The sequence below is a fragment of the Marmota flaviventris genome, chromosome 5 (genome assembly GCF_047511675.1).
Source record: "Marmota flaviventris isolate mMarFla1 chromosome 5, mMarFla1.hap1, whole genome shotgun sequence".
Taxonomy (NCBI): domain Eukaryota; kingdom Metazoa; phylum Chordata; class Mammalia; order Rodentia; family Sciuridae; genus Marmota; species Marmota flaviventris.
In genome coordinates, this window is record NC_092502.1 from 82907002 (window position 1) to 83483717 (window position 576716).

The 576716-nt window shown below is 33.1% G+C and overlaps 1 pseudogene; it reads right to left on the reverse strand.

Moving 5' to 3' along the window:
• Positions 1–97644: 97644 nt before the first annotated feature.
• On the reverse strand, positions 97645–98637 carry LOC114086431 (tyrosine-protein phosphatase non-receptor type 2 pseudogene; annotated as a pseudogene).
• Positions 98638–576716: the final 478079 nt, after the last annotated feature.

Below are 576716 nucleotides of genomic sequence, written 5' to 3' on the forward strand. Positions count from 1 at the left end.
TTGTGTTCTAATTTAGGCAGATGATAATTTATGCAGTAAAGTGATACAATGAATCAAGTAAATGATGAGTTTGCAAAGAATAACATGCATCTTTGAGAGGGGAAAGATAAAAAGCACCATTCTGTTGGCAGTTTTAAGGGAGACTAGAGGAAAGATTAGAAGAAAAGTCTACTGAAAGGATGGACACATAGATTTATTTATTCATTTTATTATGGCTCTGTTCATTTTATATTTATTTTGAGAACTTCATTTTCTTTTCCCCTGTCACTCTGTCACTATTCTTTTCTTCCATTCAATACAATACAAACACAAACAAACTTATTACTTGCAAGGATTCAGAAGACCAAACAAAGTATCTACTTTCCTACAGGACGATAATACAAAGAGTACACTAAGTGTGTACCTTTTGGCATGTGCAGGTGCTACATAAAAGAACAGTGATTTGTGGACTTGTAGAATGTTTTATGGGAATTAAATTGGAAATGAACTGCCATAGAATGGTTTCAGCTGTAACACTGATGAAAATGTGTTGGCTAAGTGATTTACTAAATTATTTAGTTGGATTCCATTGGCTGAAAAACAAAGATTCTATACCACACCTCTCATGTCTGATGATAATATACTGGAAAACTTGAAATTGCACAAAGCAATCTAAGTATGATTTCTCTTAAAAAGCAAATAGCACGCTTACTATGTAATATAGTATATTGTCCGACTTGAATGGCACATTCTTTCTAAAGACATTTAAATGTCACAGTATTATATACATAGCACTATGATACTGGAAAATAAGAAGGTGATTTCTGGATTTATTTTTAAAATGTCAGTTTTTATAATAAAATATCCTCTAACAAGATCATAAAGGAGACAACATTCCTTGACTTACTCAAAAAGGGAAAATAATTTAAAAATTGCTCAAAAATTTTACATTGCATGTCTAGCAAATATTAGATTTGGGGGTAATTCACAGCAAAGTTTTGGTTCAAGAATCCATAAATACTATATCTACAAAGATGTCGGATACAACAGAAATTTCAATCAGAGTTTTCCTATTAAGGAAAACTAAATAAAGACCATGTTCGTTTTGTTCAATCTTAATGGAAATTAGTCTTACAAATTGTTCGAATATTTTAAGTATCAAATAGGTGTGCAAACATCTCATAAAATACTTGCACAGTTGCCCTCTAGTAATACACAGTGACATATTCAAAGGAAGTTCATTTTAAATGGTGCTAGTCAGAGACTTTCTTTCTTCAATCAAGTTGACTTCTACTCATTTAGATCACAAGCCTGTCTTCAATTTAAGCAGAAAATAATTTCACTAATTATTAAATCATAAAATCTTCAGGAATTTTATAATCACTAGGAAAATATTTTGGCATTTTTTAGCCTATGTTACTAATGTTACCTTAAATATTTATTAGCTACATGCAGGCAGTATCACAAACAAAAGTAGAGGAATAGAAAGAATGTCCTGCCATTTGATTTATAAGCAAGGTTATATTTATTATTCAAAGGCAATAGTAAACATTTGATCAAAATATATTTATGACTTTGTGAGAAATATCCCTATGTATTTTATGTCAAGATCAAGTTGTAAAATTCATTCAAGTTCTCCAATGACAAGAAGGCATTTATTGTAATGCACAAACAATATTTTGATGTGGGTTTAAATGTTTCATCTAATTCTCAGTGGCACAGGCCAATTAGTTATGTTTGCTCAAATATACAAAATATTAAATCAATATATCATGGAGAACTCATTTTATCTCTGGATAATAGAGTGTGCTTTCTTTCTGTTATTTTGTTTTCCTCTGTATAATTAACATCACTCATCTATTTTTGTAATTCTTGGTTCTGTTTTTACCAGAATCCAAAATATTTTATGTATTTATTCATCCAATTTTTGTCCAAATATAACAAATACAAACTGATAGCAAAATATCTACATCATTGTCAGAATACTTTATTTATTAAGGATTCTTCTTATATCAGTGCAGGATGTTCAAGTAGCCTCTTGTGCTACTTCTAGTTTAAAGAGCAAAATTTAGAAAACCACAAAACTGATTCATTGATGAACATCAGAATCATAACCTGGCATTTATAATATAGATGAAGTTGATGTAAATCCAATTATTTATTATATACATACAGTAGGTGCTATCAAAATTATAGAAAACAAGGTGTGCTGAAAGATAACAAATCACTTGTTCTGGATAAGGTTTATATTATGGGAAAATAGCTGTATGTTTGTGGAGAAAAGTTAAATTCACGCAGTTAAACCACAGCATCTGTCTACTTCTCATACACTAATCAGGTGAAATGTAAACATGGAGAATACTTGAGAAATGCATAAGAGATTTTTAACATTTAAAAAATTCTTTTTGTTGTTTGGTGGAGGCATATCCTGTAATCCCAGCAGTTTGGGAGGTTGAGGCAGGAGTATCTTGAGTTCAAGTCAGCCTCAGCAAAAGCCAAGCATTAAACAACTCAGTGAGACCCTGTGTCTAAATAAAATACAAAATAGGGCTGCAGATGTGGCAAAGTGGTTAAATGCCCCTAAGTTAGTCCCTAGTAGCCCCTCCAAAGAAATTCTTTTTGTTATATACAACACCAGAATATAGTCTGATGTAAGCACGAATCACGGAACACATCCTGCTCCAATTGAGTTCTCAACACTTCCCCTGTTCCTTTTAGTGTCCACTATATGCCAAGCCATCTAGGAGGTGCTTTATAGTAGAAACATGACATAGATATTAACACCATTTGGGAGATTGATATTTCCTTTTGTACGGAGATTAAGTTGCTTTCTTTCTTCAAGCCACAGGAATGTAGAGTCAATATTTGCTTCATAACTGTCAGTTTCAAATCCTGTGTGCTTAGAGAACATCCACACTGCCGAAAACCTTTACTAACCCTGTAATATGTGTGACAGATGCCCACCCTCTCAGTCCACACCTTTCAGCAACGGCCATCTGATTCCACTCCCACATTCCGGAACTGTGACACTTTCAGAGATTCTGTTGGTGGCAAGTGTCCATTGATGCATGTGAGCATCATTTTGTATTTTTCTCTGAGCTTTTTCCTTTCTGTCTTTGTTGTGGTGTAATTGACAAATAAAAATTGTATGTATTTAAGGTAAACAATGTAAAGATTTGCTATACACATATATTATAAAATGAATATCACAATTCAGTAAATCATCCATCATCTCGTTTAGTTTCTACTGTAACATGCCTGCCAGTTAGTTTGGGAACAGTTCTTCCAACATGCAGAAAGGTGGAGATCTGAATGCTGCATGGCACTTTATTTGAGGTCAAGACACTGGAATGGGAGCTCTGTGCCGCAGTCTGGCTGGGCACAAATGCCGCAGTCTGGCTGGGCACACAATCACGAGCCACCACACAGCTTGTAGATTCAAACAGCAACTCTTTATTCCCGAACTCACACCAGCCGTCTACAATCACGTTCTGGGGAAATCCACGTTCTCTGCCCAAATCCACGTTCTCTGCCCAAATTCACCTCCACTGGGCTTCTATCTCCCAAATATACTGTCTGAATCCCGTGAGAACTCAAGGGGAACTCAGGCAGCAGGATACGCCCTATTCCCAGGAGGAATAATCTTAAACCTTAAACCTGGAACCTAAACTAGGAACGCCCTAAACACGATTATCTTAAAACCGGGAACACCCTAATCTGCCTTGGTCCTTGAGCAAGGTCACCTACATTCAATGTCACTGCAACATGTCAGCAACATGGGGTACGCTGGCAAGGAAATTGTCATACCTACTTGGCTAATGGCTCCCAGCATCTCCCCCCTTCTGATTAATTAAACAACAAGCAATGTGGCTTAAGGACCGTGTCTGGTAGGTTGTCCAATTCAACATATGGTTCTTACCCGTCATCGGAAAACTGACTTTTAGGCGTCAGCCTCCTGTCTTAGGTTGATACCACTGCAATTGGATCATACCTGTCACTGACTACCGGTCCAGCATAAGCCATTGGCCCCCAAATTTTAGACCATCACTAGCAGAAGGGAGGAGGATACAGAAATGCCACGACACCAAGCCAATTGACGGCTCCTTGGGAAAAAATTGCATCACTGGTGACACCATCAGCAAAGATATGTCAGCACTACCACAATTAACATGGGGTGCGCTGGCAAGGAAATAAAAATTGCATCACTAGTGACACCATCAGCAAAGATATGCCAGCATTACCACAATTCGCTGCACCAAACGATAGTTACATAGTCCAGGCAAGTTCTGCAAGCAGTTCAAAGTGGAGGAATCTATCAATATGTCCATTTCCTCCCAAAATCCGTTTCCTCCCAAAGTAAGTTGACTCCTTGATTGAGCATTACTTGTTGAGTTAATCACCGGCACTGGGATGGAGATAGGAATTCTGGCAATGATGCTAAAGAGACATTATCCTGAAAAGAATTATTAAATATAATGAAAAGGAAAGGTGAAAGTAAACAAACAGATCTGTTAACCTACTTTAAAAACAATCCTTAACAGCTGTTTACCTAATTTAAATTAGTAAACAAATAGATCTGTTAACCTCCTTTAAAAACAATCTTTAACAGCTGTTTACCTAATTTAAATTAAACCATTTAAATCACGTGAATAAAAAAATAATAATAATTCGGATCCATTTTTTCATGAGCGCTCCTCATATAAGAAATATGGACATACGCACATACAGACATACAACACAAAACACAAGAGTGTACACAAACGTACAACACATAAGAAAATAGTAAAGGCCTTGTAGCTTTACCTAGGTGAAATCTCCATTGCAATGTTTAAAAACTCCACAGTCAAAAAATAAAACTGATCAGAAAAACATTAACCTAGGTTTGTATGAGCTCAAAAAATAAAAATAGAACCTTATGATGTGGAAAAATGCAATAATAAAATAGCTATTGAAAAAAGCATCCTGGTTAATCACTGTCGCAGATGTAAGAATGGCCAAGCTGGAGTTCTGGATATCAGCTGTTATGGATTTGAGTCAAATCATCTTCTTTTCGATCTGTAGAGACTGTTTTAGTTAATCTCTCTGGAATCCAAATGGGCTGCTGTTCTCCCTGTGGAAAAACACAAACAGACCCCCGACTCCAGACAATCACTGGGTCAGGACCTTTCCATTGTCCTGTTAGAATATCTTTCCAAAGTACTTTAGGCTTATGTACATTTTTTGGATACATATGTCTTTCCGCAGCACTAAGTCCTGATGAATCCAAATTTAAAAAGTTTAGAGTAAAAAGCGTTATTTTAAGTTTATCTTTGGGGGATATATACCCCTTTCCAATTCCCTCTTTTTGCTTTAATAAGTATGTTTTAATAGTTTGATGAGCTCTTTCAACTATGCCTTGTCCCTGTGGATTGTATGGGATTCCTGTTATATGAGTAATACCAAATGATGAGCAAAATTGTTTAAAAGAGGTAGAGGTATAGCCAGGACCATTATCGGTTTTTAACTGTTTAGGAACGCCCACAGTGGCAAAATTTTGTAAGCAATGAGCTATAACATCTTTAGTTTTTTCTCCGGCATGAAGGGAGCCCATCAAAAATCCAGAAGAAGTATCGACTGTAACGTGTAAATATTTTAATTTTCCAAATTCTGGCAAGTGTGTGACGTCCATCTGCCAAATATGGTTAGGTATCAGTCCTCTAGGATTGACTCCAAAATTAACTTGTGGTAAAAATGTCACACAATTTTGACATTGTTTTATTATATGTCTGGCTTGTTCCTTAGTTATTTTAAAACGCTTTTGTAAAGTATTAGCATTAACATGAAACCTTTTATGAAAATTTGTAGCTTCTTCAAATGTAGAGAAAATATGTATGTCATGTGTAGTTTTATCTGCTAAATCATTGCCTAAACTAAGGGCTCCAGGCAATCCTGTATGTGCCTTAATATGTCCTATGAAGAATGGATCTTTTCTGTCCCAGATTAGACTTTGTATAGTGGAAAACAAAGAGAAAACAGTAGAAGAAGGGGAAATCCTACCAGCATCTTCAAGAGATACTATAGCATTAACTACATACTGACTATCAGAAAATAAAGTAAATACAGAATCTTTAAACATCAAAAAAGCTTGTAAAACTGCATTAAGCTCTACCTTTTGAGCTGATTGTTTGGGTACTAAAAATGTAAAAGTTTGATCAGGGGTAACTACTGCTGCTATACCATTATTTGACCCATCAGTGAATATATTTGGAGCATTCATGATAGGTGTTTTTCTTGTCATTTTAGGAAAAACTACAGGATGCTTAGACCAAAAAGACAACAAAGGATTAGATGGTAAATGATTATCAAATGAAATATTAGATTTACACATGATTATTGCCCAAGTATTTAACTCATTAGCTAACTCATCAATTTGATCCATAGTATATGGAGTAATAATTTTATTGGGAGAAATTCCAAACACTCCCTTCGCTGCTTTTATTCCTTTGAGTATTAATTGTCCTACAGCCTCAGGATACCTAGTAAGAATAGTGTTAGGAGAATAAGATAAATGTATCCACAATAATGGACCTTCTTGCCAAAATACTCCTGTAGGGATATTTTTTGTTGGTAGTACAATAAATAACAAAGGCAAACTTATATCAATTCTATCCAAATGTATGTTTTCCATATAAGTTTCAATAATTTTTAATGCCTTTCTTGCTTTAGGAGTTAACATGCGGGGTGAATTTGGATCTGATGGACCTTTTAGAATATCAAATAAAGGTCCCAACTCTCCTGTTGGTATACCTAGATAAGGCCTTATCCAATTTATGTCTCCCAATAACTTTTGAAAGTCGTTAAGTGATTTGAGTTGATCTACTCGTATTTGAATTTTTGGTGGACGGACCATGGTTGAGGATAATAGAACTCCTAAATAATTAATTGGAAAATTTAATTGTACTTTATCTATTGCTATCTCTAGATTATAATTTTTTAATAAGTTTGTAAGTGTGGCATAACATTCCAGCAATATGTTTTTATCTTTATGTGCCAATAATACATCATCCATATAGTGAAATATTTGTAGTTCAGGATTTTGATTTCTAAGTGGCTGGATTGCTTTGTTAACATATATTTGACACATAGTTGGACTGTTAGCCATCCCTTGAGGGAGTACTTTCCATTCATATCTCTGATCAGGACCTTCATGATTTAATGCAGGGATAGTAAATGCAAAACGTGGACTATCCTTGGGATGAATTGGAATTGAAAAAAAACAATCTTTAATATCTATAGCTAAAACATGCCAAGTTTTTGGCAAAGCAGACAATTGAGGAATCCCTGATTGAGCAGGTCCCATAATAACCATCTCATTATTAATGGCTCTTAAATCTTGCAATAATCTCCATTTACCAAACTTCTTTTTGATGACAAAAATGGGAGTATTATGGGGAGATATGGAAGGTTGTATATGTCCTTCCGCTAATTGTTGTTTGACCAGATCATGGGCTACTTGTGTCTTTTCTTTAGTCAGGGGCCACTGAGGAACCCACACTGGTCTTTCTGATTTCCAAGTAATTTTGATTGTCTTAGTGGCCCTTTCTGAAAATCCAACCCATGTCTGTCTGTTCCTTGATCTATTTGTACTGGTGCTGCTATACCTTGCCCTTGTTTTCCTAATCTTTTTTCTTTCCTAAAGCCTTGTCTAGCCCTAGTAGTGGGCGCATTAGCATTGATGTTATTTGTTAACGTCAAACCTAATTGATCTAGGACATCTCGTCCCCATAAATTTATAGGAAGATGATCCAATACATATGGCTGTATAGTTCCTTCACATCCTTCAGGATCCTTCCAATCTAATATCATAGAACTTCTATGGGGATTAGTCGCCACTACTAGGCCTCGAAGCGTTTGAGTGGCTTGTTGTAATGGCCAATGTTTTGGCCATTCTTGACGAGATATGATGCTAAGGTCAGCTCCTGTGTCCAGTAGTCCATTAAACTCATGACCTTGAATATTTAGTTTTAGCATTGGGCGAGAATCTAAATTTAAAGACAACATAGCCCAATCTACACCTGTGGAGCCTAATCCCCTGGAACCTCTTTCTACACTATGATTAGGAAATTTATTATGTAGGCTGGGTATTATTAACAACTGTGCTATTCTATCTCCAGGTGAAATTACTGATATACCTCTTGGAGAACTAGCTATAATTTTTATTTCACCTACATAATCGGGATCAATTACCCCAGGACTTATCATAAGTCCTTTTAATGTAGATGAACTACGTCCCAATAATAAGCCTACTGTTCCTTGGGGAAGAGGTCCTTTTACTCCTGTGGGAATGATTTGAACTCCCATCTCTGGAGTTAATACTGCTATGGCAGAGGCGCAGATGTCCAACCCTGCGCTCCCTCGGGTTTGTCTGATGAGGGATTTAATGGACAATGTGTCCTGGGCACTAGCCTGATGGTGTTGCTGGGTTCCTCCACTGCCCCGTAGATTTGTGGTTGTGGGCCCCGGGGCATTGGACCCCCCTGTCCGTTTTTTGGCAATGGAGCCTGATGCCTTTCTCCACGATATCTTGGATAAATACCTGGTCTTTGTCCGTTTTTTGATAAGGGAGTACCTTCTATGGTGGTTTGAGAATGGCATTCATTAGCCCAATGTCTCCCTCTATGGCATCGTGGGCAAATACCCGGTATTCTATTCCTTTGATACCTACTTTTGTTAAACCCTCCTCCTATGGGGCAATTCCTTTTAAAATGTCCTGTTTGTTCACAATCATAGCATGTTTTTGGCCTGGCATCTAAAGCCTGTTGTACTGCAGCTGCCAATACCTGCCCTTGTTCATTAATATCTCTACATAATTTAATATATGTGTTTAAATCTTCATGTCTCCATGGTCTAATAACCTCTCTGCAGCAACGATTTGCTTGGTCATAAGCCAGTTGTTTTATTAATGGCATTGCTTGTTCTGTATCCCCCAAAATTTTGGCAGCCGTTTGAATTAGCCTATCTACAAAGTCAGCGTAAGGTTCATTAGCTCTCTGTATTACCTTAGATAGCTGACCTTGTAAATCTCCATGTCCTTGTAAAGTCTTCCATGCCCTAACTGCGTCTGCAGCAATTTGTGCATATATAGCAGGATCATATTCAATTTGTTGCCGTTGACCCTCATAAGGTCCTTTTCCTAACAACATATCTAGATTTCTTTGAGGGTAACCGGCTGCTGCATTTCGCCTAGCTGTCTCCGCGCAAAATTCCTCATTGGCAACCTTCCATAACAAATATTGTCCTCCATTTAGTACAGATTTACACATGCTAGCCCAATCTGCTGGCGTCATGTCCAAGTTAGTAATGGACTCAACCATGCTTACCGTGAAGGGAGCTTGGGGACCATAGGTTGTTACAGCCTCCTTTAACTGCTTCACTGTTTTAAAATCTAATGCACAGTGAATTTGCTGCCCTCCTGCCTGTTCAAGTACAGGGCATGCTAATCTTTGAGGTCCTGTCTCAGGATCCCATTTATCAACTACGGGGTTTGAGGGCCACTCAGCTGTCTCCATCGGTGGGGCTGTTGGTTGAATTACGCCCTCTTGTGATAAAACGGAGTTAGTAACAGCCTCCTGTTGTGGCCTTTTTCCTAACAACCCCTTTTCCTTTAAATTTTCTTCCTCTGTCTGACTAGCTCGAGAGACCTTCTCTTTTGTTTGATCTAAAATGTCTTTCTCCATGGTCTGAACCTCTAACAATTTACTTAACATCTTTTCGGTTTGTTTTTTACTTATTTCTAATCTACTATAAAGATAACGCAACCCAATAAGATAGCACAAAACAAAGCCGAAACTGAATGAAACAAAAACGGAATAAAAAATCATTGTATCAATTTTCTCTTCCTCAGGGCCGACAAACTTCAAACCTTTAGTCAACCATTTTTTCCAGTTTGCCTGAGAAATTTCTAGGGATAGGCAGCTTGAAACAAAAACAAGATAAATCAAAACAATAACACATTGTTTTTTGAATTGGTCACCCGTTCTTTCGCTCTTCCTCAGGGGCGAGCAATTTCACTTACCTCCAAGCTTTAGAAGTTCCCCATACGAGCCGCCAAATGCCGCAGTCTGGCTGGGCACACAATCACGAGCCACCACACAGCTTGTAGATTCAAACAGCAACTCTTTATTCCCGAACTCACACCAGCCGTCTACAATCACGTTCTGGGGAAATCCACGTTCTCTGCCCAAATCCACGTTCTCTGCCCAAATTCACCTCCAATGGGCTTCTATCTCCAAAATATACTGTCTGAATCCCGTCAGAACTCAAGGGGAACTCAGGCAGCAGGATACGCCCTATTCCCAGGAGGAATAATCTTAAACCTTAAACCTGGAACCTAAACTGGGAACACCCTAAACACGATTATCTTAAAACCTGGAACACCCTAATCTGCCTTGGTCCTTGAGCAAGGTCACCTACATTCAATGTCACTGCAACATGTCAGCAACATGGGGTACGCTGGCAAGGAAATTGTCATACCTACTTGGCTAATGGCTCCCAGCAGCTCTGGTCTGGCAGTGCTTTGAGAAATAATGATATCCTTGGCACTGTGTAATGCACTTAAATTAACTAACTTAATATTGAAAAAGAGTTATATGCAGTAAGTACTTCTATAGTCAGTTTTGTGCTGTATTTGGGGAAACTGAAACAGAAAAGGAAATCAGTTTTCTATCAAATCACATAAGAGATGGTGTAAGCAGTGTTTGAATGCAGATATCGTGGGCCCTCTTGTACCTTGTACCATTGCTACCCAAATTATCATGCCTGGGAAGCTCACTTAGAGATTGTTCAAAGGTTCACAATCCTAGTACAATCTCAGCCTCTGTTTTCCAGTTTCCCAAATGTTTTCTTTATCACTTACATTTTTTGATTTTTTCTTTTGTTATTGATCCATGTGAATTTATACTTCAAAAATTCTCTTTTATTTGTCATCTATATTGTATATTGGAGAATGCAAGCATAAATATGTCTATTCATTCCAATCTTCAATTAGAAATGTGACTTATCAGTTCCAATATAATGGGAAGGAGATAGAAGTAGCAGAGATTAAGAGAAATAAAAATAAAGAATTAAGACTTTTGAAGAAAATAAATAAATTTGGCACAATTTATCTAGTTTCTCTGATCATATATGGAAACTTATCCTAGGATTTACCACTTCTCAATAAACAAAGTTACAGAACAACTTTGTCCATACAAGTTTTAACAAAATAGTAAAGTAGGCAAAGCTGCAGAAAATTGTATGGTTTTCATTTTTCATCAATATCATAAAATTTCACTTATTCTTTGTACTGCATTTCCTTAAGTAGAAAATCACCAAATAATAAATGGTGATAGCTCTTCCAGATAGTAAATTGATTGGTACAAGGGATAAAATGATTGTTATTTTGGTGTATAAAAACCAGTTAGATAAACAACAGCCCATAGAGAATGAATTGTTTCTTATTATTTAATAAGAATCCAGTAAGGTCACTGTTTTCTCTTTTGTTACAATTTTAATGAGGCATGAATGATATACCAAACCCTATACATATAAAATGTATACAAATTGATGGCATTGGACATATGTCGTCATCTATGATGAGATCACCACAGCTGAGACAATAAATGTCACCTCTAAAAATTTCCACGTGTCTCTTTGCTTTTTGGTTTTTTTTTAATTATAGTAAGAACACTTCATATAAATATGATGTACTCTTCTAAAATTTTATATACCTAATACAGTATTATTAACATAGGCACTATGTTGCATAGTGCACAAGAGATAACTAAAATATTAATTTCATGTATCTAAAACCTTATGCTCATTGAATGGCACTTAATTTCTTCCCTCATGTTGCCCTACTTTATAATTTTAACTATTTAAAATTACCTCTGATAGGTAGAATCATGCAGTACTTGTTGTCCTGTGACCGATGTATTTCACTAACCATGCCTCTAAGATCATTAGTGTTGGCATATGGTAGAATTTCTTTCTGTTTTAAGACTGAATAGTATTCAATTGTATGTATAAAGTTCATTTTCTTTTTAAAATTTATTTTAATTGGCATGTAATTATGATCCAAATTTATGGAGAGCAATGCAATGTTTTCAAATATAAATATCATGTAGCAATTTAATGAAGGCAATTAACACATTTATCAACTCAAATATTTCTTTGTGAAGAAGCAGACAAAATCTTCTACGTATTTTGAAATATATAACATATAAAATGTAACTGGAACATATTGTTATCGAATATAGTTATCCTACTGTGCAATAGAATACCAGAACTTATTCCTTCTATGAGACTGTAAATTTGTACCTTTCAACCAAATTCTCCACATTTCTTCTTCCCCTCTACCATCTGTAACAGCCTCTCCTCTTATTCTACTCTCCATTTCTATGAGATCACCGTATCAACTTTTTTTTTTTTTTTTATACACGCATGAAAGAGATCATGAAGTATTTGTCTCTCTGGGCCTGGGCCTGGCTTAATTTAATTCCCACAATGAGTCCTCTAGGTTCATCCATGTTGTTGCATATGATAAAATTTCATCTTTTTATGATTGACTAGTATTCCACTATGTAACAAAAAAATCAACAGAATGAAAAGACAAATTCTGGAATGCGAAAATATATATTAAAAATATATATCTGCTGGACATACTGGTGCATGCCAGCGGATTGGGAGGCTGAGGGATTGCAAATCAAAGCGGGTCTCAGCAATGGCAAGGTGCCAAGCAACTCAGTGAGACCCTGTCTCTAAATAAAATAGGGCTGGGAGTGTGGCTCAGTGGTGGAGTGCCCTTAGTTCAATCTCTGGTACCAAAAACAAATATAAAGAAACAAACAAAATGTATATATCTGATAAGGGGTTAACTTCCTCTTTACATAAGGAAGTCAAACAACTCAACAGCAAAACTAGTAATAACTTAGGCATTTAACTAATTTAAGAAAGTTGCTTTATTGTTATATTGTGAACCAAAACTTTTCTAGCTTTCAGTTTTCTGTGTGAAAGAAGAATTTGCTTCTTTATTTTTTTTTAGGTTAATGGTGAGCTTATCATGATGAATGTCTCCATTTCTTTTTACCTTTTGTGACACCCACACAGAATTTTGGCTCATATTAGTATTACATAAATTCCCCAAAGTATCATCCTCTTGTAGTCTAAGAGTTTATTTTTTCTATTTTGTGTATACACAATGTATAACTGTGCTACTTACCTGAAATTTATCAATATAAGTTCTCCTTTAGATCTAAGCATATATTTCATATTTTTTCCCTTAAACTTTCCTTTGACCTCCAAAATTTAGATGTAGAATCTCTCTTATGCTTCTACAGCACTAGAAGGTCATTTTCCTATTCTGTTAATTTGAATAATTTTTTTCCCTCTCACTTGTTAATGCTGAAAATTGAAAAATCGTGAGTGTCTTGCTCAATGTTTCAACGCAGTATTCTTCATGATACGAGATGGAAACAACCCAATGTTCAATCACCTGATGAATGGCTGAACATAATCTAGTTAGGCCATTCAAAAGTATATTATTCAGCTATAAAAATGAGTGATTGATAGTGCTACCACATGGAAATATTGCAAATACTATGCTAAATGAAAGAAGCCTGGCATGAGAGAGCATAAGTTGTATGATTCCATTTACATAAATTCAAGAGTAAGCAAAATTTGGAAACAAAGCAAATTAGTGGTTGCCAGAGATTGGGATAGTAGAGATTGCTAAATGATGAGCTGGTAAATTAGATAGTGATGTTTGCATAACATTATAAATGTAATTAATGCTATAATTTAAACTAATTAAATGGTCCATTTTATATTATTTATATTATGTGTATTTTAACATGATTAAATGAAACATATGTAAGTAAATTACATAAATATATATACAAGTTGTTCATCACCCCCCGGTTATTTTGCTGCAGCCGGACTGCGGCATATAATTTTTACATAACTATGACTAAGCCTCAACTTTTTCATTGCAGTGGTACATACTCTCTTAACACTATGAAATCTTATTTTGGATGGCATTTTTCTGTAAGTAAAAAAGAGCTGATTTTTAGTATTTATCACCAGTGTATTAAAAACACAAAACATAAACTGTAGAAATTAAACTCTGGCAAATTTAAAAACTCAATCAATTTTCTTAAAGGTAAATAACTATCTTTTTAAAATATGCATTTGACCTATATGTCATGCATTGTTGAGGATAAAAGCGTATTACAATCATTTTGTGTACATTTTTAACTCATATACACGTTGAAACAATGCTATAGTGTCATGTATAATTGTAAATAAGAAAAACCTCTGCCTCTCTGTACGTTGTTTCCATTCCCAGAAGAATGGAATAATGAACAGTACTGGGTGGTCTTTTACCTACACAGAAGTGTTCACGTATTATATAAACTTACCAGAGATAGGTTATGGTAAAAGTTCTTAAAAGTATATATATTTGACTTTGTTTCAAGAGTTCTGTATTCATTTCACTAGTGTTTGCTTAATAAGATTTTCTATCTGCTGCACCTCAAAGTTCAGGAAAGATTATTCAATGAGGTTTCTTATTTAAAAACTTGACCTTTCTTTTCTGAGTTGAATTTCTACTTGATTATGGCATTTTTAATTGATTTCTTAAAAGTTAATTGATCTGATGATGACTCATTAAAATGAAATTAGAAAAATGCTTCAAATCACAAATGGTATGTATTTTTCTAAGTGATATTGAGATACTCAGATATTTATCTTATATTTTTACATTCATAAAAAAATTTTAAAAAATGACTGTCTACCTCATATCAGGACCAGTGGAATCATAGGTCTAATTTTGGTGGGGAGGTATACCAGTGAATTCTAGAGAAGAAAACATTGACTATGAGAATCAAGTTTCAAGATAATTATTTAGGCAGAAAGAAGTGGAATTAAGTGATATCACTTTAATGAGCTTGGGGTGGGTTTACATAGAGAATTAAACAAAACAATAATTAATTTTGTAGTTAACATGAGAAGCATCTTTGCCAAGTGGTGTGACTTGTGTAGATTGTGGTGAGTGGATAGAGTAATGAGTGCTGGCTATATAATCACTGAGTTCAGGAATTTTGCCCTTATGCTGTGATTTGGATTCATCTATAAACATGCAGGCTGGAATTTCTTCCTTTTCCTTAACTTCTGCCTTTCTCTTCGCATCCTCCTCCTTATGCCTTTTTATGTGCTTGCATTGAAAAATCTGAGACAGAATTGGTATTTGCAGTTGTAAGTACTACAAGATTCTAAAATGAGACCAAGAATTCCTGAGTCAATGTATTTGGTGCAAGAAGAAATGGTGAGGAGATTTTCTTTTCTATAATTCAAGAAGGAAAAGAAAAATAAATTTAAAAGTTTTACAAATTGATTTATTTCAGTTTATACTACAAAGCAGTAGTCCATTTTAAACATTTTCAGATAGTTGCACTATTGTTGAAGAGTTTTTAAGACATATATTTTCTTATTACATGTTTAAAATATGAAGTGCACTTGTTCTTTGTTCAATATTCTCAGGGATTTTAAAATGTAAGTCAGGATAATCTGCTTTCAATGTTATTTGTCAATGTTATTTGGAGAATGAAGTCACAGCTTTCCTAACAGTTAATTCTTTTAACATTTAAATTTTTTTTGTAGTTGTAGATGGACAGAATGCCTTTATTTTATTAGTTTATTATTATGTGGTGTTGAGGATCAAACCCAGTGCCTCATGCATGCTAGGCAAGTGCTCTGCCACTGAGCCCCAGCCCCAGCCCCTAATTCTTTTAACCTTTAAATGTACTCTCTATTGTGTTTGAAGGTACTTCAACTTAAGATATGTCACTGACATGTCTCAGTAATGCTTTAGAAAATTAATCTTATAAAGTCACTTTTCTTTCCATAATTTATATCTTTTTCTTTCAGACTCAAAGAAGATATATTTAGTTGTCATGCATTGTTACTCTGATCGAAGAATAGGAATGCTCAATGTATGTAACTCAACTTTCCAGGTAAATATAAATACAGAACTCTTGAGGGATTTTAATACAGTACATAATTTGAATTTTAAAAGACACAATATGAAGTAAAAACAATTGGATACAATTGTTGTAATCAATTTAAATCTATCAATAAATATAAAAAGATGTTAGAAAAGAATAAAAACAAAATAAAACTAAAGAAGAAAACCTCTCAAGCAGCTTACTAAAAGAAAATATGGTCATACTAGTAAAATAATATAAAAAAGTTAATTAATCACATAAAGAAGTATATCTTTAACACATTTGGAACACCCACTGTCGGCAGGGAATATACAAGCACAGAGAAAAATATAGATATTGATGTGATGATACATCATAAAAAATCTTTAATATACAAAAATAAAAGATTCATGAAGAATTAAATTATAACTTTGGAATTTATGAATAGTCTTTTATGTTGAATTATATTTGAAGCTTTAAATGCAGGTATCTTAAAGGAGAAGCTAAAACTTTACTTTAGTAAATTTGAAAGTTAGTAAACCTCCAAAAAGAAAAGGAAACATTAAGAGAAAAAGGAGAAATAAAATAATAAATATATAATGATGCAACACTTAAAGTGATAAAAATTACTCTAAGGATGAAATAAAATTAAAATAAAAGTCAGTTAAATATAAAATTATTTACAAATACTATAAACTAGGCAAATTCTAGAAACATTGATAAAAAGATAACATTCAGAAATGTAAGAGCTGTAAATAGGAATATACCTGTAAACTCAGTGGCAGTAAATAAAAGTCATACTATGATGAACTACAGACTAAAATGTGGGTTAGAAGAAAAAAAAATAAAAGAATAATAGTAGTAAAGAGAGAAAAGTAAATTGGAGAATGTGGATGAAAGGCATTTGCAGTGCTCTTATACTAATTTAAGCAAGATATGAGTAAATCATCACATAAAAAATGGATAAGGGATATTTATTCGCTTTTCTCATAAATACTAAGCCGGTGGACATCAGAGTACATCACAACCAATTTGAAATGAGGAATATGGCAAAAATAAATGTTGGTTCTTGTATTTGTAGCTTTTGAGATTTCAGTAAGGGTACAGTAGTCAAAACTGAAATAAGTTCAAGAGAAAGGGCAACATTATCATGGAGTTATTTTTGTTTTGTGTGGGAGAAAGAAATGAAGTAGCAGGATAGTGAAAATGGTTGTGATTTTCATACAACAAAGTGAAGGTTCGAACAAAGTTTCTCTGTATCCATTCCCCTCTCTTCCAAATAATAGTTCAGTGATACCATTGGAAGACATTGTTTCCTTTTGCATAGCAGCAGGTTGTTGCAATTGACAACTCCCAACATTAGGAGTCCAGATGGTAGTAAATACATCAATAATCAACACTGACTTAGACTAAACCAATCGCAGTATGACATATTACTAACTCAGACTACAACAGTTGCAATACGACATATTACTGGCTCAATGAAGAGTTTATTAGCACAATCAAGGTTAAAATGAAAATATTTATTTGTTTCATGAACATAGAAGAATATGTTCTAATAGGTTTTCAAAAAATGAAGATGTAGTGCTTGTTATTACCAGTAGCCACCTTGCACCCATGCAAGAACAATAAAATCGATGCATGAAAAAGGTCAGAGGTAAGAAAATTGTGACTAATTCACCTAGTTTCTTGATTTAAGTATCCTAAAGTCTAAGCTGCTGCTAAACTGAAAGTTGCATGAGTCAATAAATTCATGGTATTACTTAAACTGGCTGAATTCTGCTTCTTGTTCCTTAAAGTATATATTCCTGAGTTAACTCCATTCCTCCTCATAGAAAATTGATTTTTTTTTAAATGTTGCATGTGAAAGCACACTAAACCATTTGGTGCTAATATAAAACTACAGGGTGGTAGAAAAAAATCTTTGTCAGATTTATTGTGGGTAAAGTACACTGCAAATATTCTTGTCAGAAAAATAGTAAAAGCAGAAAGGGTATTAAAGGAAACTTGTTTTCATTTGTTACTGTTAATTGTTAATTATTTTTAGCATTTTCTATATGTTGTATTTATAACATTCTAAAAATATGAAATTACATGAACAAAGTATATACTGCATTTTAAAAAGAACATAAGTGTATTTATTTTAAAATAAGAACTCATGTAACAAGACTACTCCAAGAATAATATTGCAGTATTATCAATTTACCTGAAAGAAAGTTATTTAACATATGTTATAATAAACATCTGAGTAAATATCACAATTATACAGCTACATACATTTTCTATTATTAAATGCACTTCAAGATGTATTCTAAGAGTGAATTGAGAAAGGAGTGTGAGGGAATTTTCAACTCTGTTAATTGTATGTCCTAATATTTTTGTGAATCACATGTCTTGCATTTTCTTCTGATTATGATAATAATGAATGTAATAGAGTATTATCAGTAACATAAGATGTCAAAATTACCTGAATTACCATTTCACACTGAAAGCTTTTGTCCCTTTTAACTTTTGAAAGTAATCCAAATAGAAGTTTCCTTTTCAAAAAATCATTTCTTCAGTATAACTTACTTGAAATTATAGGCTACTCAACCTGATATTTTTAATGTCAATGATTTTTTAAAATAAATTACAATAGATAATAAGAGGCAAATCTTAAGATTTAAACTTTATTGTTCTATACTTAAAAATAATAAAGTCTACATAGAGATTTTTCATTTTGAAGCAGAATTGGTAGCTAAGAGGTCGAGAACTAAAATATTCCATTAAATTAATGATTTTACTGAATTCTTCAGTCTACTAAAAGACAGCTCATTAAGTTTAGTCCCCCTTTTTAAAACATCTTTATTAAGGAGTATTGCTTAACATAAAATTCACTCATTGCTAGTGTTCAATTCAATGTTTTAGTGAATTTAAGGAATTTTGACATAATTTTTGCCACCATCTAGGTTTAGAAGATTTGATCATCCATAGGACCTTGAACCCACCTACATGAAATCACTTCCCTCATGTAACCTCCCCTCCCCATACCCAATATCCTGTTTTCTGTCCCTTTAAACAGACTTGTTCTGGATATCATACATGAGTGAAATCTTGCAATATGTCAGATTTTGAATCTCACTATTTCCACCCAGCATATTTTTGAGATTAATCTGTATGAAATTTATATTAGTATTTTATTTCTTTTTATCACTAAATACATAATAAATTCCATGGATTTTTTTATTCATTAGTTGACATATATTTGGATTGTTTAACTTTTTGGCAAGTAGGAGCAATGCAACTGAATACTTTCATATGTATGTTTCCATGGAGAGTATATATATGACAGTATATTGGTATTGTAGTTCTGGGTCACATGATTTCTCAGATAATTTTTTAAAGTAGCTATACCTTTTTGCATCTTTATTAGTAATATTGAGTTATAATTTTTCCAAATCCTAGCAAATAAAGCATTTCCTGTTTTTTAGATTAGGCATTCATTTGAGATTATAGGCATTCCAGTATTTGTGTATGGTATCTCACTATGGTTTAACTTACATTTCTCAATGACTAATTGATGAGCTTTATTTGGTGTATTTATTAATGATTCATATGTCTTTGGCAAAGTGTGTATGAAAATATTTTTTCCAAGTTGTAAATGGGTTATCTTAAAATTTAGTTGTAATTGTTTATATGTTCTGAATAAAAGTTCTTTATCAGATATAAGATTTGCAAATATTTCTCCCAGTCTATAATCTGCCCTTTATTTTCTCAAAGTTACTTTTTCAAAGTGCAAAAGTTTTACATTTTTATTGAACTTAATCTTATAGAGTAAGCTTTTGGTATTGTATCTACACTTTTGTCCATGAAAATGTTTTTCTACGTTAAAAATTCAGAAGACTTATAGTTTTAATTCCTAAATTTAGGTCTATAATAATTTCCAGTTAATATTTTAGGATATAACTATGTTTTAAAATGTATATATCCAATTAATTATCACTTCCTCTTGCTATTTTCTTGACATTGATATTTACTGTTCCATTGACCTATAAGCTTATGTATCAAAAACATATTCTTTGATGACTTGGACTCCATAGAAAGTTTTGAAACTAAGTAAAGTTCTCCAACTTTTTGTTCTTTCAACATTATTTTACGTATTCTATGTCATTTTAATTTACTTATATCTTTAAGATCAGCTTATCAATTTCTAAAAAATAAAAGTCTGAGTGAATTTTAAAAGGGATTGTGTTGAGTATATTCATCAATTTGGGAATAATGAACATCTCAAAAATATTGAGTTTTCTAATCCATAGATTTGTAGTGCTCCTTGTTTTATTATTTATTTCTTTTTATTGATTCATAAGAATTATGCATAATAATAGGATTAATTGTGGCATATTTTTACATGCACATGATATAATTTGATCGTTTTATTTTAAATTGTCATGAATTTCAAATTTCTCAACAATAATTTTTAGGTTCCAGTGTATAAATCTCTCTAATTAAATAATTGTTAAGTATTCTATGGTTTAAGTGTTTTGTGGTTTAATGTATGCAGATGTTTTCTAAAGAGATTTGAAATAAAATTTTCCCAGTATTTGCCTATTTTGAAAAACATGTATTCCATGGTTTTGATGCTATGGTAAATGATATTGCTTTGTTAATTTTTTGTTGCTTTTTTATATCTTCCTTGAGATTACATATTCAAGATCATGTGGTTTATAGGTCTATATTGAAATTTATTCCTTTCTCATCTGGGTGCCTATTTTTTTTCTTTTCCTTTTCTTGTTCATTTCATTGCTTCTTTCTACATTCCTTCGTTTTTTGTTATTTCCCTCACTTCAGAGATAAAATTCAGTTTTTAACCATAAATTCAATTTTTAGTGTGTGTGTGTAGTTACTCTTAGCACTTTGAGGAAACATCTTCCTATTGCTGATCTGTTGAGGTTTTTAAATCAAGGAATGCTGGTTTTATTAAATGCTTTCCCTTCATCTTTTGATGATAATATGACTTTTAAGTTTTATTTAATTAATATGATACATTACATTAATTGGTTTTAAAATAATAAACTTAACTTGAATTCCTGACAAGATTTTCTTTTTGTTGTGGTATATATGGTTTTTATATTTTGCCGAAGGTTTTGCTATTTATTTTATTTGGTGAGGACTTTGTTTTTTGAACTGGGAGAGAATTAAAATTGTATGTGATGGGAAACTTAATGTAAACTCTGAATATTATGAAGACATCCAGTTTGAATTAGATTGTGGTCTCGCAGAATAAATGGTTGAGGAAGTGTGTAATGTGTAATTTTTATACCACATTTAATTGAAAGTATTCAAATGTCTCAAGTGAAATATAATTAGAGAAGACAAAGGAAATTTCTTCTATAACAGAAGTTATATTAGAAATTTAAAATTAGTTGTCATGTACATAGATAAAATGTCTACCTTTTCTTTCCTACTTCAGAAATTATAAAAATAAAACTTTCATAAAATCTTCCTCTACATATGAAATATTACTTACTTTTGCTGCAGAGAGCCTCATTGCTCTATTGTGCTTCTGACAATCTCTCTTTAATTTGATAAATGTGTTTGTGTTCAATGCAAAATAGTTGGAATAACCTGAAATGCCTTATCCTCTTGATGTATTCTGAATTTACAGAAGCTTCTAAGGAAAATACTGCTTGAGGCTGGGAATGTTATGAATATTTCAGTGGAACTGAAGCTGTCAAAATATAGGAGGAAATGCCTGTTGGATATGTAGAATAAATGAATGGAACTATGACAATTGAAAATTATAATGCATCCTTTTAAACATATTTATTATGTTTTGGAGAACTTACTGGGGAATGGAAATGGCAGGAGTACAATAAGTTTGGGAAATAACAGTCAATTAAAGTTATAAAATGAATTCAATAACATATGGTGAAGAGAGATATAATTAAACTGAAAAAATACTAGTATCCTTTATTATATCATAAATTATAGTCTGGCAGAAGAAAAGTAGGTCCATTTGACTTTCATGTTGCATAGAAGAAAAAATTCACCTTATAGTTTGGTAGAAATAGGAGGGAACATTTATATTAAATAACATGAAAGTTCTGACAGGTATCCATTCATTTTGGTACTCAAGATTTATTTAACACTGACTTTGTGTCTACCACTGAGGAATTAGGTATGTATTTTAGAGCTAATTATTAGCATTGGGAATATAAAGAGGAATAGGTTATAAGAACATAAGAATATAAGGCTCTAATTATGGGCTAAAGATAGGTGAATTAATAGTTAAGACTCTTGTATGTGATAAGTACTAATCAATGTTAAGATTATATAACAAGAACACAGACAGAAGGGGTCTGAAGCCAGACTGAGGTACTAGGGATATCCTGAACTGAACCTTCAGGGCTAATGGAATCCATATGAGCACAGTAGGGTAGTGGGCTTGGCAAATGTAAGAGAAAAGACAAAAATTGATCCAAATAGTTCTATTTGCAAATAGTTAATTGTGATCACATAATACAGTACAAATGGTAATAAAAGAAACCCTGTCCAAACCCTATCTCTGACCTTGAACAAGTTACTTAGATTTCCCTAGTGTCTTCATGCCCTTATTTGACAATTACATGGGGAAATGAGTTAACATTTTTTTTCAAACTCTAATTATTTCAGATTCCACTGGTTTCAAAATGTTTGCTTGAAATTATTCTATGCTTTTAATACAACTAATAAAATGCTGCTTACATTTTATTGTTATCTATAAAGTTAATAAACCTACACAAAATTTTAAGATTGATATTAATAATTATAGCAAGTTTTTGTGTCTTAATGTAGTTTCATCCCTGAAGCCATGACTTATGTTATCTAGAAATCACTTGACAACTTCACTCAGGCTACTCTCTAAACACAGGACCTCCATATCTTTAACTGACCCTATTTTTCCTGTCTGCCAAAATTTATCTGTTCCATAACCCATATGCCTGCATCTTAACTAAGTAATGTGACAATTTAACTCATAATCAACAATCACACATATTAGATACCTTAAGGAGAATTTCTTTTTCCATTGTATTTTGCAAGATATAACTGGAATCAACCTAGGTTTCATCTGGATTTATATACTGGTAATGGTAAAATCAGGTCACAGCAACAGTGGTACTGAACTGTGGGATAGCTTCCACAAAACATACCATGAAAACATCCTCTTATCTATTTACACATAAGATAATGATTATCCTGGTGTTATTAATTACGGAAAGGTGCAGCTGGGCATGGTGGCATACACCTATAATCCCAGCAACTTTTTCTTTTACTTGATAACAAGAAACTATCTTCCAAAAGTTATCAAAACAAATAGAGTTATATGAGTGGCTGTAGCTGGGAGGCTGTTGTGCCTTTTCCTTAATCCATTAATTCTTCTTGGAAGAAGTGTATTCGGAAGGCATAAAATGTGGTGGAGAGCAGTGAAATCTGTCAAATTCTATCACAGTAATAAATTCTTAATGGTAATAAGTATAATGATGGGTCAGGAGAAATGAGCCTAAGGAAAAATAAACACTGCTTTTCTTGAGCAGAGGAACAGTTAGTGGTGAGAAGTGGAGCAAATGAAGGTGATGATATCCAAGGATATATGGAAGACTTTAAAGGAAAATGGGCAATTAGGAGAGATTATTTGGAGGAAAAGTTAATTGGACATTTAAAAGCATTGCATAAATTGATGAACAGTTAATATATTTTCATTTGTCAGATTTTAAATGAGGATTGCCTTAAATAATGGCATTTACAACTATATCTGAAACACATCCAACATTTTTCAGGAGCAGAGGTATGACATCATACTGACAACATGCTGCCTCTCCAAGATTCATCTGACAAACCGTTCAGGAGAGAACAGTCACAGAGGAGCTAACAATAAGGAGATGGACACTGCCCCATACATACTACAAGGCCAGATAATCTCATTTATTCCTGAAAATTACTCTATCCCTGACATTGTCAAGCCATCTATTTGGCCACATATAATCACAACATTAAAATAAGCACCACATTTATTTTCACAACACAGAGTATACCCTCATTACTACTCACCTTTTTCACTGTAGAGGACTTAGAAACTTTCTCTCATGAGTCCGTAGGTACTAATCATAGTGACCAGACATTTTCTACTGGATTTTGATACAATATATGGCCTTCTTTGACATACACATGGGAGTAGTGATTTCTGGTCACACATTTTGATCTCCTGGAACACATTCTCTCACCAGAATTAGGCCTGTAACTCTTGATACCTAGATGTCTTGATTCATCTATGCCATGCCCCACAAGATAGGCACACACTACTCTTGCCCACATCCTGCAGGGGTGGTGGAAATGGGGTTCCCCTCAGTGGAATGGGCTGGCTGAAAAGTAAAATCCAGAAAAAATAGAACAATGAAAAAACCACAGGACACAGAAAATAATTTCAAAAGTGGGGTCCAGACAGGCTAGGTAATCAGATAGATCAAACTTCTATACTAATGGCAAAATGGAGCCTGCGCCTGCTTTATTTATTTCTGGAGACATCAAAGGCTTTCCATAGAATGTTCTTCATCAAAAAAGGTTAATGATGGGAGGTCCATTTCCCAATGGGTTACCCCATCTCTGGAACTACTATGAGGGATCTTCCTAGTAGAGCAGAGATAAAGGTCATGTGCTCTGGGCAATCTATTGTTTCAGGAGAGCCATGGATAGTTTGCAATGCCAAACCTAAATCTCCCTGGTTACCATACTGAGAGAAAACCCTCAAGTAATTCATGGGTGGCTTCCTGCATATTCCCCCTTTTTACTTTGCAAATGTGCCGCAGTCTGGCTGTGCACAAATCATGAGCCACTGAAGCAGGAACAAACTTTATTTCTGAACTCTACCAGAACACTCCACACACGATCCTGGGAAATCTGCCAACCACCATGCGGCTCTTCCAGGAACATACTACACCAACAGGAAATCCCTCCTCCGGAATTCCCTCCTACAGCACTTCCCCAACCAATGGGAACTCTCGGGGGAAGTAGAGCTCCAAAGTAGCAGGCCTAGGTGGACAGCAGGGGTCTAATATCCAGTTGAATACAGATCTTAACATAATCATTATCATCTCAATGGCTTGCTGGTCACCTTTCAACCAAAAATGCCATGTGTCATTCCTACTTGGCTATGGCTCTCAGCACAAATGTACATGATGAGCTGCTATTTCAAGTTACTGGATTATTATTCTGAGGGTGCAACAACCTATTATCACAATAAAAAAAAAAGAATTAGTAGTAAACATATTATTCCAAGAATATACCATGTAGAATGGTTTAACATGTTTCTAAGATGGGAACCATTTAATATATAAACTGTTTGATCAGCTAGAGATGCAGAGCCCATGAGATTGGTGCTGCTTTTTTAAGTATATATATATATATATATATATATATATATATATATATGATGTATCCCCATGAGGTTTAAGTCATAATTATTGTTATGCCAAACATCCATTAGATGATTTCTAGGAAACATGAAATTTGACTGCAGTAATACAAGCCTACTTGTATTTAGCATGGCATTTAAGCCTTTGTTTGAATTTGAGAGCAGAGATCTTATTATTGATATCTATAATAATGGCTTTTAGAACAATTAATTTAGTTGTAAATTCTTATCAATACTTACCTGATTGCATATGATTTTAGAAATATTTTGAGCCAAATTATTAAGAAAATGAGCTTAGTTAGATTATATATATATATATATATATATATATATATATATATATATATATATTATAATTTACAATCCTGTAAATCTATTATGTTTGTAATAATTAAAACATAAGAGGATTAAGTATAAGTTTACAGGCCATAGCAGGAACCCTCCTCATGGTTTCTGTCTATACAATTAGATATGGGGCCATTTGTAAGGTGGAGAAAATGAGGCAACAATTAAATGTCAGAGATCCTTTTTGAATAGCATCCTCCCTGAAAGTTAAATATTATCAATGAAACTTTCAGGGGTCATAGCATCATGTCATAATGGATTATGTCCATGAATATAGTGAATATGGAGACAGATATAAGTCTGAAAAGTATATATTAAGATATATAGGAGCCAAATTATCATCAAATAAGAAATGACTGTCATAAATCCAAATGTGAATTATTGATCTTTCTAATGTAATATCAATTAATATGCCAGGCTTTCATTTGGCCTTCATTATAAGGCTGTAAGTAACACCCCACAATAGGGAGTAATCTAAATCATATGGATTTTTAAAGAATCAAAACAATAGTGTATATAATCTTATTTTTACATTCTGAAAATAGTTTTAGATAAGTCAATTGTATTTCTAGCTTCTTAGAGCTTTCACTAAATTTAAGAATTCATATTAAACATGGTGAAGTTTCCAAATTTCTTTTAAGAATTAAAAGTGAAACACATTTAGTGACAGTCCTTCCACATTAAGTCCTCCTGGCTTTGGGATTTTTATAGGAAGTGGCATCTTGATAGAAGTGTCTTTTATCAATTTTTTGAAGATCAATCCAAAATATGTCTATCAGATCTAGAGATTTTATGTTGCACTGACAAAACATTTGTACACTTCATTAATTTAGGAAAGATGCCAAAATCTATCATAAAATGATCGGGGCACTAAATATTGGTGGATATTCTGTGGAAATAACTGGCTTGTTATAAGAAAATTTTATTTCAATAATTATTCTATTCTAACAACTGTACATATATAATTTTAAGTTCTAACAAGCAGTATGATTGGCTAGTCTAGATCTTTCTATGTTGTTCTTTCCTCAAAAGTTACCTTTAAATAGCCAGTATGTTCATTATGGGACCAACATGTAGGTTCCTACTGTGGCCAGTATGCTTAAATCTAGTAACATGGATGGATGTAATATGAGTATCCGTATGAATATCCGCCATAGGAGTATTATTAATAAATATGTGGATGGATTCTTGCAGTCAACATTGCAAGATGCATTAAAGGTGACCTTGTGGAATAGGTCCATAGAAGTCTCTTCATAGATTTTACTTACCTGATAGCTAACAAGGCCTGCATAGCTGTAAACACTGTGGTTGGAGATTTATCTTCCTGTGTCAGGTTTTTCAGACATCTCCAAGATGACAGTTTTAGATTCTATCCTTTGAAATCTGATTTATCCTATTGTTCCATGTGTTGCAGCAGCAGTAGGACTTGTAGTATTACAATTTAAGGAATTTTTAATAATTTTATGAGATTTAGTGGGACATGTAGGGTTCTGTTTTCCCTCTTTTTTATTTTTCAAAATTGAGTTTTAAATTGTAGATAATGGCCTAGCATAGTCCAAGTATTTTAATAATAAGAAGAGATTTACTATCTTTAGTTGGTTGGGAAAATTTGCAAGAATTACTTATTAGGCATGACAAGGTCAATATTATTGAGTTGAAAAGGCATTATAGTAAATAAGGTTTAATTTTTATTAAATGTGTGATTGATCTCTATAAAGGTATAGAAATCTTTTTAGAATAAAAATTATACATATGTTTAGTGAGCATAGGAAAAAGTTATTTATTATTAGTAATGAAAATGAAACAGAAAAATGAATAGCATTTTACTTACCAATTTAGGAAAAAAATATTATCATTAAATCTAATGTTGACATAATTATGGGGAATCAGAACTTTAAATACTGATGGGTACAAGTGAATCAGTAGTATTGTGCAGGACAGTGATTTAATAAATTATTTAGAAAAATTTAAAATTTTACATGGCATTGACCAAGCAATGGCATCTCAAGGGACTTTTGCCAAAACAATCTTTATGTAAAGATATAGTTATATAAATCTTTAATAACTCTGTATTCAAGGTATTAAGATCAAATCAAATGTTTAACATAAGATTTTAGAAAAAAGAACTATATGATGAAAAATTTGGCATTAAAAGTACAAGTGTAAAAAAATCAATTATGTACAACTTAAAATGATTTTATAAGTTTTGAAAATACTAATATGATCCTATATTTATATAAAATATGATATCTATGTGCATATAAAACAGTTTAGAAGGCTATGTATTAGATGCCAACAGCAGTTAACAATGGACAGTAGAACCCTAAGAGATTTTTATGTATAATTCTTAGTTTGTGTAATAATGGGTCTCTTGGCAAAAGTTAGGTAAGGTGTTTTAATATTGAAATTAATTTCAGCTTCCCACTTGAATATCAGTCTACAAACTATGGTATGTAATCTTTGGGTTAATACAGACTGTCTAAAATATGAAATGGAAAAATTAAGAGACTCCTTAATCTCTTCTTGAGAGAAGGTGTTAAGATATTTTTATATCTTATGTTACCCTTTAAATAAGATAGTGTCTCTCAGTTGTCTTTTAGAAATAAAGCTTACTTTTCATCGTAGAGAGTAACATAGAAGTTTTATAATATATCTTATTAATAATAGGTCCAGTTATAGAATACTAATGATATATATAAATTTTAATAAAATTTGTTATCCTTATAGTCTAAATTTACCATACAACTTTAGTTTGGAGAATATCAGCTTGATAAAATGTCCTCTTAAATTTTATGTTTTAAAGACTTTTATATTTAAGAAACAGCAATACATTGATATATAAAAATTAACAATAATTATCAAATTATATTGATATTTTAAAATCAATTAAATTTAGCTTTTAAAGAGAAGTTCAAAACTTAGAACTCAAGGTGGTATTTGAAAATATTTATTATTAAATAAAAATGTATGAATCTTAATCTCTTAAAATTAGTCCTTTTATAAATAATAAAATTTACTAGGCATAAGTAATTATTCTGTGGGAATGAGAGTAGATTAATGTTTTAAGAAGTTCTTATATCAATGTACAGGTTAAAATTTTAGTCTATATTAGCACATTAATATTTGTTTTCAGAGATAAGTCTCAAATATTTTTAATTGATTGTTCCATATATTTATAACCAATTAATTACATACAAACTTGTTCTCTATTTAATCAAATCTTCTATATTACTTATTTAGACCTTCTGTATATAATTTTTTTTCTATCATTAAAGCCTTAAATACATAAAGACCTTTTTACCCAAAGTTGTTTTCTTTCTTCTTTCTAGGACTCTCCATTTTTTCTTTCTTCTCTGTAGGAGAATTTCTTTTTTCCCTTCTAGAATTCTTTCTGGTTACATTTTGGAACAATTCCTGTAGATCTTTTAATCTAGATAAATTATTGTATTTTAATAAGAAGAAATATTTCAATTGAAATGTAGTCAAAGTTTTTGGACACTTTTGCATATAGAATTATATTTGTTTACCATTTTATAAAAGCATAAACAGTATTTAAAAGTTAAAATACTTGACATGGGCATCATAACTTTATAAGTCAGTAAGTATCTCCTAAAATAGGTATTTATAAACTATAATGATATCAATATAAAATAAATAAAAAATTCTAAAAACTAAAAAAAAAATAAATAAAATAGGTATTTGTCGTGACCCCTCGCCAGCAAGGGAAAACACGACACAGGATTCTTCTTTCAGCAGTTTATTCAGGCCTTGATTCAAGCGCCATCTTCTAATGGCGGCCACGGTCTATAGGAACCGGCTCACCACAGGTATTCATATAATGAATTACATTTACCTTGAATTTAATATTTCTTAGCTTTGACTATAGAAGGACGAGCATCAGGTAAATGTACATAATAATATGAGTTATGTATTTCCTGTTGAAGGAAAACTGTTAGAAGGAAATAGACACATACACTAATTATTCTATGAATTAAATATTATATAGATTATTTAACCAGCTGGAAAAATGTGTATTAAGAATGAAGAATGAGCTATGACTGTGTCCTTGGCCTTGGGCCCTGTGAGCTGCCAATACCGCACTGGCCACCAATGTTAAATTTAGCTCCTGTAGACCCAGGCGAGCCCTCCTGGTCGCTTGTGTTCTGCCTGCTCTGCCAGCTGCTGCCGTTTTTAGGCTCCCACAGTGTTCCTGCAGCTATTTGCTTTTAAGTCTTTCTAGGGAGCCTTTCTTTGGGTCTCGAGTCTTCATGCCCCTGTGGATAGATTTCTCCCCGTCTGTGGGTTGACATCTGGGCTCTTTTTGTTTCTTTTCCCCTTTGTTTTATTATCGTCTTTAGAATTGCAAACTAAATTCCTTTCTCTGAAGACAAAGAAGAGAGTTCTCCTTGCTTAACTTCCCACATTTTTTTTTTTAATACACACCTTTCCTCTCTCCTCTTTTTCTCAATATACCAATCCACAGTATATTAATCCACAATATTCTATTCCACAATTTGCTAATCCATAAACGTACTTTTCCTGCGAGAGAGGGCCAAACACCCACTAGGTAACTTTCAATTATGCGATGAGGATCACATTAGAGGCACCAGTTCTCACCTGTGTCCTGCATTGGTGGTGGAAATGGGGTTCCCCTCAATGGAATGGGTTGGCTGAGAAATAAAAGCTAGGAAAAATAGAACAATGAAAAAACCACAGGACACAGAAAATAATTTCAAAAGCCGGGGCTGGACAGTCTAGGTGATCATTCAGATCAAGCTTCTATACTAATGGCAAAATGGAGCCTGTGCTTGCTTTATTTGTATCAGAAAACATCAAAGGCTTTTCATAGAATGTTCTTCATCAAAAAAGGTTAATGGTGTGTTCCAGTTCCCAATGGATTATGCCCATCTCTGGAACTACTTTGAGGGATCTTCCTAGTAGAGCAGAGATAAAGGTCATGTGCATTGGGCATTCTATTGTTGTAGGAGAGCCATGGATAGTTCCTAATGACAAACATAAATCTCCCTGGCTAACATTAGGAGAGAAGATCTTCAAGTAATTCATGAGTGGCTTCCTGTATATATATGTGTGTGTGTGTGTGTGTGTGTGTTTACACACATACATACACCAGGAATTGAACCCAAGGTTGCTTAACCAATGAACCTCATCCCCAACCCTTTTTTAAAATTTTGAGACAGGGTGTCCTTGAGTTGCTTAGGGCCCCACTAAGTTGCTGAGACTGGCTTTAAACCTGCAATCTTTCTGCCTCAGCCTTCTGATTTCTGAGCTGTTGGGATTACTGGCATGCACCACAGCATATGGCACAGTGAAATGAGAACTATCCCTACAGTTTAGAGACAAGTCTGTTCCCTCCAGAGTGACACTACTTTAGGAGGACAGGATCTTTCCTATCCTCAGTCCCTTGCCCAATATCATGATGCTGGAAGAGGTCACTCATATATTGGACCATTGGGATATCTGGGAAAACATGAATATCAAAGCAAAATTGTACATACATGGATGGTTGTTCACTAATACATGTGATGAGTCTTGTCGAAGAGCAACTATTTTCCATTTCTAACCTGGAATGACATATATATGATGGGATCCAAGACTTAGTACAATTGCCAGAGCTTTGAGGAGTCCTCTTAACAATAGATTACCTGGAAAACAATAAACCCTAATAGAATGTTTCTATAAAATCTTATATCATCACTGTTTGTTTTTCCATATGAACTGATAAACAGAAGCAACAATAATTTTTTATCCAATTTCTTTCTTTAGGGTAAAAACTCTGGAGTCTTTTGCTTCACATATTTTAAAAATATAAATCAAAGGCACACATGTCTGTACACATACTAACACTGCAGTATAAGTCCTTACCAAATTACTCCTTATTTTATTCAGAATTTAGTCATTACTGATTATGAACAAAGCACACATTCCATTTCCCCAAATACAGAAGGTTAGACTTTTAACAATGCACTTAAAGAAAGTTTTGCTTCACTCAATGGCCTGAGGGTACAGTCCTCTAACAGAATGGTTTACCTAACTAGGTTCAAATGTGAGTAAAGGATACATGGCATATTTCAGTCATCAAATATCAGCAGTGTATTAAGTGTTTGACTTTGGTTTTGATGGTTGATAGATTCCAAGGACTAAGTCTCCCCTTCCCCTTTCTGCCTCACATCCAAGGATGATATGAAGTCCTGGATGCTTTCTCCTTTGGTGCAGGTGGGAAGCTGAAACTTTTGTGAGACAGTTATCAACCCTGCCACATTACTTTGTCACCACACAGTTCCAAGCCAGTCACTCCTCCCTGGGCATTTTAGCTAGCAATTGACCCATCTATATGTTTTTGAACTCAGAAGTCTGTCTTGCACTCATTGCAGAAAGCCTCACAGATGAATACTATGTCTTTAACTGCCACTTGGTGCATGTTTGGTCTCATACGTCTCAATATCTGAATCGGTTTTGGGTCAGTTGGCCCATTTTCTGCTCTGTGGAATAGCCACAATAAATCACTCATAATTTCAGCTTCCTTTTCAATAAAATTGTCTCCTGCAGCTGCTTTGAAATGAAACAAATATGTAACAGAGATGTAAGCATGTAATAGCTGGTCTATTTCATTACTCACTTTCCAGCTACACAAGCATGGGACTGCATTTTATAGTTGTTTTAACTAGGTTTAAGACTCAGGAAGGGTGACCAATATGCACCAGACTGAAGAGAGTGAGAAATAAACTTTACAGTTAAGCCACAGAGATTTGTTTGTCTGTTAGAGCAGTTAAATTCCCTTATACACAAAGCCACAATGCCAATTGCGTTCTACATTCATCCAGGGGATTGTTTCACATATTCTCCCTTTATTGCATTGTTTAGACTGGTCTGTTATTGCTGACCTCCGTGTCATCTGAACAGGTAGTTACTTTGCTGCTCTGCTAGGAGAAATTTCTTAAAAGCTTCCTACTAACAGCCACGGTGTGTGAAGGTGTGTGAATTTCCTTTCCATGTTCCTTGGTTTCAAACTTAGAATGATGTTCTTGTCACTTTGAGGAATAAGAAAACTTATTTGGGTGCTCAAGTCTAACATCTAGTTGTGGTGTGACTTACATAAAAGGTGATAACGTAGGGTTTTATATATATGAAACAATACAGGCATTATCTATGAGACCGCTGTGATAATATGTATAAAATATATGTTTGCACATACAGGGTTTTATCTTCTATAACTCTACATACAAAACAACTGCTCCCCACTTGAGGAACTCTGGAATGTATTACTCCTCATTATTAATACTGTGATCATTTTATTTTTTTCTTACTTTAACTTAATTTCTACTGCAATAATAACTTAGAAACAAAATTTATTTGATAAGCTACTAGGGTGGCTTTGATTAAATGGGATGTGGCTTTATTAAGCTGAAGTCGAAAGTAAATTGATTAGGATTTAATTTGAATTTCTTCCCTTGTGAACAGAGCCATAGCCCGTCTGAATTCAACACTTTAGCACATGTGTCTCAGGTGGAAGTGGGGATGCAGTGCTATGAACTGTCCCAGGGAGTTAATGAGGAAGCACTTTTAGGACAGTGATTTTTTTATCACCTCCTCTTTAGCTGATATTTGCATCTGTAGCCTTTACCAGTATATCCATTTTTTTCTTATAACTCTATTAACGTTGTTATTATTTTATTTTCTTATGTTTATAGGAAGCCCAGTGAAGCTCAGCCAGGCTATAGGACTTAGATAAAAGTGGCTAGTGAATAATGGTGCTGTCTGCTCTGACTCAAGAACCCGTACTTTTCCCCTTGGTCTTTCTGTCCTCTTGAAAGGAAAAGCACTTATTAAATGTTTTGCACCTGGCTTATGTGTGTCATATACATGAGATGTGTCAATTTACTTAGAAATATACAAGTTTCTAACACTTTGTCCAGTACTCCTTTATTTGGTAAGGGGTGATACAATCAGCATGTAAAACATGGGATTAAAAATGTCAGGCTCATACTCTTATTCATTTTCTTTAGGAAACAGATGATATAAGAAAGAGAGGACCCCTAATTCCTTGAAATGTTTGTCATATGTGGCTTACTCCCCGGTCTTGATTTTAAGCATTGTGTATTTCTATTTTAATTTTCAGAGAAATTATGAGCTCTAGAGCACAGGGGGAGTTCTGTGTTGTCTGTGGTAATAAGAGATAGAAGTGGTGTTCTGTGTGGAGTGAGCAGCGCTGCAGGTGGAGTCACTCATTATTCCACCAAACAAGAATTGCCTGGGAACAGCGGTGGAGGGGACTAACGAGACAGTGGTTTTCATTTATGAGGACAATTAACACAATGGGTTTCCTTCAAGCCTATTGTGTTGATGAATTAATTAAATCCTCTGCCATGGACACCCCCTGTTGGGCAACGTAATATGTTTAATTTGGAGCCTGTCTAGTCAGATGGCACTTTTCCATTTCTGCATTATAGTACTATTATTATAGGTGATCTCACATCTTCATGTAGACAGACAATTGGATGAAAGCAGAAAGATTTCTGTTAATTAGAGGAAAGTAAGTACTCACTAATTTATTATCACCATACTCTAAAATCATTCCACCAACTTCTCCCTAAGAGAAACTCTCATTGATATGAATGAGATAATAGAAGCAAGGAGTTCAGAAAGATTATGTAAAAAAATATGAATTTAAAATCACTGATGTTTGGGACATGCTCAAATGTGTGATTTTGCATAATGTCCTTTATCTTCTGAAGCAGCATGGGAACTTCAGTGGTACTATTATCTTTTATAGAGTAATGCCACCTGGGATCATGGCTGAGGAGGTAAGACAGGAAAAATGAATTTATAATGAGAATCTCATACAAAATAGGTCACAAATCAGGGATCATCCTTAAAGATGAAGGAGTCTGGAATAATAATGTTGCTAAAGCTTGTCACTACCCTCAGAATCCTACAGAGGACAGTCAGGTCACTTATAAATGATTGTGTTTAATCAGTTGTGAAATAAAACAGTGATTGTAGCCTACAGAAGAATAAATGCACATCTTCAGAGAAAACTAATGCTCAGGGTTAGCCATGCAGGAGCACATATATGTTGCCAAACCCTTGATATTACTAAATAAATCATAAATACAAAACATTATGTGAAATATTCCTACTAAGGTAATCATGATGGAGTCATGATGAAATAAGAAAAGTAAATCTTTTGTTTGGTTTCAAATTCCCAACTTCCATTTTATCATGTCTGATCAGGTTATTGCCCCAGATTTTTATAATTTCAAATAACACAAATGTATGTTTTACCAATAATACACTTTCAGTAATTTCTGAGAAGCAGAAAAGTGAGAATTTTCTGAAGTTTACATAAAAAACTCACAAGCTGAAATCTGCATAAGGAAATAAGTTGCTTAGTTGATTGTTAAACCATGTATATTTCAGTGAACTGTTTTTTATTCCTATGTGTTTAAACATGTATAAATAATATTTCCCTTGGAGTAGTTTAACCTTCATTCTATACGTAAATTTCTCTGAAAATAAATTCTAAATATCAATGGTATCTTCTAACTATCTAATAATGTTTATGCAAAAAGTATATACTCCTGTGAAAATTATGAATTTTTGTGTTAGAATAGTTTTGAGTAAATGTCATTGGTCTAATGTGATTAGTTTGTATAAAATATCACTATGATAATATGGTGGCTTGTGATGGTTTTATATATGTGAATGAGCAATGTCAAGATTATCAGATACTTCTGTTAGTATAGAATAATTCACCACATATGACTATAATCCCAGCAACTCAAGAGACTGACACAGGTGGACCATAAGTTCGAGGACAGCCTCAGCAATTTAGTGACATCTTACCTCAAAGAAAGAAAGAAAGAAAGATAAAAAGAAACAAAGAAAGAGAGAGAAAGAGAGAGGCTGGGTTGTTTAAGGAAGAATTTCCCTAGATTCAATTTCCAGATAAATAAATAAATAAATAGATAAAGATTGAAAGTATAGTTTCACATAATATATAATATGATATAACATGTGAATTATAATATATAACTGATACAGTGGAACTTCACACATTTATTGTACAGTGTAAGATATCCTTTGTTGTATCTATATAAATATGTTGTATTCTATGGGAGCTTTCATGGTAATGAATTGAGTATTGCTGTCTTGTGACAAGAGATCAAATATTTCTTTTGGAGCCATATTCCTGAAAAAAAGTCTTATTCCATGATATTACAAGTCAAATTGACAAACCAATGAGTATCTTCTTAACCTTTGTTTAGTGGGTCACCTGCTAAAATCCATGAATATTAGTGAGTTGTGATTCAGGAACTCAGAATCTGATTGTAGACCCAAGCTACACAGCCTTATATAGGGTTTTCATGGGGGACACAGTCTTGAAAGATGAGAAGAATTTTAGCAAGTAAACAGAGCATCAAGGGGCTGGGCATGTAGCTCAGTGATAGAGTATTGCCTAGCATTTGGGGAGTTGTGGGTACAAATCCCATTACTGAAAAAAATACAGAAGGAGAGGAGGAAATGAGCATCAATATATCCAGCCTTTTTTCATTCCAAGATCCCATGGGATGAACATCAGACTCTTACTTAAATAGAGTGATAGATTTCTTTGAACATCATTTAAGCATTAATTTACATCATCATACTGAGTTTTCATTAAAAATAAACGACCAAATCACAAGGAGAGCTTTTTTGAGCATTTAATAATAGGCACTTGCCAGTAAGGGCATTTGGATAACATTACATATTTTGCATTTTAGATAACATTAAATATTTTGGTATTTTATAGTATACTGTGCATATTACTCTGGATTTTCTCAAGGAAAAAAATATAATATATTCATTTATATTAAGCAATTATTTTAAGAAATTGCCTCATGGCAAGTCCTAAATTTTTTATTATGTTTTATCAGTGCATTATAGTTATACATAATAAGTATTAACTTTTTGAGGTGGACCAGCAGGCCGGAAATGTAAAAGTTGCTATGTCAGTCTTGATGCAGAATTTCCTCTCCAGGAACACTATCTTCACTCTTAAGTCCCTTTACTCAAGATCATGATGTTATCACGATATCTCCTTCACTGCAAGGTGTACAAAATACCCTCACAACAATGTATGGACTGCTGCACTTATCAATAATTGGGTAATGTAGCTTGGTCATCTGGATTCCATAAAATTACTCATCATGGAATGTATTTTGGGCATAGATTCTGGAGCCTCACTTACTAGAACTGCACCTGAATCTAAAACCATGTGAAGTCAAACTTCTCAGGCCCTATAATTCTCAAATTTGTATTAAAAATAAGGATGATAATAGGATATGCTGTATCCTGAGAAAAGTTTTAAATGTAAATGTGGTAAGCCATGTGAAACAATTGGAGCAGTACCTGATGCAGAGGAAGCTCTGAGTAAATATTAGCAATTTTTATTATTACTATAATAATAGACCTGGGTAGGAATAAATGCCAACAGAATTTCAGATGTGATATCTCATTTTTATATCCCTACATTTATGACCTTGGTAGGAAATATTAATGGTATGGGGAATAAAGCCTGACCAAAATAATAGGGCATAATGATAAATGGAGATTTAGTATATTATTTTAACCAAACATTATTCCGTTTGTTTTAAGAAATTTTCACATCAAGTTGTTTGTTTGTTGTCAGTAAGTTAGGTAATTAGCTATTGCAGCTCTGGAGCCTTTGGTTATAACCATGATTTATGATTCTCATGAGAACAACAGCCAAATTCCTGAAAACATCTGCACTTTAGCCATATGTTTATGCCTAGATACCAGATGTTAAACATGCCAGAATGTTTATTTATTTTAATTGTCTTAATACTTGTAATGAGCCAATTATAAACTGCAATTAACTAAAAGAATAAACCAAAAGAAAAGTAAAACAAACTTTTTGTGTAAAACTGAAAATATTCATCAGCCATAAGCAGTCCAAAATATACTTTAGAATTTTTAGCATGATTTTTTATTAGAAGATGAGAGGTAAATGGAAATTCATCTGAACACAAAACTTTGTGTCCAGTTAAAATAAATATCCTGTCCAAAGGAAATACCCTTTAAAACATCCCAGTAAATTATGTGAGAATTCATATCATAAAAAAGAAACCAGTTTGAAATTCATATTTACAAAACACATCTGACCACAGAGTTTGTATCCCACTTATCACTGGATCCAAGTCTATTGATTCTTTTGTTATTGTTACTGTTGTTTGGTATGGGAGATTGAATACAGAGAGGCTTTACCACTGAGCTACATTACATTTATTTTTGTTAATTTAAATTTTTGACATAAGGTTTTGCTAAGTTGCTAAGGCTGGCCTCCCACTTCCAACCCTTCAGCCTTAGCCTCCTGAGTCACCAGGATTACAGTTGGGTGCCACTGTGCCCAGCTAAGTCTATTGATTCTAAAATTTTGGTTGAGGGTAAGAATCCATACAAAACGTATTGGTAATGTTTTATACTTTCTTCTCAGGTTAAGTGTTCTTTTGTTTGAAATATGAGAAATAGGCACCGAAATCATTACTCAGAAAGTAGAAAAACAGGAACTATTAAAGGTAAACTTAGTAGATAAGGCCTGTTGATTGGGTCTACATCACAGAAGAGAAAGAAACTCTCCACATCAAACAATTTTGTATGCCCCTAGAGAATAACTAAAAATATATTGTGACTTCCATCTATAATTGCTGCATTAGGGAAATAATGACCTTAGTGTGACCCTCTGCTACCCTGACAGCTTTAACAGTAATACAGGCATAGTCCACCTGTTATTCATTCTTTGTCTGCAGTTTGGGTACCAACAAGTGTAAATGACATCACTCTTTTGAGATTCTATTTGGTATTCACAGAAACACACCCACTCAAGCCATATGAATAAAACCTTTCTTCATCTTATCTCTCTGTGTGTGATTGCACACAGGTGTAGCTGCATGTGAACACAGCTTTTCCCCACAAATATCAGAGATCCAAGGACAGATTAAGTAGGATAAAGACAGAGTCAAAATTCTTCAAGGAAAAAGAAAACATCCAACTTAAAGAAACAAGTTCAAAAATTGTTTCTTCTGAAGCTTGACATAAAAGTTATAGACAGTATAGGTGCTTGCTAACACTTGTACGATCACTGTCTTCATAAAAATACAGAAGAACCCATTGCTGTAATAAATTTTACTTGAACATACCACCTTTTTGACATTTTATATGCTCCTTGAGTTTATTACTAGGTGGAAAGGAAACAAACAATCAGATGTCTAGGAAATTTACTTTTTCTGTGGTTCTTCTAGTTGAATAAGTGAGTTAAAAAGTAATCTGAACATATATCTTCTGAATTTTAACAGACGTATTTGCACTTACAGAGATTTACAGAGAGAAATATGAAATTTATTTTGCATTGTTATTTTATATTTAAATGTATTAAAATATATAACTGAAAATATAGATGCACACTTCTGAAATTGCTTTTATTGTTTTGATCAATCTATAAACATTTTTCTGGTGCATTGTGAATTTCGTTTTAATCATTATTGAGCAAATTATAATTTCTAGCACTAATTCTATTTTTCTGTTGTTTATACGGTCACTCTAATGGCAGCTGAATTTAATATACTGTTTGTTTATGACAAGTATACATGTATATAGCAAATATATTTCTCATATACCACTTGTATATGACAAATATAGACCTATGTGTAATAAAATGATGAAATCTTAATTTACTGTTGTATTAATGTATTACTATTAATATATAACTTAAATTATCATAGGTTAAAACTATTTAAAATATTAGGTTTTAGATGCTTGTAAGTTGACTGAAAACGAAAACATTTTTGTATATATAATAGTGTATCGATAATAGAATATAGACACATGACATAATAAAATGTATGGTTCTCCACAGTGACATCTCTGAGGAAGTTTGGGAGAAATGATCTTCCTGGCTTTTTGTTGTTGTTGTTGTTTGTTTGTTTGTGTGTGTGTTATCATCTAGCAAGTCGTGTGTCCCTTCTGAGGCTACACTTGGCATTGTCAGTAACTGTAAGTGGTCATTCCATGGCCAATCTAAGGTACTGATATGAGAAATTATGTATTTTCTTTGGTCAGTTACCTAGAAATATTAAAATGCACATTTGTCTAAGGAAACAAGACATTTAGAGAGTCCAAATCATGTACTTTGGATAATGATGTCCATCACATCTCACTGCCCTTACTAATCCCCTGCCCCCTCCCTTTTCTTCCTACCCCACTTCTCTATCTAGAATTAATCTAATCTTCCCATGCTCCCCCTCCCTATCACTTTATGGGTCAGCCTCCTTATATCAGAGAAAACATTTGGCATTTGTTTTTTTGGGATTGGCTAACTTCACTTAGCATTATCTTCTCCAACTCCATCCATTTGCCTGCAAATATCATGATTTTATTCTCTTTTAATGTTGAGTAAAATTCCATTGTTTATATATACTACTTTTTTTAATCCATTCATCCACTGAAGGGCATCTAGGTTGGCTCCACAGTTTAGCTATTGTGAATTGTGCTACTATAAACATTGATGTGACTGTGTCCCTGTAGTATGCTATTTTTAAGTCCTTTGTGTATAGTCCAAGGAGAGGGATAGCTGGGTCAAATGGTGGTTCCATTCCCAGATTTCCAAGGAATCTCCATAGTGCTTTCCGTATTGGTTGTACCAATTTGCAGTAAAATCATCAAGAACTTTGAACAGCCCTTAGATGTTTTATAAATAGACAATAAACACATGAAAAATGCTCAACATCATATGTTGTTAGGGGGATGAAAATTAAAACTGCAAAGGGAGGGAGGATAGCAACAGGAAAGGCAGTGGAATGAATCAGACATAACTTTTATATGTTCAAGTATGAATAAATCACAAGTTAAAACTCCACATGATGTGCAACCACAAGAATGGGATCCTAATTAGAATAAGTTACACTCCATGTGTATTTAATATGTCAAATTTAATATATCTACTCTCATGGATATCTAAAAAGAACAAATTAAAAAAATTGCAATGTTACTACACTGTATACATATAGTCTTCTGGAAGAGGTGAGTGACCATTGAAATAGAAGTAGTACACCATCACCACTGTGCTTTGGGAATCTTACTTCGCTAATAAAATAGAATGGAGTGAGGGAAACTGGAGCTAAGGAGGAGTATAGAGTGAAAGTTGTTCTAATAACCCAGATGATTTTCTAAAAGAGGCACTAATTAGGGAAAGACAGATTTTCACAATATTTTGAAGAGAGACTAAATATCATGTAATACCTGATTATAGTGAGCTATAATCATATGTCATCATCGTGTGTGGATTGGTAAAATGATTGATTTCAAATTAGTGAAGTAGATCCTCATTCTGTTCAGGAAAGATTCAATGTATCATTGTAAAAAGCGATTTAAAAAGTAGGTATCAAACTTAAGGAATCACCCCATTTTTAGGACTGGAAAGAGATATCTAAGTTCTTTCCACTTAATCATTTAGCTTCGGAAAAGAGATTTAAAAAAATACAAAAGGAGTACACATTTCTATGATTTCAAAAATTTAAACTAGAGAAGTTTAAAATAGTTTGTCTATGGCATTAACTGACATTACAAAATACTGGCATAGACCAAATATCATATATGTAATGTGATCTCCTGAAAGTCCATTCAACAACACTGAGACACAAAGAAGTTGACTTGATTGCTGCTCATGGTCACACAGTCAATTCATGATAGAGTAAAAACTATAAATTAGGCCTCTTCTTTCTTTATCTGAAATCCTGCTTATTTACTGTATTGTTTCTGCACAGAACCTTGCCTGTGCAATGGTCTGAAAATGGAGTAATTCCTTTTTCCTATCTAGCTATGCAGTATGGAGGTTTGATTCAGTCTGTATAGGGGTAGGGCTCTGAACTCCTCCTAATTGACATCTTTGAAACTGAAAATATAACGATTTTGATGATTAATCAGAAAATAGCAAATCTTTGCTATCACACTATTACCTCAAAGAATGAGAAGCAGTAATACAAGTAAAGTTGAATTTTAGCACATTATTTTAGCTCACTTTGTGGGAGGTCTGTGGAAAGAAGATTTTCTGATTTCCAAGATGGAGGAAAAAGGAATATCTAAGAACTTTGGCAAATGTTTATACTTACTTTGTTGTAATGAAATTTCTTTGAATTGTTGTAATTTGTTATTTTTATTTAAGTTACAATTACTGGCTGAATGTCATCTGGTTTTTGGAGCAGAGCTTTTGAAAGTACATATTTAACATATCTAATTTTATTTTTTTAACTCCTTTACCCACTTAGATGACTTTTCCTTTTCTGATATATGTCTTAAAGAATTTTTTAAACCTTTTATCTAATTTTTAATCTTTTTTTAAGAGAGAGAGAGAGACAGAGAGACAGAGAGAGAATTTTAATATTTATTTTTTTAGTTTTCGGCAGACACAACATCTTTGTTTGTATGTGGTGCTGAGGATTGAACCCGGGCCGCATGCATGCCAGGGGAGCGTGCTACCGCTTGAGCCACATCCCCAACCCTCTAATTTTTATTCTGGCTTTGTTTTCTAGGTGTAGTAAAACCAAAATTTTTGTACACAAAGATCTAATTAGCGTGATTGTGAATTTCAAGTACATTTTACCTTAACAGCAGCAGAAATATGAACAAATAATTCAAGTACAAGGTAGTAAATGCCATAGGGAATTTTGTAGAAGGTGTTCTGAAAACAGAGGTGAAGAATGTCATTTATCTACACAGTTGAAGTGGAATTTGCACTAGATACTGGATGAAGAAGAGTAAAGAATAATAGAGGATTGGTAAGAGCATAATGGTATGAGTGTATGTAATAGATTGAAGAAAAATGAAGCATTGAAATCTAATCCTGAATATGCGTGAGCATGAGGACTGAGAATGCAGTGCAGGGGAGACTTGAACTTCAGGATCTAAATAACCTTCTCCTTCATGCTTTCTTGCCACTGATTTTGTCAGTGAAAAGGAGCCATTAGTGACATTAAAGAAGATAATTTTGCTGAAAACTACTATATTTGCTGAATGTAAGAGCACTACAAGGCATATTGTTGAATGTATTAGAGGTTTGGAGGATTTGTACTTTGAATAAATGCATGGAATAATCCCTAGATTTCTACTTTGATTTATTCTTTGCAGACATATTTGAGAAAAATGATGATTGTAGGTTTAAAATTAGTTAATTGTGTTTTGGATTTCACTGTAATACACATCACTCAAAATATATTAATTTACTATTGTGCAATATGAAAAAAATGGGTTACATTAGTTAATTTTACAAATATAAAAAACTTTCTCTCACAGATATTATTTCCAATAAGAGAGTATATCATTCTCACATGCTTCATAATAGGATGTACCTCTCTAGTGCCTGAGGTCCGAAACTCTAATTAAAAAATAAAAAAATATTGTATTAATAAAATAATAAATGGAATTGACTTTGGACTCAGCCTGAATCAAACAGAATTGCTTATATTAATCAGAAGTATCGATCCTTTTCATAATAACATAAATTTTTTAAAATGTTTGTACTGATCATAATTAGATTGGGATAGAAAACCAAGACCATATACCTCTGTTCATACTACAGGGATCAATGAGAAATATGTCATTAAAATAAAGGGTTTTTTTTGTCATTAATGAATTGCTTAGATGCACTTACGTTAGTTATTAATAAATCTTCTGTGAAAAATCAGCCAAATACATCTTTTTTTCTGAAAACTTTTAATGAGAACCAATTCCTTTAGTCCTTAGGATTTTGTGCCAATTCATTATTTGCAAGGATTTTAGTGGATAATTTTCAAAGTATTGGAAGAGAAATCTAAAACTGAAATGTTCATAGACAACTCAAGTTTATCAGAATAAAACAGGTTGTTTTCACTCTCTCTTGTTCTTTTAACTACATATTGTTTAGAATAAAGGGTCTTAGCAATTCCAAGTGGTGCTAACCAAGCTTAAAACCATGGTAATTAGCTATAATTAGCTTTGCAGCAGAAATAAATAAGCTACCATAGTATAGTAATGGTCTACATGTGAATTGTTTTTAAGAATTGATGGACCTTTTCCTACATATATATTAAGATATTTACAAAATTAGTATATGTGAAGAACATAGTTATATGCACTCATTTTTCATATTTTCCTTTTATTTAAATACATCCCTTAGAATTAAGTGTTAAGTAAAATCAAAATTTGAAGAGGTGGCAACTATATAATTATTTAAATTATAGAATATATATTATATTAAATATGCTATATGATTGATTATTATTTGATTTTAGACTATCATGGAGATCAACCCATATTTACAGACAAAGGATCTCATGAACTAAAATTTTCATAATTTCAATAGTCTTTTCTTTTGAATACTTACTAACCAAATTAGTTTGATATTCGTGTACAAACATTTAGAATTAAATGTAAGTGTTCTGAATCTTTGCTTAAAGGCATGGTATTTTCAAAGTAGGATAAAGTGAACAGGGCTGAACAAATAGCAAGCACCATAATGTGGATATTTACATGGATATAAACCATTTAGCAGAGCAGAGTAACTCAGGATTCTGAAATGACATGAAATGCAGCAAATAATAATGAGGTGACCAAGGCAGATTTTATTAATAATCTGAGAGTTTAAATGATTATTTTTCAGAGAAAATATTCTAAATACAGTACAAAACTATCATTTGAACACAAACTGAATCAGACTGAATGGCTTATATTAATCTGAATATTAATTGTAGTAAGTGATATCTGGACTGAAAGAACAAAGATTACATGTTAGGTCATCATATGGTCTAGTTTGCCCAGGAATATTCAAATTTACACTTTTATTTTCATGGCTCAGCATTACAGTATACAGTTTATTGAAGGAACAAAGCCATCTGTGTGTAAGGATGTTACACAGACAGTGAAAGAGCTCTTATATCTATTGAATTGCCAGGGGCCAAACTCCTACAAAGATTTGTAACAAAATTAGGTCTTCCTTGATTTTTCTTATTTCTCTTAACTACTTCCAAACATCTCCTGTTTTCAGTATTCTCTTACCGTACCTTTTTCAAAGTTGTAGACATATAAATAAATTCTAATTTCTTCAGAAAGGTATATTTTAATGTTTGACATATTTTGTTTTAAGATGGACTTGCTATTATCTTGCACCTTTTCCCTGTCTTCTGTATCAATGATACTAACACTATTTTGAATGAGCTCTTGTCACATAATTTATACTTACTCTCTTCATCAGTCTCCTTAAAGTTGATCAGTAATTTCCAACTGCTTCTTAGTCTTTTTTTTTTCTTTTTACCATCAGTACAATTAAAATGAATATAATTACTATATTAATCTCACCATTCTTAATATAAAACTTATATTTTACTGGGTGCAATGGTTCATGCCTGTAATCCTGGTGATTTGAGAGGCTGAGGCAGGAGGATAGCAAATTTGACTTCAACTTGAGCAACCTAGTGGTACGTTGTTTCAAAATTTTAAAAAAAGGATTGGGAATGCAGCTAAGTGGTAAAGCGCCTCGGGTTCAATTCCCACTATGACATCCCCCCACCCACACACACACAAAAATGTCTTCTATGAATTTTTCATATCAATCTTTTCCGGATCACTTAGTTTAGAAAATCTAGAGAAATTAGATTTCCATTTCATTAGTTCATCTTACATCAAATAGATGAGCCCTGTTGATATATTTTCTTAGTATCTCTTGAAATCACTATTTTTGTTTTAAGTCATCACTATCAACAGATGGTTGTTTCATTATGATTGTTTTCATATAATTTTGATTACTTAAATATTTTCTGCTGCAAACTATATTTCCTCAGGTTTGTCTTAAAAGCAACCCTAGGATTTGTACATTAATTTACATTATATTCTTATATTTGGACAATGTAATGATTTTTTTAAATAGAAAAGGATAAGCTCAAGCTTTCTTACTAACTTATTTTCAGGTAACTCTAAATTATTATACAATGTTACATTAATTGGGGGAAATATTGGGATAAAAATAGATTATATTTTAGAGAGATATTATCTGTCTTCCACTTTTTACCTAGAATTTATCATGAAAATATTTTCAAATAATTTCAGTCCTATAGCTAGTTTTCAATAGGATGACATTTTATATCAATTGAATGTCAAGGATGAAAGTGAGAGCAGAATTTCAATTACATAGGTTTCTATCAATTATTATATAATTTCCTAGTATTTGGAATGATATTAAGAAAATACAAGTCTAAAAATACTTTTGCTAAAAAGCACAAATCTGGCTTTTCTTTATCCTAGAGCAACTACAGATAACATAACACTATCTCTTTCTTCCATAATAATGTCTGTGAGAACAGACAGGAAGTGCAATCCTATTAATGCAGGATATCAAAGAAGAGATATAGAAACTTTAGTATATTGACATATAAATTGTGATGCATTTTTAGAAGAAAAAGTAGTTTTTCATTCATAGGGTCTTATAAATCTGAGTGACATCAAATTCTTCTTTTGGTATGTGGTTAGCTTCTAAACTTCTCATCCTTTGTTGTCCTTATGTTGATTTCTATGAATCTCACTCTGCTAACAACATTTCCAGAAATATTTGTTAAATATGGTAAAAACTTCACTGTCAGTTTTAATCAGTGTATACAGTAAAACAAAATTTTAGCGAACAAAATAAAATATTATGGATGGTTATATAACCTGAGAAATCAATATAATTTAATTTTCAAATAAAATTTGTGTGTATATATTTATATAATTATACATTATTGTCTATTCTCATAATTATATGATTTAGGGTAGAATTTTGATACCACATAAAGCTGTAATTTGAGGTAAAATTTAAAATTGGTTAATTAAGACCAAATTTGCCTGAAGAAAACACCATAAGTTTGTGAAAGCTAGCAGTAACCCTCAATTAAAACTATTTGGGCTTAATCAAATTTTTAACTATAAAATTCATTAAAACAAAGATTTAATTTTATCAGATTAACATTGAAACAGGAAAATTATAGAAAACCTTAGAAATAGAAGATGGCAAAATTAAATTTCAAATACATCATTATACAATGTTAATACAAATGGTTATGTGTCTTTGATTTTTTCTATAAGATATATCAAAATTCTGAATTGTGTAATAAATGGTGCAAAGATATTAAAGTAACACTATAATTATAGTAAATTAATTAAAATAATGTAACCATAGTTTATTTTATCATTATTATAGCTACTAAGCACTTGAAACTATTAAATGTTTCCTACTATTAAAAAAAGGTAAAATTATTTCCCAGGGATAAAATCATACTTGTAATATAATAACACATCATCTGGAGGGCAGAATGTTCTTTTTGTAAATGCATGAGTTTTATATTTTTGTAATAATACATTGTCTTTCTTTCCAGAATAAATAGTTTATTATTCAAAGAATCATAATACTTCTTTTGGTATGTGGTCATAATACTGGATAAGATATGCGCATTAAATAGTTGATTAGTGTAGGATGCTTCCATCAAAGGCTAGTTAAAAATAGTCATTTCTGTGTGTGTGTGTGTCTGTACAAAACAAAATAAAGATTGAATATTATTCTGTATAGGTGTTCAATTCTTTTTCAACAAAATAAAATAAAAATTTGTGTACATTTATCATCTAATTTCTTAATAAGTAATTACTAGCTACTGTTCTGAAAGTCATTTTCCCATGATTATAGCTTTAACAGCAAAATATTCACAGATCCCTAAGTGTTATTGAAACAACAACTTTCCCTAAAATTGTTTTTATTTTTGTTTGTTGTTTTGTTTTATTTTGAAAAAGGATCTTGTATTGTTGCCTGGCTAGCCCCATACTCCTGGACTCAAGTGACCACCCTGCTTCAGCCCCATAACTACTGGTACTACAGGTGCCTGCCACCATGAGCCATCTCAAATTGAGTTTATTATCTTTAACAGAATCAGAGGTACTTTGCAAAATCAAAACTCAAAGTCTTGGATTTATCATAGCTAAGCATTTTCTCTACATGTGATTTCCTCCTGCCTTAAGTTTGTTCACTTTATAAAGTTCAGTAATATATAGTTCTTATTTGGGCTGGAGATTAGCTCAATGGTAGAGTGCTTGCCTGGCATTCAAGAAGACCTATGTTCAATTCTCAGCAGTGCAAAAAATAAAACTAAATAAATAGATACTGCTCTTGAAAACTTTCTTTGACTTTTAGAATGATTTTAAATTGAACTCTTTGCACAAATTCATGTGATGTTAGAGAATGTAGTGCAAAAATGGTAATGTCACCAGCCATGTTCCTCCTTCATCCAAAAGAAGATAATCTCCAGCTATATTGTTTCAGGCTGAACAGCAATGTTCAAAAAGTCTGAATTTGAGAAAAGTAAAAGACAAATATTGCTGATTTCAGGAATTATGAGGAAACATTAATCATTTCTGGACATTTTAATCTTTTTCCAATAAAGACTAATATGGCTGATTGTGATTAGACACTTAATAGATTTTATTATGTCAATATTGATTTGAAGAATAAAATGTCTTCAGTATAAAATATTGGAAAAAAATTTAAAATATGAAAAGAAAATAATACAGTAACTATAATTCTGTTGTCAAGCCATATCTACCAATGATATTTTAGTATTTTTGACTACCATTCACTTATCAGTGTCAACATATATAAATTTGGTGTGATATAATTAGTAAATATATAGGACAGTCATATGGCAGTATAATTATAACTCTATTATACAAAGGAATACTTTTTAAAAATCATCTAAACCACACTTACAAAGACTATAAGTGGTTGGGCTAGTTTTGAACCCCAGTGAAATTCCTGCTGTCTTAAAACTCCTGCATTGAGACCCAATGGCAATGTGCTGACATCAGCAGCAATGCATACACACCTCTCAGATATGCCCCAAATCCAGACAGGTTAGGTTAGGACAATAATTAGAAAAGATGGCAACTAAAGTAGAAACTGTAGGAAACAGAAGTTAAAAAATTGAAAAAAGGCAAGTAATTAACAAAACATAGTAGAAATTTGCCATGACATAGAGGTGTGGGAATTGAGCTTCCAAATAAAAATGCTCTCATCAAAATCATCTAAAACAGAGCTGAGAGGCCATGGGAAATTTTCAGGTCACAAATGTGCTTTCCAGGAACTGCCCCACTAGGCCAACACAGAAAAACAGCCAGTCTTTTTTGAAGACAATGTATTTTCTTTTTATACATTTTCAACATAAATATCACAACCTTAAGATCGGCTCTTCACAGTGACTGCTCATGCTTGCCAATTAGATCTCTCCAGCTCACTTGCATACCAGAAGGATTAATGAGCTTTCCTTCACAATAAAGTGCTTCCTCTATCCTAATAAAAACCCTCACCTTTCCCTCTGTGCTGTAGGTGTACCAGAGGCCACCTTGATCTCTGCCTGTATGTTCTGGATTGCAATCTATGTTGTGTTTGATTTTGAAACAGTAATCTTCATGTTACATTAAGGAAGCCAAATTAAATAGATCACATACTGTTTATAATTCTATGTATATAAGCTTTCTGGAAAAGGCAAAAACAATGATTTCCAGAGCCTGAGAGTTCAGAGAGAAATGGGTTTCAATGAAACATAGAAGTTTGAACCCAAAGAGCAATTTTGTAGAGGTTGCAGACTTTTAAACATTTGTCAAAACTCATGAATAGAGGGGGACAGATTGGAAATCTGGAAATAAAAACCTATTACATATGGAAATACAATACAAGGTAATTGTAGTATTATAAATTAGTGGGGGAAAGACAGATTTTTGAATATATGTTGGGGATAAATTTGTCATTTAGAAATAGATACAATTACATTCATTTTTTGCACTGTGTTCCAGAATAAATTTCATTATGGATCAGAGGTTCAAAACTATGTTAAACCATAAAATGATAGAAGAGAGCATAGGTGCCAGGCATGGTGGCACATGCCTGTAATCCCAGCAATTTGGGGAGCTGAGGCAGGAGGATCACGAGTTCAAAGACAGCCTCAGCAAAAGCCAGGCACTAAGCAACTCAGTGAGACCCTGTCTCTAAATAAAATACAAAAGGGGCTGGGGATGTGCCTCCCCCCCCCCAAAAAAAAAAAAAGAAGAAAAAAGCATAGGTGAATTTTTCAGTAACTTGTGATACAGGAAGACTTTACAAATTATGATTCAAAATTTAACAGTGAGTAGGGAAAATATTGATTCCAATCAATAATGGTGATACGTAAACAGAAATCTTCTTCCACATGTCAAAAATTAAGCATAATCAATTGACAAATTATAAAGTATATAAAATTTAAAAAATATGTTATGTGCAAAGGGTTATAATAGAAATGGAAAGTATAACACATTCATAAAAGAATAAGCAAGAAATATGAAAATACAATTTACAGAAAAAATGCAAACTACTAGTAAATGGGAAAATCTAACACATTACAATAAGGCAAAGACTACTTGAACTACTATGAGAAAAATGACATGATATTACTATTTCATATTTAAGAGTTTCTTAAATTCTGATTAAAAAAAAAATTAGAGGCAAATATGGAAAATATGGAGGATAATCAATGATTATGTAATATTCCAAAGTTTAATATTATATTCTGTTGACAAGACCAGAAATACAATTAACATATTGCTGGTGGAGAAACAGAATAGTGGAGCCTAAATGAAGAAATACTTGTGAATATCTAGCAAAATGATATGTACAGTAACAGTTTCTGGGCTTTTTTCTCTGCCTGTACCACTAGAGGAACAGAATCAAATCCTAGATAGTGTTTCTCTTTGAACTGTCCTAAAACCAAGCACCATAAGGGGTTCCAACCAAACTAGAAAACCATAGACATGGGTTCTATAAATTCTAATTCATGTAGGGAGCCACTATAGTTTGGATGTTATATGTCCTCAAAGGCATATAACATGTGTTATATGTGTTAAAGTCTTGGTCTCTAGGGTGGTGCTATTAAATGGTGATAGAACTTTAAGAAGTTAGAGTCTAGGGGGTCCTTTGTTTAATGTAGTTATGCCTTCAACAGGGACTATTGAGACCCTGGATACTTTCTATTTCTCTCCTTTGCCTTTTGATGATTCGGAGAGCAATTTTACTCTGTCACAAACTTCTGCCATATTGTTTTATCTCATCACACGCTCAAAGTAATGCAGTCAATTGAACCTATGAAACTGTAAGCCAAAATGAACTTTTCTGTTTACAAGTTATTTTGGTATTCTGTTCTAGTGATCAAAATATGGCTAACACAGGGCCTATATTTACATCACAGCTATCTTATATGGCTTGTAAAAGTGAAAGTGAATAAAACCTGTCTCAATTCAAAATTTTTGCATATCTTAGTCCTTTCTCCAGCTCTACTAGTGACCTCATATTCTAACAATGAGTCTTCCTGGCTTTATTTATCACTTGAATAAGCAGCATCATTTCACCATCTATCTTTAGCCACACCAAGACTAAGTAACTGGTCAGTTTTTCAACAACTGGCCTTGTTCCTGTGGACATTGTTTCTCTTGGCTTACTTATATTTTCTATAAACTGCTTGTTTATGAATGTGTATTTACACACCATGAGTTATTCTTTCCAAGAAACTTATTTCAAGTTTTTGAATAATTCTAGTTTGTTTTCAATGTTGTAAATAGTTCCTAATTGTTTATTTTTAGCAGTTAACTCATTTTGTAACTTCAACCTTAAAATTTAACAATTTCTCTTGCATTTCTTTTTACTGTGAATAAAAGTATTTCTGTCAATCACATAGCTTTGTCTTTGGATTAAATAGCTCATTGTTTTCATTGCTTAGTTTACTTTTTTTAAATGATTATACAAGTAAAGCCTTTTTTTTCCTTTCTTGGATAGTGTCTTTTCTTTTTATTTTTCTTCTAAAAACATAATCCATCTTCTTTTTCTATCTAAATTTTAGCTGATACTCCAACCATATCTTAATAAGATTAAATACAAAGAAAATACAATAAAATAACTTATATTTGGGTCATTCTCTGAAATTTGCACACACTTTGGCTGGCTTCCCTATGCTCATTTCATTTATTATTATAGAGATAACGAGAGAAGATTCAGAATGATTGAATGACATCCCTGTGTGCTCACAAACACCAAATGAAATATTTCAATTTTACATTCAGTGTTTTTCCTACCAACAATGTTTTTTTTTTCCCAATTTGATTTTTTTTTTTTTTTTCATTTTTCAGGTCATATTTAGATTCATTTGCCTTTGAAATTCCATTTACTTTCAAAATTCAACAGTTATGGTAGACAACATAAGGTATTTCTTCTTCATTTCACTTTTTCCCCTTTCTTAACTTTCTTTTCTTTTCTTTTCTCATTCTTCTCTTTTCCCTCTTCCACATGAGTTAGGAATTGGTGTTAAGCAATGAAGATATATATTTGGTTAAAGAATTCTGGTTAAACTGTGTGAAATTCTTTAATGTGTTGTTTCCACATGATATTCTAGATGCTCAGTTCTTAATAGAGACTATGCTCTTAGATCCAATTTGTGCACAAGACTGGGGGAATTTAAGTCCTGCCTTTCAGTCATAATTACACCATTTTTAGGCTTGATTTAGTTTCCTCTGCTGTGCCGTTGGTATAACAAATATCATATATTATAAAAATAAAGTCAGCTCTTAGTGTCAGAAGGTAGCAATTTACTAGAACTACAAAGCTTTAATCTAAGAGAGAGGTTTACACTACTGAAGTGTTCTTTCGTCTTGAGACAGAAGCAATACAATTAGAAGTTTCCTGGAATTTATAGTGAAAGTTGAACCACATAGCTTGTAGATTCTCATTTAAGGTGCTCAGTAACAAATCTTACATTTTTGATGATATAACCAAACTATAAGCATACATTAGGTAATAACAAGAAGGATCTACTTATGTATGACAAATTAGTTATTTTTCTTTGTCATATCCTCTCTCTGGCCACTATAAAAGCACTAAAATAATAAACTAACAACTTTATAAGTCATCGTAGCTGCAAAATGCAAATGGCAAAATTATTATCCTGATAATAGCTATCATAATGTGAGTAGCATGAAGAAAAATTTTTGAAAATTATGCAAATTTTTGCCCTGGGCCTCTAATGAAAACTCAATTAGCATTTTTGATATATTCTCAGTTTTATGTAAAATTCATATTTTTCACTTTCACATTTTTATTTTGTTCACTAACAAGAAAATTCACATTGCTTTTAAAATCTGGGAATAAAAAACTCTTTTGAAAGGTACTAACATTTTCTTTTTAAAAGTTTTATTTGGTTTTGAATTAGCAAATAATAATTGTGTATATTTATATGAAGAAACATGATGTTTTGATGCAAGTGTACATTGTGGGATAATAAAATTCATGTTGATAAAGATGACATTGCAGTTTTCAGCATATATTTAGATATAGAAAAACTTTTACTAAATAAAGGTTTGTTGAGTAATATTTTGAAAATATTGTGCATTTCAAGATTATTCTATTTTGTTATTCATGCAATAAGATACCATTCAATAACATGGATGGGAACAGAGGTCATAATAACTGAAACAATCCAGTCACAAAAGACAGTACTACATGATCTCACTCGTATGTGGAATCTAAAAAACTTAATCTCTTAGAATTTCTTTTTATGGCAAATGATTTTATTGAAAAATCGAATCAATTCTCTGTTTTCCTCAAGCTTATTTAAGCTCCCTACAAGCAGCTGTTTCAAATTCTCTGAAAGTAAGCAATACTGTTTGCTATCCAGGCATTTTTGGCTACCTAATTTGAACATTAGGTGAAATCATGGTTTTCTTTTACTATTTGGTATAAATGGAATACGAGCATTGAATAATTAGGTATTTATTTTTATCTTCATAATATAGCTTGAATTGTGTCTTAACATTTCCATTAAACCTAAGAAAATTGCTTATTTTCTTTGAATTGATAATCACTTCTGTGATTTCAGCACTAGCTGGTGACATAAATACAGGTTTGCTGCAAGTCAACTGTTGGTATGCTGTCACTCTTTCAGCACTAGAAGGCAATCCCAACTCAGGTTTGTCCCAAATCCACAGTTGTGCTGTTTAGCATCAGTGGAGTACCAAGAATGGTGCTCCATCCCCAAAAGTCTTTCTCTGGGGCTGAGTCAGACCCAGACCTTCCTTCATAGTCACCTGCACACAGTCAGGCACTATGGGATTCTGCCTGTCTCTGGGCAGAGTTTTCATGGATGAATCACACCCAGGATCATATGCCATGCCTGTAACAATCAATACTATAAGGCTGTGTCACAACCTCAGCCTACAGCCCCCAAAGACCAGAATAGTACTCAGGTAGGACCAAGGTCAACACTGCTGCTGTGGGCTGCTTGTATTTGTAGTGACTTATTGCCCAAGTCTACTTCAACTAGCCACAGAATGATGCTAGCTGGAATATAAATCCAACAAATTTGGTACATATGTTTGCACCTAGCACTAGAGGTGTTACAGAGGATCTACCACTGAGTACTCTGGAAATGGAAGCCGTAGGATCTGCCCAGTGTTGGTTTCACCAGGATGTCACTGAATTCCAAAGCAGAATCTTAGGATGACTTCCTTGTTCTGTTCTGAGTGAATGGGGTCTTGATGCATGCTATGCTGTCAAAGATTGGGATAATGTTGGTAAGAAAGTTTCTTTGTTATTGAGTCCATGTTTAGGGGCTCATTTCCTAGAGATTGGTGTTGGGAAGAAACAGAGGCTTTATTCAGTGGCCAAAGAATGGAGAGAAGAAAGCTTGGTTCATAAATTAGCTTCTCAATTTCAGGGGGTTGGAGAATAATTATAGATAGGGCATAGGGGGAGAGAGAGAGAGAGAGAGAGAGAGAGAGAGAGAGAGAGAGAGAGAGAGAGAGAGAGAGAGAACACGCACCAGGGAGTGGACTTTTATTGGGGAACAAAAAATTCTGGGAAAAATCCCATCCAATGAAGATTAAGGGGGGGCAGCATCCCAAGGTCAGGGGCAACAGTTAGGTCTTCGGGGTAGTGGCCAGACACCTCTGCACGGACAAGCCCTCGGACCTGAAGAAAGGTGGGGAAAGCTCTGACACAGCTGTGCCTAAGCACCTCTCGCCCAGCCAGGGAGGTAACTCAAATCACGTGCGAGAATGGCCTCTCACAAAGAACCTACAGTAAAAGCTTTCTGGTGCATGAAACAGTCTTTACTTAGTTTTGTTCATGTTCTACCTTGGCTGTTGCAGAGAACATTCTTCATGAAAAAGATGCAGTGAGGACAGTGGGCCGGAAGTCAGAAGGTCTGTTTCTAATGATTTCCTTCTCTATGAACATGAGACTCTAAAAATGCATGTCCCAAGATGAGCCAAAGGCTCCTAATCTACAAAATAGGGAGAGTGCTAAAACCTGCCTCAAAAAAAGAGCAATGGATTAAATGAAAAAGCTTGCGAAAGGAATAAGACTTAGCACACAAAGCTTCTCCTCCTCCTCCTCCTCCTCCTCCTCCTCCTCCTCCTCCTCCTCCTCCTCCTCCTCCTCCTCCTCCTCCTCCTCCTCCTTCTTTAACATGGTAGAGTAACTTATTGAGATGAGAGACTTGACTATAGGAATAATATTTTATTTACAAGAGGGGAATTTTGTTGTCAGTTCATCTGTTTTCTATTAAGTTATACATTAAAAAGATGTAGCAAATGTAAAACAATAAATCTTTCCTAATTTCTTTTGATTTGGGAAATATAGCTACTTTCAATAGGTGTTATTTTTGCTAGTTTTTAATGGATTTATTATTCATGTTTTAAAATACATAAGTTAATATCTTTAAATTATTTTTTAAAAAAAGATCAAATGGATCTTTTTAAAAATTATTTCATTTATTTATTCTAATTAGGTATGTATGACAGCGAGTGCATTTTGATTCATTGTAAACAAATGCAGCACAACTTTTCATTTCTCTAGTTTTACACAAAGTAGCATCACACCATATGTGTACATAGAGTAATGATGTCCATCTCATTCCACTATCTTTCATGCACCCATGCCCCCTCACTCGATGATGGTTCAGCATCCTCTTATCTGAGACAACATTTGGCCGTTTGTTTTGGGGGATTGGCATAATTCTCTTAGCATGATATTCTCCAACTCCATCCATTTACCTGCAAATGCCATAATTTTATTCTCTTTTAATACCCATATTTTCTCTATCCACTCATCTACTGAAGGGTGTCTAGGTTGGTTCTACAGTTTAGATATTGTGAATTGTGCTGCAATAAATATTGATGTGCTGTGTCCCTATAGTGTGTTGTTTTTAAGTCCATTGTGTACACACAGAGGAGTGGGATAGCTGGGTCCATTCCGAGTTTTCTAAGGACTCTTCGTACAGCTTTCCTGATTGGGTACACCAATTTGCAGTCCCACCAACAATGTATGAGTGTGCCTTTCCCCCCACATCCTTGACAACAATTATTCTTGTTTGTATTCTTGGTAACTGCCATTCTGAGTGGCATGAGATGAAATCTTAAGAGTAGCTTGATTTGCGTTTTTTTTTAATTACTAGAGATGTTGAACCATTTTTCTTATATTTGTTGATCAATTGTATATCATCTTCTGAGAAGTGTCTGTTCAGCTCCCTAGCCCATTTATTGATAGGGTGGTTCATTTTTATGGTGTTAAGTTTTTTGAGTTCTTTATATAGCCTGAAGATTAGTGCTCTGGCATATGTGTGGCAAAATTTGCTCCCAAACTATAGGCTCTCAGTTCACCTCAATGATTGTTTCTTTTGCTGAGAAGAAGCTTTTAAGTTCAAATCCATCCCATATATTGATTTTTGAATTTATTTCTTGTGCCTTAAGAATCTTGTTAAGGGAGCTGGGTCCTAATTCAACGTGATGAAGATTTGGACCTACTTTTCCCTCTATTATGCTCAGAGTCTCTGGTCTAATTCCTAGAATTCCTAGGTCTTTTATCCACATTGAGTTGAGTTTTGTGCATGGTGAGAGACAGGTGTTTAGTTTCATCTTGCTGCATATGGATTTCCAGTTTTCCCAGCACCATTTGTTGAAGTGGCTATCTTTTCCACAAAGTAGGTTTTTGGCACCTTTGTCTAGCATGAGGTAACTGTATTTATGTGGGTTTGTCTCTGTGTCTTCTATTCTGTACCATTGGTCTGCATGTCTACTTTTATGCCAATACCAATTTGCAGTCCCACCAGCATTGTATGAGTGTGCCCCCCCCCTTTTTTTTTACTATAATGCTGTTTTTGTTACTATAACTTTGTAGTATAGTTTAAGGTCTGGTATTGTGATGCCTCCTGCTTCATTGTTCTTACTAAGGATTGCTTTGGCTATTCTGGGTCTCTTACTTTTCCAAAAGAACTTCATGATTGCTTTTTTTATTTCTATAAGGAATGATGTTGGGATTTTAATTGGAATTGCATTGAATCTATATAGTGCTTTGGGTAGTGTGGCCATTTTGACAACATTAATTTTGCTTGCCCAAGGGCAAGTGAGATCTTTCCATCTTCTAAGGTTTTCTTCAATTTCATTCTTTAGTGTTCTGTAATTTTCAGTGTAGAGTTCTCTCACCTCTTTTGTTTAATTGAGTCTCAATTTTTTTTGAGGCTATTGTTTATAGGATAGTTTTCCTAACTTCTCTTTCAGAGGATTCATCACTGATGTATAAAAATGCATTTGATTTATGGGTATGGAGTTTATATCCTGCTACTTTGCTGAATTCATTTGTTAAATCTAGAAGTTTTATGGTGGAGTTCTTTTGGATCCTCTAAGTCATGTTGTCAACAAATAATGATAGTTAGAGTTCTTCTTTTCCTATTTGTATCCCTTTAATTTCTTTCATCTGTCTAATTTCTCTGGCTAGACTTTCAAAGACTATGTTGACTATAAGTGGTGTGAGAGGGCATCCTTTTCTTGTTCCAGTTTTTAGAGGGAATGCTTTCAATTGTTCTCCACTTAGAATGATGTTGGCCTTGGGTTTATCATGGATAGCTTTTAAAATGTTGAGGTATGTTCTTACTATGTGTAGTTTTTCTAGTGTTTTGAACATGAAAGCATGCTGTATCTTGTCAAATGCATTATATGACTCAATTGATATAATGATATGATTCTTATCTTTAAGTCTATTGATGTGATGAACTACATTTATTGATTTCTGTGTGCTGAACCAACCTTCAATCTCTAGACTGAACCCCACTTGGTCATAGTGCACTATTTTTTAATATGTGTTTTGTATGCAGTTCATCAGAATTTTTGCATGTATGTTCATCAGGGATATTGGTCTGAAATTTTCTTTCCTTGATGTGTCTCTGCCTGGGTTTGTATCAGGATGATACTCGCTTCATAGAATGTGTTTGGAAGGGTTCCCTCCTTTTCTATTTCATGGAATAATTTGAGGAGTATTGGTATAAATTCTTTTTTAAAGGTCTTGTGGAACACCCCTATGAATCTGTCTGGTCCCATGCTTTTCTTGGTTGGTAGGCTTTTGATGGCATCTTCTATTTCCTTGTTTGAAATTGATGTGTTTTAATTGTATCTGTTCTCTAGATTCAGTTTGGGTTGGTGTCTTTGAGGTTTTCTATTTTGTTGGAGAATAAATTTTCAAAATAGTTTATAATTGTCTTCTATATTTCAATAGAATCTGTAGTGTTATTTCCTTTTTCATCACTAATTTTAGTAATTTGAGTTTTCTCTCTTCTTTTCATTAGGTGGTTAAGGGTTTGTGAAGTTCATTTATTTTTTTTCATAAATCAGCTTTTTGTTTTGTCAATTGTTTGAATTGTTTCTTTTGTTTCAATTTCATTGATTTTTCCCCTGATTTTAATTATTTCCTGTCTCTACTCCTTTTGATGTTAGTTTGTTCTTTTTTTCTCTAAGGCTTTGAAATGTAATGTCAGGTCATTTATTGACTTTTTATTCTTTAAATAAATGAGCTTAATGCAATGAACTTTCCTCTTAGCACTACCTTCATAGTGTCCCAGAGATTTTGATGTTGTATTTGAGTTCTCATTTACCTCTAAGAATTTTTTTTTTTATCTCCTCCCTGATGTCTTCTGTTATCTATGTGTCATTCAATAGCATACCATTTAATCTCCAGGTGTTGGAGTAGCTTTTTTTTTTTTATTTTATCATCAATTTCTGATCTCACTCCATTATAATCAGATATAATGCATGGTAGTGTCTCTATTTTTTGTATTTGCTAAGACTTGTTTTGTAGCATAACATATGGTCTGTTTTGGAGAAGAATTCATGTGTTGCTGAGATAAAAGTATATTCACTCATTGATGGATGGAATATTCTATATGTGTTTGTTAAGTCTAAATTATTGATTATTTTATTGCATTCTATAGTTTGTTGAGTTTTTGTTTGGAAGATGTATCCAGTGATGAGAGAGGTGTATTAAAGTCACCCAGTATTATTGTGTAGTGGTCTATTTGATTCTTGTAGTTGAGAAGGGTTTGTTTGATATACATAGAAGCCCCATTGTCTGGGGCATCGAAATTTATGATTATCACATCTTGTTGATGTATGAATCCTTTAAGTAGTATGAAATGTCCTTCTTTATCCCTTTTCTAGCTTTAGTTTGAAGTCCATTTTGTCTGATATGAGGATAGAAACCCCTGCTTGTTTACATGGTTCATGTGAGTGGTACCTTTTTTCCTCACCCTTTAACCTTCAGTCTGTTAATGTCTTTTCCTGTGAGATGAGTCTTTTGAAGGCAGCATATTGTTGGGGATATTTTTAAAAATCTAATCTGTCAGTCTATGTCTTTTCTTTCTTTTTTCTTTTTTTTTTATTTGTTGTTCAAAACATTGCAAAGCTCATGACATATCATCTTTCATACATTTGATTCAAGTGGGTTATGAACTCCCATTTTTACCCCAAATACAAGTTGCAGAATCACATCGGTTACACATCCACATTTTTACATAATGCCATATTAATGACTGTTGTATTCTGCTGCCTTTCCTATCCCCTACTATCCCCCCTCCCCTCCCCTCCCATCTTCCCTCTCTACCCCATCTGCTGTTGTTCAATTCTCTCCCTTTTTTTCCCCCTTTCCCCTCACAAACTCTTATATGTAATTTTGTGTAACAATGAGGGTCTCCTTCCATTTCCATACAATTTCCCTTCTCTCTCCCTTTCCCTCCCACCACTGGTCATTCACATTCAGGGTTATTATTGAAATATGATTTGTATCCCCAGACATTTTGGTTTATTTTTGGTTTTTAACTTGACTTGGTCTTTCCTTTGATTGGCCTTTCCTTTAGTGTAGTTCCTCCTTTTGCTGATTGTCATTTTTTTTTTATTTCCTCCTCCTGGAATATTTTGCTGAGAAGCTCTGTAATGTGGGCTTTCTCACTGTAAATTCTTTTAACTTTGGTTTATCATGAAAGATTTTATTTTTTTCATCAAATCTGAAGCTTAATGTTGCTGGAAATAAGATTCCTGGTTGGCATCCATTTTCTTTCAGAGTTTGGTATATGTTGTTCTAGGATCTCCTGGCTTTGAGGGTCTGGGTTGAAAAATCTGCTAAGATATGGATCAGTCTCCTACTGAATGTGATCTGATTCCTCTCTCTTGTGGCCTTTAAGATTCTATCCTATCTGTATGCTAGGCATTTTCATTATAATGTGCCTTAGTGTAGATCTGTTATAATTTTGTGCATTTGGTGTCCTGTAAGCCTGTTGTATTTGATTTTCCAATTCATTTCATATTTGGGAAATTTTCTGATATTATTTATTTAAGGAGATTGTGCATTCCTTTGGTTTGAATCTCTGTGCCTTCCTCTATCCCAAAAAAATCTTAGATTTGGTCTTTTGATACTATCCCATAATTCTTCATGATTTCTTACTATCTTTGCTGTGTGGTCAACTCTATTTTTTAAAATTGATTTTTTTTTAAAATACAGGACAACAGTGGAATGCATTACAATCCTTATTACACATAGAGAGCACAATTTTTCATATCTCTGTATATAAAATATGTTCATGTCAATTTTACACCATTATACATATACTTTTGGCATTATAATTCTTTTTTTTTAGAGAGAGAGAGAGAGAGAGAGAGAGAGAGAATATGAATCTTTTTTGTAGATGGACACAACACAATGCCTTTAATTTTATGTGGTGCTGAGAATTGAACTTGGGTCACGCCCATGCTAGGTGAGCGCTCTACCACTGAGCCACAATCCCAGCCCCACATTACAATTCTTAATACACATATATACCACAATTTTTCATATCTCTGTATATAAGGTGTGTTGACACTGAATTCAAGTCTTCATACATGTACTTTGTATAATGATGACCATCACATTCCACCATACTTGCTAATCCACTTCCCCCTCCCTTTCCCTCCCACCCCTCTCCCTATCTAGAATTAACCTAATTCTCCTATACTCTCCCTCCCTACCCCACTATGAGTCACCCCTGCTTATATCAGAGAAAACATTTGCATTTGTTTTTTGGGGATTGGCTAACTTCACTTAGCATTATTTTCCTCAATGCCATCCATTTACCTGAAAATGCCATGATTTTGCTCTTTTTTAATGCTGAGTAATATTCCATTGTGTATAAATGCCATATTTTTTAATCCATTCATCCACTGAAGGACATCTAGGTTGGCTCCACAGCATAGCTATTGTGAATTGTACTGCTATTTTTAAGATTGTATATTTTGTCCTCATTATCTGATGATTTGTTTTTCAAGTGATCTAGTCTGTTGGTCATGCTTTCTATTGAATTTTTTATTTGGTTTATTGTTTCCTTCATTTCAAGGATTTCTGATCAGGTTTTTTTCCCCAAAAATCTCTATGTCTTTTTTACAGTACTCTTTTGCTACCTATATTTGCTCTCTTATCTCTTTGTTGGAGTAACCTTTTTTTTTTTGCCTGTATTTGCTCTCTATGTCATTCTTTAATTCACAGTTCATTTTAATTATGTGCATTCTGAACTCCTTCTCTGTCATTTCATCAACTGTACTGTCAATGGATTCTAATATTTTAGTATCTTATTTTGGGGAATTACTTTCCTCCCTTGTTTTCTCATGTCATCTATGTGTCTTCCTTTCTTCCAGTGTGTATCTGAGGTATTACAGTTTCTACCCTATAAGCTTGTAGTATCCATGAAGATTACCTGTACCTCACCTTTGTGTTGGACTTCCAGTCCCTGGCTGGTGTCCCATGATGGATGCTTCTGTAACTAAATGTGGTGGCTGCAGTAACAGAAGTAACTCAAAATAGTGGTGTGGGTTTCCCAAGATGGAATGCAACCACTTTTAGAGATATGGCTAAAATTTTGGACCTTACAATGGCTTTGGGCAGCTTGTTTGGAGATGCATTGTTGTGGCCTGCCATGCTACAGGACGCAGCTGCCTCAAGGCCCTGTTTGTCGTCCCAAGGTGGAGACTACTATGTGAGGTGGGTATGGTGATGGCTCCAGTGTCTCAAGACGGAGACAGGCTGGTGAAGCATTGGTAAATGGGGAGCCCCAGAATGGTCCTCTACTCTGCACCAGGGTTGACTGGACCTGGGCTGTCACACAGGTCAGCAGGGGTAGTTCTGGGTCTGACCTGGGCCTGGGTCTGTCAGGTAGGCCTGGGCCTGGGCTTGGGCTCTGGTGTGGGTCAAAAGGTCAGCGGGGTCTATATATTCTTACAGTCAAACATACGTCTTTTGTTCTTTCACTGTTATTTCTCTGTTCTGACTGGATGAATTCTACATTTGAAGTACATGATAGCACCTGTGGTCATTAGATTATAGTAGATATTTTAGTGGAACAATTAGTTTTAAAAAGTATAAACTTCTCATTGCCTTTTTGGTCTTATTACTCTACCTAAATAGGAAAATCAGAATGATTAAACTCAGATTTAAAAATTACATTTTATATTCAAGCCTCTGTTATAGCTGAGTACATATTCTCTCTCTTTTGTCTCAAAAATACCAGATAAGCTCTGAAAAATTTCATTACCTTTCTGCTTTACTCTTTCCTCCCAACCTCATTGCTTTATGTCAAACTCATATTGCTTGTGTTGCCCTTTTCTTGAGAAGAACTGCTATTACAAAGTGCTTAACATCAGGATCTCTATTAAAATGATATGTCAAAAAATGTCGAAGAGACTAAGCTATATCCATGGAAGAAAGTATAAATTATTTGACCCAGTTAACTATATCAACTTTGATTTAATTGTGTGGACTAATTCTGTATGGTTTCACTGCATAAAATCCTGCTAATGTGAGCACCTCTTTAGAACTTGATCAAATAAAGACAGAAAAAAGGAGAACTCAAAAATGAATGGGAATGACAAAAAGATAATGTGCCCAGGATTAAAATACTTAACAGATATTTGGAATGGGAAGGGAAAAGAGAATGATATAGAAGAAGTAAAACCAAAATGGGATTAATCAGCTAGGAGATGTTAGAAAAGACTCTGGTACCAATTTTCTTTTATTAAATCCCCAGTGTGTACTACTATCATAAGGGTTATTAAAGGCCAAAAGGGACACCTAGGAACATTCATGAGCAATGACTATGTCAGAACCTGCACATATTATATACTGAAGCACTGCATTGTTAATATATATAGTTATCAGTTTTATCAAGACAATTCCAGTATCTCACCCATTGGTATACACAAGTCCAAAGAAAAAATGCAGCAATGTTTACTGAAAGTGCTTCCTTTCATTATGTACCTGACTCCTATGAAGCACAATTTTTTTCTTTTCCATTTGTCTGAGCATTGTTTTAGGTACCAAGAGTCAAGTAATTAGTTCCTGAGTGATCCAGTGTGCAGTCTTCCCAGCAAGCACTTTTTATTTTTTCCTTCTCTTCCAAGATAGGCTAAAAGGTACCAGCCACAGGTTCCTTCTGTCTTATATGGCAAAGTGCCTTGACCAGTGACTCAATTTTTGTTTTCGGTTTGTTTTGTTCCACTAAGCTTTCTAACTTTTGTCAAACATAAAACTGGAGATACTTTAAATTCAACAGAGTTCAGTTGAGCAGGGAAAGATTTGAAAATCAGGCAGACCCAGAACCAAAATAGGTTCAGAATGACTCCAGGGCCATCACATTGCTGAGTAAGATTTATTGACAGAAAACAGAAGTGACATGGAAAGTGGAAGTGAGGTACAAAGACAGCTGGACTTGTTAAACTTGGCAGTCGCCTTATTTAAACCAGGTTTGAACAGTTGGCTGACTGCAATTGACTGAGGAGGTGATTGGCTGAGACTCAGCTCTTGTTCTAAGAGTAGGTTGCAGTCTGTTCACTACATAGGGACAGCCTCCACTCCAAATTTAAACTATGTACCGAGGCAGCTTTCTGTCAAACTTAATTAATTTAACACATGGAAAAACAAGCAGACTTTGAACAGAATTCTGTACTTATGTATCAAGGAGAGCTCATGACTGGAATTCTTCTAGGCTTTAGGCTCTCTCAACCAGAAATCAGACCATCTCCATTTATAGAAGACTTCCCAAACACTCTGTGTAAATGTTCCTCATTCTGCTCCTTTAATCTGTGAATTATTCAATATAATGGTATCTAATGTATCTTCATTTTTTTTCCTTCAGTATAACTGCATAAATATTCTTTTAAGCTTCATTCCATATTTTTTTCTTGTATTTGAAAGTCACAAAGTACCCCTCAATATATTAAGTAATACAGATAACAATGCCTGCAATAGTATAAGGTAGATTTATTTTTATTAATCCTGCATTGAAGTATGTTTAAGATTCGGACATTAATTCAATTCATGGAAATACAAAAATTATTGTTCCTGAACTTAATGTGTAATTATATGATCATTTGTGAAATTAAAAAAAAAAAACAAAAAACCTTCTCTCACCCTTAAAAGTAAATGGTACACTGAACATATAGTGTGTTCAAATGTGCAATATCTCACAAAACACTGTCAGTTGCCCATAATTTTATAATAACTTACTGTGAGATACAAGTCTGTATGTATCATCTTTGGGATTTTTTTTCTTTCTTTCTTTTTCTTTTTTTTTTTTTTTTTTTTTTGGTACTAGGGATTGAACTCAGGGACACTTAACTACTGAGCTACATCCACAGCCCTGTTTTGTATTTTATTTAGAGACAGGGTCTCACTGAGTTGCTTAGTGCCTTGCTATTGCTGAGGCTGACTTTGAACTCATGATCCTCGTGTTTCAGCCTCCTGAGCTGCGGGGAATACAGGCATTCACCACCAGGATATTATACCATGAGCCATAGGGTGCTGTTACACTGTGGTGCCTAGCTCAATGGCTCTAAGCATTATTATATCATGGCAAAGAAGTAATAGAGTTGAGATGCCTGTTGTGCTCTTATTTCAGTAAGACTATACGTATTGGTAGCACTAAATTTGATATGAAAGTTTTAAGACCAAGCAATAAAATATCCCAAAGTTAAGAATAGCATGCTTCAAACAGAAAGAGGTACAATCTTCATATGACATATACAGGTTTTATGTTTTTCTTTCTTTTTTCTTAAGAAAAGAGAGAAATTCCAGGAATTAATTCAGTAACCTAATTTTTTTCTTTATGAATTAAGAACTTTATTTGCTGAATAAATGAGTAAAATGAGGATCTCATTTATTTCTTTTTTTTTATTAGTTGCTCAAAACATTACAATGATCTTGACATACCATATATCATACATTTGATTCAAATGGGGTATGAATTCTTATTTTTCCAAGTGTACAGATTGCAGGATCACACTGGTTATACAGCCACGTTTATTTTTGTACAGTGCTCAACTATTAGAATTGGTGGACTGATCTTTAGAAAAGACTTTAGATAAGAGCTGATTTTTTTATTATGCAATTCAAGTTTTCTTTACAGAAATATTTTGTAATCCTCAGAGGAACACAATGGGTTATAGTTCATTTGAAATAGGTAACCTGGAGCCAGCATAGTAGAAAGCAGGGAATAAACAGGAGCATACTTGTGAATCAGCTTACTTAATTCTGTCAACAAACATAGAAGATGCTTTAAGAGTCAAACTGATGGAGGGCTGGCTAAATGGTTCATTCATGAAAATACAGCAGATCTGTGTTAAGAGACTAATAAGAGTAGTGCTTATTAGAACTCCCTCCCAGAAGGAGCTTCTCCATGACTTGGTCAGTTGCTGCACTTTCTTGTAAACTGAATCTGGTTCTTCCCATTGACCTGCAGTTACTCACAAGTGACACAAGAAAGAAAGAAATGCATGTTTCAAGCTACCGAGATTTCATGTTTGTTACTAGTAGGGCTAGCTAATAACCTATACTCATTTAAGAATAATGATTCAAAGGAACATAATTTTATTCAATGCATCAAATAAGAGTGAGGAAATGCTGCTCAAAATGTTACCTGTGATTGAAAATTCATATTACTACAAACCAAGAATATATTCTTAAGCAATCTATAATTGCTAAAAAGCAGGGTGTCTTTATCTCTTGGAAATGACACCTTAAAATGAGGTTACTACTCTTCTGCCTATTCAACCATCATCCCAAGCATTTGAGGAGAGATTTATTTTTGCATAGCAGACCTCTCAAGCCAAGACTGTTTCCTCTTACAAGTGATGTGGACATGGCCAGAAGGTACAGAACATAGTCTCTTCTGTTTCCCATCACATCACAAACTGAAAAACACTTTCTTTTATCTTTTAAGGTAACTCCAGCTTCTCTGGAGTCTATATCAGTGATGTTTCCCTCTGTTTCACCTCATGCTATCAACTACAAGGCATTTACTCCCAAGGGTTGTTCAGGTAGCATAGCTCTCAGCAAGTACCCTGTCATTACTTTGGGAAAACTCAGAGAGGGGTCCCCCCAGAGAGGGGCCCCCTGAACACACCAGCCTCTCTGCTTCTCAACTTCTCAGCTCTACCAAATGTTTCCTCCATACTCATTTATTTCCATGGGCACACCCTGGACCTTGTATTACCACATCACCTCCAGAACCACCTCCTGCACCTCAAAGGAAGACATCATATTCTCTGACCACCATCTCACATTTTCAGCTCATTTTTCCCTAGCATTCCCATTATAATAATCCTCTTCCATCAGTAACATTTTCATTTAGTTGACCTCTTGACTCTTCTGTATCTAGCATCACTCCTCTAGTTTCAGTCTCCCATTTGTTCAGCTTTGACCATTACAGATCCACTATCATAATTTTGAAGTAATAATCACCTTCAACATTTGCTTTTGTCTCTACCTCTCTCTTTTTTTCATATTCCCTAGCAAATCCTCAACTTCTGTAGATGTTAATCATGTGGATTTTGACCTGAATAAGTAAAATGTATATGAAAGATGTTTCATTAATTTATCATCTCAAAGTAACACTGAGTAGAAATTATTTCTTTCACAATACAACAGATATTCTAGATTCAGATATAATTATGTATAAATATTTTTCATGTATTCTGAATCCTTCTCTTGCTGCCATCCAATTTGATTCACTAGCTAAATGGGCTCATTTATGCACATTTTCAGCCATTTCTGCCACACCATTTTAGACTTGGTAGTTTTGAAATTTGATGCTCTTCCTGCTCCACTGTTAAGTACATTTCCTTTTATTTTTTTGCCATTATGTCAATATTCACTTCTTAGTAAGGCCTCTCTGGCCACCCTATCTATATTCTACCTTTCCCACATTTCTTTTTCTGTGCATTGTTAAAATAATTCTCTTAAGTATTTTTATTTCCATTTTAGAATATAAGGAAAAGATGAAATATATTTTGTTTGTGATTTATCTCTAGAATATGATACAGTGTTGAACATACAAGAGAGGCAAACTGGAAACATTTGTTGAATGAATGGATGAATGAATGAATGAATAATACTTTAGGCAAATAACTTAAAACTACTTCAAGTTTCCTGGCTATAAAATGAGATGTTGGAACTACATGGTAAACAAAGTTTCTGCTATAATGGTAACTACATATCCAAACCCTTGACTATAGTCCTAGTGCTTTTACCCATAGGATTAGTAATTAGTTGAATATGCTGGTGCTCCAATGTATATATTTAAATTTGTTTTGTTTATAGATTCCGAGTGTTTCTCCACATGATTTCTACCATTGTTTCATTAACCACTGCTGAGAACTCCCCTCTCTGTGAATTGTTCCTTTTGTCTCATATGTGTGTGTGTATGTGTATATATGTATATACATATATATATAAATGTAAATATAAGCATATATTATATATGTCAAATATGTATTATATATAGCAAATATATATTTATATATCTCAAATATATATATCAGGGTGAATATAGTATATAATGTATCTCAAAAATAATATATAGATATTGCTATATATTATATATGTACATATATATATATATATATATATATATATATATATATCCACACTACTTCCAACTCTAGGCTTCTACTACATTGTTTTTTAAATCTATCCAGATACATAGCTTAAAGACAAGTAGTTTACATTTTAGGTTTCACTGAAGATAATGAACAGATACATTGTGAATTTTCCTGAGAGAATTTTAAAATGCATTTTCCTGACTCTTCTAATTATAGGTCACAATTATTACTAACATGCAATTTGGTTAAGCTGTTATATTGGGAGAATGCAATTTTCTCTAAGTTAACCACATGTATTGACAAAAAGCTTTCAAGAGGAATGTGAAGAAAGATAATTGTGGCAGTGCAGAGTAGAGATCAATTATTTATATTACTTTGGGCAGAAGTAGGTCAGATGTGAATTAGACTCATTATTTTTCCTTATTCCCTTAGGCTTTCACCAGTAAGTATTCATTGATTCACATTTTCTCATCACAAATGCTTCATTTGGTTATTTGTTCAACTACTTACTTTAAGAAATCTCAGTTTATGAAAAGTTATATCTAAAAAAACTGGTAAATCAAAGAGTGTTTATCCCTGTTCTCTCTGAACTGAGGTCTGTGAGAGAATTAAGCACTACAGCCCTAAGGCATCCATTGTATATAGTGAATTTTCTTCCCTCCTATGCATCTAAAATGGCATTAGCTATAAAATATTCTCAGAATAATTGAGAAAATCACCACTTAACATTATTTTCTTATATTGTGTTTCAGATGAGAAATCCTGACTAACAAAGTTTTACATCAAATGCACAGAGGGATCTATAGCTAAAATATCCAAATTTAAAAAAAGAATATAAAAAAAAATAACACTGAGAGTAAGTTGTTATATGGAAATATTTCCAAATTTAGTACTAAGAATAGTATAAAAAATTAGGAATATCTCCATTTTAAAGAGACAACTTCTACTTAAAGGCAAACAATTGTATTAATGTTAAAAGATGAATCTGATATTACAAAGTTTGCTCTTATTTTTGAACAGAACCTTGAAATTTGTGAAATTTAGTTTTTTTAATATATCCTTGCAACTAAATTTTGAACTTCTGATACATTATCTTTCTAAGAGCCACAGCCTAGTAATATGATGCATGGCATTTTTGGTTGAAAGGTGATGCCAGCAAGCCATTGAGATGATATGATTATGTTAAGATCTGCATTCATATGGATATTGGACTCCTGCTGTCCACCTAGGCCTGCGGGACTCCTGGAGAGTTCCCATTAGTTGGGGAAGTGTGGTAGGAGGGAATTCAGAGGAGGGACTCTTTTTGGGGTTTGGGAGAACTGCAGCGTGGGCGGTAGGCAATCTTCCCGGGAGCATACAGGGCATTGGTGGCAGTTTCAAAAATAAAGTTTGTTCCTGCTTGAGTGGCTTGTGATTTTGTGCCCAGCCAGACTGCGGCAATCCTGGTGAATACAACATTTCTGTGGTTCATTCCCTCTCCTGGGCTGTCAGTCAGTGAAGACTTCTGCCTTATAAAAATCGAATAATAAGCTTTTAATGAACACTTAAAATATCAACTGCTTCAAAAAAAATTATTGTAACAGTTGTAGTTGGAAGAGATGGTTTAAACATATTTGTTGTCGATAGTGGTGTTTCTCATTCTAATAAGATTCAAGAGCATTTTGAGTACAGCCAAACTGTCCTTAACCACGTTGAATATTATTAGACTTATGGTGTTTTTTTTTTGTTGTTTTTTTTGTACTGGGAATTCATCCCCAGCCATTTTTAGTTTTTATTTTGATACAGGTTCTCATTAAATTGATTAGTGCCTCAGAAAGTTGCTAAGGCTTGTAATCCTCCTGCCTCAATCTCCTGAGTTCTGGGATCATAGGTGTGGGCCACTATGCCCAGCCAAGACTTACTTTGTTTGAATTGGAAAATTGAGAGGATATGTATTTCATGTGATATTTATATTAACCAACTAATGAACACTTTTCTATTCACTAATTAAATAATCTCATATTAGTTATCTTAATATGGGATGCCAAATTCTTGAATTCTCATTAATCTGACATTGCTTAGATACATATAAAATATCCTATAAAATTTGCAGAGGGAAAACATTATAAAATTGTGAAGTTTCACTTTTTCTCTTTATATATTTTAATTAGTATTACTATTTTCCCATAACAAGTTCTTGCAAGGATAATATGCTTATCTTACTGAAGTGTTTGTGTTTATTTTTGTTTTGATTTTTGTCTAACATTTATTATTAAAACAGCTGTATCACTGAAAAACTTCTTGCTACAGTTTATTTACAAGCATTTCTATAATAACACATTTTCACTGAAATGTCTAACTTTATCTCTTGAGTCTCTCTTCCCACTTAATGCTCTAACTATACTGAACAGCTTGATTTTCCCTGAAATGTTATTCTTCTCATGCCTTTGACTTTATAGCTACTGTGCTCTGCTTAGGATATCCTATTTTTTGTCTCCTTGCCTAATTTCTCAGTTGCTCTTGAAAACACAACCTAGAAGTTTATCACCAGAGAAACTTTCTTCTTTTCCTACAATATTCCTGCCTTCAAAATTTACCAATTCCCAGAACTTACCCAGATAGCAGATACAAGCTTTTGAAATGTGATCCACCTGAGATAATCAGCTCCTTGTCTGATCATGGGCCATATTTTGTTTATCTCTATGTCCCCACACTTTCGCACATAGTCCAATCCAAGGTACTTGGTCAAGAAAGTCAGTATGAATTTAATTAAGTGCTGGATATTTCTCCATAGGTGTCTGATTCACCCTGTTACTTTTAATACAGAAATACACTCTATTACCATTTTAAAAATCCAGAGCTAATATACAAGAATTGAAATCTTAACCAATATTTCCACATAGATGTCAACCTCTACCTTTTTTTGTATATTTTATTGATTAGAAAATAATTGTGTAACACAAATGCATTATTACCAGCCATTTGTCGAAATAACATTAGACAAAAAATACTTCAAGCTATTCACTAAAGTGTCAGAGTGCTCATAATTACTGGATCCTTAGAGCATTTTGATCCAATTCCATAACTCCCTCTTCAGTGACTGCTAGTTCTTGTCTCAAGGGTTCTTAAAACATTTTATGTCTACAGATGGTACTATCCATATTTGCCTTGACAGGAGACCAAATCAGTCAGGGTCACTCCTGGTGAATTTGGTCTGACTAAATAAAGATAGACACAGAAAGTAGGATTCTTCAGAGATGGTTCCTACAAGGAAGGCAGAAAAACAGAGGAGGAATACATTCTGAATTTAGGGGAAGACACCAGAGAAAGTCCCACCCAATGAGAGGGGTCAGGTTTCAGGGGGTTGCTAGCTTTGCCTTGTGGTCTGAAGATTGACTGAGGCCACACCCATATCAGGTGCTGTGTGAGATCAAAAGGCACAGCTAGGGAAAAGGACACATACATAAGTGCACAGTTCAGACAGAGAGGCAAAGTGAGTCCAGTCCACTCATGTACTCATGCTCATAGCTCACACACACACAGCCCATAGCTGGCTCAACACTCATACCCATTCAATTTTTTTTTTTTTTTAAATTAGAAGCCATGTAAACTGAAAGGCTCAGACTGGCCTTCAGCTTCAGTCACACCCTTGCATAAGCACAGGAGTTCAAGATAGGATTTGGGATGAAGCAGGGAGATGCTGCCACACTGTTGGAAGCTTATTGCAATTCCCACCGCCACCAATGTGCAGCTAACACAGGGAACAAGGTCATGGGACAAATGCAAAAGAACAGAAAATTCCCCTTTGTAAGAGCTATAACAGCTTCTAATACCTACTGTTAGTAAGAAAAGAAAAGATTCTTTGTCAAGGGCTTTGTTCTCTCTCTTTGAGTAATATGAGCGGACACCTGGATTTACTTTTTTCTCTTTTACTGGGAATTTTCTCCTTGGAGAATCTTGCCTGAGCTGGGAGTTTCTTTCACTTCTGCAAGAGGAGTATTCACATAGGCAGCGACATAAAGTATAAATATATTTAAAGTTCCTAATGACATCTTTGTCATCACTTGTTTCCTGCAGGACCCTGCATCAGGCTCCTTATCTACCACCCATTCTGAGTAGGAAATCAGCAAAGTGGTTCATATGTGTCCTTCTATTTTCAAAACTGAACTGTGCCCAGAATATAAAATGAGTTTCTCCTCTTTCTCACACACTTCTCAGGTTTATCCTCCTGGGGATGGGGAGAGGAGGAGGCATTAGCATGTGAGAACACGCGCACCTGCGTGTGTACCTTTACCAAAGATGCTGAGGAACTACTCTACTCCTCTTGCAATTGACCTGCAGTTTTCCTTGAAGTATTTCTCAGGGAGAGATGCATTTCTAATCTGTCTTCAGTAAGGGCGCTTCCCCACACCATTGCAGACAGAATGGGAGTTCCAGGCTTCAGGGAGCTTGATCTGACTCCCTTCTGTTCTGAGCTCTTCCCAAGAAGTGCGCTCAGGTGGGTGCTTGTGTGTGTGTGTGTGTGTGTGTGTGTGTGTGTGTGTGCGCGCGCGCGCACGCGCGCCCGCTAAAAGAACACTCAGAAGAGAGCCCAAGCTTGCTGGTGTTGGGTACTCTGCAGGTAGCCTCTGCCCCCTCCGCCCCCTTCAGTCCAGAGATTTTTTTTTTCCTCTTTCCTCCACCCGCCCCCTTCATTTCTTTGCCAGGAGAGGGTAAGGAAGAGTGAACTAGCAGTCGCCTTCAATGAATAGAAGCGGCAAGGAGGGACCCTAGGAAAGCCATGGCTGGTGCCAATGATACAGGTGGTCACTGGGCATCGCCAGAAACTAGTGGGAGCTCGGCCATCCCGGATACTCTGTAAGTAATCCGGAGAAACCAGCTCCAAGTGATCCTCGCATTTAATAGATTTTCCTGCCCTATGCTTCCTTTATCTCCTATTAGGAAAAGCTGGTGCCTCCAGATTTTCCGCGGGCACTCAACATGTAGTCCGTCAGGAAAAAGTAGAGGATCTGCTGTAATAACTCAGCTTCCGATCTATGAGACAGAAGAAATACCAAGAACTGAGAGTAGGAAATGCACTTCTTGGGCTAGTTCAGGATATGATAAAAGTTAAGCCATGAATCAAATGAGAATATAAATGGAGTAGAGTGAGGGTTGGATAGTGGGTGCTCCTGTAACCATTACATGTTAAGTTTGATGAAGTAAATAGCAAATTCTGTCGGGTTGTGTGTTTCTTCAAGCTGTTCCCAATAACAGCTCAACTTTCCCAAGGCAGAGATGTTGACACTTGTATTGGCAATGAAGGCTCCCAATACAGAGTCACCATAGAAACTTCCACAAAAAGACATGTGCAGGAGAACTCAAGCAAAATGTTTGTATTCACTCTCCTGATGTCCTTCCTTCTTCTTCTGCCCTGTCACTCTAGGCTCAAACTAGCCAGAGTTAGTTTCTTAAAACACTGAATTTAAAGCCTGGAAACCAAGGAATGCCTTCCTCCTCTTATTCTCACATTTTCCCTGGTTAGAGTAGACATATTGAATCTGAAACAACAAATCTATGAAGGATACCACATTAGTTTTTGTCTTTCATAGCAAAAGATTTTTAGAGGTTTGGGTGAACTTGTAGAAACTGGGTACAGCACACAGATTTAATAAACTTTCATGTGTGTTTGTCCACAAGGGGTATTTAATCAGTATCATCTGTGTGACTTTGAAATTTGCTTAAGAGGTGGCTATAATTTTGTTGTGCTAACAGGTTGGCATTGTTTCTAAGGAGGTTAATCTGGTTATAAATTTATTTAATACTGTGTTTCTGGAAATTCTATTTTTCTATATATGAAAAAGTTTACATTCCCAAAAGTATAGGCCTGCTTGTCAAAATGTAAATTGCTCAGAGCCATAGCCAAGTAGTAATGATGCATGGCATTTTTGGTTGAAAGGTGACGCCAGCAAGCCATTGAGATGATATGATTATGTTAAGATCTGCATTCAAATGGATATTATAACCCTGCTGTCCACCTCTGCCTGCAACTTTGGAGCTCTAACGGGACTCCCAAAGAGTTCCCATTGGTTGGGAAAGTGCAGTGCTGTAGGAGGGAATTCCGGAGGAGGGATTTCCTGTTGGGGAGTGTGTTGGGGAGAACTCCACGTGTGTGGTTCGGCATATTTCCCGGGAGAGTGCGTGGCATTGGCGGGAGTTTCAGAAATAAAGTTTGTTCCTGCTTGAATGGCTCGTGATTTTGTGCCCAGCCAGACTGCGGCAATTGGTGGCCCGTGCGGGGGACGCCTGAAGCTCGGAGGTAAGCAAAATTGCTCGCCTCTGAGGGAAGGTGAGAGAATGGGTGACCATTTCAAAAAATAATGTGTTCTTGTTTTGATTTATTTTGTTTTTTGTTTCAAGCTGGCTATCCCTAGAACTTTCTCAGGCAAACTGGGAAAAATGGTTGGCTCAAGGTTTGAAGTTGTTCCGATCTGAGAAAGAGAAAATTGATACAACGATTTTTTGTTCCGTTTTTGTTTCATTCTGTTTCGGCTTTGTTTTATGCTATCTTATTGGGTTGTGTTATCTTTATAGTAGATTAGAAATTAGTAAAAAACAAACCAAAAGAGTGTTAAATAAATTGTTAGAGGTCCAGACTATGGTAGAAAACATGTTAGATCAAGCAAAAGAGAAGGTCTCTTGGGCTAGTCAGATAGAGGAAAAAAATTTAAAGGAAAAAAGCTTAGAGGACAAACAGCTATCAGGAGGGAAGCTACAACAGGAGGCTGCTACTAACTCCTTTCTATCATCAGAGGGCGTAATTCAACCAACAGCTCCATCTATAGAGACAGCTGAGTGACCCTCAACCCCCATAGTTGATAGATGGAATCCTGAGGCAGGACCTCAAAGATTAGCATGCCCTGTACTTGAGCAGGCAGGAGGGCAATGGATTCACCATGCTATAGATTTCAAAACAGTGAAGCAATTAAAGGAGGCTGTAACAACCTATGGTCCACAAGCACCCTTCACTGTAAGCATGGTCGAATCCATTACCAACTTGGACATGACGCCAGCAGATTGGGCTAGTATGTGTAAATCTGTGCTAAATGGAGGACAGTATTCATTATGGAAGGTTGCCAATGAGGAATTTTGCATGGAGACAGTTGAAATGCAGCAGCCGGTTACCTTCAAAGAAACCTAGATATGTTATTAGGAAAAGGACTTATGAGGGTCAGTGGCAACAAATTGAATATGATCCTGCTATATATGCACAAATTGCTGCAGGCACAGTTAGGGCATGGAAGACTTTACAAGGACATGGAGATTTACAAGGTCAAATATCTAAGGTAATAAAGAGACCTAATGAACCTTAGGCTGAATTTGTAGATAGGCTTATTCAAACAGCTGCCAGAATTTTTGGAGATACAGAACAAGCAATGCCATTCATAAAACAACTGGCTTATGACCAAGCAAATCGTTACTGCAGAGAGGTCATTAGACCATGGAGACATGAAGATTTAAACACATATATTAAATTATGTAGAGACATTAATGAACAAGGGCAAGTCTTGGCAGCTGCAGTACAACAGGATTTAGATGCCAGGCCAAAAACATGCTACATTGTGAACAAACAGGACATTTTAAAAGGAGTTGCCCCATAGGAGGAGGGTTTAACACAACTAGGTATCAAAGGAATAGAATACCGGATATTTGCCCATGATGCCGCAAAGGGAGACATTGGGCTAATGAATGCCGTTCTCAAACTACCATAGAGGGTACTCCGTTATCAAAAAATGGACAAGGACCAAGTGTTTACCCACAATATCATGGAGAAAAGCATCAGGCTCCATTGCCAAAAAATGGACTGGGGGGCCCAATGCTCCGGGGCCCACAACCACAAATATACGGGGCAATGGAGGAACCCAACAACACCATCAGGGTAGTGCCCAGGACACATTATCCATTAAATCTTCCATCAGACAAACCAGAGGAAGTGCAGGATTGGACATCTGCGCCTCCGCCAGAGCAGTACTAACTCCAGAGATGGGAGTTCAAATCATTCCCACAGGGGTAAAAGGGCCTCTTCCCCAAGAAACAGTAGGCTTATTATTGGGATGCAGTTCTTCTACACTAAAAGGACTTATGATAAGTCCTAAGGTAATTGATCCCGATTATGAAGGTGAAATAAAAATTATAGCTAGTTCTCCAAGAGGTATATCAGTAATTTCACCAGGAGAGAGAATAGCACAGTTATTAATAACACCCAGCCTGTATGATAAATTTTCCAGTCGTACTGTAGAAAGAGGTTCCAAAGGATTAGGCTCCACAGGTGTGGATTGGGCTATACTGTCTTTAAATTTAGATTCTCGCCCAATGCTAAAACTAAATATTCAAGGACATGAATTTAATGGGCTAGGACACAGGTGCTGACCTTAGCATCATATCTCGTCAAGAATGGCCAAAACATTGGCCGTTACAACAAGCCACTCAAACGCTTCGAGGCCTAGGAGTGGCAACTAATCCCCATACAAGTGCAATGGTATTAGATTGGAAGGATCCTGAAGGATGTGAAGGAACTATACAGCCATATGTATTGGATCATCTTCCTATAAATTTATGGGGACGAGATGTCCTAGATCAATTAGGTTTGACATTAACAAATAACATCAATCCTAATGTGCCCACTACTAGGGCTACAGAAGGTTTTAGGAAAGAAAAAAGATTAGGAGAAAGAGAACAAGGTATAGCAGCACCAATTCAAATAGATCAAGGAATAAAAAGACATGGATTGGGTTTTCAGAAGGGGCCACTGAGACAATCAAAATTACTTGGAAATCAGAAAGACCAGTGTGGGTTCCTCAGTGGCCCCTGACTAAAGAAAAGATACAAGTAGCCCATGAGCTGGTCAAACAACAATTAGCGGAGGGACATATACAACCTTCTGTATCTCCCCATAATACTCCGATTTTTGTCATTAAAAAGAAATCTGGTAAATGGAGATTATTGCAAGATTTAAGAGCCATTAATAATGAGATGGTTATTATGGGACCTGCTCAATTGGGGATTCCCCAATTGTCTGCTTTGCCAACAACCTGGTATGTTTTAGCTATAGATATTAAAGATTTTTTTTTCAATTCCAATTCATCCTGAGGATAGTCCAAGTTTTGCATTTACTATCCCTGCACTGAATCATGAAGGTCCTGAGCAGAGATATGAATGGAAAGTATTCCCTCAAGGGATGGCTAACCGCCCTACTATGTGTCAAATTTATGTTAACAATGCAATCCAGCTGCTTAGAAATCAAAATCCTGAACTACAAATATTTCACTATATGGATGATGTATTATTGGCACATAAAGATAAAAACACATTGCTAGAATGTTAGGCCACACTTACAAATTTATTAAAAAATTATAATCTATAGATAGCAATAGATAAAGTACAATTAAATCTTCCAATTAATTATTTAGGAGTTCTATTATCCTCAACCATGGTCCATCCACCAAAAATTCAAATACGAGTAGATCAACTCATATCACTTAACGACTTTCAAAAGTTATTGGGAGACATAAATTGGATAAGGCCTTTTCTAGGCATACCAACAGGAGAGTTGGGACCTTTATTTGATATCCTAAAAGGTCCATCAGATCCAAATTCACCCCACATGTTAACGCCTGAAGCAAGAAAGGCATTAAAAATCATTGAAACATATATGGAAAATATGCGTTTGGATAGAATTGATATAAGTTTGCCTTTATTCTTTATTGTACTACCAACAAAAAATATTCCTACAGGGGTATTTTGGCAAGAAGGTCCATTATTGTGGATACATTTATCTTATTCTCCTAACACTATTCTTACTAGGTATCCTGAGGCTGTAGGACAATTAATACTCAAAGGAATAAAAGCAGCAAAAGGAGTGTTTGGAATTTCTCCCAATAAAATTATTACTCCATATACTATGGATCAAATTGATGAGTTAGCTAATGAGTTAAATACTTGGGCAATAATCATGTGTAAATATAATGTTTCATTTGATAATCACTTACCTTCTAATCCTTTATTGTCTTTTTGGTCATAACAGCTGATATCCAGAGCTCCAGCTTGGCTATTCTTACATCTGCGACAGTGATTAACCAGGATGCTTTTTTCAATATCTATTTTATTATTGCCTTTTCCCACATCATAAAGTTCTATTTTATTTTTGAGCTCATACAGACCTAGGTTAATGTTTTTCTGATCAGTTTTATTTTTTGACTGTGGAGTTTTTAAACATTTCAATGGAGATTTCACCTATGTAAAGCTTCAAGGCCTTTACTATTGTCTTATGTGTTGTATGTTATGTGTGCACACTTCTGTTTTGTGTTGTATGTCTGTATGTGCGTATGTCCATATATCATATATGAGGAGTGCTCATGAATAAATGGATCCGAATTTTTTTTTATTCACGTGATTTTAATGGTTTAATTTAAATTGGGTAAACAGCTGTTGAGGATTGTTTTAATATGTGAACAAATAAGGAGGTTAACAGATCTGTTTGTTTACTTTCACCTTTTCATTATATTTAATAATTCTGTTCAGGATAATGTAAATTGTTCAGAAATTTGTTTTCTTAGTACCTGTTGGAGTGTTACATAATTTTTTTTAGCATCATTGCCAGAATTCCTATCTTCATCCCAGTGCCTGTGAAGACAAAGATGAAACCAAACTATAGCTTCTTCGATAATTATCACAACAAACTGTATAAACTGATGCATCAATGAATAATAACTCAACAAGTAATGCTCAATCAAGGAGTCGACTTACTTTGGGAGGAAATGGACATATTGATAGATTCCTCTGCTTTGAACTGCTTGCAGAACTTGCCTGGACTATTTATCACTTGTATGCATTGTGAACTATCTGTTGGTGCAGCGAATTGTGGTAGTGCTGGCGTATCTTTGCTGATGGTGTCACAGGTGATACAATTTTTCCAAAGGAGCCGTCAATTGGCTTGGTGTCGTGGCATTTCTGTATCCTCCTTCCTTCTACTAGTGATGGTCTAAAATTTGGGGGCCAACAGAGGTGAGGCAAAGAACCTCACCCTCCCCACTGGTGCATAGGCCTATCCACAAGTATGACTGTATGCTGGACTGGTAGTCAGTGACGGGTATGATCCAATTGCAGTGGTACCAACCTAAGACAGGAGGTTGATGCCTAGAGGTCAGCTCATCCGATGAAGGGTAAGGACCATATGTTGTATTGGACAACCTAACAGGCACGGTCCCTAAGCCACATTGCTTGTTGCTTAATTAAACAGGAGGCGGGAGATGCTAAGAGCCATAGCCAAGTAGTAATGATGCATGGCATTTTTGGTTGAAAGGTGATGCCAGCAAGCCATTGAGATGATATGATTATGTTAAGATCTGCATTCAAATGGATATTAGACCCCTGCTGTCCACCTCCTTGGCCTGCTACTTTGGAGCTCTAGTGGGACTCCCAAAAAGTTCCCATTGGTTGGGAAAGTGTGGTAGGAGGGAATTCCGGAGAAGGGATTTCCTGTTGGGGAGTGTGTTGGGGAGAACTCCACGTGTGGTTTGGCATATTTCCCAGGAGAGTGCGTGGCATTGGCGAGAGTTTCAGAAATAAAGTTTGTTCCTGCTTGAGTGGCTCGTGATTTTGTGCCCAGCCAGACTGTGGCAGTAAATATATTCCACCTACACTTCAGACTGTCTTTCTTATGCTTATTTACTGTCTTTAAAACAGTCCAAATAAATGGCATATATAATTTACTTTAACTATTAATCAGAACAAATGCTATATCATGCTACTTTACTTTCTCAAAGCTGGCATTTTGTGTTGCAATTTAGAAATGGTGAACTCCAAATTGATCTCTCATTGATAATTCTTCAGTCTTTCAGCATTCTCTAGGAGGCAGCAAAATCAATTCCTCTTTCGTCTTGTATATAAGGTGAGTTTCTTTAGTAGTGCATAGTGAATTTCAGATCATGTCATGGAATAGCTTCTTCTTGACCAATATATTGAATACTGATTTATATTTTATGAATATTTTAATAAGTGAACAGTTCAGTCTAACTATGCTCCATGAATAACATGAATTCATAACAGTAAACTCATTGAGTGATTATTATGTTAAGGGATCAACAGCCTTGAATACACTGTTTTTTTAATGATAGTTTAAACTGTTCAACAAAATAGTTATAGTTAGCATCTTATTCTTTTCTACACTTAATATCTCCTAAAGGAAACATAAAATTATATTTTCTAATAATTTAAGTTAAATGATAGATAAACCTTCAAATGGAAGTAATTTCCAATATATAAGTTAGATTAAAAACTAAATTGAGGGCTGGGGATGTGGCTCAAGCAATAAAGTGCTTGCCTGGCATGCGCGGGGCGCTGGGTTCGATCCTCAGCACCACATAAAAATAAAATTTAAAAAAGATGTTGTGTCCACCGAAAACTAAAAAATAAATATTAAAAAATTCTCTCTCTCAAAAAAAAAAATTAAAAAACAACCCAAAAACTAAATGAAGCACCTGAGGTTGTACCTCAGCACTGGAGCACTTGCCTTACATGTTTGAGGCACTGGATTTGATCCTCAGCACCACATAAAAATATACAAATAAAATAAAGGTATTGTGCTCATCTTCAACCAAATATATATATATATATATATATATATATATATATATATATATATATATATATATAATATATAACATATATTATAGGTAACATATATAGTACATATAACATATATTATATATATATATAACTGAATTGAAGTTAAAATTGAAGTCAATATTAGGAGATATTTATAAGTATCTTTGTTTACCTTTAACATAAAGATTAAACATTGCTAATGTTTCTGTCTTTTTTAAATTAATGAAACATTTATAGACTAATTCCTGTATGTAGATATTTTTGAAAAAATTCCTCCTCTTAAATGAAGAACTTAGAAAATAAAACAGTGTATACTATTATGTACTAGAAGAAATAAAAATACAGTGGGTTTAAAAGGAAGGAGAGTTCACTATATCATTCTGTCATGGATAGTTTCCTGGCCTAATGGAAAAAATGAAATTTAAATGACTCTATAGATATAAATAGAATTTTGACAGATAAAAATTGAAAAAAATAAAGGAGGAAGAGAGGCTATGTTAAGAGAGTAAAGAGCTTCCTTCAGAACCAATTTGAATTGAATTTATATGTCAGAAAGCAGAAGAAAAATTTCTAGAAGTGCTGAAAGAGGTGGTTGTACAGACTTGGCTATCATTGCCATAACTTCACCAAACCCTTACTGAGAAGCAATTCTCTGCATGCTTTTCAGAGAAGAATAGAATGAATCACTATCAAAAGAATCAAATAGCACATGACCCTGATAAATAAGTAGAGTCCATGAGGAACCATTTGGTAAAAAACTGTCCATACCCTAAAGAGAGAGGAAAGTGGTTGAAGCTATTTTGCAGTGCAAGCAGGGAGTTGTCACAGAGAAACAGGGAGAGCAGAGATGGGGATAAAATATCTAGTTGTTTAGTTATGTTACTTGGTGATTAAGTAAAAGGCCAAAATAAAAAGATAAGAAAAATAATTATTTTCCTTTTAGTGTTAGCTTTTGTGACTGCAGTAGAATCTCTGAGAAAAATGACTTAAAGGAGGAAAGACTTAGTTTGGTTCATGGTTCCACAAGTTTTAGTCCATGATCCATGGCTCTATTGCTTTGAACTTAAGGCAGGGCATAACATCAGGATGAAAGGGCCTGGGTGTTAGGGATGTGGGATATTCACCTCATAATGGTTGGGAAGCAGAGGAAGCCGCTAGAGCCAAGATATACACTTCCAGAGCACACCCTCTCTCACAGTTCCACCAACTAAGCCCCATCTCATATAGTTCCTACCACTTCCCAATAGTTATTCAAACTACGAATCCATTAATAGGTGGAAACTGACCTACTGGAGAAAGTAGGTCACTGGGGGTGTGGTCATTGGAACCATATCTGTCACTGGTCCCTTCTGTCCTTCTCTCTCTCTCTCTCCCTCTTTTTCTCACTCTGCTCCCTGGGTGCCATGAGTTGAAAAACTTTTTTGCCTTGAAGCCAGCTGATCATAGACTGAATCTTTTGACACCATGAGCCAAAATAAATCTTTCCTACACTCAGCTGTTCTTGTCAGGTATTTGGGATACTGATGAAAAGGTAATGAAGAACATTTCCTTTCTTTTTCCTTTTTTTTCTTTATTTTTAAGTGTTTAGAAATAAAAATAAAGTTGTTATATTTCTCCTATTCCCTAACATTGTAGACAAAATTTCTTAATTTTTATTTCCTGGCTCTTGGTATTAAAATATCCACAACATGGGGAATTTAGACAAAAATTACCTGTATGTTTGAAATAGAATTTAAAAACAAGAAAGAATTGAGAGCTTTGGAATATTCCTCCTTAGGGAGGGAGTAAAAAAAGAGGTAGTTATGAAATTATTACTTGTAGTGAAGAATACAAAGGCATTTAAAACAGAACATAAAAAAGAGATTTTTTGAGTCTAAATTAATAATGAGCTCAATAAATTCATTTTTGTGCCTTATTTATCAATATTATCTAAAAACCTTAAGATAACTGTTCTATAGCACATGTCATATTAGGAAATGTTTTGTGTTAATATTTCTATTGGTTCAGATTTTTTTAAGTACTTACTGTGGGAATGATACTATTTTGAATGTATAGGTCATTTCCATTTATATTCTTAATGATTCATGAATTATTAATTTGGGGGAATTATTAGTATTTAGAAGTAACAAAGATGATTTTTTCCTTCATGATTATATCCTCATAATCAATATAAAATATGATGACAGTATAATATTTTTCTGTCACATATAGCTGAATGTTTACTTACATGCCTACTAAAATATTGTATCACTTTAGGAAAATCTTTTTTTTTTTTTTTTTTTACTGGGGATTTAACCTAAGGGCACTTAACCATTAAGCAACATTCCTAGCCCTATTTTATTTTATTTTTGAGACAGGATCTTGCTAAGTTGCTCAGGGCCTCCCTATATTACTGACACTGGCTTTGAACTTGCAATCTTCCTGTCTCAGCCTCCAGAATTTTGGGGATTATATTTGTGTGATGCCACACTTGACTAGGGAAATCTTTTATTGTAACCCAGGCATAATTGTAGAATAATAGTCTAGAAATTATTAATTAATTAGTATTTTATTTCTACTATCAGTAGGAACATTTGAATTAATACACCAATTTATACATATATTTACTATTTTGTAGTATATTTTACTCATAAATGAATGCAATAGACCTTCATAAAGATAGAAACTAAATTGACAGCCCCTTTAGAATGAGAACTATTCCTTAGATGCTTTTACTTCTCCCCTGCACCTAGCATACTTTTGTGTACTTAGCATATGTCCAGTAATTATTTATCAATTACTATGAGAAATACATATGGGAACATTATGATTTAAAAAGTACTGGACAGAAAATAACATGTTTGCATAATTTGTATTTTTCTTATCTCTGCATATATTATCACTCATTTTAAGCACAAAGCTTGTCCTCAGATGAGTGGTTAATTTCTAAAAAGAAAATAGAAGTAATCTAGAATCATTGTCGTTGTATAATTAGAACTTTTTATCCCAAATAACCAAAATAAATTCTCGTTCCTTCCTTGATGCTGCAGCTCTCTTCTCATTAAGTTCTAGTGTGTATGCACTTATTCTCATTCTTAAATTTACAGGTTCTGCTTCCTGCATTTTATTGAAAACTTGTGTATTAGTTTGTGTCTTTCTGAATGTTTTGGCCACCAAGTGCCCTTCAGATCACCCTTTCCTTCAGTCTACTCATTTCATGATTGTGACCATCACTTCTCTCTAGTATACCTCTTTTAATAAACTCTTCCTTCTCTACCTACTCCATAATATCTTACTCAAGCGTATCACTTATTACTTTCTAACTTCTAGAAGGTTCATTTAATTTTGAAAATACATTTTTGAAAAATTTTTTTTGGGGGGAGGGGGTACCCTGGATTGAACTCAGGGACACTCTACCACTGAGCCACATCCCCAGCCCTATTTTGCATTTTATTAGAGACAGGGTCTCATTGAGTTGATTAGTGCCTCCATAAATTGCTGAGTTTGACTTTGAACTCTCAATCTTCCTGCCTCTGCCTCTCAAGCAGCTGGGATTACAGGCGTATGCCACCATGCCAGGTGGTGAAATGAGATGGACATCATTACTCTAAGTACATATATGAAGACACAAATGCTATGACTCTTCTTGTGTACAACCAGAGATATGGAAAATCATGCTCTCTCTATATAATATGAATTGTAATGTATTCTGCTGTCATATGTAACAAATTAAAATAATATATATATATGTGTGTGTGTGTATACATATATGTGTATATATTTGTGTGTGTGTGTGTGTATATATATATATAATTTAAAAAAAAAAAAAAAATATATATATATATATATATATATATATATATATATATATAAACTCTAGCATTTATGTAAGTTCTTTGGAATTCTCTTCTTTTTCCTTCCCTCCCACAGTCTCTTGCTCTCAACTCTATTTCCTGGATTTTAACGAGTCTCAAGATTTCAAATGCCTTATGTATGCCAATCATGCCAGGTTTTTAAATTTTCTCTAAATTTAAGGCTTTAATCTCAACATTTAATACAAAGCACAGTTTCATTGCTCTAGTCTTTTTATCACTATGGATTAGTTTGTGTTTTGTGGAGTTTATATACATGGAATCATGCAGTCTGCAGTCTGTCTGATTTATTACATTCATCCACCATAATTATTTTGCAACTCACCCACATTATTGCATATATTGCTAATTCAATCTTTTTAAGACTGAACAGCATTTTATCATAAGGAGATTTCACAACTTCTTTATCTATTCACCTGTGCAGGTTCAATTGGGGTGTTTTCACCCTTGGCCTATTACAAATAAATCTATTATGAATGAACATAACTAAATATATAGTAATCACTTTCATATTTCTATTCAGGCCTCATTTTAAATCAATCAGACTCCTATCTCAGTTGATTCTGTTTCTAACATTTTTCAAATCTGCTCTCTGTAATTGATCTGTTGTACTTTATTTTTTAGTTTCGAATATTATCAACTGTTGTCTGGAACTCTAATGATCTTTTTGTCTGCAATCCTGCCTGACTCCTTGAAATATTTCTTTAAAACAAATGTTTACTCTGGTACAGCTTTACTTATCACCGTCTGAACTTTATTTTATGAGGACAGATTATGAGAAACCTAACGTATAAAACCTCATTCAACTCCTGGTTTATAAAGAAGTATACTTTGAAACTTCTTTGAGGCAATCTTGAGGCTACCACTTCTTGTTGGTGTCTCCCTTTCTTTTTCACACATTTTCCCTCCATTTCTATCTTATTGGTTATATTTATTCATGAAATTTCCCTTGTAACACTAGTGTCAGAGAATGTAACATATTATGAAGATATATTTACTATATATTATTATGTAATATTATATATTTATAATATTAATGTCCATAATATTTAAACATGTTATAGCAGAGTTTTACTGAAGCACATTTATATGTATCCCTTGGACAGATGGTTACAAATTTAATTATTAACTTTCTCTTGAAAGTTATATAGACTAAGGAGAACTTCAAAGAAAGATTTTATTATCTATTACTGACAGCTCAGATTTGACTGTTGCTCTGAAGCCACATGCTCATAGTGATACCCTCTTTCTACCACAACTGAAATAGTCTCATTTCTCTTCATACAGTAGTCGATTATTCTGCCTTGTGTGTTGATCACTGAGAGATGTTGCATAAATTTTAAGACATTATAAATTTTGAAAAAAATTGAAAAATGCTTTTATCCCGTGCTAGAAAATTAAATTCATCAATGGAAGGTTTTTGATTTGTTTTATTTATTTAATAACTATTCATTGAATGGATAAATAAATGAATGCTAAAATATTTAGGCACTTCAGAAGTGCTCAATAAAAGTGATAGTTTGTTCTTATTTAATTTGTTATCTTTGCAGAATAACTTGGAAAATATAATAAGTTGTAATATATTAATTGCATTAAGAGATTATCATTATACTTTGTTTAAATAAAATATAGAATACAGTGTTTTTCTATCTGCTTTAAGGATTTTGTAAATTCAGTTCCAAAAGAGAAAAATGAAGGTATCTTATCTTTAGCATGTTAAATCTGGAAAACAGCACAGTTCATTCATAGGTGGCTTCTTGAACCCTCTAGTGGAGTTCTGTAGTGCCAACTCTTTCTTCTGTGCCCCTGCCCTGATCACAAAGCAGCCCCAGCCTTCTGTCAACATGGACTCATGTACATCTTTATGACATCACTTTTGTTATAGTTGTAATATTTTTTTTAACTTTTTTTTCCCCACACTGTCAGGGATGAAACCCAAGGACTCACACATGGTAGGCAAGCACCCTACCTCTGATTTACATCCTCAGCCATATTTCACTTTTTGTATTGCTGTTTTCTTCAATTATATTTTGAACTTCATTAAGCCAGGGGCTATTTTTTTACTTTTACTAGGTGTAGTACACATAATAAGCACTGTACCAATAATCGTTAGTAAATATTTATATAATCTGATAGACCTTAGTGTATAGCATTTATTAACAAAATTGTTGATTGTGTCTCAATCATAACTTTTCCTTTTAATGCGTATTAAAGTTCATGTCTGTTTTGTTAGATGCTATGTATTTTAATATAATTAAGAAATATATGGGCAAGGTAGAGGGAACTGTGACCACCCACAGAGCAGGCCCAGCGGCCTGCTGAGGGGCAGAGCCGCCCCCCACCCCCCGCGCCTGCCAGGTAGGCGGAACTTTGACCACTGACAGAAAAGGCCCAGTGGCCCGCGGTGGGACAGAGCTTCCAATCACTCCTGCAAGGTAGGCGGGCCTGCAACCCACCGGGAGAAGAAGAGCACCGGCCTGCTGAGAGGCAGAGCCGCCCCCCACCCGCCGCGCCTGCCAGGTAGGCGGAACTGTGACCACCAACAGAAAAGGCCCAGTGGCCCGCGGTGGGACAGAGCTTCCAATCACTCCTGCAAGGTAGGCGGGCCTGCGACCCACCGGCAGAAGAGGAGCAGCGGCCTGCTGAGAGGCAGAGCCGCCCCCTCCCCCTGTGCCGGCAAGGTAGACAGAACTGTGACCACCCACAGAGCAGGCCCAGCGGCCTGCTGAGGGGCAGAGCCGACCCCACCCCCCGCGCCTGCCAGGTAGGCGGAACTGTGACCACCAACAGAAAAGGCCCAGTGGCCCGCGGCGGGACAGAGCTTCCAATCACTCCTGCAAGGGAGGCGGGCCTGCAACCCACCAGCAGAAGAGGAGCAGCGGCCTGCTGAGAGGCAGAGCCGCCCCCTCCCCCTGCACCGGCAAAGTAGACAGAACTGTGACCACCCACAGAGCAGGCCCAGCGGCCTGCTGAGGGGCAGAGCCGCCCCCCACCCCCCGCGCCTGCCAGGTAGGCGGAACTGTGACCACCAACAGAAAAGGCCCAGTGGCCCGCGGTGGGACAGAGCTTCCAATCACTCCTGCAAGGTAGGCGGGCCTGTGATCCACTGGCAGAAGATTAGCAGCAGCCTGCTGAGAGGCAGTGTCGCCCCCTCCCCCTGCGCTGGCATGGTAGATGGAACTGCCACCACCCACAGAACAGGCCCAGCGGCCTGCTGAGGGGCAGAGCCGCCCCCCTCCCCCCGCGCCTGCAAGGTAGACGGAACTGTGACCACCATCAGAACAGGCCAGACCTGCAACCGACAGACAGAACAGGCCCAGTGGCCTGAGGAAGGGTAGAGCCGCCCCGCCCCCCGCACCTGCAAAGTAGGCGGACCTGCGACCCACTGGCAGAACAGCCCCAGAGGCCTGCAGAGGGGCAGTGCCGCTGCCTGCACCTGCAAAGTAGGCAGAACTGCGACCACCGACAGAACAAGCCTAGCGGCCCGCAGAGGGACAGAGCTGCCGCCCGCGCCTGCAAGGTAGGCGGACCTGCTACCGACCGGCAGAGCAGGCCCAGCGGCCTGCCGGCGTGGTAGGCACATTGCCCCAATTGGAGGAGGGGCAGAGCCGCCGCCCGCGCCTGCGAGGGAGACTTTGCAACTATACAAGACCAATGTAAATATATAGGGGGAAAATTCAATAGCACAACAGTTTCACCAAGTAGAAAGGAACGGGAACAGTATGAAGAGACAAGGAAAGAAAGGACCACAAGCAATGCAGGTCAACTCAACGTTAGAAGAGGTAATAGCTGCAGCAGATGGAATGTCAGATAAAGAATTCAGGATATACATGCTTCAGATGATCTGGAGTCTCAAGGAAGACATCAGACAGCAAAATCAGACAATGAAAGATCACTTCAACAATGAATTACATAAACAAATCCAAGAAGCAAAAGATCAACTATACAGGGAGATAGAGGTTATAAAAAACAAACAAACAGAAATCCTAGAAATGCAGGAAGCAATAAACCAATTTAAAAACTCAATTGAGAATACTACCAGCAGAGTAGAACACTTAGAAGATAGAACATCAGACAATGAAGATAAAGTATTTCAACTTGAAAAGAACATAGACAGCTCAGCAAGAATGTTAAGAAACCATGAGCAGAACATCCAAGAAATATGGGATAACATCAAGAGACCAAATTTAAGAGTCATTGGGATACAGGAAGGGACAGAGTTTCAAACCAAAGGAATGAGCAATCTATTCAATGAAATAATACGAGAAAACTTCCCAGACTTGAAGAATGAGACAGAATCCCAAATCCTAGAAGCCTACAGGACGCCAAATGTGCAAAATCATAAGAGACCCACACCTAGACACATTATAATGAAGATGCCCAACATACAGAATAAGGAGAGAATTTTAAAAGCTACAAGAGAAAGGAAGGAGATCACATTTAGGGGTAAGCCAATCAGGATAACAGCTGATCTTTCAACACAGACTCTGAAAGCTAGAAGATCCTGGAATAACATATTTCAAACACTGAAAGAAAATGGGTTCCAACCAAGAATTGTGTTTCCAGCGAAATTAAGCTTCAAGATGGAAGATGAAATTAAAACCTTCCACGATAAACAAAAGTTAAAAGAATTTGCAGCTAGAAAACCATCTCTTCTAAACATCCTTGGCAAAACATTACAGGAAGAGGAAATGGAAAATAACAATGAAAACCAACAGTGGGAGGTAGGACAGTAAAGGGGGGGAAAATAATCAAAGAGGAAAACAAACCATGTTTAGTAACATAAATAAACAAATATGGCTGGAAGAACAACCCATATCTCAATAATAACCCTAAATGTTAATGGCTTAAACTCACCAATCAAGAGACACAGGCTAGTAGAATGGATCACAAAACAAGACCCAACAATATGCTGCCTACAGGAGATGTATTTGATAGGAAAAGACATACATAGGCTGAAGGTGAAAGGTTGGGAAAAATCATATCACTCATATGGACTTCGGAAACAAGCAGGAGTGTCCATACTCATATCAAATAAAATAGATTTCAAGCCAAAGTTAATCAAAAGGGATAAAGAGGGACACTACAGACTGCTTAAGGGAACCATACACCAACAAGACATAACAATCATAAATATATATGCCCCAAACAATGGTGCAGCTATGTTCATCAAACAAACTCTTCTCAAGTTCAAGAGTCTAATAGACCACCATACAATAATCATGGGAGACTTCAACACACCTCTCTCGCCACTGGACAGATCTTCCAAACAAAAGCTGAATAAGGAAACTATACAACTCAATAACACAATTAATAACCTAGACTTAATTGACATATATAGAATATACCACCCAACATCAAGCAGTTACACTTTTTTCTCAGCAGCACATGGATCCTACTCAAAAATAGATCATATATTATGTCACAGGGAAACTCTTAGAGAATACAAAGGAGTAGAGATAATACCATGCATCCTATCTGATCATAATGGAATGGAACTGAAAATCAACGATAAAAGAAGGAAGGAAAAAGAATACATCACTTGGAGAATGAACAATAGGTTACTGAATGATCAATGGGTTATAGAAGACATCAAGGAGGAAATTAAAAAATTCTTAGAGATTAATGAAAACACTGACACAACATATCGGAATCTATGGGACACATTGAAAGCAGTTCTAAGAGGAAAATTCATTGTTTGGAGTCCATTCCTTAAAAAAAGAAAAAAACCAACAAATAAATGATCTCATACTTCATCTCAAAATCCTAGAAAAAGAAGAGCAAAACAACAGCAAAAGAAGTAGAAGGCAAGAAATAATTAAAATCAGAGCTGAAATTAATGAAATCGAAACAAAAGAAACAATTGAAAAAATTGACAAAACTAAAAGTTGGTTCTTTGAAAAAATAAACAAAATTGACAGACCCTTAGCCATGCTAGTGAAGAGAAGAAGAGAGAGAACTCAAATTACTAGCATACGGGATGAAAAAGGCAATATCACAACAGACACCTCAGATATACAGAAGATAATCAAAAATTATTTTGAATCCTTATACTCCAATAAATTAGAAGATAGTGAAGGCATCGATAAATTTCTTAAGTCATATGATCTGCCCAGATTGAGTCAGGAGGATATAGACAACCTAAACAGACCAATATCAATTGAGGAAATAGAAGAAACCATCAAAAGACTACCAACTAAGAAAAGCCCAGGACCGGATGGGTATACAGCAGAGTTTTACAAAACCTTTAAAGAGGAACTAATACCAGTACTTTTCAAGCTACTTCAGGAAATAGAAAAAGAGGGAGAACTTCCAAATTCATTCTACGAGGCCAACATCACCCTGATACCTAAACCAGACAAAGACACTTCAAAGAAAGAAAACTACAGACCAATATCTCTAATGAACCTAGATGCAAAAATCCTCAATAAAATTCTGGCGAATCGGATACAAAAACATATCAAAAAAATTGTGCACCATGATCAAGTAGGATTCATCCCTGGGATGCAAGGCTGGTTCAATATACGGAAATCAATAAATGTTATTCACCACATCAATAGACTTAAAAATAAGAACCATATGATCATCTCGATAGATGCGGAAAAAGCATTCGACAAAGTACAGCATCCCTTTATGTTCAAAACTCTAGAAAAACTAGGGATAACAGGAACATACCTCAATATTGTAAAAGCAATCTATGCTAAGCCTCAGGCTAGCATCATTCTGAATGGAGAAAAATTGAAGGCATTCCCTCTAAAATCTGGAACAAGACAGGGATGCCCTCTCTCACCACTTCTGTTCAACATAGTTCTCGAAACACTGGCCAGAGCAATTAGACAGACGAAAGAAATTAAAGGCATCAAAATAGGAAAAGAAGAACTTAAATTATCACTATTTGCAGATGACATGATTCTATACCTAGCAGACCCAAAAGGGTCTACAAAGAAACTATTAGAGCTAATAAATGAATTCAGCAAAGTGGCAGGATATAAAATCAACACGCATAAATCAAAGGCATTCCTGTATATCAGCGACAAATCCTCTGAAATGGAAATGAGGACAACCACTCCATTCACAATATCTTCAAAAAAAATAAAATACTTGGGAATCAACCTAACAAAAGAGGTGAAAGACTTATACAATGAAAACTACAGAACCCTAAAGAGAGAAATAGAAGAAGATCTTAGAAGATGGAAAAATATACCCTGTTCATGGATAGGCAGAACTAACATCATCAAAATGGCGATATTACCAAAAGTTCTCTATAGGTTTAATGCAATGCCAATCAAAATCCCAATGGCATTTCTTGTAGAAATAGAGAAAGCAATCGTGAAATTCATATGGAAAAATAAACGACCCAGAATAGCAAAAACAATGCTAAGCAGGAAGTGTGAATCAGGCGGTATAGCGATACCAGACTTCAAACTATACTACAGAGCAATAGTAACAAAAACAGCATGGTACTGGTACCAAAACAGGCGGGTGGACCAATGGTACAGAATAGAGGACACAGAAACCAATCCACAAAACTACAACTACCTTATATTTGATAAAGGGGCTAAAAGCATGCAATGGAGGAAGGATAGCATCTTCAACAAATGGTGCTGGGAAAACTGGAAATCCATATGCAACAAAATGAAACTGAATCCCTTTCTCTCACCATGCACAAAAGTTAATTCAAAATGGATCAAGGATCTTGATATCAAATCAGAGACACGCCGTCTGATAGAAGAAAAAGTTGGCGCCGATCTACATACTGTGGGGTCGGGCTCCAAATTCCTCAATAGGACACCCATAGCACAAAAGTTAATAACTAGAATCAACAAATGGGACTTACTCAAACTAAAAAGTTTTTTCTCAGCAAAAGAAACAATAAGAGAGGTAAATAGAGAGCCTACATCCTGGGAACAAATCTTTACTCCTCACACTTCAGATAGAGCCCTAATATCCAGAGTATACAAAGAACTCCAAAAATTAGACAATAAGAGAACAAACAACCCAATCAACAAATGGGCCAAGGACCTGAACAGACACTTCTCAGAGGAGGACATACAATCAATCAACAAGTACATGAAAAAATGCTCACCATCTCTAGCAGTCAGAGAAATGCAAATCAAAACCACCCTAAGATACCATCTCACTCCAGTTAGATTGGCAGCCATTATGAAGTCAAACAACAACAAGTGCTGGCGAGGATGTGGGGAAAAGGGTACACTTGTACATTGCTGGTGGGACTGCAAATTGGTGCAGCCAATTTGGAAAGCAGTATGGAGATTTCTTGGAAAGCTGGGAATGGAGCCACCATTTGACCCAGCTATTCCCCTTCTCGGTCTATTCCCTAAAGACCTAAAAAGAGCATGCTACAGGGACACTGCTACATCCATGTTCATAGCAGCACAATTCACAATAGCAAGACTGTGGAACCAACCTAGATGCCCTTCAATAGATGAATGGATAAAAAAAATGTGGCATTTATACACAATGGAGTATTACTCTGCATTAAAAAATGACAAAATCATAGAATTTACAGGGAAATGGATGGCATTAGAGCAGATTATGCTAAGTGAAGCTAGCCAATCCCTAAAAAACAAATGTCAAATGTCTTCTTTGATATAAGGAGAGTAACTAAGAACAGAGTAGGGTCGAAGAGCATGAGAAGAAGATTAATATTAAACAGGGATGAGAGGTGGGAGGGAAAGGGAGAGAGAAGGGAAATTGCATGGAAATGGAAGGAGACCCTCAGAGTTATACAAAAGTACATACAAGAGGAAGTGAGGGGAAAGGGAAAAATAATACAAGGGGGACAAATGAATGTCAGTAGAGGGGGCAGAGAGAGAAGAGGGGAGGGGAGGGGAGGGGAGGGGGTAGTAGAGGATAGGAAAGGCAGCAGAACACAACAGACACTAGTATGGCAATATGTAAATCAATGGATGTGTAACTGATGTGATTCTGCAATCTGTATATGGGGTAAAAATGGGAGCTCATAACCCACTTGAATCAAAGTGTGAAATATGGTATATCAAGAACTATGTAATGTTTTGAACAGCCAACAATAAAAAATTTAAAAAAAAAAAGGAAAATGAATGTATGTATTTTGAAAGAATAAATTATACATTACAACGGGGAAAAAAAAAGAAATATATGGGAACTAATTAGAATTTTATTATGTCTCCTCTTTAACTGAAATACTTTTTTTTCATAATTTAAGATGTGTGTAACATGTGCTCTTCAAATTACCAAAGCTTCTTAGTAAATAATGTCTGATCAGCACCATTAAAAGGACCTGAAGAGAATATTTAATACAATGCAGAGAATACAGTAAATACATTAACAAATTCTAGCCTGTAATTTTTATTCCATCTTTTATTTGTACCTTTTGTTTGTTTACATATTTTTACAATGGGAAACCTTTTGGAAAAAGAACAATAATCATTATTAACTTATTTATAAAATTGTTTACATTTACTATGTATATGTATTCCCCAGAAATATGATTAATAAATAATTTCTAGAACAATGTATTTGATATTTACTTTCATATTTATCTAAATGTGATCTTTGTTTCTTTGGGTATTTGCTTTTTCTCTCAAAAAAATTATGCTGCTTGAAATGGATATATTTAATTTAATTTATCAAGACTCTTGACACAATATTTCAAAAATAATTTTGGGCAAATGAAATATTAATGATAACACTAAAGTTCTAATTTTAACTTATAAATATCCCTTTTTGATTTTTACACTAAAATTTAAGAATACTTCAAAAAGAATTAAAAACTAGTAATAGAGAATACAATGCCATTACCATAGCTAAATGATCCCCCTAGATTCAGAACAGATTTTAGTAATTTAATAAAATTTCCTTAATAATATTTGTCTCAAAATATTTGTGCCCTTAGATTCAAATTTTTGTTCTTATTTAGATTAAGTCAATTAATATCTATATCAATATGCTTATAAAAAGAGATAAAATAATGAGAGACTGCAATAAATATTTCAAAAACATTTCAGATTAGAGCCCTACATATGTCAATCATAATACATATTTAGAAGATGTTTTATATTGTTAAACTGTTTGACAGGGAAAATTTATTTTTAGTTTATCTTTAAGAATATAAATATGTGAATAATTGTGATGCATTTAAACCCATGAAAGTTATATTTTATTCAATAAGCTTCCTATATATTTTTCCATTATGAAGGTTAGTTCTTAATTTACCTTGTAATTGTCATCTTTTAGATAATGAAAATTTCCAATTTATAAACCAGGTGCTGTTGTTCCATGTAATACACGTATCTTCTTTTCAGATAATTTTGTGCTACAGAGACTAGTACTGTGTTCTTGATCTAGAATTTGAATACTCCCACATTTTTATTTATTTATTTATTTTTCATATGTGGTCTTGCATGTTGCCAGGCTGGTCTCAAATCCCTGAGATCAATTGACCCTCCCACATCAACCTCCTAAGTTGCCGAGACTGTAGGTATGTACAACCTTACCCAGCAGTTATTTCCACTTATTTAATCTGTAGCTAATAATATTTTTAATTTATATAATCAATACATGATTACTGCAAAGATTTGAAAAAGAAATATTTAGGCACAAACAAAATCATTCATTATCTTACAAAAGTTACATATAATGCTACTAAACAGATATAAACATAATTAAGAATTTGGATTTCTTGTAGAGGAAAAGCTCCATGACATTTATTGGAAAATGGCTTTTTGGATATGATGTAAAAAGAATGGATAAGAAAAACAGAATTAGACATGTGGCACCACACCAAAGTAAAAAATTTTGAATGGCAAAGGAAAAAATCAACAGAGTAGGAAAAAAAATACTGGGAGAAGATATTTTAAAACCATACATTGGACAGGGGACTAATATCCAAAATATGTAAGAAAATTGAACCACTCACTAAGAAAATAAATCACTCTATTAAAACATGAGCAATATTCCTGAATAAACATTTTTCAAAACAAGAAATACAAATGACCAATGGATGGATGGATAGATAGATAACATTCAACATCACTATTCATCAAGAAGATGGAGATTAAATCCACATTGAAATATCACCTCAAACCTGTTACAATGTTTTTATTAATATTGCTACTATTATTAATAACAACAACTGTTGATGAAATTTTGGAGAAAAGGTTCCCCTTGCACATTGGGAGAAAATAAATTAGCTCAATTATTGTGGAAAACAGTATGGGAATCCCTCAAAAAACTTGAAAAATAGAATATTAAGGGATATAGCAATACCACTTCTGGGTATATTTCCAATGAAATTAAAATCAGCACAGGGAAGAGACATCTTCATTCCCATGTTCACTACAGAACTTTTCACAATGGCCAAGCTGTGGATAAAATCTAAGTGTTTATCCATGGATCACTGAAGTAAAAAAAGGACATTTGGCATAATGGAATATTATTTAGCTTTTATTAGAAAAGGGAAATATTTCATTTGTGACAACCTGGAAGAACTTCGAAGATGTGTTAGGTAAAATAAGCCAAAGACAGAAAGAAATAAACTGTATGATTTACTAATATGTGGAATCTAAAAAAGTCAAATTCATAAAATTATAAAACAAATGGTGGTTACCAGGGACCAGGGCAAGGGAATTGGGGAGATGTTGGCAAAGGACATAAAATTTCATTTAGACAAAAAGAATGAGTTCAAGAGATTTTCTGTGGTTTATGGTGATTGTAGTTAATAACTAAAGTTATTCATCCCCATAGAAGCAGGAACTCAGTCTCTAAATCCATACGCTACTGATATTAAGAATGTGAACACTTAATCTGTCTGTAGTGGTTAGAGACAGAGCCTTTGGAGAGCGATTAGGTTTGATAAGTTCATTAGGGAGGAGCCTTCACTATTAAATCCTAGTGGCTTTATAAGAAAAGGAACAGAGACCAGACACACAGAATACACATGCACACTCCCTGTCTCCTGACAGCTAATGTTTAATGCCTCTTTATGATTCTTTCAGAAAGAAAACTATCATTGCACCTCCAGAACCATGAGCCAACAAGAACCTCTTTTTCTTTATAAGGTCATATACTTAAGTATTTTTTGCAGTAGTGAAAAATGGACTAATATACTAACAACATATTGCATATATGAAAACTTCAAAGAGGGTAGATTAAGTGTTCTCACTGCAGAAAAAATGGTAAATATATGAGTTAATGAATATATTAATGATTTCGACTTAGTCATTCTGCATGTTTGCAAATATCAAAACATCATGCCATATACTATAAAATATGCAACTTAATGCATATATTGCTAAAAATTTAAGGTATACAAAGTTAAATTAAAAATATACAAAATAAAATGTAAACTTAAGACTTTTATTATATTCTTTTCATATGCGTAATTTTTAACTTAATAAAAACATGCAATTGCTGGGAAAATTATTAAAAACACTATAGAAATAACAACATAATATGAAGTCCCTCCTACTTTATTTTGCTTATTTCAATATGTTATAATTTTAATATTTGGTGTTCCTCAAAACTTCATGTGTGAGACAATGAAAAAAGTTTAGAGGTGAAACGATTGGGTTATGAAAAATTTTAACCTAATCAGTACATGAATGCCTTTATAAGGATTAACTGGGTGGTAACTGTAGGCAGGGAGTGTGCAGCTGGATAAGGTGAGTCACTGGGGCATGTTTTTTGGGGTATACATTTTGTCCGTGGTGAGAGAAGTCTCTTTCTCTTTCTCTCTGCTTCCAGGTAGCAAGTCCTGAGCTGGTTTTCCTTTCTACCACAGTGTTCTGTTTCACCTCCAGCACAGACCAATGGAGTCACTGTCAATGGAATGAGACCTCTGAAACCTTCAGCCTCAAAAAAACCTTTTTCTCCTCTAAAGTTGTTCTTGTCAGTTCTTTTGGACATAGGAGTGAGAAAGCTGACAAAACACTGTTACATATGATATAAAACACTTAATAACATGTATATTATAGGATCCTTCAAAGTATTCTGCTGGTGGGTTCACTTCATTCCCTTAAGTTAACTTTGTAAATAGACAATTGTTAGTGAATCTCTAGATTTAGCAAGACTCAACTTCCAGATTTTGTTTTAGGTATTCTTTTTTTCGTTCATGTTTCAAATTGTACAGCTGAAGAATATTTTCAGAATTTGAATATTTAGTGTCTGAGAATCCTGTCCTTTTTTTTCTTTTTGTTTTTTCTTCATTCAGTCTCATTTGCCTTGGATTCATTTCCTTCACTTTCTAACTCTTGGAGTCTTTTCTGTCCTCTTGAATTTATCTCCTCAGAACACTCTTGCTCTTCCCTCCATAGCATCTGCACTTTAAAGGAAAGTTTTATACACACGTCACTGCCAAATTTTCTTCTTCTAAATCTATTCTGTTCCTGTTATAATTTTCATCCTTATTTTGTTTGGTTAATGATCAAAAGCAGGAGATAAGTCTTCCTCAGGAAATTCTTTTCTTTTTTATACACTTAAAAACACATGCTTTATAAACTTTTCTCCTTCTACTGTAGCCATAATAAGAAAATCTGAGCTTAACTTGTTTCTGAAGAAGTCCCATTCCGTAATTTTGCATATTCAGTAACACTTGATTTGTGTTACTATCATCTCCTTTTCCCATCAAAACAAGAAAGGTGTCTACCAGACAATGTCTGTGCCATAATAGATCAAAGCAGACCTACTGTCAAGGTTCAAGCCAGATCTCCTCACTTCAGACAGGAGAGTGAGAAATAGACTGTGATTTAGGTACTCCTAAAATCCTACCTGTTAGTATTATACACGTGAGCTATTGCTCTGGTTTCACAACTATGGGTATTTCTAATTGTTGTGTATGTGGTGTATAGTAGGACATCACGTCTTTGGACAAGAGCTTCACACTGAATCATATTTCTTTAAGCAACATCTCCCACTCATCTGTTGGCTAGTACTATTCACATTTAAATAATTCTTTCTTTATAATTCCAGTTAGCAGGGCAACTGCTTTGTTCATTTGCTGCCAAACCATGAGCCAGAAGTTGCAACAGGTATTTGGAAATAAACACTGTGTCATATGTGCTTACATCTCTTATCTGTTTTGTTTTCTGTTTTCTGGAAATTTGGCCTCAACTATAGCAGCTGCAAATGACACTGAACATCTAACTCCAGAAACTCAAGCTCAGTGGTAGCAGACATGGTTGGACATGGGGGTTGGAGACAGTCAGCATCAGAGAGACTCAGACCTTGCACACTTCCAGGAGTGTTGTTTGCATTATTATTAGTTTTTTTTTTTTTTTTTTTTTTTTTTTGTCGGGGGGCGTGGGGAGGGTTGGTACTGGAGATTGAAGTCAGGGACGCTCTGCCACTTAGCCACATCCTCAGTTGTATTTTGCATTTTATTTAGAGAAAGGATCTCACTAAGTTGCTTAACACCTTGCTTTTATTGAAGTTGGCTTTGAACTTGCCATCCTCCTGCCTCAGCTTCCCATGTCACTGAGATTACAGGTGTGTGCCATAATACCTAGGTTGTTTGTATTATTTTAGTGACATAGTTTATGACAATAGTAATTTTTACATGTTATTTTGATATTCTCATATGAAATTTTCTTAAATGATGGAATATCAGTTCATCATATATTAGGAATTTAAGAACTGCATCTTTTTACCAGTAATAATACCACTGTTGTCTTTGATCACATATGTTTTTTCAAATCTTTAATGATTTCCTCATTAAAAAAAAAATCCTGAAAGTGAACAAGTGGAACAGAAGATGTACCATTCAGAACTGTTTTATTTTTATTTATTTATTTATTTATTTTTTACTTGTAGATGAACACAACACCTTTATTTTATGTATTTATTTTAATGAGGTATTGAGGATTGAACCCAGTACTGCACACATGCTAGGCAAATGCTCAGTTACTAAGCATAACCCCAGCCCTCAGATATGTTTTTAATAAATTATTACGTCAAACAATCTTAACTTGCACTAAAACTATAAGAAATTGCCCATTACCTTGCATTATTCCTAATTTTAAAAGTTTCCTCAATGTCTGCCTGCTACACAACTCCCCACTGCTTGAATTCTACTGGGAAGCTGTATTTTCCATAAAGGTTCATAGATAATTTATTCTTTAATCTGCTAATGTTTATTCTGTGTATACTCAAAGAAGAGTCTGAGTGCATACAAAAGTTTTTTTTTTTTATTTGGTTTGGCCTAGGACCTAAAGACATCGCTCTATTATTTGGACCCTTACTTAATTAATCTTTTTAGCATATTTTCACAATTTGTGTTATATTGGCTGAATTTCATACAGTAATTTCCCCACCTCCAAAGAATTGTGCACATATGAGAAATGAGAATATCTGTCTGTTACACATTGAAATGAAAGACAGTTACCTGGGTTTAATAGCGTTGAATCATATTTTATTTCCAAATTTCAGAGACTGTTCTATTATTTCTGGTCACTTAAGGCTATAGGGAAGTCTAAAGACAATTTAGCATTTTCCTTTTGTTGGTAATTTGCTTTTTCTGCCTGGATGCTTAAATAATTTTTATCTTTTAAGTCCAGTTATTGTCCAGGATATATCTTGCAGCTAAATACACTGGGATTAATTTTCCCTAAGTAGTCTTTGTACATGAGTTCTGTAGATTCAAATCTTTATTTTCAGGATTTTGTCTTTAATTATACCTACTGATTTTTTCTATCCACTTGATCTCTGTGTAAAAATATATTTATTTTTTTATGGGGATTTAAAACGTTCCTAAACCAAGCCCTTTTTCCAGTGTTCTTATAAAAGCTCTAACCTACTAATGCTCTACACACATCAGGGGTATAAATTCCTCTAGTGAGTTGTTCAATCCTTCTGTTTTCTGAAGGTCAAATCAAACAGCTTTAATTAGTTTCCTAGGTAAAGCACTGACTGGGAGAGAGACTAGCATCTCATCTTGCTAGAAAGAGAAAGGGATGAACCCCCAGCAATTAGACATTTCAGTTCATTAAAACATTCAACAGATGATTGTATTGAAAATCGTATAAAAAATACACACCACACACACACACTGGAGTATTATTCAGCCAAAGAAGAATGATTTTATGGCATTTGCCTGTAAATGGATGGAGCTAAAGACTATCATGTGAAGTGAAATGAGTCAGTCTCAAACAGTCAAAGCTTGAATGTGTGCTATGCAAAAGCTAATCTAGGACCAGGAGGCAAGTAAAAAATAGAAGAACAATTAACGGAGTAGACAAAGGAGAATGAAGGGAAGGGAGGAGCGATGGAACATGGAAAAGCAGTGGAATGAATCTGACCTAATTTTTCTATGTACACATATGGATATGCCACAGTGAATCTAGCCATCATGTATATATATGCGCAAGATACTGAGATATATATATATATATATATATATATATATATATATATATATATATAAAATACATTTAAATACATATATAATACATATCAGAAAGATATGATACTGAGTTATATATAAATAGATACAACAGTTATATATAAATAGTTATATATAAATAGATACAATGAGATACTGAGTTATATATAAATGCATATATAACACATATGATATATATTATATAATACATATGATTATATATATATATATATATATATCAGAAAGATCAGTAGAGTAGAGAGAAGGGAATAGAGAGAGAAGGGAAAGGAAAGTACTGGGTACTGAATTGGAACAAATTATATTCCATGCTTTTATAATTATGTAAAAATGAATTCTGTTATTATATACAAATAAGAAGAACCAATAAAAATGTCAATGAGAGCCTTCCATATCATAGTCTTTACATATCAATGGTTGGGATAAGGGTTGTGGGGTAGCTTAGGGAAGAGCAGCTGTCTCTTATTCTTCCTTAGTAGTCGGTAAAATAATTTATCCCTGTCTCTCGATTTTAGAATGACAGGTTGCTTGCATGAGTCATTTAACATTTCTTGGATCATGTCAGACCATGGATAAGTCCTGGAAGTAGAGGAGGTCAATGTACTTATAACTCACTGTTAAGTAATTGAAAAGAGATCTAACTCTAATCTAGAAACACCTCATGTATACATTTGGGATAAATTATATATATATATATATAATGTTATGCTTTAGATATGTGACCTTCAAAAGCTCATGTCCAAGGCAATACAAGAAAGTTTAGATGTTAAATGATTGTATTATGAGAGATTCAATCAGTTCATGAACCCACTGGAATGGGTTAACAGGTAATTGTAGGCAGGTAGGGTGTGAGTGGGCCACTGGAAGCATGTCTTTGAGTTTTGTATTTTGTTCTTAGTGAGCAGAGCTGTTTCTGCTACATGATTTCCATGTCCTGAGGTGCTCTTATTCTCCAAACCCTTTCATCATGCTGTTCTCCCTCATTTTGTCCCCAGAGCAATGGAGTCACCTGTCTACAGACTCAGATCTCTGAAACTATAAGCTCCAAATGAGCTTTGTTCATGTCAGTTCTTTTGGTCATAACAGTGAAGAATCGGACTAAAACAATGAATACTTAAATAAATATTTAGAATAAATTTTAAAACCCTTAAGTTTATATTCTATGTATTGATTTGAAACAAATGTTAATAGCTATACACTTGGCTTCTGCATTGAGAAATGAACAAGGGCTATGAAACAGAAAGATTGCCATTTTTCTTTCAGTGTAAACTAGACAGGTTGGTTAGGCTTAAATCAGTACCGATTTCCAATAGTGTTCTCTTATCTATGTTGTTACCCAGAAAGTTGCATGGACAATTGCACCTACTATGAATCCAGGAAAGCAGAGAGTGACAGCACTTTAGAACAGCAGAATTTAGCTGATCATCCCTATCAGACCAAGTTTGTACAAGGAACTTATACTCTCACTGATCAGTTAAATCACCCTTCCTTCCATCAGAAAATCAGAAAACAGTAGTGATAAGGCGAGAAGTTTTCTATATGGAATACACTTTTTGCAGTGAATCAACAATGTTATGAATATAATAAAAATAGTACCACTTAAATATTCTATTATTATTTTCACTCTATTTTTTTTCTCTTCTGCTAGTTCAACTCAGCATATCAGAGTCAACTCAAGTCTATTTCACTTTAGGATTTATTTTGCATTACTATTTCTGATGCTTGTTGTTTCTAACTTATGTCTGTTAATGTTGGATTTTCATCTGTTTCCTCAGGTCAGCATCCATCTCAGGTCATCTATCCATCTCATTGTGTTGGTTTAATATTTTCTTTTGCTCATATTTTATTAGATTTAGATTCAAATTGGGTTTTGCTAGTGAAAGGTACTCAGAGCATATTTTATGCTTCTTTCATCTAAAAAGATTTCTTCATCTATCTTTTCTCCCTCCCATGCTCTCTTGCACTGATGTAAAATGGAAGAGATGGTACACTGCTTCTCTTCATCTTTCTCATGCTTGGGGATTTCAGTATGGACACTTCCCAGTGTCATGGGAAGTCTTCACAGAATTTCTCATGGATTAGGGTGGGAGGGTAACTTTTTATACATGATATGTTCATTCTTAATATTATTTGAGTATGGTTTGTGTCCCGCAAGGGTTCATTGTGATTAAAGGCTTGGTCCTCAGGTAGTTCTATTGGGAAGTAATATGGACCTTTAAGAGGTCAGTGGATCATTAGAAATATGCCCTGGAAGAAGATTGTGGGACCCTGATCTCTCTCTGACTTTCTGTTTGGAAATGTATGTTCTTCCTCACAAGTACCTCTGCCAGGATGTGAGCAGCCTCATCAGAAATGAGACCATGCAGGTTCCATGCCCCTAAACTTACAAAACTATGAGATGAATTAACCTTTTCTCTTGATAAAGTTAGCTGCTTCAGTTTGGACATAATGCAGCATTTAGCCAGCAGTGGAAAGCCTGTTAGAGGAGCTGAGTGTATCTTCTCTTCTGAGCTTTTGCTGAATAAAATCCATGGAATTTCTCTTCACTAAACCCAAAATGTAACTCATTTCTGCAATGTAAGGATTTTTACAATTTAGCTTAGAGGCCCAAAGCTCTGGTTATTCAACCTATTTTAACAGATTGTTTTTTTGTTTTTTTTTTCTTAGCAGCTTCTACCATCGCTTCGATGTTCAGGAGAGAGAAAAGAAAGGAGTTATGTGGAGTGTTGAGTTATGTGGAGTGTTGAGTGACCTTGAATTCTCAGTGTATTTCTCCATCCCCAACCCCAGCACTCAGCTCTCTAGAGAGTCTCATAGCTTCCATGCTCCCTATTTTTTAGTTCAAATAATTAGACAGAAGCTGGATGATTCTAGTTTCTTTGTCTTTTACTTTTCTTTCATGATGAATGGAAATACCAGATGGGACTGTCTCTTGAACTATTTTCCTGCTTCAACTGAAACCATATTCAGTTTTTTTCATATGCACACGAGGCCATTCATTTTGGCAGATTCTACTTTTGTGAGTGTTTCTGAACATTTTTATGATTTTCTAGACATATTTTCTATTCTCTTTATATTTCAGGGAAGTGCAGGTTGAATCAGTATACAAACATTACAGAATTTTCACTTGGTTTCTTTTGGACCACTAACTTTTGAATTTATGACAAGATTCTTTGTCTCTTCCCTTGAGGCATTATTTCTGGTGGAAAAAAATGCTGTGCATGTATGTATCATCATCATTATAATCATTGTTATTATTGTTAGTTTGTTGTTGTTAGTAGAGGCCAAACTACTGATTTGGTTTAAATCTTACCTAAATTCTCTCTATAGGTATTTTATTTTGCATGTCCTTGTGGTTGTTTCACATTTGGTTTTGCATTTAATGATTCAGTTGCATGAAAACCCCTTACTCTATAATTTTTGTCTGACTTCACTTGTTATTTTTAATTAACCAGTGTATCTGCTGCTCAGTTTGTGTTTTTTAATCAAGAAAATGAAGCAGAGCAATTAGTACCTTGAAATTATGAGCAAACTAACCGACACACTTGTCTGTAGACATTTATTTTGTCCTGACTCTTTTACATTCTAAATGAAGAAGGGAACTCATAAAAGACCCTGCTGCAAACAGAGCAGGCTGAGATAACACAAGCTCAGACACACTAAAGCTAATTACCTACAATAAGTGATTTGAAGCAGGACCAATAAGAGATTGGGGAGTAAGCATATTAAAGCCTCTATAATAGAAGACATGAAAACGAGACAAAAGAAATGAGGGATGGAAATGTAGTGCATGAAAGGAAATTCATATGGGAGATTAAGAAAATCACATTGCTATTGTGTTTTATTCTAGTTAAAGTGAATGACATTCAGTGGCAATGATTTTGAATTCAGTATTTATGAGAGAACTCAGGCTGTCCTGTGTTTGATGGCACACAGGTTAATTCCTTTTGTCCTCTGAGCCCCGCCTTCTTTCCTTATCCCTCCCCTCATTGTGTAGATAATTAGATACAGGACAGAAAATTATAAGGACATGTCAACTCAAAGAGCAGGGATGCTGTGGGCTATGCTTATCTAGCTGAAGGCAGAATTTTGCCAATGTCAGAGCCTCTTCATCAGTCACAAAACTGCTAGGTTTATTCATTAATAATTCTTCAGGTGATGAAAGCATGTGCTCTCAGAGCACATTTTTCCAGATTTCATTGAACTCCCAGAAGGTCTTGTCCTTAGTTGGCTGGATGTCTCTATTTTGGTAAAATGTCATTTTTTTCCAATAATTATTTATAATATACAAATAAATGTGAATAATATGTCTTATTATTCCTTTGAACACTATATAAGTGGGGGAAACTGGAACATAAATCAGGCAATGTCTTTGATCTATGTACTTGTTCCCTACACAAGAAGTTTGTGCTAATATTCACAACATTTTATTAAAAAAGTACTTGACTAATGAAAGAGAAACCGGGAGAGATAAAAATCTAATAACCAATTACATTTATTGTTAAAGGTAAGAAAAAGAGGAGAGATTAAGATGTTGATCAAATCACATAATACAACATTGTGGTTTTTATAGATTCTAGTGACATAGTTTCTAATCTATTGTGCCTTAGTACAATTAGGTTATTTTAGCCAAATTATAAACCATAAAGATTTGTGAGTATTGTCATATTTAATATTTTGGGACTATTTTAAAGTACTACTGTATATAAAAAGTGTAAAGGTTTTCTTTTCTAGGGCTGGGGATTGAACCCAGGATCTTGCAAATGCTAAGGAAGCACTTTGTGGTTGAGCTACATCTCCAACCACTCTACCTACATATTCTTTAGAATAAAGGGCCTTGATGATGCAAGTGAGGTTGAACACGTCTGAAACCATTGTGATTAGTTATAATTAGGTTTGCAGCAGAAAACAGTAATAATATTTACATGTGATAGTTAATAAGAACCAATGGGTGTTTTCTAAGAATGTATTAAAGCCTTGTGTGGTAGCTCACACTTGAAATCCCAGTGACTCAGGAGCCTGAGGCAGGAGGATCACTGGTTCAAATCCAGGCTCAGCAAAGTAACAAGACCCTACCTCTAAACAAAATATTAAAAAGGGCTGGGGATATGACTCAGTAGTTAACTACCCCCGGTTCAATCCTCAGTATCAATCAATCAATCAATAAATAAAGATATTTATAGATATTATTATATTGAAAAAGATAATTAGTTATGTGAACTTATTTTGAAACTTTTCCTATTATCTAAATATATCCCTGATAATTAAATTTTAATAGGCCAAAGAAAATTGATAGAATTTTTAGGATGTAGCTACTAGGTAATTACTTAAATTACATAAGATAGGTTATATTAAATATGTTATATGATTAATTATTATCTAATTTTAGACTATAATTGAGGTCAATTTATATTTACAGGTAATAAAATTACAAAGGATTGTATGAGGTACAATTATGAAGGATGTTTTCAGTAGTCTTTAGTTTTTTAATCCTTCCTTAACAAATCAGTTTAGTATTCATGTAAAAATATTTACAATTCAGTGTTTTCTATCTACATAAAAATATTCCGATTCTTTGCTTAAAGGCATGATCTTCTCAAAGTAGGAAAAGCTGACCAGAGCTGACCTAATAACAAGAACTGAAATGTGGACATTTGCATGGAAATACACACCTACTCATGTGCATATTATTTGGTTCACAGAAGTTGCCAGATTCAGATATTTTTTTCCGGGGGAGGGAGTGGATACTGGGGATTGAACTCAGGGACACTCGACCACTGAGCCACATCCCCAGACTTTTTAATGTATTTTATTTAGAGACAGGGTCTCACTGAGTTGTTTATGGCCTCACCTTTGCTGAGGTTGGCTTTGAACTCAGGATCTTCCTGTCTCAGCCCCTTGAGCTGCTGGCATTATAGCCATGCCCAGAGATTCAAAGTTTTCAAAAGAAAAAAAAATATTCACTCTCAGAAATAATGGAACAGAAGCAGAAGATTTAATTTTGTATGTTCAAAAGACTAGTCTTAAATTTTAGTTTAAATAACAAGTGGTGATAATTTATGGCTTTAAAACAATCAGATCTTTGTCAGAAATAAAAATACTTATTTTAATCTTGACATTGGATACATGCCAGAACTGTTTACATAGATAATTACAACTAGTGTTTTTTTTAAATATGTATAATCTTAACTCTTTTCTTAGTTACATAGTATATCCTTTGCTTCTTTTGAAATAACAGTAATCTTTACAACAAAATTTGATCTTTAAAACACGATTCTAAATGAGCTCAAGTCTAGCATAATTTGGAGCTATTCTAACGTGCAGTAAGGTGAGGCTCTTGACAAATAACACAATACGAATTACACCTGAAACATGAATCAAAGAAAGGCTAAGAGAACTTTTAACATTTTTTTTTTTTTTTGTGTGTGTGTGTGGAAAAAGTTATACTGACCTTTAAACAGATCAGGGTCTCCTTAGTATCTTCCAAAAATGCATTCAAATTCCAAATCTAGTATGAAGAATAACACAAAATTGTATACATAAGTTGCTAACAATAGATTGGTTTATCCAGCTATAAAACATCAAATGAAATGAATAAATACCAACTTTTAAAAATTTTCTATACAAATCTGAGACTTTTGCTACAGGTAAGTTTAGTTTGGAGAGTATCAACTTGGCAAAGTGTTCTCCTAAGCTTTTCATTTAACTACGTTTAACTTTTAAAGTACAATTTAGAATCCAGAGTGTATGGTAACAATAATCACAGGTCTGCATGGGTTAACAAAAATCAAAGGATAGCCTTAAATCTCTTATACATTTAGGAAACAGTGTTAATGATCAGAAATTGACTTAGTCAATGCAAACAGATATAATACAGTTCTTCCAATGACAGTGAGGACCTTCTAAGTCAGAGTCAAAGTATAAAAGAGCACTTATTTGTCATCTTGCTAGTAAACTAACATGAATTTTCAATTTATGAACTTTTACATAACAATTAGACAAGGCTTAGGCAGACATAGTTCTCAGATGTATAAATATACCTAGTTGCATATATTTAGGGTGTCAACTATATTGTTATAATGCAAATAACAGTTATTTGTTTAACCAGTTACAAAGTAATCATTTAAGACTTTTTTTCTCCCAGGTTGCATTCATGGGGTTGGATGGAAGGATATTTTTTAATCTGATCTGTCTCCACAATCACAATAACATAAACTTTTAAGTGAGTTCCTTACTGTTAATTGAGTCCAGAGGATCCCTTTGGGCCTTTTTCTTATACTAGGCATGCTAATATGCAATGGAGGAGGCCCTTTCATTTCTTTTCTCTAGGCTTCCGTGAAGATCCCATTGCAGAGGCTGTCTACAAAACGTGGGTTGGCCTTAGTTTCTGTCTTTTTCTTTTCTGGGTACAGTTGTATACCCTGCCAAGATCTCCCCATGCATTTAGTTTGATGGGATACTGTTACAACAAGAATTGCTTTGCCCCAGTGATTGATATCTTTTGGTAAAATGGGTGTCATGTGAGATTTAAAAGGGGAGACTATTTCTGTCTGCAGGTCATAAACTAATATTGCTGGAACCTACTGCCATGTCCTTTATGGCCAGCAGCCTCCACCCCCAAGGGGGAAAAGGAGCTGGAAGGCAGAGCAAAGGTCAGGTTTTCTTTGGCCACTTTTCTACAGCTCAGGCTCCTTTGTAGGGATTTCCCCCCTCCACCCCACCCTGCTCCCCAGTTTAGTTCCAGTGTCCTTAACCACAGGGAGAAGATCTGCAGCTGACTTAGGCCAGGCTAAGGAACAATGCTGGGAGTGCCAGCACTGGGTTTAAAAGATTGAAAAATTTTTAAACCCTTTCTTCTTGTGTCCTGCTACCCTTGCACACTAGAAGCAGTACCTTTTGGCACTGTCAAAATTACTTCCCCACTTTTCAGACCCCTTATCATGATACTGTACAAGTGACTATACATACAGAGTCTCTTTCATACACCTTACCCCTGACAGATTAACATCAACTTCAGAATTGTATAATTGTCCAGAAAAACAATTCAAAGTCTAGATTGTGTTATAGTAAACCCTTTTTCTCTTAGGTTTATCCCTATAAGTGGCCCATGCAGCCAAGATCTCTCTGCTCAAGATACTGCAGGTAAGCTCAAGGCAGCATAATCCATGTCTTAAAGAGCCAGTAACAGACAAAACAAAAACAAAACAAACAAATATACAAAAAAAAAAAAATCAGACATGTGAGGATCACCAAAACCAGGGCTGACACATGGGAACCTTAAAACAGACAGGTCTACACATAAATTCCTTCCACTTACTTTACTTTGACAGACCAATTCTAACTACAAGATTGTAAAATACTCCAGAAAGCCATTTAAAAGCCATATCATTTCAGTAAAACATTATCTTAGACATAACTGTAGGTGGCCCTTTATTCAGCTCTCTTTCCTTCTGATAGATTAACTCCAATTGCAAGATGGTACAAAAAAGAAACACAGAGAGATAACTAGAGAGAAGCCTCAAAACCATGGCCAACAGATGGGAAACTTTAAATTGAGTAACCAAGATCTTTCCCAAGAGACTACCTCTAGAATCAGTGCAGTACTGGCCATATCTTAAAAAGCAGCAGTAACTTGTACAAACAAAACAAAAAACACAGACAACCAGATGGGATTACCAAACCATGGCTGACAGACAGGAACTTTTGAAACAGACCAGATGGAGGTAAATTCCCCCCAATTCCCAACTCTCCCTTAACTGTGACTTCTACACCAGTGGTGCCACAGATGTTGCCATGAAGAGGGACCAGAAGGGAACTAGATGTGTAAAATCAAGGGTCTAGGTGTGCAGACACTGTTGGAGTTACCAAATGGTCAATGTGTTGCAACTTCACTGTATTCAGTTTCCTTTTTCTCAAAGTAGACTAAGATGGAGCAATCCATGTAGTTCAGAGAAGGAAGGTGGCAGTTCCCTTTAGTAAACAGGGCTTCTGCAGCTGCTGGGGTGGTCTCTTCATCCCTCCCTTTATTCACAGAAATAGCTCCTATGGTTTAACCCAGGACACACTAGCTCATCTCCTAACTTTCCAGCAGTCAGCTCTTAAATAGTTCACAATGCATCCTCAGCATGAGGATCTTTGGAGAGCCAGGCCTGCTCAAGAAAACTGGAGTGCAAGTTGCTCCTGGGTCCCATTTGGGGTGCCAAATTTGTTGCCAAAAACTAGATCCTCTCCTCCAATGCAAGTTAAATAATGAGGACACAGTTTTGAGAGAAAGGAAAAGGAAGGTTTATTGCTTTGCTAGCAAAGGAGAAACACAGGGGACTCCTGTCCCAGAGGCTGTGATTCTACCATACATAGTGTTTTAATAACCAAATCTCTGTTAGGAAACAAAATAAAAACAATTTTCTTTACCTTAAAAAGAAACACTTTTTCTTTACCTTATCACTGAACATTTAATAATTTAATTAATTTTAATATCTAGTAAGAAAAGTTTCAACATTAAGTTCTTAGCTTTTCTAAAATAATATGAAGAAAAAAGATGAGCCTATAGAACCTCCAAAAAAGTAGATCATCTAGAAGGGTTTTAAAATATAAGGCATTGGGCTGGGGATGTGGCTCAAGCAGTAGCACGCTCACCTGGCATGTGTGGGGTGCTGGGTTCGATCCTCAGCACCACATAAAAATAAAATAAAAGATGTTGCGTCCACCGGAAATTAAAAAATAAAAATATTTAAAAATTCTCTCTCTCTTTCTCTCTCTCTTAAAAAAATAAGGCATTTTCTTTCTGTTCTATTAATGGGTTGAAACACGCTTTATGGCATCATATTTCAGTAGTATTTCACTGATTGGCAGAGTAGGGTTTGGAAACTGGACAATGTCTCACTGTGCAGTCCTATTAAGATTTTAATGTTTTGTTTTGTTTTTGTTTTTGTTTTTTTATTTAAGGTAAATTGAGCACTAAGACAATGTCAGCTAAAAATATGAGGAAATTGTGTCTTTTTGGTACAATTGATTGTTATTATGATATTCGTTTTAAATAATGTTCTACATCAAGTTGGTTTTAGTTACTTGAAATAAAATATCTTCTCCTGCTTAAATTTTTCTGTTTACATTCTTGTTTTCTTTATGATAATGATGAGGGTATATAATCATAATTTTTTGCCAACAACTTATATGACAGAATAGATAATTTTTTTAAATGTACAATTTGCAAAAATTGTTACAAGGTGAAAAAAAATCTGAATCTATTAAATAAATTGAGTATATTATGAAATCCTTCCAACAAAGAAAACATAGGCCCATATGGCTTCACTGATTTATCCATAAAATTTAAGGAAAAAATTAATCTCTCAAAAATGCTTCCAAGAAATAACAGAAGAGGTAATATTTTCCCAATTCATTTTATGATATAAACAAAACATTAGTACCAAACATTGAAGAAGACATTACAGAACAAACACAACATTCTTGAACAAAAACAGAGATATGAACATCTTTATTAAAATATTGGTCCATGAAATCCACCAATATACAGAGAAGATAGGTAAAAAACATGACTAACTGGGGTTATACCAGGAAAGCAGTTAAATCAATGTAATTCACCATATTAACAGAATGAAGGAGGAAAAAAAGTAATCATGTCAATAGAAGTTAAAAAAATGGTGAAATTCAATAACCATTGTCAGCAAACTAGGAAGAGGAGGTAATTCACTTATCTGGTAAAGAACCTATCTGGAAAAAAAATACTGATAAAAAGGTATTTGATCTAAATTTGTGTCATCATTATTTATTCTATGTCCCCTAGAAAAGCAATTTTCGTTCAAGTGTCAATGCTTGACTATGTACATGAGGAGAAGTAAAATTCTAGAATTATGACAGCTTCAACTGGAATATCTCATGGAGTTCTTTTATCATTTGTAAGGCTATGTGAGTCAAAAGTTATTTGGTAATGTAGGGAATTTGCAGTCATTTTATTTTTAAATTATTTTCTGGAATTGATAAATGTTAAGATGCATGTAATTTTCTTCCAAATGCTGAATCTCATTTCCTGACCTGAATTAATTTCTAGAGAATCCACGTTGTACAGGTATCTAAGGAAATATAAGTAGCTCAAAGGTCAAGTCTGATACTAGAAAAAATATGTAATATCACTATACATACACAAACACACACACACACTTACATATAACTAAAACTTGTGTAAAATTTCTTCTTTTCTTTTGTTTCTTGCTACTAGGTGCCACAAATAGGTAACTTTGAATCCTAAGAAGTCAAATCTTTCAAATCTCCATTTTCTCATCTAAAATCCCTAACTAATGTGTTTTCTGTCAATATCAGATGCATGAACATATTTGGAAGCACTTAATTCAGTTTTGGGTTCATATGGAGTGGCAGTAAACATACTCTGTTGGCAATTTTTTTTTACAATTATATTGGGAAGATTACTTGAGTCCAGGTAAAGCTACATGCAATCTCTCTCTTTCTGAATACAGTGGTTCTCAGCCCAGGGCAATTTTGCCCCACAATTTTGCAATTTGTGGAGAATTCTGGTTGTCATGACTCTGAAGGGAAGTATTACTAGTATTTATCTGGTTGGGAGTCAGGGATGCTGCTTCTTTTAGAAAGCAAAAGATATTATTTGGTTCAAAATGGAATTCAACATACAAATATGCTTAAGCACACTGCTGACTACTAAATAAAGATCAAAACTGAAATTTTGAACCAACAAACCTATTAAAACCTAGCATTCTCTCTGACTATGGTTTGAAAGAAATTCCTCCCATACATCCTGCTTGCACTATTGGGATTCTTTCTACCAGGAGTTGCATGCTCTTAATGTATTGAACCTCGACAACATCAACATAACTACAGAATCTGAATCAGCTTTGTCTGGGGTAGTGTTCAGTGTAAAATAATCTGGCTCAAGTTCCACGGTGCTTCTTTCTCTCCAGCTTATTTCTTTCTACTATCATCCAAGTTGTGACCTTATCTGTACTGTACAGGACAAAATTACTAAGAGGACATAGATTAGCCAGAGGACATAGATGTAGCAGTCGTGTAATAAATATGTCATAGGAAAAAATGACTATTAATGATGAAGTGCAAGAACTATGTGGACAGGGTACCTATTAATCTGATTTGTGTGACAAAGGATATAATTTTTTACCATTTACTTAAGGGAAGAGTTTCTACATCTTTTAAAAATAAGGTAGGCTATACAATGAAAAAAAATGCACTTTAAGAGGACACTTTGGGAGCACCTTGGCATTTCTTTTATTTTCTCACAGAAATTTTCAGTAAATTTGTCTTTGGTGCTTTCATAAATCAGTGGTTGCCTTATGAAAAACTGATTCTGGGGCTGGGATTATGGCTCAGTGCTACTTAGAGCTCTCGCCTAGCATGTGTGAGGCACTGGGTTTGATCCTCAGCACCAAAAATAAGTAAATAAATAAAAGTATTGTGTTCATTTACAACTAAAAATACATACTTAAAAAAACCCCAAACTGATTCTGCCTACTCTAATTCACAAAAAAAATGAACAAGGTAATTATAAATTGGTCACTATAAGCATAATTTAAATATTTTCAAAATGTGTATATTTTAAATGGTAGTTTTCAAATGCAATATTGAGAACCTTACATTTATCAAAGCAAATTGTAAGCTTCTGTACAGATAAAGTAATAAATCTGCATAGCCCATTCCATATATAATATGGATGAAATTTAAAACCCATACATAAATGCATTTAGGTGAGACCTATGGAATATATAAACATAAAAGTTGATATTTTATTGGGTAAAACCCCAATCTCTGTCCTAATTACTGCATTTTATTATGATGAGATAATATCAATTTAATAAAATACAGTGTTTTCCATAATAAATTTTATTATACTATACAAATTTGTTTCACAAGTTATCAAATACTGAAAAGTTAATATTAGACAAAGTGGAATATTTGCTAGCAATTTTAGAAGTTTCTTCAAGTCCCCTTTAAGGTAATGGATTTTGCTATTTACTCTGAATCATCACCCAATGTGTATATGAATCAAAATATCACATTGAACCTCATAAATATGCATAGACATTATGCATCAATAAAAACAAAGTTTTAAAATCACATTGTAAAATTTAAGAAGGAAAACATTCAAATTAAAGTGTTACAGTTTTAAAATTTAATTGTGCTCATTTTATGATTTTTTCCTCTAAAATAAAATACTGTATATTAATAAAAATTTTATTTAATTTTTATTTTCATCTCATAACTTTAAATGTGTATTTTTTTGATCAGTATCTGGCAACTCAGTCCACACCATGATCCCTGCTAAAAGTATTTCCACTATTGATTTCTATTAGTTTGACTTATTTTAGATTCCACATTTCAATTATATCTCTCTTTGGCACATTTCATGTAGCATAATGACTTGCAAGTGCATCCATGTTGCCATTAAAAAATTTTTTTTAAAGGATTTCCTTCATTTTTTTAAAGAGTGAGTAGTATTTTCGTTTTATATACAAACCACATTTTCTATATCCACTCAGGTAGTGTTGGGTTTAGAATGTTTTCATAGCTTGAATATTGTAAATAATGGTACAATAAACATAGGTATGAAGGTATCTCTCTGAAATACTGATTTATTTCCTGTTGGATGTTTAGTAAGAAGTGGAATTGTTGGATTGATTGGTAATACTATTGTTGATATTTTTCTACACTGTTTTCTATAATGGTTATATCAATTTACATTCATGCCAATGATGTATAATGTTTGTTTATTCTACACATTTGCAAAAATATTTTATTTTTTATAACTTTTTGATAGTTTCCATCTTAATGAAAAAGAGATGTCTCATTGTGATTTGATTTGCATTTCCCTGATGATTAGTAATGTTGAGTGTCTTTTTAATTACCTGTTGATATCTTCCTTAGATAAGTGTCTATTCAGATCTTTTGCTTATGTTTTAACAACATTATTGTGGGAGACCAACCTTGCACGTGACTGGGACACACTCCCCTGCTGGGTGCTGAGGCGCTCAGTCACAGAAATGTGACAGAGCTTTCCCCACCCTTCTTGGGTTCCAGGGTTGGTGTCTCTTGCATGGGTGTGTCTTGCTACAGCCCCATGGGTGAAGCTATGCTCACCTGTTCCTTTGTAATATAACCCCTTGCCCTGTTTAGGATAGAATCTTCCATGAAAGTGTCATGTGTGTCCCTTCTCTTACTGTGCCCTTGGGTGTGGCCTACCCAGGTGTCAGTCAACCTGCTGACAGTGGACATCATGAAGATAGACTCAGCCCCCTGAAACCTGACCCCTTGCCTCATTTGAATAGCTTCTCCTCAATGAAAGGGGTCAGCGCATGCTCTTGCTCTCTCTCTTCCTGACCCTTAAGGTCAGAGGAGCCCTCACAGGGACCCCAAACAAAAAGGTATTTGTGTCTCTTGTGTGGTGATTTTGTGCAGCCCAATTAGCCCAGTTCAACTGGAGTAACCCCTGAGCCTTTTAGTCATGAACTGAAACCCGGCAATTATTCGGATTTTTCCATTCAATTGTACGTGTTCCTTAAATAATTTGGATATTATTTCCTTATCAGATATATGGCTTATCAATATTTTCTTTCATTTTATGGATTGCCTTTTCATTTTGTTGATTTTTTCCTTTGTGGTACAAAAACTTGTAATTTGGTGAAACACTGAGTTTTGCTTTCCTTGGGTAGGCTTTTACTACAGAAATGTTGAATACTATGTATGTATGGGCTTTAAAGCTATTAGAACGCTGGGGCAAAACCCAGCTTTTTCTGATTCCTCCTATTTCCTATCTCCTATTGCTGTGTGATTTCTTGTGTGCCATACTTGACATGGTTACAGACCAGGTAATCATAGGCTTTCAGCCTTCTAAAACTTTTAGAAAATTATGTCACTCCCTTTTGATGTTCTCAAGATACACTTTTTCCAGTTGAACATTTTCATAGGGCAAATATAAAGATATGAATGTCTAAACTTTGAATAAACCTCTATAATTTATAGGACAATGAAGTGACAGATAAAATTTACAATGAAAAGATCACAGTCACACTTAGCTATAGAATTACCAGATTGGTAGAATGAATATATTAAAATCCAAAATATATTTTTATTATGATAAGTTTATTGAAATATCCTTACTGTGAAAATAAATGTCCTGCTGCATCAATGATTAGAAGCTTTATTTATTTATTTATTGCTTATTTTCAGGTGGTGTCTATTATCAGGTTTTCAAGGCATCATTTGTTTCTTCATTGTTTTCTTTGTAAGAATTAAATTTGAAGATGTTTTTATAACTTGGAATTCTCAGATGCAATAGCATAGGTGAACATGTAACAACTTACTAGCTTTGTCTTTTTTTTTTTTTTGATCTCTGCCCAAAGGAATCCTTGAATTCATAATGGTTTTATACACAATGTGTGGACAGGGATGTACATTGGAGCAAGACATGGGGTACTGAGTATTTGAGGAGTCAAGAAAGATGATCAAATAATTTTTCCACCCTCTGTTCATCAAATGTTCTCACTAAAAAACAGAACCAACCCTCCTTCAATCCAGTATTTCACCTCCTCACTACTTGTGTCCAATCTGCCAACCATATCTAGCAGGAAACAGACTGTTCTCCTAATCTTATTTAATTTCAAACTTACTATCACAAATAATTTTAATTGAGCTTTCAGAACAGTGTAGAGAAACAACATACTTCTACGTGCACTCATTTTTCCACTCTGTAAGAATATTCTACTTCTATTTATACTATCAACTCAATGGACTCTCCCTCCTCCTTACACTAAACATTTGATTTCATCTCTTATTTTAATGAAAAATGAAAGTTTTTATTTTAAAATCTTGATATTGTGCTGTGGTTATTTTCCCTTATTATATTAAGGTAAAGACTATATACACTTGCTTAAAAACAGTCTACAAATCATACAAAAAAATAAGTTCTCTCATTTTAGACATAATATCCCTTTGAGTTAAACATCAGGAATAAATCTATTGAACAAAAAAAACTAATAATTATTTCATCATTGTTGAAACTATACTATATGATTATAATGTACAATTCTAAAGGTTCAAGAGAGAAGAGGTTAAAGAAGTAATTTTCTCCCACTTCTGTCCAGGTATTCTGAGATAACTACTATTACCAGTTTCTATCCATAACTCCAGTGATATTTTATATTTTTACAATGAAATGTGTATACCTCATAAGCATATTTTCAGTGATTCTATAATTTTATCACATTTTAATATCTGTAATATTTGAATATATTTCATAGTCAGTGAAATCTAGCAGACCGTGTTAACCAAGTGGTATGTGATATGATTACTATTGCTTGGACATGAAGAAACTTGGATTTTATTTCTCTTGGCCTATAAGTCTGTAATTTTAAGGAGATCTGAAATTCGACTTTAACTTTGTGTAGTGAGAGGGTACCATACAAAATAATGAATAATCCTAATTCAAATAAAGGGAAGAAAACAAAAACAACAGCCAAAGGTGACATTAGGCATTTTTAGTTGATTTCATTTCCACTTGGCAATGGGCTGCTTAGGAAGCTTGCAGGTGCCTTCATTTTAGCAGCTACTGTGCATATAATTTTTATTTCTATAAACTATGTTCATGTATGCTTAAAATTATTAATATGTGTAACTCAAGAATGAGTGTTGTTCCCTGTGGCTGATTCAGTTCATATCTTAAATTCTTGAGCCTAACATTCTGAACTCATTTTTTTCTTATTTATGTCTGATATGTTTATACACATATCAATTGTCTTTCTCTAAAAATGTTGAGGGATTGGTTCTTAGAATATTCATGGTTCTCGACTGTTTAGTGTTTGCTATAATGTCAAAGATTGAGTAAGTTACAATGAAAAGAAATGTATTTGGCTTGTAGTTCTTGAGACTGGTAAATCCAAGAGAGAGGTGCTGGCATCTGATAAGAGTACCATCATCAGATGCCAGCAAAAGTCAGCTATGCCATCTCATGGCAGAAGGCAGAAGGGAAAGGAAAGGTGTGGGTGTGACATCAAGAAGGGCCAAACTAATTGTTATAACTAGCCCATTCTTATGATAACTGGCCCGCTCCTTCAAAAAAGACATTAATCTCCTCTATTAAGCCCCAGTTTTCAATACTATTAAGGATTAAAATTCTATTACATGATCTATAGTGAATATATACAAACTCAAGCAATACTCAGCTCTTTCAACTGTGATTGAAAAAAATGTATATTCTACCAGTGTTGTAGGAAAATGAAGGAAGAATGGGAAAGATCTTGACAATCTCTTATATGAAAGATTTTCCTACTATCATGGGATTATTTTCTAAGGATAGCAACCAAAAGTTGAATAAATTTTACAGACTCATACCAGGAAGCTAAAAGAGTCAGTATCATGGCTTCTCTCTTGTATTTTTTTTTTTTTTTTTAACTTTCCAGTGAAAAACAGTTTACTTCTTTTCACTGGAAAGTAAAAAAAAAAAAAAAAAAAAAATTCTGGTAATATTCTCATAATATACTTATTTTTTTAATAGAGAGAGAATTTTAATATTTATTTATTTTTTTTTAGTTTTCGGCGGACACAACATCTTTGTTTGTATGTGGTGCTGAGGATCTAACCTGGGCCGCATGCATGCCAGACAAGTGGGCTACCACTTGAGCCACATCCCCAGCCCCTCATAATATACTTATTGAATATGTTTATGAACTCTATTTTAAAACAATCCACATAAAAAATTAAAGCTAAGATTATTCTTGATGAGAATAAATATAATAAAATATCATATATTGAAGATAAAGCAGAAAAAAAGAAATCTTTAAAATGATGATTAAATCAATATAATTGGCATCTATCACCTCACTTAACTTTTTGGTGGTAAAACAATTTAAATTTATTTAGTTATTTTGGAATATACAACACATTATTATTGACCATATTTATGGTCAACAAAACCTAAAACATTTTTCTTGTCTATGTTGCCTGAGACCAGTATCTCCTCATTCTCTCAGGACCACCCAGCCACATACCTGCTTCTAGTCAATCTTATTTCTACTCTCTACTTCTATGAATTCAACTTTGGATCTCACATATAAAAGAGATGTCCCTTTATTCATTCATAATATTGGTAATTTGCTCTTTTATTTTTTTATTTTGTCAGAGTGAATAGAAGTTAATCAATTTATGCTCTGTTTTAAAGGAGTCATATTTTGGAAACAATAATAATATCTACTTTTGTTTGGCTTTCAATTTTAGAAGTTTCAACTTCTAACTTTTCTATTTTCATTGTAATGCTACCTGTTATTTAATCTTCTCATTTCACAAGAAAGTTTCGTAGATCACTTAAGGCCTTTTCTCCTTCTTGTTTTGTACATTTAATTCTACACAGTTCTCTGTAAGCACTGCTTATCTGTCTTTTACTAAACTTGGTTTCATTTAGTTAAATATTTTCTATTTTTTCCCTTTTTATCCATGAGTTATTTGAAATGTATAGGTACATTTTAATTTCTAAAATTTAGAGAATATTCCAGATATCTTTGTGCTGTTGAATTCTAATTTATGTACATTTTGGTCCAAAAATTAATTTGTGTAATTTGACTTCTATTAGAGTTACTGAGATTGATTTTTGCTGAGAATATAGTTTGCCTTGGTAAAAGTTCCATTTTCACTGGGAAATAATGTGTATTTTGCCGCTGTTGAGTAGAGAATTCTACAATTGTTGTTAAAATATTGCTAATGTGCATGAGAAAATGAACTTTCAATTTTATGTAATTTTCGTCCACGTAAAGTTAAATATTAATAGCTGCTTTTGATCAAATTCGACCATATTGGAGTTCACAGTTATGGAGCTACAAAAACATAAGAAAACTTGACTTTTATGTTTGTCTTTAATTTTGAAGTTCAAATAAATCTTTATTTCTTCATAAAATCATATTTTTAGTAGTGTTCTGGACTTCAAGAAAAAATGTACAGGAAGAACTGGTTGGACACAAGAAAACCCAAGCCTTCCTCTTCTGGCTTCTCTTTGCCTCAGTGTGGCTCAGGGCTATTCACTTTCAGTAGTTGTTTTCTGTTATTCTATTTTACCCTTTTCCTCCCAAAATGCCCAGGACTCTCAAACCCTGCCTTCACTTTTGGGAATTATCTATAGAATTTCTCAACTTTAATTTGTTAATTACCCAAATCTTTTTTTTATTCTTAGAAGAAAAAAGATGTCTTTATAGTTCTTATTCTTCTGAGTCTCAGTAAGGTCACTGCTGTAAATATTTCTCCAGTGCTCAGTCTCTGATGCTTAAGATTTTAAGAATAGCACAATCTACTCTTTGCTCTTTCTCATCTAAATTAATTAATTATTGCTATCAAATCACTATTTTCATAAAGTAGCTTTGTCAAGCAAACTATTATATTTTATATAACCTTTACTAAACAAGTATTAAAAAACCATTAATATGTATTACTAATCGCATTTTTTTCTGTACTACAGTACATTTGTTGCAAAACAAACAAACAAACAAACAAACACCCCTCTAAATAGAGAAAATGGACCAGCATGATCCTGGGATTCTTCATAGCAGCCTCATTTGCTTGTTTTGTTCTTGCTTAGCACTAATTGGCTTGGGTGGAATAGGGATTTGCCTTATAATGAGTGAGAAGACTGTGAAGGGGATTACTGGAAAAAGTTCTTGCTGGTAGAAGGTCTAAATGCTTTGGTTCTCCTTAAGGCACCCTCTTCACAGTGCTTGGGGTTCTCACAGCATGAGAGAATTCTAAGAATACATCTACTATTTGAAGGTGGAAGCTTTCGAACCCTCAAGATTATCTTTACAAGTTCCACCAACATTTCTGCTGCATAGTATTGGTGAAACAATTCGCAAAGCAAGAACAGACTTGAGGAATAGAGAAATGGACTTAACTCTCAACAGGAGGAATGGTGAAGACACTGCAGCCATCTTTAATGCCATACCTTTCTCTAAGTTTTCCCCAGGAAAAAAAAAAAAGTATGTTGATGGTGATTCATGAAAACTTCTCTGTCTCTTAAGCATGAAGGTCAAGAAACAATGGAAACTTAAACACTACCATGTTATGACAATGCAAAAATGTTATTTTTAATATATCATAATCAAGAGACATCTTATATTTGATGATAGCTTGTATAATTGGCAACATGTTTTTACTTACAAATGATATAATGTATGAATATGTAGCTTGTAAGTAACAACAGCTTAGATTTGACAAAATACAGAAATTTGGGGTTTATATGTGTGTATGTAGCATTAATTATGATCTTTTCAAGTTAAGAAAGCTTTCAGTTTTATCCAATTAAATTTGAATATGATTGTGGAGCCTTTACCACAATTATACCTTTGACAGAAAGAGAAGAATCTGTGATCAGACCAACTATGTATATTAAGGGCTAGTTAGAATGGGCTAGGCTATACTGTCTTAAACAATTCTCAAATATGTGTCTTAATACAATGAAAGATATTTTTCTTGCATACTACATAAACAATGCAGGTTGGTGGGGAGCTTTGATTTATTCAGTCACTCAAGAACCTAGCTGATATACTGTTTGTTTACATCTTATGGCATTATCATCTGTATGTATGGATCTACTTAAACAGCTGAAAGAGAGGTAGTTGATGATTCATGTACAGGCTCATTCATTGAGGCTCTTTGCTTTCATCTGGTCCTATCTACCTACTCCACAATTTATTAGTCCTGACTAAACAATACAGTTCCTCAAAAGGTAGTGGTGGGGTGGAATGTGGAGGGAAAGATGGAATATGGGATCAGCAATTCAAAATCACTGAGTCATGATCTTTCATGCTCCAAAGGACCAGTCTCTGCTTGTTCATGAGTTCAAGATAGATAGAGAAAGCATGTCAGTCTTCTTGGTAGACACAGCTTTGCTTTTCTCACAGATTATTGCCAAAGCAAGTTACAGGGAAGCCTAGATTCAAGAGGTAGATAAATACCCTACATGGTTCTGGCCTGCCTTGTTTCTATCTAGTGTGATTTAAGAGGGCATCAAAAATTTTCATGTTCTAAAAATGTTGCCCTTCAAGTCAGTTATTTATGTTCAGATGCTCATGATGAGATTTGTCAGAGTGGATTAAGACAGTATCTCTTATTAACATAATAGTGTAATTATATACTGAGTGCTGAACACTTTGTATCATTATTAATATCAAAAGCTTGCGATGAATAAAATTAATTAGAGGTATTTTTTATGGGAAAATCTAGCAAAATGTGATTTGATAGTGTGAAAATATAGGTCCACCTTAGTTCAGTCAGACTCAAGTAGCATATTTTATTAAGGCATTCTGTGAGGATTCTGATCAGGGAAGAATAATGGCATTTGGCTTTTAGAGTAACTGAAGTTTAACCATGGATATGCTGAATAAATGGTGACCTGATAGCAAAGCAACTCTTAGAGAACTCACTCCAAAATAATATATGACAAATTATGATGTTTTGGTGGTTTTCTTCAACAATTTCTAATTCTCTGCCTTCAAAGCTTTTACTTGATTTTCAGATTCTCATGCATTTATTATTAATCAGGCCATGAAATTCTCACAGGGTTAATTCATGGGCAAGTGAGTTGAGCAGTCACCCAGCACACTTGGGAAAATGTCTCCATGCTTGATTGAATTCACTGCTGTTGCCATCTTTAAATTCTTAACACGTTTTTAACCTACGGGATGTTAATTTTTCACTGAGGCCTATAACCTATGTTCCTGATCCTACAACTCGTTCTGGGAAATAGTCATTATTGGAAGTGAATTGTGTCACTCTTGGGCCAGTGTACTTAGTGGCGAGGGCAAAAATACTTTCCAGTTTTCTCCTCCCACAAAAAATGAATGAGGTTTTTCTGTCAGTCCGTGCCCCCAAAGAATGTTTTATGTTGGGTACAGGTGCCAGGTAAAATCAATAAACATATACACATGAAAAATTACTGTGGAGGCTGCAAATATTGACACAAGTCTCACCCTTCCAAGTGGGCTTTACTCCTTCACTATGTGATTTATAGCTCTTCAAATCAAAAATTAAATCAAGACCAGAGATTATGCCCCCCCATCGTTTTTTTTTTGTTGTTGTTTTTTGTTTTTTGAAACAGGTTCTCACTGTGTTGCACACCTTGACCTTAAGCTTTCAATCCTTCTGCCTTGGCCTCCCAAGCAACTGGCATTTTAAGAGTGTACCATTATGCATTATTGTGTCCATCTTGGAGTCTATTATTCTACATCCTGATTCCAGGCTTCTATATAGCTTACTTTTAGCAGTAAACTATGAGGAAAGCAATGCTGTGCCCACTTTGAGTCAAAACATCAAGAAGCCTTCTACATTTTCTTTCTCATTTAGAGCTCTGACAACTGCCACAGGAATGAAGAAGCAGAAGCTAGCCTTCTGGAGGATGACAGACTGTGAGCAGCAGACAAGAGACACACCAGCTGATATTTCAGATGTGGGAGAGAGCCCAGACATAAGCAGACAAGCCTACCACCAGATGTCCAACAGCTGGCCACAGAGTCCTGAGTGATGTCTTCTGAGGATGCTTACTCCACTGGAGAACTAGAGGTAACCCATCAACATGTGGATTTTGTGTTATTTTATTTAGTAGAAATAGCTAACTGACACAAAAACTTGGGAGGTGGTGTGGTGACTCTAAAGCTATTTTTGTGAACACTTACTACATCTCAGATATTGTTCTAAGCTTTTCATATTCTATCACATTTAAACTTTGTTGAATTTTTATCCTACTTTTACTAATAAAATAATTAAAATAGCATAAAACAGGAAAATCTCCTAATGATTGCATTATATAATCTAACACAAAACAAAACCATTCAGTTTCACACGTAGGTTTATTCAAATATGGCACTACATTACTTTGCTCAAGATTACAAGAATGGTTAGAAAATATCTTCTTTTTACTTGTCTTTCCTCAATCTGGATTGGTGAAATTTTAGGATTTTCAAATGAAGAATTTAGTTTCACAATGTGCTCCAGACATTTGTTTCAGCCTAGGAGAATGACAAATGGAATAGATGTGGATTTCTAAGTAGTGGAATTTGGTTTGATTACAGTTGCAAGCAGAATAAGTGTTCTATTGTGAGAGAGTGAAAGGAGGGGAGGGAACATGGGAGTAGGAATGATAGTAGAATGAACTGGACATTATTACCCTGTGTTCATGAGTGATTACTCAACCTGTCTACCCCCTGATTCCAGGCTTCTATGTAGCTTAATTTTAGCAATAAACTATGAGGAAAACAATGCTGTGCCCACTTTTGAGTCAAAACATCAAGAAGCCTGTTGAGAGCCACAGCCGAAGGGGCCCCAGCAAACTTCCAGCTGCCAGCAAACTTCCAGCTGCCAGCTGATGATTGGCTCACAGCAGCCCCAGCAAACTTCTAGCTGTCAACTGATTGGCTCCTCTGCGGTGATGCTCATTGGGCTGTTTCCCCGCCCTTTCAGACCACAGAGCTGCTCATTGGGGGACTTTTTTTGGCTCTGCCCACGCGACCCAGCCAATCAGCCTCAAGAGCAGGAGGAGTGGGGGAGGTTGAGAGGCTTATGGGAAGCCGGTGGTGGCAGTTGGGCTCTGAAGGTTTTTCCTGAGGAGCTGTGTGGTTTGGTGTGTGTGTTCTAAAAATAAAGTTCGTTTCTTTTGACAAGTGGCTCCTGAATTGTGCCCAGCCAGACTGTGGCATTTGGTGGCTTGCATGGGGAACGACTGAGGGTAAGTGATAAGGTAAACTGCTTGCCCCTGAGGGCAGGGCGAGAGGATGGGTAGCCATTTTAAGATTCTTCTTTTGTTTTGCTTCACTTTTGTTATAAGTTGCCTATCCTTGGAGATGTGTAAGATGGAGGAAAAACCGCTCACATCTGAGGAACAGATAGGGAGAACAGATGGACATTTCAGGAGGGTAGAAAGGCTATAATGATTTTCTGTTGTTCCACTTTTGTTTCATTCTGTTTCAGTTTTGTTTGGCGTTATCTTGTTGGGTTGTATTATAGTTATAGTAGAAATATTAAAGTAAAAGAGAAGGTCTCTTGAGCTAGTCAGACAGAGAAAAAAATTCAAGTAAAAAAGAAGGTCTCTCAAGCTAGTCAGACAGAGGAAAAAATTCAAGTAAAAGAGAAGGCCTCTCAAGCTAGTCAGAGGAAAAAAATCAAGTAAAAGAGAAGGTCTCTCGAACTAGTCAGGAAGAGGAAAAAATTCAAGTAAAAGAGAAGGCCTCTCAAGCTAGTCAGACAGAGAAAGAAAGTTTAGAGCAGAAAAAGCCATCAGGGGGAAAGTTACAACAGGAGACTGCTACTAACACCTTTCTATCACCATAGGACGTAAGTGTCTAGCCAACAAGGCCACCTCCATATGCTGGGAGGCTCCCAATCCTCGCAGTTGATAGATGGGATCCTGAGACAGGATCATATTAACATGCCCTGTATTTGAGGCAGGAGGGCAGCGAATTCACAATGCTTTAAATTTCAAAACAGTGAAGCAGCTAAAAGAGGCTGTAACAACCTATGGTCCTCAAGCACCCTTCACTGTAAGCATGGTCGAATCCATTAACAAGTTGAACATGACACCAGCAGATTGGGCTAATATGTGTAAAGCTGTGCTAAATGGAGGACAATACCTGTTATGGAAGGTTGCCAATGAGGAATTTTGCAATGAGATGGCTAGGCGAAATGCAGCAGCTGGTTATCCTCAGAGAAATCTAGATATGTTGTTAGGAAAGGGACCTTATGAGGATCAGCAACAACAAATTGCATATGATCCTGGCGTATACGCACAAATTGCTGCTGATGCGGTTAGGGCATGGAAGACTTTACAAGGACATGGAGGTCTACAAGGTCAATTATCTAAGGTAATACAAGGAGCTAATGAATCTTACGCTGAATTTGTAGATAGGCTTATTCAAACAGCTACCAGAGTTTTTGGGAATACAGAACAAGCAATGCCATTAATAAAACAACTGGCTTATGAGCAAGTGAATCGTTGGTGGAGAGAAGTCATTAGACCATGGAAACATGAAGATTTAAACACATATATTAAATTATGTAGAGACATTAATGAATAAGGGCAAGTTGTGGCAGCTGCAGTAAAACAGGCTTTAGATGCCAGGCCAAGAACATGCTACAATTGTGAACAAACAGGACATTTTAAAAGGAATTGCCCCATAGGAGGAGGGTTTAACAAAACTAGGTAGCAAAGGAGTAGAATACTGGGTATTTGCCCACGATGCCGTAGAGGGAGACATTGGGCTAATGAATGCAGTTCTCAAACCACCATAGAGGGTACTCCATTATCAAAAAATGAACAAGGACCAGGTGTTTATCCACGATATCGTGGAGAAAGGCATAGGGCTCTATTACCAAAAAATGGACAGGGGGGCCCAGTGCTCCGGGGCCCAAGACCACAAATATACGGAGCACTGGAGGAACCCAGCAACCCCATCAGTGTAGTGCCCAGGACACATTGTCCATTAGATCCCTCATCAGACAAACCAGAGGGAGCACAGGGTTGGACATCTGCGCCTCCGCCAGAGCAGTACTAACTCCAGAGATGGGAGTTCAAATCATTCCCACAGGGGTAAAAGGACCTCTTCCCAAAGGAACAGTAGGCTTATTATTGGGACGCAGCTCTTCTACTCTAAAAGGACTTATGATAAGTCCTGGGGTAATTGATCCCGATTATGAAGGTTAAATAAAAATTATAGCCAGTTCTCCAAAGGGTATATCAGTAATTTCACCAGGAGATAGAATAGCACAGTTACTAATAATACCCAGCCTACATGATAAATTTTCCAGTCGTACTGTAGAAAGAGGTTCCAAGGGATTAGGCTCCATAGGTGTAGATTGGGCTATGCTTTCTTTAAATTTAGATTCTCGCCCCATGCTAAAACTAAATATTCAAGGACATGAATTTAATGGGCTACTGGAAACAGGTGCAGACTTTAGCATCATCTCTCATCAAGAATGGCCCAAACATTGGCCATTACAACAAGCCACTCAAACGCTTCGAGGCCTAGGAGTGGTGACTAATCCCCATAGAAGTGCAATGGTATTAGATTGGAAGGATCCTGAAGGATGTGAAGGAACTATACAGCCATATGTATTGGATCATCTTCTCGTAAATTTATGGGGACTAGATGTCCTAGATCAATTAGGTTTGACATTAACAAATAACATCAACCAAAATGCACCCAATATTATGACTAGACAAGATTTTAGGAAAGGAAAAAGATTAGAAAAACAAGAACAAGGTATAGCAGCACAAATACAAATAGATCAAGGAATGGACAGACATGGATTGGATTTTCAGAAAGGGCCACTGAGACAATAAAAATTACTTGGAAATCAGAAAGACCAGTATGGGTTCCTCAGTGGCCCCTGACTAAAGAAAAGATACAAGCAGCCCATGACCTGGTCAAACAACAATTAGCGGAAGGACATATACAACCTTCTGTATCTCCCCATAATACTCCCATTTTTGTAATCAAAAAGAAATCTGGTAAATGGAGATTATTGCAAGATTTAAGAGCCATTAATAATGAGATGGTTATTATGGAACCTGCTCAATCAGGGATTCCTCAATTGTCTGCTTTGCCAAAAACTTGGTATGTTTTAGTTATAGATATTAAAGATTGTTTTTTTCCAATTCCAATTCATCCTGAGGATAGTCCACATTTTGCATTTACTATCCCTGCACTGAATCATGAAGGTCCTGATCAGAGATATGAATGGAAAGTACTCCCTCAAGGGATGGCTAACAGCCCAACTATGTGTCAAATTTATGTTAACAAAGTAATGCAGCCACTTAGAAATCAAAATCCTGAACTACAAATATTTCACTATATGGATGATGTATTATTAGCACACAAAGATAAAAACACATTGCTAGAATGTGATGCCACACTTACAAACTTATTAAAAAATTTTAATCTAGAGATAGCAATAGATAAAGTACAATTAAATTTTCCAATTAATTATTTAGGAGTTCTATTATCCTCAACCATGGTCCGTCCACCAAAAATTCAAATAGGAGTAGATCAGCTCAAATCACTTAATCACTTTCAAAAGTTATTAGGAGACATAAATTGGATAAGGCCTTATCTAGGTATACCAACAGGAGAGTTGATGATGCTAAGGTCTGCACCTGTTTCCAGTAGCCCATTAAATTCATGTCCTTGAATATTTAGTTTTAGCATGGGGCGAGAATCTAAATTTAAATTTATTTGATATCCTAAAAGGTCCATCAGATCCAAATTCACCCCGAATGTTAACGCCTGAAGCAAGAAAGGCATTAAAAATCATTGAAACATATATGGAAAATATGCATTTGGATAGAATTGATATAAGTTTGCCTTTATTATTTATTGTTCTACCAACAAAAATATTCCTACAGGAGTATTTTGGCAACAAGGTCCATTATTATGGATACATTTATCTTATTCTCCTAACACTATTCTTACTAGGTATCCTGAGGCTGTAGGTCAATTAATACTCAAAGGAATAAAAGTAGCAAAGGGAGTGTTTGGAATTTCTCCCAATAAAATTATTACTCCATATACTATGAATCAAATTGATGAGTTAGCTAATGAGTTAAATACTTGGGCAATAATCATGTGTAAATCTAATGTTTCATTTGATAACCACTTACCATCTAATCCTTTATTGTCTTTTTGGTCATTGCATCCTGTAATTTTTCCAAAAATGACAAGAAAAACACCTATCATGAATGCTCCAAATATATTCACTGATGGGTCAAATAATGGTACAGCAGCAATAGTTACACCTGATCAAACTTTTACATTTTTAGTACCCAAACAATCAGCTGAAAAGGTAGAGCTTAATGCAGTATTACAAGCTTTTGTGATGTTTAAAGATTCTGTATTTAATTTATTTTCCGATAGTCAGTATATAGTTAATGCTATAGTATCCCTTGAACATGCTGTTAGGATTTCCCCTTCCTCTACTGTTTTCTCTTTGCTTTCCACTATACAAAGTCTAATCTGGGACAGAAAAGATCCATTCTTTATAGGACATATCAGGGCACATACAGGATTGCCTGGAGCCCTTAGTTTGGGCAATGATTTAGCAGATAAAACTACACATAACATACATATTTTCTCTACACTAGAAGAAGCTACAAATTTTCATAAAAAGTTCCATGTCAATGCTAATACTTTACAAAAGTGTTTTAAAATAACTAAGGAACAAGCCAGACAAATAATAAAACAATGTCAAAATTGTGTGACCTTTTAACCACAAGTTAATCTTGGAATCAATCCTAGAGTACTGATACCTAACCATATTTGGCAGATGGATTTCACACACTTGCCAGAATTTGGAAAATTAAAATATTTGCATGTTACAGTTGATACTTCTTCTGGATTTTTGATGGGCTCCCTTCATGCTGGAGAAAAAACTAAAGATATTATAGCTCATTGCCTACAAAATTTTGCCACTGTGGGCGTTACAAAACAGTTAAAAACAGATAATGCCCCTGGTTATACTTCTACCTATTTTAAACAATTTTGCTCATCATTTGGCATTACTCATATAACAGGAATCCCATACAATCCACAGGGACAAGGCATAGTTGAAAGAGCTCATCAAACTATTAAAATGTACTTATTAAAGCAAAAAGTGGGAATTGGGAAGGGGTATATATTCTCCAAAGATAAACTTAAAATAACCCTTTTTACTCTAAACTTTTAAAATTTGGATTCATCAGGACTAAGTGCTGTGGAAAGGCATATGTGTCCAAAAAATGTACATAAGCCCAAGGTACTATGGAAGGATATTCTAACAGGACAATGGAAAGGTCCTGACCCAGTAATTGTCTGGAGTCGTGGGTCTGTTTGTGTGTTTCCACAGGGAGAACAGCAGCTGATTTGGATTCCAGAGAGATTAACTAAGGTCCTGACCCAGTGATTGTCTGGAGTCGGGGGTCTGTTTGTATGTTTCCACAGGAAGAACTGCAGCCGATTTGGATTCCAGAGAGATTAACTAAAGCGATTTCTACAGACCAAAAAGGAGATGATTTGGCTCAAATCCATAACAGCTGATATCCAAAACTCCAGTTTGGCTATCCTTACATCTGCGACAGAACCAGAATGCTTTCTTCAATATCTATTTTATTATTACCCTTTCCTACATCATGAAGTTCTATTTTGTTTTTTGAGCTCATACAGACCAGGTTAATGTTTTGCTGCTCAGTTCTATTTTTTGACTATAGAGTTTTTAAACATTGCAATGGAGATTTCACCTGTAAAAAGTTATAAGGCTTTTACTATTATGTTATGTGTTGTATGTATTATATTATGTGTGCACACTTGTGTTTTATGTTGTATATTTGTATGTACGGATGAGCGCTCATGAAAAAAATGGATCCAAATTTTTTTTTTATTCACGTGATTTAAATGGTTTAATTTAAATTGGGTACACAGCTGTTGAGGATTGTTTTAATATGTGAACAAAAAAGAGGTTAACAGATCTGTTTGTTTACTTTCACCTTTCCTTTTCATTATATTTAATAATTCTGTTCAAGATAATGTAAATTGTTCAGAAAATTGTTTTCTTTTAATGCCTTCTGGAATGTTACATATTTTTTTTTTTCTTTAGCCATTATTGCCAGAATTCCTATCTTCATCCCAGTGCTGGTGAAGACAAAGATAAAACCAATCTACAGCTTCTGCAATAGCCATCACTGAACTGCTGCAGAACTTGCCTGGACTATGTATCACTTGTATGCATTGTGAACTCAATTTTATGCATTGTGAACTATCTGTTGGTGCAACGACTTGTGGTAGTGTTGGGGTATTTTTGCTGATGGTGTCATCGGTGATACCATTTTTCCAAAAGGAGCCATCACTGAACTGCTTGCAGAACTTGCCTGGACTATGTATCACTTGTATGCATTGTGAACTCACTTGTATGCATTGTGAACTATCTGTTGGTGCAGCGACTTGTGGTAGTGTTGGGGTATTTTTGCTGATGGTGTCATCCGTGGTACAATTTTTCCAAAAGGAGCCGTCAATTGGCTTGGTGTATCTTCCTCCCTTCTGCTTGTCATGGTCATTCAGCTAAAATTTGGGGGCCAACAGAGGTGAGGCAAAGAACCTCACCCCCCCTCTGGTACAAAGACCTATCCATAGGTGTGGCTGTATGCTGGACCGGTAGTCAATGATGGGTAAGATCCAATTGCAATGGTACCAACCTAAGACAGGTAAGAACCACATGTACTATTGGACAACCTAGGGCAGGCACGGTCCCTAAGCCACATGCTTGTTGTTTAAACAGAGAGGGGGAGATGTTAAGAGCCACACCCGAAGGGGCCCCAGCAAACTTCCAGCTGCCAGCAAACTTCCAGCTGCCAGCTGATGATTGGCTCACAGCAGCCCCAGCAAACTTCTAGCTGCCAACTGATTGGCTCCTCTGCGGTGATGCTCATTGGGCTGTTTCCCTGCCCTTTCAGACCACGGAGTTGCTCATTGGGGGACTTTTTTTGGCTCTGCCCACGCAACCCAGCCAATCAGCCTCAAGAGCAGGAGGAGTGGGGGAGGTTGAGAGGCTTGTGGGAAGCCGGTGGTGGCAGTTGGGCTCTGAAGGTTTTTCCTGAGGAGCTGTGTGGTTTGGTGTGTGTGTTCTAAAAATAAAGTTTGTTTCTTTTGACAAGTGGCTCCTGAATTGTGCCCAGCCAGACTGCGGCAGAAGCCTTCTACATTTTCTTTCTCAATTAGAACTCTGACAACTACCACATGAATTTCACTGTGCTGCTGTCTAGTGGGTTCTAATCCCCCCAGCACTCAGCCTGATCTCCTTTCCTCTTGGGGTCTGCTTGCCTGGCACACATTCTACTCTGAGGAGTCCCTCTGCTCCAAGCCTGGAAAAGACAATGAGTAACTTTCCAAAGGATTTTTAGTACTGATTATAAAAATAAATCCACCAATGAGGAGCAAAATTATGAACTATAATACAAAATAGAATCTAAAAAAATGAAATGGAAAACATCCAGGTTTTATGGGTTCCTAAATTGTTCCTTACCACCCTGCTGGAATTACAAGTGGAGAAGGATTGGGATTTTACCATCTCCTGAGGTTCTCTAGTGTAAGATAAGTGAAAATGACCCCATCTCTCAGATTCCTTTAGAGTGACCATCTGGACATTCTGCTTTTTTTTTTCTTAGAAAGTAAATTGGAATATGTGTGGATTGTCAGATATTGGTGTACTAACATAGTACATTTTTAAAGCTGACAAGAGTAGGTAGAGAACAGACCTCTTAGCCAGAGGTTCTCAAATTTTAGTTTACATGAAAATAAAGGCTTATTAAAAACATAAGCCTGAAACTGCAGGATATTATGCTAAGTAAAATAAGCCAGTCCAAAATAACCTAAGGTCAAATATTTGTGGATTCCAATTCACAATAAGGGGAGAGGGAGGGCTGGGGATGTGGCTCAAGCAGTAGCACGCTCGCCTGGCATGTGTGGAATCGCTGGATTCAATCCTCAGCACCACATAAAAGTAAAATAAAACTAAAAAATAAATATTAAAAAATTCTCTCTCTCTCTCCTTAAAAAATTTTAAAAAAAATTTAAGGGGAGAAGGAAGATTAGAGGTATTTTGGACTAGACAGAAGAGAATGAAAGGAGGGGAGGGAACATGGGAGTAGGAATGATAGTAGAATGAACTGGACATTATTACCCTGTGTTCATGAATGATTACTCAACCTGTCTAACTTTACATCATGTACAACCAAATGAATGAGAAGTTATACTCCATTTGTGTATGATATGTCAAAATGCATTCGACTGTCATACACAACTAAGTAGAATAAATAAAAAACATTTTGAAAAATAAACCTTAACACTAACCTGGAGGTTTCTTATTTAATTGATCAGAAATGAAGCCTGATCATTTTCATTTTTAACAATTTTCTGAGTGATGTTGATGTTCTTGGCCTGGAGACCATATATTGGAATCTTGTTTTTTTTTGTTGTTGTTTGTTTGTTTTTTGTTTTTGTTTTTTTATCATAGCCTAGTTAAGATATTTTATAATATAAATCACAAATATTTCTCTTGAAATTTATTGTTGTTTAAACTTTTATATTAAATAAAGATAGTTTATTATTTTAAAAGATATATAAAATATATATTAAAAATAATTCTTCTTCTTTTCCTTCTCCTTCTCCTTCTCCTTATCCTTCTTCTTCTTTATGGGGGGGGGGATTAATTTTAAGAGAACCAAAGCATTTCAAATGCAATAGAGACATTTTGTGACAAAGTCGCAAGCATGTCTACGGAAATGCTGCCTATTATTTAGATTAAAAGATACCCCTCAAAATTGTAGTTATTGTTTGATGGTAGGAAGATTTAGTAGTAGTGTCTTTTATTCAATCTCCCCTTATTTTCAAGCTGGAGTTTAAAAAAATTGTACTTCATGTAAACCTAGATGGCTCTGATAATTGAAAATGAGAGAAAATAGCAACTTAATTTGCTTCCTCAATGGCTGTGTTAAAGCAGACATTCCATAATTTTGTTAACCGCAGGAGGTCATGGTGAAAGATAGCCCACTGGTGTTTTGATTACCACAATGAGTTTGTATAGGCATCACTGATGTATGGTTATTATTGTGTATTCATTCACAACTTTATTGAACTCCATTACAAAGTTTATTGCAGAGTTGCATCATTATAAGTAACATCAGCATCTAGAAAACCCCGAGGAAAACATAGTTAAGTAGTGGATTAAACAGTTTATTTAAATGGAAGAAATAGTCTGGCATTAATTAGAAAAAAGATTATTTTTAACTGTGAAAACCTGGGCTTTCTGCCACTTGAATGTGGGGTGATAGCTTTCTATGTAACAAAATCAATACAAGACTAGTTTTTATAAACCATCTATTTAAAAGCACGAGACAAACAAATGCACTATTTTATCTAAAGTCATGAAATTGTAGATTGGCATCTTAGCTGTCTTCTATGGAAATTATTGATCCCAGTGGCATAACAGCTGTTACCTTTACTCTCTATAAGAAACCTGCTGTCACTTCAGTGGACTCAAATTATCTGTTGAACATTGATGTTTATATCAGACATTAAACGTTAATGTCTCCCAGTTCAATTTGTGATGTATTTTACATTGATGTATTCCTTTGATTATAAAATAAAATGCTTATTTTATCAAGTTCTATTTTCCAATAGATTCATATTATCCAGTTGGAATGACATTCATTTGTGGAGGAAAAATTAAGCCAGAGACATAATATAATCATGCTCTTATAACTAATGACTTAATATATTTATATTATCTATAATTAATACCTAAAATGACTAAATTACATATTTTTTATTTAGTAATATAAAAGGTTGAATGGTGAAGAAGCTTTATATGTGAAATAATAGATGAAAGTATTTTAAAAAGTTAAAACACAATGTGGCAGTGCCAATTTAACTCCAAAAAACATACTAGACTTCCAAGTCATTCATACTTTAGATGTTAGAAGAGCTTAGAACTCAATGTGGACCCTGGTATTGCTCATGGAGAACCAAGAATCATGAGCTTGATGACTCTTTTTTTGAACCATTTCTCAGAGCTGTTTCTGCAATGTGCAGCCTTGAGGGATGAGGTAATGCCTCCCATCAAGATAAAGAGCAGGTTTGTTAAGTATTCATTTCTATAATGTAACTTACTGAAAGTTTCTCTCTGAGCCTTTACATTCCCTCTTGTATGACTTATTGGTAAGAGAAACCTAGTCAAATATGCTGATGCTCAGACTGGTTGTTTTGGTATGAGTAAAATGGTCTTTGTCTCTGATCCAGGAATCTTTTGTCTTCTGTGATTTATCAAAACAAAACAGCAATAACTTGGTTCTGGAAATAAATTAAGTATTCTTATAGCTATATCAATAAAAGCAAATGATAAAAAATGCTGTACTATCTAAGTCAATAGCACATGCGCATTCTTAGAAATACACACTTCAGGATAACTGAAAATTCTGTATTGTAAATAGCCTTACTAAATATGTGTATACAAGTTTATAAATATATATAGAGAGACTAAGTAGTTTCTGATTTATGCAATATAAGAAATCATATGTGAATGCATTAAGTTTTACATAACATGCTACAATCTAATTTGCTATTATTGTTTTGGTCTTAGAAAAAAAACCTGGAGTGACAAAGACTATGTCACTGTTTGTAACATCACTTCTTTGTTATGTCACACGCAGTTCTTACCTACATAAATATCTGGCCTATCAAACACCCACTCTGCCAAAAAATATTTTCTACCAGTTTTATTATGTTAGGCTTTCTATTTTCCTGTATTTTATCACCTCAGGAATTATATCACTGATTACTAAAGTTAAACAGAAAGCTATGAATTCACACAACATTTAGTTAGGACAGAATAACGCACTGTCAAATGTAATAAAAAGGAGGAGGTTTGGTGGTGCACGCCTGTAATCCCACTGGCTCAGGAGGCTGAGGCAGGATGATCCTGAGTTCAAAAGTCAGCCTCAGCAACATTGAGGCTCTAAACAATTCATTGAGACCCTGTTGCTAAATAAAATACAAAGAAGGGCTGAGGATGTGACTCAGTGGTTCAGTGCCCCTGAATTCAATTGCTGGTAATGCTCCTCCCTCCAAAAATAATAAAATGATTATATTTAATTAAGAAAATTTAGGCGATGTGAGCTGTGTTTGCAAGTTATTTTAAATACATGACCATTTAGACCTTTGGAATAAACAAAATCAGTTCCCCACTTTTATGCCAACAGTAGGGCATCCACTTGCTTGCCAATCACTAAGCAACTACTATGCACTAGGTTTTTCTGTGGCACTTAACAGATTACCCTTTATCCCCACAATCACTCTTAAAGTTGAAGATTTTTATGCCTTATCAAGCAAATTTAAAATGTGGTCTTCTCAGTAAGAGGGGATGTAAAGGCTCAGAGAGAATTTGCAGAGAGCATTATTGTGCCATTACTGTCTATTGACAAGCAAACTAGACATCAAACTCGCAATGATGATATTACAATACAGACATAATTATCTATTGCAAGTAGCTCCAATTATGTCAAAACATAAATAAATTGTAAAAAAATCATGATAGAAACTTAATACTAGTTCAAAATTTTTTTAAAAATGTAAAAGAAAATACTGATAGATGGAAACTTAATACTAGCTACAGTTTTGGTGCTTGTTATTTCACTAGTCATATGGAAATGAACATAGTTCTATCCATCAGCCATTTCTTTCTTTCTTCCTCATTAACAGAATCTAATCTGTTTCAATTATCTTCTCCAAAAAGACAATAACCCTGTCCTAAATTTAGGATAAATCTATTTTAAAGTAAATGAATCATGGGAATCACAGATTTCCATTAGATGATTAATTGAAGATGATTCTATTCAATGGAATGTGAACGAATGTCAGCTCTGGGGCTTCTTTTATTTTAGTAAAACTAAATTGGAAGAACCTGCATTTCACTTCTAACTGGACATTATTATTTCTTTCTGTGGTGTGTGAAGCTTCAGCTACCATTGTTTGACAGTAGGAGAGTCAGAAAGAGGACCATCCCAGTGTGCTGAGGATGGCAGAGAGCAAAAGAGAATATTTAAGTTTCCTAGTAATTTTTTGAATTTTGGAACAGTCTTCCATAACCCTGTGCTCTCTTAGGCCTTCTCATTACAAGATATAAAAATATTATTTAAAATTTTAAATTTTGAGGTAAGCCATTGGTTAATTGTATCTTGTGGGAAATTCTATTTAATATAGTGTGCCAACTGTGAAGTGTAAACAGACTCTATTGAAAGAAGACAGTGGTTTGACCTACAATCTGCTCTATGTGGTCTCTTTTGGAATTCTGAGACTATTAGCACTTCATTTGCATACTAAATAATTTGTCCTAAAATTTAGTTCTTAAATACAAAATGTAAGAAATAAATAAATAAAATATTATGTAAGAAATAAATAAATAAAATATCTCAATTAGATTTTAATTTCCCAGAGTGTACATAATTTATTTCTAACTCCACTTTAAAAATTTGGGTTATATTTTCCTGAGGTTTTTATGTTTATTACCTATAAAGTTATATGAATAGCCCAACCAATGAGGACTCTAAAAAAAAAGAAACAATAATCTAAGGAATGTTCTGAATTGTACTGGGCATAGAAATAACTTTTCAGATTTATCTGATTTTAAGTTTCTTTATTAAAGAATATGTATGCAAAATCATTTGTAAACTTAGTGGTTAATAAGAGATCAAAACCATGGAGCGATTCCAAGTAGATTAAATCAGTCTGTAAACATGAGAAAGCTAGCATACAAGCACAGCGGAGGGAATTTACAAGGATTTTAATAATCCAAATCAATTTGAACATTTCATCCCTTATACCGTGCAATGTTTCAGTCCAGTTTTTTCCCATTTCTTTGCTTCAGAAAGATTGAATTCCTTTCTTTTTCTCACTGAAGCCAGGATTCCACTCAGCTAAAATCTCTTTTTTAGCCACAGAACTTTCTTTCTAGAATATTCATCCCTTAAACCTCAGTGTGGCCAGCTTCTATTCATTTGCTTTTCAGTTGAGTCACCATTTTCTCTTTGAAGCTTTTCTTGACCTACTACAATATGTTTAGGTGTCTTCTGATTTAGATCACGCCCTCTACTTTCCTTATTATGGCACTAATTCCACTGTATTGAATTTGGCTTGTAATGGTAGAGAGCTCCAGGGAAATTGGGTGTGTGTCTGTCTTGTTCACCATTTTATAGGTGGCACATAAAATAGTGCCTTGTACTTAGCAGATACTTAGTAAATGCCTGTCGTCTGAATAAATTAACAATCAATCTGAGTAATGATGTTGGCATTTTGGAGTTTATGGGAGAACAAGTGATTACACATATGGAGAATAAAATTAGAGACTTTGAGAGGAAAAAAAACAAACCAATATCAGATTCACTATTAATTCATGTATGTTTTCAGAAGATGATCTGCTGCAGAATTTCCAAGCTTTAAAATTTTAAAAAAAGTGTGTATGTGTATGTGTGTGTGTATATATCTGTGTGATACACATATACTCTATACTTATGATAGACTTCACTTTCAATAACCCTATTATAAATCCAAAATATCATAAGTCAAAAATCAGTTAGGGGCTGGGGATGTGGCTCAAGCGGTAGTGCGCTTGCCTGGCATGTGTGCAGCCCGGGTTCGATCCTCGGCACCACATACAAACAAAGATGTTGTGTCCACTGAAAACTAAAAATAAATATATAAAAAAATTCTCTCTCTCTCTCTCTCTTTAAAAAAAAAATCAGTTATTATACCTAATCTACCAATAGTTTAATCCAGCCTAACTTGAATGTGTATAGTACACTTATTAGCCTATAGTCAGACAATATAATCTAATATAGAGGCTGTTTTATCAAAAAATGTCAAATATCTCATGTGATTTAATACTATACTGAAAGTGAAAAACTGAGTGGTTGGGTTGGAGTCACCATTAATATACACAGCTAAAAGCACACTGGACCCCAAGAATGTTAAAACATTGAATGAGAATTAATTCCTGGGTGGTAGCATAGTAATGTAAACTTACATTACAATTAACTTATGTAATGTAAGTTAATTGCCCACAGTATTGCATGAGAATACTATATAGCATACCACTAGCTGGGGGAAATATTAAAATTTGAATTACAATTTCTAATTTTTAAATTGAACCATTTATTTGTTTATTTATCTAAACATGTACAAAAGTTGCAGTTTCCCTTTCATTTGAGCCTATTATCCTGTTACTTGATAAGTAAGGTAATTTTGGGTTGAAGAGAGTGTAAATAGCACATATGGAATTTCCTTTATACCATGTCATATATTTTTTTCAAGATAAGCTGAAGTAAAGGGTTTCTCTCCCTGAAAACAAAACAGAAAGTCACATAGATTTTCAAATAATACCAACTGATATCATCAGAATATTATTGGGCTGTGTTATGTATTATATTGGTAAAAGAATTGATAAGCTATGTTTTCATTATGTAAGGAATTTGTTTTAGAAGGGATCTTTGTAATACTACTAGGAAATCAGTAACCCTTGCAGTAAGTAGAAAATATCCATAAAAATTATTAAGTATTAATTTTCAAAAGTATTCCTTATATCATTAAAAAGTTATTACAAAATGGGACCAGGGGGTGGGAGGGAAGAAGAAAGGAAAAGGTGAAATACATTGAAAAGTGAAAGGTGAAAGATATTGGTCAAATTATATTGTTATATTATAGGCATGTATAAATATATAACAATGAATCCCATCATTATGAGCATTTATAATGTGCCTCATAAAAATATGGGAAAAAGAGAAAAGCAAAATAGAACTCTCATTAAAAAAAAATTACCAATGGGACATGTGGCCAATGCCTGTAATCCCAGTGACTTTGGAAGCTGAGGCAGGAGGATCATAAACTTGAGGTCAGTTTTAGCAATTTAATAAGGTGCTGTCTAAAAGTAAATATTAAAAGGGTTGGGGATATTTCTCAGTGGTAAAGTGCCCATGAGTTTAATTTCCAGCACGCACGCGCGCGCGCGCGTACACACACACACACACACACACACACACACACACAATTATAAACAATGATATCTGTATTCCATTTTGGATATGAAGAAAGTATTTCAAATAGCATTAACTTTGATGTCAGAAGACTTAGATCAAATCTAACTTTCTTGCACTTTTAATTCAAGTAGTTAATTTATTCTGGATTGTCATGTAACTTAGTTTGCACTGGTTTTCTCATATATAAGTAAGGATATCTCAACACTAAATTTAAAAAAAAAATCACTTAAGAAATACAAAGAGCAAAGGCCTGGAAAGAGTAACTAGGCAGTACACAGAAGTTCCTTGCATCAGTTATTTTCCCTAAACACTTTGTTTCACTTTCTTTCTTATTACCAATAGCTGAAATCCTACTCATACATCAAGAAAAAACTTAAAAATTACTTCCTCTATTTCTTAGTTGTAAGTAATAATTGTAAGTAATAATCACCTTAACATAAATTTAAAATTATGATAGTTTTTTTTAAATAGAGAGAGAGAGAGAGAGAGAGAGAATTTTAATATTTATTTTTTAGTTTTTGTCGGACACAACATCTTTGTTTGTATGTGGTGCTGAGGATGGAACCTGGGCCGCGTACATGCCAGGCGAGCGCGTTACCACTTGAGCCACATCCCCTGCCCAAATTATGAGAGTTTTTTAAATTTCAAAATACAACCTTGAATATAAAGAAAAAAAATGGAGATTTGGTGTGATTACAATATGACCTTTTCACAAAAGATAATTTTTAAGAAACCAATACTTTGATTTTAGAAGAAGGGATAGGGTCCATTTTAATTTTCAAGTTTTCATATTTTTTTAAGGTGTTAAAAAAGTTCCTCCCACACACTTACACATAGCATACAATTTCTCAAAGTAATCCAGTGCTCAGTATGTTCACTATTTAAAGGGAAAGGGGAAAGGGTGATATTCTATTTTGTGTAACTGGAAAGTTTAATAATTATAATAATAATAAAATCTGTCTCATATAGAGAACAAAATTAGCTGTACTTACAAGAGGAGTACAAAACACATTAAAATTTGCTGGAGTAAGTGCTTCTTCCTTTTAATGAGCTGAAGCATATTCTGTGTCTGTACAATTCCTATCAGGACACGAAAGGGCTATTAAAGCTGATGAAACCAGAGTATAGCAAAAACTTGAATAATGTTTAGTATGTAATAAAGTCTTCTGCAAGTAGTGGTTCTTCCTGACATTAGTGGAATCCAATGACCTGTATGTAATTAGTATATATGAAATTATTATTCTTAAAGAGAGAGTATTTTCATTAAATATACATTTTAATCATTGTAAGTTAAAAACCTTGAATACTAAAATATAATAATCAAACATTGTTTTCTTTCCTACAATGAAATTAAATCCAACTAAATAGCATAGGAAATTGACATCAATAAGTTTGAAAATAATGAAAGCACAGGGAAATGTATCAAACATGATTTAGAAGGAATGATCAGAAGGTTTTTCAAGAAGGTCTCAATTGTCAGCTGCTAACAGTTTTTTTTTTAAACCCAACTTTACCTCTTACTTTAATATTTCATAAATTGTGAAGAAAATCCATGGTTATTAAGTCCATAATCATATACAATTACTTGCCAAAGTTAAGATTTAATGGATGGCAAAACTGAAAATTTCACTGGTACTTTTGATATTAACTAAAGCAGTATCCATACAGGGAAGATGATACAAATCTCATCTCTATATGAAACTGGCAATCGAAGCAGTGATAAGATAATCTTTGAAAAAATTGTTAGTGTTTCATAGTAATGGATAACTCAACTAAGAGTCATTATTTTCATCCTCTTAATTATACTTGGAAAGGTAAAAATTCAAACTTGTGTTTTTTAATTTAACAGATTATATCCTAAATACTAAAGAGTTACTTTTTCTTCTTAGGTGATCTGATAAAAAGCATTTGAGGATAAACTTCCAAATCTCAGAGAAGTGTAATTATGCCAAGAAAGTATTTAAGAGAACTTGAGAAGATGGCACAATCCCTGAGAAAAAGAGATTCTAGGTTCCATGGCGTTAGAACTATCAGGACAGCTGATAGTAGTTGTACATAAGGTCCTTCAAGTTTGTCCCACTAATTACTGATGTCTCACCAGGAGCCCAAAACCCACACAAGTGGCAGGGTAGCAAATGATAATTCACTGTTTTAGAAAACTGGTAAGCTTTAATTGTTAATACTTGTGTACTCCTGAAATTTAAAGATACCTTTGCAGGATGGGTCTGGTGGCTTGCACCTATAATCCCACCCAGTGATTTGGGAGGCTGAGACATGAGGATCGCAAATTTGGGGCCAGCCTCAGAAATTTAGTGAGGCCCTAAGCAACTTAGTGAGACCCTTTCTCAAAATAAATACATAAATAAATAAAAAGGGCTGGAGGTATAATTCAGTGGTCAAGTGCCCTTGAGTTCAATCCCCAGTACCAAGTGTGGGGGGGAGCAACTATTTTGTCATATTTTATTGAAAAAAATACCCAATAGTCATTAATAGGTATTTAATTATTTTATGAACCTCATGGTGTATACTTTTTCTGTGTCACATTCAACTTTGGGTAAATTTCTGCAAATAGGTCCTGCTAGCTAAATTACCATACTCATTATCTATTATTTACCATCAGGGATTAAACTAGAGGTAAGTGGGGATGTTGAAATATCATTGGTTAGTAACTTAAGACACACATATAAAATCTTTCACACAAAGGTAAATTGGATCAATCAGATTACTCCCTTGACTAGAGGCAAGATAGTCCAGAAAAGAAAAGCTAGAAGATTCTTGGCTTTTACATTTCATTTGATGGTCCTGTGATTCCATATACTTTTGTGTTTACAAAGTTTCTCTAAATTGTGCCTTTTATAGAAATAGTTTTAAAGCCATGTGTTGGAATTTGGCATCATTCAGTGACTGAGAAAGCAGGTATTGAACTCACAAGATGGTTAATTGAGAAATATGATGTACAAATAGTGTTGAAATGGGTTATAGGCAAGTATATAGGATGAAAGAGGAAAACCTATTAACAGAATTAGCTGGTTGATAGAAGAAAGAGAACCCAGAGAAGAAGGCAGAGATGTTATCCTGGTCCTGAGAGAGAGAGTTGTTACTGTCAGCAATTTTCCATGTTTACAGAATGTGAATTTTGTCAATAAACGTTGCCTTTTTTTTCCTAAGATGACTTGAATTTGTGTTAGTCCTAGTTTTCACATAAACTTAATCAAATCATTGTCAATTTTTAGTATTTACATCAGCTTAAGTAAAACAAGATATGAGGAAATTCTATGCAGGCAAATAAAATTATGATTCTTTCTCTTCCACCTCATTTTATGACTAGTACTTCATTGAGGACACACTAAGAAACAGCCAATTTGAATTTGATACTAAAGTCAGTGGTGAGTTAGCAACTTTAGCTTCAGAGATGAGACTGAAAGTTTCAACAGCTGTGACAAGGAGATTTAAGGGTGAATGGATGCTTAATAGATTATTTCATAAAGGAACAATGAAGAATGATTGATGCAATTGCCAAACTAATGGACTGCCAGAAGCTACATCCAGGTGGCTCTAAATCTAGTGCTTGAGTAAAACAATGGAAGGAACCACTACAAATGAATATTACAGCATGAAAATATTAATAATTTATTAATTAACTATTGGGTACTAGGCACCATGTAGATATTAAGCATTCATGGGAGAAAAACACAAAAACAATGAGGACACCTACAAAGAATTACAGGTTAATCCTGTTTGGCTTTCTCTGTTTAGAGATTTTTGGTTTTGCAGCAAAAATATTGTAGTACTTAAACTACTATTGATAATGTATTTTTTTAACTAAAGGTAACATTAAAATATGATATTTTCAAGATAAATGTACCATTTGAAATCAATAATAGTTAATAATTTTTTAAAAAATTAAATAGGTTAGATTCTGAGCAAAGAGGAGATAGTGCTATTCTTTAATTTTTAGGCATCAGACAGTGCACTGAAGAACTATTTAGCAGGAAACTAAATAGTCAAAAACTGTGGAGAAATCTTTAAGAATGAAACAGGTTTGGGTATGTAGTAGGTGATAAACAGGTCAAAGCTAAGCACCTCTGTGAAAAATTCAAAAGAGTGAAGAAAGGGCTTGAGAGTACTGGGCATTGTGTAGGTGGAATGTTGAAATAGGGTGGAAATATAAGAAAAGCATATAGCATTGAATAATAGCAATACAAGGTCAATGAGAGGCTAGAAGAGGAAAGCTAGAATGGTCAATAGCTTTTACACTTCATAGTCCTTGATAGTCCTTTTACACTTGATAGTCCTTGATTCCATAGACCTTTATGTTGACCGAGATTCTCTAAATTGTACTTTTCAGAGACATATATGTTAAAGCCATGTGTTGACCTTGGGAATATCATCATAATGAGTATTAAAACTCATGAAAGAATTGTCCAGTATCTTTTTCCTATTGTACATCTTTGATGCATCAGTTATTACTGAATGTTGAAAATTTAATTTCAAGAATAACAATATAACACTAATGCTATGACTTGTATTTGGAATGTACCCTAAAGGTTTAGACTTGGTGTCCAATACAGCAATATTCATAGGTGAAGCTTTTGTGATTGGATTATGAAGGCTCTAACCTCATCATTGAATTAATCCATTGATGGATTTATAGCTAAATGGACTATTGGTAGGTGGTGGACACTAGAGGAGGTGCAAACTAATTAAAGGAAATAGCATCTTTGTGATGTGTCCTTGGGAACTTTCATTACATGTTTTGTCAAAGAGATGGAAAGCTGACTAACACATCTAATAATTGTATTTCAGTGAAACCATACCAGGCATGGACATGAAAATTTATTTAAAAAAATAAGCTCCTTTCTGAAGAAAGCAGGCTTTCATATCAAATGAAGTAAGCACAATTTAATTCTCAGCTGAACATCTTATGCACTAATTGAGTTTGGAGCTACTTTGCTTTTAGAAGAGATCTTTTGAAATTATTACCTCATCTGATAAAATAAGCATTAACTTATGGAGAGTCAAACAAATATAGTACAATATAAATATGAAGAGCAATATAAATGATGAATGAAAACAATAATATCTCTAAATGACACCTGCTGTCATTTTGTCTTTTGGAAAATTCTTGTAAGATAGATTATTGTTCCTTTTCTTTTGTATTAAATAAGTGAAATGAAAATACAAGCATCCCAAGGTCACCATTTGGGGCATATTTCCAGGATGTGGTCAGAATACTGAAATCCATGGATGCTCAAGTCCCTTATATAAAATGATACAGTATTTGCATATATCCTATACACACATCCACCTGTATACTATAAATCTTTTAGTAGGGCCCTGAAATCCTTCCTTTCTACTAAGCTCCCCAGTTATTGTTAATGATTTCCCTTTAAATATCTTTGTTTGAGAAACAGACTGTCCAACCTGAATTTTGTTCCCATTCCATTGTCCTTTTTCCCTCATCTTGTATTTGGGTACATCTGTAACCTGTTTACCTGTATTCTTTACCCTCAAAAAGGTTAAAACTGCCTACATTTACCAAGAAGATTACTCATTCTCTGATTCTGATTGGATTATACATAAGCGCAGTACACAAACCATCTAAATCAAAGACTTTTTAAATCCTTGCTGAAACTTTTCAGGAAAAAGTATACTCTTTCACTAAGATTTCTAGCTTGAAATTCAAATGATCTGGTGGTAACTCTCTTATTCCCATCAGCAAAAAACCTACTGAGAATAAAGCCAACGTGGATAGAAGTAGAGTTGAGAGATGAAGGGAGAGAATGATTTCTAATCATATAGATTTAATGCTCAATCCATCCATGTCTGATGTCTATTTGGCCCTTTGAAGTTTCCAGTGAGCCAACATATTCCCTTTTTCTGTTTAAGCTACTTTATTTTCTTGATGAAGAGGAAAGAGGGCCCACCTGAGACCTGCCAAATTATAATCTACATTCTAAAAAGTCCCCAAGGTGATCTGTGTGTATATTAAATTTTGAGAAGCACTGACCAGCACTTGCATAGAAGATTGAAAACATAACAAATTTATCTGTCTCTGCTTCTGCTAGTTCATATTCTTGATTTTGTCTTGTCCGTAGCCCAATTATTAGTTTCATTTAAGTAAAACAAAATTCTCAGAATACATGAAATATTCATCCTCAGGCTCTAACTTATCACAATAGAGAAATAATCCCAATGCAAAGTAATACTAGGTGGCAAGATAAGGTTTGCTGATAGCATAGCTATGCCATCAATTCCCTTTTCTAGATGTTTTAATTTTACTGTTTTTCATTTTACTTGATACCTCCTTTTGGTTTTCTTATTTTATAACTTATGTGAAAATATATTTATAAAGATGACTGCCTACTTCTTTAGTCATAATCCTTGCTCAGATCTTCTATAAGTCACTTGATTGGCAAGCGTTTTCTGGCCATTGTCTGAATTATACTAAACACCCAGACAAGGGTTGTCAAAATGTTCACTGTTCTCTTTCTTGGACTCATTGCTATGCTGCTGTGCTTTGTCTGTGTTAATATGACATTACTGTCAGAAAATTCTCATTTTGGCCATCACTAGCAGTTTCACTGCAATTTTTCTGTGGCAGCTAAGTGAAATGCCCTGGGATGTCTTGTTACCCAGTTGTTATCACAGGGCTAAAGTGACTTTCACATTTCTTACAGTCTAGTTTACCAAGATACAATGCATTCCATGTTGGCTTAAACATGACATTTATTTGACACTTAACATTAAATAAATAGTAAAAGGTTCACTTAATTTATTTCTATTTTTAAGGCTTAACTTCCTCCGTTAGCCATCAATGTCTTTCCTTCCTGACTCCTCTTTCTCTTAACATGTAATGTGCCATTCTTAGAAGCAAAAAGGAACCCATTTCCACAAATAGAATTTTGTTGTTGATTTGAAAAAAAAAAATAAGTAGGTATTTGGCCTTAACTTCCAAGTTTAACTTGGAAGTTTAATGTTTATTTGCTATTATGTCCACTTTTCTAACATTCAGATCACATAAAAATAAACATAAAAATCACTTGAGCATAATCATACTTTCTGAAGTACAATAAAATGGAAAGATGAAAGGGTCAATTTTTTAAATAGCTGTCTATACATTTCAATGCATCTCTTTTCACCATGGAGAGAATATTTTACCAACTGTATGTAGGTCTATACCCTCGCTTTTATTCCATGGAGTAGCTTATTAATTTCTCCTCCTGTGATATAAACATTACTATCTCATGGCACAATTTGAAGATTGGGAGAATGTATGTATTAAATCATGAAATGATTGTTTTATTTCTGCCTTTGAGGATATTTTGTCATTTAAAATGAGGAGAAATTGCAGGCAGAATGGATAAACATTGAACATAAGGAAAATGTAGAATAGCTTGTCAGGGTGATTGAAAATGGCAGAGAGGAACAAGGCAGCAAATCTCAGCTCCACAGTCAAGAATCGAAGCAGTGGAAAATAACTGATCAGAGAGGTGGGGGACAGAGTGAATGCACTATGACCCAACAGTGGATAATCAGAGACTTGGAAGAACTCGGAAATTCTGGTTGTTGGAAGAGAAAACAGGAAAGCACTTATTAACCCCAAATCTTGACTAGGGCAGAAAGGAGGAGGTAAAAAGGGGGGGGGGGGGAGGAAAGATAAAGCTGAAAAGCTTACTACAGGGAAATTGTAGAAAAGAAAGTCAGAACAAGTCAAGTGGGAGTAGGACCTGAAAAGCCAGTCAGTGAGTAAGAAGTGCACAGTTTATCTCAAATTGCTGGTGGAAAAGTATGACAGGCTGCCATCTTGTAGAGACTAAAGTAAGCCAACCTCTCTGGAAAGAATTAAATGTATACAGCTTCATATAGTTTACAGACATTAGCTAATATCATAGGGAATGACTTTGAAATGGGCTGCTCCAGTAATCACTGCGATCTGAAGGTTGCTAAATCTCTCTTCCTTCACTGCCAATAAGGGGAGTGGGGTGGAGCAGAAGGGAGAGAAATTTACTATCAGGGAGTGTAGTACCTGGGAAGCAGCAAGTGCCTAAGCTGCTGGCCAAGGCAGCTGTAGCCCAAATAGCCAGCAGAAGTCCCCATGCACCCCAGCAATTCTCCATGACCTCACAAGGCAATTCGCAGGCATGCATATCATAGACACACTGCTGAATGGATGCTGAGGTGAGTCCACTGATAAAGACCTCAGCTGCAAGTAGAAGCTTTGAGATCCCCAGCAGTCAGTTAAGGCTCCTCACCTCTCTGTAGCACCATATACCACTCAGAAATAGCTTGTTGATCTGAACCAACAGATGTCAAGTATCACTGAGCCTGCCCAGATGAAGGCTCACCAATACATGTGCCCCAGTTGAGGACAGTCCCCATGCACCACCAAGCACCACTATTGCTGGACTGACACACTTCTACTGGAGGCCACCATGTCCTAAGCTCCCTGAAACCTACATGATCAAGTTCACAGTTAATTTGACAGTTTTAGATTCATGAAGTATTTCTATGGGTGGGTACACAAGACTGTATTCCATTTTAAAAACAGAGAAAGATCCCAAATAAACAACCTAATCATGTATCTCAATGTCCTAGAAAATCAAGAAAAAAAAATTCCAAATAGAGATAAAAATAAAATATTAAATATCAGAGCCAAAATTAACAAGATGCTAATAAACAATACAAAGTATGAATTTAACAGATTTACTTATTTAAAAAGATAATCAAACTAACCATAAGAAAGAGAAAAGAACCAAATTAATAAACTAGGAGATATCACTCAGAGCATTTCTAAAATACAAGAAATTATTAGGAAATATTTAGAAAATTATATTTCAATAAATTGGAAAATACAGAAGGCATGAACAAACTTCTAGACACACACAACTAACCAAAATTGAACCAAGAGAATATACAAGACCTAAACAGACCATAATAAGAAAAAAGATTGACACAGTAATAAAGAGTCTTTCAGCAAAGAAAATCACAGAACCATATAAATTCTCAGCTGAGTTCCACCAGATATTTAAAGTAGTAAGGTAAATACTCCTTAAATTATTCCATCAAATAGAGAGGATGACTCATTCAAACTTTCTCCATGGAGATAGTGTCACCCTGATACCAAAACCAAAGAAGGACATACCAAAGAAAGAAAACTACAGATCAATATTCTGGATGATCAATATTCTGGATGATCAATATTCTGGATGATCAATATTCTGGATGAACATGATGCAGAAGTTTTTTATTTAGCAAACCTCATTCCAAAACACATTAAGAACATTATAGATCATGATCAAGCTGGTTTCATTCCAGAGATAAAAAAAAATATTTCAAAATATGCAAATCAATAAATGTAATTCATCACATAAAGAGAATGAAGGTCAAGGATAAAAAGCACATGAACATTTCAACAGATGCAGGAAAGCTTTCAACAGAATTTAGCATCCATTTATTCTAGAAAAACTGAAGAAACTCAGGATAGAAGGAACTTAGGTCAGGCTAGGTATATATATCCGGGACAGAGTGCTTGCCTAGCATGCATGAGGCCCTAGGTACAATTCCCAGCTCCACCAAAAAACAGAAACAAAAACAAAACAAACAAACAAACAAAATTTAGGAATAAATACAACCAAGGATGTGAAAGGTTATAGATCTCTACAGTGAAAATTATGGAATTATAAAACACTAGGAAAAAAAAGAAGACACTAGAAGATGGAAAGATATCCCATATTCATGGATACACAAAATTAATATTGTTAAAATGGCCATATTTCCAGGCATAGTGGTGCAAGCCTGAAATCCCAGTGACTACGGAGGCTAAGGCAAAAGGTTGACACATTTGAGGTCAGCCTCAGTAGCTTAGACTCTGTCTCAAAATAAAATATGAAAAGGGCTAAAAATGTGAGAATTCAGCTCAGAGATACAGCACCTCAGCGTTCTTTCCCCAGTATCCCCTTCACACAGACTCATGCACACACATATACATATACCACACACACACACACACACACAGCCAGCCAGTCAGCCAGCCATATTATCAAAGGTGTTCTACAGATGAAATACACTCCCCATCAAGATACTAATGACATTCTTCACAGAACTAGAAAAGTAGTTCTAAAATTTTCATGGAAGAATAAAAGGCCCAAAATATCCATAGCAATTCTGAACAAAATGAGCATTTCCTGGAGTCATCACAATTCTCACTTTCAAATTATATTACAGAGTTATAGCAAGAAAAGGAGCAGAATGTTGGTATAAATCCACACATAGACCAATGGACTAAATAGAAGACAGGCAAATCCACACAGACTCAGTCATCTGATCTTTGATAAAGGTGCCCAAAACATACACTTAAAGAAAAGACAGCCTTCTGTAACAAATGGTACTGGAAAAATCAGAAAGCCATACATAGAAGTACACTATATATATATATCTTTGACTCTCCACAAAAGTGGATCAAAGATCTAGTAATTAGACCAGAAATTTTGTGACTTCTAAATGAGGACATGTTAACATTCCAACACATATGCACAGTCAATGAGTCTTTCAATAGAACTCCTGAAGGTCAGAAAATAATATCATGAATTAATAAATGAGAGGATATCAAGTTTCAAAGTTTCTGCACAGCAAAGAAACAAGAGTGTGAATTAAGAGAGAGCCTACAGAATGGAAGATCTTTTCAAGCTATTCTTCCAACAGAGGACTGATATCCAGAATATATAAAAAGCATGAAAATCTTAACACTGAAAACGAGTAATCAAATGAATAAGTGCACAAATGAACTAAATAGATATTTCTTAAAGAAATTCAAATGGTTACAAAATATATAAAAATATATGTTCAAGATCTTCAGTGATCAGGAAATATAAATCAAAACTATACTGTTTCCTCTCCCTCCATTTACAATGGTAATCATTAAGAATACAAGTAATAATGCATGTTGGAAAGGATGTGGCCTGGGGAAGGACCACTTATACACACTGTGAGTGGGATTGCAAAATACTACAACTACTATGGAAATAAGTATAGAGATTCCTCAAAAGACTAGGAATGGAAACCTTCTCTGATCTAGCTCTGTCATTTTCAGTATTTATCCAAAGGAATTAAAGCTACCATAATACAGCATATGAGCAAACCCATGTTTATGGCAGCACAATTCTCAAAGCTAACTTATGGAATCAGGCGAGGTGCCTGTTTAACAGATGAATGAATAAAGAAATAATGGCTGTATGTACAAAATGAGAGTTACTCAGTCATAAAAAAGAAAAATATATGTCATTTGCAGGAAAATGAATGAAATTAGAGAACCTATAATTAAATGAAATAAGCCAGATTCAAAAACTTAAGATTCATGAATTGTTCTCTCAAAGTAAAAAAAAAAATTGACCTCAGGAAAACAGAAAGAATAGCAATAAAGTAGAGAAAGAGGATCAGGGAAAGAGAAGAGGGAGGGGAAAAGGAGACACTAAGGAATGAAGTTGATCAAATTATGTTTTGTGCATGGGAATATGTCACAATAAATCCCACTATTATATATAATCATAATTCAACAATTGAAAATAAAAGGATATGGAAAAAATAAATAAAATAGCTTATCAGGTTTTAGAATTCTATCAATTCATTTTAATTTCATTTAAAAGTATAATAAAATGCTGTATGTAGTAAAATTTTTATATTGGGATATTATTCACTTAAAAAATAAAATAATGACATTTGTTAACAACATGGTGGAAACCTAAAGGATATTATGCTAAGTAAAACAAATTAGTCACAAAATGAGAAATATTTTATAATTTTATTTATATGTAAACTCTAAAAACATTTAAACAATTCTTTCAATATGTGTTATTTTTACCTACTCCCAAACTTAGGGTGAAGTATACAGGGATGCAGGGGTATACTATGAACTTTTCATGCCCTTCATTAGGTTGAATCATCTCTAATGGCTCATGGAATTTCCCTAAAAAGAAAAATATAATTTTATTTAATTGCTTAAGCTTTTAGAAATTATTGAGCCTTATAGAATTTCATTAAGAATTTCTGATCTCCAAGTATCCCATGAGAAATTACTTTCTGTTAAGACAGGTCTTCTTTACTACATACCCTTGAGAGCTCACAGCACAATATGTAGCCACATGAGGTCATGAAGTGCTTGAAATGTGCTCATTTTCAAGCTGAAATATACTATGAATGAAAATACATGCCAAACTTTGAAAACCTAATTTGAAAAACCAAAGAACGTCAAATGCTATATGAATAAGTTTTACATAGTTAATGCATTACAATACTAATACTTTGGATTCATTAGAAAACACATAATCAATGTCAATTTCAGTGTTTCTTCTCACATTTTAAGAGTGGTCACTGGACAGTTTGAAATTTTACATATGGCACCTATTTGTGGCTCATATTATATTTCTATTGTAATTCTGATCTAGATTCATTATTGTTTTTGAAAAGAATTTAACTTGTTCTGAAATTTCTTGGTAATACATAAATCTGGTTGATTAATGAGATATTTTTTATCTTCAATAATTCTAGTGGCAATTGAGACTGAAGGGTATATGCATATCTAATGTGGATTGAGATTAGAAGAATATACAATTACATATATTGATAATGTGATTTTTTAATTCTCTGTTCAAGCTGTCAACTGAAATATGAATACTAACGAAGGAGTTAAGGTTTAAAAGAGAAAGAGACAGAAAAATGGTTTCATCACGTAATCTTTGGAAATACCAATGACCTTAGCATTCAGTTCCCACATTTGTGGCTTAGCTAGAAGTATTTTTTTTTTTTAATTAGAGGGAAAAATAGTGCTTACAAAATAAAGATTAAAAATAAGTTAGTGGCATTCTTGGTTATGTTATTAAAAGTAAACCTTTGCTAGCGTTGAAATAAATCTCTGGTTTATCAAACTTTAGTAATATAAAAAAAAAACTACTACAAGAAAAAAGAAATACATGGAACAGTTGGTTTCCTAAGCAGCAATTTGCATAGGTATTTTACAAAATGAAGAGTGGGTACTGAATTTCTTATTGTTAAGTTGCTTTGCTTAGAAATTTTATTGACACAATTATGATGTATTTTTCCATCAGAAAGCCAATTTTCACTTAAGTGGTGAAATCAAGCTCCAGCTTGATTGTTGTAGTGACAAGAATCGTGCTGTCAAATAGGAAGGATCATGTGAAGGTGATGTTTCTGTTTATACAAATACTGAAAATTATTTGAGTGCAAAAGATCAGCACAATAATAAACTTCCAAGTTCAAGCAATAAACTTTAAAGAAAACTGTCATTTCTTTCTTAAATGAGAATTGAAAAAGGCTGAAAAATGTTGCGGAAAATAATTTATTTTTCTTTTTAAATTAAAAAAAAAGATTTTCATTTTGTACTGATTATCCAGAATGATATAGAACTAGTGGTTTTTACTACTTTGATTAATATTTTTGCATTTCTGGAATGGCAAGGTGCTATCCTCAGAGCCTTTAATTTGGTGTGCTTTTTTTCTGTTTGTAAAGTACCTGGAACTAGGAATAGCCAATAGAATAGATTCATTTCTGAATATTCTTTGTTCTGGGACTCTTATTATAACTTGTCTTTTATAGTATTGTGGGTTGACTAGCTTCTACTGAGAAATTCCTATTTGGGGTCTGTTATTCATTTCCAGCTGCATGGTCACTAGAGCAGGAATCATTTGAAGGCTCAGTTAGGCTGAAGGCCTGAGATGACATCTTCATTTCCATATTTGGTAGCTCAGCAGTATTGGCTACAACAACTGGAAGATGATTGAACATCTAACTCTTCATGCGGACTCTAGTTCTTCATGCAGTAAGTAGTTTGTATTTCCCCACAATATGGCATATTAGGGGAAATCAGACTTCTTGGTGGCTGACTCACCATGGAATACATTTTGCAAAACAAAATGTCCCAGGAGACCCAGCCAGAATCTGCAAAGCTTCTTATAACTTACGTCTAGAAAATCTATGAAGTCACTTCTGTCATATTTAATTAATAAAAAGTAACTATGGCCAGACCAATTCAAAGAGAAAGTCATGAAATTCCACCTCTTGATTTCAAGAATGCCATTTAGAAGGAAAAGAGAAAGAATATTGGTTTTGCTTTTCTCTTTGGTCAAACAAGTGCTAATATCAGTGAGCTGACACAATGATAGTGTGAGGGTCTGTATGGAAGAAATGAATTATATTGCGAGTGTTTTTTTTCATTTATACTGTCTTTTTTTTTAAATATTTGTTTTTTAGTTTTCGGTGGACACAACATCTTTGTTTGTATGTGGTCCTGAGGATCGAACCTGGGCCGCACGCATGCCAGGCGAGCGCGCTACCGCTTGAGCCACATCCCCAGCCCCATTTATACTGTCTTAATAGTCATATTTTAAATCTATTATGAATATGGCATATATAATTTAAAATTATTATCCTGCTAATTCTCAGTTGTAAGTATCAATAATATTAACAGTAGTTGGTGTCTAAAATATCTTACAACCTACCATCAAGGAAGAGAGGAAAAGATGCTCATATAATATAAATCAGGTAGTCCTAGCTGTGGGTGCATCTGAACTCCTAAAAAGATTTGACCCCTTCTAACTGAATGAGTAATAGTTACGAACATGTCTGTCATATGAGTCATTGATACATAAGTTTTCTGAAATATTTATAGCTAAATGTTGGCATTTGTTACATACAGAGGCAAGACTGCACCGAAAGGTGTATAAATAGAAAAGGTGATAGGACATATTTAGGTTACCTGGGGCCAATGTGACTTTGGAAATGTTTGGTTTTGTTCTCAATGATGATAGATCTTTAATAATAATTATTCCACAGCAACATTCTCATGATAAATACATACATAGTACTGCGATTCTAGAGTGAAAATGTAAGAGGGTTAGAGAGTAGTTGTCATTCAGAAGTAGACAAGCAAGCAAGGATTAGACTCATGCACAGGGACAAAGAAATCTAAGATTTTCCCTGGGCCCGCAAACATAACTGGCTGGATCTTGCCCTGCAAATTCTCCTACCCCTTAAATACAGACAGAATTGAAAATATTTGAAGAGTGTTTAGGTTACTAATCAGATGACTTTGAATTCATAAATTGATTCTGTTCAGTGGTCTCTTGAACGAAGATTAAGAAATCAGCAGTATATACTTCTGCTGGCAGGAAGAAAGCCAATAATCCGTTATGATGTGCCTATGGAAATAACGTGGCAGCAGCAGGTAGCCTCCAGATGCTAAGAACAATCAGGCAAACAGCAAGGAAGAAAAAAAAAGCAACCAGAAAGAAAATAAATGATACCAACAGCCTGGATGACTTTGAAATGGACCCCAGGATTCCTGAGAATTGTAGTCCCACCCACACTTTGATTTCAGCCAGATATGTCTGAATAGAGGACCCACCTTGCCTATACCTGAATTCTTGACCAATGGTAACTCTAAAATAATGTATTTATATTTTTTTTCAGTGAAAAAAAAGCTAGGGAAAAGTATTTATAATTTCATAATCATTAATTTCATAATTCTATGCAAAAAGATAGAAGTCCTATGGGCAAAAGTAATTGATCACAGGGAAACACAAAGGACAAGGGTCAGATTTCTCAGTTTTTGTCTAGTGCTGTCGTTTACCAGCATTATGACCTTGGAGGGCTGAGTTTATTTGTTTGTATACCATTTAGACCACCATGCTTTTTCACTAAAACATTTTATAACTTCCAGGCAGTCCTCCCGGCTCTGTTTAACCGGCTGCTTCAACCTGGAATGATACTCTGTGCTTTAGCTTTCACTTACTTTATAATATATATTGTGTTAATTCATTTTTTTAAATGTTGGAGAATATATGTGTAACTTTTGGTGACCACTGGACTTTATATCAACTAACTCTTGATAGTTTTATACCTAAAGGGCAAAATACATCAAAGGGATGATCCACTCTAACTCTCTGACATATTTTACATTGTCATGTGGATGCATTTTTAATTACACATGCCAATATTAAGGTTATACTTGAGATCTTAAAGAGTATTTGGACTTCTCAAGTGAAATTGTGTTTTCTGTGTTGTATGTGGAAAAATAATCTGTTTGGGCATAGGATGGAATAGTTAAGTGTTGGTAGTAATGACAGAAACTGTCTGTCTACAGGTCACAGAGGTAAGTGCTGAAGAGTTATACATACATGGGCGCATTTGAATGAACCATAATTAGTAGTAATAGAAGAAGCATAAACATTGACCCTCAGTATCACACTTATTAGAACTGATTTGTCTTATAAGCAACCAAATGCTCTGCATTTTAATGCATGGCCAATATAAAGTCAGTACAATTTTATAAAGTCAGTATAATTTTTCCTTTTAGTCTGTCAAGTACTATAGATTCCAATCAAGAGTGAAAATGTGGAGAGAAGACCTATATCATCTACGTTATAGCTTTCACTGAAGAATTGCTGTACCTTACAATAATCTAGTTGGTGAAATTGATTTTTTTGGACTCCTCCACAGAGAATAACTTATACTTTTACCAAAGAAGAATTTATTTTTCTCTAAGTCACAATACAAATTTCTTCATCCACTATTCAATGAGGAGCTGGCCAAGAAGTCAGAGATTAAAAGAATGTAGCTGGGATATTTCTCCTACACATTTTTTTGAAGCTTGTTTTGCTTTGAGAGAACACAGATAAGTTTTCTTATCAAAACTAAATTGTGTTGTAAAGAAACCCTAAAGACAAGAATAGGACTTAATTTTATGATGCACTATCATAAATTCAAAGAACCATCTGTGAGGAATTATTTACACATGCATGTAACTTTTCTTCCCATCTTAACTGAGAAGTTTTTATACTGGTATTGTGCTTGTGGAAATTACAGTCTAAAGTCCTTGCTAGAAAGACTGTGGTTTATTTAGGATACTTTCCTCTTGTCATCTGTTTGACAGATTCTATGCTGGTTAATACTGAAATACAACTATCATCAACAGGAAGTAAAAAGAGCTTTCAGTCAAGGATGTGTGAAATTCTTGGGTTGTGAAGAACCCTGCATGGGAATAGAAATGGCAAAAGAAGTAAAAGCTCAGGGGCTGTCCTCAGGTCCATGGCTGATGCTGGATTACAAACAACTGCTTAAATCCACTGGCTACTGGACATAGTCCTAATCCCTCCAAGACAGGGGATGAGTCCAGGCAGGTGGTCATCCATACAAAACTCTTTATGACTGCTTGGTGTAGAATATTGTAAAGTCATAGGAGTGAGACACATAGGCATTGGGAAAAAAATCTTTCTCAGGGAGATTTTAGTGTAGTGTGTACAATAACAGTTCTAGCTGCTTTCACAGATGAGTTTCAAAGGGAAAGAGCCTCCTTAAGGCCAATAGCTAATAACTTGGACTCATTCCCAGGTTTGTTTCACTTTAGAGTCTGGCATCACATAATACCAGTGGTCTCCCTTTGAACTTTTGAGATTCACACACCTCCAGAAAAGTCCTCAGAGGTCTGGACAGGGTAGAAGGTACACAATAAGCCTTTCTCTGACTCATGTGTTTAAATTTCAGAGAGGTTATATGTTTTAAAAATAATCTTCTTATTAAATAATGTAAAAATCTCACAATCTCACAATAAATTTTCTATTTCTTGCCTCTACCATATTTCAAAGAAGAGAGATAGATGTGAATATGTTTGTTTGTTTGTGTGTGTGTAAATATATATATTAAACCAACAGAATTATTTCCTCCCACAACACAATCATCCATGCTATAATTTAAATGTCATGATATATACCCATATATTTAAAGTGTAGAGAAAGGGAGAGAGAGAGAGATGAGTTTACCTTTACCTATCCCCAAACTTAGGCTGCTTTTATTGCCTCCAAAGTAATTTTTGGGCTTAATAAAAAGGTAGCCTGGTTATATCTGATGACATTTCTTCTCTTTACCATATTTTTAAAATACAATCTTTGTAGGTACAGAACAGACAGTTAAGATAGTTTATAGCCAAGTTCTGTGGAAATGCTACTTTTCCACTAAATTCTGAGCATAGAAATGGAATGAATTTTCATTTTCTTTCAGTTTCACTTTAATTCTGGTTATTAGTACAAAGCAAGTGAAGCTTTTATTTTATTGATTTTTCATTAGTAGTACTGGGAATTGAGCCCATGGCCCCATGTATGCTAAGCAAGCACTCTACTGTTGAGCTATATCTCCAGTCCATTGAAGCTATTTTGAGTGCCTACCATATGAATGTCTATCAGAACTCATGGTTTTGAAAATACCTGGTAATAGGACAGAAATCCCAGGCATTGTTTTGTTTTTGTTACTGAAGACTTTCTGGAGGGTAAAGGACAACCATTAATGACTGAAAATAGTTTTAATAAAAGTCTATGTACCTATTTTGCTTTAAAGGTAATGAAAAATTGGTTGTAAATAAAGATTTCATAAACACATTCATTAGTAATCTTGGAGGAGCTGAGTAAGTACTAATTTTTGCCTCTGGGTGGCAGCAGAGCACATATTTACCAGCAGAGGCTGGCCTTTACCAAAGGGAACTGGAACTTCAGAGAAGGGATAGAAGGGATCCCTGAACTGTGAATCCAAGGTTTTAGCATTAGACTGAAGAGCTGGTAGTGAGTTAAAATTTCACCGAAGAACCTCAATTGAACCACAATTTAATTGCATATCCACAGGTAAAGAATGAAGGGTTGAGTTACACACTACCCTAGCCAATGCCAGCATGTAAGAAAGCAGCCCAGGTCTCAACATAGTAAATTTAAAAAGCCTGTATTATTCAGAATTTCTTTCATTTTCTGTCTGAGACATTGAAGGAGACCTAGGTTCACACTATACCTCTACCAATCATTAGTGGTGCAACATGGGATGATACTGAGCCTCAGTGTTTTCATTTAGAACAAAGACAGGTGTTTTTTGTTGTTGTTGTTGTTTGTTTGTTTGTTTGTTGTTGTTGTTGTTGTTTTCCTAGCATAAGTATTTTACAATTCTCCCAGTCCTTGGCATTATTGGTCCATAACTGTCTTTCTTCTGAACATTTCTCTGTCTTTGACTGCATATATCTTTTTGTGGATTTGGTTCTAAATCTCCATCTCTGATTTAATGTTGTACTCTGATGGGTTTCTTGATCCTCACCTTGTGACATAAAACTCTGACTCATCCTTAACCTTTGATTTGGGTATGCTTTGCTTTGCTCTCTCTCTTCCTGTTCTCCTGAGCCAGACCCCTCTCTATATGGGTTTAACTTGACCATCCGATCCCCAAAGATTCCTACTAAGACCTTTCCTATCAGAGCAAATTCCAGAGTTGAGATATCTTGATTCTAAAAGAGAGCCACATAGGCTTTTTAAAAAGAAATTAGGTGCATTAATTATAGCCTATAAACTCTAGAAAAAAAGAAAAGTATATGGATTTTTAGAAAATCTTTATTATTTAATGCAAATAAATTATAAAAATCAGTTTAAAAAGGCACAGAAATTGGCATTGGTTGAAAATGTTTAGGTTTAACTGAAGAGAAAAAAGAAAGCACATTTTATAAAATGGATATTTGAATTTAAACAAAGTCAATCTATTAATTTCCACTTTCTACATTTGGTAATGCATAATCTTAAGAAACCTGTAAAAATGTTGACCTTATGTGCAATTGGGTGCTTAACACTTAAAGCACTTTGTTCTTGAACTCTTTAGTATACCTACCTTGTTTCCAGAAGCTCCTGGTAGTTACACTGCTCTGAGAAGAGTCAGGATTTTGGAATTAGAAAAACACAAGTTTGAATTCATGCTCTACCTTCTACACTCTGAGTAATAACCTGGGCAGCTCTTTTTCCCTTCTGAGCTTTTGTTTCATTTCCTCTAAAATGAGAATACTATCTTACAGTAGGGTTTCTTAAATAATGACTTTTGAGGGTGGATAATTCTTTGTGGTGAAGGCTGTCTTCTGCTTTATAAGATGTTCAGCAGGATACCTCGTCTCTCCCCACTAGATGCCAGTAGTACCTCTTTAGTTGTAACACAAACAACAGCAACAACAACAACACATGCCTCCAGACATTGCCAAAAATATCCCAGAGAGCACAATCGCCCGTAGTTGACAGTCACTGCCTTAGAGGATATGAGAATTAAATATAATATTTGTGAAGCATTTAATGTGAAAACAACTCATTAACTGATTAACTGTTGCCCTCTGTGATATCATATTCAAATCTGATTTGAATTTATATTTATATTTTGGATGCTGACAGTGAACTGCACAAAGATATGAGACAGAACCCAGGGGCCTGGTGACCACTGGGAGGGATTTAAGAGGTCATTGAGCTGGAGTCAGGCAGGAAAGTAATCTGGATAATGCATACTTACCAGCATATATTATAGTGTAACACAGAACACTGAGTCTCCACCAATGTCTCTTAATTAGGCAGAGATGAGGATAATTCTTTTCCTTTTTCAATATTTCCATCAAATATTTAATTTCAGGAGACAAAGGATGATGTGGGCCCACGATACTAGCCAATGATAATGCTGGGAAGTGTCTCAGAGTAACAAAAATAACAATAGGCCCAGAGCCATCCAGGAGGCTGTCATCCTGAGAGAAATACGTATTGCAATCCAGGATCTGTTTTTCTTTCAGCAAGATCTTAAAAATGTCTCCCATGAGAAGGTTTCAGTTTTCAATTGTCTCTTCTCTGTTGTTGTTTTATTGTGTAATATGTAATATTTCACTATGATTTACAATGTAGTCTATGAATTATTAGTTGAGAAATCTAGAAATCTGTGCCCATATTCTCCTATGCAACTATAAATATTGCTTTGGAATTCTTTGTGGCAATACACTATATACTCTGGGTATTGCTCGATGTAGTGTGGACAGTTCTATAAATTAGCTTGAAAGGAAAAGGGTAGTAAATGTGAGTCATGGCACCACATGCTGCTATAAACAAACTGGGGTGGGCTCAGTGACATTTTGAAGTCATTCAGAAGTGTTTTGTGAGGTCACCTGTCCCATTAGATGCATATTCTTATTAATGGTTTTTCTGCATTTTTTCCTTTTTTTTTTTTCCTTTTTGAGAGGAGACTGAGAGGAGGTGGGAAAGAAATTAAGGAGTAGAGGCGGGTGGGAGGAGGTGTCAGCACTGGCAATTAAATTTATTAACTCAATTACCTGGGGTACCAATAAAAACTATAATCATGAGGCCATCTAAAAAGCATTAGCTGTTTTACTGCTAATGCGGCCCTTGCCAACAGGATATGGAACCAGATGCTCTTGGTGGGTGCCGGCAGCTGTTTGGTAGCTCAGACTCAAATAAATTGGACTATGGTAGGGCATCTGGACTAATGACAAAGCTTGCTTTGTATTCATAGAGAGTCTTCATTCAAGTAATACCAATACATACTTTGCACAAATGAACACATGAACCCTCATAAGGCCTCCCCTGGGGAGACAGCCATAAAGGTAGGATGATGATTTTATGGATGGAAAGAACTATAAGCAGGGTCTCATAGGGGTATGCTTTCTCCAGATATCTATGACAGAATGAGCTGTAAAATCTGAGCTGAGCTGTGCCCCAGGTTTTCCTTCTCCTTCCCTGCTCTCTGGCTGTGGCTGCTCTAGAAGTTTTAGTGCCTACTCTAAATCTGTCAACCTAAGTATCCAGTCAGCTGCTTCGGAGGAGGCACCAACTCTGTTCTCTGAGGCTGGAATCATTTATTATTTTATGCACAATTTTAGACTGGTCCTTAAACTGCTAAAACATTACAGATAGCATATGAATACTGAGGTCCTTCATTACTTTATCATATATTTATTAAAAATATGCTAAGTGCTAAACACTGGCTTGGAGATACAAATTAAAAGACAGCAATGTTGTCCCACATAGAACTCTCAGGATAGCCTAAAGGGACAGAGATAGTATATCACAATTGTGATAGACATATAGTCTAATATCTGTGCCGGTGGTTAGGAGACGGTTCTTCTTGGGAGTAAAGAGAAAGGCAGGTCAAAGCTAGATGAGAAGGAAAAGCAAGAAATATCTAGGCAGAGAGAGAACAAAATCATGTAGATAGCAGTATATGTTAAGAGGCTTAGCAGGAAAAAGCGTTTTCCACTTCAAGAACAAAAGATGATTCCATAAGTTAGCAGACAGGAATGAAGATGGGTCATAGGAGAATGGGGGAGGAATTATTATGAAGAATTATTCACAGGACTAGATTATTATAAGCACATGAAATTTCCAGATTTTGTGCAGATATCAGTTAAGAATGCCAAATGTTCCTCTGCTGGAGTTCTGGAGGTGACTAAAACTGCAGACAGAAAAATCTAATGGTGGGCAGCTGTGGTAATCCAGGTGAGATGATGAGAGTCTGTTAGTGTGCAAAAAGTAATGGGAGCATTTTAGAATTAAGTAACTAACAGACTTCTCAAGATTTTGTGATCATTGAGTGAGGGTATTGGATGTTTTAGACTCGGTTCCTGTCAGAGTTGATCAATTTTTCAATTCTATTTTACTCGGGTCTATAGCCATCAAGTCCTCATCCAAAGTGACTTCTATGTCCCAAGTCCCTGCATCTTTGATATATTTTGTACTACTTTATTTCCCTCTAGTTTATTATAGCTTGCAAGAATGGAGGTCAGATCCTGTTACGCTTACAATGTCAAGAAAACATTAACTTTCCATTTCTTGGAGACAGAAAGTTCCCCTTTGATAATTATTACTCATAATAGCCTTGCTGATTGTTCAAACAGCTTAACAGAATAAAGCTGCTTTATAATCATAAAGAATTTCCTACTCTGGATTCATTGCAGTGATTGCTCTGACAGGGAAGTAAAAAAGACAGATAATGAGTCTCATGTATTTATTTTAACCTCTACTTCCCATAAAGAAGGCAGTACATAATGAAAATAAGGAAGCATTCTTGTTGCTCATCTCCTCTCAGAAGCACTGAGCACTATGTTAGAATTAAAATTAAAGGAAAATTACTGATTCAAAAATAAAATGATTTATTTAATTGAAAGTCTTTTATTAATTTATTGGTGGTGAATTGAAAGTTGAATATTTTTAATATTTGTCATGAGTTTTTTTTCAATCATTATATGCTTTTATTTCACTTGTGACATCTTTCAAATTTATTTTTTAAAGTTTGTGGCATACATCCTTTGTAAAATGACCTTCAATGGTGCAAGCATGGCATCATACAGTACCCTCATAACAGAATATGAAAACATTAGTGGGATTGTATTGCATTATATAAAACTTCCCTTCATGGGCGCTTCCTTATGGCATGGAAGAAGTAAAGAGCCACTTTGTCAGAGGGCTTCTAAAAGTAGGCCCCTTGGGGAAGTATTGCTGCTTGTATCTGAGAGCTGAGAGTGGATCCTGGCTGTAAGAAAATGGAGAATTATACCACAAACCAAATGAAATTGAATTCTGCCAGGAACTGCATGGTCTTCAAAGAGGACCTGAGCTCTAGACAGTAGCCAGTAGGACAAATTGATTGTAGCCTTGTAAAATCCTGAGCAGAAGTATTGCTTAAGTCTCAACTATTAAACCATGAAAACTGAGATAATAAATAAATTTTATGTTGATCTGCAAAGTTAGTGATGATTGTTAAACTACAAAAGATGACTAATATAGTTTCTCTGTTGTCAAATCTGCTTTTATGTGATTTTCCTGGTGTTTTAATTTTGTAGAACTATTTCCCCTATACTTAGGTCAGAACACATATTTAGCATCTATTATCAAAGAAGTTATATCATTTTGCAGAAGTATACATATTTTAATTTATTATTTCATTCACTGATTCATCCAATAAAAAATTATTGATGTATTTAATATCAATTAAAAGCAAGTTACCTGAAGAATAAGCCAACATTTCCTGTCTTTGAGAGTTTGTAGTTGGACCAAGGTAGAGGCTGAATATAAATAAACATTTTTTTTCTGTAATGGTAGGAAAGTCTACAAGAGAGGCATGTGCTAGAGTTAATATGAATATGCAAGGAAAAAAGAATATGTAAGAAATTTTTATTTTTCTTAGAGAATAACACAAGAATACTTCAGAGAAGATGTTCTTGACCTAGGTCTTATGATGAATTTGTTAGGCAGAAAAAAAAAATGGAAGAAAAAAAGGACATAGACTGGGGGTAGTGGAAATTGATGTACAAATATATCAAAACATTTCAATTAGGTTTTAAGTTCAATGAGGTTGAATTCATATCTGATTTTGTTAATTCTACCTGAATACTTAGCACTTTGCCTAGCCCAAGTGAGTCTTTAAGATGTTCTGAATACATAAAAAAATGATCAGTGCAATCTTATAACATATAATAAAAAGTGTTTAGGAAACACAGACTGGTTGGAGGGTAGGATGGACTGATAATGGGTATATGAGCAAGGACAGCAGTGGGAGATTAAGGGCCCCATTTCGGTTAGCTCTCTGTTGTGGTTTGGATCTGATGCCCCCTAATAGCTCATGTGTTCAAAGCATGGTCCCCAAAGCTGCAAGGTTCATAGATGGGACTTTTAGAAAATAATTAGATTATGAGGACTGTAACCTCATCAGTGAATTGATTCATCTGTTGGATTAATAATTTGCATAGATTGTTGGGTAATAATTGTAGGTAAGTGGGGCATGGCTGGAAGAAGTAGTCACTAAGATTGTACCTGTAGGGACAGTATCTTTTCTCTAGCTCTACCACCCCCTTTTTTCTCTCTGTCTCTTTCCCTCTCTCTGTTTCCCTGCTCCTATGTACTGGGCAGCTGTCTTCTGCCATGCTCTTCTTCCATGATGTTTCTTTCTTGGAGCCAGCTGACCATCGTCAGAATCCACTGAAACCATGAGTCAAAATAAATCCTTCCTTCTCTAAGTTCTGCTTGTCAAGTATTTTGGTCACAGTGAAAATCTGACTAATACTGTCATACCAGACATCCCTTCTGATAGAATCACTATTTTATTTGCTCCCCCACCCCACCCAATATACCCTCTTTAACAACAACAACAAAAAAATACACCCTGCTGAGAACAATTTTAGAGGAGTTGAAGTTTATTTGGCACTCATGGTTTCAGATGTCTCCATCTATAGATAGTCCCTTGATTGCTCTAGGCCCAAAGTGAGGCATAACATCAAGGTAGAAGTGTGTGGTGGAAGAAAAGCCTCTCAAGATGTGGTTATCAGGAAAGAGAGAGGGGGTGAGGTGGGGGAGAGAGAGAGAGATCACACTCTCACTCACCAAAAACAAAATATAAACTCCAAAGGCATGCCTCCTGAAGCCACACCATTGCCTGTGTCAGTTACCACTCAGATAATCCCTATCAGTGGATTAATGCATTGATTAGGTTAAGGCTATGATAACTCAATCATTTCACCTCTGAATGTTTCAGTATTTTCTCTTACATGAGGTTTTGGGGGACATCTCATATCTAAACCATACCAATGATTAACAACACTTTCAGGTAATAAAGCAAAGTTTTTCCATTTTTTCATAAGTATCTTTTAATATAACAATGCTTAAAATTTAAAAACACTGATTTATTTAGCATTTTATTTTAAATTTTCCTCATTTTTTTGTTCACTAAAAATATATAATAAAGATGGTATGACTTTAAAAGCATTGGCAGAAATATTGATATATTCCTGTGATAAAACAAAATTTAAAATCACTATTCAAACACCAGGGTAGATAGTTATCTAAGTCTCTGCACCACAAGGCAGGTTTCATTCTTTACAGGTCTTATAACCATAGCAATTATTATTTCTATAGATGCTGAAGATTTTCATGACCTCCATCATCTGAAAGTATTGTTGTGATGCTATTGTCAGGGATTCTATTGGTGTGTGTTCCAAATGGCACCCATACAATTTGGAGGTTGGTTTCTGAAGTTGTTAAAGTGCAGCTTACGATGTTATTTCTTAAGAATTGCTACCAGAATTTATCATCAGCTTGACTCCCATAATCCTCAGTTGAGAAGCTCTGTGAGCTTAATATGTTATGAAGAGAGAGTTGAAAGTAGCTAGTGATGATATAATTCCTCCTTTTTATGCTGTTTAGGAATTGAGTTGTGACTAAAAATGTATTACTGGATAAAACTTATAAGGATGTTACATGACCAGAATTTAATAATGAGGTAAAATTGCCTGTCTTAGATCCAGAAGAAAATAATATTTGAGATAGATGCATAAATGAATACTTCACAGGATAAATACAGTAGCTTCAATGAGATTTTATGGAACCAATATCATTAAAAGGGTCTAATGATCATTTGTGCAGTTCTTCAGCATCCTGGGTAACATTCTTGGTCCTTCAACATTTTTCAATAATAAAAATATGTTTGTATTTTCATATTTATTGTTAGAGACATTCTACCATTGGAAATATTTAAATTTCTATAAAACTGCAGTGAATCTGGAGCTGGAATGAATTTTTATCTCATATAACAAGATATGACCAATGCCTATTTGGATATAGTGATGGTGGTGTTCTATTTATTATTCCCTGGGGGACAGTCATTGTACCACTGCTCATTACTCGTTTCCTTTCTAATGAAATGACTTTTAAGATGCAACAGGTCATCCATGTATCTGTTCCATAACATGCTTGCTAAATACTTCAGCCTTAAGTGGATTGAAGTAACTTGGTGCTTGGTAATGGATTCATACTAGTGTCTTGTCTACCTCTTACTCTCTGATTCTTCTCTGAAAGTGTTTCCTTTTGAGGAATTAGCAAATTGTTAATTGTATGTTTATGAAGCACCTAATTCAGGACTGACAAGTTTGTTTGGATGACATGTTCTGGAAGTCAAGGGGGTCTATACATAATGGCATGAAAGCATGCATAACAAACACATTAATTGAATAGCAACAGGGCCACAAAGAATTATTTGGCTACTGATAAGTAAAACTAAGTTATTTTCATGCTTCATAAAAATTACTACCATTAGTACTCAGATTCGTATACTCATAAACACATATGGGATTGGGCTGGGGCTGTAATTCAGTAGCAGAGCACTTGCCTTGCATATGTGAGGCATTGGGTGCAATCCTTAGAACCACATAAAAAATAAAATAAACACAATGACAGAAAATTTAAAAAAAAGAAAAAGAAAATCACACATAGGATAGAAGCACAAGATGTAAAAATAAACGTGATGGGCTTCATTGAATTCCTATGCTTTTGGTTCTTCAAATAATTGTGTACATTTCTTATTAGCTTTCATTAACTTGTAAATAATGCTCAGGTAGTTACAACACTCATGAAAAATATGAAAATGTTAAAAAGACATGTATCAAATTAAATATAATGATGTCATCTGTAGTTCCTCCTATAGAATGCTAAGATACCTCTAATATATTATCCATGCTTATCTTGGTTCAGTTGCCAATTTGACAATGTTAAACCAATTAAATCTGAAGAACTTAGGTATGTGTTCTAAGAGCCTCCATGGTGATAAATGACAATCCTTGTTTAATGAGGATTTCTCTTCTGAGCAAAGAAAGCTAAATACAAGGCAGCTGAGGAAGGTATTAATAAATAATGTATAAAATTACCCATGTATTCTCAACTGAATAAATAAAACAAATAAGGTACAAAACTCTGCCAAAGTATCTATGGCAGAGTGAATCTGGGTAAATGCATAGCTCTGTTAGTGTCAACTTTAAAAGGAAAACCAAAATAAAAGAGGCAAATAAAATTTAAAGATGAATGTTTATATATATATATATATATATCTTTTATATTAATGAGATAAAAACTCCAAATTCATCACATTTGAATACTACAGCTCTGCCAAAGACATGTAGAAACATAATCCAGTTTTGATATTTTGATATATCATTCAATTACCTAGTAATGTCCCCAAGGTAAAATAGACACTTTCAATAATTGCTTGCTAATGGGATAGAACATAACAAAGCAATGTGTGAACATATTTCACTGTATTGACCTATATTTGTATCATGACTGTCATTTAGAGAAACTTACTTATTTTTAGATAGTGTTTTGCAAACATCAGTTTCAGATTAAATAGTCACCTTGGTTGTGCCACACAATATCATGAATTCTAGGAATCATTAAGAAAATTTTACCTGACATATTTGGCATGTTTGCTATCCAGTGGATTTGTTTCATAAAGAGATGGTCAAAGTAATGCATTTACTATAATGGTACCTCAATTAATTCTAAGATTGCCGATATATATTTTAAAAAGTATTTAATGTATTTGCTTCTCTGCTTACTTAATTATGCAAACATTCTGCTATCATGCTATCATTATGAATGCTGTAATTTATGTATTCTGCAAGTACTTGTTGCATTATCTGGAGATTAGAACTCTTACCTCAAATATTCATTTGGTGATTCTTAATCGATTTTTAATTTCTTCTACAGGCATCACTGTAAATTTAGTTGCAAATTTAGCATTTATATTAATGAGATAAAAACTCCAAATTCATCACATTTGAATACTACAACTCTGCCAAAGACATGTAGAAACATAATCCAGTTTTGAAGATGATGTTTGGTCTTTTCTGATTCAATTATAAGGAAAATGATTACAGTTGCTTTCCCATTTGTCCAGATCTCAAAGAATGTTGTAGATTTTAGAGCATTTAAGGATTTACCATAATATTAGTCTCTTCCCAGCTCCCAATATTAAATAAATCTGTGAATTTTAATTTGTTTACCAATCAAATAAGAAATGAGTAAAAATTATTAACAACATGACTTTTTTCCTTATTTTTAAAAATATCATGATAGTCAAAAGCAAAAGGTAGAAAATAAACCAACACTAAAAGTGTTCTAAATGTCATGATTGTTATTAAAATAAAATAGGTCTCTTTATATCTAATATTTGTGTGACAAAGCTATAGAATTCAAACCCATGATGTGTGTGAGTTTCATAATATTCTTAATATCTAGAAGTGTAGCCTAAGGAAGGGATTTTTAGGACCACCTTTCTTTGATCAAGAGTGTGGTTTGAAGGGATGGGGGTGGAGCTCAGTGATAGTGCACTTGCCTAGCATGATAGAGTCTAGGTTCCTTCAATAGAGCTGCAAAGAAGAAAATTATTGGTTGAATCCCAGTCTGTCATATATCCCCCAAACTTTGGACAAGATACAAGAGAATTTAAAGTGGTAGTAAGATTGAACTCTTTGGTAATTAGTTTTATTTTTGTTTGAATTCTCAGTGTCAAATAAGCATTTTTTTTTTTTTTTTGCAGTAGAGTACATTAAAAACAAAGGCTAATTTTTGGGAAAGCTCTGTCATGTAAGTCATAAAGTATTAAAACATAAAAGGAGAATAATGAACATTTTAATCTAAGGTTTCTCTCCTAAAAGAATAAGGATCTTTTGAAGAGGGAAATGAAAGGGGCTGTTTCATTTCTTGACTTTTCTTGTCTTAGAAACATAATAGTAGGGAATTTTAAATTCACTTCCACAGCTCCATAAAGACTACTACCACAATGCATTAAGGGGTTTAGAAATGGATGTGGAATCCTGGGACTAACATAGTAAATACTGATACAAATGTTTTTTTTTTCAAAATTATATGTGGAGATTGCATGCTTGAAGTTCTCATTGGGCACTATCATATTATAAGTTGATTGTACAATGGAATCGTATGTAATACATCCTTACATTAATTAATGCCTGCAATTTTCCTAAGTAAAACTATTTTTATTAAGTAAAACTATTTTGCACAATATATTAGAAGAATTATTTTTACTTTTAAAGAAATTAATTTAAGATATAATATACTTTGTTATTACTAATAAAGACCCACTTAAAAAAAGAAAACAAAAAACCTCTGTAGTTGATTATGACATAACGAACCAAATTTATTCATGCCTTCCTGTGACAAACTGAATGTAGACATGGAGTTTGTCTTGGCTTTTGGATAATGGGTCATGATATCAAACCTAGCAAAGGAGCATAAATTTGAAAGAGCTTCTTTGTTGTTGCTCCAGAAATAGCCTGCTGCATATTGAGGGACATATGGCCCACTCAACCTCATGGCCCAAGCAGATGGGTGGTCATCCCTGTAAAGCAGAGATGCCCAGATGAGCAGCAGTTGACCGCAGATGCATGAGAAAACACATCCAATACCAGGAGCAAGATGACCTAGCTGCCTCCAGGCCAAACTGATGACCCATGGAATTGTGAGCTAAATGCATGTTTTTTTTTTTTTTTTCTGCCACTAAAAGTTGGTGTGGTTTATTATGCAGGAAGAAAAACACTGCTATAATAAAAACATAAAACATGTAGTATTGGCTTTGGAACCATGTATCAGGCCGTAGCTTTGAGCAACAGGAGATTGATAACAGAATATGTAAAAGCAGTAAGAAAACTTGGTTAAGGCTGAAAGAATTAGTGAACAAATTATTACTGGAGGACAGAAAAATGACAACTTGTTTAGGGCTGGAGCAACCAGCAAAACTGTCACCTGTGATACTTTAGAATCTTGAAAATGTAACTACAACTTTTGGTGTTTGATTAGAAAGAATGTGAAAAGCATGTATTATTTATTCCTAACTACATAAAATTATATTAAAACAGGTAGTTGAGTTCAATAGGGAATAGTTTAATGTATAAGCTGAATTAAGAGGAAATACAAAGGACTTTGGGGGTTAGAAAATAAAACTGGTTCTCAATTCCATTCTCCCCAGACTATAAATGTTTCAAACAAAATGAGGCCCCAAAGAATTTCCAGGCAAGGGAGTAACTATAAGTAACATAAAATGAGTTTAAAACTTCTAAAATATTAAATACAGTATTCAGTGACACTAAACTTGACCAGGGTTTCTCAGCCTCAGGACAACTGATATTGGGATGAGATAATTCCTTGTAGTGGATGGTAACTTTCACATTGAAATACATTTAGGGATATTATTGGCTTTCTTCCACTAGATGCCAGAAAACTGTTTCTATTCCAATTGAGACAACTAAATGTGTCTCTAGACACTGTCAAATATCACCTGAAGGGCAAAATTACTCTCACTTGAGGGCCACTTAGTCAGACAAAAGGTATTCTAAAGCTTTTATGTTGTTATACACAGAAGCCCAAAGTGCTCAGGGTAGAGAGATGTCTACCTGAAAAGAACTGTTGGTGTATATTTTGTTAAATAAAATGTGACATAATCTGATGAATAGCAATTCCATCCATTTTTAAGTATGTTGTGCTAGCAAATGACCACATTAAATTAGGGCATGTGATTGCTCAAGTTGAAAAAGGCATCTGGTCTGAGAAAACTACTATGCTACAAGTATAGACTATTTTTAACATAAAAGAAATAAATTGTATGTGGGTGAATTCCAGATTTAGATGGAAAAGCCAAGAGCAATGGACAATAACAGATTAGTTAGTCATTCCCAGGAAGCAGAAGTAAGACCATATAAAGAAATATCCCCTGCCCCTTGTGTAAGGCGCTTGGCAACAAAAACCATTGTAGAATTCAGGAAAGTTATATCATAACAGATTTTATCTGCTCCTGTTTTTCTTTGCATTAGAGAATTATTTGTGATTATCCTGTTACTATTTCATCATCAGGTATTGAGTGTGAGTAGTGCATGACTCCATTTTTTACTTCATAGGTTTGTAGATCAGAAGAAATAATACACAAGTATTCCCATTAAATATGGCTATAGATTATATAGTCTTGGACTTTGATATTGATCTAAGAGACTTAATTATTTATGAGATTTCTGAAGATCCTGGGAAGAAATTAATGTGCTTTACATTGTGAGGGGAGTGAGTCATTGGGGCCTCAGGACACACTGTGGTAAGTAAAGTGATAGCCATGATTTTTCATTTATTCATGTTCTGCCTATTCATGACAACTTGAATATCAGCCTAATAATTTATAATGGTTAATACTATTACATACAAGCTGCTTGGTATAGGGAGAGCACTGATAACAACTTGCCCTGTGGGGATTTGCTTTTTCTTGATGCTCCCTGACCCTCTACATTTCCAATATATGGAGATAATGGACTATCAAATGAAAGGGATATGTGGCTGAGTCATGCTTTACATCTCAGTTGACCAGTCAACCTTCAGCAAGAGAAATAACTTGGAAACAGAAAGAATTTGGAAATATGAGTGAATCCAACTAAGACCAACAAAAGAACAGCCTCAATTAGCCCAAATGAAATTACTGACATCTGCTCAAAAGTTTGATCTAAACAAGAAGTTGTTGTATTAATCCATTAAATTATGGAGTGATTTGTAATCTAATCATCAAATAATTATTCCTGGTGAATCTGCTGCTATTCACAATTCATGGTAAAACTATTGCAAGAAGTCAGATATCCATACTACCTCTATTTCCCTTTTATTATTACATGCCCAAAGACTACCTATACTTGGTTCTCAATATATAGTAAGTAAAGAGGAATTGTTTTTGACCTCTAGTACTTGATTTGATAGTGTTTTCAGTTCCAAATTGTCTTCTTTCATGCTTTAGAAAAATGTTTAGACTTGGTTTTTTAGATTGTCCCCCTATTAATTTCAAATTATTCAATCTCTCTCTTTCCTATCATTCAGTTCTAAGGGGAGTTTTGTAATTAAGGAAAGCTTCTTGTAAAGCCTGTCAAAATACTAACAAAATAAAATCAATATGGTGATATATAAGCAGTTGCTATTTTCCCTTAAGAGTCATTCTTAATGATGAAGATGTCCCTCATTAATAAGATTATAGAGATAGAATTCATTTGCATGAATCATACTAAAATGAGGCTAGAGAGGGCAGCTTTTCATCTTCATATGGAAGAAAAATAAAAAATAGCAATACGCTCATAGGCTATGTGCATGGTCTAATCACAGGGCTTTGCATGTCACTTTATTAATTAGCATTTAAATAGCTGCTATTTAAATCTGTCACTGAATGGATCATCACAAGGCACATCAAATAGATATTCCAATTAATGAAATGGCATTACATAATTTTTGAGAAAATAGATGTCTCCATTAGGACACTTGGAATTTAAAGAAAATGGTGAAAAGTGTGATCGATGTCTTCTTCAAGGAACTATTTGGCATACATTGACCCATTCTGACCTTAAATGCCTTGGGAAATTGGAAGTGAACCAGGACAGTGTGGGTGATTATAGTTGTATATATATTAACTATAAAAAGATTTGCTTATTATTTTTTAAAGTTGAGTGGAATTTATTTTTATGACATATCTTAGGCAGTGACATTTCATTCAAGATACGACTGCATTTGACAGAATGGGAAAGAAGTAATATAGAGTCTTTGTTTTAACTTACAAAATATTTTAAAATAAATTGTTATTCACTCTTACTGCAAAACAATTTGTTTTACATTACTCTTATTAAATACTGCCAAGAATTGTAATCTCATTTTACCAAATATTTAGACATCTAGAAATAAATATATAACACATATCTATGTCTGTCTATCTATCTATCTATCTATCTATCTTTATATAGCATACTCAAACTCAGAATAAGTGAAGTTTGATAAAGAAACATCTTTGTTTATTCTAACAAAAATAATGTAATATCCACTAAAATATTTGTGCTCAAAATTGTAGAGAAACAAAAGATGGTATCTACTTAACTGAATAAAAGTGGAATACATTTAGTTAAAAATGCATTTAGAAGGTATGTTATTTTATAGCTATTTTGAGTACAAAATTAAATCTCATGCAGATTTATAATCTAAACATGTTTTTATATATTGAAATTTTTTGAGAATTACCCCTTCTGACACTGCATATTTATTTATAATACAATTATATTTTACTTCCTAGTGATATATGCATACAGATGTTTCTTTGTCTGAATTTTCCTTTATAGCTCTGGTTTCAAAATATAACCTTGCATTAATCAGTGGGGTATGTAAGTAAATGATTTGCCATAATGCCTCAATCTACTAAATAAATATTGTCTTTAGAATATTTATCAAATGAAAATGAAACTTAAAATTTAAAATGTACTACACTGAAAATTTTCCTATATTCTTTTCTGTTTTGGTTGAAACTATTAGAACCACAAATCTCTCAATGTCCAACAATGCAATAAAGTATAAAATTCTATGTTGAAATGTCTGTAGTTTTGGCACACATTTATTTTTTTCATCATGCTATATTAAAAAAACTGAAGTATTTCTTTACTAATACCCAGATTTAATTCAGATTTCAGTAAGTATAAATGTTTCACAATCATATCTACCAGCAATTAACTCATGATTGCATTGTATCTTATCAAGCTATTTTTCAATATTGGTACCTAATTTTGCACATGAAATTGAGTGACACAGTATTCATTTTTAAAAAGGCATATAGGATTTATTGCATTAATACATTAGGTTCAATTTAACTTCATTGCTGTGAAATTGGATTTGAATACACTTGGGAGTACTTACTTCTGACCTTAATATTAATATTATAGGTTATCATGCTAAAATATTATTACATATATCAAGAACTTTGTAGTAATTTTTATAATTTACTTATGTAAATCTTTTTACCCATTTTCTGTTCTTTTCATGCATTACCCATCTTCTAGAATGGTTTCTATCTTACAGCAACCTTCAGTTCTACATTTGTTAAGTAATTATTTATTCTCCTTTTTTTCAAAAGCATATTACTTTTCAGACTCCATGATAACTCTCTGTTTAAATGTTTTCATGAATGTGTTTAGCAACAAGCATGAAATATATATTTGTTTTTCTTCTGTGTCCAGTGTCATAAATCTTAAGAAGTAGAAATTAAAAAGCAAAGACTGGGAGAGATTTTTTTTTTTTTTTTATTCCATCAATGAGTATGAAAGCACCATCACTTTCCTTAAGTTGAGTAGGATAATATAACAGCATCAATTGTTATTTGTTAATCAAAAATAAAACTATTTTATAAAAAAGATACTATGAAATAATTGTGTCCAATATCAGTTTATCTACCTACATCAAATAAATTATTGATACACTCTTTACAGCACACAAATGATACAAGTACTGTCTTTGTACATTACAGAAGAAGACAGTCAAAAAGTGGGATATGATTTCCTGAAGACCAGTTTTGAGACTATTTTCTGAACCACAACCTTGTAATAACTCAATAAATAATTTTTTGAACATCATTTTCCAGATTGTGTTAATGCACTGCACCAGACTTAAGTACTGTGGATATTTATTGTTGCAAATTTTTCATTTTTCAGTATTGTTTTATACATATGTGAGCAATAAGTTATATTTCAAAGCTCACTAAATACAAATGATTCCACTTAAATACTTTTTTGGGGTGTATCAGGGATTGAATTCACAACACTTAATGACTGAGCCACACTCCCATTCCTGTGTTGTATTTATTTAGAGACAGGGTCTTATTGAGTTGCTTAGTGCCTTGCTTTTTCTGAGGCTGGTTTTGAGCTCGCGATCCTTCTGTCACAGCCTCCCAGGCGACTAGGATTATAAACATGAACCACTGTGCCCAGTTAAATTCTTTTTTCCCAACTTCACACTATTATTTTATTTTCATTTGTTCTTTTTAGTTTTACACGAATGATAAATAAGCAGCTATCAGTTTATGTATGAAGTACAAAAATAGTCCTATATTAATTGCAAAACACATTTCTATTAGTGTAAACTCCCTATATGTCAGAAGGCTCACATACTTAAAAAAAAAAAAGAAAACATCAACAAATTCTGCAGTATTTTATAGCAGGGTTCCTAATCCAGTGAATTGAGATAAAGGATATGGCATCTTCACTGTGTGCAGAAAGTTAAATTATTTGATTCACTCATTCATGTACTCATCTAACAAGCCTATCCGCTTAGGAACTATGTAAATTTTAACTCTGACACTACTTGGCAAACGGTTCCTTCATTAGATCTTCACATAGGCATGATTTTTTTTATTTTATATATTTTTTTTACTTATTGTACAAACACTTGTATTTGCCAGGTGTAGTGGCGCACACCTGTAATCCCAATGACTGAGACAAGGGGAGCATAAATTTGAGGATAGCCTTAGCAATCTAATGGGAAATTGTCTCAAAATAAAGAGGACTGGGTATATAGCTTAGTGACAAAGGGCCCCTGGATTCAGTCCCCAGTTGCCTTGATAGATAGGTAAATAGATGCCTCTATTTAACTGTTATGTTCTCCATGGGAAAAGTTAAGAAGGAGTTCACTTTCTTTAGATTCTTTGCACTCACTTGTTTTCTTATTCTTTAACGCTTTCTTTCATATTTTTTCCAACTTTAACCCATCCCAAGAACATGTCAAAAACATTTCTACACAAGCTTTAATTCCTCATGAAGGAGGGATAGTACAAATAATTTAAAACTTCATGGAAATGATATACAGAGAATATCATGAGAAAACTTTCTCCATATTGAACCCAGTTTTCTTAGCTCTGCATAATGTTATTGTAGAAATTTTATTATTTGTAAAATACTTGAGTAGAATTTAAATGAGACAATTGGAGGAAGTTTAATATGACTCAAATGATCTTTGGTTGGTATTTCCACCTGAACATATGTACACAAAGTGACAAATCTTAAGCCTAAAAAGCTAAATGTACTCTAGTTATACGTGTTTCTAAAATCATGGAGCTTATTTTTGAAAATCTTGTGCTGAAGTGTATTATGATTTAAAGTGTACAGCAGTCTGCTGGAATGTCATAAAAATACTTCATTCGATACTCTATTGAAAGTGTGGTGAAGCCCCTGGCCCTAAACAGGGAAAAGAATAAGTTCCCTGTCCCTTGTTTCGCATGTAAAGGCGAGAAAACCACCGAAGTCTGAATTAGCCTTGTGGGCTTCCACCGAAGTCTGAATCAGTCTTATGGGCTTCCTGTCTATCTGCCCTCACAGAGAGCCTGGGACAGATTGTACCTACTGATTAGCTGGCACAGCTGAGCCTTGCATGAGCACCCTGCAAAACCAGACCTAGTTTGCTTAAAGCTGCCTGAAACCGCTTCCTGCAGTGAGAAATGTGAGTATGTGTGTGTATGCTTAACCCAGAGTATGGGAGGATATATAAAAGGGGGGGAAAAATAAAATCGCTCTCTCCTGGATGAAGAACCTTGGTGTCCTGTGTCTTTTAACCTCGCCGTCCCTCGCCGGACTCGGCTCCCTTGGCCGGACGCGGCAATTGGAGGTCCCACCGAGATCCGGAAAGCAGGGGTAAGCAGACGGGGCTCACCTTCTAAGAGAAAAGGGGGAGGATTGGTTTACAGATAATTTAAAGGAAAAAGGGTACGTACCATGGGAAACTCAACAGCGAAGGTTCGTCTGGCCAACGAACTGAAAGAGTTGTTGAATACACAAGGAACAGGAATAAAAACTAAAACTGCAACCAAATTCGTTGAAGTTATTGCCCAGGCTTGTCCTTGGTTTCTGACAGGAGGATTTCTTAATAATAATGACTGGGACCTGGTGAGACATGACCTTCAGAAATTGCTGAGGGACCGGGGCGCGGATAGTGTCCCTATTGCCACCTTTTCCTTATGGAGATTAGTAAAGGATGCTTTATTGACAGACAAAATAAAAATCAAGGAACAACTTGCTAAATGTGAACAGGCCCTAAATCAGGTACAGGAGGAACAAATGGCTGAGTCCTTAAAGGATGAGGGTCCTCTTGAGGACTCGGGCTAGGGGAATAAGAAACGCCTCCAGATTTCTAAGCCTGAAAAGGATCCTGAGGACCTCAGTTCTCTCTCTGAGGAAGAGGAGGGATTAGAAAGGGAGATAGAGGAATTAGAACATTGCCTTAAAAGGACAAATGTCAGGGTGCCTAGCGCCCCCTCAGTTGCCGCGCCTCCTCCCTATAATCCTGACTGGGATGAGGACGCCCCTAATAGACGGGCGGGAATCTATTGGGGTTCTAGAGCAGCTCAGGTTTTCCCAATGATCGAAAACGCCGATGCTGATGGACAGCCGGCCAGAGCCCATGTCCCCCTAGCCTTTAAGGACATAAAACAGCTTAAGGAGGCGGTCATTAATTATGGACCTCATGCCCCTTTCACATTGACCCTCTTCGAGTCCTTCTCCGCCAGTCAACTGATACCCAGTGACTGGCAGCAACTTTGCAAGGCTGTGTTATCTGGAGGAGATTTCTTACTGTGGAAAAGTGAATATCATGAAAGGTGCCGCGAACTGGCTCAGATTAATCTGAATGCGGGCCATCAACGGCGAAATGCCGAAATGCTAACAGGAAGTGGGCAGTATGCCACCATAGGGCAACAAATTAATTACGATCCAGGTGTTTATGCTCAGATAGCCTCAGCTGCAGTCCATGCCTGGAAAGCCCCAGTTTGCCTCCAGTCCCCTTTCCTGTTTCTGCTGGCTAATGACTCCACCAAAGATTTTTTAGACTGTTCTAATGTCACCTGTTACCTGGCCGAATGTTGGAATGCCTCTTGGTCTGTAGCAGTAGTGATGAAAATTCCAACCTTTGTGCCGATTCCTGTTACTGCCGATTCTGACCATTTTCCTCTTGTCAAGCTGCTAAGACAGCGTAGAGATTTTGGAATTACAGCGGCTATAGTTACCGCTGTTGCAGTTTCCGCAGCTGCGGCTGTTACAGCTGGAGTTGCCATGGCCAGCCAAGTACAAACTGCTGCCACTATTAATCAGGTTCTTCAACAAACATCCACTGTACTTGAATCTCAAAGTAAAATCAATCAACACATTTTATCTGGGATTTTGGCTGCTAATCAAAGGATAGATCTGCTTCAGGCTCAAGTTGAGGAATTGTCTGATCTGGTTCATTTGGGTTGTATTGATCAACGTGCACATTTATGGATAACCTCTGTCAGATTTAATGATTCCAGAAATGCTTCTCGCATCATCGGAGAATACCTGTCCGGAACCTGGTCCTTGGAAGCAGAAAACTTGATCCAGTCTCAACTGACTCAGATTGCTGTTTTAAATAGCACACGTGTCGAACCAGTGACTTTGGTTCAACTCACCAGTTGGCTGTCCTCTGCCTTTTCCTTTTTTAAGGAATGGGTGGGAGTGGGCATTTTTGGGACAATGTGTTGCTTTGGTATTGTACTTTGTTTGTGGCTTCTCTGTCGCCTTAGGGCCCGCCATATGCAAGAAAAGGCAATGATTATACAGGCTCTTGCAGCTCTAGAACAGGGTGATTCTCCACAGGTCTGGCTTGCTCATTTGAAAATGTAATCTGTTCCCATAAAACGGCTCCTTCGGTGTGTTTATCTTGTGGTACCCAGAGACGGGCAACTTCTACGCTCATGTCACAACCTAAGACAGGGGATCAGGGCCTCCCCAGAGACGGGTAAGTGACATGAGGGCAGTAGACGACCTAAGACAGGGGCCACTTGATTCCGCCTCCACTTTGCGAAAAACAAAAAAGGGGGACTTGTGGTGAAGCCCCTGGCCCTAAACAGGGAAAAGAATAAGTTCCCTGTCCCTTGTTTCGCATGTAAAGGCGAGAAAACCACCGAAGTCTGAATTAGCCTTGTGGGCTTCCACCAAAGTCTGAATCAGTCTTATGGGCTTCCTGTCTATCTGCCCTCACAGAGAGCCTGGGACAGATTGTACCTACTGATTAGCTGGCACAGCTGAGCCTTGCATGAGCACCCTGCAAAACCAGACCTAGTTTGCTTAAAGCTGCCTGAAACCGCTTCCTGCAGTGAGAAATGTGTGTATGTGTGTGTATGCTTAACCCAGAGTATGGGAGGATATATAAAAGGGGGGGAAAAAATAAAATCGCTCTCTCCTGGATGAAGAACCTTGGTGTCCTGTGTCTTTTAACCTCGCCGTCCCTCGCCGGACTCGGCTCCCTTGGCCGGACGCGGCAGAAAGTATTAGCATTTTGAGATATAGCAAAAAATATTTATATGCCTTTCCTTTTGGTAAATATTTTTGGTCAGTAAATATGAAGATGTGGAAGACTCATTTGTTTTGTTTATAGACAGGAAATCCTTTCTGGGAATTTACTATATACTGAGGCTTCACCTGCTCAGATTCAATTCATGTCTTCATTAAAATAGAAACAAATACTTTTTGTTCAAAAAACCCTATATATTAATATATTGTTAGGAAATGCTGCATAATTTTTGTTGTTGTTGTTTTGGTACCAGGGATTGCACCCAGGGGTACTTATCAACTGAGCCTCACTCTCAGGCCTCTTTGTGTTTTTTAAATTTTGTGACAGAGTCTCTCTAAATTGCTGAGACTGGCTTAGTACTTACAATACTCCTGCCTCAGCCTCCCGAATACCTGGATTACAGGCATGTGCACCCAGCCAGTAAATGCCACATATTTTTAATTTGAATTTAAATGTGTCTGTTACAAATTTGCAGTATGTTTATTAAACATTAGCTATTTCTCATGAGCCACAAACACATATTGTTCCTTTTTCTGATCTTCAGGACAAAAAAAAAGAAAACCTACTTAAGTGGCATTGGGTGAGATTAAAACTATTACTACAAATAAGCACAACGAATAATCTGGAATGTTTAATTTTTATTTTAGAACCAATTATATATAATATACAGAAGTAGATGTTTTTTATTTTCTCCATAGTATTTACTCCCTGCGACACATCATATTAATTAACATCAATTTTGATTAATTGTATTTAGTCAGGATTTTAAGAAGAATGAGAAAAGACAAACTGACCTGTTAATAGACATCAAGTACCGGTTTTAGTGTAAACAATAGACTTAGTGTTGCGCATAGAAAAGTGAAGTAACATGTGGCCTCTGTCATGGTAGTACTTCTTATTTAGTAGGGATAGGGGGAAAGTGCATACATCATAATAAAAGGTATTAAAAAATTGCTATGGCTGAAGAACAAAGTATAATGGCATCAAAATGGAGAAAAGATTCTTTTGCAAAAGAGAATTAAAAGGTACTCTGTGAATTAATTGATAATGCAAAGTTTTGAAATTTCTACAATGTACCTAATTTAAAATATCTAATGAACAGAACTATATCAATAGTAGCAAAATAGACATAAATATGAAAATTTCCCTAATTCACTGAGTGCATGTTTTTTTTTTTTTACATATTTTACGAGACATTTTTCCCATGATTCTAAGGAGTTGTGGGAATGATAAAATGTATTCTAGCTACTGTTTACATATATTAGTGCTTAAGTTTAAATTTATTATCACCTTTATAATTTGGAAATTGTTATATGATGTTTAAAAATTCTGTATCCAAATTTTCTGTTATAATTCTGTTTAATTTCATCTTGTATCCATATACTATTCTAAAGCACACTGTGTATACTCAACAAGAAAATATATGCCTTTAATTCTAAAATAAATATATAGAGATACTAAAGAATAACCAACACTTATTTGGCTTCTTCAAGGCCAGTTCATGGGAGATAAGTTCATTTCATAGACACCCATTCATGCATATGCTCTGGATTCCTTGATTTGGCTGTTAACCTTTGAGTTCTATCAGGAAGTTAAGAGAATCAGTTGTTGGTTAGTTTGTCTGAAATTCATAGGTTCGTCAATGTAGATGGAATTTCTGTGATAGCTTCATCCTGCCATCTTGTAGACAATAAAAATCACATTTTTATTTATTTTTCCTTAAAAAATAAAGGAAACTCACACTAAATGAAAATTTAAAAAGAAAACAGCAACTACAACAAAACTATAGCATCTTACTTCAGGTTTGGCTGTTGATGTTTGTTTTTATACAGATACACTTTGTGGAACTAATGGAGCTTGAATTGAAATAAGCATCTTGTGTAAATACAACTCTTAGGTGCTTTATAGAAATTGAAATTATGATGTCTTTATTCAGTAGAGTGGCAGATTTAAGCTATGTTTTTATATGTCATTGTTATCATGAAACTAAAAGCAGAATATTTGAAATGATAAACAATCTTGATGGTTGAAACAGTGATGTGGAGACACTGAACACAAAAACAATATCAAAATCATGATTAAAAAATAATATTGAGGGGCTGGGGATGTGGCTCAAGCAGTAATGTGCTCACCTGGCATGCGCGGGGCGCTGGGTTTGATCCTCAGCACCACATAAAAAAAATAAAATAAAAGATGTTGTGTCCACTGAAAACTGAAAAATAAATATTAAAAAGTTCTCTCTCTCTCTCTTTAAAAAAATAAATAAAAATAAAAAATAAATAAAAAATAATATTGACCCATTTGTGTGGAAAACTTGAGAAAAGTGCCTGTAATCTCCAAAAGGACTTTGCAAGAATTTCAATTATATGACCTAGGACCTCAAGAAAATTGGCACACTACCAAGGTTTGGTGCTTAGAATTTACTTATTTATTATTTGGCTAATTCATGAAGGATTTAGAAAGTCAGACCTCTGGGGAAAGGAATATATAGAATTCTACTGGGTAGTAATATGGATTGTGTAATAAAAGGATAAACAATGTCAGGAACATTGTCATACTTGAGTGATTTATTTACTAGTTTTATTACCAAATTCTATTTTAGTTCTTAAAAAAATTTCTAAACCTCTAGGTATTTCCATTTTTTTGTAAGATATAATGGTAGTAAACATGCTTACAGTGGTTTCTAGACTTGGTGCTAAAAGCTGTGATTTAGAGATACAATCAACATTTAAATGGAGAAAATTAGAACATAAAATAACTTGTTGTCACATAAATTGTTTTTATGATGTGCTACTGTAGCTATGTTATGCATGGACATGTTCTCATTTAAAATTGTGTTGCTCGAATATTGTTTATGCCTTGACAATATGCATGCTTTTCTTTTCTTTTTTTTCTTTTTCTGTAAAAAGATCCTGAGTGCTTTTTTGCATATTCTATAAGCACATTCTACAGAGTTTTTAGTTTTAATGATAAAACACTGACTCCAAGGTTAGAAGAGTCACTATAAATCTGTGATTGAGCCCCATTCTGAGTTCTTCTGCTTCTATGGCCTTTAGGCATTTAATTTGTTAGGACAAACAATGGAAAATGGTGAGTGACTATATATTCTTGATTAATTCAGGGTTGAAATAATGCAATACTGACATATGATTGGTGTTACTCTTGTTGAATAATGGTATAGTTCACAGTCCTTTAGCATTATATTCACAGTAAGTTTATTTTTCTTACCACAGTACTTTTTGGAACTTCTCCCATGTAATAGAATTTGTATTTCCCTAATTAAAATTCCAGTGGTGTTGTTTCAAAGTTCTTAGAGGGGCAGCCACTGGATAAAAACATGTTATGGCTAACCTTGGTCCTACTTCTATATCTTAATCAGAAGGGTTATTTGAACAATTTAAAAAGTAATTTCATTGTTGAACTGATGGTATTTGCAGTCTGTTGTGGGCATATTTCAAATGAGGTTGTGATATTTACAGAATACCTACTTTAAATGAGAATTATGAAATAAAATGTTTTATTCTAAGATTATCAAATGATTTATGGATTACAGTAGAGAAGGCCTGCTCTATAATTTCCAGTTGGCTAAATCTCACTTATGGTTTAAATTACTGTCTACTATTCTCTCTGTTTTCCTTTTGATTTTGAATATGGGGATTAAGTGCATGGATGCCATGTTTTAGAAAATTATGTTATGTGCATGCACAAATACATCACAGTGAATCTAACTATTATGTATAATTATAATGCATTATTAAAAAAGTATTAAAAGTCATACCACCTTCTCACTTAGCCTATACCGTTACAGAAAGGTGTGTGAGGCAAAAGCTCTGGCCTGTGTACTATCTCTATCTCTCTTTTCTCTTGGAATAAATATGGCATTGCCAAGGAAAGTCTCCTCTTATCCTTCCAAATCCACAGCTATCTCCTCTTCCGTGGTAATACCAATCAAAACTGATCTAGTATCAGTCACAACTGTCTCTGGAACTTCAATCTTACAAAGCAATTATCACACCACATGTGCATGAATTCCTCCAGGCCAGGTTAAAAAGGCAACATTTCTAGGTTTCACACTGGGAGGTCCAGATGGTTGAAAGGAGTGTTAGGAAACTTTAGTTTTAGTATTATGAAACTCAAAGTCATATCTGGCAACTAATATCAATGTTCTTCAAACTGTTGCTATACAACCCATTACACTTACCTTGTACATATGCAAACTCTCGAACCATAGTGGTCCCAGAGTTATTTGATTGATCTCACTTTCTCTGCGTACAATCATGCTCCCTTTCTGAAAATTAGAAACTGTGCTCTCTGGGGGAGGGGTCAACTACATTGGTATATCATATATCTGGCAAAAAGTTGTATGAGCATATGCAGTGGGTGGCATAATGTACAAATAATGCCACTATTCTCCTGGTGAACAGTGACATAACCTAGTAGTGCTGCAGCTGGGGCAAGCATAAGATTGCACATTATTTGAGCCTCAGCTAGCGTGCCTTCCTCTTGCCAGGTTACCCATTTCCAACCATTTACACTTTCCTTAACCTGCCATACTGCACTCAGCTTCTAAGTGTTCTTATTATCTTTTTTGATAGCTTGTTATAATATAAGTAAATTTGTTCCTGATGTCTGTAGTACAAAACCCTTGTTGGTGGTTGTGTTGGCTAAATTTCTCCCTCTCATAACTGCTTTTTCATTGTAAAAGAGCTAAAGTAATTTTTTAAAAACTGAACAAAAAAGATTTTTAGTAAAACACAACATTTTATAAAATTTGAAAAAATATGATTTTACTATAATAAGATTTCCATACATAGACATCGAGGATCATAATATTACATACAAATAATTGACATGGACCTTTCTTGTGGTTTAGTCAATGATTTTTTTTTCAAAATAAATTGTATCCCTTTAAGTTTCTATTTCCTATTTTCTTTTTCTGTGTATATATTTGATGTTTCAAAAGATTTATTCTAATTTGGTAGAAAACAACATAATTGATGGGTAATTTGTATAAACAAATCTAAATTAATGCTAAGTTAGAAATATGTTACAAATGAGTTTAATTTCTCAAATTTCTTTTCTCAGATGTGACTTGTAATTGCTCACAGGGAATAACTATTTCCTTTTCCAAGAAACTCATGATAGTTGAGTAGTAACCAGGAATGAATAAAACCAAGGGCACTGAACAGTCTCACAAACCCAAACAGAAAATGTAACCTCATTTCTAAATCATGGAGCAAAACTTTTAAACAGATTCTCTTAAACTCTGGTTCAACTTGTGCTGCAATATGGATTTTATAAAGATGAAATACAATAACTCGGTTTTATCAAATTAAACATAGATTTTAAGCTTTTAAATCAAATTTCCCTGATTAGAAAGTCAATATAAAAATAAAGACAAATGTTCGAGAATGCATCATGTTTGTCCATGTATCATGAAGAATTTATTCTTCAATGCAAAAGTGGTGTATTTTAATTTCCTCATTTTGGAAGGCAGTTTATATTCTTGTTTTGAATACAATTTTGATATTTAAACTTTTCTCCCTTCTAATTGTTAGGGGCCAGGGTATATGGGCAATGACCAAACAGACTCCATTACCCTGAGATTACACATCATGTAAGAAATATTTGTCCCATGGAAAAGTCCTGCCTCTGTACCCATTAATAGCTGTCTAGCATAGCATACTTGGAAATACAAAATGGCAATTCTTATACAATGTAAAATTGTTCTCTTTGGTTCCATTTTTCTTGGGCAATGTCCGCTGTCAGAGATTGATTGTCTAGACATTAGTTAACCATTCTCTAACTTGTACTCAACTAGGGTTGTTTTGACCCATTTCCCTTTTTCTTGCTTGCAGCTACATCAACCCCCATGTGATTTTTGCCTATAAATACCCTAAAATATTGAGGCTTGAGGCTGTTTTCTGAAGAGACAACTTGGTCCTGTAGAAAGCAGTCCATGCCGGTCGAAATAAAGACTCTTCAATTTGGACAAAACTAGGATTTGGTGTGTTTTTTGAACAACAAAATGTTTCTAAAAAGTAATTTAAAATTAACAGACAAAAAATAAATCAACAGGCAAAGGTAAAACAGTATTCATTCAAACTATCCAATTGCTATTGAAATCATCATGCATTAAAACAAAAAAAATACAGTCACCTAATATCTAAGGTTTTTGAAATCCTTCATTTCACCTCACTATGACAATGGGTTGATTAAAATGGCAGAAGATATTTGTTGTTGGATTTTATTTTCTAGAATCCTTAGTTTTGTGATTTAAGAAATACAAGTCTGTATGTGTGTGTGTGTGTCTATGTGTGTATACACACATACATATTTAACTTTGGGGATCTAAATGGAGAATGTGAATATTAGGCAAAATAGAAATTAATTTGATGAACTGGAAGCCCTCTAGTTGCTATTAATTGGAACATTCACTTTGATCAAGTGCCATAAAATGAAGCTTTGGTCAATCATGGACCACATATACAATGGTGTATCCCACAAAATTGTATTACAAATTAATATAGCTACCTTTAAATACAATTTAAAATATTTACACAATCATGAAGTTATTTGATGATACAATATTTGTTTATTAATTTTTGCTACCAAGGATTGAATCCAGGGGTACTTAATCACTGTGCCACATCCACAGCTCTTTTTAAATATTTTACTTAGATACAGGGTCTTGCTGAGTTACTTAGTGCCTCATGATATTTCTGAAGCAGCTTTGAAATTGTGATCCTCCTGCCTCAGCCTCTTGAGCCCCTGGGATTACAGGTATACATCACAATGCCCAGCCTCAATGACACAATTCTTATAACTAATTACTGTCACTGGCATATGACTGTATGTGTTTGTATAAGAGTAAAGTGCTTTTGTCCAAATATGCTAATTTCCAAAAGTTATCTTATGAATTAAAGGGTATAACATGATACCAATGTATTTTGCTTACTTAATTGTCCATGACAGATAATCCAGGTTTAGTAGAGTTTCTTCATATTGCCACTTTGTATCTTGGTCTTCACCCATTTTGATTCTACCATCCTTCATGTTTGCAAAGTTCTGTATTAAATTGTGAAGCAACCTAATGTATTAAAAGTACATATAATGAAAAATTGAAACTTTAATCAATGCATGTGTCTACTTGAAAGAAGTATGAGGTTATGAAAAGGCCATGAGAGAAAAACCCAGAATTCATACTTTTTGAGCATTGTAGCATATAACTACTGCCACAATGTGATTATAAGCACTAATTATTTAATTCCTTTTATAGTCCCTACTCATCTTTATAAGGAGACCCTCTTCTTTAGTCAAAGAGAAAGAAAAGTTTTTTCTTTGTCCTTCCTTACATCCTGAAAATACAAATGAATCAAATTATTTCCCTTTTTCTTAGAGGAAAGAAATATTTAATTAAAATATATTAATATTTTCCAGAGTAAGCCCAATGAACTTACCCATAACATACATATTTTATTGCAAGTCTTATAGTTGGTCTTTATGAAGAATAAACAGATATATATGGTTAAAATTTTTCTCATTTCTACAGGATCTCCACATTAAATGGAAAAGCTTTTCAGTGATTTGGGACAGATAATCTTAAATTACCAAGTAATATTCTATCTTGTATTTCCACGTTTTTGCCTTGACCAAAAAGGGATGAATTTCTTCAGTCATTTTCCATACTAGAAAAACCTGAAAACTGGCATCTCCTTACAGTTGTGTGAGGACTGAAAGGTTACTGTTAGACCTTGGATGACAGAGCAGATTAACTATGTACAGACATAAGTAAGTCTTGACATTCTGCTTGAAAATAACAAATATATCTCTTTTAAGATTAAATTTATGTGATTTCCAAGTAAACTATTCTATTTGTTCACAAATGTATCAGATGTCCTGTCTAATCTTTGAGTTGCTCTCTTACACGCCAATTTCATTCACAGAGTTAATAATAGGAGTTTACGGGGTTGCACTTAAAAGGGAATTCAGTAGATTTCTTGTACTTTCAGTGAGATTCAATTAGTAAGAGTGAAGGAATTCACTGAAATTCAACATTGGACATTAAAATAATCATAGAGACACAGAAATTAAAGATCTTTGAACATAAAACAAGAAATGGTATATTAGAGTTGCACAACTTTTCTGTAGGTAGCAACAGCACCACTGGTTCACCATAGAAGACAAGGATAATAGGCAGAAAGAGAGAAAAGCATTTTGATTAAATTTGCCATAGAAGAACTTGTGGAAAAGAGGTGGAGGCTGATCTTAACTTACCCAGAGACAGCGAGCACAGCAAGATGATGACTGAAAAGTGCTCTGAATCTCTTGACTGGCAAGTAGAGAGGCAGAGCAGGAGCCATTTGCAAGCGGCCCTGCAGTAGCTTTCAGTGGCAGCAGCCTAGGAGTTCATAAAGACATTTTTTTCAGCCCGTGCATGTTGTGGAGCCCAGAATGTGATTGGTCCAGGGTGACTGAAACAGGCACAGAAAGGATTATGCTCAGGGAAATTGAGGCTGGATATACTGAGGAGAGAAGCTTGTATTCCTTTTATTTCTGGTAGCTTATGTGGCCAGCTAGGGAGAAGCCAGAAACTGTTCAGACAGATACATCTTCAATTCTTACCCTGGGAAGTCCACACTTACAGCGGTGAAATATGTGAGACCTGTGGAAAGTTATTTCCCCCTACTCTAGAAGCTGTTCTTTCAGGAGGTCCTTGACACACAGAGGTCCTATAAAGAAATTGATATCTGCCCAGCAACAGCAGATGGGAATCTAATCTCTCTAGAGTAAATACCATCTGATGAAGGTCCAAAGGACAGTCAGAACTCAACCCGTCTTTGAAACCTTTGATTTAGAATTCTGCATCAGCCCCACTCGGGGAGTGCATTGACCTAATCTGTCCAAAGCTCCAACTGTTAGTACTCCCTAGTCTGTCTCACCTTATAGTGTGAGGCAGGAAGCTGAGAGATACAGCAACCAGCTTCAGTTCAGGCCACAGTAGCTGGCAGCTTGATGAGAAGCATAGAGAGGTTGGATTTAACCACCCTTCAACCCTTAATGCAAGGGGTACATAGCCCAAAAAGAAATGCAAAGAAAGGTATAACAGCATAGGCAGTAAACTTCTATGCTTATTAGTAATTTGAAACAACTAAGGTGATACAAGTCTTTCATTCTTCATTAAGAATTATTTTCCCATTCTGCATGAGTGTGTGTGTGTGTGTGTGTGTGTGTGTGTGTGTGTTTTCTGTTAACTTTCCAGATAGTTTTTTAAAAAATATATATGTATATTTTTTTCTTTCATTTTAATCATTTTTTCTTCACTCTTTTGCTATTTAGTCATGTTTGCTTTTGGAGGGTTAAAGTTTTCTGTGTTTATTTATTTATTTTTTTTGGTTATTACTTTTGTTTTTTATCTTCTTTTCTCTAGTCTCTCCCTTTCTTTCCCCATCTAATAACACATTTGTCTTGTTCCCTCTTTTTCTATCCATGTATTTTATTACTTTGAGAAAAATTTTACTGCTCTTTCTTTATAGTTATCGCTTGCTACCTCCCTCCAACTACCCCTCAGTTCACTTTTTAAATATTTCAAACTTTCCTTGGCTTCCTATCTAATTTTCTTTTTACTTAAGGATCATCTACTATATATCATAGTTATTTTATGTAATTTCTACCCCCCACCATTCAGGTGGTGGCAGTTATATGGTGGAGAGTATAGCTGATACCTACTGTTCAGTTATAGATTGAGTTCACAGCTATTTTTGTTGTAGTTGCTGATGTTAAACGTTAGCCCAGCATTCCTCTTTGTGTGGCAATTAGTGTTATAGGTGTCAAAATAAGCACTGGACATTTAAGACTGTATATTGGTGGCTACCAGTATTGCTATTATTGCTCCCATTTTTTTTAAAAAAGGGCTGGTAAGTGATTGGGACACTGAAAGTTCACTGGGTATAGACTCTGCTGCTGAGCTACATTCAGAACTCAGCCAAGAGACAGTAAACCTCACTCCATGTTTGAAGTAGGCCTATTCAAGTTTCAACAGTAGTTTAACACAGAGATTATGAGGGAAAAACCCAAACCAATGATCAGGTCCAAAATAGGAACAGCTCAGATCCCACTCCTGTACATCTACTCATACAGCAAACACAAAAGAAGTTATAAAACATTGGCTTGGAGGAACTCTTAATATTGCAACAGCATTCCAAAAGTGAATTAAATCAGCAGTTCTACAGCATGAAACTGAGCAAAACTGGAGATTGAAATGAATACTTGGATTAACCTGAGTTTATGTGATGATGCTAAAAGATAACAACATAGGGTTTACTGCATAAAAGACAACTATCTATCAAAAAACACACACATAAAAGAGGAAGTGGAGTTCATGTAAACAGATGCACAAGTATAAGATCTCTGAAAACATGAGAAAACAGGCAAACAATTCTCTGAAATTTTCAATGCCCCTACAAAGGAACCAATGCATGTGAAAGTGTATGAAATTCCATAGAAAAACTATAAAAATTGATTACTGAAATATTAAATGACCATAAAGAAGATCTAAAAAAATGAATTAAGAGAGCAAATATAAGAGGTGAAGGACGATTTTAATAAAAAAATAGAGTTACTGGAAAGAAAGTAATTGAAACTCAAATAAAACATACAAATAAAGAAGTAAAAAGAAATATTCAATTGAATGTATCACCAACAGATTATATTACATAGAAAATAGAGTTTCCAACCATGAATATAGAACTCCAGACCTCAAAGATAGGGCATATGAATTTGAACACTCAGTATGTAATAAAGGGGAGAAAGAACATAAATAGAATATAAAGGAACTCCGGACAACATTAAGGCACTAAATTTTAGAATTATTGCAATAGACAAAATCATGGGGACACAGGTTAATAGCATTAAGAATCTTTTCAGTGAAATAATAGAAAAATTAATTTAGAAATGAGAAGGACAACCACATACAGGATGCATATAGACAACCCAAAATAGACAAAACCAAAAAACAACCTCTCCAAGATACATCATAATCAAAATGTAAAACATAAAAAATAAGAAAATGATGTTAAAAGCTTCAAGAGAAAAGTATCAGATCTCATTTAGAAGTAAATCAATTATACACACACACACACACACACACACACACACATATTTTCTACCCAGAGAATAATGCAAAAACAAACCCCAAAGCTGCCAAATGAATGAAACTGCCTAGCACATCAATTAACCAAATGAAAATCAAGACAATGAAATATTGAAAACAAACCAAAATGGAAGGAAATAGCAAATATCTATTAATTATAACAAAGTCAATGGTCACAACTCTCCAATTAAAGGATATAGATTGACAGAATTGATTTAGAATCACAATCCAATGAGATGCTATTTGCAAGAGACTTATCTAATAGGCAAATCCACCCAAGGCTGAAAGTAAAATGATGAAAAAGACATTCTATGCACATGGAGTCCTATTACAAGCAGGAGTAGCTCTTCCTATATCTGACATAGTTGATTTAAGCAAAATTAATTAGAAGATACAAAGAAGGTCACCAAATACTGGTAAAGGGAATAATCCAACAAGAAGATATAACAAGAGCAAGTATTTACGCTTCAAATGTTGGCACATCTAATTACATAAAACATACAATTTTTGACAATATGTACAAAATATACTGCAGGACAAGAACTCTGGGTGATTTCAACAAACTCCTCTCATCAATAGACAGGTCATCCACACATAAAATAAATAAATGGGTTTTGTTTTTTTTACCTAAATAAGACTACAAATCAAATGGACCTAACATATTTATAGAATATTTCACTGAAAAACAGCTGGAGTAACTTTCTTCTCAGCAGCTCATGGAATCTTTTCTAAAATAAGTCATATTCTAAGTCACAATTTGGTTCTTAAGGAATACAAAAAAAGATATAATTGTGTGTATCTTATCAGATTATAATGAAATAAAATTAGAAATTAATAGCTAGAAAAATTATAGAAATTTCATAAACATATAGAGATTGAACAAATATACTCTACTTTTAAATCAGTAATAGATTATAGGATATTTTTTGAAAAGTCTTAATGTTCCTCGAATCTAACGTGAATGGTGATACAATACACCAAAATCTCTGGGACATGAAGGCAGTTCTAACAGGAAAACTTATAGCATTAACTACTCAATTAAAAAAATATCAAAAGAATAAAACTGAATGTTGTATATCAAGAACCTAGAAAAGAAGGAACAAGTTAAATTGAAAACCAGTAAAAGATCATAAATAATTAAGATCAGAAACAAATTTTTAAAAATATGAGAATAAAAAATACAAAGGATACAATGCAATGAAGAATTGATTCTTCAAAAAAAATAAAGAAAGAAAGAAGACTGATAAAACCCTAGCACACTAACCAAGAAAAAGGGAAGACCCAAATAAGCAAAGTTAGTGATACAAAAGTTCTCACCAAGACATTGTTGAAATCTATAAGAATATAAGAGGCAATTTTTGAGAGACTATATTCCAATGAATTAGAATATGCCAGATGATATTTAAAAATTTCTAGACACATAATGATCTTTGCAAATTGAAAAAACAGAATATGGAAAATCTAAACATACCAATGTCAAGCAATGAGATTGAAGCAGCAATAAAATGCCTTCAATAAATTAAAGCTCAGGACCAATTGGATTCTCAGCCTATTACTAGCACACCTTTAAAGAAGAACTAACATCAATCTTTCTTTAATTAGTCCATGAAATAGAAAGGGAGAGAAAAGTCTCTAACTCATTCTATGAAGCCAGTACCACCCAGATACCAATCCAGATAAAGACACATCAATGAAAGAAATCTATAGTCTGATATCCCTGATGCATATAAATGCAAAATTTATTAATAAAATAATACCAAACCACATCCAAAATCACATGAAGAAGATCATACACCAAGTTGGTTTCATACCAGGGATTTAATATTGGTTTAATTTAATATTGGTTTAATATAAGTAAGTCAATAGATGCAATTCATTACATAAATATAATTAAAGACAAGAATAACATGATCATTTCAAAAGATGCAGAAAAGGGCTTTGGCTGAATTCAGTATCCATTCATGTTAAAAACACTGAAAAATCTAGGTATAGAAGGAACATTCCTAAATACCATAAAGACTACATATGACAAACCCATAGTCAATATTATACTGAATCAGAGAGAAACACAGAACTAGGGGGAAAGAAAGTCGTAAAATGTATATGGAGGAATATAAGACTCAAAATAGCCAAAGCAATCCTAAACAAGAACAAACTGGAGGCATCACAATATCTGATCTCAGAGTGCTAGTCACGAAACAGTCTCACATAGACGTGACAACAGATATGGGTACCAATGATATAGACTAGAAGACATGGAGAAACAAATCAACATAAATGCAGCCATCTTATCCTTGGAAAGGGTATCAAAAGGATAACTTGGAGAAAAGATCACCTCTTTAACAAATGGTGCTAAGTAACCAGAAGATGCTAGGGCACTATATAGCAATAAACCTATAGAAGAATAAAACTAGATTGCCACATTTCAACCTGCACCAAAATGAACTCAAAGTGGATCAAAGGCCTAGAAGTTAAACCATAAACAGTGATACTGATAAAAGAAAACATAGGAGCAACACTCCAACACATTGGCACATGCACTGACTTTCTTCATAAGATTCCTACAGCTCATGAAATAAAATCAAGGAGCAATAATTGGAATAGCATTAAACTTATTAAAAAATTAAAAAGTTTCTGCATAGGTAGGAAACAAAGAAATGCATGAAGGAGAACCTGTAGCATGGAGGAAATTTTTTTGCCAGCTACTCTTTCAATGGGGAATTAATAACCAGAACATATAAAAACTAAAAGAAAAACGTTAATATTAAAAAAACCTAATAAACCATTCAATAAATGGGCAAAATGTCTGAGACATTCATCCAAAGAGGAAATGCAAATGGTCAACAAATTGTGAAAAAATATTCACATTTTTAGCAATAATGGAGATGCATATGAAAACAACTCTTAGATTTCATCTCACTCCAGTCAGAATGGTGATCATTAAGAATACAAATACCGATAAATTGCTACAGAGGATGGAGGGGAAAAGTGACACTTATATATTATTGTTGGGACTGCAAATTAATACAACCAAGTTAGAAAGAAGTGTGGAGATTTTCAAAAAATTAGCAATGGAACTACCTTATAATCTAACCAGCCGCCCTCTTGGTATTTATCCAAAACAACTAAAATTATCATAGTGTAGGGATACATACATATCAATATTTATAGCAGCAAAATCCATAGTAGCCAAGTTTTGGAACCAGCTTAGCTGTTCATCAATTAGAAAATAGATAAAAATATGTCGTATATATACACAATTGAGTGCTACTCAGCCATAAAAATGAAATTGTTATTTGCTGTTAAGTAGAAGGAACTTGAGAGCTGAAGAAAAATAAGCCAGACTCAGAAAGTTAAGGACAATTGTTTTCTTTCATATATGGAGGCTAGAGGGGAAAAATAAATAAAAAGGGGATCTCATGAAAATAAAAAGGAGAGCAGTAGGGTAGATGTGGGGGAACAAGGGTGAGGAAGAAGGGGAAGCAAAGTGGAAGAACTGGGGAATAAAGTTGATAATGTTGTGCCAAATGCACATACAAATATATTACAAGGAATTCCAATTTTACATATAACATAATGCACCAACTAGAAAATAATATATAGGAAAGAGACCAAGAGAGTAAGGGAGGGAGATCAGGGAGAGGGAAGCGGGGGAGGCATAATATTGAGAAATGAAATGGAGAAAACTTTGTTATATGTGTTTATAAATATGTCAAAATGAAGCCCACTATTATGTAGAACTAAAAATACACAAAAATTTTAAAAATGTAAGTAAAATAAAGATATCTGGAAAAAATTTAAAATATCAAAATAATGCTAAGAGAAACATAATGGGTTGGTATGTTAGCAGTAGAAGCATATTAATTATTTGAAAATTCAAAATGTAGAGGCTTTAATTTAACAATAAAACATTTACAATGTCTATAGAGGTAAGACATCTCAGCTCCTAAGAAAAATTACCAATATATCAACATTTCAAAGGTGACATTTTTAAAAAATATAAGGTAATGTTTAAATTAACATCCAACAGGGATTTCTTATGTAATGCATTGGTTAGATGTTTATAGTACCTTGGCTCTTATTTATTAAAATATCTATGCAAAGAATGACACTTTAAGTTCCACTAATGCATTTCTTAAATAACTTCTTTGTCTTCTCCATGCTACTGGAATTTTTCTGAAATATCTTTCAAAGTATCTTCAAGATTTCTTTATTATGTAATTTCTCTGCATTCACTTCTCTCTCTCCTTTTGGTTGTGTTTATGGATAAAGCATAGTTCTTTCTTGTTTCTTGTTTCTCTCATAATCTCCATGTACCAGACTTTACCTGCTTATCTTTTTCCAAATCACACTGCCTCCATATTCACACCTCAGTGACAACACCCCAGAAATACTGAATTTCTGGCAGTTCCCCAACATCTTTGGATGTGCCAAATCTTCTAAATTGTTTCATCCCTGTTCCTATTTAACTTTAATTTTCTTGGTGATATTTCAATTATTTATTCAAGTCCAGTTTATCTTCTTAGCAGGTGAGCTGTGAACCAGTTTTGCAAATATACACCCTCTATGGAAACATTATCTTGATCTATTGCAATGACCTCTTTACATGCCTGTTACCTCTTTACATGCCTGTTACCTCTGAATTTCTTTGAGAACAAAGAATAGTGCATTAACTTTTGTGTCATGAGTAGGTAGACTTGCAATTTGATCTGAACTATATTCATTATAACTGTTTGGTTAATAATAATTGTTGTTAGTACAGCTTTTAGATCTGTGGTCAGAATCTTTTATACTCTACATGAATACTGGCCCATTCACAGTTACTACATTTTTGAGATTCACATTTACTTTGAATTCAGCTAATAAGCAACCTGAATTAAAACCTGAGTTTTATGGACAGGATCCATAGAAGATAAGTAATATTCCAGAAAAGTTGTTAAATGAATCCACAATAAGAGATTTTCTTTCAAGACACCAGAAAGAGGGGAAATAATATTCTGAGCACACTGAAATTAGATAATGTACACTTATATCACTGAACTGATGGTTATGATGTAAGTTTCTGTTCAAATTTATTTTCATGTTTTCTAGCAAAATATTACCTTTTTAAAAACAGAGGTGTTCTTCAAATCTAAGTACCACTTGTATTTTGAGCTTGTATAATACCACTTGTATTTTGAGATTGTATAAAGTAGGAAATTTGTAAAGTACACTTTAATTAACCTATTACTGTAAATCTTGTATAGGATCTGTAAAAGTAGCTTATAGAATTTAGGACAATTTCCTTGTACTGTGAAGTTGGATGTACATAAGAGTTGTTTTATTATTGTTAAAAAATGAAATTCTACTTTCAATGTAACTTTAAGATAAAATTCAAGTTTTAAAGTACATACCTGATTCACAGAAATTTTGGTTTAATCAATGCCTTCAAAATGTATTTCATGTTTTAAGAACCAACCAAGCCAGGGAACAAGAAAGAAATGTCTGAATTTTCTAAATGAACCTTTTGCTCTGGGAATGGGAATTACATACTCATTATGACATTTTTTTAAATGTAATTTCATGTTGTTGTATATTGTTGCTTCACTGAATGCTTTTACCTAAGAGTAAAGCCAGAAGGACTTACTCAATATTTTTAATTTTTTTCAATTTTTTCTTCTTTTTTTGTGAGTTATTAAACTACTAAAGTGTTGTAAAGTGAAGTTTTCCATGTCCACCAATAATCAAAGGAATTGAAGTTCATAATTGATAACATGTGAACAGATTTATTACACAAGAAGATATTTCACTATTGTTATTGCCAACTTGGAGTATGTGCTCTACCTTAAGAAATATGTGGCAGCAGCAATCTCTGTTGAACTTCAAAAGTCATATATATGTGAACATAAAATTGTATATAAACCAAAATAACCACAGGAAAAATATACAGGTGTTAAATTGAAATAAATGGGCAATTTAATGTTTAAAAAACAGGAATATATGTGCCCTCATATTTACAGCTTCATAGTTAACTATGCTTATTGGATTCTCTGTGCTTCTGGGAGTAAAATGTATTTTCTCCAAAAATAGAACTAACCCCTTTGTACTTTGGCCTTATGTTTGATAACCTGAGGTGCATCTGCCCTTGATGGCAGGTGCTTGGCAGTTTCCTAGAGTATAGGGGGAGTCTGCTGCAAAAGGATGACTGCATTGTGTCAAGACCAGTGAGTTCCACACACAGCCTGGAAACAAGCTAGCAGAGCTCATGTGGCAAATGATGCATAAAAATAGGGGGAAAATCATCTTCTAGTATAAGCCTTTTTTTCTCTTCAACCAGATGAACAAAAGGATGAAGGGATATATGTGCATGCACTGTTTTCCTTCATTTTTATTTCAGAACATGGGTGTGAGCTTAAGAAGAGATAGTTATGTACCCCCACCAGTATGAGAAATCTCTTTGAAAGAGTGTTCAAACAAATTGAACAACAACAACAAAAAGACTTACAATGAAGCCAGATAAAAGATATATTCTGATCACGAGGTAGAGAGGTTACCTTGCTGAGAAATTGAGACCTGATTTTTTTGTATTTTTGTTTTGTTTTTTTTTTCCATCTTGTGACTATAGATACTTGAAAAGACTGTTTTGCTCTTGAGATTTAATGCCTAATTCTCAGTTGAATTGTAGTTGCTTTAGCTATTTCTTGTTCAGAATTTATAAAATTTAGCATGTTTTAAGTTGAAGATATTTTTAAAAAACTGCTATTTTAAAAAGTTAATTTTACCATTAAAAAATAAATGAGTTATGATAGAAAAGAATGAAATGAGATATATGCTTTCATTCTGAAACAATAGTTTGAAAAGTGTTTGAATTTAATTATATTTTAACTATCACTTTATTTTGCAATTTAGAATTTCTGCTCTTCTTGAATAAGGAAACCCAATCAAAACAATATTTATTAGTATTATTATTATTTACTAGTGGAGTTTGAATCCAGGGGGTCTTGATCCTTGATCCACATCCCAAATCCTTTTTATTTTTTATTTTGAGATAGTGTCCCACTAACTTGCTTAGGTCCTAAATAAGTTGCTGAGGATGGGAGGACGGCCTCAAACTTGCAATCCTCTTGCCTCAGTTTCCTGAGTTATTGGGATTACAGATGTGCAGCACAATATTGAGCTCAAAATGATCTTTTAATACTGTCTTTAAGGAGGTCACATTGTTTAAAAATAAACATATTGGTCTCAAGTTTTATAAGAAGACTTAAAGGGAAGGAGCTGAGAAAGTCCACAAAACTCTAAATTTTACCAGGAATAGATTAATGATGACTATCAGAGAAATGTAAAAATGTTGGTAGTGCTTTCAGGGGCATAGAAATATTGAGGGAATTAAGGAATCCTTAGAATTCTCAGAGAAGTAACAGTTTCCCTTTAAGTTTCTAGCAAATGACCAATGTATAGTTCAACTATATGGAAACTATTTAACAATAGTAACAGAGACAAGAAGCATTTTTATGTTGAGCTTTCTGTTGGACAAGGTCAGTTAAATATGGAATGCTACATTTAAATCTACCATTAATATATTAAATACGTACCAGGCTTATCTGTATTTTAATATTTAGAAAAATGAAAAAAAAAGAAACAATGAAAGTTTAAATAACTTCCCAAAAGAGAAAAAGCAATTCTTAGCCAGAAAAATGATGCAGGAGGCATCACAATACCAGACCTTACTACAGAGCCATAGTTAAAAAAAAAAATTGCATGGTATTGGCACCAACAGAGACATATAGACCAATGGTACAGAAGATGCAGAGACAAACTCACATGAATACAGTTATCTCATACTAGACAAAAGTGCCAAAAATATTCATTGGAGAAAAGATAGCCTCTTCAACAAATGGTGCTAGGAAAAATGGAAAGCCACATGCAGCAAAATGAAATTAAACCCCTCTCACCCCATACAAAACTCAACTCAAATTATATCAAAGTCTTAGGACTAGAGAAGAGACTTTGTGCCTAATAGAAGAAAAAGTGGGCCCAAACTTTTACCATGTTAGCTTAGGAACTGACTTCCTTAACAAGACTCCTAAAGGGCAAGAAGTAAAATCAAGAATCCATAAATTGGATGGATTCAGACTAAAAAAAAGCTGCTTCTCAGCACAGGAAATAATCAATAACATGAAGAGAGAGCCTACAGAATGGGAGAAAGTCTTTACCACATGCACATCAGATAGAGCAATAATCTCCAGGACATAAAATAACTCAAAAAACTTAACATGCACACAAAAATGTAACCCAATTAATAATTGAGCTAAGGAAATGAACAGACACTTCACAGAAGAAGAAATATAATCGATCAGCAAATATATGAAAAAATATTCAACATCTCTAGCAATTACAGAAATGCTAACAAAAACTGCACTGATATTCCATCTCACACCAGTCAGCATGGCAATTATTAAAAATACAAGCAATAATAAGTATTGGCGAAGATGTGGGGAAAAGGGCACAGTCTTATATTGCTGGTAGGACTGCAAATTGGTGCACATTATGGAAAGCAGTATGGAGATTCCTCAGAAAACTTGGAATGGAACCACCATTTAAACAGCTATCCCATTCTTGGGTTTATAGTCGAAAGACTTTAATCAGCATACTACAGTGACATAGCCACATCAATGTTTATAGCAGCACAATTCACAATAGTTAAATTATGGAAACAACCTAGATGCCCTTCAAAAGATGAATGGATAAAGAAATGTGGTATACATACACAGTGGAATGCTATTCAGCCTTAAAGAAGACTGAGATTATGGCATTTGCAGGTAAATGGATGGAGCTGGAGAATATGCTAAGTGAAGTAAACCAATCCCAAAAACTAAAGGCTGTATATGGATGCTAATTCACAATAAGGGGGTAATCTAGGGAAGAATAGAGGTACTTTGTGTTAGGCAGAGGGGAATGAAGGGACGGAAGGAGGCATAGGGGTTGGAAGGATAATAGAATGAATCAGGCATTATTATGATATGCAATATTTGATTAAGTGACCAGAGTGACTCGACATCATGTACAATCAGAAGAATGAGAAATTATACTCCATGTATAATGATGTGTCAAAGTGAATTCTACTGACATGGATAACTAATTAGAAAAAATAGAAAAGAAAATAAATTTTAAGTAACTTGTCCAGAGTCACACACCAATGATCTGATGGGGTAGAATTCAAATTGAGATTGACGGACTGATTCTAAAATCGTGTCCTAATCCATATCCTATACTACCTTAAGGAGATTAAGAAGAATGTAAATATTAAATCCCTTGGATTGATAATCTCAGAATACACATCAGTTAGTAATTAGGCAAGAATCTTTATGTTATAGACTGCTTTGGAATTGTAGGGAAGGAGGAGAGTGAACCCTAGACTTAGTAATAAAAATTTTTGATGAATATTTTGAGCTGGCCACTGAAGAATAAACATCTGGTTATTTTGTTCAAGGTAGAGGGGATGGTGAAGAAAGGGAATTCCAGTTTAGAAAGTACCTTAAACACAGCAGAGAACATAATGAACTTATGAGACAGCAATGGAATGAGGAATATACATTGGTAAAATTCACTTCCATTCACAATTGCTTTTTTGAGTCACCTCACTCTCTTCATGGAGTAATTCAACAAAATACTTTGGCAGAAATCACCCTGTTTTGAAATAAATTGCTGGTGGAAACAAAGAGAAGGAGAGTAGCTATTTGGAGCTTATTCTTGAAAATGACTCATTCAACTCTGTATGATTTTGTTTTTGCCATTCCAAAATGAGTAGCTGCATGGCTTGGACAATCTTGCAGTCATAAAGAGTAAAGATGTCTTTATATCTGGGAAATAATGGCAAAATGAAATGGACAATATGACAAAGACACAGACAGTTTCAAAAGAACTTTTCCTTGATGCAACTTTTTTTTTTTCTGGAACAACCACTCTATATAAAGTGCACTCCCCAACTTATGTTTCTACAGAGGTAGAATGGCTTACATTTGACAGTCTAATGGAAAAAATGATTAATTCACTGAAGAACACTTAAACATAGGGGAGATGATAACCTCCAGTTTATCTGTTAGACATTAAGTAGCTCATTTATCTTACTATATAATTCTCTAAATATATATATATATTACAAAATTTATGAAACCTAAATTTTTGAAGTTATTTTTTAGTCCGTGAAGTTAGCATAGAAAAAATTATCTAGATATTTTAAGATTAAAGAATGTGTTCCAGACCAATGGGATATAAAAATTCTTGGAAATAGTTTGAACTAGTCAGGTTGACAACCTTTAAGTTTTTCCAAGAAAATAAAATATAATAAAAATTTAAACAATACTTCCATTACCCCTTCTCATATTTTAACATCATAAATATTTAATAATATTATATATGTACTTCTTAAATTAAATATTTAAGAAGTACATAATGATACAGTAAAGATTATCATTTAAGTTGAATAAATTAAGCTGAATAAACTTGATGCATTTTATCATATTCTGATGTACAAATAAAAATGCTATAAGTGATTAGTTGTGGGATGTGTATAGACCTGGGATACCTCATCTAGATGAGTGGTCACAAATTATGTTTTAATTGGAGTGATTATGAAGTACTTATTATGCTATTCTCAATAGAATATAATGTGGAAATAGCTTTATCTTATTTCTTCTCTACAATTAAAGATTTTCCCCTAAATTTCTCCTCCCAATATTTTGCTGACCTCTCAAGTATATTTCCTAAACTTTCTACTTATTTTCATCTATTAGACTACTAGAATGGTTATTTTCAGTCCTTAAAATGTCTTAATAAATTTAAATTAAAATGATCACCTCTCATTTAATTCAAACTTAACACACTTTTTCACACAAGCCATCCTTAGAATTTTCAGTCCCACTATAGGAGTGAAAGGCAGGGTTTGTTCGTTTTGCTCTTCATATTATTATTACTTCTCACAACTTCTTCTGTCTGTCTCAACCCCAAAAGGATGAAGTACAGAGGTTAATAATGGTAAATTAGAGAGAAAGAAGACAAAATTCCTCTTGCCTGGTGCTAATGTAATCTGACAATATATGGTCATGTCCAACTCCTGTTTATATCTTGCATGAAGTTCTCTTGTGTTTTTTTGATACCCTTCCTTTGTGGATGATTACATATACTACTTATATATCCTTATATATCCTCCCAAGCCTCTGTCCTTCAGCAGTATGCTCCAGCCTTTTATGTAGAATACCCAAAGCTAGGAAGCATAAATGATTGGTAAAATCTCCATAAAACAAATTAACTTTCCAGAGAGCACAAAGCTGCTGAAATTCTTATAGCACATCCCCAAACAAGCCAAGAAGCAAGGGCACACTCATCAATCACTCCTTTCCTTCTTCTCTTCTGTAAGCAACTACAGTCAATAGCTGCATTTGAGAATTTTCTAGGAGATTCAAGTCCAAATTTTGTATCCTGGCAAACCTTCAGAGAACTATAAGTTTTCCAAATATTCTATCTTTATGCTACTGATTGTGTCATACCAAGTTAAAAAGGTCTTTTAATAAATAGCAAATATCCATAGAAAGAAAATTCTGGTTGCCCTTCTGGAAATCAACCCCACTCCACCATGGTCTCTCCAAGTAATTTACTTTCTCCTATTATACTTGAAAGGAAGTGGGTGAGAGGGCATGCACCAGTTCTTTGTACTGCCACTAATTCCTTTAAACAGTTATTTTCTCTCCTCAATGAATCTCTGGTCTTCTTTTATCTTCTTTAATTTGAATAATGATCTCTGAGGTATTTTGATACTTTTTTATTCAGCCTTGAATGCATATTCCTAAAAAATATGGAAATAATCCTTTTGTTGAGCTCTGGAACCTCAGACAAACTTCCTGAGAAAATAGAAAATATCCTGTCCAAATTTTAATAGATTTATTTCTAAATTTCCCAAGGAATTTATTTGAGTACTGGAAAAAAACAACAACACTGATTTAAACAAACAATAGCTGCAGATTTTTCTTTTTGTAGGCTGAAGTTAATTGTGAACCTTGTTTTGTGGAAACAAGAATTGTAGCAAATGGTCCAGTTCTTTTTGATGTTAGAAAGCACAAACACAACAATAATATTCTTCTACTTGGAGAATTTTAATTTACAAAGCCACTGCTGTGGGACAATGTATCTTAAGGCTGAGTTTGAAAAATATGGTGTATACTTCTCCACATAAATTTTGAAAGTAGTGGTACTCAATTTTCAGTAACATTCTATTTGAAAATGTTCTCAATATTTCCTCTTCAAACTCTTTTCATACCATTTATCTGGTGAAAGAATAGTTATAGAACTTTAGATTCCTTTGGGAGAGGAGGAACCATATTCATTTTATAATTCAGTGTAGTCAAAGTTAATGTTTCAAATCTTCATGGGTGTGTGTGTGTGTGTGTGTGTGTGTGTGTGTGAGAGAGAGAGAGAGAGAGAGAGAGAGAGAGAGAGAGAGAGAGAGGAGAGGAAGGAGGACAAGAGGGAGGACAAGAGGGAGGAAGGGAGGAAGAGAGAAAGAGGGGCAGGCAAACATCTGGGACAAACACTAATCTTCCTTTACTACAAACATTAAAATGGAACTAGTCTCAATCTGAGCATCCAACTCAATGATAAATATAACATCATGAAAGTAGATATATGGCTGCGAATTTCACCTTGTTTCTTGCTTTATGTCAGTTAATCAGAAGCAACTTCCTACTACTGGTAGCACTGATTATGGTATATGTACTTGTTATGTTGCAAAGACAAAAAACTAATGTCACATGATTTTAAATGTTTCCATTTAAACTATATTCAAAATAGTCTTTCATCTAAAGGATAATTTATTTTTAAATGTAGAGCTTTATTTTTATAAAGGGGTGGTTTAATATCTACAAGTATTTAATTAAAAATAAAGCAAGATGAAGACAATTCTATTGTTCTTTATTCACAAAGTTTCTTAGGAACAGATGCTATAATTATTTGAGATGACTGTGTAACTTGGGAGTTATAAGCACTACCTTCTAAACAACATTTACTTGTAACATAGTAAAAAGCTAAAGTTTAGAAAATATCAAAATAAATTCAATTATGACAGCTCAGAATCCAGATTAACAATGACTTTAAATTATAAAATTATCACAATAAAGATATATATTTTATTTATAACCAAAATTATTGTTTGTGAATTTATTTTATAGCAGATAGTAAGAACCTGATAATTTTGTGTCTCTGTTTTTCTATTAAGATTAGTAATTTGTCTAAAACTTGACTTATTTGGAGACCTTTTGAAATTTCATTTTAAATATATTGATGTAAAGTATTTAAGGTATAAGGGAATTTTACGAATTCATATTTGTTGTGGAAACTATAGTACAAACAATAAGTTAGAAGTTTCATAATTAAATATGTGATTGATTACAGTTATTGGGTGAGAATTTTGTCTCCCTGATTCCTAGTTCAATTTTCTTCTAACCATTGAACTGAAAAATAGATGATTTCATAAATATTTGTAAAATTAGATGGGACATTATTTTACTCTAGCAATATGCCCAGTGCACAGTGAATAATTAATACATATTTGAGGATTAATCAAAATAGCAATATACCAAAACCCAAAGAATATATTGATTTGTTGTTAATATTAACATTTTGGTGATGACAAAATACAATATTAAAACATGGAAAATTAATCACAGCGTATTATTTAATATTTTAACAAGTATATCAATTCACAGTATTTTGGTCATTCCTTTGCCTAGACATAGGTTTCTGTTTTAGATGTGGTGTCCCCAAAAGACAATTTAAGAAGGTTTGGAAAAGAAATGATTGAGTTATAGCCTTATCCTAATCAGTAGATTAATCCCTGGTGGGATTAAATAAATGGTAACTAAGGCTGGTCAGGCATGGCTGGAGGAAGTGGTTAATTGGGGGTGTGGTTATGGGTATATATTTTGTATCGGGCAAGTGGAGTCTCTCTCTCTCTCTCTCTCTCTCTCTCTCTCTTTCTCTCTCTCCTTCCTTATTATCATCTGAGCCACATCCCTCTGCCACACTTTTCTGATTTTTCTGATATGCTATTCTGTCTCACCTGGAGCCCTGAGGAATGAAGCCAGCCTTCTATGGACTAAGACCTGAAACCATGAGCCCTTAAATAAACTTTTCCTCTTAAAATTATACAACTCTCATCGTTTAGTCACAGTAGCAAAAAAGCTGACTAAAACAATGGCTTTATTCATATCCTCTGTGATGCAATTCAAAACCTAAATCAAAGTAAATATGGAAATGCTACCCTTAATACACAATAGAAAGGAAAGAGGAAAATGCAAAGGCAGTGTGGTGTCTGCTGATAGATATTTTTGTGTTGCCTAGGGAGAAAAGTTCCTATGAATGTTTATCTAGATGATATAATTTGGTATAATCAAATAGTATCCCCTCATTTAGATCTCATGTGTATCTAAAATATATTCATATTTCTTTATAACAAATATTCTATTTAAATGGAAGTTATTAAAATATACATAGATGTAGTAAATCAAGGCCATAAAAAAGTAAAGAGATCAAACATACAAAACATTAAAAGCCCACAATTTATTTTAGTTGAATCCTTTATAAAAGAGACTTCTAGGGGCTGGGGATGTGGCTCAAGCGGGCTTGCCTGGCATGCGTGCAGCCCAGGTTCGATCCTCAGCACCACATACAAACAAAGATGTTGTGTTCACCGAAAACTAAAAATAAATAAATAAATAAATCTTTAAAAAAAGACTTCTATGTTATCAGAGTGAAAGAATATACAAACAGTTCTGTGTAGATTTGTTTCCTTTACACTAATTTCTATGAGGGGCCTCATTTAAGTAACACTGAATGATGAATAACACATCAAAGAGTGTTATAGGTATTTTTATGTCAAACGCAGTGTATCCTTTATGTGTATGGCTTGTAATATCCACTGATAAAACTCTATACCATTTTGTTAAAATGCAATCTGGAATTCCCTCCCAGATAAAGCCTCTCTTGTAATAGCCCTGTGCTTTTTGTGAGGACAGACAAGCATCTCAATAGGTCTGCCATGTGATTATTGGAACTAATAAACAAGAATAGTGACTATGGAGTTGACTATGCTGCCGTATTATTTCATCACTTGGGTTTATGTGTTTGATATATCTGATTACAAGATACAAAACCTCATTCATTCTCATTTTAACATCTTAAAGAAAAAAGATTATATAGTTAAGGTATTGGTTCTGCCTGTCTGACATATTTCAATTTTATGACCTATTATTTTATTGTTTATTTTATAGTCTTTCAAAAACAGTTTATACTGAACAAAAAAAAAATGTTTATTCTAGTTATCTGGAAAACAGATATCAAAAACCTTGGTTGTATTCTAACGTTTAGTGAATGGAATAGAGTATTTAGATAAGATGATTTATTGCAAGGTCAGACATAAAATATCTACAAACAAAATCAGCTTAACATGTGTTTGTCTCCTATTTTCATTGGCTTACTCCATGTGATATCTATTATTGACATCAAAGATTTTGTTTTAATTTTCATTTAATTTCTAACAACCTACATAAAGTGATTTATAATGAATCAAGTCAGTATAGTTCTTGAGATCAACTTACTAGGCTGATTTGAGTAGACTTGACTAGACTGGTCAAGGCAGACTTTTTTGTCTCCTACTAGGTGGAGAATGTGCTGAAGATTGGAACAAATCAGCCCCGCTCCTTCCAAGACCATATTAAATGAGAAAGGAGAGGCATAGTTTCTTCAAACAGAGATGATTCATTTCATCAAAGATGAAAATATGGATAACCAACAACCATAAATGAATGGTCAATACCACGAAGTGACAAAATTCATATTGAAACATTTGGCCTAGACCATTCACTGTCACATTAGAGTTAATAAACAAAATCCATTTGTTCTGATTAGGTGCCAGTTCTATTTATCTCATACAATGCTCTCATTGTGATGATACTGTAATAAAGGAACTTATGTTTGGGCATATTCCTTGATTGTCTCTTTTAATATGCATAGTTTTCCATGTTTTGTCAAACTTTAAATTGTACAGATTTAAACAATTAAACTAATAGATAAAATGGATGAGAATGAAATACAACTTTTCAAAAACCAGAGTGTGTATAAAATAATGTACCTGATCCTACTCTCTTCATTTGGACATCCTGGAATTCTCAGGTTTAAAAGATCCAGGTTGACTTTATCCCCAGAAAATGATACATTTGACTCTAGAGAATATCCAAGATAGTTGATAATATTTGTTCTTAGACCATTTTTTGTAAAAAATTAAATTGATTTATACCATCCTATTTTATTTATATGTATACACACACATACACACACATGTAATCTGTATTCAGGTTTTTAAAGACTTCTTTTTAAATTTTTTTGTAGTTATAGATGGACAGAATGCCTTTATTTGTTTATTTTATGTGGTCCTAAGGACTGAACACATTGCCTCAGACATGCTAGGCAAACACTCTGCCACTGAGCTACAGACCCAGCCCTTAAAGATTTCTAATAGTCATTTTAGATCTTCCTTCTATATTTTTGTTGGGGCTACTACAGAAAATGACATTTTAGGAACTAGCTTTCTTTATTAATATTTTAGCACAAATCATGTTAAGCAAGTATCGAAATCAGCACATTTTCCCACCTATGTTCTATTTCCTTAATTATATTTTTTTGGAAAAAGTTAATGATATTATAAATTTCATGGCTTATCACAGAAGACACACAATATTCTTGGTTGCTTTATGGCAGACAAAATAAATATAAAGAGAGTTGAGTCTCTCCTATAGATATTTGTTACACTGAAATTGGATATTGTGATGTCTCTCTGCAGGGGGAAAATATATCCAGGATTTGTAGTTTTTGAATCTATTTCTTATCTATTTTCTTAGTAACAGAAAGCCTAATACTCCATTTTATTTAATTCACAAACCTTTTCTGTTTAGAGAGTGATTGTGATTGATAACATTCTGCAGTTCGGTCTTCCCTAAAGCCAATCTCTTATTCCAAGATTGTGAAGCAGGCAATACTATTGTTTTGCTTCTGATACTTTTGGATGTAGAAGTTGTGTAGACAGAGGTTGACAAGATTCCAAATAATTCCTTATTCAGCAAACCGTCTAGAGTTTCTTAAAGTTCACTGTTGTTGTCTGTCATTCTACCTACAAGCTCAATTTACTGCTTTTCAGAATAAACACCTTATTAGTACACTCTGCATTTGCACATTAAGTGGTTTGTGATAGAACCATTGGGCAGCATCCATACTACTAAGTGATATGATCCTGAGCTTTACACCATGAACATACTGTGATGCAAAAATCTATACAATGTTAGGGAAGATAAATTTGTTTTTCAGGGTTGAGAATACATTGTAAATGTTTTTTGTTTGTTTTTCTCCTTATCCTGAAGTATGTCAGATTAAGCACTGCCTATACCTGCTTCATTAGCGGATTCCAAATATGCCCCATAATTTCAGGAACTCTTATGCTGAGCATTTAGTGAATCACACTCCTTGAAATCACAGGAAGCATTGCTCTTTATAACTGCAAAGCATAAAAAAAATTATACCTGTCAGGAGCTACTTATATCCACTGGCCATGCATTATCTAGGGCTTTAAAGAACCTTACCAATTATGAGTTAAATGCATGTAGACTTTTAGGTAGAATATATGATATAGTATAACATTATTTATTATTTGAGTGTATACACAATGCTTTTTATTATGTGAATTTATCAGAGATGGGAGTAGAGAAGCAACTTCTAATACTGTATCATCCTGTAATTTAATTCATTTTTTTAATAAATTTCTGTTGTAACACATCAATTTTGGATTGCCACAAAAAATACACTGAAGTTGAATAATTTGTCTTCATTTTCTGGGAATAAGTAGTGGGTCCAAAGATTTTTTTTTCCCTTTCCTTTTCTTTCCCTTTCCTTCTTTTCTTCCCTCCTACTCTCCCTCTCTCCTTTTTCCTTCACCATAAAAGTGGTAATGAGGGAGAGAAATACTTTCTCTAATTTCTAAATATCTCACTGATGATTATTTTGAGAACTATACATGGGAAACAAGCTCACATTGTACAGGATGTGATATTCTCATGACCCTAAAAGAAAGGTTCACACATGATATTTTAGGATGGGAGCCATCTTCATATGATGACATAGTTGTTACAGGAGCATAACCCTGAGCATAATTCTGTAGTCAACTTGTCTCTCTTAAGGTGGACAGAGATTCTCCAGTGGAAAAACATAGCTGTTGCAAGATGTTGAAGTAGCAATAATTAAAACACACATATGAAAGTGTTCAAATTGATCCTATGTATTTCAAAGGGTACAAACATATTTATATCAGTTGTCATACATCAACCCTGACAGATCTAGTTTCAGAAATCGAATTTAAAAATGAAACCACAATTAGTTTTCCTATTTACTTTATTTGGAAACTTAATAATGAAAAGAGCATTCTGATCTCCTTTTAAATGAATTAAAGAGAAAAAGTATCAGTACGTCAAAAGGTTTGATGGAATTTTTTTCTTCTTTTTTCTAACTAAATCATTTATTCTAAGTTGTTATATATGATGACAGAATGTAATTAATTTCATATTACACATATAGAGCACAATTTTTCAAGTCTCTGGTTGTACATAAAGTATTTTCACACCATTTATGTCTTTTCACATATACTTAGGGTAATGAGGCCTAACTCATTCCACCAGCTTTCCTACCTCCATACCCCCTTCCTTTTCCTATGTCTCCTTTGCCCTATCTAAAGTTACTCCATTCCTCCCATTCTCCGCCCCCATCACCATTATGAATCAACATCCTTATATCAAAGGAAACTTCTGCCTTTGATTTTTGGTATTGGCTTGCTTTACTTAGCATTATATTCTCCAAATCCTTCAATTTACTTGCAAATGCCATGACTTTATTCTGTTTTAATGCTAAGTAATATTTCTTTGTGTATATATACTAAAGTGTCCCTATCCATTCATCTACTGAAGGAATCTAGGTTACACAATTTGTCTATTGTGAATTGTGCTGTTAAAAACATTGATGTGGCTTTCTCCCTGTATGCTGTTTTTAAGTCCTTTAGATATAAACAGAGGCGTGGGATAGCTGGGTCAAATAGTGGTTCCATTCCAAGTTTTCCAAGGAATCTCCATACTGCTTTCCAAATTGGCTGCACCAATTTGCAGTGCCACTAGCAATGTATGAGTGTGCCTTTCCCCCCACATCCTTGCCAACACTTCTTTGTGTTTATATTCTTAATAGCTGCCATTCTGAATGAAATGAGGTGAAACCTTAGAGTAGTTTTGATTTCATTTCTCTAATTGCTAGAGATGATAAACATTTTTTCATATATTTGTTGATTGATTGTATATCCTCTTCTGAGAAGTGTCTGTTCAGTTCCTTGAACCATTTATTGACTGGGTTATTTGTATTTTTTTTGTGTGTGTATGTGTGTGTTAAGGTTTTTGAGTTCTTTATATTTACCAGAGATTAGTGCTTTAATGTGCTGTGGTAAAGATTTTCACCCATTCTGTAGGTTTTCTATTCACCTCATTGATTGTTTCTTTTGCTGAGAAGAAGCTTTTGAGTTTGAATACATCCCATTTATTGATTCTTGGTTTTAATTCTTGCACAATAGGAATCTTATTAAGGAAATTGGGGCCTAATCTGACATGATGGAGATTTGGGCCTATTTTTTCTTCCATTGGGCACAAAATCTCTGCTTTATTTCCTAGGACATTGATATACTTGAGTTGAATCTTGTGCGTGGTGAGAGATGGAGGTTTAATTTCATTTTGTTACATGTGGATTTCCAGTTTTTCCAGCACCATTTGTTGAAGAGTCTATCTTTACTTCAATGTACGTTTTTGGCACCTTTGTCCAGTTTAAGATAACTGTAGTTATGTGGGTTATATTCTGTATCCTCTACTCTGTACCATTGGTCTACAGGTCTATTTTGGTGCCAATACCATGTTTTTTTTTTTTTTTTTTTTTAACTCATGCTCTGTAGTTTAAGGTCTGGAAAATAATGTCACCAGCTTCACTCTTCTTGCTAAGGATTGCTCTTTGGCTATTTTGGGCCTCTTATTTTTTCAGATGAATTTCATGAGTGGTTTTTCTATTTATGTAAGGAATGCCATTGAGGTTTTTGATTGGGATGCATTGAATCTGTATACTACTTTTGGTACTATGATCATTATGACAATATTAATTCTGTCTATCTAAGAACAAGGCAGATCTTTCCATCTTCTAAGGTCTTCTTTAATTTATTTCTTTAACATGTTGTAATTTTCATTATAGAGGCCTTTCACCTTTCATATATACTTTGAGTCTTTTGTAAATGGGGTATTTTTCCTAGTTTCCCTTTCTGAGGATTTGTCACTGATATACAGTAATGCCTTTGATGTATGGGTATTTATTTTATATCTTGCTACTATGCTGAATTCATTTCTTAGTTCTAGAAGATTTTTTGGTGGAATGTTTTGGATCTTCCAGGTACAGAATTATATCATCACCTAATCATGAGAATTTGAGATTTTCTTTTCCTATCTGTATTCCTTTAATTTCTTTTGTCTTTCTAATTGCTCTGGCTAGAGTTTCAAGATTTATGCTAAATAGAAGTGTTGAAAGACACCATTCCTGTCTTGATCCAATTTTTAGAGGGAATGCTTTCAATTTTTCTCCATTTAGAATGAGGTTGCCCTTGGGCTTAGCACAGATAGCTTTTACAATGTTGAGATATGTTATTACTATCCCTAGATTTTCTAATGTTTTGAACATGAAAGGGTGCTGTATTTTGTCCAATGCTTTTTCTGCATCTATTGAGATGGTCATATAATTTTTATCTTTGAGTCTATTGATGTGATGAATTACATTTATTGATTTCCATATATTGAAACAACCTTGCATCCCTGGGATGAACCCTACTTTATTGTGGTGCACTATATTTTTGATAGGTTTTTGTATTCAATTTGTCTGAATTTTATTAAGAATTATTGCATGTAAATTTATTAGAGATATTGGTCTGAAGTTTTTTTTTTTTTTTTTTTTTAATTTGACATGTGTTTGTCTGGTTTTGGAATCAGGATGATATTGGCTTCATAGAATGTGTTTGGAAGTGCTCCCTCTTTTTCTATTTTATGAAATAGTTTGAGGATTATTGGTATTAGTTCTTCTTTAAAAGTCTTGTAGAACTGAGCTGTATATACATCCAGTTCTGAGCTTTTCTTGGTTGGTAGGCTTCTGATGGCATCCTCTATTTCATCACTTGAAATTGATCTATTTAAATTGTGTATATCATCCTGATTTACTTTGGGCATATCATATGCCTCTAAAAATTTGTCAAAGACTTCAACATTTTCTATTTTATTAGAGTACAAATTTTCAAAATAATTTCTAATTTTCTTCTATATATCTGTAGTGTTCATTTTGATATTTTCTTTTTCATAATCGATGTTAGTAATTTGATTTTTCTTTCTGCTTCTCTTTGTTAGCATGGCTTAATGGTTTATCAATTTTATTTATTTTTTTCAAAGAACCAAGTTTTTGTTTTGTCAATTTTTTCAATTATTGCTTTTGTTTCAATTTCATTGATTTCAGCTCTGATTTTACTTATTTCCTTTCTTCTATTGCTTTAGGGGTTGATTTGTTCTTCTTTTTCTAGGGCTTTGAGATGTAATTTTAGGTCATTTATTTGTTGACTTTTTCTTTGAAGGAATGAACTCCATGCAATAAACTTTCCTCTTAGAACTGCCTTCATAGTGTTTGATAGATTTTGATATGTTGTATCAGTGTTCACATTTACTTCTAAGAATTTTTTAATCTCCTCCTTTATATCTTTTGCAACCTGTAATTCATTCAATTTCATATTATGTAGTCTCCAGGTGTTGGAGTAGCTTTTATTTTTTTATTTTATCATTGATTTCTAATTTCATTTCATTATGGCCTGATAGATTTCAAGGTAGTATCTTTACTTTTATATATTTGCTAAGATTTGCTTTGTGGCATAATATATGGTCTATTTTAGAGAAGTATCCATGTTCTGCTGAGAAGAAAGTGTATTCACTTATGATGAATAAGTCTAAGTTAAGTCTAAGTTATTGATTATGTTATTGAGTTCTATAGTTTCTCTGTTTAGCTTTCGTTTGGAAGATGTATCCAGTGGTAAAAGAGATGTTGTGGCCTATTTGACTCTTTTACTTGAGAAGAATTTGATTGATGAATATAGATGCTCCATTTTTGAGGGTATATATATTTATAACTGTTATGTCTTATTGATGTATGATTCCCTTAAACAGTATGAAATGTCCATCTTTATCTCTTTTGATTAACTTTATCTTGAAGTCTACTTTATTTGATATGAGGAAGGAAATCCCTGTGAGTGGTATATTTTATCCCAACCTTTCACCCCCAGTCTGTGGATGTCTTTTCCTATGAGATGAGTCCCTTAAAGACAGCATAATGTTGGATTTTTTTTTTTTTTTATAAAATCAAATCTACCAGTCTATGTCTTTTCATTGGTGAGTTTAAGCCATTGACATTCAGAATCATTGAGACATGCTTTGTATTTCCAGTCATTTTTGTTTATTTTTGGTATTTAACTTCTCCTTTGGTTAGCTTTTCCTTTATTGTAGTTTCCCTTTGCAGATTCTCATTATCGTTTTTAATTTCCTCCTCATGAAATATTTTGCCAAGAATGTTCTGTAGTGCAGGCTTTCTTTCTGTGAATTCTTTTAGCTTTTGTTCATCATGGAAAGTTTTTATTTCATCATCAAATTTGAAGCTTAATTTTTCTGGATATAAGATTATTAGTTGGCATCCATTTTCTTTCAGAGCTTAGTATGTGTTGTTTCAGGATCTCCTGGGTTGAAAAATCTGCTTAGATCCAAATTGGTCTTCCCTTATATGTAATCTGATTTCTCTCTCTTGTGACCTTTAAAATTCTACCCTTATACTGTATGCTAGGCATTTTTATTACAATGTGTCTTGGTGTTGATCTATCACAATATTGTACATTTGATGTCCTATAGGCCTCTTGTATTTGATTTTCCAATTCATTCTTCATGCTTGGGAAATTTTCTGATATTATTTCATTGAAGAGATTGTTAATTCCTTTAGTTTTTGTATCTCTGAACCTTCCTCTATCCCTCTAAAATATTAAATTTGATGTTTTGATGTTATCCTATAATCACATGGTCTTCAATGTGAGGTCAAATTTATTTTTAAGATTGTATATTGTGTTTTCTTTGTCTGAGTTCCTGTCTTCCAAGTGATCTAGTCTATTGGTGATGCGTTCTATGGAGTGTTTTATTTGGCTTAGTGTTTTTTTCATTACAAGAATTTCTTTTTTATTTTTATATAAGAATCTCTATCTTTTTCTTTAAATAATATCTTTCTTCATGTGTTTGCTCTCTTATCTTTTTGTTGATATGACCCATGGTTGCCTGTATTTGTTCTCTTATCTTTTTTGTTGGAATGATCTATTTTTGCCTGTATCTGCTTACTTGGGTCATTCTTTAATTCCCAGATCATTTTAATTAGTATATTCTGAACTCCTCTTACATTTAATCTACTGTGCTGTCTATGGATTCTATTGTTGTAGTATCTTGGTTTGTTTGGGGCAGTTTCCTCTCTAGTTTTTTTATGATGTCCATGTGTCTTCCTCTCTAGCAGTGTAGATCCGATGTATCGCAGCTTCTGCCCTATTTCTTATAGTGTCCCTGCAGGACACCAATACTTCACTTTAAGGGGAGATCAATATTACAACACTCAATTACCCAACATGCAGCCATAGATCACTTAGCTTCTATTTTTACATTTACAGTTTTGTCGCTATAATCATGAATGATGAGTATGGTTACCTTCTATCATATAGTCAATAGGTTTGCATAATGATTTACAGTTTCTTATGATAGAAGGGGGATCTGGGGGGTTGGCTGAGATGTTTATGAAGTAGGATGTGAGAATATAGATGTATTAGATTATATGACTAGTGAAAGGGTAATCATAAGGAGTCAGCTGTTAGTAGGAGAAACAAGACTTGATGATGAAATAAAAACTTTCCATGATGAACAAAAGCTAAAAGAATTTACAGCAAGACCCTATGCAAGACTCCCTGTTACCTCAGCAACAGGTTAACTGTTAGCATCCCTAGTAGAGATACCTTTGGTGTAGCCAGGCCCACAGGGACCTTGGTAATATTTTAACATGTTCTTATTTTTGTCCCTGCATAGAAATGGCGATGCCCCAATATTTTGATGGTGGTAGCCTCAAGCCTATATGTACCCTTACATTGGCTATGGAACAATGCTTTAGTGAATAAGGAACCCCAGCACAAGGCCGGTCACTGCACTGGCTAGGGCGGGCCTCTCTTTCGGTCACTGAACCACTAATGTCTGGTTTGTTAGAATTTTGTTAATATTTACTCAAAAGGATTTGTATATGCACATTTTTCTTTATATTGTTATTTGAATTGCACATAGAAGGTAATGATGTAGCATTAAGTCTCTGTAATTCAGAGATAAATTTATGCCATGAATTTGCTACACTATACTTGCTTGATTTTTCTAGGGACTGTGACTACATGTAGGGAAGCAGTAGTGGAAGACCACTTCTGGAAAGCCTCCTGACTTGCATTGTGAGAGTTGGGTTTTCTAGTGGATGAATTTAAACTTATTTTGTTGAATTCCTTAAGAACACATTTATGGAAAGGAGAGGGTCTGGGAGAGAGAAAAAGAAAAAAAATAGTTCAAAAACATTATTATTATTATTATTATTATTATTATTATTATTATTATTATTATTTGTTCCTATTCATCAGTAGGCTTTCATAAGGTGGCAAATGAGCCAAATGCTAATAGAGGTCAATCTAATGCTGATAAAGCATCTCCAACAGAAGAAATATATCATTGTTCTATTGCTTTCTGATATATGATATGATAGACTGTGTTTTATTTGTCTACTTGCTGCTTTATGCCATGGAATCTGCTGTTTGCCATTGTAGTAAATGTTCTTATTTAAATATGAGGCCAGAAGGGTGCAATGTTAACCTTACATCTTTAAAGCAGGTAAATTTAAATAAAAGTTATTTCTATTTAGATACTTTGTGTTATATACTTAGAATAGTTTGTGCTATAAAAAACCATTGTTTTGCATTTTCAATATTCCAAATCTTAGTTAAAACATTCTTTCATTAGCTAGTAAATAACAAAAAGGAACAGTGATATAAACATTATTGAATTTTATTGTGGAATAAACTATGGAAAAATTATATTCAGTGTGAATATTTGCTTTTTCATTATTGCTGCACATAAATTAAAGCAAAAATTACCTTGATTCAAAGCTAAGTTGAGCAAAGTAAGTTACCATATATTTGAGAAAGATTCTATTCATAAAAATATTAAGGTTAATATATTCAACCCCTACATGATTTTGAAGCTATGCAAATCTGTAAAAAAGAATGCCCATTATCATTTATAAATTTGCCTCCTGTGTAATTAGCTTTACAACATTGAAATCTAAATTGGTATTGATAATCTTCCATGAGTTTGTTGTTTCCTGTATTTTCTATAATGGCCTTATGCTCTTTTGATATAGATCTTCCATGTAATTACTTAGTCTCTATTTAAAAAGAAAAAAAAGCGATGAAAAAGAACTTCTTTATTTTCTCTCTGGTTTGTGTATCTCTTTGAATCTGTCTTCTTCCACTAGTATTAATGAAGACTTCATTTTCTCACAGTGCTCCCAGTGACTATTTTTAAAAACTGTCTCATTTAAGGTCTCCCAAGTGGGATGGGAGGAGAAAAGATTACTTCATTCTAATGGCTAGTTGCTCTTGTAAATATTAAGTATGTGGTAATACCATATGAGTTTTGCCCACTATTTCTGAAGTTGCATGAGCTTCTCCCACAGCTCAGCCCAGATACCTCTGACAGAAGGAAGTACTGTCTTCCTGCTTCACAAAATTGTCAAGGAAGGATTTCAAAATTTTCTGAAAAATGTGTACCATAAAACAATACAAAGATTTGGAAGAAAAGCATGTATTATCATATTAGCTAGAGATTATGTTGTTAATATTTCATTTTATGTATTTGTGGACATAGTTCAGCACATGTATATTCATATCATGCACACATACAATTATGCTTTACAAAGATGAACTTGAATTATTTTTAGCATTTTTTTACCATATGATTTATTTTTAATTTTTTTAGTCATACATGACAGTAGAATGCATTTTGACATATAATACATCCATGGAATGTACATACATCAATCATATTGACTATTCTGTTCTGCTGCCCTTCCTATCCTCCCTACTCCTCCCCTCCTCTTCCATCCTTTCTCTCTATCCAATCTAATGTGACACACTTTTTTTTTCTTTTTCTCATCACAACATCATATATGTATTCTGTATAACAACGAGGTTCTCCTTCCATCTTCCGTGCAACTCCTCTTCTCCCTCTTTTTTCCCTCCCACCTCTCTTCCCTATTTAGTGGTAGTCTTCTTCTCATGCTCTTCCTCCCTATCCTATTTTCAGTCACCTCCCTTATATCAGAGAAGACATTCAGCATTTGTTTTTTAGGGATTGGCTAACTGCACTTAGCATAATCTGCTCTAATGCCATCCATTTGCCTGCAAATGCCATGATCTTGTTAATTTTTAGTGCTGAGTAATATTCCATTAATGCCACATTTTTTTTAATCCATTCATCTATTGAAAGGCATCTAGGTTGGTTCCACATTCTAGCTATTGTGAATTGTGCTGCTATAAACATTAATGTGGCTGTGTCCCTGTAGTATGCTCTTTTTAGGTCTTTTGAGTATAGTCCGAGAAGGGGAATAGCTGGGTTAAATGGTGGCTCCATTCCCAGCTTTCCAAGGAATTGAATTATTTTTGCTATATTATAAATTGTTTTTTTTCCCAGCATGTTGTAGTCATGGTTCAACATCAATAAATATTAATTTGCATAGTATTCAAATGTTCAAGAGTAGTCTAATTAATCTAGGTCTAATTTTTACCCCATTGACTTAAAATGTTAAATAAAAGTTGTACTTTTTATATTCATATAAAAGTTTTTACATTTATTGCTTCCAATGCATAGTATATCTAGTCTATTGTTCAATCAAAATTTCAAATGTTTTGCCTTCATTGTGCAAAATAGGTTCTATGCTCAACACTTCTGATTTTATGAGTACTTCTGCACTATGGAGTTCTTGATTTGTGAGATGAACTTTGTCATGTAAAAATTTACCTGAAATGCACTCATCTACGCTTTTAGTTCTTAGGTTTCAACATAAATTCACACTAAGTATGCCTTTATAAAGGAAAATTAAGATTAATTTAAGGTGTCACATTAATTTACTTTTACATCAGATCTTCATAAATATTACTCTTTTCTGGATACCTTTATGCTAATTAATTGATTTATCATTGATGTTCTCCATTACACACCTTGATATCGTTTCTTTTAATTCTTACTACTAAGTATTTGCTTTGCAATTTCCACATGCAAATTTTATTTCAGAAAATATTTGTATTATATTTTCTTTCTTTGTTTTTTCTTTTCTTTTTTTTTTTTCTGATGTCAGGAATTCCTTTGGATTTGACCTCATTTGGAAGAACATCAAATAAACATGATAAAGTACATCTTGTATTTTGCCATCATTTTGTTTCTTATATTTTGTTTCTAGGTATGTTTAATCTTTTTTTTTTTTAATCTTCCCACATGTGTTTTGCACTTATAATAATTTTTATATTCAATTATTCTCAAACTCCTGCTAACTCACCTTGACCTTTTTCATTGCAATTTAATTTTAATCAAATTTTTAGTATCTGTGCTCTGAGATTTCTTTCCTTTTTAAAGAAAGATGGCATTTTCTGCAATATCTTAAAACGTAAAAAAATATTCTTCATCTACCTGTCTTTCCTCTTGTGATATACATTATTCCACTGCTTTGTTCCTTTATTAGTATTTCCAGACCCAATTTCTATATATTTTTTATAAAATTGTTTCTTTTTAAAAATAACAACCAACTTCTAACTCCACTTACAATATTTACAGCTATCTGACTTTAACAAATACATAAGTAGACAAAGTATAGTGGATACCTGATTTGCAGATGTACTACAGAGAGCATAGATTCTTATCCCTTAGAACTGAACAAATTTGGTATAGTACACATTCCATTTAATTTTTGCCTTTGAGCATCCTCCAAAATAAATCCTAGGAAGTAGAGATGAAATATAGTGCATTATCTTGGTGAACAAAAGGAAGAGAGATTGAAGAATGACCTATTAAGTAAATTGAAATTTTGTGGGCAATATAAATACAAGCACAGAGCTGCACGAAGATGTGGAATCAGAAATATTCAGATTTATTCTTGAAATGTCACTCAATTAAAAACACTATAAAGGTCCATTGTCAACTAAAAATATATACTTAAAAAATAGTATATAGGCACACAGAAAGACTATAAATCATGTCAGATAAGGTATTTGGAGTCTGAAAAATGAAAGATAATTCCAAAATTGCCCAGTGATAAAAGACATTAGCCTGTGACTATTCATGATGCATGTCCTGAACATACCCAATAAAGCCAATAAAAATTTTAAAATGATAAATCTGTTTAGTAGAATAATAGATGTTTTACTAAACAAAATTTATCATCTTTTAGAGGAAGCTGGCAAAATCCAGACCCTCAAAATCTTAGTATTAACATATATTTCATAGTTATTTACAAGATATGGTTTTTAATAATAGTAGAATATGTGAAATAAATATTTAAAAATTCATAGTACTGAAAGAGATTATACAAGATAGTGGTGAGCAAACTAAGAGCAACAGGGCAAATCCCAAATTTGTCCACCAATTTCTATTGGCCATGCCTGCTAATTTAAACATTGTGTATATCTGCTTTGTTACAACAGCTGAGGTGAGTGTTTGCAAGAAAGAACTTACAACCCATAAACCCATATTTTCTGTCTGCCCCATTAGTGAATATTTTGCTGATTCCTGATTTAGAAAATCATATCTGTTAGGAAGAAGGACTCATGGCTGAGCTCTATGATACACTAAGGTTAGCATTGTGATGGAGAAGAGCAATAAACAAAGGGGTTGAGAAAATGATTTAGTTCAACTTGAGCTAAATTATTAGGGCTTCATTGAAATAGGCTTCTCACCTAAGAGTCCTCTCAGTGAAATCAGCAGTAAAAAATATAAATAGATCTAACAATCACTATTTAATTTTTTTCATTTAATATAAATCTCATTTTTAGAGCTATCAATGAGGCTTCTCCTTGATACCCTTCATGTGAGAACAACTTGACTCAAAAACTAAGCAATTTTATAAACTTACTTAAAAGAGAATTTGAAAAAAGCACACACACATTTACCCCCCACCCACAAGATCCACACACAAACTCATGAAAGTATATAATTCTTGGCTCAGAGTTAACACAGTAAACATGCATATAAGAAATACTTGAAACAGTCTTCAAGGCCACATCTGGAATTCAACATAAATTTTACTTGATAGAAAAAAATCTTACAGAAAATATTCCTTAGTCTTTTTTAAAGGGAAAAACAAAAACCAAAGAAAACACCCCCACCACACACACACTCACACACATGCACACAAGACATTGAATAATAGCACTACAGAGAGCATAATGAAATATTCAGAAGAGCTGAACGTGGTTGTACAGGACTGTAGTCCCAGTGACTCAGGACGCATTGAGGCAGGATGACCACAGGTTCAAGGTCAGCCTCATCAATTGATCTAGACTCTGTCTCAAAATAAAATGTTTACTCCCCAGTACTGAAACACACACACACACACACACACACACACACAAGAAACACACATATTCAGAAGAAATACTTGAAATTTTGGTTGAAAGACTGAGATGAGTACACGTACTTCTGTTGAGGTTGAATAAATCATAAACATTAAAAATAGTATAGTTTATAGGTCTTTAAATTAGTGGTAAGAACTATGTGTACATCTTAATTTCTCAAATTTTCAAAATCACTGGAAAGAAGTTTTCAAGAAAATGTATGTGTGATTGCGTGTGTGCAGAATTGACTGAAAAGGTTTTCTACAGAAATAATACTGAGGTAGCTGCATCTCTTCCTGGCAAAATGATAATAGGACACACACATTAAAGATCATGAACATTGAAAACCGGTTGTCACTAAATATTCACTATTGCCTGGCCCCAAAGTGGATTTCTCCTGTACTCTTTACATGATTCAAGGTAATTTTGTTTGAAGATATTTTTTGGTTTGCAAATATTCCATAACAGATTAATGGTATCCAAGCTTACTTTATTAAATGTCTTATATAGAATAAATTGTTGGTTAGACACATATGAGCATAATAAATATACATAATTTTAATTTTTATGGAGTAAAAATATGTTATGACAACTTAGAGAAAACTGAAGATGGTGAATGAAGGCTGCTGTCCCCTTGATGATAAAGGATGAATTATCAAATTATTTAACAGGGTTTCTCTTTTAAGAGGAACACTCTACAGCAATAATGGCAATGTGAAACTGACTAACTTCATATAGAAAAAATGACGCCTAAATTTAGAAAAAAGAATGACTATTAATTCATTAAAAATTTCAGATATTTGGGGCTGGGGTTATGACTCAGTAGTAGAGAGCTTACCTAGCATGTGCGTGGCCCTGGGTTTGATCCTCAGAACCATATAAAAATACATAGATAAAATAAAGGTATAATGTCAAACTACAGCTAATATATATATATATATATATATATATATATATATATATATATATATATATTTCATTTCAGACATTTGCTTTTTTAGAATTATAAAATTCATGCTTAAAGATAACAATTATTAATCCGTTTTTAAATTAAATTTCCATAAGTAAGCTTTTGTTTCACATTATAAAAACAAATAAAATAACTTACTTATGGATCAAAGACATTTTTAGTCCTCTACTTGACATAAATAATTTGTTTCCTAAACTATGAGGAAAAAATAATTGCAAAAATTTCACTAACAGTAGCTGTGAAATATTGTACTTAACTCAATCTCCTTGTATTAGAGCATTCTCAGAACTTGTCCTCAAAGATCATCAAAAGTAGTTCATCATGCAGTTCAAGGTGCAAGTGTATTCATCCTTCAAATACAGGTTAGTGTGTGAGTCCGTTTCTGGAAACAATTACCTGGGAATTTACACTGAACTATGTGGACTTTTGGTCTTCAATTCTGTGGGATATCTGTATGTGTATATGTGTTTTGTTATTTCATTTTGTTATTTATAGATGAATATCACCAAGAAATTGGTACACTTCCAAATATAGAACTGCTCTCTAGTACGGTCCCATGTACCCTTAAAATGCAAAGATAAATACAAAGATCTCAAAGAACCTTCAGTATAATCAAAATACACTGAATTTCAGCAGGGTGTCTGAGAAGTCTATTGGCTTGATTAAACAGTAGTTAAATATCCATTAAAGAAGTTATCTATACAGAGAAATGTATATCTTTAACTAGAAGATATCATAGTAACACATTTCTTTCTAATATTCATGACACTACATGTTCTGTTAGTTTGTTTAAAGACTTTGAATTTTTATATGAACTTTTTATTATTTTACTATTATATTACTCCCTAATTAGAAATGAAAAAGTTATTCTTTAGCTTAGTATTGCATATTTTTATTTCAAAACTCAACGTTGGCAAACAATTCTTATTGATGTTTCCTTTTTCTTTATTTTTCAAAAAATGAATTTTATGTTTTAGCATTTTATGTATCTTTTTTCTTAATTCACTTTGCATTATTGGTTTTTAAAAATAACAACTTTGTAGATTTCCCCAACAACAGATTTCTAGATTTTCCCAAAACAATAAATTATTTTATTATTTTTATCTTTGTTTCCATGTGTTTATGAAACATTTTTATATGTCAAACTTAGAAATTTCTCTAATTTATTTTGTATGCATAGAGATGGCAGATATTTTTTTTCCTGCACTTCAAGGCTTTCAAATATGTTAGTGATTGTGTCATATTTGTAATTGTGAAATATACTTCTAAGCAAAGCAGGAAACATTGCTAATATTCAAGATCATTTTTCACAGTGTACCCAGTTTACATTAATGTGCTTATCTAACACTCCTCTCAATTATCTAAGGAAAAGCTTGTTTTAAAGGCATAGACTGTGTGCCTTCTGATTGGTAGGAATCAGTCATCATTGGCTCAAATGTCATTTAACAGATGTTTGAAAATGTGAGAATAAACAGAAAGCCCAGGGTAGAAATAGTGATTTTTTTTTTTTTTTTTTTTTTTGTAATGCTTGCAGAACAGTCTCCTTAAGTGCTAGGCCATTTTTGCTTATTAAATCCTTCCTTAGCTAGCTTTCCTGCTGTGTACAACTCACTATGAAAAGCAGGCACTTGCATGGCACAGCTGGAGACCAACTATAACAGGATTTCAGAACCAAAAACATTCTAAAATTTCCTATAATTTCCCCACACGCTTTCTTAAGAGTGCTAAGGCTTCCATCGTTTACCATTTTATGTGTGTGTGTAGTTTCTGATTGATTACACCACTTGAAATCTGCTTGAAAAATCTGAGTCATAATAATGACAACATCTAGAGAGTGAAAAAAACATTTTTTTTTTCACAGAATTTAAAATATGGTATTTGGATCTCATTGAGCAGGTAAATTGGGGAAAATATTTCTGCTCATTGCTGTGAGGTTGGTTAATTAATTTGTCATCAAAATTAATTTAATAAATTGCTTTCCAAGATATTGCAGATTATAGTAAAGAGACAGTTTCTTTAAGGATTCAAGTATATTTATTTATAAAGTTGGCTGGATTATATTACCAATAAGTCACTTCTATGATAAAATTTTATTATTCTAAATGGGAACCTTTGACAGTATTCTCATTCATAAATAACAAATATGGAAGTCTCATTACTTTTTCCTGGGTCTCTTCTCTTCCCTTCTTTTATTATTGATACAGCTACATTGTATAGTATTGTAAAAAAGCTTATGCATAAAGGTATATTTAGAGGACTTAGAACTTTAGATCTAACATGTAAAGAACATAAAAGTCATACACCCCTCCTAAAAGAAGAAAGACTGGAGTACTGAAAATCAAAGACTTTTCTTAGTACCTAAAAAGAACTTAAGTCTAAGAGCAAGTCTTAAGTCCACCTAAAATTTTGAGAAGAGAAATACATATGGAGACACAGAAACCAACATCTACTAAACTAGAGCAGAAGCTGCTGATGACACCAAATAGTAGACAACACTTACTGGTAATTTTGATGAATTGTAGAAGCTGAGTGTGAGTTAACTTGCATAAGAGTGAGAAAGGGTCAAGGTCATAGTCTTGAGGGAGCCCCCACTCTTTCCTGGGCCTTCTTTCCACATCTCCACCAATTCTCTTTTTGATCCCCTAGGAGGAGGAGAAAAATAGATAAGTGTAGTATGAAAGGTGGATATTTCATCATTCATTTGTCAGTAACCAATGACAAAATATGTAACTGCATTACAAATGTATGAACTACCATTACTCAAAGGTTCCGGGAAAATATGTGTTGACCTAAGTAACATTGGAAATGACTGAAGAGTGTTGAAAATAAAAGTAAAATGAACTGCAAATAAGCATGGGGCTATAGTAGGTAAAGGTTTTTCCTATGGGGGCATGAGCTACCAATTCTGAAAGCATTTTCACTAGGTTCTCTATCTGTACACACATATACACACATAAATATGTTTATATAAATGTGCAAATGACAAATACATTGGTGGGAGATTATAGTTAAGCAAGGGGAAGGTGGGGCTAAAATAATCTAGATAGTTATCTAGCAGTAAAGTTGGAAACATCGGTGTAGTTTTGTGTTTATTTTAATGTAGACATTATTGTAATATATAGATATTTAGATGTCTACATAAAATATCAGTATACACACATGTACATACTTGTTCTTTCCACTGAGATTGCAAAAAAGCAATGATAGCTGTTGTAACAACAAGGTCCCAGAGCCCACATCCTGATTTCTAATACAATTATCAAATACAATGAACTAGGACCCTTGAAGAAATGATCAATTCTAGGGCTGCCTCAGGGAATATAAAAGATGAATTAAGAACATCTTGCACTACCAGAAATTAAGGACATGCCCCAAACAATCAAACCAAAGAGCCAACCAAACAATAAAGACAAAATAAAAAATATATCAGCTGGAATATATCAAAGAAATGCAAGAAACAACTGAAAAGAACTCCCAATGCCAAATACAATAATAATAATAATAATAATAATAATAATAATAATATTGAATAATAACCCAAAGTATGAACTGCATATTCTTAAATCCATAGTGAACATGTATGAACAAAGAAAAGTAAATAGAGGAAAACAGATAAATTTTTTCGAACAATTTAAAATAATTAATGTAAATACTTCCTCTTCAAATAGGTAAATTCTAACTTCTTATATTTTAAATGAAAGTTGTTTATAATGTTCTCCCTAAAAAAAAAGGAATTTGTAAATGGGGAGAGAAGATGGTAAATGAGTAATTTGGCAGTTGAGAAACCTCTGGAACAGGCAATCAAGATTAATATGGAAAGTGCAAAATTGTTGCTAGAGTATGTACCTTAGATATAATATGATTAGAATGGTACTTTGTTGATCTTCCTCTTAAAAATGAAAAGCTCTAGTGTAATTGTGAAAAGACCATCAGACAAATTTTTATTGAGGGGCATTCTACAAAAATGCCTAATCAGTACTCCTCAAAACTTTCAGGGACATTAAAACAAGGGCACTCTGAGAAATTATCATGATTTAGGAAAATTTGGGAAACATTTCAACTATATGCAGTGTGTTATCTTGAATGTAATTCTGCAAGAGTAAAAGACTAGTGCATATCAACTTAAGAAATCTGAACAAAAAAATGACTTTAGTTAATAATAATGACATATTTATCACATTAATTCATGTACATATTAGTAATAGAGAAAACTGAATGTTCTGCAAGTAATGTTTCCATGTATATTCTTTAATCTTTGAGGAGTCTAATGTTTTGATTCTTAAAGCTTTGTATAAAATACATGTCCCCATTGAAAAATATACTAAACAGTAGATATTGCTTTCTTTTCATTTTAGATATTTTCATGTTAATATAATGCAGTAAATGGTTGAGTTACACTCAGTAATAAAAAGGAACAAATTTTGCATATACACAAAGTAGATGAATCATAAGAAAATAATGCTGAGCAAATTCTAGAATAGCTTTGTGGTCACAGAGGTTAATGAAGGGTGTGTATGGGTATAAAAGAGCAACACGATGAATTGATTACAGAACTGTTCTGAATTTCCATGGTGCTAATAGTATCCATATCCTTGATGTGAAATTTTTCTATATATTAGGAAGATGTTACCATTGTGGGAAACTAGGTAATAGGTTCACGGGAGCCATCTGTGGTATTTCTTATAAAGCATGTTAATCCATAATTGTCTCAAAATAAAAATTTTGTTAAAAAACACATGATATTATATAGTATTTGTAAATATTGAAAACAAAGTAAAGGCAGTCAACCTAAGTGAATTACAAGTCAGTGACATAACCATTGTAAGAAGATAATTCTTTCAAGTAAACTTAAAGTAGTAATCAACACTAAATCCATGCAGGGATAAAAAAAAATTCTTGGATATCTTATGTCTGTGAAATAGAAAATAAGCAGAACAGTTGACGATGAGGGTCAGGGTAAATGTATTGGAAACTGAACTGGAAGACTGTAAGAATGAGTGGATCATGGAATGACTCTTGAGGCAAATAGGGGCATCATTAGGTGAGCTGGGGTTAGTAGTCATATATTTATTTTAAGCAAGTATTGTCCAAGGAACCATGCAATGGGAAGAGAATTAGCTTTAAAACAGGGTGGGGATTTTCAGGCTAATATCACAAATCAAGAATAAGGAAAGGCAGTTGAGGATGTATGCCAAAAAATAATAAAAATAAAACAGAGAATGTGAATTTGAGAGCATTGCCAATGAAAAATTCATGGGATCAAAAGATTACGAGATGAAGCTGAGTCCTGAGGTTGAGCTCCCATTTGATGAATACAGAACTTGTGCAAGGAACAGCTTTGCCAAGATCCCCATCCCCTATGTATATCACAACATTTTTAAAACCTTCTACTACTCCTTTGGCAGGATTCATACCCTGAGGATTCTATAAGTCGCGGCTTATACTTACAAGCTGCTGAAATGGCAGTTTTCTATGCAGAGGACAAAGCATCTTAGTGAGTTTTTGTTTGTTTATTTGTTTGTTTTTAATTTAAGAAAATTGTTGCTGGGCACAGTGATGTGTGCCTGTAATCCCCAGAGGCTCAGGAGGCCTAGGCAGGAGGATCGCAAGTTCAAAGCCAGCCTCGGAAAAAGCAAGGTGCTAAACAACTCAGTGAGACCCTATGTCTAAATAAAATACAAAACAAAAAATAGGACTGGGGATGTGGCTCAGTAGTTCAGTGCCCCTGAGAGTTCAATCCCCATTCCCCCCACCAAAAAAAAAAAAAAAAAAAAATCATTCACAAAAATTGTGAGAAATGGAAAAGATAGAGTTGCCTTAAATATGTTAGATTAACGGTGGCTGCTCTTGTAATGTTATCAGCTGGTTGGTGTTCCAATAGAAATAGTGTTTTCCTTTAGATTTGTCTTTGATGAGTTGTGATTGATGGTGATCTGCAGCAACTGGTTAATTAAAGCCTGTGGTTCACATAAAAATAGCCCAACATATCAGGTTATAGGAATTCCTTCTAAGTGAAAATAATATTTTATATATCATTAAATATTTCCTAGAGATTTTACCTGCAAAATGCAAATAGCATATATTCATTTTAGCCTCAGCAGTAATAAGTTCCCTAGAAGTAAATGGATGAAAATGGCATGGGTATTGGTTAGCTAAGAAGCAATTGTATGTACATTTTATGTAACAAAGCTAAATCACAGAATATATAGTTATCGCTTTTTTTTCCCCAACTATACCAACTGTGCCAATTACTTTAGAAGAGAATTAGGAAGATGGAAAGGACTATTTGTTCCTACTATAAGGTGGAAAGGACAAGAGCAATTTACAATGAAATATATCTATAAACAGTGTTCTGAATAAGCAAATGGTTATATACATATATTTTTCATATATATATATACATATATATACATATATATATATATAGATACAGATATAGATATAGATATAGATATTTAAAATACTGAATGTTCTTAAAATGCCAACATGACTTTTGTTTTTGAGCAGGCCATTTTCTTTTTCCATTATTTTCATTATATAGTAAATACTTCGGGTAGAGAATTGGAGTAGGGAATAGGATGTTAAACACAAGCAAATATACATTTGCTTAACTGCCATTTAGGACTTTTAATCCACTATAGGATAAAGAGGCATGTGTTAAGGCATATGCATATATATTTTAGCAAATATTTAGAGTGTGTCTAATAAGCATGCAGGGGTTAAAACGTTTCTTGGATATATTGTTCAATGCTGAAAATTTAAAAAGAACTGTACATATATTCAACATAAATTATTTTAAGTACCTATGATGTACCTGGTATTGCTCCAAGTATTAAAAGTATTAAGAATTAAGAGTAAACAAGGTATTAAGAATTAGTACTAAGAATTAAGAGTAAACAAGATTGACACATTTTATGTTATTAAAGAGATTATGTTTTGGAGCATAAACAAATTTGCAAATTACTGAGATTATATTAAGACATTATAAGGGAAATAAGAAAGAAACCAAGAAATTATTGAGCATGTTCAGGTAAATAGGTAAATAGGGTTTTTTGATGGAGGTAGAATTAAGGTGGAGATGAATTAAGGATATTGTCATTTATGGGTGGGCGTGTCACAGTTTTGCTTTTGTGAGTGGTAGTTCTGAAGGAGTTTTTACACTCTTTAGATGGCTCAGTGAATGATTACAAGTGAAACATTCATGGACATATAATTTCTCTCTTTTTCTGCATCTATATTCCAAAGAGAATAGGGAGAATAAAAGAATGAGTTTGAGAGAGTGCTTTTTTGATGTACTTTCCCTTCTTTTATGTTTTTTTTTTTTTTTAAGTAATTGTTTTCTTTATATTAGGGCTAATTTTAGTTGAGATGTTTGCCAATTTATTTAACCTTAAACCTTTGATGCTTTCCCTGTCCTCTCAAAAAGGGAAGCAGGACATAGAATACTTAAATTCCTACTCCAAAGTAATTATTGCTACTAATTACTGAAGTCACTTGTTTGGATCTGTCAGAATATATATTTATTTCTCTTTTTTTTATTCTATTTCAAACCTTACATAGGGGAATATCTTTCTTCTCTCAGAAGAAAATCTTTTAAGAATTTATTGAAAATCTGTTTTATATATTTTAGACTCCTACACTCTGTATTGTCTCCTTTCTCTCCCTAGCTGTTGATCTACTCAGTGTCTACCTATTGTTTCTATCAATTACACAATCTCAGTTTGAAATATAAAATTCAATGATGATGTTACATGCAAGGTATGTATTAAACTATTAATTCACTACATCTGAATTTTCTAAATTTTGGACTTCACATATCAAAGAAAGGTTTGGTGCCTGACTGCCTCCTAGGAGAAAACCAGAAAGCTTTTAGGAATATCCTGCCTGAAAAAAAGTGTGCTTGTTTACCTGAATCCTTGGCCACATACATAATTTATTCTAACATTGATATTTTTAGTTGGGTCCTTTGGACAAGTTGTATCAGCTTTATATATGGACAGGAGAAGCACTAAAGTTCAGCCACTCAAGTGGTCAGCCACACTGATGTGACTAAACCCCAATAAAATACAAAGAAAGCTAGGATCACATAAGCTTTCCTAGTTGGCAACACTCCCTGCATTTTCCTTGCATGAGACCCAGGAGAACTAAGCACTATCCACATGACTCCATTTGAAGAGGACCCTTGGAAGCTTATACCTGGTCTTTCCTGGAAGTTGCTGTGTGCCTTTCTCATTGCTGCTTTTAGCCTATATTCTTTCACTGTACTAATGCATAACAGCTTTTCTGAGTTCTGAGAACCTCTCTAGCACATCACTGAATCTGAGTTGGTCTTGGGGACTTGCAAACACGCAGGGCATTTGATAATTTGTTCTTAGGTTGAACCAGTATGAAAAGATGAAGTCTCAGTTCAAGCACATCAAAAAAGATAATTTCAAATACCAAGTTTTGCTAATAATTTCAAGGCTCTGGATAATCAAGCTGCTCCACAATGCAGGCCTAAAGAAGTCACATACAAGTGACCATCTAAGTCTGCTTTTCTCTTACTAGGAGTGAATGATCTGACCCAGAACAATAGGGGAAATTTCTAAGGGACAATTGTGAATTACTTCAAAGATTGTGATAATTATTTTGGTTATAAAATATCTCCATTTTACCCCCTAGATAATTTGACATTTTCCAGAGAGCTATGGTTAGAAGCCATACATTTTGAGTTTATCTATTGTAACTAATCCTTAGTCAGCTATATCCTCCTAAGACCATTCCAGAAATAAGGACTATTGCTCTTAAAAATATCTCATTGATCTATTTATGAGAAGAATATTAGATTGTTCACCTGCTTTATTTATTTTTCTTCTGACAAAACAGACACAAGACAGCTTATAAATAACCTTATTTTCCAAAATTGGTTAAGTATGAATAGTGATGATATTTAATTTAGGGCTATAATTTATGCCTGAAAATGAGACTAGATCAGAAGTCTTTTATTTTTTTAAGTTTAATGGAATATCTAAAAAAATTAAAGAATTTCATTCTTCATTTCCTATTCATAGCCTAAATAATAATCAATTATTATTTTTTATTTTTCTGTTAGAAACCTTCTTTCACAAACTCTATGTTATTTCATTGGATAAACTAACACATTTTTTAAACAAGCTTCTTTCATAGAGACATCTATTATATTTTGTTAGTCATTTCTGTGTAGCAACTTAAAAAAACTCCTATCTTAACTCATCGAATTCCATTACAATGGTTCTCAGAAGAGGACATTTAGTGATAAAATCATATAATCACTAAATAATCAGAATGGATAACAGCACACTCAGGATGGTGTATATGGTTGTTGATGCTGAGAACTGCACTTCTATTTGCAGGTTTACAAAATGTTCATAGTATCTTGAATTTGCTTCTAGAAAGGACTTAGGTATTGTCTCTTATAACGTTGTCTTACCTCTTCTTGTGAAACTCCATTTTTTTTTCTATTTATCCTCTATATCTTTTAAACTGTCATTGTGTAAACATGTTTTAGCCTTTCTTGGATAACTTGTAAATAATTATTTTTCCCGGCTAATTTGTCATTGTCTTAAATTTTGCTTCAAGAGTAAATAATATTTAATTTAAAAGCAACAAGTGATTTTACATTTCTACAGCCAGACTTTTTTTAAAATTTCTTGTAGTTTTAGTGGGTTCTTTTTTCCCAAATATGTTTATTTTTCATACATAAGGCTTTTTTTGGTAATATGCTATTTATTTTATACTTTATGTCTGATAATTACAGTGTTTGATTGGTTACATCAGGATATTTAATTATTAGTTGATTCTTTTCTCATTGCTATAGTATCTTATATGATTATTAACCTAAATAAACAGGTCTTGCTGGATTAGAGATATTAGTATCAAAAATATTTTGTTTGATTTTTTAAATCCAAAGTACATGGATTTTGGTGGAAGTACTAAAGATAGACATGAAATTCTTTAGAAATGAAAAATGTGTGTGGTCATTTTCTGATTTTGGCTTTTAAAATGAAAAATTTGAGCTACCACAAACACTGCTCATGGGAGATACAATTTTGGTATTATAAGGGAAAACACATGAGCTCTGAAGTCAGAAAGCACTGGGTTCAATAACCAGACAACTTTAATTCATCTCAGTTTGCTTGGAGATGAAAGGAGAAAGAGATCATGTGATACATCTGGCACATGTTTGCAATAGATACTCAATGAAGATCTGTTGCGATGCTGTGATTATTGATGTGAAATTATAAGGAAGATAGTCTTCAAATCAAATGGCCAGTTATTCTATGTCTCATGTGATTTTATCATTGTGATGGTAGTGGTGGTGGTGTGCTGGCAATCCAATTCAGAACCTCACAGAGACTCTCTTGTTTGTAATTTTTCCAGTAGATTTTTTTCATCAGAATTTTGAAATTTAAATTAACTACAGATATATTGATATTAGTCTTCCTATTGCATTAAGAACAGTGATTTCCAATCAATTTAGTGAAGAGATTTAGGATATAGATAATGAAGCCTGACAACTTGGATAGAATCTCATTTTACTTCTTACTATTTGAATGATGTGATAGAGTTACTGATCTTCTCCCTCCATCAGGATTCTCAATTACATAATGAGAAAAATAATAGGTCTATCTCATAGAGGTGACATGAAGTTAACTATTATTGAACTGCTTAGAGAATGGACAGATTCACATTAAATTCTATGTCAGTGTTATCTAAAGTTTTGAAGCAAATATTTTATTAAACAGACTCACAGAAAGTGCATTTTAAGAACAATAATTCTGAATTATTTTCCTTAGTATTCTAAATATTAGGGAACCTTATTGTTGTCTTATAGGAGAAGAAGCCTACATTCTCTTATTAGCCTTTGGGGATGGCTGGTGTTGGGGCATATTTTTTTCTTCAGCATTTGGCTGAAGTAACATAGTAGTTTTCTCAATGTTTCCTATATTTTTTTTTAATTTTTTATTGTTGGCTGTTCAAAACATTACATAGTTCTTGATATATCATATTTCACAATTTGATTCAAGTGGGTTATGAGCTCCCATTTTTACCCCATATACAGATTGCAGAATCACATCAGTTACACATCCATTCTAGAGAGTCATTATTCTCTTGTGTGTGTGTGTGTGTGTGTGTGTGTTTTTTTTTTTTTTTGTCTGCTATTGTGAGTGTTTCTGGGTTGCAACTTTCTTCTATTTCATGTACAGGATATCTGAGTGCAAAAAATAACCAGAGAAATCACCACTGTGTCACCAGAGTTCCTGACTGATCAGCCTTCTTCTTTGCACCTCAAAATCAAAATCTTTTATGTTTGTTTTTTACATAATGTCCAAGAATTTTATTTGTTTTTATCAAGAGGAAAAAGCAAAACTACATTTACTCTGTCATTATGGAGACAGAAATCATGGTGTTTATTTTAAATACTGTTTAAATCCCTTTGTGTTCTACCTCCATTTATTCAGGTCTTTGTCATTTGAAACTATGCTGATTTACATAGCTCTATTTTTACAAAGAATATAGGATTTGATATTTTTATAGAGCAATATGAGCAACCAATAACTGCACTTAGGGAGCTAGAGTAAGGAATTGTACTCAGTAATTGGAAACTGTTCTTAATTACATAATCAAGTTTTTAAAATCTTTCTTCTACTACTTGTAAGCATAAGTGTCATTAAGATCACTGAGTGATGAGATGAACTACTCATGTTTCATAAAAATTTAATTTTAATACTTGTTTATTCATATTTATATATAGTTTGGTTTTATAGTCTCACTAAAAATTTATCTTACTTTATATGCCTATAAGTGTATAGTATGGGAGAATGCTAATTGAATAAAAAACATAACAGAGCTATAATATTCCAGAGGTGAAAGCATTAAAAATTTCTATAGAATAACAAATCTTGGGATCTGACTGAACTAGGGCTTTCTCCCAAGTAGATTGTAAAAATCATAATAAAAGGAGGAATAATATAGCATGAACACTTCAAAAACAACTAGGATGAAAAATACATTTAAAATATTTGAACTCTGTGTGCTGGAAATATACTTATTATATATAGATCTAATAAGTTATAAAAGTATGTGTTTAAAAATGCATATTTAAAATTCTAGAAGAAATATTGTCATAGTTCTACATCTGTTTGTCCTGTTGATGGGATGAAGTTGTATCAACTTTTGATGAAGTTTTCATGTGTGATAACTTCTGGAAGGTGTTGAAGAGGACACGTTTTCTAAGCCTGACTTTGTAGGTATTAATAAAATGCCAAATTCTTACTTCAGAACCTGGTCAAGTAGAAAACTTCATTTTCCAAGTTGAGACTTGTCTTTGATCCTTCTGTATTCTAATATGGCTACAGGTAATTCTTTCTTCCAATAGAAAAATGAAAGGATTGAAATAGTAATTTTTTTTAAAAAAATCTATAGTTCAAGTTTTTAAATGAGATGAATAGTTACTAGAAATAACAGAAGGAAATTATGATAATAGTAAAACAGTGTATCCCCAAAATATTAAAAAGAAAGGCTACAATTTGTAATGTATTCTTACACTGAGACACCAAGATTAAATGGTTGTAAAAGGAAAGAGATAAGTATTTTGTAAAGTGTTAGTATGTGTTTCATGCTGGAAAGGAAATTCTTAAACATATTTTTTGCACATTCAACTTAAAAGAGTTGTATGATTTACATTTTTGTAACTTTCTTGGAATGAACAGCTAATAAGAAGCAAAGCACAGAAATTGAACCTATGTTTTTAGATGACAAAGCCCGTATGATTTTGACTGATTTACATGGAAGTGATATCTATGTATAATTGAAAAAGCATGTTGGCTATTATGCCAAATTGTAAAATAAATCTGTGTAATACATACAGAGTAAAGAATCTAAAAATAAATCAGGGGGTTAATGCTTTGTATACAAATAACTTAATACATTAAAAACTGCTCATTTGTGTTACATCACATCACAATATTTGACCTAAAGTATTATAATGTTTTAAATTACTTAACCCGTAAAAGGAATATTGACACTTTCCCCATAAAATTTTATAAATAATCCATAATAATTGACTTAACATTCTTAAGAAATACATTACAACTTGACATATTCACTTCATCATTGAGACAATGTCTCTTAAATTATAAATTATTCTTCTAGTATTAAGAAGACATATTTTTAATAACAGCAACCATTTTAACTATAAGGTAATTCCTTTAAATTCTTTACATTTACACTCGCAGAAATAGCTTATGAACCAAGGAAAAGATTTGATCAACGATATAAATGTATCAAGGTCAACCTTTTGCCTAAGTCCTGAGATTTTTTTGTGAGGATGAATTTAAATGTTATGGAATAATGAATCTGGTGTAGGAAATTTCAAGTTAGTACAGCATAAAGGCAGTGGCATATATACTGATTGCAATTTTAGCTAAGTTTAATGTAATAATCAAGAGCAAAATTCAGAGGACAAATATTTGAAAAACTTGCAATTTGTTCAGAAAAGCTCACATAAAAGTGTAGCCAAGGAAGTTGTGGTTGTTAAAGAGATTACACTGCCACTAAAGAGATGCTAGATTATTTTTTTTTCCTTATCAATTAGATTTTATTATTTTTAATTGATTTTATTTTTTAAATACATGACAGCAAAATGCATTACAATTCTTATTACACATATAGAGCACAATTTTTCATATCTCTTGTTTGTATATAAAGTATGATCACACAATTCATGTCTTCATACATGTACTTTGGATAATGATGTCTATCACATTCCACCATCATTGTTAACCCCTTGCCCCCTCCCTTCCCCTCCCACCCCTCTACCCTATCTAGATACTCCCCCCCCCATATTTTTATATATTTTAATACTGATTCATTTAGACACTGGTATGGTTTAGATATTAGGTGTTCCCCAAAAGCTGATGTGTAAGAAAACACAAGAAAGCTTAGAGGTAAAATGAGACTAATCAGTTCATTAATTCTCGGATAGGGATTAATTTGGTGGTACCCATGGGCAGGTAGCTTGGCTGCAGGAGGTGGGTTCCTGGGGGCATGCCTTTGGGATATATATTTTGTCAATGGTGAGGGGAGTATTGCTTCCTAGTGCTTTCCTCCACAAAGCCCATCTGCCAAGTTCTGCCTCATCTCATACCCCAGGGAATAGAGGTGGCCATCTATGGATTGAGACCTCTGAAACTGAGCCTCCAAATAAACTTTTCCTCCTTTAATTGTTCTTGTCAGGTCTTTTGGTTATAGTGGTGAAAACAGAATCTTTTAGTGTTTTGATAAAATCATATTTTAACTATTCTATAAATATATATACTATAAGTTTTCTGAGGCAAATATACTATGTAGAAAAAATAGATAATTTAATTTATTATAGGGCAATATTTAGCTATGGAAAAATTTTTAAGAAATTCTGCTAACCTTTAATTAGTGTTTCAGGTGCTAGATTATTTAAACAGATACGACAGAAAAGATGAGTTGGGGGCATCTCAGTACTTGACAAGACCACCCATATCAAGCTCAAGTCTGTAAAAGACAAATAAATCCTTTGAAAGGAACAATAGGGGGCACCATGTTTGCACAGGGGGCCAAGGAATGTGTTATAGCATGTTTAGCTTCTCAGGCATGCCTCACAGGCTGCCACCACTATTATTATCCTAGGGTGCCTGGCTATTGATTAAGATGCTGATAAATCTTGGCATCACCTAAATGGTGTTAGTTCTGCAGGATGCTGGAGTTAGGGTGTCATGACAGCTTCCACTGAGATTTTAAAGGAAAGTCTTAGAGATCCGGCAAAGCATAGCAGGATCGAAATTGCTGTATGTGCCCTTAATGGGGCAATGAATAAATATGTGGGAAGGAAGCTGAATTTGCAATGGAGACTGCCAAGATTAAGAGGTGGCAGTAGAATTAAATGTCTGTTGAAAAAAGCTGCAGAAATTAAGCAGAAATAAGTCAAGAGGCCATATGAGCTGCAACTATCAAGGCCATAAGGCAGAAGCACACAAGCCCTTTGAAGTGAACATTACAATACCATATGCCCCTCTAGGTGCTGGATATGGAGCTGCAGGACTTTTTTGGCCTGCTGGATTTTTGTCTCACTTTGTTCTTACTGTTTCTTTCTATCCCCCTATTTCTTGCTTGTAGAATAGAAATGTTTATTCTGGGACATTATGTATTGCTTATATTTAACTCTCACTCTTTACAGGGGCTCATAGTCAAGAGTTTACTTTGAGTCCCAGATGAGCTTTTGGACTTATTTTGGATAGCATTTGACCCGTTAAGATTATGATGACTCTTGGAAATGTACTAACTATGATTTTCTTTGTGAAATGAGCATGAGATTTGGGGGCCAGGGACAGATTAGGTATGAGGTGTGATACAAAAGCTCATGAATGAGACAATTGTAAGAATGTTCAGAGATAAAATGATTAGATTATGAGAGTCCTATCCTAATCCATTTGATGGATTAAATCTTGAATGGACTTCTTGCACTTAAGATCTTTCTGCTTTCTGACTGTCATAAAATGAGCAACTTTCTCTGCTATGCCCTTCTTCCTTGATTTTTTTCCCACCTTGGGCCCAGAGCTATGAGATTTTGTAACCAAAATTCATGAGCCAAAATAAACTTTAAGTTGTTCCTCTTAGGTCTTTTGGTGAGAGTAATCAAGATCTGTTTAACATAATATTTATGTGGTTAGGCTTCTGAGCAATATTTATAACATAATAAAATAAATTTAATGAGTAACTTTAATGTTTATTATTTTATAATATACTATAATCAGAAGAAGAGCAAACAATATTAGGAACTTGGTCTCTTCATGTTTGTACATGGCTACAAATGGCTACAAATTTTTAAATAGTTGACAAGCAAATTTAAGATCTTATAGAAATTGATCTTTCACTTTATTACTATGGTTGGATCAAACTACAGTTCTCATATTTATGATAATTAAACAATTAATTTTATGTATTATATGTTGAAAACATTTAATTTAGATGATTCCTATTTAACCTCTATTTACAAGGCATCTATATTTTTAGTTTTGCTTTCCTCAAATTAGAATATGCATTTAAATGTATCTTAAAAGGCTCTGACTGGAAAATTTAACTTTTGTCATTTTCCTCAATATTTTATAATTATTTCAAATTTAAGCGATTATCAAAAATTTTAGGCCATGTTGAAGTAATTTAAATTAATTAAATTAAATGATTACAGTAATAACAAAAGTGGCACTAACAATTAAACAACAAAAAAAACACTGTTCCTGTTGAAAGCATGTAGCTGTACTATTCAGCAGAGAATTGTGTAAGCAACCAAAGAATTAGCGTGCCATGAACACCCTTCTACAGAGTGTAAGTTAAACGCATAAATAAGTTAAAAGGAAATAGGTTAAAACCATGAAATGACTTAGTTTACACTCATTTCTTTTTCCCTGTAAGTGGCAGCCCGGGAATTGTCTGAAACTCTATGCAAAGGACCTGGGAAATCTCTCTTTTTCTCTAACCACCTGTGCCACTATAATAAATGCAAATGCCACAAGCAACATTCTGATTTCAGTCTGAAACTAGCTGATTTCTGTGGGTTGGTGTATTTTCTGTACCAAATGTTCTTCCAGATGACTGGATTTAAAATGTTGACAGATGTTGTAGGTTTTACTGTTCTCCTCACTAAGGAATTTGAGTAGACTTAAATTTTTCAGTTGTGTGCTATACTCTCTGAATGTTTTTATCTTCTTATCCTGTCTTACTCATATCATAGTCAGACTCCTAAATATCAAGTATATCAATAACTAGTAATGTATTCTTTCCATTCTAGCATTAAGAGTATACTAAAATGAGAAGAGTAGAAAACAACTTGGTCTCTTCATGTTGTTACATGACTGAAAATGATTATGACATTTTCTAGCAAGTTGAAAACCCTCCAGAAACTAGCTATTCATTCTCTTCCATTACTGCTGTTCCATCAAACTACGTTTCTCAGATGCTGTGCTTTTATTGTAAAGAGCCAGATTCTGCTTTCCATGTGAAGGGGATAAAAATATGTCACCCCAAAATACGTTCTTTGCACGAAGGTTATTTTCAGCTAAAGGTGATTGAGAAAAAGCAGAGACAGGAAAAGCTTTCTTCATTTACCTTATCTATCTGAAACATGGCATACATTTTCTTTCTGATGACATTCCCCACCTTCATTCCAGGTAAGGAAGAACAGCCATTATCACTACACATAGACACAATGCTGAGATTAATCTGAATAAACAAATCTTAATAAGTAACTTACCTTCAAATAGTTTTCCCATATGTTTACCACCCTATACCGCCCCTTAAAATCCTTAAGATATTTTTCCTTGTATTATCACTTTATCATTTGTTGCCTTCTGTTAAAATTGTGTATAAAGAACCTGAGTATACTTATTCCTTTAGGTCTTAGCAATTTTTATATGAACAATTTATTTGCATAAAAAATTAAAAGGCTAATGTCAAATAAATTTGACATCCTTTCCCTCAGGTTGTCTCCTATTAGTTTAATTAGCAGCTTCTTTTCATAAAAGCTAAAAGAGCAGAGGTAAAGCTTTCTTTCCTACACCTGTTAGAAATATCATGCTTTGCATTATCACCCCTAATAAGAGGTTATTTCCATTTATAACATTCTGCTTAGTATCATTAGTGGAGATAAATGTCATGACACATATTATTTTAGAGGCAACATCATGTAGTGTTTTAGTAAGCTTTTTTCACTGCTGTGACTGAAAGACCTGGCAAAAACAGAGGAGAAAAAGTTTCTTTGGGGGAGCTCATATTTCAGAGATCTCAGTCCATAGATGGCTTATTCCTTTGGTCTGGGCCGGAGGTGAGGGAGAACAACAAGACAAAAGGGTAGGGTAGAGGAAAGTAGCTCAGGACAGGACCAGGAAGCACACTCTGCCCCTAAATGACAAAATATGTAATTCAAAGGCACGACAGCAGAAACATACCTGCTTCAGCCACATTCTTCCTGCCTATAGTTACAACACAGTTAATCCCCCTTAGGGGATTAATATACCAATTACATTAAGACACATAACCCGATCATTTCACCTCTAAACTTTCTTACATTGTTTTATTATACATAAGCTTTTGGGGAACACCTGTTGGGGATGCAAATCAAGTCAAGATGGCACCTGGCACTTTGCCAGGAGGAGTGGTTTGTGAAGCAACACCACCGAGCCATTAAGATGATGAGGATTCCTTATTGGCTGACTGCTGTATCTAGATGATGTTAATTGAGTCAAACTGTGTGTAATTAGTTAAATGTATATACCTCTGCTAGCGGCTCCTGCTACCTTGGGTGCCCGCTACTTTGAGTTCTCGCTCAGTTCCTGCTGAGTTCACTTGCAATAAATAGTTCCCGCTTCAACCTTCAAGTTGCTTGTCACCTCCTGGATATTCTGCCCAGCCGGACTGCGGCAAACACCTCATATTTAAACCATAACTAAAGAGGTATAACAAGAGAAACCACTACTAAAGAGAGTTCTGTTGTTGTCAGATTGCTAACTTATAAAACTGTTCTATCACTTAGTAACTGTGACCTTGATGAATTCATTAGCTCTCTTGCTCTAGGGTATTTCATATTTTACATAAAAGAAAAAAAAGTATTCATTTGTAGAGCTGTGGTGAAAATTAGGCAACTCACATAAAGTGATAGAACAATATCTGACTCATCATGTTCCACCAATGATAGCTTTAAATAGTAGTATAATATATCAAACTCAAAACAACCTGTTTCATAAACTCCAGCGCCACAATTATGTTGTCATAAAACAATCTCACAGTACCTTAAAGCTGTTAGCTAGAATTTAGTTCAATTCAAGATTTTTAAAACAAACATTTTTAATATAGCTTTCATTTTATTTCTTTAAAAATGCTGTAAATTAACTCACAGATGAGAAATACCACTCTAAAACATTTTCTGCCCCCCTCACCCACATCATGCCAGTTCAATGCAACCTGAAAGTAAGTACATTCAATTTGCAAGTTGGACAATACAAAGATTAGCAAAGTGAAAGCATTAGATGATAGCATTTTTTTTCCTGTTTGGTGGAAGTCTGATAATCTGCTATCTCTTCAGGGAATTTTAAGTTCAAATAGATTGCCAATTTTCTATCAAAGTTGAGTAGTTGAAAATAAATCTTTTACTTTATAATGTAGAATGTTTCCTTACAATGTATATTACATCTGCATTTTATTTAAAATAAGTTGTCCTCTCTAGAATAGTCATAAAAAATCTTACCTCACTCTTTTATCTAATTAATCATGTTATTCCTAAGTTAAAATATACCTTTGACTAAAGAGAAATAAGTCAATACTCTTAATTTGCTTGGGACTTTCTTAACTATTCTAAAACAATCTCCCCAGATTATCTGATTATCTTAATCATTTTGTTTTTCTTTCTTTCTTTCTTTCTTTTTCTTTCTTCTTTCTTCCTTTCTTCCTTTCTTTATCTTGGTACATTGTCATAGCTGTAAAAAATGGAATGGTCTAACTCAAATATATGTAAAATAATATGTTCACAAATTTTGCTGTCTCTTACTTCCATTATATGACTAAAGTGACTGATTTTACTAATTTGGCTACAGCTGTAGTAGCATTTTGTATTTTGTAATGGCATGAGGAAAAGCTTTTCACAACACAGGAGCTTGTTATGCTTTTATAACCTCAAACATTTTTGTCACTTGTGCATTAAGTAAAAAAAAAATCTTCTAAAATCAATTCATAACCATCTAAATAGAATTTGAAACCAATTTTGGAAGGCATATTCAATTCATGAAAGAACTATGAAAATACTGGGTTTTCATTTATAAGTGCACCAAGGAAGGTGACCTTCTTGGAATGTATCTCAATTCCACATGGACTTCGTTCAACTACATTTTCCAAACACTGACCTATTTGGGTTGGAAAACTTCTTTTTAAAAAACATCTAAATATCTTAGAATATCTATTACTCTTTTTTTATTAGTTGTTAAGACATACTCTAAAATACTCTAACAATTTTAAATTTCAAAATTCCATAGAAATTTAAGAACTCATCTAGTACCCTCCAATTTAATAGCTAAGGGTTCTAGATCATTTCATGATGATAGTAAAAAGCATCATTTCAGGTGCTGAACTTCCCCAAGACATTAGAAAAATTGTGAGCCCTTAGATAAATTACTTAATTTATTTATGCTTCACTTTTCTCATTTGTGAAATGGAATTATGTCTGCTTCCTGGGTAATTACCTTGCAGGTTATCATGAAGATTAAATGATTCCAGATATTAAATACATAAGAATAACTGGTAATGATTATGGTCTATTTCTGCTACTACTGTATTTATAATTTGAGAGTTTCAATGATTTTCTTCCTAAAGTAAATAACTAGGTTGTTATTCTTAAATATATAGAAAAATCCTTCTTAAAATAATAATTCATTATATATCAGGGTGGGGAGTGAAGCAGAAATAGAAGAAATGACATTCAAGAACATGAATAATGATGCTGAACCAAGGAGTATTACTTGGCCCAACTCATGTCAGTGGATTCTGTTTGGAAAGAGAGGAACACAGAGGACATCTACACTCCTTCTCGATTTCAACAGGTGAGGAATAGAACAACCACATTAAAGAACTGAATCACAGCCCCTTCTTCCTAGGTTCCTCATGTGTTAGATTTCAACTAAAGTGCTCTGATAAATGGAAGAAATTACTTAGTTTTTGCTTGTAAATGAAACAGAAACAGTTATGGCTACCTCAAAAAGTTATAAATTTCTTTCATCCTCAAATATATATTTTCCATGATCAGACTGAGATAAAAACTTGGCAGTGATATGTTCTAACAGAGTAATACTACTCTCTGAGCTGTAATATTTTAAAAACTAAAGAGAAGCACAAAACTGTAAAATAACTCATATTGCCATAAACAAAAGTATCATATAAAAGTAGCAAAGATCTTTAAAATGCTTATGTTAAAATTATTTATTCTACTATTTTAATTGAGAATTAATAATTATACATATTTATGGGTTAAAATGTGATGTTTTGACCTATGTAAACATTCCAGGAAGATTCAGTCAAGCTAATTAACATATACATCACTTCACCAATATTATTTTTTTTCTTTTGATGAAGACGTAAACAATCTCAGCCATTTTGAAATATATGATATGCCTTTTTAAAATATATTTTTTAGTTGTCGATTGACCTTTAATATATATACTTGTATGTGGTGCTGAGAATCAAACCCAGTGCCTCACACATGCTAGGTAAGCACTCTACCACTGGCTACAACCCCACCCCTGGTACACCTTTTTATAACTCAGTTCATCATTCAGTGCAATAGACCACACAAACTTGTTCCTCCAGTATAACTGAGGCATTTATACTCCTTGATTAACATCTTTGTTTTCCCCATTACCATTCCCCATCCCAGCTTCTATTAACCACCTTTCTGCTCTGTTTCTATGATATACTCTTCCATATCCTACACGTAAGTGAGCTTTTACAGTACTAGCCTTCTTTTTGTGCCTGGCTTATTTCACTTAGCATAATGTACTATACTTTCATCCATGTTGCCACAAATGACAGAATTTGCTTGTTTTGTAATGTTGTATAATATTCCATTGTGTACAGAAATATCCTCTGGTATAGACAAAGGACTGAGTTAATGATTTCCTATGGATATGATACTCTGTTTAGACCCATGTACCTTATATAAAATGGCACAGTATGTGTGAATAACCTTAGAACATTCTCACATATACTCAAAATCATCTCTATATTACTTATGATATCAACTATAATATAAATTCTTAAAAATTGTTGCTATACTATATCATTTAGAGTAAAACAACAAGAAAATATCTGCATATGTTTAGTACAGACACATTTTGTTTCCTGGATTTTTTGATCCATTGTTTATTGAATCCACTGATATGGATCTCACCTGTATGGAAGGCCTAATGTATATACAATATTTTTCCTTTATTCATCTGCTTATAGACATTTAGGCTTCTTCCATAGCTTGGAAATTGTAGATAATGTCAAAATGAATGTGGAAGTGCAGATATCTCTTTGACATACTGATATCAATTCTGTTGAATATAAAGTCACGTTACAATGAGGACATATTCTGAGAAAAGTAATATCAGATGATTTTGTCATTATGTGAAAAATCATATATACAAAATAAGATGGCTGTGATGTCACTAGATCACTAGGTAACAATCATATGGGATAACTCTCATACATATTTTTCATCCTAGACCAGTGGCATATAGGCTGTATAACCAGGAGTAGAATTTCTGGATCATATGTTGATTCCATTTTTAGTTTTATTTAGGATTCTCCATAATGTCTGTACTAATTTATGTTCCCACCAATGGTAGACAAGTATTCTTTTTTCTTATACCTTTGTCAACATCTATTATCATTTTGATAATGTTCACTCTGAAAAGTATGAGGTGATATCTCATTGTGATTTTTCACTTCATTGAAGATTAAAGCTATTTAGCATTATTAATGTATCTGTTATTGTTACAAAGCTTTGGCTTTCTTTAAAAATAGATTGAGATGTGAGATACTTTAAAGATACTTTTGTTACTGAGGATCTTGGGGTTAGATTCTGATTGAGATCTTTCATGCTTCTATTGGATGAAGGTTGTTGTCATAGCACTGGAAATTTATGGAGAAGTCAGTATCCTGGTCTTGGGCACAGAGCCAACATAGAATAAATGTGTCCTAAGATCTGGGAGGGTATCTGGGAAAATCAGTAACAGACACTGGAGGCGAACGCTAATACTGTGGAGAATGCCCTGGAGACCTGGCACCAGCACCCTAGACTTAGATCTATCAGAGTTGGGTGGGATCTGCCAGGAGGTTCTGATGTCTTCTTAGGGCAAACAGTAAGACTTTCTCTTTCAATCTTACTTTACCTAGCCAATCCACTTCAATTCCAACTAATCATAGTAGTTTAATATCTCAGGGCCAGGGACCAAATCAAAACATGTTATTCTCCTCTCTCTATCAAAGGTTTATTTTTTGCAGCATTTTGTGTTTGCAGTAATTATGAAACACTGTTTCTCCTCTGCAAGTGACATTTTCTTTCTCCCCTTTCTTTTTTTTCCCCCTGTGCTGTCAATTATGCATGATTAGTATCACTAAATGTAATTGTAACCAAGGTGAAATAACTGATTCCAGGCTCCGGGGCCTGGGCAGCCTTCTGCTGCTGAGAAGGATCACATGAGTTTACCACTTCTATGGAAGTGTTACTAAAGGAAAGTGCCATTCGGATTCTCTGTGGTTTATTCTCAGACCATGTCAAAACACAATTGTTGCTTAAATTAAAATGTGGAGACATGCTTACATGTCCAGTTATTATAGAGTAAATATAAACAAAAATTCAAAAGTGGAAAACAAACAAACAAACAAAAGAAGCACAAAATCCTCTGATCAAATTTTTCCTCTCAGAATGGAAGGACTTGGCTATCATATGTTCAGCCTCCTAAGTGGCACAATCTTCCCCAAAACACATGGATTTTTTATTTTGAAATTATTGGCGTGGAATTATTTTGTTCTGACTTTATAGAAAATTATTTTTTTTAAAGTCAAATTCTCCTGTGACTAATACTCACCATTATCCTCTTCATTTTTTAATTTAAGTTTTAGCAACCAATAAAAACAGTTTTCTTCCTCTTTCAAGAAACAATTCTGTTTTACATATGCCCACATTAACTCAATATTATATGTCTATTTATTTGGTTTTATTTATGCATAATAGTGAATAAAGAGATACCACTTTTTAAGTCTAGGTGTTATTTTTCCTTTTAAAGCCAGAAAATAAGTTGTCAACTGATTTGGGTCTCTCAGGCTTGTATTTTTTCTTAATCTAATGGGTAATACTTTCTAAAAGTTATTATTACTGAGTGAGAAGTTGCAACTGAATATATTATTTAAAAGTTTTTCAGTTCCACATTAGATTTATGGCCACAGTTTTAATAAGTCAACTTTATTTTTATTATGTGACTAAAATTTTCTATGGGAACTAAAAGTTTTTACTGCTTTTTCAAAATGATTATTCCTACTAGAAGATTCCCTAAATATTTCCTAAAATTCATAATATATTTTTTAAAAAATAAATATGATAGAAATAATGCAGGTGAGTAACATGATTTGCTTGTAAATCTTTCATTGACTTCTTCAGCATATGTGTTCACTAACAACCTTTAAAATTACAGCGGCAACAATATGGATAGCATACAAAATACATAATTGATTTAGCCAATTTAAATGATACATGACTCTATCAATGATTTTTGGACTATGGTTTTTCTAGATAAGTAGTCTATAACAATTACATTAACAAATATAGGGTCAAAAGCTAAAATTTTAATTTGTTTTTAAAATTCAAAAAACGAAAGTGTGTTCAAAAGGAACTATACCATTTCATTTAATCAAAGGCATTACATCCAAAATTAATATTATTTTGCTTTATTATATTTTAATTAATTCTCTAATAAAAGATTAATGAAAAGTCATATGGGCCATTTTTATATTTTGTAGATACATATCTAATGTAATAGATTTTATTTCCATAATAACCAATAAGCCTCCCCTTTTCAAAGTGCATATTTGGTAAACTACATAAAATATGAAGCATGCATTATCTTAGTAATATTCATAAAAATATAGCAAGCAAGTACAAGGGAAGCAGACTGCCTGAGTTCACAGCCTGTTTCTCCCTCTCTCCAGCTGTGTGACTCTTAGGCAAATCACTTCACCTTTCCATGACTCCATTTCCTTGTCCATAAAACTGGAGTGATGATAATCATCTCTACTCATAGGACAGCTGTAAGAATAAAATGTGATCATTCATATGAACACTCATGAAGCCTAAAACCTAGTAAGCTCTTTATAAATACTCCTATTGAAATTATGTGACTACTATTTTCACATTTTGAATGAAGTACATGAGCTCAACTTTAAAGAATATTTCCATGAGCACACAGGTAATGGATGGTGGAGTCAACATTTAAACACAGATATAGCTTATTTTAAAGCCAGAATTCTTATCTATTGCTTGGGTGTCCCTTATTGCTAGTGAAATATTTGCTATGGAAAGTCTGAATACAGACTTCTAGAAAACACCTTCAAAAGACATATCCTTCATTTTATTGTGAAATTAAAAATGTTTATTAAAAATGGTTATCCTTTTGTTGTGCCAGCTGATCAATATTACTTATCTTTTTTTTTTCACTCAGAAATTAAAGATGTATGCTAATGTGGGTGTACATATGATTTTTAACATTTGTTTAATAATTAAATAATAGAAAATAAATTAATATCTTAATATTGTTCAAGAAAAGTTCATTTGTTAAAATCCATAAATAACTGGAAAATCAGAAATTCCTAACTGCTTTTTATTCATATTTTAGTTGATTGTGGCTTTTGATAAGATCCATCAATTTTATTTTTCTTTAGATGTACATAAATATAATAAGAAAAAGGAATATATATTTATAAAGAGATCTGGCTTCCAGGATCCACTGTTTTTCCACTTTTAGTTATATTATTAAATTCTGTATCTGTGTTTTCTTCTCTGTGGGATAAGAGTAATTTTGAAAACCAAGAAAGTATCTGAAATAGTCTCTGGATGCTCAGTGAAAACTCTCATTCCCTGACCTTATCCCCAGATGCCTAATACAGACATACTGTGATTTTACTTTCATTGCACTATCACCTCTCTTGCCTTTAGTCATGCTCACAAAACAATTTTCTTCTCCACTGCTTATTTTTATATTTATTTAAATTGAGACACCATAAACCTTTGTAAAACCCCGTTTAAAAAAAAAAACAATAACAAAAAACATTAACCTCCTTACATATCTTTTAGCATCCCATAGGGATGAAATAAAAAACAAATATAATTTTAAAAGCACAGTGTATCTAAAAATAACAACAACAAAACAGATTTAAAGGCAAAGTGATACATTCAGAACCATTATCAGACATTTAAACACCATTTTAAAGTTAAAACTTAAAAGAGACTTGAGTTGAAAACTTTGAAGAATGTTAGAAAATACAGCACTATAATGAAATTCCTAATTTAGGAGACAATATTTTGATAAGAATTGTACATTATGACAAAAAATTTTGAAGTATAATACCAGACTAGAAAAATAAAATGAGTTATCTTGCTCTCTTGAACATTCTGTTTATGCATGTCTCCTTAAATTTCTGTCTCTCTATAGATGATATTTATATGTTATATATTACGTATAAATTAAATATAATTTTAGGTAACATATAAATATACCATAAATTTGTCATCTGGAGAGACACATATAAATTTTTGTATATGCACGAATACATATATAATTTATGTACACATATATTTTTAGAAAGTAATGGAGAGAAGTGAGAAACTGAAGAATATACTAAGTACATAAAGCAGCAATGGAGAGACCACATATGAATCTCAATATCTGACACAGAATTTGTTGTCATCAGTCTCACAAGCCAAAAAACAGCTCCTCTAACTATTAGCTCCAGTGTTCAAGCTTTCATCAATAACTGATACTTGTTCCTACATCTAAACCATGATCAACCTGAAACATCAAATATGCACCTCTAAACAATCATTCAGGGTACTCAGCTTCTAGTTTAACCACCTGCAGCTTCCCCATGTCAACTGCTTCCAATCAAGGTACACTGAAGCCTTCCATTTTTGCCATCATAAAGCTTTCCTACTTATACCTGTGTCTGTCTTTGAGTCTTCACCAAATGCAAATGCTGCTTGCTGACTGTAGCAAGCCTTTCTTTGTTCTCATTTGGATAGTCTGCCCTTATTTTATTCAGTTTGCCACCAATTCTCCTGGAAGGCATACAGGTGAGGTGATGTATATGCAGGAGCAAGAACCCAAATACACATACACACACACACACACACAAAGATGTATGTCACAATGAAGATAATGCATGCATACATCATCCCCCAAATTTTCTCCTAACTCCCTATTGAAAATTTTCTCCCTCCTAGTTGTCCCTTCCTGTTTCATCCCCAGAAGACCACTTATTTTCTTTGTATCTTCATATATATGTGTGCGTTTTCTATAATTTCAATCATACAGCATATACAATTATATCTGCCTCTTTACATCTTATTTTATATTTTTTGTGCTGGAAATCAAACCTGGGTACATCTACTTTATTTTCATTCAGCAAAATTTCTTGAGATGCATCTATATTTCTCATAATTGTGGAAAAGTAACCTATTGTTAGGATTTATTATAATTTGCTAATTCATTATTTTGTGGATGTTTGACACCTGCTTATTTTCAGGTTATGGATATTAGGATGAAACTACAGCAGACATTCATATACTAATCTTTGTGCTTTTATTCGTATTGAGCAAATAAATAGGAGTAAAATGCTGGGGTTGATAGTCTAACTTTTAAAAAAACTAAGTTTTCCAAAGTGGTTTCATCATTTTAGATTCTCTTCAGGATAATATGAGAAATCCAGTTGTTTGTATACTTAGCAACACTGGGTATTATTACACTTTAAAATTTCAGAATTTTAATAAAGATGTAGTAGTAGCTAAGTAATGTTAAATTTTATTTATGTAATGACTAACAATATCGACCCAATTTTTACATGCTTATTTGCAATCAACAGATATTTGTTAAAGTATTTTTAATTTACTTCTTTTGTTGACGAATTAGTTATAATTCATTAAAAGATAATTTTGTTGTTGTTGTTGTTTTGGTACCAGGGATTGAACTCAGGGGCACTTGACCCCTGAGCCACATCCCCATCCCTATTTTGTATTTTATTTAGAGACAGGGTCTCAGTAAGTTACTTAGCACCTTGCTTTTGCTGAGGCTGGCTTTGAACTTGCTTTCCTCATGCCTCAGTGTCCTGATATGCTGGTATTACAGGCATATGCCACTGCTCCCAGCAGATAATTGATTCTTTAAGAAAGAAGTATACAATGTATTTGGGGCACATTAGAAAAATTGAGCATGTTAAAAAAATTATTCGTATTGAGCAAATAAATAGGAGTGAAATGCCGGGGTTGATAGTCTAACTTTTTTAAAAAACTAAGTTTTCCAAACTGGTTTTATCATTTTAGATTCTCTTCAGGATAATATGAGAAATGTGTGGCAATGGCATAAGGCTTTGGAAGGAAGAGATAGGATGAGAAGTAGGTAAAACATGTAGACAGAACCAAAAGTTCCTTTTAGTCACCTGCTAAGTTCAAGACAATGTCATAAAGGAGTGAATCCAAGAGGAATATTATCTCAGTTGTAGAGATAGGGGAAACAGTGTCAGAAGAAAGTTTGAGCAAATCTAAGTCACCATCTAAATATTGGATCCTACATCACCCACTCCATAAATAGAAGAGAACTCAAGCCTTGGCACAGTCTTTAACAGAACACCTTGAAATAACATCATCAAAATTATGGACTTACTTGGAGGAAATACAGTCCAAGAAAAAAGTATAAGACTTTTGAGTAGAACATTAATCTAATGGAATACAACAGATTGATAATTTTGTGCTATTTGAAACTATAGTTATAGACAGAGAAAAATATGAGTAAAAACATTCATGGAGAGCTGGGCACGGTGGCTCACACCTGTAATCCCAGAAGTTTGGGAAGCTGAGGCAGGAGGATTACAAGCTCAAAGCCAGCCTCACCAAAAGCCAGGCTGTAGCAACTTAGTGAGATCTTGTTTCTAAATAAAATACAAAATAGGACTGGAGATGAGGCTCAGTGATTGAGTGCCTCTGAGTTCAATCCCCAGTACCGCCCCCAGTGTATGGAGAATAAAATACATATTAATAACAGGGAACAGGGACAAATAAATTGTTTTTTGTTTTGACAATGTTTAACAAAAGAACTAATTGTAAATATTAAACATATAAACAGTTTGGGGCAGAACTGATGCAGTTTAACTACAAATTAATGAGTGCAATTCAGATCTATAAAATTATCCCAGAAGCTATTGATGTTAAGGTGAGATCACAATAAATCACTGAGTCGATCTTAAAGCAGGAGACAGAAATTTTATTCACCAACTGGCAGTCCAAGTCTATACTCTTTAACCCCCTCCTGGGGTTTGAGTACACCTTTTATAGTCCAAAACCATATTAAAGCATATGTGGCTGTTGCTATGATTCAAAACTATAGACAAATGTCATGAGATCTAAAATTCTAAACAGAAAACGGGGTGGGCCAAAATGTCCCTAGTTGAGTACAAATTAAACAATGGTTACTAACATCTAGACAATCAATCGCAAATAGGATACATAGTTCAATAAAAACTGGAACAAAAGAGAGACACTTTTATATTGTATAAGAATTGCCATTTTGTGTTGCCAAACATGCTATGTTAAGCAACTGTTGATGGGTACAGAGGTGAGGCTTTTCATGGGAGAAACATTTCTTACATTATGTGGAGTCTCAGCAAAATGCAGACTGTTTGGACACTGCCCATATAGCCTGGCCCAAAACATCAAGACAAATTAAAAGAAGAAGAAGAAGGAGAAGGAGAAGGAGAAGAAGAATATAGAAAGTGATTTTGAGAATAGAAATAAAAAAAATAAACAACTGTATATTATGATTGGTGGAAAGAAAAAAATAAAAAGAGGGCTGGGGGAGTTAATAATATCAGGGATAAAACCATACTTAAAATAAGATTTTACCAGAGATTGCATTGTGTTCTTGGCTCTTGGTATTTTGCGTGAGAGGGTTTCAAATAAGATACTTAGTAAGAGTATAGGGAAGTTTTGCATATCAGACAGAGCACTAATCTCCAGGATATATAAAGAACTTAAAAAATTTAATACCAATAAAACAAACAACCCAATCAATAAATGCTCTAAGAAGCTGAAACGACACTAATCAGAAGAAGATATACAATTGATCAACAAATATATGAAAAAATATTCAACATCTCTAGTAATTATAGAAATGCAAATCAAAACTACTCAAAGATTTCATCTCGCTCCAGTCAGAATGGCAATTATCAAGTATACAAGCAACACTAATTGTTGGCAAGGATGTGGGGGAAAAGGCACATGCATACATTCCTGGTAGGACTGCAAATTGATGCAACCATTGTGGAAAGCAGGATGGAGACTCCTTAGAAAACTTGGAATGGAACCACCATTTGACTCAAGTATCCCATTCCTCAGACTATACCCTAAAGACATAAAAACAGCATACTACAGTAACACAGCTACGTCAATGTTTATAGCAGCACAATTCACAATAGCTAAACGGTGGAACCAAACTAGATGTCCTTCAATAGATGAATGGATAAAGAAACTATGGTACATATACACAATGAAATATTATTCAGCATTAAAAGAGAATACAATTATGGCATTTGCAGGTAAATGGAGGGAGTTGGAGAATATAATGCTAAATGAAGTAAACCAACCTCAAAAATCAAAGGCCAAGTGTTTTCTCTGATAATATGGAGGAGGGGTTGGGGGTATGTGGGATAAGTAGAGGAACTTTGGGTGGGGCAAAAGGAGAAGGGGAGGGGGACAATGGGTAGTAAAGATGGTGGAATGAGATAGACATCATTATCCTAGGTACATGTATGATTGCATGAGTGGTGTGACTCTACTTCATGTAAAACCAGAGAAGCGAAAAATTCTGCTCCATTTGTGTACAATGAATCAAAGAGCTTTGTACTGTCATGTATAACTGATTGGAACTAATTTAAAAAAGAGTATAGTGAAATTTATTAGAAGAGAAAGAAGAAGAGAGAAAAGCACCCCCATGTAGAGAGTGGATTCTCCCAGAAAAGAGAATGACAGCCAACTTCTTTATGTCCCAGTTTTTATTAGGGTAGAAGGGAGAGGCTGTGAGAAATTCCCACTCAGGTATAACCCTTTAGCTCTGGATTGACATAGTTAACAACCTAAAGGCAAATCAGTTATCTTGACCCATCTTGACAGGTCTTAATTGGAACTCTTTTTAGAGAATTATGCTAACTGGACCCCCATTTTAATCACTCTGTTTTCCTAGGTTTGAGAATTTCTAGTCTGTGTTGCTTGTGCAGAGTCTTATTTATGATGTTTTAGCAATTTTGCCCTTTTTAGCAAACATTTCCCTTTGATTCTTACCCCCTGAATTTATCTATTGTCATCTTGTAAGAGGAATAGTTTGTAGAGCAGAGATCAGAAAAGGATCCTGAAATACCTATCTTGACAGACGTTGAGGCATCACTGAGGCAGGGCTGTTGATTACCTGATTTGTTCTTTACTAAGCATTTTTTTTTTAACTCATGACACACAATTCACATTCAACTGCTACATAACATTAGGATGAACAAAAATAAAGTCTTCAAGCAGAAGGCAAAACATATTAGATGGAAACATGATGTACTCAATGGGGCGAATCCCAGATATACATATACATATACACACATATGTGCATATATTATATGTGCATATATATGTACATGCACATATACATTCAATATGGCTGAACTGTTTATTGTTTTCTCCTCTGTTACATGAGTAAGCTAAATGGCCTTCAATAGTTAATTTACCCTTCTAACTTAACAAGGTTGATGAGCACTTGTTTTATGTCTATCTCCTGCCATGAATAAAATGTTGTGCCTGGAGCCTCCTGTCATTCTCTTATGCTGAGGGTCAAGAAAATCAGGGAGCTATTGGCCCTGGAATCACCTAGCTTTGGCAATTGCTGTGTTTACCCCAAACTTGGTATGTAGTAATTACAGTACAGGCTCTCATTATTCTGATATTTGTTGTTATTTTGAATTTATCATTTTAACCTTAAAACTTTTGTATTCCATTAGAGTATCACTATTTCAGAGATTGATCAGCAGCTTTCTGCACATTTTTACCCTACAATTTGCTTCCTCTCTTCTCTAATCCCCTCCCTAGTAATTCATTTCTCATACATCACCGAAAGCCCACATAATTTTCTTTACTTCTGGCCTCTTTTACCTCCTATTCTTACATCCATCTATGCTGCCCAAGGTAGGCTCCTTATGGACTCAGGACTCGACTCAGGACTCACAAAGATGAATGAGCTGTCCTTTAGGGAAAGAAAGGGTGTAGTTGTGCATCAAGGGCTTTCTTGGTGGGTGAGAGAGAAATCAAAACTTCTATTACTCATTACCAATTGCACAGATCAGGAGAGACCCTGTAGGTGGTATTTTTAAAGTACCACCTCATAAGAGTTAAAGAGAGACAGAGACGAGAGAGAGAGAGAGAGAGAAAGAGAAAGACTAAAAGGTCAGAAGACCATCTACATTAGTGGTAGTAGAAGGCATGAGGTGGTTTTTGACAGCAGAGCACTCGTTAATGAAAGCCATCAGTGAAGTTAATAAAGCAGATAATTCTTTCATTCAAATGCTAACAAAAGTTCAGAAATTTTGTTTAAAAATTTATATTTGTCTTCACTGGGTACCTGTGGCTCATGCATGTAATCTAAGAGACTCAGGAGGCTGAGGCAGGAGGATCAACCATGAGTTCAAAGTCAACCTCAGCAAAAGCAAGGTGTTAAGCAACTCAGTCAGACCCTGTCTCTAAATGAAATACAAAATAAGGGTGAGGATGTGGCTCAAGGGTCGAGAGCCCTGTAGTTCAATCCCCAGAAAGTCCCTCCCCACCAAAAATTTATATTTTTCTTGATATGTTGAATACAAAATAGGTAGTGAAGAAACAAACTTAGTTCCAAATGTTTTAAATTTAATTTTTAATATTTTTTTAAAATACTAGAAAACTATTATAATTATTTATTATCTATATTTCACAAGTCCCTACTCATGTTCTGAAATTTGTTTCTCTTTCTGTTTTCCAATAATCTTGCTATGTGGAAAACAGAAAGCCATATTTATCAATGTTAGTTTTCCCTTTATTTATAGCTAAAAACATTTTTAATGAAGACAAGGGCAAACTATAATTTTCTTTATGTATATACAATTCAGATAGAAACTAAACAGAAAAAGATCAGTTTTGAGAACTCTAAAGTAAAAATAGAATGGTTTTGTGTGTTTATCAAGATGTAGTTAATTTTTTCTTTTGTGTTTGAAAATATATTTTATTAGTTGTATGAAAGAAGTACACTTTAAAAACATATATGAACAAATGGCAAAAATATTTACAACAAACTGGTATAAGAACTGTTAGAATATCAAAATGGGTGGCATACAGAAAAAAGGTTCTCTGGGGTTCTTTCTACATTTTTCCTTTTCTTTCTTCAGTGCTGGGTATAGAACATGGGGCCTCACATGAGATATATCAATGTTTTGCCAATGAAATAAATATACCCTAGTCCTCTTTCTTATAATTACAGTAAGAAATATTTTTCTTTCTCCATTTGCATTATATTTCAATGAATTTCACTTCCATTCCATCATCATTTTTCCTGTTTTCTATATGTGAAGAAAACAAAAACAAATAGCTGGAAGTTGCCTTCAGTGAAGATACCAGATGTCCAGCTATTCCTACTTTTGAGCTCTTCCTCTTTTAATCTTAATTTTTTGCAGATTTACTCCCAAGTTTCAACAATTCTGCTCTATTCTTTAGAGAATCTGAGTATTATGGTTTCTTTTGTACTTCATATTTATTTTCAAATTTTGATTCTTATTAAATGCTTTCTTTTAGAATTTAAACTTATTAAAAATCTTCTCATTTTTTAACTTAAAATACAAATCTCCTAATGTCTTTATCTTTTTCATCTTTACTACAAGTCTCATGTTGTTTCTTTTTCCTCACTTCATTATCTGCTAATAGTTCAATGCATTCGAATAAAACTAATGTGATTGGTTCATCAAAAAAAGCTGAGTGATTATTGATCATTCTATGTCATAAGTTTTCTCATTATTTTTCAGTCCTAACCACAGATAACATCTAAACAGGTTTTGAGCTCTCCTTCATTTTCATCATCTTTCTCTCTCCTGACTTCCTCTTAACTTTCCCTTTACTCCTCACTTGCTTTTGCTGATACACACTTTTGTCTACAATTTTTATTGATTTATTCAGTTACTTATTTTTGCCATGTTGGGGATTCAGTCCAGGTCCTTGTGCATGCTAGATAAGTGCTCTACCAACAAGCCACACCTCTGCTCTGTCTGTAGCATGTCATTGCTAGACAGTCTCTACTCACACTTCTCTTCCACTATTTATAATTGAAACAAAATTCTCACATCCATAGTCAAAAATTCCATAAAAATGCATTTATAGTACCCTCAAATTCTTGTTTTCTCCAATACATTTATCTTCAAGCATAGTTATTCAGCTGTATACTAGAGTTCTACACCTGGATATTTAATAGACATCTTATATACAGCATATATAAAACAGAAATTTGAGTATTGGCACTCTACCCAATATCCCCCCTTCAAGTTTTCCCCATGTCATTTGTTATTTCAATTATACTTCCAGTTTCAAATCCAAATGGATGTGTGACCTCCTTAATATTGTCTTTCTTTCATCACTCACCAATATCCAATTTATCATTAGGCCTATAAATTGGATTTCACCCAATTTCTTGGAAAAAATTATTGCATTTTGTATCAAATAAATAACTACATCTATTTGACTTAGGTATGTAAATAGTCATTTCACATTTATATTTTTCATTCTTACCACCAGTCTTCAAAAATAACACCAGCCATGTTTGTGGACCATACCTGTAAACTCAGCAGTTTGGGAGGCTGAGGCAGGAGGATTGGGAGGCTGAAGCAGGAGGATCTTAAGTCCAAGGACTATCTCAACAACTTAGAGAGGCTCTAAGCAACTTAGTGAGACCCTGTCTCAAAATAAAAATAAAAAGGGGTGGGATGTGGCTCAATTGCAGGGCACCCCTGCATTAATTCCCCATTATTAAAAAAAAATTTAAAAAATAAAAAATAAACCTATCTTCACAATTATGGTTCTTCTGATAAATAACCATTCTAGTGGGCACAATTAAATTATTAGATTTAATATTGATAATTAAAAGTTAATTTGAGCCAATACTTTTATAAGGTTAAAAGTATTTCTTGTTTAAAAGTCAGATAACTGAACTATTTGTTTATTAAGATATTCCCAGTAATATTTTTTCTCATGAATATGTATGTAGAGTGATATCAAATAACAACTGCATCCTGCATCATGATACTGAGTTAGTGTCTCTATATTATATAATATAGATGAGTTGTATGGAATTCAAATTATACCTCAATAAAGCTATTATAAAACATAACCATTTATTCTCAATAATGAAATAATAGAATTAATTCTGTGAAGCTACATTTGGTTAAGATAATAATTTTTCATAGTATGAGATGAAGTGAAAGTTTCTTCAAGCTTACAGGAAAATGCTTGATAAAGATATAATAGTAATATTTAATGGGATGGAAATTGAATGTGCAGTATAGAAATGTGGAGTTATTGAAATGGAGTGATTTTCTTTTAAGTCCTATACTATCTTGGACAAAAATTTTGACTGAAAATGCTGATAGGCAGATGCTTAGAAAAAGAAGATCTAGATAATCTATTTTGATGAAATGTAGCAATAGGAGAAAATAAAATGGATAACTGTGTGTTCTGATTTCTCATATAAGAATGATGTACTAGATTCCATGCCATGAAATGGAAAGTTTGACAGAAAAACTCCTGTGTTTCACAGGCTGACAGCTAATCTTCATTCTACTGTGATCTGCATTATTGGTAAGCCAATGGAATGGATAAATTAAAGCATGCTATTTGTAAATATATGATAAAAATTTCTTTCTACTTAATATAAATTTTAGGAAAAGAATTATTAAAACAAAAAAGTGGTGTTTAAGAATACATCCACAGTGGGCATATACTTTTATTTATTTTTTCAGACACAATTATAATTAGTTTGACCTACATTTGGTGACTATTAATATCTGGGATGAAATTCAGTGCTCTCTCCATTAGTTCAGTAAATAGACAACTTTGGATAAAGACTCAAGCTGAAATTTAGTCCATGATAATAATATTTATTAAAAGAAAAACAAACTATTTAATTCACTGTAAAAAGTTTTAATTTATTTCTGATAATTTCAATCAAAATACAGCAAATTTTTAAAATAATAGGGACATTCCTATAAATGCATGTATTATTAGCTAAATAAGTAACTGATGTGGTGAAATTCTGAATTGTGTGGAATACAATTACATGAATTTTATCAATAGGCAAAATGTATTTAGTACGTTAATTTAATGACATAGTCAGACTATAAATAATAAGTCATCATAGATAAAAAGTAATATGATTTTCTTTCAATCTTGCTCACATATTTTTTATTCCACCAAAAGTTTTAAAATATAAAAACTAGTCATGTGATCTAAAATTTCTTTAGGTAGATGGAACTTAAATAGCCAAAATTATAAACGTCTTTAACAAAACACTAGGAAATCAAATCTAACAGTGCATTGAAATGATGAGCCAACATGACCATGTGGAATTTATCCCAGGGATATAAACATGTGTTAACATAGGAAAATTAATGAATGTGACATATCACATAAAAAAATGAAGGATAAAAATTAAATGTTTGTCTTAATAGATGCAGAAATAGCATTTGGAAAAATTAACATCATTTTATTATAAAACTCTCAGTGTACTAGATATGGAAGGAATACATCTCAGAAAACTAAATACAATATTATGAAAATGCCATAGCTCACACCATACCATAATGTTGAATAAATAACTGAAAAATTTTTTCCTAAGATCTGAAACAAGACAAAAGTGTTCATTCTTACTATGTCTATTCAACACAGTACTGAAAGTAATATCTCTAGCAACCAATAAAATAATAACAAGCATTCAAAATATAATAAAAACTTCTAGTTTGGAGCAAAAGATATAAATCGTCTCTATTTATAGATGACATTTTACTAGAAATTTCAATGTCTGAATTTAAAAAATAATATGAATCATTAATTGTATTATATGTATTCATAAATACAATTCATGATTTGTCATTGAAGTTTCAAATTATAAAATAAATGCATAAAAATCAGTTTCATTTGTATACACTAACACTGAAATAGTGTCAAAGGGAAATTAGAAAAAATAATACCATATGCAATAGTACCAATAGAATAAAATACTTAGTAATGAACAACTCATGTAGTCCTAGATTGGTATACTGAACACTACAAAACATTAATGAAGGACTGGGACCATGGCTCACTGGTAGAGCACTTGCCTATGTGTGAGGCAGAGGGTTCGATTCTCAGCACCACATATAAATAAATACAGATCCATTGACAACTAAAAACATATTAAAAAAATAATGAAAGGAGTCACTGATCTGTTTTCTGAAGTGTAAATTAATTGGCAGTATAGAGATTTTAAAGTAAACAATATAATCTATAATAAGATTTTCAGGAGTTTTTTTTTTACCCAAGGTCATTATTTAAGATTCATTATTGTTGTTTTAATATTTCATCTATCTTATTGTTGACTTTAAGTTCATGTGATGATTGATTTTGGGTGTATTTCCAAGTCTACATTTTAGTGTACAAATCTTTCTGTGGACGTTTGTTTTGCATTCTTTTCTCTTGGGTAAATATGTAGGTGTGGTATTGCTGCATCATATGATAGCTATATATTCAGAATTTCTGAAAATTTCAAATTATTTTCCAAAATTGTCATACATTTAGGAGAATCATTTTGACTTCCTATAAGTCAAACAAATTAAAATGTTTTAATGTAAGTCATTTTCCTGAATTTTCTGCTTTTTCCATTTATTTCTGGGAGGTATTTTCTAATTTTGTTATTTAGGAAAGTCAGATGTACATTTTTTTTCTTTTCTTAATAGAAGATAATGGTAGAAAATCACAAAGGTCTTTTATAGTTGCCAAACTGACAAATGACACTGGGGAGAAAATAGCAAAGGATTTAATTCTGGCTTTCTAATAATACCTTTGATGTCATTATGATGTCATCTTTGATAGATAGACTCTTATTCTTCATTTAGGACCTTTATAGTGTCTTCTACTGGAAGAAGCTATTACTTGCTTGAGGCAGGTTTGTTCAGAGATCTATTAGTTTGTGTTACATAATTATTGAGGATTTTAATTGATGTGGCCAAATAATTATGATAAGAATATTTTATAACCTTTCATAAATTAAACTCTAAGAGTAATTTAGCATAAACATAGTTTCAAAATATATGCATATGGAGCTGGTCAAATAAAAACATCCTGAGAATGGTATAATAAGTTACAAAGGATAATAATTTTAGTGATTGGTTGGTAGCATTACACAATGAACTATGGTGGTCATAGCAAATTAATGAAAAGGCAAATCACATCAAGCTAAATCGTATACATATATAGACATATGTTGTGTGAGGTTTCAAAGTTCACATCAGTTTAGAAGGATACTAATGAATTTATATGTCTCACCTATTTTTCCTAGATGCATGTGTGGGACATATGTGCTAATAAGAGTTGTGTGTGTAATACAAATGCCAAGAAAAATAATCCTGAAAAAATTAATAAATATAAAAATAATAAAATTGTCAAAGTATAGGTATTTAGAATAAATATCTTTGTCCCCTCCTACAATGACATTTTAGAAATATAAGAAGAATTGAGAGATATTCACTAGTGATAGGTAAGCTAAAACATCAATGTTTCATGGATAAGAGTGTGCTATGGGAAATAATAAAAGTTAACAAATACTAAAATCTTCAAGGAAACAGTGAGAGTAAATCAGATATCTCAAATGATTGAGAGGAGGGTGGCCTTTTTATTGGCCTATAGAATTTTTCAAAGCTCATTTATGTTTTAGCATATAATATTACTTTATTATTCATTGCTGAATAATATTCTATCGCTACGACCCACACGGCCTAACCCTAGAAACCAGGGAGGGGCGATGTGAGATTAATAAAAACACACAAACATTTACAAAGAGAAAGCTGGGACCAGGTGGAACACTGACCTCTGATGGAGGAACAGTGACCCAGAGCTAGCACAGCATGTTTATTATATAGGTTTTAACATCAACAGTTTATTTGTGGGAAAGTTTCTCTGAAGCAGGCAGGCTTGAAGATCACGGCATGTGTAAGTTATTATGGTCACTTTGTAATGCTCAAAATTCTCAATCCCCAGCAGCTGGTGTCTCAGATCAAGGTCAAGACTGATATAATGCCATGCCTTTGCACAAAACTTCCTCGGTCAGAGCGTCACTATAGCTCCTGGGCAATCTTGTCCTGCACCTATATACGGAAAATTCCCAAGGCAAAGGACAGTCACAGCTCCAGGCAGTTAAAGACAATCGTCCAAGGTACATTCTTCTGTATGGATGTGCCACATTTTATCAGTTCATAAGGTTATCGACATTTGATTATTTACAAATTTCAGCTATTATGAATAAAGTACTATGAAAATTCATATGACAGTTTCATATTTTTATTTTACTTAACAGGTACATACCAGGAGTGGCAGGTCATATGTTATTCATATATAACAATTGAAGAAAAAAAAAGAACCGCAAGTTCCCCTTAACATTTTACATTTTCACCTGCAACGCACAAGTGTAAATTTATCTGTATCCTTGCCAGTACTTATTATCTGTCTTTTTCATAATAACCATCCTTGTAGGTATGAACTAAAAACTCATTGTGATCTTAGAATGCATTTACAATATAAAAGTGAATAAATTTTCATATGTTTATTGGCAATAGAGTGTCTTCTTTATATAAATGTCTATCTCTATTCATTATTCATTTCCTAACTTTGTAATTTGCCTTATTATTGTCCTATGGGGAATTATAACATACACTAGATCCATAGTTTTTTACCAGTTAAATGATTTGAAAACTTTTCTCCTATGCTGTAGATGTCTTTTTTACCTTTTTGATGGTACCTCCAACAAACACACATCTTTATTTTGATGAAGAGATTATATTTTAATATGTTCCTTAGATGTGCTTTCTTATTTTATTTCTTTTTGTATGCTTATTTGGCTTTATTTGGGGTTTTGTAAAATTTATACTTATATACTTGCTCATTTTAAATTGACTTTTCTTTTGTCATCTTACTAATAAGAATGAATTATACATTTTAGAATGAAGTACATTGTTATATATTTTTCAGATACTCCCAGTTTCTTTTCATTTCAGCAGTGATTTATGATTAAGAGGAAAATATACCACTTGATATGGGGCAAAATATTTATTTTTCATATTCATATGATATATATATATATATATATTTATTTATTTACATATTATAATTGTATATAGTCATGTATATGATTTAATTGTGCTATCATATACATACACAGTGTCATTTGATGAAATATTTTCTTTCCCATTGAAATTCTATGTCATCTTTGAAAAAAATCAATTGATTATATTTCTGGAGTCTTTTTTTTTCACTTTAAACAATACATATCTTTTTTCTGAATATCAAAGTATTTTAGTTACAGTGACTTTATTGTAAATCTTGAAATGAAGTAAGGTATGTTTACTAACATTATTCCTCTTTTTACATATTGCATTGTATATTTCAGGTCCTTTAAACTCTCTTATAAATTCTAGAAATAATTTGTCAAAATATATGTAAAAATTTGCTAGGATTCTCACTTTTTCATTGAATCTTGATATCAGTATGTTAAAACTGATATTCTAGTACTGTTGAAATTCTAATGCATGACTATAAGCATAGTGTTCCAATTATTTCAGCAATATATATATATATATATATATATATATATATATATATATAGTGTGTGTGTGTGTGTCTGTGTGTGTGTGCATGAGTGTGTATGTGTGTGTGTGTGTTGAGGGGATGTTTGCATTCTTCACAGAACTAGAAAATACTGTTATGAGTATAAATTTTACAAAACCATAATATTTGTTTAGAAGAATAAAAGATCCAGAATAGCCAAAGCAATCCTAAGCAAAAAGAATGATATTGGAGGTATTACAATATCTGATATGAAATCATACTATAGAGCTATAGTAATCAAAATGGCACTGTTTTAGCATCTAAACAGATAGGAAAAACAAGGGAATGAACTAGATGACATTGGAGAATACTCAGATAAACACAGTCATTTGATCTACAAAAAGGTGCCAAAAACATTCTGGAGAAAAGATAGCCTTTTTACCAAATAGTACCAGGAAAACTGGATATCCATGTGTAAAAGAATGAAACTAGATCTCTGTCTTTCACCCTGCACCAAAGTCAGTTTAAAGTGGATCAAAATCTTAGGAATTAGACCTTAAACTCTGCAACTTCTAGAAGAAAACATTGGGTCACAATCCAACATATTATTCAGGCACTGACTTTAACAAGAACCTGAAAGATCAATAAATAAAACCAAGAATCAATAAAATGATGACATTAAGTTAAAAAGTTTTGCACAACAAAGAAAATGATTAGGAGTGTGATTGAGAGAGCCTAGAGAATGCGAGAAGTATTTTTTTAAATTTATTTGTCTAACTGAGATTAGTATCCAGATTATATAAAGAATAAGAAGCTAACAGATAAAATAAATAAATAAATAAATAAATAGCCAAAAGACAAAAGTCAAAAGTACTAAACAAACATTTCTCAAAAGAACATATAAAAATGACCATCAAATGTATGAAAAAAAGTGTTTACGATCCTTAGCAACCAGAGAAATACAAATTAAAATTACAGTATTGGTATTTCTTCTTAGACCTGTTTGTATCATCAAGATACAAATAATAATAAGTGCAGTTGGGGATGTGGGGAAAATTTACACTCAAACATCATTGCTGAGACTGCAAATTAGTAAACATTCTGGAAGGCAGTATGAAAATCCTCAAAAAACTAGGAATGAAACCATCATATGACCCACCCATCTCTTATTGTAATAATACAGGCACATCAATGTTTATGGCAGTAGGATTCATAATAGCCAAGTTATGGAACCAGGTCAGGTGCCCGTCAACAGATGAGTGGATGAAGAAAATAAGTATATAATACACAATGGAGTTTTACTCATCCACAAAGAACAATGAAGTAGGAACTGGAGAACATCATGATAAGTAAAACAGGCAACTGAGAAAGTTAAAGATTGAATGATTTATTTCATTTGTGAAAGTTAAGAGAAATAAGTGGAAATAAAACAGGGGGAGGGGTTTCCATGAAGATAGAAGACAGATCAGTGGAATAGAGCAACAGGATAGAAGGTGAGGGAAGACAGGAAAAGGGAGGAACTCAACAAATTATGCTATTTACATATATAAATTTACCACAGTGAATTTTACCTTTATATATATCTATAAAGCACTAATTTGAAACACAATAAACAAAAAAGGGGAGTCCTGTAGTGTAGACAATAGGGAACAGGGGACAGAGGAGGGGAAAGAAAGAGGAAGTACTGGGAACTGAAATGGAGAAAATTATATTCCATGCATGTATCAATACGTAGAAATGGAACCCATTATTATATATAACAATAATGCACTAATAAAAACTTTTGAAAAATAATATTAAGTTGGGTGTAGTGGTGTGTGACTCTAATCCCAGTTGCTCAGGAGGCTGAGGCTGGAGAATCACAAGTTCAAAGCCAATCCAAGCAACTTAATGAGATCCGGCCTCTAAATAAAATATAAAAGGGGCTGGGGATGTAGCTCATTGGCTAAACACCCATGGGTTCAATTTCTGCTAGAAAGAGAGAGAGAGAGAGAGAGAGAGAGAGAGAGAGAGAGAGAGAGAGAGAGAGAGAGAGAAGGAAAGAAAGGAGAGAAAGAGAGAGAGAAAGAGAGAGAGAAAAAAGAAAAGGAAAGGAAAGAATATTGAATATATAAACTGTAGCAGTTTAATTGTCATCTCCTTTGTTCTTCACGAACTTCTTTTTGATTTTTCTAAAATAAATAACACTAATAAATAATAATAAACAATCAATAATAGAAGGGGGAAAAAACCTCCAGAATCCTGAGTTTGACACTCTCTGGAGTTAGCATTTGGGTGTCTTAATTTTTAAAATGTTTTTACATGTGCATTATAGTTATACAGAATAGTGAAATTCATTTTGACACATTCATACGTGCAAACATTTAATTATCAACTCAAAGTGGGTCAAAGATTTAGGAATTAGACCAGAAACTGCTTGAGGAAAACATAGGGTTAACACTCCAATTGGAGGCAGCAACAAATTCTTTAATAAGACTCATAAAGCTTAAAAAATAAAAGCAAGAATAAACACATGGGATGTCTTTAGATTAAAAAGCTTCCACACAGCAAAAGAAACAATTAGGAGAGTGCAGAGAGAAACCATGTAATGGGAGACAATCCTTGACAGTACTCCTGACAGGGCATTAATATCCAGAATATATAACTAATCCAAAAACAACACCAGAACAATTAAACAAATCAATAAATGGCAAAATGAATTAAACACATTTCTCAAAAGAAAAAAATACAAATGATCGGCAAACATATAAAGAAATGTTCAGCATCTTTATCAATCAGGGAAATGCAAATCAAAACTACATTGAGATTTCATCTCACTCCAATTAGAATGTGAATCATCAAGATTACAAATAATAATAAGTGCTGGTTAGGTTGTTAAAGAAAATGTACACTCAAACTGTGTGGTTTCTCTCTTGTCCAACTAGGAGGTCCAAGGAACAGGGTAGAGGAGAGTGTGGCTGTGGAGTCACTAATCAAGACCTCTGGAGACCAAGCAGGAAACAGGTCTGATTTTATTGCGCAGTTACCATGTATATATACTCAGGCAGTTTCTAAGCAGATTACAGGCAGCCACCAATGCAATTTCTGCTAACTGTCCTTGCAGCTACCAATCCAGGAGCGAGCCATGGAGCAAGTGCAGGGACTACAACACAGGGCCTCTTGCCCAGGGCTGTGCCTACAGGGGAAGCAGTTTGCTACTCACACGCCTAGCACAGGGGAATACTTTGCCACTCAGACGCCCTTAATGTATGCCATGCATGCAGTACTCCATGCACTTTTCCCCTTCAAACAATGTTGATGGGATCAAAATTAATACAGTAACCAAAGAACTATAGAAATTCTTCAAAAGAATAGAAACGAAACCATCATACAGCCCAATTATCCAACTCCTCAGTATTTGTCCAAAAGGGATCTTCATTTTTAAAGGACACTATAGTTGATTCTTACTAAAATCTTGGTACTGTGGGTATAAAGTTTAAGTTTGGATCACTATATCTAATATATCGTGTTTCCCTGAAATCTTCAAGTATCTCGCTACCACTGTGGTATGTGTACTGAAATTCTATTCAATCATGTAAAATCATCTTGCTAGAATGAAGATAATACTTTTCTATAATCTGGATATCAGACTCAATCATATGACTTTGTTAATACAATGAAATATTACTGACAGTTTTGAGTACATAAGAGTAATTGTGTTTTCTCCTTTTCCATTGTAGTCAGCAATGTCCTAGATAAGAACTGTACCATTAACCCTCATCAGAGATCGATGGGGATAAAAAAATAAAAACCATGACCATCAGCTATGCATAATGAAAATATGCCCTTAGTGAGAACTATACCTTGTGTCTATTAACCACTGATATTAGTTTTTTTTTAAATTTTATAAGTCATTCATAGACATGATTAGCAAGAAATTAACTGCTACATACAAGTGACATTCTACTAATATTTAATGGTATTTCAAATACAGTTCTAACCACTACTCTCAAAAATAGTAGGTAGAGTTCCAAAATGTATATATTAATTTTATAGCAACACAAAAATTTCTACTCTGAAACTATTACACATAAATATCCCTAAATCAGGATTGGTAATCAGGATAGGAAAATCATAAGAACCCAGGCTTTGAGAACTGAAAATTATGATTTTAAATAAGTTTAACAGAAAAACAATTGATTTGATTATTTAAAAAAAAAGATATTGTGGTGATTGAACACTGCTATAAACACAAATAAAAAGTATGTTCTTTTCTTTCTTCCACCAAGAAATACATGACATGTCTCTTATACACTGATCCACGGTGGTAGGATCACGCTCTCCTGCTCATGTAGTATTCCTGTTGACTCAAAACAAGTCAAATGATACTTCTTTGCTCTTCGCTATTAGTTTGATCCATGTTAAAATTATAACATCTAAAAAATAAATGTTTTATGACCAGTTTATTTATGTTTAAGAATTATGACAGATAACCTATATCTCTCTATATATACCAAACAATATTTACATGTGTATTTTCATTTTCCAATATATGTTAGTTTTTGTTGTTGTTGTTGTTGTTTTGTTTTCAATCATGACACATCAAAGAAGGTTAAGATTTTGCTTGTGTTTCAGTAGAATATAGGCCCATTAGACAAATGCACCAAATCTTTTCACTGGAAACCTTAGAGTTGACTTGTGTATTACTACAAGAGATATGTGTTTCAACTTTGGTGCAGAGTTTGGCTGCCAAATCATTCTAAAATTTTTGATAAAAGGCTTGTTATTGTTTTTGTTTTTCAACGTGAAATGTGAAGATTTTAACTAAATATGAATGAACCAAATTATCTCAATATAATAAAAAATTGAAATTCTATAAATCAAAATTCTAAACTTAAGACTTTACATAGCATGCCTGTAATCCAGCAGCCTAGTAGATCGAGGCAGGAGGATTGCAAGTTCAAAGACAGTATCAGCAACTTAGTGAATCTTTATAGCAACTTAGACCCTGTCTCTTTTGTATATTAAAAAAAAAAAAAAAAAAAAAAAACAGTCTGGAGATGTTGCTCAGTGGTTAAGTACCCCTGGGTTCAATCCCAGGTAACAACAACAACAACAACAACAACAAAAGACTTTACATAAATGGTTTGATCTCATTTTTATGAATTAATTAAAAGCCAGCAAATATAAATTTCATTTAATCCATAAGTCTGTGTAATGTTATGTTTGGAACTCATTTGCAAATTTAACCTGCTATCTTTCTATGAACAATAGATAAAGTATCTAAGTTGCTAAAGTTTCTAGCACAAGTTTCCAGGATGTTCTTTCTAAAATCCAATTCAATCATTTTCTTCTTCTGCCTTGGTCTGAAATGCATATCATTTAACAGTTCACTGAAGGACTTTGGTCATTTAGTTCTTGTCTGTTCTCATCTTCTATTGGTTCTCTACATTCACTCTTCAAAGAAGTCATGCAATATGCATGTGTGCAGTGCCCTTCTGTCAGCAGTGAGCTTCTTACATTTGCTTTCCCTAATTTATACACATCCACTTTTCTAATTTCAAAGGCCCTTTTATTGGAACCATTCAGTCTCTGCTCTATTCCCATGAAATTTTGTAGATGAATTGCAACATTTTAATATACCATTTAATAAAGAATAAAGCATTTTAATATACATTATTATAGATTTATTTTTCTAACTTTTCAAATTCTTTGTAAGCATTTGGGGGAAAGTAACATGTCTTGTGTTGCTGTCTATCCTATAATAACATATTACCTTGAACCACAGAATCTCTTAAATGCTTAGTGGAGGAGTATATGTATAAATCCCATGCCTAAGAGGTGTTTAACAAATGTACCCAGAATAAGATTAAAAAATTATTCATAAAGGATCACTCCTTTGTTACATATACATTTCTTCTAAGAAAATGAAAATTTTATGTTACACAAAAATTTGTATTTTATATTTATATGCATTTCAAAAATGTATTGTCTTAGTTTTCTCTACTTTTTTTTGCATTCAAATTTCAGTTATCACAAACACTTAGGATATTGTCACTACTACCCAGAAGATACATTATGAATTTTCTTATAGCCCATAAGTTATTAGTGATAACAATCTCCAGAAATATTATCTCCAAATTCTGTTAAGCTTTCAGATAAAAACAAAACAACAAAAAAAAAACTTCAAGGTTTTAAATAAAGCAAGAACAAAGATTAGAAAGCACAGCCTTTCCACTCTGGAAGTTCCTATTTTTGCTTTAATAACTAGCATCTCTAAATGTGTAACTTACATTTTTTTATTTCATACACTCAAAGTTTTTGACTTATTTGCTATTTCAAATGAGATACATTTATTGATTTTTAATTAATGAGAATTTACACATTATCTATTTTCCTACTTTTTTTGTACCAGGGGCACTTAACCTCTGAACTACATCATCCTCAGTCCATTTTTATTTTATTTATTTTTTAAAATTTTGAGACAAGATCTCACAAAGTTGTTTAGGATCTCCCCAATTTGCTAAAACTAGCTTTGAACTTTTGATCCTCTTGCTCCAGGCTCTCAAGCTGCTGGGATTACAGGTATACATCACTGCATCTGGATGTTTTCCTACCTTTTAACATGCTTATCGATGTCACTTATTTTATAATTATTTTATTGGTGCGTTATAATTTTCATACTAGTGAGATTCAAAATGCCATACTTGTACATGCATAAACATAATTTTCTCAATCTTCTACCTCAGGACCTCCCCTTTTTCTCTTTGCCTTTGTCTCCCTGATCCACTTATTCTACTTTAGTGATCTTCATTCTATTATTATTACTATTATTAGTGAATTATCATTATGTGTGTGTAATTCAATGTGATATATTTATACATGAACATAGCATAATTTGGTAGACTTTATACCCCAGTATTTCTCCATGTGCTCCATTCATTCCTCCCTCTCTTCTACTCTATTGGTATCTCTTCTGTTTGCGGGAAATACTCTTTTGCTTTTTTTCTATTCCTTTCTCTCTCACTTTCTCTCTTTCCCTCACTTCCACATTTCAGAGAAAGCATTCAATCCTTGACTTTCTGAGTATGGTTTATTTCACTGAGCATGATGTTCTCCAGTAGAAAAATTTAATAATTAAAGTCATACCGCTGGTTTTAATACTTAAATTTTTCTACAGAAGTGCAAGGGGGATAATTGAAAGTAGAAATCATTTCAGCCTGAAACCCATTATAGTTACAGGAGACTTACAACAACAATTTTTATAGCGTATGAGGTGTTCAGGAACTTACTTCAGTTTTTGAGATTGACAGTTTCCAGACTTACAGATTTTAATCTCTACTTTAGATGAGTAGCAACAACTTGAAATGTGGATAGAACAAGATATCTCTGGATGTCCCCCAGGTGAGAAAATGGTCATATGCAATCTACTAATGTCCAGATGTTGGTAGAATCATCAACTAGGAATATCAACTGGATATATGGTTCACAAGCCCTTGTGTGACTAAATTGAGTAAAAGGATCAACAATGAGCTCTTAATCCCATTGTCTTACCAAGATAGAAAAATAAGTATTTTCATGGTAAATGTTAGAGAAATTTCAGTTTGTAATGCAGATTTGACTAATTATAGGAAAATTTGTCTTTCTTATTTTTCAGTCTTGATATGAAATAAATTTTCTGAAAGTAGATGTAATCCTCTTGTTTGGACTATTTAATCAAGTGAAAATAAGTTATTTTTTGCTAATTTTGAGACAATGTTGTTTGGAATAATTGTACATACAAAAATGAATTTCCAGTTGAATGTGAGTTTATTTTTCATCTCACCATTTATAAATCCTTAATTACTGCCTAACGGATGGGATTTATTTTACTTATTTATTTTCTTGCCAATTGGCTTGAGATAAAATATCATAGCTCACAGAGTATTTGTTCTGAGTAAGTTTTAATAAGTTTCATATAGAGTTAGCAATAATAAAAACAGCACGTGCTCCTTCATTTTCTCATTATCCTCAGTAGCCAAGTCAGGGTCTTGGAAATTTTGTGAAAGTGCAGTGTGGGTATATGTTCCAGGGGAAGGTGAAAAATGATCTCTCTTCTCTTTTAGGTAATTTTTTTAGCACAAGATTATTATTGAGGATTCAGATGATTTCAGAAGTTGGTCATCTTGATTTAATATCCATTCTTTGACTAGTTGCCTGAAATACTCAGCTGCCTAGTACTTTGTGATGTTGGGGATAATGGGAAGAAGCCATTCCTCTTGTCAGAATGAACCAATTTTGCTGAGAGCACCTGGGTTCATATATATGCCCTACAGAGGAAGGAAGGCAAGGCCAAGGTGAACCCACAGTTCATTGTACTATGTTGTGATTAAGAGTTTGTTATAATGTAATCATATAATATGGCATCAAATGTAGTTGCTGTGCCTTAATATGATCTAGAATTAGAGGAACTAACATAACAAGTCATTAATATATATTTTTAGGTTCAAATTGATAATACTGGTCCTAAGATTATTGACTGAAACACTATTTTTTGACATGAAGCATTTTCAACTATTAAATCCATGTGATTAATTAGATGGCTGTGCTCCTATCACAATCCTTAAACTAAACCAGTACTGTGATTGTCTCATTTATATTACTATGTATAATTCTGTGATTTAAACCTCTTCTACATTTGCTTAAGTTTGCTCTGGGATAGTATTTATGCTCACCACACTATTGGGCATGGACATTGACATATAGGCTGACTCTCCTTTAGATTAGAATTTGTTACTTGGAGCATTACAAATCAAATTGACTGGACAATATGTTGACTGCCCATAACTATTTTACCTTATATCAGTATTTACTACTGTGGAAACAACAACATATCATTGAATTTTTTTAACATCTATAATGCTTAAATCTCAGGATATATATATATATATATATATATATATATATATATATATATATATATATATCTCCTGAAAGCTTTATCATTTCTTTATGGTGAAAACATTATAATGATTTTATTTTACATTTTTGAAATGTGAAGTTTATTATTGTCATTTATAGTTCTCTTACTATGCAATAAAAGCACACCAGGACTATTTATTCCTAATTCAAACTTAGTGCCCATTGATCACCCTTTACCCTTTCCCTCCACCTCGGCCCAGGACTAAAGATTGAACCTACGAGTGTTCTACCACTTAGCAATATCCCCAGACCTTTTCATTTTTTGAGACTTAATCTTGCTAAGTTGCCCAGGTAGACTTCAAATTTACGATCATTCTGTCTTAACCTCTGGAATAGCTGGGAGTACAGGTGGGTGCCACCTTGCCTGGTCAATCTTTACACTTCTTTCTCTCCTGCCTGTACTTTCAGACTAATGAAACTACCATTCTTCTAGAAGATCAATTTTTTGGATTCTACATACAAATGACCTTGGGTTGTGCTTATTTTACTATGCCTGAATTTTCCCCCTAAGCTTAATGATCCACTCCTATCCATGTTGTTGAAAATGACAGGAGTTCATTCCATTTGTGGCCCAATGGTATCCCATTGTATGTATGTACTGCATATTCTTTATCAACTCATCAGTTGATGGGCATTTGTGCTGTTTCACCTCTTAGCTATTGTGAGTTGTGATGCAATGAATATGGGGGTGCAAATGTCTATTCAACACATTGATTTCATTTCTCTTGGATATATACCCACTTGTGGGAAAGCTGGCTTACATGGCAATTCTATTTTAATTTTCTGAGGAACTTTTGCTGTGTGTTCAATAATGCCTTATGTCTCTCCTTCAAATAACTACTATAGAATAAAAATTTGCTTCTCCCCCAAAAAACTGATATGTGGCAACATAATCTCCATTGTGATGGTATTTGGATGTGGGACCTTTTGTAGATTAGGTAGAGAGGTCAGAGTACTCCAGAATAGGATTAGGAGTTTTATAAGAAAACTCTGGAGAGTTTGTTGGTCTCTTTTACTGTGTGAAAATGGTGAGAAAATGAATATCAATGAAGTAGGAGGCTTACCCTCACCAGATATTGTGTCTTTTGTGACTTTTTTCTTGTTACTTTTTTTTTGTTGTGTATAAACTACTTTGTAATAGCAGTTTGAATGAACTAAGACAATAGCATATGATACTTTTTCAATACTGGAGGAGCATATATGCTATTATTTAAAATTTGCAATTAGAGAAAATAAATTGCTAAGTAACAGAATTGGATATAAGCATTTTTTTTATATTAACAACTTGGCTTACCACTACAAAGAAGATGTCATTCAACATTGACAATACAGTTCACGATATTAATATAAGTCAACAAAGATATTTATGGTGCAAAACAAACTCTTTTAAGCAAATTTAGGTAGCAACAAAGATCTATTTTATAAATCTGCATTTTTTTCATTTCTTAAGATAACAGATTGCATTCTTATTCTATTGTATTTTAATGATAATGTTACACTGTTATTTTACATAATTAAAGCAAAATAATTTATGTTGCATATAATTAGAGTAGAACTGCAATGGGATATACAAATATAAGAGTATTAAGTCACAGTATGAAACCAATGTGTTGAATAGACATTTGCACCCCCATATTCATTGCATCACAACTCACAACCATTGTTGGCATACAGAGAGAAATAATGAGATAACCAGTCATGTTTCCCAGATATTATATATATATATATATATATATATATATATATATATATATATATAAAATAAATCTTCTGGAATTTCTAGAATATTCAGGCTCTTTTTTTATGAAGTATAAGATTCTGTGAAACTTCTCTTGAGGAAGAAGTTTAGAAAAAAAAATTTCATGAACCTCTCAGGTACTCTGAAAAACGTTTGGCTACACCTTTATTATCAAATTACTGTTTTACTATACAGGCCTCCAAACAAAAATTTATTATAATAATTCAGTAAAACCTCATCCTGTCTTGAACTTTTAATTAACTCACTATATAATTCACTTTAATCTATTTAAGATAAAAAAGAATATGCCAGTTCACATTTCCTGATTTTAATTGTGTTCATAATATATTCAATCCTTATTCCTCTTGAAGTATATGATTTTGGGTGTTGAGTAGATGGAGAGTTACTCCAAAAAAAGGACACTCTGGAATGCAAAGTAAGATGGGAAGCTCACTACTTAATGTATATTCCCAGACCAGAGCATCCACAGCACCTCAAACGAGATAAAAAGTACAAAATGATCACCTTTTCCCAATCATACTGAATTGTAATCAGGTCCTTAAGAATACTGACATCAGATGCACTTACATGTTAATATTTGAGAAGCTCTAGCATAAACTATAGTGATGCAGTCAGTCATATTTATTAGAAATCTATTTAAATACCATGTATATATGTGAAGATATAAACATCTCATATTTAAGTGTGTTGTTCAAATTTAGAGTGTAAGTATGTCAATCTAAAACATATCTAGGGATGAGGAGGTGGACACTATTATAAAGATTTTTAATATTTGAATTTAAATTTAAAACAATCAGTCGAGAATTGTACAATGGTTATAAGAATATAGGTGGTAGTCCTCATCTAATCCAAAGGTGAAATGTTATCTATCTATGGCATAATTAGATGAAGTTTTTATCCAACAAATGAGTAGTGAAAGTTTACTTTTTATCTCTTCCTTTATTCCAGGAGGTGAATAAATTATGTTAGCCCTATCATTATTTTGTCATGTCACTTTGGAAGCCTTTGTTTTCTAAGTCTCAATTTGTTCTTCAAACACTAGAATGAATGACATATTTTCAGATTTATTACAGGATTTAAAACTAATATTTACCTTTAACGTAACACATGAGACAAAATGTCATCAGCATATGACAATTCAGAGTGACTGATATTTTCATTGCAGCTAGTACCTGGACTGTGTGCTTCTAGAAAGGAAATACTGCCATCCTCAGTCTCATTTTTCTTCAGGTCACAGCACTCTACATGTTCCTGGGGAATAATTATGTCTTTGGTTACAGATAATTAAGAGCTTCAGCCTACCACAAAGAGAGGTAGATGTGAAGGTCATGGTGTTACATGTCTGCAATCCCAGCTGCTCTTTGAAGCTGAGGCAGGAGGATCCCAAGTGTAGGGCTGGTCTGGGCAACTTACTGATATCAGTCACAAAGTAAAAAATAAAGACTTGGAGGTGTATCTCAGTGGTAGAGTGCCCCAGATTTCCTTCCAGTACTGAAAAAAGAGAAGGAAGGAAGGAATCAAGTAAGGAAGGATGAAAGAAGGGGTACATATTAAAAATAACCTTGACCATAAGATCCTCACAGGAACCTCAAGTCTGGGACAGTGTCAGGAAAACCTGGAATTCACATCCTACTTGTAAAAGCTGACCAGATATATGAGTATCATATTGTGCAGATGTAATGCCAACATAACATGCCCAAAATGTTTTTTACTGATCTAACCGATTAATAGCTTTGTCCCTAGCTAAGTTAACTACATTCTCTGAGCTCAGTTTTTCTGTGAAATATGCACAATGTGCCTTTTATGAATTTGATAGCTGCTGTTTAATGAAAGATATTTTCATTCATGTTTATCATCTAGCCTTATTCTCTAAAGTTATTTAAAATACCATAAAAATTTGGGTGTTTTATTCAGGCTTTTCCATTCATGATTTTAAATCAAAATATCTTTCATTCTTTTTCCAGATGTATATCATCAGTTAGCATTATTTTTGTCACATAAATTTTGTGCAGGGGGTCTCATTTTGCCATAAAGTACTTTTTTGCTTTCTCCCAAACTTAACTCGCCAAAGCTTCAGTATGATAGGTATTGAAAATATCACTTCAAATAATGTGAGTAAAATAGTTCCAACGGCTTAAAAATACTATCTAAAAAAAGCAGGCTATCCACCTTCAAATCAAGTGCTAAGAAAGCATTCTAAGGCCTTGTTAAAGTCAAAGGACTATGTGGAAATTCTCTAGCAGGAATAAAACTTGCCATTTCACTAATGCCTTCCCACATGAACTGTGCACAGTGTGACCCACATTCCAGATCTGACCTCTCCATTTGGGAAGGATGAGAACAGTTCAGCCAGGCTGAGAGGCCATACCTGCCTACTCATATTGGAATATAAGTTTCAGAAACTGAATGGTGATTTACGAAATGGTTTCTGCTATGGATTAGTAACATTTAATGTTGAAGATTTTCCTTTTAAATGTTTTTGACAGTCTATTTGAGAATGTATTTACATGATTTCGGAGTTAGCTTTTCTTCTCAGGAAAACATCTGGTAGTTCATAGTCGTAGTTAACAAGGATATACTATTTTTAACATATTTTTTTTTCTTGCCAGTATTCCGTACTTTCCCATAATATGTTTATTCCATTTATTAAAGCTGTCCCAGAAGTAAACACTCTTCTCCAAATAACATTTCAACATCTTTTTCAGTATCTAGATATAATCCTTGTGGTCTTCACTTAACTGACACTACATCTTTTAATGCTGATTGTAAGATTAAAAGTGAAAAAAATTTTTATTGATATAAAACTAGCTGTCAGTCAGTTTTCATTACTCAAGGTGATTTTCAGGACAAAAATCAAATTTTTAAATATATTTTTGTTTACAACAATATTAATGCTCACACAATTAGAAGCAGACAAATCAGTAATAACTCTTAAAATTGATGTAGGAAAATTGGTAATCATTGCCTCAGGAAAATATCTGAGACCCAAGAAAATTATGTCTTATTTTAGAACTAACTTACATTTATGAGAAGCAGTGTGAAATCAACAAAACAAGTCAGCTTATTTAATGGAAGTTTCATTCACATACAAGAGGTTGAATACTTGTTTTTCAATACTTTCATACATTTGAAAAAATTGATGATCATCTGTTTACAGAATAACAATTTCAAACTATTATGTAAATCCAATACATTATTATCACAGTGTGGGTTTGTCAACAGTCTGATTGAGCTGATCATAGCAATAACGAATATTATTCAAATATTTACCTTTATTAGCAATTATCAAAACCATTTTATCTATTTTTTTTCCTTTCATTTTGACAATGATCACCCTTCATACACACAAGGGAACATTTAATGAATATGAACATTCATTATTCACATCATCATGCCTGAAAAATAAATATTATAGCATAGTTCTTTGGTTCCCCAATATTCGATAAGTGATGATATTTTTAAGTATTTCAAAAATGTAATATTTGGGCTGGGGTTGTAGCTCAGTGGTAGAGTGCTTGCCTAGCACATATGAGGCCCTGAATTTGATATATATATATATATATATTTGCAAACACAACTGAGTATTCAGGACATCTCATTGGCTTCTAAATTCTATGCCTGTTTATAACATCAGCTTTCTCACAACTTTTATATTTTTATTGCAGAGACATTATAATTAACAAAGAAATTTTAGACCATTCACTGTGATCAGTCATGTCCCTCCCTTAGGGTCATGATTCTGTTTTGTTCCAACCAACCACACATCACTGCCATGGACAGGAGCCTCTTCAACTCTGCATCCTGTTAGTCCTGTGGGAATCCCGCCTGACTGAACTTCATAAGCCACTTGTTTCAATGTCTGTCCTATGTCTGATGACTATATTTGATCCAAACTATATTTTCCACTTATTTACACAAATTAGTAACCAAAATGTGTAAAAATTTATGTTGAGAGTTATTTTCAATGCCCATAGAAAATTTTAATAACTGTTATTTTGTTTTGTATTGGCTGCATAGCTATCAGAATCTTTGAGCAGTACAAAGGGGAAATAAACCATTAATTGATGAATATTCTTTGACATTAAGAAAATCAGGTATTAAAAATTGATCCCAAGATAAATTAAAGTTATTTTTAAATGCTCTAAAAGGAAATAAAAATAATAAAGTGTTAACAAACATCAGAAAGGCATGGAGTAAAACTTATGATAAGAAAAGGCAATAACTGTAAATTTGAAATTAAATTAGATAAGTGAATATAACCTTGTGATGTAAAATAAATATTTTTCAGACATGAAAAGTTTCTTAAACTTGTGGAGTTACCCTGCCTTCCATATTTGTGTAGGTGGGGTTATTTTCAGCAAATCTTAGCCACAGAGTAAGACCTGTAATATAATTCTCACTAAGAGACAGCAAAGTCAAACCTTGGATGAAGAAAAGTCAAGATAACCCAGAGATATTACTGCCAGAAAGCAAAAATACTATCAAAGAATCCTAAAATACCGACAATAAAAATGAAGGTATCACAGTGGCAAAGCTTATACTTGCCAAGTAATGACATTTTGAGCTTCATAAAAAGAAAATAGTAATTACAGTCCATTGTATTAAATTGATTATAAAAAAGAGTCTAAGTCCATGATAACACTCAAAAATGATAAATGTCTTAAAATGTGATGAAGAATAATCATACTGAATATTTCCAATGTTTTTACCAAAAAATTGCTATATACTGAGTGAAATAAATTATGTGAGTAATATTTTTAAGTGTTGGTAATTGTACAGGTAAAAATCATATAGGATATATGGAAATTATAAAAAAAACACAACACAAGTAGCTTTTAAAAGTATATTAATTTTTAATAAAATATTAGAATGTATGGAGACATATCAAAGGTAGAGATAAATATATATATACATACATACATACATATATGTTATCTACATCATAAATCAACAAAATATGATACAAGAAGACATAAAATGATAGGAGAAGTTTACATCCTCATTATACTATAGATATACAATTAGAAAACTCAACAGTGTCTTAGTAATCATCTTTTAAGAAAAAATAAGTAAAATAGCCTGCAAAAGTTATACTAGTATCTCCCACTTTGTGAGAGTATCTATGTCCCTGCTCTTTTTCTTTCACGAAAAATGGACATTTATTCAGCATACTTTCCTCCACAAGGGCTTTGGTGATTTTTATTAGATATTCTGCCAGGCAAATAACAATAGTTTTTGGACTTTATCTTCACTACTATTCACCTTATTTTAGCTTTCATTCTGAAAACAAGTTGAGTCCCTATTTATGCTGGATTATAATGAGAGTGAGGCTGAAAAAGGATAAAGATGAAAAAACATAATTTAAACAAACTTAACTTTTATTGTATACAGTATTTTTTTGGTTTTGTTTTGGAGGCTATTAAGGCTTTAAATTTTTAATATGTAGTGAAACTCTAAAGAATGTTTATGATCTCCACAGAATTTTATTCTATTTTGAAACTTTTGAGGAAATGTCTCAGCAGAGTGCATTTTAGAAAATTATATTTTCATTTATAGCTCAAATTCTCCAGTATCCTAAGGATCAGATTAATGGTATACTTAGTATATGATGTTTCTGCCACTTCTGAGACAAAAGTTATGTGTTAAGTAGAGCACTCACGATCCTCCTAGGATTGCCTGGGCATCACCCTGGCTCTAATATTGCACTTATGACATCTGTTTTTTAAAGAAAAATTTCACAAGGAGAAAAACTACATTCATGCTGTTCACCTGATTTTTACAATAAAGTATTCAAATTCACTTCATGCACAAATGTGCCTTTTATGCAGCTTAATATATGTGGAGTAATAAAGAATAAGTAATTTTTCTTCTGATTCTTGATTTATTGGAGGGCCATAAGAGTAAAAATAGATTGCTCTAAAATCAAACTTATGCCATTTGAAGATTCCTAAGATGTACCATTGAAAAGAATGTTTCTAGAAATTCATCACAATAGCATTGGAAATTATCTGAAAGGAGTATAATAGGAAGTTGCATTAAAGAGATGTAACAGTCTCTTTTTCTTTAAAGTAAAATTAAAACCCATTACTGTGTACAAGTAGTTTTGTAGTGATTTTCATATGAATATTTCAGATGCTTGGTGTGTTATTATAATGGTGTCAGGTTTACATAACAGACTTGGGGGAAAATACCTAGTATATAAAAACATGTGTGTTTTCAGAGAAAGTTTGTTTTCTCACAGCACTTCTTTATTAGCTGAACGTCTAGGTTTTGTTATTTTGGTTGTAGTAAATGTATTCTTACATCATCTAGACACTTTCAGGAGATTAATGAGTCAGCAAGAATCATATGTTTGGAAGTACATCCACTAAGATAGCAGGCGTTTAGTTATTTAAAGTAAAATACTAAGTGAAAATGATAAACCAAATAATGCGACACTTAGTGAAGTAGTGAAAACTGCCTGGTGAATTCTTTCATCTCTTAGGGACATCTGCTTTAATGCGCATCAAGGACAGTTCATTGTCTGCCTTTTGGCATGTTAGGGAAACTCTGAATCAGCTTTCCTTCAGTATTTTTATCAAGTGAGCCAAATCATATGGCCGTCCTCAATGACTATGAAACCACACAGGACTGCATGTTCCACAAACCTCACTTCTGTGTTCCTGGTATTAGATTCATAACCATGCTGCATGTTCTAGAATAGTTCAACTTCACAGCAGGTCTACACACTATATGGGAATCACTGCACACAAATTTTCAGGGTAGGGTCTTCTCAAGCAATTGGTAAGCCATTGCCATATTGACTAAATACATTACAGTTGATAGTTTATAATGCACTCTTATTAGTTCCTTTATATTTTTCATATAATAGTTTTCTTAGAAAACAAACCTGCTAGTCTAATTACATAGCTGGCATATAAATTAACATATGAACGTTCTCTGTACACAGGCATTGCTTTCCTTAGATCAGTAAATGAGAATAGTAAAACTGGCAAAAGTGTTGGCAGTGTAAAAATAGGATCTGCTCTACCTTTCCAACATTAGTAAACTCTATTTTTTTTTTAATTGGAATAGTCTGGGTGGATGCACTGTACCTTAAATGAACACAAGGAGGAGGGAAAAGCTAAAACAGTGATAGAGTTTCAAATGATGAGCTGTGGCACACAGATTCTTCTCTTCTAGAGTGAGATTGTGCTTGCACTATCTATCAATCACATGGAAGTTAATTGAAACCTAAACAGATCACAAAGTGCCCTGCCCAGGGATACTTGCTTGTATAAATATAGTTTCCTTATTCAATTAATCCACATTAGATGTGATTTTGCATTTTTTTTTCATATTAGAAAACATCCACTTCATAAGAAATATGTAAAAGACACATTTATACATCTATATTATTTTTAACCTTTGCTACACTTCAGAATATTGTCATTATTTTGCAGATAAAAAGAAACAGGCTTACATTAAACAATTGGATGTAAGTCATTTAGATTAATAAGTAAAAGAAGGGTTGTTACTTTTGAAAAGATAATGAAGTTGACTCTCTTTATAAACTAGTCCACCCATTTATTCATACATTAACTATGTACCAAAGATTCATAAAGTATTCAACACTGAATGAAAATAGAAAGGTATGTCACAGTTACCATCAGAACCTTTCCAAGAGTTATTTTCCCATTTTCCATTGTTAACAGGAGTCCAATTTCATTTGAAGCTGCCTCCTGGCAATGTGTCCATAATCTCACTCCTTTTTGGTGGCTACATACTTTACCTTCATTTGTTGCTGCTATAAGCAGCTGTTAGATTGACCCCATTGAAGTCCAGGATATTTTGGAGATGTACCATTCTTTTACGGAAAATCATAGCCTTTCAAGGATACTTGGGTCATGCCTCCTCTTCTTGCTGGACTGCTAGAGTAACTGTATAACTGACAACCATCTTGTTATTATGAATGACAAAGACATTAGGTCAGTAGTTTGAAAAGTTGTAGAAGATGGGATGGATTGATATCATTGAGGCATTAAATAAACCAAAAGTGATCTAGCTCTGCATCTTCATTATTTAATTGGATTAGGGAAGGTGTCTATTTTCTCTTCCCCAGGTTATTTTTCACTTTCTTTGTTGTTGGCACTTAAGAGTGGCAGTGGTATAAAAGTGGAGAGAAAGCAGAGAAGAAAAACTATTCCTGTGATTAAATCATGACAATTTTAGGTCTGCATTGGATCATCTGAATAAAATTACTATGGTTATATTCATGGCTTATAATTCCTTGTGTATTGTAAAATCCTCTGAAATAACAGCTTGCTATATTGGTCACATGTGTAGGATCAGAATAAGTAAAAGAGACTTTTGTCTTTGTTTCTTCTTCAGAGTGAATTAGTGTAGCTGCAGAAATAACTTACGGGGGAATTGCGCACTCGTAGGCAACTCAATATTGGTTATAATGATGACCAAGAAGTGATTTTAAGAATAGTGTCTTGTAGATATTTGTGAAATAAATCAGACAGGTCACAACATCCAGTTCAGATACATTTATTTGAGGTTAAGTTGGGTTTAGGTTACTTGCCCAAAACTTTAATAAAGTTGATTTACTTAATTCTTATATCTCTTTTTCAGGATTCCTCTAAATATGTACTGACTTCGTGAAATGATAACTGAAATTCTCTTTTATTTTGAAACTCAAGTATGAAGAGAAGTAAAAATTCAGATGAGAATTAGACTCTCATGGGAAGCAACATTTAATTGGCAAATTTGATTTAGATCTAAGACTAAAATAAGTCTTTCTATTCTTTTTTATTTGAATCAAATTAGTGATAACACTCATTATTAATCTTTTTTTTACAAAAATCACTATCTGTAGTAAGCCTTTTAGTTTTTCATGTAAAAGTACAATATTAACAGCTTGCTCTTGTAGAAAATATGATTTCAGACTGAGGGACTGAAGATATGTAAGTTATTTTTAAATTACTTGACACTCCATAGACTTTGTTGGCAATCTTTGGGGAAATAAAGCACACTGATAGCAAAATAATTTTTCCTTTTCTGGAATTATTTTGCCCTAGAGAAAGATTTTTCTTGGCAGTCTTGAGTGAATTCCTGTTCAAGACAATTAAGAGATAATTTAGAAAAAACACTCTGGCAATAGCTTTAATTCACATCTAGGAAGACTATAGAAATATTTCTTTAAACATGGATTAGTCCAGCATAGCCCAAGCCAATAATAGCATAACCTGAATTTTTAGAACAATAACAAACTTATACTGTCATATGAATATATTCATGTGTAGAATTCAAAATTTAAACAAATAAAATATAATAGTATAAAGAAGATACTTCGTGCCAAAGTGGAATTTGCTTCAATCTACAAGTGGAATACAATACATAGAATGACAGTAGAAGAAAAATTCAATTCAATAGTGTAATTAATCAATACAATTTACCTTATTAACAACATAAGAGATAATATTTGCATATATTTCAATATGCAGAAAAGCTTTGTATAAATTTCAGTGGCTTTTTGTGATTAAATTACACATTAGAAATTAGAATATGATAAGCATAATAATTACAATCCAAAAATATGTGCACCCTAATTGAATATGTCACAGTACATAGCAAAGGCAATTAAAGTAGCACATGAAGTGAAGATTGTTAATCAGCTGATCCTAAAATTGGAATATTATTCTGGATTAATCAGTGGGTACAATATATTCTCAAGCATCCTTATAAGTGAAATAAGAAGGCTGAGGTGTTGGTGTTAGTGTGAGGAAATGTTTTTGAAGATGGAAGAGGATCATGAATCAACAAAGATTAGGCAAACTCTCAGTGCTGCAAAAGGCAAAAAATACTTGATTCCCTTCTAGCGCATCCACGAAGAAATGCAGTGAGATCATGTCAAAATTCTCAGCACCACATCTACTGGGGTTGTTTTAGATCATTAAGTTTGTGATCCATGGAACTTAATGAAGGAAACAGAAGAAAGATAAGAAAAAAATAGAAAAAAAATAGTAAATGTTTTGACTATTTGACAGTAGAATGTGAAAGGGAAATTAGCAAATAGGAAAAAAAAAACTTGTTTTTTTTCTCATATTTTCCCTTCTCAAATTAATTCCCATTTTAGTATATATACTATAATACCCACCAGGTGTTAATCATATAATTTAAGGTTTATTTTAGGTTTGTCATTTTCCTTGATCCCCAGACATTGATTAATCTAGGAGCTCCTACAATTATATGCCCAATAGATTTACTTTATTAAATATTATGAAATATTAAATATCATTAAGATCTCAGCCTGAGACACTACAATTCCATATGTGATATACTGATATCTTCTTTACATTCTCATTAACAATCCATTCCATGGATAGTAGCAAAGATATATTAAAAAACTGGGGTAAAGTCTAAACTTATTAAGAGGTCTTTGGCTTTCACCAGAAACCATAATAATATAGTCACAGTGATTTTTTATTTGTTGTTTCATGCAATTAGAATGTTCTTCTAATACTTATTGAATGACTGGTTCATTTTCATCTTTTTTTATTGAAATATAATCTTTTCTAAGACAACCTCATATAATAATCCAAACCAAAGTATCTCCACTAATATTTTTTGTTTTATATTACTATTGTATTTCTTTAGTTGTGATTATTACTATCAGAAATTACTTAATTTGTAAAGCTGACTGACTTCTCCATCTACATCTCCAAGAATAGAAGCCTCATGAAGACGGGGTGATATCTGGCATTAAGTGGGAGCCGACAAATATTGATATCGTGAAATACTATACAAACAGAACAATGTTAAAATGAACTTAGGAACTATGCTCGGTAGCACTATGTGATCTATTCTGATAACATTTTGTCCCCTTGGATTAGGGACAGGAGCTCTTAACCATGGGTTCAGAGGGGACTGAAGTAGCAGGAAAGAATTGGAGGCTAGGAATTTGGCATTTTGTAGAAAAATAAAGGGTAGGTAAAAAGGCAATAAGAGACTGAGATCAATATATCATAAAGATAACTTTTACATTTGAAATGGTTTTATTGAGCCTATACAAATCATGGCCCCAAATATAATCTTCAAGTGGACTTTTCCTAAATTAACAATTTAATAAGCAGAAAAATATAATTTGTCTTGTACAAATGAAAATACAAAAATCTTTGAGTAAAGTATAGAAATGTAGAAAGCTAATTTTATATAAAAATTTATGCTAGCAATCAAAGAGAAACTTTCTCATTGTAGCCTGGAAAGTTTCAGTGTTTATATTCCCCTTAGGTATTTAATCACATTTTAAACTTGTTCATCAAATATAATTGAGCTCATGCTTTCAGAACTCCTCAGGCACTGTGGACACATGAACGAATTAGACAGGTCAGCTTCCTAACATTAAAATATTCAATGTGCATTGGTAAAATACAACAAGAGAATACTTAGGAATAATTATACTTATTAAATGCAAAATATCAAGCAAATACTCCAAATGTGGTCCATTTTCGTTGAAACCACACATATTAAAAAATAAGTTGAAAATATTGCTCTGTAAGCATGCTTCTATAAGTACAGAACAGAATAAATTATTTCTTTTTTTTAAACAAAAATATTTTTTATTTTATTCAGGATGTCCCTGATATTAGAAGGAATGACACAGTTAGTAATACATTTTTATCTAGTCAAATTGTCATGTTCTTGACTTTTTTTATGACCCTAAGAGCTTCAAAGATAATTCATTGCTACTCTTGAACTGTAGTTTAGCAGATAGTTTCAATATCCTCCTTTATCTAGCTTATTACACTTTTTAATATTTCAATAAATAACAAAATTTAAGTTGCTTTTCTTTCCTATGTGATGATCCATTAAGTGTGGGGTTTTGTTTTCTGATACCAGGGTTTTTACCCAGGGACACTTAACCACGAACCTTATCCCCATCTCTTTTTACTTCTTATTTTGAGACAAGACTCTTTTTAAATTGCTTAGGGCCTCACTGGTAATTTTTAATTTATGTATTTAAGAAACCATACTTATGAAGACTAATCCCATTTATGTCAAATTTAATTTATTTATTTTAATTGTAACATAAAAACATAAGAATACATCCTTTTTTTGTTGAAGAAAAATTTTAGAAGTCATAAATATTATATTATATTTTACATATTTTTTGAAATTAAGTCTTTATAATTTGGCCACTTAGAAAAACCCGTGAGCCAGAACCTTAAATACATTTATACATTTATTTAATTATTTGATTTGAATTAAATTATTTGGATCTATTTAATTTTTAAAATTTTAATTGATGAATGCTCACTTGTTTAAATGTCAATTTAATACCAAGTATATAATATATAGATATAAAACAGGTCTGTGTAATTGGAAATGTCAGGTATAAAATTTGACAGTCATGATGGACACTTAAATCAAGAGTTTTAAATAGCCTGTTTTTGTTCTTGATGGTTATTAGATTTATTTCCAACATAACCATATTTATATCCATTTAAGTATTTATTAATAAGTTTTTGCATGTATTTGAGAGTTAATTCTAGAGAAATTGGCCTTTGGACAAAGAATGTAAAAACCTTTATAATTATATAAAACAGGACTGATCAGAAAAATACATTAACTTGCATAGCATATTTAAAAACTTACATTGCCATAATACTAATTTTTTTATCAGGTCAGAGTGTACCTTTAGCTCAGATAAGAGTCAGTTGGAAGCCTGTGAAATTCTTAAAAAAAACAAAAAACTTTATTTGAAAATAAGAAAAAGAAAAAGAAAGTTTGCACATTTGGAATCTTTTTATTTTTCTCTTTCTGTGTTGTAGATTGGACAGGGTAGAGCATGGTAGCCACAGGGAGCTTTTGGGCTCTTGTTTATTTTTGTTTTCTCTGCCCCAGACCAGGATGGCCTCTTAAGGCCATGCTTAAAGCCATACTATAAATGTATTTATTACTATGATATTAGTATTTGTATCTGGTAATCTTGTAATAGAATGCTCATTTAAAAAAAAAAGAGTTAATTTAGGTCTACTTTCAGTAACTGATAACATACTTCAATAACCTTTCATTTAAAGGTTGTTGAGCTGAAACATAGGGAATTAGAATTAATTGAGCAAAAGAGAAATTTTGGGGGGAGGTTGGAAAAATGGATTCCCCTTCCTTTTGCAGTAGGTTGGTAGGTTGCAATTCTTTAAATACAGCAAAAGGTAACTGTTCATATTTTGATTGGTTATCAGAATCTACAGCTAACATATGTGACTCCCCTTCCTCTGCAGCTTGTCCCAAACATTTAATTAAGTTCCTATATTTTATTAACTACTGATATGCTCTCTTCTTATTTCCAGTTGCTAAAGAAACAATAAGACCCTACCTCCTTCCTTTATTTGATTCTTTCTTTAAAAAACAGGATTTACAAAAAATAAATAAATATTTATCAACAATAATGGTGGTTGAACTTTTAATATCTAATGTGCCATTGTCATTGATAGTTTTTGTTAAAACACCTAATATTTTTACAATGGTAGTTACTATTATAACCCAAAATTATATATATTAAAATATATTTTCCAGGCTGTAATATTTTGTCTTTTGCTGTTATGTACGCTCAATTAATTACTTATGGTCATACTAAAATTTTATCTTTGATAGGCATGGACATTTATGTTTTACACCTTACTTATGAAAAATTTTATATCTCCTGTTAGAGTCTGTAAACAAGTCAAGGTGGCACCTGGCATTTTGCGAGAGGGAGTGGTTTCTGAAGTAATGCCAGCAAGCCATTAAGTGTGGAGATTCCTTATTGGTTGACTGCTGTATCTAGTTTATGTTAATTAAGATAAGCTGTGTGGAATGTATATATACCCGTCCTGTCCTACAATAAATGGCTCCCACTCCTGCTGTATCAACATACACAAGTTGTTTGTCACACACACACCCCCCCCCCCAGGTTATTTTGCTGCAGCCGGACTGCGGCAGATGGTGGCCCCTTACAGGGAGCCCCGGGACACTCAGAGGTAAGTTGACGAAAAAAAGCTGCCTGTCCATAGATAGGACAGGAGCAAATCTGCTCGTCCCTAAGCAGATAGGGCGAGAGGAAAAATGGCCATTTCGAAAAAATTGCTGAGAGCCATAGCCAAGTTGGAAATGACGCATGGCATTTTTGGGTTGAAATTGTTCAGAAAGGTGACCCTGCTCAGGGATTAGGGTGGCTCCAGGTTTAGGGTGGATCCTGCTGGATTAGGATGGCTCCAGGTTTAGGGTGGATCCTGCTGGATTAGGGTGGCTCCAGGTTTAAAGTGGATCCTGCTGGGGATAGGGCATATCCTGCTGCCTCAGGCGCCCGCTCCTTGAGTTCACGTTGAGTTCTCACAGGGTTCTGATTGAATTGGTACGCAGAGCCCTGTGGAGGGAGTGTAGGAGTGTATTTTTCCCAGAATGGGCATGTAGAGTGTCGGTGAGAGTTCAGGAATAAAGAGCTGCTGTTGGAATCTACAAGATTTTGTGGTGGCTCGGATATTTTGTGCCCAGACAGACTGCGGCATTTGGCGAGCCCTACGGGGAACGTCTGAAGCTTAGAGGTAAGTGAAATTGCTTGCCCCTGAGGGAAGGCGAGAGAATGGGTGACCATTTCAAAAAACAATGTGTTCTTGTTTTGATTTATTTTGTTTTTATTTCAAGTTGCCTCTTCCTAGAACTTTCTCAGGCAAACTGGGGAAAATGGTTGACTCAAGGTTTGAAGTTGTTCGCCTCCGAGGAAGAGAAATTGTTAGAGGAAGGAGGCACCCCAGTAAGATCAAGAACATTTAGGGCATATGTTGATACAATACAAAAATGTAGCCCATGGCTTTTTAAAGAGGAGTTGTTAAATATATCACAATGGGACCATCATGGTATCCTGTATAAGGATTTTTCTTCAACAAGAAAGAGATGGCTAGTTCTGTTTACTACACTTGTCTAAGATCTTGGTTTCTACAAAGATCTGATTAATTTACAAAGCTAACATGTTAAAATATCAACCACTAAATATAAAATCAAGTACTCTTTTCTTATTAAGTTCCATAAGGTAATATATTTAAACATTATGTGTGTTTTTATAAATTGATAAATGGAAAAAAGTTTAATATTGCTTTTTGTCTGTGTCTTTGCTGAAACAAGGTTACTAAGAGTTAAGATTCTATCAGGTGTGATTTATATACAAAGAGTATTAGAAGTTTCAGTTGGGTTTCAATTATAGTATTATAGTACCATAAAAAATATTAAGAGTAATTTATCTAAATTCAGAAATTTTATAAGGGTTGTTTCACAATGTAAATTTTTAAAAAGGGTTAACAGCTACAAAAGAGATATAAAAATATTCAAGATGTGGAAATATATCTTAATATAAAGGTTAAAAAAAGAAATGTTTCTAGATGAGATAATCTCTGTGTGGTAAAGTAAAAAGTTGTAAAATGACATTTAAAAATATTTTGAGGAAACTAGACTTACTTTAAAAGCTTGAGAAAGGAAGAAAGAAGAAAAAGGTATTTGTACATGGCAGATTGAGAAAAAGCTTCTTAATGGAGTAAAAAAAAAAAAAAAGCCTTTAGTTGAAGGGCAGCCATGTAAACTAACATTAAGCGATTTAAACAGAATCTAAGCCTCGTTTAAAAGGGTGAAGCTGTAGGTGATGAAAAAGTACATTTAAAAGTACAGTATAGGTGATAATTGGAAGGCTTTAAAAGGTTAAATTGAAGGTGGTTAAGATGCCTTCATGGCGGAGGAAAGATTGCGTCATTCGAAGCCTAGTTATTCTTAAAAGCATTACTTAAAAACAAACAAACAAACAAAAAACATGAAAATGGGAAGATAATAGGATAAAAGATATAAAAATATTTTGATAAAGAAGATTAAAAATTTGAAGTGAAAAACTTTAAAGACAGAAGTACAAAAAGGTAAAAAAAAAAAAAAAAAGAAAAGATGTAGGAAGATAGAAAAGATGTAGGAAGATAGAAAAGATGTAAGAAGACAAGAATTTTAAACCCACAAAATAGAAGCCAAAAAAAAACCTAAGAGAAAAAAAAAAAAAGCAACTAAGGGTGAATGTACAAACCTTAGAAGAAAACTAGAAGATAGAAACAAGATAAAAATGGTTAAAAATGTCAAATAAAGGTATTTCAGATAAAAAAAAAATACAAAAAGCTAAGACAATGATTAGATACAGACATTCAAGATACAAAAAGGTACAGGAGAGAAATTTACAGTCAAATATTGGATAAAATAGAAGAACAAGGAGATTATTAGTAATTTTTTCAAAAAGCCCATCAACTTTAATTTCTGGTGGTGCAGATATTAGAAGTCTCAGATGAAGGTGTAAAAATTTACAGACAAGAGCCAATTTAGAAAACATTAAACTAGAAGGAAATTGGTTTAAAACCACATCAAAAAATTAAAAGGACTAAAGTAATTCTAAAAACTAAGGCAAAATGCTTTTGGAAGACTTGAATTTAAAAGGATCTTTAAATTTCCAAAGGATGCATATAGGATATTTTGGAACATCATCCCTGGAGAAAAAACAGTTAATGTTTTACTTAACAGGAATCCCATACAATCCACAGGGACAAAGCATAGTTGAAAGAGCTCATCAAACTATTAAAATGTACTTATTAAAGCAAAAAGAGGGAATTGGGAAGGGGTATATATCTCCCAAAGATAAACTTAAAATAACCCTTTTTACTCTAAACTTTTTAAATTTGGATTCTTCAGGACTTAGTGCTGCGGAAAGACATATGTATCCAAAAAATGTACATAAGCCTAAGGTACTTTGGAAAGATATTCTAACAGGACAATGGAAAGGTCCTGACCCAGTGATTGTCTGGAGTCGGGGTTCTGTTTGTGTGTTTCCACAGGGAGAACAGCAGCCAATTTGGATTCCAGAGAGACTAACCAAAGCAATTTCTACAGACCAAAAAGAAGATGATTTGACTCAAATCCATAACATCTGATATCCAGAGCTTCAGCTTGGTTATTCTTACATCTTCGACAGTGATGAACCAGGATGCTTTTTTCAATATCTATTTTATTATTGCCTTTTTCCACACCATAAAGTTCTATTTTATTTTTTGAGCTCATACAAACCTAGGTTAATGTTTTCTGATCAGTTTTATGTTTTGACTGTGGAGTTTTTAAACATTGCAATGGAGATTTCACCTGTGTAAAGCTACAAGGCCTTTACTATTGTCTTATGTGTTGTACGTTTGTGTGTGCACTCTTGTGTTTTGTGTTGTATGTCTGTGTGTGCGTATGTCCATATATCATATATGAGGAGCACTCATGAAAAAATGGATCCGAATTTTTTTTTATTCACGTGATTTTAATGGTTTAATTTAAATTGGGTAAACAGCTGTTGAGGATTGTTTTAATATGTGTACAAATAAGGAGGTTAACAGATCTGTTTGTTTACTTTCACCTTTCCTTTTCAATATATTTAATAATTCTGTTCAGAATAATGTCAATTGTTCAGAAAATTGTTTTCTTACTACCTGTTGGAATGTTACATATTTTTTTTAGCACCATCGCCAGAATTCCTATCTTCATCCCAGTGCCGGTGAAGACAAAGATAAAACCAAACTACAGCTTCTATGTTAGCTATCACAGTAAACTGTATAAACTGATGCATCAATGAATAATAACTCAACAAGTAATGCTCAATCAAGGAGTTGATTTACTTTGGGAGGAAATGGACATATTGATAGACTCCTCCACTTTAAACTGCTTGCAGAACTTGCCTGGACTATGTGTCAGTTGTATGCATTGTGAACTATCTGTTGGTGCAGCGAATTGTGGTAGTGCTGGCATATCTTTGCTGATGGTGTCACTGGTGATACAATTTTTCCAAAAGAGCCGTCAATTGGCTTGGTGTCGTGGCATTTCTGTATCCTCCTCCCTTCTGCTAGCAAAGGCCAAATTTGGGGGCCAACAGATGTGAGGCAAAGAACCTCACCCCCCCACTGGCACCAAGGCCAAATTTGGGGGCCAACAGAGGTGATGCAAAGAACCTCACCCCCCCACACACTGGTGCATAGGCCTATCCACAAGTATGGCTGTATGCTGGACTGGTAGTCAGTGACGGGTATGATCCAATTGCAGTGGTACCAACCTAAGACAGGAGGCTGATGCCTAGAGGTCAGCTCATCCGATGATGGTAAGAACCATTTGTTGAATTGGACAACCTAACAGGCACGGTCCCTAAGCCACATTGCTTGTTGTTTAATATATCAGAAGGGGGGAGATGCTGAGAGCCATAGCCAAGTTGGAAATAACGCATGGCATTTTGGGGTTGAAATTGTTCAGAAAGGTGACCCTGCTCAGGGATTAGGGTGGCTCCAGGTTTAGGGTGGATCCTGCTGCATTAGGGTGGCTCCAGGTTTAGGGTGGATCCTGCTGGGAATAGGGCGTATCCTGCTGCCTCAGGCGCCCGCTCCTTGAGTTCCTGTTGAGTTCTTGCGGGGTTCTGATTGAATTGGTATGCAGAGCCCGGTGGAGGGAGTGTATTTTTCCCAGAACGTGCATGTAGAGTGTCAGTGAGAGTTCGGGAATAAAGAGTTGCTGTTGGAATCTGCAAGTTTTTGTGGTGGCTCGGTTATTTTGTGCCCAGACAGATTGTGGCAAAAAATGGAGAGGTTTGATGCAGTATGTTTGTGTCTTGTTTTGTCTTGAAATGTTGTATTGTCTTTGTGACGAAAATATGGAAGGGGTGAGAAGTAAATTACTAAGGGAAGAAGGCACCCCAGTGGAACCAAGAATAGTTAGGGCATGTGTTGACGGAAGCCCAGGAACTCTAGTCAGAAAGAAAAAGAAAGTTCAGAAGAAGAAGGATTATCAGAAAAAAAGTTGCAGCAAAAGGCTATTAATAACTACTTTTCGGTACCGGAGGGTGCGTGAATCAGTGCGGCGGCTACCACGTGAGCAAGCCAGTCATGGCGCAGCAAGGACTTTCCAAGCAGTGGCAGCCGGCTCTTCCAGTGCCGCGAGCCCAAATCCAGACCTGACCCGGAGGAATAGTCTCACAGGCTCTTGCTCCCTGTGCCCAGTGGCAGTTTGAGTCCGGAACACTCCCCGGGGCCATCTGGGGCTGCCCGGGAGGCTGCAGGCAGAAGGAAGATGGCCCTTGTCCCTGAACTTTGATCACTTCCAAGGCGAGTAACTACAATGGTTCTCCCACACCTGGAAGCTAATGAGTAATGAGCACCATTAAGGCCTATTTCAAATGTAAAAAACCTTGAGATAATATACTAAATTGTTCATAAGGTTGTTTTTCTTAGTGGAATACTACAGGATTTTCTTTATCCATCCGGAGTTCCTGCCTTCATCCCGGTGCCAGTGAGGACGAGGGTGGAAGAATTTCCAGTGTTGCTGAGAACCAGATGAGACTTTGGATCAAGCTAGCTGCCTGCAGAACTTATCTGGACTGTGATTTAAGCTAGCTGCCTGCAGAAGTTACCTGGACTGTGATTTAAGCTAGCTGCCTGCAGAATTTACCTGGACTGTGATTTACCGGGACTGTGAGTTAATCTATTGAGACATTGCTTTACCTGGACTGAGACAACAAACTGTAATCTACAACAAATTGTAACTCAGTATCTTTGCTAATGGTGTCATTGCTGGCATAATTTTTCCAAGGGCTTCTTGCATGGAGCCATCAATTGGCTTGGTATTGTGGCATTTTGTATCCTCCCCTTCTGCTTGTAGCAGATTATTTATGGTGTTTGTGTAAAAACCACTATGGTCGTTAGTTAAATTAAACAAAAGGGGGAAATGTTAGAGTCTGTAAACAAGTCAAGATGGCGCCTGGCATTTTGAGAGAGGGAGTGGTTTGTGAAGTAATGCCAGCGAGCCATTAAGTGTGGAGATTCCTTATTGGTTGACTGCTGTATCTAGTTTATGTTAATTAAGATAAGCTGTGTGGAATGTATATATATCCCTCCTGTCCTACAATAAATGGCTCCCACTCCTGCTGTATCAACGTACACAAGTTGTTCGTCACCCCCCGGTTATTTTGCTGCAGCTGGACTGCGGCAATCTCCAATACTTATAGTTCTTCCTCTACTATCAAGTTGCATAAACAGAATTTTTAGCACCAATTGATTTTCACATACCTCATGGTGGATAATTCTCTTTGTTATATCAGGTTCCTTAATTATATCCCTTTTCCTTAACTTCTACTGTTCCTCTCATAGATGGCATAATGGTATACACAGACAGAGGTGAACAAAGAGGAGCAGTGTCTGTTATTATTACTGATCAATGGACTGTCTATTATACATTACCTCAAATCTCTCCACAGTGAGCTGAATTGCCACCATTGTCCTGGTGCTAAGATCATTTTCTACTACTGTAAACCTTATTATAGATTCTCAATATATATGCTAAGCATGTGCCTCATTTGGATTCTAATTTACTGTTTTACTTTTAACCCTTTAAACTTTTTTGTGGCATCGTATATCTTCTTCACTCATATATGCATCCACTTCCTTTCCTGCCTCTGCACCTTGTCTCTATGTCTCCCTTATTATTATTCCTTACACTCACTAAGTTTCTGAGGCTCATTTTGAATTTGTGTCCTCCTGCCTCAGTCTCCCAAGTCACTGGAATTATAGGTATGCACTATATCACCCAATTCCATATGTTTTTTAAAAATTATTTATTGGTACATTATAATTACACATAATAGTGGCACTCATGGTTATGTCTTCATACAGGTACAGAATAAAATTTGTTCAGTTTTACTCCTCAGTGTCACCCTTTTCCTTCCTTCATCCCTCCTCCTCCTTGCCACCTATTTTCATAAAGTTTCTTCACTTTCTTTTTTCTTTTATGAAAAAGAATTCTGAAGCTAAAACAGAGATGGTCAAGTGGTAAAATACTTAAAAGTTCAGACAGTTAAACTAACTCCATGCCCACAGTACAGAAAAATGAGAATTTTATTTTATTTATTTATTTTTTTAGCTATTGGAATTCCCCAAGTTTTTCAAAATTTGTCCCAGCTTGACAGTTGTAGGATGTAGGAAAGGCTAAAGTGAACAACATTAGTGGAAAATTGGTTTAAGAGCTATGAGTCTTCATCTTCCCCCTACTACATTATGAACTTGCTTCCATTCCACAATACAAGGCTAGCATTGTGATCCTCGAAGAGAATAAAACAGAAGGCTATTGGGCACTAGGCATGGTTCACAACTGTGTGGGAAAGGCACAAAATAAGTAGTTGATTGTATTTATAAGACCAGATTCCCAGCTCCCCTGCTCCTTAGGTGATTAGATTATCATGCTGAAAGAAAATGGAGAATTTTGTTTTGGGGGATCTTACAAATAAAAACTATAGCATTTCACTAAAATTGCTGTTTCCCACTCAACAATCATCAAAATACTACTGATAAATTTCAGCATGTCTTTTATAATACAAGTCATAAATATAATGAGATAAATACTCCTCAAATTAAAGTCCCAACTAAGAGAGGTAGAGAATGAGGTAAATAAAAAATCAGTAACTTCTAGAAAAAAAATAAACTTTTTGAAAACAAAATAAGTGTCAAAACATATTTTCAATATCTACAAAGATGTTAAAGATGATATTTTAACATTTAGCAAGGATAGAATAGTATGGAGAAATATATGTATAAAAGACTTTAAAACTCTACAAAATCAATAATACAAGAGCAGAAAAATAATCTCAAGTGAAGTTAATGTCATGGGACTTTTTCCAAAAATATAACAAACACAACTGTAGAAAAGAGGGGAAAATCTACAAAGTGACTAGATGATCCATCCAGGCCTGTTGACATGCGAATACTGATATTCTAAAATGAAGAGGGAAAAGAAAATAAATAAGAAAAACCCAAGAATAGAATATTATATTCAAATTTTTTTTCTGGTCTGAATACGTTTACTTATGGGTATGTTCAATCAACTACTCTGCAAACAGTGAAAGCAAATATATACAATACAGACATGATTCTGTATTCGGTAACCTTTATCTCTTTTGATCTAAATTGGTTATGACATTTCTGTGCCATCTTGATTCTTTCCCACATCTGCTGGCCTGGATATGAATGACTCAACAGAGGACTTTCCGAGTTTTAGAGGTTGTCAGAATGACAAGATGAGAGAAGCAGGAATCGCTACATATTCCAAGTACCTTCTCTATCATGGGAAAATAAACATGAAAGGATTTTGAAAAATTGGATAACATAGCTAGAATAGTAAATTGGGAAAGAATCTGAGAGTAAATAAATTCTCATCTGATGTCTAAAAGATGAGTGGAATTATGTAGGGCATTTCATTTTCCCATCTGTTGCTGTAAATAGTCAATCTCCTTTCCTTTGGTGAAAGCCGGAGAAAAGTCCATGAAAATGACAATATAAGAGAAGTATGCCACTGAAACATATTGCAAATGTGATTTTATATAAATAGTGTTAGCGATTATATAGAGCTAAAACTCAAAACCATTAATAATTATTGCAATCTGATCTATTTAGAAAGAGACACTTAAAATTAACATTTTTTTTTCCTAATTTAACAAAAAGAATGCAAAGCATTATTTGCCTAAGTTGTTCACAATCAATTGTGGTGGAAGAACATTTCTGTGGATAGTTACCTGAATATATGTATACCTCACCCTTCTGAAATCTCAGAAATAATCAATAGAAACAATGTATCTATCATATGGCTTTAATAGAACTCCAGATGTAGTATGTCACATTTTAAAGGTTTATCTACTTGAATTTGTGCTTAAATAATTAGTTTCCTGAGGGAATATAACCCTGAGCAAAAAGGCCATTTGTCAATGATCTGTACAGTTATAAGTGCTTTCCACAGTGAAAAAACGGCCTTCCTGTTCAGAACAGTACCTCCAGAAGCGAAAGATCACCAGCATGTGTATACTCTTATGGACCAGAGCCCATTCCAACTCTGCTGTGTTCATTCTTTCTTCCTTAAAATGTTTTCTGAAACAAATGCTGATGAAAATAACTTGAGGGAATTAGAGGAAACACTTAATTAGGTGAAAGGAAAACAACATATCAAAGTCTGCACCCGTGAGCTAAAATGCAAAATGAAATTGTTCTTAGAAGAAACCCTTTCTTTGCTTTCAGTATGTGAACAGTTTGGAAGAGATTAATGACCCTTTAGTGAAAGAATTCAGCAGAAAATATCTGTAAATCATTTGCTGGGTTCTAAGAAAATACCAGAACCTTTCATTAGATGTTTTATTGTGGTAATAGCATTCCTCTTTTTTCTCCTAGCCTTTACTTTTTTTGGTGTCACTAGGCTTATAATCAAAAGGGGAATGCTAATTACAACTCTCTCCAACATGGCCTCCACACGCCAAGCTTTCTGCCTCCCTAGTCACTACAAATGGGATTGAGGAACAAACTGACACAAGCAGCTGATACACTTAAAGCATTATATCTTTATTTTTTTTCATATTGTTTGCAGATGTAAAAAATGTGCAAAATTGATTTCACAAGTGCTCTAATCTCTATAGCATTTTTCTGATCATGTTTTTTTAATAGAACTAGGAACCATCAGTGTCCTACACTTGGAAAGATTTCATTGAGCAGTTCATCTTCCATGTTAAAACCACAGCTTTGTTTTTGTCTGTATATCAGTTTTCTCATCTTTTGTCCTGACCTATTTCCTTGGGCTCATAAGATAAAGTGATTTATTTTGTGACATTTTTCTATTCATGTATTTCAAATATTGGATGAAAACCTCTCCATGGCCATAAATAGTAGAACCAATTAATTTAATTTGTAATCAAATATATAGGGGCATATGACTGCATAACTACTGTGATTCTACAACATGAACACTCAGAAAAATGAGAAGTTATATCCCATCTATGTATGATATATCAAAGTGCATAAATGCATTCTACTTCCATGTATAACTAATTAAAAAATTAAAAATTCAAAAATAAGAATGTGTTTCACAATCAGGTAGTATATATGCAAGGAGAAAGATTTAAAATGATAACTTTTACTTAGAGAAAACTTTTCATTTTTTTGCTATTAAACTTACCAGTTTTTCTCACAGTAATGAAAATTTTATTTATTTTTATGCTAGAGAAAATTAAACTAATTTCAAAAGTATCAGTTAAGTGAATTTCACATTACTATATTACATATTTCATTTACTGAAAACAAAAACATAAAAAGAAGATACAGGCACTGAATAGTAAGAAAAAATGTTATATGTTGAAATTATTTTTATGTTTATAAACATGAAATTACATTTATTAGAGCTATGATACTTCTCTAAAAGCTGGTTTACTAAACAAAACAGAACATTGATTTTCTGTATTTGGCATTTTTTTTTTAAAATATTGCTTTATAAATTTTTAGCAAAGAGATTTAGCATTTGGTAATGAATCATCTAGATTAGCATCTAAATAAAAAGAGATGTATAACTTTTAATATGAAAATTACAATTTTATTATGTGTTTTCTTTTAGCAATTCTTCTTTCTATACTTGCATGAGATCTTTGAAGTATGTCATTTTATTTCTGCTAGTAATTTATACTGCTTAATATATGGAAATTTTAGTATAGTATTTGGCCCAAAATAACATTTAGTTTGCTGTTAAACTTACCAGTTTCTCTTTACACACACACACATACAAACACACCATGGAGCAACTTTGCTTACATAGGTTTAAAATGGATGCATCAAAGATGACTGTCACTTATGGACAGCATCCTTTTCATTTTTTTTCATCCTGTATCCCATGATCTAGAGAAATAATTAACATATAGAAGATATTATTCATAGTGTAAGAAATGAAAGATAAGAATAAAATGAGTGAAATACTATATTTCTGATGAAAATCTCAAAAATAACAGGAATAGAATTTTTAAATTTTGACTCTAAATATTATAAACACCCAAGACACAAATGTCATTATAAAATTGGAATCACATTTTAAATCTTCTTTTTGGTACAAGGTGGCAAGTGGAATAGACATTGGTACATCTCTATGGTTCATTCATGTTTTAAATTTTATAACCTCAGAATTGTGATATCTAAATAATTTAACAGATTTAGCAAAATTCTTTGTAAAATATTTTGTTCATCATTAAAATAGGGCAGCATGTGAGGGCTTTGATAACAACCAATGCATTGACCTTTCAAACTTTTCTGTTTATATCACCATATGTGCAATTAAAAATCATTACTATGGTTTTACCTAAGGTATTCAAGCTGTCCATGGAAACTTAGTATCTCCTTTTCAAACTAAAAATGTTCAAAATAGTTCAAATGAATTATTAAAATACCACCCACTTTTATATAATAAATCCCCACTGAATCAGTTCTCAATTATTTTAAATGAAAATGTTATTTATTTGCCACTAGCCTTACTGTAATTCCTGATAATAACTGGAGGCTAGAAAGTGCTTAAAATTCCTTTGCTTAAGAATTTAAGGAACTATAAACCTCTTCTATCCATGTTATGCTGTTGTTTGTCATCATAAAACCTTCTGAGTATTTAAGGTAAATATCTTCCTGTTAGTCACGCTTGTTGCATGATATACACACTTAGGTTTTATTGCCGTGTTTCGGCAGTTGGCTTGCTACTAGGTGCAATGCAGCTGAATCAGAATTCCATACCCCATCTCTGCTGTGTTCTTGTCTAACACAAAATGGAACATTAATTTAAAGGTAATTTAATGGGAGTCTAGATACATTAGAGCTTGACTTTCCTATGATGTTGATTTCAGAGAAATGATTATAGGTGGTACAAGTCTTATGAAGTATAAAAAGGTATTTGCTAGCCAGAATATAAGGAGAAAAAGAAGGTTATTATGAAGATGGAATTTCATCTTCAATATGTATTTCTCAAGAAATATACTTTGTCTCTAGGAAGCTTGTGACTTGATGTAGAAAGATATTTGCTGCACCCCCTGCAGTGAAACTATTGCTTCTTTCCCTGAGATCTAATTCACTTCTTGACCAGGACCAGGGATTAAGTTTAAAAGGCTAAATGTGAAAGTCATCTGTGAAAGACCAGTATAGTACAGGAAGTGGACTAGGGATCAAGAGGAGAGGGAAATGATGGGTCCTAAGGAATGAAAGTGACCAAGTTATGTACACATATGTCACAACAAAGCCTACTATTATTTATAATTATAATGTACCCGTAAAATATAGTGAAAAAATTAAAAATTAAAATTATTTTGAAACATCTAACTTTTTGCTACTACTTCAAAAAAAGAAACAGTGATATGAATGATAAGGTTATCAAACTTTGAAAACCAACTCTAAGCAACAATTTGTTAATTTGGACATAAATAGGGCCCCTACATCTCTTTATTTCTAGAAGTTGTATTCTGCTACAGGAGACAAACACTTTTGTAATAATTTAAGACCAAGGGTGACAAACTATTGATATGGTACAAGCAATGGACTGAGGATGTAGGAGGCATATAGAAATTAATTTTGCCTCTATTCCAGGGAAACTTCAGGGACATGGTTGCTTTGAGTTAGATCTTAAGGATGCTTAGAGGAGGGCTTTCCTTGATGTGAGTATACAGAAGAAATTCAAGACAAAGTGAATGAAAATAACAGTGAAAAAGTTAAAAAGATTCATCTTTATTTACAATTATAAAGAGTTAGAATTTAATATCTGAAAATAGCACTGAAGCTAATTTATTTTGAGGGTCTTTATATTTGTTGTTTCCCTATAAATAGAAATCCCTGTAAGAGATGGAAACAAAGGGGATGATATTTTTTATGAGAATATACATTTCGGTGGTAAATGTCACTTTTAGTTACATTGTATTACTGGAAAATCTGCTTTGTAGAGTCCTCTGATGTCCATTTCATTGGAAATTATTCTGATGGAAAAAAAAAAAACGGTCTAGAGCATTGATTTGTAGTTCATTCATTTACTTTGCTTTCTTACTATACTGTATGATGTTTCATCTAAGAAGACTGAGCCGAGTTTTACAAATTAACATGAAAATTTTGTATCTAAGTTTTGCAACCATCAGTCCTTTTCCTTTTATTTAATAAATCACCTGAACCTCTATTAATGAATTTCCACTAGGTCCTGTTTCTATGCACAAGATTTGCATACAGGAAGAGGAAGAGAATGGAGACTTATTTTGCATGAAGTGTGTATCCCACTGGAAGGATTTTTAATCTGCTATTAATAATATGCATATCATTATTAGATCTTTTTTTTTCTAATGGAATAGCCTAAATGTGTTTGTTGTTGAGGGAAAATAAAAGAAAGTCATTATAAATGGGGGCTCTAGCACTAAACTACCAATTTTTAATTTAATCTCTACTTTTTTTTTTGTACTGAATGTCCAAGCCCTTTCTCATTTTTCATTTTGAGAGAGGGTCTTTCTAAGTCTGGCCTTGAGCTTGTGATCCTCCTGTTTCAGCCTCCTGAGTTTTGGGATCACAGGCTTGTGCTATCACATCTGACTAGTCTTTACTTATTGTCTGAACGTCCATCTGAAAATTGTTTAACCTCACTGTGCCTCAGTTTCTTCATTTGTAAAATTGGACAACTGTGATGCTGAGTGCATAAAATGGTTTTGAGTACTAAATAACATGATGCATGTTGTTTTAATCAACTGTTTTGCCACTGGGACTAAAAGACCCAACAAGAAAAATTTTAGAGGAGGAAAAGTTTATTTGGAGGTTCACAGTATCAGAGGTCCCAGTCCATAGATGGACAACTAATTTTATTCTTTGTGACTCAAGGTGAGGAAGGACATCTTGGATGTGGTAGAAGAAAGTGGCTCAAGACATCACACCAGGATGGAGAGAGAGATGCAGAGAGGGACAGAGAGAGAGAGAGGGAAAGGGAGATACTGTGGAAAAAATATAAGCCCAAAGGGCACACCACCATCAACCCACTTCTTCCAGCCATGTCTTACCTGCCTATAGTTATCTGCCAGCTAGTTAACCCTCATAAGGAGATTAATGCACTGATTAGATTAAGGCTTTCCTAACCCAATCATTTTGCCTCTAAATTTTCTTGCATGGTCTCACACATAGCACATGTGAAACATCTTAGAACACTATCTGAGATGTAGCCAGCATTTTGTCATTATCATTTAAAAATCGGTTTTGCTGCCCTTCCTCCTACTGCCATAGGCCTTTTCAAGTCATTTATTTTTAAGTTCTCTTTTGTTGTTTTTGCAGTGCGGAGCATTAAATTCAAGGTCGTGCACATGTTAGGCAAGCACTCTATAACAGAGCTATGCCCTTGACCTATCTTTAACTTATTTATTGAATTGTAATTGACATACAAAGAATCCTCATATATAAAGTATACAGTTTGATAAGTTTTGACATAGGTATACATCTTGAAGCATTCCATAACAATCAAAATAATGAATGTGTGAATCATTACTCATTTTCCTCATGTCCATTGGTAATTCTCCTTTCATTTCTTTCTATCCCTCATCTTTTCCTAGGTAATCCCTATAGGTTTACTTTGCATTTTCCTGAATTTTGTGCAGATAGAGCTATACAGCTGTCTGTTTTGTCTGGCTCCACGTTGTTTATTGCTTTATACTGCTAGAAGTATTTCATTGTGCCCATCCTGCTATGACTTACCCATTCTGCTCTCAATAGAAAATTCTGTTGTTTCCAGTTTTGAGCTGATGTAAACAAACCTGTAGCGAAAAGTCTAATAGGCATCTTTGTAAGCACCTAAATATATTGAAGAATTGTGTCCTTATTTGCTACTCATGCATATTTTTCAGGAAGTATCTGATCTAAACCTTGGTTCACTTTTTATTGAAGTTTTTGTATTATTGTGTTATGAAAGTCTTTATGGAACATAAGTTTTGTGTTAGATCTAAGAAATCATTGCTTAATCAACCTGGGATAACAAATAATTTCTCATATGCTTTCTTTCTACCCTTATTGAATTTTGGGTTACACATTCAGGTCTATGATCCACACTGGGTTAATTTTTCTATATGATGTAAGAGACGAATCAAAGTTTATTTTTCCTCACACATAGATACATAATTTTTCAAGAATCGTTTGCTCACACGACTATGCTTATTCTACTGAAATGTGTCTGCATATTTCTCAAAAATTAATTGTCCTATATGTTGTGTTTTATTTCTGGGCTATTCTGTTCTCTTAGGCCAACTTAATACTGTTTCAAAAATAATTTTATGAAATTGTTAAAATCATGTACTGTTTACACTTCATACTTTTTCAAAACTATTTTGATTATTGTACTTTTTGCATTTTTTTATATGAAGTTTAAAGTCAGCTTGACAATCTTTACAAAAATAACACACAAATAAAAATCAGAAAAACAAAAGTAAGCTCTGTTTATTTTTATTTGGTTAGGTGAAATTTGTAAATTAGTTTGGAGAGAATTTAAACCTCAACAACATTGAATGACCCAATACATGACCACAGTGTATCTCTCCATTAATTCATATGCTCTTTAATTGTAAGCAACAATAATTTTTAGTATTCATTATAGCAATCTTGCATATATTTTTTGAAATGTATCTATAAGAATTTTGTATTTTGTGATATTACCTTAGATATTGTATTTCATTTCAATTTCTGATTGTATTGCTGATATGTAGAAACACAATTCATGTTTTTACATGCAGAGTTGCTAAACTTGCTTCTTAATTCTGGTATTTTTTGAGGGTTTATGGGGTTTTCTTTTTTAATTTTTTTTAATTAGTTTTACATGGCAGTATAATGCACTTATATACTTTGATATGGAGTTTTCTTTTCTTAATTTATGTTTTAGTTGTAGTTGGACACAATATCTTTATTTTATTTTTATGTGGTGCTAAGAATAGAACCCAGGGCTTCGCACGAGTTAGGTGAGCACTCTACTGCGGAGCCACAATCCCAGCCCATTATGGGGTTTTCTATATGGACAATCATGTGCTCTATAAATAAAGACAGCTTTATTACTTTTGTTTTAATCTGGGTAATTTCATTGCTTTTTCCTGATTTGTTTTGTTACCTGAAATTTCAAAATTATTGGTAGAGAAATGAGGATACAGGGCTTTTTTTTTTCTTTTCTTTTCTGATCTGAAGGACAAAGCATTCATTTATTCACTATTTACTTTGTGGTTAGCTCCAGGTTTTTCATTGGTGCACACTATAAAATTGTGAAATTTATTTTCTAAAAGTGGTTCAATGGGAATTTTTTCAGCACTGACTTGTAGATTTTTTTTTAATGATTTTTACTTATTATGGTAGTAATTTTTAAAAAAATTTTCTCATTTAAAGTTAATATGGTGGGTTATATTTGTTGATGTTTTTAAACTTTTGAGACATTTTTTATATCCTTGGATAATCCCTTATTATTATTAAAATTTTGTTAAGGATATTTATGTCTGTATTTATGAGTTATTAGTCTCTTTTAATGTCTCTTTCTAGCTAGGAAATACTCCCTTCTAATCAGTTGTCTGCAAATTTGTGTGATATATATATTAGTTATCTCTTAAATATTTGGTAGAATTTATTAGCCATGTTTAGTGGGGCTAGAGTTTTTATTGTTCATGTTTTTAATCTTGAGTGACCTCTAACATGCTATGCCATGAAATGTTTGTCAATTCTATCTATATTGTGAAATGTATTGATATGGAAACATGGTTATCATATCCTTTGTGTTACTTTTTCAACTCTACAAAATATCTACTCATGTTACCTCTCTTGTGGCTGGGACTGATTATATTTTTTCCTTGATCTGTCAATCTAGACATTTATCAGTTTTACTGATCTCAAATGTTACTGGTCTTATATGTGGAGCATATGTTATCTACTACATTGCTTTTCATTTTAATATTTATTATTTGCTTCCCTGATCTTATTTTGGGTTTACTTTTCTCATCATTTGCTAGTTTCTTAAGATTTAAGCAGGAAGCTTTGACTTGAGAATTTTCTTCTTTCTTAATGAAGGTACTTTGTGCTATAAACTTCTTCTTTAGACTACTTCAGTAAACTGCTTAAAATTGTTTTGTTTTCATTTTCATTTTGTTGAAATAATTTCTAATTTGTATTTGGATTCTTTTGACTTTTGACTATTTGGAAATGTATTGTTTCAATTCCAAATATTTGTGGATTTTATACATCTTGTTTTTATTAAATTCCAATTTAGTTCATTTGTAGTCAGCAAATAGACTCTGTGTGACTTGAATAATTTTAAATTAATTGAAACTTGTTTCGTGGCTTATCTTGGTAAATAATTGTATGTGCTTAAGAAGAATGTACATTCTGCTGTTGTTTAGTTGGCTTTTCTATAAGTTGATTAGTTTAACTTGGTTAGTTAGGTTGTTAAGATATTTTATGTATTGATTATCCCTTCATTTTCTCTATAATTATTATTTTTAACAGCTTAAAATAATATACATTTATTATTTTGATTTCTGTGGGGTAGGAATCCAGACATAGTTTCATTGGATTCTTTGGTTCAGGGTCTGTCACAAAGTCACAGTCAAGACGTTGGCTAAGGATGGTTATAATCTTAAAGTTCTGCTAGAGAAAAATCATTTTGAACTACAGGGTCATTGGCTGAATTGCTTTCTTGCACTTTTAGATCTTAAGTCCTCGGTCTCTTGCTGTCTATTTCAAGAAGTCTCTGTCACTTTCTTGCTGCATGGGCCTTGCATATGGTACTTTGATACATCAAAGGCAGTAAGGGAAGGATCAGTAGTGAGTTTTCTAGTAAGAGGAGAATTATAATCTTTTTTAAAAAAAATTTCTTACATACATGACAATAGTGGAATGCATTACAATCAAAATTATCCATCACACCATTTTTTGTAACTCTGTATATAAAGTATGTTCACGCAAAATTATGCCATTATACATGAGCTCTCTTATTATTATATTTTTTTCCATTAAAATTCTTAATACACCTTTATACCACAATTTGTCATGTCTCTGTATATAAGGTATGTTGAATTATTGAAAGAGGTATATTTAAATTTAACAATAAAAGTGTGGTTTGGTCTATTTCTCCTTGTATTTCTGTACTCATCATCCTCATGTCCCTCCACGGTCAGACTGATGTTCAGTAAAGCCATTTAAATGCCTATTTCTGAAGAGGCAGGGCATCTGATTTTATTGGTAACACTTTCAGTAGTGTTTTTACATGTTCCAACATCAAGTTTTATTTTTTCCTCTGGAAAGGATCATTTTGCTTAACAAGTGGTAAAAACTATATAAAAATAAAATCATATTTTTGTTTGATTAAGTCAGTTATTCACTTCTGTGGATTTATTTAATTCCAGATTATCTGATTTCAAAGTCTTACTTAAAAAATCTTCTTCATTATTATACATAGTCAAGCCAGCTATAAATTAAAACATATTCTATCTAAAAATTATTTTGTTCTGTAGATGTGAATGAGACTAATGGCATGGTTCCTTTGATATGTTTTTTCCTTATTCCCTAATGAGCAAATTATTTTCAAACCATGACCCAGTTGTAGGAAAAATAAAATCTGCATTTCTAATTATCTTTAAATCTGCTGGATACTTCCTTCTTAATAAAATTTAAGCAAAATGCTTGGTGATAAAGTAGTCTTCCTTCACCCACAAGGAGAGCTAAAGCATCCAACTTAGACATTACAGGTATATTTCAGTTCATATAACTGAGGGTATTGAGATAAACAATTCATCCAGGGGTTTCCTGAATTGCTCTGAAATACATTTTATGTGAGATTCATCTACAGGCTGATGTCTCGGAAATTACAGCTATTCTAGGTTATATTCATTCGCACTCAAATTTCAAAAGAAATGATATTTTTACAAAATACTTCCAAATGTGTCTCAAAGGAAAGAAGGCAAGGCCTGCTATGGTACTGATTCATGTAGCTATGGTATTAACAAATATTGACTGACTTAGGCTTCTCCCAATATTCATCTCTAGCAACAAAGTAGTATTGCTTATACTGTGGCTAGCTCAGATGAGTGGTATTTAAACTTATTTAATGACAAACAATTGATGATAAAACGCATCAAGCAAAAAAAAAGTTTACATCATGAATCATTAGGCACGTAGGTATAAATAAACATATGCAGCTAAACCAATTTTTCATGTCAAAAAATGCTCGCATTCAATTTTATTTAAATGTCATTTTTAAATGCTGTTACAACACTATAATTTGATTTGATAACCAATCACAGCTTCTGTTTATAAAATAATGGCTTAGAAAAATAAATGTCTAGCCATAATGTCAGTATTACCATATTGGGACATGGTAATACTGAACAGAAAAATGTAAGAATAGAAAAAATGTTGGACATACCATAACAATAAACCTCAGAATCCTCACAGCATCATAAGTCACAAACACACATTTATTTACCAATTCTAGGGTATCACAAATTTCCTCATGGTTCACTAACCATGATATGTATTATGTTTTTCTACTATGAAGAAAATATTCATATATATTTTTATATATATGAAAAGAAAGAAAGAAAATTGTTTGCTTGCATTTTTTTCTGATTTCTTGCAATACTTTTCACTTTGACAGAAGAATTGGAAAGGAGATACAAAAACTTCCCATATACTTCCTACTTTCACACATGCACTTTCCACATTATCACCATCCCCCACCACCAAGAGACAAGAGTTAGAAAATGTGAACCTTCACTGACATTCAATTATCATCCAGTCCAAGGTTTATATTTTGGTTTATTCTTGGTGTTTTCATTTCATAGTTTTGCACGAATTTGAGGTAATATGTACCTATCATATAGTATCATATGAAGAATTTTCATTGCCCTGAAAAATCCTGTGTCCTTCACCTATTCATTACCATCCCCAGTTCTGACAAGCACTAATCTTTATTAATGTCCCCATAGTTTGATCTATTCCAGAATATGAAATTGTTAAAATCATGCAGAATGTTGCATTTCCTGGTTCTTGTTTTGCTTAGCGATGTGTATTTAAGATTTTAAAACTGCTTTTCATATCTTTCCAGTTCACTTATTTTTAGTTTTGAATATTATTTCACTGTCAGTTCATTTATTCATTCTTACTAGTGAACACCTTAATTGCCTCCAAATTTTGTCATTGATGAGCAAAATTGTTTTAAAAACTGTTATGAAAAATTTTAGAGGTTATAAAGTTTTCTAATTCTGTGGGTAAATATGGAGAAGTATGATTGCTGACTTGTATTGAAAGAGCATTTTTTTTAAATTTGTTATTCTTAGTTATACATGACAGCAAAATGCATTTATGTACTTTGATATATCATACATATACAAAGTATAATTTAACATTTTGGGGGGTTGTATATGTTGTAGAATCACAGTGGTCATGCAGTCATATATGTACATAAGACAATAATATCTGTTTCATTTTACTATTCTTTTTACCCTCATTCACTCTCTTCTTCCTTCACTCCTCTCAACCCAATCTAATGTAATTCTATTCTTCTTTAGCCCCTTGCCCTTATTGTGAGTTAGCATCCGCATATCAGAGAAAACATTTGGCTTTTCTTTTTGGGGGATTGGTTTATTTCACTTAGCATGATGTTCTCCAGCTCCATCCATTTACTAGAAAAATACATAATTTCATCTTCTTTAGGGTAATAAAGTAATATTCCATTACACACACACATATATATGCATATATATGTGAAATATATATATGTGTGTGTAATATATATATATATACACATATATGTATATACATATATATGTATATGTATATATATATATGTATATATATATACATATATATATGTATATATATATGTATATATATATATATATATATATATATATATATTTTTTTTTTTTTTTTTTTTTAATCCATTTATCTGTTGAAGGATACCTAGGTTGCTTCCATACATTGCTGGTAGGAATGCAAATTGGTGGAACCATTATTGAAACTGGTATGGAGAATCTTCAGAAAACCTGGAATGGAACCACCATTTGACTAAGCTATCCCACTTCTTGGTTTATATCCAAAGGATTAAATATCCAGGTATTGTTTCTTGTATTCTTGATAATTGCCATCTGACAAAGGTGCCAAATATATTCACTGGAGAAAATATAGCCTATTCAACACACAATGTTAGGAAAATTGGAAAGCCACATGTAACAAAATGAAATTAATTCTCTATCTCACCCTGCATGAAACTCAACTCAAAGTGGATCAAAACTTAGGCACTAGAACAGAGACCTCTTCCTTTTTTTCTAAGTACATTAATTTTTTATTTTTTATTTCAAGCTACACATGACAGTAGCATGTATTTTCACATATCATACATACATGAAGTAAAACTACCCATTATTGTGGTTGTATAGGCTGTAAAGTTACATTAGTTGTGTATTCACATATGAACACCGGAAAGTTTTTTTCAGTTCTTTCTAATGTTTTTAAGTACTTTTATATAATCCCAAAGTAATGACAAAATAGACATAGAAGATAAAAAAGGAAATAGGCAGAAATCAAAATATTGCCATTATAAGCTATGAAACACAAATTAAGGCAGTTCAGTTAATAGTAGACAAAATTATAAAAGACATCAACAAAACTTGCAAAGCTACAGTAGTAAGCTCTTCCTCATCAGTAATTTAAGTGTAAATATTATAAAACACTAATCAGAACACAAACATGACTATCAAGATTAAACAATAATATGTTACCTATGTCAGATCTAAATCAATGGAACTCTGTCCATGAAGACCAGGTTTCTATAGACCTCTAACATCACATCACCATATAAAGTCTGCTGAGCTGGGGTCTAGGCATTTCCACTCCTCTTCAGAGAAATCAATGACCACATCCCTGAAAGTCAATGGTTCCAATAAAGAGTAGGTTTCTATAGATCTCTAACACCACATTTCCATATAAAGTCTGCTGAGAGAGGTCCAGGCATTTCCATTCCTCTTCAGAGAAATCAGTGATCACATCCCTTAATGTCAGTGGTTCCTTTTCCTGGCTTTCAGTATGCTTACATTTTTTTCCTGATAGTTTTTTTCAGCTCCTGTGTAGTGCAGAAACCTGGGGCTCCTGATCCATGACAGGAATCATAGAGACGGATTAAAAAAAATCGAGACCTCTTCCTAATAGAAAAAAAAAATAGGCCTAAACCTTCACCATATCAGCCTAGGATCTGACTCCCTAAACAAGACTCCTGAAACACCAGGAGTAAAATCAAGAATCCATAAATAGGATGGATTCAAACTAAAAAGCTTCTTCTCAGCCTAAGAAACAATAACGTGAAATGAGAGCCTACAGATTGGGAGAAAATCTTTACCACATGCATCTCAGATCAATCATTAATTTCCAGGATAAATAAAAAACTAAAAATAAATTGAAAAAAAAAATTAACACCAGGGCTGGGGTTGTAGCTCATTGCTAAGTGCTTGCCTAGCACATGTGAGGTACTTGATTCAATCCTCAGTACCACCTAAAAATAATAAATAAAATAGTATTGTGACCATCTAGAATTAAATTTTAAAAAATGAGAAAACAAATAACCCAACCCATAAATAGCTAAAAAACTGAATAGACACTTCACAGAAGAAGAAATATAACCAATAAACATATATATGAAAAAAAGTTCAAAATCCCTAGCACTTAGAGAAATGTAAATCAAAACTACTTTAAGTTAAAAGGAAACTCAAGTTAAAATGAAAAGAAAAAGTTTAATCTTTTAAAAAACATAAAAGTATCTTTCAAAGTGCTTCTTCCATTTTGCATCCTCATCTACTATGAATGAAAATTGTCATTATTCAACATCCCCACCACCATTTATATTCTCAGTTTTCTGTATTTTGGATATTCTAGTAGATTTGCAGTTGTATCTAATTAATATTTCAATTTATATTTGCCCAGTGAGAGATAATGTGGTACATCTTTTCATATGAATATTTGCCATCTATGAGTATTCTTTGTTGAGATGTGCATAAAACTCTTCAGCTGATTTTTTTTAAATCCAGGTTGTGTTTTTTTATGATTAAGTATTAAGAGTTCTTTATATATAATGAATAAATTGTTATTAGATATGTGTCTCATAAATAATCTTTGCCTTTACATTTTGTTTCATTTTCTTCCTCGGAGTAGATTTTTTTTTTAATTTAATAATGTCCAGATTGCCAATTATTTGTGCCTTTACTGTTGTATTTATAAATTCATTTTCATACCTAAGTTTGTCTAGTTTTTCTCTTATTTGTTTTATAATTTTGCATTGTATATTTAAGCCTGTAATAGATTGTAAGTTAATTCTTGTGAAGGGTTAAGAGCTTTGTCAAGACTCACTATTTTTGCATGGCAATGTCCCACTGTTTCAGCATCATTTGTCAAGAAGACTGTTTTTCCTGATTTTTGCCTGTCCTCCTTTGTCAACAGCCATTTCACTTTACTTATGTAGGTTGATTTCTGGTCTGTCTGCTCCACATCATTGATGCATTTGCCTAGAGCACTGTCCACAGCCTTGCTGCACTAGGACGGTTGCTAAGAGAATGAGACAACTGGAGATGGCAGAAGAGTCATAGGTTTACTGAAAATTTATAGGGAAGATCCATTGTTGACAGGCTGGAGGGGATTCACCAAAAAGCCCAATGACAACAGGCTGGAAAAGTAACACCTGCATCCCTCACAGTCATTTTTCAAGTAGAGCATCCATCGCTCATGGCACTACTCCAGAAAGTCCAGTGGCAGCCTGTTGAATGATGGGCACCTGACTTCTCCACAGTGCTCTGTTCCATACCAGCTTCTACAGGAATAAGAGGCTTACATATTAGACTAAGCAGTGATAACATTAGCTTGCTTGGACCCACCATATATCCTGCTTTCCAAGGAAAACAGTTCAAAGTAATTTCTGTAGATAAGGCTAGTTTGCCCAGTATGCAGAAGAGAGTCAATAACCTACAAGATCTCACTTATCTAGACCAGTTGGTCTGGGCCTACCCTGGTTCCTTTCACTTGGATAGACTGCTGGAAACAGAAAAGGGGCATTTTAAGGACATGGAGCTTCACTGTCCTCCCTTTATTTAAAGGGTGACACATCTAGATTTTGTCAATAGTACATTGTCTCGATTAATGTAGTAAGTTATGAAGTGAAGAAATGTTAGTCCTTCAAATTTGTTCTTCTTTAATATTGTGTTTTGTTTTCTGGGTATTTTGTTGCCTGATTTATAAAAATCTGGAATGATTATGTCATAAGAAGTCACTGAATATACTTCAACTTGTGGATAATTATTGGGGCAATTTTGAATAGAAATGCATAGTAGAAATTTTCTTTAATTATCAGAGATCTCTATTTATTCTGGCAGCTACAGTTTATTTTTGAAATTTGGTAAGTAGCAAAAACAGGTAAAATGAACTTCCTATTAAATAAACAATGATAATATTAAGTATCATTTCTGTTACCATTAAATACAATCTTTGCATGTTTTACATACAAGGCTGTGTTTTCTATATTTGTAGTGTGTAGCAATAGGGTAAGCTTGATTATGATGTAGTGACAAACTAACCATGATCTCAACAGAGATTCATTTTCATTACTTGCTATGTCATCATTGCCTGAATTGTGCTACTCATTTTCATGTGTATTTTTGCCCCATTTGAAATTAGACTATCTGAAGTATTTCCAGTTGTTATTAAAGAAAGTAAGGACAAAGAAAGATATATGTCCTCTATTTACATTTAGTTGACTGAGTCACACTATCCCAAATTTTCATGGTCACTATAGAGCTATTCTATCATGAAATCCATAAGGAAAATTGGAAATATTTAATAAACTATATAATTGTTTATTTCTCTGCTTAAGAAAAAACAACCTAAAAATCTTGAGTCAGTATGTACATATCCACTGTAAAAATAGAAACAGGAGATCATTGTGTTAGTAGACCCACAGAGCAATTGGAATTATAGAGAAGTTATTCTGAGCAGTATTGTTTCAGAAGTTTCCATTGGTTACAGATTTTGAGCTGGACATATAAGCACAGGAAGTAGCTGCAGAAATATATATCCTCTCTGCTAAGGAGAGTGCACAACCAGACCAGTGAGGAGGCTAGACCAGAGTAGGGGGAGGAGGGATGGAATAAACCATGAGAATTTAAATGGTGGTCATCAAATGAAGGCCCACTGCATTAAAAAAAATAGAATAATATGTAAGACTGACTCAATTTGGCTAGTAGTAGATGTGAAAGTGATGAGGAGCCTGCCTCTGCAGCATCAATTGTGGGAAGCTTGAGGGTGCAGAAAACCCCTCCAGAGATGGTTTCAGAGAACAGCATCAGCTTTGTGGTGCAGCAAAACATAGCTTTTTCAGTGGGTATGTGCCAATTTACATATAACAGTCATGATTGACAAACGGTGATACACAACATATCATATTACGGGAGTCCAGACACCAAGAGTTCAGAAACTGCCACGCAGGCTGACCTTGTACCAACAGGTGAATAAGTTCCTGTCAAAGAAGCAAGGAAATGGTTTTCGTCAGTGTTCTGACAGCACTATGTTCCAAAACATAAGCGTTCTATGTTAGGATTTCCCTGATGCACAGTGAGCAAGATAAGCATTCCTTCATGAGGGTCCAGAATCAGGCCTACCAACATGAAAATAAGAGAGAGACAAAAATTTTATTAATAAATGTGTAGTTTATAGCTTGAGAAGTGCTTCTGAACAAAATTATATGTAGCCCTGGTTCAACGTCATGTTCATTGTTATACAAAGAGAAAAATGTAGTCAAATAACATTAATAACATTGCACCTATACCATTCTTTTACATAATATTGCCTTAAATATTTGTTCATTAACTTTATAAAAATCCTAAACTAAGTATATTTAATCCAACACTCTCCCAACTTGAAAATATTTTTTAATACAACATCTTAGGAGCCCATAAACAGTGAAAACAAAGTTTAGAAGTTCTGACTTACTACTGAGTATGGGTTAGGCAGTCTGCTATATTCCCAGGAGTTTGTTGTGCAATTTCTTATTCAAATAAAGTATTCATTTACATGATAAAAAAGCTAGCACTAAATAGGAGCTGAATGTATAACAAGTTTTATTAATTCATAAGTCACTTCAGGATATTGCTAAGTTTTGGCATTCTTATTATGTCCCATCATTTTTAAATTAGAAAAGTCAGATAATTATTTTTAATCTATATCAATTTTACCAAATCTTGGAAAAAACTTATTGTAATAATTTTCTATAATCAATCTACTTTCTTATCATTTGTATCTTCTTGAAAAAAATGAAGAAAATATTAGCACTATGATTTTAACATTGCTTTAAAAATTTGATATATATACACTCAACTATTATTGAAGATGCACATGTATGTATATATATATATATATATATATATATATATATATATATATACACATACATACACTATATATAACTTTATAATATAAAAGCACAAAAATACTGTGGATCTCTCTAATTCAATAGTTTAATATCAGTATCATAGTTATTGATTTTTTTCTAGAGTGATTTGAGAGGGAAATGAAAAATTGTGTATCTGACTAAGAATATTTAAGTCTTCTAAAACAATACTCTATTCATTTTAATTATGAAAATTAACAAAAAGCTGAAACTTCTTTCCTGATATACAATCTGGTGTATATGTGGTGATTCAATATTTGTTGAATGATTACTTCACTGCATTCCAAAGGAATATCATCAGGTGTTTACATATGTAGCATAAACTTACTTTATGATCTATGCAATACTATACCCTAAAAGGCATATCTGTATTAGTAAAATTGCACTTTCTTCCTGGTTTCGCATATACCTATATATACATCTCTCTCTCTCTCTCTCTCTCTCTCTCTATATATATATATATATATATATATATAAACAAACATGACATTCATATGACTACATCAAAATATGTAAGAAAAACTGATTGACACATTCAACTAAAGTTTATTTAATTTCTGTCATCATTCAGAACTTTCTTTCCACAGATTTCTTTGAACTTTCCTCATATTTTTATATTATATTCATTAAGTGGTATTCATGTCAACTCAACCTCCGCACAATTGGATTTAAAGTCCTCTGTGTTCTTGAACTGAGTTTTTGTGTATCAGTGCTTTCCTGGTATTAATACTTCTCACTGTAGCACTGCAGCCTAAAGGAGGGTAGTATGACCCAGTAGACTGAGACATCCTTCTACTACCTGTACTTCTTTCCATTCCATCCTGCACTCGTGTGTATGTTTTACTTCCTTCTTTTCTCTCACATTGTAAATTTCTTTAAAATATCTTAAAAATATGAGCTTAAAGATTCTTGATGAAGAACATACAAAATATTGTTGGATAAATCAAATGAAAAAGATCCTTTGCATAATGTATGTTATGGTTTGGATACAAGGTGTCCTCCTTGTATTAAAAACTCGTGTGTTGTTAATACAAGGAAGTAAAATGATTGGATTAGCAGAGTTATCACCTAATCTGTTTGGATGGCTGACTGTGTGGGAACTGTAGGCAGGTGGAGCATGGCTGGAGGTGGTGGTTCACTGGGGTGTGCCATGGAAAGGACATCTCCCCTGAAGACACTTTCCACATCTCTCATTTTGTATGAGCTAAGCAGCTTGCCTCTGCTGGGTTTCTCACTCCTTTCCTCAAGGCTGCTTCACCTTGAGCCCAAAGCAATGGAGTGGTATATCTATAGACTGAAAACTCTGACACTATTAGTTTTGAATAAACTTGCCCTCATCCAAGTTGTTCTTGTCAGGTATTTTGGTTTTCACAGAAAATCTGACCACATTAATATTTGAAAAATCATTTGTGGTTCAAGAAGATATTATCTTTTCATGCTTTAATATCACTATGAAGGTGAGTTAATACCTGTTTGAAAGACAACCCCCCAAAATGGAGTCTAAATGGAAGAATTAAAGATTTAGGAAACAATATGTGTGTATACATATGTCCTCATACATACACATATACACACATACACATTGAATCAGACTATAAATTCAGGCATATTCACTTGAAATACAAAAAAAAAATTAGATCTGAAATATCATAGCTTGCATTACACAGATGCTAGTTTTAAGCAGCAAATTAGCCTTAAAATTTGGGACATACTGCAATTGAATCTCATTATTATGGAAATTGAAATTGAAACAAGAGTGCATTTTTTTACTTTTATACTCCTACATTGTCAAACATAATAGTATTTGTTAATTTCTACAGGTAATTGACTTGTAATTTTTATGTTATTACCATATATCTCTGCCTTGGAGTCTCTTAATAGTTTATATCCCCATACAAATGCTTCATTTCCAGGACTATGTGCTGTGTTAGAACATCAACTCACTTGTACAATGCCATGGAAACAGTACCACCCCAAAGGAAGTAATTTTGTTAACAAACTAATTAAATATTTCAACATGCTTTCTTATGTTCACAGTTATTTTTATTATAAATTCACTACAAAATTGTAGGATATATGAAAATAGAAGAACATAATATTTGGTCTCTTTAATTTCCAGAGATATTTGTATATTTTAGTTGATATGTCCATAAGTTGCATTTTTTAATATTTCAATATATATCCTTTTTATGGAAACAAAAAATCTGAGAGAGGAGTATTTGTCTCTTGAAGATTATAATTGAGGGGAAAATATAGTGAAATTGGGTGGTTTATACTGTATCAGACTGAATATAATTGATATTTTAGGAATATAGAAAAAGACTGGAATTTGTTTGTTTATAATCTCTAGAAGAAGACAATAGAGATAACTGCAGTATTTGACCAATAATGAATGAATAGGAAGTTGGAACAGAAAGTTGGCAAGAGAGTGTGGGTCATAGTCAGAAAGACTATGCTATAAAGGGGAAAACATCACATTAGTTTGTTTATACAAAATCAGTAATTATTTTTCACCCACTATTATATCCAGTGCATGTTTTGTTTGGCTTAACTCCACAAAATAATAGAGAATTCAGAATAATGTAAGACTGCATTTTTTGTTTGTTTTTGTTTTATGTATCAGGGATAGAACCCAGAGACACAAACCCAGCCATTTTTCTTTTTATATTTTGAGACAGAGTCTCACTAATTGAACTTGCAATTCTCCTGCTTCAGCCTCCAAAGCTGACTGGGTTATATTGTTCATGCCTAGAACAAAAGTGCATTTTTGTATAAGTCAATACACTACCTGTGAAGATGAAGTTTTTTTGTATCTTACTGCAAAGAGAGGAATAGAATGAAAGCCTCATAATTAAATAATTTATGTTTGAAGTACTGTGTAAAACTCTGTTCACACAATTGACAAAAACAAATCATAATAGACTTATCTTGCCTTGGGGGAAAAACAGGTAATCATGTGAGATGATGGATATATTAATTTGTCTCATTATATAAATCACTTTAGTTTACACATGTGTTTTATAAAATATCATGTTGTATGCATTAAGTATACACGATAAAATTTATGTTTAGAAATTATTTTTGTGATTAAAAAAGGGGAACCAGATGGTGGGGATAAGTAGTAATATCTACTTATAAAAAATAGTTGTAATTCCTAACTGATTAAAAATATTATTGGGATGGTCATTGTATCAATTAGAATAGTCTCTTCAGTATATTAAATGGGGATAGTGGTGCTCCCCCATGAGATTTGAGCACACTTGGAACATTAGAATATGACTTTCTTGGAAAGAGGGTCCTTGAAAATATAATTAGTTAAGATAAATTGATAGTGGATTAAGGTATGCCCTAAACCCAATGGCCATGATCCTTATAAGAAGAGGAAGGACACACAATGATACACAAATAACAGTGACAATAAGGCAAAGATTGGAGTGATGCAATTAAAAGCCAAGAAATGCCAACTGTTACTGGCAAACAATAGAATCTTGGAAGTGATGAGAATAATTCACCCCTAGAACCTTTAGAAGGAGAATGATCCTCCTGAAAATTGGAGTTAAGAGTTCTAACAGCAAACTAATGAAATTCTAAGAACTGGAAAATAAACTTCTGAAATAAAAAAATCAGTAAACAGACAACTTCTGAATGGAGATGTTAATGTTAGAGGAAAGAGTAGTAAATCTGACTAGAGAAAAATAAAAAAAAATCAGGTGAAGAACAAAAAGAATAAAGAGATTTAAAACAGGACACAGTGGGACATACCCATAACCCAAGAGACTTGGGGGGCTGAGCCAGGAGAATTTCAAGTTAGAGGCCAGCCTGGGAAATTTTAGCCTGGGAGATCCCAACTCAAAATAAAATAAAATAAAAAAGGGGCTTGGATATAGCTCAGTGGTAGAGCATTGCTGGGTTAAATCCTGAGCACAGGGAAAAAAAAACCACAAAACTCATATAGATTCTAAAAGTAATCAAATGTAACAATTTAAAAAAAAACAAAGAAAAAAAAGCACAACAAAATCTAGGTTGATGCACATTAGAATTGAATGTTTTAAAGGCAAACATATATTGGGTTGGGGTTGGGGTTCAGTGGCAGAGCCCTTGCCTCTCACATGTGAATCACTGGGTTCAGTCCTCAACACCACATAAAAATAAACAAAGATATTTTTAAAAATATTAAAAAGGCAAACATATAAAATAAATTTAGGAAGAAGCAATAGAGAAACCCAATATATTTCATATGCACAAAAGTAAAGTGATTAACAGCTAGTTTCTCAGAATGCTAGAGGCCAGAGGCAAGTAGACCTCTACATTTACACAAATCAATTTAGAATTCTCTTTCAATAAGAAACATCTTTCAATAATGAGGATAAACTGAAGATGGCTTCAGGGAAAATTGAGATAACTTTTTTGCAAGCTGATCTGCACTATAAGAAATGCTAAAAGTAGTTCTTGAAGCTCAAGGGAAATGTGTCTGATGGACAATCAAATTCTCAAAAAAGTCTAAGGTGAATTAGAAATGGCAACTGTATGGAAATATGCAGAAGACTAATTTTTATCTTTCTCAGTTTTTATTCATATATCATATAATGTAATTCCACAAATCTATTCCATTGCTGTCACCATTATTTATACCCTATGCCTTATAGCCTGAATTATTACCAGTACTTTTCAGCTGGTCCTCCCATCTACAACACATATTCTTATGTATACCCACACGCATATATGTTCATCCTAAATATCCCTGAATTGCATTTCCATTTAAGTCATGTATTTTTCCATTTTTTTTCTGAATTTAACAAAAAAATCTGGTTTGGCAATTCAAATCTTTTAGGAATCAAGTCTCTTCTACATCTTCATTCAAATGTAATCTCCCAATTTCCTCCCCTCCAATTATCACTGCTATTATATACAGCTGAGAAGAAGGATTATGTATGATTTAATAATCAAATAGCCTAAACCAAATTGTAATTTCCTAGGTCAGATCATATCTTTTCATAACAAAAAAAGTAGCTGTCAGGAAATATACTGTGCTATGTGGTCCTTTATTATTTATTATTGCTATGAGAAACATAGGAAAGAAATTGAGTAGATATTCCCCATGAAGAAAATGAACTCAAAATAATATTAAGTGCGACTTTCATTGTAAATAGGGTAATTCTACTGTCATAAAATGGTTAAAGCTAAAGATGTTTTTCTTTTCCCTTACAAATCAACCATATTATTTCTCTCAGATTATTTTTAAATATCTGTATTTTTGTATGGAAAGATTAACAGAGAGAAAGATAGGAGAGAGAGAGAGAATATGAGAGAGAACATAAGCGAGTATAAATGAATCTATCAGTTTCTCACCAAAAGCCCAGAAGAACAAAGAGCTATTTTTTTATGGCAAAACAGCTTTAAAAGGGACATGACTTAGAGTGCTTCTCTCATCCTGGATGTTTTGAAATAATGAAGGGACAAAACATTATATAAATTTGGGGGTATAAATAAATTCTGATTCTTGTTTACTCATATCACAGGGACTAAGATTTTCGTAAGGGGTGGGTCTGTGTCTTGTGTATACCGTCTTCATCACAGCCTGGTTGTTTGCCAGGACTGGCTTCTCAATATCAAATTAATCAATTCAGTTGCCATTGCCTTGCTTTAGAAAACCATGGAATAACATCATCCTTCTCCTGCTGGGATTTGCCACAGACTCTAAGCTATCTTTTCCCATCCTTGATCCTCCAACTGGAGTCACATGTGCCCGAGTGGCAGTATTGTCAGTACAACAACCTGAAATTCTCACCAAGTTCCTTATGTATGTATGTATATATGTATGTATGTATGTTTATAGTGCTGGGAATTGAACCCAGGGCCTTGTGCCTGTGAGGCAAGCACTCTACCAACTGAGCTATATCCTTAGCCCCCCACGTTCTCTATTTGACCTGGGCTCCTCTCTGATCAACAGGCTTTTATATGCCCCCATCAAGCAAAACACAACTCAAAGAGATGTTCTAGGTGTTTTTGCTAGGCTGTGGTGGGTGCTACAGATATAATAATCATACTTCAGAGTAGATGTCTTGACAACATAAAGTAGGACTGGTACCATTAGATTCCTAAATATTTTACACATGTGGAAGGACCCCAGATTCACTGATATGTGCCTTAACAAGGCTTCAGTATGCCAACCCTTACTTATTCAGTCTGATCAACATAATACCACTGATAAAATTGATAAATGCACTATCCTCTAGATATCCAGAGAGTACATTTTATGCTTGAATTATAATTAGAGTTCAAAGATAATAAAGGGAAATTATACACATATTTTCTTTAGTATTATGATAAAACTGTTTCACATGGTTGTTAATCTAGCTTAGAAGAACACATATGCCAAATTAATGACTGCAAACCATGTACTTGCATCTGATTTAATCTGAAATAACAAGTAGAGAACATAATTCTCTAGGATCCATCTTTTTGTTGCATGGATTGTACTGATTAATTAAATGTAGGATTAATAGAAAGTACCACTTCTGCATTCTTTAAATATTTAAGGATGCATTAAGACTATCATCTTTTGAGATGTGATTTTTTTAATAACTTGGCTTGGTAAAGATGAAGAGAGGGGTTGTCTTAGGGTCTTTTGTTGGCCATTCACATTGCTATTTTACTTCTACTCACTGAGACCCAATGTGGAGTTTCATTAAATGCCAACAAAGTCAATAGCAATTAATCATTTGAAGACCAAGAACACTACCACTTATGGGACCATAAAACTAGTATAAATGATAAGTTTATTCAAAAATCAAATGTGGACATCCAGTCCTATAAAAGTAAGGTACCTGTTATTAGGCATACTTCATAACTGCAGGAATTAACATAGTGTGGTTTTAACAGAAACAGATACATTTATCATTGGAAAAGAATAGATAAATACATTCACACAATTATGCTCAACTTATAGATAAAGGTACAAAACCAATTTAAGAGAGAAAAGATAGCCTTTCAACAAATGGAAGAAAAAATTGAACATCCTAGATAAAAATTGCTTTTTTTTTTTTTTTTTACGGACTGTAATAAGAATATGAAAACCAAGCTATATCTCATCATTAAAAGAAAGGATTATTTCATATAACAAATTAGGTGAATCCAAGAATTTTTGATGAGTTGGAAAAAAATAACATAAGGCTATATAATTCCACTTACATACCATGTTTGAAAATATGCAATTTAGAAATGGAGAGCAGCTTAGTTGCTGCCAGGACATTAGCAATATGGGAAAGAATATGATGGGAGTGAAAGCAATAAGATGTTAAAAGAACAAAAACAACAAAAAAGAATCTTTTGGAAGTTCCTTGAATCTCGATTGTGGTAATGGATACACAGGTCTGCACAGATGATAAACTGTACATGCTAAACACACATACACATATTAATTAGTTAAGATAAAACAGGATTATTCACTAAAATTGGTGGATTGGATTATCCTGATTGTGATATTATACTGTAAGAGTAAGAAATTTGTGTTAACAAAAGCCATGAATAGTTTTTATATAACAAGTTTTCTGTATTATTTCTTAGATTATTTTTAAATCTGCAATAGTCTCAGAATTCATAGCTTGATTATAAAATATAACAAAAAGTGGAAATGCATAACAATCAAGACAGAAACCAAGTGTTCTGCCAATGGATAACTTTGACACATTAGATGAGTGTGTCTATGTTTTGATACACAGTATTACCAATGCAAGAGAAAGTAAGAAATTTTGTTATATTTATTAAATGTGTGAATAATAAAGTTCTAAAGGTAATGAGGAACTGAACATGATCCTGGAACATGACTATGAGGGCCATAGTCAATTTTTTTCTAGATGTTTTGTAAAATGTTATATTTATAAGTATATTTATTAAGGTTTAAACATTACTTTTTGTGTAAATAAATAAAAATATCATTCTGTATTAAATAAGTACGGGTGAGAAATATATTCACTAAACATGATGGGTGAATTTTATCATTGTTATTATGATTTGTCATTTTTGTGGTTGTATGTTAAAGAATTATTTTTCTGAATGGCAGTATTTTGAATTAAAATATTACACAGGGCACAGTGGCACATGCTTGTAATTCCAGCAGTTCGGGAGGCTGAAGCAGAAGAATTGCAAATTCAAAGCCAGCCTCAGCAACTGAGTGAGGCCTTAAGCAACTCAGTAAGACCCTGTCTCAAAAAAAAAAAAAAAAAAAAAAAATATATATATATATATATATATATATATATATATATATATATATATATATATATCGGTGGATGTGGCTTAGTGGTTAGGAGTCCCTGGGTTCAATCTTTTGTTTGTTCCTCTCTTTATAATTTTATAATTCTAAATTATGTACATAATTCTTTGTTGCTTCCTTCATTGGCCCAAGAGTATCTTTGGCATCACATTACTCAAGGTATGCCTCTTAGTAGCCCTGCCATTATTTCCATCTGCTCACATTATTACAGTTTTTCGCCTTCTAATATTTTATACACTATAGGCTTTTGAGACAAAATACCTCTAAAACTTATGGAAACTAAACACTGAGATATACATTTTCTTAATTTTGAAAATATGATTTCACATACTACTGGGTGTCCTTGCCGGAACAGTTAGGCTCTGTAAAAAATAAATATACCTAAAAAGGAAAGGTGTTTCAGTCAGCTTTTTCACTGCTCTTACCAAAAGACCTGACTAGAACATTTAGAGGAGGAAAAATTAATTTGAGGCCCAAACATTTAGAGTCTCAGTCCGAACGTGGCCAACTCCATTGCTGAGGGCCATGTGGTAGAACATCAGGATGCAAGAGTGTGCTGGAAGAAAGTGGTTCAGGACATGGCACCATAAAGCAGAGAAAGACAGCTCCACTCACCACAAACAAAATATATGAACCCCAAAGGCACTCCCCCAGGGACCTACCTCCTCCAGCCACACCTTACCTGCTTACATTTAGCACCCAGTTAATCTGTATCATGGAATAATTGCATAGATTAAGTTAAGACTCTCATAACCTAATCTTTTCATCTCTAGATTTTCTTGTGTTTTCTTACACATGAGCTTTTGTCAACACCTCTAATCTAAAAGCATAACAAAAGATAAAGTAAAATCGATAATGTTGATGTGATCAAACATACAGAAAAACAAAAACATTCTACCAAAAGCTTATTAGAATAAATAAACAAACACAGTAAATTTATAGGATACAAAATTAAAACCAAAACACAGAAATCAGAGAAAAATATCTATAAGTCATGCATCCAATAAGGATTAATATTCAAAACTTTAAGAACTCAAATAACTGTACAGAAAGGAAATAAGCTGATTTCAAAATCGGTAAAGGACTCAAAGTGAAAAAAATATCATGTCATTACAATTAGTTTGAACCCCCTCCTTTTTAAACTAAAGTTAATGAATCAATAAATTTTGCACTTATATATTACTTAGAATTATGAAAACTAAAAATAATCTCAAAGATATACACATGGCCAATTATACATGAAAATAAATTTTAATGTCCTATGAGAAATATAAGCTAAAATTACAATTAGATTTCACTTCACACATTTTGATAGGGTATTATCATAGGGATGAAAGAAAATGTGGTACAGCAATGTTGTCTATAGTTCCAACTGCTTGGGAGGCTGAGACAGGAGAATATCTTTAGTCTTAAAACTTGAGGTTAACCTTATTGACATGGTGAGATTTTGTCTCAAGAAAAAGAAAGAGTGTTGGTAGATTTGCATTGTCGAGGGTATATAGAAATTGAAACAATTTTCCAGTCTTGGTAGATTTTAAATCAGTAGAGTGGTTATAGAAAATTATGTGGAAATTCCTCAAATACCTAAAATTAGAATTTCCAATTATCTACCAATCCCATATATAGGTAAATATCTAAAAGCCTTGGAGTCAGTGTTGAAGAGACACACTTGCACTGCCACATTTATTGCAGAATTATTTGCAATAGCCAAGTTATGGAATCAACCTACATGTCCATTGAAAACCAAATGAATAATGAAAATGTAGTATACATACACAATGGAATTCTGAAAGCCTTTTTAAAAAAGGAAAATTCTGTTTTCTGTGACAAAATGGAAACTGAAGATTATGCTAATTGAAATAAGTCAGGCACAGAAAGACATATAGAACATAGCTATGATTCTGGAATGTGATTTGTCCCTGTGGGTTCATGTGCTAGAAGTATTATTCACAATGTGGAGGTATTGGGAACTGGTGGACCTTTAAGAGGTTCAGCCTCATGGCAGGTCACTGGAGCCACTGATCTATGAATTAATCAATCCTGATCTATGGTGTAAGCTCTCATAAAAGGGTTGTTATAAAAGAGCAAGACTGGCCCTTCTCCAGTCTCTAGTTTCCTGTCTTACCATGTGACCTCTCCATCTCATATGTGCTCTTATGATGAAGTCATCCCCCCTATTGTGATGTAGCCAAGTAACTCCTCCACAGAAGCCAACCTGATGAGGTTGCCCAATCTTGGATTTTCAGCCTCTAAAACTGTGAACATAAATAAAGCATTTTCCTATATACAGTACCTAGCCTTAGATATTTCATTATTGCAACAGAATATATATATATATATATATATATATATATATATATATATATATATATATATTACTTATATGCAGAAAGAAAACAATATTAGAAAAAGAGAATGATGTGTTGGTTACCACAGGTTGTGGGGTGCAGAGAATGGAGATGTTGGTCAAAGGGTACAATGTTTTTGTTAGGAGGAATACATTAAAATTATTTAAAGTGATGGATAATATAATTGGCTTTATTCAATCATTCCTCATTGGATACATGTATAATTATACCATACTTAAGTACTCCATAAATTTATAAAATTATAATTTGTCAATATTTAAACTAGAAGACTTTCTTCCCCATGAATATATTTTCACAAAATATTCAGTTACTGTGCTGTTTCAAATTTATATATTAACTTTCCCTGTTAATTGTCACATTTTCATGAGCCATTTGCTGCTATGATGCAGCTATATTACTGTAATATGTAGAGTCTACAACACAATTTAGCTTTTTTATTTGTTGAGATACCTCTACTGACAAGAAATGCATTTGGACATTGATAAACCTGAAAGGACTTGCATTGACTAGGGGACATCTCTAATTAACAGCAAAATCCACAGAGGGTACAAGACTCTGAGTTCCACCAGCAGCACAGCAATCTCAGTGGAAGAAAGGAGCTTTATCACTTACTGCTGTTGCAGCTTCACAAATAAGTCTGTCCCAATAGACTATTAGCTTTAGCTGTAACCATTTACACACAGTGTTTCTACTTATTTAAATGTTTAACCTTTAAATACAAGTTGGATGAGGTACAGAATCCCAAGAGTGTTGTGTTTTAAGAATTTAGTGAAAAACATGGAGAAGTTAATCATATTTATACTGTCAAAACTTCAACTCGGGGAAATGTGAATATGAAGTGCCCATCAATTGCTCTGGCAATTGCACTGTCAAATGTATTGCATGGCAGGTTGTTTGCTGGTAAGTGGAAATGTACACGCACGTCTTCCAACTTATGACAACCTTTTCACTGATTTTATGACAGACACATAAAATCCAGTTCAAGGCAGACAATGAATGACAATGTAGCCTAGGCACATCACTTTTTATCTTTCATGAGAATTGATCTTGATTTGTCTTTTATTTTGGTAAAAATTTGGAAGAAAGGGCTTTATTGCTAATTTCTATTACTATAAAAAATTAAAATGTTGACAAATTACATAAATCATGAATTCAATATAGTAGGCTTTACTTTTAATTTGTTCTCAATCACTGCATACCAAACTTATTATTACAGATTGTAAGATATTGGTAGAAATATGAGTGTATTATAAACCCCATATATTCATAGCCTATAGTGTCTTTATAAACTTTATTTTATTTTGCCTGTCTGGATGTCTTTTACAATAGATTTAAATTGATTTTCATATTCAGTTTTCAATGGAAAATTATATCTCAAAGATGGCAATCTTGGGTGATTCTAAAGAGGTTACTGAAGTAAAAAAAAAAAGTAAGATTTAAAGAGCAAATAATGCCGGCAAAATGAAATAATCCAGTCTTCTAAAAAACAACCAAAAGAGTACAGGTCGATAAATATAGCTACTAGAAAAAATCCAGTCTATTTTTACAAATAACAATATTTGTTTTATAGATCAGAACAGTAAAATGCTTTGCTACCACAGTTAAAAAAAAAACACATATGGTTCAGATATTGATTACAGTGATTGAAATTTAAAAGTGCAAGCTATAATAATTTCACATCATTATTTTGCTAGAATTTTAAAAGACTTATCAGCTAACTAAAATTCAGTCTCTGCTAATTAATCACTGGTTGCTTTGGAAAATGACTTTTTTTATTTAAAAAATTTCTGATGAATTCATAGCTTTAATTTAATGTAATCATTAAATATAATTTATTATTTAATTTAATTTAATTATTAAAATAATTAAATGCATTGGTATTCTGGGGAAAATGTGGAGGAAGAAAAACGTTATAAAATGTCACTATTTTTTAAAATGAAATATATCAGATTTGACAATTCCTGAATTACTGGTTGCAACATCAGTCAAATAATCAGAAAACTTGGAATTATTCTGTTGAATTTTTAAATTTTATTTTATGTTTATTAAAATATGATTGGAATTCAAGAAACTCTGCATATTTAAAGTGAAAAGAATTGATAAGCTTTTATGTATGTATACCCTGAAATTATCATTACAATCAATATACTGAACATATCACTTATCCTCATTTCCTTGTGTGACTTTTTAATGCCTCCTTCTTATTAATTGATTTTTAACTCATATGTGAAATTAAAAGTGTATATATTTTATAGTTTATTATGTAATCTATGTAATCTTTCAATTCCTCATACATTTTGTAAGGTTTAAATCATTTTAAACATATCTATCTCCTCCATCATTTATTGTTCATTATGGTGAAAACATTTAAAATATTTTCTTTAGGTTTTAATTGTACAGTACATTATTGTTTTCTGTAGCCCCACTGTGTGATTATATACCAGAACTCTCTATTCCTATCTAATTTTAATTTAGCATTGATCAGCCTCTCCCATCCACCTTCCACCACACTCTCCCTGCCTCTGATGACTGAATTTCTCTCAACTGCAATAATATTAGGTATTTAGATCCCACCTATGAGATCCTGCTGTACTTGTATTTTTGTGCATATGCAATGCCTTATTCTTTTTTTTTTTTTTTTTTTTTTTGCAGGCTTGATTGATCTATGTTGTATCACTGTAATTTAGCTATATTTTAAACATTTTTAAATAATATAAAATAACATCATGTGCATTCTTTTTGGTTTTCTTTTTTACCCAATTATTTTGAGATTCATCTATGGTGCACTATATATTAATATTAAATTCTTTATATTGCTGAGTAGTATAGCATTATACTAATAAGCCTGTCTTTGTTTATTCATTCACCTGTAGGTGAATGACTTTTTTTTTAAATTACAGATAAAGCTCTGATGTACATTTTTATAAAAATCTTTATGTGATTTCATGCTTCCTATTACCTTGGTGCAAACTCAGGATTGCAATGGTTAGATCATGAGTGGTATGCATTGACGTATTAAGAAACTAAAGAATTGTTTTCCAAATTAGTAATAACATTTCACATTCTCATGAGAGTTCTGCTTCTCCCCTATGCTCATTAAAATGTATGGTCAGACTGATTTCAGCTATTCTAATAGGTGTTTTATTTGTGAAGTATTCTCAATTTGATATTAATTTTCATCTTCCTAATAACTATTGATAGTGAGGATCATAGTCTATGATTATTTTCTATTTATATAGTTCCATTGTTAAAATATTCATTAAACTATTTGTGCTTTAAGAAATTGTGTTGTCTAATTTCCTATAATTGAATATATATTATAACTGAATATCCTCACCAGGCATTTCATTTGTAAATATTTCCCCTATTCTCTAAATTGTGTTATATTCTGTATTGTATCTTCCAAAGAGCAGAATCCTTTGTTTGTTTGTTTGTTTGTTTAACGAGCAGAAAGAAAGAAGACATGGGAAAGATTTTAAATATATGATCTCTGAATTTCACTCTTAGAGATACATATCTACTGGGTCTAAGGAATAAGTTGGTTCACTTCTTTAAAACTCCTCCATTTTGCTGATAGTCAATCAGAATTGAGAAATATTGTTCTATATGATGCCTAAAATAATCAGAAATACTGTAAAAGCAATAGTGATGAGGATTCTTTACAAGTTTGTTTGAAATGTATAGTTTAAAAAAACACAATATTTGATTGAAATGTGATTTATATAAAATGAAGCTCAATGAGTTGAAATTTAGAGTTCAAATTGTTTTGACAAATTATATAATCTTTTATAATTTCACCCAAAATCAATATATAGGAATATCATTCTTCCTAAAAATGTTCCCTCTTATTCCCTTGTTGTTTGCCAATCTGCTCCCACTAACACATTGTCATGTAACAAATGGTTTCTTTCCTGGAGTTGTTTATTTGACTTTTTCAAAATAAAATCATAAGGTATAATCATGTAGTAGAATGTTGTGTCAGGCCACTTTCATTTAGCCTACTGCTGTGACAATTCTCTCACCTTGGTAGGGATGTCAATAATTTGTAATTTGTTTGTTGCTCAGCAGTATTTTAATATATTTACATTACATTTCATCATGCTAAATGAAATAAGGCAGACCTAGAAAGTCCAGGGTCAAATGTTTTCTCTGATATGCAGAAGCCAGACAAAAACAGTGAAGAAAACCTGTGGGATGCAGATTCCATGAAATTAGAAGAGAGTAAATAGAGGAAAGGCATTGAGGAGGAGAGAAGAGAGATGGGAAAAAAAGAAAGAACAGTGTAATCAATGTGATGAATCTTTCCTATGCACATATATAAATATACCACAGTGAATTTCACCTTTCTGCATACCTATAATACACCAATTAAATATACTATAAGTAAGTACAGAAAAGAGCACTAGAGTAGAGGAAAGGGAATGGGGAAGGGAGGGATGGAAGGAAAGGGAAAGTACTGGGAACTGAATTGAAGCAAATGATACTCAGTGATTTCCTAATGATGTCAATATGAAACCTAATATTATGCATAATTAAATGAACTAATTTTAAAAAAATGTTAAAACATATTTATATGATATAAACTTGTATATATCCATGGTTAATAGAAATTTGGTTTGATAATTATCAATGAAGTGAAATATATGTTTATACAATTTGGGGTATACATGTTTTCATTTTCCAGTGATGAGTGAGAGGTCTAATTGATTTACATCTTTTCAAACAGTTGAGACTATAAGTATTTCTAAATTAGGGTATTTTAAAATATTTTTAACATTTATTTTGTAGTTGTAGTTGGATACAATATGTTTAACTAATTTATTTATTTTTATATGGTGTTGAGGATTGAACCCAGGACCTCGCCCACGCCAGGTGAGCACTCTACCACTGAGCCACAGTGCCAGCCCCTGAATTAGGGTATTCTAATGAGAGCATAATTATATCCAATTGTGGTTTTGGTTTACATTTGCTTAAATGCTAATGATTTTGGATTTTCTTTCATGTGTACATCTTTCTTTTTTTTGTTGTTTTTGTTTTTGGTACTGAGGATTGAATCCAGGAACAGGAGCACTTAACCACTGAGCCACATCCCAGTCCTTTTTTGTATTTTATTTAGAGACAGGCTTTCACTGATTTGTTTAGGGCCTTATTAAGTTGCTGAGAGACCTGCGACCGACCAGCAGAACAGGCCCAGCGGCCTGACAGCATGGTAGACACGTCACCCCAATTGGAGGAGGGGCAGAGCAGAGCCGCCGCCCGCCACCTGCGCCTGCAAGGTAGGCAGACCTGCAACCGACCAGCAGAACGGACCCAGCGGCCCGCGGGCGTGGTAGACACATCACCCAAATTGGAGGAGGGGCCCAGCTGCCACCCGCAAGGTAGGTAGACAGCGCGTCCCGGAGAAGGGGCCCAGCGGCCCTCCGGCCTAGTTGAAAGATCACCCCAATTGGAGGAGGGGCACAGCCACCGCCCGCGCCTGCAAGGTAGGCAGACCTGCAACCTGGAGAACAGGCCCAGGGGCCTGCCAGCGTGGTAGACAGATCACCCCTATTGGAGGAGGAGCACAGCCGCTGCCCGCCCCTGCAAGGGAGACTTTGTAACTATACAAGAGCAATATAAATATATAGGGGGAAAATTCAAGAACACAACAGTTTCACCAAGCAGAAAGAAACACAAGCAGTATGAAAAGACAAGGAAAGAAAGGACCACAAGCAATGCAGGTCAACTCAACTTTAGAAGAGGTAATAGCTGCAGCAGATGGAATGTCAGATACAGAATTCAGGATTTACATGCTTCAGATGATCTGGAGTCTCAAGGAAGACATTAGACAGCAAAATAAGACAAAGAAAGATCACTTTGACAATGAATTATATAAACAAATCCAAGAAGCAAAGGATCAACTATACAGGGAGATAGAGGTTATAAAAAACAAACAAACAGAAATCCTAGAAATGCAGGAAGCAATAAACCAACTTAAAAACTCAATTGAGAATACTACCAGCAGAGTAGAACACTTAGAAGATAGAACATCAGACAATGAAGACAAAGTATTTCAACTTGAAAAGAACATAGACAGCTCAGCAAGACTGTTAAGAAACCATGAGCAGAGCATCCAAGAAATATGGGATAACATGAAGAGACCAAACTTAAGAATCATTGGGATACAGGAAGGTACAGAGCTCAAAACCAAAGGAATGAGCAATCTGTTCAACGAAATAATACGAGAAAACTTCGCAGACTTGAAGAATGAGACATAATCCCAAATCCTAGAAGCCTACAGGACGCCGAATGTGCAAAATCATAAGAGATCCACACCTAGACACATTATAATGAAGATGCCCAACATACAGAATAAGGAGAGAATTTTAAAAGATTCAAGAGAAAGGAAGCAGATTACATTTAGGGGTAAGCCAATCAGGATAACAGCTGATCTTTCAACACAGACTCTGAAAGCTAGAAGATCCTGGAAAAACGTATTTCAAACACTGAAAGAAAATGGGTTCCAACCAAGAATTGTGTATCCAGTGAAATTAAGCTACAGGATGGAAGATGAAATTAAAACCTTCCACGATAAACGAAAGTTAAAAGAATTGGCAGTTAGAAAACCATCTCGTCAAAACATCCTCGGCAAAACATTACAGGAAGAGGAAATGGAAAGTAACAATGAAAACGAACAGTGTGAGGTAGGACAGTAAAGGGGGGGGGATAATCAAAGAGGAAAACAAACCATGTTTAGTAACATAAATAAACAAATATGGCTGGAAGAACAACCCATATCTCAATAATAACCCTAAATGTTAATGGCTTAAACTCACCAATTAAGAGACACAGGCTAGTAGAGTGGATCACAAAACAAGACCCAACAATATGCTGCCTACAAGGAGACGCATTTGGTAGGAAAAGACATACAAAGACTGAAGGTGAAAGGTTGGGAAAAATCATATCACTCATATGGACTTCGGAAACAAGCAGGAGTGTCCATACTCATATCAAATAAAATAGATTTCAAGCCAAAGTTAATCAAAAGGGATAAAGAGGGACACTACATACTGCTCAAGGGAACCATACACCAACAGGACATAACAATCATAAATATATATGCTCCAAGCAATGGTGCAGCTATGTTCATCAAACAAACTCTTCTCAAGTTCCAGAGTCTAATAGACCACCATACAATAATTATGGGAGACTTCAACACACCTCTCTCACCACTGGACAGATCTTCCAAACAAAAGTTGAATAAAGAAACTATAGAACTCAATAATACAATTAATAACCTAGACTTAATTGACATATATAGAATATACCACCCAACATCAAGCAGTTACACTTTTTTCTCAGCAGCACATGGATCCTTCTCAAAAATAGATCATATATTATGTCACAGGGCAACTCTTAGACATTATAAAGGAGTAGAGATAATACTATGCATCTTATCTGATCATAATGGAATGAAACTGGAAATCAAAGATAAAAGAAGGAAGGAAAAATCATGCATCACTTGGAGAATGAACAATAGGTTACTGAATGATCAATGGGTTATAGAAGACATCAAGGAGGAAATTAAAAAATTCTTAGAGATAAAAGAAAACACAGACACAACATATCGGAATCTATGGGACACAATGAAAGCAGTTCTAAGAGGAAAATTAATTGCCTAGAGTTCATTCCTTAAAAAAGGAAAAACCAACAAATAAATGATCTCACACTTCATCTCAATATCCTAGAAAAAGAAGAGCAAAACAACAGCAAAAGAAGTAGAAGGCAAGAAATAATTAAAATCAGAGCTGAAATTAATGAAATAGAAACAATTGAAAAAATTGACAAAACTAAAAGTTGGTTCTTTGAAAAATAAATAAGATCAACAGACCCTTAGCCATGCTAGCGAAGAGAAGAAGAGAGAGAACTCAAATTACTAGCATACGGAATGAAAAAGGCAATATCACAACAGACACTTCAGAAATACAGAAGTTAACTAGAAATTATTTTGAATCCTTATATTCCAATAAAATAGAAGATAGTGAAGGCATCAATAAATTTCTTAAGTCATATGATCTACCCAGATTGAGTCAGGAGGATATAGACAACCTAAACAGACCAATATCAATTGAGGAAATAGAAGAAGCCATCAAAAGACTACCAAGTAAGAAAATCCCAGGACCGGAAGGGTATACAGCAGAGTTTTACAAAACCTTTAAAGAAGAACTAATACCAATACTTTTCAAGCTATTCCAGGAAATAGAAAAGAGGGAGAACTTCCAAATTCATTCTATGAGGCCAACATCACCCTGATTCCTAAACCAGACAAAGATACTTCAAAGAAAGAAAACTACAGACCAATATCTCTAATGAATCTAGATGCAATAATCCTCAATAAAATTCTGGAGAATCGGATACAAAAACATATCAAAAAAATTGTGCACCATGATCAAGTAGGATTCATCCCTGGGATGCAAGGCTGGTTCAATATACGGAAATCAATAAATGTTATTCACCAAATCAATAGACTTAAAGATAAGAACCATATGATCATCTTGATAGATGCAGAAAAAGCATTCGACAAAGTACAGCATCCTTTATGTTCAAAACTCTAGAAAAACTAGGGATAACAGGAACATACCTCAATATTGTAAAAGCTATTTATGCTAAGCCTCAGGCTAGCATCATTCTGAACAGAGAAAAATTGAAGGCATTCCCTCTAAAATCTGGAACAAGACAGGGATGCCCTCTCTCACCACTTCTATTCAACATAGTTCTCAAAACACTGGCCAGAGCAATTAGACAGACGAAAGAAATTAAAGGCATAAAAATAGGAAAAGAAGAACTTAAATTATCACTCTTTGCAGTTGACATGATTCTATACCTAGCAGACCCAAAACGGTCTACAAAGAAACTATTAGAGCTAATAAATGAATTCAGCAAAGTGGCAGGATATAAAATCAACACGCATAAATCAAAGGCATTTCTGTATATCAGCGACAAATCCTCTGAAATGGAAATGAGGACAACCACTCCATTCACAATATCCTCAAAAAAAAAAAAAATACTTGGGAATCAACCTAACAAAAGAGGTGAAAGATTTATACAATGAAAACTACAGAACCCTAAAGAGAGAAATAGAAGATCTTAGAAGATGGAAAAATATACCCTGTTCATGGATAGGCAGAACTAACATCATCAAAATGGCGATATTTCCAAAAGTTCTCTATAGGTTCAATGCAATGCCAATCAAAATCCCAATGGCATTTCTTGTAGAAATAGAGAAAGCAATCATGAAATCATATGGAAAAATAAAAGACCCAGAATAGCAAAAACAACTCTAAGCAGGAAGTGTGAATCAGGCGGTATAGCGATACCAGACTTCAAACTATATTACAGAGCAATAGTAACAAAAACAGCATGGTACTGGTACCAAAACAGGCGGGTGGACCAATGGTACAGAATAGAGGACACAGAAACCAATCCACAAAACTACAACTATCTTATATTTGATAAAGGGGATAAAAGCATGCAATGGAGGAAGGATAGCATCTTCAACAAATGGTGCTGGGAAAACTGGAAATCCATATGCAACAAAATGAAACTGAATCCCTTTCTCTCACCATGCACAAAAGTTAACTCAAAATGGATCAAGGAGCTTGATATCAAATCAGAGACACGCTGTCTGATAGAAGAAAAAGTTGGCTACGATCTACATACTGTGGGGTCGGGCTCCACGTTCCTCAATAGGACACCCATAGCACAAAAGTTAATAACTAGAATCAACAAATGGGACTTACTCAAACTAAAAAGTTTTTTCTCAGCAAAAGAAACAATAAGAGAGGTAAATAAGGAGCCTACATACTGGGAACAAATCTTTACTCCTCACACTTCAGATAGAGCCCTAATATCCAGAGTATACAAAGAACTCAAAAAATTAAACAATAAGAAAACAAATAACCCAATCAACAAATGGGCCAAGGACCTGAACAGACACTTCTCAGAGGAGGACATACAATCAATCAACAAGTACATGAAAAAATGCTCACCATCTCTAGCAGTCAGAGAAATGCAAATCAAAACCACCCTAAGATACCATCTCAATCCAGTAAGATTGGCAGCCATTATGAAGTCAAACAACAACAAGTTCTGGTGAGGATGTGGGGAAAAGGAACACTTGTACATTGCTGGTGGGACGGAAAATTGGTGCGGCCAATTTGGAAAGCAGTATGGAGATTTCTTGGAAAGCTGGGAATGGAACCACCATTTGACCCAGCTATTGCCCTTCTCGGACTATTCCCTGAGGACCTTAAAAGAGCGTACTATAGGGATACTGTCACATTGATGTTCATAGCAGCACAATTCACAATAGCTAGACTTTGGAACCAACCTAGATGCCCTTCAATAGATTAATGGATAAAAAGAAAATGTGGCATTTATACACAATGGAGTATTACACAGCACTAGAAAATGACAAAATCATGGAATTTGCAGGGAAATGGATGGCATTAGAGCAGATTATGCTAAGTGAAGCTAGCCAATCCCTAAAAAACAAATGCCGAATGTCTTCTTTGATATAAGGAGAGTAACTAAGAACAGAGTAGGGAAGAAGAACATGAGAAGAAGATTAGCATTAAACAGGGATGAGAGGTGGGAGGGAAAGGGAGAGAGAAGGGAAATTGCATGGAAATGGAAGGAGACCCTCAGGGTTATACAAAATTACATACAAGAGGAAGTGCGGGGAAAGGGAAAAAAACAAGGGGGAGAAATGAATTACAGTAGAGTGGGTAGAGAGAGAAGAGGGGAGGGGAGGGGAGGGGAGGGGGGATAGTAGAGGATAGGAAAGGCAGCAGAATACAACAGACACTAGTATGGCAATATGTAAATCAGTGGATGTGTAACCGATGTGATTCTGCAATCTGTATACGGGGTAAAAATGGGAGTTCATAACCGACTTGAAATCAAAATGTGAAATATGATATATCAAGAACTATGTAATGTTTTGAACAACCTACAATAAAAATTAGAAAAAAAAACAAAGTTGCTGAGGCTGACAGTGATCTGTTGATGGTCCTGCCTCCATCATGTGTATACCTTTACAGTATTTTTAGTAAAGGTGATTGTTCAAATGTTTAGACCACTGAAATTAACTAATTTGGTTTTTCATTACTATGTTGTAAAATTTATTTATTTTTTAATATGAATCATTTATTAGCTATGTGTTTTACAAGTAGTTTATACCATCCTTTTGCTTGGTATTTTATTGTTTTCACAGTGTCTTTCAAGGAATAAGTTTAAATCTAGGTGAAGCAGTAGTACCTAACTTTAGTATAGTTTACACTTATTTTAAATATCTTACAAAAATATATTTACCTAAACCAAGACTAAATCAATCCATATTTTGTTTTACTGTTCCTCTGATAAATTCATATTTTTGACTCTTACATTGAAATATCTATTTCATTTTAATAACAGCTTAACATATGAGTTAGTTATTACTCTCCATGGTAAATAGTTGTTTTTTGACACCATTTGTTGAAATATATTTTTCACACAGAATTATTTGATATTCTTTTTTGAAAATAAATTGACTATATAGTATACGTCTATTTCTGGACATGATATATGTCCATTAATGCATAGTTCTATCATTAATGTCAGTATTCTCCTGTTTCATTGTTGTGATTTTGGAGTAATTCTTGTGATCAAGTAATACAATAATAGTGTTCTCTTTGAAACTCAATTTTTTAAATTCTAGCTTCTGTGCATTTTTGTGTTTTAAATCAGACTGTAAATATTTACTCCCCTAAAAATATTGTTGAATTATAATTTAGATTTGGGTAGTATTGACCACTTAATAATAATTAATTTGCTAATATGGAAAATGCTGCATGATTTTAGGTCCCTCTGTCTTCTATGCTATAAATGCAATATATTTTAGATATCTATATTATTAAACTCTAAAACATTTTAAAAATTTTGTGACGTAAATAGCAATAGGATTTGAAATAAACTAAGAATAAATGTCAACAGTAATATTTTGAAATTTTTTTAGTAATTAATCTTTTCTGATAGTCTTCTTTCTTATTTCCACTGAAGATTGAATTTTCTGTTATCTGATTCCAATTAATTGAACTATTTTCTTTAGTAATTCTGTTGATAAGAAATCTTTTTGTTTTTTCTCTGAAAATAATTCACTTATTTCTCCAGGTATGGTGGCACATGCCAATAATCCCAGCAGCTCAGAGGCTGAGGCAGGAGGACTGCATGTTCAAAGCCAGCTTCACCAATAGCAAGGCACCAAACATGATAAAAATAATTATTATAAGTATCAATTTAACTAGCTATCTTGATTATATATATATATATATATATATATTCTTTTACTTACATATAAGGGTAGATGTTTCAGTTTAGTTATCCCTAATTCTTCAAAATAGAAGAGTCAAAAATTTTCACCTTTATCAAATAGGAAAATACAGTGGACAAATGTTCTTTATTAATGGGTTATGTAATTAGCTTCATAAACTGCACCTCACTTTTTATGTTTCTAATCTGAACTTTCATCATTCTGAAATCCATATTTCCTTATTCTGTGAATAAAATTAGAAATTTTATTATGAACTATTTGCATATATCTTTCATTCCTTAGAAACAATCATATAGATTACAATTGACATATTTATTTAGAGAATATAAACCTATAAAATTTTAACGTTATTAATTTATCAAAATATTTATTCAATTAAAATACATTTAATTAAAGTTGCATTGAATTTAGAAACATGTTTCAAATGAATTCTTTTTTATTTTATAATTTTCAGTGAAGATCTTCTGGGCTATGGTTAAATTTTTCAATTATCCATTGAATTTCTCAAATCAGAGCAAGTTTAGAACTTTAAAGTGATAAATTCAATAGTAAAGCTGATCCAGCTATACAACTCTTCAGTATATATCAGAAGGAATTAAAGGAAGCATACTATAGGAATACCTGCACAACCATGTTTCACACAGCATAATTCACAATAGCCAAGTTATGAAATCAGCTTATGTGTCCATGAACAGATAAATGGATGTCTTTAACACATACACAATGAAATATTATCCAGCCATAAATGGAAAATGGTGAAATGGGAGAGAATCATGTTAAGAGTAATAATCCAGACTTAGAAAGTTAACCATCACATGAGTTCTGTTATATGTAGAATTTAGAGAAAAGTAAAAGATGAGACATGAAATTATAAGAGAGAAGATTAGAAAAGAGGAAGGGGTTCAGGAGAAGATGGCTTAAGGGAGCAAAAATAATAAAAGTATGCTATCTGCATCTATGAATATGCCATAATGAATCCCATTAGTTAAATTAAAACACACTAAAATGAAAGAGAGAGAGAGAGAGAGAGAGAGAGAGAGAGAGAGAGAGAGAGAGAGAGACTAACATTGTGCACAGGCCTTGAGGCTGGACACACCCTAGCTGGCCAAAGATGAAACAAGTGGGACTCACCAAAGGAATTGGTAGTGATGGATGAAGTAAAGCACAGTAAACACTGGTGAAGAAAGAGAACCTAGAACTCACCTTGCCAAGGCAAAGTTTGCTTAGTAGAATTATTCTAGCAAATAAATTGAGAATGAATGATGAAATTACAATGTTCCTGTTTTCATTCCCTGTTATGAACTAGATGTAGAATCATTCACTACAGCTAAAGATCACAAAGACAGAGACCAACAGAAATTTGCACTTTCTGATAAAAGATTATAGAAGAAAGATCAGTGAAAAAGAGAAAAGGAACTGAAGAGGAGGGAGGGGGACTACAAAAAAAAAGATGAGTGGAAAGAATCTCACCTAACTATCCTACGTATACATGAACATGACACAGTGAAGTTCACATTTAAGTATATATATATATATATTATAGACTAATAAAAATATATGAATAAATAGAAGAAAGACCAGTAGAATAGAGAAATGGCTACAGGGGGTGACAGGAGTGGAGGAAAAGGGGAAGTATTGGGGATTATATTGAAGCATTTTATATTCCATGAGTATAATCTGGCTAAAATGAACCTTCATATTATATATAATATAATATACTAATTAAAAAAATCGTAAAAACCATTAATAAATAAATAAATAAAGACAAGTAGAGTATATGTAGGCAAACGAGGAAAGAGGAGGAGAGAGAAAACGGAAGTACTGAGGATCTACCAACAGTGCAAATTTATTCCATTCATATATGAATATGTCAATATGAACTATTATTATTTATAATTACAACCCATTAATAACCACACACACACACACACACACACACACACATACACACAAACATACACGAGGCATCTACACAATCCAAACACTTAACATCTCTTTTGTTTAATGGCTTTCCCCAAAAGCTTAAAATGTAGAAGAGTATATGGGGAAAAAGAAGGAAAAATTTCCTTAGACTCCAAAGAGCTATCTGATTTTTAGAGACTTTGGATTCTTATCTATTAAATTTTACTTTATTGATTTTGCTATATTTTAATTATTTTCTTTATGGTTTAATTTTTGCATCTTTTTAATTGAATAATATAAACTGTTTAATTATCCATTTATATTACCATAATTCTTTTGTTTCATGATAAGTAGCACAGTGTCTGTATCAAAATACTTCAGGTTCAAAAGGGAAAAAAAAAATTCAAATTTAAGTTCAAGTTAATATATAAATTTCCAAACACTGGAGACCTTTTTAAAATGTATTTGTGTTCTTAAAGTGAGTAAAAAATACTGTGTAAAGTAGACACTATAATGAACACCTGTTGAGGACACGCCATGTATGAGCATATGCTTTAAACTTTGGGGCAGAAAATCTGTTCTCTGTGATTCAGCTTTTTCCTTAAAATTCGGATATTCTCTCCAAGCCAATTATCATTAAGGAACATGATTACCTGTACTGTAAAGTGAAAAAAAGAGCAAACTAATAAAGTGTGAAATGTTAGTACCTGAATGTGCTTTAAATTTAATTCATAATTTGGCATATAATAATACTTACAATAAAAGACTGAAAAGAATGCTTGTAAAAAATTTCAGAGAATTCTGATACTATGAAATGGAAACCTCTAAATCCTATAACTTTTTTAAATTTTATATAAAAGAGAAATGATCAGAATACAAGATCCACATAACAGAGCTTTGGAGAGTTTTTTTTTTTTTTTTTTAGTAACTTAATTACCACTTGTCTTCATTTGAATGTAGTAAAATAATGAAGACATTCAAATATACGAAGAAAAAAGTTTTCTCATTTGATGCTATTTTTCTTTTATTCCCCTATTGTCTGCAAGGGGCCTGACATTTATTACTCCTATGTAGAATTATTTCCTCCTGTAATCTACATAGTGCCAGCTTCAAATCAAATAGCTACCATCATCAACCATTTTCATCCTTTGTAGCAAATTTCTTTCCAACTTGCTTCTTCATTGGCTAAATGGAATATGAAGGATAGGTATCTATTTCGCTCAGTCTGAAAGATGAAAAGCTTAAAGTACTCATAAAATTAGCAAAATGCCCTTCTTCAGAGCTTAACTCCAAACACCTTTACAGAATATGTCTGCCACCATTTCAACTTACACATTACATAAATCTAGCTACAATAGCTTTTTAACCAGCAAGTCTTTAGAACAATTCCATTTAACAGCAGGAAAGGTGACCAGTTGTGATTAATAACTTTCTTGTTCAATTTCTTTGCTAGAGCAAGAAAATTGTTCAGATTCATCTTTGCCTTTTACCTTGATGTTTATTACAGCAGATGAGCTTTTCCCCCCAGGCAGCCACTGTGTTATTGCTCTTTTCACACTAAACTCATTTCCCTTTGCAGCTGTGTTAATCTTTCTCACATTCTCCTTTGTTTTCCTTTCTTTCTTTCTATCTCTTCCTTCCCTTCTTCCTTTCTCTGTCAGCGCCTCACATAGTACATGATTTTAAAACTTCATACGTTATATTTCCAAAATCTCAGTCAGGTACACAATTATTATTCATTTACTGTTAATCAGTTCATTTCAAAAATTTTATTCTCAATACATCTCTACATGTGTTGGGGTTTAAAGTGTACTTCAAAACAAGATAAAGGTGTTATAATTTGTGAGTGACTGAGTTTTGTAGGATTTCAACAGATATTTTCATATTAACTGTGAATCAATGAATATTCCTATTTTATAAGATATATCTTAAACCCTGGTCTGACAGCCTGAGTAGACAAACAAATGATCTGACTAGGATACAATGGTTTGTTCTGCCCTAACCTGTTTTGCAGCTTTTAAAACATTCACCAAATTAATGTTCTGAAATATTAAAAGGATAGTTGCTTGCTCCACAATATTAATACTCAAGTTCTTGAAATGATGTTTCTGATATTTGTTCTTATATTTCACTTTTAATAAGAGAGGGATGTGGGGGTAGTTTACAAATCCCAAAACAACTATGACAACAAACAAACAAACAAAAAACATTCTTTAGAGGTGATATTTATGATACTACTCATCTGAACAAGGGCTTATATTGAATTTGAACATAAGCAAGCACTCTTTTGTTTGTTAATAATGCTGAAGAAGATACTCAAAAACATTAGCCTGCTAGTTGTAAACTTTGATCTTGAAATGGAAGCATTTTTACATATCTATGTAATATATGGTCTTATTTAAAAGATTTAATTTTATTTTTAAAGATATGTGTGCCATTTAGGAAAATACTGAGCAACAGGAAAAAAAAATGAAAACAAATTAAAATATTATGTAAAATCTTTTTACTCAGAAATAATCACAATTATTGTGATTATTTAATTAATTGTTGAGAACACCATTATAAACCTCTCTGTGTGCAGAGTTAAATATTCATGATATACAATGAACATTAGATTATACTTACTTACAAAATTGTAAAAAATACTCAAGTGCTTCTTTATGAGATAAAAAACAAGTTATAGAAATGATTGAAATTTAGTAATATTTTCTCAAAAAGAAACATATAAACAGTATATCTGTAAAGTGCAAAAAGAAAAAAAAATTAGACATTTGATTTCTCGAAGTTTTGTATAATTTAAATTTAGTTGTAAGTCTTATAAAACAGAGAATATTGAGGAAGTAACTCCTCACATACACTTCTTCATCTTCTACAATCTTACAACATCACTTTCATGTGGTCAAAGTGTTAACACATTTACATATTCACAATTGTCACAGTTTTGTGTTGCTGATTTCTTGTGTATAGCTGCACATGATTATTGTTATTATTCACAAAGCTTGGAAACTTTAGAAAATGTCATTGTATTGGTTACTTTTGTTATTCACCTGAAAAAATGCTGTGCCATTTCAGGAGTTTAGAAACATTTTTATCATATCTTCAAATACTTTTTAAAAAATTATTTTTGATATTTTTGCCCCAAACTGTAAACCTATTCAGAGAACTGTTGATTGTTCAACAAAGTAACTTAACTGGGCAAAACTTGTTCATGTACTATTTAGTTTGGTTTGATGTTGCCATATCTTTTCATATCAGTCACTTGCATTCTTTTTTCATGTTATTTTTTTTCTATAGTGGAGTTCCTCTTTATAATTTCTCCTTTTAAAATTTTTGATTCACTAAATGTATAGCTCACATTTTCTCTCCTTTCCTTTTATTACTTTTTTATTTTGTTCTTTTTAAATATACATAACGGTAGAATGTATTTTGACATATTGTACATACATGGAGTATAACTTATTCTAATTACAATCCCGTTCTTATGATTGTACATGATGTGGACTTTCACTGGTGATGTATTTATATATGAACATAGGAAACTTATGTTTGATTTATTCTACTGTTTTTCCTATCCCCCCTTCACATCATTCTTCTTTGTCTAATCCATTGGACTTCTATTCCCACTTACCACTGTTATGTGTTTGCATCTGCTTATCAGAGACAAAATTCTGCCTTTTTTTTTTCTTTTGGTGGTGGGGGGCATTGACTCATTTCACTTAGCATAATAGTCTCCAGATCTATCCATTTACTTGCAAAAGTAAAAAAAAAATCTTTTTATGGCTGAGTAGTAGCCCATTGTGTATATTTTCTTTACCCATTCATTTGTTGACAGGCACCTGAGATGGTTCAATAGCTTGGCTATTGTGAATTGAGTATCTATAAACATTAATGTGGTTGCATCACTGTAGTGAAATTTGATTTATACTTGTACTTAATGTGTTACATTTTCTATATTTTTTGTAAATTTTACATTGTGTTGTCTGTTTAGAATTATTTTTTTCTGAAATCTACATTTAATGACTTGGTTTTTCTTTTCAAGAAGCTTATTTTTATCTTTTTTTTTTAAAGAGAGAGAGAGAGAGAGAGAATTTTAATTTTTTTTTTTTTTTTTTTTTTTTTTTTTAGTTTTCGACAAACACAACATCTTTGTTTGTATGTGGTGCTGAGGATCTAGCCCAGGCTGCATGCATGCCAGGTAAGCGCGCTACTGCTTGAGCCACATCCCCAGCCCAAAAAATACACTAATAATTATAATAAAAACAAAGAAATTTGAATTTGTTTTTATAAAATTTATTCTCAACTAATTGGTTGTTTCCTTTGCCTTTTGGGCACATTTTGCTCCATCTTGGTCTTTAATGCATTGGTATGACACCATTCAGTGTCTTTCCATTACAGGCTCTGTGAGAGCTGTCTCTGCGGCCCCTATCTGAGGACATTTTGCCTCAACTCTGACAGTTTGCCCCTGTGTACAATCTAAATTGCAGAAATTAAAAAAGAGAATGAGAATGATTTATTGTTTGACTCAACATCTCCCTGCTGATCTGTAGTATTGATTTAAATCTCTACAGCTCATTATTTTATTAAAATTTCTCTTCTCATTTTATAAATATGTATCTTTTTTTAACATCTATTTTCTCCTTCTATGATTTTCCCACCCCTTTAGTTGCTATCGCCCTCCCCCTTTTTTGTTCATCAGCTTTACATTATGGGACTGTATCCAGAGATTATCAGCTTTAACTGATCTAGAGATTATCAGCTTCACAAGACAAAAGTTTTATTTGAGTCAAAATTTTGGAGGTTTCAGTTGGTTCTGTTGCTTTTGGGCCTGTGGTGAGACATTTCATCACAGCTGGATTGTGAGAGTGAGAAAACTGCTCCCCACATGGTGGACGAAAGAGAGAGGCAGAGGAGGGGGCGGCGGGAGGGGGGGGGGACTCAAGTCCCAATATCCCTTTAAGAGCACACCCTAAGTGACACCACCTCTTCAGGGTGCTATCACCTTCCAATAGCATCAGGCATAGGACTAAGCTTCAAGAACATGGGCCTTTGGGATACATTCAGGAACCAAACTGTAGTACCTTAGCACCTTACTTTCTTTCTTTTCCTTTTCATTTTTCTTTAAATTCAATGTATTCTGATGGCTTTATTTTCTATTATATCTGTAAAATATTACACCAGTATTTCAAAAGTTTAATACTTAGAATAAGGTGAGAGTTCTACTTTGTTATCAGTTCAAAATAGCCACATATTTGTTACATATATTTCATTTAAAAAGTGGTATGAATTGTCTTGGGTGTGGTATCATTTATTAGGTAAAATTGTAACTGCTTGTTTTCTTTTTTAAACATGTAATTATTTCACTCTACTTAATCTTTATTTACTGTGTGGTTTTCTCTGTTTAATTCATACTTAACAGATTATTTTACAGACAGCTGATCTCTTTATTTTTATCTTGTGCATATAATGCTACTCATGCATTTCCGCTAAAAGAGATTATAATCAGTGAGCAATTAAAAAGAGATGGTTCAGTGTTCACTTCTAACAATATATTAGGACTTTTTCCTTACTTGGATTTCCTCCTGTTCTTTTCCTTTCCTTTCATTTATATAAGATTTCTCCTCTTTAAGAGGGAAATAAGTTTGGCAGAAAATAAGTGTTTCAACGAATTTCATGCAAATTCATTATTGAAAAAAACTGTGCTACATGTAGACTTAGACATGAAAGGGGCACGCTGAAAAGTATTTTCTCACAACAGTAATGAATGTGAAAGTATTAATAGCACACATATTTAAAGTTAAATTATATTTAGTACAAATAACACTTCAAAACAATTAAAATAGAATAATACTTATAGTGAAGATAAGTAGAGAGACTTGATAATAATAGGAACCATATGGTTGGTGCAGTTATGAAGCTTTCATCATTATCACCTACTATAATATTGACTTGAAGTTATTAATATAAGTGGTGATGAAAGAAATGATTAGTTAATCCAGTTATTTATCCAGATGACTATTTGGATGAGATTATTATGTGTTATATTACCATCATAAACATTTTGATATGCAAATGAAAAATGTGTGTTGGACCAATCCAAATGTCCCACCCACGTTCCACACAGGCAATTGAGTTGGAGTTCCTCTGTGTGGAGTGAACTGGCTGCAAAATAAAGCTAAGAAAAGGAGGAGGCAAAACAAAGCACACCACACAGAAAGTAATTTTGAAAAGCGACCTTAACCATAGAGCTTCCATACTGGGAAGACAGAAAGCAGGAGCCCACATTTGGTTTATTTACACAAGTGAACTTCAAAGGTGTTCTACAGAATGTTCTTCACCAAATAAGTCAGGAGACAGGCTGACCAAACCCAATGGATTACACTCAATTCCTGAACTAGGAGAGCTGTCCCATTGGTAGAACAAGGGCAGAGATCTCAAGCCTTGGGCAATCCACATAGGGAATGCTGAGATGTTCCCAAGGGGAGAGAGACCTAAGTCCCCTATGGCTCAGTACGAAGTAAAATACCACTGAAGTAGTTTCATGGGTGGCACACAACACAAATCCTATTGTGTCTGACATTTCTGTTTGTCTCAAGTTTCTCTTCTTTTCATAATAAAGTTTTATTAGCACATAATCATGTCTGTTTACTTACATGTTAACAAAGGCTGAGATTGTGTCACAAAAAATTAACTAGTTATAAAAGTAATGTACTCCTCTCAAATCTAAAAATACAAATTTGTCTTCTTTGGAGTTAGATATTACATTCATTTTTAAGAAGCTATTTGCTTAAAAAATGTTCATTGATCTTTTGTACATATTTTCATGATGTTGGAAATTTTTAATATATTTGCAGGTCATGACATTGTACCTAGATACTGAAAAATGATAAAGTTGTATCACTTCAGCAAAACAAAATTTTATCTGAATTAATAAACCGTCAGTACAAAAACAGGGACAAATGTCAGCAGAAGATGCACATGTATCCTTTTCTATTATTTTCTATTCTGGGCCAAATTAGTCTTTTTTCTTCATCAAGTTAAATCATGCACCTTCTTCAAATTGAGATGATAATCCAGATAATTATAAACTTAACTATCAAATACTATTGTCAAATACTTCATGAACAACATAAATTATAAATTCAGATTTTTTGTGAAATTATTCACATTTTCAGTTATATTTTGTTAGTTGGAAGAAATAGGAAAAAAAATAACTGGGAATGGTGATGCACACCTATAATCCCAGCTACTCCTTGGTTGAGGCAGAAGATCACAAGTTCAAAACTAGCCTGGACAATTTAGCAATATCCTGTCTCAAAATTTTAAAAGGAGCTGCAGAAGTAGTTCAGCGATTGCTTGCCTAGAATGCAAAAGGACCTGTGTTTAATCCCAAAAACCAAAAAGAAAAGTTAAAGAAAAGAAATAGAAAACATTTATGGTTTACTGAAGAAAAAATAAGAATATTGGGTATCTCACATAATTGATTAAAATTTCAGGACATTTGGGCTAAGAATAAAGCATGACAACCAAGAATTAGACAAATCCAAACATTTAGAAAGCAAAAAATCATATTTCAAAGATATTATTATTAAAATAAAAATATAAACCCACAGTTCTTTTAAATCATTTGTCTCCTGATTAAACATTATAAGGAGTAAATTCATCAGATACTGTGGTTCATACCTGTAATCCCATCAGTTCAGCAGGCTGAAGCAGAAGGATTGCAAGTTCAAATTCAGCCTCAGTAACTTTACAAGACCCCATCTCAAAAAAAAAAAAATAAATAAATAAAAAATAAAAATAAAAAGGGCTGAGTATGTGGCTTAGTGGTTAAGCACCCCTGGGTTCAATAGCTGATACAGAAAAAAAACGAAGTGAATTAAACTTACAGTGTAGAAAACAAAAAACAAGGTCTAATTTTTGTCTATCACATGACAGTATGAGAATGGATTTAGTAGAAAGATCTGGATGGCTTTTGGTTTCATGATGTCAAATTTGAGTATATCATTATCTTACAAAGATGACAGTGAATTAGGCAAATTTTCTCTGCTTAAAAAAGAAACAGTGACTTTAGGAAGTAAAATGGAATGTGAATGATAAAAATAAAAGTATTTACTAAAAGGAATTTTAACATAGAAAGTGATGTGTAGTTTTTTTCGTTACTAGATACATAGGAAGACAATATTGTCCATCATCTACTTCCTGACTTGTATCTAAGTATCACCAGAACAGAATGTCAGTAGAAATGTACAATATTCCAGGTCTGCATACTAAGATAGCCACTGTGATTACCTATCCCCTTTCCTTTCTTTATCCAAGAGGTTAGAAATGAAGGATTAAAGATGGCAGACCCAAATGGAGAAAAAAGCCACATCCTGAATCACTTAACGGAGGAAGGCACTTGAAAAGGCTTCCTGACATTTGTCCGATGGTAAAATTTTATTGTTAGTCCACTGACTTCTATTATGACTCTAACACCTGTACAAAATTTATTATAATTACAATTTCATTTTGGGTAATGAATATGGTGCCAAGCATGGTGTCACACGCCTGTAATCCCAGCAGCTTTGGAGGCTGAGGCAGGAGGATCACCAGTTCAAAGCCAGCTTTAGCAACTTAGCAAGGCCCTAAGTAATGCAATGAGACCCTGTCTGTACATAAAATATGAAAAAGGGCTGGAGATGTGGCTCAGTGGTTGAGTGTCCCTGGGTTTAATTCACAGTATCTAAATAAATAAATGTATTAATAATAAACATGGCTTATCATTCATGGACATTCCCTTCCTCTTTCTCTCCAGAAAACCACTGAAAACTGATCATGTGTATGAAATTAAATTTTAATATTCTTCAACTCTTATTTTATCTGAATTTCAATTTTCTAATATGAAGTATGCTTCTTAATATATATTATCAAGCTACTCAAGGGGATAAAATAAGAACTCATCATGCACATTTCTATTCTCTTACATTCTTATCAGTCTATATTTCTGAAATAATTTTATGAATTTTATACAATGGCTTTAAAGGTGCTTATAGTGTAGCATGAATTTGTTGTTTTCCAAGAAAATATATTACCATAACCAGAATCATTATTCTTTTCTTTGAGATTGCTTAGAGGCTTCACATGAAACTCTAATCAGAGGTTATTTTTCCCTCTGAATTTGAATAGAAAAATTTGCTACCCTCCTGTTGACACTTATCTTATACTTCCCTGAATTGTAGTTTTGTTTATGCAAGTCTTATCATTTCAACCAGATTGTAAGTACTTTAAGACAGCATGTATGTTTAAAGAATCTGTGTGCCCTATGGCACTTAACAACTATATCTACTAAATTTTGCAGAACGATGCTTGTTAAAAGCTCCAAAGAGACACATGTTGCCCTGAAGTCTTAGTTTCATCAGTTCTCTACAATTTTATTTATTAAGTGTACCTGCATTCCAACATATGAGCTAGGTAAAAAAAAATGAAATAATTTTGCGTTTACTTTTTCTTTCTTCCTCAATCATTGGTCTCACAGCTATTTCAGAGAGCTTCTACAATGATTTAAATGCTAAAACTTAAATATATTGTTTCATATTCAGCTTCTTTGTGGGCATTGACTTCTCTTCAAAGCCCACAGTTCCCACAAAATAGTATGTTGAACTAGGACATACTATGATACTGAGAAGTTATTCAAAATAATATTTTCCTCTATTTCAAAGCAATCATATTACCAGGAGACTAAGGTATCTTTGTTTTAATCAAGATCTGTTAAAACATGTCTTTGATATTTTATGTTAATATTCCTATGTCTATGTATATTTATTCTTCACATGTCTAGTATTCCTGTTTTCACAATTTTGCCAAAGTAAGAACAGGGTCATTTATATCTGAGCCCCTATTTTATAGGTTTAATGCAAAGATATTAGTCATAAAATAGCAGATTTCTGGTGACTCTTTAAAAATATTTACCATTTTTAGATAAAGCAGCATACATAATGGATAGCTAAAAGATGGATTCATTTCCTCAAAAATCATTACAGAGGGCCACAACATTAACTCTTTAAATAAAGAGTAAGTGTCAAGTGCTTGAAGCAGGCAGTCTTATTAGAAACATAAAATGGATGTCTGTCTTCATCTTAAGGAATGCAGTTTAAAATGACATATAAAACTATGTGAACATGTTTTCTGCAATATGTATTTTGATGTTAAAATGTATAAATGTCAATATATTGTATTCAATAATTTAAAAATCCCTTAAATATTAGCAAATGAATTACTGAGACACCAAATATTTTGGTTTGCATAATATAATGAATGTGCAATTAAACTATGCAATCTGCCTATATACCCTTTGTACAACTTTAATATGACATCAGGATTGGGAAGGTGTGATATGATCCACTGAAGTAGATGTCAAAATGTTGCTGTGACTAGATGGCTATCCAATAATATAGGTAGGGTGATGGGCAGGGCTTCCTAATGTTGGATTGTACACAATATCTGAAACTTTCAGTAAGATGAGTGTACTGAATTCGTTGGGCTGATTTCCAAAGCCAAGGTCATCCCTTAAAGGGCAGACAACTGAAGTTTGTTGATAGCACTCACATCAGGTGGCAAACTACCCTTTCTTTGAAGAGGTTATATGGTGGTTTCTCTCACACTATCATACCTCCATTCCGTGTAAGTGCTAGAGCATGCACTGAAATGGTAATAATAAAATAACAAGCATATTTATTTATGTAATTACTTATGCAATTATTACTTACTATACCTCAAGCAACATTCATAATATTCTGCTTGCATTAATTTACTTAATTTCCAAAATTATTTTAAATTCAAATTTATAAATAAAGGGACCAAAACACACAGAAGTCATACAACATCAGCTATTTTGTCTTGCAAAACCAGGTTCTTAAATGGTATATCATAGTTTTCTTTCATAATCATAAGTAGGTTATATAAATGGTATATTCATAAATGGTATATCATAGTTTTCTTTCATAATCATAAGTAGGTTATATATTTCCTACCTCAAATGAGGTCACCTAGTAGGATTCTCTGATACAACTGATATTGACTGCTAAGAATTATGAAAGGTGTGTCCCATAAATTTCTTTTGTTTTTATTTATTTATTTTTATTTTTAATTTTGTTCTAATTAGTTACACATGATAGTAGAATGTATTTTGACACATAGTGCACAGATGGAGCACAGCTCATTCCTCTGGCTTTACATAGTACAAAGTTACACCAGTAGTGTATTCATATATGTATACAGGGTAATAATGTCCATCTCATTCCACTGTTTTTCTCATCCCCACACTCCCTCCCATCCCTTCACTCCCTTCTGCACAATTCAAAGTTTCTTCATTTTTCCCTAGCCACTCCCTATAGGGATCAGCATCTGCTTATCAAAGATAATATTTTGTCTTTGGTTTATTGGGTTTGGTTTATTTTTCTTAGCAAAATATTCTCAAACTCCTTCCATTTACTAGAAAATTCCATAATTTCAATCTTCTTTAAGGTTGAGTAATATTCCACTGTATATATGTACCACATTTTCATTATTCATTCATCTGTTGAAGGGCATCGAGGTTGGTTCCATAGTTTAGCTATTGTGAATTGAGCTGCTATAAAGATTAAAATGGCTTTGTCCCTGTAGTACACTGATTTTGAAACCTTGGGGTATAAATCGAGGAGTGAGATAGCTGGGTTAAATGTTAGTTTCATTGCAAGTTTTCTGAGGAACCTCTATACTGCTTTCCATAATGATTGTACCAATTTGCAGTCCTACCAGCCATGTATGAGGGTACATTTTCCCCCACATCCTCACCAACACTTATTGTTGTTTGTTATAATTGTCATTCTGACTGGAATGAGCTGAAATCTTAGAGTAGTTCTGATGTGCATTTCTCTAATTGGTAAAGATAATAAAATTTTTTTCAGGTTTGTTGATCTATTGTATTTATTCTTCTGTGAAGTGTCTGTTTAGTTCCTTAGCTCATTTATTGATTGGGTTATTTTTTGTTATTGTTTTGTTTTGTTTATTTGTGGGTTGTTGTTGTTTTTTCGGGGGGTGTTATTTGAGTTCTTTATATATTCTTGAGATCTGTGCTCTATGTGAAGTGTGTGTAGTAAAGATTTTTTTCCCAATCTGTAGGATTTCTCCACATTATTGATTGTTTCCTTTGCTGAGAAGAAGCTCAACCTGCACAAAAATCAACTCAAAGTGGATCAAAGACTTAGACACAATAACAGAGACCCTGCATCTAATAAAAGAAAAAGTAGGTTCAAATATTCATCATGTCGGCTTAGGACCTGACTTCCTTAACAAAACTCCTAAAGTGCAAGAAGTAAAATCAAGAATCAATAAATGAAGTAGATTCATAAATTTCTGATTGCATAAGGATAAAAGACATCATAATATTTAAGAATTCCAAGCATGAGTTTGTAAGGATAATCATATTTTTTTATTATTATCATGGTTAATGCACATATAAAAATCAGAGTACCAGGAATAATGGTTTTAAAAATAAAAAGACTAGAAGAGAAGACAGAACTTAACATTAAAACATTAAGTTTTTCTACTTCAAATTTCTTTAAGGTATTTCATCTTTGTTTTGCACAAATTTTTTGGCATTCAAAAAACTAGTCATATCTCAGTAGTATTAGGAAAGTATCTAATTGTTTATTCAGTACTTCATGAAAGCCTTTAATTAATTTATTTCTTATTTGTTTTGTTTTTGTGGTTCTTATTTTTTCCATCTTTATTGAAGTATGGTTGAGAAAAAAACATTGTGTATATTTAAAGGGATTGTTGACGTTAACTAATATATCCATTAATACTCTTAAGAATCTCTCCGTAAATTTCAAGTACACAATACATTATTGTTAATTATTTTACTGAACTAAACGTTAGATATTCAGAACTAAATCAGTTTATAACTAGAAGTGTCTAACTTTGGTTAGGTTGTAACTAACTTCCTACCCACACAAACTCTGGCAACCATTATTACCATTTATATGAGTTTGATAATTTTAGATTCCACAGATGAGATCATTCAGTAGTTATTTTTCAATTTTCCACAAATAGTAAGTTTTCCTTCTATTTTAAGGCTGAAAATGAATACACACCACACACACATACACAAACACACTCAATTGTAATGACCATTTACATTGTTTCTGTAACTTGACTATTTTAAACAGTGCTTGGATGATCAGGAAGACAGCAGATATCTCCTCCAGATAAAGGTTTCATTTTCCTTGAATATGAGGTTGTTTTATTATATAGTAGAACAAACCTTAGAAAAGTAGCTTGAGTGAGAATCTTAATGCCATTTTTGAGAAAAACAATGCAGAGTAGGACCTACAGTGATGAGTAGGAGTGGATTGTGAATATAAGATGCACAGATAATGACATGTAATTGATTTTTAAATCTCTTTTGGGGTGTACCTGACCTGAGTCGTTTTATGTTATTGTTGTTGTTGTTTTCTTATCAATGATGGAGAGATATGTGTAAACATAAAACATATTTCTTACTCTCAAGACATTATATATAGCTTTAAACCTGAGAATATCAGTTTTTATTTTTATTTTATTTTATTTTTTTAAAAAGAGAGAGAGAAAGAGAGAGAGAGAATTTTTTTAATATTTATTTTTTTAGTTTTCGGCAGATACAACATCTTTGTTTGTATGTGGTGCTGAGGATTGAACACGGGCCGCATGCATGCCAGGCGAGCGCACTACCGCTTGAGCCACATCCCCAGCCCATTTTTTGTTTTTAACTGAAAATTAATTCTGCATAGCAATAACATCTATACTTTATATCATTTTTAACATAATTTTTATTGGTGCATTATGATTATACATAAGAGATTATATTACACATAATAGATTCATTATGCCATATTCATACATACACATAATTTGATCAATCTCTTTTATTACTTTCTCAACAGGTGCTGCATAAAGGGCAATGAAAATTAACTTTAAGTTGTGAAATCAAATCTCTATACTCATACTCATAACAAAATGGAAATTTTGCTTAGAAGGCATAGAATGACAGAATATAGTTTGAAAGCAAAGGGATTATCATGTGTATATCACTTTAAATGACCTTAAGGCAGGTAGTTTGTATGCTAGGCACTTGTATGCATTATCTTATGTGTTATGTTGATCATATAAATAAAATGAAAATCAAAACTTCAGAACTGCTAAGTAAACTTCCTGGCTTCACATATATTTTAACTGCTAAAGCCTGAATTGGAGCACAGCTTTGGTAATATAAATGTGTGTTATGTGTGTGCCACAAATTCCTGAAGATCATTTTTTGTTGTAAATAGAAACTGCACTTTTTATCATCTTAAATAAGTGTGATTACAGGGATGAAATATGAAACATTGTCTTATGTATAAAATAAGCCAAAATATTGTCATGAGTTATTAGATTGTATTAAGAGAACCAAAGAGGAAAAACATCCAGTCCTTTTCAATAGTTTAAGTTGAGTGAATATAGGACAGCCTCTGTGCTGTTCAGGCAATGTCTTATTTTTTACCTTCCAAGTGACAAAAAGAAGTTAATTTTATCAAGCGAAATATTTTGGTGCACTCTGTTTTTCAGGCCATCTTTAATCTTCAAGGTAGAAATCAATCTCAGAAATGAAACTAAGAAAGTCACCTGAAATGAAAGTTAACCAGAGCCTGAACAGATTCTGTACCCCAGAGGTTTGGTGTTTTTAGTTTAGACATTAAAAGCTCACTAACACACCAGGGGATACTTGCAACATTATTGTTGCTACTATGACGAAACATCTAGCCATCCTGCCTGCAGCCTACTCTCTTATAAAACAAGGTAAAATGAAACAAAAAATCCCTAGTGATTAGTTGAAGACAAGAATTAGAGCTTCAAGTAAATAAGCCAAAGCTTTCTTTTCGTTTCTAATTTAAAAAAAGGCATTGAACATACTGTATTAGAAAGCATGAAATTTGTTAACTAATTCAGAAAAAAAGTGGGAAGTATGCCAACCCTGGATTGTTTCAGCCCAAGAATTTCCAAGTTTGTGATCTGCTTTATCTTCCAAGGTTAGTAGGTGGCAGAAACATGGTTTTCCTTATAAGATTTCAAAACACTTTAAAATACAATGACTTAAAAAATAATAATTTATTGATGACAATGAAATAAGCTGAGATGAAGTATTTGAATTTCTGCATATTGATCTAATGATCAGTTACAGGCTATATTGATATCTGCAATCAATGTGTAAGGATATATGTACCCTATTTCCCTATTTAAAGCCATCTTACAGGAGTTTGATTCAGTCAGATTGAGCTATCACTTGTAAATGTATTTGATACATAAAACTAACTCTTTACTGCTTTTGCTAAGCATTATTTCCACAATGAGTTAGTCTAAAGTGAGTTGAGAAAGAATGTGGCATAGACATTTTTTTTAAACCAGCAAATAAAAATTCTTGTTAATTATCCTAGTACCATTTGTTTAAAATGCTGTTTTGGGTGATTTTGTCAAGGTTCAGATGATTACTGTGTGGAATTGTTTCTATGTGTGCTATTGTAGCTCATCGGTCTATGTGTCTTTTTATATGATTATCAGGCTCATTTTGTTGTTATAGCTCAGTAGTATAATTTGAATTTGGTTACGTGATAACTCCAATATTGCTCTTAATGCTCAGAATTGGTTTGGCTATTTGTCAAGGATGCAAATGGAAAAAGGAATTGTTATACTCCATTGGTAGGGATGTAGATTAGTACAGTCACAATAAAAATCAGTATGGTGGTGCCTTGTAAAGACTACTTACTATGTGACCCAGCTACTCCACTTCTTGATATTTATCCAAAAAAATTAAAGTTAACATATTATAGTGATACATGCTTACATGTTATAGCAATGTAATTAATAGAAGCCAAGTTCTGGAATCAGACTAGGTGTCTGTTAAAAATGAAAGAATAAACACATGTGGAATGTAAACACAATGGAGTCCACTTTATCTGATATGAAGATAGAAACCCCTGCTTGTTTACGAGATCCATATGAATTATATATATATATATATATATATATATATATATATTTTTTTTTTTTTTAATTTTCCCCATCCTTTTATTTTCAGTCTGTGGATATCTTTGTGGATGTGGTCAGTCTGTAGGTGACAGGACAGCATTGTTTTTTTTTTTGTTTGTTTGTTTTTTTGTTTGTTTGTTTTTAGTTCTTTTGATTAAAATAGTACATTTTTAATTTAAAGTTTATTTATATGAGGTGCTGAGAATTAAACACAGTGTCTCATACATGCCAGGCAAGTGTGCAACCACTGAGCCCCAGGCCCAGCCCCAATCCCAGGTCTTGTTTTTTAATCCAGTACAATGGAGGTTTATTCAGCCATAAAGAAGATTAAAATTGTGTCATATTTAGAAAAATGGATGGAGTTGGAGACCATCATGTTAAGTGAAACAGACCAAAGTCAAAAAGTCAAAGTACATACATTTTCTTTTGTATATGGAAGTTAGAAAAAAGAGGGAAAAATGGACCTTATGAAAATTTAAGGGAGACCTGTTGATTAGAGAAGGGGAAGTAAGGTGAGGGAAGAGTTGAGGACAGGGAGGTCCTGGGGATTGAAATTGGTAAAGTTATGTGCGGGTGTGCATATGCTACAATGAAACTTGCTATTTTCATAATTATTTTAATCAAAACAGAAATTAAAATTATAAAATAACTTCCAAAGATACTTTGCTCATTGTTGGATGGTGTTTATAAGTGTTTATTTTAGTTATTTATATTGTTTGATTTAAATTACAATTTACTCTTCACATTCTCTCTCTCTCTCTCTCTCTCTCTCTCTCTCTCTCTCTCTCTCTCTGATTTATCTTTAGTGAAAGACTTAACTCTTAAGTATAGCATTCAGGCAGTTTTAACAAACGCATACTAGGACACAGAATATTTTCATCATATCAGAAAACTTCATCAGACCCTTATCCCAATCACTAAGATTGGGATACAACTGACTGGATTTCTAATAACATAGTTTTGTTTTATATAGTCTTGGATTTTATATTAATAGAATCATAGTCAATAATTCTGTATGTATGTCTTCTTTTATAAAGTATAATATTTTTGAGATTCAACCATGTTACTGCATGTATCAGTGGCTTATTCTTTTTTAAATACTAGATAGTAGAGTATATTTATCTTTATCCATTCTTTTGTTGATAAACATCGGGGTTATTTTTAGTTTTTTTTCCTATAACCAAGAAAACGTCTATGAATAATCGTTTTAAGTGTTTTAAGAACATGAGGTGTAGATTGTTGGATTCCAGCATGCTATGTTTAAAAAGTGCCAAACATTTTTTCCAAAGGAGTTCTTCAATATTTGTATTACAGCAAACAACATATAAGAGTTTATGTTGCTCCAGATCCTTTGTAGCTTTGAGGTTTTTGTTTTGTTTCGTTTTGTTTTCATTTATTTGTATCTCACGATGGGTTTAATTAATTTATTTTTTTCCTGATGATTAATGTCATGGAGCAATTTTTTGTGTGCATATTAGATTCTGCAAATCATCTAAGGTGCGGATTCCAATAGTGTATCCATTTCTAATTTACAAAGTATAATTTTTCTTTGGATATTTCTGTATTCTGAAACAGAACTAAATTTACTAAGAGATTCTAAAAGATTTTTGCTAAATTCTTTATGATTCCCTATGATCAAAAACATATCCCTGGCTAATGTAAGGTTTACTTCTTTCTTCCCAGTCTCAAATTATTTTATTTTATTTTATTGACTACAGTCAATAACTAATAGCAATGACTAATACAATGGTAACTAGAAGCGGTGGGAAAAGACATTGTCATATTCCTCACATTACAGGGGAAGTACTTAGCTTTTCACTAATAGCTACCCTAGTCATAAGTTTTCATTTATTCCAATCATCAGGTTGAGGAAGTTTACCTATATTGCTACTTTGCTTTGAGATCTCTATTACGAGAAATAATTTTTTTATATTGTCAAGTACTTTTTCTGCATTTATTAAAATAATCATTTTATTTTCTCTTTGACAGTCTTTTCCTAAGTTAAAGCTCTTTTATATTCCTAAAATAAACACTTGATTATGTAGCATATTTACACATATAATTTGATTTTATTCACAAATATTTCTCTTCTTTAAAAAATAAGATAGGGCTGTGGCTGTGGCTCAGTGGTAGCGTACTTGCCTGGCATGTGTGAGGCACTGGGTTCGATTCTCAGCACCACATAAAAATAAATAAATAAAATAAAGGTCTATCCTTAACTAAAAATATTTTTTAAAAAAAATAAGATAAATGGATTTATACACTAAAATGTAATAGTTTTTACAAAAAAAAAAAAAAAACCTAAAATGTACAAACAAAACTGACTACCTCTAGGACTAAGAACTATAGATGTGGTAGAGAAAGGAGAATATTGTTTTACATGCAACTTCCCTTCTTATGCTTTCTAATCATTATTTAGAGAGACATCTGAATAATGTTATTGAGGAATAATCATTGCTTTGTGTATGTGTAAGAGAGAGAATATAAACAGATATTTTGAAAACCTTTACAAAGGCAACCATATGTCATTTTAAGTCAAATCAAAGAAACAAACAAACAAACAAATAAAAAAAAAAGAGCAATGGTTACCATCTTCTATTTTAAATCAATCAGAACAGAAGTGATATGCTTCTGTTTTTTGGCCATTCAAGCAACCAAATTAAAATTTCATATTGTTCAAACATTAATATAGGAATGATATCTTCATATTATTATGAAATCTGGGTAGGATTAAAGTATACAAATGATAGGCTTATAGCTATAAAAAACATGTTTCTTCCTAAGTGTCATTATTTAACCATACAGCACAGCTTACAACAGCACTGAGAAGTTATTCTAATGTAGCTATATTATGTAGCATATGACATTGATGATACTATACTTACATTACTGTCCTAAATTTTAACCACATATGCCAGTTTATACTGGCCAACACATTTAAAAACAACTGTAATAATCATATTTTTACTTTCTTCATAAATTCCTTGTAAAAACAAATTGAAGTAGAAAATAGAGTAGTTTTTTTTAACATTAGAGCAATCTAAATCTTTTCATTACTTTTGCTACATGAGTTTAAAATTTCCATGAAACACAGAATAAATTTTAGTTTGTCCATTTTTTTCTGAACTGAGACTGTCAACATAAATATCAATGAATCATATAAGTTATTCAATAACATTAAATAGTATTAATAATATTTTTATCTTCTGTTGTATTTCTTTTTAGACTGGTTTGCTTCTGGGAAAGATTACTTGGAGATTTACACATAGTATTTGTGTTGGAAATCATTAATTTGTGCTTCAAGATAGACTCTGTACACTTCATCACACTGCCTTTTACCTGAGCAAATAAAATTTACACACTACATCTACAGGGCTCCCATGGCCTTTGTCCTGTGACTGCATTCAAACAATAATGACCCCTGACTGAAATTAATAGAAAAGATAATAAAGAATGAGAGCAGGATGTTTTTCACCTTGATGATCTCCCAGGATACTTATCTTGGTTACTTATCTTTGTTGGCTGTTATCTTCCAACAAAAGCTACTAATCATTTGAATATAGATTACCCTACTTAATTCCCATTTCTTTGTCTAGTTCTATAAAATGTCCTTCTCATGGTCCCTTCGTCTCATATTTAATTACCAAAACTCAACTTCAAATCTAGTTGTCCTGGTATCTCCAATACATTCCCAATTACTTGTTGTCTCTTGCTCTATTGCCCTTCCTTTTATTTTCTTGAGAACACCGCTGCTTTTTAAAATGTTATTCCTCTTCTCTCTCTACTTTTTCAATATGAGACACCATTCAACCCTGACTTTTTGAATCAGGTTATTTTGCTTAGCAAAATATTCTCCAATTCATCTATTTGAAAGGTTTTAGTTTATTTAGCCCAGATACAAAAGAGGAATCACTATCTATGCAGCTATAGCCTTATGATCTATATTTTTTAAATAATAAGACTCAAAAAATCAAAATTACTCATAGTTCCATAGGCTACAGAATAGAATGTTAGCAGACATGAAAACATTAATCTCATTTTATAGCTTCATCAAAGATCTTGAATAATTAAGTACATTGTCAATGAAAGGAATATATATATATATATATATATATATATATATATATACATATGAGTGTGTATAAATATGTATGTGTGTATATATATGTATATATATATGTGTGTGTGTGTATTATATGTACATATAATATGTGTATATATATGGGCAATAGGCCTCAACAGTGGGTTTAAAAAAATTGAGTAACCATTTTGCAAACAGATATGCTGTTACCAAGGCTTTATTCTTTCATTTATAAAACATAGAGTATATATTGCATATTTTTGATGACTTGGGAGTTTTTAAAAGGATAACTGTTCATTGACACCAATTTAGTCACCAGTCACAATAGTCTGTAATATGGATGTCATCCTGTCAGTTGAAGCTTTGAAGCAAGGCATTGACTTTCTTTCTTTTCTTCTCCTTCTCTATCTCCTTCTCCTTCTCCTTCTTCTCCTTTTATTTTTCCTCCTCTTTCTCTTTCTCTTACTTCTCCTCTTTCCCGTTTCTTTTTTCCTGGCCCACTCCTTGGTATATATTCAAAGGATTTAAAATCCGCAAACTATGGTGACACAGCCACATCTATTTTTATAGCAGGCATTGACTTCTTTTTGCTATCTATGAAATTGGTATCTTCTTCTAACATAAGACTTTTGTTTTCACTGAAAATCTGTTGTTTAGTGCTGCGGCCTTTACGAAGCATCTTACATGAAACTTCTGGACAATTTTCTGTAGATCTTACATCAAGAGTTCATGTTTCACCTTGAACTCTTTTGTTGTGCCTATGACTCTTTACTTAAACCTCATGATACAACCTCTGAAACTCCAGACTTTTCTTCTGTAGCTCCTTCACCTCTCTTAACCTTCAAACATTTGAAAGCATTTGGGCTTCATTCTTTATTCTGGATCCCCGCTTAGTTTAAAGTACTATGTGGCTCATTTGATTTTCTAACTGACTGCTAATACATTCTCCACACCAGCAATAAAACTGTTCTACTTTCTTCTTCTTCTTTTTTTTTTTATCATTGTTCACTGGGGTAACACTTGTAATTTCTTACAAGCACTTTTCCTTTGCATTGACAACTTGGCAATCTCCTTAGGATGCCTAAATTTCAGCGTATGGTGGCATTTAGCACAGCCCTCTCAGTCTTTGATTTCTAGCCTTTAATTTAAAATAACAGAAATGTTTTTTTTTTTTTTTTTTCTTTCACCAAAGCACTTAGATGCCATTATAAGGTTAGTAATCAGTCTAATTTCCATGTTGTGTTTCAGGTACTAGGGAAACCTGAGAAGAGAGAAAGAGGGAAATGACCCATGGAACAATGAGAACACACATAATGTATAGTTGATTAAATTCAATATTTTATTTGGATGTAATTTGTGGGAACCTGAAACAAAAATAATGACAACTAAGATCACTGTACAGATCACCATAATAGATATAACAATAATTAAAAGTTTGAAATTTTGAAAAAATTACCAAAGTGTTACACAGAGACATGAAGTAAATACATGTTGTTAGAAAAATAGGCCCAGTAAACTTGAATGACACAGTGTAGCCCAAATTTTCAATTTGTAAAAAATGTGACATTTCAATAAATTTTCAAAAAGGGAAAAGGAACAAAAGAAAAATGCAAAAGCAGAATTTCTTTAGCATTCTTATTTCAACTATGTATAAATTTTTGAATATGTTAAATAACTGATACTATTATGATCTACCTATATAATATATGAGTATTACTTTCCATTTTCTCTGCTTTTGTTTGATGTACATGCATATGCTCACAAACATGCATACCCAAACCCACACATATTATTGTGTTGAATATATTATATATGTAAAATTATGCATAAACACGTTTAAATAATAGTTCCTATTAAGTATACTATATTGTAGAAAATTGTAATCATGTGTGTGTATTTATATATACATATATATATATATATATATATATATATGTATGTATATTTAAAACATTATATTGTGTAATAGAAAATATAGTAGGCATTGTAGTTTTATGTATGTATGCAGAAGGATAGAGAAATACTGACACTTCTTGTTAAATATATGACTAAATATTATATGTATATATACATATACTTTAAAAACATTTATAAATATGTATCTGTTGACTATTTGCTAACTAACAAAATACCCGAAATTAAGCAAATTAGGAAAAACAAAGGTCATCAAATATGTTGGGCCAGAGGGAGGCAGCATTCTGTGTTGCTCTGTGGCCTAGAACTTAAGTAATGCAAATACTGCTTATCTGCAAGAAATATTCCTGCCCTGCACAGGAATCATGGCTACAGTGCCTGTGTAGGGCTCCAGGCCTCAACATCAGAGTAGGTTTCCCAAGTACTTACCCACACAGGACTACCAGCCCTAGCTGGACCAACCAGCATCACTCATGGGAGCAGAAATCCCAGATGCTGCTCCCACATAGGACACCCAGCAGCTACCCAGCAGGAACTCTGGTCACCACTCCTATGTGGACCCCTAACTATCAACGTGGGGCTCCCCCAGTGACCTTCATCTTGGAACTCTACAGCAACAGAGATAGTATCCAGTATCCTGCCCGCACCTGAGCTCTTCACACAGCCTCTGAAGACAGGTGACAGCCACACATTGCATGCCCCAGAGCTTGTCTCTGAACACATCCTCCAATGACATCCCCTGGCTTAACCCTCTCCCCTTCATGATAAACAATAATTAAAAGAATTTACAATTAGAAAACCTGTACTACAGAACATCCTTGGGAAAATATTCTATGAAAAGAAAATGAAAAACAACCATGAAAATCAGCAGAGGAAGGTATTACACTAAAGGAAAAACCAATCAAAGGAAAACAAAGTTAAGAAAAATACCAAAAAAAGAAAAAAGACTGGGATTACAAATCATGTCTCAATAATAACCCTGCCTGAATGTTAATGACCTAAACTCACCAATCAAAAGACATAAGCTAGCAGATTAGATAATAATAATAATAATTATAATTATAATAATAAAAGACCTGACCATTAGCTGCCTCCAAGAGACTCATCTCATAGAAAAAGAATCAACAGACTGAAGCTGAAAGGGTGGGAAAAACCATTCTACTCATATGGACTGCAGAAGCAAGCAAAGGTTCCCAACTTCATATCAAATAAAGTAGACTTCAACTAAAGTTAATCAAAACAGATAAAAAGGACATTTCATACTGCTCAAGATAACCATACACCAACATGACATAACAATTATAAATATATACACCCCAAACAATGGAGCATCTATGTTCATCAAACAAATTCTTCTCAAGCTCAAGAGTCAAATTGACCACAACGCAATAATTTTAGGTGACTTTAACACACCTCTTTCACCACTGGATAGATCTTCCAAACAAGAGCTGAACAAAGAAACTATAGAACTCAATAATATAATTAATAACTTAGACTTAACTGACATATAAGAATACTTCATCCTTCAATAAACGAATACACTTTCTTCTCAGCAGCACATGGATTCTTCTCTAAAATAGACCATATATTATTCTACAAAGCAAATACAAAAACATAGAAATGCTACCCTGCATTTTATCAGATCATAATGTTAATGAAATTAAAAATCAATGATAAAACAAAAAAACAATAAAAATAAACTACTCTAATACCTGGAGACTAAACATTATGCTACTGAATGAACAATGGGCTGCAAAATATATCAAAGATCACATTAAAAAATTCTTGGAGGTAAGTGACAACACTGATACAACATATCAAAATCTCTGGGACAAGATAAAGGCATTAATAAGTGGAAAGTTCACTGCATGGAGTTCATTCCTTAAAAGAAGAAAGAGTCAACAAATAAATGACCTCACATTACATCTCAAAGTCCTATATAAAGAAGAACAAATAACACCAAAAGCAGTAGAAGACAGGAAATAATTACATTAGAGGTGAAATTGAAACAAAAACAAATAAATAAATAATTTTAAAAATTGACAAAACAAGAAGTAGGTTCTTTGAAAAAATAAATAAAATTGACAAACCCTTAACCATGCTAACAAAGAGAAAGAAAGCAAAAACTCAAATGAGTAATATCAGTGATGAAAAGGAAATATCACAAAAGACACTACAGAAAGACACGAGAAAATTAGAATTATTTTGAAAACTTGTACTCCAATAAAATAGAAAATATTGAAGTCACCGACAAATTTCTAGAGTCATATGATTTGCCCAAATTGAATCAGGATGATATACACAATTTAAACAGATCAATTTCAAGTAATTGCTGGGAGCCATTAGCCAAGTAGGTATGACAATTTCCTTGCCAGCGTACCCCATGTTGCAGTGACATTGAATGTAGGTGACCTTGCTCAAGGACCAAGGCGGATTAGGGCGTTCCCGGTTTAGGTTCCAGGTTTAAGGTTTAAGATTATTCCTGCTGGGAATAGGGTGTATCCTGCTGCCTGAGTTCCCCTTGAGTTCTCACGGGATTCAGACAGTATATTTGGGAGATAGAAGCCCAGTGGAGGTGGATTTGGGCAGAGAACGTGGATTTGGGCAGAGAACGTGGATTTCCCCAGAACGTGATTGTAGACGGCTGCTGTGAGTTCGGGAATAAAGAGTTGCTGTTTGAATCTACAAGCTGTGTGGTGGCTCGTGATTGTGTGCCCAGCCAGACTGCGGCATTTGTGCCCAGACAGACTGCGGCAAGTAATGAAGTAGAAGATGCCTTCAAAAGCCTATAAACCAAGAAAAGCACAGGACCAGATAGATACACAGCAGAGTTCTACAAAACCTATAAAGAAGAGCTAATACCTATACTACTCAAATTATTTCATGAAATAGAAAAAGAGGGAACAATTTCAAACTCAATCTATGAGGCCAATATCACCCTGATTCTAAAATCAGGCAAAGACACATCAAAGAAAGGAAACTTCAGACAAATATTTCTAATAAACATAGATGCAAAAATTCTCAATAAAATTATGGCAAATCGAATAGAAAAACCTATCAAAAAGATTATGTACAAAGATCAAGTGGGATTCATTCCCGGATGCAAAATTGGTTCAACATACAGAAATCAATATATGTAATTCATCACATCAGTCAACTTAAAGATAATAAACATGTGATCATCTCAATAGATGCAGATAAAGCATTTGACAAAATACAACATCCCTTCATGCTAAAAACAGTAGAAAACTAGGGATAACAGGAACATATCTAAACATCATAAAAGCTATCTATGCTAAACCTCAGGCCAACATCTGTTTAAATGGAGAAAAATTAAAAACATTTTCTCTAAAAACTAGAACAAAACACAGATGCCCTCTTTCACCATTTCTATTTAACATAGTTCTTGAAACACTGGCCAGAGCAATTAGACAGATGACAGAAATTAAAGGGATACACATATGAAAAGAAGAAGTGAAATTAGCACTATTTGCTGATGATATGATTCTGTACCTAGAAAACCCCAAAAAATGCCACCAGAAAATTTCTAGAACTAATGAATGAATTCACCAAAGTAGCAGGATACAAAATTAACACTCATAAATCAATGACATTCCTGTATATCAGTGACAAATCCTCTGAAAGGGAAGCAAGGAAAACTAACCTCATTTACGATAGTTTTTTTTTTTTTTTTTTTTTTTTTTTTTTTAATAGAGAGAGAGAGAGAGAGAGAGAATTTTTTAATATTTATTTTTTAGTTTTCGGCGAACACATCTTTGATTGTACGTGGTGCTGAGAATAGAACCCGGGCCGCACGCAAGCCAGGCAAGCACACTACCGCTTGAGCAAAATCCCCAGCCCATTTAGGATAGCTTTAAAAAAAAAAAAAAAAAAAGAAACTTGGGAATCAACCTAAGCAAAGAGGTGAATGACCTCTACAATGAAAACTACAGAATTATAAAGAAAGAAACTAAAGAAGATCTTAGAAGGTGGAAAGATTTCCCTTATTCTTGGATAGGCTGAATTAATATTGTCACAATGACCATAATACCCAAAGCATTATAGAGATATAATGCAATTTCAATCAAAATCCTAATGACATTCCTCATAGAAATAGAAAAAGCAGTCATGCAATTCATCTGGAAATACAAGGTACCCAGAATAGCTAAAGCAATACTTAGCAAGAAGAGTGAAACAGGTGGCATCACAGTACCAGACCTTAAACTATATTACAAAGCAATAGTAACAAAAACAGCATTAGTATTGGCACCCAAATAGCATGGTAGACCAATGGTATGGAATAGAGGACACAGAGACTTACCCACATAATTATAGTTATAGACAAAGTTATAGACAAAGGCACCAAAAACATACATTGGAGAAAATGTATGTTTCAACAAATGGTGCTGGGAAAACTGGAAATAAATATGCAACAAAATGAAATTAAATCCCTATTTTTCACCATGCACAAAATTCAACTCAATGTGGATCATAGATCTAGGAATTAAACCAGAGACACTGCCTATTAGAAGAAAAAGTAGGCCTAAATCTCATTATGTCAGATTAGGCCCCAATTTTCTTAATAAGACTTGCATAGTGCAAGAATTAAAAAACAAAGAATCGATAAATTGGATGGATTAAAACTAAAAAGTTTCTTCTCAGCAAAAGAAACAATCAGTGAGGTAAATAGAGAGCCTACATCTTGGGAGCAAATTTCTACCTCTCGCACATCAGATAGAGCACTAATCTCTAGCATACATAAATTCAAAAATCTAAACACCAATAAAAACAAATAACATAATCAATAAATGTGCCAAGGAACTTAACGGACACTTTTCAGAAGATGGTATACACTCAATAAACAAATATATGAAAAATTGTTCATCATCACTAGTAATTAGAGAAATGAAAATCAAAGCCACTCTAAGATTTCATCTCACTCCATTCAGAATGGCAGCTACTATGCATCCAAACAAGAAGAAGTGTTGGAAAGGATGTGGGGAAAAAGTTATACTCATACACTGCTGGTGGGACTGCAAATTGGTGCAGCCAATATGGAAAGCAGTATGGAGATTTCTTGGAGAATTGGGAAAGGAACCACCATTTGACCCAGCTGTCCCTTTCCTTGGTCTATATCCAAAGGACACATCCACATCAATGTTTAACTGTGGAACCAACCTAGATGCCCTTCAATAGATGAATGAGTTAAAAAACATGTGGCATATCTACACAATGAAATATTACTAAGCTATAAAAGAGAATAACATCATGGCATTTGCAGGCAAATGGATGGAGTTGGAGAATATAATGCTAAGTGAAGTTAGTGAATACCAAAAAACCAAATGCCCAATGTTTTCTCAGATATAAGGAAGCTGATTCATAGTGGGTTGGGGAGGAGGAGCATGGGAGGATTGAAGATGATCTCTAGATATAGGAAAGAGGTGAAAGGGGAAGGGATGGGCAATGGGGGTACAAATTGGAATGAGATGGACATGAGTACCCTAAGTACATGTATAAAGACAAGAATTGGTGTGCATATACTTTGTATACAGCCACAGATATGAAAAATTGTGCTCTATATGTGTAATATTAATTTTAATGCATTCTGCTGTCATATACAACAAATTAGAATAAAAATAAATAAACAAAAAGAAAAACAAGATTTTATCATCAGCTCATGAACAATAACCCAATATTTCAGATGGGGTTCAACTAGTTTTTCTATTTTCTATAGGTGTTTATTTACACATCTGCTCTGAGCAGCTCTATAATTTTCCTTTTGTATTTTTAGTTGTTGTCTAGTAGTAATCCAGTGTTCAATATCTGACACTATTACAGGTCAACCTATTTTTTTTTCTTATGAAAGTTTTTGGGTTCAAAGAACAATAATAAAATCCCAAAAGGCTAGTCAATATCTACAATTCAAACTATGTTTAGTTTTACCATGCTCATTGAAACAGTGGAAACTCTATTAGATCTTTTTGTTTAGACAGCCTACAAAGTTAAATTACAAAAGATGTACATAAAAGAGGATCACTGATTTGGATACTTGCAGCAATTATTGTCCCCCAATGGTTAATAACATTTAGTAACTGCATTTTAAATGACTACTGTAAGGAGGGAGGGAGGGAGGGAGGGAGAGAGAGAGAGAGAGAGAGAGAGAGAGAGAGAGAGAGAGAGAGAGATATTACAAAATTCTGTTTAAAATAATTTTAATTGACAAATTTGTATAGATTCAATATTCTTTTGTTCATAACCTACCCTGCAGTACTTTTTCTTGTTCTTTGCCTAGACCCACAGAATCTAACCCTCCTGTATAGTTTATTAAGCCAAATGTTTAAAAGAAATTCTATGCAAATTTGTTGATGGAGGATACATGCACATAAACATAAATATGTTGAGTATGTAAGAATTTATTCTTATTTTCCAATAGATAAAAGTATTTAATGCGATACAGGAGGGTTAATAATATTTTGCTGCTTTGCTTAAAAGAAAAGAGATTTAAAAAATTGAAATTGATAAATGTAATTCCTCTGTTCCTTCTATTGAGATTCTGTGCTGAGGACATCCAAGGACAGCTATGATTGCTTCAGTGGAGCAGAGCTCTCTACCCAGCCCCTGCCTGAGGAATCTTTTATTAAAGAATGGCCCACTTATTATAAATCATTATTCCCGTTCATGCACTGCTAGAAAGGAAGGATGACAGTTCATTCAAAGTGATACAAAGCTCAGTGATTTCCTAAATCGCAATGAGACAACACAGGGTTTTGCCAGTGAATTCAAGCCAATTTGCCTGCACTCATCTCTATCTTATAATAATCTGGGACTAGATACTTTCCTAAGCTGAGGTAAAATTGCACAAGTTAAACATCCTCCCAGTAAGGTCTCATGAAATACTTTCCTTAAACATAAGGAAATGCAAGTAATTATTTTCTAATGTAGTTTCAAAATAATTTCAATAAATATAAGATTCTATACATCTCTGTAACACTTGTCAATGTATTTTCAGTGCAAATTTTGTCTAAGTTTTTCATACATTAAGAATTATTATGCTTTTATTTTTATATAGTATGTAAATAAAGAATTCATAGAACTATACCTGACATACCAAATGAATTCACTTGTAGTATTTTTAGATCATGTTATCTAGTACAATTTTATGAATTATCTTTATAATAGTAAATTCACCCAGGATAACTTATGACCTTTGAATATTTAACTCTTGAAAAAAAATACTTAAATTTTTGATATTTTTAAACTCTTTACAAGGTATATATAATAATGACAAAAATGAGTATATACTGTATGTATATCAATAAAATAAAAGAATATTTTTAGATGAACTCACATTAGAAGATTATGTTGAATGAATTATGTAATAATCACATTTCATTTTGGAAAAAATATGACTAATTATCCACGAGTTACAAAGAAAAAGTGACTTTATAATGGTGGAAAGATGGTGGATACAACCTTAACAAAGAAACCAAAGTGGTAACATCACTAATGGGAAAAATAAACATTTGTGACTGCTGATGTAACACACCAAGAAAGTGCATCATGAATTTCTTATTCTTGACCAAATGTATTTTCTAAATCTTATTATGATAAAATATAAGGCAAAACTAAATTAGGTTATATTCTGAACACTAGCTTGTGTTCAATCTTCAAAATATTTAGTATATTTAAAAATAAAGGCAAAGAGCTGGTCACAGTGGCATGTGCTGGTACTTCCAGAGGCTTGGGAGGCGAAGGAAGAAGGATCACGTGTTCAAAGCCAGCCTCACCAGCAGCAAGGTACTAAGTAACTCAGGGAGACTCTGTCTCTAAATAAAATATAAATAGGGCTGGACATGTAGCTCAGTGGTCAAGTGCCCTGAGTTCAATCCCCAGTACCTAAATTAATGAATAAAGAAAACATAAATTGTCTCAGATTAAAGACAAATACAGTCTCAAGACAAGTAATCACCTCAATTGCATCCAAAGCCCAACAAAATAGCTAGACAGACACTATTTAGATGTTTATTGTAATGACTATTGAATATATATCATATATTAATATTTTAACAACATAAAATGTCTGATTTGAGTAATTATACTGTGATTATATAGCTATCTTTTTCTTAAGAAATCACTCAGAACACTGAAATTCTTAAAAATAATGCTTACAATTTTGCAAATGATAACAAATATCACAAATACACACACACACACACACTCACACACACACAGGAAAAGTCAAAATAGATAACAGAGTATGGAAAATTAGAATTTGATAAGCTGTGAGTTTTCTCTGTCTTTGAAATTATTTGAGAAGTAAAAGTTGAAAGAGTAAAAGGTAGAAAAATATAAAACAAAACAGATTGACCAAACAAAAATTGTAGGAAAATATTATAGAGTTATGTCATTTGCAAAAATATAATGTTTTTACAAGAAATAAAATTTCAGCTTTTGAGTCCTTTCCCTCCAGATAAGGTGTTTCAATGCATGTGTTACTGTAATCTCATAAAGAAGTACTCTGAAGATTAATATAACATATATATGTACATATATATGTGTAATCAAGAGGTTATATACACATAATATATGCATGAATATATACATATATATGTATTTATATGGAGAGATAATAATTTATCCTAAAAGTCAGAATCTTTCTTCCCTTTGTTTTGAGTTTACATATCTGTCATGAGTTTTAAGCCTACATTACTATATTACTACTATATAAAGGCTTGTCTTTTTAATGTCTTTATCTCAAATGTAAATTCATTGAAATGTTGTGTGTTTTCCTGAACAATCTCATGTACCTACTCTATTTTCTTTTTGCGATGAAAATTTGGTTATCTACTTACTCAAACTACAGACTCAAGATATCACATACGTATAAAAATCTGATATTTCTACACTGTCAGAAAAGTTATACACCATGATTTGTGAATAAAGGATATCAAGCTTTCACATGGGGCTGGGGCTGGAGCTTGGGAGGAATGGAGGAACTTTAGATAGGGCAAAGGTGAGGGAGGGAAAGGAGTGGTATGGGGGTAGGAAAGATAATGGAATTAGGACATCATTAGCCCAAGTCCATGCACGTATGATGACACAAATAGTGTGACTCTACTTTGTGTATAGCCAGAGACATGAAAAAATTGTGCTCTATATTGAAATGCATTGAAATGCATTCTGCTGTCATATATAACAAATTAGAACAAATAAATAAATTTTAAAAATTATACTAATAATATCCTGTCACATAAAATCAATAAGCAGTACACTTTTTATTACCTCACATGGCTATCTTCTGGTGTATTTTTGCGTATTTAATATATTTAACAAATGAACACTTAGGATTTACTATATCCTGGGAGGAAAAAAAAAATGAGCAGAGAGTTTGGCCTTCCTTGGGCTTACTTTTTAGAATAAACATGGGAATGAAGAGAGTAAAGTCAGCTATAAATATAAGCTTGGACATCATTGGCATCTGAAAGATATTTAAAACCATAAAACTATATGAGATCATAGGGAAGTAGAATATATGAAATGAACAGAGAAGGCAGCCCAGGACTGGCTCAGAAGGGAAAAGGAAAAATCATCAAGAAACTTGGAAAGAACAGCGAGGGTCTCAAGTTCTGAGTGGAAAAGTTCAAACATTAGGAGGTAATGAGTAAATGAGGTTTAGAACACGGATAGAGGGTTTGAAGATACTGAAAATGTCAGGGCCTAGTTATGACCATGTCAGAGAACAGCTGGAATAATTAGAGGTCAATTTCACTGGAAAAGTATGAATTCAAAAGGTTGAGAAGCTAGGGTTTTTGGAAGTATTTTCTAAATTTGGATTTTAAATCACTAAGAAGCAAGGTAGAAATTCTTAAAGGAAGGGCAATGAACTGTGTGATGTATTTACTGAGAAGTGAGGGGACTGATTGAGTTCTTGTAGATAGTAAGATAGCAATATAATGGGAGCAAGTGTACTGACAATTGTTAAAAATCAGATTTGTTGGAGGTTTTCTTTTTTCCTTTTTTTTTTTTTTTTTTTTTGGTGACGGAGAACCAGAAGAGTCTGTTGATGAACCACAAATCCTCCACCTCCAAGTTTAATACTTTCATGAGAATTGTGGGAAGGCTGCTGGAAAATGTGTCCTAGTGTTCCCTGGGGTTGGGGGGGGGGGCGGTGCAGGGAAAGGTAGAAGAAATGCTCATGACACAGGTGAATAATAGGAAATTTTTCTGTCAACAAATCACAAATTTCAGGGGACACCAAAGAAATCACATGGTGTTCAGAAAATAAGAAGAGGCCTGAGTAGAGAATGATAGTGATGTTGTGATTATTGGGGATAGGCAGGAGAGTCAGCCTAGGAGGTGAGAGTTTCTCTGGTTTCTCTTAACCAGAAGAGGCACAAGGTTGAAAGGTCCCTTATTTAATATCTCCTTGTGGAGATCCGACTCAACCCATCTCTACAATAGGGTACAATTATTCCAAAGGTGCAGTTCTCCCTACTGAACCTTTTGATGGAATTGAAGACTTCTAGGGAAGAATGTATAATAGAAGCAAAGCTCCAACATGCTCCTTATTAATGGAGTATAGTAGTTTTGATGAGGAATGAGAAATATACTTTCTTCATCTCAAATGACAAGATGATTTCCAACTGTTATGGCTTATTTCAATTTTTTCTGACCATATACAAAAATACATTGATTATTCAATTTTTCATTTTACAGTTGTATTACATGACAGGCTTCTGTTTAGAAAACAGTTTCTATTGACTCCTTGTGGACCATATTTTAGGAGCTTTCTGAGGATTCAAAAAGAAGATCCTATTGTATAATAACAAGATCAGTTTTCTCTTGAACCAAGACTTGCATGTAAATATTTTATATATTTACAACGAGAATATGGAAAATTTACATGAATTAATTACATTTAGCATCAATATGTTGGAGTCAGGATTCCTATGAATGATTGTTTTGGGATATTTAAAAAGCATAGATGCCATGATTTCTTGAATATGTAATGCACATGCTTTGTTAAGTATTTTGTCTAATATTCAGTCAGCAGATATGTTTACTTTAAAATTTTGTTTAAGGTTTAATTCAATCTAGCAGATTATATAAAATAAATAGATAGTTACATCTAGTGATCTTCATGAATAATGAAAGTTGAAAGCTCTTTTAAAATATTTTGTATGACATCCAATTATTGAGATAAAACAGGAATGAAAAATTTTCCCAAATAGAATCATAACATTGAACTTGCATACTTGTGACCATGTGATTATTTATGCATTCTAAATCTATTCAGGGCCTTAGGAACTTTATGTCTTTTACAATTTAATTGCTAAGTATTTGCAGTGATTTTAGGGTCTCATTCAAGTTTCCTCACATTGTTTGTTAAATATGTGTAGTTATGGTTTTATTTTTATTCAACAGACAGAAAAATGCAAAAATATCAGATGATAAGAAGTTAAAGTCATGCAATGATAATGAAAATGAAAGTTTTAAAAATTAATTTTGCTCAATTAGATTTGATAGGTACATTTCATAATTTACACCATTCTTTAAGATTTCATCATTTTATTATTAATGAACTATTAATAATAAATAAATAAATAAATAATAAAATAACAATAATAATAATAAATTAATAATAATAATAATAATAAATTAATAATAAAAAGAGGTTGTTTCATCAATTTTTAGAAATGCACCCTAAAGGATATTTATTCAGTAATAGTCAATGTTGATATAAAGTTTGTGATTTATTCTTACATATCAAAGAAGAGAAAATTCATAATTAAAATATATAAAACAAAATTAAATGTAAACAGTTTTCCATGATGATATTATTTAATAATATATTGTATATTGGTTGGATATCACATGATGAAAGAAAAAAGCAAAATAGTTATAATTATATTTGACTATACTGATATGAAATTTCGTAAAATATAGGCATTATATTATAGACAGGGAAATTAAATACTATGACTAAACAAAATAAATCAAAATCTCTGCCTATTTTATTTTATAAGTGCAAGATATGCAGTTAAATATGCATTAACAGAGTCATGATCAAAATCATATGTTAGGATCACAGAGCGCATTTAAATATTCTATTTCCATGTCCTGCATTTTTGTGTGTTTTTCCATAAATAAAATAAACATATACATATATATCTATCTGTGTTTATGTAACTATATATGTGTTTGTTTGTTTTGTACTTTTTGTGGTGCTGAGAATCAAACCTAGGACCTCACACATGCTAGGCAGTTGTTCTACCACTGAACTATACCACCATTACCTTTTCAATTATTTAAAACATTTTTTTTGTGTGTGGATGGGGAAATATGGGTTATGTGTTATGGTTTATGTGTTAAGTATATTTTTTTCAGTGGATGGAGGGCAGATGTGTTCAGCTAGTTCTCTTTAAGAGATCCATTTTTTTTGTTTTGTTTTCTTAGGAATCTGCATACTTTTCTTCATAATGGTTGCACTGATTTACATTCCAACCAAAAATGCATGAGTTCCTCAAAGCCACATACTTCCCAGCACACATTTGCTGTCTTTTCAGTAGCTGTTATTCCTAGTGGTGTGATGTGGTATTTCATTGTGGTTTTGATTTGCATTTCACTTAATGATATTGAGCAAGTTTTTCATTTATCTATTGGATATCTGTATGCCTTATTTTGAGATGGTTTATTTAAATATTTTTTAGATGTGTTTTTGCTTTTGTTTATTGCTACTGAATTTTTTTTAGTTACTTATGTATTCTGGAGCTTAACCCCTAGTCAGATGCATAGTTTATTAATATTTTCTCTTATTTTGTAGGTCACCTCTTTGTTCTGTTGGTTGTTTCCTTTGTTGTACACAGGTTTTTCCCATTATTGCGTACATCACCATAGGAATTGGAATCAACATGTCAAAAAGACATTTGCAATCCAGTGTTTATTGCAGCACTATTCACAATAGCCAGTTTATTTCGTAAATACCCATCAATAAAAGAATGCAGTTTTTTTTAACAAAGTGTGGTATATAAACAGGAAATAATATCATTCACTCCTAAAAGAACATGAAATCCTGTCATTTGTGACAACATGGATAAACTTAGCAGACATTATATTAAGTAAATTAAGTTAGGCACCAAAAGACATATACCATAAGATCTCACTTATAAGTGGACTGTAAAAAAGTAGATCTCATAAAAAGTTGAGCATTGCTCACTAGTGTCTGGGAAAAAAAAATAGGTGCTAAGGAGGAGTGATGCTGGTCATTAAATACAGTGCTATTTAAAAAGTAAGCTCTCTGGGGCTGGAGTTGTGGCTCAGTGGTAGAGTGCTTGCCTAGCACATGTGAGACACTGGGTTTGATCCTCTGCACCACATAAAAATAAATAAATAATAAAATAAATATATTGTGTCCATCTATAGCTAAATAATAAAAATTTGAAAAAAAGACTTTAAAAAAAAGTAAGCTCGTTGTTCTGAGGCAAAGCAAGATGAATGTAATTAATGATAAACATTATTTTTTCTCAAAGTAGAAGAGAAAAATTAGAAATTAATCATAATAAGGAAATTTTATAATATGATGGATATGCTAATTGCCCTCAGTAGACCTCTTTGTATGGATTAATCAAAGAATCACATTTTATCTCATAAATATAGATAAATGTGTGCCAATCAAAAAAGGGATGTGCTTTCTGTTCCCATGTTTTTGCAGTCTGGTTTCCTATCACATACAATTCTCAGTGAATCAAACCTAGGACCTCACATATGCTAGGCAAGTGTTCTACCACTGAACTACAACACCATTCCCTTTTTAATTATTTAAAAACTTTATTTTATGTGTGGGGAAAACATTCTTACAGGTTTATGTGTTAAGTATATTTAGTTCAATGGATGGAGGACAGAGGTGTTCAGCTAGTTCTGTTTAAATACCATTTTTTGTTTGTTTTCTTGGGAATCTGCATACTTTTCTTCAGTATGACCTCTGTCAATCTTTCCATCATCTTCCAAGGTGGCTGCCTATTGAACCAGTGCAGTTGTATAGTTTGGGTGTATGTTCCTGGAGATAGGAAAATGCAGAAGGCTGTCACTTGAAGAGATGTAAATTTCAATAGTAAGACCCTTCTCAAGAACTTCTAATTCGCTCCTAGATACATATGCCAGAAAGTATGAAGACTTCTCCAGAGCCAGCTAGCTATGAAAATTCCAGGTCTTTTATCTCTTTAGATTATATGCCTGTTACGTGCCAAATCGTGAACTACTAAAATTCACTGGGACTCTCCCTCCCTCACCAGAGAGAACCTACCCTTCCTTCTACTAGGTTGCAAGGTGATCTGTTCTAGGGTTCTCTCTCTCTCTCTCTCTCTCTCTCTCTCTCTCTCTCTCTCTCTCTCTCTCTCTCTCTCTTCTCTCTCTCCAATTCTTTCACTATTCAAAATCTTGAGTATTTTCAAGGGTTTGTTTCTCTACTATTTCCTTCCAGACTTTCCCCATAGTCCCCCACCACAACAGGCCACTTTGGTTCTGTTTGATTCTAATTTGTAGAGATGTTGGGAAGTGCTAGGTACCTCTAATTAGAGATCTCATATAATCTGTTTTACAACTCTTTGCCTTTAATGATGCTTTCCCCACCTGAACAATATATTTGAAATCCATCTCATCTCCCACTCTATCCTCAAACCCAAATTGATCCTTCACACCTCTTATTTATATATAAATATATAATATGCATATTATATATTTATATATATAACATTGAGTCAGAGGTGTGCATTTCACATATATGCATTCAACATTTATTGTTATATTCTCTTATATATGTGAATCTCAGGGTACTAGTATGAGGACACTTAATCTCTTTCAGTTTTATATGTAAAGGGTTGAGAAAATTTATTAAAATAAAGAATATAACTGGGTGTGGTGGTGCATGCCTATAATCCCAGTGGCTCAAGAGGCTGAGGCAGGATGATCACAAGGATGATCACCCAACCTCAGCATCTTAGAGAGCCCCTTAACTACTTAGTGAGACCCTGTATCTCAGTAAAACATAAAAACGGCTGAGGATGTGGCTTAGTGGTTAAATGCCCTGGGTTCAATTCCCAGTAAAATAAATAAATAAATAAATAAATAAACAAATAAACAAACAAACAAATAAATAAATAATAAAAATTTAATTAATTTACAATGCTTTTTTTTTTTTTTTCACCTCTAATAATGCCCCGTATGCATTTCAGTTCATCTACTTGCCACTTCACTTTTATAACATTTCTCTATTGAGCTTTTATTTGTATCTGGTTCTCTACTGTAGTATTGGATAAATTGTGCCTGCACTGTAAAGAATGTACAGATTGACAAGAAAGACAAAGAATGCATAAGCAATTGTTATGAAAGTATTAACAGTATAGTGTTGATACATGAAGAAGAGATGCCTAACTCTAGCACTGGAGATCTGAAAAGCAAAAGATACACTAGAACCTAGAGAATTCATTAAAGTTATCAAGTTAAAAAGAAACAGTAGAGAAGATGGCATTCATAGAGACATGAGGCAAGGAAGACCACAAATTAAATAGGGAACTGAAAGAAGTTTATACTTAGAGAATCCTCAGTTAGAATGTGATTGGATAAATATTTTCCTGGAGACATAAAAAGAAATCTCACACCAAATGTTCCTCTGATAAACTGACATTAGTTATCTAATCCATGGCATAGATTGGCTAATTGGTCAGTAACTATGCAACAAGTCTATATTTTTGATTATTAATGCCTCTTTTAAATGAGTCTTAAATTGGATAATTAGAACTCACTGGCAATTTAAATGAAAGATCCCAGTTGTCTTCTGAATATATTTATTATGTACTGACTCTAAAAAGATTCAACTTTAAATTAAAAGAAACATAATGACGGGAAGGGAGGGGAGATGGGACTAGGACAAATGGAAGAATTAATCAGACATAACTTTCCTACATTCACATATGAATACACCACCAGGAAAAGTCCACATCACATACAATCACAAGAATGAGATCCTAATTAGAATAAGTTATACCCATGTATGTATGATATGTTAAAATAAACTCTACTCTCATTTATATCTAAAAATAAGAAATAAAAAGAAAGAAGGCAAGAGAAAGAAAGAAAAAAGCTAGCTAGCTAGAGGAGTTTCTCTCTCTCCCTCTCCCTGTCTCTCCACACACACATACTGCCATGACACACACAGATATCACTTAATGAGAATCAGCAGGGTTCTTCTGATTCTAGCCATTTCCACAAATGCTGAATAAATTCCTATAAATCACTAAACTTTGATATACTTTTTAATACAATCTACAAAAAATATATTCTATTTTAAAAATGCATATCACGTGAGTTTTACCTCATGATGTTCTAAACATTAAACTATTTCACCATCTTTTAAATTTTATTTGGTAAATATTAATATATATTTACTGAATGTCTACTATGCTGATGTTATTCTTAATTGATGCAATATCTTTTTTGTTAAGCAATTAATATTGTAAAAAATAAATCTTTGGAAAGCAAAATTAGAGATGGAAAGTGGATTGAAGCATGACAAAATTTGATTATTTTATATATCTATTGCTAAGCACTGATATCAAACCTAGTTTGTGGTGTCATATTGGCAGAGATAACTGTACCATGTTCCCAGATTAAATAGAAAATGTTTTCATGGTTTTATCTGACATTTCTTTCTGTGCCTCTCATGCTTTTCTCCTTTTACACTCTATTAGAATTGACTAGCACATCATTTCCAGCCTCTGTTTTATGATTTACTTCCCACTGCTTTTTGTGATCTGTGCAAGTCACTTAGGAAAGTTCTTTTGACAAAGAAACTGGATACCTATGTCTCTTCCATTAAAAGTTGACGGAAAAAAAAAAAAAAACCACAGAATTTATTTGCCTATATATAAAAACTACTCTTCCTATCACATCATTCCATGCTAGGTATTTATTTCTGGACCCCCAGAGGCAATAGGATCTTCTTCACAATTATAGGGATATAGAAAATGACTTCTTACAGCTTCCAGTGCCACCATGTTTTTGGAGGAAGTGATTCTAGAATTCTCGGAAAAACAACTGCAAATTTGGAGATAAATCTGCACAAGATAATGTTAATAATATAACCAAAGCTCATGGTGTTGTTCATTAGATTATTATGCTGTTTTAGGCATTTTTCATTTATCGTTCCATTTAATGTTTTCCAACAACTCACTTACTGATGTCCATTACCAAACAGAAACAGAGAAAAGAGAGGTTAATTGACTTGCCCAAGGCCAGCACAGGCAGATACCAAGCTTGCTCTAGGAGAATCATTAATTGCTGATTTATTTTGATGTATTTTGCTTACAGAATATCAAAGTGTCTTTTTTTTTTCAATTTAGTGTAGATTTGCAGAACTTTGTTTTAAGTAAAGAGAAAGAGAAAGAAAAAAAAAAGAAAGCTAGAGGTGTCTCTCTCCCTCTCCCTTTGTTTATTTTGTTTTAAAATAAAATTTAAGAGAAAGAAAGCAGAAAACTAATCACTCTTTAGAGGAAATTACAAATGCTTGAATTCTGTGACAATATCACAAATAGTGTTCTATCACTTGCAGATAGTGTGACCTCAGCAGTGTTTATTAAATGACGTGGTTTCTTCTGAAAGATGAGAGAGGAAGAAAGACAATAGTGTCTTTGTAAATAAGCAAACACATAGCAAAAATCGTGACTCAAAAAGACTTACAAAAGGAAAAGGGAAATTTTGCTTTCTTGGTTAAGTGGTAGAACAGCAATTCAAAAATTATTATCTTTCACAAAAAATGCCAGATTATATATGGGCAATTTATAAAATTTTTATATAGTTTCATTTTATAGGAAGTTGTCACTTGAAAAGAATAATTGTTCTTAATAGGAGTTATTTTAGATGGATTAAAAAAATAAAATGTAATCCCCCAAATAATCACTTTTTTCACTACTTCAGAGTAGTAAAATTGTTACCTGATAGGTTACTACTGACCCAAAAAGTTTAAAATTAGAGATTTATTTGATAAGCTAAAAAATATTGTTCTGATCCAATTATATCAAAGTAGCTCAATTTTTTTTTCATGGTGTCCAAGACGATTTCTTATTTAATTTCTTATTTAATTTAGTAGTATCAATTTCAACTACAAACTATACCATATTTCTTCTAGTATGAAGGAGGAAGTTCATTAGATCTTCCTATCTTTTGAAATTGAAAATAGTTTGCTATTTTTTTGGTCATGACAAAAATAACTCTTATTATTAAAATGATTAATCATTTAAAACGATTCTTAATGGAACTTTTGATGTAATTTTCAAATAACACTTCATTATAATCTAGAATTTACTATTACTTGTATAATAACAGCTTTAATATTTGGCAGCTGACTGTTCAATGCCTATAGAAAATCCTAGTTTTTTATTTTGTATTTATTTTATTAAAAGTTTTCCATACCTCAGAATTAATGTCATTTTATTAGTAATTAGAGAAACACTACATCCCCAAACCACTCCAGACTATTAAATATTATGCACTAATTTTAAACATTATATCTAGATATAGCTTATGAATTTTAAATGTCTTATGAACAAAGGAAATACTTGTTCTGTGACATTATTCATCTTTAACTTACTAGAATGGAAATATATCTAATGTAAAATGTCAAATATTATGCTATATAGATTTTCAAAGCCTGAATTTCTCTAAAAAATAATTAGCCCATACTAGTGGTCTGGAAATGTATAAAAAAATATATAACAAGAAACAAATAATCCGATTATTTCACTTTTTGTGCATTGTTTCTGATTGTAGTTATTCTTCTTATAGCTTAATATTTAACTTTATACTAATCTATTCATTGTATTTTCTTTGTCATCATACTCTTAAATAATTATTTTCTTCTGTATTTCAGAAAAGCTCTTCAACTATGTTGTCAGCATCATTGATTTAGTTTTCCACAGAATAAATGTTTTATTTGAGTGACTTTGTGATTTTTAATATTACTATTCCAGTTTTAAATTCCTTTTGAGCACATTTTTTATGAAAAAAATTGCCTTTAATTTGACCTTATTGTTTTTTTATTTCTTGTTATTTTCTGACATATCATGGAGAAATACTGCTTCATATTCTTTAGAAATGCCAAGTATTTTTAAAAATATTCCATATATACCTCCCCCAAAATGAATCACTTCTTATATGTTTGTCCTAAAATCTACATAATGACTTTCCTTTCCTTTTTTCTTCAATTCTTTCATTTAATTTGTCCTTGCTACTTATTCTAAAAACAGGTAAGCTCAGTCTAGGATAGCTGTTTGTTAAGATTTGGGGTGCAGGCCATGCCCACTCAGCCTTGTGGGTGCATACTTAATCCCTGTATGAACAAAAGAGCAGCCCCTTATGCATAAGCACTGTTCCACTATTCTGTATGTACTCCATGTTCAACAAGTACAGATTAATGATCATGTCATAGTCACATAACTCTCTGTAATTCTATTAGAAATATGAATCTAGATTCACTCCTGATCATCATATATTTATCCACACTTTCTGACCTGTCCTTTCATTAGAACACATAGCTTGTAGCAGTACCTTGCTATAATGAAGAACATCTTGCCAATTCTCTTCTTATGCCTTTAAGTACAAAATATCCTTTGCGCACACACACACACACACAATACACACACAAAAAAGAGTTTTCTTATGAAGTTGAACTTTCACTTGTTGCAGAAATAATATTAATAAGAGTATAGGAATCCAAATCTATTGATTTTTGTAAATTATTACCAAATCTTCAGAAAATAATAGAATTTTCTCTTTGGTTTAGATCTTGGGACTAAGTAAGTATAAAGACGACAGGGGAGGGAAACACATTCTCCTAATCTTCTATACTTTGAGAAATTCATTGTAGTTCATGAGCCAATATTTCATTCCTCTAATCTTTCCTCTATAAATTCAATTTTCTTGGACTTGGAGGAAATAAACATATCTAGCAATGATTTGGAAGATTGAATTATGAACATTAACAGGACAGTACTTTAAACTTAGCTTTAGAAAACTCTTCTAAAAATAAAGTTATATGGTAAATATAAGATAAAAAGAATGCAGGTAAGTATATCTTATAAATATTCTTTGAAACACAAATAGATTAGTGGACAAAATAATATTTATGTAACTAATCATTATTATATAAAAGGAAGAGAAAACAAAAATGCCCAGCCAAAAAATGACCAAATGCTTAATGTACATTTGTACAATTATATTATGTATCTTTTGAAACCATTTTCATTAGATATATTGAAAAATAACTAGCTTAAAACAGTATGATTGATTAACATTTTTCTGAACTTCTTTGAGTTATGATTAAGAACTGATATGCCCGATCAGAAGCAGTCCACCTTCTGAGCATAACAAGGAACACCTCTATAGAATATGACACCAGGCTTTAAAGATAAATTTTTCTGAGATATTAAAAACTCAAGGGACCATACTCCCAAAAGTCAGGATATTGCAATGAAGTGGCCTTTTGATTACACTTTCTCCACTGAAATTTTCTCTCCTTCATAATATAGGGTATGATATCAAACAGAAAACCTAATTTTAAGGTTATTACATTACTTTGGGCTATGGAGACTAATATTATAAATAAAAGTGCCTAGTCAATCAGGATCTTGGTCATGGGGTGGGAGAAGATTGCCACAAATCTAATTTTTCCATGTGTAAAAAAGACAGAACAAGAAAAGGCCAAAATAAGTATTTTTTTATTCTGCCAATTATTTTATCTTGAAATAAAATATTTTTACAGAAACTTTCCTTTAGATAGCATTTCTTAAAAATAGATCACATGTTCACCCATAAACTTAAAAGTAGCTGGGCAATTGAACATGACAGCTAGGAATGACTGCCCATTTAAAAAATGGTACAGTTTCTCATTCAATGCAGAGACTCTACAAAATAAATAAATAAACAAATAAGTAAAATTATTCCTTGATGAGTTTTCCCTGTCTCTGTCATTTTTTCCATGAGTATATTATTTTAGAATGTTTTTCTTCTGGGAATTTTGATTTCTTGGTACTGGAATTCCCTTTCTCAGGAATTAACAAATGACAGAAAGATTTCAGACATTGTATGTACACTTGTGAAGGAAATTGGAGAGAAGAGGACTAATTCTGGGGAAATATTGATGGAAACAAATCTCCCAAGCAGACACAAAATTTAAAAGCTCCATAGGTTAATCTTTACTGTGATATTTTTTTTTTTCAATTTTGAAAATTTGATGACTAGTAGCTAGTGTCATATATGACTAACAAAATGTCAATCTTCTAAGCAGTACATCCAATTTCTTCTTCAGCTGCTACTATCCTGTTGATTTCTTGGAATTCCTGACTCACTGTGTATTATGTTTTTTTTTCTGAATAAATCTCTTATTCCCAGAGTTTATCATCTGACTGCTTATTGGCATCAATCAGTTTTAGAAAGAAGAACTTGAGAGTACTTCAAAAAATGTACTTCATCTATGGAACATATTAGGCAGATATTTTGAAAGTTCTGTCAAAGAAAATTACCTTAATAATCAATAGTAATGAAAATGTCTTCCTCTAGTCAGTCATAAACACACTTCCAAGAGAAAATGGTATATGCACTGTTTATTGATAATTACATTTTACATTTGTGTAGAGGTGTGTGTCTCTTAAATTTGATCTGAGTTGTTGGTTGGAACAGCATTCATTATTTCTAAGCTATTTTACTGTAGAAATGATACTAGAATTAACTATTTTTATTATTATTTCTTAAAAAGTATATGTATATATGTATTTCAATGTATATATTTATATGACTGAGATTAGTGCTTATGCCATTACACTTTTATCACATAAGGGTACAATAAACATTTTACTGTCTTAGGAAAAGGATATATCATCCATATATTTTATATTTAGATTGTACTATTTTATTCCCATATAATTACAATAATAGAACCAAAAACATGAACTTGCTAGAATTGATGAAACATAGCATAAGAGAAAGACTGTGTGAGGGAGAATTATATACTTTATTAAATATCATAGATTACTTGGAATCTTACATTTTGCAAATATCTATTTATCTTATAAACATGTTAGTTTGTAAAGTTTTGTTTTATTGGGGTCTAATAAAACAAAACTTTAGTTCAGGAAGGACTAATCTCCCTCCTGAACTCTCTTTTTACAGTTTTAACACTTTGGAATGATCAGGTTGACTGATTGTCAAAAAAAAAATAGTAAAAAAATTAATACTGAGAGCATTTAAATAAAACTTACTGATTTTAAGTTGCAAATATTAAAAGAGCAATGTCTATGTTATATACATATTTTGACCTGTTGGAATTATAAACTAGATTCACATTTCCTTCAAAAATAATAGAAATTCTTGTCATATCCTAGGGTGACCATCTTGAAATGTATCAAAGGATTTCTAGGTACTCTCATAGCTGAATATGAATCACATAAGCAGTTTGTTAAACACCTGCCAAGAGAGTCAGAAAATCATAAGAGTATCCTGTGAAAGCAGACTCCCTTATTAACTTTTAGATGGTCTGACTTCCTTGTCTTTATTGTATCTATTTGCCTCTTTTTATGTTTTGCTGAATACTATATGGAAACCATGGTGACTCATGAGGAAGAGACTGGACTGTAGCATCCACTTTTATGGAACAGGGTCATCATTTACCACAGCAACCAAAAGGAAGAGCCTTGCTGTCACCTGAAGACCTAATATATTGACTACTTCTTAGTGACACTCATCAATCTACCTAACGTGGGTCTATGATAATTCTCCTAGGTCAGGAAGATTTCTGAATAAACCTCTTCTAATGACATAGTTTGTCAGACATTCTCATAAAATAATTCACTGTGGTACACTTTGTCTATTGAGAATTTTAGCTCACACTGGCACAATAATTTTTCTAAAAGTCCCAAGTGAAAGCAGGTAAGAGTGATTTCTAATATCAGTCACTAGTTCTATAGAACCGAGAGATCCTCCCAATAATATAAGCCCCAAGGTTAATTTGTCAACTGATTTCTGGCTCATTTGTTCAGTAGGTCAGTATATTTCTTACTCTTAGAGAAATCAGTTGTTTGTATTCACCTAATTTCAACTATGGAAATTAGGTATAGCTAAATAACTTTAAAATTTTATATTTAAATTGACCATATTTTTATTCTTGATGATGAAAAGAGACTACTTATTTTTAAGCTCCATTATACAGCAATTTTTATTATCAAACATTAATCTACTACATATTAATTAATTCTATTCATATAAGGACATAGTCTTACAGATTTCTACCCAACATATTTTTTTTTTACCTCTTTTCATTAAGCCATAGACTATTTGAAGTCTAAAATCTCTTACATGCCTTAGGGTATCAGGATCAGATGAGACTGGTTGTCCTCAGCTGTCATGTAGTTTTTAGTTTCATTTATTTATTCATGATGCTTTCCTTACAGATCTACCTAAATGTTCCTAGTTTAATTGTACCTTCTGGGTATTTTGATTACACAACATGCTAAAGTCCATGGGCCTCATTATTAAGGTGTTTTTCCTACATGGTCTTATCAGTTCTACTATCATTCTTTTAACTCAGCAATTTTGAAACACTTCTGATTCCCATTATAGGAAATGAAAGTTACTTCTTATTCCATGTAACCATACTCAGATCATGGGAGAGAAAGGGTTTTATTCCATAGTCTGTTAGAAATCCTGTGTATCAATAGATTCATTGGTGCTCCACAACAAAAGAGATTGTGGAAATAAGAGAGAAGCCTGTTTAATGGTCCCTAAGATTATTTGATAGTTTTCCTTTCCCTTTGAGTCTCCTCTGATCAAGTTTAATATCATTCCAGTAAGGAATAGGAAGTGGCAAAGAGACAAGTAGACTTATCTCTAAGACATAAATTATTAGTCTTTCAGATCATAAAAAAAGACCATTTGCTATTCTACATTTCCTGATTGAAGGTTCAATTTGTATTTTTTGTTATTGATGTACTTAATTTAATGTTATCTTTAAAATGAAACTTCTTCAGTGATATTAATACATATAAAACTCCTTTAAAATTGTAATTTGTACAAATTTATAGCATGTATTTACCATGTGCTATGAGGTTGAAAATCTACCTTTTCTATAATACAAATTATAAAGTAAATATCAATGCTTTCATATATATAAATAAATTATTGAATAAATACATAAAAAGAGGATAAGAAAAATCTTTACATAAAATTATTCCAAGTTATTTGTGAAAATGCTCCTCTTTTCAAGAATGTAGGACATAGCTCTCCACCTCTTGAGAGTGGGCTGCATATAATGACTTGTGCTCAATGAGAACAATTTGGAGAGGAGAAAACTAGATTATCTTTCACCAGAAAAATATGACAAATAGTAACTCAGTGAGACAGCATCCAATTAGCACTAACAGCAATAAGTCAAGCTGACAGTGTTAATTTGTGTTGTGATAATAACAATATTTTGCCTGTGTTTTTTATCCCCAAAACACATAATTCCTGTGCAATCATGAGAAAAGCATTAAATACATCCTAAAGGAAGGACATCATACAAGTTGCCTAGAAAAATAATCCCAAACACTGTCAAGGATATCAAAAATGAGGAAAGTTTGAGAAGTTATAAAGACCAGATGAATCTAAGGGGACATTAAAAATAAATTCAGTGGGGTAACCCGGATAGGAGCAAGAGAGAGAGAGAAAGAAAATTAGTAAAAACAAAGAAAATCTTAATAAAGTTTGCATTTAATTAATAATAATTTGTATTTTTATTAATTGGGAAAATTTTTCAATTAAAATAAGATGCTAAAATAGAAGGATTGTAGATATACATAAAACCTCTAGTTTTTTAACATAGATTTTCTTATTTTATATATACACAGACATATTAGAAGAAAAATAAGAGAACTTGTGGTGCACACTTGATTCACAAAAATGTTTTAAGGTGTTTTGTTTTCTTTGTTTTCAATAGGGACAGTCTTTATCCATCAGATGAGAGCCCCTAGATTTACTCTTCAGGTGTCTCATGAAGTTGAATTTCTACATACAATTTACTTTCTATAGATGAGCCCCAGTATTTGGTGTTCCAGGATCATCAGTTTCACTTATTAGAAATGTGTATCAATAGTGGAGTAAATATTCTGAATTTTATAAAGTAGGAAAATATTAAGAGCCAAAGACTACATACTGCTCAAGGGAACCATACACCAACAATACATAACAATCATAAATATATATGCCCCAAACAATGGTGCAGCTATGTTCATCAAACAAACTCTTCTCAAGTTCGAGAGTCAAATAGATCACAACATAATAATCATGGGTGATTTTAACACACCTCTCTCACCACTGGACAGATCTTCCAAAAAAAGTTGGAATAAAGAATCTATAGAACTCAATAACACAATTAATAACAGACTTAATTGACAGACATATATAGAATATATCAACCAACATCAAGTGGATACACTTTTTTTTTCTCAACAGCACATGGATCCTTCTCAAAAATAGACCATATAGTATGTCACAGGGCAATTATTAGCAAATACAAAGGAGTAGAGATATTACCATGCATATTATTAGATCATAATGGAATGAAATTGGAAATCAATGATAAAATAAGGAAGAAAATTTCCTACATCACATGGAGAATAAACAATATGCTACTGAATAAAAAATGGGTTACAGAAGATGTCAAGGAGGAAATTAAAAAATTCTTAGCGGTGAATGAAAACTCAGACACAATATATCAAAATCTTTGGGACATTATGAAAGCAGTACTAAGAGGAAAATTCATTGCATGGAGTTCATTCCTTAAAAGAATAAAAAGTCAACAAATACGTGACCTCACACTACATCTCAAAACAAAATAAAACAAAACAAAACAAAAATCAGCAACAAATGCAGTAGAAGGCAAGAAATAATTAAAATCAGAGCTGAAGTCAATGAAATCAAAACAAAAGAAACGATTGAAAAATTGACAAAACTAAAAGTTGGTTCTTTGAAAAAATAAATAAAGAAATGAGATTGGCAGACAAAAAAAAAAAGCCAAAGAAAGTGAAGTTCTGCTCCAAAATACTTAATCAAAAGTAGATAGAATCAAATTAACCAAAGTAGTTGAAACTTACATAACAAAATTCATATCTGAGGCTTACAAATTATAACATAGTTGCGTTAGTATTTCTTTTTTTAAATCTTTAAATAATGTTAAATCTATTTAATACATATGGCAAAAATATCTTTTTTTCAATTCTCAGCACCACATATAAATAAATATAATAAAGGTCCATTGAAAACTAAAAAGATATTTGAAAAAAGGAGAAAAAAGTTACCAAATACTGACATTTAAAAATAATGATAGACCACAACACAATAATCATTTAGTTTTGAAGATTGCTGAATAGTTCAGAATTTTCTTATTTTCTTCCTGAAATTATCAAACTGTCATAGTCACAACAAAAATTAAAAGCAAACCCTAAGACTTATTTCCAAAATATTTCCAAAAATTTAAACTCACGTATAATGTTCATAATATGGAATATGTGTTGTTGACCAAAGCAGCTGAGATCAGCAGAGTATATACAGAAAGAAGTGAAGAGAACAAACTTCAGAAGCAGTGACAGGGTCCAGCAACAATTTCATAACCTTATGAAAAATATCATCTATAAAGGAGAAAGCCTCATCATGAAGTAAAAATTAATATACCTTATTTAGGGCAATTCATGTGGTACTGAAGTGAACAAGGTGTGTATCTTTAGGATCAAGGAAGGAAACTAGGTGAGGTTGGGTAAATAATTGTATAGGTAAGCTCTACTAGAGGAAAGTAATTTATGTCAGTGGCAGGACAGATAGATCTTTTAGCTTTTGTCCTCCTTTCCTTTCTCCAAGACCATTCAACAGAAAATTCTGCAAAAAGCCATCTCAAGAAATAGTAATTATGTATTAATATAGGTTTGTGTGTGTGTGTGTGTGTGTATGTGTGTTTCTATCACAGATTCATACAAAATTACTGTCTTAACATTTTCAAAACATGAAGCTCAGGTAATCAGTCATCAATAGACAAAGAACAAACCTTGAGCTAAATCTAACACTATGTATAAATATTAACAGACAAATTGAAAACACAAATGTAAATTATAAAACTACATAAATTTTAGTGGGAAAAATCTCCATGATCTAGGGCATGGCAAAGGGTTTTTAGACTTAGCATGAGTAGCATATCCATTAAAGAAAAAAAATGGAAATTGATCCTCATTGAAATAATTGCATTATTGAGCATTTATACTATTGAAAAATACTAACTTAAGCTACGCAAAAACATGTATGCCAAATGTTCGAATACCTCAATTCCTAACAGCAAAAAGTGGGAAAGAATCCAGATTTCCTTATGGGTGCATGGTTAAACAAAGGGTAGAACATTTATACCATGGATACTATTTAGTAATATCAAATATCAAACTATTGATACATGTATCAACTTGGAATTATTCTGAGGGAAAACGTTATCCAATAATGGAGTATACTGTGTGATGCTACTTATATAACATTGAAAAGATGAAAAATTACAAAAATTGAGAATCAATAATGCTTTCCAGAGGTTAGAAATAGGGAAGAAAAGTTGTGCAAAAGACAACATGATAGATTTTTATGGTTATAGATTTTTGATTTTGGTGTATACAAGAGTCTATATTTGTGATAGAATTGCATAGAATAAAATACAAACAAATAATTAAAAAGTGGGATATTCAGAATAAGATTGGGGAATTGCATTTATGTCAGTATCCTGATTATGATAATGTATTATAGTTTTACAAGCTATTATCACAAGGAGTACTGGGCAAGTTGTCTACTATTTATTACAACTTCTTGCAAATCTATATCTACAGCTTAAAAATATACATATATGTGACATACATGGTCTTGATGGCATATGGGTGTTTTGTTCTCAACAAAATAGAAAGTTGAGGATCAAAGCAAAGAGCAGAGATTTCCTTGAGATAAAATAGAAATCAGTAACACATTGAAATTTGAACTTTGGAGAAAGCATCCAGCCAATGCAGAAAAGTGTTAAATTAGGATAAGTGTGGTAACTCGTATAAAATCTTGTAGTGCAAAAAGATGAATCCTTTTATGGCATGTATTATCTTACATTCAGTCTATCTCATTTTCCATCAAACACATCTGAATTCTTTATCAAAAATAATTTTAAAAAGAGAGACAATAAAAACAAGTGTTAGTATGCTTTTCTTTTCCACAGAATTAGAGAAAACACCAAATGACTAGGTTAAAAAATGTAACAATGGAGGACACAAGAATGAGCTTAGATATAACTTTTTGCACTCTTTAAAGAAAATAGAAGTTATAATTTTGTCCAAAGAAATTGTTTCCACTAGATAAAAATAAACTATCATTCAGGAGTGATAGTACATGCCTGAAGTTCCAATCTACTCAAGAAGCTGAGGCAGGAGGATTACTAGGGCCCAGAAGTTTGAGGTCAGCCTCACCATGTGAGGACATAGCAAGAAGGTGCTCTATTTGAAACAGAAAGTCCTCACCATACACCATATGAGCTAGCACCAAGGTCTTGAACTTCCCAGGTTTTAGAATTGTGAAAAATGAATTTTCACAATTGAACTAGGACAAGATGCCGTTCTTAGTTTATGGCATCTTGTCCTAGTTGCCTCAACAGACTACAACAGATTTTAACAAAACTTATGTGTGTATACTAACTATATAATGCTGGATGAAAAATAAATATTAAGTTTAAATTACTTCTGTGCCTGATTTTTTGACAGTCTAATTTCCTGACTTATCTCAAGTTCTTTATCAATATACCTGATCATGAAAATGTATGGCATAATGATAAAAAATTGAATTTATTAAACAGATCTAAGTTTTATTTTCTTTTGTACAAAATGTTTTTTAAGGTTATTGGTTAGCATTTATGGTCCAATGTTGAATGCAATGCAATGTTAGAAAGAATATCACAAAAGAGGAGTTTAAATAGTTTAAAAAATAAAACAGTAAAATAGTTTTCATAATTATATACAGGAGAGTTTGCATTAATTATATATATACATATATATATATGTATATAAACAGTTTATTTGATCTTTAGTTATATCTATAAAGTTGCACTTTAAAAAACTATAAATAAATGGAAGACCATTGGAATAGAGGAAGGGGAACAGGATGGGAGAGAAAGAGGAAGAGCAGGGGACTGATATGGAACACATTACATTCACATAACCATTCATGTATTATTATGTCAAAACAAACATTAATTATCACTATAATATTCTAATAAAACATAAAAAAAACAAGTTATGGAAAAATAAAAGATTTCAAAGTAGAGGAGGGATGCATTTTCCAGTTGCTCTGTGGCTCAGGATTTAGGCAGCAGGTGCACTACTTCCCAGAAAAGCTAGTGACATGAAATTCACCACAATTCAGTTATCAGAATCACAGCAGCACAGAAATACCTGTGCTTTGAACACAGGGTAGAAAAGAATATCTTGGGAACCAAACCTGTAATTCTGGCAGTGCTGGTTCCCTGCAGAGCTTAGGGATGACACAGGTAGAAAGAGAAAAAGTGCAAATAAATTTGGCACAGAAGAACTCATGAAACAGAAAGTCTTTTTTTTAAAATGATTTTTCAGTTGTAGTTGGGCACAATACCTTTATTTTATTTATTTTTATGTGGTGCTGAGGATCAAACCCAGGGTCTCACACATATGAGGTGAACGCTCTACCGCTGAGCCACAACCTCAACCCAGAAAGGCAGCCTTATCTTAATTGGTCCAGATGAAGCATGGTGGGCTGGTGGGTGAGTAGTGCTCCACTGGCACAGGGTGATGTGAGGCAAAGAGCCATCTCAACGTGGCTACAGGGTGGCTTTCTGCTGCAGGAGTCCAGGAACACATAACAAGCATTATCAGACTACCATGGTAGGCAACTTCCATGAGATCTAGAGATCTAGAGATCTAGAGTGTAGCTGACAGGCACAGGAAAGATTCTTCACAGAGGGGGGCTCAGATTGGGGTCAGGAGGAAAGTATGCCTTCCTTTACCTTTGGGTTTGACATTTTGCAGGATTAGCTGTAAAGAACCCAGAAATTGGGGTGGTGCATGCATTTACAAACCGGTTCTGACTCTGGGAATCACACGATTATTGGCAGTGGAGAGTGCAAGAACTGCAGAAAGTTGGTTGTTTTACCCTAACAGTGGGCTTTCAAGTGGACACCATGATATTCAGGTTTCCTGAAGAAGATTGGCATCTGCTTATACATGGTGGGTGGAGCTATTTTCTTTAGAACAAAGACCCTCTACAAAACTCCAAATGCACCAGAATGTCACATTCAGAACTCTGCCTCAAGCCCACTCTGGGAGTAGTTCTGTCTAATTTGCCTGGAAAAAAAAATCTAGTTATCACTTTTCCCCTTTTTGTCCTACATTATAATGATGAGAAGGAAATATGAGAGGTATTACAATCAGCTTCAGTTCCAGACCACTCTAGCCAGCAGCTTAGTGAGCAGCTCAAAGATGATGGGTTTGATAATACCCAATCTTGGGCTGGGGATATAGCTCAGTTGGTAGAGTATTTGCCTTGCATGCACAAGGCCCTGGGTTCAATTCTGAGAACCCCCCAAACAAACAAACAAACAAAAAGAAAACTGGAAGAAATAATACCCATTCTCTGCTCTCCCCAAGGAATACACAAAAAAAAAATTGGAAACAGAAACAATATTGCATAGGCAGTGAGCTTACATCTTTCTCCTATTTTAACTGCCTCAGTGAAGACGAAGTATTTTTGTTTACTTATTTTTATGTGGTGCTAAGGATCGAACCCAGTGCCTCACATTTGTGAGGCAAGAGCTCTGCCACTGAGCCAGAACCCCAGCCGAAGCAAAGTATTTTTAATTAAGATGTTTTCCCTTGTTTACCTTTTTCCATTGAGTTTGTGTGTTTATGTGAGTGTATGGCAGGCATTCTTGCTGTGGTGATTAGCGTGTGACTGTGTGTGTGTGTGTGTGTGTGTGTCTCAATTTGGTTTGTTTGGGTGTGAATTTTTGTTTATTTATTTTTGCTCTTTTATACCACATTCTTTATAGCCATCACTTGCTATCTCTCTCCTGCTTTACCTTTGTTCACTTTTTGAATATTTTAAAATTTTTTCTGCTTTCATATCCCATTTTTTTCTCTCTTAATGAGCTGTAATTTACTCTCTTCTATAACTACTTATAATTTCTGTCCTCACAATTCATGTCATTGTGGTTATTAGTACTCTGGAGGGCATAGTTGACACCAACAGTACACTTCAATGTTAGATCAAGTTCATGGTTGTTTGTTGTTGTTGCTGTTCTTGCTGACCCTGCCATAACTCATTTTATGGTAATTAGTGGACACATCATAGTAGGCAGTGGGCATTTATGTTAATGCTTTATATTGATCACTATTATTGTTGCCTTTGCTTGTCTCCCCTTTTTCTCCGAGGGGCTGGGAACATTACAAGAGCCTAGGGTAAATACTCTGTTGTTGAGCTACAACAATGACTCAGCCAAGTGACAGTGCACCTTTTCTTCACACACAAAATAATCTTTCTCAAGCTTTCACAATACTTTAACACATATAAGAAGGAATACAAATCCCCAAAACAATGACTAGCCTGAAAGTAGGAAGGACTGACATAGAACATCATGTCCTATGGGTAGACATCTACTCCAGTGGCAAAATCAGAGGATTCCAAAGTGATGGCTCAGACAAACCCAATACTACAGCAGCTTCCAAGCATGAATTAAATCAACAGTTCTCCTGCAGGGACCTGAGAGGAATTGGTGGTGGAAACTAACACTTGAATTACGTTGAGACTGCAGTTTGTAGGTAAGAGATACAAACAACAGAGAATTTATTATAAAAGAGAATAACTACATACTAAAGGACATCCACACATAAGAGGAAGAGGAATCCATCTCTAGAAATGTGCAAGTCCAAGATATCAGAAAAACATGAAAAAATAGGCAAAAATGCTCCCCCTCAAAAAAATGTATAGTTTTCCAACAAAAGAACAGATATGAAAGGGGATAAAATTTCAGAGGAAAAAAATTGATTATTGAGTATCAAAAACAGATCAGATTAGCTAAAAAAGAGAACCTGAGATCTAGAAGACAGAGTATTTATATGGAATATTCACTAAGCCACAAAGATAAATAAATAAACATAATCCTAATGTATGAGAACTCCTCAACAAAATTAAGAAAACTAATTTAAGACTCATCAAAATAGAAGAAGGCATAGAAATGCAAGTGGCTTTAGCATCCTTTTCATTAAAATAATAACAGAATTTTTTAAAATAGTTTCTTTTTGAAAGTTAACAAGAAAAATAAAAACACAAGCAAAGAACAAAGTTATCCATTTACAAACAGCTTAGATGGAAGTGTCCCTCCTGGTCATATGTATACATACACAGCATCCCACTTTGTTTGATTGAGATCATAGTGTGTATCATGCTTTTCATCATGAATATTCACCAATTCAGAATCCCAAAGCTACAAGAGTATTTTTTATAGTGAAAAATACACCACACAACTCAATCTGTTACAAAAAAAATGTAATTCTTTCTTGGGAACAAAAATATCACTGAAGACAGAAATGGTAAGAGCCTATAGATAGACATATTTGCAGGGTTACAACTAAAATAATGCATTCTTTTAATGCCAAATTTAAAATGAAATGAAGCAACAGAATATACCAAACTTGTTTCTAAGAGGGTTCATTACCAGATTTTAATTATTAAAATATTAGCAAGAAGAAATATTCCCAGTGAACTCAAGTGTTCCTATAGTAAAGCTAGAAGATGCACACCAGTGGCTCACATCAGAATGTATATCCTTCAGCACTTGCTCCCTTCTTTCCCTGTGTGCCTTCTTCTGCCCCTCTGCTGACAAACTAATGAACAAGTCCTGCTAGATAATTTCCAGAGATAAAACAATCCCATGTCCAAGGTGCATTTATTTTTATCAATTATAAGACAAAGATATTTACATGTTGGCTAATTCACTAGCTCTATTTTTTATGATGCACTGTCACCTCAGGACATCTAGACAGCTCAGATGTTGTGAAGTAAACTACTAACTTTGTGCACAATAAACACAAGTACTTTACCAAAAATGCACATATAGCTCTATAGTTATAATCTAAAACTGTCTTTCAGACATGGAGAGACTAGCAAATAGCACTTCCCCTCACCCTTCCTCTTCCCCCTCTTCATCATTCCTGTTACTAAATTCAGTTCTACCCCTAGCTCCAAAAGGTGGATTAACAAAGGTTATTCCCAAAAGACAATTCTTCCTAAAAACTAACAAAAGGATATTTAAATAGGGATTATTTTGCTACTTCTAACAAACTTTGGGCATTAGGATTTATCCTTTAATACCTAGCCACATTAACTAAAATGCACATATAACAATGGCTAGACAATCTGAACTAATCTAAGGGACATAGATTCCTTCTCTATGCATGTTTTCTTCTTTCCCCCACCCACCACTCAATGAATCTTCAACACACTCTCCAATACATCAAGTTCAACAATTCCATTCCCCTAAATGGCAACCATTGCTATGTAGTAACTAAAAATATTTTCATTCTGTAGTGGCGAGGGAATAAGTAACCCTCAGAGGTGTGGGCCAGCTGGATATAAAAGGCTGAAAAACTAGTATCAAGACATAGAAGCAAAGGAGACAAGAAATATATGTAAAGCAAGGGCTTGATGGGTGGAAAAGAGCTGATGGGTCTGATCCTAACAAAGGGGAAAAAAAGATAAATGTTTTATTTATAGTGAAGCACAACAAAGGAATAGTGAGACAAATCAAAGGAATTTATAGATTCATAGTGAGGAAGGGCTCTTCAAGATAAACAAGAGGCAAAAGGCTGTGGGGAGATTGGCCTGATTGGAGATTTATCACTTGTGCAGTGATTCTTCCTCATGTAGGCATCTGGCACCTTCAGGAAACTTGGGTAAACTGGTATCTCTTTCCACCTCTGGAGAATTGTGTTTGAACGTAGGGCTGTCTGAACCAATAAATTTGTGGTATCACAGAATTCTGTCTGAGAAGGATGTTGCAAAGCAATGAAATGGTCTCAGATTAGTGACATTACATGAGAGTTCTCCAAGGGGCCCACCTCCACTAAGAGATGACTCAGACACACCCACAATTTGTTCACAACTCCAGAAAGGGCATTAACATTAGCCCTCTACTTTTACCATTTGTTGTGTGCTTTTACCATTTGTTGTGTACTTTTACTATTTGTTGTGTACACTAGAATTTGAAAGTGTCTTCCAAACAAGAACATTCTGGCCTAGAGACCTTCTTCTTCTCATTGCTTATCAACCCAAGGGTCAGATATATGCATCAGAAGAAAATTTATTAAACCTTAGGAACTAAATGGACAGACACATGCAGAGGCATATAGAAACTCAAATAGATAAGTTTAAAAAAACTCTCAAAGACAGATCATAATCAAAATGCCTAACATAAAGAATAATAACACAGTATCAAAAGCCACAGGAGAAAAAAAAAGCAGGTCATATTTCAGGTATACCAGTAAAACTCACTTCTGACTTCTCAACTGAGCCTCTAAAAGACAAGAGGGCTTGGAATGAGATAATCTAAGCTCTGAATAAAAAAAAAAAAAAAGTTACTAGAAAAAAATGTTGCTATGTCCAGTAAAGCTACATTCAGATTAAAGAAGAGATTTAAAATTTTCATAAGGTTAAGCTACAAGAATTCATGACTGCTAAACATGTGTGATGGAAAATACAAACCCCAGTGCTCTCAAAGTGACAAAGCCTTCCAGAAGCACAACAAAATAACTAAACATGAATTAATAAAATCTATGAAGTAAACCAAAATGTCTGGAAATAGAAAACTCCTCTCCATAATAACTGAATATAAATGGTGTCAACCCTCCAATTAAAATATTCAGACAGGCACTGTGGATTTAAAAAAAGACCAACCATATGCTGTTTGTAGGAGACTCTTCTTGTATGCCAAAAAATCAATAGGCTAAAAATAAAAGAATGAAAAAGATATTTCTTACAAATATAATATACTAACAAGCAGATTAGCTATTTTTATATCTGAAAAAGGAGATCTCAAGAAAAAAAATGATCAGAAGACTGAAAGAACACCTCTACCTAATGTTAGAAGAAACAATCCAACAAGAAGTTTTAATAATAGTAAATATTTAAGCCTCAACTATCAGTTCACCTAATTATATAAAACAAACACTTCTTGGCAATAAATCCCAGAGAGACTCTAACACAATAATACTGGATGATTTCAACCCACCCTTCTGACAAATAGAGCTCACCCAGACACATAATTATAGACAATTTTGAAATAAAAAATAAAATAATTCCATAGGACCTAGCAAACATTTATAGGATATTTCATCCCCAAACAGAAGAACACACTTTTTTCTCAAAAGTTCATTGAACTTTTTCCAAAGTGGACCATATGTTAGGTCAAAAAGCAAATCTTAGCAAAAAAAAAAAAACAAAAAAAACCCTACATTATCTAGACATCTTATCAGATTATAGGAAAACAAAATATTAAAAATTAATAGCAAGGAATGGCAGAAAACACATAAATATGTGGAGATTTAACCATATTCATTTAATTTTTTTATCTTTTTTAAATATACATGGAAGGAGAGTGCATTTTGACATATATACATGGGGTATAAGTTATTCAAATTATGATTACATTCTTGTGGTTGTACATGATACAGAGTTTCACTGGTGGTGGATGGGAATAGGGAAGAAAGTAGAATGAATGGGACATAACTTTCCTATATTCATATGTGAATACTCCACCAGTGAACCATACTCTTTCAAAGGAGAAATGAATCAGAAAAAATGAGAAGAGATAAAAGGATTGCATATTCAACATCAGCCTCAGCAATTCAGTGATGGCCTGAGCAACTTAGTGAGACCCTGTTTCAAATTAAAAAATTAAAAATGACTGGGGATGTGATTCTGGGTTCACCCACAGTTTCAATCAATTAATCAATCAGTAGAAAATACAATGACATTATGGGCTAGCAGTGATGCTTTGAAAAAATACTAAAAATATACAATAATTAAATGACATGAGAATGAAAAGAAAATGTTCAGGAAGTCTGCTTTCTCTTTCCCCCACATCTTTCTCATTAGATATCAGCTGCCATTGATTGGCTCTTCTGAGAGTGAAGCAACAGACTAAGAGGAATTTGAAATCAAGATATTTATGATATGATCAATAGCAGTCAATGAATCCTGTTGTGTGTGATTTAGAACAATTCTGAACCACTTTTCATTGTGATGAATGACTGTTTTCCTGACTACAGTGCTTTCCATTTCACCTTTGACAAAATGCCAATTTTACTTTGGGAGAGCCATTCTGCCCACTTTGAGCCCAGTGTTCCTTGGAGAATTGTTATTGATTCCATCTGTACTTCTGGGATTCAGAGCCCAATCTAAGACAACAGCACATTCTCTTTGGCCCAATTTGTGGGTTAGTTCATGATCTCCTTAAAGACACTTGCTGTCAGAAATATCATTTCAATGAAACTTTTGATAAAGCCAAATGAATTTTTTTCACATGGATTACTGTAAAAGTAGAATATAGGTTGGAATTGTTCTAACTAACTTCCTCCAGAAGTTAATAATCAATCCATGAGAGGGAAAAGTACAAAGAAAAATAATCCAACTATTCTTGGACTTCTCAATTAAAGAATAAAACACACTTTTTAAAATATAGAACTTAAGTAGTATGGTTCTATCACTTTGAAAATAAAAAAAATCTCACTAGAACTTCTTACTTCAATAACATCTATAAATCTGTATTTCTGTCCTTATTATTTGTTATATTACCTAATTGACCTTATGACCTTAGTTTAATGTGTACATTTTCCAAGGACTCTTAAGATAATTGTTACTAAGAACAAACCCAAGTAATCAATGTCTACAAGCAGATGGCATGTGACACTGAAAGATTTTCAAGTATTTTTAAATTAATGAGTCTATAATATATTAGTTAAATACCTATTAACTTATATAACTTCAATAAATAACTATAAACATCTGATAATGCCTAACAAATAAATTGGTTAGCTATGGTTTTCAGATTTATTACAATTAATCTAATTCAAAATGTAATATACTATTCTAAGAAGCATTCTGAATTTGATTATTTATTTCTAAAATATATAATTTTGTTAGAATATCACTTTTAAATTGAATACTAAAAAAGAGAGAAAGGAAGAAAAAATAAATGGAAAGGAATATTCATACATTGCTGGTTAAATATTAACATAAAAATACTCTCCAGAAGAAAAAATCTAATTTATTTTAACTGACTTAAAAAATAACACTTCATTATAATTTGTAAATTGAGCTACAGTGAATTCTATTAAAACTCCCAGTAAGAGAGAACCTTTATTTAACATTGAAATAGTCCTTGAGTCCAGCCAAGACAAAATTTTACTTGTGCTTTCACTGCTGTCGGAGTTTCAGCTTCAAAGGAAATACCCTCTGAAGCCCCCATCATGGTCCCTTCCCTAGGATGGGAAGAAATTGACACATAAGAGAAGGAATTGTTATAAGTTGTCACTGGGTAGCCTTAGGCTGTAAAAGCCAAAGCTAGAAAAATTCCTTTATCTACATTCTCCAAAAATAAGTATGTAGGCAAAAGATTACTCAAGTTCCTCATTTCAAGAAGATTAAGGAGGCAAGGCTGAGGAAGTCAAGGTCTTAGTGCAGTTTCAGTTCAGCGATGAAGCAGATGTAAGTCTTTGAATCATGTCAGTATGTTTGAAATATCAAAGGAAATGGACCAGCTAATGCAATGAGACAACTAGAAACCAAAATGTTCATGTTACAGTATTATGATTTTCCTCAGATATTGTATGTCTTTAATTCTACTTAGGCATCATACAACAAAAACACTTAACTTTCTTGTTAAAAAGAAAAAGGAAAAAGAAAACAAAAGAAACACATTAATGTGTGGTCCATTTTGAATCCAGTAACAATATTGCTGGGGTAGAGAATACTTAAGTGTTGCTTTGCCCCCTAAGGGAATACATACTAACAGAGCTGAGAGTTGACTGAGTCCCAATTTTCTACCATCTTTACCTTCAACTGTTTGCAACCCCAGTCTAATACCTTATATTCATGACCGGTCTTTCAGAAAACAAATGCGATGTATTGTATATCAGCTGAGGAAATTTAAAAGTTATTATATGATTGATGTTGTCTATCAGCAAAGAGTTCTGCTCCAGCAGCAAAAATATCTTTGTCTTTGAATGTATTGAAATACAGTAAATATTTATTTTAACATTCCTTTGTATTCCTTCCTTATTAAGCAAAATAATGAAAAGAGAAATGAAAAATACTATTCAAGAGGAATATTGTTTTTGGAAAATATTAAAAGTTGTATACATTTAAAACTGTCATTTTAATCCCATTCTAAATGTTGTATTATGTTGAAAATCAAAATCAATGATGAAAATGCACACTAGAAATATATCTTTCAGGTTGATGCCTATAAGGCATATTTATTTCCTAATATCATAAAACATTTTAGATCTTGGTTTGGAAAACCCTGTTCACTTATTTTTTGACTTTCAGATATTTTAATTCCATGTATCCTTTCATCAAATCACATATTATATAAGATACTAGAAGATCATTTGTATATTTAACATTGAAAATATTAATTCAGTGATTTAACAAGCACAGGTCTCAGTTCTGGAATTAGCACATTCTATATTAACAAACCCCAAACACAAAGTCCATACAAATAGGTCTTGCATTTCAATTAGTGAAATGTAGACAGTTGTGAACAAGAAAACAACAAATCTCTGTGTAGAAGTTAGCCTACTCTATGAGACAGACAACTTTGAGAAGAGACTTGTGAAGTGTATGCTGAAAATACTAACTGGAGAAAGCACATTCCAGGCACAATAAGAGCTAGCACTGTGAGGTATGGGTTTTGGAACATACTTGAGGAGCAACAAGAAGGCCCCTATGGCTAGATCAGGGTGGAAAAACAAACATAAAGACGTACAAAGTTAGTGCGTTTCCACAGCCCAGAACATACTGCAATTCAAGGTGAAGATATTGATTTTTACTATTTTGGATGAGATGGAAAGTCACTGGGAAATTTGGGGCAAAGTGTCAATTTTGAAAGAATGTCTGTAGCAATAGAAAGGCAAAGATGGAAGTAAGGAGACCAATCATGGAACTACTGAAACAATTCATGGTGGCTAACATAAGACTGGTTAAATGGAGATGGGGTGGGCAGTTTTGGAGTCTCAATAATTTCTATAATATACTGTTAAAATTTGTACAATGTGAAAGAAAGAAAATGTTCCTTTAGCAATTTTTATCTGACAGAATCAAGGAAGGGAATTACTCATTATTGAGATGAGAAGCATAATTAGAATAAGAGGAGAATTTGAAGGATGAGGTACAGATGTTTCTTTGAAGATATTTTTTTCAACACATAACTAAGGATACTAGGCAGGCTAATAGCCTAATAATTGCATGAGGTGTTTGTTGTTGTTGGTTTGTTTCTGGGTGAAGGATAGAATAGAAATCTAGATTTATAACAAGCAAATAGGTTATATTTAAAGTGAAGTGACTGTATGTGACCACCTAATTAGTGGAGGTAGGATATAGATGAATAGATCCTGTGATAATTCAAAGTTCAAAAAGTTAAGAATATGGGCCAGGTACTGTGGTTCATAGCTATAATCCCACCAGCTTGGTAGATTAATACAGGAGGATCACAAGTTCAAGGCCAGCCTCAGCAATTAAGGGAGGCCCAAAGCAGCTTACTGAGACCTGTCTAAAAATAAAAATAAAAAGGAATGGGTTGTGTAGCTCAATTGTTAAATCCCCAGTATCAAAATATTAAGAATATGGGAAGAAATCATCATAGGATACATAGTAATTCCTACTATTACTTTGAAATTACTTTGTTTCTTAGCCATTAAAATAAAGCTGGTGGAGGGTAAGTCTACAATGAGTCAAGGTTTCCATGTCTAAATAACTAGACACTGGGTGATGATGGGTGCATTAAATAAATCTGTGACACTGGACAAAAGAGAGGAGGGAACTAGACTATCACTAGAGGTCAAAAAGAAAGGCAAAATATCTTTTTTTTTTTTTTTTATCTCACAAATATCTCGTTTGATGTACCAAAGCTCCTTAGCAAATAGAGCCATTATTGGTTAACAAAACAGTAAATTAAGAAGTATCAAGACAATAAATATTTCTTTGATAACTTTATGCCATAATTTATGCAATATATAGTGCACAGTAGTACATTAATTAATATGTATGATTGAATTTTTGCACATTATAGTACTATCATTTCTATATTAATCTCTTTCTTGTATCTGTTATATAAATAAGAATACTTTTTATTATTCTACTGTAAAGATACATGTTGGTATTAAGGAAATAAATAAAGGTATTCTAAAATGAAAACTTCTAATGAAAAGAGCAATTACCATCATGTACAGCCACAAGGCACTTAAAAAAACTTAAGTAAATAGCAAAAAGATCTGTAGATTAAAGGAAATGGAACAGGGGAGGAAGGGAATCAGTTATACAAACAGGGAAGGGAAAGGGGAAGTACTGGGGACTGAATTAGAACAAAGTATAGTCCATGATCTTATAATTATGTCAAAATGAATTCTTTTGTCATGCATAACTAAAATGAAACAGTAAAATAAGGAATGTACATATATACATATATATGTATGTATGTATTTGTTAAAAATGTAATTTCTGAAATCTAATAATATTTAATTTCAGAAGTCAGCAATACAGGTTGTGGGATTTTAATTGATATAAGTTATATAAGTAAACTGTGCTATATTAGACTTTGGTTCTCTAGTTATATGAATTGGCTTATTTATATACTTTGGGGCTGTTATATTTCGAATATAACATTACCAGGATTTGAAAGCATCACTCCTACCTCTGAGTTTACTGATTATTTTATTTAGAAAGACAGGGACTTTCAATATTATTTTGCAAATTAAAATAGGCCTTTGGGGCCAAATGTTTCTCTGATATGTGGATCCTAATTCACAATGGGTGGGGGGCTAGGGAAGAATAGAGTTACTTTAGATCAGGTAGAGGGAAATGAAGGGAGGGGTGAGGGTAGGAAAGATAGTAGAATGAAATCATTATTATCCTGTATACGTATATAACTGAACATCTGGTGTTATTTTACATCAAGTATAACCAGAAGAATGAAAAATTATACTCCATTGTATATGATGTATCAAAGTGCATTTTACTGTCATGTATAACAAAAAAAAATATAAAGGCCTTTGGATTTTTTTTATCAATTTTCTAAGAATTTCATTCAGATGATCAAATTTCAGTGTTTTCACAGGGTAATAAAGTTTCTAAATGAGAACAGCAGATTGGGTTTCTAAATCAAATTTTGTATAACTGACTCTGCATCCAGGACTCTGCAAGCAGTCTATTCCTCAAGCACTGTCCCCCCCAATACTGTTCTACACTGATTGGTTTCCTGGTTGATAACTAACATTCCACATAAAATTTTCATTTTGAAACCAATGCAACACGCCAAATTAATTATTTTCTCCAACACATTGCAATTTTTAGTAACTGTCTTATATAAAGAAGTTACCTATGGCCCTGAGTTTGTGAAATGTCAGCATCCCCTTCAATCCCTCTACTTCCTACTGCTGTAACTAACAGTACATCTTCCAAAAGAACTGATGTCAGTTATTTCATTCAGCTTCTTAAAAACACTCTTTTATTTAAAAATAACTTCAGTAGATTGTTATATCATAAAACTTTAGTATGGTTTTTATGGAGTATTTAGAAATTGTAGATAAGTCAAGAGATTAAATTAATGCTTACCCATAATCCTAAAAGTCAGAGATAATTGTATCATGTTATTTATGCATTCAATACTTAATGCACTGTTTAAAGTTCCTACCAATGCATACAATCTACAGTAGGAATAACCGCATATTAGTTCAATTTGATTTCTGATGCTTTGGAAATGCACCATTGCATTGATCACCTTTCCAAGAGGGTTTCCTCTTTTTGTTGTTTGTGTAGTTGAGAGGAATCTAATTTCTTCATTTTCTTATTGTCTTTACTTAAATTATGTAAATTTGTCAAGATAGCAATGGAAATTTTTATTAGTAGATCATAGTTTATTAAATTTATTTTGTTGATGTTTATAAGTGATTTCAAAATTTTCAGTAAATGATGGGACTATCATTTTAAGTAACTCTTTCTGCAAGTGTTTTGTGATAAGTCCCTAAAAATGGTCTTAACTAGGAATTGACACTTTTTTGGTATTTGATACACATTGTGTAGACTTATTTTGTGTCCCATTTCCTGCAGAGATACTCCCTACTCACAGGAATAATATTTCAGGCTTTGACCCTTTTGGTTTCAAATCATCCTGATGTTTTCCTGTTCTGTGGTTTTCTGAATTGCACTTACTTACACTATTACAGATGAGCTAACATAAACCCATTTGTTGTTTTGATTCACCTGCATATTTTTGCTTCATGCTTAAGCATGTCAGAATTCTTTTTGTTTTTTCATTTCTTACATTTTAGCATGCATTATTTATCAGGCAATTTGTTGGAAGGTTTTAAAAAGGAGGAGAGGGATGAAAAACTTTGTAAAGAGAAACAAAGCCCCACCCCCTTTTTTGTTTATTTTTGTTTTTGTTTTTGATAAAAGGGAGCCATGTAAACATCAGCAGAGTAAAATAACCTAGTGTATGTAGGGGAATGAGATAACAGGTCATGAAAAAAATCAATTTCTCCATAATCTGGTTCTACCTAAAATTAGATTTTGAGGTAATTTGTCTCCATCTCAATTATTCATATACAAACTGCAAATACTTTTATTTTTTTCTCTAATTCCAAAGATAACATAGATACACTGTAGAACATATTACTTACTATGTATATTAAGAAATCACCATCAGTCCCTCCATCCTGTAGCTACTGGTGTACAGTTTTAGTATACAGTTTTGTATCTTTATGTCTGCTCGTTTTTCATGTACAACATGAAGTAAAAACGTGATATAAGACTCATTTTTTTGTAGACTTTTTTCCTAGGCAATCTATCATAGGCAAATCTTTCCACATCAGTAAATGCATATATTCACCAACATTTTAATAGTTGTATAGGAAATTCTTTTACAGTTCTTCTCATGATACATGATAGACAGTTTTTTCCACTTATTTTTGTATTATTAATAAAACATCCTTGTCCACACTTCTTTTCATTCTTGTACTTCAGAATTTTGCATGCCTTGTGGAAACTCCTTGTGTGAAATCTGTTCAGGTCTCTGTTCCCTTAAAAAAAGTAGTAACTTTTCTTCTCTTCAGTGCATTTCTGTGGTGTCTGAGTCAGTTTTCTGTTACTATACCACAAACTCAAGATACTCAACATATAAAGATGGAAGGCTTTTTTGGGTTCACAGTTATAGTGGTTTTAGTCCATGACTAGTTGTCCCCATTGAATCAGATAAGGCAGTATACCATGATAGGAGCACATGCTGGAGCAAAATTCACTCACCCCATGACCATGAAGTGAAAGAAAATGAGGATGGACTTAAGGTCCCATTATCCAGTTTGCAGGCATGATCTAAAGTCCTCCCATTATAACCCATATCTTAAAGGTCATATCACCTCCTAATAACATATGAACCAAGCCTTTAACAATATTCCCTATTGTGGGACACTCAAGATCAAAACTGCTCCATCTTATATCTCTAAAATACTGTAGGTAAATTTCCAAGTAACACAAGTTTCGTGACTATACTTTAGTTCCACAATTATGCCTAGCAAATGATTTATAGCAGAGTGTGTTTTAGCCATACTTACTTATAGCAAAATATTTCTCTTTTAATTGTGGTGTCAGGAAAAATAAAATATATTGTTTATTAAAAAAGTATTTATATGGTTTATTAAGTTTGAGCTTAATAACATGTTTTTAATGGGACATTATGTCTAAATATTTGTAATCCTGAGTAATTAAAATATTAAGTGAAACACATTTTGTTGTATACAACATCAGCATTACTATAGACTTTTAATGTTCCAAAGAATTGCAACAAATTCTGAATAAATAAATTTCTAAGACATCTATAAAAATTCTGAGTGATTATTTATTTTTATAACATTTAAAATATATAGGTATAAGAACAAATCAAAGAGTAAAAACTAAAGATTGATTAAACACCTAATTCATTAGAGAGAACATTTGGCCTTTGGTTTTTTGGGATTGGCTTACTTCACTTAGCATGATATTCTCCAACTACATCCATTTACCTGCAAATGCCATACTTTTATTCTCTTTTAATGCTGAATAATATTGTGTATATATTATTCTTTCTCCATTGAATCACCTTGGACCACAGTTAAAAATCAATTACCTGTACATGTGTGCCTCCATTTTCTTATTCTCTGTTCTGTCCATTGTTCTATATGATTATTCTTTCTTTATTAGTATAGCTTAATGGTGAGTCTTCAAATCACATTTTGTGAGTCATCAATTTAGTACTTCTTTTCTACAATTATTTTAGCTATCTGGGTCACTTCACTTCCAAACACATTTTTTTTTTTAATTGGTTGTTCAAAACATTACACAGCTCATGACATATCATCTTCCATACATTTGATTCAAGTGGGTTATGAACTCCCATTTTTTACCCCAAATACAAGTTGCAGAATCACATCGGTTACACATCCACATTTTTACATAATACCATATTAGTGACTGTTGTATTCTGCTACCTTTCCTATCCCCTACTATCCCCCCTCCCCTTCCCTCTCATCTTCCCTCTCTACCCCATCTGCTGTTGTTTAATTCTCTCCCTTGTTTTTTTTTTTCCCCTTTCCCCTCACAAACTCTTATATGTAATTTTGTGTAACAATGAGGGTCTCCTTCCATTTCCATAGTTTCCCTTCTCTCTCCCTTTCTCTCCCCCCACTCGTCTCTGTTTAATGTTAATCTTTTCCTCATGCTCTTCTTCCCTGTTCTGATCTTAGTTGCTCTCTTTATATCAAAGAAGACATTTGGCATTTGTTTTTTAAGGATTGGCTAGCTTCACTTAGCATAATCTGCTCTAATGCCATCCATTTCCCTGCAAAATCCATGATTTTGTCATTTTTTAGTGCTGCGTAATACTCCATTGTGTATAAATGCCACAGTTTTTTAATCCATTCATCTATTGAAGGGCATCTGGGTTGATTCCAAAGTCTAGCTATTGTGAATTGTGCTGCCATGATCATTGATGTGGCAGTATCCCTATAGTATGCTCTTTTAAGGTCCTCAGGGAATAGACCGAGAAGGGCGATAGCTGGGTCAAATGGTGGTTCCATTCCCAGCTTTCCTAGGAATCTCCATACTGCTTTCCATATTGGCCGCACCAGTTTGCAGTTCCACCAGCAATGTACAAGTGTACCCTTTTCCCCACATCCTCGCCAGCACTTATTGTTGCTTGACTTCATAATGGCTGCCAATCTTACTGGAGTGAGATGGTATCTTAGGGTGGTTTTGATTTGCATTTCTCTGACTGCTAGAGATGGTGAGCATTTTTTCATGTACTTATTGATAGATTGTATGTCCTCCTCTGAGAAGTGTCTGTTCAGGTCCTTCGCCCATTTGTTGATAGGGTTGTTTGTTATCTTGTTGTTTAATTTTTTGAGTTCTTTGTATATTCTGGATATTAGGGCTCTATCTGAAGTGTGAGGAGTAAAGATTTGTTCCCAGGATGTAGGTTCCCTATTTACCTCTCTTATTGTTTCTCTTGCTGAGAAAAAACTTTTTAGTTTGAGTAAGTCCCATTTGTTGATTCTAGTTATTAACTTTTGTGCTATGGGCGTCCTATTAAGGAATTTGGAGCCCGACCCCACAATGCCAAACACATTTTTTAATCAGCTTGTAAATTTCTATGAAAAACACTTTGGGGTTTTTGATTGTGGTTTTATTAAATGACATAGCAGGTAGAAATGAGATCTTCTTATTAATAAGCATGACTTATATTTCATTTATTTAGGGCCTATAATTTCAATGAAAGATCATTGAATTAATTTTTCTGTCTTACACATTTTATTAAATGTATCAGTTATAGTATGAATATGAGTTTTATGGAAAAAAACTCTTATAAATACAGAAATATTCAGAGGTGAAAATATTAGATTATGAGAGTTTTAACCAAATCAATTAATTCTAGTTTGAATGAACTGACTAGGTGGGAACTGAAGGCAGGTGGAACATGGCTGGAAGAGGTGGGTCACTAGGAGCATGCCCTGGAAGGGAGCATCTGCCCAGCAGTCTTTTTTCTCTTTGTTTTTCTCTGATTCCTGACCCCACCATGAGCTGACCAGTTTTAATTTTTTTCCCTCACCTGGGTCCTTCCTCCCATATTTTGCTGCCTTCCCTTGGATCTAGAGCAATGGAATTGGACATGTATGGGCTGAAATCTGTAAAGCCATAAGCCTGTTGCCTCCTGTAAGTTGTTCTTGTTAGATATTTTAGTCAGAGTAACAAAAAAGTTGATTAAAAAAGAAATTCATACCAAAATGTGGAGTCATTGCACTAACTAATCTGACCATGAAGTATAGACAATTTTGGAATTGGCTTGCAGAAAGAATTTTGAAAGCTTTAGGGATGCAAGCTGGAAAAGTTTTAGAATGTAAGGAGAGCTTAGTGGACATTTCTGGTGGTAACTCAGAAGACCAGAATGCTGACAGCAAAGCAGAGTGTGCTCCTGAAGTTTCAAAGGGAAATTTGGACTCTTTGAGTCATGAAACAGGCCACTCATGTTATACTTTAGAAAAAGAATTCAGCTATATTTTGCTCATAACCTGAGACTCCGTGAGGATAAATTTAAAAGTGATAAATTAATTTATCTGGTGGAGTAAATTTCAAGGATGCATATATTCAGTTAGTGGCACTGGTGTGCTGATAGATTTAGCCAGGTTTATTGTGAGAGTTAGGAGTAGAAAACTGAATTAAATAATTTGAAAATCTTGAAGTTTGGCATGCAAAGATGAGACCAAGGAAGGTGTGATTTTTGGAGAGATTATAGTTCCTAAACAGTTGCTAAGTATGTTACACAGAGACAATAGGAAAGAGGCATTGACCTCCTCTTAGGAATTTGTAAGACCTCACCCCTACCGGCTCTAGGTCAAATAAAAGAGAAAATTCCTTTGAGAAGAGATTGTGGGGACAACCTGATCTCACAGGAGACCTAGGATACTGTTTAAAGATGCTGAGATATGTAGGAATACAGGCCACTACAGCCATGATTCTGAGAGCTTGGATATTGTGTGAGCTTTCAGCAAACCTTGGTGTCAACCACAAGATGTTCTTTCTGCAGGAATGCAGGATGCTAGAGTTAAGGGGTTATGGAGGTTTTTGCCAAGAACACAATGGAAGGCCTGGGAGGCTACATAAACTGTAGTATGTTTGGAATTCCTACAAGCTTCCCCTGACAGAGAGTGGCATGAATTTGTGAAAGTGAGGCTGAAGCTTAAATGAAGACCCCAGGAATTAAGGAATTTCAGTTTTATGGAGTGGCTACTAAAAAGAGTTGCTGGCTACAGAGCAAGCCAGTCTAAGAAAGAGTCCTTGTGTACTACAACCAGCCAAGCCAAAGAGACAGGGCTTCCCAAGCCCCTGAAGAGCACAAGTGGCCATGTGTCCTAGATGCTATATAAGAAGTTACAGGAGATATTTGCACTATTTGCTGAGTTTAGGTCTTGTTTTGTCCCCATTCCACTTTTGTATGTTTCTATTCCTCCCTTTGATTATACAAATGTTTATTCTGTGCCACTATATACTGCATATATGCATTTCACTTTTGATTTTCACAGGGGCTCACAACCGAGAATTTTCCTTGAGTCTCCGTGGAGACTTGGACTTTTGGGAGAAGCTGGGATTGTTAAGATTCTGAAACTTTTGGAGATGAAAAAGTGCAATTTGCATTATTAAATGGAAATGAGTATTGGGTGGCTAGGTGTGGAACATTATGGTTTAGATATCCAAACATAGAACAGAGGAAATGATTATTTTTTAGAGTTGCAACCTAATCAGTCTAACTAGTTTCAATGGACTGACTAGGTGGGAACTGTGGGCATGTAGGGCATAACTCAGGGAGTGTTGGTGGTGTACTCTTGAAGATGTATCTACCCTATGGCCCCTTCTCTCTGCTTTTAGCCACCTGTGGACTGAGACTTCTGAATTTATGAGCCCCCAAATAAATATTTCTCCCTATAATTTATTTTTTCAGGTATTTTAGTCACTGTGACAAAACCTGGGACAGTAACCCGAGCATTTTATATTTCAATACTATCCTAAATGATATTTAACATTTCAATTGGCACGTTTTGATTCTTTTTCTAAAGATTGTATCATCATTTAAAATTTTTTTTCTGTTGGATTATTTAAAAACTTATGTTTCTTTTTCCTCCCTGAAAAATAAGCTTTATCACAAATTGTTTTTGTATCTCCATTACTTCTAGAAGTTCTATGAAAGTACTAAAGCACAGTAGTTTCTGTGTAAAAATTTATTCCTGAGTGAATGTACTATATGTGTTACCCTGGAAATCATATACTATCTATATCAATACCTATATCCATTCCTGTATATAGGTATATAGGTGCTAATTATCTATAAATAGGACATACAAAATATAAAGATGAGAGAAAGTTGTTGAGAAGTTGCATCATGCTATAACAATATACTACGAAAATTTGACTTATTGTACAATCTTTAAACATACAAATGTATCTATCTTACAAATAGTTTGAGATTCTTCACAATTGAGATATAAAACAGTTGTAATCTGTTGTAGTTGAAAGAAAAACAAAAAAAATTAATTATGAATTGCATATTATTTTCACAGGGCCTAAAGGAAAATAAATGATTTTTAGTGGGTTCATATTTTTACTGTATACATCTAACAAACACAAACTTTTACACATAGGTGTTTTCTATGTGGATACCTCAATAAGCCTTAGGATTTTTTTTTCCTTGCCAGTAAAAGAGAAAGTATTTGTTAAGTGGAAATTTTATTCACTTTGCAAATATGTGTGGATATGCTTACATTCACCTATATATTTTATAGAAAAATAACTAGTCTTTAGTTAGTTATTTTGAAAAAAAAGAAGCCATAATATGAGATTTAGAAATAAAATTATTCAAAATAAGTGTCTTCATGTGAAACTAACTCTACATGTCATCACCTTAAAAGTTTACATATTTTGACACTATGTTTTGACAGATTAAATTTTAATATTCCTCTTCCTATTATATGAATATATTTTAAACCTTGAGAAACAGCAACAATTCTCTAAATGACAAATCTTTCAAACTTCACATTTTGAAAACCATTCACTGACTCTATTGTATAACTAAAGGATTCATCCTTTAAAAAATAGTATTTTTTTTTTCTTTTGTTTATTTAGAACTTGAGTTTGAAAAGGTGAGGAATACTGGGGTTTAAATGAAACCACTAGATGGAGCCCCATATCCTGAACACAGGAAAAATGTCAGAAAGTTTAAGAGAATGACAATTTTGAACCTATTGTTGACATGGTGACTTGCTTGGCTTGTTGTTGTTTCTTATTTCGTTGGCCACTTTCACTCTCTCTATTTTTTCAAAAATATATGAACTTAATCTTATATTCATATGAACATATTGTGTCATTGGTGGGGTGGGGGAAGTAAGAAATGTACTAACTGCATTTAGAATCTTGGTTATTCATAACGCCCCTTTGCATGCAGTTTCTAAGGGGAATTAAGAAAGAAATTTAAATCATGGTAAGTGTCATGACAATATTTACAATTAGGTTAAGATGTAAGAGATTAATATTGAAAACAAAACAAACTGAATCAGCAGAATTAGGACATGATCATGTACCTAACAGGAGCTATTCTTGGTAAATGTAGTCAGGTTAATAGTTTCAGTGTAATAAGGAGAGGAATAGCTCTTAAATCTAGCAATCATTTAAATCATGGTAAGTGTCATGACAATATTTACAATTAGGTTAAGATGTAAGAGATTAATATTGAAAATAAAACAAACTGAATCAGCCCTAAGGTTGGGCCCTCATGACAGGATTAATGTCCTTATAAAAAAAAAGTAGAACATAACCAGGAAAAGGATCCCCACCAGAACCCAACTATGTGTTTCTTGCAATTTTTTTTAAATCTCCCTATTCAGAAAAAGTCTTATTAATGTTTTTAAATATGAACTCTTACTGGAAAATGTAAAATTCCAGAGTGGCAATATTTGAATGGGGGAAAATAGTCAAAGATTGCCAAATCTAGGCTCTAACATGGAATTTTTGCAGTTTGTTTTCAATGTGAAATGTATTTCTTCAGTTCACAGTGCTTTAAGTTCTTTCATGGAATTATAGTTCTATCTCCAATAGTTTAAAATGAGATTATGACCCTGAGAGTTATATTGATTGAATAAAAACAGTGTTCAAACTGATTCTCTATAGAAATGCTTTTGATTTTTTTTTGCATATAAAAAATCAAAATATAAGGGGAATTTTGGAAATCTTATTATAGCAGTCTTATATGAAAAAAAGCCTGTTTTTCTCTACATACTGTAACAAGACCCTCTGCTATGCAGTGAGCATTTATGTCTCTCTCAAAATCATTCAATGGAACCATAACCACCAACGTGATGCAATTTTGAAGTGGGAAACTTTCGTAGGTTACAAGGGTTGGTTAGGCCCTAAGGTTGGGCCCTCATGACAGGATTAATGTCCTAATAAAAACAGGTAGAACATAACCAGGAAAAGGATCCCCACCAGAACTCAACTATGCTGATAGAGGACTTCCAACCTCTGGAATGGAGAGAAAATATTTGTTATTTAAGTTACACAGCATCTGATATTCATTTTTTAGCTGCCTAAAGCAAATAGACACCCACTACATCAGAACTAGCTGTTTTATGTGTCAGAACTGGGCCTTCAAGGAGAGCTCCTGGTGGGTAATCTCACTAAGTTAATGAAAGAGCAGATGAGTGAGTCTTGAAGAGAGGACCAAGGGATGAGGAAACAGGGAGATTCATATCTTTTGGTAAATAAATAAATAAGTACCCTGTCATGGAAAGACAGCAAAGCACATATTTTTGAAAAGGTAGAATCCTCATGTTCTTTTCACCAAATGTTATTAGAGTCTGCACAGTAACTTCTCTTTCCAATTTCATCTCAAAACTTAAATCCTCAGAGAGCCCTTCATCAACCACCAGATCTCATGCAGCTCTCTCTGCCTCTCATGTCTCCCTGATTGTTTCTATCTTAACACCTCTGACACTGAGTGATTGGCTCACTTATGTATGTGATTCTTTATTTATTGTTTTCCTCTCCCAGTGGACAATACACTCCTAGAGAGTAGCACTCAGAAAATTCCCTTATGTTTTTCAGTCAATCACTTATGAGGCCTGGAGTTAGAAGATACATTTTCTGTTTCCTAGGTAAAGATCATGTTTCTCTGCAAACTGTTTCTGAAATATGGCCTGGGAAAAATGCCCACAGAGACAAATTGTCATCACCAAATATAATGACCATAAATATCATGCTAAATGAAATTGAATTTAATTATTTACTCATGGAATTTTTTTAGTAATCTCATTTTCAAAGCAAAAGTATAATAATAATTAATCCACTATAAGTCAAAAAACACTATGCCATTTTCATTAGTACATATTAGCTATACATAATATTAGAACTCATTTTGACATAATTATAAGAGCAAAAAATATAATTTGTTCTAATTCAGTCCCTGGTACTTTCCTTTACCCTCTTCTCCTCGCTCATCCTGTTCCCTTTCTTGTACTATACTGATCTATCTGCTATTTACCTGTAATCTTTTTTTTTTTTTAATTAGTGTTTTGTGGGTATATGTAATAGTGGTTTTTTTCCCCCAGTTAATGATCCCTAAGAGGTAACTATTTTTCTGACTTCCATTGTTAGAGTTCAGTTTTTGCTGATCTTAAACTTATAAATCAAATTGCAAAGTATAAATTCTTTTGATTCTAGCTTCTTTTGTTGAGAAAATGTTAGAGTCCATTATACATTGTTTTGACTATCAGTGGTTCATTGTACTTAGTAACTGGAGAGAACTGTATCATGTGAATTTGCTGTGTAATTCACTCTTTGTATTAGGTAGAACCTGTGTTTTCCAGATTCGGATTACTCTGAGCTGCAACAAACATTCTTATACCTAGCATCTGTTTTATGTAATATTTTTATTTATATATGACAGCAGAATGCATTACAATTCTTATTACATATATAGAGCACAATTTTTCATATTTCTAGTTGTATACATAGTATATTCACACAAATTTTTGTCTTTATATGTGTACTTTGGATAATAATGATCATCACATTCCACCATCATTAATTACTCCATTCCCCCTCACTTACCCTCCCACCCCTCTGCCTTATCTAGAGTTCTTATATTCCTCCCATGCTCCTGCTCCCTATCCCACTATGAATCTGCCTCCTTATATCAAAGAAAACATTCGGCATTTGGTTTTGGGGGACTGGATAAGTTCACTTAGCATTATCTTCTCTAACTCCATCCATTTACCTGCAAATGCCATGATTTTTTTCTTTTATTGCTGAGTAAAATTCCATTGTGTATGTATGCCATATATTTTTTTTTTATCCATTCATCTATTGCAGGGCATCTAGGTTGGTTCCACAATTTAGCTATTGTGAATTGTTCTGCTATAAACATTGATGTGGCTGTGTCCCTGTAGTATGCTGTTTTTAAGTCCTTTGGATATAGTCTGAGGAGACGGATAGCTGGGTCAAATGGTGGTTCCATTCCCAGTTTTCCAAGGAATCTCCATATGGCTTTCCATATTGGCTGCACCAATTTACAGTCCCACCAGAAGTGTATGAGTGTACCTTTTTCCCCACATCCTCGCCAATACTTATTGTTGTTTGTCTTCATAATAACTGCCATTCTGACTGGAGTGAGATGAAATCTTAGAGTAGTTTTGATTTGCATTTTTTTAATTACTAGAGATGATGAACATTTTTTTTTTCATATATTTGTTGATTGATTGTATATAATCTTCTGAGAAGTGTCTCTTCAGATCCTTGGCCCATTTATTGATTGCATTATTTGCTTTTTGGTGTTTAGCTTTTTGAGTTCTTTATATACCCTAATGATTATTGCTCTGATGTGTGAGGGCTAAACATTTGCTCCCAAGATGTAGGCTCCCTATTCACCTCAAAGATTGTTTCTTTTGCTGAGAAGAAGCTTTTTAGTTTGAGTCCATTCCATGTATTGAGTCTTAATTTTAATTATTGTGCCACAGGAGAGGCCCTAGTCTCCATCATGTGGAATTAGGCCCTAACACATAGCATTATTTATCTGCATGTTTTTCTCTAGATGTTTGGTTTTTAGACCTCTGTATTGAACCTTTTGATCCTATCGTACATCTCTCTTCAAATATGTGTTCTTTACTCTTTGTTTTCTTCCATTTTGTTTATTTACTTTTTGCTTTAATTTGAGTATTTCCTATTAATTTATTTTGTAAATTACTAATCCTTCTTCCTATTCCATTGGGTCACAGGAAGCATCCACTTGAAATAGATTTTGGTATTCTGTCCTTTCCTGGCTTTCTCTTTGCTTCTTAGCGGCCATGAGGTGAGCAATTCCTTCACCCTGCACTTCTACCATGATGTGCTGTGTCACCACAGGCCCAAAGTAACAGGGCAAAAATGATCATGAACAGAAATCATGAAACAAAATAAACCTTTTCTCTGTATAAGCTGATTATTGTATGGATTTTTTTGCAGTGATGGAATAACACCTCTGCTTACTTCAAATCTGGATGCTATTGGTGTGTCTTTCTAATTTTATCCATTGTCACTTACTTTGTTGCCTTTTCACAGGTGTAGCAATTTTATATCATATTCTTCCTTTTATAGATAGCCAGATGTTAGATTTCTGAATGACCATATAATTCATTAAAATTGCTAAAATTTGTTTTTCCACACAATACAATTACTGGTAGTTCATTGCAGTTCTGCTAAAGGCTGATTGTTAAGTTTTCTTAGGGTGTTTCTATATAAGATAGATTCTTATTTTTCAGAGTACAGTGTTTATCTCAAGGTGGTACCCTTATATTTAGGGCATGCCTTATCTGAAGTCTCCACTGAGAATGTATCCTAGATGGGTGAATCTTTAGTGTCCCCCAGCATTCTTAAGGCTTTTCTCATTTCTCCGATATTAGTCTCTCAGCACTGTCCTTTCCTAGAACTTCCAGGTACATGCTTTGTATTTAAGCATTTTAGAGGTCAGTCCAAGAACCAAAGTGAATTTATATACAGACTGTTTATGTTTCTTTTCCTCTATCTCAGCATTCTGACCCCATCATAATGAGTTCTATAACCATACAAACCTTCTCTGATTTGGCTCTATTTCCCTGAATTTAGGGTTTTGAAAATTTTCTTAAAGCACAGCAGAGGAGAATTAATGATTCCTTTTTTTCCCCTAATCTCTACCAAGAATTGTTAACTATATCTTATACAACTGTCCTAGTTTTTCATAGCAGGAGGCTAAGTGTAATGATTGCTACTCTGTCATGACTGTAACTAAAATTTTTCTAAAGGATTCATTCTAGTTGTAAGTTCTAATTCATAGAGAATCTATTATTTGATTTTTATTATATATTAGTTATTTTTAATAAATACAAATGCACCACCTATTATTAGCAACTGTTAAGTCTTAGGAATACAGAAGTAGAAAAACAAGTATGGTTTATGCTTTCCTGGAACTTGAAAACAAAACTATTCATTAAATATAACTATGCAGAAAAAAAATTTTATTCAAATCCTATAAATAGAGCAGAATTAAGGTAGCTTATTGAGAATGCATAATACAAACTCCCTTATACAATATATTTACAAGTAAATTAGCCAAGTTAATTATTCATTAAATTTGTCTCATGTTGTTTCTTAAAATTCCCATAGAATTGCATTCATCTACAGTATTTTGGGCAGCAGTCATGAGAGTGAAATTGGAGGTAGTATGTTATTTTGAACTAACAACACTACTCTCACGTGTCTCCAGAATATTTTGATGTTTGTAATGTAAAATACTAACAATGAACAGAATGACAAATGCCCATCTAAAATGTTATGTTTCTGCTAGGATGATGAGTTTGGCTTTCTCAGTTTGAAGGAAGCAAGTATATGTATTTAGTTGAAGTACTTTGTATATGGACCAAGAGGAACATGAGAGTGCCTAAAGGCATATCAGCTTCTCTTGGGAAACACAGCAGTTTCATGTAAGCAGGTTTTTGGCAGATGTTTTTAAAGTGCACTATTTGTTGTAAAATTGAAATCTCATTATATGAAAATGATAAACAATTCCCAGAAAAACTGGGCACAGAAACATTTCCCTACAACCTCCTATGTTAGTATTCACAAAAATAAAAATAATACACAAGGATCACAAAAATGCTGAGAGTTAATTTACTTCATTTATTAACTTAAATACAATGTTTTTTAAAGAATATTTGGACATTCAAAAGTAATCCAGTGTTTCTTCAATTACTATTATATAGTCAAACAAACAGGATGTTATTAAAGTTTTTTTTTTTTTTTTTTAAGAAACCAATACTATAGCTATGAGTACAGTACAAAACAAAATTATAGGTCCTGTTCTACAAGGACACATTATTTTGAAAATAATCCAGGAAAGTGAAGATATCTATGAATCGCTAAATTGGACAACATAAGCAGTAAGTGCAACACAATTTCAAAGAACGAGAATGGAGGTCAATTTGTGAGGCTTAGAATTTTCAGAAAAGTTTTGATTTAGAAGATAGGAGTAGAGGGCTGAGGAGATATATATATATCTGTCTTTCCTAGGCCTCTGGAATTAACGTCTTGATGTGATAGAATGTATGAACTTTTGAGAAGCTGTGTTTATTTCCATAGTTTAATTAAATTTTCTTAATCACAGAGATTGAAAACAACACAAAAAACAAATACACCTATAGAAATACAGTTTAGGAAATTAAATAATAACACAGGCATCAAGGTCAGAGTCTCAAAATGATTCTTTTGTTTTTGATGTGAAGTCTCCTAGTTAAGAATGAAACAGAAAGCCATGCTGAGAGCGGAAAGAGATCAGCCTACAAATAGCAAAGGTATGGTGTTCCATGAAAGAGAGAAAATTAAAAGGCCAGCTTTCTTGTGGGTGATGAGGAATGAAAATTATTCTTCACCACAGCTCAGTGTTGTTTGGCAGTGGACAAAGAAGAAGAATAAGGCCAATGTGGAGCCTTTTCTCTGTGTTGCTCACAGAGCCATGCAGGGCTAAACAGCACAATGAACTGGCGATGAAGCTGTGCCATTTGGAGCTTGTTTCGTTTGTTTAGTTTTCTTTAAATCTGAATCGTCAGCCAGGCAAACCTTTGGCCATGTAAAGCTGTCCATTGAACATGCAGTAATGAGAATAGACAAGTGGACTTCTGTTGCTTACTCTCAATAACACTAAACATATTCTCATCAGAAGAGACAGAAAAATATCCAAAACTCTTGTAGACCCTTCACACCCACTGGAAGAATTATGATCATTTGCTACAATTTTTCAGTGCTACAACTTGTCCCTCCACAAAAATCTTAAAGCATTGATTTGTGTATTCATATCTTATCCTTAACATTACCTTTAAATACTTATTTATATTAATTTATGTTTAACTGAGTATTGACAAGATGTAATATGCACACACACTCATAAATAACAAAAAAAAAATAATGTTAAGTGCAATGAAAGAAAAAGTAAGTATCCTCTCCCTCCTTACTCCCATTCCTCAGCCCCTCTCTGTCACAACTCTCTGTTATTATAGACTCAAGAGATATCCTGTGGATATGAAAACATCACTTTCTTACAAAAATAATGAACCCATACATATTTTTATTCTTCATTATTAATTAATTGTGAAATTAATTCTATATCATTGCATGTAGAGCAGCCTCATATACTTTAAAGATGGCATAACATTTTTCTAAAATATATATATATATATATATATATATATATATATATCATTTTTTTTTTGATGGATCCTATATGGGTTAGTATTTTGGTAGCTTAGAGTGTTTCTAGTCCTTTGTTTTTACCACTAATCGAGAGCAAGTTTTAACCTCTTGAGTACAAATAAACAGTAAGGAAGGATGTTCCAAAAGATATGGAAAGAATTGAAAATCCAGCTGCTACTGGGAAGTTGATAAGCTCAAGGAAGGGTTATACCTTTTATATAGTGTTACCAACACATTAATTTGGACCCATACATAATAATTTCCCTTTTGATTATCTTAAAGTAAGTTGATCAGAGGTATTAATTATATCTGCAAAATCCTTTAACAGAAGTGTCAAGGTTTGGTTTTGATTGAATAACTAGGAGAAGATATTGATGCTAACAAATGGCTGCTGCTTGCCTTAGATTGCTCCACCTTTAATATTGAAACTCTCTTTTTTTATGAAATATCTTCTGCATTTTAATAGGAATCCTTCTAGAAAGAGAATTCTGTAGTCCAGCTTAGCCAAGGTAACAACACATCACAAATCCATCACAGTGTAGTTACTATCCATTCATTTTTTTCTTTTTTAAATACTGATTCTGTGAAGAGCATAATTAAAAATGTTAATTAAATATTCTAAAATTTCTAAATTCTAATTGGCTCCAGAAAGTATCTCTACTTCATGCTATCTAACATAGTTCATGCAGTAACTAGCTTCAAGTGGACTACTTAAATTTAAATTAATCAAAAGTAAAAATTCGGTGCCTTCATGGCACTAACTGTTCTTGGCCACAGTTGCTTAGTGACAAAATGCTTGAATATAGATGTAGAACATCTTCATCCCTGCAGAACAATCTATTCTATGGCATTGTCTAGACAATCTCCTCTAAGAGAAACAAAATTATTTTATTTGACTCATTTGAAATGGCTCTTGTCCTTAAAAAGAAAAAAATCAAAGGTCTTATCATGGTTTTAGATTAACTACCCACACAAAATCTTTTTAAATGAAAGTGACTGTAAATTACCTTATTTAAAAATTTGTCCAATTGTAATAAGTAGAACACATTGCTTCAGGGTGTTGGTAGTGGGAAGGTTTTGTGTGGGAAATGACAGGGACAGTGGGGACTATACTTTCCAAGTCTATTTCTCTAATATTCTAAAAAATTCATTGCTTTAAAAGCTTTTATTTATTTAAAAATATTAATATCTACTTCCTAAAATTTATTCTTTGAAAAATAGTTTATGATTCAAGATATCATAAAATAACTCTTTAAAATTACCTAAAACAGTTTGGTGTGCTACTTAAGTACATTTCCTTTTCACATTATTTCTGATATCTCACTATCTTCAATCTATATAGTATTTTATAAATTATAACTCATAAAACTTTCCTTTCTTTATTAAAGTATGACTATGAAATGTAACTTCAAAATAGGTATTAACATAATTATTTTAAAATATTTTGTTGAATTAAAGATTTGTGGGATTTTTTTTGCTTATATTTAAATGATCTGCAAATATATCTTAGTTTATATGAATATCAATTATAAAAATCAAAAGGGCTTGAATAAATAATTTGCAATGAGGTATTTTGTAGGGACACATTTTTCTGTAGAAGATGCTAGATTGGAATATATTCGTGTTGTGAAAATTGTGTTAAATTTTCTACTGTACATATAGCTTTGTACTAGGAGCACTTAACCACTAATTCACATCTTCAGCCCTTTTTATTTTTTATTTTGAAACAGAGTCTCATTATGTTTCTGACAGCCTTGCTAATTTGGAGAACTTGTGATCCTTCTGCCTCAGCCTCCTGAGACCCTGAGACCCTGTGATTACAGGAGTGTGCTGCGGTGCCCAGCTGTGTACATATTATTATAACCACTTTTTGATATTCATCACCTCAATTGTGTCTTACTTTTTTTTTTACCCACATTAATTTTCATAGTTGATCACATTAGTAACTATTGCTTGAATCCTCACCTCATCTGCTCCTTTCCATTCTTATCAACCTTCCCTGGTTAAACTTGAAATCTGTTCAAATCCAATTCTCCTACTATTTTTTCATTGTATTTGTACATCTATGAAAATCTAAAGAGAAACTTGAAACATTCTATGTGACTCACACTTTAAATTCAAGATCATTAAAGGAGCTCTGGATTCTGCAGAGAAAGTATTTGCCCTAGCCATTTTGCCTGTTGTTATCATGACAATGCCATATGCATTTTTCTCCTCAAACTTCCAGAAATTTATTTCCCATTGTCATTCTCTAATGAAGAGCTATCTTAATACTCCAGCAATAATTTAAAGGAATTAGAAAACAATATTCACAAGCATTATCCTTTTACCCTTAATCTGTGTCTTTGTGTCAGAACAGCTTCTTGGATAAGTCAGGGAAACCAGTCAAGTTCCTATTGAGGAAGACTAAATTTGATTTAAGCACTGGCTTACATCATCTATCCACTAATCAAGGACATGGATTTCTAATGATCTCTATGCATTTTCATAATAAATTTATCTTTCCCTTGGGTCTTCTCCATCAATATGCAAACACATTAATATTTTGCCCCACCAAAAAATCCTATTCTCATACTAGTTCTTACTCCAATTTTTTTCCCACATGCATCCATTCTACTTAGAATAAAACTTCTCAAAAATATTTCTACACTTGTTGTCTTTAATGTCTTTTTCCTCTTACTCTTGAAGCTTGTGCCCTAAGCATTTATTCCTAAACTATCTATAGAAATTGCTGTGTCAGTTCCAATGGTGAATACTCCATGCTTGAGTCAGCCTTACTTTTGTTATAATCTAATAAATTAAGGCATCAAAACATTAAATTGATTATTTTCACATTCAATGCCTGAACAAAATAATTGCATAAATAAATAATGTTTTTGTGAAAGGGCAGAAGACATTATGATAAAAAGAATAAAGCTACTTAAAAGAACTGGACTGTGCAGGGCTAAAATTTAAGAAGAATATGATTGGCTTACCTATGTATAACTTACCTATAACTTATTGTGTGTGTGTGTATGTGTGAGTAATAGTAGTAATAACAAAATTAAATTGTTTACATCATCTTATAAAATGTTTGAGTTTTTGTTTAAATTTTTCCTATTTTCATATTAGTTCATATTTATAATGTTTATAATGTAATTTCATATTTATTCTAATAACTGTTTAAATTATAGGTTTTACAATTTAACCATTACTTTTATCATCTTAATCTCACACTAATTTTCATTATCACTGATAACTTCCAGAAACAATTTTTAAATGAAATTTTTAATTGAAATGGAATGAACATATTTAAGACTCTTGAGACCAATATATAAATGCTGTATTATAAAAGTTTTAGTAATTCAACCCTCCATCAGAGTAAAAAATATGATTTCTTTACAAAATATGTCTTCATAAAACTTGCATCTTTGTTTTAATTTGCATTTGTTGTTAGTAAGGTTGAAAATGTATTAAGATACTCATTTTTTTTTAATAAATTCTGTAGACATTGGGGGGAAAGTATGATTCTTTTAAAATTTCCTTCTGTGATTTTTTTTTTATTAATGGTAGAATTATTTTAAAAATTCTGTTGTGTTTTTAATTTGAATTTTTTCCACTGACATGTTCACTGATATGATAATGTTGTTTATGCCATAACATTAGCAGATATAATATATAGGTTTTCATCAATATGCATTCAGTTTTTTAGTACAGTCTTTCATTTCTCCATTTTTTTGTTTTTGTTTTTTGAAATTTTTGTAGAATGTGAGAAAATAACTTATTTTTTTCTAAATAATACATTCCACCAATATATTAATTGCCCATCATATAAATTGTGATGATATGTTTACCAGATTATTTTATTATGCATTCTACAATCTCTTTTCATGGAATTGCATTCATATTATTCAATTTAATTTTGTAACCCTTTATAGCAATAACCAGTGTATGATAGGGTAAACTTCTGTTCCTAACCTTGCTTAAAATGTCCATGAAAATTCTTACTCATTTTTAATACAATATACTTGGCAATTGGAAAAACTAAACACAATGTTATTATAATCATAATATAAATGAAAATTATCCTATCAATTAATTTAAAGGAGTACATATATTTACATTTGTTCTTGAAGTATAGGCACATAGTCTGACTTCCAATTATTTTCATGTATGCTTTCATATACCTTACTAAAGTATTTTTCAGATATTTTCTATTATTTTGTGATTATTTTTCTACATTCATCACATACTTTGTTACAAATAGAATATTTTAGTTTTTCTAAGAGGCATGCTTCCTTTATGACATACCCTAAATCATTTTCTGTTACTAACAATTGAAATTGTATTTAACAGTTTTCCTTTTGTTTTCTTCTTTTTTTATTTTTTTGTATTCTTTTCATTTCTTATGTTTATTCATTATCCTTTATTCAAATTTTCTCAGGATTAAAAATACAATTAAAACTTGTCTGAATGTAGGATTAAATTTCTAGGATTCTAAGATTAATTATTTTCTACCTAGTCAACAATGATAATTTATTATTTTCCTTTGATTGAATAATTATTTAAAGATTCTTAAAATAAAGTTTTTACAATTTGTTTGTTACTTTCCCTTTCACCATTTCTTGTATTTCACTGTGATCAGAGAAGGAAACTTATAAAGATTACACCATTTGTCAATTTCATAAAGTTTGATTTTCAGATTAAATAATAAATACACTTTTTAGAAAAACCCATAAGCAGCATGAAACCTACTTATAAAATGCATTCAAACATATGTAAACTATGAACATACCATAGTGGTTTGGTTATGAGGTGTCACCAAAAGCTCTTTTACTAATGCAGAAATGTGAAATGATTGAATTGTGAGAGCTGTAATCTAATTAGTCCACTCAAGTTTGAATATACTGGATGGTAACTCTAGGCAGATGGAGTGTGGCTGGAGGAGGTGGGTCACTGTGGGCATGACCTAGAAGGTTATATACTCCACACCCACCCCTTATTGTGAATTAGCATCCACATATCAGAGAAAACATTTGGACTTTGGTTCTTTGGGATTGGCTTATTCTGCTTGGCATAATATTCTCCAGCTCCATCTATTTACCAGCAAATGCCATAATTTAATTCTTCTTTAAGGTTGAGTAATATTCTATTGTGTATATATACATTACATTTGTTAATCCATTCATCTGTTGAAGGGAACCTAGTTTAGTTCCATAGTTTAGCTATTGTGAGTTGAGCTGCTATAAAAATGGATATGGTACATCACTGTAAATATGCTGGTTTAAGTATTTTGAATAAAAACCGAGAAGTGGGATAGCTGGTTCAAATGGTGGTTCCATTCTTAGTTTTCTGAGGAATTTCCCTACTGCTTTTCTTAATGGTTGCACCAATTCTCAGTCCCACCAGCAGTGTATGAGTGTACCTTAATCTCCAGGATATATAAAGAAGTCAATAAACATTAAAAAAAAAATAAAAGAAAAAACACATAACCCAATCGATAAATGGGCTAAGAAACTGAACAGACATTTCTCAGAAGAAGAAATACAATTCATCAAAAAATATATGAAAAAAAAGTGTTCAACATCCTTTTTACTTTTTTATTTTGAGACAGGGTCTTGCAAAGAGGCTAGAGCCTAGCTAAGTTGCTGAGGCTGTCCCTGAATTTGCAGTTCTTCTGCCTCAGTCTCCATAGCTGCTGGGCTTATACGTGTGCACCACTGGACCTGGACCTTTATTTTCAACATTCTGCCACTTTGAAGTTACACTAGCATATATCATTTTCTTTCTTTTATTTAATGTATGATTTTGCAACATGATGATAAAATGGGATTGTGTTTCTATCTTATCTCCTAAAGTGAATTATCCCCCTTCTAAATAAAGGATTACGTCCCCCAAGCTGATTTGAAAATTAGAAGTCAAACATACAGTAGTTCAGGGAATTACTGGAAATATTCATCTTCTGCAATTTGAAGAACATTACAAAATGATTAGAGGACTGTTTCAACATTGACCAGAGCAAGCCAAGAGAAGAGGAAGCCTTATGCTGAGGTCATGTTGTTCTCTTATTATGTGAGAAATAAAGTCATGGTTCATTTTTCAAAATACAATATTCAGTCTAATCGGATTCAGTAGTAGTTATTTTAATTGCAGCCCTTCCATTTTGCCCACCCTAATTCTAAAATTAGCAAATTGCGTAGATTTTACCCATAAGTCCTCCAATCAGGGCAAAAGGCAGCTCTACTTCAGGTTTGCTAGCCAGGTTCTGGTACCCAGAAACTTCTGGCACAAATAAAGTTCTCCCCACACACTTTGGAGCATGGTTTCATTTCTAACACCCACAATTAAGGAACAATATCCAAGAGTCTTCTGTGGATTTGACATAGATGCTATGACAAATCTACATGGACCTATTTTGAAAGGAAATTTGTCCAGCATGGACAGTGAAGGCATTTGATAACCGAGCTTACAGGGGAATCTCACTGCATAATCTCATTAAAGATTTTTGGAGAAGAATGAAGAAAAGGTGGAAATATTACATCAATTTTAAAACATTAATTTTGCTAATTCTCAAATGTTTCATCACAAATAGGACATGGATAAAAGTGATGTATGCCATTTCTGGTCTTACTCATAAATTATTACAATTTGTGGATCTTTTTCCCTCCACCAGTTGGGAGATCACAGTTATAATATCCCTCTTAGACCCATAAATGAAAGGCACATGCTGAGAATGGCAGAGTTACTTAGCCATGCATGACCACTAACTTGTTTTGTATAATTTTGGGTTCACTTTATGAATAAGAAATCAAGTTTTATATAAGCCAGAATATTTGTGTGTCTCTTTACTATGGTGCTACTGTAGCTGTTACCTTAGTAATGATTTAGACTTTTACCTTGTCTTTTTGCTTACATGATAGGTTCTCCAATATATATATATATATATATATATATATATATATATATATATATATATATATTTTTTTTTTTTTTTTTTTTTCCTCCCGGGGTGATAGAACTGTTCAAATGTTCTTATTTTCAATTAAATGCTTTGTCTTTGTACTATCATTATGTCTGTCTTTGCCAAACTTATTAATATTCAAGAAAATGTAATTCACATTCAGTGGATTTTTCCTAATAATAGCTTTCTAATTTCCAAATTGTCATCCCTGATTATCCAAATATTCCTAATAGAACCTGTGCCTTCTTTTTTCTTTGCTACACTCCTCTCTTTTTTATTTTTAGCTTTGACTATCCCTCTACTTAAAGGGTGTACCTGTTTGACTTTTTTCTCCTGCTCCTTTACTACATATAAGTTCCTCTATGGCTTCAACTATTAACTATACACTGAGGGGAACCCTAACTTTTCCCCTCAGATTAACAAAATTTTAAACATGTTTGTTGTTGACTTTAGGCCCCATCTCTATCATTTTCTAGAGATTTACATTAGAAAATTTTATTCTTTTAGTAACTTTAAATTGTAGATATTTTTAAAAGTTTCTTGCTAGATTTACAACCCAGTAATGTCTTTCTAAATGACTAGGGAGTCATGTCTTTGAAAAGCAAACATGAAGAAAGATAAAGCCCAATCTCGTAGGCTGTATAGAACAGTAGGAGCCTAGCTTTCATGGGAAATTTGTTGCAGGTTGTAAAACTAACTTGTGTCAAGAAGATATGAGGAAGTTTATTGGTGGGTAAAACTGATTAACAAACACAGACCTAAAACCTTCTCTTATTCCCTTTACTTCTTATAAATCCCACTTGTTTCAACAAAGTTAAAATCACTCACTCTCCTATGCCAAAAGCCTTGAGTAAAGTCTTCCTTACCTGTCTGACTTTCTCCAGTGCACTGTATTCTGGTTGTTATTTCTTCTAAACTCTATTTCAAATTCCCTAATGGCTAAGTATCTTGATGACAACTCAAATTCAACATCTCCAACTATGGATTCCCCTTTTTGTATCTCCTATTTCTTTTTCTTTTACTCTTTTATTTTTTCTTGTTTCCTTGTATTGTCTTTTTCTGTTTGTTTTGTTGCTGTTCTGTTTGTTTGTTTTGTGGTGCTATGATTGAAGGAACTCAGGATCTCACATATTCTAGTCAAGAATTCTACCACTGATTCCTATTTCCAGCCTCCTCTGCCTTTGTGTTCTGTTTGTCTCTGTGGTAACTTTATATATCTCCTTTCTTTTATTTGTAGCCAACTCATCATGTTTTCACTGTAGCTGGACAGCAAACACCTAATGATTTATTCACCATACTCTATCAATGGATCCAAGTCTGACTTTTCATTCTCATTTCTCTAACTCTTGTCTCATCTCTGTTTTGCCTATTTACGATTTAAGAATAATCTCATCTCTTGTCCTGAATATGCTGTTCTCCAGCTTGAGAATGCTATTTTTTTTTTAATCAAACGAGTGATAGGTTACATACCACCACTTCTGTATTCTTCTATGGCGTTCCATATCTTCTCTAAAGGTTTTCCCTTTTTCAATTAACAATTAATCACTCTTTTTATAATTTGCTTCATATTTTAGAATTTAATTTTTTTCTTCTTTTATTTTACATAGTGTGTATCATAAAAATTTCAATTTCCTTAAAGGGAAACTACTTTGTTCACTTTTACATATCTTCTCCATTTTTTTACTTCCTCTCCATATTTATGCTATTTTGTTTAAGTCTATAATTCTCTACTATGTATTTAAAGGACAGAACAGGAGCCATGTCTTCTGCCTTCCATCTCCTGATGGAAGTGAATCACATTTGTACATGTTGATAAGGAAATAAGAAAATATTTATCAAGTAATGGAACTATATGAGGTTTAAGTATTATGATTGCTATACTCTCCTAAAGAAAAAGTTAGTGTTCAGAATCACCTATGTTAGTAACTGTTGTAGTCAAATACTGCATTGATCATTATCATCTGGATATAAAGTTTGTCAGAAGTTTTGCAGAGTAAAATTATATCAGGGCCTGCGGATGTAGCTCAGTAGTAGAGCATGTGCTTAATATGTGTGAGGTTCTTGATCTCCAGTTTAAAACACACCTATATCAAATAATGCTTAGGTATACATCAAAATAATAAATGTTTCCATTTAATTTTAATATGGTATTATTTTCTAATGGATGATGATAAGGCTTTTGGTTGTGATCAATATGTACTCTTTACTAAAATAAGATGGAAAAGTATTCATTAAATATTTTAGACAAAAAGCAACATATACTAGACATTAAATCAAATCAGAGACCATCAGAATCTTAAACAAAAGAACGGGGTCTCTAAATATATCATGTAATCCTTAAACACAGAATACAAGCTATATTAATTAATAAAAAAGTTTAATGTTTCTCACCTTGAATAAAGACATTCATTACAAGATACTAAAGATTATTTTAGATAATACTACAAAACAAAGAACCAGCAAACCGTTTGGTATTTGTGTTTGATATTGATCTGAAATTTCCTTATAATGGATTTAAAACTCATAATCAACAACTTCATGTGAGATAAATATGCTTTCTCACATTAGTAGAAAACTGTACTTCATATTCAATAAAGTTCTGGCAAAAATCATGTAAACAGTTTGGAAAACTACACCAGAATTTTTGTGACAGGAAACATTCAATCCAGTTGTGTGGAGTTGGAAGTCTCCATCTCTAATCTTATCAGTTATATTGTAGTATTTCTTCTTGTTGAGACTGGAGACAGAGTTGGGTTGTTTTGTTTTGTTTTGTTTTTGTTTTCCTTAGGGGAACCCTCCCTTGGTGGTGTGCTGTGACACAATGCTCGGCATCTATGATATACTCAGCCTTGCACACACCACAGCTTGTCTTCTGTGTGTTCCTCCTTGGTTGTTTGTCAGCCTTGTATGGGGGCTGGCACTTTCAGCTGGATGTGGCTTTGATGGAGAAGATATGTAAAAGTGAACAAAGTAGTTTCCCTTTAAGGTCATCTTTGGTGTACACTGGAAACTGGGCTTCAGGGAAATATTTTCTATGATGTTGCTTATACTTAAATATGGGAGAAAAACATTTCCTTTTCCATCTTAAATTCAGTACCCCTGGGCCTGGGAAACTGAACGACAAAGCACAGATTACTTGGATAAAAAAATACAAGTTTTATTTAATGCTATAAGCATTACATGGCATGGAAAGGTGCCTCACGTAGAAGCAAGAAGAATAAAGAAGCAGCTGTTCTTTGAAGCTCACATAACATATGGGCAAAGGATGACAAATTTGGAGAAGGGTGACAAGACAGAGGAAAAGGGTCCCTGAACATTTAAGATTTGGTAAATTGTAAGAGGGGAAATATATGTGGGATACTAATAGTATGTAAAATATAATATAATGTACACAGGGTAATATAATAGTATGGCCAGTAGGGTTTGTATATGGAGACTGTTCTGGTGTCATTTCCAACTCTGGTATAAGGGGTGATCTCCCTCCCCTATTTGGGAAAGTAAGGGATGTTATCAAATGGAAAATTTGTGCCCCGTTTTCAGGCAAATAGAGAAAGGAAAGAAAGTTCATCCTATATTAGCCTTTAATCATTTCCTTCAAATAATCTTTATGTCAGAATGGCATATTTTTATTTTTGAAATTATAAGATCTTTTATAATTTATTTATCATAAATAACTTAATTTTTGAGTTAAGACTTACAAAGTGATTGTTTCCACTTAGAAGAAAATGGTCTTCTAACTTTAAATATTTAATCCCAGTTAATTACTGTGTTGATACTGAAGTAGAGAATTAAATTTCCAAGACTGTAGACATTCACAGGTACAAATGTTTCTGTGAATTGAAAAACCAAGTTAGAGATCAGAAATAGGTGAATTTTCCTAATCTTGTAGTGATATGGCAACCTAGAACAGTCATAGCTAAAAGACTCTTCAATTTTGAGTAATAAAAACAGTAAATATGAGAGTGCTCCATTATACAAAAATATAACAGATATAAACTGTTTGCTCCATCACCACATATTTTAATAAACTGGTGGTGAGATATCATAACTAATTTGTTATGGCCTGAAGAATTAACACATTTCAACATAAATTTATAACCATGTTGAGATTTATTATAGCCAATGAACAGCATGAAAAAGATTCACATGAGCAAAACATACAGAAGTTAAACAAGGCTTTCTGAGTTCTCTCTGTGCTAGATTAATATAAGATGCAATTTTCTCCTGTGAGATCTCTCTATTCAAGGAAACCCACTTTAGTCCCAGGGTTCCAAATTCTTAAAAAAACAAAATTATCCAGGACCAGATTAATCATTAATCTTCACATTTTCTTTAAATATTCTATCAACTTGATTCATCTCAATCTATCCCATTATACAGCCCCTGTGAGAGCCTGACAGATCAGGGCCAACTGTTTTCACCAAGGGTTGTTGCCATGGTTACAAAACTAACGAAGGACTGAGTAAAACAGCCCTGCTGTGTTAGCTATTTGTCCCACCTTCCTAAAACTAGACTTCCAATTAAAAAAGCAATGTGGTAAAAGATTACTTTTACAAAGTTTTGGAAATTAAATTGATATGTAGGCTTCCTTAATAGTTAGTTATTTGAAAATTAATAGAAAAAATTGAAATTTTAAATTATTCAAAAAATTGTGAATTTCACTAAAAAAAGTAAATAATTTAATTATATTTCTTTTCTTATTCAGATTAAGTGTCTTTCATCTGGTTGTAACATTTGTCCTAAATCTCTGTTTCTTTGCAGACTGAGTACAATAAGGTGGTAGTTGTCAGGGGAATTGAATATTTATCCTGTATTCATTTGTTCTTTGCTCACACACTGTATGTTGACCAAAATGACCTCAGGATCTCCTTGGCAGCCTCTTCAGAAAAGAGGATACACTTGACTCATCTGTGTTTGGCCTTGAATATTAAATGGTTTTTCAATAAGCACAAGGTGTCTTTTTAGTTCTGCCCTGCAGCAGTGCAAGAGATCATGTGCTTCGGCTATTAGAGGTCAGCTCTAGCTGTTTGACAAGCCCTGCTCTCCCTTCAGCATTTCTTCACTGAATCCTGGGCATGTTAAAATAAGATCCTTTTTCCTTCAGTTTCTGTTATTACTGTTGTCCTAAACTTTTGCTCAGGAAACATCAAAAACATATTTATATAGAGCGTATCCCTATAGCAATTATCTTACTTATATCTATTAAGCAGAATCTAGAAGAGCACATTTAATTTGGAAAAAAAATACTTAAATTCCTATGAATGAACACAGCAATCATAAGGTACTTCTCCTTTAGGACGATTATCTTCAGGAATACTTTTTATTTTGCTAGAGGATATATCTACTTGTTGAATGGGTATAAAGCATCAAATGTTTTCATTCTGGATACATATACTAATGTTAACACATCATCATTCAAATCCTAAGGTACCACTATGTTATTAACAAGAAGAGTGTGAGTGGGGAGAGGGAGGGAGGTAATTGGGAATGATAACATTGTTAAGAAATCATTTCAAAACCTGTAAGTTTATGTAAATTTAATATTACTTTTAATAGTGATAGTTAATTATGTGTGAGTTTTCTAACCCATTCAGATTGTAAAAACAAATACCTTCTCCATAACTTATATATAATGTATATTCCAGATAATTTTTAACTCAGTATAAATTCTGGAGTCAAATTTTTCAGGACTTAATCTTATAAACCTTAGTAGCATTATTGAGTATAGCTTAAAGGAGGAGTATATTATAGCCATTTTGCAAGAAAAGTCTATTTGGATAAGTTAAGTGAAAATTTTAAGTGCATCCTTTAATTTTATTTGCTTGATTAAAGAGAAATGTAATAAGAAAACTTAGAAATAAATATTAAACATACATTATTATTGGAAATTAATAAAGTTTAATTTTCTGTTTTTCTTTCAGAGCTTTTTGTATTACAAAGAATTAGACTACTGTAATTTACCTAACAATTTTATTAAAATATGACATTTGAACAGTTCCTCTGAATAGTATTCCTATCTAACAAGATTTCAGGCAAATATTTACATACATAAATATTTTCCATCTTTTTCAGATGGAATGTTTATAATTCCTTTAAAATTGGATAAAATATAAAGTTTACAAAGACCTTTAAGGTGTATTAAAATATTTTTCCTCTTTAAAATAATTATGGTAACGTCTAATCATATCATTAGTAATTCTTTAGTATAAAATTTTAGAAAATATTCAATCATTATTTCATCATACTATATTATTTTTTGCTTTTTGTCATTATGCATGATTTTCTCTACATGTATATGGGTATGTGTGTGGAGATGTTTATAGTTTCATTGTGTGAATAGATTCAAAATATACAGATATTCATATAATTTTATTTTCACATTAACTGCTTTCTTCTGCACTTTTGTATTATTTAGCTTTCATTTGACATTGGTGGGTATTAATTATACCAAGGTTTGAGTTGTTTTGAATTACATCTATTAGCTTGTTTCTACCTAATTTTTGTCCCTGTTATTGCCTCTTCTTTACTCTCTTCTTTCAACAACAGCCAAATTCTGTTCCCTCTTCCTCTCTATTTTTATTGCTTTCAATTAATGTTTTTTCTTCCTTCTTACAGCTAACATCCACTACCTAACTCCTGCCTCTTCTCTGACTACTTTTGAAAATATTTCATATTTATCTTGCCTATCTACCTTATTTTCCATTCACATAAAAATGTAATTTCACTAAGTAATAGAATTAGATAGTTTATGTAATTCTATGGTGGTGGTGATTATTAATACAGTAGATGACTTAGTAGACACCTGCTATCTAATCCTGATCTAGTTCACAGATTTTTATTGTTGGCACTGATGTTCAATGATGACTCCACCATTCCTATGTAGGTTAGTGTTACATATGTCAAAGTAGACATTGGATATTTATATCAAGGTTGTATTTCTGTTGCTAACATTAGTGCTATTCTCTAAAATAAAAAAAAAAAGTTATAGGACACTGAGGAAAGAAATTGAAGAATATCTTAGAAGATGGAAATACTTTCCATGTCCTGCAATTGGCAGAATTAATATTGTCAAATGGACATACTACCAAAAGCCATATATATAAAATCAACGTAGTACTCATCAAAATTCCAATAACATTGTTAACAGAGTTAGAAAAAGCAATTTTTAAATTGAAAAACTTAAGAGAGCCAGACTAGCCAAAGAAGAATAATGCAGGAGGCAACACAATACCCAATCTGCAATTATACTACAAACCTATAATAACAATAGCAGCATGGTATTGATATCAAAATCAACATGAAGACCAATGGAATAGAATAGGAATCACAGAAACAAACCCACACATTTATAGCTATCTGATGTTTGACAAATGATTCAGAATTATATGTTGGAGAAAAGATAGCCTTTTTAAAAATGGTGCTGGGAAAATTTGATATTCATATGTAGAAAAATGAAGCTAGATGCCTATCTTCACCTTGCAGAAAAGTCAAATCAAAATGGATCAATGACTTTTAGTAATTAGACTAGAAACCTTGAAACTGCTGAAAGAAAACATAAGGTCAACACTCCAACATACATGTGCAGGCACTGACTTCCTCAAGAAGACACCTAAGCATTGGAAATAAAACCAAGAATCATTAAGTGTGATGCCATCAAATTTAAAAGCTTCTGCACAGCAAAGGAAATGATTAAGAGCATAATGAGTGATACTGCAGAAATTATGTAATTGCTGGTAATGGGTGGAAATGGCGAACATCATGCTAAATGAAATCAAACAGTCTCAGAAAATCAAGGTTCAAATATTTTCTCTCATATGTAAAGGCTGGAGCAAAATAGAGGAAAGAAGATGGGGAGGACCAGTTATCATAAAGATACAGGTAAGATCAGTGGAGTAGAAGAAGGAAATCAAAAGGGAGAAGGGGGGATGAAAAAGGGGAGGAAATGCAGAATGAATCTAACCCGAATCACACTATGTACATACATAAACATACAAGAGAAAGACTTGCCTTTGTGTCCAAGTAGAATGCACCAATTAAAAATAAACAAAGTAGTGAAAGAAAGATCATTAGAGTAGAGGAGGGAGAATAAAGGGAAGGAAGAAGGGAGGGTAAAAGTTGGAATAGGGACTGAAATCAAATTTCATGCATGTATGATTTTGTCAAAATGAACCCAACTACTATGTGTAACTACAATTCTCTAATGAAAAGCAAACCAAATAAAATTAAAAAAGAAACAAGCAATAGGAAGAACATAGAAGTGACTTATTGCCTACTCATAATCAACCTTAACATTTCAAGTAGTCATATGAACACAATCATTAACTTGAATCATTTTCTAAATTCTTTCATAAATATTTTTAGAAATATACATTGTCATTAAAATAAAATATTTATTTGCATTGGAGATTATCTTCTTTGCTTTCATTAATTTAATAGATGCAAGAAGATATCCATTTAGACACTTCAAAAACATGTATTCTTAATTACCTTTAATTTTTTGATTATTTCATCTAAAAGAGTGTGCCAGAATAAAATGATCTTCACCTAAATTCTGAAGATTTTAGATAAGGAGGACTCACTAGTGTTTTTATTTAGAAGTTGCTTGGGTTTCAGATGTCTTGGTAATCCTGCAAGTATTGCTAATGTTTTGTAAAGAGATGCCCAGGGAAAAATAAAAGTGTGTATTTTTAGAAATAGGAAATGTTAGTGAATAAAATGAAAATATCATCAATGTGCCACTCTATGAAGATGTATATCATAACGACCTGATAATAGAGAATCTTCTAATTGGGGGTTATGAGGTCAATTTTCTTAGCCTCATTAGCTTGAGGAATAACAAAAAACAACTTGTATCTTCAGAACAATTTACATAACATCTAAAAGGAATATGCACACTATATAGTTTTTCCTTGTTTTAATCTCTTTTAATAGGACTCTGAGTTATTAAGATCATGAGCAACAGATTTTTTTTTTGTAATTTTATTTTCAACTTGCTAAAACTGTTTACAAGAGTAAACTCAATATCCTATCTTGGATGATTTCTGACTGAATACAATGAGCACAATGGAAAATGCATCTGAAAGGAGATCAGAAAGAATATTACCTGATCTCAAGAAAATGGTGAGGCAAACAGTGAAAAGATGTGATGACAGGAAAAGCCTAATGTTTTGTTTCAAGTTATCAGGTAAATGCATTCATCCAGCTACTCTTATAAGAGTTTTCTAGATGCTTTGATGAAGAGTACACATACACCCACACACAGGCACACACACAGATGATTTCCACCATATTATATAGTTGCATACTAAATCCAGTTTTAGTTGAAAACATAAGTAAAAATTCTTTTCATGTAGATAATCCACTGAACATCGTAATTTAGCAACACAACACATTGCAGTGTGTCAAGTTGTCTACCTTTGTGAATACATGGCTCACTGGGCACTGCAGCTCACTGCCACTGTGGCAAGAGAATATAAAAGAGTGTGATGCCTTAATCACTAGCCCCCAAAGGAACAGAATTCAAAAATTGATATATAACCTTTGGTAATTGCCCTATCTTGCACAATATTGTAAACTAAATCAAAACATCATCTGTCAGAGATTATTTGGTGTATATTATACAAACACACAAACATACACACTAGGAAAAACTTGCAAGTTCTTCCTCTTTAAGTATTTCAATGGAAATTCTAAGGTTAGTATTTTTAGTGCTATAATCTGTGTGTGTGTGTGTGTGTGTGTGTGTGTGTGCGCGCATGCGCACAAGTGCACATGTGTGCTTCTTGATCATTAGAAATGATTAGGATTCACAAAGACTATTCTTCAAATTGTTGAAATAGATGATCCACTTTTTGTTGCACCAAGTTGTAATTCCTGAGGAACATTCAGCTGTACACTTTAGAGCACTTACAACACCATATTAACCATTGTATTAATTTTCTATTGCTACAATTACTAAAAATTTAGTAGTTTAAAAAATCTAGTACAGCTTTTTTCTGCGTTTTGTGTATCCAACATGGTTATCGCTAAATTAAAATCAAGGCATTTGTAGGGCTACATTTCTTTCTATAGGCTATAAGGGAGAATCTGTTTCCCTGCCTTTTCCTGCTTTCCTACATCCCTTAATCCTTGGAGATCCTCCAGTCTCAAAGCCATCAGCAGACAGATAATCCAGAATAATCTTCCTTCTGCAGGTCACTTGATTAGTGAGTGTAAATATATGTACAACCGTATGTTCTCCTTTTTTCCTGAAACCTAACGTTCTTGGGCTATGATTAACTCATGAACCTCTTGGGTAGTAGTCATTGTTCTGCCTTATGCTGTCATGAATCATGAAGCTGGAGCATTCCTATTGATATAATTTAGCGTTTTAATAAAAAGAAACTTTCCCTTTTACTGAACTTCAGGGAACTTCCCTTTTGTTTTATCAGTATTTTAGAAACCCACACAAACACACAACACACACTCTCTCCTCCCTACCCTCCCTTACCCACTCTTGTTCTCTTCTTCTCTCTCTGTTTCAAGAAATACTTTGTGATTTTTTTTTTTAGAACCTCAAATAATGTCACTCACTGAGTTCAGTCCCTGATGCATTAATGGATTTCTAAAAAAATCCTGCCATTTTGGATCAGTGAGACCCTGGAATCCTGCTTCTTATATTCCATGTGTATCCTATAATTCTCTACTGCATTTTCCAAATCTCTGTTTCCTGGAGCAAGTTCTGAGACAAGCTGAACTGTGATCACAGCCACAAACCCCTTCGTGTTTCAAAGAACATGAACATGAAGTAAGATTTTGGTTCAGAAAATTAGAAGCTGTACTATTGTTTTGAGATCAGAATTATTGACACCCAAATTTGAAAACTCTCAACATTGAATACACTTTGGAACCACTTTGTTATTCAGCGTCTTCTCTTGCTTTTGGAGAGACTCAGGGGCCTGCCTTACTCAGCTTCCTGAAATCCATGAAAAATGCATGTATAGCCTGCCCCCAATACCTAACATCTTTCTTCTTATTTTTTGTTTTGTTATTTTTGTGTGTAAATTGAAACCTTACAAGTTTGCTCCCTTACTGGATTATGCAGGAAAGAATGATACAGCTTAGCCATTTAAATCACCTACAATACTTCATGAATGTTCTCTTTTTTTCCTAATGCCTCTAAAATATTTTTCTTCATTTTCTGATATTTAGAAGCACATTTTTTTTGGTACTAATCCTCAAAAGTATGTTTTTTTGTTTTGTTTTGTTTTGTTTTTCTCTCAGACATACCCTAATTTTACATTTCCCCTGTGCTGCAGAGTTAAGTGAAATCTTCCATCAACCAAACATAATTTAAAACTACAAAAGTTTAGAAGCATTATAGATGGAAACAACACCAACAAAAAGTTGTTCTTTCTATAGATTACTCTGTCTTCACAAAAGAAACTTCAGAGAGTCAACCAGAAGCCCCTGCATTTAGTCTGGGTTTGTAGTGAGCAGAAAACATGTAAATGAAAGGACAAATGGGCTGTTTTAGATTCATTTGATATAAAAATACAATAATTCAATTTTTTTTTTTTTTTTTTTTAAATCAGGGACTGATCCTAGGTGCACCTAACCACTGGAACCACATTCCCCAGTCTGTTTTTATTTTTCATATTAAGACAGGGGCTTGCTAAGTTGCTTAGGGCCTTGTTAAGTTGCTGAGGGTGGCTTCAAAATTGCCATCCTCCTGCCTCAGTCTCCCAAGGTACTAGAATTATAGGTGTGCACCACTGTAGAATTCAATATTCTTAAAATAAAGCTTGAAACATTATTATTTAGTTCTATCTTGAACATAAATGGCTCTTTTCCAAGGTCAGCAACAATAATGAATGTATTTTAGGAAAGCAAAAAGCTTTCTTTCCGGAACTGGAATTTGCTGAAGGAAAAAATTCATTGGTGGGACAGTTTACCACTCCAGGTTATATGACTGTAATTCTGGCTGAAGTCAAAAAAGGAGAATGAAGGTTCAATTGTACCACATTTTTCTCCTTCCTAAAACTTACTATGCAGGGGGAGATGGATTTATTTAATTATATCATTCAAAGGAAGTTTAGGAGAAGTTGTTCTAACACTAACATTTCTTGAAAGAGTTTTGAAAAATCACAGTATAACATATATTGGGTTGAACAAGTGGATATGCATAAGTGCAGCTTCAGTAATTTCCAGCCATTCATATCAAGGCTGAGAGAGCAGCTAGTGGAGAACACTGGCCCAGCATGCATAGAACCTGGATTTTATTCCTAGCACTGGAAAATAGCAACAATGACAAATTTCTAGCTTTCAAACCTCAGTGTACATATATTATTATTTTTATTCTTCCATAACACTTGTGATATGGCAGTGAAATGGTAGGGACTTATAAGTGACAAGGTTATTGTGATGGGTCGGGTGTCTACATGAGATATTTAGGCATAGCCCCAGAAGGCTCCTCAGATGCTGGCAACAGCAGGTAGCATTTATTGTGGATGAAAGAATGCCAGAATGCAGGAAGTTTGGTCCAGTCTCATGTTCACACAACTCTTCTGTCTTCACTTTAGTCATTCAAAGAGGGATGTAAAAGTTGATGTTAGGAGAAAGATGTTTGTTTATTAGAGAAGTAGGACACCAGGAAGGTTTAAAGGTTTTTAAGTGTTTTTTTGCTTTAGTGAAAGAATATTGCTTACTATATTCTCAAATGTAAATATAGCAAACAAAATATGGACACTTTCTGGTAATATTACACTTCAGCAACATGGTTTGAACTGAATGAATAATTAAATGTAAGCACAAAAAAGTAGCCTGGGGAAAGGTAATTTATAACATTGGATATGAGTGTAGGTATGGATTGAGATGTTTTTCTGAAAAGATGATGGAGTACTATAGTGACGTGACTAGTTTTTGAAAGTTTGTCTTTGTAGATGATCAGCTTAAGATAAGGTTTAAGGTGGACCTAATCCAACATGACTGTGATCTTATGAAAAAGGGTTATTTGTGCCCAGAGACATGTGTAGAGGTAAGATTATATGAAAAGACTCATGGAGAAAGTTTTGTGAAGATTATAATTATAATTCCACAAGCCAGATAAGAGTTGGGCCTACCAGAGCTGCAAGAATCAGGAAGGGCTTTCCCTAGAGCGTTCAGTGGGGTATGACTATCAATACCTACATCTTGGATTTCTATCCTTCAGAAATCTAAGACTGAAAACATCTGTTCTCAGTCATCCAGATTGTGGTACTTTGTTACTCTAATTCTAGGAAATTAATATATTAGGATCTTTAAAAATAATGATGAAAGAAAAATGCATCTACTGGTGAAACCTCATTTGTCTTCATCAATACACAAATTAAAAATTTCTTGGGCTGTGGTTGTGGCTCAGTGGTAGAGTGCTTGCTTAGCATGTGTGAGGCACTGGGTTCAATTTTCAGCACTACATAAAAACAAGTAAAGATCCATTGACAACTAAAAAATTTTAAAAAAGTTTTATTTTCATTTTTAAAATTTTGTATTTTATATTCTGTATTTACATTTTGGCATTGTCCTTTCTTATAAAAGAGAATCTACATTGTAAAGGACATTTATGGAATCCAATTAACACATATATTGTAAATCCAAAACAATAGCAAAATAAGAACCAAATTTATGGGAGATGGAGAAATATAAGAAATAAGTTTCTCTGAATATTACCTATAAAAATGATACCTAAGAAATCTGGTAGGAAACTAATATTATTTGTCTCTGTATCTCTGACCTCAAAATGATATTTGTGTTTTTCCATATAACATCATTCTTGTTGTAATGATAGTGACATTGGAATTTCCTCAATATTTTTAGCCACTTGCAAATATTTGATCTTAGGGGAATATAAATGAAACTCCTTCATCTAATCCACCCATTGGCATTAAATTATCTTTTTTTGTCCAACCTGCCTACACACACAATTACAGCAGTGTCTTTTAACTGTGAAACATGGTTAAAATACACAAATTAGTAATTATGTAATAAGAGAGGTAAACAAATTGAAGTAAAAACAGTGTAGCCAATAAAATATAGTTTTAATCCAACTTAATCTTACTTTGTATAATGTTAGGACAGGTTGGCTTTTAAATATAAGTCTATCAATTCTTAAAAGTTTCTTTTTATATATTTATTACTGATACATTTGCTATTAATATGCTGGTTGGCTGATTTGTGCACATACTGTTAATTGGTTGATAGGCCAATGTAAACATGTAATAATGACTCCTGAAAGATTACAGAATTTTAAAATTCAGTGTTTTGTATAGAAAAATAAGAAAATATGAGGTGAGAAAGAGTTTGAATTTGGAAAAGTAAGAAAATATGAGGTGAGAAAGGTTTGAATTTGGAATAGTCACTAAGATTAAAAAAAATAACATGATTGGTAACTTTTTTTAAAAGCAGCATGCTTGTACACTATTCACCTGATGTCCTAAAAGTCCTTGAGGAATGTTATGGTGCAAATCTCTTTGTCCTAGATCCAGAATACTAAAAAGTCTCTCATCCAGAATAAAATTAATTGCTTTCTGTTTAAAAATTCTATTGTTGTAAGCATCCGCTGTCTCTTCCTGCTAATGAAAATGAAATTAACATCTTTCAGGTAAACAGCTTTTCCCTTACATGTGTTGAAGTAGCCAAATGATCTTGTCACAATTGTTTTTTCCATCAACATTTTCACTTAAAAGTTTCTAATCTTTCCTCAAGACCCTTAGAATTTAATTTGGTCTTCTCCAGTTCTTGCAATTTGTATTAGCAGGAAATAACATTGTGCCAAATATTTCTAATTGACATCTGCAGAGTATCCTGTAATTCTTCACTCATCTGTCAGGTAATTCAACGTCTGCAGTTCTATTTTTAAATTAATGATCAAAGGAATGCTGTTTTCCCTTTTGTGAAACTGAAAAACAAGACACGCTTCATCATGGGTATAATAGGAACAAAAGGAAATGTTCCTATCACCCTCATCTTGGCAAATTCTATACAAAGTTCAAAGAGAGACATACAATGATCAAAATGTGAAAGTGAAATGTATGAATTTGCTCAAAACAAAGGCTTTGTTGATGCATTTTCTTATTATCCTAACTTATGTTGAATATAAAGCTTTTTTCCCCCCAGTGTTCCTTAGCTTCTGTATTCATTCCTCATATAGTCCTAGAGGGAAAATTTAAGTTGTCGGTATCATTTTATAGATGATGAAATTTAGAAAACAAATTCTGTGAAGCTAAAATACAGACTATTTTCCAAACTGTTCATTCCTCTTCAAGAATCCATGGTGATTTTTTTTTTTTTAATTCCATCATGTCAAAGTGAAATATTGCTTTTCTTGTCTATTCAAGCATTGGTCTCTTCTTCAGAACTGAATAAGGAACTAAAATAATTTTTCAATTATTGTATCATGACAATAATAATTCTAAGTAACTTCTGAATATGTGTGATGGAGCTTAACTTTCACAGAATGGATTTAAGTGTAGAAGACTGGGATGAAGATATGTGTCTAGACAGCCAAAGAAGATCAAGAGGGACACAAATTAAGATAGGAAATCAAGCAAAATCTGAGCATCAAATCAAAGCATCTTAGACAATGAATAGTTGTAAAGTATTTGTGTGATCAATTTCAAGTTCAGAGAAAAGAATGCAGACCATAAACAAGTGGCTTGGATTATGTTCCTAACACCACCAGCAATCAGTCATAAGCAATATGCTCCAAATACTTTAATGGGAAATAGAGTAATCATGCCTTACAGAAATTAGAATTTAGTCTGAATTGGAAGAAGTAATTTTAGTTTAATTCACCTCTCAGGGTTAAACACCATGTTTCACTGTTAAGCATACAACTGGCAATTCTCATACATGAGTTATAATTTGTACCATACTTACTACCCACTCAATAGGAGATGTAATGGCACCTGTCCAGGCCTAGCTTTCATACTTTCATAGTATCTATTTTGAGACTGAAATGGTAAAATACAAAAGGTACTTAAAATCTAAAGCCAAAACCAAACAAAACGGGAAACCATGAAGGGATTCATTGCCCATGCTGATTAATACCAAACTATATTGCATTAGAATGGCATCATTACAAATTTTAATCAAAGAGTATTCATTTGTTGCCTCATACATTTAAAGTTATAGATTTTATGAAAATTGAGCTAGTTTGTTCGTGTTATAGACCTAGTAATATTTACTCTCCTAGAAGTTCTGGAGACTATGATATAATTTTAGTTATATCTTGAAAAATTGTGAGTTCCAATAAAATAATATGTTGGAATAAGTTTCAGTCTCAGCTAGCAGCTACTAGCAGCTTGGAAGTGCCTGAAATATACACCTTCCTTCAGGCCTGAGAGGAGGGCTTGCAGGATGGGATGAAACCACATCCTCAGCACTTGTGGTTAGCATTGCCAAACTGCCCAGCCAAGAAACTGAGAGTCAGGGGCTTCGGGGCATGAAACCCCTGACTCAGTAATGGCTAAAGACCTTTCCAGATTGCTTTCTGCCACGACAGCAATATTTAGAGTTTCCTCACAGTGCGGTTATGTTAGGCAGAAGATGATTGGCTTATGGATATTTCCTTGCTTATGTATGATTGACAGGCACGCCCCACTCAAACCCTATAACCATTGTGTGCATTCCAAAAATAAACTGAGCTACTGGACAACGACCTGAGGCGGGTCTTCAGCCAGTTCTCCCACCAGCTCCCGGAGTCTCCCGGTTGATTCCACTTCTCTACCCTCAGCGACAAGGTAGCCGAGTGACCATCGATCATGAAGGGACTAGGAACACATTCAATAATAGTTATTATCCACCTTTTGAACTAGTGTTTATAACAATGAAAGACACAAAGATGTCTTTAATGCTTACTTGCTTCTAGGTGTGTCATAAAATTGTACTTCGTCCTTATGTATTGCTATGTTCTTCGCATTGCTAAGAGTTGAAAAAAATGGATGCAAAGAGGGAATCTTCTCATTTGCAGGAAAGTGGATGGAACTGGAAGATAAGAAGATATCATGCTGAACAAAGTGAGACAGACACAGAAACATAAGGACTGTGTGTTTTCTCTCATATGTGGGAACAAAATAAAGCAAATGAGAGAAAGAAAAGGAGAGAAGAGAAAGAGAGAGAGCAAGAGAGACACAGACAGACAGACAGACAGACATTAGGAAGAAGAGATGTTAGGCAAAAGAATCAAAGCACAATATATGCATGTATAGAAATGCCACAGTGAAACCCATTGTTTTGTACAATTAGTATGTGCGAATAATAAAAAAGCAAAATAAATGTGGATGGAGAAGATGCAAGTAAAAACATTGAAAAAGTATGCAATATATATATAAATCTGCCAAGAAATTGCTATTATTATTATTTCACTATTACTTATTCCTATTTTGGGTTAGTCATCTGTACATTTCTTAAGTTGGTTTGAGCAATTTGAAAAATGATGGCAGTCTATATTTCTGTCTTTAAAATAGATGGGAAGAAAATACAGCTGTTATCAAGAACATGATAGTTTTATCTCAGAATATTTCAGTGTTAGTAACACATTGGTACATAGTATTAAAAAAATGAAGAGTTTAATGAAACAGACGTAAGACATGTCAGTTGGAGTTGCTTATTATGGAAATGAAGGTGATGAAGTACTTGGAAAATTGCTAATAGTATGGTCAGCTCATGGTACATATCATTATACAAGTGATGCTGGTGAGAAAGAGTGTCTGCAAAACTACTCCCAAGTCAAAAAGAACTCCTACTTAGACAAAAAGATCATTATGTTGAAAGGTTTGAAAGAGGTCAGTTTTGCATCATCATTTAAATATTACTTCTAAAATGATATTATGTGTTTTTTTTTTCCTTTTTTACTCAGTGATGTGTCTGCATTTATTTTTTGGAATGAGAAACTTGAAGGAAAAGAAAAGCCATTACACAACTGGCTGTTTTAAGAGGATTGTTTCTTCCTGAACTTAATCAGTTATTACTTACATATATTGACTCAAACTAAATAAAAAAAGAAAGGGAAATTCTGAAGTATATGTATGAATAAAAAGAATAGGTGTAATTATAGTGCATATTGCATTATTTCAAATCATATTGCTGCTTTTGTTTCCTTTAATTATGTATATCACTCAATATTCCCACTTCAGATATTTGGTTAGTCAATTTCCTTTTCCAATCACCAGATTGATTCCCCAAATAATTTGAATGTGCACACTATAATGAAAGTGGTGATTTTCTTCTTCTCTTTGTTTCTTTTCTTCTTTTTAATTTTGACGTCTCTGTTGTTAAGGATCAACTTATTATGCAGACTTAAAATGTTGGGAAAGCTTTTCAATTTAGTTTGACAGTGTTATTAATATGACAGCATGCTCACTGGGAAGTGAGTCCTCTAATTATAATAACTGAGGTTGGTTTAAATTGTAATGGTGATTAAGTGGTGTGGTTTTGCTAGTTACTTCAGAATTCCTCTCGTTTGTCCTGGCTCAATGAAATTTGACCTCAAAATAAAAGGCAATCTAGAGAATATACTCCTGTACCAAAATGTACATTGCTACCCTAGGGGAAACCATGTTATAAATGACTCACTTACAAAAGGGTGAGGGAAAGCCTTACTAAGCATACTTGAAGAAGTTTCTGATGCTATGAAAATAATGAGAAAGCCTGTGAATTTAAGGAAAAACTTTGCATGGTAACAATGACCTGTGGTTTAAAGAGAAACATACTGCATTCAGTAGACAACTAGAGAAGCATACTGCATTCAGTAGAAATTATATAGGAACACAGGAGATATATAAATTACCTGTTGGGCAAAGTCACAGGGAAGGGCTGAACATTAGAAGTGTGCATGGATAACTGTCTAGATTCAGGAGGGTATAGCTGTTAACATATATCATTACTAATGAAGGAAATAAGTTCAGAGATGTGGATACCACTGTGTTTACTATGAAATGACCAGATTATAATGAATGGTAATACAGATGATCTTGAATTACAATGAGATTGTGGCTTGATAAACCCATCATAAATTGAAGATAGCATAAATAGAGAATTCATTAAATATGTCTAACTTATGGAGCATCATCTCTCAGAAACATAGGACAACATGGAGTATCAGATGTTTACCTACATCATTGTGCAGCTGATTGTTACTTGTGGCTCACTGTTAATGACCAGCATTCCAAGAGAGTAGTGTATCACATATCATTCTGGTCCAGGAAAAGATCAAGATTAAAAGTATACAGTATGGTTTCCATATTTATATCACTTTGGCACAGTGTTAAAGTAAATAATAATAATAATAATAATAATAATAATAACAACAACAACAACAACAATAATAATAATTGTACTTAAGTTGAACCATCATAGGTTGGGTGCCATCTACAAAGAAAAAATAAATAGTAAATGCAGGTATTGCTCTTGTAAGCTTAAAATTTGTAGACAAAGAAGAGGTGATGAATGCAAAGTCCTTGGAACATCTGGTTCCAAGAAATGTCAATAACCCACACAAAGATACCTCATTCAGCAAGAAACCTGAGTGAAAATAAATGGATATTAGCCACTTCTAATTATTCATCCTGGTGGTTACATTAGAAAATGTGTGAAGGTGAAAGAGAAACAATATGATGAAATATATAATGCATAGTACAATCTCATCATTGTCATAAATAGGCAATCTTCTAAAAGAATTACGTTATTCTCCAAGAATTTGAGAAACATTTAGGGTAAAGGATTTATGGAAAGATATCAACAAGTGAATGTATAATGAGGTATTTTGAATGAGTGCATACTTATCAGAATTTTTTAGTGTTTTTAATTAATATATTTTATTTTTAGCATAGGTTTACTACTATACAAAATTAAATAGATAATATAGAGTATCCATGCATACTCTCTGTTTTAAAATTTCTGACTGATTAGGATTTTGCCTTAGTGAGGTGCTTTTGTTTGTTTTCAAATGATCTTCATATATTATTATACCCTAAAGCCTAAATTTTATATTAGAAATTACCTTTTATGTTTTATATTTTTATGAATATTAACAATGCTTATGTCATATATCCACTATTATATTTGTCAGAAAAAAAGTTTTATTTCCTTGTACACCACCTATTTATCCCAGATCAGTAGCAACTACTGATATTTTTATTGTCTATAGCGTTGCCTTTCTAAAAATGTTATATATTTGGAGTCACATCATTGAGCAAACTTTTTGGATTGGCCTCTTTCATTTATTTATAAATGCAAATTTAAGATTTCTTCATTCATTTTTGTGGCTTCATAACTCTTTTCTTTTAATCACTGAATACTATAGCATTGTGTAGATGTTCTTAAGGGGCACCTTGATTGCTTCTAATTTTTGTTAATCATGAATCAAGGTGTTACAAACCCTATGTGCAGGATTTTGTGTCTACATAAGTATTTAGTTCCCTTGAGTAAATGCCAAGGAGCACAATTGCAGAATTCAATTCAATCCATCTAGCCTCTGACCCCAACATTCATGCTCTTCCCCTCTGCAAACTATATTCACAACATTCTGACATTCCTTCAATCATCTTTCACCATACCAGCTAAATCCACAATTTCATTTAAACATCACCTAAATGAGTAAGTGGTAAGACTTTGGATAGGATTCATCCCAGGGCAACATTTTTTCTCCATCTGTGGACCTAGGAAACTAGGAAATAAGTTATATAATTCCAACACATAATAGGAAGACAAAAATAGGGTAGATATTTCCATTCTAAAAGAGTTCAGAAAGTAAGAAGTCACAGAACTGAGGAAGGTGGGAGGACAAGTAGGTGCGGCTTGATGCTTTTGTCCTGCCATCTCACCCAATAGAGAGATATTTTCAGTGCAATCTTCTGCATCCTTGGCCATGGAGTCATTCTTTTTTTTTTTTTTGACTTGGCTAATTTTTAATTTATAGTAAGTTGATTAATTACAGATGTCAAACAACAAAACTACAGCACATCTAGTTTTGCAGATGTTAGTTCAGTCTTTTTTTAATTTTTTATTGTTGGTTGTTCAAAACATTACATAGTTCTTGATATATCATATTTCACACTTTGATTCAAGTGGGTTATGAACTCCCATTTTTATCCCGTATACAAATTGCAGAATCACATCAGTTACACATCCATTGATTTACATATTGCCATACTAGTGTCTGTTGTATTCTGCTGCCTTTCCTATCCTTACTATCCCCCCTCCTCTCCCCTCCCCTCCCCTCTTCTCTCTCTACCCCCTCTACTGTCATTCATTTCTCCCCCTTGTATTATTTTCCCCTTTCCCCTCACTTCCTCTTGTATGAAATTTTGTATAACCCTGTGGGTCTCCTTCCATTTCCATGCAATTTCCCTTCTCTCTCCCTTTCCCTCCCACCTCTCATCCCTGTTTAATGTTAATCTTCTTCTCCTGCTCTTCGTCCCTACTCTGTTCTTAGTTACTCTCCTTATATCAAAGAAGACATTTGGCATTTGTTTTTTAGGGATTGGCTAGTTTCACTTAGCATAATCTGCTCTAATGCCATCCATTTCCCTGCAAATTCTATGATTTTGTCATTTTTAAATGCAGAGTAATACTCCATTGTGTATAAATGCCACATTTTTTTTATCCACTCGTCTATTGAAGGGCATCTAGGTTGGTTCCACAGTCTTGCTATTGTGAATTGTGCTGCTATGAACATCGATGTAGCGGTGTCCCTGTAGCATGCTCTTTTTAGGTCTTTAGGGAATAGACCGAGAAGGGGAATAGCTGGGTCAAATGGTGGCTCCATTCCCAGCTTTCCAAGAAATCTCCATACTGCTTTCCAAATTGGCTGCACCAATTTGCAGTCCCACCAGCAACGTACAAGTGTACCCTTTTCCCCACATCCTCGCCAGCACTTATTGTTGTTTGACTTCATAATGGCTGCCAATCTTACTGGAGTGAGATGGTATCTTAGGGTGGTTTTGATTTGCATTTCTCTGACAGCTAGAGATGGTGAGCATTTTTTCATGTACTTATTGATTGACTGTATGTCCTCCTCTGAGAAGTGTCTGTTCAGGTCCTTGGCCCATTTGTTGATTGGGTTGTTTGTTCTCTTATTGTCTAATTTTTTGAGTTCTTTGTATACTCTGGATATTAGGGCTCTATCTGAAGTGTGAGGAGTAAAGATTTGTTCCCAGGGTGTAGGCTCCCTATTTACCTCTCTTATTGTATCTTTTGCTGAGAAAAAACTTTTTAGTTTGAGTAAGTCCCATTTGTTGATTCTAGTTATTAACTTTTGTGCTATGGGTGTCCTATTGAGGAATTTGGAGCCCGACCCCACCGTATGTAGATCGTAGCCAACTTTTTCTTCTATCAGACGGTGTGTCTCTGATTTGATATCAAGCTCCTTGAAAAAAAAATAAAAATAAAAAATAAAAAAAAAAGCTCCTTGATCCATTTTGAATTAACTTTTGTGCATGGCGAGAGAAAGGGATTCAGTTTCATTTTGTTGCATATGGATTTCCAGTTTTCCCAGCACCATTTGTTGAAGATGCTATCCTTCCTCCATTGCATGCTTTTATCCCCTTTATCAAATATAAGATAGTTGTAGTTTTGTGGATTGGTTTCTGTGTCCTCTATTCTGTATCATTGGTCCACCCACCTGTTTTGGTACCAGTACCATGCTGTTTTTGTTACTATTGATCTGTAGTATAGTTTGAAGTCTGGTATCACTATACCGCCTGATTCACACTTCCTGCTTAGCATTGTTTTTGCTATTCTGGGTCTTTTATTTTTCCATATGAATTTCATGATTGCTTTCTCTATTTCTACAAGAAATGCCGTTGGGATTTTGATTGGGATTGCATTAAACCTATAGAGAACTTTTGGTAATATCGCCATTTTGATGATGTTAGTTCTGCCTATCCATGAACAGGGTATAGTTTTCCAACTTCTAAGATCTTCTATTTCTCTCTTTAGGGTTCTTTACTTCACTCTTTCTCCTTGTACATCCAGCTGACAATATTATTCTTGATGTTATAGTTTAGATATGTGGTATCTGCCAAAAGCCCAGGTGTGAGTCAATACAAGAAAGCTTTGAGGTGAAATCATCAGATTATAAGAGTCTTTTATTTTTATTTTTTTTAATTTTTTATTGGTTGTTCAAAACATTACAAAGCTCTTGACATATCATATTTCATACATTTGATTCAAGTGGGTTATGAACTCCCATTTTTACCCATATACAGATTGCAGAATCACATTGGTTACACATCCACGTTTTTACATAATGCCATATTAGTGACTGTTGTATTCTGCTACCTTTCCTATCCTCTACTATCCCCCCTCCCCTCCCCTCCCATCTTCTCTCTCTACCCCATATACTGTAATTCAATTTTCTCCCTTGTTGTTTTTTTATTCCCTTTCCCCTCACAACCTCTTACATGTAATTTTGTATAACAATGAGGGTCTCCTTCCATTTCCATGCAATTTCCCTTCTCTCTCCCTTTCCCTCCCACCTCTGTCTCTGTTTAATGTTAATCTTTTCCTCATGCTCTTCCTCCATGCTCTGTTCTTAGTTACTCTCCTTATATCAAAGAAGACATTTGGCTTTTTTTTTTAGGGATTGACAAGCTTCAGTTAGCATAATCTGCTCTAATGCCATCCATTTCCCTGCAAATTCCATGATTTTGTCAATTTTTAGTGCAGAGTAATACTCCATTGTGTATAAATGCCACATTTTTTTTATCCATTAATCTATTGAAGGGCATCTAGGTTGGTTCCAAAGTCTAGCTATTGTGAATTGTGCTGCTATGAACATCTATGTGACAGTATCCCTATAGTACGCTCTTTTAAGGTCTTCAGGGAATAGTCTGAGAAGGGCAATAGCTGGGTCAAATGGTGGTTCCATTCCCAGCTTTCCCAGGAATCTCCATATTGCTTTCCAAATTGGTCGCACCAATTTGCAGTCCCACCAGCAATGTACAAGTGTACCCTTTTCCCCACATCCTTGCCAGCACTTGTTGTTGTTTGACTTCATAATGGCTGCCAATCTTACTGGAGTGAGATGGTATCTTAGAGTGGTTTTGATTTGCATTTCTCTGACTGCTAGAGATGGTGAGCATTTTTTCATGTACTTGTTGATTGATTGTATGTCCTCCTCTGAGAAGTGTCTGTTCAGGTCCTTGGCCCATTTGTTGATTGGGTTATTTGTTATCTTATTGTTTAATTTTTTGAGTTCTTTGTATACTCTGGATATTAGGGCTCTATCTGAAGTGTGAGGAGTAAAAATTTGTTCCCAGGATGTAGGCTCCCTATTTACCTCTTTTATTGTTTCTCTTGCTGAGAAAAAACTTTTTAGTTTGAGTAAGTCCCATTTGTTGATTCTAGTTATTAACTAGAGTCTTAATTAAATCTGTGAATTAGTCTCCTAATAGTGATTAACTGAGTGGCAACTGAAAGCAGAAAGGGCTTGACTGAGGGAGAAGAGTCATTGGAGGCATATAATTGGGGTTTATATTTTGTCATGGTCAAGAGTGTCCCCCCCCTTTTTTTTCTCTCTCTCATTCTTTCTCCCTCTCTTTCTCTTTCTTTCTCTGTGATTACTGGTGCCATGTCCTTGGACTCTTTCCTCCACCACACTCTTCTTCCAGGATGTTATGTTTCACCTCAGGATTTGATGAATGGATCCTACTGTCTATAGACTGAGATCTAAAACCATGATGCCCCAAATAAACTTTTCCTCTCCTAAAATTATTTTCTTGTGGGTCTTTTTCACAGCAGTGAAATAGCTTACTAAATTGCTTTATAGTTCTCAAAATACTTGCCCATTTTCTGTGGATGTGATGGTGCACATCATTAATTCAAAGATTTTCTCTATAGATACTTACTGGATATCTCTGGACTAATTATATGCACACCTTCACATCCATAGACATCTCTCTCCCTATCATGTAACATTAGTCTTTCTCAGAATGGCTGATTTCACTAAGCGTAATGTGCTCTTGGTTCATCCATGTTTTCACAAATGGCAGGGTTTCTTGTTTTTAAACCAGAGCAATATGACATTGTAGGTAGATACCACATTTTCTTTATTTGTTAATATGTCCATGCTGATTAAGACTTTGTGCGTATCTTGGGTATCTGAGGCTAAAATTAACATGAACTTGCTGATATATTTTTGAGGTTTTAACTTCAGCATTTTAGATAAACATGACCAGTTTGATTGCCATTATTATGTGGTAGCCCTGTTTAATTTTTTAGGAAATTTTTATACTGTTTTTCATAGTTACTATACCAATTTACATTTACACTTCCACCAGTAATGGAAGAGTTTTGATTTCACTATATTCTTGCCAATACTTATGTTTTATTAAAAAATAGCCTCAGCTATTGTTCAGATGAATGGATAAAGAAAATGTATTATATATACACAATGGGATATTACTCATTCATAGAAAGAATGATTTTATGACTTTTGCAACTAAATGGATGGAACTGAAGACTATCATGCTAAGTGAAATAATCCAATCCCCCCAAAACCAAAGGTCAAATATTCTCTCTGATATATGGATGCTAACAAAAAAAGAGGGGAGGGGGAAGAAAGAATTTTCTCAAGTTAGACAAAGGGGAATGAAGGGAAGGGAGAGGGGAGAGGACTTGAAAAGACACTAGAATGAATCAGACATAACTTTTGTATGTTTATATGTAAATACATGACCAGTGTAACTCCACATCATGTGCAACCACAAGAATGGAACCCTAACTAGAATAAGTTATACTCCATGTCAAAACTACACTCTATTTTCATGTATATCTAAGAAGAACAAATAAAAATAATTAAATAATATTCTTTGTAACAAATGTGAGGTGTTACATCTTTGTGGTTTTGACCTCTATTTCCCTAATGAGCCGTGATATTGAGCATCTTTTCAAGTGACTTGTACATAGACTGGTTCCTTAGATATTCAGAAGCTTTTATAACATGATATAGTCTCATTTGCTTGTTTGTTTTTGTGAATTATACTTTTGGTGTCTAATTCAATAAATCATTGCCGAGACAAATGCCATAATTTTTTTTCTCAGTTTTCCTCAAGAAGCTTATAGATTCAGAACCTGTGATTAAATTTCCAGTTAATTTTGAATTAATTTTTATGTGCAATATGAGTTCTATATGAAATATTTTGTATGTGTATTTGCATTTTTTCCAACATCATGTGTTAAAAAAAAGTATTGTACATGATCAGATACTGATGAAAACCATTTGATTATATTTGTGTGAATTTATTTCTGGAATCTTAATTCTATTGTCTTATTTTCTAAAAATATTTCTTTCTTATGCAAGAAGTATACTGTTTAAATTATTGTGTCTTTCATAATATATTTTGAAATCAGAAAGTATAATGCCTCCAGTTTTGTTCTCTCCCATGATTACTTTATATATTCAAGGTCTTTTATACTCCCATATGAATTGAAGAATCTTTTTTCTCTATTTCAACCAAATACATCATTTGGAGTTTGAAAAAAACACTTGCACTAAATCAGCAGATTTATTTGAGTAGTATAGATGTTTTGACATTAATTTTTCCAATAAACAAATTAGACATTCATTTCCATTTATTTGCGTATTTAATGCCTATCAGCAAGATGCATAGTTTGCACAATTTTTTTTTTTTTCCCGAGCTGGGAATTGAACGTAGGACCTTGTGCATGCAAGGCAAGCACTCTACCAACTGAGCTATACCCCAGGCTTTAGTACTTCTTTACTTACATTTATTCCTAGTATTTTTTTTTCTTTTCCATGCTATTATAAATAAGATTTTTCTTATTTTCTTTTTTGGATTGATTGATTATTGATGGTATACAGTAACAAAAGACTTTTATGTTTCTAATAAATCACAAAACTGTTGAATTTGCTTTGTGCTTCAACATGCTTTTTTCATGTGTTATGTGTTTATGTGTGTAATCTAAATTGTTTTCTATCTAGAAGATCATGTATTTTGCAAACAGATAATTTTGCTTCTTCTTTTCCACTTGGATATACTTTATTTCCTTTTGTTCTCTAATTTCTCTGGCTAGGACTTCTTGTACCTTTTTGAGTGTAAGTGGCAAGAGTGAATATCCTTTCCTTATTTGATATAATGTGGTAAATCCTAATAATCATGGGTTGCTTGGTCAGGCAATGCACTGCCTAAGTGAGTATATAGTAGATTACAACACAAAGTTGCTACCACAGTGTGTAGTTAGTTATTCACTGGGTTCTCTCAACATTTAGACAAATTTTCATCCTGTTGACTAGAGTTATAAGTTTAGTTTCTCAAAGATCGAAAACAAAGTTTATAGCTGCAGTTGAGAAATCAGATAAATAGACATTTTTCTTCATTATGTCTACTATTTACTGCTTTGAAAATTTGCTTAATGTTTATGAAAGATGTCAAATTGAGAAAGACACTAAAAAAAGAAATCCACAGTTTAATCACAGATGACTCATTAACAGTTCAATTTCTTCAGGAGCCTTGTTACCTTGCAGCTTCTGTTGCACTTGTCTGTGTTTGTACAGTGTAGGGGAGTGAATGAAGAAATAATGATGAGTAACTATGAAGCCCTTTGGTGACCCAATTTCATTGCTTGGATTTCCATGGGTAAGTCACTGCATCACTCTGCAGGGATTAAATGAGGTAATATTTTTGGCATTTGTAAAATTAGACTATCTTTCATTCATTAAATGTTGCAACAGTGTTAATTATTTAATGAGTTTAGTTAAGTACCTAACTTTTTGTAGAAAGTTCACTAAACTTGTTTCATGCTTAACACCTGTGGCAATATTCCTCCTTTGATTTCTGATTTTGTAGTAGTAAAGATTACACTGAAATTGGTGATCATTAAGAATATGAAAGGGACAGTTGTTTTTGCTGCATATCAGTATTTACATCACCAGTTGGTTGATAGTTCTTCTCTTTACATGTGCATCAATACACTGCACTCTAGCATTTTTTTCAATGTTTCACTGATATCCTTTTTTAATGACAAGTATTCTATAATGACTTTTGAAGCTGAATTCATCCAAAACTCTTTCTACCACTTTCATGCCAGTGTGAATTCTACCTCCTCCTTAACACAAACCACCCTCTAGAGATTTATTGCTTTATTTCCAAGAGTCTGAAGTAGTATTGTTGGACTATAGAAGTTTTCTCAAAAGATATAAGTTTCACTCAAGAATATACTGCAGAGTTTGGGTTCAGTGGTCGGTCCAATACTTACTTATTACAAAATGTTTATAATATTTTTCATTTGCATTTAAAGGGCTTTCTAATTTATAAAGGAGTATCTTCTGAATGTTTTTAGAGTCATGGAATAAAATTTTCACATAATACTAGGTTAAGCTAAGCATTATTAAAGTTGCAGGATTTGTTCAGTTGCTAAAGCACCTGTGTTTAAAGCTGAGATATAATTAAATGCATGTGTAGGAGAACTATAACAGACTAGGAACTCTGTTCCTGTAATTTTACATATATAAAAATCTATGATTGATTCATGATTATCAACTGAATTCAAATTTTAAATGGATTATATCCAATATATTGGAGATCAGAGAACAGAATTAAATAATACATGGACCATCTATTAATATGCAGCGCATTCATTTCATATTATATTTCATTCATACTAGATGGTTAATCATTGCCATTTTATACCAGTTCACCAAAATATTTGACTTACCTTCCAATGCATGTTAGTACATAACATGTTTATACTCCTAAACCTTGCCTGATTTATTATCTGTGAAAATAGTACATATTCACTGTTATTTTTAGCCTTTCTCACTTGTGTGATGGTATACAAAAAGTTAAAGCAACAGTTTAAAATTATTATCAACCTCATGTTCATCAATTTCAGTGATTCACTTAATCACTTTTGTTAAATTCTATAAGGTATTCCAGGAACTCTTTTTAACACTCTTTTAGTAACTGAATTCTTCAACTTCATGGGAAAATGACTAATATTTCACCCATTTACATATGATGATACTAAAGTATGGAAGAACAAGTAAAATTGCCCAAGATCATCATAAGGCAATTAAATAGTGAGCAAGGATTTAAATTCAAAAGCTGGCTCCAAGTGAAAAGGGATGCCAAATTGTCACAATGGACTAAATTGGCTAATCTCTGTCTCACAGAGCTGGGGGTTGTACTAGTGTATAAGGAAAGGCAAGCTCATATTTCCAGAACTTCCAAGGGACATTATACTGCAAGGAAATAGAATGTCTGTTATTGGATCTAAAAGAACAATTTGGGAGGTTTGATTGGCTGTTTAAAGTACAAAGCATGCTTGCATAGATTTACATCTATAAATTTTTGCAACAAAAACTAGCTACAACGCCATGAAACTAAACAGAAATTTTATTTTTCAGATCTTCCTTCCTTCCTTCCTTCCTTCCTTCTTTCCTTCCTTCCTTCTTTCCTTCCTTCCTCCTCCCTCCCTCCCTCCCTCCCTTCCTTCCATCCTTCCTTTCTTCCTTCCTTTCTTTTTCTTAATTTATTTTGGTACTGGGGCTGGAACCCAGGGGTACCATATCCCAGCCTTATTTTATTAATTCATTCATTCATTTGGTAAGGTAGGCTCTCAAATAGTCCCTTGAGACCTCTCTGAGTTGCTGAGGCTGGTTTGAACTTGTGATCCTCCTGCCTCAACCTCCCAAGTTGTTGGGATTACAGTCATGTGCCACTATGCCTGGTAATTGTCAGTAATTTAAATGCACAAAATATATTCAAGATGATGTTAAATTTAATATGTACATCAATATGCTGTGAGGTATTGAGAAAAACATCTTTGTTGAGGACATTAACTAAAAACTATATTTTAGAGGTATATATCTTAAAATCAATATTTTATACATAAAAACTCATTTTCATATACTCCAACATAATGCTAACTTAAAGGTAAAATGCAGGATGAGGTTACAGAGCATACTTTTCTTTAACTATGAAAATAATTTAAATATCTTTTAAGTTGATTATAATATTATTGATGAGGTAGTGTTTAATGTTGTGTATAACATGAATCACAGGAATGAAATTTTCGGGTACATTTTAGAAAAGAGGTAGATGATTACATTTTGTACACAATACATTTTCTATCTCTGCTGGGACATAACTTTTTAGTGTCTGTTTTCTAATTTAGGGTACTCGATAAGTCAAGTGGTTTGAATGTTTTTTCCCACACAAAAGTCATATGTTTAAGTCATATGTTATACCCAAAGTAACAGAATTAAGAGGTAAGAATTTTGGGAGGTAATTAGGTTTTTAAGGTTCCACCCTCTTCAATGGGACTAATGATTTTATACAAGGGGATCTAGAGAAGGAGTTTGTTCTTTCCTCAGATTTTAATCTTTTGTTCCATGTGAAGATGTCTCAAGAAACCAGACATGAGAAATGTACCCTCACTAGCATTAGAACTGTAAGAAATAAAGTCTTGTTATACATAAGTTACATGCTTCATGGTATTTTGTTAAAGCGGCCTGTATGGACTGACACAGGAATATACTGAACTACTAGGAAGCCAATAATTATAATATTTGTGTGTTTTTATTTTCAGTTTAGTCTTTCAACTAAATACCAAGTTTAGTATATTACATTTGTTTAGTTACAACTGCTCTTTCTTCCAAAATGCACACATTCATGTACTATGGCCAAATAAATCAAATCTTTATTCTTTGTGAATTTTCTTAAAATATCATTGGATCATAAAATGTATAGGTGATATTTCTAATATCACTTTAAATGTATATGTGAAATTTTTATAGCAAGACTCTTATCTGCCTTACTAGTGTTTTGAAAGAGAAATAACATATGACCTCAATGATCATAGTGAGGCCCTAGAGGGAATTGACCTCTTCATGTCTGTCATCAGATAATTAATTATTGATTTTTAATTTTTATAGCTTAGTGGATGGTCTATTATTTCTTTTAATACTATTATGATTTTTTAATAATATTATCTATATAAATATTATGAATTTATATCAATTTATAGGTTTAATTTATATAAAACTATTTTCATGATAGATATGAGAACAGTGATTCTTCTTGGAGCCTACTTAATGGGAAGGGGTAAGAAGGTGCTTTGGGGTAGCCTGCTGAATGCATTATAAATATTAAGGCTGAAATTGGGTTGATGTGACCATAAGTCAAGAGGGCTGAGTACTGATAAAAACAAAACAAAACAATGAAAAGTACCCATGTTGGTAATAGCTAATAATAAATTCTTTTTTTAGGCCCTTCAGTGGGAATGTAACAACTTCTGTCAGTTAGGTTCCATACTTCTGGCTTTCAGAACTATGAGACAAAAAAAAAAATTCCTGGGTTTTTCAGCCTATTATTAAGTGTTTTCTGTTACTAAAACAAATACCCAAGATAATCAACTTATAAAGAGAAAAATGTTATTATGGTTCAAAATTTTGGAGGTTGCCCTTTACTTTTGGGCCTGTGGTGAGGTAGCTCACACCATGACAGAAGCATGTGGCAATACCACTTAACTCATGGCTGGGTAGTGAAAAGGAGGAGAGTAAGAAAGGAACAGGGCACCACTATCTCCTTCAAAGGCATGTCCCCAATGCCTTAATGACCTCCTACCTCATCTCTTGAAGTTTCTATCACCATTCAATAATGCCACACTGGTAACTAAGCCTTTAACACATACACCTTTGGAGGAGATTCAAACTCCAAACCAAAGCCAAGGTGTTCCATTTTTGGTAGTTCATCACAGCTGCCACAGGGACTAAAACATTCCTTAGAACCTCTCACTTTATTCTAGACTCTCAGATATCAATTATTATATTGCAATTTATAGAGGTGATTTTATTGCCCTTATCACAAAATCACTGTGATTCTTTAAAGTACCACCACCCATATCTTTACTTGGTGTCCAATAATTATGGTGCTCTAAACTATATAATACTAACTACATTAACATAAGCAATACTTAAGTACACTCTCAAAAAGAAATACTGAATGGAAGAGAGAAAGGAAAAAAAATAAATAAAAAGAGCAGTGAAAAGACAGCCAAATGAGACATAGCCATGGTGTCTCAGACAGTGAATAAAAAAAGGGGAGGGAAATTCAGTGCCAAAGTATAGTAGTTCATTTTATAATACAGTAGGCAGACTACAACAGTTGATTGCATGTGCTAATGTAGCTACAAGAGCAGATTTTGAATGTTTACAGTGCAAAGAAATTGTGAATGTTTGAGTTGATAGAAATGCAAATTGCCTGATTTCATCATTATACCTGTATACATTTATCATAATATCACAGTGTGCCCCATAAATAGGTACAGCTTTTATGGGTCAATTAAAAAATCTATTAAAAAGAGCATGGAATTACTGCTTTCCATATTGGCTGCACCAATTTGCAGTCCCACCAGCAATGTATGAGTGTATCTTTTTCCCCACATCCTCGCCAACACTTATTGTTGTTTGGCTTCAAAATGGCTGCCATTCTGACTAGAGTGAGATGATATCTTAGAGTAGTTTTGATTTGCATTTCTCTGATTGCTAGAGATGATGAGCATTTTTTCATATATTTGTTGATTGATTGTATATCATCTTCTGAGAAATGTCTGTTCAGGTCCTCGGCCCATTTGTTGATGATTGGGTTATTTGTTGTTGTTTTTGTTTTTGTTTATTTATTTATTTATTTTTTGGTGCTTAGCTTTTTGGGTTCTTTATATACCCTAGAGATTTGTGCTCTATCTGATGTGTGAGGGGTAAAAATTTGTTCCCAGGATGTAAGCTCTCTGTTCACCTCACATATTGTTTCTTTTGCTGAGAAGAAACTTTTTAGTTTGACTCCATCTCATTTATTGATTCTTGGTTTTAATTCTTGTGCTACAGGAGTCTTATTAAGGAAGTTGGGGACTATACATAAAGGACTTAAAAACAGCATACTACAGAGACACAGCCACATCAATATTTATGGCAGCACAATTCACAATAGCTAAACTGTGGAGCCAAACTAGATGCCCTTCAGTGGATGAATGGATTAAAAAAATGTGGCATATATAAAATTGATTTTTACTCAGCAATGAAAGAGAATAAAATCATGGCACTTGCAGGTAAATGGATGGTATTGGAGAAGATAATGCAAAGTGAAGTTAGCCAATCCCCCCAAAACAAATGCCGAATGTTTCTTTGATATAAGGAGGTTGACTCATAGTGGGGTAGTAAGGGGGACCATGGGAGGAAGAGATGAATTACAGATCTGGAATAGAGCTGGGAGGGAAAAGGAGGAGGCAGGGGATTATCAAGAATGGTGGAAGGTGATGGATATCATTATTCAAAGTACATGTATGAAGATACGACTTTGGTGTCAACCTACTTTGTATACAAACAGAGAATTGAAAAATTATGATATATATGTGTAATAAGAATTGTAATGCAAAAAAAACCACAAAGTACATATATAAAGACATGAATTGGCATGAACACATTTTATATACAAATATATGAAAAAATTGTGCTCTATATGTGTAATAAGAATGGTAATGCATTCTGCTGTCATGTATTTAAAAAAATAAAATCAATAAAATGAAAAAAAAGAGCATGGAATTAGATCTGGATTCAGTTCCCAGATCTAAATTTTAATAGTTGTAATAATTTGATATTTTCTATCTTATGTTGTACTGCAGCAATATGGGGAACCTACCACATTTTGTTAATTAAATAAGAAACAGTCCTATAATCCCAGCGGCTCCAGAGACTGACACAGAAGGATCTCTAGTTCAAAACCAGCCTCAGCAACAGTAAGACATTTAGCAACTCAGTGAGCATTTAGCAACTCTAGATAAAATACAAAATAAGACTGGGGATGTGGTTCAGTGATTGAATACCTCAGATTTCAATCCCTAGTACCAATAAATAAATAAATAAATACATAATCAAACAAACAAATAAGAAAAGGAAAGAAAGAAGATTTAAAAATTAATAAAGTTTCTGATACATATGAATATATAATAAATATTAGCTATTGATATTCTTCCATTTTTGTTTTCTTTCTTTTATATTACTCAAATGCAAGAGGGTTTTCTCTTCTCCTATTCATAAACCTTTTAACAAGAAAATGCTCATGGAGTATAACTCAGTATAATAATTATCTTGTCTAGCATGCTCAAATGAGATTTATTCATAAGCATTAGGTTTAAAGTAGAACAATACTCATTAATAAAACTCAAGGTTATTATATGTTTTAATGTATTATGACATGAATTTGAGTTAGAGATCTGAAGTTAGGTATATCATGTAAATCTTAAATGGAAATGCTCTTTTTCTGTTTAGTAAATGAAAACTTAATATTTGAAAGTTGTGGAGGTATTGGTTTCACAGAGTACTATATGATTCAAGCATCTTTTATTCTAAAATATGTGAAACTCATTCACTTCCTCTAGTTACATTGTTTTGTTTCTAACAAAAAATTAAACTTATGATTTTATTTTCAATATTATTTTTATTACTTATGCCTCAGTATATTTCTAGTATTTTTTAATATAATGAATACATTTTAGGCTATCCTAAGACTATATAAAAATATCTCCCATAATTGCCTTTATTTTCTACAACTAAAAGAAGAAAAATTATAAATATATATATAATATATATATATATATATATATATATATATATATATGTGTGTGTGTGTGTGTGTGTGTGTGTGTGTGTGTGTGTGCACATTACAAATGATTTTCCTCAATTATTAGAAAATTAACCTAGGCAATTTTACTTGTCACCTCATGTATATACTTTTTATATAACACTAAAAATGCTAAAGTGCATAGTTTTTCTTTAATGAGAAAGAGTTTATTTGTAAACCTTTTCCCATTTTATGTTAATGGGCATTATATGAACAAAATATTATGCATTTAGATATGAAAGTATTCCATTTTTGCATATTTTAAATGAAACCTTTACACCTATAATTTATCAAGAAAATAAGAGTTAATTAAAAGAGGTAGTTGCACCATTACATAAACAACTAGATGCTAATTACAAGTCGCTAGCAAGAAGTTTTACTTTCTTTTTAAATGGCAACACAAAACAAGCACATATTTTAAAGTTGTATTACTGTGGGTTTGTTAAAATTAAACAAATTGCCTATCATTGAAATTGACAATTGAATTTGCCTGTCATTTTCATAGGCTATCTCTTTACCTCTGTGTTGTCCTTCTGTATCTTGTGGAAAGGGATAGGTAGTGGATTATTGCAGTTGTTCTAATAACAGTGTGCACTGTAAAAAGCATATCATAAAATAGACGAGTGACCACAATCAGGAAATCAGTTTCTTAGTTATGTTGGATTCCAGGGGTATGTGTGAAGTATTCTGTTCCATATGGAATTTCAGTTCTTAACTCTAAAGTTTGAGCCACTGAGGGAAAATAACTTTCACAATTAATCCGTTTTGTTCCTTAATTTTTTCCTTATAGATCTACTTGACCATAGAGTATATTCTGCTTTGATATATTATACATACATGGAGTATAACTTACTCTAATTAGGATCCCATTCTTGTGGTTGTACAAGACATGGAGTTTATTGGTTGCATATTCATATATAATGATAGGAAAGTTATGTCTGATTTATTCTACTGTCTTTCTTATTCCCATCACCCCCTCCCTTCCCTTCATTCCTCTTTGTCTAACCCAAAGAACTTCTATTCTTCTCTTTCCTATCCTCCCTTGTTGTAGGTCAGCTTTCACATATGAAACAATATTTGGCCTTTGGTTTTGGAAGGGGACTGCCTTATTTCACTTAGTATGATATTCTCCAGATTCATCCATTTACCAGCAAATGGAAACATAATAATCATAATCATAATCATAATCATAACAGACCTAATCAAAAAATGGGTAAAGGAACTGAATAAACACTTCACAGAAGAAGAAATATGGAAGGTCAAAAATTATATGAAAAAATGTTCAACATCTCTGTCAATTACAGAAATGCAAATTAAAGCTATAAAGAGGTTCCATCTCACTCCAATCAGAATGGCAATTATTAAGAATATAAGTAACAATAAATATTAGTGAGGATGTACGGAAAAAGGTTTAAGCACACATTGCTGACAATACTGCAAATTGGTACAACCATTCTGGAAAGAAGTATGGAAATTCCTTCAGAAAACATGGAATGAAACCACCATTTGACCCAGTTATCCCACTCCTCAGTTTATACTGAAAGGACTTAAAATCAGCATACTACAGTGACAGCCACATCAATGTTTATAGCAGCTCAATTCACAATAGCCAAGCTATGGAACCAAACTAGGTGCCCTACAACAGAAAAAAATGTGGATTATTGATCTAGGTTTTTGTATCCATTATGAAATAAGGGGGGGGAGGTGAAAAATCATATTTCCTGCTTAAATTCTGTTTTGAAATTTGTTTCTATCAATTCTGTTACCATTCTATGGTCCAGAACATGTCTCAAGGTCCCACATATTAACGCAAGCTGTGGGTAGGATGGGAAATGGGGCTGCAAGGGGACAGTTTCTTCCCCTTATTTTCATTCTGTGAAAAAGAAATAAAAACTTGCCACAATTTCTGTCTTCTCTGGATGGAATATACATGACCACACTTTTCTCAAAACTCAGAACACAACCTTTATGAATTTTCACTCTTTACCCCTGTGCCATTTTCTAATATTTAAGTCACTAGTTCTTTGGAATTTATTTTCCATCTGCATTTAAACTTTTGTTTTGAGATTTATAGCTTCACATGAATGTGTTAGAAATAACATGGATTCTTTATCCCTACTTCTCAATTCTACTCAATGCTAACATCTTGCAAAACATACAACCAAGACAATGGTATTTATATATTTCAAGACATAGAATATCTTCACCCACCACGGCAGATTTTTTCATGTTACACTTTTAACCTACACCCCCTTCTCTATTTTCCCATCTCTTCTCTAACATCCCAGTAACCATAAATCTGTTCCTTATTTCTGTACATTTTTCATATTGAGAATGTTATATAGATGGAATAATACAGTGTATAGTTTTGAGAATTGAATTTTTGTCACTTAGCATAATTCCCTGGAGATTCATTCAGGTGGTTGTAAGTACCAATAGCTTGTTAAATTTTAATACTGTGTAATATTCCATGGTATAGATGCATGACAGAATATGCCAGAATCTTCCAAGGAAGTGAAATGGTGGAAATTTTAATTCAGTATTGGTGGAAATAAAAATTTATACAGCTACTTTGGAACATGATTTGGCAGCTTCTTTCAAGTTAAACATACTTTGTCTAATGATATAACAATTATCCCCCTACATATTTACAAAACTGATTTGAGAAGTTCTGTCTACCAGTGATTTTTTTTAATCAGGGATTGAACCCAGGGGCACTAAACCACTGTGCCACATACCCAGGCCTTTTTAAATTTTATTTTAAGACATCATCTCACCAGGTCTTAATGACTCTCTAAGTTGCTGAGACTGGCCTCAAATTTGCATTCCTCCTGCCTCAGCCTAATAAGTTGCTAGGATTATAGGTATGCACCATCACATTTGGTTGCAGATAAATATTTATAATAAATATATTCATAATTATAAAAATTGGAATTAACTAAGATGCTCTTTAATAAACAGCTTATTAAACAAATAATAGTACATTAACAGAATAAAATTGTATTTTTAAATAAAAAATGTAATTTCTATGCATCCGTGAAAAGACATAAATGAATCTAAATGCAAACTGCAAAGTGAAAGAAGACAATTTGAAAATTTTTTTCAATTATAATTTTTCAATCATAGTTACATGATACTCTGAAAAGGTAAACTGTAGATAAGGTAAAGGTAACAGTTATTTCTAGGTGTTCAAGCAGGAGTGGGAAATTGAGTATGTAAAGTAAAAGAGACTTTAGAATGATGCAACCATTTGTGACACTGCTCAATGCATAGCAACCATTTATTAAACTTAGAGAATTTTATAACACGAGGAGAAAACATTGATGTATATTAAACAACACAACATCAGAAAATGAATAGAAAAATGAACAACTAGATTTAATACAATCTAGTTGTATTAAAATATATAAAATGGAGTGTGATTATAGCTCAATGGCAGAGAACTTGCCTAACATGTGCTAGGTCCTGGGTTTGATGCCAAGCATTCTGGAAATAAAGTAAAAAAGTATCTAATTTAATTGGTTGGGGAAAAATATTAGCCTAAGTAACTTTGAAAGTGAGTAGTATTTGCAAAGGTAAAGGTGATAGAAATTACACATAAGCACTGTACTCTAGTTAATCATGTTGTTTCTCATGAAGATATGAATTACTAATTCTGATGTATGTATATTGAAATCGAACAATTAATAAAACAGAGATAGTAAAGCCAGGTTTATTAATATTGGCATAAAATGTTACAAATAACATTCTACACAGGCCCATGTGGTAATCAGCTAGAGTTGGAGAAAAGAATATGAATTCATGTGTAACTTCATAGATAAATATTGACACATACAATGTATACATAGATAGATATTAGGACACATATGTCTCCTTGTCATTTTAACTGGAAGGACTTAGAAGCAGCATGCATACTTACAGCCCTGATTTTGCTTCATGTATATAAGTATATATTAATATATCTCTATATAAAGGTTAATATATATATATATATATATATATATATATATATACTATTTCTCATGTATATTTGCTAGAAATCTAAATAAAAATATATAGAATTTTGCATTAGGTATATATGATATATAGAATATAAATAAATGTATTATAATTTATTACTTATTACATATTTATCTATGTATTTTTAGATTTTTGTATTGTCAAGGGGATGAAGAGTAAAACAAAATAGGGCCCCTTGGACAAATGGTTGATTACAGAATTGTAGCTGAAAATACATATAGTGAGATCATTTTGGCAGAAAGGCAAACAAGTACTTTGAAAAAAAAATGGTAGAGGCTTGATTCAAGATAGTGGATTAGATGAAGTCTGCATTTTTAGTCGCTCCATGACTGAGAATTCAAATAGCTTGAGAAGTGCTTCTCAGTGAGGTAGGTAAAAGAGGGAATTCACTGAAATTCAATATCTGACAGGCAGAGACTCTCAAAGACTCAGAAATTCAGATGTAAAGAACAAGAAACAAAGCCCAAGGAAAAAAGTACACTGGAGTCAAGCTGGTTGTAGTAGTGTCATTGATTCACCACAAATGGAGACAGAAGCATATGGCAAATTTGGCATGGAAAAACCAAAAAGCAGTATGGACTTAGCCACGCTGGAGCCTGCATATTACTGGCATTTAAAAAATATTGCGCTTCTCATCTGACAGGGAGTTGAGGGTGAGGAACCATCTTGAGGAGGTCATGTTGCAACATGCTGCTGGGGGAGAACATGAGATCATAGCAAATATGGCTAAACTGTCCTGACAAGTGCTTACCATTTGACCTAGGGTACACCTGATTACTACCTAAAATAATTTAAAGAGCAAAATTAAGTAATATTTATTATTAAGTCATACTAAAAATAAATATCAATAATTCTATGCTTGTATAAAAATTGTTAAATGAATGAATGCATAAGTAAATATAAATAAATGGGAAGAATAGACTTATCTCCTAATAAAAGAATTCTAAAGATTTTATGAAATTCTTGTCCTATATTGAGGTTGCTCATTTCTTCTTACTCCTTAAATGTTGGTTGCTCATAAGGTACATTCCAGAGAGTACTATATGGGATTCAAGGTAATAAAAGAATGATTTTATAGTGGAGAAATCTGACTAACATTACCTAAGCCAGATAATCATCTAACCTTTGTGGTAAGTCCTGATGGAGGATTAAGAAATAGAAAAGGTCCAGAGAAAAGCAGCAGAAAAATAGATACACTTTCATGCCACCACTCTGTCACCATGTACTGGGGTAAGAGCTGCCTATTGCTCTCAGTGCAGTGGCCACTGGTACCTCTTATGATTCTGTTGTTTGTGAGCAAAGATGTTTCCCTAGCAAGACAGTGTTTATGGAGGAGAGCAAGAGAGAATTCCTTAATTTGGAGCTGATTAAACTAGGCATGGGATACAAAGAGAGGGTTATCTAGAAGAAATAACAAGTAGGCAAATAATGAAATAAGGGTTTCTCAATTAAAAATAAATCAGTCAATAGTTATACCACACTTTAGTATGACCCCTTGATATGAAGTGGTGAGAACATGTTACCCTGCTGGTGTTCTTCCTCAGTCCCCATAATCACATTCAAATAGGGAATTAGTAAACAGATCACTATTAACAGACATTCTACAAAATACCTGAAAAGTACTTTCCAGAACTACGTAGTTCATAACATGGAAAATCTGAAAAATTGTTACCACCAAGGAGTTTGGAGACACATGACTTACTGAATGTAATGTTTTCCTGAATGAATTTCTAGGAAAGAAGACAAACACTAGGGTTCTCTTGGAACTCTGTAACTTTTACAACTCTTATGTGAAAAACTACTCAAGGGTTTTTAAATAAATCTGAGCATTGTCATTTCATTATAATTATTTCCGAGTGACATCATCTGGGAAATTATTGTTGTCCTAAACTGAAGCTGCTATTTGATGAACATTGGGACTTTCTTTATTCAAACATATGCAGAATAGTGATTAATATTTACCCTACCTAGAGAAGTAGCTTTAAATGATTAATTAAGATGAGGATTAAAAATTCTTCTTTCTAGCATTTAATATCTCTTGACGTTTCCCCTTGAGGGAACAGATACATGAATTTCTTCCTTAGTATTATTTGCCTGGTAATAGATATTGAGTTTTTCATTTTCTTCCTCTGCTAGTCTTTGTTTGATCCTTTCACATCCCTTCATCTCTTTCATTTAAGCAGCCACTTTTTATTCTTATCATGTAATGCAACAAGTACAGAATGCATTCATATCTTGGAATATTATTTTATTTAAAATGATATGATTATAGTATAACTTTCTTAATCTGCTAGGTATATACAAATAAAAATAAAAATAATTACAGGTTCAAAGAGTTGTTTTGAGGGGCTTCTTCAGTAGTCAAAATATTGCTGTTTATCTGATTAATGCTGAGTACTGTGAATTAAACATTATCTCATAATACCCTGTCTGAAAATGCCACTTATGGTAAATGAACAGTGTTCACTGAGGGAGGGACAGTATCATTGTTTTAAAAGAATTATATTCTATTCACACATTGCACCTACTGGCAAGTGGCTGTCTGTCTTACTAAATGTTCTCAATGTTCCTCTTCTTTCTGAAGCTCATCAAGATTAGAATATTTTAGAATTCTTTTTCAGCAATGATCAAAATGTTAGTTTCAACTGATATTGTAGTTTTTAAAAAAAGATGATGTTACATAAAATTGTGTTGTTAGCCTTTTATTTTCCCACTGTTTTATTTTACTGTGCACAGGTATCAAAGTGGTTCTAAATATGAGATTTAAAAAAAAAAAACATAAAATAAGTCAAAGACACTGCCTATTCCAAAATAAGCTATTGAATACTATTATTTTCTCTGCTCTCTAAAGTTATTTATTTGTTTCTCAAATTTCTAGCTATAAAATGGGAATAATAACCTATACCTAATATAGCTTTTTTGTGAAGATTAAATTAGGTAATTTGTGTACAGTATCAAAAAAGTGTCTTTGTACATCATAGACGCTGAGAAATAGCTGCTATCTTAGCTACAGAAACCCTCAACATAATGCCATATAAGATATCTGATGAAATATCTGCTATGCTATTATAGGTTATTCACATTCTTGAGTTCATTTTCTTGTTCATATGGCTCAGTCAGTGGGTAATATAGGTATATTTAAAACTTTAGTAATAAGCTACACTTGTAAAGCAAGACTATATTATAATAATTGTCATTAATGATTTAGGAAATGAAGATTTAGAAAAATAAAGTTATTTGAAATAGGACTTACTGAGCACAATATTTTGTCTAGACCACATTATATTATTTTTCTGTGCTAGAATTCAGGTTCACTGAGACATACTTAGAAGTTTTAAATACATGTTGGGGTGGGATTAGAAGTAGGAGGAGATTAGTTTGGATATTTAACATTAGATTAGATAAGGCCCAGAAAAAAAAAGAGTAAAGAAAAAGTTTAAACAATATAGAAATTATGTAATATAAACTATGTAATATTAATTTCAGATAATAGGCAGTGTTGCTTTTGGTCACAATTTTTTTTTCCGTTTCACTTGAGCTGATTTTCACTAGTTTTTCATATTTTAATAATTTTATTCCCTTTTATTTCTCACTGGTTATTATAGAATAGTTCTGAGTCATTCTACTTTAAATAAATTTTCATCCCTCCATTGATATATAGCTTGAAAGTTTAAGCATATTTTTTTTGTTTATTCTGGTTCTTATTGTTTAAATTATTGTTCTTAGAGTTTGTGTGACAGATAAATACCTATTCAAAGGAATATTAGCTGGGGAAAAGCATGTAAACATTAGACAAACTCTAGATAGGGCAAAAAGGTAGGAGGGGAAGGGAGGGGACAAAGGGTGTAAAAAAGATGGTGGAATGAGATGGACATCATTTCCCTAAGTACATGTATGAAGACACAAAAGGCGTGAATATATTTTGTATACAACCAGAGATATGAAAAATGTGCTCTCTATGTGTAATATGAATTGTGATGCATTCTGCTATCATATATAACAAATTAGAATAAAAAAGTTAAAAAAAAAAAAAAAACAATAATAGCTGAGCCAGTGTAGTGGCCAATGCCTATAATCCCAGGAGCTTGGGAGGCTTGGGACATCAAAGCCAGCCTAAGCATCTTCAAAAGGCAATTAGCAACTAAACAAGCCCTGTCTCTATATAAAATATTTAAAAAGGGCTGGGTATGTAGCTCAGTATTTAAGCCCCCCAGGGTTCAATCCCCAGTACGCCCCCCCCCCCCCCAAAAGCTAAGCATTCTTCTAATGTTTTAAACTTCTCAGACCACTCAGTTTTATGTATTTTTACTTTTTATAGATTTACCAATAGTATGAAATTACTATTAATTGCATATTTCATATAATGTTATATTCCTTGTCCTCCATCAGCAGTTAAATTGTCCAAAAGTAGATCCTTATATAAGTATCCTAAGTAACATTTTTCTCATATGCCTTCTATTTTAAAGTACTCTGTCTGCCTGAAGCCTTTTATTATCTAAAGACTTCCTAGATTGTTTTCAATGCTCAATTCCCAATGTCACAATTCCTGACCCAGTAAATTAGTCTTTTGTGTGCTGTATAGTGTTGAAAGTGCTCTCAAACTGGAGGCAGATTAGTCCTCAGATCTCTCCTGCTGACTCTTTGTGCTCTGTCTTCAGGAATTGTCACATTTATTAGGCACTGCTCCTGCCTTTTGTGATTCCAAGCTGTGACTCTATCTAATCTTTTTTTTTCCTTATTAAGAGTTCTGTGATGTGGCTATAATTAGCATTTTAAAAATTCCCTTCTTCAAAAATGCCTTTCACTCTTAAATGATTGTCAGCAGTAAATTCATTAGAATGTGGTGGCTTGATTTTTCTCTCTAATGTCGAAATGTTTGGTTTGGTCAAAATAGAGATTCTGCAAATTGAGAAATGCAACTCATTAGTGATCAGGGAAAGAATCCAGACATCATCAAGGTTAACTGAATGTGCTTCTAAAGGTAGCATGGTACCTGAAACTTGAAGCTTCATCCTCAAAGATGGGCATGATAAAATTAGTGCATCTGTCAGAGCTGGAGCTTGAAGAACGAACCAAATACTCCTAAAAGTTACCCAGGAAAGTGTTTCTCCTAGTCTTTCATGAATGCTTCCTAGTTTCTAGTCCAAAGGGACTAGTATTAACCTATTTTTTTTCATCCATGGGCACTTTGAGTAAACCCTAATCAGTCCATGTAAGTTGCATCAAGAAAATCTTGATACTCAGTATCTTTGTGGTTACTGTAAATAAGGATTGCTACTGGGTAATAAAGGTGAAGCCTCTGTGCTTAGGGAATAGGGTTCTCTTAGAAAGTATAGAACTATTAAAATTACCTTATAAAAAACTAGAAACTTAATTCATACCAGAAAAGGAACCATTTGTTGTCCATGAGCACAGAAGTTGCACAGTGTTGATGGCAGTGAATTTGTTAACACTGAACATGGTGAACTTGGAAGTATGTTATGTGAAATGCCACCTCCATTGTATCCTTCCTTCATAGCAGACCATCCAGGAGATGAGAAGGAAATGGAAAGTGAAGGAAAAAGAGTCTAGATAAGGTGCCTCTGGAATTTGGCCAATCCTTGGGTTCAGCAGAGCAGGGATTTCACATTTGAAGACACGTTGGCTTTGGGGACAGTTAAGAAATATTTTAAAGTAAGCAACAGACTATTCTTTTGCTCGTTCTTTTTTAAAATTATTTTTTGCTTCTTTGCTTATTAGACTGTAGTTCATTCCAGTGGAAAAACTGAAATTTAAATTCACATACATATATCCAATACATATATAGATAATATGTGTTTATATACTTACATATAAACATAAGTATGTGTTTATATGTGTACATATAGTGTGTGCACATATATGCATATGTATATAATATTCAAAAGATTATTTTCTACTGTTAAAATATTCCTTTGAATCAAATTTACATGAGTCAGTCTAGAAATTCCAATTAGTATTACTTAAAAGGAATATAAATATGTTTAAATGTGTGTAAGTATTATGCATATGTATATGTATATTATATGTATGCATATAGTGTATATGTATACTATTTACATATAGTGTGTGTACATATATGCATATATACACACACTGTAGTATGCATCATAAGTACACATGCATATAATATATATAATAAACTATATATATCACATATATACTATGTACATATAGTGTATGTTTATGTCATTGCAAATTGAAAACACATTCTAGACAATAATTTATGTTAACAAAATAAAAAGATGGTGATGATTTTTAGATCTCTTCTATCCAGGATGATCATTTAGAAAACAAAACTAGCTTTTCAGTCATTCCCCTTGGAGACACCATTTTAAAGAATCATTTGTTTTCTGGAATGTTTAGTCATAACGGATGTAGAATATTTCTAGAAAACTGAAGGCTTCCTTATAAAATTTGTCATATATAAGTGAATTTGCAATGCTTATAATAATTAATTTTTAAAGATCTCACCATGTAAACACAATTTGTTAATGATTGTGAATGTGTGGGCTTTGCAAAATGAGCTTGGGAGTGGTCCATATTTCCATCTGTAAACAACTTACATGAAAAATAATAAATATAGAATTTTTAGTTATTTCTGTAATTTAGAAGCATAGACAAAAAAAACTTTCCCTGAATTTATGTGCAATAACTACCTCGTTTATGGTAGTATAAATGTTCTACTGTTAAAATTGTGGAAAGTAGTTTTTTTTTTTTTTTTTTTTTTTATCAAATCCTGAAGTGATAATTGAGTATTGTCACTGAAAATACAGATGGTTTATAGGCATATCAGATATTTCAGCAGCTCTAAACAGGCCTCTCTGAGCGGGGCTCTCTGTAGACTCCTGAGCCTTCTTGTATATTTCCTGACACTAAAGATATTCTTCCTATATTATCCCTTCAATTGTTGTTCTAGGGGAGACAAAGAGTATCTGAGGGAAAGAATGTTAAGGTGGAAGAATAAGGGAGGGATGAAGAATCTCCATCTTGTTTGTAGAGACTTCTTTGTCTTCCTTTTCTCCTCAAACATACAGCTTCAAGTAACTGAATTTTGCTATCAACTGGAATGACTTGTGAAATGGATTATTTGCCAGAGCCTCCAGATGGGTCTAGCCCAGAGAATATCCTGATTTTTATCTTGGAACAACATAGGCAGACAGCACAACTGACCCTGCCTGGATATCTCCCCTTACAAAAGTCTACCAGAATAAAGGGGTATTCTTTTAAGCAAGTAAGTTTGTGTTAATTTGATAACACAACATTAGAAAACTAATGCAGGTAGGTATGAATGACATCTCCTCGCTTTTAACTTTGATGGCTATATTTATATTCTGCTTTCTCAAATTAAATTTCACAGTTGTGACCACCATCCCTTCTCTCACTTTTGCACTTCGTTATGTGTTGGGAGAGTCCTTCATGTCTTTAAAGTGCTCTCCCATTTGGAAATGAACTGACATAATATACTCTCAGCAAGTATAGTATATGCAGGTTGTTTTTAAAATGCTTATAATGAGCCTAGAAACTGGGAAATAGCTCTTTAACTTGATGGGGTATTTTTTATCCTTTTAGATAAGATAGTAATATGCATCCTTTTGAAACTCTTCAACTTAAATCATAAATGCTCATTATATTTTTCTTCGTTGTTAGCATGATCAAGCCTTATGGATGCATATTTTAGCCCCTCTTGAAATTGTTATAGTCCTTTGAACAAATAAGCATCAGATAAAATGAGGTCTGTATTTCCATGCATCTTGTTTTCGGAAAGGGATTCATTTTTCTATAGCAAATGCTTAACAAGCTGAATAGTGCCAAGGCCTCTGTCCATGGAAATACATTAACAGACAATACTTAATAGAACAGACCTTCCAAAAAATGCTTTTATTTTTATAATGTTAATTGAATGAACAGCATACCCTAGTTAAGAGTAACAAAGAACTTAGTTAATGAAAAATTTTATCAAAGGAAATTATATATATATAAAGATTTAATACAAAAAAGACTTTGCAATTTTTGTTCAGAACAAAATTTCTTAAGCACTAACAAGAATTATATTGGTTCTGTTGGCTTCTTCAGTAATTTCTCCTTTATTATTTATAGTTATTAGTTATAGTTATTAGTCATAGTTATTAAAAATGATAAAATTGCTGTATGTCTAGTTTGTTTCTAGTTTGTATAGATTTATAAAGCATAGCTTTATAAGTAAAATTTATGATACAAATGTTATGACTTAAAGAGCTGACGATTGTCAAGTGAAAATATGAGAATAAAGATATTGGATTGTTTCACAGTTAAGATTACAGCAATGTATGATCATATAAACAGGAATCAAAGGCAACTAATTCATGACTTCATGAGTGCATTTATTGGCCAATAAAAATTTAATTTGGTACAGCTTATAAAAATTTGCCTTTCTGTGGTATTAATAAAATAATTGGCAAATCAATTTGGGAGATGTAGAAAATTTTAATTATAAAGCAATAATCAATTTATTTTCCCATTTATTTATTTTGATAGTGTTTTACAGTTACATTCATTTTATATAGAAGACTAAAATTTGTTTTCATAATTTGGTATCTTCTATAGTTCAATATTGTTTTCCTTCTTTAAATATTTATTCAGAAATATAATTTATAATTAGTTTTCTCTTAGACAAGGTTTTTGGGACAAGAGAATACACTGATTTGATGTACAACCTTATAAACTAGGTAAAATTTTTAAATATCTGTATTCAATAACATTAGTTATTAAAATAGTTCTTTTGGAATATGTATTTTAAAACTACAGAATAGGAGCAAATCTTTACCACAAGCACATCAGATAAAACACTAAACTCTAGGATATATAAAGCACTCAAATCCTTAACACCAAATAAAACAAATAATCCAATCAACAAATGGGCCAAGGAACTGAACAGACAATTCTCGGAAAAGAGTATAAAATTAATCGACAAATAATATGACAAAAAAATGTTCAACATCTATAGCAGTTAGAGAAAAGCAAATCAAAACTACTCTAAGATTTCATCTCACTCCAGTCAGAATGGCAGTGATACAATAAGTGTTGGCAAGGATGTGGAGGAAAAGGCACACTCATACATTGCTAGTGGCACTGCAAATTGGTGCAGCCAATCTGGAAAGCAGTATGGAGATTTCTTGGAAATCTGAGAGTGGAACAACCATTTGACACAGCTGTCCCACTTCTTGGTTTATACCCAAAGGACTTAAAAACAGCATACTAAAAGGACAAAGCCACATCAATGTTTATAGCTGTTCATAGCAGTATAATTCAAAATAACTAAAATTTGGAACCAACACAGATGCCCTTCAGTAGATGAATGGATAGGAAAACTTTGTTTTATATATACAAATGGAATATTAGTTAGCATTAAAAGAGAATAAAATCATATCACTTGCAGGTAAATGGATGGAATTTGGAGAATATAATGCTAAGTGAAGTTAGTTAATCCCCCAAAACCAAAGGCTGAATGTTTTCTTTGATGTGAGGATGCTGACTCTTAATGGCAATGGGGATAGGAGGGAAGCATGGGAGGAATGGAGGAACTTTAGATAGGAAAAAGAGGAGGGAGAGAGGAAGGAAAGGAGCATGAGGTAGGAAAGATGGTGGAATGAGTCAGACATCATTGTCCTAAGTACATGTATGAAGACACATATGGTGTGAAAATACTTTGTGTACACCCAGAGACTTGAAAAACTGTGCTTTATATGTGAAACATGAAATGAATTGTATTTTGCCATCATATATAGAAATTAGAATAAAAAATAATTTATTAAAATAAGGACAAGCAATGACAATAAATCACTCAGATGGTATGAATTTCAGCACAAATTAATTTTGATGCTGCACAAATTTAAGTGCATTCAGTCAGATAATAAGTTAGATGCTTGACTTTAATGTGCAGAAAAGTGACTTTTGATTCTAAGGGTATAGTTAATTGAAGACTGTGTGGATCAATAGAATAAAGCAACATTTACATCAATACAATCGACAGGATGCATAGAAATCAAGTTCACAGTGAGAAAGTTACGTTTTGGTGTGAAGAATTACAGGAGTTATATGACAAATGCTTTATAGCTGTTAGTTAAGTACTCTAAAATGCCTATATACCTGCAGCACAACAAAATTTCTATGCCAATGTCATGCTTGGAATGTCTCAAGGTTCATGTAATTCTTTAAGGAGGAGATTTCTTATCTACTTCTGGTAGGTATAGGAGGTTGAGATTGGAAATATTAGAGAAGTTAAATAATGTAACAATCACAGATGTGCCCAGGTCCAAAACAGATCTTTTTACTCAAATATCAACATTCTTACAGAGTATATTATCTTTCTTCCACATATGAGCAAATGACTATTAATAAATTAAATTAAATTAATTATTCAACTTATTCTTTCTTTCAAAGGTAATTAGGGACTATTGTATGATTTCCAGATTTCTCCATATACTAGATGCAATAAATCGGCCTAAATTATATTTATAAATATATTTGATCCGTTTTCTAAAATCCATGATAATTCCTGATTTCTTTTTTCAGTTGATCATGCTTTTATTGATGTGATGATTACTAACTGAAAGTCAAAATTTTATCATTTTAAAAAACTGGTCTGTCATTTTTCTAATTAACATAGACTCTACAGTTATTTATTCCATGTATTTATTATGTAAAAAGTTGAGAATTTTATCTTAATTTTTTTCATTTGGAAGTGAAGGAAAAGTAGTTGAAACAAGGTTATCAGTTTCATATTTTATTTCAAGGTATAAGAAGGTCTTCAATGCTTTTTATATTGTCAGAACTTAAAAGCATTATTTAAAAGCACTCATTTGCAAATTAAAACTAATTTACTATATTCATTAAATCTACACTTACATAAAATGATTTTCACTTGATTATGAATATTATGATTAAATGAGTCTTAGTATGCAAATATCACTTAGGTTCATTTACATATGTTACTTAAATCACAAGCTCTTATAATCACAGTAAAGTTACTCAGAATACAAAGAATTCTTATGTATAAAGATGAGAAACTATCATCCTTTAAATTGTATTGGCTGTAATTTTTAAATAGCCTACTTGTCCTCCTTAACTTAAAATATGAAAATGCAGTGAAAAATTTAGTCAAAGTATTTTTTAAAAATTACATATATGGAACATATACAATATATGAATGTGTGTAATAAAATGTATATGTATATTTTGTATTATAAATATAGAATTATCTGAAACTTACAATTTAGGAGCATAATTAAAAATAATTTAAAATTTATGATGGTGACAATAACAAAGTCAGGATCTCAACCTCATAGTGGATATAATAATTTTCTTCATGAAATGATATAAAATAAACTGAGAATTAATGTTTATATATCTATATGCCTATTGTGATAGTAAACATCCTCCTGGAATTGGTTAGTATATCTTCACAAAAGTCTTATGAATCTGTGTTACTATCATATCCCATTAATCATATGAGTAAAACAAATCTACAAAATAAGTACCTTTTGCAGAATTACATGTGTATGAGTTAGACAAGCAAGAGTCTAACTCTTAATTCTGCACTTCTAATCTCTGCATCCTTTGTTTCTACCACACATAAAATTAATTGGTAAATTCAAATGTGAACTTCTTTATTTTTATGTTTGTAAGGCTATTTATGTGAACATTTGAGTGTATGCTCACTTTGACTACCAATTTCAAGCCATGGGGATTCTGATATACAAATATATTTGTGAAAATAAAAATAAATTTTATAACAGTGTATACTATTATAAAATTGGTGTATTTGATCAGTAAGAATTCTAGTAACAATGAATATCATCATATGAGACATAAAATATCTATTTAATTTTATCATTGTAGTATTATAACAGAATTTTAACTGATATCTGATTTTAAATCTGATGCTTTTCTCAGAATTCTCTATTTATTTAAAATAAAATGAGTGTGATTGTCATGACCCTCCTCTCTTTTGTAACAGACTGCTATGTTTTAAATTAAGATTCTTTTATATTGGTTCAAAATAATTATACATAATAGTGTGATTCATTGTTATATATTTGTATATGTACAAAATATAAGAGTGTAACTTGAACAATTTCCTTCCCTAATACAAACTGTTATTTTAAAATGCAGCATTCTATTTACATAGAATTTAAGATATAGCATTCAAAAATATCATCTTGCAGATTCATGCTACATGTTTGTTGATTGCTTTAGTTCATCCTCTTTTGTGCCTTCCTAAATGAGGAAACAAAAAAAAATTATGTCCTTTGAAACCATAAAAAAATGTGTTGAACTCTCACTGGTCTTATGATTGAATATAGCACAATCTTAGGGAAGCCTATTCATAATATTTCGTTTACCAAAATATCAAGATTTTGAGACTTCTTCACCCTGACTATTTGGGGGTTTGTTGGATTAATTATATATTACATATTAATATGTGCCATTAAATGTGAATTTCTGATATGTGACAAATCATATTTTATATTATATGTCTCAGGAAGTGTTTGGATAAACCTACATCTGAAATTCAAATTTAACTAGGAATTCTGGTTTTAAATATCATAACCTTAACATACATACTCAAGCATTCACATGCATGCATGTACACAAAGACAAAAGCTATGTCTAAGTATGACAGATACTATGCAGGAAAATATATTAGGAATTAAAACAGGGAATAATAGAGAAAATGGACTGCAGTTATAGAAAGACAGACAAGGCTACTGAGAAAGTAATACTTGAGCAAGGGTCTGGAATGAGGAAGGACTCAAGTCAATTTGCTCTAGAAAAGGAAGATTTTAGGCAAAGAAAATGGCAAGGGTCAAACACTAAACTAGAACTATGACATTTTACGTGAGGTTCAAAGAGTGAGACTGAGAGCAGAATTAACTCAGGTTACGAGAGTAACTGCCAAAGCAAGTATATGATTCTGGTGTGTTTTGCTAGAATTTTTAAGCACAGTTAATGTTTAAGAGCTGGGATTGAAAGATGGATCAATGTTAGAAACCTACCTAGCACACATGAGGCCCTGGGTTCAATCCCATAAACAAAACAAAATAAACTTTCTAGGAGCTAGATTCTGTTCATATTGATATCAGGAAACAGATGATAGTATATGTAGGTAGAGAATCAAGACAAAATAATATATTGAATATGCTTACATTCTCTCAGGTTTAAATGTCAGTTCTATATACAGTTCAATGTTCTAAGAAAATTAATAGAAAGATCACATAAATCATATCCATGAATATTCTACTTTCAAAACCAACTAGAATGTTGCACAGCACACTAGCATTATATATTAACTGCCTGATGCTACCTTGACGTGCACATAACATGATACACAATGTCTGTATATTACTATAATTTTCTTTTTTCAATTTCTGGAACTTTCTAATTGAATGCAGCAGCTGTCTTCTTAGGAAATCAGACATCCCTTTAAAATGCATCGTACACCACTACATACTTTATGTAGGAAGAAATGCGTAAGGAGAAAATGAAAAAAAAAGAAAGAAAAACAGCAAAGGGAAGAACTACACTAAAGGAAAAGTCAATCACAATCAAAGGAGAAACAAAGTCAAGTTAACAACCAAAACCAAAATGACTGGGAGTACAAATCATATCGCAATAATAACCCTGAATGTTAATGACCTAAACTTACCAATCAAAACATAAAGACCCAACAGATTCACCTCCCAGGAAAAGACATTCACAGACTGAAGATAAAAGGTTGGGAAAAAGCATAGCACTCACATGGACTTTGTAAACAAGTAGGGGTTTCCATCTTCATATCAGATAATGTGAACTTTAAGCCAAAGTTAATAATAAGGGACAAAGAAGGATATTTTATACTGCTTAAGGGAATCATGCATCAACAAGACATAACAATTGTAAATATCTATGTATATCAAACAGATCCTTCTCAACTTCAAGAATCAAATAGACCACAACACAATGTTGGGTGACTGGGTGACTTTAACACACCTCTTTCACCACTGGATTGATCTTCCACAATAATAAATAAATAAATAAATAAACAAACAAAGAAACTATAGAGCTCAATAATACAATCAATAATTCAGAGTTAATGGGCATATATAGAGTATTTCTTCCATCATCAAGCAAATAAACTTTCTTCTAAACAGTACATGAACCTTTCTCTAAAATAGCCCCTATGTTATGCCACAAAACAAATACAAAAGAAATCAAAATATTATACTGCATTCTATCAAATCACAATGGAACAAAACTAGAAATCAATGATAAAATTAAAAAAAAAATACAAGATACTCCAATACCTCGAATGATGAATGGACAGCTGTAGAAATCAGGGAGGAAATTAAACAAAAATACAAAGAGGTAAATGAGAACACCAATACAACATATCAAAATCTCTGGGACACTATGAAGGCAGTGCTAAGAGGAAAGTTCATTGCATTGAACTTCATTAAAAGAATAAAAATTAAAAGTCAACAAATAAATTACCAAACATTACTTCTCAAAGTCCTAGAAAAGGAAGAATAAATCAATACTCAAAGTACTAGAATATGGTAAATAATTAAAATCTGAGCTAAAAATCAATGAAATTTAAACAAAAGAAACAATTCAAAAAATGGACAAAATGAAAAGTTGGTTCTTTGAAAAAACAGATAAAATTGTTAAATCCTAGCTACACTAATGAAGAGAAAGTGGAAGAATACCCAAATTACTAAAATTCATGATGAAAAAGTAAATATCATGATGGACACTACTGAAATACAGAAGATAATTAGAAGCTATTTTGAAAATTTATACTTCTATATAATAGAAGTATAAATGCCAAAGACATCGACAAATTTTTAGAGGTATATGAACTACTTAAATGGAATCAAGAGGACATACACAATATGTCCATTTCAAACAGGCCCATTTCAAGCAATGAAATTGAAGACACCAGGAAAAACATACCAACCAAGAAAAGCCCAGGACCAGATGGATTCACAGACAAGTTCTATAAGACCCTCAAAGAAGAATTAACATAATAATCTGAATATTATTCCATGAAATAGAAAAGGAGAGAACCCTTCCAAACTCATTTTATGAGGCTAGTATCACCCTGATACCTAAATCAGACAAAAACCCATCAAATAAAGAAACTTCAGACCAATATCTCTGATAAGCACAGACACAAAAATAAAAACAAAATTAGGGTAAATTGCATTGAAAAACATATTTAAAATATAGTGCATCAAAATCAAGTGGTGTTGATTTCAGGGATGCTAGACGGTCTCAACATATGGGAACCAATAAACATAATTCATCATATTAATAGACTTAAAGACAAGAATCATATGATCATCTCAATTCATGCATAAAAAGCATTTGACAAAATACAGCACCTCTTCATGTTCAAAACACTAGAGAAATTAAGGATAGTGGGAACATACTTCAACATTGTAAAAGCAATCTATGCTAAGCCCAAGGCCAACATCATTCTAAATGGAGAAAAATTGAAAGCATTCCCCATGGAAACTGGAACAAGGCAGGTGTGCCTTCTTTCACAACTTCTATCAACATATTCCTTAAAACTGTAGCCAGAACAATCAAACTTATGAAAGAATAGGAAAAGAAGAACTCAAGTTATCACTATTTGCCCACAACATTATTCTATATTTATAGGATCCAAAAACCTCCACTAGAAAACTTCTATTATTCTATATTTAGAGGATCCCCCCCAAAAGAAAACTCCACTAGAAAACTTCTGGAACTAATAAATGAATTCATCAAAGTAACAGGATATAAAATCAATACCCATAAGTCAAATGCATCTGTCAAATGCATTTCACTGCAAGAGAAATTACAAAAACTACCCCATTCACAACAGCCTCAAAAAAAAAAAAAAATCTTGGGAATTGACCTAACAAAAGAGGTAAAAAACTTCTACAATGAAAATTACAGAATGCTATAGAAAGAAATTGAAAAAGACCTTAGAATATGGAAATCCCCCATGCTCTTGGAAGAATTAATATTGACAAAATGGTTATACTTGCAAAACTGTTATACAGGTTTAATTAAATTTCATTTCAAATTCTAACAACATTCTTTAGAGAGCTAGAAAAAGTAATCATGAAATTCATTTGAAAAAATGAGAGACCAAGAATAGCCAAAGAAAAACTTAGCAAGAAGAGTGAAACAGGAGGCATAACAATACCAAACCTTAAACTTTACTAAAGAGGAAGAGTAACAAAAACAGCAAGGTATTGGCACCAAAATGCACATGTAGAACAATGGTACAGAATAGAAGAAACAGAGACAAACCCACATAAATATTGTTATCTCATACTAAACAAAGGCACCAAAAACATACATTTGAGAAAAGATAGCCTCTTCAACAAATCATGCTCAGAAAACCAGAGATCCATATGTAGCAAAATAAAATTAAAACTCTGAATCTCACCTGCACAAAAATCAACTCCAAGTGGATCAAAGACTTAGACCCTAAAACAGAGACACTGTGCCTAATAGAAGAAGAAAGTAGAACCAAATCTTCACCATGTCAGGTTAGGAACTGACTTCCTTAACCAGAATCCTAAAGTGAAAGAAGTAAAATCAAGATTTAGTAAATGCTATGGATTAAAATTAAAATGGTTCTTCTTCTCTGAGGAAACAATCAATAATGTGAATAGAGAGCCTACAGAATGGGAAAAAAAATTTTACCACATGTTCCTCAGATATAGCACTAATCTCCAGGATATATATGGTATATATATATATATATATATATATATATATATATATATATATATATATATATCTTATTTTTATATCTTATATATATGTGAATTTGTGAAACATGGTAACGTGCCACTGGGAGTTTGTTCATGTAACATCTGGACTAAAAACAATGTCCTTTTGAAGAAAATTACTCAGGATCATGGAGAATGAGCCAGAAAAGATCATTAATAGAGATCTATACAGGTATAGATTTTTCTTTTTTTGATTACAGGGATTAACCTGAGCAACACTTGACCACTGAGATACACCCCCCAGCCCTGTTTTGTATTTTATTTAGAGAAAGGGTCTCACTGAGTTGCTTAAGACCTTGCTAAATTGCTGAGGCTGGCTTTGAACTTGCAATCCTCCTTCATCATCCTCCTGAGCTGCTGAAATTATAGCATGCACCATTGCATCTGGCTACATTTTATTTTATTTCCAGTTTCATGTCTCCTAGATTGTAGATGCAGGTACATACAGCGAAATTCCATGACATATATTATCTCACAAATATTTTCAGTATCTTCTATATAGATTCAAATGTAAGGAAGAAAAAGAGTAATTGAGAACTTCTTGAAAGTATATAATCGAGTGAATGCCCAAGTTTAACAGATGCTGACATCAAACAAGATATTTGCTCTACCAACACAATAAGCCATGAGTATTCCTTGAATATACATGTTTTCCACTTGAGCAAATTAAGAGGGACAAAGATGTAAATTTATAAACTAAAAAATCCCACATTTAAAAATTTAAAACTAATACCTGAGATGCCTCTCATTTGCCAAGTTTAACTACTCCATACTATGTGAATTAAGAGTTCTGGTAATCTGAATTCAATCATAAAATAGAAACCATGCAGTAGTCTTAAAAGGGATACTCTGATTTAATAAGTGACTGTCCACTGAGAAGAGATTATCAAAGCAACTCATTTATTGGAAAACAATGTTTCTAGAGCAATATTCTACTGAAGTTATTATATTTACAAAGGATGATTTTTATTGTGTCTAGCACTGCTTGTTATGAGAAAGAAGTTAGTATCAGGGAAAATGTATTTTAAAAGGAGTCAAAAGAGTTAGATTTATGATCTTTCTTTGTTAGTTTTTTTCTTCAGACAGCCTGCAAGTTTCCAAATGCCACATTCTCCTCAACATTAAAAAACTTTTTTAATTCCTCCAGGGATGTGATGAAACCTACATGATATAATGGAGATAAAACACTTGTTAATTCTTATCCAAACTTTGATTTTATTGATGTCACTGTTATAGTTGATCTTTTAATGACTTCACCAAAATCAATAAGTGCCCCAAATTCCTATGTCTGCCAAGGGATAATGAGAAGAGGGTACCAAACTAACAATACAATAGAGTTCTTGCTTAACTATTGGATTCTTGCTTAAGATTTCCCACCAGTGTTGTATGGTGGCAGTTTTATAGAACATGCATAGATGCAATTCTGCTAATGAAAACAAAAAATAAAACTGGCAACGAAGAAAGCCTGTTTAGTAGCATAAGGCAATAATGTGAAACTGCTTATGTAAAATCCAGCAGACTATTTTACAAATATTTTGCTTATTTTAAATGGGGAAAAAAAAACATGGTTCCAGGATGCATTAGGTGTTGATATAGCACAGTGAGAATAATTAATGATTTAGCTTCCACAATGATAAATTTATTTCTGGAAACATAAGGACTCAAACCATAATAATCTCCCCCAGTTGCATGAGAACCTGCTGAAATCACTCAGTAGGTCATGTGATTCATACACCTAACCTGTTTGGATAGGGAGGGAATCAGTCATTTCATCTCAGTTGTATTCTTACTGTAGGCACAGCTTTTATATTGTGTTAAAACTTAATTTTGCCAAGTTCTGTTGAGTATCATTCTAAGAAAAATCCTTAGTTTTAGCTTTGTGATACATGCAATTTGTACCTTGATCATTATCCTCTCTGTATTTTCATATTTAAAACATAAACTTTTTTTTTTTTTTGCAGGTGTACTTGGGATTGAACTCAGGAGCACTCCAATACTAAGCAACATCCCCAATCCTATTTTGTATTTTTTTTTTAGAGACAGGGTTTTACTGAGTTACTTAGCACTTCACTTTTGCTGAGGTTGACTGAACTCACAATCTCCCTGCCTCAGCCTCCCAAGCCACTGGGATCACAGGCATGTGCCACTGTGCTGAGCAAACTTAAACTTATTTAGTAAATTCTGTCATACTTCTCTTTGTTTTTATTTCATTGGAATATAATTTAGTTCTAATACATTAAAATAATCTTTCCTAATTATTACAAAAATAGCGTAACTTTCTTAGGTAAATTATAGATATTGTTCAAAAGTTTCATTTGATTCTTTTAAACTTCAAGGAAATTTTCTTTGAAATGAGTGTCATTAGTTTGTACTAAATTTCCCAATGTCATACTTATAAAAATTATTTTCAGAAAAATTAAAATAATAAAAAATATGTGACACTAATTCTAGTATTTCATGGAACTGCTATTAGTATTTTAAAGATATTTAAAGATACTCTTTAAATTTAAAAGATATGAAACATTCAGGTAAATTCAATGTCTTTTTTACTCTACTTCCACTCATATCCCTCCATCTTTTGCTTCTTCCTTCAGCCTTTTCTTTGAGTTAAATACTATTTAATATTTGGTATATATTTTTTCCTATCCCTTAAAAAATATATATCACATTATTTTATGTGTATTAAATCTGCACATATTATTTTGTGATTTATATTATTAGCCATGTATTTTATTGAATGCTTTGTGATATTAAGTTATAATTGTGGGGGATCAATATGTATCTATACATATAGAGAGAGAGAGAAAAAGGAAAAGACAAAAATATCAAGATATTTAATATTTTTGTTCTAAATTTTTATAATAATTCATAATTTGATGCAAAGCATTTTTAGGCTATCCATTCATTATTTCTGAGCTGTACTATTGTAACCAAATCAATATCAGAATTGCAGTAATGTCTTAAAATCATGTGACAGATTTGTTCCTAGAAAAATAATATTCTAATGTGATTTCCCTGGGTTTCTGTGTCCTTGGTTAACTTTGGAGTGGTTGATGAAGGCAAAACTATTTGATAATAATAATAATAAACCATTTATGTATTGTTAAACTGACATTTGCAAAATCAATAACAGTTTAGACTCCTGGTACCTTAGTATGAATCAAGGAAGTGGCATTAAATTGTCAGAATAAGCATTATATTCTTCACTGCCACATGCTTATAGAAAATGAAAAAAGCCTGTATTAAGTAATTATAATAATTGTCAATGATAAATTAATTAGTTAATATAAAATTATCAATTCATCAAATTTGACCCTCACATATACTTTTTAAATAATATTCATTGAAGTAATGGAAATATATATATACACTTCTACTCTGTACCAAAGTATAATGATTGCTTGAGAAAAAATTTGTGAGATGTTTTGAATTTTGAGACAAAATATATTCTCAAGATCATGATTTTTACATGAAAGATGAGTGACTAACTAAGGATCTTTTCATTTGAGAATTTCATAGATATTTTCTCCAAAATAAATTAAGTGGACTGATACTTTAATTTTAAAAAAATGACAGAAATGTTTGTCAATTAAAAAATGGGTCCATAATGCAAAATTTAGAATTTTAGAACATTTGTGTCCTCTACTACAAAATTGAGAGCTGTACAGTATTAAAATATTATTGATGAAACTGGTGGTGAAATAAATAATTGCATTTTTAAATTTATGTATAATAACTTGTTTCATTATCTGAAATATCCATTGAATTCAGGGAACTGTTATTTTCCAAATTACCAATGCATGTTTCTAAACTATATGCAGAGAAGTACATTCAAATGAAAGACACAGATATTTTTAAAGAAACTAAATATGAAATATTTATTACCTTAAAATATTACAACAAACTCTATAATATGTATAGAATTTTGATGTATATTCAAAGAAGAATAACATAATTGTCTGAAAAGGGCATTCAAATACTCTATTTTTTCCTATTATGAATCTCAGGTAAATTTTCATTGTATATTTTATTTATTAGATTTAATTTTTAATTTTTATTTGTTCTTTTTAGTTATACAAGACCATAGAATGTATATTGATATATGTACATGGATTATAACTTCCCATTTTTGTGGTTGTACATGATGTGGAGTTACACTGTTCGTGTGTTCATATATGAACATAGTAAAGTTATGTCTGATTCATTCTATTGTCTTTTCCATTCCCATCCCACCTCCCTTTCCCCCATTTCCCTTACACCTAACCCCCATCCAATCCAGTTAACCTTCATTCCCCCACCCTCGGTTATCCACATAGCTATTCATCTGATACTTGACATGTGTTACAAAATTATATGTTGGAGAAATGATAGCCTTTTCAACCAGTGGGACTGGGAAAAATGAATGTTGATATGTAGAAGAATGTGGCTTGATCCCTTTTATCCTTTGCAAAGTCAAATCAACGTGGATCCAAGGCCTAGGAGTTAGACCAGAAATGTTGCAACTGCTAGAAGAAAACATAGGTGCAGAATTATGATTCAGCATCCATATATCAGAGATAATATTTGGCCTTTGGTGCAAACACTCTACCAACTGAACTATATATCCCCAGCCCTTGTCTTATCTTACTGAAGTAATGTTTGTTGGGTTTTTCTTCTCTCCTCCCACTCCACAATTTACTTTGGTAGGAAATCACCTTATACAATCTACATGTAAAGCATAGAGGGCTGTACTTCATGTTCCTCAGTATGGAAAGTCTACGCAAATTATTTGAAATTCATCTGTATGAGAGATGTCTATATTCTCCCTTGTTAAATTATTTACTCAATAATTAGTCTGTGTTGGTATGAACTCCTATTATATTTTTCATTAATTATGATGAAATTCCTGTGTTTTCTGGTACTTTATTCAAAAAGACAAAAAGTTATATCTTTCATGAATTCTGTATTTGATCACCTAGAGTAGTATACAAATTTCTGTCTCAGGGAACAACATAAAATTTCTTGACCTGCTTTGTCTCTGGGTCCTTTGAAAGTAGAATCAGAGCCATTCCAATTGCATTCAGTAATCACTATTCAGGAGCTAAACCTTGGGTCCTGTTAGATTTCACATTTAGTGTTTTGTTCCTTTACCTCAAATTTTTTAATATTTAATGATTCAGGAAAAAGCCATCTTTTCTGTTTTTTATTCCTTAATCAGAATTATTTCTAGGAACTATTAGGTATTATGTTGATAAATGAGTGGAAGTATTTTTTTTTCTTTAATCATCTTTTAGTATGAATTCTGAGTAATTGTGCTAGATGAATTTCATTATCGTTTCTCAGGAATCTCTTCTACCACTTTGAAAGTTTTCTATTTGATTTTGGCCACTTTTATTCCTTTAATTTTCCTGGTAGTAATTATGAGGTTTAGCATTTATCTCTCTGATTCCCTGCAGCAGCTGTTTCAAGGTTAACCTTCTTTGACTTCTTTATGCTTATGAGACCTTTGAAGTCCTTTTCTTTCTAATTCTTCCTGAATATCATAGAACTTACGTGTTAAAAGTGAATTACTTACTGGGATAGTCACCTTGATTTCTCCTTTGAACTTCCAAAACTGTATTTTTTCAATTCTTACCTAGTAACATTTTAAATTTTTTATGCTAATTTCCACTTACCTTTTTATTTTAACTTAACTAGTGAATACATGTTAAATGTTGACTATTTCCTTGAAACAGAAATAATACTTTTCTAAATTCTGATGGGCATGCTGCCCAACTGAAGACCTAATAGTACAGGTGGGAGGGAAAGAAATTGTTCCCGGCCAGCGCTAACACGGATGTGAATTCTGGAAGGAGGCTCTCACATCTATGCCCTGATACCCCTACACCTTGCTGTTTCAAGCAGACATGGTGGATCCAGCCAGTCCTACTCATCCAAGGTTGCACCTAACCCCATGAGCTTTTCCAGTCAAGCAAGTTTAGCTTTGGAGGATGGGGTGTGGTGTGGAGGCCAAGAACCAGTTACAGAATTTCAGGGATGCTTAGGAAGGGACAGTAGTTTGGAGTTATTTTTACCAAAAATGAAAGTTAGTTTTATAAAGATAAATGAAGCTAAATAATACTGTATTTAAAGAAAATATTAGTTTAAAAGAAGATGATTTTTTATTAGACTATTGTCTTCATTGAGATTGCAGCTTAGCATTGATCCATTGATTTTATTGCTTAGGCAGTAAGTTAATTGTGTAGTATTGTGGTATATATACCTCTATAAGATGGAAAGGAAACATTTTAATTAGAATATATATTTTAAGTAATTATATGTTGTATATTATGTTATTTATGTTATGCTATTTATGTATGTATGTGTAACAGGAAACATTCACATAGTTAATCACTAGCATATACAATTTATTTATGAGGCATTTATAATACATTTTACATAGATACAGGTTTTCCCAATTTGCTTCTCTGATACACTTTCCTTATGTACAAATAATTAACATTTGCTATTAGTTTCAAATCACTTCCTTCTCGCTATACTAATGGCTATATTTTAAATTCCTTGATTTTCTTTCAAATATACAAAATAGTTATAAAAGTAAATAATGTTAACTGGCCCACATAATTGCACATGTTTTCAGTAGGAAATATAAAAGTTAATATAAATTCTGGGTTGTTTCAGCTATATTTTGTCAATATTTGAAATTAAATTTATAAATTTGTTTTATCTTTAGTATATTTCATTTTACATATTTGTTAAATGGATTTTAATATTTTACTTGTTGTCATTCTATACCTGCTATTCAAGCAACTGAACCAGCAAGGAATATGATCTCTCCCAAATATGATCAAAAAAGCCAAGTCCCATGAAGCATTATTATTTTTTAAAAATGTAGTTTTAAGCATGATTGTAAATATTGTACTTTATAATGATATAGAAATAAGTGTGTCTTTAAAGGTAATTGATGCAACTTTTAGTTTAGCTTATCCATCATGTTTAAAGAAAGCAAGTTGCTCTCTGAGTTTGTCTTTTCAATCTGGCTTAGGACTTGTGCCATGGAATTTTCTAGGATATGAGTCAAATCAGACAATTAATATAAAATGGCTTTTAATCATTACCCTGTGAATAAAAAAACCCCAGTGAAAATGTCACCATTTTTTAGTTTAGTCCTGATAATCCTGATTATGTACGTGAAGAAAATTAAGAATGAAGAGTAGTTCAGAGAAACTCAGAAAGTGTTTTGGGGGATATATTGAACTTTTTTTTCTGTTCACATTTTGGGGTGGCTTGATCTAGCTTTTCTGAACAGGACTGTCTCTAACATGATTTCATCCATCTCCTTTGTGAGAGTTCATCTCTGAGGAAATCTTTTTTAAGTTGCTGCACAGCAGTGTCTTATCAATGTGACACAATAGTTTCCTTGAGCTCTGTGAAGAACAGTGATCATACAATATTCATGGAGTTTCCACAATAAGAATTATGTCAGAAAATAAAAGATGACATTTCCAGCAATACAATATATTTATTTCATGTCCATTGGACGCCAGACTCCTGAGGCCTACTTGTAAATGCTCTTCTTTGTCACTCTCTTAATACTCAATATAGCTCTTTTCAAATGAAATAAATAAAACAGGGAACATGTTACATGATGGTCTGAACTCCTGTTTTTAGTATGGGTAGTATCTAACCAATGAACTACTAATACCCCTTTGACTAATAAAAAAGACCTTCAAGGGTACCAGCATTTAATCAAAAGCTGTCTATTTATCGTGGGTATTTTCCAGCAACCTGAATTTATTTTTGTTATTATTCAAAAGAAAATGATTTTTAAATGTTCTAACATTTTTTGGGGGCAGGGGGGGTACAGCTAAATATTCAGCAGTGGTCCAGAAGTTGAAATGACAAATTAGGTTATACAGGATCACATTTTAAATGACCTAATTTTAAGAAATTTTATCATTTGAAATTGAAGTTATATTTATTTTGATATACTTTCAGGCTAAAGTAAGCTTTTGATAGTATCTTAGGCATTTTTATTTTGCCAATTTGGAAACAGGTACTAGAAGAACTGAAGTATTAATGTGTGTGAGGGGAGTGTGAGTGGGGGGTGGTTGGAGATGGTACTAGGGATTGAACCTCAAGAGCATTGTGCCTCTGAGCTATATCCCTAGCCTTCCTCTATTTTTTTTTAATTGTGGTACTGGCAATTGAACTCAAAGGTGCTTTATAACTGACCTACATCTCTAGTCCTTTTTATTTATTTTATTGTTTATTTTGAGATAGGATTTCACCAAGTGATCCACTCTGGTCTTGAACTTGCTGTCCTCTTGCCTCAGCCTTTGGAGTTGCTGGGACTAAGCGTATACACCACTGCAACTATACAACCCTTTATTAAATTTTTATTTTGAGAAATATCTAAGTCCATAAGGTGACCTCAACTTGCAATCCTCATACCTCAGATTCCCAAGTTTCTGGGATAACAACTGTGCACTGCTGCTCCCAACTGAAGTATTATTTTTATCAGTCAAGACATTTTGTCGGGGCTGGGGATGTTGCTCAAGTGGTAGTGCGCTCGCCTGGCATGTGCAGGGCGCTGGGTTCAATTCTCAGCACCACATACAAATAAAGATGTTGTGACCGCAGAAAACTAAAAAATAAATATAAAAAAAATTCTCTCTCTCTCTCTCTCTCTCTCTCTCTCTCTCTCTCTCTCTCTCTCTCTCTCTCTTCCTCCCTCCCTCTCTCTCTTTAAAAAAAAAAGACATTTTGTCAAAAGCAGTGATAGTGATTCCTTAATTAATGAAGACAATAAAAATCCACATTTGAAGATTCTATTTTTGAGCAATCAGAGTAATAAAGAAAACATGTAGAAGATCTCAATAGTAAAAATACCAATTCATTTGACTTTCAGTATTCTCTGAGCTTCAAAAAATGAATTCTTTACAGATTTCTTGTTATAATGAGAAGTGAAACTATGAATAAATTATTTGGTTGATGTAAAGTACCATTTTAATTCTCCAAATTCATTTTATTTGGTATTCATTTCTTTCATATTTTTGTACAGACACTAAATGTAACCTTAAAGAAAGTGGACATCACAAATAACAAATTTTTTAGAGCTGCTTTTATGACATGCATTCTTTACTTAGCTATTTCATCAGCATGATACTAATGAAAATATAAAAACAGAGTCCATGTTGCTCAAATGCTATATGAGAAAATTTGTAGACCATGTATGTTATATGAATTGAGTGTATGGTCTCCTGGGGACCAGGGTCTGAGTCCATAACTGGAACCTCCTGACTATGATTTTTGGACTTTTGCTTTTTGAACTTTTGATCTATTAAATGAACTGATTCTCCAAATAGTTATAACTTTTATGGGGACTGTTAGGTCTGCATAATTGGATGGGTTTAATATATTTATTGTATTCTTCTTAAATTTATTTGTACTATTTCGTAGCATTATTTACATGCAAACTTTTAATTTTTAATAATATATTAAAAACTTGAATATAAGATCTGTGTTTTACTTTATCTGCATTCTCTGAAACCTGGGGACATTAGCCTTTGTATTTTAGAAGTTTATAATAGTGGATAAACATAACTGAGTGAATTTAAACTGAAACTCTAGTAGGCTAAGTGATAGCAGTACATCATATTAGCTAAGACCAATTTTCCCAGGTCAAGTTTGTTTCCAGAGCTACCTCATTATTCCTTTTTTTAACAGTCTGTCTGCAAGAGGAAGACAGGAGCTAACGAACCCTCACCAGTCAAAAGACAAACTTCTCAGGAAGGAAAACACTACTTATTCACAGAAGCAAACTGTAAACCAATATCATCCATCACCAACTCCACAGACTGAAAATACTTCTGTCTCTTAACACATAATGACCCTATAAGGAAACTTGGTGCCAGTGGTTTTACTGACAAATACATAACCAGAATCATGAATTTCCTTATTCTGGAAACTTATTTCAGTATTATCAGTGATTTTTTAATATTTTATTTTCATATTAGTTGAATGTGAAAGTTGGTAACCAAAGTCCTTCTACATATGAGTATTATAACAGTGACTTGAAAGCATGTTTTTTGGATTAGAATTAACTGAACTATTTTCTATGTGCAAAGAAAGTTTGTTCCCAATTCTAGCAACTATGCCTGCTCTACTCTATTTTATACTCACATTCTCTTTAGACTAAAGTGTCCTCTGATATAAAGCCTTGCAGTTGGCTGTGCTCTTTTCAGCCTGACAAACAGCAATTTGGTGCAGTTGGAACTTCTTATTAAACTGTGGCAGGTTAAGAAGTCCAGGGCTAATAGAATTCCCCTAAATGATTGGCTGAGACATTTGTGTTAGCTTAATTGTACATTTGCCCTTTGACTAAAATTAGGGATTAAGTCCCCTCCCTGGGAACTGCATCTTAAGTTACTAAGAAATTGGACTGCACATTCTAATTAGATCTTTTCTGTTCCTGGCTGCCATGGGGTTTTTTACCTCGACAACACACAGTTCCATTATGTTCTTTTTATAAAAGATTTTCCCTTCATACTTTATGTAAGGCTGTCTCTCTCTTATATTAGTAGTGGCTCACCGGTTGTGATTGTGCAGGAGGTGGGCTAACAGCTGAGATGTGGGCATTCTACCTAGCACCTTTCACTTCCTCTTTTTTCACCATGTCAACTTTAGCACAGCATGACTTTGTCCTAACAAAGACAATTTTCTAAGGAACACAGTGCTGGTCAGGTGGCCCATCTATCATGTCATTCAACTATTGACCCAGTCCTGTATAATACTTTAGAATGCTTAGCATCACCTGAAAATATCTTCAATTATGGCATTGATTTTTTTCAAATGTCCTTCTTGAATATAAATATTCGTCACCATAAAGTCTAAGAATATATGATGCAACAGCATAAAAATAATTTAATTCAAAAACATCAAAATGGTATTCAAAAATACACACAATATCATGTTCCACTGTAATATATATTTTTCTTAGTGAACAATAGAGTACTGATTGTTGAGTGTTATTTATGGGAACAGTACTAATTTCTTTTCTTTTTTCTCTGAGTATTTCTATTGTTGCTATTATTCTTCTGGATCCTTTTCATCCTGCTTACAGAAGGAAAAGAAATAGGGTCATATTCTGCTTTGAGTGAGGATCTGCAAGTTTGTTAGCTCCTAAAATCCTCCCACTGTTGTGTGCTTGTACTTTGTGGCTGAGTAATAAGTCACCTGTACACATAACTAAGGAAATAGTATTGTTTTGAAGTTAGCCTTCCTGCATAATGTATAGGTAGAAACAAAGTTTGTTTTTTTTTTTTTTTCAATACAAGAGATTGAACAGAGGGAAGCCCAATAAATGAGCTTTATTCCCTGCCATTTTTATTTTTATTTTGAGTTAAGGTCTTCTCAAATTGAATAGGCCACTATCCAAATTATGATTCTTCTGCCCCAACCTCCCGAGTAGCTGGAATTACACGAATAAACCACCACACTAGCTGAATTACTGGTTTTTGAAGAAAAGTTTAATTTCTAACCTGTTAAATGAAAAGATGAGACCTAAGCTTTAAGATTCCTTCTGAAGAAAACATTCTGTGAACATACAATGATTTTTTCCCCTAAGATTGTGTCATGGTTTAGATGTGATGTCTCCCAAAAGCTCATGTGTGAGACATCTCAAAAAGGTTGGGAGGAGAAATGATTGGGTTATAGTCTTAACCTAATCAGTGAATTAATCCCTGATGGGATTAACTGTGTGGTAACCGAAGGCACGTGGGTGTGGTTGGAGAAAGTGGTTCATTGAGTTGGCCTTCTATGGACAAAGATCTCTGAAACTGTGAGCCCTCCAATAAACTCTTTCTTCTATAAAATTGTTCTGGTCAGATACTTTAATCACAGCAACAAAAGTGCTGACTAAAACAGATGGGGATATATCACTGAGCCTTTTTTCTCCAGGAGACAGGGAGACAGCAGGCCGAAATCATAGGGAAACAAACAAACAAACAAACAAACAAAAGAATATCTAAGATTTTTCATCTCTATTAATTAAAATGAATATTTTATTTAAAAAATCTGCAAATTAAACATTTTCTTAAATGTGTGGTTGCAACTTATGTTTCATTTCCTTTCCTTAGGCTACCTATGGCAATTCTCCTCTGCAAGGAGGAAATATGAAATGCATTTACATTGCTAAATTTCCTCAGCCTATTCCCAAGTACAGAGCTTATCATGGATCTAGACTATGAAACAATTTTGTAGAATAATAATTAACATATACACTTTTATCTCTTTAAGTTTTAATAACTTCAGTTTATGAATCATATTCCAGATTCTAAAATAACATACATCTCATAGCCTTTGGATATAGTTATTATTTAGCTAGAGGAGTAGCAAAATCAAATATTTATCATATATTAAAGTCAAACATAGTTGACTCTTCTTAAAACTCACAACTCATCAGAATAGAAGGTAGTGCATCAGTGTAGATTAAATTGCATTCTTCTTAGTTCCTACTGGTGATTTTAAGATTTTTTTTTTACCCTCCCATCCTCTTTTATATTTTTAATATATTGATGGAGTTCTGTAGAATTTCCAGCTGGCAGAATATTCACATGACATCACCTAGAATTAAAATATTTTTATGCAATTTTGCACAATCTCTTAAAAATTTGTTTTAGAAAAGCAACTTAATAGGTTGACTGTAACATGAAGAATAAAAGAACACTCAACCTGGAAAACAGCCTGAGGAATGAAACCCAACTTCTTTGATATGAGTATTTGTCCTTTTCAAGTTTCAAAGAAATCTAAAGCATCATCCCATCCTTCCTGAATAAGTACAGTTACAAATGAATGCAACTGTAATAAGAAAAATGCACTATTTAAATTTTGATTTTACTTCAATTACTTATGATTACACAAGTAGTATTGGCATACAGTTGTATAGTAAAGCAATCAAATCTTATAAATAATATGAAAGTATCCTTGAGCACTCATACAGTGCCATTCTACATCCTATAGAAGAAATCTCAGTAGGAACTAGTTCACACATGCCCAGGTCTTAGTCTTTTAATTTCCTAACATCACATATACCATCAATTTTTGTAGTTTTTTTTTTTTTTTTAATAAAAGGAATATCTAAACTCCATGACTTAGATCTTATGTAATTTTCTGAGAATTGTTTTTGGTGATAATATAATTAAGAGATCTCCTCATATTGTTTCATAAAAAATCACTTCTTTAAAATATTAGCATTCTGTGATATACTTGTAGTGTATTTTATTAAACCATTCTCCTTTTGATAATATTATTTAAGATTTTGAAATATAATGCTTTTTTAATCCTAAAATTGTGGACTACCTTTTTAAAATTTTTTTTGAAAATATAATTTCTTTTGCCTTTATTATGTGAGATTCATGCTTTTTATGTGTCATAAAGAGGATCTCTAATTTTTTGAATAATATTCAATTTTCTTCATGCCATTTATTGCCCATTTGCAGATTATGGTTTTAAAACTTCACCTCCATTTTATATTCTATCTTAATGTACCTGAGCTTAATTCTGGTCTTGCTGTAAATTGGTATTTTATTAACAACTATCTTTATGTAAGTCACATTACTATTAGCTCCTGTCGAGGTTTAGTTAGTATGCTGTGCAGGTATCATTGTCTCATTGGCCACTTGAAAACATACTTGCTCAGAACAGATGTCTTGAACTTTTCTCTTTACAGTTCTGTTGCTGATTGCTGCTGCCCTCCTCTGTTTCTGATACTTCAAAAGTGAGGATAAATTTAGGGAAATTTGATATTCAACAGTATTTCCTTTTAGAGCCTATACATTTCTCTTTTGACCCTTTTCAATGTGTTTTCACCCTGAGGATTTTATGACACTGCCCCAAATACCTAGAAAAATATGTAACAACTCACAGAGTTCTGTCCTATAGGGATACTTCACTTGTAATTCGATCCTTAGATTAAACAACTATTTCTCTTATTCTATATCTATGGAATTTCAAAATTATGACTGTTATACCAAATATTGATGGTGTGTTGCTGCATAAGAGATGAAGGAAACTAAAGGGTAAAGGAGGAACATAAGAAGATGAGTTTGGGCCAGCAGCATGGGTAGTCTGTATTGTTAAGTTTGGCTCTGCAAAGAATCACAGAAAAGACCTTCCATGTTCTTGGACAGGTAGAATTAATATTACCCAAATGGCAATACTACCAAAAGCACTATACAGATTAAATGCAATTCCCATAAAAATTCCAATGATATTCTTCATAGAAATAGAAAAACCAATCATGAAATTCATCTGGAAAAATAAGAGGCCCAGAATAGCCAAAACTATTTAGCCAAGTCCAAATCCTTGGTGAGAAAAAGTGAAGCAGGAGGCATCACAATACCAGACCTTAAATTATACTCCAGAGGTATAGTAACAAAAGCAACATGATAATGGAACTAAAACAGTCATGAAGACCAATAGAATAGAAGACACAGAGACAAAAACTACATAAATACAGTTATCTTATACTTGACAAAGGACCAAAAACATACATTGGAGAACAGAGGGCCACTTCAACAAATAGTTCTGGTAAAATCATATGTAGTGGAATGAAATTTAATCTGTTTCACTCACCTTACACGAAACCTAAACTCTAAGTGGATCAAAGATCTAGGATTTAGACCACAACCTCTGCTCCTGCTAGAATAAAATGTAGGACCAACACCACAACATATTGGCTCATGAACAACTAACTTCCTTAACAAAACTCCTAAACTGCAAGTAAAATAAAAAATCAATGAATGGGCTGACATCAAATGAAAAAGCTTCTTTAAAGCAAAGAAAAACAATCAAGAGCATGAAGAGAGAGCATATAGAATGGGAGAAAATCTTTATCACCTGCTCCTAGGATAATAGGTATTTGAGGCAGTGTTATAAAATTCTCGGAGTGAAAGCACATTGAAAAGACTCAAAAGGGAAGATGTATAGGCTCTAAAAGGAAATAATGTTGAGCATCAAAGAACATAAAAAACTTAACAAAAACATCCAAATGATCCAATCAAGAAATGGGCAAAGAAACTAAATAGACACTTCTGAAAAGAAGAAATACAAATGGCCAACAGATATATATATGTTCAACCTCTCCAGCAATACAGAAACTACGTTAAGATTTCATCTCACCCTAATCAGAATGGCAAATATCAAGAATACAAGTAACAATAAATGTTGGTGAGGATGTGGGGGAAAATGTCCACTCATATATTGTTGGTAGAACTGTAAATTGGTGCAACAATTACGGAAAGTAGCATCGAGATTCCTCAGAAAACTAGAAATGGTCCCACCATTTGACCCATTTATCCCACACTCCAGTATATTCAAAAGATTTAAAACCAGCATACTAGTGTGATACAGCAACATCATGTTTATAGTAGCATGATTCACAATAGCTAAACTATGGAACCAACCTAGGTGCCTTTCAACAGATGAATGGTTAAATTAAATTTTGTATACATACACAGTGGAGTACTAGCCATAATGAATTACTTTGTGACATTTGCTGGTAAATAGATAGATTTGGAAATTATCATGCTAAGTGAAATAAGCCAATCCCAGAAAAACAAATTAAACTGTTTTCTCTGATATGTGGATACAAACCTACAATGGAAAGGGGGTGGCCATCTAAGTTCAGTGGAGTAGACAAAGAGCAATCAAAGGAAGGGAAAAGGAAAGACAGTGTAATGGATCTGACATAACTTTTCTATGTACCTATATGAGTCTGCCACAGTGAATCTAACCATCCATAAGAAACATATATCTATAAGAAACTTTAAAAAAACACTATAAGTAAATGGCAGAAAGATTAATAGAGGGAAGGGAACATGGGATGGGGAAAGGTAAGGCTAAGGAGAGGCATGGGGTTCTGAATTAACACAAAATATATTTCATGCTTGTATAATTATGCCAAAAGGATTCTACTGTCATGTATACCTAAAAAGCATCAATAAAACATTTTTTAAAAGTAAAAAAGTTCTTTAACTTGTAAAATTAAAAAAGCATCTTTATGAGAAATAAATATATTTGGGAAAGGAAGGAAGAACATATAAAAAGTTTAGAGTTAATGTCACTGTTGGAATTTGGAGAGAGAACTTGTTAATTTGTTAATTACTTATTTCTAGAATTGGGGGCTCTGCCTGTCCCCAATCTCATTTCTAATAGTAGATGAGATCTAAATACTAATGCATATCAATACTCAGGGAGAAGACTGGTTTTATCAAAAGTAGCTAGAAAAACTTGCCAGTAATTATAAAATAAGTCAAACATGGTAGTTTTTAAAAATTTAGTTCTTATCTTCAGGAAGTCCTTATAGCCATTCTATTAAAAATAGTCTAAATAAAGGAATGTATGCCTAATATGTATTCCTAGGGTTTTTCTGTAACTACTTTTTAAAGTTTCTTTTATTTATTTATTTACTGAAATGTATAACAAACTGTCCATCAACACTTTTGTTATCCTGTTAACTTTACACATAGAAAGTTATGAGTAATAAGAAAGGAGTAGAAGAAATTGAAAAGGCAGAGAAATAATATTTGTACAATCTGACTCTCTCTGACCACTGTATTCTTATTTATGCATCCTACAAGTGTATTTGTGTGTGTGTGTGTCTGAATATATTTTCATAAATACAGTATTAGTTGATATTTTGGTTTTAGGACTAAATACACTAATATTTACTGATATTTGGAATGAGCACTAATTATGTGTTATTTCCCATTTTTACTTGACCATTTTAATTTGGATTTTTTTGTTTCCTTATCACAGAAAGTTGAAAATCTAGTACTTTGATATGAATACTTCCTTACTTAGATATGTGATTTGCATTTTTTCCCTGCTTTTTGACTTTTTTTTCCTTAACAATGTCTTTTGACAAGGAGAATATCCAAATTGTCATTTTTAATGTTTTTAATGTATTCATTTTCTATCAATAGAAATATATTCACTTTAAATGAATTATAGAATTTAGCATAATTATGTTTTGCATATAAACAAAGCTGAAGGTCACAAATATCTTCACCTCTGATTTACTGGAAAATTTAGTTATTAACTTTGGGGCTATAAAGCATTTCAAATTAATTTTTGTGTATGTTGTAACTTTTGAGATGAGTTTAAGTTTTTCATATGGATATCTAAATATCTGGCAATAGTTTCTGTAAAAACTATTCTTTTTACACTAATTTGCCATCATAAGTTTGTAAATGATTAACAGAGGATTGTATATTTCAAAACTGTTTTTTCTATTGCATAGAATTGTCTATTTAGATACCAATAGAATGCTCTATGTTTTAGAGAATTATAGAATAAGTATCAAAATCAGAAAAAGTAATTACTGTAAATTTTTTCTTTCTTTGATTCTGATTATTTAATTTCCTTGTTATTTCCACAAGAATTTTAAAATCAGATCTATATAATTAACTATCTCTGTAATGTTGCAATTCATTTATAGATCAATTTGGTAAAGAAAAAAATCAATATCTATATAAATCTATAAATACTACATCCCATTTATTTTTCTTCAAATTTCTCTGTGACATTTTGAACTTTACATTTAGAACTTTCAAGTCATTTTTCAGATTCATTTGTATTCCATTTTGATGATGTCACAAAGTATATGTAACTATATATATATACATATGTTCACACATATTTACATACACTTAAAATTTCTGCTGTTCATACTAATATATGCAAGGTGTTGATTTTATTTTACTTTAACATAAATGTAAAACTCATGATGGATCAATAGATTGTTATTTTGCTTTAAAATTGATTTTTAAAGTAATTAATTAATTAATTTAAAAATTTAATTAATTAATTAATTAAAGAAAGGAATTTAGTATTTTGCCCAGGCTTGCATCAAACTCCTGTGTTTAAACTGTCCTCCTCTTTTAACCTCCCAAGGAGCTTGGACTATAAGCACATGCCATTGCACCTAGCTGACAATTGTCTAAACTTTAAATAATTTCTTATAATGTGAAAACTACATAAAACTAGGTATTTCTGTTTCTGATTTTTATTAAAATCCCTTCCTGTGCATCCAGGATTCAATCTGGTATTATTTTGATCTGTCTAGATGACTTCCTTTGACATTTCTATTAGTGCTGATCTGTTGGAAATAATTTTTTTCAGTAATGTACATATGGAAAAAGTCTGTATTTTGTCTTTGAATTAAAAATGTGTTTTTACTGAATGCAAAATTTCAATTTAATTTATTTATATATTTTTTTCATTCTATATCTTGAAGGTATTGCCTCCTTTCTCCTGATAAGAAATCTTTCTTTTACTGTAGTCAAGGGTAGCTTTTGAGATGTTTTATTTTCTTTATCCGCATTTTAGGATGTTTATTTATGATGTGCCTTGGTGTTTTGTTTGTTGTTGCTGTGGTTTGTTTTTTTTTGTTGTTGTTTGTTTTGTTTTTGTTTGTTTTTCCATGAATCTTTTGCTTGAGGTTCTTTGAGCTTCTTGGATCAAATTCAGCCATTGTTTATTAAGAATTTATTAATCACCTAAATTCACATGTGCTATTTGTTGGCATAATTATAGCGATCTTCCTTTCCTGACCCCCACTTTATGAATATCGTTCTTTTTCTCAAGAAATAGAAACCAGCCCAAGATAAAACTTACCTTCCTTGAGAAGTGCTGTTCTCTTTCTGTTCTCTCATTGAGAGATAGGAGAACTGCCTGTCTCTGTTCCTAAGAAACAAATTTGCCTTCCACAAAATCAGGGGATGCTTGCTATGCCAATCAAAACTAAACCTGCCCGTAAGGTGAGGCCATGATTCTAGCCAATAAAAGTAGCATTCAAGGGGGAGTTGTCACTACTCTCTCTTTTTCTACAAAAAGTGGTCAGTCAGGCTCCTGACAATAAACCCTCTTCATGTGGGATTACTCCTGCACCATTTTTCTTTCAATATTGTTCCACAGTCACTGATGTTCTGTTTGTATTTTTTTAAGTCTTTTGTTTTACTCTTTGTGTTTCATATTGGATAGTTTTAATTGCTAAGTGCAAAAATTTATTCCTTTCCACAATATCAAATCTTATGGAATATTTTTCTATTTAATCAAAATTCCAGACACTATTTTGCCTCTGTAGAAGTTTCCTTTGAGAAGTTTTCTTTTCTTTCTGCATCAATAGTTTTAGTGAAGAAATGTGTTTTACTCACCTAGGCATGGCTTGAGCCTTTAAAAACCAGTACTCTGTAGCCTGTGGTGGTCACTTGAGCTCAGGAGTTGGAAAGCAGTCTGTGCAAACATCATGAGACCCAGGTCCAGAAACAAAAGAAACAAAAAAAAAATGTGCTTCTGAGAAAATATAAGTAAGCTCAATCTCTAGTTTTTTAAACAAAGCAATCTGATATTTTGCTGAGGTTAAGTAATACAACTGTGGAGATCACCTAGTCTTTAAGACAGTAGAGTATGTTGACACCAAATTCACATTTTCATACATGTGTTTTGTATAATGATGACTGTCTCCTTCCACCATCCTTGCCATTCTACTTCTCCCTCCCTTACAAACAGAGATATGAAAAATTGTGTTATAAAGGTGTATTAAGAATTGTAATAAAACAAGAGTAAGAGACCTCATGTATAGTGGCATAATTTAGCGTGAACATACTTTATATACAGAGTTTTGAAAAATTGTGATGTGAATGGATAATTATGACTGTAATGCATTCCACCAGTGTCATGTATGTAAGAAATTTAAAAAAAAAAGACAGTAGAGTAAATCTCTGTTTTTATAAAACGTAAGCACTGCGTTTTTTTTTTTTTTTTTTTCTTTTAGGAGGGACGTTTATGATATGATAAGAGGCCAAGTTTATTTTTTACAAGATTAATTTAATTTGACCATTTCATGTGTATAAGGATCATGCCCAATGTATGACAACTAGAACATTGTTTCATTGCAAACTTCTGCAACAGTCAGCATGTTCACACATAAATGTGTAGTTTTCCTCATGAAAAGAAAGAATATATGGTTGCAGAGATTGAATGTGGTTGTGAAGTTTTTATCACAGCCCAAGTTTTCACATATTACTTAAGATAATTTTTGTATTTGAATGTCTTCAGAGACTTTTATCAAGTTTCTGAGACACACTTCATCTCTGTCTTCCTACTTCACAGGGAATTCTTCTTAATAGGTTTCTCCTACGTTTCAAGGTTTCTCCATGATTTGCCTCAATGCAACATCTTTTCTGATATCCATAGTTCCCTGGACCTTCCTACTCTTTTCCACCTGCTGGATAAAACAGTGTTCTCCAATACTTCTTGGTTATATTTAAATGCTGGTTCATTGGTATGCTGACTCTGATGGATTTTCAGTTGCTAATGTTTCTTAAAGTTCTTACTATGATCAAAATTGCACACATATTGCTTTTGCTGATTTTCAGGTTTGGATTCACAACTTTTTTAAAAGTTTGATTTTGTGTTGAATTTTTTATCACAGTCACCAGCTGCTGAAATGGCTTTTCTCCTATAGGAATCAAGATGTAGCAATTCAGAATAGTAGTTCTTGCTAAAGGTTTTGCCACACATTTTTCAGTCACAGTTTCTCAAAGATTTCTCTCAGACATCATCATCTGCTATGTATTGTCCAATGTCTCAGAACCACTCCTTCACATCACTTTGTAGTTTAAAAATGAGGATAAGAGGTTGAACTAGTCTCTTATTCCATCTTTGATACAGAGAAAGGTGCACATCCTTATTGTTTTGAATATGTTATTTTTTTTTACTTTATATGCAATAAATATTTTTTTCAGGTCCAATTGCCTGTTATATAATCACATTTAATGTATGACTTTATTTTACTTTTTCTGAGTAACAAAACTCACTTATCAATTCACAATTGGTTGATAGGTAGGATGTTAATGATTCTATGGAATTTTAATTTTTATTTTTTTAAAGTGGAAAGTAAAAGCTTTATTAAAGGACAGTAGAAAAGACTTCTCCCTGGAGGAAGAAGGGGACCCAAGAGGTGGAATTCATGGAAAGGCGAGGTCTTCCCTCTTTTACAGCTAAGGTCTTCCCTCTTTTACAGCTTTCCAGCAGTCCTGTCCCGTTCCTGTCCTTTGTTCCGTTATCTTGCAGTGATGGAATGTAGATGGGAAAATGTGGCCTGTAGAGACTTTAAACAATTATACTCAAACTGCCCTCCATGTTTTTGTGGAATTTTAAAATTTAGTATTTTTAGTTATATATAACATTAATATTCATTATGACATAATAAAAAACATGGAATATAATTTGCTTTAATTTAGTCTCCAGTATTTCCTGTTTCCCTCTCCTCCACCATTCCACTTTTACTTTCCCTCTATTGATCTTTCTGGAAAAAAACAGTGGAATGAATCTCATGTGACTTTCCTATGTACATATATAAATATGCCACTATAAATCTCACCTTTATGTATATCCACCAGGCACTCATAAAAAAAAAAAAAAAAAAAAAAAAAAAAAAAAACTGAGTAAGATTTTAGAGAATTTTAAAGAACTTTATACTTAGCATGATTGATTGAGAATACATGTGTAGATATTTGATGTTTTATGTTCATTTAGAATTTTAATACAGAATTTGTTGGAAATAACCAGTTACATTTCATTTCAAGTTTGGGTAATCTGAGATAGTTTTATATCTCATCCTAGTCTTAAAAATTGGCATAACTAATAAATTGGCTAAGAAGTGAGTTAATAAAATAACCAAATAAAAGCAATGAGATTCATGGAAAACTGACACATATCTTGCATGACTATGATCATGGAGGATGACAGGAACTGTTAAGGAATATGTTTCCTATTTTAATTCACTTTGACTTAACTAAATATTTAGACACACAGTTGTTACAGAGCAATTTATATCCACCTCCTGAAACCATTGCTTCAGCACTTTTTGTCCCATTCTGCCTGTAATTTTTGATGCCAGAAGGCAGAGTAGAGCCAAGGGGGTAGGAGACTAGTAAGGATAGAGTATTCTAGGGATTAAGAACCCACAGATGTGAAAGGAAATGAGTTTTGTTTAAAATCCCCATTTAGGACATAGGGGTGCAGCTCCATGATAAAGAACTTGTCTGATATTCTTGAAGCCATGAATTTAATTCTCAGTATCAAAAAAGAAAAATTCTCACTTGCATATATCACCTCTCAAATACTTCCACATGCAACAGATACTTTTAAAAATACCGAATGTTTTATTGGATTGTTTACTTCTGCCTCAGCTTTTCAGATAAGAAGTTACTGGTGTGAGTTTTGAGCATTTATAAAAAGTATCTATCAAATGTTTAAAGAGGTCAATAGTCAATGAATAGCATACAATACAAATGAAGGACTATTTCTCAGATTTGTTTTGTGGCTTGCAAATTTAAGCAATTTTCACCATATCTTATAGTGAATCAGTAGTCAGTCTAAAATATAATATGATAATCTGGGCTCCAATATCCTTATGACCTGATACAGTTAGATGCTACCAGTCTTGTCTAAGCATTTGGGGGGAAAATATAGCCCAAGAATGGACATATTAGCTTACTGTCCTCTGAGCATTTGAGTAGAGCCTTTCCTGCTGTTTGAGACAGAACACAGTATTGACTTGAACATCAAGGCTCAAATTTCTTCTCACAAAAGACAATCAATAAAGGTGAGCAGGAAATTTGCTTAAATGAAAGCCTGCAGAACATGGTCATGTAAGACCTTTTCATTATAATAAGTGTTTACTTAGCTTTTTTGCTGCTGTGACTAAAATATCTGACTAGAACAAATTTAGAGAAGAAAAGTTTATTTGAGGACTTAGGGTTTCAGAGGAATTAGTCTGTAGAAAGCCAGCTCCATTCCCCAAGGCTAGAGGTGATGCTAATCATCCTGGCAGAAGAGTATAACAGAAAGAACCACCTCACCTGATGATCAAAAAGCAGAGAGAGAGGCCTCTACTTGCCAGATACAAATATATACCCCAAATCCAAGTCCCAATTCCCACCTCCTCCAACCAACCCTACCACTTCAGTTACTGCTCTATTAATCCCTGTCCAGGGATTAATGCACTGATTGAGTTAAGACACTTACAACCCAGTCATTTCTCCTCTGAACCTTCCTGCATTGTTTTACATGTGAGCTTTTGGGGGACACCTCACATCCAATTCATAACAATAAGCAACTAAATCAAATACATGAGGAAAATAAAGTTTAAATGTAGCTGTTGATAAAACTGAAAGCTTTGCAAAACAAAAATCATCTCAGAATAAAATACAGAATGAACTTTGTAGAAACATCATCACTTCAAAGATTTAAGATTTAAGACTACTAAATTAATTGGAACAAAAGATGATGTATCTAAATGCAGTCACAATCCTGAAGATGTTTCCAAATGATCTATCTACACTTTTGAAACAAAGTAACCCAAAACAATGTTTTAAAACTATAACTATCATTTAATTTGCTTCTGGATCTGGAAGTCACTTATGCTCAGGTGAACATATCCCACTTGCCAGTTCATATAGTGTCAATAAAAAGTGCCTGAGGTCCTCATAAAGAATTTTTCTCTCACCTGTTATACACCAGGTGAGATTTAAGCAGGGAATCATATTGGAAATTCTTAGATGTTTTGAAAACACCAAGTTCATATTGACAGTTACTTGGCTTCAGAAAAACTTCATGGTGTTGGAAAGAATAAACATTAATGGAATTTTTTGTTTTCATTTTTTAGTACTTGCACTTATTCATTACGAGAAGAAATCTGTTATAATTCATATATTTATCGATAGGCAACATTTCTATTTGGCCTCTTTGTCTTAGGTTTCCAGAAATTTGCATATGATATGACTAATTATTTTTTAGTATATGCATAATTATAGTTTTTTTTGAGATTTGTATATATGTAATTTGTTATTTGTCCCTAATTCTGGAAAATTCACTGTCATTATTTCCTAATCTATTTCTTCTGCCCTATTTCCTCTTTTCTTACTGTGATTCTAATTATACACAAGTTAGATCATATGATGTTTAGGTGTTTTATATCTTCTTTTTTGTTTCAATTTTGTATGATTTCTATTGACCTATTTCTAACTCAAAGATGGTTCCTTCAGGTATGAAAAAGACATTCTTTATCTCTCTGTTGCTGTGTTTTTAAATTCTAGCTTTCCATTTGATTCTTTTTGTTTACATTTTCTACTGAAATTTTTGAAATAATCCTGCATATCATCCCCATACTCCATTAGATCTTTTCATATATTAACTACAGCTATTTTAAAATTCCTATCATGAGTTTTCATATCTGTGACATTTAAAATCTGGCTTTGATTAGTACTTTACCTCTTAGGAATGTGCTTCCTCATACATTTTTGTATGTCTTGTAGTTTTGGGTGAAAGCTTTTCATCCTATGAAGGACAGAAGAGACTGAAGTAATTGCATATTTTTATGCTTGGAAACCTTTCTTTCTTTCACTATGCCTTTATTGCAGTGGTTTGAATCATCTATTTAGAAGTTAGACTGGGGTAAGGACTGTCATTGCAGTGTTATCATCAGTGCACAAGAGGACATGAACACCTGCAGCAGTGTCCTAGGTCCAGTGTGTGGACTAGCTGGCCATAGTGAGGGCTACTTGATCCTGAGTCTCAGGTTTCCCTTTGCACTGTGCCTCAAAGAGAGTCTCTTTGCATGCCCTTGCCCATCTCTGTAGTTTTCAACTATCACTTGTTATTCAGAGCTCAGCAGTTGGTTGTAGGAACCTGTGTCATTCATTTAAAACATATTTTAAAACATATATATATATATATATATATATATATATATATATATATATATATATATATATAATCTGTGGTGATTTGATCAAGTTTTACTTTTAGATAGTCATGCTATCCCAGGTTTGGGAATGTTTTCTTCTTATTTCTTTCCTCTCTTTTACTTAGTTCAAAGCCCACCGTGTTGTTCCATCTCCCCAGGAACAACTGTTTTCTACTTATTTCCTTCCCCCAGATACAATAAATTTTCTCTGATGACAAAAGAGCTATGGTGTATATTGCCCACTCTGTCTCAGATTACTGCTTTTATTCCATAGACGATGTAGAGGAAAATGTTCCAGGTGGAATTTCTTGTCCAGAAGGAGTCCTTATAATTGTTGTTCCACTCTTTCCAGTCTGCAAGATAATGGGAATTATTTTAGGGCCACTTTGGATATTTTTTGTGAATATTCAATGAGGCTTCTCAATAAAAGCTTTCAGTGGGATATGGATCCCCCAGTATCTGTGGGCTTCAGTTTTATCACAGTATTTTAACAGCCCGAATACAGCCTTTAACAAATTTTCAGTTAATCATACTGAACCTTTATTACAAACACCATTTATGTCTACACCAAATGACCCCTCACATCTCTCATTCCTTTGCAGGTTTTCCATCTGCGTGAAGGTCAGTGACTCTGAAAACATTTTGAGGTCATTAGGTGCTCTGTTTACTTATTTTATAAAAGGCTCAAAATAAAACACATAGTTAACGTTTGATGGAGTATTTTTTGTTTGTTTCTATTGTAAATATGAGTGTGAAGCACCTTTAATTCATCACATTCAGAAATGAAGACAAATGTCTCATTTATTCACTCTTCTATGATTTAGAATTTTAACAAGCATGTACTTGACATTTATTTATTTAAATAACCCAGAACATATTTTAAAACACTTTTATCATAAATGTCTCTGCTTAATAAGCAGAGACATTTATGATAAACTAAGGTATAATACTTTATTTCAAAATTATATAGTAGTAGTTTAAAATTTAGAGTAACTTAATAAACTTCTAAGAGAACACAGTGAGGGTGCAAAATGTTTCAGATTCAAACTGATATATGCATTTGGCGGGTATAAATAAAAGGTTCACATAAAATAGATCTAGTTACGTTATTTCCACATTCTGTGTAAATTTCTTTTTTACTTTGAGAAAGATTCCTGTACTTTTAAAAAACAATCTAGGAATGTGAGACAGTTTACTGGGTAGGGAGTCGAGAAAACGGGCAAGGTTCATGGTAAAAGGATGTATTTGAGCTGCTGCAAGGAAAGGATGGATAAAGACATTTGGTGGCTGAGGCATACAAGTTAACTGTGTGGTGAAATCAACTGTGGAAAGAGAATTTTCAAGGTATCATGGATTATGAGGGGAAAAAGCACTGTCAGTGTAAATATTTCCTGTCCAATGGGTTGATTTTATTCCTTTGGGTATGAGATTGTTTTCTGATTGGCAACAGAGACCACAGGGATAATTTGGCTCTTAGGTGGTTATCTATTTAGAATATGTTTATAGAGTTTCAGTTATAGACTTCTTATTTCCTCATTTTACTGTTTTGATTTAGTCAATTTTCATGAAAATAAATGTATTATTTTTCTGACAAGAAAATCAATACAAGCTATTTTTAAATGAGAGTCTTCAAAATGAATCCCAGTATAGTGAAAAAATTAATATAATTAATGTAATAAAGCAATAAAACAACAATATATACTGCAATGAGAGTGGTCGGACACCACCTAGTCATGTGATCTTATATAATAAAAAAAAATCCTTCAAACTTCAGTTTACATACCAATCAAATAAGAGCATAAATGAAATTAGGTACTTTTCACAATTGTGCCTTGGGATTCAGAAAGGTACTGTTACAGAGCACAGGTCTTCTGTGAAACCAAAGTAGTATGGAACCCCCCTCACCCACTTCAAATCTAGATTCTTGTGTCAGTCAGTCATGTCACGCAGAGTAACAGGCATGAGTTTCTTGAAGGAATAGAAAAAAACAAAAAGAAGAGAGAGAATGGATCCTCTTTTGAAGAGAGAGAATGGATCCTCTAAGAGAAGGCAGGATGGTGTGCCCTTTCTACTCTCCAATTTTATTTGTGGTCCCAGGAAAGTTTCCAAAGAGACCTACCCAGGTTCACCCCTTGACTTTTGATTGACAGCATGATAATATCCGACTTTCAAACCCCCACTGCTATGACAACTCTACATCAGCTTGGCCCATGCTGACAATTCTAATTGAATGTGTTCTTATAGATTTTATGGTTAGGGGAACTTATTCTTATTGCCTTGAGTTCTGGAATCTGGTCTGTGTAAGGTTCACATAAGTCACCATCGTCAGGGTAGCTTATTTTCTTTCTATTGAGATTCAGGAACTGCATTTCTCCTGTAGGTAACAGGTAGTATGCTGAAGAATAGAAAATATCCTTTCCACTTAAGTGAGTCAGGGCTGTTAATAACTTAGTTTCTAAAGTGGAAAACATGTTGGGGTCAGCACAGCGGGCCCATTTTACAAAATTATTCCTTTAATCTCATGCTTCCACCACTCACATCTGTCTATTCCCTATCAGAACCAGGGTGGTGGTCAGGTGCAAGAGTCCATCCATATTTGATAGCTTAAACATGAATGTTCAAGCTAATTTTAAGATAAAGCTGTTAACCTACAAAAACAAAAATTGAAACACTATGTTCTAAAAGAATTTTTTAATCATAAGTTAATCCATTAAAGATTCTCAGCTGCATTATTATTTTCCTAGGGCTGCCATAGCAAAGTACCACAAACTGCATGATTTGAAACAATATTTTATTCTCTCAGTTTTCAAGGCAAGAAACTGAATTTAAGAGACTTATGATTCCTCTGAAGTTTTTAGAGAAATTTTCCTTGCTCTTGTTTGCTTCTTATGGTTACTAATAATTATTATTTTCCTTGGTTTATAGATACATCACTCTAATGTCTGCCTTGATATTCACATAATCTTCTTTCCTCTCTATGACTACATGACCTATAAAAATGTAAGTTATATTACTTTAGGGCAAACCCTATTTGAGCATAAACTCTACACCTAATTACATCTGCAAAGACCCTCGATTGAGGACTTCAAGAATACATTTGTTTTGGTAATTGTTTTTCTTAGCTGTAGATAGACACAATACCTTTGCTTTATTTATTTATTTTTATGTGGTGCTGAGGATCAAACCCAGTACCTCACATGTGCTCTACCACTGAGCTACAACCACAGCCCCTTCAAGCATATGTTTTGAGGGAGGTATTTCAATCCACAACAGACACTAATAACATATGTGTTTTGAGAGAAACACAGTGCTTGTGGAAATGTTTAAAAATATACATTTATATATTGATTATGACACTCTTTAGTTATATAACATTGAGTAAGACTCGCAATTTTTCTGAAACCCATATCCTTATTTTTATTTCTATTTATGTTTTTAAAGAGAGAGAGAGAAGAGAGAGAGAAATTTTTAATATTTATTTTTCAGTTCTCAGTGTACACAACATCTTTATTTTTATGTGGTGCTGAGGATCGAACCCAGTGCCCTGCACATGCCAGGCGAGCGCATTACCATTTGAGCCACATCCCCAGCCCAGTATCCTTATTTTAAAAAGAAGCTAATTTTACCAATCCCATGAAACTTATTGGATATTACATGAATTCACATGTGTAAAGCACTTAGAACAGATATCCAATAATTTGCACTATACATTTTGTCATAGTAATTAACGTAGAAAATAATGTTTTTTCAATTAATAGTCAAGCAAGAGACGAACTCCTTCATTATGAAGAGAGGAAATGAAGGAGGCTCTCAAATAATACAGTGTTTGAGCCTTAAACTATTGTTAAACTGGATAGATACTTATAGCATTTTGGCAAGTGATGTGAGTCAATGTAACTCTTCTATTCTATTTCATTTCTGAATTAAGAACTAAGCTATCATTAATTCCAATTGTTTCAGCATGAAACCATTTACTTTCTTCTTAGGCTTTTTTTTTTTTAATTCTTAGGACTTTCCATTAAAAAATATGTGTTTTACATCTAATGGTGTGTGAATATATTGTGCAAAAGCAAATAATCAGCTGGAGATTTTTTGCCTAGTATTAAACTAATTTTAGAAAATTAGATACAAGCATTATGAGACTGCTCTGAAAAATAAATTGGACAATCTCGAAGATACATTAAACACAATGTGAAACCACAAAGCAAAGCAACATAAATTAGTGTACTATCATGAAATTTGAGGAAATTAAGAATTACTATATAGAAAATTACATATATATTTACATATGCATATAAATATATATATGTATATTTATATTTATATATGCATATATATTTTTGTTATCTGGAGTATGATTGTATATAATTGGAGAGCTAAAACATTAATATTCCTTCTATATTTTGATATTCACCTAGTACTCAAATTTTAATTTTTTAAAGGGCTCAGAAATATAGTAAAAACTATGTGACATGTTTGTATTTCCAAATATTGTATTCTTCTTTGTTTTTTGTTTTTTGTTTTTTTTTTTTTTTTTTTTTTTTTTTTTTTTTTTTTTTGTGTGTGTGTGTATGTGGAAAATACAGCTGTGAAGCCAAATGGTCCTAGGATTTTTCTTGATGGGAGACTGAATTATTAATCCTATATCTTTGTGGCCATCAGATTTCTGATTTCTACATTTTTCAGTCTTGGTAGATTAAATATTTTTAGAAATGTATTTGCTTCAAGATTGTCCAATTTGTTTTTCAGAGCAGTCTCATAATGCTTTATATTTCTTCGACATCAGCTATAATGTCTTCCCTTTCACTTTTGGTTTTATCTATTTAGATAACTTCACATTCTTTAGGCTAGCTAAAGGTTTGACAATTTTGTTTAGCATTTTAAACAATCAATTCGTAGTGTTTGATGTTTTCTAGTATGCATTTTTTTTCATTTCTGATCTCATCCTTATTATTTCCAAATGTATGCTAACTTTTGGATTACTTTTTCCTTTTTTCTAATTCTTTGAGATGCCATTAAATTTCTTCCCCAAAATCTTTCCTCATTTTTAGAAAAATTTTTAATATAGATCCCAATTAGGATTGGTTTTGTCACAAACCATAAATTTTGGAATATTGTCTTTACATTTTTCAAGTTTTTGTCTCAAGTTATTTTTTTAATTTATATATGACAACAGAGTGCATGGCCATTCTTATTAAACATATAGAGCACAATTTTTCATATCTCTGGTTGTACACAAAGTGTATTCACACCAATTTGTGTCTTCATATATGTACTTTGGATAATAATGATCATCACATTCCACAATCATTTATAACCCCATGCCCCCTCTCTTCCCCTCCAACACTTCTGCCCTATCTAGAGTTCATCTATTCATCCCATGTTCCCTTTCTCTATCAAGTTATTTTTAATATCCTCTTTAATTCTAATTTTGCCCAATAGTTGTTCAGAAACATATTGTTTAATTTCTCTCTCTCTCTCTCTCTCTCTCTCTCTCTCTCTCTCTATATATATATATATATATATATATATATATATATATATATATTTTAATTTTTCATGATTCCTCCCATGTTTAATTTCTAGTTTCATTCCACTGAGCTTGCAAAATATACCTGATATGGTTTTGATCTTCTTAAATTTGTTAAAAATTGTTTTGTGGCCAAACATCTGATCTATTCTAGAGAATACTCCATGTGTTATTAAGAATGTGTCTTCTGTCACTGTTGGGTGGAAGTTCTGTATCTGTCTTTGAGGTCTATATTAGTTAGGGTTCTCTAGACGAACAGAACTGACAGGATACATATATAGGTATAATTATAAAAAGGGGATGGGCTGGGGATGCAGCTCAGTTAGTGGAATGCTTGCTTCACATGCACAAGTCCTTGGGTTCAATCCCCAATGCCAAAAAAAAAAAAAAAAAGGAGGGGGCATTTATTAGACTGGTTTACACAACCAGTGGCTGGATAGTTCCCCAATGGCCATCTGCAGGCTGGAGAGCTGGAGGAACCAGTACCTGCTCTGTCCTCCTAAAAAAGATCAATGATACTACCCCAATCTATGACCAAAGGCCTGGAAACCCCCTGGAGATCAAATGGGCAGAGTTTGCTTTGGACGAATGAAGAAGCTAGAGTCTGGTGTACTTAGGCCATCACAGCAACAATCAAGAACTCTTCAAGAAACTGGGTTTGGTGGCTCATGCTTGTAATCCCAGTGACTCGGGAAGTTGAAGGATTATAAGTATGAGGCCAATCTCAGCAATTTAGTGAGACTATGTCTCATAAAACATAAAAAAGGGAACCATGATGTAGCTCAGTGGTAAAGCACCCCTGGATTCTATCGTTAGTAAGGAGAGAGAGAGAGAGAGAGAGAGAGAGAGAGAGAGAGAGAGAGAGAGAGAGAGAGAAAGAAAGAAAGAAAAGAAAAGAAAAAAAGCCTTCAAGACGAATCAAGCTTGGGTCTGGTGCTGCTTGGATCTGCTGCTGCTTTCTTGTTCTTTGTTTTCCACCCAAGCCTCCAACGTATTGTACTGTGCTGCCCACAGTGATGGTGTGTCTCTGCTTCAGTTCACTACAAAACCATGTCAATCACTCATAATCTTCTGAATTTCTTAATCCAAGTTTACAATTCAGACAAACAATCACAAGATCTAATGTGTAGTTCAAATCCAATGTCTCCTTATTGACTTTCTGTCAGAATGTTGTTGTTTTCCAGTACTAGAGATAGAACTCAGGTTCTTGCATGTGCTAGCAAGTGCTCTACCAATAAAATATATATTACCAGCTCAATCTATTTAGAAGTTGAGCACTAAGATTCCCTACTATGATTGCATTACTGTCCATGTCTTCCTTCAAATCTTTATATATATATATATATATATATATATATATATATATATATATATATATATTAGGTGTAGATGGACACAACACCATACATTTATTTTTATGTGATGCTAAGGATCCACCCCAGCCCCTCCCGTGCTAGGCGAGCGCTCTACCTCTGAGCAACAATGTTTGCTTTATATGTTCATGTGTGCTGATTTTGGGTGAATATATATTTGGAATTGTTGTATTTTTATTGTACTGACCCCCTTCACCATTATATCTTCTTTGTCACTTTTTAACAATATTTGACCTAATGTTTATTTTGTTTGAAATAAGAATAACTACCCTTGTTTACAGTTGATTCATGTTTTCATGAAATCTATTTTTCTGTCATTTCACTTTCATTCTGTGAAATTTGTTTATGGTGAAGTAGGTCTCTTGTAGAAAATATCTAGTTGGAATTTTTTTTAATAATTCTTTCATTCAATCACTGCTGTGTGATTAGAAAATTAAGTGCATATTAATAATTGATAGTAAGGATTTAATAGTGCTTTTTTTTCTGTTTGTTCGGTTGCTTTCTTCCTTTGTGGTTTTATGGTATTCTGTAGCAGTATGCTTAGAATTTAAAAATAAATATTTTGTGTTTCTACTATAGGTTTTTGTCACCCTGAAGCCCACATTAATTACCTTTTACTTATAACTGACTATTTTAAGCTGATAACAATTTAATTTTAATCATGTAAACAAACTCTACTTTTACAGTCTCTGCTTTCATGTTTATTTTATTTCACAGTTCGCATCTTTTTATAATTTGTATCACTTAACACATTTTTGTTGCTTTAGTTGTTTTTAATTTTTTCTTTTAACCTTTATAATAAAGATATAATTGATTTACCAAACACCAGTAGCTATTAGCTCATTTTACATTTAACCACATACTTGCTTTGGTGAGTTGAACATTTTCATATGTTTTTGTGGTAGTATTAAATAACATCTTCTTCCTTCAACTGAAAAATCTCCTTTTAACCCTTTTTATAAGGCAAGTCTAGTATTGATAAATTCCCTCAGCTTTTCTTTGTGAGGAAGTCAATATCTCTCTTTTGGAAGGCAGTTTATCCTTCAAGGTTTTGAATACATCATTTCACTCCCTTATGGCCTGAAAGGTTTTAGTGAAAAATGCACTGATAATCTTACAGAGGTTCTTTTGTACATAACAATTTTCTTTTCAATTGCTGCTTTCAAACTCTTCTTAAGTGTTGATAAGTTTACTGTAGTGTCTCAACATGTATTATGTTTTAATTTATCTTATTTGGTGTCCATAGTGTTTCTTAGGTTTGAATTACTATTTCCTTCTCCAGGACTGAAAATTTATCTAACATCATTTCTCTTAACATATCCTACTCTTTCTTTCTTCTCATTCTGGTATCTGATAATACATGTGATATTCAACTTAATGATATTTCAAAGGTCTAGTAAGGTATCTTCATTCTTTTATTTTTCTTGTTAGTCTATTGAATAATTTCCAGGAATCTCTCTGCAAGGTCACTGAACATTTTCTCACAAAATAGTCTATCAGTGAACCTTTATATTGAATTTCTCTGTTCAATTACAGGATTCTTCAGCTCTTTATAATTTCTGGTTAGTACAAATGGTCCCTGACGTATGATGGTTCAATTTAGAATTTTTTGACTTTACAATGGTGTGAAAGAAATACATAATTAAATGCAAACTTTGCTTTGAATTTTGAGATTTTCTTAGACTAGTGATATGCATTGCAGAGTTCTGTTATGATGAGGGGAATTGTCAGCCAGTTTCCAATCAGCCATGTGTACAAGGATAAACAACAAATACTGTATGGTACACTGAGTTAATAAGGTATGATGTTTGATAGGTTAGGTGTATTAAATGCACTTTCAATCTAGTATAAAACATCAAAAGTTGAAATTTCTGTACTTTTTATATAATTTCTATTTCTTGGTTAAAATTCTTAGATTGTTCTTTCATTTCTTTATGATTAATTGAATGTTAATTATATTGAATTACAAGAAAAATAGCATATGTCTACTTCATATGGTAAGTTTCTAGGGATTTATCATTTTTAAAAAAAATATATATTTTCCCATTTCTTCCATTTTCTTGACTCTTTGTGTTGGATTCTATACATTTAGATAAGATTCCTTCCTCTTCCCATCTTGTTAGATTGGCCTAGTGTACAAGAAGGTTCTTGCCAATTTTTTCCAACAGGAATTCTAAGAAACCTTGCAAGAATTTTTTGTTGTTTTATTTATCCAAACTGCATTGTGGCTGGTAATGATGAGTTGCACAGTTCCTTCTATCCTACTAGAGTAAATTATGGGTGTTATCTCCTACTTTTTCTGTACTAAGCCAGAGACAGGATCTGCGGCATCCAGCTAGAATTGCTTTTGACTTCCCGTTCTGATCCTGAGAAGACAGACAATGGAAGTGGACCCACTGTATACCCCCCTCTTTCTTTTCTCTTGTCTAACACTACCTAAGGAAAAGAAAGTCCCAAGAACGGTCAGAGCTATGTTGTTGAGGAGACAGTGCCTTTGGTGAGAGGTATGAAAATTTGTGGCATTTGGTACATAAACCACCTCTTTCCGGGAATAATGTTTCTGCCTGGATTTATCACAGGCAGTTCAGAAGAAAAGTTTATGAAATGTGCCGCAGTCTGGCTGGGCAAAATAACCAGGGGGTGACAAGCAACTTGTGAAGATTGAAACAGCGGGAGCAACTTTATTGCAGGACCGCAGAGGTATATATATCTAACTAATTACACACAGCTTAACTTAATTAACATCATCTAGATACAGCAGTCAATCATTAAGGAATCCTCATCATCTTAATGGCTCGCTGGCATTACTTCACAAACCACTCCTTCTGGCAAAGTGCCAGGCACCATCTTAACTTGGTTGTGGCCCTCAACAGAAATGCAAAGTTCTGGCACAGATAGGTTCATGAGTAAGTATAGTTTGTCTGTATTATTGGCTTCTCAGTGCAAGTTTATTAAAAAAAATGGATCACTAATGTGTCTATGGGAATGTGTGAAATTAAATCATTTGTGGATTATAAAATGAGAGTTTATCTAAACTACTAAGGGCATACCTGTGGAAGATTTTGCACATCTGTTTAAAACCATGTATTTTTTCAATGATCTTGGGAGACTTAAGTACATATAATCTTTTGTTTTATTTTTCTCTAACTAGTTATACATGACAGTAGAATGCATTTTGACACATCATACATAAATGAAGTATTATTTCTCATTCTTCTGGTTGTGCATGATGTAGAATCATACCAGTCGTGTAGTCAAATATGTACATAGGGTAATAATGTTTAATTCTTACTACTATGTTTCCTATTCCCTTACCCCTCCTCTTCTTTCACTCCCCTCTACCCAATACAAGATAATTCTATTCTTCCTAGCCTACCCCCCTTATCTGAATTAGCATCCAAATATCAGAGGAAAAAAATTGGCCTTCTGTTTTTTGGGATTTGCTTATTTCACTTAGCATGATATTCTCTAGCTCCAACCATTTACCAGCATATGTCACAATTTCATTTCATGACTGAGTAATAATTCATTGTGTGTGTATGTGTGTGTGTGTGTGTGTGTGTGTATATATATATATATATATATATATATATATATGTATGTATTTTTTTTCTTTATCCATTCATCTGTTGAATGACACCTAGGGTGGTTCTATAGTTTAGCTATTGTGAGTTGAGGTGCTGTAAACATTGATGTAACTGCATTACTATAGTATGTTGATTGATTTTAAGTCCTTTGTGTATAAACTGAGGAGATAACTGGGTGAAATCATGGTCCCATTCCATGTTTTATGGGGAATTTCCATACTGTTTTCCATAGTGGTTGCAACAATTTGCAGTCCCTCCAGCAATGTATGAGTGTTTCTTTTTCCTCACATCCTTGCCAAAATTCATTGTTGCTTGTATTCTTGATAATTGCCATAATCTTTTGATCCTGGAACTAGAAATTTAAGATGCATTCCCTCAGATAGCAACTGTAAAAGTTGGGGTTTAGGCATAAATTTCTTTTGGTGAAAAACAATAAGCTGCATTTTCATTGCTTCTCTGACCTTCTGCAGAATAAGAATTATTTACTCACCTTCTGCTAAGCTATCACTTTTAGCTGGGTGCAGTGGCACATGCCTATAATCCCACAGAACTGAGAAACTGAGGAAACTGAGGGAGAAGTTGAAAGTTACAAATCAGCCTTAGAAGATTATTGATGCCCTGTGCAATTTAGTGAAACCCTAATTCAAAATAAAAATAAATAAATAAAAAGGGCTAGGGATGTAGCTCAGTGGTAAAACACACAGTATTCAATCCTCAGTATCAAATATAAATAAAATAAAATAAAAATAAAAATATACTCTTCCCCTAATAGCATAGAAAGACTCATGTATATCTAATCCTTTTAACTTCTAGAGTTAGAGTATTAAAATTCAAATTGTGAGAAATTTTAGAACTAGCATGGTATATATAAACTTCAAATGCTTCTTTCCAAAGAGAAGCTGAATGTTGGGGATTTACTATGGTTTTACTGTATCCCCCTGAAAGCTTGTGTTAGAAACTTAATCCCCAGTATAACAGTATTAAAGTGAGACTTTCAAGTGATGATTTGGCATTGAGAACTCTACCCTCATGAATATGTTAATGCTGTTATCACAGGAAAGAATTTATCTTTGTGAAAGGAGTTTCTTTATGAGTTTGGCCCCTTCCTGTATTTCACCCCCTCTCTGTCTTCTGCCTTGGGATAATACTGAACCCTTAGTCTAGGACTTCTCAGATTCTAGAACCAGAAGCCAACACATTTCTGTTCATTATAAATTAACCAGACAAGGTAATCTGTGTAGTCAGTCCTAGCAGCATAAAATAAACTAAGATGGAATTATTTTAATGATTTGTTAGAGTCTGTAAACAAGTCAAGATGGCGCCTGGCATTTTGCAGAGGGAGTGGTTTGTGAAGTAATGCCAGCGAGCCATTAAGTGTGGAGATTCCTTATTGGTTGACTGCTGTATCTAGTTTATGGTAATTAAGATAAGCTGTGTGTAATGTATATATACCGCTCCTGTCCTACAATAAACGGCTCCCACTCCTGCTGTATCAATCTACACAAGTTGTTCCTCACCCCCCGGTTATTTTGCTGCAGCCGGACTGCGGCAATGATTGTAAGGCAGTGTGCCCAGGTGGGGCTCATGCCCAAGTATACCTTAGCTTTTTCTACCCTACCAGTGTGGATGTTTTCTCAGTTGTATGGTAATAGGAATCTAAAAATAGGTTTCTGAGTTTCTGTAAGAGAGAACTTATCTCTGAGCAGATGCTTGTTATTCTGCCCACATCCACAGGCAGAACTAAGAGCCCTTCTTTTATCTTCCATGTTACTAATGTCTGGCATGGTCATTTTCATTAAAAAAAAAATTTACTCCATGCAAATTCAAATAGGTCTAGAGAATAAAACAAGCAAGAATAATAAGATGCAAATATAAAGACTGAAAAGATACCTTCAGGAACTGATAATGAACTGAATATTTGAACTAAAACCCAAAGAAGGTTCATATCTTGCCGAACTGCTCCATATTTTTTGCAAATATTATTTCAACAAATATTGCACGCCTGAAGAGTTGAATTTCATGTCAAAATTGGGTCTACTATCAAGGTCTTCTGATTGACAGCACTGTTCTAATAGCTCCAATTGAGGAATACTTTTCATTGAAACACCACAAAAATATAATGCAACACAATAGTAAAATTAAGCTCAATGTTGATTCACTCAGCCATGAAAGAAATCACAATTCACCTATTGAGTTGTCTCCAGTTTCATGGTATTCCTATTCCCCATAAACATACCTTAAAATTACTTAGAATGTAACAATGCTTATTTTTTTCAAGAGATAGATAGATAGAGAGAGAGTTAGTTTTTAATATTTATTTTTTAGTTTTCAATGGACACAACATCTTCATTTTAGTTTTATGTGGTGCTGAGGATCAAACCCAGTGCCCTGCAAATGCCAGGCAAGCGTGCTACCGCTTGAACCACATCCCCAGCCCAACAATGCTTATTTTATATCATTGTATAATTAATTATACAAGTTGATTTAGGCTGTGCTAACTATTTTTTTGTGTGTGGTACCAGGGATTGAACCCACAGGATTACATCACTGAGCTATATCCCAGCCCTTTTTAAATTTCATTTTGAGACAGAGCCCTACTAATTTGCTTAGGGCCTCACTAAATTAAGGAGGCTGTTTTTGAAATTGTGATCCTCCTGTGTCAGCCTTCCCAGCTGCTAGGATTACAGGAATTTGCCACCACATCCGGGTAGCTGTGTTAACTATTGACAGAAAGAAAATATTACATATTTCTTAGTTTTCAGAATGTCTTCTGGATAAAAAAAAATCAAAAATTTTGCTGAAAACAGTGTTTATGTTTTTTCTTGATGTTTTGAAGAGTTAGAGGATGTGAAGTTTACTAAAATTAAAGGTTATATTTTAGGCTTTGAGAGTTTAGTATATAAAAATTCAGTTGATTGCTTTTTGTTATTACATTCTGCCTCTCTCTTTAGGTCCATTTAGTTTAATTTTAAATCTGGCAGTCAGGAGCTGGGATCTTAATCCTGAGGCTTTTACCCCTGACATTTTTTTTCTATCCCCTTTCTCTGCTGTGTATTTCAGAGATAATGATTCCTGCATAATGCTTCTCCTAAGTTTCTGTGTTACCTGATATTGACTAGTTCTACATCATGGGAAATTGGGTAGTGGGCGAGGGGAGAGGAGAAATTCAGCATCTTGTCTGGAACAGTTTTTGTTCACAACTCCGTCCTGTGGTTCCATGTCCCTGGAGACAGATAGAGCTCCAATCATGTGGTCCTGTTCCAAGAGTGTTTGGTCTCTCCATTCCAGTTGGCTATGTTGCCAATTTTGTGTGTTATCTTTTCTGTCTTTTGTATGAAAGGGCAATATCTATCATGCATGTGATCAATTTACTGCATTTTTATTCATCTGTTTTAAACACTTGAAATTGATTTTCTTTTCTTTTTTTATTCTTTTTAGTACTGGAAAAAGAACCCAGGAATGTTCTACCACTGTGCTACATGCCCAACCTTTCTTTTCTTTTTAATTTTGAAACACATTCCACTAATTTGCTAAGGGTCTCCCTAAATTTTGTAGGTTGTTCTTGAACCTAGGATTCTTCACTCTCAGCCTCCCCAGTTATGGAGATCGTAGATGTGTGCTACTGCACTGGCTTCTCTTATTTAGAATGAATAATATTATTTCCTTAAAATAAGAGGCAAATTCTAAAAGTAAGTGTTTTGTGCTTAATCTTTCTCTTTTCCAAAATAATCAATATTTCCTGATTTATCTAAACACTTTCAAAATATTATAGTGTACTCTTCCCTGCTGGACCCTTTTTATTTTTTAAAGCATACAATACATCTTAGTTCTATGCTTTGTTTTTTAACTTAACAATAAGTTTCCTTTTTATTGTATTTAGTACATTCACTATATATTAATTGAGGACAAATGAAAATTTTGGTATATATGGTCAAAGTCACTTCATTTGTGGTTATTATAAAAATTGGGGGTTGGATGTAGGTTCAAAAGGAAGGTAAGAAACAATCAAAAATAAAGGTTTATCCAATTAAAACACTAAATGAGACGCAGAAAGTAACAAAAATAAATCAATACCTTAGGACATTAATGGCTCTCAGGAAAGAAAAGAAATAGTTACAGAGACTATCACAGTAAATATACAGAAAAAAAGGACTAAGAAGACATAAAGTTAGGATGATAATGGAGATTTGGTTTTAAGACACAATCAAGGAAAAAAAATGCTTCTTGGAAAGACAATGTCATTTGGGTGCTCAATATTAACCCCTTAGTCCAGTTTCCCGGAGGAAAATTCAATGTGCTCATCTGTGCACAGTTCTACTTGGCTGTATAAGTAATATTAGCCATAAAGAAGATTAAAATTTCTTATGTGGAATTCTTTCTCTATGAAAATCAAAGCAACACTGTTGTCAACCTATGTCTCTTTCCTCCTTCCTTGTTAATGGACATTTTAAAAATACATATTGGAGCAACAATTTTTAAACTGTATATCCCAAAATATGAGAAAGAAAGCTGTTCTTTTGAGGTTGTCAGGTTGGGTATGTGGAGAAACAGTAAAAGAGTGGGTCTGTGGTAGTATTTTTGAATAGCTGAACCAAAAGCAATAACTCCTTCTTTTGGATAATGAGATATGGAATAAGCACCTATTTGCTTAAGCTTCTGTCAATGGTGTTCTCCATTTAATATAGCAGAATGTGCTCCTATCAGGTTGGACATGTCATTGTACAAATCATAAAATGCAAGGTTAAAAAAATGAAATATTACATTTTTACTGCCCAAGAAGGAAGAGGTTGCTAGTATTTGCAGGTATAATGTGTCTGTGATTAACTGGGAATTTCTTTTGTGATTGCAATATATCTGCAGTGATGGGTGAAGAATAAGGTATCACAGAAAGATTCTAGTGTGTCTTACCTTCATGATAGTTAATTTTATAAGTCAATGTGGCTGGGCTAAGGGATGCGCACACAGCTGCCAATGCATTATTTAGGCAGTAATTGTGAAGGTGTTTCTGGAACTGATCAAAATGTGAACAATCATATGTGAATCAATATGAGACAGAGCCCTGGTAATTTCCCATGAAGAATATCTTCACTAATGTTTACAAGAATCATGTGATTGACAGTCTGAATAGAACAAAAAGGTAGAGGAAGTGTCATTATCCTCTTTATGAGCTGAGATGTCCCTTGTCTCCTGTCCTTGAATATCTGTGTTTCTTGTTCTCAAGCCTATGGAATTAGACTGAACTACATTGCTGGATTTTCTAGTTCATAAGTTTGTAGAGAGCAAATTTTGCGACTTTCCAGCCTTGACTGTCAATAAATCTCTGACCTTCTTTCTGCCTCTTTCTCCGTCTCTCTCTGTATCCTTCTCTTACTGGCTCTGCCTCTCTCAATATATATACAATACATATACAATATATTCCTATTCTTTTCTCAGAAGAATCTTGGCCTAAACAACTTTTTCTAAGAAAAACAAATAAAATATTTTCCTGATAACTACTACTACTTTCATTTGTTCCCACTGAAAAAGGCCATGATTCAACTTTACTCCCCACCCCATTTTTTTTTTAATGGAAAACTAAGGAATTAGAGTGGCCTTACTAAAATTGGTCAATTTTTTCCATATAAAATTAAATTCTGTATTCTGTATCCAAGGAGAGTGTACCTTACTAAGATAGAAGTGTCTACTATAAATATTTAACCAAAGAAGAAAATTTTCATGTCATTATTGCTGACTTTATGACATTTGGAAAAAACTGATCCGAAGTTCCAATCTAACATACTAAAATATTCATTGTGGTTAAAATCATTCAGAGGAAATTAAGGTGAAACAAAAATACTTCAGCTCATCAACAATATATTTTTAATAAAAGAAAGACAGAATGAATAAATATAGAATGTTATATAAGGTCTCATTACAATGTTTCTTCACAACTAATAATAAAAATTTAAAAAAAATGTTTCTTCAAAAGATTTTAGTGATTCTCTCATTTTTCTCTGTCAAAGATAGAGAATAAGAGCTTATATATTAAGTATATAATTGGCTAGCTTTTATTTTATAGTAATATTTTTCTTTCCAGTAAAACTATTACTAGGTAAACAAAGTTAATTGAAAATTCAAGGAAGTTCAATAAGAAAAAAATAAGAAAATACAGTATTTTCTAAATTTGGTAAGCATTAGTCACAATATAATTAATTTGATTTAACCTAATAAAAGCACAGTACTTGCAAATAAATATTCTTCAAATTTATTTCAGCTTCTGATTTTCTTATAACCAAAGAGGAATATATTGGTCTAAAATATTTATAGATGTGAAGAAATATAATTTTATGCCATAAATTGTTAAGGTAGTGATCTGACAAGTAAATATTCACCCTACCCAGATAATATTTTTCCAATAATATAACAAAACTTTAAAAATAAGCATTGAGCTACTTAGGACATTTACATTGATTGGCAATTTAATACTATTTCAAAATCAATTCTTATTTAACTTTTTCTTTTGGGTCGTTAAGAAAATGCCACATATATGTATATGTGTGCATTAAGTACATTAAAACATTCTCCCTGAATCCAAAGTACAGCTCGGTGGTTCAATTGATAATGAAACATCTTTTGAAGTTTGGCTTCTGCTAGACAGAAGCTTCAGATGAAATGCAGGGACAACTTGGGGTGACAGATATCAGGAACCAGAGATAAAAGTACTGAAATCTTTTTTGAAAATGTTGACATGTTGCAATCATTTAATAAAAGTAACTTTTAGGAGTGGGAAAGACAATCTAACTCAATATGCAACTGGCATGGCATATTTGGAATTCCTGCTTCATATCCAAGGACAAGAAGGCAAGTAAATTATTGAACTCTAGATAATCTGTTTCTTCTCTGGTCACAATGTAGTATTTCGTAATCAGAAAATTAAAACATTATAAATAAAAGTAATATATTTAGCACCAAAGTTATACATTATAGATTTCCATTATTCTCTCTATATTATGTAACTGTGTTCTAGAAAATAGTTTCCAATCTTTACGACTCCTGCTAGACAGTAGAGGAAATATACCACCTCCTTGAATACAGAATACAGAATTTAATTTAACATGGAAAAATGTGACCCAAGGTAGTAAGGCCACTCTGATTTTTAGTTTTGCATAAATACAAGATCAAGTGGACTGAAATGGTATTTTGAATAAAGAAATGCATTTAAATTTAATTTTGCCTAAGGAGTTTGAAAATATTGCATTTCTCCTTTTGTTTCAGTGAATAAATAAATACTCAGATTAATCATGATAAACTTTTTGAGAAAATATTTATGGTAAATTTCTAAAGCCCTGACTTAATGGCCTAAAGAAATAAACAGTAAGCTTTTTAGAAATAATGAATTTCAATATATATTTTATGAATTAAAATTATAGTTACCATCACACAAGTGATAAATTATACAAGTGTAGAACTTTAGAATTTTGAAATAATAAAAAATTATTGAAATATCTTCATTACATTCATTGCATGCCTAAAAATCCTGGCCCAGGGAGATTAAATAACTTGCCTGAGTACCTAGAAAATGATTTTACAGGATAGATGCTATTCTAGCCATAAAAAGGTGTGAGATTATCTAATATTTTGGTTTTTGATAAATTGTATCTGCAACTTCTGGTTATGACATAAACTTCAAAGGTGCATTCTATTCTATTTATCAAGGACATTCTACTATGAACATGGGGAGATATTTAAACATAATTTATGCAAGCATACACATTTATGTGCATAGTCTTGACACAGAATAAAAATGTGTATGTATTTATTTCCAAGTAGTATTAAATTAATAAAGAATGTAAAAATTGTGAGTAAAAATTATATAAATAGGCTAAAAATAAAGAATACAGAAAGATAATTTATATAAATGGTAAACAATGATAGCAACAGCTACTATATTTATATAAGGCAAATACATTTTAAGTCAAAAGTATCAAGATACATAGAGATACATTAGAAAAAGACAAAAAAGATCAATTCATAAGGAATATATACCACATACATTCATGCACACACACACACACACACACACACACATACACACACACTTTCAAAATCATAGTACAGAGCGGAGAAGAAAAAAGAGAGCAAAACAATAATAGTAGAAAAAAATTTCAACATCCAATTTTAAATAATGGCTAAATCATTAAGGCAAAATATCAATAGGGAAACAAATCAGTTGAAGAACACTACTGAATCACATGGAGCTTGGGATAAAACATTTTACGGAATAGCAGTAGAATATAAGTTCTTCTCAGGCACTCGAAGAATGTTTTCCAGGATAGATTACATGTTACGTCACAAAACAAGACTCCCCCCCAAAATAAATATTTTAATAAGATTAAAATCATACTAAAATCTTTTCCTACAAGTCATAAAAATGGATAAAAAAAATACCCTGTCTCAAAATAAAGAAAGGACTAGGGCTCAGCAATTAAGCACCCCTTGGTTCAATTTCCAGTTCCAAAAATATCCAAAGGAAAATTCACAAACACATGGAAATTAAACAACAAAATCCTGAACAAAAAATGTAGAATAAACTACGAGGAAGTTTTGAAAATATCTTGGGACAAACTAAAATGAAAACTTAAGCCAAAATAAGCAGGACACAACAAAAATAGTAAGAAGAGGGAAATTTGTTGTAGTAAGTCCCTAAATGAAAATAGAGGAAACATATCTAAAAACAATGTAAACTTATATCTTAAAGAAATAGAAAAATAAGAACAAGCTGCAAAGTTAGCAGAAAGAAGGAAACAAAAAAAAATCAGAGGAAAACCAAACAAAATAGAAAACAGGGAAAGAGAGAAAATCAACTACACTGAATTGATTTTTTTAAGATCATGAATACTGACAAACTTTAAGCTAAACTGGGAAAAAAGAAAGCAAACTTAAATAAAATAAAAAATAAAAAAGAGACACTATATTGGATGTCACAGTAATAAAAAGAATTCTAAGAGTCTGCTATGAAGAGTTATACACAAACTGAACAGGCTGGAAGAAATAGTAAACTTTAGCAACCATACAACCCCTCAAAACCCAATCATGAAGAAATAGAAAATCTAAACAGACCTATAATTATTATGGAGATTGAATCATTAGTACAACTCATTTTTGGTTGAGGAGTTTATCAGTTTACATTTAAAATATTAACCATTACTCTGGGACATGGTGGTGTACACCTTTAATTCCAGTGATTTGGGAGGCTGAGGAAGGAGGACTTTAAGTTTGAGGGCAACCTTGGCAACTTAGAAAGGTCCTAAGCAATTTAGCAAGACCCTGTCTCAAAATAAAGAAAGGACTAGGGCTCAGCAATTAATCACCCCTTGGTTCAATTTCTGGTTCCAAATGGAAAAATAAAATAATAAAATATTAACCTTTACTGAAGAACTTACTGTTGCCAATTTGTTATTATTTTGTTTTGTAGGGTTGTTTTGTTTTTGTTTTTGTATTTTTTTTTTCTCTTTCTGCTTTTTCTATCCAGGCTGTCTTCCTTTGTGTTTCATTGATATTTTATGGGGTCATGCTTTGATTCTTCTTCATGTTCTTTGTATATCTTCTATGGCTATTTCATTTTTACCTACGTGAGGTTTATATAAAACATGTTGTAACTGTTAAAAATTTTAATCTGATGACAACTCAGCTGCAATCCCTTACCACACTACATTCTTACTTGTCTTCTCCACGTGTGTTGTTCATGTCATAAATCACACATTTTATTTTGTATATCTAGCAATGTGTTTCATAGTCAGTTTTGTGGGGTTGCATTTTAGCCTCTATAAGAGAATGGTAATTGATTGATTTAGCAGTGTTGTGGTACCAGTGTTCTGTGTTTGCTTGGTATTTGCCTCTGTAGTCAGCGTGACACTTTTGCATGCCTCTGTGTTGCTGAACCCTTTTCTTGGTAAAGAATCACTTGACCATTTGTTGTAAGGCTAAACAGGAGGTAAATTCCATTAGCATTTGTTAACCTGGGAAAGTATTTGTCTTCATTTTTGAAGGACAGTTTACCAGATAAAGAGTTTGGGATCAGCGGTTTTGTTTTGTTTTGTTTCTCCTAGGACTTTGAATATGTCCTCTCACTCACTTCTGGCCTACAAGGTTTATACTAAATTCACTAAGTGGTTGTCTTGACTCATTCTCACACTCAGAATTCTCTTTGCTTTTTTGACTTCTGACAGCTTGCATGTAAAACATGTCAGTTTGGTTTATTTATATGCTTCTTGTTTGGTATTCATTGGGCTTTTTGAATCTAGATGACCATTTCTTTACCAGGTTTAAGTAGTCTGGTCAATTATTATTTAAATAGGCTTCATATCCCCCCCACCTTTTTTTTTTTTTTTTTACCTATTCCAATAAGCATATGTTGTTTTTCTAGATGGTATTCCTTGAATTCTTCATTTTTTCCCATTGTTTTCTCATCTTTTGGCTCTTCTAATTGGATAATATTAAGTGATGTGGTTTTGAATACATTGAATCTTCTGCTTCATCAAGTGTGTTGTTGAGTCTTCTAGTGAAATTTTCAATTCAGTAATAACTACACAACTAGAGATTTCATATTCAAATTTTGTTTGTCTTTAATTTTTATTTTATTTTATAATTTTTTATAAAAACATACATATTTTCTATTTCTTTGTTGATCTAATTTTTGCTCTTATGCTATTTTACTGGACTTGTTGATAATTTTTTTTTTTTTTAATTTGAATTCTTCATTTCTTTGGAGTCAATTTCTGGGAGCTTCATTTGTTCCTTTATTTGGGGAATATATCCTTACTTTGTTGTGGACTCTCTGTTGGGATACACGAATTTGAGTCATACTCACCTCTTCCAGTTACAGAATGGCTTTTTATAGTGAAAACATTTCAATAATCAGCCTGGCTCAAGAATATAGATTATTCTCAAATTATACTTGTTCCTGAACCTTGTCTGGACTTGTGTATGTGTAAGTTCTTATTAGAGGACTTTGCAAGGCTTGTTTATTTATTTATTTGTTTGTTTATTTCAGAAGCATTTCCTCTTTTTTTCACTCTGTTGTCTGAGTATTTCTCTACAAGTATTATTGATTCTCTTCAGATGCTTCAAGCTGCTCAGTTTTCCTTCAATTTCAAAAATTCCTAGCCTTCTAGGACATGTCAGAATTTGTTAGTGCTTCAAGTTGAGTATGACAGAAACCAATCCACAAAACAACCCTTTAAAAAAATCAGAATATTGGACTCATATTACATTTTTCCCCTATTCCCATGGGAGCATCTTCTGAAATTTATTAACCTCTGTCCACTCAACCACAGCTAATCTGAAGTGGTAGTAAAGTGCCCAGGTCTTTTTTGTTCTCAGTGATCACCAGGTTTGCTGAATAGGCTGTGTCCCATCAGTGCTCCAAGGTGACACAGAAAACAGTACATCAGGCAGACTCTGAAAACCAAGAATGTTGAACACCTGCTTTAACTCTTTTCCTTCTCAGGGAGAAGGCAAGAAATAGGGGTTTATAACCCCTCCCCCAGTTATGTGCTGATGCCTCATGAATGTATGCTAATCCTAAACCATTGTTTTAATATCAACAGTCTCTAATTCTGTTATTACCTGTCAGCACTGAGAATTAGTAAAGGCAAAACCAAGCATCCCACAGAAATCAGAGTTTCTTTCTAACCATATGACAGTGCTGGAGAAGGAAGGTGGTCTATAATGTGTGCTGCCCCCAATTTTCCCATCAGCTTCATTACAGTGGGTTTCTATCACACATGGGATATGGGAGCCTCTCAGTTGTTCACAGGTTTCTCTCAATGTACATTGGTTTATATATTATTGTTAATTCAGCATTTCTCTGGGTGAAAAGAGGGTTAGGGGTTTCCCATTGTGTCATCTTGCTGACTACCTTCTGACCTTGAGCAATAATACTTTGCAACCAACATCTCAAGTATCTTTCCACAATTAAAATTTCTCTTCCTGATATTTAATACAAAATAGTGAGACTGATATCATCATTCAAAAGACTACTGAATTGTATTATTTTAGACATAAAATGAAATTGACATTTTTGGTTTACAGCTCTTATTTTGATCCAAGCATACACTACATAACCATCACCACAATCAAGACACCAAACAATTGAATCACCTTAAAACACTGCTTCATATTCCTCTTTTAGTCCCATCTTACTCCCAATTCACCACCTACCAACTGACACTAAAACTTCGTGTTTTCCAGAGCATGGTACTAATGGAATAATATAGTATGTACCATTTGGGGGCTGGTACTTCTCACTCAACAAAGTTCTTTGAAATTTATTCAAATCATTTCTTGTATAAAATATTTTAGATATTTATTCTTTTCTATTTCTATTTTTGATTACCCCTTTACTGTATGGATATTCTACAGTTTATCCATTCAATTCTTAGTGTCATACAGGTTATTTCTTATTTGAGGTAATCATAAATAGAGGTGCTATAAATAAATATTCATGTACATGATTTTGTGTAAAGAAATGTTATTCATTGTTATACCATCCCAGAACTAGGAGTGCTGGGTCCCATTGCACATTTAAGATATGTTTTATACAAAATAGATAATCTGTTTCTCTAAATGGTTGTATCATTTTGAATACCTTACAGCAATATATGAGATTTCTTTGACTTTGTATACTTGATAGTATTTCATATTGTCACATTTTCAATTTTAATTATTCTGGAAGGTTTTTTTAGTAATATATATTCTTGGTTTAGTTAGCATTTCCTTAAGGGCTAATTGTGTTACATGGTTTCATATGCTTATTTGCCGCTTTGTATCTTCTCAGGTAAAGTGTTGGTTCAATGAAGGCAGCCTTCTGTTGCTGCTGAACACACTTCTTTCTTACTGTGGCAGTTTGATTGTATATGAAGGAAATGTGCCATCATCATATACCTGGGCATGGCCAGGAAGCCTGGAGTCTCAGTTCATAAACCCAGGTAGCTAGTTCTAGGCATTTGATTAAGACATTTACTTGTATTTCTAGAGATCTTATGAACTAGCCACTGGGTTTTGTTGCAAAATTTATTTGATTCATTTTAGTCATTTCTCTAAAATGTCATGGAGACTTTCTGAGTATTTTATTCCTTCTCCAATTATAATTGGCTCATTTTATTCACCCTTCTGCAAGCCTACTGATAAAGGACCAAAATTTAGTCAGAAAATCTTCTGAGGTGATATCCCCAAGCCCTCTCCTATCACCATGTAAAAATCTTTCTCAGTTCTCCTCACTGTGCACATTTTCTTTTACCTTATTTCATCTAAGCATATGATGACTATTTACAAATTATATCACCCCCAAACCAGTAACTCTCAACAGTGAGGTCCACAGTGTATTTCATCTTAGTTAAAGGATGAATCAAAAAGTTTGTAGAACCCACTGTGCACTATCTTGCTCGGAGCCAGGAAACACTGCACCCAGGTGGAGAGGAACACGACACTGCTGTTTCCTATTCAAAAATGTGTGACTGTACCCAAACTGACTGCATCTTGGGACACTGCAGCCACTGCCATAGCCCTTCCCATATAGTATCTCCACCATGAGACAATGGAAAGGGCCAGGAAGCAGCTGCTTATTGCAGCACTTCATGCCACAGTATGCCATCACTGAACAGGCCACCCAATGCCATCACACAGACCATTCTTCCAGGCCCATCTCCAAAAGCTGTTGCCTCCATCTTGGAACACCTACACTGCCATCTTGTGATACCTGTGCTGCTACCTTCCTCGCCTTCAGTTGGGCCAGATTTCATCTGGGTACACCAACTGAGGCCTGTAAACCCAATAGTAAGGTACCTACCAGCCTGATGCTACTGCTGATAGCAACTAAGGATGTGGCCACTTCCATCTGAGGACAACAACTAGGACCTAGAAGACTGTCACCAAGGTCCATGTGGGCCTGATTGCACCAGAGGTATCCCTCATAGGTGTTCTAATAGTCACCATCCTGTTGCACAGGAAATAAGGAGCTTTGCATGGGGCCATCTCTCTCTTTTTTCTTTTGCTAACAGTCAACTTCTGTTGATTCCCCACTCAGTCATTCTATAACCTAATACCTCTATATTCTCACATCCTACCTCATAAACATTAATCATAACCTGCCTTTATCACTTTATCCACCACTAGAAACTGCTAACATTTATGCAAACTTACTGGCTACATGGTAGAAGATAACTGTATTCATCATTTTTGTTTATAGTAGCAAAACTGTGTCTAAATAGGAGCTACTTGATTTATGGCTGCATATTAGTTGCACTGGGTGCTGATCTCCCCTTTAAAGGTGAGGTATCCCTGGAATGCAGGGACACTACAAGATTTTATGGTAGAAACACCAATAACTCAGATCCACACTGCAAGAGAGGAAAACACAAAGACAATATGAAGATACAAGGGAGGAAAATGTCCCAAACAAATTAAGATATTATAATAGTAGAATACATTGACAGTGCAATAGATGAAATGTCAGAGAAGGAGTTCAGTATGTACATAATTAAAGTGATCTGCAAATGAAAGAATGACCTAAGTGAGCAAATACAGGCAAAAATTGATCACTCTGACAGAGATATGAGAGCAAATACAGGTAGCAAAATGTGACTTTAAGAAAGAGATTCTGAAAAAAATATCAGAAATCCTTGAGATGGAGGAAATAATAAACCAAATGAAAAACTCAATATAAAGCATCACCAACAGACTAGATCACTTGGAAGAGAGAACATCAGATAATGAAGACAAAGTATACAATCTGGAAAATGAAGTTGACAACACAGTGAAAAGAGTAAGAAACCATGAATAGAACATACTAAAATTATGGGATAGCATGAAAAGACCAAATCTAAGATTTATTTTGATAAAGGAAGACACAGAGATTCAAACCAAAGAAATGTACAATGTCTTCAAAGACATAATATCAGAAAATTTTCCAAACATGAAGAATGAATTGAAAAATCCAATACAAGAGGCTTAGAGGACACCAAATGTACAAAATTACAACAGATCTACACCAACGTACATTATAATGAAAATGACTAGCATACAGAATAAGGATAAAATTTTAAAGGCTGTAAAAGAGAAGAATCAGATTACATATAGGGGAAGACCAATTTGTATCTCAGTGGATTTTTCAGCCCACATCCTCAAGTCCAGAAGATTCTGGAACAACATATACCAAGCTCTGAAAGAAAATAGATGCCAACCAATAACCTTATATCCAGCAAAATTAAGCTTCAGATTTGATGACAAAATAAAAACCTTCCGTTATAAACAAAAGTTGAAATAATTTATAGCAAGAAAGTCTGTACTACAAAATATTCTAGGCAAAATATTCCACAAGGAGGAAATGAAAAACAAAAGTGAAAATCTGCAAAGAGAGGAACTACACTAAAGGAAAGACCAGTCAAAGAGAAACCAAGTCAAGTTAAAAACCAAAAATAAAATAAAATGTCCAGGAATACAAATCATATTTCAATAATAACCCTGAATGTGAACGGCCTAAACTCATCAGTTAAAAGATATAAACTGACAGATTGAATTAAGAAAAATACAGACACAACAATATTCTTCCCTCAGGAGACTCATCTCACAGAAAAAAAAACGTCAATAGACTGAAGGTGAAAGGATGGGAAAAATAGGTATCACTCACATGAACTTCATAAACAAGCCAGGATTTCCATCCTCATCTCATATAAAGTGGACTTCAAGCAAACGTTAGTGAAAAGGGATAAAGAAGGACATTTCATACTACTGAAGGGAATCACATATCAACAAGACATAACAATCATAAAAATCTATGCCCCAAGCAATGGACATCTATGTTTATCAAATAAATCCTTCTCAACTTTAAGAATCAAAAAGACCACAACACAATAATACTGAGTGGTGACTTAAACATACCTCTCTCACCAATGAATAGATCTTCCAAAAAAAAACTAAACAAAGAAACTGTAGAACTCAATAAAACAATCAATAACTTACACTTAATATACATATATAAAATATTTCATCCATCAATGAGTGAATACACTTTCTTCTCAACAACACATAGATTCTTCCCCCAAACAGACCATATGTTATACCACAAAGCATGTCTCATAAAATACAAAAAAAAAAAAATAGAGATATTACCCTGACTTCTATTTGACCATAATGGAATGAAATTAGATATTAATGATTAAATAAATAATAGAGGAGCTGGGGCTCTGGCTCAGTGGTAGGATGCTTGCCTAGCATGTGTGAGGCCCTGGGTTAAATTATCAGCACCACATAAAAATAAATAAATAAAATAAAGTTATTGTTTCCATCTACAACTAAAAAAAAAATTAAAAAAAAGATACTCCAACACCTGGAGTCTAAATAATATGTTACTGAATGACAAATGGATAACAGAAGACTCAGGGAGGAGATAAAAAAAATCTTGAGGTAAATGAGAAGTCCAGTAGAATATATCAAAATCTCTAAGACATTATGAAGGCAGTGTAAGAGGAAAGGTCATTGCATTAAACTTATTCATTAAAAAAGAAAAAGTCAACAAATAAGTGATCTGATATGACATCTCAAAGTCCTAAAAAAGGAAGAAAACAATGACACCAAAAGTAGAAGACAGGAAATAATTAAAATCAGGGCTGAAATAAATGAAATTGAAACAAAAGAAACAATTCAAAAAAAAAAAAAAAAACAACTGACAAAACAAAAAGATGATTCTTTGAAAAATAAATAAATAAAATTGACAAACACTTACCCACCCTAACAAAAAGAAGGAGAAAGAAAGAAATTAATGGAATAGAATAGGAAAAGAAAAACTCAAACTATTATTGTTTGCCAACAACATGAATCTATACTTAGAGGATCCAAAAATTTTCACCAGACAACTTCTATAATTAATACATAAATTCAGGAAAGCAGCAGGATATAAAATAATTATCTATAAATCAAACATATTTGTACATCAGTAATGAATCCTCTGATCTTTCAGAGGATTTAATTAATTTCTCTTGAAATTAGGAAAACTACCCCAGTCACAATAGCCTCAAAAAATAAAATACTTGGGAATCAACTTAACAAAAGAGGCAAAAGACTTCTACAATGAAACCTACATAACACTAAAGAAAGAAATTGAAGAAGACCTTAGAAGATGGAATGCTCTTGGATATGTCAACATGGCCATACTACCCCAAGCACTACACAGATTCAATGTGATTCCAATTAATCCCAACATCATTCCTTATAGATACAGAAAAGCAATCCCAAAATTCATTTGGAAAAATAAGAGATCCAGAATAGCCAAAGCAATCCTTAGCAAGAACAATGAAGCGAAGACACCACAATACCAGACTTTAAATTATACTAAAAAGCTATAGTAACAAAAACAGCACTTTATTGGAAACAAGATAGACATGTAGACTAAGGGTACAGTATAGAAGACGCAGAGACAAACCCACATAAATATACCTATCTTATACTAGACAAAGGAGCCAAAAACACACATTGGAGAAAAGACGGACTCATCAACAAATTGTGCTGGGAGAATTGGAAATCCAGATACAGCAAATGAAACTAAATCCCTATCTCTCACCATACACAAAACTCAACTCAAAGTGGATCAAGGACTTAGGAATAAGACCACAGACCCTATGCCTAATAGAAGAAAAAATAGTCCCAAATCTTCATCATGTCAGGAGTCTTTATCCTGAAAATCAAGAATCAATCAAGGAGAGGGATTCAACTAAAAAGCTGCTGCTTGGCCAAAAAAAAAAAAAAAAAAAAAAAAAAAAAAAGCAGTGTGTGAATAGAGAGCCTACATATGGGGAGCAAATTTTTACCACATGCACGTCAGAAAGAGCACTAATCTCTAGGATATATAAAGATCTCAAAAAACTTAACTGCAAAGAATCCCAAACAACCCAATTAATAAATGGGCTAAGGAGTTGAATGGACACTTCTCAGAAGGAGATATACAATTAATCAACAAATATATGAAAAAAAATGTTCAACATCCCAGTAATTAAAGAAATGCAAATCAAGTCTACTCTAAAATTTCATCTCATTCCAATAAGAATGGCAGTTATCAAAAACACAAACAACAATAAATGTTGGCAAGAATGTAGGGGAAAGGCACACTCTTACATTACTGGTATGACTGCAATTTGGTGCAACCAATATAGAAAGCAGTATGGATATTCCTTAGAAAACTTGGAATGGAACAACCATTTGAACCAGCTATCCCACTCCTTGGTCTATACCCAAAGGACTTAAAACTAGCATACTAGAGCGACACAGCCACAGCAGTGCTTTTAGAAGCATAATTAACAATAGCCAAACTGTGGAACCAACCTAGGTGCCCTTCAGTAGATGAATGGATAATGAAACTGTGTATATACACAATGGAATATTACGGAGCAATAAAAGAGAATAAAATTATGGCATTTGTAGGTAACTGGATGGAGTTAGTGAATAGCATGCTAAGCAAAGTAAGCCAATCCCAAAAAACAAAGGCTGAATATTTTCTCTGATAAGTGGCTGTTAATCCATACTGGGGAGGGGCAGGGAATGAGTGGAGGAATTTGGATGGGGCAAAGCGGGAGATGCAGGTGGTTATGGGGATAGGAAACATGGTGGAATGAGATTGACCCTTGGTACATGTGTGATTGCATGAATGGTGTAACCCTACCTTGGTACAACCAAAGAAGTCAAGACTGTGGTTCATTTGTGTACAATGAATGGAAGTGCATTCTGCTGTCATGTAAACTGATTAGAACAAATAAATAAATTTAAAAAAAAACTGTAACTATAACATTGATTGCTGTTGAGGATGCAGAGCAAATGATTGACTCATAATTGACATCATTATATGTTAAATGATACAGCTACTCTGAAAAAAATTGATATGCTCAATAAAATAATGCAACTATTATTTAACCTAACAAATGTCATTCACAGCAAAATTAAAACTTATATTCACACACAAGCTTATACATACATGGTTATAGCACCATTATTTATAATTACTCTAAACTGGAAACAATTCAGATATCCTTCAGTGTGTGAAAGGTTAAACAAACTGTAACCATATGTGATACTTTGTAATAAAAAGAACAAATTTTTGAACAACAACAACATAAGATATGTTAGGTAAGTCATTACTGAAGAACTTTTTCAAACTTATAATTTTACATCTCTTAGCCTGTACTCTAAGTTGCATATTTGAATAAAAATTTATTGACCAATTTTGTCAACTATTTTATTGAATTTTTCCCTGAATATTACTCAAAGACATCAGAAATGATAACAATTCATAGGATTGAGTTTTACTATTATTAGTAACACTTCCTAAATATCTATTTAAAATGGGCCAACATACTTATGTGTAGGTCATTATAATATTGACGCCTCCACTTGTCCAGGCAACTGATCAAATGTTATGCACTGAGAGAGAAGCTGTATAAAAATTCAAGAATCCAATTCAGTTTAGTAGTGATTGGTGGGTTTTAGCAGTTGTCTTTACTGTTTTCAGTTCTCCTTGAAATTTTGTGTCTTTTTTTTTCTTTCTTGTTTTTAAGTTCTGTATGTGTTTATTTCATTTCCATGTTCCCCAAGTCACCTTTTTAAACATTTGCATTTGCTGAACAATTGCATATTTTTTTAATTCCCCAACCCCTGAAAAATACATTTGGTTCATGTGCATTGTTTACAAAGCAAAAAAGAAAAAGAGGAAAACAACAACAACAAAAAATATCATGAAAGGAAAAAAAACAACTTAATATATTTTGGGTTAATATTTGGTATTTCTTTTAAAGTATTTTTTGTGCTGTGAACATTTTCTGCCAAAGACCATGATGTGTGACTGTATGTTTATGTTATCATAAATATTTAAATGTAAACATGGCTGTTTTGTTGTTCAAAAAAAAAAAAAAAATCCAAGATGAAACCACCTGGTCTCTGATTAAGACTAAAAAAATCACTAAAAATAAACTAAGGAACCAAACAAAATAGTTGTTGTGGAAACATATTTGAATCACTCAAAACAAATTAAAACCCCTCCCATTTGCCAAACATTACCACTCAGACTCCATTGCATAGTACAAGTCCGTGCAAATCAGCATCACAAAACAATATATGGTATGGAGTCAATAACAGACCTGCACACAGTGCAAAGTACTGAATCATAGGAAAGTCCCACGGGTATATAGCTGATTAGGATACCTGAAGAATCTGATCTCTTAATCCATCAAAAATTCATTCACTTATTCAATAAATATTATTGAGTGCCTGCCAAGCGATGTTTGAATCATCAGGAGATCAAAGGTGACATTTTTATATATTATCCTCTGAGGAAATTAGAAAAGAAAGTCCAGACCAAGTTTGTTTTGAAAGCAATGGGTCGATCAGGAAATGAAAATGAAACCATTCAAATTTAGCCATGGTAGATTCCATAAAGCCTCATTGGGGGCAAAAGCTAAATGTATAATTACACAGGACTGATTTAGGAGGAAAAAAATAGGAAGTGTAAACATTGTTCTAACAGACTAAATATAAGTTTCAGGGGCTGAAAAGGAAATACAAGAAAAAAATCTCATCAGATTTAAGCAGGAAATACATGATTAAAAAAAGGCAAACACCTGTCTAGAACAATGACAAGTAGGGAGAGAACGAGTGAAGGAATAAATGGCGGCCTGAGCCTAAATTGTGTTGGGGCGTCCAGTAAGAAAACTAGTCACGGCTTGCACAGCAGATGCGTGCTCTCATTTGAAGAGACATTTATTCTCACTTCAATTCATACCCCAACAGAGAGTACCCAGACAGGGCTAACAGGAATGTGGAACTGTTTTGGTGGAATATGGAAAATGTCAAATAATTTAGAATATGAAATAATAAGAGGTCTTGAGTTGTTCTAGTTTTGGTGAATCAAATGAATACACATTGTTCAGCTCTGGAAAAGTGAATCAGTGAGGAATATTTGACAATGCAACTTACCTTCTTTAACTGCAAATGAAAAATTTTGGAAGGGAAAGTTTGGACAGGGCTGGGGCTGGGGCTTAGTGGTAGCGCACTTGCCTGGCATGTGTGAGGTACTGGGTTTGATTCTCAGCACCACGTATAAATACATAAAAATAAAAATCTATCAACAACTAAAAAAATATGAAAGAAAAGTTTGGACATGGGATAATGAAATGTAGAAGTTGTGGAAGGCTCAATTGTGAGCAATAGAGGGAATAAGCACTGTGCTGCTATGTGCAGCTTCCCCTAAGCTTCCCTCTGATGTGTGCAACCCTATAGATCATTTCCGTTATATCAGTGACTCCTGAGCTCTGATTACCCAAAGCTTTCTCTGTATTACTCAATATCTGATACTTATTCCCAGTCTCAAGACCTATATTTTTTCTATAAGGAAACACTTTCATCCAAATTTAAATGACCAATTGCAATTGTCTTAAAGTAATTACTTAAAGTGATCTTCAAGGCAGCAGTAAGACAAAACCCAGAAGTCTTTCTCAAAGTGGAGCCATCCCAATTTTGCCAGTGACTTGATTATGTATGACATCTGCAATCACCTGAGGGACTGAACTGCAGTCCAGCCCATAGACCTTTGTAAATCTCTTCACGCTTACTTTTGCTTAATGCAACATTCAAATTTAAATTCTGGTCAACTGGTGACTAGGAGCAGCCTTACCTTTATATAAGGTGTGATATTTCATCAAAATTAATGAGTCACCATAAGTGTCTTGTCTTCCCTTTTAGTAAGGATATAGATAAGTTATTTTCCTAATTTGTGGGCTATTCCTAGTTTCATGTCTCGAAACATTCCAAAGATTTCATATGGAGCCAGGTCTTGCTGAGTTAATTAAGCAACCTGTTAGCATGGATGTGATTACCTTTGATTTCTTCCTTTGCAAAAACTATTAGGAAGATACTATCAACAGATGTACTAACTCACCATTATTGTCAAACCGAAAATTCTGTGATAGCAAGTTGTGGATTAGTATGGCAGTGAATTTAAAAATACCCCAGGAAAATCTAAAAAGTAATATTGAATAACTCTAAGCATAATAATCCACAAAAATGCAACTTGGGCCTATCTGAATATCAAGGTAGAAATCAGAACAAAGGCAGCAGTCAAGTGTTTCACAGACAGAATTATAGTTTTGAGCTATTCCTAAATAAAAAACAGTTATAAATCTTATACTTAAGAATTACTGCATTTAAAGTGATTCAAGCTGAAAGCATCACAGTTGTGAACGTTTTGGATGAAAGATCAGGTTGGAAATTCATTTTAAAATTATTTAGACTTATTTAAATGATAAAAAATGACATTCCAGAAATATATTATATAATATCAAGTGTAAATTATAGTTTCAGAAAATATTTTGAGATAGTTTTAATAAAAATTCTAATTTCTAATTTTTTTTCTGAAACACAATGTTTAAAATGCCTAATTACATTGTTTTTAAATACTAGCTGGACTTCAAAATTATTTCCTTTTATAACTTTTGGGTCTAGGAAAAAAATTACAGATAATGTATGTTAACACACCTAATTATAATCTGTTCTCATCTTTGAGTTTTTTAAAACATTTAAGGCAGTTTTTCACAATGGTTTCAGGAAGTATTTCCTCCACTTCAGCATTAAAATCATGATACTCTTGTTTAACTCTCCTCGCTGGTACTTGGCAAACTCTACCTCTAAGCTATCAAAATCTCCCTCCTGAGCTATTCAACACTGCAAAAATAGTCTCCCTACCCCTGCCTTATTTACTATGCTGTACTCTATTCACAACAGAGCAGCTAAAGTAAATATGCTGAAATGTACCAGATCCTCAGATTTCTTGTCTAACTGCAGTGTCTTCTCATCTAAGTGTAAAGGCCAATATCCTGAAATTGATCTACAAACAAAGTGTATTTTATATGCTCCAGTTACCTTTCTGACTTTATTTTCTATTCTGTCTCTTCTTATTTTGATCAAGCCATAGAGGCTTACTTGCTGATTTATTAAAATACCAGGCAAACTCCTACCCCTGGGACTTTGCACTTGCTGTTTTCTCTGGACTGCATTTTATTTCCTCAGATATTGCAATGGCTTGTTCACTTACTTTTTTCACATCATCACACCAATATTACGTTCTCAATAAATCTTCCTCAAGGTACTTAGTTTATTTTTTAATTTTTTTTATTTGTTTTACTTAGTTACACATGACAGTACAATGACCTTGACATATCATACATTTGAATCAGATGGGATATAATTTCTCATTTTTCTGAGTATATAGGTTGCAGAGTTTTTAACCTGTGTTTAATTATTCCTGTTCTCATTCGTCACACTATTTTAATTTTTTGCATCTATTGCCCTTTTATAAGCATATATGTTGCTCATTATTCTAAGTTCCTAAATTAATATAATTTATGTCTGAGAGTAAAGATAGTCCTTTTCTACTTTTATTTATATTAAATAAATATATTTTAAACTGATACATAAAACATGATATTTGTGTACATTTATGAGATACCATGTGATGTTTTGATGCATGTATATATTGACAATATTTAAATCAGTTTAAGTATATATATATATATATATATATATATATATATATATATATATATATTTCCTTGAATACTTATTGCTTCTTTATGGTAAAGATACTCAAACTTCTTCTTACTTCTGGATTTTTGATATACAGAGTGCATTGCTGTATTTTTTTTTTTAATTCTGTTAAAATAACACACCAAAACTTCTTATTATTCTCTAACTATACCTTAGTGACGATTGATTTATATATCAACATCCCTCCCCAACCTATTCTCCTCAGTCTCTGGTACCTATTATTCTATTCTCAATCTTCTAATAGATCATCACTTTTAGATTCCACATACAAATAGAATCACACAGTATTTGTCTTTCTATGCTTGACTTTTGTTTAACAAGATCTATAGTTTCAATCATTTCAATCAATTTTCAATTTCCTAATTATTAATAATGCTGCAGTAAATGTAGGAGTGTTGATGTCTCTGACATACTAATTACATTCCCTTTGCACATATACCTAGGGGTAGCATTCCTGGATCATTTGGTAGTTCTACTTTTAATTCTTTGATTACCCTCCATATTGTTTTCCATGATGGCTATATTACTATATATTCCATTCAACAATGTGCCAGTTTTTTATACACAATCTTGCTGGCATGGGTTGTCTTTTCATTTATTAATAACCATTCTTTTTTAAATCTTTATTTTATTCACTTATATGTGGTTTTGAGGATTGAACCCAGGGCTTCACACATGGTAGGCAAGCTCTCTACCTCTGAGCCACAACCCCAGCCCAATTAATAGCCATTCTTACTGATATCTCCTTATGATATTGATTTCCATTTCCCTGATGATTAGTGATGTTCAATATGTTTTTCATTTATCTGTTGGTCAACTGTCTCCATTTCAAAATGTCTGTTGCTTATTTTATAGTTTATCAGTTTGTTTGTATCTTTGCTGCTGAGGTTTGGAGTTCTTCATTCCATTGGTTGTTTTCTTTATTGTGTGAAAACTTTTTTGTTTGATACAATACCATTCATCTGTTTTTGCTTTTGTTTCATGTGCTTTAGGAGACTTGTTTTATATTATATTATATTATATTATATTATATTATATTATATTATATATACACATATACACACACATACACAAACATAACTCACTCTCTATATATGTATATGCATATATATATATATATATATATATATATATATATATATATATATATATATATATATCCTTGCCATCTCAATATCCTGAAGCATTCTCTTGTTTTCATCAGGTAGTTTTATAGTTAAATCTTACATTTAATTGTTTAATTCATTTTGAGTTGACTTTTATAATTGGTGAGAGACAGAAGTCTAGTTTTATTCCTCTGCATGTGAATACCCACTTTTCCCTAGACCATATCTTCAAAAAGTTTTTCTTTCTTTAATGGATGTTTTTCTCTCTTACTGAAAATCAACTGGGTGCTGGAACATGGGTGTACTTCAAGGCTTTGATTTTGCCCCATTTGTGTATGTGTATGTTTGTCTGCTAATACTCTGCTGTTCAGATTACAACTTGTTTTTGTTTTGAAATCAGGTATTATAATCCTTCCTGTATTTAATTTGTGTGTGGGTGTGTTTGTGTTTGAGATCATTTTGGCTTTTTGGGGTTCTCTTTGTTTTCTAAATTCATTGAAGAATTCTGTTGGTATTTTGATAGAAATTACATTGAGTCTGTAAAGTACTTTCGTTATTTGAACATTTTATCAATATTCTTTCAATCCATGACAAAGGGAATCTTATCATTTCTTTATGTCCTCTTCAATTTCTTTTATCATTTTTAATAGTTTTCACTGTACACATCTTTTGCCTTTCTGATTATTTATTTTCTTTTTCTCTACTTTTTTTTTCTTCCTTTTCTTATGAATGGAATTCCTTTCTTTCTCAAATAATTCTTTATTGGTGCATAGCAATGCTACTAACTTCTAAAGAGTAATTTATTAACTTACAACTTTGGAAAATTAATTTATTTGTTCTAACAGTTTTCCTTCTTTCCTTCCTTCCTTCCTTCCTTTCCTTCTTTCTTTTTCTTTTCTTTTCTTTTTTTTTCAGGCAGAGGCTTTGGGATTTTCTATGTATTTTGGGATTTTTTTTATGTCACCCTCAAACTGACCATTTGATTTCCTTTTTTTCAATTTGGGTACCCACTATTTATTTCTCATGACTGATTGTTCTGAGAAGAACTTCCAGTAATATTTTGTATAAAGTGTTGAAATTAACATCCTAACTTTTTAATTTTAATTTTAACCCCAGATCTTAAACAGAAAGCTTGCACAATTTCCCATATAGTATGATATTAGCTATTGGCTTACTATAAATGGACTTTATTATGTTGAAGTACATTAAACATTTCTCTTTAAAAGATCAATAATAGATTATCACTGCCTAGAGAAAAGAATAAATCTAATAATTGAATTAATTTTTTGAGATATTATGAATGGGCCATTGACAACTCAAAACAATGAGGAAATTAGTGTTCAGAAGTTAAAAAGGTTGAAATTTATAGATATATGGAATATTATATACACTATTTTCCAATGGCTCCTAAGTCTGTAATATTACTAAAACAAAAAATTAGGATTTTAAAAAAAATATTTTTTACTTGTAGATGAACACAATACATTTATTTTTATTTTATTTTTATGTGGTGCTGAGGATGGAACCCAGTGCTTCATTCATGCAAGGCAAGTGCTCTACCAATGAGCCACAACCCCAGCCCAACAATGAAGATTTTAAAGGAAACACACACTTCAATCAAAGAAAACCTGAATGCTCCCATGACTTTTTTTTTTTCTCTTTTTTACTGTGGTGATTTATCTGCCCCTTTGACATTCTCAGTGGTTTTAATTTTTTAATATTAAAGACTTGCTCAATTCCAAACATGATGGACACAGACTTGATTTTGTGATAATTCCAGACAATAAGAAAAGTAAGTAAATGAAATATTGCTTAAATAGAACTTTGATTATGAATATTAGCAATAAAAATATGTTTTTCTCCTAAAAACTAATATGTGTCAGGAACCTAGATACCTAACTTCCATATGTTTTTCTGTTAAAATTAAAATATTAGAATGATTTTTTAACTTTTAGAGAATATCTTAAAATAACTAATTGCTTAAAAGTAAATGTCCCCCCACCTCTTCAAGTCCAACTAATTCTCTAAATAATTCAAATTGAAGTTCAGCTCACATTGTCCACATTATAAATAAAAACAAAAACAAAACAAAACAAAAACATCAGGCCCTTTATAAGACTTTGCATTGCAATATATATATATATATATATTTATATATATATATTTATATATATATATATATTTATATATATATATATATATATATATATATATATATATATATATATATATATATATATATATATATATATTTTTTTTTTTTTTTTTTGCAGAATGCAGGAATCTACAGAAATTTGTGTACTGGATTCTTAGAGAATTCTTTTGTGTGAGTGTATGTGTATTCTTTTAAAGGATTTTGGCATACTAAGAGATGCTCAGTGCTGCAAAATCCTAATTTCTCTTACTTCTCAACATATTCTTGATTATATTGTACAGTAACTAACAACATATTTCTTAATATCCCACATTACGCACTAGCTTTCTATAATCTTGATCTCTTTTATTTATTAAGAACAGTTTTGTTTTGCCATGTTTACAAATTTTATTTAATGTGCAATGTTATGACAATGATTTTACATTTTGGAAAGTCTACATTCTTCAAACATATTCTTAATTAATTTCTATTAATAGAATTCAAAGAAGATAAAAATTTAATGTGGTACAGATAAATAATAGAGGGAGAGTGCTAATTATAAATAAGAAAGTGAATTTTCCATTTTACTAAGAATTCAGTGACATAAGCCATTTTTAATAGTAGTATTATAAGGGATACAATATATGAAGTTACATTTGCATTTATCTTTGGGTATTAAGGATTGCACTTGCTTAAATTTCTCATTTTAACACTCTGCTAAAACCCTTTCATCATTTTGCTATCCAATATCAACAGTCTCTCAGACAAGGCTCACATCAAATTAATTCACCACTCTCTAAAATTGCAGAACAAATACCATAGATACTATCAGTGTCTGTTGCTCATTGTTGATTTATATTTCCTAAATCAGCATATGGTACAGGAGAAAAACTACAAAAATGTTTGATTAATGAATAAATGCCAAGTGCATGTTTAAAGAAATAGGATAGATGAATAAGTATCAGTTTAAAACATAGGAAGTTAAAGCATAATTATTATTTCAAAATGCATTTAGTAATGCAAAAATCATTGAACTGATTAGAACTTGATTAGAAGTGTCTTTTTTAGAAATATTATTTCTATGTCTATATAGGGAGATAAGGATAGTAGAGAGCAATAGGCAATCTGTGATCTTGAAATTAGCTAACATGAAATAAATTAATACGTGCAGTGGGAAGAATTTGGTAGTGTTAATACCAATTTTAGTTTAAAATAGAGTATTTTTTTTAAATATCACAATTGTGCTCCATGTGGATAAAAAAAAATAGTAATTAGTAACCTAAAATCAAGATTTGGAGTCTCTAACTGTTGGACTAAGGTATTTCCACAGAGGGACCCTTTGAAAGGTGCTAAAACCAGTCCCACAAGGCAATATGCAGTCACCAGTCAATAAAAGGCATGAGTGGAAGGAGGGAGACCTGATTACTTTACAGATTTTAGTTTAGATTGAGTTCAAAATGGGGAAGATGAGTCCCAGCAGAATCCCCTACATCAAGAAATAAAAAGTCAAGAGTCCAATGTCTTCTCTGACCTGCAGAAGCTAGACCAAAGAAAAGGTGGGGGATGGGGAAGCCCATGAAAATAAAAGGGAGATCAGTGCAGCAGAGGAAGGGGATTGAGGAGAAGGGAGGAGGGATGGAAAAAAGAATGGCAGAATGAAACTAAACATATTAGGCTACAACCTTGATTATACCACAGTGAATTTCACCTTTATGCATATCTGTAAAGTACTAATTTAAAATACTATGATAAGTAGAAGGAAAGCCAACAGATTAGAGGAAGGCACCAGGGAGGGAGAAAAGGGAAAGAGGAAGTACTAGGGACTGACAGTGGAGCAAACTGAATTCCAAGTTTGTATGATTATGTCAATAATCATACAATATTTTGTATACTTATAGTGCCCTGATAAATCATTTTGACAAGAGAGAAAGGAAACTGCACAAAGTGAAATCCTACATAAGGACCACAAAATCACCACACAAATATAACTACAAGTGAAAATATAACTAGAAAGAAAACTCTTAGAGGTTTTTGAAAGCAATTCAATGTTAGCCAGAAGCATATTTGATCTTTAGATGGGATAATTAAGTATAATGTTTATCTTATCTTTGAATTTTGCTTTTCATTTCAGGAATTATTTTAACTCAAAAATAAAATTTTTTATGAAATTGATTTTGGTGTTTTTTTCTCTTCCCTTGATGCGAAGGCTTAACTATTCTAAAGGTTTTAGACACATTCCCCTATTGTAATCAAAGATATTTGAGAACAATATATACTACCAATGAGTAGTATATATTAAATCCGATGAGATATAATTATTTCTTAATTGGCCTTGGGATAATTAGTAAGTAATTATGACTACCTAGAAAAAAAGAAATAGAGATAACCTCCTATATGTTAGCTATACATGTCAAAAATACTACAAATACATATTTTAAAGCTACCCATGGTGGTGTACACCTGTAAGTCCAGCTACTTGAAAGACTAAGACAGAAGGATCCTAACCTTGAGGCCAGCCCAGGCAACTTAGCAAGAGCTTGTCTAAAAAAGAATAAAACAAACTATATACATATAAGAACATATTTTTTTGGAATAAACTTTTGCTAAAAATCATTCTAAATTATTTTTGTTATTCTATAAACCATATTATGAAACTATGTACATATTAGCAGAAAATAATACATATAACTCTCATCTACCTATCATACATTACCAAATATCAACAAATTTCTCATAATTTCTCCAGATCTTTAAACTTTGAATATGAATAAACAGTAAACATGGTAAACTTTCCATTTGAATTCTCCTTCTATTTTATATTTCTCTTTATCTTTCTTCCTTAAATGTAATTAATTTTGATATCTTACCTATCATTTAATTTTTTTAAATCTTTTTATAAATGTTCTCACATGTCTCTGTCTGAAAATTGACTCTTTTCATTCAATTTTCTTCTGGGAGACTTAGATATAAAATATTTTCACTTATGAATATTTCTTATATGAGTGTAACATAACATTCTACTAAATTCACATACCATTTTAAATTTATTTCTATTAGACCATTTGGTATTATGCTTAATATTATAACTTATTTGCCTCTACTAATTTATTATTTCATTCATCCAGCTGAATTTATAATTGCTACATTTCCATTTTATTTTTCTCTCAGTTTGTTTAGAAGTCATATATTATATTTCATTATTTTACTGGTTACTTTAAGTTATTCACCTTGTTAACTTTCTGTGTGTTTTACAATAAGCTATTCATTCTATTATTTTGTTCATACATATTGAAATAAAAGTAGAACATATAACAGTCTTATTATTGTTTTTGTATGTATTTGCTGTTTCTCAGATATAAAATAACATTTCATTTTGGTATATTAATTAAATTTACAAAAATGTTGATCAATTTTTGTGGTCATAGTCACTAAGAATTATTTGTCATTTTTTTCTTTTTAATTAATGAATCTCTTTATTAAGAACAATTTTTACTAAGGAAAAGAGATTTACTAGAAGCAAGATGCTTGTGTACTTTTCTCAAGAAAGTTTGTCACTGATATTTTCTACAGAATGATGCTTCATATGATATGAAAATTCTTTGTACACTACTAAGTTTGTTTTTTGGAGATTTACTTTGTTTTGATTAATTTTGCTTTTTTTTCCCATAGCTCTTTAAAAATCCCCAATTCACCATAAGTTACCCCAAAAATCTGCTGTGGTTATGACTTCATTAGAAGTAATTTCTCTAGTTTTAACCACGCTTCTTATTTTTGAACACATTCTTTTTCTGACTTTAGATAGGTTAATCTTTCTCATGTATTTAAAGAGAATATCCTTTACTTCATAATAGCTGCATAATTAAATTATGGATAATGGATTATATTTGAATTATAAATTTTTCCCTTAATTAAATTCCCTTAAATAATGTTGTTTTCATTCAAGTCTACACTGTCTGACACCATTTTGGTTAAAGTTTCCATAATATATATTTGTATGTGTATGCATATATATGTTTGTTGTTTTGTTTGGTTATTTGTAAACTGAATCTTTTAAAAGAAGCATATAGTAGGCTCTGCCATTTTAAAAATTATTTCTGTATATCTTAGCCTGTTAATTGAGGCTTTTGTCTTTTTATGTTTCATGTAATTATTAACATGGTTGGGTTTGAATAAAAAATATGCTGGTAAACATTTAACAATAACCACCGCTTCATATAATTTTATATATATATATATATATATATATATATATATATATATATACACACACACACATACATATATATATATGTTTATTATTCAATTTATTGATATGCATCTTATATTAAATATAATTTATAAATAACACTAAATCACAATAAGCTGTACAATACAATAAATTCAATAAAGCAAATTTATTCTCACTGAATACCTTCATTAATTTTTGCCAAACTATTGCTTTAAACAAATTATGATTATTAATTATGAACAAGTATAGTTCTACCATGAATGTTTTTGATATTTTCATTTTTATATGTATGATATTTTCATTTGTTATATGTATAAGACAATAGTGAAAAAAAGCACATATTAAATCTTTACTCATTTGCCAATGAAATAAACACCTTTGTTGATTCCACTGAAATCTTTTAAATACTGGAACATCTTCATAACATATTGGAAACAGAGAGCCTAAAATGCAATAAGAACCTTTCTCAATATTCTTGAAGTGTTAGTTTTCTCTATTTGACATTCCTAATGTCTATGATATGAGAGAGGAAGAGGGAGAGAATACCAACTTTTTCATAATGTGAATTATTTTTTTGTATGCTTATGTGTTAAATGTCATAAAGAAAATCTTCTGAATTTCTGGGGGTTTCTTGGTGGATATTTTGTTATGTTTCCCATCAGATGAGGAGAGCTTCCTGTGAATCTCTCATGTAGAACCTAATGAGTAGAGTGAGGTCTGTCAGGGCATGCTGAGAACCTGAAAACTGATTTATTGCTACCATATTGTATTCTTTCTCCTTCCTTCCTTCCTTCCTTCCTTCCTTCCTTCCTTCCTTCCTTCCTTCCTTCCTTCCTTCCTTCCTTTCTTGTAGTTAGTTATAGGTGGGCAGAACGCTTTCATTTTATCTGTTTATTTTTATGTGGTGCTAAGTATTGAACCCAGTGCCTCACACATACTAGGCAAGCTCTCTGCCACTAAGCCCCAGCCCCAGGTTTTCCTTCTTTTTTCCTAAGAGAACAGCTTCCTTTTGCTTTAGAATGACATTGAAGCCTGAGAGACAAAAACATTTACTGTTTTTTTTTAGGACCAAAGTCCATTCGTAAAATTGTTTCATTCTACAAAATGGTTTAGTAGCAATCTGTCAGTTTTGCCTATGTGGTTAGACATTCAATTTCATGAATATTACATTCCATCCTCAAATAAACAAAATAATTAGGGAAAATAGTGAATTCACAAACCATTTAATACTCATAAAACCTTCCTGTTATGTAGGTTTGAAACTGGGCAACTAAAGTAACTATTCATCTTGCTTTTAGAGTAATTGCACTTTAAATATTTATTCAGGAAAGAAAAACCCCAGTCATTAACTACCTCGATTTTAGACCACCTTTCATCAGTGTGTATCTTTGAAGCAGAACCAATGGAAATAAAATAATTTTCAGCAAGGCTATTTATTTTCTTAAAGCTGTTTGTCCCAATTAATGTGCTGAATACAGAGTATCCACTGAGTCAAAGTGTTCATGTTATTTTAATGCACTAAAAACATGGTTCGGTTTGCTGCATTTCATATGTTTTTCAGAAAATAAATGAAAAAGATTATTGTTATCAAAAATTTTCATAAGGCTTGTATTTTATTTATTTATCTATTTATTTATTATTTTAATGGAAGATTTAAATATGCTATAAAAATTTTATAGAATGTTTCACAATTTTTGTATATATTTTCTTTGAAAATACCTATATATTAAATATGGATCATCACTTATATGACAGCAAATCAGTAGGCTAAACTACCTGAGACAAAACAAAATTATGTCCTTTGCCATGTGTTCATCTCTGACTGGTTGAGTTATTCTTCATTCAACAGTGCTGCCCATCAGCTACCTATGTCAGATGTTTTTGTCTAAAAATGCACTTCTGAATCATGATCCTTAAAGTGCATAACTGTGACTTTAATTAAACTAATAAAATATGCTCATTTGAATATATGAATGCAGTGAAGTCTGTCATGGGATGTGATAAGCTATAATATTTAATATGCTATCTTTAAAACCACAGTAAGAAAATAGACACTGTAAGTGTTGTTTTAGGGTAATTTAAAAAATTAGAAATAAGAGAGATAAGCTTTTCTTTGCTACAAAATATATGACAATATATTAAAAACTAAATCAGTAAATACAATGCTTAAATTTCTCAGAAAGGATATTCAATAAATTTTCAGATCAATAAACCGAATATTTGTTATCACTTTTTTAAAGACAGTTAATTCAATATTTATATCAATTACCTTCTTATATTGCACATTGAATTCTGAGAAAAATCTGTCAAAATGGCATAGGAAATAAAAAAGTTAATAGTCCATGGAGTAAAATATAAGCTTTTAAATTACTGAAAAAAATTTTGCCCCAATGTGTTCTAACCAGAAAAATTCCTAATTTCTTTAACATTTTTCCAGGATTTAGTTTTCTTATGGCCTACATAAGTAATTTAACTTTCTGCTGATGAGGCCACTTTCTCTGAACAGGAATGAAAGTTGAGAAGTTATCAAAAAATGCTATAAGATTCCACTCATAGTACTGGCTTAAGCCAATTGAATGGGTTTGAACCCTTATTCCCGCCATCTGTGAGATAACTTTCCTACTTGTACATTTTTTTTAATGTTAGACAATTGTCAGTAACTATAACCAGATACAATATGTCATTGTTGTTCAGGGCTGAGAGTTGGACATCCTTTATTTCCTCATATGTTACAAAGTACACATGTTAAACAGAATCTCTCAGTGACAGTACACACATTCTTATATGTGAAGAAAGAATAAGTATTGCTACAGGAAAAGGGATGAATCTTTGGCTTAGGAAACAATTATTAATAAGCCATGGACCAGAGATCCAAATATGCAATCCATAGACTTTATAAAAACCCCCTTTTCACAGCTCATAAATTCTTTCTCCTTCCACACACGACTTGCTGTCCAGTGTCTAAGAAAATCTATATTGCAGGGAAGGTTCTGATAGATATCTCAACATTTTTAAACTTGTCCACTCATCTCAATTCACTTCCATAATTCTATATTCCAAGAACTTCTAGCTCTTTATTCACTTTACATTTATCTATATTATATCAGAACTCTTTATCTTTTTCTTTTATATTTATGTTTTCTTTTCTTGTACTTTTTGCTGTTTTGGGAGTTAACCTTGGGTCTCAAACTTGCAGTCCTTCTGCCTCAGCCTCTTGGCAGCTGAGATTTCAGGTTGGCACCACCATGCCCAGTACCAGTACTCTTTTTATTATTTCTCTTCTCATGTTTATCCCATTTCCCCATAACATATATCTCACATCCCACTCAAAGAGTATAGAACAGGCAAAACTGAGTAGAAATCTTAGATGATAAGGAAAAAAAATCCAGTGTGTGTGTGTGTGTATATATATATATATATATATTTTTTTTTTTTTTCCCCTCAAGGTCTTTTTTGTGTGTGAGGTGGAAGTTCAGTTTTATGTAACACAATTGGAAAAAAAAGACAAGACTTTTCTTTTGTTGATTCATAGAGGAAACTTGGATTAAACCATATGTGTTACCTCTGTTTAAAGTAAAGAGAGCTTCCACTAATTTCTGAGGTAAAATTGCTATTTTTCTGAGCTCAAGTAAGCAAATTTTTATCACAGAAATATGCATTTTTTTCAAATTAACAAGAAGCTATTTCCCAGTTCTAATTAAAGTATTTAATGTGTTCACTGAATGAAACAAAATAACTTGGACTTTTAAAGATGTTTATCTAGTCATCTGATTAAGTATTAGTGTCCTATCCTAGAGTAGTTTAAAATGCTGAAAGTATAGACATAGTAGATGTAAGTGGTATTTAGAAAGAGATGGTTACCTGAAGGTCCCAAAATATATTTTCATTTATAAGGTATTGGTAATATTATATCAAATTATCTGAGTTTTTATTCCAATAGTTCATGCCTAACTTTGTGACTAGATACATTTCAAAAACAACAGCAATATGCTGGGAGCAGTGCCACATACCTGTAATCCCAGCAACTTGAGAGGTTATGGCAAGAGAATCACAGGTCAGCCTCACCAATCTAATGAGGCCCTAAATATTTAGAGACCCTGTCTCAAAATAAGAAATAAAATTGCACACAGTTTATGTTTAACAACAAATTTGCATGAACTTGGCCCCCAGTGAACCAATATTTTTTTCTTTATTATAGCATTATAGTTATACATAGTAGTTGAGTTCAACCAAACAAAATCATACATTCATGGAATTTGATTTCAGTTCACAATACCTTTCTTCCCTCTTCCACCCTCTGCATTCTCCTTTTTCTACTTTGCTAGACTTCCTTTTGCTCATCTCTTTGTTTATTTTTGGCTGGCTCTTTTCACTTATACGTAAAGGTGAAATTCGCTATGGCATATTTATATGAGTCTATCTATCTTCTATATTCTCTCTCCTTTGTTTCTCTTTCTTTCTTTTTCTTACTTACATTCCAAATCGTCATTTGGAATGGAAATCTTAACTCATTTTAAAATCTGTTACTAAAATACACTAAGTTGTAACCCTCAATAAGCTTCATTTTCTAAGAGAAATATGCCACAAAAATGTTTCTGAATTTTAGAACTGAAAGCATATAGGATTTTAATTGATGTGGTTTTACAAAACCCTAAAGGAATTGGAATCTGCATACACTATTGCCTTCTTCTTCAGCTGGCAGAGCATTCTTCCTGCAAAGAACAAATGGAAGAATATACATTTGAGAAAAAAAAAATAAGATAAAAGATCATATCACATTGTGCAAACTCTGTGTCATTCTAAATATACTTTAAGATGATTGTGAATTGGCATGTTGACAATTGAAAGTATTATGGGAAAATATTAAAGAACAGACTTTGCAAGCAAAACTCTGTAGTACATATTGAAATAATCAAAGATATTGTCTTTATGTGCTTGTTTCTTATCTTGCCTGGGGTCCAGCTCCTTTCCCTACCCCTCCTTTCTATTTGAAACATTTTAAGTATTAAGTTTATGGCAGATAGAAATATTGAAAATAATGTATCTTTTGTATTTTATTCTCTAGAAAGAAAGAAAATGTTGATAAAGCCAGGAAGAGGGAATGTTGATTTAAATCAAGATATTAATTGTTCCTAATGAAAGATCTCTTCATTCCTGCAAATCTTTCTCATTATTCCACTCCTCAAAATAAAGTGAGAGTCCTTTATTTGAAGGAAAAAAATACAAACAAGACAAACCCACATACAAACAAGACAAACAGGGAGGAACTGTTATCTATTCCATAATGTGCCTGTATATCAAAAGGAAAGAGAAACACATATCTGTTCAAGGAGCTAGAGAAGGTCTGCACTAGATTACAGGATGAAGCTGCCTAGTATCTGCCTTTCAGCAGGAAACCAGCACAGCCCTGGAGAATGTGGTGGATACTGGATTCACTCTATGGGTTCAAAAAGCCCTGTAATCAAATAGACACACTCTAGGTAAATATTTATGAAACTACTTTGGATGAAAGTGTACAAGCACTTTAGAAGATTATATTTACAGATAATTGAAACAAATGGTATTTACTAAGAAATGAGACTTCATTGAAAAAATATTTTTTCAATAGTTTACAATTTATAATTGTTATATCAGTCTTCATGCCTTGCTATCTCTGATTTCACTGCTTTGCCTGCTTTTAAACCATATTTAATATATCTTATTTTTACAACTAAGAGTAACCAATATCTCATTTATATTATAAGTTATTTTATGGATACTTTATGAAAATGATTTAAAAAGAAAAAGATAATTCATCATGCAATAAAAAGAAATATTACTAAAATTTTTGCATTTGATTACCAGGGAAATATATTTACAAAATAAAGTATAATTATACAAAGTTTATTCTGTAAAATTGTTTATTGAATAGATATTAAAGTTATATGTAAAAGTATACAGTAGATGTTACCAATTATTGTTTTTTTTTTTTTTTTTTAAAAAAAGAGAACCTTTGTAGCTTAGTCTGCATTTACAAATTTATTGTTAGGAACAGCTAATCCTTTGATATTAATTCACAAAACTTAATTTGAATAATTCTTTTTTCTAATTTATTCATTAAACAGAAAGAAGATAATGAATCCAGCTTAGTGCTTTTCACATCATTCAGTACTTTGATGTGCTTAAAATGTCATGATGAAAAGTGGATAAATATTCATCCAGATTTTCGACTTCTTTAATACAGTTTCAAATCATTTAAAAAGCTTTTTAAAAAGAAGTGTGACTACATTCTGTTTAGATTATTACAAAATAAAATAAATTTAAAATAATATGTAACTCTACCAAAGTCTATGAATTTCACCTTAGATACAAATTTATAATTTTAAAAACTCTCATAATATTCAGAAAAAACTAAAAATTTGAATTAAGGTGAACAGTAAATGACAAAGCAAATCAGAATTATTGAAACTATCAAATAGGGAAAATATTATCCACAGTCAACATAGGCTTTTAAGTTCTACTGAAGTAAGATTTCCAAGCTCAGCAATGTGAAGATGAAACTATCTACCTTGGCTTTTGTTAACTTAAGATCTTCAAACAAATCTTTTTTTTTTTTTTTTAATTTTTTTATTGGTTGTTCAAAACATTACAAAGCTCATGACATATCATCTTCCATACATTTGATTCAAGTTATGATTAGTTACAGAGGTTTTCAAAAATTGAATGTAACTTGCTAATTGTAAGGTAGGCATAATCTTTAGTCTCTAAATTCTAATAATCTATAAGCCCTTTTTATTATTTGCACAAAAATGTATTTAGATTTTTTTTCTTCTGGCAATTTAAAAATAATCAGCAGTCTCAGTTAACCTATGGCACTTTTTGAGCAGCCTTCAAAATCAACCCAGGACCCTGGCAGGATACACCTCAAAGGAATCACTGCTGGATCCATAGTCCATGTCTTGTTGAGCTGTAAAGTTCATCCCTGAGCCAGTTAGTTTCACATGGCTGTGCAGGGACCAAGTGTTCATGGGATTGGACATTCTTTTTATGCTTCTCTTGCTATATCTGCACCACAGACCTCACCTTAGGTATCTGGAGAATACCGCAAGTCTCCAGAATAGGTAGCTTCTGTTATTTGAGGGAACCATTCCTCAGTAATCAGAAGCTATCCTAAACTAGGTCCAGTTCCTATGCCCCATTTAATATGAGTGTTCCTTAAAGCAGCTTAGTCTCCCTGTGGCATCTCTTAATCTGATCTTCAAGGAATCAAAGGTCATTCCTATTCATATGAACTCAAAGGAGTTGCAGCGAATCCATGGAAAATGTTAATCTATTGTTTCTTCCAGTCCAAACTTCTGTCAATATTTTGAAATTATCCCTGAGCTGTTTTCAAACATGAAGCACCTTTTCTGACTGTAAATCAAAGGAAGAAAGAAGCAAAGCCCAAAACACAAATCTATAATTTATATATGTCACACTCCTTATTGCATTTATATCTCAAAGTTCAGCACCCAGCCAGTTAACATAGTCTCAAGGTGGGCCATTTATATTCCAGTAGCCCATTTTCTAATTGGTCTTCCAGTCATGTGACCCTCTCCTTTTCCTTACAACCCCTTCACCTTGAGACCAGAATTAACTTTCTTTACTGTAACATTAGGATGTTATATAATACTGTGATGCAGTACTGACTTTAACAGATAGGAATGCACCATCTGTCCCAAACCAACTCATGGTTTAATGTCCTGCCTCTACACAACTCTAAACTTAGATTAGCAGGAAAATACCATCATATAAAATATTTATTACTCATTGCCTTATTTTCAATAGTTTTCTTGTTTTTTTTTTTTTCATTTTGCTTTTCTGTTTGGTGTCTATTCCTGCTTTTTATTTTTTTTCCAACTCATTCACTTTTTAAGTCATAGTTCGAACATTTCTTCCTCAGATGTCATTCCTAACTTCTCTAAATAGACATTTGTTTGTACTATTTCACCATAGCACTCAGTACATACTTCTGCTAAGCAAATACTAGATTGTATTTAAAATATTTGCATTTAATGATTTCTCTAACACAAAAGATACTACAGGAAATTATTTATATTAGCCTGTTTCTTAATACCCCACACTCAATTCATGAAATAGTGATATGTCTACAAGTGCATTATTGATTGATTAAATATTTAGCATATATAAATAATTATGCCTTCACACAATGAAATTTGATTTGTCATTTTATTTACTTTGAGCTATGGTTAATATAGCATAGTTCATAGAATACAGACTTAATTATGCTAGTTATTCTAATACTTCTTAATCATATTTATTTGTAACTATGAAGCAATGTTCACAACTTTATCCTTAATATAAATGGATTATAAAAATTCTTAGAAAAATAATGGAAAATGTCTAAAGAAAATGAATAATTATGTTCACAGCAAAGCAATCGCCATCTACATCAAATTATACTATAGATTTTTAATTACAGATATTTTTCAGTTCTAATAATATGTGACTATTTTTTAAGTATGAAATCATGGCAGGATTGTTTTTAAATAGTGACTAATTATAAATAAATCCAATAGTATTGTTAGTAAAATATATTTTTTCCTATAAAGCATAAGGAACATTCTCCAAAATTCATCAAGCTTTTTAACTTTATATCTCAGTATTTACCATGTTTATATACAGGAATATACTTACTAGTCACAATGATGAATGTCAGTATTGTTAGGAAAGCTCATCTGAATTTCAGCTTCAATATAATATAGAGTAATAAGATAATTTCTTCCACTGTATGAGGTATCTCAAAAATGTGAACAAATGATAGTAGGTTATAGTGATTTCTTTGATGCAAACACTAGTGTCTTTTTTTAAGAAGGTGTTAGTGATGAATGTTACTAGTGCATGTATAAAGTTAAGAAAAAAAGAATTTCATTTTATTCCTCATTTGTAGTTGGTAGAGAGAAAAGACAGTAAAATAAGCCAAAGGATGAAATTAAGTTTCACTCCTGATCTAACTTTCAAAGAAACTATCTATTGTTATGTAACATTTGGAAATATATACTTCCATGGTATTTTTCTAAGAATATATATTGATATAAAATTAAATTATAAACACATACACATCCACATAAACAAATACACATAGTTCGGCATGCAGCTGCACACACACACATGCACACACCAACAAAGGTATACTCTGTGTTTGGCTTGGAAACATACTTTCTTACAATTAAAAATGGAAAATCTCATTAAAAGTTTATATTATGTGAATATCTGAATATGTCACAACGAATCTTGTTATTATGTATAATTATAATGCACTAATAAACACTCTAATTTTTTAAAAATTAGAATTAGCAAACTATCAAAGATGACCAATATAATTATTTATTATTAAAAATTATAATTAACAAGCTATCAAAGATGACCAATATAATTATTTATTAGCACTAAATAGTAAAGAAAAAAATGTATACTTAACATGTTAATAAAAAGCTTAAATAACTGTTAATATTTTATTACAGTTAATATTTAATAACTGTTTATATTTTATTAACATAAAATAAAGCATGTTAGTTGGGTGTTGTGGCTTGTGCTTATAATCCCAGTAACTCAGGAGGCTGAGTCATGAGAATCACAAGTTTGAGGTTAGCCTCAGAAACTTAGCAAGACCCTCAGCAACTTAGTGTGACACTGCAACAAAATGAAAAATAAAAAGGGATCGGTGTAGCTTAATGGTAAAGTGCCCCTTGCCGCAGTCTGGCTGGGCACAAAATCACGAGCCACTCAAGCAGGAACAAAGTTTATTTTTTGAAACTGCCACCAATGTCTGGTACCGCCCGGGAAGATTTTTTCCACCCACGTGGCCTCCTCCCGGACCACAGAGAGAGCTCCTCCCCAGGAACTCCCTCCTACTGTACTTCCCCAACCAATGGGAACTCTCCAGGAGTCCCTTAGCCGGCCTAGGTGAACAGCAGGAGTCCAATATCCATATGAATGCAAATCTTAACATAATCATATCATCTCAATGTCTAGCTGGCGTCACCTTTAGACCAAAAATGCCATGCATCATATACTTGGCTCTTAGCATCTCCCCCCTTCTGTTTAAGTAACAAGCAATCTGGCTAGGGACCGTGCCTGTTAGGTTTGTCCAATTCAACATATGGTTCTTACCCGTCATCGGAAAACTGACTTTTAGGCGTCAGCCTCCTGTCTTAGGTTGATACCACTGCAATTGGATCATACCCGTCACTGACTACCGGTCCAGCATATAGCCATACTTGTGGATAGGCCTATGTACCAGTGGGGGGGGTGAGGTTCTTTGCCTCACCTCTGTTGGCCCCCAAAATTAGACCATCACTAGTAGAAGGGAGGAGGATACAGAAATGTCATGACACCAAGTCAATTAACGGCTCCTAGGAAAAATTACATCACTGGTGACACATCAGCAAAGATACGCTAGCACTACCATAATTCGCTGCATCAACAAATAGATCACAAAGCATACAAGTGATACATAGTCCAGGCAAGTTCTGTAAGCAGTTCAAAGCAGAGGAATCTATCAATATGTCCATATCCTCCCAAAATAAAGCATACAAGTGATACATAGTCCAGGCAAGTTCTGTAAGCAGTTCAAAGCAGAGGAATCTATCAATATGTCCATATCCTTCCAAAATAAATCGACTCATTGATTGAGCATTACTTGTTGAGTTATAAATCATTGATGTATCAGTTTACACGGTTTGTTGTGATAACTCTCGAAGAAGTTGTAGTTTGGTTTTATCTTTGTCTTCACCGGCACTGGGATGAAAATAGGAATTTTGACAATGATGCTAAAAAAAAAAAAATATGTAACATTTCAACAGGTACTAAGAAAACAATATTTAGAACAATTTACATTATCCTGAACAGAATTATTAAATATAATGAAAAGGAAAGGTGAAAGTAAACAAACAGATCTGTTAACCGTCTATTTGTTCATATATTAAAACAATCCTCAACAGCTGTTTACCCAAATTAAATTAAACTATTAAAATCATGTGAATAAAAAAAAAAAATTTGGATCCATGTGCATGAGCACTCCTCATATGTGATATATGGACATACGCACATACAGACATACAACACAAAACAGAAGTGTGCACACGTAACATATAACACATAAGACAATAGTAAAGGCCTTGTAGCTTTACCTAGGTGAAATCTCCATTGCAATGTTCAAAAACTCCACAGTCAAAAAATAAAACTGATCAGAAAAAACATTAACCTAGGTCTGTATGAGCTCAAAAATAAAATAGAACTTTATGATGTGGGAAAAAGCAATAATAAAATAGATATTGAAAAGAACATCCTGGTTAATCACTGTCGCAGATGTAAGAATAGCCAAGCTGGAGATCTGGATATCAGCTGTTATGGATTTGAGTCGAATCATCTTCCTTTTGGTCTGTAGAAATTGTTTTGGTTAATCTCTCTGGAATCCAAATCGGCTGCTGTTCTTCCTGTGGAAAAACACAAACAGAGCCCTGACTCCAGACAATCACTGGGTCAGGACCTTTCCATTGTCCTGTTAGAATATCTTTCCAAAGTACCTTAGGCTTATGTACATTTTTTGGATACAAATGTCTTTCCGCAGCACTAAGCCCTGATGAATCCAAATTTAAAAAGTTTAGAGTAAAAAGGGTTATTTTAAGTTTATCTTTGGGGGATATATACCCCTTTCCAATTCCCTCCTTTTGTTTTAATAAGTACATTTTAATAGTTTGATGAGCTCTTTCAACTATGCCTTGTCCTTATGGATTTTATGGAATTCCTGTTATGTGAGTAATGCCAAATGATGAGCAAAATTGTTTAAAAGAGGTGGACGTATAACCAGGACCATTATCGGTTTTTAACTGTTTTGGAACGCCCACAGTGGCAAAATTTTGTAAGCAATGAGCTATAACATCTTTAGTTTTTTCTCCGGAATGAAGGGAGCCCATCAGTAATCCGGAAGAAGTATCAACTGTAACATGTAAATATTTTAATTTTCCAAATTCTGGCAAGTGTGTGACGTCCATCTGCCAAATATGGTTAGGTATCAGTCCTCTAGGATTGACTCCAAGATTAACTTGTGGTAAAAATGTCACACAATTTTGACATTGTTTTATTATTTGTCTAGCTTGTTCCTTAGTTATTTTAAAATGCTTTTGTAAAGTATTAGCATTGACAGGGAACCTTTTATGAAAATTTATAGCTTCTTCTATTGTGGAGAAAATATGTATGTCATGTGTAGATTTATCTGCTAACTCATTGCCCAAACTAAGGGCTCCAGGCAATCCTGTATGTGCCCTGATATGTCCTATAAAGAATGGATCTTTTCTGTCCCAGATTAGACTTTGTATAGTGGAAAACAAAGAGAAAACAGTAGAAGAAGGGGAATCCTACCAGCATCTTCAAGGGATACTATAGCATTAACTACATACTGACTATCAGAAAATAAATTAAATACAGAATCTTTAAACATCATAAAAGCTTGTAATACTGCATTAAGCTCTACCTTTTGAGCTGATTGTTTGGGTACTAAAAATGTAAAAGTTTGATCAGGGGTAACTACTGCTGCTGTACCATTATTTGACCCATCAGTGAATATATTTGGAGCATTCATGATAGGGTTTTTTTTTGTCATCTTTGGAAAAACTACAGGATGTTTAGACCAAAAAGACAACAAAGGATTAGACGGTAAGTGATTATCAAATGAAACATTAGATTTACACATGATTATTGCCCAAGTATTTAACTCATTAGCTAACTCATCAATTTGATCTATAGTATATGGAGTAATAATTTTATTGGGAGAAATCCCAAACACTCCCTTGGCTGCTTTTATTCCTTTGAGTATTAATTGTCCTACAGCCTCAGGATACCTAGTAAGAATAGTGTTAGGAGAATAAGATAAATGTATCCACAATAATGGACCTTCTTGCCAGAATATTCCTGTAGGAATATTTTTTGTTGGCAGTACAATAAATAATAAAGGCAAACTTATATCAATTCTATCCAAATGCATATTTTCCATATATGTTTCAATGATTTTTAATGCCTTTCTTGCTTCAGGCGTCAACATGCGGGGTGAATTTGTATCTGATGGACCTTTTAGAATATCAAATAAAGGTCCCAACTCTCCTGTTGGTATGCCTAGATAAGGCCTTATCCAATTTATGTCTCCTAATAACTTTTGAAAGTCGTTGAGTGATTTGAGTTGATCTACTCGTATTTGAATTTTGGGTGGATGGACCATGGTTGAGGATAATAAAACCCCTAAATAATTAATTGGAAGATTTAATTGTACTTTATCTATTGCTATCTCAAGATTATAATTTTTTAATAAATTTGTAAGTGTGGCATAACATTCTAGCAATGTGTTTTTATCTTTATGTGCCAATAACACATCATCCATATAGTGAAATATTTGTAGTTCAGGATTTTGATTTCTAAGTGGCTGGATTGCTTTGTTAACATAAATTTGACAAATAGTTGGACTATTAGCCATCCCTTGATGGAGTACTTTCCATTCATATCTCTGATCAGGACCTTCATGATTTAGTGCAGAGATAGTAAATGCAAAATGTGGACTATCCTCGGGATGAATTGGAATTGAAAAAAAACAATCTTTAATATCTATAGCTAAAACATACCAGGTTTTTGGTAAAGCAGACAATTGGGGAATCCCTGATTGAGCAGGTCCCATAATAACCATCTCATTATTAATGGCTCTTAAATCTTGTAATAATCTCCATTTACCAGATTTCTTTTTAATGACAAAAATGGGAGTATTATGGGGAGATATGGAAGGTTGTATATGTCCCTCCGCTAATTGTTGTTTGACCAGGTCATGGGCTATTTGTATCTTTTCTTTAGTCAGGGGCCACTGAGGAACCCACACTGGTCTTTCTGATTTCCAAGTAATTTTGATTGTCTCACTGGCCCTTTCTGAAAACCCAATCCATGTCTATTTGTTTTTTGATCTATTTGAATTGGTGCTGTCATACCTTGTTCTTGTTCTCTTAATCTTTCTTCTTTCCTAAAGCCTTGTCTAGCCCTAGTAGTGGGCGCATTAGGATTGATGTTATTTGTTAATGTCAAACCTAATTGATCTAGGACATCTTGTCCCCATAAATTTATAGGAAGATGATCCAATACATAGGGCTGTATAGTTCCTTCACATCCTCCAGGATCCTTCCAATCTAATACCATTGCACTTCTATGGGGATTAGTTGCCACTCCTAGGCCTCGAAGCGTTTGAGTGGCTTGTTGTAATGGCCAATGTTTCGGCCATTCTTGATGAGATATGATGCTAAGGTCGGCACCTGTATCAAGTAGCCCATTAAAGTCATGTCCTTGAATATTTAGTTTTAGCATTGGGCGAGAATCTAGATTTAAAGACAGTATAGCCCAATCTACACCTGTGGAGCCTAACCCCTGGAACCACTTTCTACAGTAAGACTGGAAAATTTATCACGTATGCTGGGTATTATTAATAACTGTGCTATTCTATCTCCTGGTGAAATTACTGATATACCTCTTGGAGAACTAGCTCTAATTTTTATTTCACCTTCATAATCGGGATCAATTACCCCAGGACTTATCATAAGTCCTTTTAGTGTTGAAGAACTGCGTCCCAATAATAAGCCTACTGTTCCTTGGGGAAGAGGTCCTTTTACTCCTTTGGGAATGATTTGAACTCCCATCTCTGGAGTTAGTACTGCTCTGGCAGAGGTGCAGATGTCCAACCCTGCGCTCCCTCTAGTTTGTCTGATGAGGGATTTAATGGATAATGCGTCCTGGGCACTACCTTGATGGTGTTGCTGGGTTCCTCCACTGCCCTGTATATTTGTGGTTTTGGGCCCCAGAGCATTGGGCCCTCCAGTCCGTTTTTTGGCAATGGAGCCTGATGTCTTTCTCCACGATATCGTGGGTAAACACTTGGTCCTTGTCTGTTTTTTGATAACGGAATACCTTCTATGGTGGTTTGAGAATGGCATTCATTAGCCCAATGTTTCCCTCTACTGCATCGTGGGCAAATATCCGGTATTCTATTCCTTTGATACCTAGCCTTGTTAAACCCTCCTCCTATGGGGCAACTCCTTTTAAAATGTCCTGTTTGATCACAATTATAGCATGTTTTTGGCCTGGCATCTAAAGCCTGTTGTACTGCTGCTAAGACTTGACCTTGTTCATTAATGTCTCTACATAATTTAATATATGTGTTTAAATCTTCATGTTTCCATGGTCTGATGACCTCTCTGCAACAACGATTTGCTTGGTCATAAGCCAGTTGTTTTATAAATGGCATTGCCTGTTCTGTATCTCCAAATACTCTAGATGCTGTCTGAATAAGCCTATCTACAAATTCAGTGTAAGGTTCATTAGCTCCTTGTATTACCTTAGATAATTGTCCTTGTAAATCTCCATGCCCCTGTAAAGTTTTCCATGCCCTAACTGCGTCTGCAGCAATTTGTGCGTATACGCCAGGATCATATTCAATTTGTTGTCGTTGACCCTCATAAGGTCCTTTTCCTAATAACATCTCTAGATTTCTTTGAGGGTAACCGGCTGTTGCATTTCGCCTAGCTGTCTCCATGCAAAATTCCTCATTGGCAACCTTCCATAACAAATATTGTCCTCCATTTAGCACAGATCGACACATGTTAGCCCAATCTGCTGGCGTCATGTCTAAGTTGGTAATGGATTGGACCATGCTCACAGTGAAGGGTGCTTGCGGCCCGTAGGTTGTTACAGCCTCCTTTAATTGCTTCACTGTTTTGAAATCTAAAGCACGGTGAATTCGTTGCCCTCCTGCCTGCTCAAGTACAGGGCATGCTAATCTTTGGGGTCCTGCCTCAGGATTCCGTCCATCAACTACGGGAGTTGAGGGCCGCTCAGCTGTAGATGGAGCTGTTGGTTGAATTACGCCCTCTGGTGACAGAACGGGGTTAGTAGCAACCTCCTGTTGTAATTCCCCCCCTGATGGTTGTTTTTCCTCTAAGCTTTCTTTCTTCAAATCTTCCTCTGTCTGACTAGCTTGAGAGACCTTCTCTTTCGCTTGACCTAACATGTTTTCTACCATAGTCTGGACCTCTAACAATTTACTTAACAGTCTTTTGGTTTGTTTTTTACTAGTTTCTAATCTACTATCAAGGTAATGCAACCCAATAAGATAGCATAAAACAAAACCGAAACAGAATGAAACAAAAACCGAACAAAGAATAGTTGTATCAATTTTCTCTTTCTCAGGGCCGAACAACTTCAAACCTTGAGCCAACCAATTTTCCCAGTTTGCCTGAGAAAATTCTAGGGATAGGCAGCTTGAAACAAAAACAAGATAAATCAAAACGAGAACACATTGTTTTTTGAAATGGTTACCCATTTTGTTGCCTTCCCTCAGGGGCGAGCAATTTTACTCACCTCCAAACTTCAGGCGTTCCCCGTGCGGGCCGCCAGTTGCCGCAGTCTGGCTGGGCACAAAATCACGAGCCACTCAAGCAGGAACAAAGTTTATTTTTTGAAACTGCCGCCAATGTCCGGTACCGCCCGGGAAGATTTTTTCCACCCACGCGGCCTCCTCCCGGACCACAGAGAGAGCTCCTCCCCAGGAACTCCCTCCTACTGTACTTCCCCAACCAATGGGAACTCTCCAGGAGTCCTGTAGCCGGCCTAGGTGAACAGCAGGAGTCCAATATCCATATGAATGCAAATCTTAACATAATCATATCATCTCAATGGCTAGCTGGTGTCACCTTTAGACCAAAAATGCCATGCATCATATACTTGGCTCTTAGCAGCCCCTGAGTTCAATCCCTAGTACCAAAAAGTACAATAAAATACAATAAAGCAATATGGAAAATAAATGAATAAGCAAGTGAGCCAAGTCAAAAACAAAGGCTAAATTCAATTAATTTTTAAATTATATATACTTAAAAATATATATACTTAATCAGGGTTATTTTTAATTATATATATGTAATATATATATATATATGTATATATATATATATATATATATTATATATTATACTGATTACATAAAATGTAAATAGATTACATTGCCTAGGTTGTATCAAACATATAATATTAAAAATATTTAATATCACCAATTCAACAAACTCTTCCAAATAATAACAAAAGAAGAAACCTTCTCAATCTGTATTATAAAATAGTATGAGAATTTTGTAATGAAAGAATTAAACTCTAATGAAAATAAAATAATGAATAAATAATCAAATTATGAAAAGAATATATAACTATAGAGTACTTACAATAGAAATTCAAGAATGGGTTAACTTTCAATAGGAATTGGCATAAAAAGAAAAAAATAATATGATAACATTTTAGATTGAAATAACTAAGATTTTTACCTTTTTATTATACATATCTGCACACACAATATAGAGCATCGTGTTTTGATACACTTATACATAGTGACATATGAACAATAGGCAAACAAATTAACACATTAATCTTTTCATAGTTATCATTTAAATATATTATTATGCCTGGCATAGTGGTGCACACCTGTAATCCCAGCAATTTAAGAGGCTGAGGCAGGAGGACCCTAAGTTCAAAGCCAGCCCCAGCAACTTAGTAAGACCCTGCCTAAAAATAAAAAGTGTTGGGGATGTGCCTCAGCGGTTAAATGATCTTGGGCTCAATCCCTGGCACCAAAAATTAAAAATAATAATAAATAAAATATACTATTGATATTTTAATCGAAATGAAAAATGTACATATTTACAAAAATTATGTTTATATGCCTGAATATATTGTAGTTATTAAATCAATCTAATTTAACATAGATATTATATACCCATATAAATTTTATTTATACACACACACACACACACACACACACATACACCTATACCGGGGTATATGTGTGAAGAGAACATCTGAAATCTATTTTCCTGGCAGTTTTCCAGCCTACAATACACTATTACTTACTGTGGTCACCAGGCTGTACAAAAGAGCTCCAGATTGTATTCCTACTGTCTAATCAGCAAACATCCTCCCATTTACTCACCCAAGTTCTTGTTAATCACCATTCTACTTTTTACTTGGATGATTTTGAATTTTTAAAAATGTGTAAGCAGAAGTGAGATCATGAAGTATTTCTTTCTGTGCCAGGCTTATTTCACTGAACAAAATATTTTCCATATGTCTCTTTTATATAAATTGATCTAAAACTGCTGTGCAATTTGAGTCAAAATTCCAATAGTTGTCCTGTGGAAATTGAAATGCTGAATTGATCATACAGATGAAAAATACCGCAGTTGAAGAACTCATGCAAAAGTGAGACAGTGAAGTTTTGACAAAATATTAGAAGAAAATTAAGTAAAATAATTTGCTCTATATAGAGTAATTTGATTTACCACCAAATTAACAGTGCAGAGAAGCACTGATGGTCCTTCTAATGTATATTACTGCCTCAAAATATCTGACAAAAGTGAACAAAAATGCATTCTGAATGCTATCACTCCATAAATATATGGATTTGTTTTGTGTGTGTGTGTGTGTGTGTTGGGGGGGTGATTAGGAGGGTTATACACCATTTTAAATGAAGAAAATCAGCAGAGGAATTGGGACTTGGCAATATCACAGTCATGTTTTTTGCCATTCATGACTTGGATAATCAAACTGAGAACCCAGGCCTCAGAGATAAACCTCCATACTTCTCAACCAAGCTGTAAGGGGAAGTACGTCACCTACAGTTTGTTCACAGGGGCAGTGACTAGGTAAGGGTTAGAACATAGACAAGGCAAATGTATAGGTTCAAGAATCCTGGGGAAAAATAAAAGGCTAAACACAGAAAATGCTGCAAAGGCAGAACACCTTCCCAAGGCACATGGCCCTAAGTGAAGTCATAAGTGAAGTATTACTTTTTGGAAACAGATAGTGGAGTCAAAAAATAGTGCACAAAGTAATGTCTTTTAGAGTGTAGCTGTGAATTCTCCTAAGAGCATAAATTTTTCTTCTAAGGAGACTGAATTCATCTTGACAGAAATTTCCTCTAGTCACTATTACCAGTGAGTTAGTACCTTGTGAGGTGAGGGCATAGAAACATTTCAGAATATGTACTTCTGTTCTGAAATGTATGTTCATTTCAGCAGTTTAATCCAAGTTACTTTGATAGAACCTAAAAAAGTGCCATAGACAGCTGAAGGAGAACAAGCAGTCTTCATAATAAAATTTAAAATATTAACATCCCATTTATTTAGCTTAAGGCATTTTGAAAAGCATAGGTATGCATAAAAAATGGCCTCCCTACCAGAAACATTTTTGGGGGTAATGATTTATTTAATAATTATATCACATTTCTACTCTACTCTAAACCTATTTCATAATGCTACAGGGAATAAACTAACTATACACAAGTGTCTGTATGGACAGGTAGACATGTAACATATAAGAGAATCCTTAGCTTTTCCCTTTTGCCACACCAAACATAAAGGCTAAGATGAAAAGTATAGAAAATATCAAAAGAGGTGAGGTATGGACCAAATAGAATTTTTACATGCTGCAGCTGAGAATATAATAGTGGTATATATTACTTTAGTAAAGTCTTTGGCAAGAGCCAGGGATGTGGCTCAGTGGTAGAGTGCTTTTCTAGCATAAGTGAGGCCCATGGTCCGGTCACTATTATCACAAGAAAAAAACAGAAAAGTCTTTGCAGATTCTTTTGAATATATATTCCTACAGTGAGTCCACAATTGATCTGCATGAAAACAAGAAAATATATTCCCATAAAAAGACTTATGCAAGTTAGTCACAGCTACATTATTCATAAGAGCAAACAACTGCAAAAGCAAGCATGGAAAAACTGCTTTTCCATCAATAGGAGACAGAGTAAATGTAGTGTAATACACAATGAAACATCATTCAACAATATAAAAGAGAGAACAAACTGCAGATGGCTGAATCTTGCCACCTGAAGACATAATTGGAATAAAAGAGGATAAACATGAAAAAACTGGGGAAGATTACTATGGCTGATGAAAGTTAAAATCTTTATGCCACCGAGTGATGCAAGATAGAAATGTACCTATAGGGAGAAACTGCTAAGGCAAGTAGTGTATATTTTGTATGTGTGTGCATTGTAATCACATAGATCCATTGCCTGTCTCATTAAAATGAATATAAATAACATAAATGAACAAAAATAAAATCTTCATTTTATTGTTTGAAAACATTCCTTAATTATAAAAAATAATAATAAAGAATAAGTTACTCCAGCATTCAAAGATGAAGACATCATTCTGTACATTTTCTGAAAAAAGTGTGGATTTAGAAAAGAATTACATTGACTGTTGTACCTATGTTTATATATTTTTAGGGCTTCAAGAAATACCAAATTTTAACTCTGTGGCTAGTTTCTTTCAGGTGTGAAAATCTTGGGAAGGACTGGGCAGGAGAGATAAAATTAAATTAACCACTTAATGTAAATTGACAGACAAAGTAGATTTATTTTTCCTTGACAGATGATGGAGAATATATTATTTAACTTTATTTATTGTTGTTATCTATTTTAAAGAAATATTGTCCTATTTTTATATTCAACTGTCTTTAAAGTTTTCAAGGTTGGGAAATAATAATTTTCTCAAACAAATTAGTTTCTCAATGCAATTTGGCCAAATATAAACATTATATCTGTAGGTTTGTTTTATTGGAAAATTGTTTTGATATATCTTAATAATTCATTAGAAGAAAAAACTATATTGTTTCTGAACATAGGAAGAAAACAGCTGTTGTGTGGGATAGCTTTTCCCTACCTCATTCACCAAGAACTTTATCAGCTGATAAATAAATTGAAGTTCATCCAGCATATAAGAGTTTGATGTAAACATAAGACTAATGGAAGTAATAAAACTAGGAGGAAGTTTTAAAAAAAGTAAAATCCAACAAATCAAGACAAATTCATAGTATCCACAAAAAATGATATACATTGTAGATTTTTATAAAAAATTATCAAATACCATAAAACTTGAGCCAGTTAATTACTAATTCCAAAGAAATGAAAACATTGGTATAAAAAGGTATTTTGATTAATTAGCTAGCTAAAGGATCTCAAGTCGGAATTTTAGAGAAACCTGGAGAAGTTTTGAAAAATAAGAGTACAGGGTCTCATTTCACAACAATATTTTCCAGGAGTGGGCCAAGCATAGACCATGTGAAAAGTTCCTTAGGTAGTTTCAATATACCAAGAGGTTGAAGAATCCCGGGTGGCTCTGAGGGCCTTTGACACGTAAATTGTAATCTCCACTCTGGGATATAAGGAGCTAAGTCTTAAGGGTTCCACTAATAATGTAAATTTTTTAAAATATCATTTAAAGAGCCTGGGGCTTATTTTGCTTATGTGCAAATCAATGTTTCACATTTACCAATCATTAGACACTGCTCCAGTTCTAGAATTACTTCATTATTTTTTTCCTCATCAGAAGTATAGTTGTTGGCAATAGCTGTTGTAGAGCAATATCTATTGGAAGGGATGACTAGACTGATCGCCATGATACTATAGAAAAGAGGCTAATGAGAATAGCATGCCAGATCTTGTGATTTAGGTCAGACTAGAGTGTAATTCTATGTTTCTGGGTGACAGTGGAAAAGATACCCCTAAAGAGACTATGAACTGTTGATGGGTTTAACCTATCTACACTGAGTTTCTCAAATATTATGTTTTCCCTGAATTGATTGAAAACAAGGTATTACAAATGTAAAAATATTATTTTTTATGAAATATTACCTGGACAGTTTTATATATATTGTATATGACTGGTAGATAAGTTAGATGTACATATCAAATACTTCGAGTTCATTCTACTGTTATTTTTTTCAACATATTCTTTATGCATTAGGATAAATAAATTTCTTATTATAATTTGGGGGATTTGAATGCAATAAACAATAAATCTTCTACGCTGTGGGAAGCACTTTTAAAATATCTCTCCAAAGATGTCCTGAATAATGCTCAGAACTCAAATCTGAAGAATATCACACCTGTGATTATGAAGCATTTACATGGCACTGTTGACCTTAAAATGCAGTGATTATCCAGATGATCCCATGATGGAAGAAAGATTTCTTCTGTGAAAGGAAGAATGGGAAGTCAGAAAGCTTTAAAACGTGGGAAAAGTTTTATTTGGTGTTCCTAGTTTGAAGATGAAGGGAGCTACATGAAAGAATGAAAGAACAAACTTCTAGGAATTAAATACAATCCCCAGATGACTGCAAGTGAGAAAATATGAATGTCACTTGTATAAAATCAAGGGAAACTGACTTCAACCCATCATGTGAAAAGTCATAGAAGCAGATTATTCCCAGAACCTCTAAACAAGAGCCCCACTGGACTGTCATAATTTTTGCCTTGAAATTCTAAGCAAGGAGCCTAGCCAACCTTATGTGGACTTCAAAAGGTTGTTAAAAGGTTTATTATAATTCCTTATTCAAAATTGCAAAATGATACACATATGTCATCTATTAATTTAATAAAATTTAAAAATATACTAGGGTAGCACTTATAAAATTTCCATGAAACTACTTTTGTGAAATTTATCATTCATGTCATATGACTGAGAGGCAATATAGTAATATAAAAAACAAGTTAAATTATTCACTTGATAAGAAAGAGTAATCTTCTTCTGAGATATTACTCTAAAATTAATTAAGATATTGGGATATATATGTGCACAAAGAGGTGGATACAAGTAGACTACAATACTGTTGTCAATGAACCACCCTTCATGTGTCCTAGAAGCCCTTCACTACTACAACTCACTTTCTCATGGCTTTGATAGCATCTTTCCTGTTATAGAAGACACCAGACTCTCAACTAGATGTGTCTACTGATCCAAGGTATACCTGGCAAAGTCCTTCTCAAAACTGTAGAAAACTTCAGTTTATTTTTTGGTGAAACAAAGTAGAAAATAAATCATAGAGACTATTAAATGACTATGTAGTTATGGAAACAAGTTTGTGTTCAGTAAGAAAGAAGATGAAAAAGTTGAGAAATTAAGATTAACAAATAGAAACAAAAGATGAAACCTAGGGGCTTTGAATCTCTGGTTCTAGGTATTGGGTAGACTTTACCACAAACTGACCTTTCCTGTGGTGTTTGTGGTTAAAATTGTCCTCCAGTGACATGAGATATACTGGTATTTTTTAAATAAAAATATTTCTGCTAGGTTTGGTGTCTAAATAAATTTGAATTAGATTTCTCTTGCTCAAAAAAAAAAAAGATTTCTGAGAAATTCATAGCATAAAAGCAACAAAGGTGGAATCCCACCATTATCAGTAAATTATGGCACATTCATATGATAAAATTTTATGCATCTGTACAAAATCACATTTAAGAATAATGACTCAGAAAATTGTTTGCCTTATAATTTTATATGAAAATTAGGGATACAATAGTATTATTTTTCTAGTAAATACTCTCATGTTGAAGCCAAAGAACAAAGAAATATTGACAGTAACATATCACATACTAATAGCAACTATCACCAGATAGTGGGATAATGTTTGGGTTTTGTTTTTCAATTATTAATTACTCTTTTTTCTTGTTCAACAATGAATGTATATTACTTTTATAATAATAAAAATAATTCAACTTACTTGTATTGCTCATAAAAGTGTAAAGCATGATAGTATTTGCCAGACAGGGTAGAGGAGGGTCAGGGAAAGAAGAGATTTGGCAACAGGATCAAAGTTACATCCATTTGGGAGGAATAAATTCTGCTGTATTATTACACAGAAGGTGACCTTACCCAACAGCACTACCATACTATATGATTCATATAGTTCAAAATACAAGAAAGAATTTGGAATGGTCTCATTATGAAGAAATGGTAATTATTTGAGAAAAAAACTAAAAAGATTACAAAATAAAATGCAGCTATAAACAAATATATTTGGGTTTATCTAGGTTTATCACTTGCTGTCAAAGACATCTTTTAAATTAAGACCAGGAACACAATTATAAAAAAGACATCATTTCAACCAGTAATCGTGCAAGTACAGTATCAGAAATGGAAAAGTTTATTATAAAGCATAGCAGTTATGGATGGCTAAATTTAGTGTTCGAGTTGATCTTATTCCAGGATGGGTATGTAAGCTTTGAGAAATACAAAGAATGGAGGTTTATCTTAGTAGGATGAATAGCTTCATAGAAGTATGTACAAGTAGTAAAAAGAGAGTGAGTAAATTGGTTCTCTTACAGCAAAGAATGTACTATTTTTTTTCTCATTTTGCAGAATGAGACAAGATTTTGTAATACATAAAAAAACTGCAAATAAATTTTCATAAGAACTGAAAAATTTCTCAAATCTGTTTTTGTTGGTGTTTTTTGCTTAAAACCTAAAACGTTTAGTATTTTTTTGTTTAAAACTTTCTGTTAATGTTCTTTATTTTATTTATTTTTATATCCCATACCATTAAACATTTGTAATGTTCTTTACAAGGAGGTTTTTTAAAAAATATTTTTTAATTGTAGATGGACACAATACCTTTATTTTATTTATTTTTATGTGGTGCTGAGAATCAAAACCAGTGAGTGCCTTACATATGCTAAGCAAGCACTCTACCACTGCGGTACACCTCCATCCGTAGAAAGGAATTTTATAACAAAAAAAAAAAACTGTGAAATATCTACTACTATATTTTATATATTCATTCTATAATAATTATATATTTAAACAAATTATACACAATGTGTTTAAATTTATGTACAATGAGTTTTCACCCTGAAGAATTTCTAAATCAAGAATTTTATATATATATTAACTATGTTATTTACAACAACCATCTGAACAGGCAACTTTCTATTAAACCTGTCTTACAAAAATGGAGACTAAAACATTGGTCAAAACAATATATTTCTAATTCATAAGCATAAGAAGTAATACATGCAGGACTTACAGTAAGATCTCCTTTTATTAGTCAGATTGTTATTTGTTATTCTTCAGTACTATTCCCTTTAAGAATTTGTATTTCCATACTTCTGAGCATTTGTTCTCTAGTGGACATTGGATAAAATGATAAATTATTGAAAAGTTCTTTTTTTATTTTGAGTAATGTCAAATATCCCTGTTACATTTTAAAGAAGAACATTTATGTAAGATATAATTATATTGAGACAGTGCATATAGAGAAGATTATTGATAAAAAGAGTAAAAAAATGGTTATTATTTAAACATAACATAATGAAGGAAGAACATTTAAATGAAGCTACAGTACATTATAATTTAAAGACAAACTGATGAATAAAACAAAACAGGTAATTCAGAAGTACATCACCTGCTTTATGATACAGATGCCATTAAAATTTGGTCTGTAACAATAATCTTTCAACAAATTATTTTGCACCAATTGGATATTTATGAGAAAATAGAAAGATGACCTGAAAAACCATTTTCAAAAGTTTCATAAGCTTGCAGATCTCAATATAAAAATTAAGACAATAAATATACAAGAAACCTTGCAGAATATCCTCACAACTTTAAAATGAGCAAATCACTTGCCATTGAGTGAAAAGAAATCTGCTTTAGTAGTTTAAGTCAAGATTCTGGACATCTGTTTATCAAAAGACTCCAGAGAATGAAAAAAGAAACTACAAGGTAAAAGAAGTATTTGAAATTCATATAACTGGTATAAAAAAGAGACTAGTTCCCTATGTACACAGAAAAATTTTTACAAATCAAGAATAAGAGAAGAAAGAAAGTAGTAGTAAATTTGATTAAACAGCTAAAAATAAATTTCACCAAAGATAACCAATGGCAATCAAATATATGAAAAAAATTCTTACCTTCATTATTCCTCAGTAAAATACAAAATAAAACTGCAGTAAGAACCACTAGACCCTTACCAGAATAGCTAAAATGAAAAAAAAAAAAAAAAGCCAGAAATGCATAGTATGGAACAAGCTCTAACTCTGATCCATGCAGTGAGAGTACAAACCATGCAGATATTTTGAGAAACTGTTGGTACCAGCTAACAGTAAATATATTTTAGTCATTGAAACATTTACTTATTATTTTTACTCTCATAACTATGTACAATTTCTAACATAAGTATATACAACAGTCCTTAAAGCACTATCACTCCTAGGAAACATAAATTATAAATAACCAAGATTGCATGACAATAGAATGTATAAATGAACAGCAATAAGTATATACAGTTTAATACTCTTTAGTACAAATGAACAATAAAAATACATGTGGCAATCATACCAATAGAGAAAATAAAACAAATATGAAAGTACTTAATAAATAATTCTTTTAGCATATTGTTAAATAACAAGCAAAATTAGAAAATGATGATAGAATTTAGGAGGGTGGCAGGAGAAACTTCCATATGGAAACTCAGTGGTCTATGAACTAGATCTCAATTACACTAGCAATTTGTATATTATTATTTAACTTATCTCTGTGTATATATCAATAGACATATTTGCATAAAAATGCAAGATTATGCAAAGTTCTTCAGAACACAATAACTCAGTGCTTACATTACACATTGTTTTATTCTTATTGATTTTGGCTGATGATTCCTTTTATATGTCTGTTTTGATCTTAGAAGGAGGATTTATACATTTCCTTTTAGATATTTGGTGCTAGTAAATTTTTAGATTAATCTAGACACATAGACTAATAATAAAAATTAAATAGTTATGAGAAAAATGAGGGAATTCAGGTATCTACTACAATACAAGTAGTATCAGATTAAGAAAAACTTTAGGATTAAATTTTTCAAAGCATTATGTTTGTTTTAGATGATATTTAACTTACACCAATGAAATCTTTACAAGAGATGGATCACTCACTTGAAATTCTGATATCAAACTTATTATAATTTAATTTTTCTTTGAGACAAAGTCTCTCCAAATTGCCCAGGCTTTGAACCAGTGATCCCTTTGCCTCAGCCTTCTGAGTAGCTATATTCATAGACATTCAACACTGTGCCCAGTTCCCAATAATATAATTTTTTAGAACTCTGTAACATCAACATAATAATTATGTAATAATCATGTCTAGATGAATGAAAAAAAATCATTGCTGAATATTTACATTAGATTTTAGCAGGTCACTGAAAAAGTAAGTAAATATCATTATGCTAATTATGTATTACTAACACTATATAGCTGATAATTCGTTAATGGACTGAAAACAATCACCCAACTTGATTTTAGGAATTTTTTTATGCTTGTTATATCAGTTTAAATATGAATATAAGAACCACTTTCAAAAATATACTAGTTGAAATATTTTATGTACAGTATTAATCTTTTGACATGACTTTTCACATTTGGAAAAAGTAGATTATGAATCTAGTGTTAAGTTTTTAAAGAACTGATATATTTTTAATACATATTTTTAGTTGTAGATGGACACAATATCTTTATTTTATTTATACATATTTATGTGGTGCTGAGGTTCGAACCCAGTACCTCACACATGGGAGGCAAGTGCTCTACCACTGAGCACTTGCAACCCCAGCACATGAACTGATATTTAATACATCCTTCATTAGTCAAATATTACCTGAATCTATTATGATTTTGTGACATTTAGCCTATTCTCAGGTACAAATGAAGATTTTTCTTTCTGAAATTCCCTCCCTTTTTTTTTTAAATCAGGCAGTTTATTTATTCATTTTTTATTTTTATAATATTTTATATCAGTAGACTCTTGCTGGACATTCTAACACAGGTTATAATTTCAGCAACTGAGAAGACTGAAGCAGGAGGAATGCAAATTGGAGACTAGCTTGAGCAACTTAGGGAGACCCTGTATCAAAACAAAAAATAAAAAGGAGTGGGACCTAGCTCCATTGTAAAGTACCCCTGGGTTCAATCCTCAGTTCCAATAAATAAATAAATAAATAAATAATTGTTTTGTGTATATTCACAGATATCCACATAAAGGAAACCCAAAATGAAAATATTTTCCATATGTAAGTAAGCTTGTACAAAAATTATTATACATTTAAAAATTTAACTAAATATTTTATTTTCTTGTTATAGTTTATTTTAAATTGCTTAGAAAATTTTGTCTTTGCCATTTTATTTCACCCATGTAGAAATTAGAATTGTTTTAAACATTCAATGCAAATTAGTTGTTCAGATTCCCAAGATTTAAGGTATGTTAATTTTTTAAAAGATTTTGTTTATTAAAACATAATTCATTTATACCCAATTTCATCATTTGAAGAATAAAATTTGATATACTTTCACAGGTATATGTACACATGTTCATACTACCGAAATAAAAATAGAGATCATTTCCTTCACCTCAAACAGTTTAGGGAATATTTTAAAATCAATCTTCTCACAACCCAAAGCCTTAGAAACTACTGATTTGATTTCTTTTCCTATAATTTTTACTTTTCTAGAGTGTCGTATTAGTAGACACATATGACATGCAATCTAAGTAGCTGATATGTTGGATTTTATTTATAAGACAACAGTAAATATTTGTGCATAAACTTTCTTAATTAACTGTCTAGGAGTAAATGTTGCTCAGTCATAATTGATAATGTTTAACAACTAGATTTGTAAATGACAGAGAACAATTTGTTCATAATGTTTAATGATTGTGATATTGCAAATATTTCCACCAGGACTGATTTTATTTGCTGGAAAATGATGGGGGTTGAATCCAGGGGTGCTTAACTACTGAGCTATATCCCCAGCCATTTCTATTTTTTTTTTTTTTATTTTGGGACAGTGTCTTACTAAATTGCGTAGGTCTTTATTCAAATACTTAGGTCCTTGCTAAATGGATGAGTTTGGCTTTGAATTTATTAGTCTCCTGCCTTAGCCCCTGGGATTACAGGCATGTGTCACCAGGCACCACAGACTTGCTACACTTTTGCAGTTGTATGAATGAAATATAAATAGTTTTCTCATCATGAGACTTAAGGTCATTTCACACACTATTTTATTACATAGACTAATTTTTGTAGCAACATTTTAGTAACATAGGTTTTAGGACATAGAAATGAGGCATTTCAATTACAACAGTATGTTATATTCCTTTTTTTAATTGAGTGGGAGGAAACTGATTTGAGACTACAAAAATTAGAGACAGATATGTAAAATAAAAATGCTACCTGCGAAAACATGGATGTACTAAGAATTCACTCAAAGTACTTCAGTCTATAAACAAATAGGTTTTGAAACAAAGTATTGGTGAGAGTTGACTTTTAATATCTGCTTGGATAAGGTGTTAAAATAAAGTTATGAGCTCTGAGAATAGTCATTTGTAAACATTAATAGTAAAATATTAAGTTTATTAGTTACTGAAATTTTGGCATTCAAAGTGAATATGCTCCTCACCAAATGAAAGTCGTGTTCCTGAAGACATAGCTTTAGGACAGAGAACAAATCCAAAGCTGAATTAACAGAAAACATAAGGAAATTCATATTAAGAGAATACCATAAACTCATTGTTAAGAACACTGAAGGAATTATATCACTACTTAGTTTTTAAGCTTTTTAAAAAGATTATGAAAATGGAGCTAATAGTAGATGCACTTAAATAGCCATAAATAAAGAGAGAGAGAGAATACACAAAAGGAATTGTGTGTGTGTTGATAACAGAAATGACATATATTAATATGCTTTAAATATATTAAATCCTACAAGGTAATGATGACTGAGATAACATTCGTATCACCAGCTTAGTATAGAATAGATTGTACCTCTTTCAAATGATCTCTCTCTCTCTCTCTCTCTCTCTCACACACACACACACACACCAACCAAGCAAAAGGACTCTACGTTTCTACAAAAGGAATATGTTGAAGAAGTTGTCCATCCCTCCAAGCAGGTGATTTCTCTGATATCATCCTCTAATGCATATTGTCAAGGAGGATAATACAATAGAACATATCTCCCTGAAAGGAGAGGCAAGATTGTAAATAACAGAAGACTTAGGCAATATTCCCAGGGAATGATATTCAGAAATAACTTCAGAATAAGGAGTCCTCACTGCATTGGGCAATGGGATTTCAGATTATATTACCCCAAGATTTATTTGGTCTATTCTAAAAATACAAATTTTGTCAAACATTTTTTTTTTTCAAAAGAAAGTTTTGTTTTTATTTTGCATTGCTGGAGATTGAACCCAGGTCTTCATGGATTTTAGGCAAGTGCTCTGCTACTCAGCTACACCTTCAGTCATTGATTATTAATATAAAATATTAGATTAATAGACTTTAAGACAAAAAATCATTAGAAGCAAATGATACATTTTACAAAATACACTGTCAATTAAACAAATAAAAATTCTAAAATTTTTCTCTATCTAATATTACTCATATCTGAACCAAATAACTTCAAAATATGTAATTCAGAATGTAGCAAAATTAGAAGAGGAAACTTATCTAAAACTATGTAATATGTATAGAGATTTTCATACCTATGTTTCAGTAAGTATTACAACAGCAATCAAAACATCAAGAATATTAAATAGTTGAACAACATGATTAATCAAATTAATCTTCTTGATATAAGTAAAATGCCACACTTAAA